Raw genomic sequence first — 576,716 nt, 5'->3', positions numbered from 1 at the left:
TCAAGAAGAATATTGGAGAATATATACCCATATCGATTCATTAAAATCCTCAAAATGAATATCGAAAATATGAAAAACAGAATGACTTCACGTCATTTTTTTAATTTTATCTAATTATATTTGGAGAGGACAAAAACGATCATAAAATCAATTGAACAATTCAGTGATATAATATTTAATCATAACTCATATTGTTAAGCAGTAATTGAATCAGAATAGAAAAGTTGATGCAGTTACAAAAAAATTTATCTCGTTAACAACCCCATATATTCAACAGTGAAAATGACAAATGTTGAAACTCTAGTGCACGTATATATTACCTGCAGTTAGTGCTACAGGGGTGTATATTTATATTATTGCCTCGTTGTTCATCAGTCATTCCCTAGGGAACACCAAGCTGAGTCATAAGAGCACAGGCAGATAGTTTGAATGGCTGTTACATTCATTACCTAAATGCACCTTCCAGGTTAAACTCGACGGTCTGTGCATGATTCTCCATCTTCTGTTGATTCATCTGGGGAGGTATTGCGGGTGGAATTTGATGCCGAAAATTCAGAACATTGAATATTATAGTTAGTTCATACTTTTCATGATTATAGTCTTATGTTATTTGAATAAATTTCAAAAGTTTTGGTCATATTGGTCAATTTCTATTAGCGAACCAGAGCTTTTTCAATGAACTGTTTTAGAAAAAAAAATCATCTTATATGGTTTCATTCTGGACTTCTTCTTCGGTGCGCTCCTGCCGCCGGGCTGTTTTGTCTAATTTGTATTGACTATTTCACTTCCAAGGAAGAATATAACACAAATGCATTAGTTTTGTATATCAACTGGAAAACTAGGATAACCAAGTGGATATACAAAAATCCTTAAAGTGACGTTGGTCGAGATAGCAGACATTGTGAAGATATCATCTTAACGTGTACATCATATCGTTCAAGAATATTTGTACATGAGAAGGCTGTGTGCAAAATGGGTGCCGCACAAGCTCACAATCGATCAAGAGCAACAACGTGTTAATGGTTCTGAGCAGTGCTTGAAGCGGTTAAAGTGCAATAAACTTGAATTTTTGCGTCGATATGTGACAATAGATGGAACATGGCTCCATCATTTCACTCCGAAGTCCAATCGACGCTGAGTGGACTGCACACAATGGTTATAGAATCAGTATTCTGGGATGCGCAAGGTATAATATTCATTGATTTCCTCCAACAGGGCCAGACCATCAACAGCAATTATTATATAGCGTTATTGGATCGTTTAAAGGATGAAATCGTTAAAAAACGGCCCCATTCGAAGAATAAAAAGGTGCTGTTTCATCAAGACAATGCGCTGTGTCACAAATCAATGAAAACAATGGCAAAATTGTTGAATTGGGGTTCGAATTGCTTCTGCATCCACCGTATCCGCCAGATCTGGCCCCCAGCGACTTTTTCCTGTTCTCAGAACTCAAAAGAATGCTCGCTGGAAAGAAATTCAGCGCCAATGAAAAAGTAATCGCCGAAACTGAGGTCTATTTTGAAGCGAAATACAATTGTACTACAAAAATGGTATCGAAAAGTTGAAAGATCGCTATAATCGCTGTATCGCCCTAGAAGGCAACTATGTTTAATCGAATTTTGCCAAAAAAAAATGTGTTTTACTACAGTTGACCAGCGACTTTTTAATTGGCCTGTTAGATGTATGTCATAATCATTAAACTCTAACCTCTTTATGTAGGTCCAATTTCATGATACCGACCCAATCATGATTCGAATAATCTGGCCCATTCACAAACAGAAATCAGCACATGTATAAACATGGACACTCCCTGTGAGAAACCCAATCGTTCCGTACGGGCAAATTTTCCAGCTTCCCTCTGGAGCAGAGAGTGTTCCAGCCACTCCATTTCCTCGATTTCGTCGATTGTTGTTAAAACTGCGTCCGGACGAAACGGAAAAAACTGCAATTTTCAGTCACTCCAATCCCAATCTGCTCTCCAGCATCCTCTGCAATTTCTACAGGCTCGTTTCATCCGAACCGATCGTCCAATCTCTCCGATTTTCCATTCTTCTCGAAATGAAAGGGGTAGGGTTCAACGAGGCTCTTCACAAAGGCGATGGTCCACTTGGGGATTGGTTGCAGGACACGAGGCGATATTTTGGGATTTTTGCAAATTTAGTCCTTGGCGATTGCGTTGGGTTCGAGGGAAATTTATTTTCGACAGATCTCATCAGAATTTCAAGTTTAAGGAGATAATTGTTTCAGCATCATTGCCAGACTGTGCATTTTCACCATAAACTCAATATCAACTTTGGCGAGTTGTTCTAGAGCCAAATTTCATAGGTGCTCTCTGAGAATTAAGGTGTTTCCGCCAGAGATAACTGGTGGTATATTCAGTTAGGCAACCCACATGTGATCTCTGTCTGATACATTTTTCCTCTCCGTCGTGGAGGGGTAGCTCTGCCTTAGTGCGGTGAGTCTTATGAACCCACAGGTGTCACATTTAGTGTGACGCGAAGCCAGAAACGTCATCTCTCGGGCATGCAGAGTCACTACGCAACAATTAGTTTCACTAGTCACTAGGTGTGATTAATACAAGTATGATATTAATCCACTCCAAGGAGTGGATAGCCTGTTTAGAGTTAGCTTGAATCTCAAAGTGATAAACATAGATAGAGGGAGCATATATTATGTCATTTGCAGTAAGCAAATTTTGTCCCCAACATGAACTATCATATTAGACATGAAGCGCGCGGAAATGAAAACATATCAGTGATACGATATTTCTCTCAATTCACGAATTTCTCCTCAAAGAACATACTTTTTATGTCCCATGGTGAATCAACGTTTCATATTAATTCAAAATATATTTAAATAAATGTAGGCTTGGTTAATCGATCGTCTAGAGACTCTTTTCAATTATTCACATCTATTTACAAAGCCACACTTATACAGTACAAACTCAGTATTGAGAAGATCCTAATTATGTCTTAATTACAAGTTTCTCACTACGGTACTGAATTTCGTCTTTAACTCGTTTGTTGATTACTCGAAACTTCTTCGTTTATCACGTCTTCGTCGTACTTCAAGTTTTTGGTCGTCTCGTCTTTAACTTGTTCGCGACTCGTGTTAATCTAGTCCGCGAACCGTCTTTACGTCGTACGTCTTAAGTTGACCGACCGAACTTACTCTTACTTCGACTTAGACCGAACTCCAACTTTACCCGTCTTCGGCTTGATTTGAACTGTCTCTCTGCCGATTGGAACTTACCCTGCCTCGAATATCGACCTCCCTTCTTTCGGCATGACCACACCATTAGGGAAAGCACCACCCCCTAGTCCAATAAGAATTTTTCCGTACCGCCCACAAAGATCTTCGCGGATTCCTGGAAATCGAATATTCTCGAGGGACTAGAACCTGATACACAGATGTGAGACATCTGTTACGACCGTGTTGTCTTCGAACTTTCTCAACCTCCCAATAAATCTCTTCAACATTCACCACTCCATGACATATCTTCTACACCTCGAAGAATTACACATCCTTTTTACATTTTATGTACAATAACAATTCGTTCCCTGTAAATCAATTGAAACTGTCATGCCCTCGACACCAGAAGAAACTAATAGGTCTCCAAGCATCCGGTTGACCATCGCAATTATTTACAGGGAACAATAACTGGATCCTACATAAATACCCAAATATATCTGATATTCAGAAAACAAACTTCAAGCGCTCCAAACGACGTAAAACACTCTCTCTATCTATGCTCATTACTATATGGCTTCAGCCATAGTTTCTTCCCATTGCATAAAACACTCTCTTCAATTACAATTTTTTCAGGTAAAATGTTAAAATTTAAAAAAATAGTTTTCACATAATCATTTTCATATTTACGCTTCTCAGTTCGTAACTATTCATCAGGAACAACATCTATGATTATTACCTCGTCTTATAATATTATATTAAATTGTAGAATGGGCCTACAGAATCAAACTCAGGTATACTGAAAACGAACTCATAAAAAGGTCATTTTACGAAAAATGGAAGCAATTCACGTTTCCGAAGGACCTACCCAGAAGTTTTCATCAGAATCAGCGGAATAATGTGTCATCCATATTAAATTGGGCAGAAGGGTCCTGAAGGTCGAGTGGGATGCCAATTCCGTTTCCTAGAGTCTTATCTTCTTCGGCAGTTCATTGAATTTCTGCACTGAAATCGAAATATAAACGTATTACTCGTTTATATGGTCAGTTAGGAAACTTCAAACTCGACTCTTAAACTGATTTATACCGAAGGAAGCTATATGATATAGATGGAATTTCTTCTATTTCTATTTCGATGGCGAAAAATATATTAGAGGAATTCGATTTTACAAGCAATATTTCCCATTTTGTTGGAGAATTCTTTAGGATGAATGTTCTTTCAGAAAATGGTTTACGCAGATTTTTTTTTTCATTCGGAAACTTCTTGGAAGGCTGCCACTGTTCTCAATGAAAATTGTATTCACATAGTAAAGGTCTCAAACCATAAGGTTACGCATTGATGCCAAATCCATTCTCAAATTTGATTCTGTCCATCTATTCATATAATTTCGAACGAAAGGATGTAGAAACAAAAAATATTCGTGTAAAAATCAAATAACATCTTCGTGACCACAAAATCTATGTAGTTTACATTCAGAAATTTCAAGTTGATCTCATCTTCAGAACCACAAGAAATCCAAGAAGAATATTGTGAAGGAAATTCCCAATATTCCCGTGATCACAGATCCTATCGGGTTGAGAACTCAAAAACAAAGAATTTTCAAAGATTTTAGAAACAGACAACGAATTTTCGAGTTAAAATTTTTTGAATCGGTTCCACAACTGAACCAAATTCAACATCTCCACCGTATTAAAAAAATGTTGGGGTTGTTGCCACCCACAGTTGGTTTTTTCGAAACACGCCGTCATAGGAATTCTTTCTCCCTAATACAGAACTTGAAAATTATTTGTGGATTCTTCATAACTCTTAGTTCTTCAGTTTGTGCGCTTCAACTGTCGTTCAACATCACCTTTTGACATACATACAACAACTTTGCTTCCGCCATTCTTCCGAAAATGGAGGCTTTATTGTAAAAAACTGGTTATACATTCATGATTGAAGTTTTGTCCATCGCTGGCCACTACTTTCTCACGATCCAAGTTTTTAGTTCTTCATAAGAGCTGGACAGCCAGGCCGTGTGCAATTTATCAAAACAAGTGTCCGAAGTCCGAAGGAGTAAAGTCTGGAGAATACGGTAGGTGGGCTAGAACTTCCAATGTCAACGTTTCCAAGTATATCTTGATCACTTTCATAACATGGGGTCTAGCATTGTTGTTTTTCGATCGTTAGTCTTTTAATGTTCGGCTCAAACGCATCAATTCCTTTCGATAACGATCGCCTGTGATTGTTTCAGTCGCTTTTAACAACTCATAATACACTACGCCGAGCTGGTACCACCAAATACTGAGCATGACCTTGGAACCGTGAATATTCAGTTTAGCCGTCGACGTAGAAGCATGGCCGGGATATCCCTATGATTTTCTGCATTTTTCTTTATAGTAATTAACCCATTTTTCGTGTCCATTCACAATCCGATCAGAAATCCCTTTCGTCCTTGCCTTGCAAGCAGCTGGTCACAAGCAAACAAATGTTGTGGGTTGATGCCACCTTCATGGGAATAGTATTTCGGAACAAACTCCTGATTAAAATCGTACCACTCAAAACAAAAGTGGACCTGTTTTTTTTAATCTTCGAAAATTATTCGTTTCTGAGTACTGAGGGGTGGCAAATTTACCTCGTATGAAGATAAACTATATATATTCTATGAGTCTCTATGGTTCTGACACTACTATTAAAACGAAATTTCACACTAAGCTTGAAATTTCTATTTCAACTTGAAAGCACTGGCTCCAAATATGGAGCTATCGAGTGATTGTCATTCATGTCATTCAATCTACGTTTTCTTCATTTTTCCTCCTCTAGAAATTCAATTTTCCTTCTAATACCCATCGCATTTCTCACAATCCAGAATAAAATACCAAAAATCATAAAAGTAGAAGAATCTTGTAAAAGCATTAAATCAAAATCCGGAAGTTTCCTAAACCTATCCTCCTTCACATCCGTAGCAAGGTTATGAACGATCTCTTCCACCCGAAATATCAAAGGAAACAGCCTCCCGGCAACTTCGGGACTTTTTATCTCTTTCGACCTTGTAACTTTTCGCGGCAGCATAATAAAATAAAAATTACATTTCTGGACATAAATCGATTCTTATCAAGAGAGAGAGGGCCAGCCAAGGAGATAAACTAAATGACAAAGAAACTGCAACACCAAGAAGGAGCTGTGTTTAAATTTGGAATATTTTTTTTTGTAAAACATAAATAGCATAGCAAGGAGTAAATGATTGAAATTTGGAGAAAAATTGAAGGGTTCCTAATTTTTTTTTAATGAATTTGTTAATAATGTGTTTGTCCACCGCGATTATCTAAAGACGTCTTACAACACGTCTCGGCATTGATGCAATAAGATGGTCTATTTCTTCTTGAGGAATACTATCCCATACCTACCACCAGTAGTTCATGTCTCAAAACCGCCAAAATCCGAGGATGCTAGCGTAAATCTCCACGATTTGTACCCATGATGTCCCAAACATGATCTATGGGCGAAAGATCGAGGGATCTGGGCAGCCAGAAAGATTCACATGGGTAGCTTCGAAAAAGTTCAAACTAACTTTGGCAACATGAGGTCGGGCATTATCTTGCTGAGATATTGAATTCTCGAGCCGGTTTAGGTAAGGGCTCCACTATCACCTCGAATGAAGACTAAAGGTGACCTACTTGCATGTGCAATAGCACCTCATGCCATAACGCCTACTGTCCGGTATACATGATGCTCAACATAGAACTGAGGTTCATGTATTTCTCCCTGACGTTGTCTACTCTTTATTCGGCCATCATGTGCACCCAAGGAGAATCGAGATTCATCAAAAAAGACGACCTGATGCCATTCCACATTCCAATGTTGACGTTCTCTGCACCAGTGTAATCGTTGCCGGCGATGCTCAACCGTCAGAGGTAACACATAATGGGGTCGATAATGCTGCAGTCCAAAAGACCTTATCCGGTGGTAAATAACCTTACAGGATAGCCTTGTTCGAGGCCTTGTTCCCCTAACCAGTGTTCAGCCAAAGATTAGGTGGTCGCAAATCGGTCTCTAAGTCTTAGACGTCCATCTTGAACTTTATTTGTGCCCCTTCGTTGTCCGGTGCCTACTCTTGTTCGATTTTGGGCATTATCAAACCACGCTTGACAACATCTCATAACAGTAGTTGGATATCTGTTCCTACAGTTAGCGTTTTCCTCGAAATGACAACCCCGCCTCCCGTAGACCAATAATTCGAACTCTTTCAAATTCACTTAGCTGCAGGTGATAAATTCCGCGTAGACGTGCTTTAGGCATTTTATCAACAACTGAACATCGACTTTGGATCTCGTAGAACAGCTGGTTCAATGTAAAATTTAAAAACTTGCAAAAAACAATATTTAGGTAACAAAAATTGTTCACATGAAAAAAACCTTCACGATTTTTTTCTCCAAATTCAATCATCTACTCCTTGCTATACTATTTATGTTTTACCAAAAAAAATCAAAAAATCAGAATTTAAACAGCTCCTTCTGGGTGTTGCAGTTTCTGTGTCAGTTAGTATATCCGAAGGCTCTCGAATTCGATAGATTGGAAAATGCTTGCGATAATTTCATTTTCTCTAATCGGTTCAGCAAGCACCGGAGCGGCAAATACGTGCGCCCTTGTCTCTAATGTCGATTTGAAGAGAACACAGCCCTCTCATCCTGTTCATGAAGGACGAAGGCGCGTCTTCCTTATCCACGGACATTTGTTTCCGGAACAAATGGGGATTAGTATTTTTGATGGTGGAATTGGATTCGACTGAATCCTGTTAATTTTGAGGGTGGAATGAGGTTTTTTGATCTATTATTTCATCACAATGTGTGTAATTTGAAAGTTTTTAGCTGGATATGACATCATTGTGCCAAAACCTCCATCTCATATATTTTTTCGATATACTTTTCTCCAACTGATGAAGAATTAAATATAGATAGAAAGTCGTTTCGGAATTTTTGTATTTTGCAATACAATTTTTTTCACATCAGTGTCTTATAGTTTTACTGAATATACAAACTCACAACTTGTATATTCATTTCACTAACTAGCATGTGAAAATACCATAATATATGCTTACTGAAAGGGAAGTGTCTCTGGTAATATTTACAGAAATAGCAATATCAATAAGTAGTCATAGATCTTTTCTCTTACTCTTCTGTGACTGGATATGCAAATCAACATTTACGATCAAAATAATGATTTTAAAGAATTCACATCAATTTTTTGGTTGATTATGATTTTAATCAAAATATGATTGCTTCATAAGAGAAAAAATGGATATTTTTAGGGCAAATATTTAAAAAATTATCTCAACAGGGAAAGAAATATAAGGTTAGCGGGTAAACGTAAGTTTAGAATTAATGCACATGAAGTATTATGAGAGATATAAAAAACGGGGTCGTCTATTTTGCAAATGGCGACAACAGAAAAGAGTTATAACTCAAGGCATTCATTTTTCTATGATAAAAAGTTGACTGTCAGAAAAAAAAATGTTCATGTTAATAATTCACCTAAAACTAATGCGTTTTTCGAACGAAAAAGTGTTACACATCAACCAAGTCCAAACTTTTAACTAATGACTTATTTCACTGATCCATGTATTTTTATAGTACATATGGTAGTCTAACATCTTTGTCTGAATCATTATCGAAAATGAAGAGGCTGCTTAAGGAATTAAACACAAATTGTACAATTAATACTAAAATAGATGTTCGTTAATCTTCAAAAATGAATGCTCTTTTCATAATTCAATGACTTCCCGTGGGATCCGCAGCCAAACTTGCACGCACGGAAAAAGCGTATTTTCTGGACTTATAAAACATACTATTCAAGCATCGTACAAAATCTCTTGTAGATCGCAAAACCAGAACCTTTGAAAATTCAAACAGAATATTGGAAAATAAATGACCACGTATCACGTTTTCGTGGGGATTATTGAAACACTGATGGACGACAGACGAGAACTTTATTGAGCTATTATTTACAGCTCTTGGAAACATCCTTGAACACTCAATACTAACTCAATTGGTCATAACCTGTAACACACTCTCTGAACTCTCCTCTTCCGAGTTTTATACCTGGCTCACAAACACAAAATCATATTGTACACCGTGAATTTCCTCTTCCTTTTCTTATTCTCTAAGTTGTATGCCTGCGCTATGGTATCCTGGTGCCTGCACACTAAATAGGGTAGGGGAAAGATATTCTCTGTTGTATCTTTCTGAGAACCCTATGAATGAGAAAGTTGTATGCACAAGTACAACGAAAGACCATTGTTACAATAATGCAGGTACATTTAAATTAAGTATTGTGGCGAAAATTTCGGCTAAAAATAGACATAATGTCGAATGGCTTCTTGTCGCCACACAATATTTTATAACGATTCCGATCAGATTGTTATTTCTTCAGAACCAAAGAAAACACAAGCAGATTATCGAAAAAAAATTGAAGGATGCACCGACGTAAAGTCAGGAGCTTTTGAACGCTTGTTCATTAATGAACCAATTGCAACCTTGCAGCCCACCTTCGAATTTATATACAGTTCTAGGGTCTTCAAGAGTGCAATTGGCGAATGAAAAAACGAGAGCTCATAAAGTTGTTTCTATTCATTTCGATACTTTTCCCACATAATCACAAAAGAAATAAAACATTAATCTCCAATTCACTGTTCACAATCGTGATGAGTTCGCCGGCAAGTTGAACTATAAATTCTGGATGAGAAACGTACACCGTTCTCCCGCACAATAAATCTTTCCGACCTCAAGAATACGTATCCATGAAGAACGAGAATCCACAATATGAAAAAAGTGATGAAACATCGAAAACTCCAACAGAAACAAACGGAAAACGTACTCCATCATCCTGGCAATGACGGGGCAACTCAAGTCTTAAATAATTGATAACACAGTTACATTTATTCCAGGATGGTGGATCTAGAACTAGATTTTTCGTGTTCTCTTTCAGGATTCATGAAGGTATTTTTATTTTTTTTTTGTTTTTTCATCGAAATGGGAGATTGTGATGGGACTGCTTTCAGAGCTGAACAAGTCTGTTCCCCAAACATCAACAAATTCAGTTGATAATGTTGAAGTTTGATCATGGATGTCACTTTTTCTTCCAGTCGTCAACATACAAAAAAAGATTTTTAAATAAAAGTGAAGTGATAGAAATGCAAGTGAATTAAATACTAATTAAACTATACTACGTGTTAGCTGTGTTCAACTTCTAATATGAAATGCATAGTACAGGTAGGACGTTCATTCAAAAAAAGATTTCACGATTCTACCAAAAAAAGCGATGATTTCTGCAACACATTGCATAGATAACGATCACCCTTTCCACACAATTGACAACATGAATAATAAGGAGGAGAAGTGTCACTTTTCAGGGTGAGCCCGTATTTAGCCGCCGAAAGTAGTAAGACGAGTAATTGAAGAGAATTCGATGCGAAAACAGTCATCCACACTTTGCTCAAGCATCCATTCTGCATTTTTTCTAGAGATGCCATTGTCAGCTGGCTTTAATTCTTGTGTCAACTGGATCTATGAGCAAGGAGATGCAAATCCATATTTAAAATACGTCATAGAGTACCGTAAGAGAGGCCCAAATGTTGTGCGCGCCGAGGAATGGATAACTTTGGATCTTCTTCAACACTTTCACTTACAGCAGCAATATTTTAGGACTAGCGTTCATTTTGAACGTTTGTGCCTCAAAACATCAATAACAGATCCATTATTCTCGAATTTTTTCACTTTTTTTAATCAATTGCATGTTCAGACTTTCCATTATGTCGATCATAATCTGCCGATATAGCACAAAACGTTCTTTCTAGAGAATTATTATTTCTGTAGTACGTTTTCATAATTCTGTTTGACATATGTCATTGAAACAGGGCTGCGAAATCCGTATTTATAGTATATTGTCCAACAAGTGGGGAAAGTCAAACTTTTTTCGCGAGTGTGGAAGTTTGTGGCACGAACCTGAAAGGCGAGTGCCGCAAACACACGAGCGAGAAGAGGACTTTCTCCGCATGTTGACACTATACTTCTGCTACAACTGCACAAATTCAAATCATAATGGCCTTCGTTGACAGTATGTGCAAATTTATTGCGTTTCCATAGAAACGACTCAAAATCCCAATTTCATTGGTCTACCAAGCGAGGTGTGGGCAAAGTGCCGTGGGGAATAATATTTCCCACAGTTTGAGCAAAACATAGTTTTGAAATTGAGTAAGCTGTGAAGAATACGCTACTTTCTATAGAAGTTGTAGGAAAAAGTATTTTGAATAGTCCTTTCCTCAAGGTATTTAACATAGATAGAGGGAGCTTACCTATGTCATTTTCAGTGAGCAAATTTTGTCCCCATTGTCAATTTTGACATAATGGCTCGTTGACACGGTGCGAGCTCGAACGCGTGAAACCACGTGCGTGAAGAGCATTCGTGACTCGCATCTCGAAAGAACATTCGTGAAATTGGTTGACACGATTCGAGCTTTCAGTTGCAAGAATGAATTCGGTACTACAAGGTGTGTGTGTTGTTAGTGAAATTTTGGCTGTAATAATAGCCAATAATGTGAACGTATATTTTTTATTTTATTTTTACAATCGTTCACTGTAAAATTCGGGATTTTCATCTCTTCCACGATATTCTCTAAAGCCTGCTGACGTTTGTCGCGATTTTTGTACTCCGGAGAGTTTGTTTGCCACAAACAAGAATGAGTTTCATATAAATGAATAAAGTTTGACATTTGTTCTTCACTCCACTTTGCCATAATTTAAAAAAAACACTGTTTAATTTAGCAATCAACAACGTTCTACCACGAATCTCGAACGCCAACTAATAAACCTGCATAATACCCGTTCGAGCACGCACGTGGTCACACTGACCACGCGCGTGGTTGGTATACACGGTTCGAGCTCGAATGCGAATCCGATTCGAGGCCTTCACGCACGTGGTTTCTCGCACCGTGTCAACGAGCCATAAAGCGCGCGGAAATGAAAACATATCATTGATACGATATTTCACTCAATTCGCCAGTTTCTCCACAAAGAACGCACTTCTTATGTCCCATAGTGAATCAACGTTTCATATTAATTCAAAATATACCTAAATATATCAGAAATTCAGAAAACAAACTTGAAGCGCGCCAAACGACGTGAAATAACCGATGACAATAGAAGAGCAAAAGTTGCCAAACCTTGGATTCAGCAGGTAGATACAGAAAATAATAAATATTCTGCTTATTATCAATTCGACACTCAGGAAAAATATCGGATTCCAAATATTCAAATTTGTTTATTTAATCGGGAATCACTCGAAGAAATATATTTCATTCAATATAATATACATGCATAATGTTAAATTGTGGATTTGAAAATATATCGCAATCCGATATAATCTAACCATGTTGGGGAAATGTAAAAATTGCGTATACTCCCTCTATCTATCTTTATTACTCTATGGACCTTTCATTTTGGAAATTTGGACAATATTGTTAATTAATCATATGAAGTAATCATTCGAACATAACTGAAATAGTTTAATTCCACGAAAAAAAAAATATGGAATGACGTCCTAAGATGTCTCTTTATTTCTTAATGTAGGTAATGAAATGAGTAACTCAAATATGGTCTAACAGACACAAAATCAATACATTTAGAATTTCTCAACTCCTAACTACAAGAACATAAAGATAATTAATTCTCCCTTGTAAAATGGAAACTTAAACATTACCTAGTACCTATCTACATGTAACATGTAACCAACAACATGAACAGGTTAGTTTCGGAAACTACAATCGATACTGCAGCGAAGTTACGAAAATGAACACTTCCTGAATTTAAACATAAATTGTTTATGGTGTAATCGAGCTTGCTGTTTCACAATGAAAATCGTGTAGTCCTCTAATTAAGGAAATTTCAAATTTAATCTCAGCCTAAAATCTCCAATTTCTCGCCTTTGACAAGTTTCCAAGCGACAAGTTCTCTTCGGTTGGCACGACAGTTAATTGAAATTATCTTGTCGCGCTATATTCGGCTTAGATAAACAGGAAAATTTCGTGCAAATTTGCCCAACAATTTGCTACTTCGGTTCACGAGATCTTAACGGATGGTTCCTTCATCAAGATTCATCATCAAGATTCTCTCTCTGATTTTGAGAAAACTCAAAACCACTTTCAACGTGAAGCATATCAGAAATTTTTCTGTTAATTACAAAAGCCTATTGTGATAAAAAGGCAGATGCGCCAGTTTTTAAATTTACCCGAGGTATTTTCAGAATGTTTCTATTTCGACCTTGTAATATGCCAAAAACCTTTGAGGATGTGTTTACAAAGCCTCACCAAATTTTTATGATGCTAGGATGAATGATGGAGTAATGCATAAGGGACAAACATATACTCACTGCAACACTGAAACTGCAACACCCAGAAGGAGCTGTTTAAACTTTACATTTTTTTTGGTGAAACATAGATAGTAAGGCAAGTAGTAAATGATTGAAATTTGGAAAAACAACGAGGCCTTCTTGCATGTGCAATAGCACCCCATACCATAACGCCTACTGTCAGGTGTACATGACACACAACATCAAACTGAGGCTCACGTCTTTCTCCCCAACATCGTCTAACCCTTCTTCGGCCATCATGTGCACTCAAAGAGAATCAAGATTCATCAGAAAAGACAACCTGATGACATTCCACATTCCAATCTTGACGTTCTCTGCACCACTGTAATCGTTGCTGGCGATGCTCAACCGTCAGGAGTAACACAAAATAAGGACGATTATGCTGCATTCCAAAAGACCTTATATGGCGGTAAACATCTCATTCTGGGTGTTGCAGCTTTTTATCAGTTAGTATAATTTATTGAATTTTCAGAATGTTTCTATTTTGATCTTGTGATTTGCCTAAAACCTTCGAGGGTATGTATACAACAACTGACAAATTCTTTATGATGGTAGGATAAAAAATGTAGGAATGCATAAAGGACAAACATACATACATACATTCGTTTTTATGATGTATATAATGAAATTCAATCAAATAACAATTCTCTTTTAATATCAATGATTTAGATAATGGTAATGATAATTTTTCCAATCGGAAATATAAAATATATTAATAAATCGAATAAAGCACAAAATATGCCATACATGCAAGATTTCACATTGGGCAAACACCTATTGTCGGCTATACTGGTTTATCATTACGATCTCACTGATGTAAAAAATTTGAATGAATTTGCAGTTTGTATGCCAACCCACTGTAAGGATATTCACGCTCCACAAGACTTTACGATTATAAATTCTCGATAAGAGTATTGTTATGGCGCTTCAGAGCCATTTCGTTATATAGGTGTACCGATAATCCTTTCAGAATTGAAATGGTATGAAAATTTGTTTTAAAAAATCATTTATTTCACAGGAGCAAAATAAGCGATGTTAGTAAGATGTGAAATTTCACTAATGGAATCGAGTAACTGAAACTCTCATCAATTTTTAAGAAAATGTACCCACTTTCACCGAATTTCGTAGAATTAAAACAGTCTTTTTTTTTCGTGGTCACGGCTGCAACATAAATTGTCATCTGATGCAAATGAAAGGAAAGTTCTGATATCGGGAAAATAAGAATTATCTACGTGCAAGGAGAACGTGCTAAGTTTTCGAATGAATTGAATTTCAAATTTGATAGCGGAAAGTTTCTGGGAAAACTCACAAAAGAGTTGATTCGGATTTTAAAGTTTTGATGAATGTCTTATGAGGTTCTTTTCGGGACCAAAATTGATGCGTTCCAAGGAATATGCTGAGTTTAAATGGAGAATGCCTCAGGAATAATGGACTCCAGTCCTATATTTAGTGCCAGCATGCTTTTTTGTGGAAGTCTGGCACTTAAGGAGGACCTAGAGCAAAATATTGAATCTATGTATTAGTGAAATTGAGTAGTTATTTGTGAAATACTGCAGGGCGATTTCAACATTTAATTCTTAGGATCCTATCAGGTACTAGGTGCATAACTTCTCAAAAATTCAATAAAAATATTCATTATTTCAATAATTGAAATAATGAACTGTTCATTATTTTACTTATTAGTTTATTCTCCTTATTGAATATGTAATGATTCGTCTTTATTTCACCTGATCAAATAATGAATTATTCATTATTTCACTCATCAAAATAATGAATTGCTCGTTATTATCTTGATTAAAATAATGAACTGTAACTCTATAAGTTCCAATTTGAATTGTACAAATTCTCATGAAGGGTGACTGAGGAAATTGCGTGTTCGATTCATGAACTATCTAACCCTGTTGTTGGCTTGAATCGACAGTGAGTTTCATGTTGCTAAGTGTTCTGAAAATAGATTAACAACCGATTGTTACGGTTTTGACTGAATGCTCATAAATTTTGCCGATACTGACAAGAATTGATGATCTGCATGTTCTTTATTGGCCGAAGACAGTTGTTCATTCGGCAGTAAATAGGTTAACCTGCTCAATATTCAGGATGGAGTTTTTCGTATATAATATCATAAGAGAGGAAATTTTTTCGGAGATATTTGCTGTTGATATGGAAGTTTGTTGGTTCAGCAATTTCTTGAATAATATTTGTTTTCAAAACGCAAACTTGAATAAAACCACTTTTATGATATCAAATAACTTCACCTGAAAAGTAACTTAATTTGTGAGAACTGAATATCATTTAATGTTTCCGCTGACCAGTTATAGCTGATATAAGAAAGTAGTGAGAAGATTGCCAATAAAAAAAACGAGTCATAGATATGGCTTCCTCACTAGGGATTCATCAAGCCGAGTAGCTTGACATTTCAACCAACTACTTGACTTGAAAATCAAGCTCGTCAAATATTACATACTTGAGCGACTTGACTTGATTTTAAATATTTATTGCATGACTTGATATCAAGCTACTTGATATTACTTGAGCTTGATATGCACGCCTCGCACGGCATATATTTCTGTAATCTAGTGCGCGCTTACTAAATAAGGGGATTCCTTGAGCGCCGAGAGACTGAAACATTTGCCAGTGTAACTTCATTAGTAGTTCTCACATTTCTATGAAATTTATTGCTAGATTTTGGTAGTTTCAGAAATATCTTTCCAAACCTGTCCAAAATAGCCAAGGATTTTTTTCAACGCCAGCATATTCAGTTCCTATTGAAAGACATTTTTCCAGAGCTGCTCTTACAGTTACAAAAACCCGCAATAGGTTAGGCGACAAATCTGTGAGATGCGTCATGTGTCTTAGATCCTGAATGGAAAATTATGAAATCAAACAAAGCCTGAAAATTTCTCAATATTAAGAAAGTTCATTTTGTTATCATTTTTTCATTTTGTTATGATTTGTAGTGATTTAATTTATGTTTCTATTTCAAAAAAGTTGATATCTTCGGTTCGTTTATACAATAATTTCAATAAATTGAAGTGTTTTTCGCAAGGTTCTTTCTCGTTTCATCATTTTTTTTATTGGCATGACACTACACAATAAAACTGCTGAAAATCAAGTAGCTTCTTATGATTCGAGTACTTGATAAATAAATACTTGACTTGACTTGAGATTGAAAATCTACTACTTGACTTGAGCTTGACTTGAAATCGAATCAAGCTGAAACCAAGTAGCTTGAAAATCAAGCCAAGCCGTGAATTCCTATTTTTTACCAGTAGGCATCTATTGGAAATGAATTATATTCTGTCAATTCACAATGCCTGATAATTCTCATAGAAATGTTAAGCTCTGCATCAATTTTATGAACATGAGCACTAATGATCCAAACAGAACAACAGTATTCAGCAGCAGAAAAACCTAAGCCACAGTACTAAGGGAGCTGGCATCAGCACCTCATGAAGAACCAGCAAATTTCTGAAGAAATAATTGCCCGAATTCAATTTCATACGTGAATTCTCCAAGTGGACCTTGAAATTCAAAGCAAATTCAAGTCAAACTCGAAAATATTATGATTCAAGACGAAATTATTGAAAGTTACTTTCAATTACTATTTCTCTACTAACTATCAATATATTTACCTTTTATACATGTTGTATTGGATTGATGCAATAAAATGTGTTTTTTTTTTCAAGTTAGATCTTTATTTTCGTCACGAGTCCACAGATCATCGTATACTGCAAACTCCAAGTTATCCGTATATTGAATATACGGATCCCATCATATACGATTCCTCCGATACAATTTCTCATCCATATCTCCGACCAAACAGAGTGAAAATGGCCTCCAGATCCGCTCAGCCTCCTTATAAAGTAAGACCATCCACATGGCGGAATTTAAACCGATTACCGAAGCTGGGCATGTAGCAGATAAATGTCGAATTTATTCGAGCGTTGTATTTTCCGCGTCCGTATATGAGCTCGTATATCTTCCGGCCGAATACACCGGCTATCGGGGATTTGAATGATTGGGGTAGCCCACATATCTCCTTCGATAATGACCGCGCTGAACGGTCCCAATAGAAAATAAAAAATTATATTGGAATTCCTGCGGCGTTTTTCGACCCTCGATGCTCGGAGGTTTTAGGGAATTTTTTGCCGTCTGGCGATGTTCTATGGCGTGAGCAGTTTTTTTTTTCATTTCGCACAAAGTCTGGGTTTTGTATTGTGGTTCAGGGCACTGATGAGAGTGAGGAACTTTTTTTCAAGGTATAAGAGGAGATTGAAGGTATTTTAACGGTTTGTTTTTAACAACTAAGTATTTAGAGCCCCAAGCAAAGGGAAATTCCCACTTTCAAGAGGGTTACTTCTCAGATGAGATGAACTTGGCAACAGTTATACCAGTTTATAAAAAAGGGGACCAAGAACCGTATCACAATTATTAGGCCAATTGAAAAGTCCCCGGTCTGATTCACAGATGGCGGTACTAGTATTAAATCCATAGGATTTTCAGTTAGAACCAGAGACACCAATGAACGCACAATTCACCGCTAAATGAAGAAGTAATGGCCGAAACTGAGGTCTATTCAATGTCTAATCGTATCGAAAAGTTGGAAGATCGCTATAATCGCTGTTTCCCCTCGAAGGCAACTATATTGAATAATAAAATCAAATTTTGTCAAAAAAAAATATCTTTCACCATCGTAGATCAATTGGACTGTTATAAAACAATATCAGTACTTCCCTGCAATGTCAAAGCTTTTTGAATCCCTTATTGAATCGAGTTTGGTCCCATTCGTGGAGAATCATTCGCTGCTGAGTAATCATCAGCATCAATTCAGGGGGAATAGGTCTACTACTTCTGTCCGGATGCAGATAATTGAATTTATCTTGCAATCATTTGATGATCCTAAGGAGGCAATACACTGAGATTGTATGGACTTGAGCTTTCGATTGCGTCAACCAGGAGAAGCTTCAATCCAAGGTCCTGTTTTGGACCTGACATTGTTTTTAATTTATATAGACGTTGTCGTGGATGAGAGTCACAACAGATCTGATCGAGTTGAAATTATACTTCTTAATAATTTAGAAAAATAATTTCAAGATTCGTGCAAAATTTCATTTTAATACCGTACTATAGAAAATTCTAGGAGGAAATCGAAAAATAAATTGAAATGAATTAGTTAAGCACTAGCGTGAAAGTCAGGGGATTTGCTCATTTTTGTAGGGTTCCGAGTGTTACTGAACAGATCTAATTGAAGTTTCTTATACGATGGCACACACAATTTCTTTCTAATTATGAGATATGGAGTATTTTTTTCAGATATTGATAATTCACTGTTGTTTTTGTACTTGTAAAAACTGAAAATTAATTTTCACCCCATAATGGCAGACTTTAACTTTGAGAGAACTTTGCTAACTTTGTTATTCCTATTGTATGATTGATCATAATTTTATATTCATTGTTTTCTTCGAAGAAATTGCTTCAATATAACATTTTAATCAATAAATCTCGGGCTTCGCCAGTAAAAACACAATATTTTTTAAAAATTCGACATTACTAGTCAATAGAGTCAACTTCAAGAAGGATTTATGTATAAAACCCTCCTCTTAATTTTCAATATCTTTTCTGTAGAAAAATTCGTCTTTGCTTTTGAAGTGGACTTCAACCTTGGCAATCATTAATTCACTAGAGCCAAATTAGAAGTAGGCTTTCAACCGTTTTTGTCGATGATACAGTCGAATTACACTCATCAAGCCAATGATTAGCTCAAACAGTATTTTTTTCCAACAACTAACAGTGTTTTATAAATACGTGATACTCGTTTTTATCCACTTTTCAAACAACAAGTGCATCCTCACTTCTCTCAGTTGATAATATGCTTTTGTAAAATAGGGATCAGTAATAGTCCTCTATAATTTTCTTGATATTGTTTAGAGGTCGATATCAGTTTGGAATTATCAGAGCCAATAAAATCCTATGCGGACCAACATAATCTTTAAAAATTTCCTATATCATTTTTGGTGTTTCTCCTTTCAGAGGACATTCTTCTGAATCCTAAATCCTACCCTGTTTCCACCGTGAATGTCACTAGTCGCAGTTATTATTGAAACTCACTTTAATTATTTCCGTGAAAAGACAGTTCTTGTTCTGGCGGTACTTATGCTTACATCTGAATGGAATATGCGCGGTTTTAATTGCATTAATGAAACATCCTATTCTAGGGTGAGCTCCCAGTGACCAGGATATTACCAAGAATGTTTTATTCATAGGGATTATTGCTGCCTCACTTTTAAAAGGGGGACTATTTAGGCTTCTAGACATAAATTTGAACCAGAGATTTATTATTATCAAGATTATCAATTTTTTTTATGAATCTCCGTATTCATTGATTATTTGACCTTTCAAATTCATAAGGTTATTAAAAATGATTTAAATAGAAATTACAAAGTTTGATCTTTTGTCTGCTTGAATGTTGGAGTAATCTTCGATATTGAAAGTTGGTGGATTCCATTACACTAATTGCCTTTTTTTATATCTCTCCCTTCATATTTCATTCAGAGACGTATTTTACATTGAAGACGGAAATGTCGAATCAGGGTATTTTTTGTGTGGGGATTCATAACAAGAGCTCATGGCAAAAAGAAAAGACGTAGCAATAATATTCTGGAATTTTTGTGGTAGTTCAGAAAAATGTAGAAATAAATTTTGGTCAAGTACTATACTTTTTGATTTCTTGTTTTTTTGTCGTATCTACTACGGATATTAAGAAAAAGTTTACGATCTGTAGTAATGAAAATAGTGAGAATACATAAGCTTAATTTGATTTGTATAAACCAATAATGGTTCACCATAGTTCACTTAAGACATTTTTATGATTATTCGAATTTTCCTGAGAATTTTGAAAGATTTGTTTGAAAATATTCCTCGAAATCGATTGCAGATACGACAAAACTACAAGAAACCATAAAGATCTGAATTGAATGAGAGCTTCTCTCTATTTTCTCTTGCCAAAAAAGGAGGAAAGCAGGGGCCACTTTTCCAGGAAGAATATCACCTGTAGATTCAAAATGAATTGTGTACATCACGTGACGCATACTCTTAGTCGAAATATCTATGCCCAATTTCTGTTGAATATCTTCTCCAATTTCTATGAAAAAAACTTCAAAATTCACACTCTGTATTAGGGATTCACGGCTTGACTTGATATTCAAGCTAGTTGACTTGAGATTGACTTAAAATCAACTCAAGTATAGTGTTTCCATGTCAAGTCCTTTTCTTGATGAATGAGTACTTGACTTGACATTGAAAAACTACTTCTTGACTTGAACTTGAGTTCATTTTATGTCAAATACAAGTCAAAAAGCTTGAATATCAAGTCAAGCCGTGAATCTCTACTTTGTATTCCAAAAACACAACGTTTTCAAGCTCATGTTTCTCTTCTTCTTCTAGTGGTAAGTTTTCGAATGAACGACTGTTGAAATGAGTCTCCTGTATGAGTATTATCCGTTATTGGTTGATTGGCAGAACTGTGTTTTGTATCATAAATTTAACAAATTACAGATAAAAAATATATTAATATATAACTATGAAATCTGTACGCAACTGAGATATTCCCGCACAATTTTGTTCTACATGACAGTATTAACGGGTTTGTCACAGAATTAGAGAAATTTCATCATTCCAATATCACTTAAATTATAAAAACGATCAAAGATAAACCTACTGCGTGGAGATGAAATATTAGTGCGAATGTTCATGCTAAAATACTTGAAATAATTATATGAGATCGAATTTGAATAAACGCCATGAAGCTGCCTACTTTACTTCAGTTTTTTCTTCATTTTCCCTTTTGAAACTAAGCCATTGTTCGAAAGCAATAAAAATAGGCGTTACAATATGGTGAATGCGCCAGTCTCAGATTTCCACTCGGATGTTCTCAAACTAATTTTAAGAGCTTTCATTTAATCGTACATCATATTATTCCAAAAACCTTCACAGAAGTGTACTCAATAGCCTCAGGAATTTTCATGATAATCTAAAGAAAGGTGTTCGGATGAATTGAGGACAAACAAACATGTTTTATTATTCTTACGCGAAACATTCCATTCTGATCAGCTTTTTAAACCTTTATCCAGCAAACAGTTAACGTACGGTTGTCTGCTATTACACAAACCATCTTCAAGCACACCCAACAAAGCTCGACATGAGCACCGTTCAACCTCACCGTCTCCAGGAAAGTGTTAAGTCGAAATAATAAATAAGGATCAGAATCTCCCACTTGACGTCACGTTCACAGCCACCCCTGACTTCTTGACCCTTTCACAGTCCGAGGCGCGCCTCGTGACATTATTCTGATGTATGGCACTCGGGGATTTGCATGGCTACGCTCTGGCGGCCATCACCCTTCTGCTGTTTTTGTTTTACTCTTCTGTCTCGCCGTTCATGTATGATTGAAAGGGATTCGTTGAATGAGTCAACGAAAGGTTTTCCCCAGTAGGGGGTTCTTCGGAGAGTAAGTGAAATTTTAAGTGAATTTGCAACGGTCTAGACCCGAAACTGGAAAGATTCGTTCGATAACTTTTACGAACATACATACATGGTGTTCCTAAATTGAACGTACAAACGAAAAGGGAAGATTCCTTAAGTGAGTTTAAGAAAAAAAAGTCCCATAAACATGGGGTCGCAAACGTTTCGTTTTCGAGATACAGAGTGTTGAAGTTTGAATTTTTTTCAAGTTTTTTTTCTCATAGTATCTACACTTCACAAGATATTCAACTGAAATTTGGCATAGATATTACATTTGAGAGTTCTCACCACGTGACATGGCAATTTCGATAGAAGATCTACAGGGTGATATTTTTTCTGGAACACTGCCACCTGTTCTTCTGCAGAACATTTTTTTGGTGAGCAACTGTTTATTTTGAAAAAATGTAAAAAGAAACTTTGTTCTTATACTAAACTTTTCGGTCTCTTGTAGTTTTGTCGTATCTACCAACGATTTCGAGGAAAAAAATTTTGAACGATTCTCTCGAAATCCTCGTGAAAATCCAAATTATGATGGGAAGGCAGGTGGCAGTGTTCCAGAAAAAATATCACCCTGTAGATCTTATATCGATTTGCCATGTCACGTGTTGAGAACTCTCAAATGTAATATCTATGCCAAATTTCAGTTGAATACCTTGTGAAGTGTAGATACTATGAGAAAAAAACTTGAAAAAAATTCAAACTTCAACACTCTGTATCTCGAAAACGAAACGTTTGCGACCCCATGTTTATGGGACATTTTTTTCTTAAACTCACTTAAGGAATCTCCCCTTTTCGTTTGTACGTTCAATGTAAGAACACCCTGTATGGGTCTACTATTTCGTTAAGATATCTGTAATTTTCGAATGTTGAGCCAGGATTGGTCTAAAATTTGATTCAGTTCGACCATAAACAGGTAACTTTCGAAAGTAAGTACTAGAAAATTGGAAAATGCAGGAGAGATTCAGATTTTGAATACAGCGGTTCAGTAAATGGACAAAATTCGAATAGGATTCTGTGAATATGGCCGTTCGGCATTCAAAACAATTCAGGATAGTCGTGAAGCACCTTTTCAGCCGTTAAAAGTAAAAATTTTGGAAATTTTCATCTATTGGGACAAGTCAGTGATGCGAAGAATCGAAATCTTGTGCGTCGCTGAACAACAACTAATAATACTGCTGCTGTAACACGTAGCGTTGAAAAAAATCAGGTTGGTAGATTCCTCGTCCATTTTGGGAAATAGTCATTCCAAAAAAGGCCTTACACCATATTCTACATAAAGACTTAGGTCTGAAGGCTTTTTAAGTTCAGTTAAAACAAGAATTCAGACCAATCGATTATCAGCAACGTCGTATCTTCTCTGATTGAAATGAATCAAAATGATCCGTATTTTCATGGAAAAATCATCTCTGTGATGAGGCCCGTTTTCATCACTGAAGCTACGTCAATAACTAGAATTGTCCCATTTGGAGTTGCGAAAATACAAGAAAGATTGTTAAAAAGCCTCTCCATCCTCACCGTGTCACTGCTTGGTGCGGTTTCTGGGCTGGTGGTGTGACTGGACCTTACTAATTTCAAAATCTGGCTGATGCAATAATAAAAGTTCTGGATCACGATAAATCCGATAAATGATTTTTTTTATTACCGGAAGTGGAAGATATTGATGTGAACGGCGTTTATTTTCAACAAGACGGCGATATATGCCAGTAAAGTAACGAAACAATCGTAATTTTACAAGAAAAGCATCCTGGCCGTGTTATTTCTCGAAAGAGTTATCACAATTGGTCACCGAGATCTTGTGATTCAATACCTTTAAACATTTTTTGGGTCTACGTGAAATATAAGGTCTGTTCCAATGCTCCATAATCTATTCAAGCCGAAAATTTGCGAATTGGTTATGGAAAATTTCATGAAAAAGATATGGTACCGTAAACGTAGCCGCGATGGCTATTTGGCTGATATTGTTTTCATCGTTAACCTACATCTTCACAATGAAATGAACATCCATTGATTTCTCTTGAAATATACTCGTTATTTTCAATATGAAAATGAAACATCTTATCAGAAGCCCTTTAGAACATCTCGTATTTGAAATCAATTGATAAAATCGACATTTTTTGACGTTTACATTGAATAGTTATTTATTGTCCAAGACGATGAATTTGTACTTAAGGTATCTTTGGGAGTGTCTTATCAGACGAGAAGATAATGCGATTTTATCGTCTTGTGCAAAACAACATTGTTTTTCATAGTGAGAGATTCAAGTGAGCAATAAAAATTCAAGAATTTTGTAATTTTTGACAAAAAAAACTGTGTTGCTCCGTTACTATGGAATATGGGTGGGGGTTTATGAAGTACTCTGTCAACAAACGTCAAACAAATTCTTAATTCTGGTTTTTGCGTGTTTGAGTGTTCAGTATTTTTGCGTCTTTTGTATGAAATGAATACGAAATGCACGCAGAAACATCAACACAAAAAGAAAAAACTTGTCATCAGCTGTGAAAGATGCAGCGTTGGAAGCAGAATGTTCATTTTTGTCCGAAAAATTCAGAATGATGTCTGAAAAGGAATAAAAAAATTAAAACATTTTATCCACCTTTGCTGTAAAAGTGTAACTTTATCTACTCTTGCGGATAAAGTAAACAACGTTTTAACATTAGCTATAGAAAAAAATAATTTATTGTCGACACATAACCAACTATCAAACCTCAACAACCCTACCAAAAAAAATTGTATGCCACCGTTCGCGCTTTATCGTAACGATTATGAATTATTCAAAAATATTTGTGTATACAAAATCTAGATTCAACTCCATTTCATCCACACGGCACTACGTGATCCGCTTGCCAACCTGGGCGCCGTGCTCGAAGAGTTTCGCCCCGGGTAAGAAAACTCCGGGAAAACTTTTTAATATCGAAATCCGGCATTCCTGAAACCGCAGCATGTCTCGATTCAGTCGCCGGTTCAGCCCAAAAGTTCCTGCTTGTTTTGTAACCGAAAATTTCGGTCGTTTTTCCTGCTGATTCAGTCTGAGCTCGGACTTTCCTGTCTTTTGAACTATGTGTATGAAATTATGACGTGGCAATCATTTATGTTTCATTATGGGAAGTTGTATAGAATCGATTGCTGAGAAATTGAGAAAAAACAGAGCAATGAAGAAGATTCTGCTAGATGTTCTTACGTGAAATTGTATAATTCTGTTGAATTTCGCAGATATCCCTCAAGTTATCATATTTTAGGATACTCTTACTTTGTATTTTCAATAAGAGACGTTCGGAATGTGTAGAATTCAATAATCAAATAAAAAAATCCATCTGTTTGCAGTCCAGAGTTTTTCGGAAACTTTTAGAGCTATTCGCATGAAATTTCATACATCAATGAGTTCTGATATGGCATTTTTCATGGCCAATTCGAAAATTTGGATGTTTTAGTTTTCGATAACTTCAGGAAATCCGTCTTTTAGGTCTTGAATCCATTGTATAGCATTAGCATATACTATATCTTTCACGTGGCTCCAAAGAAATAAATCTGAAGGTGTTAAATCCTCAGATCTCTGTGGCCAAATGTTATTAGTGAAAACGGGCATCATCACTGAATATGACTTCCGGATCATTTTGATGCAATTAAAGGAGCAATCATGTAACAATAGATTCTCATTTTTTTTGGATTGATTGTAAAATTGATGCATTTAGTTTTTGTAGAGTTAATTTTATTTCTCTAATTCTGTGGTTATTCCGTTCATTCTTCCACATCTTGTAGAACAAAATCGTGCGAGAATATATCAGAAACGCACAGTTTTCATGGTTATATTTTATTATTCTATGTTGGTACTCCGAACTTTCCGCCACGGCTTTATCTGTCAATTCATAAATTTGCCTTAAAGAAATCAGTTCTGCCAACCAACATTTTTCAATGCAAAAATCACTAAATTATATTTATGGAAATATTTCATTAATTTCAATGAAAATGCAATGAATTAGAGAAAATAATGTATAATAATCACTAAATTATATTTATGGAAATATTTCATTAATTTCAATGAAAATGCAATGAATTAGAGAAAATAATGTATAATACTCGTACAGAAGGCTCATTCTACCACTCGTTCATTCCAAAACTCGCCACTTCGTGGCTCGTTTTTGAATTTTGAACTCGTGGAAGAATATCAATGCCTTCTGCACTTGTATTATAAATAACTATTTTAGTCGCGTACAGGAAATTATTGTATGTGATGGTCTCTGTGGCTTGTTTATGTTTATTTGAACCTAAATAAACATGCCTCCAATTCTGCATCTTCGAAAAGCTTCTTTCTTTCATCGTCATGCTGGTCTTCGACGTCAAAATCGCCGTTCTTGAAGTGTTGGAACCACTGTCGATGCGTTCTTTTACTTATAGCGGCCTCGCCATAGGTATTTGAGAGCATTCAATGAGCCTCAGCCGCAAACTTCATATTAAAGCAGAAAAATAAAATCTCCCGAAAACGACGAGGATTTGGCTCGTAAGCCTACATGTTTAATCGAGAAAAACTTTATGACAGACAAAAATCGACTAATATTTCGATGGCGTTATGTTTACAAATACCTTAGCCCATGTATGACATCTACGATCTATTTATTTCGAATACCACTCACAGCTGGAGCCATCTATTGCAAGACGGCGAAAGTAACGTTGTACATCTAATATTGATAGAATTCTCTAGAGGTTAAGTTAGGCCCTATTTGTTGTTGTTTGGTAAATTGATAGAAACATGTGTCATGTTTTAATGAAACACTGTTTTTTTCATGGAAAAATACTTTACAAGCAATGCAAAGGCTTGGTAACTGTTATTCAGACACTGACCCATCGACAACAACAATTGAAAAGTGTTCTATGAAGGAAAGAAATTCTACTCTAATGAAAAAGTGGTCGCCGAAGCTGAAGCCTATGTCAAAAGCAGAGCGAATCTCAGAAAAATAATTTGAAAGTTAGAAGAGTGTTGGAGTATCTGGTGCCCCAAATTCGTTATCTAATGAGGTAAGATACATGTATCACTCTTGAAGGTAACTATGTTATCTTATATAGAATTATTGAAAAAAAATTGTTTTTACTAGTTCACTAGTTACTGTTGTTTCACAATATTGAGAACTTTTACTGTTTTTCTTATTCTCGGAATGGATACAGCAGCTCTGGTGTTTTCAAGTATATATTTAGGTACAAATAGATACTACGAATCTAAGACATCCCTTTGAAGGGTTTGTTTCCAAAGAATCATTCAAAAGACGTTGAAATGAAACTGATTATTTCTTGAGAAAAATTTAATTCAACAATTTTACGATCGACGCCATAAAAAATGAGGAAATAAGCCTGCATTCCGATAATGAAGATGTTGCCTCTCATAAATTTAGCTAAAGATCAACTAAACGAGAGTGGTATTATATCAGCAACGAAGGAGGAACCATAACCGTAAAAAGTATATTCCCCGAATTAATCGAAAATCTCAGAGACGTGTCATAATTCCATCTTCACCTGAAATAATTATGAGTGAATATTCAAGATCATATATATCTGCATCCGAGATGGCTGACACCGAAGACGACATTATTTTGTCTTTTACGTAGCCTCATAAAAATTTTACTGCGACAAACTTACCCTCGCTGTGAAGATTTCTGCGATGAATTCTTAAGGAGATGCACCAGATTACCTGTAATAAAATTCAATTTTACTATCTTCTTCAAGACGCATACCTATTAGTTCATACACATAAATGGGTGGAGAGATGCTGTGATGGAGACAATAAATATCTTCATCTTCTAACTTGAGTATAATGCAATGTCAAGAAGTTGTCATTTTTACTTTGTATTTTTATAATGGAATACAATAAAAATATAAATCTATGGGAGATGATTCCCAATAAAATGGGCCTGTAGCGATCCTGTTACACCTGAGGATTCGAAAAATCATCTCAAGAATCAGTTCTGGTTGAAGAAACCCTCCCGATTTCGGTGCAGATTTGGTATTATTTAATTGAATATTGAAGGGATTTCTAAAGACAGGAGTATTTTTGTTGACATTGGCCATAGGTAATCTCGCGGTGGGGATCCTTCTCCAAGAAACCCAGATGGAAACTCAATAACAACTCCGTGAAAGAGAATTTTTCGAAGGTTATGTATTGATAGATTGCCTATTGAGTTCTGTTTATGATCTGGCTTATGTGGAAAAATCATGTAAGTCATGTTGAATTGTTCCCGAATGGTGGATTCGAAGGAGTATTTTCATTGCTTTCTATTTTCGTCATTGATATGTAGAAATCCCCAAATAATCTTTGGCTTAGAAATATCATATGACTATTTCTTATCCTTTCAATTTATTGTGGTGGTTTCAATTTCATGTGGTATATAATGAAAACTATAACATTTCCTACTCCCTTATGAATTCATAATATACTAACTGACAAAGTAACGGCAACACCCAGAAGAAGCTGTTTGAATTTTAATTTTTTTTGGTGAAACATATAGTATAGCAAGGAGTTAATTATTGAATTTGGAGAAAAAAATCGTGAAGGTTTTCTTCATGTTAACAATTTTTGTTACTTGAATATTGTAGTCGTTTTTTGCAAGTTTTTTAAATTTTACAACAAACCAGCTGTTCAACGGGTTCCAAAGTCGATGTTAAGTTGTTCTTAAAATGCTTAAAGCACGTGTCAGCGGAATTTATCGCCAGCTAAGAGAATTTGAAAGAGGTCGAATTATTGGTCTATGGAAGGCGACAACTCGATCTCTGGATGATGAGTGGTTACGAGAACAAGGCCATCATGTAACTGTCCGAACGGTTAACCTCCGGATAAGGTCTTTTGGACTGAAGAATTATTGACTTCTTCTTGTGTTCTTGGCGGTTGAGCCGGAAATGATTACAGTGGAGCAGAAAACGTCAACATTGGAATGCGCAATGGCATCAGGTCGTCTTTTCGGATGAATCTCGATTCTCCTTGGGTGCACATGATGGCCGAAGATGGGTCAGATGACGTTAGAGAGAAAGACGTAAACCTCAGTTTGATGTTGAGCATCATGTTCACCGGACAGTAGGCGTTATGTTATGGGGTGCATTTGCACATGCAAGTAGGTCACCTCTAGTCTTTATTCGAATTAACATAACAGCGCTGCGTTACCTTCAATAAATAGTGGAGCCATATGTTCTACCTTACCTTAACTGGCTCGAGAATCCAATATTTCAGCAAGATAATGCCCGACATCATATTGCCGGAGTTAGTTTAAACTTTTTCCAAGCGACCCATGTAAATGTTTTGTCATGGCCGCCTAGATTCCCCGATCTTTCGCCCATAAAGCATGCTTGGGATATCATGGGTAGAAATCTTGGAAATTTATCCCAGCCCCCACGGACTTTGACGGCTCTGAGACGTAAAGATCAAATAGCTTGGGATAGTATCCCTCAAGAAGAAATAGACGTGTTGGGGAGTGTATAAATTATCGCGGTAGACAAACACATTATTAACAAATTTATCAAAATGAATTGTAAACCCTTCGTTTTTCTTTCCAAATTTCAATCATTCACTCCTTGCTATACTATCTTTGTTTTACCAAAAAAAAATTGCAATTCAAAACGCTCCTTCTGGGTGTTGCAGTTTCTTTGTCAGTTGGTATATATTAACCACTCTGAATAATTAACACCAAGATAAGCTAGTACCTAAAATCAGATATGCTAACAGAACTAATAGTTCAACATAAAATTCCAGATATATAGAGAATATATAACATGAAATTACAGATTTCTGGATGTAATTTATTCCCTATCACCATCCAATTTTCCAGCATCCTCCGATGCCAAGATCATGTTGGAGTCTGAGAGATAAAGACGTCGGAAATCACAGGCGACCCTGGAGTTTCCGTAGGATTAGTAAGTCGGCGCCATAGATTCCTGGATTAGAAAGTTGGTTTTCCCAACTCGCTGAAGCTACTCACCGGAATTTACATAAGGAATATTCCTGAGATTGGAGCTATAAGGGAAATAAATATCTGTTATAATTGAGGAAAATTCTCTTGGGATAGCCTCTCCTTGGAAGATCTGTTTGCCAATTCTCCTAGTTTGATAGTTATCAATATTGGAAGATTGAGTTGGAATGGAACTCTCTTATAAGGTGTAGTCGAAGGAAATCCATTAGTTTTCCAATAGATGGTTTAGTTATACGTATTTCGCGTTTTATAAGTCTGATCGGGTTCCACTAGATGGAGTTAGAAAGATGAGATTTCGTACTACAAAATCTTTAGTGAGAGTTTTGTAATCAGTTGATTCAGTTTAGTTTGAGTGTGCATCAAAGATGGACACTAGCAAATTCGTTTGGAACTATTTGCATGAGGCTGGTCTCAAGAAGAAGCTGGATGTATGGGTACCACACGAGCTAAAGCAAAAACCTCATGGACCGAATTACCATCTGCGACTCGCTGCTGAATCGCAACAAAATGAACCCATTTTTGAGGCGGTTTGAGACTATTGATGAAAAGTGGATCACTTACGACAACGTCAAGCGAAAACGGTCATAGTTGAAATGCGGAGAGCCGGCGAAATCGCAGATTAACTGCTAAGACTGAGCTGTTAACTAGGAACGGTACTGTCAACGGCTACCGTCTGGAGGAAGCAATCGCCCAGAAGCGGCAGCTTTGGCCAGTTTATAAATAAGAGAATATTTTTCAACAGAAATCAAGATATAGCGAAATATTTGAAACAATAATTTTTTAGAAACGCCCTGTAACTCAAGAATAGATCATGATATACATGATGTGCTATGTGATATTTTTTTCGAAAAAAGAGATCAGGGGTCCTTGAAGATTTTTCTCTGAGTCTTATAACGGGTGTTTCAGGATAATTTTGGAGTAATCCTTATATGGTGTTTTAAAACGGGTTTTTTTTTCGAGGTATATAACTTTAAGTTGGCATTACTGTTCAAGATGGTGACCGTTTTAACAGCTGTCAAGTGATTTATTCTCAGTTTAGTTTGGTAATTCATCATGAATAGACTCACGCCTGAAAAACGCTTGCAAATAGTGCAATTTTATTTCGAAAATAATGGTTCTGTGTGGAATACGTATCGCGCACTACGTCCATTTTATTTTGTTTAGCGATGAAGCGCATCTCTGGTTGAATGGCTACGTCAACAAACAAAACTGCCGCATTTGGAGTGAAGCTAAGTATGTCGAAACACCGTTACATCCAGAACAACTGACTGTTTGGTGCGCTTTATGGGCTGGTGGAATCATTGGTCCGTACTTCTTCAAAAACAATGATGGCCAGAACGTTACAGTCAATGGTGATCGGTATAGAGTCATGATTACTAACTTTTTCATTCCTGAATTGAACAACCATGATACCCAGGAGCTGTGGTTCGAACAAGACGGCGCAACATGTCACACAGCTCGTGCCACAATCGATTTATTGAAAGACATGTTTGGTGACCGCCTAATTTCACGTTTTGGACCTGTGAATTGGCATCCAAGATCTTGTGATTTAACACCGCTAGACCACTTTCTGTGGGGCTATGTAAAGTCATTGGTCTATGCGAATAAGCCACAAACCCTTGACCATTTGGAAGACGACATTCGCCGTGTTATTGCCTATATACAGCCACAAATGTTGGAAAATGTCATTGAAAATTGGACGTCCAGATTGGACTACATCCGAGCCAGCCGTGGCGGTCATATGCCAGAAATTATATTTAAAATGTAAATTGTCCACAAGATTATCTTGCGGATAAATAAAATTCATGTCAATCGAATAGTCCATCGTTATTTAATTGCAATTTAAAGTTCTATAGCTCTAAAAAAAAAACCTTTAGTTCTGGAGATGCTTTCAGTGAGCATCGAATTCAGGGAATCCTGTACTGAAAGTAATATTTTTCATCGTCCTAGATTTAATACTTTCGAAGTTATGAATTCTTCAATTGTCCTCTCTTATCATTAATTTACTAGTTTGAAGAAAATAATGAATCTTTGTATTTTATTAACGGATGAAATGTCAAGCGAAGAATCTTTCTTTTAAAAATGAACCAGTCAAAATTTCCGCAATAAAAATTTTCAATTGAACTGAAGTCAATATTATATCAAAATTAAAAAAATGACAGAGATGCTTTTGTCACAACGAATTATTGGCAAAACTAAGAAATTTGATGTTCAAACCTCATATCGACTATATCAAATCTTTATATCTTCTCTAATGCTGCGAACCAACATTCGAGTGAATGATATTTCGAATGAATAACTGAAATTGTAATAAAAACTATGATTTCTTCAGTCTTAAAGTAAAAGGTCAATAGCCACTTCTCCATGTTTATAGTCCCTATACTTGTAAATTTCCATAAAATCACATATTCAGCTCCGGCATAAAGGGTTTCCAACTACAAAAATATGCTAAACACTTGCTTATACGGAGCCAGTACACCACTTGAAAACTCTTGGGTTCTTTATATTTTCTATTTTCTATGGAAACACCCTTTCACTGTGAGAAATATGAAAATCCAGTTTTCTTTCACTCGGGTATTTCCCTAACTAGGTTTGTCTATATGACGATTTCATAGAATATAAATATGAGAATGAGTGTTAACACTGAAACAATCAACGGTTGATGTCAAGGACTTCAAAGTTCCAGCACTTCGTGTAAAAAGGTCAAGATCTGTCCCTGATCCCCTGGTTGTTTTTGTCAGAAAATTTTCGTTGATATTTATAATATTCAATATCTGGTCATTTAAATATCGACTAATGAATAGAAACATTTATTATTTGATCACATAAAAGAACCTTTTTAAAACCAAAATAGGATCGCGATTGAGCAGGTTTTACCAGAATTCATTCGAAAAATGTTTACTCCTGATTCGTCTCTTACACTATAAAAAAATATAAAATCAACTTATCAGAAACCAAGCGCCTTCACCATTTTGTACCACATTCATGAGATTTTCAAGGTACTCCATAGGAAGTGTTGAAATCTTATAATAAATAAAGTATTTGATGTCACCATTTCACAATTCATATTGTTGTATGATCAGTCCAAGCTGTGTTACTGTTTACAGATGTTAATGTCTCCTAGTTTCAATGAATTTTCTAGTCACCAATATCCTTAATTGCAAAGAGACATAGACAACAAATTTTGAATTGACAAAATCCAGAATCCTTACTCGTTTCCTAAAATTACATTGTTTGTTATTATAATCCCGTAGATGAATTGCATCCTAAAGGGTCACAGCCCCTCACCAGAATTCATTTGAAAAATGTTTGCCTCTGATTCGTCTCTTACAGTGTGAAGAAAAAATGAAATAAATCTGTCAGAAACCAAGCGCATTCACCATTTAGTATCACATTCATGAGATTTTCAAGGTACCCCATAGGAAGTGTAGAAATCTTATGATAAACAAAGTATTTAATGGCACCATTTCACAATTCATATTGTTGTATCATTAGTCCAAGCTGTGTTAATGTTTCCAGATATTAATATCTTCCGGTTTCAATGAATTTTCTACCAACATCCTTAGTCAAGAGTTTGAGAGTAGCTAATTTTCGCCTTTTCAAGGCAAACGAATGTACATTCGTTGAATAAAGTCGATTTATTATTCTTAATTGCAAAGATACATGGACAACAAATTTTGAATTGACAAAATCCACAATCCTTACTCGTTTCCCAAAATGACATTGTCCGTTATTATAATCCCGTAGATTAATCTCATCCGAAAGGGTCACAGCCCCTCAATCATCCCAGCTCTTCTCAGCATAACAACTAAGATGAAGTTTAGAAACTTGCGATGAGCGCGTAATTCACCAGACCCATTGTTCCTTTAAACATCAACTTACAAATGAAGCTTGATTTCCCTTAAACAAATAACACGTGAAACTGGTGTCTCCAAAGCCCTCTAATCAGGACCAATTGTAATTCCGAAATAATGACAGAGGAGAATGGATCCAGGTCGTGGATTGACATTCTGCGCCCATTCTTAATTGAATACTGTCAACCGCCAAGTCAACTTCCAATTACAGTTCTTGGGGAGGAGGATACTGATTTGAGGTTAAAGCTATCGCTCTTCTAATGGGAATCGTTCGATTCATTGTTATTGGGAGGATCAGTGAACCGAATGATCAGAAATATATTTCTTGGAGATCTTTCGAAATTCGATTGGTTCCTTTCTACAGTTATCTTTTCGGTTATGGATGCACAAGTGCGTAAAAATTACGGATAATTTTTCAAGAAATCGTGTTATCTAAAAATTGCTTCAGTTTTCGCTCTGCAGTGAGTTCACCGATATAATTTTCGATAATTACGTTCCTGTCATGGAAAACCCTATGTTTGGAAGAAATATTAGCATATATTCGAATTTATATACATGAAGGAAAAATATGAAATATTTCAAGTTTACTTTATAAGTCCAGTTTGTGTGGAAGATATTTCTAGCTAGCAGATTTAACTAGTTCACAGATGCACCTAGCCCACACTCTCTCTCTCAATCTAACCCTCGTAAGGGTGTAGTGACATCATGTCGCGACTCTTTGAACGAGCTGCTTCCAGGACTCCCCATCTTGGGCATGATGAACGGCTTCGTGCATATTCTCCCCAGTTAGAGTTTTAAGTTGGTCTATCCATCGTGATGGTGAGCGTCCCCTAGGTCTTCTTCCCTTGATTTTTCCTTCGATGATTAATTTTTCCATTCCATCCGATCTCCTGGCAATGTGTCCGAAATATCTAAGGTACTGTTGACTAACCATGGTCGACAATCTTGTTTGTATGCCCAGTTGTCTCAGAATCGACTCATTGGTGCGACGAGCAGTTCATGGTATTCTAAGGAGGCGTCTATAACACCACATTTCCAATGCATTGATTCTTCGTCGATCTGCTATTTTTAATGTCCAAGTCTCTGCTGCATATGTTGCGATAGGAAAAATGAGCGATTTGACTAGCCTAATCTTGGTTCTTGCGGTTATTGCGGTATCCCTCCAGATACAGGCCAATTTCGCTGTAGAGTTTCTCGCCATCGCTATGCGCTTTCGAATTTCGTGCTCACATTCACCGGTGTTCGTCACAATAGATCTCAGATACTCGAAGCGGTTGCCAACTTCGAGGTCAGCAATCCTTGTGATGTCTGGACTATTATTGTTGAGGCGATCTACTACCTAGCCCACAGATCTACCTAAATAGCGGATGGATCCATCTAGTCTGTAGAACTACATAGCACGCAGATACACCAAGTTTGTAGATCTACCTAGTCTACAGATTGACAATGCGTATAGATCCACCTGGTCTATAAATCTAACCTCCGTGTGTCCACAAATATATCTCTGTTGGATGGCAAAAAAATGGGTCCACCTGCGATAATTTCAGGCGACAGAGATCGTAGTCGAAAGCCAACGAAACTGCTCACACCGTGAACAAGACAGAATTCACGGCCAGAGTGGTGTTACTATGAGTTTGATGGGATTAGCAGGAAAAACTCTAATATGAACTGCTTCCCTATGGTCAAACACTCTCTTCTTTGGATAGCTTTACCGTTTAAAGGAAAAAGAAGTGACCAGAAAGAGAGCAGGAATAAGAGAAGAATCTGGTCATATCAGAAGCACATATTCATACACCTTATGGTCCAGAGCTAGCACCACTATTTCCTGTCTCTGGACAACATGCTTGGAGTACAAATTCATCCTGAATAGAGACCTGTAAAAATTGGTTTCCGAGATTTTTGCCAATAGGTAGAAGGGCTTCTACGAGAGGGACATTATGAAGATGGAGTCCACAACCCCAGTTCTCAAAAAGAATACCATAAAATGGAACACGGATCGCTCCAAAACTACGACGGCAACTGGCGCTGGAGTATTCGGGACTGGTACCAAATGGTCAATATCATTAGACCACTGTCTGAGTGTTTTTCAGGCAGAGATACTTGCTATACGCAGATTTTTAGAAATAAACATAGCAAGAAATCATCAGAAATGTGATTTAGCGATACATTCTTTCTTACACACAAGCAGACGTGCTCTGCTTCGTAAGTATGCTCATTTATTCACCATTCCAAGAATGATTAGATTAGATTAGATTAATTCTAGATGTATACTTCAATTGAATAAATGATATTATTATTATTCTGGTAGTCAGGCTGCAATCAAGGCACTGAGCTCACATATAATCGATTTCAAGATTGGATTGCCGAAGAAAACTCAATGAAATAAGCAGGAATAACAAGGTATTTTCAGTGTGGGTTGCTGGCCATTCGGGAATTAGAGGAAGTGAAGAGGCCAACAAACTAGCCAGAAAAGAAGCACAAACTCCTCCCATCTGCCCGGAACCTTTCTGTGGTAAAGGCGAATGTACCAACAAGAAATACTTCAATCGAAAGAAAAACACTCTGGCGAAATCTTCCTGGTTTGGAACATTCCAAAAAGTTTCTTCGAAACTTTGACACTGCAGCATCCAAGAAGTGTCTAGATCTGAGCAAAAATCTACTACTTCTTCTCACTGGATTCCTAACAGGGCACTGTCACCTTAGAAAACACCTCATGATAATGGGTCTAGCAGAAAATGAAGAGTGCAGATTCTGTGGAGAGAAGGAAGAAGCTCCGGACCACCGGGTGACGGAATGCCTCGCCATCACTAGCCAACGCAAAATCTGGTTTGGACAAGAAACTTGTAAAAGTGAGGAATTAGCCTCTTTGAAGGCATCCCTGGAGTTCATCAGAACTCTGAAACTCTCTGGAACTGGAAGGTGAGCTGTAGATCACATTATGGAGAAAATAGCTCTGATGGAACCTCCCTAATCAAATCTTAATCTTGAAGGCTTCTACGAAAGAGTTAATATGAAGATGGTTTCTAGTTGTCAACAAGTTAATGAACAGCACGGCGCATATTTGACTTAAATTGAATGGTTTTAAAACATTTATAAAGCATTGAAACGAGGCAAAAAATACGAAATTACTTCTTCTACAACCTTATATTTGTTTGCAACTCCAGTTTCAGAGCAGTCTTTTACATCACAAGTATAATAACAAAATGTAGGAACTCCCCCATATTTTTGCACATGACGCGACGGTGAAATTTGGATATCGCAACTTGCAATAAAATTAAAACACTCGCTTCACACCCAAATTTCAAACAACGAATCGAATTACCAAATTAAAAAAATCACCTCGTCCGAACCAACCTACCCAATTTAAACTCGAATCACGATTCTGCCCAATCTAGTTTTCAGAATAACCACCGACCTCCAACGTCCACAGATTCAACCGCTCTATTAGCGAATTGAATTCTCAATTTCTGTCACCGACTCTGTGTTCCAAGCGAGGCCGGGTAAATTGAAGTCACGGTGGAATTGCGAAAATAGCCACGCTATTATGTCGCGAATAATGCAATACCATAGAGGATGGAATGAACCAGGTCGAGACCCGATGTTTGGGACGCATCGAAAGAGATAAAAACTACATATACTAACTGACAAAGATACTGCAACACCCAGAAGGAGCTGTTCAAATTTGAATTTTTTTTGGTGAAACGTAGATAATACATCAAAAGGAGTAAATGATTGGATTTTGAGAAAAAAAACATGAAGGTTTTTTCATGCGAACAATTTTTGTTATTGAAATATTGTAGTTGTTTTTTACAGGTTTTTTAAATTTTACAACAAACCAGCTGTTCGAGGAGATCCAAAGTCGATGTTTAGTTGTTTTTAAAATGCCTGGAGCACGTATACGCGGAATTTATCGCCATCTCAGTGAATTTGAAAGAGGTCGAATTATTGGTCTACGGGAGGCGGGGTTGTCATTTCGAGAAATCGCTAACCTTACGAACAGATATCTAACTACTGTTATGAGATGTTGTCAAGCGTGGTTTTATAATGCCCAAAATCGAAGAAGAGTAGGCAGTGGACGTCGAAGGGGCACAAATGAAGTTTAAGATCGACGTCTAAGACTTATGGCCATTAGAGACCGATATGCGACAACTGGATCTTTGGCTGATGAGTGGTTAGGAGAACAAGGCCATCCTGTATCTGTCCGAAGGGTTAACTGCCGGATAAGGTCTTCGACTGCAGCATCTTGTGTTACCTCTGACGGTTGAGTATCGCCGGCAACGATTACAGTGGTGCAGAGAACGTCAACATTGGATTGTGGAATCGCATCAGGTCGTCTTTTCTAATGAATCTCGATTTTACTTGGATGCACATGATGGCCGAAGAAGGGTTAGACGACGTCGGGGAGAAAGACGTGAACCTCAGTTTGATGTTGAGCGTAATGTCACCAGACAGTAGGCGTCCTGTATGGGGTGCTATTGCACATGTATGTAGGTCGCCTTTAGTCTTTAGTCGAGATAACATGACAGCGCGGTGTTACCTACAAGAAATAGTGGAGCCATATGTTCTCCCTTACCTAAAACGGCTCGAGAATGCAATTTATCAGCATGATAATGCCCGAACTCATTTTGCCAGAGTTAGTTTAATTTTTTTCGAAGCAAACCATGTGAATCTTTTGCCATGACCGCCGAGATCCCCCAATCTTTAGCCCATAGAGCATGTTTGGGACATAAAGGGTAGAATGCTTGGAGGACAGGTAGCTTGGGATAGTATCTCTCAAGAAGAAATAGAACATTTTATTGAATCAATGCAGGGACGTGCTAAGGAGTGTATAGATAATCGCGGTGGACAAACACATTATTCACAATTTTTTTGAAAAAAATTGTGAACCCTTTGTTTTTTTCTCCAAATTTCAATCATTTACTCCTTGCTGTGATACCTACAAATATGAAATTTCGCAAAATTCTCTGTCGGAGTAATGGAATTATACTCGTAAGTGCAAAGTTTCATCACAATCGAATGACTACTTGCTGGTTTTCTGGCAATTATGTTTCAAAATCTAGTAACTTTTTCTATGGTGGTGATGCACCTACGAATATGAAATTACGAAAATTATAGAAGTGAGGAATTAACCTACTTGAAGCCATACCAGATATTGGAGTTCATCAGAACTCTGGAACTGGAAGGCGAGGTGTAGATCACGTTATGGAGAGAATAGCTTTGATGGGGGGCACAATAGACCATTAGGTCGCAATGAAACGAAACCTCCTTAATTATATATTAAATCTTAATCTTATGCTATCTATGTTTTACAAAAAAAAAATTCAAAATTTAAACAGCTCCTTCTAGGTGTTGCAGTTTCTTTGTCAGTTAGTATATTCAACGTGAAATGTTGACGAATTTTCGGGAACGATAGAGGCCGGTGTGAAACTGACGTGATTAATTGGGCGTGTTCTATCACGAACGAGTAATCCTTTTTCGAAACGTATGACGTTTCGGCTCGTGTCATCGGAAAGATATATGTTCAGCGCCCGGAAAGCTGATGTTGTTCGGGATGTGACATGTTGCGGTCGAATTTTACGTGCGTGTGAGCATTTGATATGAATAGTGATTGGTGAACGACAGTGTTGACAAATTTTTTTGTGGCTGGATGTTTTCAGCCAATTTTTCCGATGCTTTACTTATATACAGGGTGTCTCATTATGAACTGGACAAACATATATAGAACAAAGGGAGAATCATTTTTCCCTTATGAATAATACCTTGTTTTGGAAGCATAAGCGAGATACAGGGTGTTCAACTTCATTCTTGAGCTATATTCTATTGATTGTGGTCTGTTATGTTTGACCTTTAAAGTTAAGATTTCTAGTCACATCAGAGAATATTTTCATGTTCAATTCAGAAAAGGTGAAGAACAATGAAAAAAATTCAAAATTGCGGAAAACCTACAATATTCATGATTTTTTTTTTATTTTCAAATTGAAAAGTTTATGTGAAGTATTTTTTCTTTTTCGATTCACAGCAAATATTGATTTTCCTGAATTGGTCGACAACTTTGCTTCCGTCGTTTTTTCCGAAGTTCGAGGCTTTATTGTCAAGAACTGGTTATACATTTATGATTCAAAATATTGTCCATCGCTGGCCACTACTTTCTCCCATCTTTCTGGCAGCGTACGAATCCCACTTTGAAAAAACTGGGCATTTTTTGAAGCAATCCACGAATCGATCCAATTTTTTACTTCTTCATAAAATCGGAAGTTCTGGTCAGCCAGGCCATATGCCGTTGATCCAAACAAGTGATAATAAGAGGGTGCAACGATTGCCTGTGATTGTTTCAGTCGGTTTAAACAACTCATAATACATTACGCCGAGCTGGTTACACCAAATACTGAGCATGACTTTTGAACCGTGAATATCCGGTTTGGCCGTATACGTGGAAGAGTGGCCGGAATATCCCCATTTCTGCGCTTGGGATTATCTTAATGCCCCCATTTTTCGTCTCCAGTCACAATGCGATGCAGAAATCCCTTCCGTCTTTGCCTTGCAAGCAGCTGTTCACAAGCAAACAAACGCCGTTCAACATCTCTTGGCTTCAACTCGTACGGCACCCAATTTCCTTGTTTCTCAATCTTTCCCATGACTTTCAGGCGTTTTGAAATTGCTCGTTGCATCACTTCCAATGATCCTGCCAATTCCTGTTACGTTTGACTCTAGTCTTGATCAAGTAATGCCCCCAATTCTGCATCTTCGAAAATCTTCTCTCTTTCACTTTGAAGTCTTTAAACAGATTATCCCACTCAGTTAGAAATTGCGGTTTTTTGTTAGTTCATGCTTTTCCCCGAAAACTCTTAAAGTTTTCATTTCAGGTATAAGGTTTGCTCAACCTCTCTGTTTTCATATGTAGAATTCACTGAAACAGTAAAAAATATAGATTCTAATTCGAAAATCTTGAGTTTCAATGAATTTGAGTTGTTAATAATCTTCTTATAAACGACCTCTACATTTTTGTTCCAAACCATGGCAGTCATATAATACTACATATTGGCAGAATTGAAAATGAAAAAGGTTTTTTCGAAAAAACCTTTTCTGCAGAAATATTCAAAACAATTTCCTCGTCGCAACCAATTTTGTCAAGAGAATCGCATTAACTCATGAACCGTTCAATTTATAACCAAGTTATGAAATATCGAGTGGTATATTACTGAAACTGTCATCAAATAAGCTATCTAATGAGGCAATAATCTACTGGTTTGCCATTTGAAATAATAAAATTGTAGTCTGTTTCCGGTATAACCGAAAATTGTAGAGATTGAAAATATTTGAGGGAGAAAGATCATTGTCTCAAACCCTAATATACAAATTTTCAGCATGAAATTTCAATTACTTTTTCATAAACGGTTAATAGACCATCGCGGTGAATCACCCTGTATCTGCATCTTGCAAAAACAAATTATTTCGTCCCGAAAAAATCAAAAGCTAAATCCCACACTAACTAACCATAAAACAGTTGTTCAACGTTGGAACCTCGCCGAATATTCTTCGAAAATTCTTTAATCCAATAATTCCCAGTCTGAAAACTTCCATTTTCCCTATTTGTTAAACACCACGAAGCATACTAAATGAACTTTTCTCATTACACCGATACATCCCTTACCCTGTTTTCTTACAAAACGACGAATTTTTCATGCGCCTTATGAGAAAATTCTGATACGGAAAATATAATGTTTGCATAACAAAATTGAAAGTTCCTGCTGAGAAAGCTCCTATAGTGGAAGTGGTTAGAGCGAAACTCTCGCCGCCCGTCTGACAAAAAACTTAATAAGTATTGTCTGGATGCGGGTTTTGTTTTGTTAAGACGGAGTCATCTGAGGTATAGTCAGACGTAAGTTTCAAATTCAATAAGGACGTCCTTTCGGAAGAAGTTTCCATCATCATGAAGGGGTCTTGTTTTCTGCTTTCATATTTAAATTTACGGATGGGGTTCAACATTTCCCCTGGTTTGTTTTCGAATCGTATGATAATTTGCCGCCGAAGCAGACATCGTTTTCGATTTAGCAATTTAAAACGCTTGTAGCGAGTGGAATTTTAAAAACCCCTCGATTTTTTTTTCGATTAATTATTTTTTGAGGGAATTGTTTGAGGTCATATAACATCTGCTTGTTATATTTCGAATTTTAATATTACATTAGATTTGAGGAGAAGTTATTTCGTAATTTGCGCGCTTTTTTTCCAATAAGTACATTTCGTTCGTTATTGGTCACATCACTCACATCAGATCATACAGTATTGCGCTTGATCGTTCTCAAAAGAAGAAATTCAACATATTTATTAAGTGTAGAACTTTGCTTCCGCTGTTCCAAAATAAAGGGCTGTAGTGGAAAGTGGTAGTCGAAATAAATAGATCGGAGATGCCATATAACAAGGTTAGGTATTTGTAAACATAACGCTATCGAAATATTAGTCGATTTCTGTCTGCATCATGAAGTTATTCGATTACACATGTCAGCTTACGAGCCAAATTATCGTTATTTGCGGGAGGTTTCAATTTTCTGTTTTAATATGAAGAGATCTGCGGCTGAGGCTCATCGAATGCTCTCAAATACCTATGGTGATGCCGCTATTAGTGGAAGAACGTGCTGAGAGTGGTTTCAACGCTTCAAGAACGGTGATTTTTACGTCGAAGACCAGCATGACGGTGGAAGAGGAAAGGTTTTCGAAGATGTAGAATTGGAGGCATTACTTGACCAAGACTCGTGTCAAACGCAACAAGAACATTATGAGTGACGCAAAAAGCCATTTCAAAACGCCTGAAAGCCATAGAAATCATTCAGAAACCAGGGAAATGGGTGCCGTACGAGTTGAAGCCGAGAGATATAGTTTGTTCGCATTGTGACTGGAGACGAAAAATTGATCCTTTGCGATAAACCCAAGCGCAGAAAATCATTGGGATAACCCAGCCATGCTACCACGTCGACGGCGAAACCTAATATTCAAGGTTCCAAGATCATGCTCAGTAATTGGTGGGACCAGCTCGGTAAAGTATATTATGAGTTGCTAAAACCGACTGAAACAATCACAGGCAATCGTTATCGAACGCAAATAATGGGTTTAAGCCAAGCTTTGAGAGACAAATGGCGGCAATATAAGGAGAGACATAATAAAGTGATTTTACAGCATGACAATGCCCTACTTACCCCATGTTGCGAAAGTGGTGAAGACATACTTGGAAACGTTGAAATGGGAAGTCCTACCCTAATCTCCGTAATTCTCCTGGCGTTGTTCCCTCGGAATATTACTTGTTTCGATCAATGACACACGGCCTAGCTGACAGGCACTTCCGGTCTTTTAATGAAGTAAAAAATTGGATCGATTCGTGGATCGCTTCAAAAGATGACCAGTTGTCTAACGCGGGATTCGTACGCTGCCCGAAAGATGGAAGAAAGTTGTGACCAGCGATGGACAACATATAACATTTTCACTACCAGAGAAGGAAAACGCTTTTTCGGCTTAACTCAGTATCTTCTATCTCTATATGCGTGTTCTTATTAGTTGAGACAGAGTTTTTCGGACTTAAGTTAGACGTAGCTTCAAACGCAATAATGTCTTCTCCAATGCAGATTCCTACATGAAAAGTCTTTCTTCTGGATTTAATATCTATTCAAATTTAAGAATGAGTTTCAACATTTCCCCTAGTTGGTTTTCGAATTAGCAATTTAAAATGTATTTTCTTGTTGCAAGTGAAATTTTTGTGGTCAATTATTTCGTAGAATATTGCGTTAGTCCAGGTAGTTGGTAGGTGGCAGTTGTTTTTTCAATTATATTGAGGAATGTGCTTTTGTCTGATCCAAAAATAACTATCTATTCTTTTGAAGAATTCAAATACATATCAGAATAAGGCTATTAGAATACTTCGTCTTCAATAAAACAACCCCTCTATACAAATTCAAATAGAACAATTTTATATTATTTTAAATACTAAATATAAATGTTAAACATAGGTATAGACTTGCACAAAATGTTTTTGGCAAAATTGAACACAAACTTGTATACTTATAGCCAAATAAAATTTCATATAGTAAAAAACTTGTAAACCTTCCTCATATCATCAAAGTACTTTGTCCTCTCTGAAACAGGTTTTGGGAACCTCTTAACTTCCTTCCAAGAAGTTTCTAATTTAGTGTCCTCGTTCCACCAACCTACCTCCATGGATATGGCTCCAGCATACCTGTACATATTCCTAGGTCCAACCATTTTTGTTGCGCCTTTGTCCCTCAGTCTTTTCATCCTCCTATTTGAATTGTAAGAAAAACCATCAGCATATAGTTCCTCGTGATCAATCTCGGCCATACTCTCAATAAATGACTTTCCGAAACTCTTCATTTTGGCGATTTCTCTGAGATCTACCCTTTTTTGAGGTTCTTTGTAGTCCTCCCTCATCATTGCTTTTATGGGTTTATTGACCCCTAATCTGTTTAAGCTGAAGAAGGGAACACCATCGAGGGAGTATTCAGGGTCTTTTTCCATTAGATGATTCACCAGATAAATGTGGAAAAATAAATATGATATATAGGAAAACTTTGACACAATGAATTAAAATGTCAGTTTAGTTTTTATTTGGCATTTTGACGGCTGTCATATCAAGTGAGAAAGTTCCCTTAGCGACGCATGTTTCACAGCGATGAAACATGAAATACAGAAAAACCAACTATAGATACAATTACGGTCAAAAAACAAATGGATCATTTGTTGTTGCTTAGTGTGAAATCGACTTTTTGCCGCCATTATGCTATATGATTTCTCTTTTATCTACATAGGCGTAGAACTTTGCTTCCACCGTTTTTTTCGAAATTCGAGGCTTTATTGTGAAAATACATTTATGATTTGAAGTATTGTCCATCACTAGCCTCTACGTTCTTGCATCTTTCGGGCAGCGTAAGAATCTCACGTTGAAAAAACTGGTCATCTTTTGAAGCGATCTACGAATCCATCCAATTTTTATTTCTTCACAAGACCGGTAGTGCTGGTCAGCCAGGTCGTCTGCCAATGATTGAAAGAAGTGATAATCCGAGGGAGCAACGACTGGAGATTATGGCGGATGGGGTAGGACTTCCATTTCAATGTTTCCAAGTATCTCTTAATCACTTTCGCAACATGGGGCGAGCATTATCATGCTTTAAAATCACTTTATTATGTCTCTCGTTTTTTGCGGACATTTGTTTTGCAATGTTCAGCTCAGACGTATTTATTGCGTTCATAACGATCTCCTGTGATTGTTTTAGTCGGCTTAAACAACTCATAATACACTACGCCGAGCTGGTTCCACCAAATGCTGAGCATGACCTTGGAACCGTGAATATTCAGTGTGGCTGTCGACATTTTTGGGATATCCTCATGATTTTTTGCGCTTGGGATTATCGTAATGAACCCATTTTCCGTCTTCAGTCACAATGCGGTGCAAAAATCTCTTCCGTCTTTGCCATGCAAGCAGCTGTTCACAAGCAAAAAAAACGCCGTTCAGAATATCTCGGCTTCAACTCGTACGGCACCCAATTTCCTTGTTTCTGAAGAATTCCCATAACTTTCAGGCGTTTTGCAATGGTTTGTTACGTCACTCCCAATGACTCTGCTTCTCCTTGTTGCGTTTGACATGAGTCTTGATTAAGTAATACCCCTAATTCTGCATCTTCGAGAACCTTCTTTCTTCCTCCGCCATGCTGGTCTTCGACGTCAAAATTACCGTTCTTGAAGCGTTGAAAGTCTTTCACCAATAGCTGCCTCACCATAGGTCTTTGAGACCATTCGATTAGCCTCAGCCGCAGATTTCCTTATATTAAAGCAGAAAATTAAAACATCTCGCCAATGGCGAGAATTTGGCTTGAAGCTGACATGTTTAACCGAGAATAACTTCATGATGCAGATACAAATCGATTATTATTTCGATTGCGTTATGTTTACAAATACCTAAGCTCATTGTATGACATCTACGATCTATTTATTTTGACTACCACTTTCCGCTACAGCTATCTATTGCAAACGGAAGCGAAGTTGTATACCTAATATTTTTGTGTATCTCAGGATATTTTTTTTTCCTCTTTTACTTTAAACTTCTCTCCTTTTTTTTTTCTTTTTTGATTGATCTACTCGTATTTTTTTTATATCCTTTAAAAATATGATGACAGATGAAAACTCCTACTATTCATCCTCTTAAAAATATTCGTGCAGCCAAGTTTCAAAATGAAAGATAGGAAAGGCCATGTTTTCCTCAAGATTAAGAATCCGAATAGGGCACAACTTCGAGAAGAGGTTGACTTGTGGTTGTGGAATATTTATATCGTAGCAAGCGTACATAAAATTCCTCTTTGGCTGGTTTCCAAAAAGAAGAGTTTGCATCGATCGCTTCGAAGAGGCAGTGGCCAATTTGTAATAAATTTTCAGTTGGCGCCCGCTTGCTATTCATAAAATCTATTTATTGTGTCATTTCCCCATTCCGCTTGCCCCTCGGTGATCTGTCAAGTGAACAGATGAGATGGCACTAGGAGGGATAATCTGATTTCTTTCTTCGCCTTCCCACGCAATACTTGTTTCTTCAACTTGCGTAGAGACATTGACAGCCTTGTCTACGCTAAGTGAATATTGTGAAGAGATTTTTTTTTCAGTTCATATTGGAGGGAGTCGTGCGATTTTTTTGAGAGATACTATACGCTAATTACGTATTTTATTTTGAATTTGTCACGGTTCTTTTGTTTTCATTATTGCGTTATTCAAGTACGAAAGCTTATAAGAAATTGGTAAGTGGTCTACTAATAAAGTGAATACAAAATGGTGAATGCGCTGGTTTCGAAATTTTCGGGCCTTGCCATTAAATGAATTCAAGAAGTACATCGAAGGAAAAAGTTCCAATATTATTGATATTATGATTTTATGTGGAATAACAACACATCAGACTCATATATAATTCAAGAAGAATAAAAAAGAAATGGCAAATAGTTCCGTGAATACCATTCTGATCGGGTTGAGATTTTGCATGTTTGTCAAACAACAACAACAAGTTCTTTATTGATAAGAATCAATAGGCCATCAACCGAGGTCCTTCAGCCATGTGTCAAACATTTTATGAAATTTCGTGTTCATTCTATCTTCAGAACCATTGAAAACTCAAGCTTAATATCGGAAGAAAAACCCTTATTATAAAGTGTCACAAAAAAAGTTATTTGTTTAGCTTACTGGATCAATCGGTAGCTTGGCTATTGAAAAGTTAATCGCCATAGACCGTTTTTTGAGAGTGCTCGTTCGCAAATTTCACAAGAATGACAATTCTATGACTAGAGCACAAAAAAATTATTTTCCATTATTTGGGATTTTTGTCATTTGAATCATGCATTCCTCTCAATTGGAAATGGATAAAAAAGTTTGAGGAGACCACTTCAATATCACATAAACTAAAACCAGGACAATAATTACTTTGCTGCCTAGGCAGGAAGAGTAATACTTAGCCGATTGATATGTGCATGCATAATCAATTTTTAGCACATTCCCTTCACAAGATATTTAATTTGAATTCGGCAAAAATATTCCAATTTCAAGTATTCATTATGCTAGTTTTGAATGCAAATCTTTAAAGGGTGATAATTTTTCTGGAGCAATGCCCGTATTTTTCTCGAGAACTTTTTTTGAGGTGGATCACTCGAAGTTTAAAATAATGTCAAAATAAAATTTGGTCCAGTACTACACATTTTGTTTTTTTGTAGTTTTGTCGTATCTGCTACCGATTCCGAGAAAAAAAATTCAAACTATTCTCTAGTAGGAAAACCCAAATTATTATAAAGATCTAATTAGTCAGCTGTCATGAATAAATTATTTAAAAGTTTTGATACTCATTTACTCATTCTATAGCGAAAATTAATAAGGATTAAATAAGGTGGTATAATCATCACGAAAAAAATGACTACGACTACAAGAAACACTCTGCATCTTGAAAACAAGGCATTTGCGGGCTCATGTTAATAGGAGTTTTTCCCTGAAATTTTCTGAAGAATCTCTCATTTTCCTTTGTACCGCCAATTTGAAAACACCCTATTAACCTATATACAAATCTGATATCACAATGTTTTTTGAGATTTTGTTGTTTTCAAATACCTAAATAATAATAATTGATAAATAATCCAGTTGAAGGACATTGAAGGTCAAATTTCCTTCCAATATCGCAACCAATCCCAACCTACCATTCGGAAATTTTCGACCTGACTTTTCACGCGAAAAATTCAGCAACAGCTTATCGCGCCTTCTATACTACCTAATCTCCAAGGAATCAAAAACTAAGACCTCATTTGTCAAATTTGAGAACGGCCGAAGAAAACGCAATCCCCACCACACGACATGAAAATATCGTTAAGGTTTTTTCAATTATATTTAAAGCCTCTCTTGCGAAGTATGATTAATTCGAATTTTTCGGCCAACCTTTGCAACCACTTATGTAAAAACATTCCGCCTTTCTATCGCGGCTCGGTGTAGATGGCAGCATTATTAATCATTGCTCGCGTTCGCGATAATAGTCAGGCTGCGAGGTTGCCAGATTAGGACATTTTTCTGAGGAAGGGAGTTTGTGTTTCGTTTTTGATCATATTGAACTATGTTTGTGAATATTCTCTAATAGCTACATATTGAAGAAGTCATTGAAATATACTTTCTCTAATTCTGTGGTTATTCCGTTCATTCTTCCACATCTTATAGAACAAAATCGTACGAGAATATCTCAGAAACGCACAGTTTTCATGGTTATATTTTATTATTCTATGTTGGTACTCCGAACTTTCCGCCACGGCTTTATCTGTCAATTCATCAATTTGCCTTGAAGAAATCAGTTCTGCCAACCAACATTTTTCAATGCAAAAATCACTAAATTATATTTATGGAAATATTTCATTAATTTCAACGGAAATGCAATGAATTAGAGAAAATAATGTATAATACTCGTACAGAAGGCCCATTCTACCACTCGTTCATTCCAAAACTCGCCACTTCGTGGCTAGTTTTTGAATTTTGAACTCGTGGAAGAATATCGATGCCTTCTGCACTTGTATTATAAATAACTATTATATTTATGTATATGAAATACATTCAATGCATAAAATTCTAGATTTCTAGCTAACCCGAGTGCTAACCCAAACACTGACACATTCATTACCTAGGAGAATGAACTGTTCAGGAGTCTCTGGATCAAACAGATAACATTAATGTAATGTCATAAGGAACAACGAAATTATACCTAATCTCAATCAATACACTGATCATAAAAAGTTCTAACATCTTCTATATTTCAAAGAGAAGATCCTGCAAATCATTACTTTTTCGATTTGCCGTAGCCTTTTGATTATTTATGTATTGACTTCAAAGTTCTCTATCTCTAGCAGTTTTCGAGTAATTGGCTTCTTCTGTTTTTGAAAAACATAGCTTCAATTAAACATTCATCTAAAAAATGTATCTAAAATTTCCATTGCGATGGAAATTTGCTTTAATTAGAAAACCTTACAATTTAGGTATGGGAACATGTTATACCTTCTGAAAATTTCATAATCTTTCAATACATCTTATGATTCTTATGATATGCAGATCATTTCATTTGAAGAAAACCTCATTTTAGTAATCAAATTTTGTCCCTAACATGAACTATCAAATTTGACATGACGCGCGCGGAAATGAAAACATCAGTGATACGATATTTCACTCAATTCGCGAGTTTCTTCACAAAGAACGCACTTCTTAGGTCCCATAGTGAATCAACGTTTCAATTGACTCAAAATATATTGAAATGAATATCTAAATATATCAGAAATTCAGAATAGTTATTTATAATACACGTGCAGAAGGCATTGATATTCTTCCACGAGTTCAAAATTCAAAAACGAGCCACGAAGTGGCGAGTTTTGGAATGAACGAGTGGTAGAATGAGCCTTCTGTACGAGTATTATACATTATTTTCTCTAATTCATTGCATTTTCTTTGAAATTAATGAAATATTTCCATAGATATATTTTAGTGATTTTTGCATTGAAAAATGTTGGTTGGAAGAACTGATTTCTTTAAGGCAAATTGATGAATTGATAGATAAAGCCGTGGCGGAAAGTTCGGAGTACCAACATAGAATAATAAAATATAACCATGAAAACTGTGCGTTTCTGATATATTCTCGAACGATTTTGTCCTACAAGATGTGGAAGAATGAACGGAATAACCACAGAATTAGAGAAAACAAACTTTAAGCACGCCAAACGACGTGAAACAACCGATGACACTAGAAGAGCAAAAGTTGCCAAACCTTGGATTTCGGCAGGTAGATACAGAAAATAATAAATATTCTACTCATTATAAATTCGTCAATTAGGAAAAATATCGAATTCCAAATATTCAAATTTGCATATTTAATCGTGAATCACTCAAATTAATATATTTTATTCAATATACATTCATAACGATATAGTAACATTGTGGATTTGAAAATATATCACAATCTGACAACGTAATCTAACCATGTTGGGGACATGTAAAAATTGCGTATACTCCCTTTATGTTTATTACTCTATGGAAAAAATGCACTTTTATTCATTTTAGTATTTCTCGTTCAATCCTATGATTTCGAACAACCCTGTATGATTAAAGACGTATTTTATCACGGGATATTGGCAATCCATACACGAAATTTCAGCTTTCTAGGATTTTAACTACCGAAGTGATGAATGTTTAATTGAGGCTATGTTTTGCACAAAAAGAAGAAGTAAATTAATTAATCACTCGAAACCCGATAGAGTTAGAGAATTTGATACATAAATAACCAAGAGACTAAGGCAAACCGAAAAAGTAAGTAAAAGTAAGTAAGGTTTTTATTGACAAAAACTGTCTTCATTTCTTAGAAAGGCGATTCAACATAATGAAACTATTTTGTAAATTTATTATAACCATAAAAAACCCTCATGCTGAAAGTAGATCATAAAATGTTCTTCGACGTCCAAACTCCTCTTGCATTCATAAAAACGTATCGACCATACAGAGAATAGTTATTTATAATACAAGTACAGAAGGCATTGATATTCTTCCACGAGTTCAAAATTCAAAAACGAGCCACGAAGTGGCGAGTTTTGGAATGAACGAGTGGTAGAATGAGCCTTCTGTACGAGTATTATACATTATTTTCTCTAATTCATTGCATTTTCATTGAAATTAATGAAATATTTCCATGAATATAATTTAGTGATTTTTGCATTGAAAAATGTTGGTTGGCAGAACTGATTTCTTTAAGGCAATTTGATGAATTGACAGATAAAGCCGTGGCGGAAAGTTCGGAGTACCAACATAGAATAATAAAATATAACCATGAAAACTGTGCGTTTCTGATATATTCTCGCACGATTTTGTTCTACAAGATGTGGAAGAATGAACGGTATAACCACAGAATTAGAGAAACTAAATTTCCGCAACATATATCTTGGAGCAAATTCACATTCATTCATAAATTTTTATGAGGTTTATATCACCAGATGATCCGGCAACAGTGTCCGCGTCAAAAACAGAGCTAACGCATGAGCGAATAATGAGAACGAAGACGAAATTTGAAAAGTTCGGCAGTTGATCTGTGATGAGAAATTAACTTCTTGACGGTTATGGCTGATAATTAATTTGGAGATATTCTTCCGTCTGCTGCTACTCCAGAATTCTCAGAATTCATGGGTCGTTCGCTATCTCATTGTTATCGAATTTCGTTGATTCTCATTGATGCAATACCCTGACAGTCCAAGGGGAAAATTAGTATTTTATCTCGAAAAGTTTTGACTGAATTTTAATTTCGATAATTGTAGTATCTGAAGAATTTTATTCCTTTGTAAGGAGAACCTTTGAAACAAAATTATCTTTCAGGCTTATTGTAAGAGAGGAAGGCTAATTAATAGCGAGAAAAGAAAAATAGGGTCTTCCTTTATAGACAAAATTAAAATATAGTACAAGATTGGTTTCTCTTATTGTTTCAAGAATAATTTTTTATTAAAATTCAGAAACAATCTATTTCGATTCTAAGATTCCAGTGTTGTTAAGGATATGAACGATTCAAACACTCTTGACCATTTGTACTACGAGGAACGTTGGTTTAAAAATTCTTTTTAAAAAATTATACTTTGAACATTATATAAGTCTTGAGACTTGTTAAGATGCTTCTACTTTTCTGGATGATATAACATTATTTCAAAAGAAGATGGCAGATTGATAAAGGTATATCACATAGGTTCTAACTATTCACACTTTTGGTAGACTTATAAAAGTTTAATTGTTATTTCAATTGTAAATGTCGATTTGTATATGTAGTTCATGAGAATAAGAAGAAAGAAATCTATGACTACCTGAAGTAATTGCTTTCTATGTGAATCCTTACTAGAGAAACAGTTACATTTAGTTAGTTTGAAGTTCCTCAATTACAATTTTTGTGAAGTAGATATCCAAGTGGTGAGTTGGTAAATTCAGTAATTTCTTTGAACTATATGGCAGTGATTTGGAAAAATTGAATTAATAAATACAAACATTCCGAAACGTACGTTTGTCTCTGCGATAATTTATATATTCAATTTAGTTAACCGTTTATTCGATTTGTATACTTTTAATTATTTTTAATTTTCTCTTGGTTGGTTATTAATTTTGTCATTTTCAGAATTAGAAATAGACACAAAGTTGTCAATTTTTTATATTTATTTTGATAGACTTGTTTATATTGGGTAATTTTTTATGTTGAATTAGTCAAAAATTTAGAAGAGGAAACATCTTACGGAAAAATGTTTCGACTGATAGGTTGATGGTTTTGAGAAGAATGTCCACTTATGCCAGAACTCGAATACCATCTATGCCTAGGTATTCGTGAAAATTTGTTCGAAATTGTTTTGCTTTTGAATACGAATATGCAATAAAAAATCAGGGGCTCCCATTTGATATCCAAGAACTGATCTTTGTAAACTTTACCATAGGAGAATATTAGAGGAACCATCACTTGAAAAACTAAATACGCTGTGGTCAAAAAAATTTTGTGTTTGGTGTCACAAATAAAGGTTAACAATTTCAACACAAATTCTTGAACAATTTGCAGAAATTTTACAGCTGGTAAAATTATGAATTATAGACTGTGACATACACATGTGAATACATATTGTAGAAATGTAGATTTACTTTAGTTTTCTAAATGTTATATTTTATCAAGGAATTCTCAGCCAATCTATGTCTACAGCGGTGCTGCTTTTCCGAGAATTGCGCAGCACAGGAGATCATATCTCGGGCTACCAGAGTCACTGCAATATCGTAATACCCATTCTTCGATACCTTCTATCCATAACCATACTTAATCTACATTCGAAATGAAATCATACCTATGAGTATTAAATTTTGTGGTATGATCCTACATGCTATCCCTGTTTTGTTCCCCGCAAACGTGTGAAAACCATATATCATTCATCCCAGCTTGTACGCCCCTGGAACAAAGTCATAATACAGCATAAACCCCATTCTATAAAATAGCGGAGAGCGTTTAAGGAAATTACCACGTTGTGATCCTTCAGCCTAGGATTAGCGTTCATCCCCAACAAAGCATAATTCTTGCCACATTTGGGCCAAATGTGGACGTGGCTTCCGAAAATTCAGCGTTGTTGGCACAAAAGAAGGATTAGTTCCGCAGGGAGATCCTGGGATTACCATAAATGATAGAGGTGAGAATTATCGTCATTCGGAAAATTGAAATAGTTGGGCTATAATTAAAATCGATCTGTTGTGAATCTGCAAGAAGATAAATGGTGGAAAGGGGGCTTAATCTCTATTGAATCGCTTGTTGAGTATTGCAGTTCATGATTATGATGGCAACACTTTGTGGTATTTTTTGACTTTTATTATGTGATTTGTATTCAGTAGGCTGACGAAGAAGAAGAGAAGAAGATTCAGTAGGTTATGTCATCATGGAAAGAAACATGCATCAACTATCTCTTTATGAATTGTTGAATAATTTAATCGAAATCAGAGCTCATTTGTGAATAATGAGAGATTTTCAAGAAGGAGTAATATTATTCAATTAATGGACTCAATGTACGTGTTTTATAGATACTTTCGGAAGAGCTGTATGAAGCTGGCACTTCTAAATGTTGATGTTTGGATCAAAATTTTAAGATCGTTTGTCCATTGTAGGTCAACCTTTATCCACACTTTTTTTCATTTGTTCAGGCACCATTCGAGAGATATGAGAAAATATATATTTTCCGTTCATTTTCTGAGTAGCACCCCCAAATTGCAAAAAAGTGTATGAAATGCCATAGATAGTTCTTTCAACGTTAATACACTTTGAAGCGTGTACCTTGACACTATCAAATAGCATAACTTACTAAACAAAAATCATATAAGAAATGTTATAAAAAAGACAGTGTCGCCACTGAACTAATTTCAAGTTGTATCAGTCCTATTGAAAAACCCTATATATTTTTTGAGGAATATATCGGAAACCACTCATAAAAAGCCTTCATGGCCATTATAGAGACAATTGATCCTTTCAAATTATTCAATGATGTTTGTGGATCACATAGAGAGTATAGATAATTTCAATTTGTATGAATATTCCTAGAAGAAATAGCAATCAAAGAAGCAAATTCAAATAGACCGCCACATACAATAAAGTATAAAGAATTATGCCATATACAAAATCGATTGTGTTCATTATTGATTCAACCGTTTTCGCTTCAGAATATGGTTTTGATGTAGGTAATGAACATTTTCTAATTCTGTGTCGAATCCGTTTATTCTGACATACCTTGTAGAACAAAATCGTACGGCTTTATCTCAATTTCACACAGATTTCATGATTTTATTCCATTATCAGAACTCTTCTGGTACGGATTTATCTATTATCAATTTTTGATACAGAACAGTTCTGCCAACCAACATTTTTCAATGCAAACATCACTAAACGATATTCATGGAAATATTCCATTTATTCAAATAAATATTTAGTGGATTAGAGAAAATAATTTATAATACTTGTTAAGAAGTTCATTCTAAAACTCGATACTTCAAGAATATTAAGGCCTTCTGCACTGTATCTAATAACTTAAGTAGCATTACTCATAAGTACTTCACTATGATTTCATTTTTACCATAGCAATCTCTTTGAGGTGACAATTCGATGTTGTTATAAATGCCCTAAGTTTTCAATATCCTTTCTATGAGATTCTCAAAACCACTAGAAAAAAACTAGAAAATGTCTAAATTCCCAGAAAAACTTAAACGCAAAGGGACAAAAATGCAAATGACCCATGTGTTTACTTTAGTTTGACGACATCGTAAGTTCGCCGGATATAGTTCGTTTCTCATCATATAATATGTATGAATCATTAAGTTTTAAGAACGCTTTTTGCATTTTCTATAACACCTTTTTCATCACTCTTAATTATTTAATTTGTTGAAACGTAAATGAATAAGACTATAAGTTTCAAACTGTCAAAATGCCTTGCGTATCTAATTGGGTTCTCTAGTTAGTATTTGAACTATATTATTAGACAGACTTGGATAATTCTAGACATAACTACTACCTGAACTGAAATTCATAATGAATTTTCAACAAAATTTATGTTGTAGAAGTAAAAGATTATAGATGAACCACTGTGATGAAATAGCAACTACGAAATAAGGGGTAGTTAATCCATTCTTTTCCCCTATTAAATCTCTTCCATGAAATGCACCCCAATTTGTAGGAACATAAATTATGAGTTATGAAAAAATGAGCTGAATGTGCTCTAATCACGCAAATGCGTTGCGTCCCTTAAATTCCCCCAATTTTTTTATCTACAAGCTTATTTTCGAGAGTTCGTTTATATAAAACTCTGCACTGTGTAAAAGTCTCTGAAGATAGCATTTTTTTCAGCATAATAATCTCCAACAATTATGTTCTCTATTTTTTCATGATAAGGACGAAATTCGCGATTCGCGAGATTTCAGGACAAAAATAACATCTTATATTCTCTAACTTGAGTATTCAACTTGCAGTTTTCAGTCATATTGGAAAACAATATATTATTATCAAATCCTGATGATTCCCCTCAGCAAAAACCAAATTATAATAAAATAGAATAGCTAAGATAGGAAGAAGAATTTTATCAGTAAAATAGATTCTCCGATCCCGAATCTGCTACCTTTTTTCTTGAGAATGCGGAAATCGTTGGCAGCCTACGTATCATGAATTGAAATTGTTCCTCATATTGCTGAGATGTCTCAGATTCATATATTCCTTAGAATTCTCTTACGCAGCGTTTGCGAAATAGCTTAGGATACAGTTGATAGGGGAACTCGGGAACTACGACAAAGAGTTTTGTTTGTCGTGCAGAAAAAACAATCGATATGCGTCTCACGTGAGTGTTTACCGAAAGTCAACTGCTGTACATACATTTATATTGCCATAATATTGGAGAAGTGAATAGATTCCTAAGAAGGAATGAATGGATAAATCTTATTTTTTCGTTTCTTTGTCGAATTTTTCGCTAGGTATTGTTAATATTTATGATTAGTGGGTTAGTTTGTCAATTGTCTTTTGAAATATCAATGGGCCAATGTTAATAAAGAAAGGTTATAGATCTCAACTTAGAGCTTCCGTTCTTAATAACTTTTTCAAGAAATAACACTTCACTCAATAAGAACGGACCTAACCAGTAAAAATTCGTCTTTATTCGTCAACGTGATCACCTTCAAAGTTTCTATAACTCTTCATTACTTTTATAGTAGAAAGATTCGGCCTTACTTTCGAAATAGGCTTCAACCTCGGGAATCACTTCTTCATTTGAGCCAAATTGCTTTTCCTGGAATATTTTTTTGAGGTCTGCAAAAAGCCAGTGACCACTGAGAGCAAGATCTAGAGGAATAGCTGAGTGGTCGAGCTGTTGAAAACGCAATTTGACTAAGGTTTTAATCGATTTGTGCCAAGGAGCAATGTCTTGGTGAAAAAGTGTTTTTCTCTTGAGAAAGTTTTTTTCTTAATTTCTGCTACCAAACAACCCAATAACGTTATGTAACATTCACTGCTGATGGTTCTACCTTTGTCAGTATAGTCAATACACCTTTCACAATACAAAACCCATAACCTTACCAGCTGTTGTTTCAGATCTTGGTCATTTTGAACGGCTTTACACTCAGCTGACGCCATCTTGAAGTCAAGGGTCAAGAGATGAATCCGTGTTTATCCACTGTCACATATCGACGTAAAAAATCCTGTGTTCCAGATTAAACAGCTCCAAACAGCGTTTGGAATCGTCGATGCGTTGTTGCTTTCGTTCACTTCCTGCATAACCTACTCATGGACAAATGTTCAAGCAAAATAGTGAAAACACCGCCTTCTGTTCTCCAGCTCCACCATTATCCCGCGCAATTTAAAACATTTTTTATGTTATCTGAAACAACTTCCGAATTTGGGCATAGTCGGTGGTTTTTCAACCACGTTTGAAGTCAACCTTCCATCTTTTAACCATTGTTGTCAATAAATAAAAGTTTGAATAACCCTTATCAAGCCATCACTTTGCTTGCCAGTAGCATAGGCATAGGCAATTGTACCTACAAGAAAGACATTCAGGAGAAGGAAAAAACCGAAAGAGAAACACTTCCTGGATTGGCTCATTTCAAAAAGTTTCTTCGAAACTTTGACTTTGCGAGATCCAAGAAGTATCTGGTTCTTAGCAAGAATATACTACACCTCCACACTGGATTCCTCACAGGGTCTTATCGCCTTAGGAAACACCTCATAAGAATGAGTCTAGCAGAAAATGACGAGTGCAGATTCTGTGGGCAGGAGGAAGAAACTGCGGATCACCTGGTGATGGAATGCCTCGCCATCACTAGCCAACGCAAAATCTGCTTTGGACAAAAAACTTGTAGAAATGAGGAATTAGCCTCCTTGAAGCCATCCCAGATACTGGAGGTTATTAGAACTCTGAAACTGGAAGGCGAACTGTAGATCACGTTGTGGAGAGAATAGCTCTGATGGGAGGCACAACAGACCATTAGATCTTAGTGAAATGGAAGCTCCTCACTTTAATCTATCTCTATACATGAAACACGTTCCTATCCATTTCTCAAATAGATAAATTGAATTATTATGTTCCTTTCGAGAAATCTATCATGAAAAACCCCACAACATTTCTTCACGAGTATGTCCCCACTTCTTATAAGCTCCACAATAAAGCTTCCACACACTCTCATCCCACATCGATAACTTCTTCCCAAAGTGGAATGCCCCCTTTAATTCTTACTCCCCATTGTGGCAGAATTCCCAATAACAGCCGACTTGTAACTTACGTGTTTCGTTTAATCCAATCTCCCACATTAATTTTGTGGAAAAGCGAAAGGATGCGGAAGGAAATTCTCAATGGAAAAGTGTTGGGATCCATAAGTCCTCATTCATTTAGGGCTGTATTTACGATTCGAGATATAGCACCCAACTGAATTATAGGTAGACAGCCTTCTTTCGCTGTTCGATACACATCTTTAGGTTTTTGTGTTCAGTTCGTTGGGTATTTTATGTGAACAGAGCGTGAAACAAGTGTACTAGGGTTGCCTGGAGGCAGGACAGGCCTCGCCAGGAATTCTGTTCCTGAAATTTGGAACGATGCCTGCTCGAGATGAATTGTTGATTGTGGAGTTCGGTGGAATTCTAACTGCATGTTAAAAATATGCTTCCGCCGTTTTGCTATAGGTAGCTGTAGGGGTAAGTGTTAGTCGAAATAAATAGATCGTAGATGTCATACAATAAATATAACGCCATCGAAATATTAGTAAATTTGTGATTGGATCATACTGTTTTTTTCGATTAAAACATGTCAGCTTACGAGCCAAATTGTCGTCATTTGCGGAAGGTTTTAATTTGCAGTTTTAATATAAAAGAATCTGCGGCTGAGGCTCATCGAATGCTCTCAAATACCTATGGTGGGGCCGCTATTAGTGAAAAAACGTGCTAGAAGTAGTTTCAACGCTTCAAGTACGGTGATTTTGACGTCGAAGACCAGAATGGCCGAGGAAAAGAGAAGGTTTTCGAAGATGCAGAATTGAAAGCATTACTTGATCAAGACTCGTGTCAAATGCAACAAAACTGGCAGGATCATTGGGAGTGACGCAATAAGCCATTTCAAAATGCCTGAAAGTCATAGGAATGATTCAGAAACAAGGAAATTGGGTGGCGTACGAGTTGAAGCCGAGAGATGTTGAACGGCGTTTGTTTGCTTGTGAACAGCTGCTTGCAAGACAAAGATGGAAGGGGTTTCTGCATCGAATTGTGACTGGAGACGTAAAATGGGTTCACTACGATGATCCCAAGCCCAGAAAATCATGGGGATATCCAGGCAATGCTTCCACGTCGACATCCAAACCGAATATACACGGTTCCAAGGTTATACCCAATATTTGGTGGGACCAGCTCGGCGTAGTGTATTATGAGTTGTTTGAACTGATCGTTATCGAAAGTATTTTATGCGTGTAAGCAGTGCATTGAAAGGAAAACGGTCGCAATACAACGAGAGCATTACAATGCTCGACCCCATGTTGCGAAAGTGGCCAAGACATACTTGGAAACGTTGAAATGGAAAGTTCTACCTCACCCGTCGTATTCTCCAGACGTTGCTCCCTCGGACTATCACTTGTTTCGATCAATGGCATTCGGCCTGGCTGACCAGCACTTCTGGTCTTATGAAGAACTAAAAAATTGGATCGATTCGTCGATCGTTTCAAAAGATGATCAGTTTTTTTAACGCGGGATTCGTACGCTGCCCGAAAGATGGGAGAAAGTAGTGGCCAGCGATGGGCAATACTTTGAACCATAAATGTTTAACCAGTTTTTTATAAAGCCTTGACTTCGGGATAAAACCGGCGAAAGCAAAGTTGTGCGCATAACATAACAATTTCAGGCGAAATTTCAGGTTGAAAGCTTCTTCAGAATAATAAAAATTCATGCAAAAATGAGAAAAGCACTGACGTAATCTGGGAAGCTATTGAACGTCAATGCGCCAATTGCACCTTGAGGACCACATCTACTTATTCAAAGCTTTGAAGTCTCCAATTGATGCATTAATGATCTTACTTCATGTTTAATACTTGAAACTGAAAATCTCATTTCACCCAAATTCATAATATTCGAAACACCAAAAAATTCAAACAAACCCCTCTCCGAAAGTCCATAACTCTAAGGTAGACTTAATGCCCGACGAGGTGATCAGAGGTTGGCTTACAGCCTTGAATTTATAGGCCCTCGTTCCGTTCATTAAGAATGACTCACCGGAATATAGAATAAAACTGCCATCTTATTTCATCAAGGTTCAATATCTTCGTGTTCCATTATACGAAAGGCCAGAAACTTCCTCGCTTCCACCCTTCGATATAATCGTCCCCCTCGTGTTCGTCGTGAGGGTGCATTTAAAACAGACAAGAAGAGATGGATGAAGGATTTCGCTGCAGGCAGGACTGAAACTATTTTCGTCTATGTAGTTGGTAGGGGTGGGAGAAAGGCGTGAAATGGACGTAGCAGTTGCTGGTGCCTGAATCCTTTCGGGTGTTTTGCTGGGGTTGAGATTTGGGGACAAAATCGTAGAGTTGTTGTATTTTATTATTTGGTTGCAGGAATGGAGCTGGATTCATTTTTTTAAGGATAAAGCTATCTAGGCGAAATTCCTAAATTGAAAGTATAGAGGAAAATGAGAGATTCCTTGCATTATTCCAGGAAATAAAAGTCTTACAACGGGTGTTTTTTTAGAGCTATAGAACTTTAAATTGCAATAAAACAACGATGGATTATTCGATCGACATGAATTTCATTTATCCGTAAGATAATCTTGTGGCATTACATTTTAAATATGATTTCTGGCATATGACCGCCACGGCTGGCTGGGATGTAGTCCCATCTGGACGTCCAATTTTCGATGACTTTTTCCAACATTTGTGGCCGTATATCGGCAATAACACGGCGAATGTTGTCTCCCAAATGGTCAAGGGTTTGTGGCTTATCCGCATAGACCAATAATTTTACATAGCCCCACAGAAAGTAGTCTAGCGGTGTTCTATCACAAGATTTTGGAGGCCAATTCACAGGTCCAAAACGTGAAATTAAGCGGTCACCAAACGTGTCAATAAATCGATTGTGGTACGAGCTGTGTGACATGTTGCGCCGTCTTGTTGGAACCACAGCTCCTGGACATCATGGTTGTTTAATTCAGGAATGAAAAAGTTAGTAATCATAGCTCTATACCGATCACCATTGACTGTAACGTTCTGGCCATCATCGTTTTTGAAGAAGTACGGACCAATGATTCCACCAGCCCATAAAGCGCACCAAACAGTCAGTTTTTCTGGATGTAACGGTGTTTCGACATACACTTGAGGATTATCTTCACTCCAAATGTGACAGTTTTTTTTGTTGACGTAGCCATTCAACCAGAAGTGCGCTTCATCGCTAAACAAAATGAAATGGACGTAGTGCGCGATACGTATTCCGCACAGAATCATTATTTTCGAAATAAAATTGCACTTTTTCCAAGCGTTGTTCAGGCGTGAGTCTATTCATGACGAATTTCCAAACCAAACTGAGAATAAATCACTTGACAGCTGTTAAATCGGTCACCATCTCGAACAGTAATGCCAACTTAAGTTATATACCTCGAAAAAAAACACCCGTTATTAGGGGTGTTGCGATAACTAATTTTGAAGATCGTATTGAACACTATCTGCCCCTGAAATTTTGCTCCAAAATATCCATCGATAATGAAACAAAAGCGAAAATAGAGAAAGAGGCATTGTGGAATATATCTCGAGAATATTATTCATATACGACACATTTTAAGGTATTTAGTAGTAAGAATTCTTTCACTATTTTACCTGTCATTTCATTTTCCATGGAAATTTTGTAGCGAAATTTCAGAATCAAATAGTATGTACTCTATAAGATCTTCAATGAGTTCTTGCAGCACCCCTCATCCCTATTTAAAGTCAAGGGGTGGTAATCACCCCAGTTAGGGTGTTGCAGTTACGTGGATGCGGAGATCGGAAAAGTTGTTCACCCTCGAATCAGAAATTGACGGTCCGAGCGATTTTCCACATTGTCATTTTGAAGCTTGACAACCGAGATGTCAAGTTTTCGTTGGAACACACTATAAAAAATATCAATATTTTAGCTTAACCACCAGTGAACCACACCTACCATCTTGGAAACAGACAGTTGGTGATCCCAAGCCTCTGGATGAATTAGACTCATCAACGAAAATAACCAGCGCATTTAGATTATAAATGTGCCCTGAAAATTTCAAGTCTGAACGTATTTTACATCAGGAGAATTTTATACCAACAATTGGAAATAGTTGATAATAACAACGCTTCTATGAACACATTGCTAATAAAACGTGTTTTTTTTCGAGGTATATAACTTTGAGTTGGCATTACTGTTCAAGATGACGACCGATTTAACAGCTGTCAAGTGATTTATTCTCAGTTTGGTTTGGCAATTCGTCATGAATAGACTCACGCCTGAAAAACGCTTGCAAATAGTGCAATTTTATTTCGAAAATAATGGTTCTGTGCGGAATGCGTATCGCGCACTACGTCCATTTTATTTTGTTTAGCGATGAAGCGCACTTCTGGTTGAATGGCTACGTCAACAAACAAAACTGCCGCATTTGGAGTGAAGCTAATCCTCTAGTGTATGTCGAAACACCGTTACATCCAGAAAAACTGACTGTTTGGTGCGCTTTATGGGCTGGTGGAATCATTGGTCCGTACTTCTTCAACGATGATGGCCAGAACGTTACAGTCAATGGTGATAGGTATAGAGTCATGATTACTAACTTTTTCATTCCTGAATTGAACAACCATGATGTCTAGGAGCTGTTGTTTCAACAAGACGGCGCAACATGTCACACAGCTCGTGCCACAATCGATTCATTGAAAGACACGTTTGGTGACCGCCTAATTTCACATTTTGGACCTGTGAATTGGCCTCCAAGATCTTGTGATTTAACACCGCTAGATTACTTTCTGTGGGGCCATGTAAAGTCATTGGTCTATGCGGATAAGCCACAAACCCTTGACCATTTGGAAGACAACATTCGTAGTGTTATTGCCAATATACGCCACAAATGTTGGAAAAAGTCATCGAAAATTGGACGTCCAGATTGGACTACATCCGAGCCAGCCCGTAGCGGTCATATGCCAGAAATCATATTTAAAATGTAATGCCACAAGATTATCTTGCGGATAAATAAAATTCATATCAATCGAATAATCCATCGTTGTTTTATTGCATTTTAAAGTTCTATAGCTCTAAAAAAAACACCCTTTAGTAACCACAACCTAACTGATGAAATTTTCCACGATGTATTTTCCCAAATGCTGTAAAGATTAGCCAACAATTTTTCCAAGAAATTCACATTTTACAATCTTTCAAACTCACCATACCCTGCAAATGTTCGTTTAATAGTGGGTGATAAAAGTATGAAAGTTCTGACCCAATAAAAATTGCTATAACCACTCAGCAATAGGTCGACTCGAATTCATCCACCCCAAAAGTGACAACCATCATAATATGTCAATGACATATCAAAATGGTGGTTTCCCACCTAGCACTCTTAGCTACGAGTCACCAAAGACCAGAAGGCACTTCCACGTCCAGCCTTTGAAAAAACCGCAATCTATAACTCTCCCTCCAAATTAAAAGAAACAAAAAAAAATTCGGCCTCCCTTCCATGGAGTCAAATGGTCGAACGACCTGTCAAGTGTAAGGACCAACCATTTCTCACGTCATTCTCATGGCCGATCAGACTCGGTCTCTCGAGGCGTCAGGAAGGAAACCAATAAGTGCAGGATGGGATTTCCTGTGAATTTCCGAGACTGGAGGATGGACGGCTTAGACGAGGGGAGAGAGAAAGAAGGGTTCCCATTAATATGGAATTCCTTCGCAGGAATCTAGATGAGGAGCAACCATGCAAGCAGAGGTCATACACATTGCCAAATAGGAAAAGTCGTTTAGTCGTTTAGATTCAAAGAGAGTTGTTGAATGAAGTGAAAATTTACTGCTATAGCACAAGCTTAACTGAATTCAGTCTCAGAGTAATAAACATAGATAGAGGTAGTATACGCAATTTTTACATGTCCCCAACATGATTAGGTTACGTTGTCGAATTGTGATATATTTTCAAATCCACAATTTTACTATATCGTTATGACTGCATATTACATTGAATGAAATATATTTATTTGAGTAATTCCCGATTGAATATGCAAATTTGAATATTTGGAATCCGATGTTTTTCCTAATTGTCGAATTCATAATAAGCAGAATATTTATTATTTTCTGTATTTTCCTGCTGAAATCCAAGGTTTGACAATTTTTGCTCTCCTAGTGTCATCGGTTGTTTCACATCGTTTGGCGCACTTGAAGTTTGTTTTCTGAATTTCATTCAAATATATTTTGAATAAATATGAAACGTTGTTTCACTTTGGGTCATAAGAAGTGCGTTCCTTGTGAAGAAACTCGCGAATTGAGTGAAATATCGTATCACTGATATGTTTTCATTTCCGCGTGCTTCATGTCAAATTTGATAGTTCATGTTGGGGACAAAATTTGCTTACTGAAAATGACAGATGCTCCCTCTCTCTATGTTCATTACTCTGAGGGTCATACACATTGCCAAATAGGAAAAATCGTTTAATCGTCAGTTTAGATTCAAAGAGTGTTGTTGATTGGAGTGAAAATTTAGGGTTGAAGCACAAGCTTAACTGAATTCAGTCAAATGAGAAATCAGAGTAACCCATTCCAAGTACGATGAACTGACCTGATGCAGAATATTTACTTCATATATGAAATTTCTCGTGACATGAATGTGATTATCGTGAAATTGCAGCAGTAATTGCACTGCAGAGTGAAAATTGCATCGCTAAAACATCCTATTGCTAATTAACCCACAAATATCACTGAAAAATGCTGAATAAACCTCAAAATTGCAAAACATTTCGCGTTTTGGTGAATGCACAATACAGTTGATTGAGGAAAATATAGTTAAAATTGAACCAAAAAATACCAGAGAGTCCAGAGACAACAGACAGTAGGTATATATCTACATATGGCGATAGGTGATTTTTTTCGAAAAAACCTTCATCATTTTCGTTACTGCAAAAAAGTAGTATTATAAGATTGTTTGCAGCATGAATAAAAAATGTACAAGGTGTTTATAAGAAGATCATGAATTCGGACAACTCAAATTCATCAAAACTCAAGAATTTCAAATTAGAACCTATATTTTTTATTATATCAGCGTATAAAAAGAGTGGGGGTAACTTAAGCAAACACTTCACGAAAATACTACTATTTACTATACTATAATACTGCGTATTTGCAGAATCGGAAATAATTAAGGTTTTTTCGAAAAAAACTTTTTCTGCAGAAATATTTAAAAAAAATGTTAGTCCTCATCGCCACCATTTTTTTTATAAGAAACCCATCAATTCATGAACCATTGAATTTTTACCCAAGGTATGCCATATAAATTTTCATTAAAAAAGCTATCTAATGATGCAGTAATACAGTGGGTATGCCATTTGAAATTAGGAAGTAGTAGTCTTTTTCCGGTATATCCGGAAGTTGTAGACATCTGAAAATATTTTAGGGAGAAAGATCATTGTCTCAAACCTCAACAAGCAAATTTTCAGCACAAAATTATGATTAGTTTTCCATAAACGTCTAATAGGCGATCGCGATGAATCACCCTGTATAAGGACCTCACAGTTGGTATATTGAGCTAGACTTGATAGATTAATTCAAGCATGGAGACAAGAAAGATGTAATAAGAATAGGCTAATCTACCTAACTGGCAAATCTACCTAGTCGCAGAGTGAAAGAATTTTCTGTTAGATAACTATCAAGCAGTTGTCAAGTGTAATTATTTAATGTAAGTAGATCATCCTGATTTTATAATAGTATTCCATAAGTTATGTATCTGATCACGCTACAAAATAGTATCCATCGAAAAATAAGAGTAATTAACTCAACTGGCGTATTCGCCATTTTGCAACAATACAGGGTGTTAGTGAATACGTGCAACAAACTTTTAGGTTTGATTCTGCATGAGAAAAAATTACAGTTTACTATATGTAAAACTTTTGTACGCAAATGTTCCTCATTTCGGGATGAAGATTGGTGAAATAAAATAAATAAATTTTTCATGCTAGCTCATTTTTAGATAATGTATTGAAGAAATTAAAAATACGCGTTATGATATTTTATTTTTTTAAATGAAAATGACGCTAAATATGAAAAAATGGCGATCAACAAAAACAATATTTTACTTCTGCTATTTTATTCCCACGATAATTTTTTTCGATATACCATAGCTTGCTCAGGTGAGTATTACTGGATACTAATTTTACAAATGTTGGGTATGTCTATAAATGTGAAATTAGTATCAGTAATACTCACCTGATGAAATCATGTTATGAAGAAACAAATATCGTGGAAATAAAAATAGTGGAAGTAAGATATTGTTTTTTTACTGATGATTTCAAAATGAACTTTCGTTAAGTAAAGACAGAAACAATCAAAACTAAACTGAATCATTATTCTATCTGCACATGTACGAAAATCCAAGACAAACTTCAATCAGAAAATCTCATTTCATCCCTTATTTATCCACATATCTATACGCTAAGTAAACAGCAATCCCATCTCCGAAACACAGAAAATTGCTTCCATCACAGACGGAAACTCCCAATTGAAGAAAACTGTACAAATTATCAACGAACCGCTTCATGAGGATTCCCCCCACGTAATTAAAGTATCGATCAATTGGAATTCGACGAAATGAAATTCATTAGTTCGCCAGAGTATCACATAGTAGTTCGGAAAATCCGTATTACCTTACCTTCTAGGGGCAGTGAACGGACGCAAAAAATTTTCATTAAAATAGCTAAAAAGATGTCTGTGTGCGTAGTAGGGGGGGAATTAATTGGATTTAGATTAGTTGGGTCACGAATGAAGCAAGGAATTTAATGAAAAATGCCATCTAAGAAAGGTGAGGACAGAGATGGGATAACTTTCAACTTAGGATTCGAAAATATTCTTATCATTAGCGATTTCTGTATATTAGAATCGAAGTGCATAGAAAAGTGAACTTTTTTGTTCAATGAATTTGTTTATACCATATAGTAATAAAAATAGATAGAGGGAGTATACAAATTTTTACATGTCCCCAACATGGCTAGATTACGTTGTCGGATTGTGATATATTTTCAAATCCACAATTTTAATATGTATACATGAATGTATGTTATATTGAATGAAATATATTTATTTGAGTAATTCCCGATTGAATATGCAAATTTGAATATTAGGAATACAATATTTTTTCTAATTGTCGAGTTTATAATAAGCAGAATATTTATCATTTTCTGTATCTACCTGCTGAAATCCAAGGTTTGGCAACTTTTGCTCTCCTAGTGTCATCGGTTGTCATCGTTTGGCGCGCTTCAAGTTTGTTTTCTGAATTTCTGATATATTTAGGTATTTTTTTCAATATATTTTGAGTGAATATGAAACGTTGATTCACTATGGGACATAAGAAGTGCGTTCTTTGTAGAGAAACTCGCGAATTGAGTGAAATATCGTATCACTGTTATGTTTTCATTTCCGCGCGATTCATATCAAATTTGATAGTTCATGTTGGGGACAAAATTTGCAAACTGAAAATATCATACGCTCCCTCTATCTATGTTCATTACTCGGAGGTTTATACTTAATTCTACGGTGCAATCAGGGATATATAAATATGAATAAATAGATAAAAAGTTCTTTTTAAATTTTTCAAATAACGTATTATGCCCTTATGTTTATTGAAACGCTGTCAATGTTGTTCAAAGGGAATATTATTTAAGAAAGGATACATGAACTCCAAATCGGTTATAATTCTGATAGTGTACTTTCAAAACATGCAATTTTTTTGAAATAATGATTATCATAATAATTTCGATAATCTCCGTAAAGAAAATAAAAGTAAAAAATTGACACTTCCAGGATATTTCGCAATAAATGGGTATAATAAATTGTTGAAACATTCTTTTGGAGAAAAAACGAACAGAAGTAGCTCAACTTACAGCCAGTGCTCAATATCTTCCAATAGTTTGGGAATCCCAGATAATTAACCTGTAATTTTTTTTCATAAATTTTCTGTCAAATGTCTATAAGCTTTGATTTTTATCTATCGAAACAGTTTTGGCGGTACAATTATTGTGAATATTAGGTTGGTGAAAAAGCAATTTCGTATTTCGTGATTTTTTCCTAAACTGAGTATATCTCATTTGTTATTCATCACATCGGATCATACGATACACTTTGTAAAGATGCGAGTGTATACCTACTTCAAGTGCTTCTTTGTCAGCGTTGCAATTGATCGCTTCAGTCGTAGACTATCGTGCCTCGAGTTTGGAAGAAATTCTCCATACAAAACATTTACTACCTGAAAGGAACAAACAGGTCTGAAGTGAAGCGACCAGAAAGATTTGCGATAAATTCAAAGATGAGGATGATACTAGTTCGGTCGCTCAATTGATAGAGCACTGGACTAGTAATTCGTAGGTTGTGGGTTCGAGTCCCGCTCGAGGAGGTAATTTTTTCGGAATTAAAAATTGTCTGCTATGTTGTGATGTATCAATAATATTTAATTATTACAGACGTTAACAACCATTATTTCCTAATACGCAGTTACTTTTTTTTCAGCCTAATATCAAAATTTGAGGAAATTAATTTTGCTTCATTTCAATTTAACTATGAGGGGAGCGAAGACTTATCTTATAATTTCCCAATCACACATTCATAATTGAGTTAATAGGTAGTGAAAATCAAGTATTCACCTCCTCCTTTCGAAATCCTGAGTGGAATCCCCTTGACGCAGCTTCCATTTCGCATAAGCAGTTAGACGTAAGTGCGAGACATTTCGACAGGGAGTCTTCAAGTCGAATTGAAGGGTTTCTGAATGTAGCGTTGGGGACCGAAGAAATTGAGTTGAGAACGGTTCGAACGCGTACTTCAATCAGGACCAGATAAAGGCGCAATCTAAATGAGAGAATAAGGGGGGAAATAAACGAAAAAAATTGATTTTCCAGAGGACGAGAACCCCTTACAGCTTAAGCTTATGAACCAAAAGTCGGAACTCTAAATTGGAAGTATTTATGAGCTTTTTATTCCGGCTATTATTCGTATTTATACAGTCCTGTTTTTCTTTATGGTGATTCAGAGATTGCGGAAGTGGTTGTATTAATTTTTTGTCCTGAAAATATGATGGGATAAAAATGATTTCTCCGAGTCTATGAAGTAAGAAAATTTTCGAGTTCACAGTGGAATAAATTATTAGAGTTGAAGAACTATACTCTAAGTCAGTCAAAGCCACATAATACAGGGTGTCTGTAAATAAATGCGAAGGACTTCACAACATTATTCCTCGATGAAAATTAACATTGGTAGTTCATACAATTTTTTTTCGAAATCGACCCCCCTTTCAAGATACAGCCTAACAAAGTAGTTGACGAAATGAAAGTTTTTTATTTTTCCTACCGAGTCATAAAACTCTACATAATATGAAGGCCAAAGTTAATATTGGTCACACAATTTTTTTCGATCTCATAACTTTATTATTTGGTGTTGAAAATAGCGAGCCCTTATGATTTTCCTGCAATAATTAGATTCGTGGAAAAGATTTTAAAAAAATAAAATTCCTTTACGAAGATCGAAATGGGAGACGTTTCGAGTGGAAGTGGCAGCTTGAAAGTATTGGGTTCTGAATCAAATTAGAACCAATAGAACAAAAAGATTCCTGGCAGTGAATAACAAAGACATCACCTTCAACTCTTGAAATTGTGGAAATATATTGAAATTTATGCTTTCAATCAAAAATAATTCTCATTAATACTTATAGGTAACTATGGTTTTATGAATTGTAACTATTGTATTATTGAGAACTAAAGAATTTTTCCACTTTTCTTAATATTAGGTTCTCCATGATTATGAATGAAGTTACAAACAATAAAGGGTCATATTGATGTAGGTATGAGTATGATTTAGGATAAATACATCAATAGTCGATATTATTTCAGGGATTATATTAATATGAAATTAAGATTTATCGTTGATTGCTAAATAAATTATCTGATACAACTGAAATTCAGAAATCAGTATCTTAATAGTGGAGCGAATGTTCAAACAAAATTTTCGGATATTTGCAGCTATGGTTAAAGAAATGCCAAGATGCGAGGAGTAACTATACAAATGAGGGAGTGTAGAGATATATACAAAAAATTCAATACAGGTACAATGATAACGCAGCATTCAATTTCAAAACATTTGTACCTCTATTTCAAATTTGATTGACTGGCATATAAAAAAACGATTTCTATGTTGACCTGGTACAACACATGAAAGCTGAAGCAACCACATTCTTGTCCCCAAAATGTTTTCGAATAACGTTTGACGCAGGTTTCGACAAGGAAATTGTCATGGAATTAACTGAATTAAACCAGTTCAAATACGGGCCTATTTCACACTGGATCCTATGTTTACCTAGCTACGCCACTGCAACGTGGCTATCACCTTGTACAAATCAAAAATGGATTTACCGAATTAAAATTCTCAATTTTGTTTTTCATTTCGTAAAACGCTGCAAAAAAATTTTGTATGAGTTCCCTTTTATTTTCTAGTTAAGTCTTTTGTTAATTCAACATAAAGTTATTTTATTACTCAAGGATCTTTCTTCTAAATATTTTTATGTATTCAGTACTTACTTGATGGAAATTCAATACTTCAGGTTGATTCTATACATCTGTCTAAATTTAAAATCAACCTAAAGAAATTGGGAAAACAATTGTTGATAATATTGAAATATTTCATTGTTAATTATTTTGTTTAATTTTATTTGACCTTTAATCTTTATGACAGAAAAACTCTTCAAATGGTCACATCAGCTGGAAAATTCATTTCCCCTCAAAGTCATTACTAACACCCCATTTACCCCATTATATTTCCTACCCTGATTGAAATTCCCAAAACATTCCTGTATACCCAAACTATACTTTCAGAAGAATGCCTTTCACAAGTACTACAAACAAAAGATCACAAATTCGAAATGCAACATACTTTGAAACTTCCTGCGGGCTTCGTGAGAGCGCGTGCACGTCGTATTCCACCCTCTGAAACTCGGGAAAACTGCTGGGAAAGCGTCACTCGGTCGAAAACGCGCGCGTCAAACTGGCTTTGTTGCGGAAAAGCGACTGCTTATATAGACGTAATGCGCCCTTATCCTATTGCGCGCGCTAGGTTGGTGCTATTGTCCTGGCACAATGAGGCTGGGGATAGTTTGAAAAGAGTCCGTTCCAATCACTACGAAAGAAGTCCAGATGAGAAGTGAAGAAAGGTCCAACTTACCCACGAGGAATACGTGGAGTTTTCCGGGGATATCAATTTCGAGGGAAATGTCTGGAAATGGAGAGATGATAATAATGGAGCTGTTCTGGATAGCGTATAAGCAATACTGGAGTTGAAAAATACACTTAGTCGGAATGATTCAAGTTATTCCACTTCCTTTGTTATACTAACAATTGTTTCGCTATACACAGTAGCTTCTTCAGATTTTTTGAATTTTGAATAACTAAACTTAGTGATGGGCATATTTCGTATAAACATATAGGGATAGGAATATACATGTTAACAACAAAGAGGACTGAGCGAATTACAGCAATAAATAATTTTTAGAAAATTTTCAGCAGAGGAGAGTTTCGATAAGAAAATTGTCATGGAATATTCTGAATTAAACCAGTTTCACTGCATCCCATTTTGACCTTGCTACGCCACTGCACTACGTGGCTACCATAGACCTAATATCAAATTATATTAGGTCTATGGTGGCTACCACCTTGTACAAATCAAAAATGGATCTTCCGAATTAAAATTCTCAATTTTGTTTTTCATTTCGGGAGACGCTTCATAAATATTTTGTATTAGTTCCCTCTTATTTCCCAGTTAAGTCTCATGCTAATTTAACATAAAATAATTTTATCACTCAAGGATCTTTCTTCTAAATATTTTTATGTATTCAGTACTTACTTGATGGAAATTCAATACTTCAGGTTGATTCTACATCTGTCTAAATTTAAAATCAACCTGAAGAAGTTGGTAAAACAATTAAAGCAATAAATAATTTTTAGAAAATTTTCAGCAGAGGAGAGTTTCGATAAGAAAATTGTCATGGAATATTCTGAATTAAACCAGTTTCACTGCATCCCATTTTGACCTTGCTACGCCACTGCACTACGTGGCTACCACCTTGTACAAATCAAAAATGGATCTTCCGAATTAAAATTCTCAATTTTGTTTTTCATTTCGGGAGACGCTTCATAAATATTTTGTATTAGTTCCCTCTTATTTCCCAGTTAAGTCTCATGCTAATTTGAGTAATTTTATTACTCAAGGATCTTTCTTCTAAATATTTTTATGTATTCAGTACTTACTTGATGGAAATTCAATACTTCAGGTTGATTCTACATCTGTCTAAATTTAAAATCAACCTGAAGAACTGGTAAAACAATTACAGCAATAAATAATTTTTAGAAAATTTTCAACAGAGGTGATTTGTTTACATATCACTTGAAAAGATCTCACTGTTTGTCCTACACAGGTATGTATACCTTTTGGAAATCACTTTATGACAACTGATACTGATTTATAGACAACTGATTCATCCTCCTTTCCACCAAATAACGACCAATTCAATGAAATACCGACAAAACAAAATATGACTGAATAGAATTTAAGCACCTAGCGTAAATCTTTGATTTGTTATTTTATATAGACGAACAATGTGCCCTTATACTATTGCGCGCGCTAGGTTGATGCTATTGTCCTGGCACAATGAGGCTGTGGATAGTTTGAAAAGAGTCCGTTCCAATCACTACGAAAGAAGTCCAGATGAGAATTGAAGAAAGGTCCAACTTACCTCGAGAAAAATGAGTACGTGCATGGAGTTTTCCGAGGATATAATAATAATAATAATAATATATGTAATATAATGCAAAAAGCTGTTCTTTTAGGTACTGCAAGGACGGTGAGAAAATTCCTAGGAAGCGAAGGACAGGTCCAAGGATCACGTGTAAGAGGACCAGAAGTTCGACGAGAACCAGGGGGACCACAAGGACCGGACACGACCGAGCTTTACCCTTCTGATATTTTGAATATCTGGGATTGAGTGAATGTTCTTCTTAGCGAGGAGTGAGAAGCCGACAGCGAGGAGAAATCCTACGCGTATAGGCAAAAGTCGGGGATAATAATAAATTGCCTTTATTGAAGAAAAGAAAAATACATATCAAGAGGCGAAATTTAGCAGTTTAGTCTGGAAACGGAAACATGATGGAGCTGTTCTGGATAGCGTATACTGTTGTTGAAAAAGTACACTTGGTTTGAATTATAATTAACTGAATAAAATTTAAAAACTTAGGTGAAATCTTTGATTTTTTTATAAAAAAAAATAGGTTACTATAGCACAGTAACCTATAGTTTCACTGATCAATAGATCCTGTAGTGTAGACAATCACTTTCATTTGATTGAAGGAAGGTATTAATCCATAAAGGTTTGCGGGACTTTAATCTAGCAGTTCTAGATTCTGGGAGGTAAGATACAATTGGAAATAAGTTCGGGTAGAAATGAAATATATCCCAAGTTTTCTTGACTGCAACCTGTCTATGAATATGAGGCGGAACTATATGTGATAGCACCGGTAACCAATGTAAAGGTTAATAAAGGCTAATAGTTCCACTAATAATTCTCATAGAAACGTTAAGCTGTGCATCAATTTGATGAACATGAGCACTATTGAACCAAACAGAACAACAGTATTCAGCAGCAGAAAAAACCAAGGCTGCCGTACGAAGAGTGCTGGCATCAGCACCTCATGAAGATCCTGCTAATTTTTGGAGGATATTATTCCTCGACTTCCATTTCAAACGTAAGTTTTCCAAGTGAACCTTGAAATTCAAAGAAGAATCAAGTTTAACTCCAAGATATTTGGGAGCATAATTATGGTTCAAGACGGAATTCTTGAAAGTTACTTTCAATTTTATATACTTTTGTTGATTATTTAAATGAAAACAGGATACTTCCGTTTAATTTGGATTAGGGCATAAGCGCCACTCAAGAAAATACTATATCCGAAGAAGCTGCAATTCGTATGGAACTATCTATAGGTCAGCAAGGATTTCATTAAAATTGGATAATTATAGAAATAAGGGCTGTTAGAACTACTTGCAGCAACAAACAAGAATAAAAAATTCAGAGCAGTTCAAGATAACACTCGCTACAATTATATTGCAGAGGACACCAAAGGCAACTCAGTATAGGGCACCTATCATAATATCTTCTAACAAAAATCTAGGATAATATCTTTCACCATGTCGTCTCCTTACATTTATTTCATTCAAATCCATTCAAGATGTGAATTAACCAATAAAGACAGATTTAATTTCTGATCCTATTGCAATCAATTTGCACCATGTATCGTACACCACTAATTGAGATCGCTACATGAACAAATAAAGAATTCATTAAGTGGTAGTTATGATTACAAAGTAAATCAAAGATTTTTACTGTTCTCATTTTATTGTACTCAATTTTTGTTACATCTCACCTCTGAAAATTGAAACAACCATCGAAATAACAGTTGAAACTGAATTATGACTAGGTAAGGGCGACGAAAATAATTACAACAAAAATTATTCGGATAAACTGTCAATAACTTTTCTCTACTCTATTATGAAAATAATTACATGATTTTATTCAAATTATAAGAATAATCCATCATTGAAGCAATCAACAAACAAGTCTATAAGAGATATATCGACCAGCAGTGGCTGAGGACCTAATAATTTTCACAACCTGTCCTCTTTTCAATCCAAAGTATCTAGCAACAGGATCACCTGCCTGAATTCTCATCAGCATGTTTTCTTTCAGTTTATACCTGGCCAATAGTTCTTGTTTTTCTTCAGGTGTCATCACTACATGTTCTGGAACCAACTCATGCTCAGTGATATTAATCAATAACTCGGATTCTAAAAATTGCTCTAATATATACTTTGGCGCCATATCTACCAATGACTGCTTAGCTGAAGGGGTCATTCCTTGTTGAACAACAATGATGGCTCTATGTATATTTTCATCTTGCATACGTTGACAATAAGTTTTGATAGTTTTGATACCAATTTTTGGTTCATCAGGAAAAAAAACAAACATTTGATCGGTTGGATCATCATTATGGGCTACCAAGACAATAAGATCTCCTCTTGATGGTCTCTTCTCACTTGGTTTATCTCCGAATTGTTCTTTAAACTGTTCAAGTGTCTGGTCCAATTCATCTTGAGTAACAAGATATCCTCTGTCATGACATAGCTGCATTACTGTTTTACGAATTCTCCACAATTTGTAAGTTTCCGATTCATCATCCATTTTTTCAAATCGTTTTGTAAAAGCCAAGCACGTTAATAGAAGGTAATTGTTTTTTCTAAAATAATACTGATACACAGCGGTTATTAAGAAAAAATGGCCAATAAAATCAATGTATCGTTGTAGCTACTTCAATTTCCAGATATTTCACTTCTCGATCACCATATATCTTATATTATTTAAACAGCCCGATTTTTGATTGTGTACTAAACTAACCAACAACAACAAACCAACCAACTAACCTGTAACTGTAACTCATAGAGAAATGAAGGATCCTTATTTGTCTATGCTGTAACCACAGATTACGGATGTTATCCGTAATCTGTGGCTGTAACTCTTCTGTTATAAATGTTCTAAGCTCTGAGCATAATTCAAATATTAGATCTCTGTGGTGGAATTTACCAATCTGTGCGCATCAGCTGTGAACTTTCGGTTGTCTTATCGATATGTCAAAGTAGTTGTCAAATTTGAGATATTGTCAATTTACGTCGTGTCAATTCTTGAAAAGAATACATAGTACGTACATCTAAACATTGGAAAATTGAAGTATGGTTAAATTTAGACGAAAGTATCCCCTTTCCATTTTTTGAATACTACTGTATTCAATGATCTACAGATATCCTTATTGATCCCGAAATGTTTGGCTTTAGTCGCGAAGCAATCAGAGTTAAAGTTAAAGTGAGAGTTTTCATTTGTTTTCCTTAGAAGTTTCCGAACATTTTGATTTTTTTACAGAAATGCGAGGGTTCCCTTCCAGCAGAATTCAGAAAATTCAGTGTGGACCCCCAAATTACATCATTCGAAGTTCTTCAGAGTATTCTTGCTAAAGCTTTTGATTTAAAGGGAGATTTTGCAATATGTTGCCGCATAGATGACGGATTTGATAATGGAATTTATCTTCCATTAGTGTCAGATTGGGACTTAGATGCGGCATTCTTGAAGTGAGTGTATTTTAAAGTTAAATTATTGATTTTAAGTAAAGCAATGAATAAATGATACAAAACATAACCTAACTTTTTCATTCCATAGGGCTCAAAACATATCCTTAGTGACTAAAAATGAACCTTGTTTATGTCTTCGAGTTGATTTGAAGCCCTTTGAGGAATGTTCTGATGATTTCGAGATCAGACAGCCAATTATAGCTCAAAATCGAATAAAACCCTTGGTACCCCTGCAAGAAACCAAGCAGCAACCTAGGCTTCATGGAATTTTCAACCAGGTTTGAATTGATAAGTTTTTTTGAATAATCCATTAATTGAACAACTTCAATTCAAGGTTGGGAAAACCATTAATATGATGCAACGTGCTTTCAATTTTGGGGAAGATGTTGGCAATAACACTACTCTACAGTATGTACCAAAAGCACCATTGTCTGATGCAGAATTTCGTAGGTTTCTCGATCCAGTTGGACAAATAATAAATGCCAAGGAGTTAAGATCTTGCATTTATTTTGGGGGCATTGAACCTAGTCTAAGGTAGGTTTGGAAAATTTGATGATGATGCCTATTCTATAATTGAATATTGCAATACCAATACTGCTTCTATTTCCATAGTTTTGGCTATTGCCATAATTATTCAAAAAAGTATTCTTTCTATAAATTTTAGTGGATGATAACAACTTTCTGGTATGATTTTCTTTATTTCATAGGTCTTTCCAAATATTTTGTGAATGTATTTCAGGATAAGTAATGGTTTTGCACTCTATTTGTAGAAAAGTCGTTTGGAAGCACCTTTTGAACGTTTATCCAAAAGGAATGACTGGCAAAGAAAGAATGGATTATATAAAGAAAAAAGCTTTAGAGTATTATTCTTTGAGGGAACTCTGGAAAACTGCAATAGCTCAAGGATCAGTAGATGGTGAACTAGCTTATACTACAGGGATGGTGAAAAAAGATGTGCTAAGAACTGATAGGCATCATGAATTTTATGCTGGAAATGATGACAATCAGAATATTGCATCACTCTTTAATATCCTCACTACGTAAGGCTTATCAATTGTTGACTGAATTTTTTTTTTGCAATAGAAACTTGAGATCTTTCATTATTGGATTGACTTTCAGATATGCTCTGAATCATCCAAAAGTAAGCTATTGTCAGGGTATGAGCGATCTTGCATCACCTCTATTAGTGACAATGAACGATGAAGCTCATGCCTATATTTGTTTCTGTGCTCTTATGGAAAGACTTTCTACAAATTTCATGATAGATGGTATAGCAATGACTCAAAAATTCACACATCTATCTGAAGCTATCATGTATTATGATTCAGAATTTTATAACTACCTCAAAATGCATCAGGTAAGTAATTGTACATCCTTCTTCATGAAGAACTAGATGAAATTCATATATTCATATTTTATTAAAGAAAACTCGCTCTTACTTTTTCATTATGAGTCAATAATAATAATTCAATAAATTTCCATGATGCTGCATAGAACATTATAGCTAAATGAGCTAGAATACTGTATGAATCAAGACTTCTGTGAATATTTAAATTCAAAACACAAATATTTTTGAGTTGTAGCACAAAGAATCCCAAATTATTTTTTAATACACAAGAAACTAGAACTGTTTCTTGAAAGTGACCAATCAGTATTCAAACAAAGACCTAGAGTATTGGATATTATTCAGCAATTGGAATATTCCCACTCGGTTTTTCACCTTACTATAGAGATCTAAATGTTAATTGTGTCCAGATGCCTAAACTTTCTCCACTTGAGTGGGAGGGGATGAAAGACTGATCAGACTAATGCTACAAAGGCTGAAATTTTCCAGTTCTATTGAACAATCTGGTTGTGGAAGTCTTCAACATTGAGTTAGGTGTTATTTTTTAATATGTTGATAAAATGACCCTCAAAGAAGCTCCTTTGATACAGTGTGCGTGCCAATTTTCAAATTTGTTGATAGCACTTTTGGGTCTTTTTAAGGAGAAGGTTGTGGCTTTTCTTATAAATACAGTAGGTCTGGAATAAATGAAATATCAATTGAATTTGCAGGCTGATGATTTATTGTTCTGTTACCGATGGCTTCTATTGGAAATGAAGAGAGAGTTTGCCTTCGAGGATTCATTGCGTATGCTGGAAGTATTATGGAGTTCTCTTCCAGCCGATCCTCCTGCCGTTGAATTGAAATTGTTTGACGTTAAGTTTCAACTGACGCCTTTGAGTACACCTCCTATGAGTCCTTTGGTGAAAACGCCGCGTGAAAATGCTTATTCCAAAGTTTGTGCTATAAGACGACGCAGTTCTTCTATGTCGTTGAACAGTTTCAAAAACAAACGGAAACTGGACAAAGTGAAACGATTGAATCAAAGCTTAGATGAGATGTTAACGAAATCTAGGAATCTCAGCGAAATTAAACCAAAGCAACAAAGTTTAGATGATGCTGCTTTATACATTAAAAATAAGGAAAATTCCCCAAAGAGATCACGAGCAGTGAAATCACCAAAAACTCCTAATCCTAGCGAAACCTCCCCAGTATTAGAAGGCTCAAATGAAATAGGTTGCGAACAACCTAAACACCTATCCAAACCTGAACCTAGGGCTAGATCTGTGTCACCCTTGGAACAGAAATCTGATTCGGCTGTAATATTGAATAACCATATAAACACCTGTAAAACTAAGACACGCAGTTCCAGTTTGTCTTCCAGTATGACTAACCTCAATAAAAATAAAAAGAAAGGAGGTAATCATTTCAAAGAACTCAAGGCTAAAATTGCTTCATCCAAACTATTCTCTTCTTTAGATCAATTAGAATCGACCGATATAAAGGAAGAAACGGAAAATAAACCTCCTAAATTAATAAAAAATTTCAATGAATTTTTGCATTTAGCATCTGTTAATAAGAATAAAATATCAGATAAAATTTTAAAATTCAGTACTGAAACCTGTGTTGATAACCCGAAAATTACTCTCACCAAGTCCAGTCTTGATGATTCAGATACATCACAAAACTCATCGAATTTTTCAAAATCAAGATGTATGTCGACTACATCTTGCAGTGGAGATGATACTTTCGAAGATTATAGTCCTGACGAATATTTTCCACTCACTACATCTGTTACTAGGGAATTGAGGTTAGAGATGGATAACTTGGATCGGAGAGTTTTCGGAGAACATTTTAATGATCGTTTGATAGATTCTTCGCCTAGTGAGTGCACCAACGATTGTCAAACTGAAAGAGAAAACGATGAAATTAATCATATCACGAATGCCGTTAAAGATATTGAATTAGAAAAAGCAGAAGAAATTCTTGAAAATAAAAGGTGTGATGACGTCTTCATTTGGGAGAACCCTTTGCATCAATCTAGTCCCAGCTCGCATAAACTGCTCCCCTGTGAAAACCTCCAATCATCATTAGATTTAAATTCAGAATTACCGACTATAGTCAATGAAGTATCGGCTTCAAAAACAGTGACCCCTATCAGAATCATAAACTATACTCAAACGTCTAACAATTTTGCCGAAATACAATCTGTACCAATTGAACCTAGCATAGAAGCTTCTCCCGAAGAACCCTTGCAGAATATGAGCATTGACAATACAATAAAAATGAACGGTGTAGATATGACCAATTCCTGCGAGGAAGTTACAGAAAATGTGAGAAGTGCATTTCTTCCACCTCCCGATGAGTTTGGAGGTGGAAATCCATTTTTGATGTTTTTATGTACTACTGTTTTGTTGCAACATAGGGATCACATTATAGAGAAAGGTATGGATTACAACGAAATGGCTATGCATTTTGATAAGATGATTAGGCGACACAATGTTATTTCAGTCCTTAATCAAGCTCGGCAAATGTATGGGAGTTATATGAAAAAGCAGAGTTTGATGTTGGGATATAAAAAGACTTAATTTTCAGTCTCGTACTTATTGTTTGAAATTTTATTCGTGTAACTGTGATATTTTAATTTATTCCCCAAAGTTCCAAATACCATTAGGGTAATGAGGTTGATTCATTAGTCATTGAATAAAAATAGTCTATTATTTTCCAAAAATTGGTCCCCACTCTAATACACTATTAATTTGTTTTATACTGCTAGGTAAGCAATTTGTTCAATTTGAATGCAAGATAATTTAAATATCTATCTTCAGATGCTCAGTTTATTTCATAATCTGCTGTTTAAAAATATATTTTACTACTTGAAATCATTTCTTTTTTTATATAATGAAAAGTTTTTCACCTAAACCCTGTCAATATTTTGCTGATTTTGTCAATTGTAATTGTTAGATTTGTGATGTTCAACATCCGAATGACTTAAGCACTTAAAGGTAGGACTATTTAAAAAGTACTGAGAATATTCCATGTAAAGACTCATGAAATAAAATTTTCAACACCAATATACACAATATTTTTTCGTAAATATTATTTTTCAAGAAGTTGAGAGCATTGTAAATAAGGATATAAGTATTAGCAATGGTGTTATTTTTAAATTTGCATAATTATTTATATCTATTTAATTTGGTGCAGATGCTTTGTCATCTGATGAAATAGAATCACCTAAAGCACTCATTTATTTTAAGTAAATGGCACAAATATTCCACTAGCAATATTATATTATTTGTTTTAGGTAATCTTGATCTTATTCTTAAGTTTATTAGAGGTAATAGATCATTTTTGTTGACTTAAATAAAGCCTCATTTTTACTGCATTACAGCCTATCATTTCACACATTCTTTTTCTACAAAATAAAGGTTTGATTTATAATTTCCAACAATAAACCTTTGATGAAGAAAATTTTGATTCAGTTAATGAGCGGAGTATTAAGTTAGGTACAAAAATTAATTTTAAAGCCAACATATAGAGGACCTGATTCAAAAAAATTGCGTAATATTTGCAGTGAAACTTGTCTGGTTTTTGGAGAAATAAAACATCAAATAGGATAAAAAAATATATATTATTATTCATACTGATAATTAATTCTCATTTATTCTTACATCTATTCATTACTTTGAGTCAATTGTACCTAATTCGCAGTCTTTGGTATTAGGATGGAGAAAATTCTTCACAACTGTTTGAAGATTGCATCTTGCACTTCGTTCGTCTTGTAATTGCAGTGATAAAGTCGCTACATTGCATTCTAGGATATTCACTTTGCTTTGAAGCTGTTGAATGGACTCTATCAGAGTCCTGTTTGGATCCAATTTTGTTCCATTCAGGAGATTTACTGCAAATGTTGAATTAGATATGTTAGTATAAAAACAAAAAAGTTAAAGCACAACAAAAATAGCAAGGGAAGGTACAATCAGGCTAAAAGGAATAAAACAGCCTGTGCATCAAAAATGATAATAATTATATATTTATATACATAAAAACTTTTACATACTTCAGAAATAGTTATATAAAAATAGATAAATTACAAACATCTAACTAGGTAAGGCACAAATCAAGCACACCATGGTAAGTAAAACAACTATGAATATTGGATATCATCTTTGACCATTCAAAACAATTGACACAGATAATTCTCGTCAAATATTTGTTCTCGTGTAAAAGAAAAAGATAGATCATAAAAATAATTTCGATATGAGAAAACGACTGCAGAGAAAAGTCTTCAACCAAAACTAGCTGCGAAAATCTGAAAACTTCTAATTCTTAGCTGCCTAATTGGAAATTTTGGGGTGACAACTCCAAATCAAAACTGTAGATTTATCAACCCAAATGATAAAGATAATCCATTGAAAACAAAATAAATTTGAAAATGAAACTAGTGGACCCACAAGAGAACAAATATTACTGAGTGGCTCATTCCAAATGTTGGGTTTTTCGCAACTGCCTAACTACAAAAGAGCCGCAGCACCAAGTGGTGGCCCTAGGGGCGTGGGGCCTGTAGTTACGCGGCTGCAAAGGCTGGTGAGTTATTTGCGTCGAAGACGAGGATCGGCCTAGGTTTAGGCTGGTCCTGTTTGCGCGTGCAAGTTTATCATGCATTTGTACGTTACCACCAGTCAAAAGGTCCACTGCAAATCGAGGATCACGACACAAACATGATGAAACAGAAGATAGTTTAGGAATATTGACAGTTTACATGAAAAGGATAGAAGTCAACTGCTGAAGCTTTAAAAATTAATACAAATATACTAAGTGAGATAGAAAAAAGAAAACCCAGTAATAAGGAATATATAACACAAATATTTGTTTACAGGTCTCTTAGGGTTAGGTTAATACAGGGCATACATTGGGTATGGTCCGAATATCACCTTGGTTACTATGGTTAGTAAGTTGGTGGTCCGTATATGTCAAATTCATCAAAAACCAGTGACTATTTCCTCAAACTTCGGTGCGTTATCTGTCACCAGAGCAACTTTTATTCTGGTTAGGTTCGGTAACCACGCCCACTCCGGTTGGCAGTTGTCATTTTAATTTTCAGATTATTGTTTATAAACATTTTCCATGACATCTAACACTGAAAAACTTTATAATTTTAATTATGAAACAAATACTTTTCAGAGCCATTAATAACTCTTAGTTATTTAGAAATTAAAAGAGATCAACCATTTATAACCTCCAAAATTCTGTCAATGAAAAATTTAATTGACAAGTGTCAAGTGTCCGCAAATACGAAGCAGGATACCTCAAATATTGAAAACCACTAGTAACCGCTCTGAAATTCTCGGCGATATACGGACCATATCCATTAGGTGTATGCCCAGGAGTATACAATGTTGTGGAGGCCTAACATATTGTCAACCCTATATTTTTGCCAACGGTCGTGTTATTCTCTTATTTTGATCAATTACTAACCTAAGACATATACAAAAAATTGCTATAATGAATTCATTATTACTGGGTTTTCATTTTTCATGCCGAAATCTTCGAACCAAAAGTTCAACAATCTCTCAAAGATCCATCCTTTTCCAGAGAGACAAGAAAATATGAAATCAAGTGTTTCAAACTTACCCGAATTAACAGTGTTTCTGGGTTTCACCATACAATATGCATTTATCACGTCCAGTATAAGACTGTCTTCGTTGAAAGAGAAATGTTTATTGTGCGATCTATTATAGAGTCCGTTCACTGTGCTTCCCCTTGTTAAACAGAGACGTAAAGGTGGAGAAGGTCTTAGACAACAGGCTGACCAACATCGATTACTGCTTACATTACCATGGGGAGGAGGTGTTGGTGTGTGTCTATTGTTTGTTTTTCCTGTTTGGCGAGTTGAGATGCTTGATGCTGCTACTAGTGGAGACATCTATAACAATAACAATTTGGTTGTTTCACTTGAAATTATTTCAAAACATGTATAGTACGGTATTTTCAACAGTAACCTGAAGTTTATGGAAAGGATAGTACAGGCAGAGTAGTCAACAAATGGAAGAAAAGGCAGAATCCTTTCCTTTGGTATGCCATTTCAGTAACAATAGAACAGTGGACGATATAGAGTGTGTAAGACACTTAAAATTCAGCATGTATTCTCACAGGTTTAAAACTTGTGTTTGAATGAATGGCCTTCACCTATCTGATATTATTTTTCATACTTATCACGGGTGGCATGTAAGACCTTCATTGCAATGCAAATAAATTCATTTTTGAAAAAAAATAGCAGGGTAACATAAATTTAAAAAACTCCAGGTTCCTGTGGGTCACCTTGTACAACATGTGTCCGATACATGTAACTAAACTCAAAAATTGTTTTGTAAACACTTATTTAAATTGGAATATTATCTTTTTGACTATATATAGCTCTCAAAAATTCGGCTTTACTTACTGTATAGAAAAAAAGGTGCAAATTGAGAGTGATTTATACTCTAAAAATACTTGATAAACATTTGACGATGACATCAGTCATAAACTGAAGTGTCGTAAAAAAAGAATAAATATCTCGAATGCAAGGATTGAAGTTACAACTTTATGATTCCTAAATGAGTGCCTTCTCAGTTAACATTACGTCATACTAAACCAATAAATTTTATAGCTACAGCGAAGTTGAAGTTTTTGAAGCACAGGAAATGGTTCCATGTAAACATATACATTCAAACAGATCTTATGTTTTCTAAAATAGCCCAGAACAACAGATGACGGATTTTTTCAATTTTTCATCAAAAAACAAATCGTGAACATTCAAAACTCCAGTTCCGTTTGTTTAATATGAAAAATTGAAGCAATATAATTCTGAATGGTAAACCTAAAAGGTAACTAGGAGAATGCAAGTCTTTGACGTAATAAATGCTGAGAATATTAGTATCATATTGTTTTAGTTATTTTATTAAGTCCCAATCACTGCTTCAACTATAATCACAATTTCAAGGTTAAACAGGCAAGGGCCACAAAGCATCTTATTAAGATCTGTTAGCACTTCTCAAATTAAACGAAAAAGCATAGCACACAACAAACGCCCTTGCCTGTAGTTGGCGATCTAGTGTCCATATAAATGCCCTTAACAACTTCAGCAGGTATCTTTGCCTTTAACCACCAATGAGCATAAAGACCAGAGGAGTACAGCATCGGAGTACCATCCTCACTCAACTCCACATTCGCCAACTCAGCTTCCGGGTCCAGAAGATTACCAGTAGATCTAGATTTGACACTCATCGAATCGCGTTTCGAAGAACAACTTTCCCGATTACTACCGGGATAAACTTGAACACTATTGGAATGAATTCTAGACGGAGATCCATCTGTACATAAATTGATACTAGTTGTAACGGATTTCCTCAGGCTATCATGCGATCCAGTAGCTATATTTTCTGAGATAGAAGTCTGGCAAGAAGTTCTAGGCGTAGAACCAAACGGTGACATACAAGGACATTGCAGTTCAAAATCTGAAGCATCAAACTCGGTAGGAGACATCGCATTCCTTGAATCAGAATTCAACATAGAGAAATCGCTGTACTTCTGGAACAGGTTATGCATTTCAGAACTGCAAAGTCCATCCTTTGAGCAAGTTGGCAAATCGTTTGATAGATCAGGCGATAACATCGTAAAACTTCTAGCCATTCCAGAATCTGAAGATCGTGGACTATGAAGATTGTCTATGCAAAATTCACACAGGGATCCCGGTCCTGTTGAACTTGTCTTGGAAGTTCTAAACTTGTTCGACATTTGAAGGAATTGGGTGCTTATACATCTCCTCACTTTTTCCTTGGACTCATAATTGCTTGAAGTTGGATTTATCTGAACGCTAGATCTTCGTTTAGGTTTATCAGAATTAATACTATGCGTTTTGAAACCTATGTTTTTCATTGGGAGACTTAGGGATGTTGCCGTTTCCCTTGGTTCCAATTCCATCTCATTTTGAAACATTGAAGGTGGTGCTACTAATGTTTTTGTGACGCTTATATTGTGATTACTTTGACTTCTTCGTAAACTATTTCTTTTCTCTACCGGGATATCATCTGGGTCAAAATTATATAAAAGTTCTGCTACCATTGGATCTGGTAAAGGTATAGTATTCACAGGGAGCTCCAAACTTGAGGAATGTGTGGTTGTGCTAGAAGCTTCTGATATTCTTTCATCATTATTGTTATTTCCAGGATAAGTTAGATTGTTGTCACTATTGCTGTATGAAGGAATTGGAAGATAAGTCAGACTGCACTGATTGAACTTATTCCCCACCATTTTTGTAGGACAACTCTGCCTAGTTGAAGGAAAATACACAGGTGGCGCTTTGAAATCATTAGCAATCTCTAAGCTGGCTTTTAAATTTGTGAGATCATGGAAAGCTGTCCCTTTGGAAGTATACATGGAGCTCGCATCAGAATTCTCAGAATCTTGTTTATTCAATCGGATTTTAGCTACTGAAGTCAGAACAATACTTTGTTTTTTATCTGTTTCTTCAACCATTTTAGGTTCTGTGGCAGGTTCCCCATAATCCACAAAACTCTCATATCGAGTTTCAGAGTTGGCTGTAGAACCTGTTTGTGGATTATAATAACGGATATAGCCAAAAGGGTTACTGGAACTACCGTCTGAACTGTCATCTTCTGATGATGATTTTGTAAGGGACTTCTTAACTCTTCTATTTCTTTTACTTCTAATATTATCACTTTCACTACTGGAGTTATTGTCACTATCACAATTTATAATACTGTCTCTAAAGTGGACATCTTTGGTAAATATAACACATTCTGTACGGTGGTGTCGAATTTTCACTAAGTTCAAATTGAATTTGTTCAGGTATTCAGGATACAACAGTTTTTTCAAAAGATTTCTGTTTATCAGTTTTTCTTTCACCAGTTTTCGAAAATAACGAGTCAAAGAGGCGAAGGGAGCTGCTGAGGGGTACTCTTCAGGAGGTAGTATAAGTTGGTAGTCTATTTTGGGTCTAAAATTCACAACAGACGAACGGTTGCAATACCCACGTAGATTCAGCTATTTGAACAAAAGTTGCCGTTAAAATAGGAATTTGAATAAATGAAAACAAATTTCAACAAATTAATATATATGAATATTTAAGACAAGGCGAGGTTACGAGAAAAGTTTTTTGCCCCTATTTTTTCAAATGAGATAATACTTACATGAGGTGGAGGTTGTGGAACAAAATGAGCCTGAGAAGGTGATGCTTTTTGGTTGAGGTCACTAGTAGCAGAATTTTTTGGCAGTTGTTTCTTGAGTAGGTCCACCCAATAGTTTGCTTCGTCCTTACTTTGACAAACAGCAATCTTTTTTTCAGTCATACTGGTACTTATTTCGAAAGCATTCTTGTACTGATCACTATCTGGCAGTCTCGTCACAGATAGACCAGATAGAGGCAGTTTTCCCTGAAAAATTAATAGTTATACTAAATTATAATTGAAGCTATATCAGAGAGTAGAATTCACAAGCTCTCTGATTTTAGTTTTGATTCTATGGTTGTCCTGAAAACTTGCCGAAATTGAGCACAGAAATCATTGATTATGACAATTAAAACATCAAAATGTTTTGTGATACTTGCAATTGAAAATTAATTCGATATTTCACAAATTATTACTCACCTCATAGATGAAAGCGCTCAACCTGTGACTGACAGAAAGTATCAAGAGGCAGGAAGGAAACAGAACAAAATACTTATCGTTGTGTTGGGGTCCTACAGCAACAGACCCCATATAAATGATTTCACCAAAAGATAATAAACTCGGACCCTCCCAATTCCGAATGGGTCCTGTTAATACTTGTAATTCCAGTTCTTTTTGTCTTCGAGTGGCAGCACATGTAGACTGGAAGTTTCAAGAATTCATTAATAGTACTAGAGAATGTTGATTGAAGGATCACCTACCGCAATATCTTTGAAGATTGCAACTGATCTTTGGGTATCTCCTCTGTCAGAATGAAATTCTTCAATATGTCTCTCCAGTTCTTGCAACATTCCAGCATACTTTTCCAATCGTCTGAATGGTTTACTCAACATCGTTGTTAGAACAAGAACGCCTGGGCTTGTGGCTCCCTTAGATTCCATATACTTTGTCAGCTCTTCTCTAAAAATAAATCTTATCAATTGATAAAACAGAATAGAAATGTATTAAAGAGAAAAAAAACATTCTGAGAAGATACAATATACTAATAATTTTACATGGTTATCTATTAATTCCCCGAATATTTTATATATTGACTATTGTTTGCAAATTTCAATACAAATTGAAAATATTGAAGCTTGTTATTGAAAATAAATATGTATAAAATTGTATCAAAATTACACTCACTTATACTTATCAAGTATACAAACAGCTCTTGGATGTAAAGAGCAATAAGTCTGATGAACATTTTTAATTTTTGGTGCGAAATTGAGAAAGAGTTTCCCAACTTTTTGATCATTCCCAGGTTTTGATTCTTCCTTTTCCAATAAATTCAAGAGCATCTGATGAGTTTCTAATACCTCATTGATGTTACTAGTTAACTGCTTATACTCATCTCCCGATAATCTATTAAAATAAACAATTATTTATATGGTATTAATTTTATTATGGAGGATACTTACAATGAACTTTTCTCAAGTGGTTGTAAAAAATTTGTTACAAGTCCTTCCAATTCTGTTACATGAGCCTTTTCTGAATCTATTAAATCCCTCAAGACAACACTTTTATACTGATTATTGTGTGGTTTAGGTTTGGGAGCATCTGTTGAATTCAAAGGATAATAAATTGGGGATCCCAATCATTTTTAGAAATACTAGATTTTTTGGAAACTTACCGGTACATTCAACATAATTACTAGGGAACCAACCAGTTTGACCATTTAATGTCCCTTCCCACCATCCTTCGTCTTTTTGAGTAACTGTAATAATATCTCCCTTCTTGAAGCAAAGCTAAAAAGGAAGATTGAATGTGAACTACTTTGATGGATCCCATCACAACTTTTTTTGCGATTTACATATTTTCACATCTACTCACTTCATCATTGTTGGTTCCTTTGAATGAGAAAATAGCTTGAACAACTATAGGTTCAGAAGCCATATTTTTCCCATCAACCCAGTGTTTCTATTTATGCTTAAACTACATTAATTTTTATAGGGAATATAGATAATTTTTATATCACAGTTTTGAAACCTAAAAAGGAGAACGCATTAAGGATACATTTCATTAGACTAGAAATGATTTGAAGGAAAATACTTTTCAAATGCTGTCACATTCTTGGCACATAGCTCATTTTAAGGATATTTTTGGCATTCGTCCAAATTCACATAGACACTTTATTATTACTGGAACTGATCGTATTGCATGTACGATAAATGCAATCAGATATAAAGAGATAGTTAAATTTCCTAAGATTTCCACATTGACTCCTATTTCTCAAATAAAATGAATCATCAATCAAAACATTTATACCTGATAAGAATTCCTCAATTTTTGTTATGGAATTATTATTAAAACTACATTATAACATAAATGTCCTGAATTGGAAAAATTATCCACTTTTCTATTTATACTTATAATCCTTATAATTAGAAATAGACAAAACAATTAAAAAATGAGTTGTCAGTGTCAGATTTGACAATTAAACTAGTAGGTGCTTTGAATCAAATCCGAATTGAAGTTTGGAAGATAATTATCAACATTCAAAAGTAGTGAAAAAATGTACCTGATAAGAGTTGTATAGGAAATTTCGGAAAAACAATTTCAAAAAAACGTATAATCTTCAAAAGAAAAAGATAACTGTCACACCATACCAAAGACTTATGTTTGTGACTAACCTGAAACACCAGTTTTGCGATTTGTAAATGAAAATTTAAGACATACAGGTGTAAATTAGGTGTCTGGAATTGTGTTTTAAAATATTTTGATGACAAAATGACTGCTCCAATGGAAAGAATACAAGTCTTAGATTCTATAGAGAAGGATATAATAACATGTCTTCATAGTGCAGGTATATTTTCAATAATTTTTGCAGCTGATTTTTACTTATATCACCTTAAATTCTTATAGGTCAGGTATTTGTTGAACTGAGCAAGGAAAAGTCTAGTCTTAAGCAGGCAGAAAACCATACTCAGACGTTTTTGAAGACTCTCAGTACAGTAGAGAATAAATTAACTGATCAGATTAACTACTTAACACAAGTTTCAACTGGCCAACCTCATGAGGGTTCAGGATATGCATCGCAGAAAGTATTGCAAATGGCTTGGCATAGATTAGAACATGCTAGATCTAGAGTTAATGAATTAGATAGGCTAAGAATTAAGCACATGCAAACTCGACCTGGAGTTAGGAATATGCCAGGAAATGGAGCTATGATGCCTCAGCAACCTCAACAGCAACAAATGCCTATCCAACCTCAAGGAAATATGCAACAATGATTATGTTTAGAAACCATCTACTGTATTGCTTGTATCTTAGTGAGTTCGTTTTCTGTATATGTTAGTCAATTCTAGGTTGTTTTTGCAGTATAATCAAAATTTTTACCTATTTGTGTTTTACTCATATTGAACTAATTGTATTTTTGTTTTTATTATATTTACTTTCGATCACTAAATGGTCTGTCAATAGAACAAATTAAATTGAATTGATTATCAATTTATTCTTGAACGGACTCACAAAAAATATATTTATATTGTTTGTTAGGGTTGAATACTAATAAATTAAATATAATGATTGAAACGACTGATATATTTAACAAAATATTTATACAATTAGAAATACATTTGTTTGATATTCCATTCTGTGGTAAGACTAGCTTCTTTTTGTTTCACTTTCAAAGTTAGGAAGAAGGATTTGTACTTTTTATTGTATAATTTGGGGTATTAGTTTTTGTGCTACTGTGAGGAAGAACAATTTAATTCACTTTGTTTACACTTCCACTTCTGAACTTCATTATGAATTCTAGTAACATCCACAGCATAGGTTCTACAACAACCTCCAACCCAAGTAACACCTAAGTCTAACCATTTTGGAACATAAACCTCCACTGGTTCACACTTGTCTCTATCGATCCATCTGAAAAAAATATTTGATTAAATTAGATTTAAAAAATAAATGAGCTTAAGTTGAACCTCAACATCAAATATAAAACATTCCACAATAAAAGGAATACAAGAAGAGAATATTTTATTGCATATTAGGAAAAATTGCCTTTATTTTTGTATTTTGTATAGTTGAAACCATTGTTCACTAGTGAAAGCTGATATTTTATGATAATTATTATAAAATATACACCTTTATTGAATTTTTTGTGTAACTTGAATTCTTTTGAATACAAATAGATGAATATTGGTCTGCTCTTCATTTAAAAAATAAAATACAGAACCTCACTGAAATTTTGAATTAATCTTTTTCAAAAAATTACTTTTTTTACATAATTTTATATGGTACAGAGTAATAGATCTCTAAAACATTCTACAGGATCTCAGATTGCAATTTCAGGGTTTATTATTCAGGTTCAACACTAATTTCCTCATATTTGCTCAAAGGGATAGCAAACCAATTATAGAGCTAATAGGCAGCAAGGTAATTGAATTTTTCCTCACCCCAAATCAACTTTATAGCTTTCTCCGCTGTTGGGATATACAATGAGCGGCACTGGGTCACTTTCCCTACCCTTGTTGATGCCGGAAATGAACTTCTCCACCAATCTGGGAGCCACACAATTCAAACCCACGGCAACCAATTGATTTCTGTTGAGATCATAACAACTTCTAACAGTTTGTTGGAAATTGTCACCATAAGCTATCGATTTTCCATCTGGCTGAAAAAAAAACGTTAAAATTAAAAGAGGATAATTTCGCGTCATTCAGTCGGTCTATGTGTAGGCATTTCAACAGCCTGTTTTGGAGAATATATGGTCGCATAAGAAATTCATTTTGGCGTTCTGAGCCAATTTTGAAGCTGCGCCCTTTCTCAGAAGATTTAGGTTTTTTTTCTGGGATCACTGATGGAATTAATTATCGATAAGCACTCAGTGATCCCTGCCATATGCACCCTCAATTTCGATGTAGAACAATTGGGTTTATGTCGTAAGCGGTGCCGTCTTTCGAGAGACGCGTAGCCTATGACGCCATCTCGGGCTAGTACAGACTCACTACATCGCTTTTTCAGATTGCCTTAATGTTTTTTCAGCTGAATCAACCTGTGAATGCGGCAATTGAATAAGGTTCAGTAATTGTGAAGATAAACGTGTAAATAACGGATGTTTAGCTGCATGCATAATAAATGTCGATGGTTGTCGTTTTTGGTTTGGACAGTTGAGAATTTAAAACTATGTTGACATTTCTGTTCAGTAAGGATTGTGGATTAATCATCATGAATCGTTTAAAGTCAGAACAACGTTTTCAAATTGGGGAGATTTACTGTGAAAAACTAAATATGTACGTGAAGTTCATAGAGCACTTCATCCATTTTACTCTCAACATAAATCGGCCTATTCAGAAAGTAATTTTTTCAGTTATTCATCGTTTTCGCCCTTATTTTACTCTTCTCGATTCAAATCAACAAGACAATGAAATGTGCGTAGCGAAGAGAATATTGCTGAAGTAGCAGGAAATGTTGAAGAAGACGCCGAAATGTCGATACGTCGACGTTCTCAACTTGTTGGCCTTGGTACTTCCACTACGTGGAAAATTTTACATGAGGCTCTTGGCTTACGTGCCTATAAATTACAGCTTATGTAAGAATTGAAGCCAAAAAGGAGAATTTTTGCTGATGGGGTAATTTGAAACTGATAACCGAAGATGATCTTTTTACCGAAGAATTGTGTTAAGTGATGAAGCTCATTTCTGGTTAAATGGCTTCGTCAATAAGCGAAATTGCCGTAGGTATCGAATAAAGAACAATTCTCTAGCCATCAAAGGATCACCATATTATTAGATCCATCAAAATTAACTAGTGCACCCCCTTAAGACCGAGTTAATAATATTCAATCATAAAATTACGAGTTATTGCCAAGCATCACAATCTTCCAGCACAACATACAGCCTAAAGCTAACCTAAAATATCTAGGATTTCAATTGGATCAAAAGCTGAATTTCAAATACCACAGTAATTCAGTTAAAAAAAGGGTAATTTCCAGAGCTGAAATATTCCGCAGTCTTACCTACAAGGATAAGGGCATTAACAGACAGACTGCTGCCACTATCTACAAAAGTATATGCAGACCTCTTATGGATTATGGGCACAACCTTTACTTGACCTGTAGGAGACCAACCATTAGACCACTTGAAACGGCAGAAACAACAGCAATGAGAAAAATAACCAAAATTCGCCATCCGAATAATCCGTTACACAATCCTCCAAACCCATTGCTGTATAAGTTGCTTAAGGTTGAGCCTATAGCAGACAGAATCAGGAAGCTGTCCATGAAATTTGCCCAAAGGCCGAACAACTGGGAAATCCTGGAACCACACTTAATCCAACGTAACCAGCATTCCAAGCCCAGAGCAAAACATCCTCTAAAGACCATCAGAGAACATCTTGAGGAGTTCAGAGACAGTCCTGCCCACTGAAGATGCCAATCAATGATTACCACTTCAAAATCTAGTTGATTCACCACTATAATATAATGTTTTTTTTTTGCTTTCCGTCCAAATGTTAATGTTAATCTCCAAACTGTTTATCTACAAACATTGTTTAATCTTATATTTCAGTTATTGTAAATTTACCTGGCTGTAGGACTAATACTGTCGATGGCCATTTGGCCCTTGGGTCAATAAATTGCGTTTATTATTATTATTTATTAACTAGTGCAGTTTACAGGGTGGCAGCATCATCGGCTCTTAGGAGCTGCGGTTACGGTGAATGGCGAGCGCTATGTTGCCACGCTGACGGATTTTTCGTTTCCAAGAATTAATCAGCTCAACATCGACGAGCTGTGGTTCCAACAAGACGGCGCAACTTGCCATATACAGCTCGCTTATAACCACCAATTTATCGCAAAATCAATTTGGTGATTGGTGACAACTTCATTTCCAGAAGTGGTCCTGGTTAACTGCACTCCTCGTTTGTGCGTCTTAACGCCTCTCTGTTACTTTTTATGGGGCTATGTTGGTTTCTGCCGACAAGCCAGCAACTCTTGAAGGATTGGACGCCACTATTCAAACCACCATTGACGTCATATGGCAAAATTAATTGGAAAAGTTAGTGAAAAACTGGACTGGTCGCAGGGCCGCTGCCAGGACCGGCATAGCGGAAATTTTGCCGGGGCGCCAAAATGTTGGGCCCAAAGTCAGTTAGTAAAACAAGACTTTTTTTTGACACAACAATATATTTTTCTAGTGAAAATTCCACTCTTCGTAGTGAATTGAAAATTGCCAAGCACCAATTTCAATGAAAACGAATAGGCGGCAGAGGAGCTCCCAACTATAGTTTTAGTTTTAGCTGTAGCCTGCGTCGTCTCTTCACTATAGAGCTTGATACTTTTAAATAATTCAAGACGATTTTTTATAAAATCGACTAAAGGTCCCATGATAAATTGAACAAGGTGATTTTAAGTTGAAAAAATATGATTTCATATAAAATTGAATGCCTGAGAACAATAACGGAGGCTCGATTCTTTAAAGAAAATTCAAGAACCCGCAGTTTGAAAGCGAATAATGGGGCTCAAATATTATAAAATCGAAAACTGAGAAATAGGTAGTGATAATGGTTTTTCTACAGGGCCCTCTCAGCTGTCAACACTAATTTTTTCAATTTAATACTCCAACATAATTCGATGAATAGCTAGGCACTATTGCCTATAATGAATCATCAGAAAAAATAGTGAAGGAAAAAAGTGTTTCTTTTGACCTCAGGAATCTTCGGTTGAAATACAGGGTCAATCAAAAATGTGTACCGAGCTCTCTGGAGGTGATAGTACATTGAAAAATAAGTATAGTTTATGAATAAACATATGGCCCAAAATGCATATTGAGGGAGATATATCCTTTCAAAGTTGATAAAGTAAAAAAAATTCTCCGCATAACGCATAACTTCTAAACGGAGAATGCGACCAGATTGAAATTTCGTGCATAAATGTATGTTGTAAAAATACATTTTTTTATTATACTTCTACATTTCTGATATTGTTATAGGGGAAGTTTCGAGAGGGTGAATCATGACTTTTTTGACACCGTTTAGAAGGGGAAAATGTTTTAATTTGATCAACTTTGCAAGAATATATCTTCTTAAGATGTATTTTGGGCCATAAGTTCATTCAACAAACTATACCTATTTTTCAATTTACTATCACCCCAGAATGTTCGGTACACATTTTTGACTCACCCTGTGTACATATATGCCCATCGCTAATTTTTGTTATATTTATCCAATATAGGTATCTACAGATTCGCGGTTTTAACTGCTTTCGTATAGGCCTGTAGGAAGCTCTATAGATTGCCTTAGAAATCAATTTCACATGACTAATCGTACCGAACTCAACACTTAAAGATTTATCGCATCAAAATGTATACTCAGGATACCACGATAAAAACGTCATTCGTAAAACGGTTTCCAGAAGTATCGAAATGACTTAGACGTTCAGAAAAGGTATTAAACCGGACTTTTTATCACCCTATAAAAACGCGTTTATTTCTGTAATTGTGAGTACTACGCTTCCCTTATACTTAATTCGCTCTAAAATTAGGGGCAGAAAACAATACTGAAGAAGCGAAACTGCGGAGAAGAGATATTTATGAATCGTAAATTCCAAAAAACAGCGAAACAATTTTTTTTTATTTCTGTCTCGAATGATTAACCGTAGGAAAACAATTTGATGTCTCATCATTCCGGAGCAGAACTACAAGATGAGTCAATTATCCAGAAACATCCCGCAGGATCTTTTTAGAGGTATACAGGGTGTTCCTAAATTGGAGGTAGGTACAAACGAAAATGAGAGATTCCTCGAATAATTTTGAGAAAAAGAAATATTGGTCCACAAATGGTTTGTTTTCGAGATACAGGGTGTTAAATTTCAATTTAATTTTTTTTCTCATACCATCTGCACTTCACAAGATGTTTAATTCGAATTTTATATTGAACATCACTTGATATGCCAATTGAGATTGACAATCTACAGGGACGTGATTTCTTTCTGTTTTTTTTTTTGGTTTTTTGTAGTTTTATCGTATTTGCTATTGTTATCGAGTAAACATTTTCAAACGATTCTCTAGAAATCCGCAGGAAAATTCGAATTCATAAAAATCCAATTTAGAAGACGAATAAATTAGTTTTGGTGCTTATTTTCTCGATCTCCAACAATGTTTCATAAAGATTCGATAAACTATTTTAATTATCACAAAAATAGTAGAAATACACATATTTATGGGACTATTTTTTGCTTTAATTCACTCAAGGAATCTCTCAATTTCATTATTTGTATTTCCAATGTAAGAACATCCTGTGTGTGGTCATTCTTTTCTCTTTGGGTTAATGGTAGAATGAAGTAGTTTTATTAGTCTAAGCTGCCTGCATTCAAGTTTGAATAATTTATTATACCTATATGATTTTTGTGAACTACACACTGATGATCATAAAATTAAGTACAGGCTTACTAATTTGATACTTTCACTAAGAAAAAAAATTTCTTTTGAAATTTACGCCTGCCAAAACCATTCTGAACAAGCTTTTTCAGATAATTTTTTTTTTCTTGATAAACTCAGATAGCAAACAATTGATGTGTCAAACTGGATTCCTATTTCATCGCTTGAAAAAATAGTCAGCACGTCTGATGTACAGAAATTCCGTTAATTTCAGATCTGCACATGCGTAACGCGCAACGCATATACAAAAACTGAACAAATCTCATTTCTTTTGATTCGATTTTAAATAAATTTCAATAAAAAATAATAATATGTTTTGTCTTTTATAATATACCAGTCTCCCGCTATACTTTTTAACAAAGGTCTATCACTAACTTTACTGTTCTCCATTAATTTAATACTCACTCGTACACTAAATGTGAGCCAAGCCTTCGTTTGTGGGAAATCAGTCTTCAAAAGTTTCACCAACATTTCTGCTTCTAACTTACAAGGAATAGTTTCCATGCCTAATAAATCTACGCCACCTTCAAGTAGTGCCTTTATTCTTGGCAGGTGCCACTTCTTCATTGTTTCTACTGGAGTTGTTGCTGCGTAAGAACCAGAGTATTCAGATCCATCATGCAACGAGGCTCCGTAAGGACCAACAGAACCCACAATCAATGGCTTTTCTAAAAAAAAATCGCAATTACCACAAAGTACCAACATTTATTGCAAGCATTTTGTCTTTACTCAAAAAGTGTTAATTTGACTTCGTTAAGGACTACGTACTTACTGTCTGAGTTGAATTCTTGTTGAAATCTTTCCACGGCAATCTTGGCTAAACGAACAGATTCAACTATTAAGTCGTAGCTTTCTTCTTCTGATAATTTTAGATGCTCTACGAATCCTCCTATGCTAGCTTGATATGTGTTGGTCATTATAACATCAGCACCAGCTGAAAAAAAGTTGAGTTACATTTAATTAGGGGAAAGTGTAAAATTCAGTTAAATTCGAAGTTGAGGTGCCAAAGATCGTAGAATTCAATAAATTCCAATTTTTCCATTGCGATACACACATGGCATTTATTTTCAGAGTGCTGTAAATGAATTGAGATGTTTTCTGAAGACATCATAAATATAGGTAGAGGAAGTATAAGCAGTAAATAGGAAACGTTGATTCACTATGGGACTTAAGAAGTGCGTTCTTTGTGAAGAAACTCGCGAATTGAGTGAAATATCGTATCACTGATATGTTTTCATTTACGCACGCTTCATGTCAAATTTGTTCATGTTGGGAACAAAATTTGCTTACTGAAAATGACATATGCTCCCTCTTTCTAAGTTTGTCACTCTGAGGAAGACAAAAATGATGAATCATTGTTAGAAAAATATCTTCATTTGTAGATAAAGCATGAAAAACGACAAAGCTTACTATAATCCAAATTTTTGAGACGAAACTTTTCTTTAGAAACATACCTCTGAGAAAATCAAGATGAGCATTTATCACAGCTTCCTTATCAGTTGACAAAAACCTAGCACTCCAAAGAACATCACCATCTATAGGTTTACTCGTGTGACAGCTCAATTGGGTTGCAAATCCACCATCTAAAATTTTGATATCCATATTTTTCTTTTCGCAGTTTCTTGTATACCCATTTTCAGGTCGATTCTGCGAATTGGAAGAGCTAGCTATACCCGGTGGGGCCATATCTGTGAATCAAACGTTAGATTTGAAAATTCCAGAATCTGAACACTAATTCAATAATCACTGTAGGTACTATTCGTTCTCACTTTCATCAGATAATTAATTCATTTCCAGAAACTATCTCAATTATTAACAATAATAGAATAAATCTTGTCTACCTAAGATAAATGATGTTCTGCACTGCTGACTGTTGTCTTGAAATGATCAGTAATTCAGTCCAGTATTCCACTATTCAGTACAATTGAGTTCAAGTTTCAAATGTTATCGTGAAGAGATAAGATTAATTTACTCATGCGTTATTATTGTCTTCCGAGCGTTGAAAAGATGTTAATTACATATTATAGATTTTTCATACATGCTTTGTTGCCATGAACACATGCGAGAATCGCACCTTTACTCTATCGGATAGGTCGTAATCTACAGGACGTTTCACCGATAAATTCAGCAATCACGAAAACCAATAATTGAACATTTCTGAAATTTTGTAGGCACAGGTACAGTCCTCTGAAATATTTAAAGCAAAATAGCACTCAACATACTTCCATACTCTTTTATTATTTTCATTATTATATGTAAAACATCTTCAAGTTGTGAATGCTTGTCTTACAAAATTTCAATTTCAATTTCTCTCTATATTTCAATATAGAGAGAGTGATTGAATCATTTAGGTATATCTACTGAAGGATTTGGAATCGATTGACTTTTTCATTTGGACTTAATTCACGAAATTTTGAAGGCTGAAGGATTTGAAATTGTCATAAAAGTGCAAGTACAGGGGTGTTCATAATCACGTTGAATATCGACTGTTAAAAGTATACTAGAAAGACGAAATTTTTAATGAAAAAAAAACAATGTTATCAACTACAAAAGAAAGGAGTGACTTATTTTAGGAGTCTTTTCATTTTGCAATTATTTTCATCATGAAATTCTTTGAAATATACAGATGACGAACGCCATAGAAAAATACTTCATTCATAATTAAGTTCATTGATATCAATCCTTTTTTAACGATATTGAAAATTGCCATTTTGGTAATAATGGAAAAATAGATAGATATTGGATGTTATTGTATAGGTACTGTAATAACTATATAATAATATAGGTACATAAGTCGATTTTTAATCAACCTGCACCTATATGTACCTAATACAATTTGAAAATTGTTTTGGCTACTTTGATGTTTTATCAATTAAGCTAAAAGAATCGAATGAATAGGCAATTTAAAACTAATTTGAAAACTGATATCTATTTATTTGTATTTCTCAATCCGTCAGGATAAATCATAATAACTTAAGAACAGCCGAATAATATACTTTTATAGCATGATGTGATATTCGATACAGAACTACCATTCAAAAAAGAAAAATATAAACTGAATTTTCCGTTTGAAATAAGATAATAGATATGTGTTAAAGCAAAACTGTAAAAAAATACTATTTGCTTCTGATAAACTTTTCTTCATTATTTTTTTTTTTATTTTTAATGTTATCAAGGTTAAACGCAGGATCCAAAATTTCAATACCTACACCAGTGAATGGTAATATTTATCCTCATTCCTTTGTTTTGACGTCCATATCGAAATATCACAGAGGTCATCGTCATTTGTAGATATTCAATGTCGTAGGTCAAACAGTTTATTTCGGTATTTTTGTATATCCTTTTATGATTGATGAAATAAAAATTTGCCAAGAATGAAAACGAAATCAATATAACTTCAGTATTTGAAATTTCACGAATTTCTTTGGCCATAAGATGAAGAAATTGTTACTGGATAGTATATTTGATGTACCCAATCGAATTATTTGTATCTAATTTATTTCTGATCGCTCGTTCCCTGAACAAACGACTTCGTCGCAAAATATGTATGCGTAATTATCGAATTTTGAACCAGGATTGGTCTCATACGATAAGGTGCAACTCATTGATGACAAATTCGTTGTCAAAATAAGGAATGTTCTTCCAGTTGGCCGTAAACAAGACAACTCCAAAACGAAAAGACATAGAAATTGAAAAATTTTCAGGGTTCGGATTTATAATGCCGGAGTTAATTTTGAAATGAAAATTCACATTTGAAAGTAAAAAAACGATTTTAGGATTAATACCAAATTCCATGGTGATGGTGTAACCAGTACTATAGGAAAATCAAGAAGAAGAATATCGAAAAACATAATGATATATGATCATTACATTACTTAATATTTATTTCGAAATATTTGGAGTTAATATGAAATGTTGATTCACTATGGGACATAAGAAGTTGTGGAGAAACTTGCGAATTGAGAGAAAAATCGTATCACTGCTATGTTCTCATTTCCTCGCTTCAAGTCAAATTTGATTCTTCATGTTGGGGACAAAATTTGCTTACTGAAAACGACGTATGCTCCCTCAATTTATTTTTATTACCTACTCTGAGATTAGAACCATGGCGTCTCAAGAAGAATATTAGAGAATAATGATATTTTTGTTATGCAAAAATTCCATTGGTTTTGGATTTTGCATGTACTTAATATAGGCAGAATCATGTTGAGATTCGAACAAAATTATTTTTTGATAACGTCAACAAATTTCTAAACTCTTGAAAAATTTTGTGCTGAAAGTATAATCAAAATCATGAACCATTCAAGAAGAATATTGAAAAAAAGAGCTTTTTTCTCACCGAATACAAACAAGTTTTCAGTTGACATTGAAAATTCATCATTTTCGACCGTATTTCATTGAATCTCATAAAAAAACTGTTATACCATTATTATTATTTTCTAGAATAAACTCCAAACAAAATACCCACTTCATTGATACAAATCGATGAACCTCACTCATGCCAAAGATAATCCCTTCACAGGGAACACATCAAGAGGATATAAACATGTCTGATCGCTTCAAGTGGCGTTATAAATAAATTCTTGTTTGCCAATCTATTTGAGAGGCACCGATCGTTTTGTTTTCACGATTTTTCACAGCATTTGCCTCCGACGGACGGTTTTCCATTGATTATTACGTATATAAGTGACAAATATTTGTTTATCGGTTTTATGTCAATCGCTTTTCGGCGCTGGGTGCTTCACTATTGTATATTTTACAGTCTGACTTCGTTGTTGTGTTCGGATCTCGATTTTATTTGATTTGAACATACAATTAACAATTGTCTGATCGAGTTATGAATCAGAACAATGTAATTTATTTTATTGTTTTATTGCTTTGTCCATTGGCGCAACTAGAGTTGACTTACTTTGAAAGAGCAACATTTTTCAATTTTTGTAATTTTTTTTTTAATCAATGGGGTCATGTCCCCAATAACTCCTCCTTCGTTACGCCTATAGTTTTGTCAGATGATGAAGATTGTTGGAATGACTTCAAAGCTGGACCTTCGCCTAATAAATATGTTCAAGAATAAAGCCAGAAATTTTCAAATAATTATTCCTGACACTTTTTTAAGAGAAAAGTTTTCATGTAGGTCCACTTATATTTTCTTAGCAAAATATAGAGTGTTCAAGTTAAAAGAAAAATCGTCTCAAATTTATTTTTATATTATTCTTATTGACAATAAGTGACCACAATCACAACATTGAAAGGGCTTAAAAACATACCGATTTTGACTTTAACTAAATAAAACATTGCGAAAAAAGAAGACAGCCTTAGTCTGAAAACTTTCAAAGGGGTTATGTATCAAAAATATTAGGTTTTTATTTTGAAGATGCTTTAGGCTATCAAATTGAAGTAATTAAGAGACAGAATATACTAAAAAGACTTCTAACTCATATTTAATTCTTTTTTATCTACCAATCATATTCTTCTTTAAAAATATGGATGAATAAATCCCACTCTATCTCTGTAGTCTCCACCCCTGACCATTTAAAAGGAAATAAATACTTGTTTACAGAGTTTGAGAAATTATAAAAATGCTCTAAATAATTTTGATACCTCTCAAGGTTTCCGAAGGATTAATTAAGGAACAACTTGGGCTTCAACTTTTAGTAAAAAGAAATTGAGCATTTGTATTCTTGTCAACGTTCGAAGTTAGTGTTTCCTTGCCTAATTTTAATAGTTTTACTTAGAAAATCCAGGTATAACTAGGTTATATATATTATATTCACATAATCCTGAATTGTAAACACTTTATACGATTTTTGTCTGAATCTCAGAGTAATAAAAATAGATAGAGGGAGCATATGACATTTTCACTAAGCAAATTTTGTCCCCAATATGAACTATCAAATTTGACATGAAGCGCGCGGAAATGAACGTATCAGTGATGTGATATTTCACTCAATTCGCGATTTTCTCCACAAAGAACGCACTTCTTATGTCCCATTGTGATTCAAAGTTTCATATTAACACAAAATATCTTGAAATAAATACTTAAATATATCAGAAATTCAGAAAACAAACTTCAAGCGCGCCAAACGACGTGAAACAACCGATGACAGTAGGCGCGCAATGGTTGCCAAACCTTGGATTTCAGCAGGTATAGATAGAGAAAATATTAAATATTCTGGTCACTAAAAATTTAATAATTAGAAAACATATCGGATTCCAAATATTCAAATTTGCATATTCAATCGGGAATCTCTCAAATTAATATACAGGGTGTTTCCTAAACATGCGGCAAATTCAGGGGGTTGTTCCTTGGACTATTCTAAGAATATTTTGTCCTTTGATGATTTTTGAAAAACCTATTTGTTTCGAAGATATAGGGGAAACAAAATTTCAGATAATAACATTTTATTATGAAAAATTACATGAAAATTCAACTCAACCTACAAAAACTGTTGAAAATGACCACCTCTAGCCAGCATACAAGCATCCAATCTTCTCCTCATTGACTGCCGAACCCTTTCAAAAACACCAGGATCATTTCTTATTAAGTTACACCCAGCAATGATCCGATTTCGCAAGTCTTCCACATTTTCTACTGGAGTGGTATAAACTAATGATTTTAGATGGCCCCATAGGAAATAATCTAAGGGGTTTAAGTCCGGGGAACGAGCAGTACCTACTTAGTAAACACAGTGCGGTACGCATTTTTATTTTTTTTTTTTTATTTATTATTAATTTTGAAAATATGAAAAATGTTGTTCGCCCTGTATCTTCGAAACAAAGAGGTTTTTCAAAAATCATCCAAGGACAAAACATGCTTAAAATAGTCCAAGGAACAACCCCCTGAATTTTTGCCGCATGTTTAGGAAACACCCTGTATTTCATTCAATATATAATACACTTTCATAACGATATAGTAAAATTGTGGATTTGAAAATATATCCCAATCCGACAATGTAGTCTTACCATGTTGGGGACATGTAAAAATTGCGTATACTCCCTCTAGTTATGGTCTGAATAAACATTGACAATTTTCGACATTTTTCGTCTTGGAGGAAAATACCTATCGGGTATTTCAAACTTTATGGATTTCTCCCTGATGAGTGGGTGAAAACGTAAAGTTTATGTGGCGGATTAATTTCCGTATATGTATATAACAGCCTGTACCAACCTCATACCAAAATCCCCTGATTATACAACGACCCCTACAGTCCTGACCGTCTTTTACAAGGGCGTTACCCGTAGATATTCAACTGCTAGGACGTTGCAGTGGCAATGATTAAGTTTGGAGCCTGATTACACATCTAGCTGTAATTTCGTACGAGTTGCCCTAGGCTGAATCCATCACGATCCAAGTCAGGGAGCCCTGTTGTAAGCGTCGATGAATTCAAGGCGTCAATGTTCTCAAATCCGATGCATAAGTCAGACACTCAAACCTGGAATTTGCGAAAGGTAACAGGCTTATAGAAAAGTCCCCGGTCTACCATAATAGAACACATTTTTTGGCAAAATTCGATTTTATTATTCAACAAAGTTGCCTTCGAGGGCGATACAGCGATTATAGCGATCTTCCAACTTTTCGATACCATTTTTGTAGTACGATTTGTCTTTCGCTTCAAAATAGGCCTCAGTTTCGGCGATTACTTCTTCATTGGCGCTAAATTTCTTTCCAGCGAGAATTCTTTTGTGGTCTGAGAACAGGAAAAAAGTGGTTGGGGGCCAGATCTGGCGAATACGGTGGATGCAGAAGCAATTCGAAGCCCAATTCATGCATTTTTTCCATTGTTTTCATTGATTTGTATTGTCTTGATGAAACAGCCCCTTTTTTCATCAAATGGGGCAGTTTTTTCAACGATTTCATCCTTTAAACGATCCAGTTACGCTATAATGATCGCTGTTGATGGTCTGGCCCATTTGGAGGTAATCAATGAATATTATACCTTGCGCATCCCAGAATACTGTTGCTATAACCTTGCCAGTCGACTGTTTTAATTGTTTTTGAGCATTGGATTCGATTCATCGTGTGTAGTCCACTTAGCTGACTGTCGATTGGACTCCGGAGTGGAATGATGGAGCAATGTTTCATACATTGTCACATATCGACGCAAAAATTCAGGTTTATTGCACTTAAACAGCTTCAAACTCTGCTCAGAATCATTACACTTTGTTGCTTTTGATCGATTGTGAGCTCGCGCGGCACCCATTTAGCACACAGCTTTCTCATGAACCAATATTCGTGAATGATATGATGTACACTTTCAGATGATATCGTCACAATGTCTGCTATCTCACCAACTTCACTTTACGCTCATTTAAAATTATTTTTTGAATTTTTTCGTCGGAGACAGTCTCTTTTGGGCGTCCATTGCGTCTTCAGTGCTCATTTCACCATGTTTCAACTCAGCATACCAATTACTGATGGTTGAGTTTCCTGGTGCAGACCTCGGAAACTCTCCATCAAGCCAAGATTTTGCTTCAACTGTATTTTTCCCTTCAAAAAGCAATATTTTATCCGCACACGAAATTCTTTTTTTCCATCTTTTTTCGAATAACAAAAGTAACTACAATGCAATATTTAACAAACTAATGGTCGGACTGCTGTCATATTTTGACACGTAGATATCGTTTGACGGTTGGTACTAACTAAAAACCATATGGATTTAATACTATCACCGCCATCTGTGCATCAAACGGGAGAATTTCCAATTGGCCGAATATAAATGGAATATTTCAGAATAATACTCATCGGTTTTTACCATCATTCGTTCGATGAACTTTTGCAATACATTGGGGGGTCATTACGATAAAAAAGAGGTTAATTAAAGTCAAATGAATTTTTTCCGTTCGGCAGATAAAAAAGCGTTTTGATAAACATTTTTGAGCGCTTGTTTCACCGAACAAATCACTCTATCATTTAGTGTCGAATCTCGATGTCTGTAATTTTCTAGCAGGGAATGGTCTCAAAGGATAAAGTTCGACTCACTCATGAGAGATTCGTTTACAAATTCGAATATATCGGTTCGTCTGCTTGTTAACACGATAACTCTTGAAAGGAAACACCTATAGATACTTTAAACTTTCAGGTTAGGTTCGGATCTCGAATGCCGCGATTGAATTCGTTTATCCGAATAGGGGTTCCGTGAATATGGTTCTGTGATTTTTTTTTCTTGATGTATTCATGCTATCTACAGTTTCGATCGAAATACATAGGCTGACAACTTTGCTTCCGCCGTTTTTTCTTAAATTCAAGGTTCAATTGTAAAAAACTGATTATATTTTCAAGATTCTAGTGCTGACCACTATTTTATCCCGTCTTTCGGGCAGCGCACGAATCCCGCGTTGAAGAAAGTGGTCATTTTTTGAAGTGATCCACTAATCAATCAAATTTTTTACTTCTTCACAAGACTGGAAGTACTGGTCAACCAGGCCGTGTGCCATTGTTCGAAACAAGTGATAGTCCGAGGGAGAAACGTCTGGAGAATATGGCGGGTGTGGTAGAACTTCCCATTTCCCACTTTCGCAACATGGGGTCGAGCATTGTCTGCTGTAAAATCACTCATCATATCTCTCGTTATTCGCAGTTCAGCATCTCTCGGCTTCAACTCGTACGGCACCCAATTCCCTTGTTTCTGAATCATTCCCATGACTTTCAGGCGTTTTTAAATGGCTTGTTGCGTCACTCCTAATGATGCTGCCAATTCTTATTGCGCTTGGCACGAGTCTTGATCAAATAAATCTTCTCTCTTCTACCGCCATGCTGTTCTCGACGTCAAATTTCCGTTCTTGAAGCGTTGAAACCAGTCTCGGCACGTTCTTTTACTAGGAGCAGCCTCACCATAGGTATTTGTGAGCATTAGATGAGCCTCAGTCGCAGATTCCATTCCAGATGGTTATTCAAAATGAAAGCTCTTATTGGAAAACTCTTAGTAAAATAATAATATGAAGCTTCATGCAAAATTACGTGTTGATCAAAATCATAGACAATTCAAGCAGAAAATCGAAAAAAACTTTAATATCTCAGTGTCGATAGATTTATTTTAGTTGGGATTCTGAATTCAGAAAAAAGTGAAAATTAGCATTTTGAAATGAAATTTTGGAAATTTAAAATTCAAAAGTGGCATTTGTCAAAATTCAATATGGGTTTGAAATTTCAACAAAAAATAAATGTAGCTGTGTGAAGTACATAAATGCACATGTAGTTCAGGAGTCCATCAAAATTAAATTCGTTAAGATGAACATGCTCTTGGTCGTCAGCTGAGTCCATTTGTGTGTAATAAATTAACTTCAATATTTAGTGTTCTAGTCAATTTTTAGCGCAATGAACCTCCAAATAATAATTCCAAAGTAACTCACTCAAAAAGAAAAATAATCATGGAACTTAACCGTTTCAAAGTTTCAAATAACCCCTCATAAAAACAGACAATAAAGTGAAGCATCATCTTAACTTTCTATGCTTACTCTTACCGGAAGAGAAAAAGAACTCCAGCACATTTTATCCAAAGAAATGAATCCTGCTGGAAGGTAAAAAGGATATCTGACATTCCAATGAAAATGAGGCACTAAACCTTGTCGAGTAATTAGTCAAAGAATAAAATCGAATGAGGTGCTTCCTCGCCAAGGTCCCAGTGTGCACTTTTGCATCTCTGGATGACATAAAACAAGGCATTTACCCGGAAAACTGCTTCAAGCGTCTTGACGGTCATTTAACTGCTGTTCGCCGTTGCAGAAATTTCATTAAACATCCACCGTGCGTCCCTGAGTTATGATGACCTTTGTTCTTGTTATTATTCAAAGGAATAGACGAGATATTTCAATGCCCAGGTTCTGTGGGGGAATTTTCCTGTTATTATTTCGGCTTGGATGACTTCTATCCATATTTTGCCAGGGATGTACGCGGAAATTTTTCGATTAATGATTCTCAACCACCAAATTTTCATTCATAACTCAAGAATTTATATTCTTAACTATTTTTAATAACCATCAGAAGTTATTCTAGTTCAATTCTCAAAAATGGTTTTATCGTTTCGTAACAGCTGCACAATGGTGATCTCCGTCCGGTATATTGAATTGGACACTTGAAGGTATTGAATCAATTAGACTCAAAACTCCTGGCAAAACCCTCCAATGTCATGGCAACTTTCTTTGATTTCGAAGCACCCTTTGAAACAGTTATTGACGACCGCCTCAGTGCAATGAATTCCGTAAATCGTTTGAACAAAAAGCCCTCCATATGATATACCGATGGATCAAAACCAGAAAAAGGCACAAATATTGGGGTATATGGGCCTAAATGAGGATCTCTAGATTCCTTGGAAATGAGCCTCCTATCCTGAAAACCGAGAAACTAGCTGTCTACACTTGCGCCCAAGAGTGTATCAAAAAAAACCTCAAAAGGGCGCGTATTTAAATCACTACGGACATACAGGCCACGCTGAGGTCCTTGAAATCATACAGCCAGGGGTCTGTACTGACATGGAAGGGCAGTAATAACCTAAAGCAACTGGCCAGAGGCAATAAAGTAACTCCGCTATGGTTACCGGGGCACTGCGGTGTTGAAAGAAATGAAAAAGCCGCTGAACTTGCAAAAAGGCATCAAGCTTGACAACTGTTGGTCCTGAGTCCTTCTGTAGGCTTGGAAAATACCAATTCAAGGCAGTGGACCAACTATGGGAGAGAGACAATAGGAAAAGTCTCTGTAGAAATACTCCGGGCCCTGCTAAGGCAAAGAAATTTGTGGAGCTTTCACCGACCTATACCAGAAAGCTCCTGAAGCTACCACAAGCTGTGCTTCGTGTAATGGTGGGACTGTTGACAGGAAACTGCCGGCACAAAAGGTATTCGTACAAATACTTTTTGTACCCTAAAGGTAAGCAAGCAGATGAGATCTGCTCACTCTGTGGAAAGGAGGTAGAAACAGCTGAACACATAGTGTGCAAATGCCCAGAGCCAACTGTCCTAAGAAGCACTCACATGAAAAGTCAGTTCTTGATACTCACGGAGTAATAGTCAAGCTCCGACGGCCACCTTGGGTTTGTATGAATAGGTAGGGTTAAGAACAAGAGATTAATTTGGTCGCAGTTCCCGGTAGGCTAACAAAGCCGTAACTACCCCGATTCAGTGAAATAATAATAAAAATACGGCTGCACCAAGTGGCTCCAGCGCAGAGTGGGATAGCTTGTAAAACCAGTGAAAAATATGTGGAGGCTACAGTAGTACAAAAGTAAGAACAAATATTGGTGAATTGCTTTTTGAGAAAGGAGCACCAAAGTAACTAGAAAACTGCTTTTAGTGATTGTCGAAATTATTTTTGTTACCTACTCACAAATGTGTTCTACACATAGGCAGACTTTCAAGGTTATCTATAATTCAGTTTGTTTAGAGTGATTTATTTGTCAGTTCATATCAAATGTGTTTTGCGTTTTCTACCACATGAAATGAAATAAAATTCTTTGGACATATTAATAGGTAATAGGTTTTCACCTTGTCAGTTGTCGACACAAATATTGTATATTTTGCTTGAATTTTCTAGTGTTTTGGTGACGCGATCAACAAAGACACTTGCATTAAGCTGAAAATTGTTTATACCCGAATTTAAAATTGGTCAGATCAGTTGTCAAGGAAATATCAGTTTTTTTCCTCAATATTCTGCTTGAATCATTTTTGATTTTGATAACGTGATTCTTATAAAATTTTGCGAGGAGATTAAAATTGTTATTTAAAATTTAAATGCAATATTTGATCGCGATTGAAACCGTAGTTTGGAAAGAATGCTCTTTACGAAAAGTGAGATTTTGCTCATCATCTATCCGAACCAAATTATGGCATTCGAAATTCAAACCTCAATTGAGACTTTGAGGTTGATATAGCTCTCGTAGCACAAGTAGCATTCAAAAATATTCCAAATTCATTGTTGCAAATTTAATCTCAAAGTATATAGAAATAACCAAAGAAAATCTACCAAAACAAAACTCCTGTGATACACATCTTCAAGATACGGCAAAACCTAATTTCTAGACAAATATTTTTCTGACGATGAGGTAAATGTTGTGTTCAGCCCTGAATATGAAAAGATATTTTGGTATTCATCACCCTTATTTTCCATAATCGATAGAGAAACGGATCAAACTCCATGAAGAGGAGAATATGTTTTTGAATTCATTTCGATGAATATTCGAAGGGGTATTTTTTATCATTTATTTGAAATGAGTTCACTTCTGGGATTGATTTTTCAAAAACATGTAGACTTGAAAATGCATAACACACATAAGGCGTAAGTTATCTGTGTACCCATGCTTTTTTCTAAGAAAAATTGAATTGTCCTATTCGCCATAGCGGACCCAAGAGGAAAAAACAATTATATGCTATTAATTCCTCCTATCTCATCAAATATTCCTACTTGATAATCAAAACACTTCAAATTTTACACAATGGTTTATATTTGTTCCTATCTCAGACAATTGTCAGCTCGTGAAAAAATCTCATGATAAACATTAAACTACGGGATTTGTACCTGTGATTGTTTATTCCGACTATATTATTTTGAAATTGTTGAAAATCAAAGAATGAAATATATACGCTGTTCCTAAATTGAAGGTGGAAACGAAAACGAGAGATAAAGGAAAAATTCCAATAAACATTGGGCCCTCAAAAGCTTTGTTTTCGAGATACAGAGTGATTCGTAAAGTCGTGCATTTTTGTGATAATTACACGATTTTACCGAATCAGGAATCATTAATGCAGATTGGGAAAATAAGCACCAAAACTAATGATTAATTTATTCATATTAACTTACTAATTGCACTTTATGATAATTTAGATTTTCCAGAGGATTTCGAGGGAATTGTTTGAAATTTTTATCGAGATTGGCCGCAGATACGACTGAACTATAGGAGATCAAAAAGTTTAGTGTTCGATCTAAGTTTCTTTTCAAATGTTTTCGAATCACTAGTGGATCACCAAAAACAATGCTCTGGGAGAAAAAAAAAGGGTACTATTCCAGAGAAAATATTACCACATGGATTTGCCATCGAAATTGAAATATCTGAAGTTCAGTAAAATAGTGAAGATGTTATGAGAAAAACTTGAAAAAAAATTAAACTTGAATCAAGGTGTTAAAACTTGTATCTCGAAAATGAAGCGTTTGCAGGCCCACGTTTGTAAAACTCCTTTTTCTTGAAATTACCAGGGGAATATGTCATTTCCGTTTTATTCCCAATTCATAAAGATATAAAAAAAAATTCACATCATTAATAATACTCAATTAATACTCAATAAAAAGTTTTTCAATACGAATTTCTACCTTTGGTATCCTTGAAGATATAAATTTCTGAAAATTTCATTCGGACTTTGATTCTTAAATCCATGTAGTCAAATCTCGTAGCGTGATTTTTATTGAACGTATGCTTTTATTTTCACACGAATTAATAAATTCTATGATATATGAGGAAATGGCAAATGAAAGAGAAAGGGGATTTGTAATGTTTCGGTAATAAAATAACAAACGATCACTTCCACAAACTTTACCTCGTTTTTGTTTAATTTATCCATATCCCGAAATATATCGACTTGTCAACTAATTTTAGACTGGCTTTTTTGTTTGTATATTGAATTTTTGTTCCAAATCAATTTAGTTTTTCGGCATCTTTCTATTGTAAGACGTTGATTTTTGGATTTGTGTTTTTACATCGATGAATTCGAATTTCAATGTCAACTGTAGATAAAAATAGTTCATTACTTAATTATGGAACTTTTCAAGGTATAATTCCTTCAACTCATAATGCCATAATTTCATGAGCAAATAAGCAATTCCAAATCATTCAGAAGTCTGCAATTTGAACTCTGGATGAGAGCATTATCTGATTCACATTTATATATCTTATATGCCATCTCGAATAGTACGATAACATCTTGCAGCACTTGAAGTGAATAGGATGGAATCGAGTTTTTCCATATCTGGATCATTGAACTCTATTTTAAACTTCAGATGCAGTAAACAAGATGCGACCATATGTGAATTGTTTCACTATGTGAATAATTTGATACAATGTATGAAATGTCATACGATTTTGAACACTCGTTATAAGTAAACATTTGGTTTGACTCATTGATGAAAAATACATAATAGTATTCCATAACTATACCTAAATCCGCTCAACAGTTCATTGATCTCAAAATTTTTCTCAATACGTGATTCTGTAGAAAAAATTGTTTCGAAAAATTCTAAATTTTTGCAATTATTCGTCATAATTTTATTATTAAGATTGTGTGTTAAATTATTCAAGGAACACTTAAAGAGTATATAAAAACTGATGTACATAACTTTCAAATGTTAAAATGCATTTGAGATTATTTGATTAAGAATTCTAGCAGCTCTGGAAAGGGTTGATGTTTGAATGGATGACCAATCGAAGAAACCCTATGTAACAATAGGCAATATGGAAAAGAACGATCCTGACTTTCGTCAGTTTTTTCTCAAATTCTTGTAATAAAGACTGCTGATAGAATAAAAACAAAAATGATCTCTTCCCATGACAAAAAATAATTGTACAGAACAATTGACGCACACACTTTGGATAGCGAGAATTATTCATGTAAATTTTATTTTTAATAAATGTCAATTTAAATTTTTATACGAATATACGTGATTATAGAAATTATCATTCAAAACAATAACAATTCTATTCAGTTGTAGATAACTGCTATTACTCTATTTACTACTATTATTCCAGCATAATTTGAACTGTTGTTTTTGAAAAATTGAAACTATTAGGTACAAATATAGTAAAATATTTCGGGATATTGTATCAATAAACATTTCCGAAGAGAAATTCGATATACGGAGATAAATCTCTATTATCGAGACGTTAAATATTGTCAACAGTGTTGCCTGTCAATAAGCAGCTATCAAAATACTCACTATTGTCCGACCAGCTCTCTGATACGCACTGCTAAAGCCACCAATATACTGTTATCAGGAAACCGTTTGTTCAGGCAGCAGCTAATACTTTTTATCACTATATTATATCGACTCCGAACAAAATCTATCGAACTATCTCTCTAAGCTTCCAGATACACCACTTGCAAACACTTTCAACACACTGTTTACTTTATCAATACGCAAGCCTAATCGAGATCACGTGATGTTATTTTGAATATTACATATTCAAATGGTGTACCCACACCTTACCTTATAAAATTCGTTGGGATCTGTGAAATGGCTGTTTTATTAATTATATATGTATATGAGGCCACGTGTTTGTTCAGTGGTTGGATAGTATATTAGACATAAATAATGTGCCTTTATAAATAGGTGCGATTGTTTTTGGGTCTACGCCAGGTTTTGTCAGATATCTAAGATTACAGGTCAATGATTCCGTTATATTGAATATATTTATTTGGTAATAAGGCACAACCTACTAATCGAAATGTGAATATTGTTCTGTTGATGTGTTAAACAATTTTATACCGTGTAAGAAAATAATTTAGGTCAGTTCTATGATCGAAACTAATGTGATAACTAGGTTAGATATCTTGTCTATGATTTTCAATACTGTATTCTGATTTTTGGGATTGCCGGAGAAAGTTGTGAAGCTCTACTTATTTTCCATAAAAATCTCTGTGATCCTGATCTTTTTTGTGAAATTGAGAAATACCTACCATTGATCCACTCTGATTATATATATCAAAGTATATTTATTATGTTTCGATATACGGTACAAAAATCATATCAATTTTCAATAATTCCGCCCAAATGTCTATAATTTTTTGATTTCGAGAGAAACGATGAAATATTGATGGTTTTAGAACTCGTCATTCCGTAAGTCTCGAGTCTGGCGCAGAGATGGCACTGCCAGTGCCAAACCACGTTATTTTTTTGTTAGTACCTCAGAGTAATGAACATAGATAGAGCATATGTCATTTTCAGTTAGCAAATTTTGTCCCAAACATGAACTATCAAACTTGACATGAAGGGCGCGAAAATAAAACATATCAGTGATACGATATTTCACTCAATTCGTGAGTTTCTCCATAAAGAACGCACTTCTTATGTCCCATCAACGTTTCATATTTACTCAAAATATATTGAAATAAATACCTAAATATATCAAAAATACAACTTCAACCGCGACAAACAACGTGAAACAACCGATGACACTAGGAGAGCAAAAGCTCCCTAACCTTGGATTTCAGCAGGTAGATACAGAAAATTATAAATATTCTACTTATTACAAATTCGACAATAAGGAAAAATATCGGATTCAAATTTGCATTTTTATCGGTAATAATTCAAATAAATATATTTCATTCAATATAATATTCATTGATAACGATGCCTATACAAAATTGTGGATTTGAAAATATACCACAATCCAACAACGTAGGTAATCTAACCATGTTGGGGACATGAAAAATTTCGTGTACTTCCTCTATCTATATTTATAACTCTATGGTTTGGTCCTTCAAAAAATATGTGTCAAAATTTTGGAGCATATAATGTCCAATTTATTGATCGAAACTCTGATTTTTAGTTTCTTTCTGTGGTTATAGGGTTTGCTTAAGTTATCCCCTCTCTTTGTATACGTAGAATTCACTGGTATAATAAAAAAATTTGGGTTTTAATTCGAAAATCTTGAGTTTTGATGAAGTTCATAATCTTCCCTTAAGCACACTTTTTGTCCAAACTGAAAACAGTATTTGTAGAATCGAAAATTAAAATGAACTTTTACTGCAGAAATATTTGAAAAAATGAAAGTCCTCGTCCCACCATTCTTTCCATAAGAATCACATTAAATAATGAACTGTTTAGTTTTTGACCCATTTATGGCATATTGCTGAAATTGTTATCAAATAAGCTATCGAATGATGCAATAATATACTGGGTATGCCATTTGGAATAACAAAGAAGTAGTCTGTTTCCGGTATAACTGCAAATTGTAGAAATCTGAATATATTTAAGGGAGAGATATCATTGTTTCAAACCTCAACATGCGAATATTCAGCACAAAATTATGATTAATTTTCCATAAACGTCTAATAGACCAAAGCAGTGAATCACCGTGTAAAGCCTGATGACAAATTTTCACCCACAAATAAGAATATCATTAACAAAATAAAAAACATTTATTTAACAGCAAATAAAAACCATACATTGAATAAAACCCAACCCGTCCAGTTCAGTATATCAATTTTTTCCCCGATCCATCTCAATCTTCTACTTTCTTTCTCCACGGCATGGACAGAGTTACCTTGCTCTCCGATGAAAAAAACGCCCTTGCAATGCGTGCCTTTTCATTGCCAGGTCCCCAACTTTCCAACGACCTCCAACAATCCTTCAGCTTCCCATTAATAGCAGACCGTAAGACCCAATATAAAAAGCCGATTGGTTTCCAGATCAGTATCAGATAGAGAAGGAACTTGAAGAGAGAAAAATCGCCGTCAGAAAAGGGATAAAACAACTTCCAGTTATTTCCAAGATACAGCCCCAACATCAGGAAGGGAGCCACGTAAAATAACAACCTCATTACGAATGAGGGATAATAATCAATTAAAAAATGTAGATCCTCGCAGTACTTATTGACTCCGTAGATGAGAACGATAACTGCAACCGTTAAAGATGCGATCGGTGTTCTGGATACTAAGTCTGGGATTTCGTAGAACGACTGAAGCAACACCCAGCTGTTTTTTGTACACATCAGAATGCCAAAACAGGCAAAAAGCATGCATAGAGCGAGGTTGATGAGACTTCGCACTTCAACCAATTGTGGACACTGGTCGTATATACTACAAACCACAGTTTGAATCAAGGCTATTTGAGAATTCATGCAAGAAATAAATATCAGCACGTACAGAATAATACACCAAATTCTAGCTCCACTCAACCTTCCTAAAACTTCAGACAATATCACGAACACAAAACTGAAATCTCCCAACTCATATGGATGATTGGGCGGTGAATTTCTTTCAGAAACTAGAGAGCCAAGGAAAAGCCAAACGATAAAGGAAGTTCCTAACGAAATTGCATAGTTTGTACATATAATACTTTTAGAATCATTTTGCGTCTTATTCCTGTGATAAGCATAGGAGCCATACATGATTAAAGTGCCTTGTGCTATTCCTAATTGCATCAAAACTATTTCTGCAGCAGTGGACCAGGTGGAGATACTTCTCAATTTGAGAAAATTAGTAGGGGAGAAAAAAGGAATTAAACCACGGAAAGCTCCGCGTAACTGAACTCCTATTGACAAAAATACAAGGAGACCAAATAACGGAATACCAACACAAAGAGGAAGTACTCTCTCTAAACTCTTGATATTCTGGAAAACGCCTAAATAAACCACAAACCAAGAGTAAATAAAAGCAACACCTTGCTGCCAAATGAAACCTCCAAAGTGGTAATGTCCAACGTGTTCTGTGAGATCCAACTGCAAGATATGGTCGTAGAAGTAATGCTGGGATGGTGTCATCTGTCCTGTATCCAAGACAGCCATTCTAGGCACACAGCTCTTGTTGTTGTATGAAACATAGTCACAGTCTGACCAAGGTAGGGTTTTATCGAAACATCTGGAGAAGTACATGACGGCATAGATGGCGTAGACGTTGTTGTAGAAGGCTACGATGAGACAGAGGAAGATACTGGCTAGACCAATTCCTCTTGCGAGAGGTACACAGTTCCATACTTTCACTGGTCCAAGTTGGGAGTATTGCCCCAATGAACACTCCATGAAGTGTATTGGATATCCGAATAGGATGGTGAATAGGGTGTAGGGTATGAAGAAAGTTATTCCACCATGGCTGAAAATTCAAATTTATATGTATTGGGTTTGCAGATGGAATTCAGTGGATGAAAAAGTGTCTGTGTATTATTTTAACATTTATTTATTGTCAAAAGATTGTCAAGCTCATAATTCTATGATCTGTTATGAGTAGGTATCATATAAACTGTAAAAACCACTGAGAAAAACGTTTTAGAATTTACCTCTAAAAGAAACCAAGATATTAGGCTAATTGAAGTCCCCGTTCTAATGCACAGATGGCGGTGCTAGTTTTGAATCCTTATGATTTTTTGTTAGTACCAACCTTCGAACGATATGTGTCAAAATTTTACAGCAGTCCTACCCTTAGTTTGTGATATATTGCATTGTGAATGTTGCAACTTTTGTTATTTGAAAAAAGACAAGCAAAAAAGAATTTCGTGCGCTGATAAAAGATTACTTTTTCAAGGGAAAAAATACAGTTGAAGCAAAATCTTGGCTGGATGAAGAGTTTCCGGGGTCTGCACTAGGAAAATCAACCATCATTGATTGGTATGCTAGGTTTAAACGTGGTGAAATGAGCACCGAAGACGGCGAACGCATTGGACGCCCAAAAGAGGCTGTCAACGAAGAAAAAATCATAAAAGTTCACAAAATAATTTTGAATGACCGTAAAGTGAAGTTAATCGAGATAGCAGACATTCTGAAGATATCATCTGACGTGTACATCATATCCTTCACGAATATTTGTACATGAGAAAGTTGTGTGCAAAATGGGTGCCGCGCGAGCTCACAATTTATTAAAAGGAACAACGTGTTAATGATTCTGAGCAGTGTTTGTAGGTATTTAAGAGCAATAAACTTGAAGTTTTGCGTCATATGGGGCAATGGATGAAACATGGCTGCATCCAATCGACAGTCAGCTGAGTGGACTGCACACGATGAACCGAATCCAAAGCAAGGAAAAACACTACAGTCAGCTGGCAAGGTTATGGCATCAGTATTCTGGGATGCGCAAGGTATAATATTCATTGATTACCTCCAAAAGGGCCAGACCATCAACAGCAATTATTATATAGCATTATTGGATCGATTAAAAGATGAAAACGTTAAAAAACAGCCTCATTTGAGGAAAAAAAATGTGCTGTTTCATCAAGATAATGCACCATGTCACAAATCAATGAAACAATGGCACAATTGCATGAATTGGGCTTCGAATTGCTTATACATTCACCGTATTCGCCAGATCTGGCCCCCAGCGGCTTTTTCCTGTTCTCAGACCTCAAAAGAATGCTCGCTGGAAAGAAATTTAGCGTCAATGAAGAAGTAATCGCCGAAACTGTGACCTATTTCGAAGCGAAAGACAAATCGTACCACAAAAATGATATCGAAAAGTTGGGAGATCGCTATATAATCGCTGTATCGTCCTCGAAGGCAACTATGTTGAATAATAAAATCGACATTTGCCAAAAAAAATGAGTTTTATTATTGTAGACCGGGGACTTTTCAATTGGCCTGATATACCGAAATTTTTCAGAAACGTCCTGTAACTCGAGAATGAATCGAGATATCTATGATCTGCTTTTTGATTCTTTCAAATTAAAAAAGGTCAGCTTACATATATGTTTTTTATTTTTGAATTTTATTATCGCTATTGTAACTATCATTATGTTGAGGTATATGATTTTTCCTTTCCCGAAAAAATTATAAATGAAATTGTGTTGAAGGTATCCCGTAATTCTTTGATTGTTGACTTCAGAGCATTTGCCCCAGAATTAGAGAAAAAATTTTTTCTGTTTATTTCATGTCCAAGGGTTATGAGTATTTAAATTAGGCCCATAGGTATGATGTATTCAGTAATGACATTGATAACTGAGCAATAAATACAAAATAACGAACTAGTTTGACTAAAAACAATTTTTTTTGTAGTTTAGATACAAGATGATACACAAAATTTATTAATCACATTTCAATAGTCAAACATACTACTCTCCTAGTCATTTCTCCATTCAATAATCACATTCTGAATTATTCTTAAGTATCCATAATTCGAATCATTAAATCCAATGAAATCCCCATTATCATAAAAATCACGTTATTCACGTCTATGGTTCCAACCTACCGTTACAGAAGTTCCTCTAATTGCGAAAATAACGACTCACTAAATCGAATATCAGGAATGGATATCACCAGATGATTGGGATTTCAATTTTCAAACAAAACTCCTCAAAACACATTACCCGCCCTAACGACCTTTTCAATAAAGCAATTTAATGAATATTCGAGAATAATTAGCTCTTCTCGGAACGGTTATCATCAAATTATGAGGCTTGAAGATAACCTCCATTTCCGCTATGGAAACCGTTATTGCGTTAAAGTAGCACGACAGAAATTATTGCGAAAATAGACACTGCTCGTAAAATCTCGAAATCCTGGGCTTACGGTGGAGCAAGCTTCCTCTTATCCTGATTCTTTTCTGAACTTCGGCAATAATAAGAGTGTTGTACTTATCAGCTTGAATGTTCTACTGAACTTTGGGAGAATGTCCTACTCCGAAGGAGTAGATGGAGTGGTTAGAGCTAGGTTTCTTTCATAGAATATTTCACTGTCTTTTCTTTTCTTATATCAGACGTTTAATAGGGTGAAAGATGAGCTTTACTCTGTGGTTTATGAGGTGTAGGGAGTAATATACCGCATCATTTGTATGGGTATTATTCTATTTAATAGAAACTACAGGTTTTTACGAGGGTTCACTACACTCTGTGACATTAAAATTACAACAGCATGAAGACTTTGAAGTTCTTAGACTAAATTTGGCAGAAATGTTTAACTAGTAGTTTTGTGATCACTGAAATCTTGGGCGATTGTTTTTCGATATTTTTGCAAATTTGATCGAACCTGCACTATTGAAATAAACAAAGAATGAACATGTGGAAAGTCCATATTCACTAAACACTAAGTCGGATTCTACCCATTGATTAACATAACCTTGGAGTTGAAGATCAAAATCATTGTCATCATTGCCCGCTCAAAATTATTACTGAACTTATGAACTAATGATGGAGCGATTTTTTGGAGAACGAGCGCTCAAAAAGGGATAAATGACAGTGTGTTGAGAGAATCACATAATTATATAAATTCAAGGCATGCTACTTTGCAGGTTAATTAAGTAAGTATTTTCTTAGCAGGCCAATTGAAAAGTTTCCCGTCTACCATAGTGAAACACATTTTTTTGGCAAAATTCGATTTTATTATTCAACATAGCTTCGAGAGCGATACAGCAATTATAGCGATCTTCCAACTTTTCCATACCATTTTTGTAGTCTTTCGCTTCAAAATAGACCTCAGTTTCGGCGATTAATTCTTCATTGGCTCTAAATTTCTTTCCAGCGACCATTCTTTTGAGGTCTGAGAACAGGAAAAAGTTGCTGGGGTCAGATCTGGCGAATACGATGGATGCAGAAGCAATTCGAAGCCGAATTATGGAATTTTGCCATTGTTTCCATTGATTTTTGACACGGCGCATTGTCCCGATGGAACAGCACCTTTTTTTTTCAAATGGGGCCGTTTTTTAACGATTTCATCCTTTAAACGATCCAATAACTCTATATAATAATCGCTTTTGATGGTCTGGCCCTTTTGGAGGTAATAAATGAATATTATACTTTGCGCATCCCAGAATACTGATGCCATAACCTTGCCAGCTGACTGTTGTGTTTTTCCTCGCTTTGGATTCGGTTCATCGTGTGCAGTCCACTCAGCTGACTGTCGATTGGACTCCGGGGTGAAATTATGGAGCCATGTTTCATCCATTGTCACATATCGACGCAAAAGTTCAGGTTTATTGCACTTAAACAGCTTCAAACACTGTTCAGAATCATTAACACGTTGTTGCTTTTGATCGATTGTGAGCTTGCGCGGCACCCACTTTGCAGACAGCTTTCTCATATACAAATATTTGTGAATGATATGATGTACACGTTCAGATGATATCTTCAGAATGTCTGCTATTTCACTTTACGGTCATTCAAAATTATTTAGTGAACTTTTTTTATTTTTTCTCCGTTGACAACCTAATTTCGGCGTCCCTACGTCTTCGGTGCTCATTTCACCACGTTTAAACTTAGCAAAACCAATCAATGATGGTTGATTTTTCTGGTGCCGACCCCGAAAACTCTTTATAAAGCCAAGTATTTGCTCCAACTAAATTTTTTCCTTTCAAAAGCAACATTTTATCACCACACGAAATTTTTTTTTCCATCTTTTTTCAAAAAACAAAAGTAACTACACACACAACGCAATATTTCACAAACTGATGGTCGGACTGCTGTAAAATTTTGACACGTATCGTTTGAAGGTTGGTACTAACTAATAATCATATGGATTTAATACTAGCACCGCCACCTGTGCATCAGACCTAATATTACGATAAGACTTTTGCAAATTTCTTGAATAAAATTACATTAAGGAGCGCACATAATATCAGTGCTTTTATAGTTCTTCGAATGACACTATTGAGAAAAACACACGCGCCTTCTAAGTTTCTATGAGAAAAATTGCTGGATTTCATTTCCAATCGGCTGAATATTCAATAAGGCTAATTCCATATGGGACGGAAAGTTACAAGATTGCAAACAGAAAAGTCTTTTTCAACTCCACCGAATATCTAAGGCCGTCCTAGTACGTCTGCTTCGTTGAAATCGTAACTGAATGCGTCTGCTACCTAGATTAGGGGAGATAAGGTTCAACCCTGTTTGCCTATCGTCTGGTTCGCTTTTAAAACCCACGCAGTTCATTGGAAATCGCTCCTAGATCTCTCAGAAAATTCCGAAGGATTGAAACGATGAAATCTGGAAGCGCTTTTCTGCTCTTACTTCCTCATATAATACGTGAGATTAGCGATAGCTAGAAAATGGTTATCAAGATTCTTATCTCGATACAACGACTAAACTAATAATTTAGTCATGATTTTATATCAAGGAAATGGACAGAATAATTGAAGAATCAATGACGTGAAGTAAAGAGTGCGCGTTTATTATGCCAAACCTTATAGAACAAAATCTTGCGGTAATATCAAAGTTTCACACAGATTTCATGGTTATATTTCATTATGACACGTTTGTACTCGGAACACAAACTTCTGAAAAAAAAAACTAAGAAGATATGCCTGCAATAAACATTCTTGAAACTTCAGTTTTTGAAGATATACCTAGTATCCTCTATATATCTTTCAGCAACATACGTACTTTTTCCATAGACATGACGTTTCAGCTTATTCAAACTGGCTCAAGTTTTTGTCCGAAGCCCGAATTTGAAATGCAACTTTTCCTACAACTATCATGAAAAGTAGCGTATTCTTCATAGCTTACTGAATTCCTTCCGAAATTCGAGGCTTTATCATCAAAAACTGGTTATTTATTTATGATTCTGAGTATTGTTCAACGCTGGCCACTACTTTTTTCCATCTTTCCACAGCGTTGAAAAAACTGGCCATTTTTTACTTCTTCATAAGACTGAATGTGCTGGTCAGCCAGGCCGTGTGCCATTGATCGAAACAAGTGATAGGGAGCAACGTCTGGAGAATACGGCGGCTGAGATGAGACTTCCCATTTCAACGTTTCCAAGTAGGTCTTGACAACTTTCGCACCATGGGGTCGAGCATTGTAATACTCTCGTTGTATTGCAGCCGTTTGCCTCTCAATACTCGGCCCAAACGCATTAATTGCGTTCGATAATGATCGACTGCGATCGTTTCGGTCGATTTTAACAACTCACAATACACTACGCCGAGCTGGTCCCACGAAATACTAAGTTAGACCTTGTAACCATGAATATTCGGTTGGCCGCCGACGTGGAAGGATGGCCGGGATGTCCCCATGATTTTCTGCGCTTAGGCTTATCTTAATGAACCCTTTTTTCGTCTATAGTCACAATGCGATGCAGAAATCCCTTCCGTCTTTGCCTTGCCAGCAGCTGTTTCTAAAACAATATATGCGTTTCAACATCTCTCGGTTTCAACTCGTACGGCACCCAATTTCCTTGTTTCTGAATCATTCCCATGACTTTCAGGCGTTTTGAAATGGCTTCTTGTGTCACTCCCAATGATCCTGCAAATTTTTGTTGGGTTTGACACGAGTCTTGATCAAGTTATGCCTCCAATTCTGCATTTCTGAAAATCTTCTCTCTTCAACTGTCATGATGGTCTTCTACGTCAAAATCACCATTCTTGAAGCGTTGAAACCACTCTCTGCACTTTCTTTCATTGAAGGCGGCCTCACCATAGGTATTAGAGAGCATTCGATGAGACTCAGCCGCAGATTTTTTATATTGAAGCAGAAAATTGAAACCTCCCGCAAATGACGAGAATTTGGCTCTTAATCTGACGAGAATAACTTTATGATGCAGACACAAATCAACTAATATATCGATGGCGTTATATTAACAAATACCTAAGCTGATTGTATGACATCTACGATCTATTTATTTCGACTTCCACTTACCGCTACAGCCATCTATTGCAGAACGGCGGAAGCAAAGTTGTACACCTAATAATATGCAAAACGTGATCTACTGAAAATTGAACCTCAATACTCCTAGACCTGGCAACGTTCATCTGAATAAATAATGTTATTCATGGAAATCTCTGCTCACAACGTTTGAGTTTTGTGTTATGTATCTCGGTGGTATAAGTATCGAAAGGACAGGAGTGCATTAGCCCATTGTGACACCATTGAATGGTTATAACTTTTCACCTCAACTGAATCTGGAAAAATGGTTAATAAAAAAAGTGTTTTATTCAAAAGGAGGAATCTATAGTTGACCATTTTTTCCAATTTACTCAATTCACATTCACACAGCTCGTTGAACTATTCCATTGAACGAGAACCGTTTTACTAAGTGGCTTATTTGCTTCTTCAGAATCTATATTCAATTCGAAAACTGCTCATGAACGAAATTCGTCAATAATATCAACACAAACAGCATAAGGGGCTGATACTTCTTCCTCCCCATTTGGCTAGAAGAGATAAGCGGCACAGAATCGGCTATCCGATAGAAGTCTGTTAAAAAGTGGCGTATTCAATCGTATGTGACAACGGAGATACAAGGCACACAATACAGGCGCAAGTTCGTGTTTATAGAACTTCCGAATCGAACGGAAAAGTTGGATTTTCGACACACACACACATCGAATATGGATATTCACACCGATTTGAACGCCCTTACCGACAAGAAGTATTCGTAAAGCCTACAACACGTTGTTGGATTCTTCTACTTCATTAGGTCAGGATCTAGGGGTAGATAGAGCTTTCTGGGTATTTTTAGTGACAGTTGGAAACCGGAATTGGGTGTAGAGTGATCGAAGAGAAAGAAAATTGTTCACAGATTACAGAGTCAGTTCTGCTACAGGGTGTTTCCAAAGGAGCAGGTACATATTTTAATGTATGAAAAAGTGGTTACAGGTTGGCGTTCGGAATGGATTTCTCGTAGGTAATGTCTTCAACCAATAACAAGTCATTGATCCTTCATAGTAAGTTGCAGGATTCACTGTTCCTAGGAGAATTTGTTGTATTTTAAATCGACTTAGAACTGGTCATAATCGTTGCAATAGTATGCTCTACCAATGGAATTCTATTGAAAGCCCACTATGTTATTGTGGTGTAGAAGAAACCATTGACCACTTGGTGAATACTTGTTCAATTCATAAATTTCATGGTGGTTTCCAAGATATCCATTTAATTTCAGATTCTTTTTCAAAATGGGTCGCGAATCTTAAATCAATATAATGAAAACCATAACATTTATTACTCCTTTCCAGTTATTTTCTTCATTGATTTCAGATTTAATTATATTATATATGTATGTAACTATATCGTCAACTTTTGATGAAGAGGAAGGATGGAAAAGTTTTTGTTTGGATGAGGAGGAAACCCTTCAATATAAATATGTCAGCTTATTTTGTAAACAAATACACAAACCAATATCTACACCTATACTGGAAGCCCTTCACTATAAATATGTCATTTTATTCTCTAAACAAAAACATTAATTAATCACTACACCTATAAGGAGGGACAGAGTTTTTGCTGAGGTTTTTATCTGTACTCTTGTATCATATACGTTGAAATGTATGCTGCCCCATTTACATTTCCCCTGCTGAAAATGAGATTTTATTTACACATGATTTGTTGTTTGAAGTTCATAATTTTTTGTATTGTTTCATCTCAAAAGAATATAATGTGAAATTTCACAATTTTGGTTTTCATTGAAACAGTCAGCTAACTCTGATCAAATGAAACTTCGTTGAAGTTTTCCGAATTCCATCATGAAGGGCTAAAATAATCTACTCCTACAATATTCTGCCTTAGAAATTGTTGATGCCTCAACATTTTCTGAATTTAAAAGTTCATTCAAAAGGACCAATTCAATTTAAAACCTTTTCAAATGTTGACTTATCTTCTAAAATTGTTAATACGATCACAAAGAAGTAAAATATCGTTCAAAATATTAAAAGTAATCATTTTTGCAAAAATCTCACCACGTGAGATATAGCTAGTTTGTTTCAAAAATTTCACAGAAGAAAGTAGAAGCGAAAGAAAGATTTTTTTTAATTTCAGTTAGTATTACTGGAATGGGTGTAGTTGAGCTTCTCTTGCATGTTATTTTGTGTATATTGGGACATGTCTTATGATTAAAATACAGAAACATTGATTCTTACTTCAGAGTGGCCAACGGACATGCAAATAATCCATTGAAAGACAAACATATTTGCATCAAAGCAAGAATGTAATACATTCTTGAAGAAAAATGTTCTCTCTCATCCTAAAAATTGAAAAACCCATTAGATTCACATGATGAGGTGAGTTTTTCACTCACTTCCCAGTCCAATACTTGAATTTCCTTCACAATTTCTTCCTTAGATTTACTAGAAAAAATTTTTTCAGCGGAAATATCCAATCATCAAAAAAGTACTCACGATATCTTTGTTGATTCTTTTTGATGTTTTCCATACTCTCCTTCACCCATTTTTCTCAGAAGTGAGTATAGAAAATTCAATTTTGACAAAATCAATTGTCATCAACAATCATAGATTTATGTTCTCGAAACATTTTCTTCTAATTTTTCTATGAGAAAAACATTACTGACCTCAACGGCAACATTTCAGTTGAATATAGGTAGTAATAAATTTCCTTTTCGACTCAATGAAATCAAAGTTTTTGTATTCAAACCCCTTCTGAATTGTAAAGAATTAATTTAGATATCTTCACAATCTTTCGATATAAAAACTTAATTAAAATAAAAAATGACGAGTATCATTAGAAAGGTAAAGAAAAATTCTTTCATTTGTAAGTTGAAATGAAACTGAAAATTGACAGCAAGTTGCTTCGCTTGATTTCATAATTTCATATTATAATTGGAAAACTTCTTGTCTGCTTCCAACCATTCAAAAATCAACGTGCAAAATACAGAATCATAATTAAATTCTCCCTTTTGTTAGTTCATCAAGGCTCTGACTTCTAAACGGGAACTAAATCTCAAAAATAAATACAGGCCAGTTAATGGTAGGCGTTCTTTTGGATAAATTAATCTATTTTTTGCCAGGCTTGGTTTTTCATTGAAAATCCTACTGAATTTTTCCAGGTCGCAAGTTTTATATTCACTGTTTATTCGCAGCAGAAAATCTTCATCACAGTAAATTGAGACTTAATTCGTATTAGGCTGAATTGCCTATTGAGATGAACTTTAAAACAATAACATTTGAGATTAGTTCAATATTAATTGAATTCGTGTCATAGAAAAAAAAATTCTTCATGACCACTATCGAATACATATCTTTTTATTTCAAATTTGATTACAATATGTTAGTGAAATGTAAGTAATAATTTTATTGCAACATCTGGTATCGCAAGCATTTTGACTGAATTTCATTCCATCACTTGTTATGGAAAGAAATTTGGCTCTAATGAAGAAGATGTTTCAAAAGTAGCGATGAACCTTTCTCCAGAGAAGGTATTGAAAAGCTAGAGGAGCATTGTACTCTATCACTTTCAAAGGTTGTGACGAATAAAGTGGAAAAGGTTGAATACAGGAGGTCATTGGCCACTGTCCCTTATAAATTTCAGTATCCTATGAAGGAAAATATTTTTATCTAAAAAAACTATTGATATTCATTTCCTGGGGGACGAAGATTGCTTCGAGCCCGCAATCATACTGATATTTTGGATATTTTACGACAAAACTCATAACATCTTATATCCACTAAAAGGGGAAATGACCCAATATTACGATTCAATATCAAGCTGTACGGTATTCTAATGATAAATATGAATATGAAATGTTATTAACCTATAAAAACGTTTGATAACCGTCCATTAACTTAAATCCTCATAAGTGTAATAAATTAAACTTTCCTAGGTTGCAATGAGAATAGAATTCTCCATTATCCCTGAATATATCCTCACAGGAGCGGTACTCAAGAAATTAAGCGCTCTCATAAATGCTTATCCGAAACAATCTCTTACTTATTCCAAGTTGTCCAATTTATGAGAGTTAATTCTCAGTTCTCCTATTCATTCTGCTATAAGAGTAGTTTTCTCCCGAACATTAAATTCCAATAAACACAAGATAACGGCAACATGGAAAATGCAGTGTGAAAATATAAAATTTCCAGGACTGGGGGTGTTCGTTCAGAAATAGTTCACCCATTGAGTTGAAGAATATACCCTTTTGGATTATGAAGCTTCCAGAATATGTGAGAACTCGAATGTTTTGATTTCAATTTAATTAGATTAAATTTATTGAGTCATCATTAATTATTATCTATTTATGTTTCTACTTCATCAATAATAATGGGGAACATACTATTGAAGGAAATGGAATAACCCTTCAGATTCTAATAGTGCATTAGTTATCAATTTATCTTCTCGTTCAATGGATAGTGTACAAGCTGAGATTTTTGAAATTGAATCATCTAGCAATTTGTTCAAATTTTTTAAAAAGGAAATAAATACTCGTAAGTTGGACTGCGCATTCAACTTTTCTCTAAGATATAAAGACTTCTTCTGTATTTTGTGTGTAATATGAGAATGGTCGAAAGGATGAATATTTTTTGAATAATGTTATAGGGCCAATCTCACTATTAGATGCAACTGCAAAATATTTGTTTCTATAAGTTATTGTACCTTGAATAATCACAATTATCTTGCTTCTCATAATCTCGATCTTCTCTGTAAATATTTCGACTAGAACTAATCCCTATTATGAGCTTCACCAAGTCAAATCAATGAAGCAATTTTCATCATTAAAAATTCCTCGTCTGGGGCTTTAAAAATAGTAATCATGTTTATTTGTCCCGAAAGAACATTACCGCATAATGTTTGAAACAATTAGTATACTAACTGACAAAGAAACTGCAACACCCAGAAGGAACTGTTTAAATTAAATTTTTTTTTATGTGAAACATATATAGTATAAGAGTAAATGATTGATATTTGGAGAAAAAATGAAGGGTCTACAATTTTTATTGATGAATTTGTTAATAATGTGTTTGTCCACCGCGATTATTTATACACTCCCCCAACAAGTATCGGATTTTAGCAATAAGATGGTCTATTTCTTCTTGAGGGATACTATCTCAAGCTACCTGTACTTCGTACTGTCACAGAGCCGCCAAAGTCCTTGGGGGCTGGGATAAATTTCCAAACCTTCTACACATGATGTCCCAAACTTGCTCTATGAGCGAATCGGGGAATCTGGGCGGTCATGGCAACATATTCACATGGGTCGCTTCGAAAAAGTTTTAACTAACTCTGGCAACATGAGGTCGGGCATTATCTTGCTGACATATTGGATTCTCGAGCCGGTTAAGGTAAGGGGGAACAAATGGCTCCACTATTTCTTGAACGTAACGCAGCGCTGTCATGTTACCACGAATGAAGATTAAAAGTGACCTACTTGCATGTGCAATAGCACCCCATACCATAAGACCTACTGTCCGGTGTACATAACGCTCAACATTGAACTGAGGTTCACGTCTTTCTCCCCAACGTCGTCTTACTCTTCTTCGGCCTTCATGTGCACCCAAGGAGAATCGAGCTTCATCAGAAAAAAAGACCTGATGTCATTTCACATTCCAATGTTGACGATCTCTGCACCACTGTAATTCGATAATGCTGTAGTCCAAAAGACCTTATTCGGCGGTAAACCGTTCGGACATTTACAGGATGGCCTTGTTCTCCTAACTACCCATCAGCCAAAGATTGAATTTTTGTAAATCGTTCTCTAATGGTCATAAGTTTTAGACGTCGATCTTGAACTTCATTTCTACCCCTTCGACGTCCGGTGCCTAATCTTCTTCGATTTTGGGCATTATCAAACCACGCTTGACAACATTTCATAACAGTAATTGGATTTCTGTTCGTACGGTTAGCGATTTCTCGAAATGACAACCCTGCCTCCCTTAGACCAATAATTCGACCTCTTTCAATTTCACTCAGCTGGCGATAAATTCCTCATACACGTGCTCTAGGCATTTCAACAACAACTAATCATCGACTTTGGATCTCCTCAAACAGCTGGTTCGTTGTAAAATTCAAAAACTTGCATCAAACGACTACAATATTTAGGTAACAAAAATTACATGAAAAAACCTTCACAATTGTTTTCTCGAAATTCAATCATTTACTCCTTGCTATTCGATCTATGTTCTACAAAAAAAAAAAAAATAAATAAATAAAATTAAAACAGCTCCTTCTGGGTGTTCTAGTGGAAATTTTGGAATTTTCAGCTCTGCATCCACCATTATTTTTTTCTCTAATCGCAAAACTGGGTATGAAATCTTGGGCTTGTCAGGATGCAAATTTAACAACGAATTTGGAACACCTAACACCTTTGCTTCATTAAATATTGAAGGGAATACTAAAATATATCTAGACAACTGAGAATTATTGATTGGTCTAACCATCGACATGTTTAATGACAGAGCTAAAATAAAACTGGAACAAGATACGATTCAACCTGACAAAATTTTGGAACTCTACCAATTACTTCAACTCATTCCATTTGTAATTAGACAATTCATGTTTATTCACCAATTGAAATGATTAAATAAACTCTTCAAAAAAACGAATAGAAAACGATTCGTTCGATGCCCCTGAAATAATTTGGATATTGTTTTTCCACTTGTAACCCTGCAACCTATCACCATAAAATTCTATCATCGTTCGATCTCAATTCTTTGGAACAATATATACCCGCATCAAAATTGAATTCGATGCGCTCTTACTCGACGAAAATGCACACCAAAATATAATGCCAATATCGATGGGCTGAATAGCGGAAAAACCTGCACATTTCTGGTATGAAATATAGCCCATTTCAATAACGGGGGGACTTTTAATATCAATTTCTCGAATAAAGGATCCGGTGTGGAACATTTGGAAGATAGTGGTGGAGCACAAGGATGTATTCAAGTAAGAAATTTCCTCTTTTGAGACAGCAGACGTGCTCAAAGTTTATTCGGTTCATATGCGAATTCCAAATTTTTTTCAGATCCGTATTATATATGGCTTCTTGGATACCCACTCAAATTTTACATTGTGTGTAATAAATGGTGGAGAGAGACTTCTCGAAGTTCACAGTCTCCGTTGCATCTAAAGTGTTGCCTTGATCTGATATAAATTCAGCAAATTTGCCGTTGAAGTCAAATCGATATTTTCATTTTGGTGGAGTGTTCTCATGAAGTTGAATTATGTTTATACAGGGCTTTGGGGATAGTTTGCTTTATTGATGAGACATTCAAGTAATAATATAAGTAAAAGACTTATAAGGATAAGAGATTTTGGACTGCGCTTCAAAATAAATTATTAGATACTCAATTAACCTGTAGAGTGGCATGGAACAAGAATATATTTTCTTGATATTGTAGATGAACAATGCAAGGAAGAGATAAAATCCTAATAGTTGGATAAAGGTAGTAGATGTGTTGTTTTGAATAGTTCCCTTTCTATAGGTTGTTTTTTTTAGAGCTATAGAACTTTAAATTGCAATAAAACAACGATGGACTATTCGATTGACATAAATTGTATTTATCCGCAAGATAATCTTGTGGCATTACATTTTAAATATGATTTCTGGCATATGACCGCCACGGCTCGCTCGGATGTAGACCAATCTGGACGTCCAATTTTCGATGACTTTTTCCAAAATTTGCGACCTTATATCGGCAATAACACGGCGAATGTTGTCTTCCAAATGGTCAAGGGTTTGGGGTTTATCCGCATAGATCAGTGACTTTACATAGCCCCACAGAAAGTAATCTAGAAGTGTTAAATCACAAGATCTTGGAGGCCAATTCACAGGTCCAAAACGTGGAATTAGGCGGTCACCAAACGTGTCTTTCAATAAATCGATTGTGGCACGAGCTGTGTGACATGTTGCGCCGTTTTGTTGGAACCACAGCTCCTGGACATCATGGTTATTCAATTCAGGGATGAAAAAGTTAGTAATCATGCCTCTATAACGATCACCATTGACTGTAACGTTCTGGCCATCATCGTTTTTGAAGAAGTACCGACTAATGATTCCACCATCCCATAAAGCGCACCAAACAGTCAGTTTTTCTGGATGTAACGGTGTTTCGACATACACTTGAGGATTAGCTCCACTCCAAATGTGGCAGTTTTGTTTGTTGACGTAGCAATTCAACCAGAAGTACGCTTCATCGCTAAACAAAATTCGCGAGATAAGTATTCCGCACAGAACCATTATTTTCGAAATGAAAATGCACTATTTGCAAGCATTGTTCAAGCGTGAGTCTATTCATGATGAATTGCCAAACCAAACTGAGAATAAATCACTTGACAGCTGTTGAATCGGTTGCCATCTTGAACAGTAATGCCAACTTAAAGTTATATACCTCGAAAAAAACACCCGTTAGCATCGCATTGAGGAAAGGGTGTACAAGTAGGCATGAACAAAATGATTCGGTCTATGTAGTTCAGCTGAATTTTGATTTAGAGATAGATATACTCCCTCATTCGTTTTACTATCGGGATTCCTCATGCATTTATTTCTAGCGCACAAATATTACATTCCAAGAAATTCACTCGCCAGAACCTACCGTATATATTAACGTGATACTAAAAGCACAAATCCAATTATTTTATGTTTTGGAATAATTCGAAAATACTTTAGTCTCTTATCTAGAACTCGTCAAAAAAATAATTTCATCTTTCCAAGGTCAAGATCCGCAACAAGCTTACTGGAAAAAATATAAGAATTCGTTACGAGTGCATTGGATCACTCAGGAGAGGCAGTTACAATATGTATAGTATGAGTAAATCCCCCAACTGTGTCAATCACAAAAAGCTTATATAAAAACCACATCAGATTTGAATTAGAAGCAATGTTTTAAAACTGGTTTCATCTTATCTTCATGAACAGAAGCAAATAGTGGATTAGGATGGCAATCATTCTTTAAGACATAAAATCATCTCGAGGGTTCCGCAGGGATCTATTCTTGGACCAGTTCTATTTTCAATATATATATGGACGATATGGTTTTCGATATTGCTGCAGATGAAGAATTTTTATTCGCTTATAATACTATTAAATAAGGCAAACATAGATCAACTTCTTGAAGAAAAGTTTACTTTTGAAATTTGATACAATTCGATAAACAGCGAGTCTATTAACTGAATAATTTCGCCCATGAATTACGAATGAGAGTATTCGTAAATGATCACCAATTTCGATAGAAAAATCTAACAATTTCTGAATGCTGTTGAGAAGTGTATCGCCCTATTATTAAACTGCATAATCTACTGAACACAAATGACATAAGAAATGCCAAAAAATAATACATAACCGTTATAAATTTCCATTAAATTCCAATCCTATTGATAAACCTTTCACAGATAACTCTCATAATGTTCTCATCACTTTTTACTGAAATATTCACATGTCAGATTTAGATTTCCACCTAATTATCAAGTGTACTTAAGTATAGTTATAACATAAATTGATGGTATCAATGCTATGATTATTTCTAAAAGAGTCACTAAAAGTTACTACTATTTTTATGAGCAGTCTCACAATGTATTCCGTTCTATCGATCTCATTCACATTCCTTGTGTAATGAAGTTTCGACTGAATCAAGCCTGTCTATCAGAAATAAAAAGTTTTATGTGAAATCTCGTATACTCTTCAGCGTGGAAACGCTACCAGCACTCTGCTCCGGATTAACCTACATTATAATGTTATCAAAAAAAGGATAAAAGTCTTTCGCGTCCAAGAGAGTGCAAAGGATAATGTGGACTTTACAGATTTTGAGATTATATCCATTGAACTTTTAACAGAAGAGAGGCAAATTTTCATTCACAAGTGTGTTATTTTGTTCTGTCAATTTTTCAGAGAGAGCATTCTTGATAACTCCTGAAAATGGGACTACTCAGGTTGAGTAATGCGATAATTGAAATATCAATGATAATAGTGAAGTCATCAAAATCCACTGATATAGGGAGTAGTTTTCAATAAGAATTTTGACCACTAATTTGTCATTATCAGAAAATACAGGTGATGGGTACTTGAAGATAGTGATCCTCTACTGAAAAAAATCTTCAGTCCTTGGGGATATTAGTGTCTTCTGGAAAGATCTACAAAATTGATCTATACATTAGGATGAATTATGAGAGGAGTTTCAGTTTGTCAAACGATACAGAGATTATCTTTTGAATTCAATTCGTCTACTTTTTGATTAGAAATCTCACAGTATTTGATGCACGTTCCAATAATTTTTCAAATAGGCCCCAAAGGACCCCGCACGTTTAGTATGGGAAATGGCTTTCCGTGAATTTGGCTGAATTTTTGATATGTTGTAGTTCTTGATGAACTGATCAGGAAAGTCCTTAGTCACAAAGCTCAAAAATGGACAGTTTTCGAGATATGGAGCTTTGAAAATGGATTTTTTGCAATTTTCGGGGTTTTTGCTCATCAATCGGGGAGCTCTTATTTCTGGTTTTGATTGAATTTGGATGTTTGGCGGCCAGAACCCGACTGAGAAATGATCTTCCTTGGTTATATTAGGCACCGCCATCGATAATTTTTTATACACTGCTCCACATTGGCTATAAAAAGAAATACAAAATCCAAGATCTTCCATACATCTTTTCATGCCACAAGATGACGGCAGAATAATTCACATGACCGAGAAACGACATATTGTGAGATTTTTTTAAGAGAGACCATAATAACTGAATCCTCATATATCTGATGTCCAATAATATCAAATATGTTAGCCGAAATGTTCATAACCAGGCATCGCGAGCTGTAATGGGGGAAAATGGGAAAATCATAATCATATATCCTCAGGGATAACAATTGTGATCACTATTGATCACAATTGATTGATTGATTGATATTTATCAAAAATTTACTTCTCAGTACATCTCTTATGTGGAGAGTTTATTAACTTAGAGCTCTTTTTCGAAAAAGAATCGGATGCATTAGAATCCCATAGGAAATTGAAAACACCGAAGTGAAATGAGCAGAGAATTCCTATACACTAGAATGGAGTCAGATTTCTACTGGTTTTAACACCGCAAAAAACATAGAGGCAGGAATGAAACCATTCCGGTGTTCTTGCATGTAGACCAATTTGCCAGATAGCGATAAAAACGACCATCCGGCAATGTAAACTGCGTGTTCTAAACACGATTATCTACCTCAACGAAAAACAACAAACGCAAAGCAGGATAGAATACAAAGTAGTCGACCCAAATCAAATTTAGTCTCCACTTATTAGGGATTCCTCTTTTTAGGGGAGGCAGAAAACAGAAGGCGATGGTCCATTTCGTTTCTTTCGAATTCACAGTGAGATTATCTCTTGGAATACAGATGGAAATCCTTATCGAATTGGTATCGGAATTTATTCACTTTTCTTGGAGTTGTTTTACTTCGAAAGTGACGAACGAATTGATGGATCTTTTGATCGGTGAATAAACTTGGAGAGTTGTGACAGTGGCGTACCTAAAGACTAAGAAGGTTTCATTTTGAATAGCCCGCCATCTGGGCAGATGTCTCTATTGAAACCATCATCTCTTGACATTTGACAGGTCAAAACAACGTCACTTCAACGTCAATGTTGATACATTTTTAGGTCAAAACAACGCCACTTCTAAAAATGTTGATACATTTGTAGAAGTGACGTTGTTTTGACCTGTCACGCTCTGAAATCGTTAGAATTCATTTTAAAAAATTGATGAAAATTTTGCAGTCTCAGTTTGCAAAACTAAAGTATATACTTTTGGGTTCTCATAAAGTATTTTTTCGGCCGGCAGAAGTGAAACTGGTGAAAAAGTTTGAGCTGTTGGAACAAGTTAGAGATGTGCAGAATCGAAACCTTGTGCGTCGGTCAAGACCAACTAAAAATTTTGCTGCTATAGCCCTTAGTGTAAAGTTCATTCAACACAAGAACTCAAGCCAGTCGTATCTTGGCTGATTATGTACTTCAAATTGATAAAATGAACCGGATTTTCATCGAAAAATCATCTTCAGTGATGAGGCCCACCTCGGAGACTGCGTTTAGCGAAATTGTCGCATTTGGTGCTCGGAATATTCGAGAATAATTGTGGAATACTTGTCAAATGTAACAATTTGGTACGGTTCCCAGGCTGGTGTTGTAATTGCACCTTACTCATTCGAAAATGAAGCTGATCCAAGATATTGATGTGGACGATGTTTATTTTCAACAAGAGGGTGTCGCACAAGCAACGAAACAATCACAATTCTGCCAAAAAAGTGTCCTGGACGTTTTATTTCCAGAAGAGGTGATAACAAGTGGCCACCGACATCTTGTAATTTAATATGTTTAGATTTTTTTCTCCGATATCACCTAAAATATTAGGTCTAATCCAATGTTCCACAATGGAATTCGTGAAGTTATTGAGGACATACAGCCGCAAATGTTCGAATTGGTCATAGGAAATTTCATGATATGGATATGGTGCTGTAACCGTAGCAGTGGTGGACTTTTGGCTAATATCGTTTCCATCGTTAATGGCGTACCTTAATCTTCACATTGAATTAAATATCAATTGATTTCTCTTGATATATATTCGTTTTTTTTTATACCAAATGAAACCTCTTATTGCAGAACCCTTTATGAATGTCAAGTTGTAAGAAGAATATCCAGTTATTTTACTTAATTCTTGTTCATTGGTTCCTGCTTTGGCTGAAGTTTACTCGGCGCTTCAGCGATGACAATGATTAGAAATTTTTTTATTCTTTGTGTCCAGCCCAATTATTTTAGCCGAAATTGTAAATTACTTAAGAACTCCCTGGAACATTTTTGCACCAACCTTTTTATGAATTATTTCTTCCAAACGGAATGAAAGTTATGAATAATCTATTAGTTGTAATATGGATCGGTTAATGTCATAACATTTGCAACGATTTTGCACGCTTCAATTCATGTTACACTACTGGAATTATCAAAGACGCGGTGGTTTGTCGATTCGTCGTGTGTGGTTGGTCACCGATGAAGCACCAACATATGCGCATATCTAGCGAAAGAAACCGAGAGAATTTTCTGAAAGATTTTAAATCATTATCAAGACTTCAGGAAAGATACGTACCTTGTTTCAGATTTCAGCCATTATTAGTTAAATTTGTGATTTAGAATTCAATTTATCGGCGAGAATTGTGTCGGGCTTCACGTATTCTTTAGAGTCATCCATCTTGTGGAAACGTATTTCATCACCTCCCGTGGGATTGGAACAACAGAAACCTCTCTTGGGATTGAAAAATATCACGAAGTACAACCTCACTTGGGATTGAACAGTAGAAATCTTCATTCATTGATTGAAATATCGTAAAGAAAAACCTCCTTGACATATACAAGTTGGGATAGAACGTACGTTCAACCACTTTAGTTCCTGAAACTGAGAGAATATCTGGAATTATCACATACTCTTCGCTGAATGGGAATTGGAGTACTATAGCTTCCTGCTAGGATCTAGTGCTTAGAAGCCTGAAAATAATCTACCGGAGAGGTTCCATCCTAATAGCACTGTAATTCATTAAAAACTAATTTCAGTTAAGTTTTTATTTCAATATCAATTTGCTTAGACTGAAAAAGATTGATCCTTGTGTAATTGAATTTTGGGTTGCAGTTTTGTTGCCAAATAAGCCAAACCCCCCCTAAATATCACTCTTAGAGTCTCATGGCAATCATAACGTTACATATTTAATAAAACCAGAATTGTTGATTCAGAAAAATGAACCACGTGAAAATGAATCTCAGTATTACTAGAAAAAATGTGAACGGGATTTAAACATTTTAACGTAAGGTACAAGAGCACAGATAAAAACCACAGCTAAAGTTCTGTCTCCCCGTATAAAAGTAGTGATTAATTTATGTATTTGTTTAGATAATAAGCTGACATATTCATAGTGAAGGGCTTCTTCATCTAAATAAACTTTCCATTCTTTTTACCAAAAATTGACGAAGCATATATTTTAATTGAATCTGATAACAAAAAAGAGAAGTAATAAATGCCGAAGTTTCTATGTTTTGTGGAAAGAGCTGTTTTATATTCAATGCCACCACTTAAATCACCATTACCTGAATTACTGAACTATTAAACTATTATTGAACTATTAAAATAGTGTACGGGATTCCTACAAGTTAAAAAATTACTTCGGAGTCAAGTGTAGCAGCACATAAATTTTCCAACCCACGATATTTTTCCAATGACCCATTTCAAATTTCACCTAAATTCTTGCGAAATAACTTTTCTTGTCCGGACAAATTCAATCAGCCCCGAGTACAAAGTGAGCATCGGCAAAATCGAGAGCATCTCTGATCTTTACGGTCTCATCTCGGCGAATTAGAGAGCCATAAAAAACACATAAAAAATCTAGAGAACCGTAAAGCAAACTGGTATATGATCTTGTTGCAAATGCAGTGATTTATATCACGTGGGACGCAACGCTGAATCTCTGTGGGGCTCATCTACTCCTTTCAAGCATTGGTTTATTTATGGAATCTTGCATTATTTATCAACCGCCATGTGGCTGAGGCCCGACTACTATGCTTTATCTATGAGAATGCGTTCTTTGCTGTTTTATTCGGATTTGGCAATTATGGAACCAGAAGAGGCGATAGGAAAATATTGAAAGTTTTATAGAATGGTTTATTATTTCTTCTGAGCTCATAAAAATTCTCGTTTTGTTGAAGTATTTATATATCTACGGAAATATTAGAAATAGATCTTTGCGGTAAGAGTTTCAGTGTTTGCTAGATATTTGAGCACCCGTTTTTGAGAAGATTGCTTTTAGCCCTAGAGCTCACAACAGCCAGCCCTTCGTCATTTTATAGAAGCTGAAAATTTTTCTGTGCATGTCCCCTACACAGGTGGAGAAGACCAGAAGGTTCATTCTTCCTTTTTGGTGATAGGTTCGTACAAGTTCTAGGTGATGTCAACGCAATAAATCTAAACTGAATCTCACAGAAGATTTTTCTTCTCAAAATATACTAACTGACAAAGAAAAGGCAACACTCAGAAGGAGCTGATTAAATTAATTTTTTTTTGCTATCATATAATATAGATAGTATAGCAAGAAGTAAATGATTGAATTTGGAGAAAAAAATCGTGGGTGTTTTCATGTAAACAATTTTTCTTACCTAAATATTGTAGTTGTTATTTGCAAATTTTCAAATTTTACAACAAAGCAGCTTTTCGAAGAGATCCAAAGTCGATTTTCAGTTGTTGTTAAAATGCCTAGGCACGTGTACGTGGAATTTATCGCCAGCTAAGTGAATTTGAAAGAGGTCAAATTATTGGTCTACGAGCGGTTGGGTTGTCATTTCGAGAAATCGCTAATCGTAGGAACAGAAAACCAACTACACTGTTATGAGATGTTGTCAAGCGCGTTTTGATAATGCCCAAAATCGAAAAGGGCACCGGGCGTCGAAGGGGTAAAATGAAGTTCAAGATTGACGTCTAAGACTTATAGCCATTAGAGACCGATTTGCGACAACTTGACCTTTGGCTGATGAGTGGTTAGGAGAACAAGGCCATCCTGTAACTGTCCGAACGGTTTACCGCCGAATTAGGTCTTTTGAACTGCAGCATTATCGACCCCATCTTGTGTCACCTCTGACGGTAGAGCATTGCCGGCAACGATTACAGTGGTGCAGAGAACGTCAACATTGAAATGTGGAATGGCATCAGATCTTCTTTTCTGATGATTCTCGATTCTCCTTGGGTGCACATGATGGCCGAAGAAGGATTGGACGACGTCGGGGAGAAAGACGTAAACCTTATTTTGATGTTGAGCGTTACTGTCCGATGGACAGTAGGCGTTATGTTATGGGGTGCTATTACACATGCAAGTATGTCACCTTTAGTCTTTATTCGAGATAACATGACAACACGCCTTTAAGAAATAGGGGTCTTATGTTCTCCCTTACCTTAACCGGCTCGAGAATCCAATATTTCAGTAAGATAATGCCCGACCGCATGTTGCCAGAGATAGTTTAAACTTTTTCGAACGACCCATGTGAATCTTGCCATGGCCGCCCAGATTCCCCGATCCTTCGTCCATAAAGCATGTTTGGGACATCATGAGTAGAAGGCTTGGATATTTACCCAGCCCCTACGGACTTTGGCGGCTCTGAGACATGAAGTACAGGAAGCTTGGGATAGTATCCCTCTAGAAGAAATAGACCATCTTATTGCATCAATGCCGAGACTTGTTGGGGAGTGTACAGATAATCGCGGTGGACAAACACATTATTAACAAATTTATTGAAAAAAATTGTGAACTCTTCGTTTTTTTCTCCAAATTTCAATCATTTACTCCTTGCTACTATCTATGTTTTACCAAACAAAAAAATAAAATTTGAATAGCTCCTTGTGGGTGTTACACTTTCTTTGTCAATTTGTAAATTACTGACCCAAACTGACCAATCGAATAATGGGATTGATTGGGGTAAAATATCAAGAAGAATTGCAACGAACGTCATGTGATTGGGGAAATCCATGGAGGTGGTGCTTTAAAGGTGAACTGAGGTAATAAATTTCGGATTTTATTCGGACAGTCGTTTTCAAACTCAGGTTTACGAAAAATCTGTCGTTATGTTCTTCCACTAGAATGGATGTTATCACGGCTCTCTGCCAAGTCGCTCAACCGAGGGAAATCGATATGAAAAAGGTCCCGAATATAATGGATAACTAGAAGAGCTTTCGAGAATGATTATTTTGTGGTCACACTTTGAACTGGGGGAACGATTGAACGAAGAGGAAAGAACTATGTGAAAAGATTAGTATTGCTTTTCAACTGAGATATACTTAGATTAGATTTTGTGGAAAATAAAATAATTCAATAAAATGTGATATTCTTGCAGTGGTTTCACGTGTTGCAAAATGGCGAAGGATCCAGTTATTTATATGGCGTTTTGAAAACTTGTATTTTGAGAGATCTCTGTTTCTATTGATCTTGTTGGGGAGTTTGAAATATTTATTATAACCGAGGGAAATTGATACGAAAAAGGTCCCGAATTAAATGGATCACCAGAACAGGTTTCGAGAATGATTATTTTGTGGTAACACTGGGGGAACGATTGAACGAAAGAACTATGTGAAAAAATTAGTATTTGTTGGAGAAACTCTGTATCTAAGATATCTAAGAAACATAATTTTTTGACGTTGTCAATATTTCGAAGAAATTACATTTTGATGTTGTCAGTTTTTATGAATATATTTTACGAGACAATAGTTATTTGAAGCCTCCTTTGGAATCATATTTGTTTACCATTCTCCATATTAGACGTCTTTGTTCACCGGGTAGGTGTTCTTTGGAGACGAAACAGTATTGTTTTTTCACTAATATATACTTAGATCAGATTCTATGATACTATTCTGTGGAAAATAAAATAATGCAATAAAATATGATATTCGTAAAGCAGTTGTTTCCCGTGTTGCAAAATGGTGGATGAGCTAGTTATTTAGATAACGTTTGAAAAACTTTTATTTTGAGAGACCTTTGTTTCTATTAATCTTATCAGGGAGTTTAAAATGTTGATTTTTTCGAATCGTGTTATGTTTGAACCGTTCTCATGTAGAGTTGACTGAATTGATTATGTGACGCTTTCAAGGCTTGTTTTATCTTTATTCACTTTATATTTCTCATTTGCAGAATTGAATGAACTCTTACCTACTTTCAAATTTCTCGGTGTTAAAATCAGTTTTTTGCCGAACGTCTAAAGTTCTATAATGCCAGAAAAAAAAGTAAAGAAATGTATGGGCAGCTAGGGTTGGAAGTTTGACGGTTAACTGCAAATTAAGTTTGGCAATGTAATCTAAACTGATAATAAATTATATATACAGAGGGATGCGATGCGATCAACTTAACATATACCTTGATATCGACATTCATTTCGATCTGAAAGAATGTTGATAAGTATCAAGAAATATGTTGAGTTGATTGTTCTGCTCAATTGATTGAAATATAATAATTATTAATAATATTGCCTCGGTGGTTATATTGAGATTTCTTTTACTGCACCATTTTCCAATCAAATATACTTTGGCGAAACGTTCTCGAGCAAAATTTACGTAGGAGCGTCCTCTCCCCAAGGATTATGTATTTTTCGTCGCCAGATCGCTGATGGACTCTCCAGTTAGGGAATCCAGCAATCTCTGCCGAAGAGACCCTCTCACACCATCGTGGAGAGGTGACTCTACTGCAACGCTGTGACCCCGATAAACCCATATAAATTATAATGAGACCTCTCGTTGTAGATAAATTTTGTACGTAACACGTAGGATACTATATTATTAAGGCACACATGTCATTAAACTTTCAGATTCGTGCATTAATGATTTCTATATCCTACTTTCCTACTTGTAACGTAAATAACTACCTATAATCGATACCAAAACAATCCCTTCCAAATCCCATTTTCGGGTCTATTCTCCTATTTCGCAGCATAAGGGTTAATATCGTACATTATTGCCGAAAATAAAAAAAAAACGCCCGCACTTTATATTGATAGATGACGATAGTATTTCCTTTGTCGTTCTGAACAATGAAACAATTATTTTTGGGAGCGTGGGGGCTCTTGTGTATGGCGGCTCAGGAAATGGCACGTCATAAATTAAAAACGCGGATTTATAGGGTTATTTTGAAGGTTTTCATTACCTTTATTATCGTTCCGGAAGGAAACGTTTTAATTCGAGAGTTCGGCCATATTATTTACGATTCGTTCTGTGCTCAGGTGAGATTTGGCTTCTGTGAAGATTCAAGGTCGGGGATTTGACAATGGGAATATTAAGTGCTGAAGGCCATAATTTTAATATGGAATAGGAACGAGTCATGCTTTTCAACAGTTATTAAAAAAGTGAATATGCATCTTTTGTATCCAACACATTTTTTTTCAGCTAATTTTTTTTAAGGAGTTATTGTGATTATTATACAGGTTGGTGAAGATTTTAGTTCAATAACATGGGCATCGGATGGAACAACTCCTTTCATAAAATAAGTTCATACAAACATATATCCAAACAATCTTCGTTTTCTAGAAACATTGAAGTTTGAAAAATAATCAGTTTTAACTTATGACTCATGTGATGTTCAGAATTATGTAAGTGACTCCTGCCAAAATTATCCAGTGGCGTAGATAAAGGGCTGCGATGTTCCTTTTCCCAATGAAAATCTACAGCACTGTATTTTTTTCGAAAAAATATTTCATTTCTGAAATCAACAGACTAAAGAAAAAGGTATTTTCTATAGAATGTATCATTTCGAACTTATCGAGCACAAAGCAAACACTGTCCACGAAAATCTACGAAAATTATATTGGCATACGAATCCCGCGTTGAATTAACTAGTCATCTTTTGAAGCGATTCATGAATCGATCCTGGAATCGATCCAATTTTTTACTTCTTCATAAGACTGAAAGTGCTGGTCATCCAGGCCGTGTGCCATTGATCGAAAGTGATAGTCCGAGGAAGCAACGTCTGGAGAATGCGGCGGGTGAGGTAGAACTTTTCCATTTCAATGTATCCAAGTATGTATCAAGCATTGTGATGCTGTAAGATCACTTTATGATGTCTCTCGTTGTATTGCGGCCGTTCGTCTTTGAATGCTCGCCTCAAACGCATTAATTGCGTTCGATTAGGATCCTCTGTGATCTGTGATGAAATCTGGACCAAGATGTATACAGAGAGTACAAGAGTGATTCGCCATAGACTGATGGTGAATGCCGGACATCCAGGGCTTTCAGAGAAGAAGCTTGTTCTATTTCCTCAGACTGTTAGTTTCGGAAATACAGGGTGATTCATTAAAATTGGCATTAATTTCTGATATCTATAACTTGTAAATCAGCACTCCGATTTCTTTTGAATTTTGTTGGTTTGTTTACTTCACTCTACCTTGAAAACGTTCAATGTAATTTTGATATTTCCAGGTTATGGATATCCAAAAAAAGGCTAATTTTCATTATTCACTCCGAAACTAATAGTCTTAGGATACACAACAAGCTACTTTTCTGAGAGGCCTGGACGACCTGCATTCACCACTAGGCTATGGCCTAATACCTGTAATTCTTTCATTCGGTAGCTCAGTTGGTGGAGCACTGGACTAGTGATTCGAAGGATACGGGTTCAAATCCCGCTCAAAGAGGTACTTTTTTCAGTATTGAAAAATTGTCTCCATGCCGATTTATAATTTTTTTTATAATTAAATCACAGACGCTAAAACCATTACTTCGAACAAATGTAAAGTTATGTTATTTCCATCGCTTCTACTTCCACGATAGCCCCTTAAAGTCTAAATGGTATTCTATCTGCAACTCCATTAAACCTGCACTGACAAAGAAAAAACATCCCGGTCTAACAAAGAAGTGAGACCTAGTTCGATCTATCCTAAAGCCACGTCTGCCGGTGACGATTAGCATGCCGATCACACACTCGCAGCACGGAATTATGAATGATTTGGCCTGTTCGACAATTCAATAGAATAGCCGAAGAATCTTTCGCCCCTCGGTGCCGTTTTAGGCGCAATATTTCAGGAGGAACTGCTCACGTCTCGACCCTAAACTTTTAGAGGAGGCGACTGAAGGCGTAAGAACTTGCGAAATCACGCAGAAAGGGCTTCGGCCGGGATGTTTCGAATTTTTGCCGAGCAGTGAAGTCGTCTAGATGGCGAAGTATTGGATGATGGGCCTTCCGAGTATTATCGGGAAGTTCATGCTGAGATTCCCTGGGAATTTTCGGGGATCGATTTCGAAGGTTGGGGATTTATTATATTTCCGGTTTTAGGTCTTCGATTCGGTGAATGTCTTTGTTGAGCACATGGGGTTTTGTGAATCTGCCAGCTAGTTTTAAAACTTACCTTGTCCAACGCTTCTTTCAATAATATACCCGGCTATAAGTTGTGGGATCTATTAGGAGTATAACTTTGCTTCCGCCTTTTGCAATAGATGGCTATAGCGGTGAGTGGTAGTCGAAGTTGAAAGATCTTAGATGTCATATAGTGAGCTTAGGTATTTGTAAATATAACGCCATCGAATTATATGTCGATTTGTGTCTGTAACTGTAAAGTTATTCTCGATTAAACATGTCAGCTTACGAGCCAAATTCTCGTCATTTGCGGGAGGTTTCAATTTTCTGCTTCAATTTGAAGAAATCTGCAGCTGAAGCTCATAGAATGCTCTCAAAAACTAAGGCGAGGCTCCTTTTAGTGAAAGAACGCGCCGAGAGTGGTTCCAACGCTTCAAGATCAACATGGCGGTGAAAGAGAGGAGGTTTTCGAAGATGCAGAATTGGAGGCATTACTTGATCAAGACTCGTGTCGAACGCAACAGGAATTGACAGGATCTAATGAGTGACGCTACAAGCCATCTAAAAAGGCCTGAAAGTCATGGGAATGATTCAGAAGCAAGAAAATTAGGTGCCGTACGGGTTGAAGCCGAAAGATGTTGAACGGCGTTTGTTAGCTGGTGAAAAGCTGCTTTCAATGTGAAGACGGAAGAGATTTTCGCGTCGCGTAATGAATAATGGGTTCATAACGGTAATTCTAAGCCCAGAAAATCATGAAGATATCCCGGACATGCTTCCACGTTGACGGTCAAATGGAATATCCATGGTTCCAAGGTCATGCTCAGTATTTGGTGAGACCAGCTCGGCGTACTGTATTATGAGTTGTTAAAACCGACTGAAACAATTAGAAGTTATCGTTATCGAATGCAATTAATGCGTTTGAGCTGATCATCGTGAAACAATCGGCTGCAATACAACGAATGACGTGATAAAGTTATTTTAAAGCATGACAATGTTCGAATGGAATGGGAAGTCCTACCCCACCCGTCGTATTCTCCAGACGTTGCTCCCTCCTTGTTTCGATCAATGGCACACGGCCTGGCTGACCAGCACTTCCGGTCTTATGAAGAAGTAAAAAATTGGATCGATTCATGGATCGCTTCAACTCGGCATTCGTACGCTGCCCGGAAGATGGAACAAAGTAGTGGCCAGCGATGGTCAATACTTTGAATCATAAATGTATAACCAGTTTTTCACAATAAAGCCTCGAATCTCGGAAATAACGGCGGAAGCAAAGTTGTACGTCTATTTACTTCAGCTAATTTCAAACAATCAAAACACGTGAGTAACTGCAATCTACATAAGATAACAGCAAGGTGTGCTTTAGTAGAAATTCTATTGAGTAATAATAAAAATGAGTTATCAATCAAAAATAAAAATGTCTAAAAGGTACTATTTCAATTCTATTCCTTCGAGTACATTGTGGAAAAGCCAAATAAAATAAATTCATATTCTTTGTAACTGATCATATTCATCAAAAATACCGAAACATGGCAGATTTTAATTTTGAATTGTCATTCTTCACAAAATTGTGAATCCTACCTTCAATCTCCTCAAAATTTGAATCTGACGTGTTTTGGAATTTTCCATAAATATGAACAGTTACCAAGTGTAATGAGTTTTTTCCACACAGTATAGATTACATAGTGGGTAACGTCGTTTGAAGCTGATTTGACATTAATCTACTCCTTAAAAATGTGCTACTATAGGAGAAAAACCAGCATAAACTGACTGTTTTCATTCCATTTGGTGAACGAAGTTATGACTATAGAATAAACTTCGTTGGCAATAGATATTAAATATTCTCTTCTCGACTCCTATTTCATTTTCGATAATTATATCGAATTCAGCTTGCAATCACCCCTATTAGCTCTGAAATTCATCTCCAATTATTCATTATCGTTGTTTATTTCATTTCGTACACAGAAGGATTACGTGGGAAGCGAATGGAATTTGGCGAATTTGGCTATGGCAGCTGAAAATAAACACGAAGTTTGCAATCCCAAATTTACCTAATTTCTTTGACCAACACCACTTTCAGACTTATACTATAATACAATAGAAAATGAAGATCTAAGATTTTTTTGAAGTTTGAAAATTGTTCTTATTTTTCCAGAACCATCAAAAATTATTCCAAATCTGATTTTAGACGCAACAGTAGCATTCCTTTGTTGAGGTATTTCGCCAATACTGTCAGTGCATAAATGGAGGATCCAAGTTTTCCACTGAGAGCCTCTATATGTGGTGCCCAGCTTAGTCTACGATCTACAATGAGTCCCAGAAATTTGGCTTCTTCATATATTTCAAATTGTCTTCCATTCAACTCTATTTCTTTGGGGTAATTTTGTCTTGAACTGTTGAGATTCAATACAACCATATTAGTTTTAGTGCTGTTTATCAATAAGTTGTTCTCTGTAAACCATTCTTGTGAATATTGCATTATGCTTGATGCTAGGATTCTGGCCATGCTTTCTTCACCGCTAGATCTCATCCCAATCAACCTCAGTATCATAATCATAGATGTATATGAATATGATCAACAGAAGTGGTCCTAAAATGCTTCCCTGAACTATCTCCAAGATGAGTTCCGCCAAATCTGATTTTATTTCTATTTCATCCTTGATATTATTTTCTAGTTGGATCTGATGCTGTAAATAAGATCTAATCCATTGCAATGCTGTTCCCCTTATTCCATAGTGATAGAGATATGAAGAATCTCAGGATCTAAGCAGTCATAACTCTCGCAGCTCACTCTCGCATAACCACCTCAGCCAATGTTCTAGTTAACATGGGATCCATGTCTACCAACCAAAAATAAAAATATCCCCCTCAAGTTGGCCAGTGGGCCAGTCTACAGATACATAAGCTCGGATTATTCGCAACAGTAGGGAACGGGACAAGAAAAAGGGATGAAGGAAAAGCCACAGTGTATAAAGGGAGGATCCAAGTTTTTCACTGAGAGCCTCTATATGTGTTGCCCAGCTTAGTCTACATTTTACAATGAGTCCCAGAAATTTGGCTTCTTCAGATATTTCAAATTGCCTTCCATTTGACTGTATTTCCTGGAGTAATTTTTTCTTGAGCTGTTGAGATTAAATAGAACCCTATTAGTTTTAATGCTGTTTATCAATAAGATGTTGTCTGTAAACCATTCTTGTGAATATTCCATTATGCTAGGATTTTGAGTTCTGTCCATGCTCTCTTTACCGCTAGAAGGTTAGTAACATCTGCATAATGCACACTCATGATCTCATCCCAATCAACCTCATAATCATTGATGTAGATATGATGAACAGAAGTGGTCCTAATATGCTTCCCTGAACTATATCCAAGATGAGTTCCGCCAAATCTGATTTTATTTCTTTTTCGTTCATGATAATCTTTACTAGTTGGGTCTGATGCTGTAAATAAGATAAAGTCCATCACAATGCTGTTCCCCTTATTCCATACTGATAGATCTTCCTAAGAAGTATCACAGGATCTAAGCAGTCATAAACCTTGGAGAGATCTAAAAATCTACCAAGTGCCAAATCTCCATCTTCAAATGCCTTAGTTACTCTATTTATTAACTGATAAATCGCAGTGTAGATAGACCTGCCTTTTATGTAGCCATGTTGGTTCTTTTTGAAGAAAGAAGACTGCAGAAGAAAATCCATCAACTGATTGCTGAATGCCAGTTCAAATACGAGGCGTGTATTTAAAGTAAGGTCTCCATTTATTTTTTTCACATTAAATAACATTTATTTACTAAGTTTTGTACATTGCTGTGAAGCTTGAAATCTAGCTATTTTTCTACGTAATCGCCATTCACTTCGATGAGCTTCCTCATTCTTTTGTATCCCCTCCTCGAACCAAGACCCTCCGCCTCGCGCAAGAACGATATGACCGCTTCATGAACTTCTTCATCGTTCGCAAATTTGAATGAATAGAGTCTCTACTGCACACATCTTGGAGTTTTTCGGCCAACTCATTGAGAGTCAACCTGCGATCTTTCAGCACAAGCGCCTCAACTTTCCGCAATGTTTCATCCGAGTGTGACAGCCTGCCGCTGCGCTCCTCGTCGTGAACGTTAGTCGGCCAGCAGAAAATTCTCTACACCATTTTCGAACGTTTTTCACGTCCATACATTTCTCACCATACACTTCTTCCAATTGACGATGAATTTCTATAGGTGGAGTTTTTTTTGATTGCAAAAACTTAATGACTGAACGTAACTCGCACCTGGCGAGAGCGATAACCGGCACTTCCATTGCAAATGGATGCTACGTCAAGACTGAGCTCCACCAGGTGTCGATTGGTGGAGGGGGGGCCTAACGTATACAACAGTCTTGCCGGATTTCATTTAGCGCTACTTGCGGCGATACAATGGCCTTGGAGACCTTACTTTAAATACACCGGTCTATAGTTTTCAAAAGATTTCTCATCTCCTCCTTTGTAAACTGGAATGAAAACAGCTGTTTTCAAGCTATCTGGAAAAGTTCCAGCTCTGCTAGAATTATTGATAATGAATTTAAATGGCTCCACGATTACTGACTCGCTCAATTATGTTATTTGAAATACTGTCAACAAACTCCGCTGTCGATACCTTGAATCGAGTAAAATGCAAATTTTGAAGACACAATAAAATAGACTGAAGTGAGAATCGGTTCCCATATACATCTCTATCAAGTTCAACCTACTGGAACACATTATTATTGATCAGAAAGTCTCTGTTGCTCTCCGGACTCAACCCAAAATGCTCACTCTCGCATAACCACCTCGAGAATAGCCAATGTTCTAGTTAACATGGGATCCATGTCTACCAACCAGAAATAAAAATATCCCCCTCAAGTTGGCCAGTGGGCCAGTCTGCAGATACATAAGCTCGGATTGTTCGCAACAGGATCGAATAATGCATTGGTATGTAAAATAATAGGGAACGGGACAAGAAAAAGGGATGAAGGGAAAGCCACAGCTTTATGGATAACCACCAGTTGCGTTCGGAGTGGTTCGAATTGATCTGAACTGACTGATTCCTAGGGGGGTTCATTAGATTTTCATGGATATTGTGCTTTTGAATTTTATTCCGTTCATCTTTTAGGTGTCGTTCAGACCTTGTAGGACCCTCTTTTCTTTTTGATGGAGTGACATTTCTTGAAGAGGGTGAATTGTTCTTGAGTCGCCCTTCGCCTAAATGGTTCTCTCGTCAAATGACGAGATGAGTTTTTTTAGGGCGAGATCGCTATGTTTTCATCATCGAGATTTTTTTTTTTTTGGATAAAGTTTATTTATTACCTTTGACCATATTCTTTTTCTAAAAAATGAATGATAGAAAGATCTTTCAACTCTTATATGTGGTTAAATTATACTGATAACTATTCAGAGATGAAATGAATACGTATACTTGCATATTAACATGAAGGGTGTTCCAAAACTGGGGGTACAAAGGAAACTGAGAAATGTCTTGGCCAATATAAAGCCAAAAAATCCTCCAAACATGAGCCAACCAATAGTTTGTTTTCGAGATACAGATGCTTCTTGTAGGCCTACTTTTTGTGATCATTATACGAGTTTATCGAATTTTTATAAATCTTCGCTAGAGATTGGGTGAATAAATATCAAAATTTATAATTAATTTATTCTTCACAGCTTAATACATAGATGTACAAAATTGATTCCGCAGTGTTTTTACGAAATTTGAGGCTTTATTGTAAAAAAATGGTTATACGTTTATATTTAAAGTATTGTCCATCGCAGGCCACTACTTTCTCCCATCTTTTTTGAAGCGATCCACGAATCGATCCACTTTTTTACTTCTTTATAAGACCGAAAGTGCTGGTCAGCCAGTCCGTGTACCATTGATCGAAACAAGTGATATTCCGATTGCGCGAATACGGTGGTTGGGGTAGGACATTCCCTTTCAACGTTTCCAAGTATGTCTTCACCACTTTCTTAACATGGGGTTGAACATTTTCATGCTGTAAAATCACTTCATCAGGTCTCACGTTATATTGCGGCCGTTTGTGTTTCAATGCTCGGCTCAAACGTATTAATTGCGTTCGATAACGATCGCCTGTGATTGTTTCAGTCGGTTTTAACAACTCATTACACACTACGCCGAGCTAGTTCCACCAAATATTGAGTATAACCTTGGATCCGTGAATTTTCGGACGTGAAAGCCTGACTGGATGATCCCCAAGATTTTCTGCGCTTAGGATTATCGTAATGAACCCATTTTTCGTATCCAGTCACAATGCGATGCAGAAATTAATTCTGAACAAAACGTTCACTGTCCCATGTTTATAGGACTCCTTTTTTCAAAATGATGCGAGGAATCTGTCAGTTAGTTTTTACCTATAAATTAGAATAAACCTTTATATAAACTCGTATTTACTGTTTCCGAGTGACCCTAATATGAAGTAACCGGAAAATAATGAGTTTTACAATAACATGCTTCATTTTGATATGAAAAGGAGTATATTTTAAGAGAAATCAATGGATGTTTGAATCATCGTAATGAGAAAGATATTCAATAAATGATAGAAAACGATATCAGCCAAATGGCCGCCATGGCTACGTTTACAGCACCATATATTACTTATAACATTTTCCATAACCAATTCACACATTTGCTGTTTAATGTCTCGATAAAATCTTGAATTTTATCTTTAAGGTCTTAAATCGATTGTAGAGCATTGGCAAAGACATATCAAATCAATTTCACGGCATTCAGACAAATTTTCAATTCTGGAAGAAGTACCTCCCCGAGCAAGGCTCGAACCCGCAACCGAATTTTCCAGAATTGAAAAATTGTCTGAATGCCCTGAAATTAATTTGATTATGTTATTAATATACAGACGTGAAACCATCATTTATCTATTGGCAAATACCTTATTATCTTTCACGTGGTTACATAGTAAAAAGTATAAAGGTGCTCAATTATTCTGATCCCCATTTCGAGAATTGAATAACACTGCAGGAATTTTTTCTTGCAAAATTTTTATTTTTTTCGTTCCTTGGTGTCATACGTAACACCGTCTCGTTGAAAAAAAACGCCGTCCACATCGATATCTTCCAATTCCGACAATAAAAATCATCAATCAAAGCTCTGTACCGCAATTCATTCACCGTATTATTTGCACCTGGGTTTTCGTTTAAAACACTATAGGTTACAGCAGCAATATTCTCAGTTGTGTTTGAGGGACGCAAACACTTTAGATACAAAACTCAAAAGCTCAAATTTTTCCACCAGTTCCACTATTGCCGGCGGAGAAGGTGCTTCACTACGACCCAAGATGCTTTAGTTTTGCGAACTGTGGCTTCAAAATTTTCACCATTTTTTGTAGATAATTTCAACAATTTCAATGCGTTGTTCAAGCGAGTATCGTTCCATTTTAAATGATGACGTAGGTACTTGTGACGACAAAAAGCAATTAGAAATAATGTCTGTGTCTAGCCGAATTTATCGTCACAATACTTAATATAAATGTAACTGCATTAGTGTAACAATGGTCTTTCGTGGTACTTCTGCATACAACTTTCTCATTCATAAGGTTTTCAGTAAGATACAATAGAGGATATCTTTCCCCTACCCTAATTAGTGTGAAGGTACCATGATACCATTCGGCCAACATACAACTTAGAGAATAAGAAAACGAAGAAGAAATTCACGGTGTACAATATGATTTTATGTTTGTAACCCAAGTAAAAAACTGAAGAAAGGAGAGTTGAGTGAAGTAAGTTACGACCAATTGAGTTCACTTTTCACAAAGCCTCCGAGTCTTTTCTTTTGAAAGCTATCGTATATACGACGACTCGCTCAACAGAATACCAACTGTTTGGAAATGATATGGCGCATATGACGGACGCACAAGACTAAATTCATTACGTTGCGAGGGAAGCCTACTAAGAATTGATTGCAAACTTTATTACGTATACGAAAACGATCCTAATTGGCCGTCTGGATTACGCGTTTCCCAAAAATAGAATTGTCTAATTATGAAAAGCGTGTCCGACGGACAGACATATTGCTAATTCGGCATAATCTACGCATCCCTTTGTTTGGCAGCGCAAACTTGGATACACAATTAACACATTGTCAATTAATTTGAAGGTAGAATACGGCCGGTACTCACACGTACGTGTAAACATAGAACTCGAAACTTGTAGGCCTGCAAACGTGCCCTGAATGGGTAACTGTGTTACAGAATGGTGTCACTGACAAATTCCTATGATATCGGACTACGATTACTCGGATCTGGTCTCGATTGTCGAACTTCATTGGAACTGAAGAGTTTTCACCTTATGATTCTTGAACTGCTTCTACCAACACACATCGTCAAAAGTCTGGGACCCCCTATCAACTCTCAATTTGTTGAATTTAAGATAACAATTTTTTGTGTGTCGAATTTTCATTATCTTAAATGAAAACAATAAACCAACAAAAAATTTTAAGTGTTCTGGAGAATACAGATGTATTCGAAGTTGATTCAGTTTCCGCCGTTTTACATTAGATGGCTGTAGCGGTAAGTGGTAGTCTAAATAAATAGGTCGTAGATATCATACAATGAGCTTGAATATTTGTAAACATAACGCCATCGATATAATAGTCGATTTGTGTCTGCATCATAAAGTTATGCTCGATTTAACATGTCAGCTTGAGAGCCAAATTCTCGTCATTTGTAGGAAGATTCAATTTAATATGAAGAAATCTGAGGCTGAGGCTAATCGAATGCTCTCAAATATCTATAGTGCGGCCGCTATTAGTGAAAGAACGCGCCAAGAGTGGTTTCAACGCTCCAAGAATGGTGATTTTGACGTTGAAGTCCAGCATGGCGGTGGAAGATAGAAGTTTTTCGATTATGCAGAATTGGAGGCATTACTTGATTAAGACTCGTGTCAAACGCAACAAGAATTAGCAGGATCATTGGGAGTGACGCAACAAGTCATTTCAAACGTCTGAGAGTCATGGGAATGATTCAGAAACAAGGAAATGGGCTGCCATACGAGTTGAAGCCGCGAGATGTTGAACGGCATTTGTTTGCTTGTGAACAGCTGCTTGCAAGCCAGAGACGCAAAGTATTTCTGCATCGCATTGTGACTGAAGATGAAAAATGGATTTACGACTGAATATTCACGGTTCCGAAGTCATGTTCAGTATTTGGTGGAACCAGCTCGGCGTAGTGTATTATGAGTTGTTAAAACCGACTGAAACAATCATAGGCGATTATTATCGAAAGCAATTAATGCGTTTGCGCCAAGCATTAAGGGACAAATGGCCGCAATACAACGAGAGACATAATAATAGTATATTAGTCAATCACATAATAATAGTATATCAGTCAACGAGCGGTAATGTAGGTCATAAATGAGTTATGACCATTGCCGCAAGTTGAATACTATACTTTATCTACGACTATAACAATAAATACTAAAATACAAGAATATAGTAAGAACTTTATTGACAAACCCCAAAAGTTACTCATAAACGTCAAAATTATCGACGTGACATTCCTCTTCTCAATAACAATAACGGAATGTTCCCTTTCGGCCAACCGAATAGAAGCATAGAAGCACAGATCCATCTTTTCCGTTTTATTATAGTGAGTTTTTATAACTCGCGTTGTTTGTTAGTAGATACTATTAATTGGTCGAAAGCAGTTGAATACTGAATATATAATTCAATAGGAATAGATGAAGTGATTTCACAGCATGACAATGCTCGACCCCATATGGCGAAAGTGGTCAAGACATACTTGGAAACGTTTAAATGGGAAGTCTTACCCCACCCGCTGTATTCTCCAGACGTTGCTCGCTCTCTCTCGGACTATCACTTGCTTCGATCAATGGCACACAGCCTGGCTGACCAGCACTTCCGGTCTTATGAAGAAGTAAAATAATAGATCGATTCGAAAATCGCTTCAGAAGATGACCAGTTTTTTCAACGCGGGATTCGTACGGTGCCTTAAAAATGGGAGAAAGTAGAGGCCAGCGACGGATAAAACTTTCAATCATAAATTATTAACCAGTTTTTCACAATAAAGCTTCGAATTTCAGAGAAAAAACTGCAGAAGCAAAGTTGTACGCCTATGTACAAAAATTTAAGTATGAATTCATATATAGAAAAAATACCATCCAACCCTCAACCCTCAAATTCATAACTGCCCATTTTTCCGACAAACAAGCAGCATCAACGGATCACAAAAGTGAAATACACTTACGTACAACGACCGAGAATAATCTTTTAAAACGGACGAGTGGTTGACATGCGAAATAAAGGAGAGTCCACATCCAACGAGGCCGCAGATAAGGATTTCCAGGTCAACATTTTCTCCCGACTTGACGCTGAAGCAGCGGCAGAGCGGGGCTCAGCCTCGGGGTGTCTATCACTCAGCCCCATGTTAAGTCGGACGTATGACCCGTCGGAGCCTCCATGCCCTTGAGCGCTTCAGCGCTTTCTCTCCTTTTTGCATTCTGCCCAATGAGCACGAACATGTTCCCAGCAAAAACAACACCCTTCAATGAACAATTTCACAGGAAAATACGTTAACGAGAAAAGTGGGGGGTTGTTTAATGATCAATCATTTTTTTTTTCGACGGCTGCTGCGTCGGGGGTGTAGCGGCTCTATTAGCTCGCAGGGTTTTTGTACACGTGGAGTTTGGGTATGTGGGAGAACGCTCGCGGTGAAGGTAAAAGTCGGGTTGTTAAATCCTGTTTTAATTCGAATTATTTGAACACTTTTTTTTCAGTTTGGAGCGGTCAAACTCTGAGCAGAATATACTCTGAGAGAAATCCATATTTTTTTATTAATAAAGCACTTATTTGGAAGTTATTTATTCACAACTATTACAGCAGATTTATATTTAATATATTCATTAATAGTTGAATTAATAGAGAATAAAATATTTGTTCACAAGGTATTTGTTAATATTTAATATATTTCGGTGATAAATAATTTATATGAACTCACGTTATCTCCAAAAATAACATAAATTCATTGTCAACAAATTTTCAACTGGTAGTTAACGAACATTTGCTATTTATGAAGAAACTCTTACGAGAATTCAATAATTTATTCACTCAGAATATAGGATTTTTTAATAATTAACAAACTAACATAATTCAAGCGATCCAATCTGTGGAAAAGTTTAAGGACACATCCCTCAAAGAGAAGCGCATCTCTTTGAAGAATCTGTCCTTGAACTTGTCCTTTGATTTGAATTTCCTTATTAAACATAAAATCTGTGTTGCTATGGGCTTATTGAACGCCGCTTAGCACATCTGTACTGAATTTTTGGTTTAGATCGTTTGTACCTACTTAGTTATTAGTGATGTTGGCAGAGCAGTGGTAAGAGTGAACAGATGCAATCGTTCAAACCCGGATACCCTCAATATGAACTCTAAAAAATTACCTAGTTTGGCAAACGGTTCTTCTCAGACCCTGACCATCGTATAATAGAAACAACCAAAATAATTATTTAAGAAATACGTTAACCATTAGTGAATTGAAATATTATTTTTATTCAGCATGGATACATATTACATTATTATAAATAAGGTTTATTATTTATTACTCAATGATATACTAACCTCAACTATTATTTCCTTCAAATGGATATTTCTTCAGCATAATTAATAAAAGTTATGCCTAAACAAATGAAGTGTATAATAATAAATGATGATTATTGGTGGGATCTCAAATAAACGATTTATTTCCATGAAACTAATATTTGTTTGTCCATATATCCAATAAATGATTTATTAACTATAATGCATTTTCGATAATATTAAATAAACACTTCTCTCAGTGTAGGAACATCTGAGATAGAATAGTAGTTACCATTTCGTAAATTGAAACTTAATGCAGAGAAAAACAGCCTAATGTGCTTCAGAACCCTTCATTCAAGGCGGAGTATATCAGAGGAACAACTAAATTTTCAGGAATAACACTTGATGAACAACTAACGTGGAAAGAACATATAGAAACACTAAATAACAATCTTCATTCAGTATGCTATTCCATCAGGGTATTCTCCAAATACCTAAGCAAGACGTCATCGATAACAGTATATTTTGCTAACTTCGAGTTGAGAATGAGATATAGAATTATTTTTATGGATCTAATAGGAACGTCAACATCTTCACAACTCAGAAGAATGTCCTGACGATTATATTCGGTCTCAAATATAGAGAATCTTGTAGAGGTTTATTCAGAAACAATAAAATCCTCAGAATATATGCAGTGTGCATCCAGGAATGCTTGAAATCAACAGCTGTCATTCGAGCCATATTAAGTGATAACCAAAAATCAATAGTTTACGAGATATTTGAGTTCTTGTGATTTTTAAAAGATTTCTCACCTTGCTTCTTTTTTCGTAAAATTTTTCTATAATGACCAAATTTGATTAAAATTTTTGATTATTTTCGTAGTCAGCAAGAAGTCTGGATCTAACACCGTTAGCACCGAAGCAGGAGAAGATTGAGAGTAAATTTCAGGCGGAAAGTAACAACTGAAGAAATAAGAAAAAGGGCCAGTTCAAACATAATTTATGAATACATTTTCTACTGAAATTTTGAGTTTAATGTCAATGAAAATATATTTAATTCATTACTTTCCTTGCTTTGTTTATTTCCCTTTTCGAATCAAAATCTGCTGAAACAGAACAAGTGCCTGCATTCTAGCGAAAGCTTTTCTATAAAATAAGGAACTTGGCAAGTTTTTGAAATAACTTTGTCATACATAAATTGTGCAATTCGAAAGTTGCAGGCTAATTTATATTAGATTTTTACTATTATTTTCTTTATATAGGTACAAATTTTCAAATCATACTAATTCTTATTCAACATCTAATACAGCATACATAGTTTTGCTTGTTTCATACATAACATGTCCTTTTATGATGAAAATAATCCAAAATTCTAATCAAGCTTGATCAACGTCGAAAAACTTGACGAAAAATGAAGTAAGGTGCCTGATGAGAATTTTTTTTTAAACATAAAAACTCTTTTATCTCGCAGAAACTGTTGATTTTCAGTTAACAATGGATATGGTTCAATAGACAGCAAATTAGTGATATTAAAACCTCCTTTGAGGAGTTGGAAATACCCTGTATACAATTCGCCAATAAATTAACGCACCAATAAAAATTAGGCTGAAGTTTAATATACATTTTCGTGATGTGTGAGCTGTATCCGCATAAAAATCTGTATTTTACAAATAGCGGGTGTCGCAATTATAGCCTGTTTTTGTAACAGTTATATTATCAAATTGGAATTGAACTTACATTGTAGTCTTTTCTTTTTTCGAAATTTTCATCAAAAAACAGGATATAATTGCGACACCCGGTATTTTTTAAATAGAGGTTTTTATACGCATACGATTTACAAGGCCATGATAGGCGCAATCATCCCATGGACTGATAGAGTTACAAATGCCGAAGTCCTAAACCGGATGCAGAAGGACTGCGAAATAGTTAACACCATTAAAAAGCGAAAACTTCTGTACCTGGGCCATATAATGAGAGGCAGAAAGTACACACTTCTCCAACTGATAGTCCAGGGAAAAATCAGTGGACGAAGGAACATTGGTAGACCCCGTATGTCCTGGCTTAAGAACCTGAGGGACTGGTTTAACTGTAGTAGTGTTCAATTGTTCAGGGCTGCAGTCAACAGGGTCCGGATTGCTGTGATGATAGCTAATCTCCGATAGGAGATGCACTGCAAGAAGAAGAAGATAGGCGCAATAGGCATGAATGAACTGAGGCCTAAAAATCAAGAAATTTTCTAAAGGTGAAAAAAATATGTCAATGCATCAAAAACAAACGGAAACAGTCCTACACTATCCTATCGGGATTTCCTGAATTTTTTAGGTTTATGACGACCCATATCACTATAATGGAATATTTCTCCAACATCCACGAAAAATACGAGAAAGCCAACATATCCCTTTTTTCTGGCTTTCCGTTCGACGCACTCCGAAATTGACATATTATTAGGTTGGAAGTGGCATTCTAACAAAATATGGGCCCATCATTTCAGCCATTAGTTGAGCACACCCCTGTTGACGTGAAAAATGTAATGGATACTTGTCAACTCTTTCTACTTTTCGCATGTCCACTTATAAATCACTGTTTCGTTCACATCGTCGAAAGAAATTCATGAAAATAATCCAACGCTCCTAGGAAAAATACGTTGAAGTTGAATTCTATGAATTTTGAAAAAGTTACAACAATGTTTTCAGCTTTGACAAGTCACTTTTATTGTTCATATTATTTACTTTCAATTTTTTCTTTACATAATAAAAGTGTACCATTATCATTATCAAGTAGATACTGAGCCGTGCTTGATACCACTTTCGAATTTGTCGACAATATTACGAACAGTGAGTTTGTCATCTGAATAATATCGTCTCAAATTCCTATATAAATTTTTCTTAGTAATCACCAATGAGCACTGATTTTGATAAAACTATATCTCAACGTTGTTGAAGCGTGTATCTTTCCTGAATCAGATGGCATAACCTACTGACTACAAATGGCATAACATAAAAATAAACATCAACTTATCTACCAATGTTGGTTTCATTCAGTATATTCATTTATGAGAGTTCTAAAATTGTTATATATACATATTCATTAATTCAGTAAATTCCAGGTAAATCTATAAATAGTGGAACCATTTCCTATCAGGTACCTGAACTGATCCTTTTAATCCCCTGACTGGGTTTAAATAAGAGAAAAAATCATACTTCCTCCGTTACATATAAAGTTGGGCTTAATGAAGCAATTTGTAATAATGATAATAAAGGCTACTAATAAGAATGGGCCATGTTTTGCACATATAGGGGTAAAAATGCATCAGTTGAGCACAGAAAAACTCAAAGCATGGATATTTGACGGCCCACAAATAAGACAATTAATTTAAGATCCTGCCTTCATAAATTCAATGAATCAAGTTGAACGAGAAGATTAGACATCATTTGTTGCAGTTGTAGAAAGTTTTCTGGCAAACATAAAGCTCAAAACCATGTTGAAATGGTTAACAAGATGCTTAAAAGTTTCAAATTCTTACAGTGCAATATGAGTATTAAATAACCTATTTATATAGCCACTTAGACCGTTTTTCAGAAAAATTAGGATACATGAGTGAGGAACAAGGTAAAGATTCCACCAAGATAATTAAGTTATGGAAGACCGCTACCAAGGAAGATAGGACATGCACATGATGGCAGATTACTGCTGGAGTTTAAAAAAAACTGTATGAAAAACATTCAAGAATGTCGCGGAAAAGGAGCTTTCGAAGTGTTGATTGACTATTTGATTTCTTCAATGCTTTGTTTTTTTTTGTTACTACGATATAATATTGTATTTTGCATAACTTAAATAGAAATTTTGTATCTACTTTTGTTTCCTAGGTACACTTACGAATTTGAGTTGAAATAATGTAACTTATATTTCTCCAAAATTGTATATCTTGAAAATTTGAGCTTCTAGGTGAAAATGAATACATTATTTTAAATCAGGACATCAAATTGATGAAGAATCAGCTCAAAAAACCCCAACACCAAAACAGCTGTTCCCCTGTGATTATCGATTTCACTGATTTTCCTCAGAAAAGGGAGAGTAGTAATAACTGTAGTTTCTACCTGAAAAAACACCTCGTTTTTTTTAGATAAACGGAAATCGCTTCCAACGAAAAAAACTCCTTACAATTGCGTACCACAAATAATTCACTCATTCAATGAAGTTACATTTTATCGATGTATCAAGTCTGAATTGAGGAAGCTGCATTCTCGGATTTACTCTATAAATTTTATGCATAACGAAGCACAGGATTCTGAATAAACACCAAGAAAAATGCCTTCTGCGGAAGCCTGCTTTGCAACCTACACCCAAGTGATTATTTCCACGGAAACCCATTGAGCACTTCCGGAGAATACGACACTTGTAAATCCTGGCAAAGTAGGAAAGATTACCAAAGTTCGGAAAGTTCACCTTCAAGAGAAAGCAAGAGGGTTTTTGATGTATTATATCTTGGAAATAGGGTAAATGGGCTTTAAGATAGAGTTCGCTGAAAAGGATCGAAATGTTTCAAGCAGGACATCGGACTGATCTCCCCTTGTAATCAATTTACATGAGAGTCGGCCAAAATACCCGAAGTAAAGAATATAGATACGAACTTCTTTGGAGAGTCTTGATGAAGATTTATGTGTTTTCCGGAAAACCATAGATTAGATTTAAAGTTCTTCGTTACCCCAACGTTGTGGATTCGGTTTGGAAGAAGTTGGAGATTTATAACTATGGCTTATTATTTTCGATAATGAAAAATTTTGGAGATGATTAGGGTTATTTCTAGTTCGTCCTATTGCAGTGAGAAGAATGAATTAAATTCGAGGATTTGGCGTTAGAGGCTTTTGTTCTTTGACGATATGATTTTCCTGAAATTCAGCATGAATATTCTGGTGATAATATAACTCATGTTCTGATGAACCAATAAAATCCGTAAATTTCCCATTGTTAAATCGTATTGATAAGTGGTTATCCCCTTGACGATGTGGTATAATCGTTTTGGTGTTTCGCCTCCTGCCATATGGGGATTAATTCCAAAGTAACATTCTTGGACGTTCGCCAAAAAAATAAAAGTCAAGCTCAAATGTCATTGAAATATCAAAATGAAGTGCTTTGGTTGAAGTTATTGAAATTATTCATTATATAATCGTAACGAATACCAACTCGAGCACAGGCAAAATATTTCAATTATATGTTTCGGAAACGAGGACTCAACAACCTAATTAGCCTCTTTAGAATAATCTATAGTAACTGCATTTTTCGTCATTGAATCTTTCATATTCGAATTCCAAAAGAATCTCGTAATAAAATCGTCAATATTGTAAAATTTAATGATGTTCAAAAGAGGCAACGAATTTTCTGTTCAAGATCCCTTCAAGAAAACTCTGCCAATGTGGAGAGTGGGCCAAAATACCCAGGGTGAAGAAAATACATGATTGAATACAAAGTAGGGAATGAAAAATTCAAAGCAGCTTATACAGTCCAAAATAAAATCCCCTCGTAGAAAGTTCAAGCCGATCATTACACTGTCACATTTTTAGTTTCCGTGCATATTCATGTTCCCTGGAATTCTTTATCGATTTCAATATAAACTCAGTTATTTCTCTGAATTGAAACTGTTATTTTACGTATAAATGCAAATTAAAATTAATAGTAAAACAAACATTCGAATGGTCTAACTCACGGATTTCGTTCAATAAAGAAATTATTCTAGGTATTCAAGATCTTAACATATTCCGAAAATTTCAACTTTTTTAATTCCTTCTTTCGAGAGTTTTCGTGCAAAAAATATCGAAACAAATGATATAACGCTCTGGTTCGGAAACGAGTACTTAGAAAACCTGTGATTAGCCTTTTTATAATGATCTAGTAATTGAATTTTTCGTCATTGAATCTTTCTTATAAGAATTCCAAAAGAATTTCGTGATGAAATCGTGAATATTTTAGAATTTAATGATGCTCAGAAAAAGGAAGGAATTCTCTGTTTAAGATGCCGTCAAGAAAACTCTGCCAATGAGGAGAGTGGGCCAAAATGCCCAGAGTGGAGAAAATACATGATTGAATACAAAGTAGGGAGAGAAAAATCTAAAGCAGCTTATACACTCCAAAATAAAATCCCCTCGTAAAAAGTTCAAGCCGATCATTACACTGTCACATTTTTAGTTTCCGTGCATATTCATGTTCCCTGGAATTCTTTATCGATCCCAACATAAACTCAGTTAGTACTTTCGAAATGGCGGGATTATTAGATTCAGCCTAAGTGGGGTGGATGAGAGTAAAAAAAATATTGTGAAGTTTTCTTCCTGCCGAATTTAATGGCAGCTCGTTAAAACAAACAATGGCCCAATGGCTGTTCAGCTCTCTTTCTCCATTATGAATAATATTGGTTGTGTCGGCTAGAATGAATAATGCAGCCTACAATAATGAACGTGAGTGGTGCCTATGAAATATTTCAGGATTATGGGTCGCACCCACTGAATATGAGGTTGAAAATTTCAAGAGGAAGTGTTAATTAATTTAAGTTTATGTCGAGCACCACCTATTTGATGACTAGGGACTGGAAGAGGGTTGGGAACTATATCCAAGAGGTAAACTTAACTTTGATAAGAGCTCTTTTTGATTATCAATTCACTTTATGTGATAAAATCATTTCTTCATTTCAGTATCGTAATGAAATTATGCTAGTCAAATCCAATACGTCAAATTATCTTAAAAGTAAACAAAAAAAATTATTGAACTTGAAGATGACTATGTGAATGGTCGAAAGCTTGGCTAAATTTAATAAAGAATCTAAATAAGATCTTGAAGCAAATTTCTACCAGATATATTATTCCCTTTCTTTTCGAATTACTCCAAAAAGAAAATAAGAGTATAACATGAACGTTCTTAGAATCCCTCGAAATAAACAGAAATAATTCACAAAAGATTCTGCTGAACAATCGATGAGATGTAAACTCATCCCCATTATTGAATTCTCTCTTGTCTATTTTATTAACAGCAGTTTTTGATAAATTGCATTCACTACAGATCCGATCGACCCAAAGAAATTTGGATAAGGGTCAAAATCACCTGAAAATCGACTTTGAATGACATTGTATGATATATCGTTGAATTAAGCGTTAAAAGTTATTTCGAAAAGTGTCATAAAAAATACAGGTCCGTATTGAAAAAAATGAGGTTGAGGGTGGCCCAGAGAGCACGAAACGTTGGATACGAAATCTGATTACGTCAAATTGAGAACAATATAATGTCGAATAAAAAATTCCTGTGACATTTTTTGATGATATTCGAAATAAAGTGGGAAAAAAAGAAAAATCAAAATGACAGAATTTACTTTTCTTATGATATCTCAATAACCGGCCCTGATAATCTCGATTTGTTTGAACTGCTTGATAATGCTTCTATGCATGCAACTTTTTCTCCATTTGACGGACCTTCTAACTCTTATGGTTTAAAAGTTACCAATACAATCCCATTGAAAAAGTGGCCACCCTGTATAAGTTTCCTAGAAGCCCTGTATTCTTAAAAGGCCAATTTTTTTGAAACAGTGTGGCGAAAAAATTGTCGCAGACAATAATTTATTGGTAATTACTTTGTTTTCATTCTATTTTTTATTTAATAACATCAGATTGATCATAACCAAATCTTAATCCACAACACGCTGCTAATTTGATTGTTGATTATTAATGTTGTTTTGTGGTAATCTAGCTAACAAAACCGTGAAATATTTCAATTGTCACATGTAACAGTGTTGCCTATATTTCATTTTGTAGACCTAACGCACTAATTGGACCATCCTACATACATTTGAAGCCTGAACATGTCAGCATTCCACTGTAAATTACTCAGAAATAGCCAAGTTCTAAATATTTCGCCTTACGTGAAATTGAGTCAGTATTATTTTTCATGAGAATTAGCAACCTTTCGTTAAATATCATATCAAGAAGATTGGAAGAGTCAAAAAGGAATTTCAGGAAGTCATCTTCTCAGATGTTTTACTCCCAAGAGATTCATTACATCTTTGTAACGATTTTTTTTTCGATGAAAAAAAATATTTTGAATATTCTGACACTGAATATTGAAAAAACGAGATGAATTTCCAATACTTTCAATCAACAATTTTTTGAGTTCACTCCTCAAGCTCAACTCAAAGTGCATCCCTTTGTTACGCCATATCGAATCTTCAATATCCAATTCTGCACTGATGTTATCAGCCTAGAACAGGCTTTGGAACAAACGTAATCGATTCATACTGATTGCAGGATTCCGATGGAGTTGTTGACACGAAATGGTAGAACAATGCTACAACAGTGACGATGTAATACATTGTGTGGCATTTGGCGTTTGCATTTAAACCATCGAGCCAGATAGTCATGTTGATGTTGTCGAACTACGGAGATGAAAATACTATGTACTATCTCGACGCGAATGTGGTTATCAGAAACTGATCTCTTATTCAGATCATCGCACTCAGGGAACGATCACTATACAGGTTGATTGTTTGGTAACTGAACTATTTCATTGATGTTGTACAGACTGTATGTTTTTTTCGTCTACAGTCTGGGTACTTTTGGATAACCTAGTACTTGCCCTTACTCCTTCTTCCATTGATACCATCCTGGTCAATTACCATGTCACTCAATAAGTCCAAGGACTGTCACACAGATGCCACTGCTAGTTCTATAATACTTTTTTTCTCGTTAGTATCAAGCTTTTCTAGAAGCGTGTCAAAATTTTGTAAAATAGAGTCAGGCATGGATCGATATATTGTAGCTCAAGTAATGCTTTATTTGCTGTTGGTTGAAAGATTGTCCTGTATTGACAAAACACTGTCTCTTTTTCAAATAAATAGAATGCAAGCAAAGCAATGGTTTGAAAAGTCTTATTCAGAATGTTCCTTCATAGACGACAACGGTTGAAAGGTGATAAGCTGATTTAAACGTAAGCTGACTATGCTAGAAGCTCTGGACGTCTGAATTTGACAAATATTTTAGAGAATATCAAAAGCATCCTCGAGTTTGGTCGGTCGAGTTTAATATATCAGAAAACATTGTATTCACTATTTTGCTTAAATATTTGTCCATAAAAAGGATTTATTTGAAATGCGTGCTTTGTTTACTCACCGCTGATCAAAAACTATAATGCATCGTCAATTTCGAACGTTGTTTGGAGCTGTTTGAGTGAAACAAACAGGATTTAAGCATTGATGTGTGTGACAGTGGATGCAGTTTGGATTCATCTTCACCCTCCTAGTCAAAGAGATCGTCAGATAAATGGAAAGCAGTTGGTAAAAGTTGCCCAAAGCGACTAAAATTTTAAACATCAGCTGGCAAGGTTACGGCATCCGTATTTTGAGACGTGCATCGTATACTGTTCATTGACTATCTTGACAAAGGTAGCATCATCAACAGTGAATGTTACATAACGCTATATAATTGTAGATCGATTAGTTGCAGAAATTCAGAAAAAACGTACCCTAAATGCAAAAAACAAATTCTTGTTCACCAAGATATAAATTAATGAGGTCAATATGACTTTAGGTGAGATTGAAAGCTTCTCCATAATTATCAAGTGAAGTTGAATCGACTGGTTTCAGAGATGTAGGTATTCTTTTTCGAGATGATGAATTCGACATTCAGAATTCTTGAAATATTTCACAAATGCTGAATGTCTTTTGTAAAACAGTACCATTTTATGATGAAATTTCATTCATAACAGAATAATACCTTATGGGAATCTTCATTGTTGTCAAGTTAGTAATGAATTCAAGCTTATGAAACATCATGTCATGTATATTGCCATGACGTAGCTTCGGTATTACTATTTTTCAGATATTATGTATTACTGGACACTGAGTACTATTATTCTGAACAATTGGCTGAAGTAGATCACCTACCACTTGTAGCACGAAAAAATGTGTATCGAAACGAAAGAAGAAGTATATTTGGATTGATCGATTTTTGATAACTTCACTTGATAACAATTCGTCATACTGATTTTCCCATGAAAAATCCAGAAATTCAATGAAATATTGTTTCATTCGATATTTTTCTGCAATCCCCAGCAATTTACGTTTTTTTTTATATAGTTTTGTATATAATTTTTTTGTTTCTTATTTTCTCAAAAAGTTCACAAAATACAGTTATGGATGATTATCAGAAGAATATAGTTTAATAGCATCATCTAGTTTTCCAGGTGTAAATAGTTCAGCAATATCAATCATGAATAATATTTTTTTTAGAAATAATTTTAACTTTTTCAATCCAAACGAATATTTCCCCAAGACATCTACGAAAAGAACATCCCAAATTTTCCTCCAAATCTCGATTACCACTCCGCCTCTCCTCGTGCTCTCTCAAAATCACGAACACACTGGATATAATTAACGCCGCCAGAGAACGAAGCCACGAAAACACGCAATAAAACTAAATATAACAAAGGCGAATTCAAATTCGGGCTTGATGTTGCAGCGTCTGCGGACGACATATAAGTTTTTTTCCCGTGGAATTGTGCCCTGAAAATAAATAACAGCTCTCGAGTTTCTCCCTTATTCCGGGAACAAAAGGAGAGACTTAGGTGTTTCCAAATTAGTCGAGAGGAATGAAAGAAAACTTTTGAGAGGGTTGTTGTCGACGAAGTCTAGCGACACTTCTTCGACGAAATGAGATTGACGGTGTGTACGAATGTGTTTGGGGTAAATTAGGGGTATAATCTAAGGAGATTGAGTGGATATCTTCAAGATAGACTGATGAATAAGTCAGTGTATGAAATAATGTCTATTAAAGAGGGTGATTCACCGGGATGACCTATTAGACGTTTATTGGGGTTTGAGACAATTATCTTTCTGCCTTAAATATTTTCAGATCTCTACATCTACAACTTCCGGTTATACCCAGAACAGACTTCTACTTCCCTATTTCAAATGGCACACCCAGTATATTATTGCATCATTAGATATATTGCTTTTTTTTTAATTTCGGCAATATCCCATACCTTGGGTAAAAAACTCAAGGATTCATGAATTAATGGGATTCTAATAAAACAAAATGATGGCGATGAGGACTCACATTCTTTTCAATATTTCAGCAGAAAAATAATTTTTCGAACAAATTTTCTTCTTTTTCGATTCATAGGGTGATCATAAGGAGATCATAAACTTGGACAACTCAAATTTCAGTCAATTTTACGTACAAAAATAGTGGGGGGTTATTTGAGCAAACCCTAAACCTGAAATGAATACTTTAAGAGTTATCGAGGAAGAATCTTAAATGAGGGAATAACGCAATTTCTCACTGTGTGGAGTAGTCTGTGAATAAAATTCTATGTTTGGATCACCAAATTTTACATTTCATGAATTTCAATTAATTTTTCGTTGGGATTGTTGAGAAATCCCTAAACGAAGAGAATTTTCAATTACGAATGATTCATTACAATTCTTGAAATGTCAAATTGAGTTATGGAAACTTCGAATTTTAGTTTCTTTCTGTGTTTTCCGGAAGTCACAGACTACTTCACACATTGAGGAATTGTTTTTTTTCTCATTCAAGGTTCTTCCTCGATAACTCTTAAAGTATTCATTTTAGGTATATGGTTTGTTCAAGTAATCCCCACTATTATTGTACGTAAAATCAACTGCCGGAATTGTCATCAAAGAAGCTATATAATGATGCAATAATATACTAGGTGTGCGATTTGAAATGAGGAAGGGGAAGTCTGTTTTCGGTATGACCGGAAGTTGTAGAAATCTGAAAATATTTCAAGGAAAAAGATCATTGCCTCAAACCCAAACATGCAAATGTTGAGCTCAAAATTATGATTAGTTTTCCATAAACGTCTAATAGGCCATCCCAGCAAATCACCCTGTATAACTCATGTTTTAATGAACCAATAAAATCCGTGAGTTTTTCTTGATTACGACATATTGATAAGTGAGTATACCCTTGACGACGTGGTTTAATCGTTTTGATGTTTTGCCTCCTGGCATATTGTGATGATTTAGGTAGTACCGTTCTCAAGCGGTCGCCAAAAAAAATTGTGAAGCCCTAGTATTATATCTCTATAGTAGTGATACCAGGAAAGTGAAACTAGTAGATATACTGAAAGGGCAATTGTATTAGATTTTTCAATATCGAAAATAGCTTTTTTTATACAATAACGATACCCAACTAAGGTATATACAGGTTTTTATCTTGAACTGAATCCTCTCTTTCAACATTGTCATTATAAAGTAAAATACATTATCAATTATGAAGGGTTCTACAAGAAGAAGTATCATTTCGATGAGAAAAACGCGTATATTTTAAAAGAAATCGAAGGATGTATGTTTATTTTTTTGCCGAATGGCTACGACTTCTGCTCTATAGCCTTTTCATGAAAATTTCCATGACCAATTCGCAAATTTGAGGCTGTATGTCCTCGATAAGTTCTCGAATTCCATGTTTAAGGTCTTGAATCGGTTGAGGATCATTGGCATCGACCTAATCTTTCACTAAGTCTGAGAGTGATAAATCACAAGATCTCGGTGGCCACTTTTCAAGAAATTGCAGGAAATTGTTTTGTTAATTGTGTGGCACGTAGCGCCGTCTTGTTGAAAATGAATGTCTATCAGATCCATATCTTCTTATTCTGCCCATGAAAAATTAATAATCAAAGCTAGTATCTTTTCGAATAAGAAAGGCTTTCAAATGAGATAGAAAGCAAACAAAATGAGTTGTTAAAAATGAATATAGGACGTAACTGTTCCAGTTCCAATTTAGGAAATGAAACTGTACGAAAAACGTCACTATGTTCTACTTAAATTCTGAGCGTCAACCTATTTCATTCCAAACTTTCCCATATTACAAAACTGAACATTATCCACTGTACAGTCTACGGCTACGCTATTTTCAGCCACTAAATTGAAACGACAAAATTTTCATGATGTAATCGGTTTCCTATCAAACTTACGAGTTGGAACACATATCAGTTTATTCTGTCAATACTCTTCCAATGGGGTCTGGAAAATAGCTGCACACTTGAAGGTTTTGAATGTTCCATTTTATGTGTTCCTTGCTTTGAGAAGAATCGAGTTTGGTGAATGAGAATACTTATACTGAATAGAATTCTTCAGTTGAGGATCGCAGTATTATCTGAAAGAAATACATAATGCAAAAAGTTTGTTTTTTTTTAGGAAAAAAAAATCCAAGGAAACGTAAATATTGCTTTTTTTGCCAGTAATATTTCAGGATGAGTTCAAATTCGATGCTTGAATATTCACAGGATGCGACGATTGATTTAAATATAATAAAACCATCACATATTTCAATATAACTTATAATATCAATTTGTTAGAGTCGAAGAAAAATTGCATTGAATTAATTTCATTCGACAGATAAAAAAAAATCTATTATTTCTCTCAAAATAATGACAAGTAGGACATTTCTCCACAAAATCATATAGTATTTCAAGTATTTATATGTTTGAAAATCAACTTGAAATATATTGTAAGTAAATACCTAAAAATATCAGAAAATTTTCAAACTACGTTGGTAGAAGGATCAGAATGATAACGATAAGGTATATTATATCCAAAGTTACTTGAACTAGTCCATAAAAACGCTTGGCCATAGATGTCCCTTTGAAGTAGATACCGCGATCTGCTAAGTACCGGGATTTCTTTGAAATTATTGTTAGGCAATGAATTCACTGGCCCCAAAGGAATTTCTAGAAATTTGGACAACCCTTGTATAATCGAAATATTTAGCTTCCTCCAAGTACCTTTGGATATACCATACTAAAGTTGGATTTAACCAGGTAGATACACTCATTAATGTAAAGTCGACAATCAGAGGAAATATCGGATTCCTAAAATTTAAATTCTCATATTTAATTGAATATATAGTGAAATTGTGAATTTAAAAATATATCACAATCCAAAAACGTTGTCTAACCATTAGGGACTCTCAAAACTTGCGTATACTCCCCCTATCTACAAAATGTTAATACTCCATGAGTACCACCATAAAGTTCTCTTCAGCATTGCTAAGTTGATCACAGCTTTTATTTCATTCACGATCTGGTAATAAAATAGTACCATATGTGATTATTCAGCACTGTCAAGTAAAAATTGAGATGAAGAATAATATGTAGAGTAATAGTCCAATGCCTGCTCGTCAGTCTCATAAAAATATTGGGATATTCGATATTTCAAATGGATACCAATGTGAAAATTCAGACATTCAAGAATGCATATTTTGTTGTGTTCGAGTGCTACCGCGCTATTCAAACTTCCAACGGGTTTCAATTAAATTAATCATTCTAAGGCTCACGATTGAATTATGTTCATTCAAGACATGTTGTCATCCCGAATTTTATGCTCCCAGGATTTCAACACATCAGCTTTCATCTTCGAAGTCATATAAAAAGAAAATTCAATCAGTACATGGCTTTGCCGTCGACAATGGAACATATGTTTCTGTTGGAATAGAATAATCAAATCATTTCCGGCTCCCTTCTCTTCATGAACAGACAATAAAAGTCTATCTGCGTGTTCGCTTCGTCGTACCAGGAGGATATGAGAGATTTGAGGAAATAAGGGGGTGTATTTTCACAGCCAAGGTGTCGAGAAATATCCAGCTGATATATGTAGCAGTAGGAACATTATTTCAGGGTATGTCTTCACGCTGTTTGCCTATACTGAATCATCAAGTAGCGGATTTCAAGGGGTTTGTAGCGAGAAAATGGAACAGAGGATTGTGGACAGTTTTATGGTGGGATTCAAGTTCTGAATGTACGTAGGGATTTTGAAAATATTTGTTGCTTTATTCAGTCTTTCCACTAAGCATATTTCAACAATCTGAATTTTCGTAATAGGAATATTAGGCAAGGAAATAATGGTTGTCACATGATTAACTATATGTTTTCCTTTTGATGTATTATATTCAGTTGAATTCGTGCATTCAATTTGAAGGTAATCCATTTTGTGGTTCTGAAATTAAACGTGAATTAAACAAACTTTCCTTTAGGATATAGATCAAATTATCAATATAATGCTTGGATTTTGCCATTATGGAATATATCATCATTCAAATGTCTTTCGCGGGATCTCTCACATACATCGATTCTTCTGAGCTAATATCTGATGACACCCTGGCATATTTTGGGCAATATCTTACCAATAACTTGAGATGTTGGCTTTCAGAACGTCAAAATAGTCTGAGGGTCATCGGTATGAACACGATCCTTCGCAAAACTCCACCAAAAAAACCAAAAAGCGATAAATCGCATGATCTTGTTGGCCAATTCATACTGCCGAAAGAGAAATTACTCGTCCTGGGAATAAAGCCAACAAAACGATTCGTGTAGTGTGGCTTGTTTCACCATTTTGCTGTAACCACATTTCTTTCATTTCATCATTAAATTCAGGTATAAAGAAATCGGTAATCATTTGAATTTAGCTATGAAAATTGACCACTTGAGTGATAACTTTTTCATTTTCGAAAGAATACGGCCAATCACTTCACCAGACCAAATTGCACACCATACAGAGACTTTTGGTGGATGTGATGATCTTAGTTACATGAGGATTTTCACTGGTCCAAATGAGTGAAAAATGTTTTACGTCGCTGGAAAAGATTCGATATGAAAGATTCATTGTTCAAGCACCCAATAGGCATATCTTCTACGCATTCTATGGTCAGCTGGCGTAAGTTCTTGTGTCAATTGAACCTTTTGAGGATGGAGCTGCAAATCCAGATGCAAAATACCCCATAGGGAACCGTGAGGAAGTTCCAAATATTGTGAGCACCAAGGAATGGTTAAATTTGGATCTTCTTTGACACTTTCACTTACTACAGCAATATTTTATGTCATTTTGATGACTTATGGGTCTAAGTAGATTCAGTTCCGTCGAGTTCTTCTCTGTCTTACTTATTGTGCGCTCAGATGGACGATCATGTCGACCATAATCTGCTTTCAATGCACAAAACGTACCTATTTTGCTACAAAATCATTATTCTTGTAGTAAGACTTCACAATTTATTTTTACACGATCAGCAGTAGATAGACAATCCATTGTTGAATGGCTTAACTTCAACCAAACATAATATGACTCTTAGGATGACAGTTCTGTTTGACATATGTCATCGTAACATGGCAGTGAAATCCGGACCACGACACTTACATCGTTTCAATTGGGTGAGTTGCTCAATGCATATAATTATAAAACATATCAAAAATTTTGTAAAAGCCATTTCACATTGAAAAAGAAATCCCTCAGAAACCATGGAGGGATAAAGCTCTTTTGATCTGAATGAAATGAGCAGGTATTTCCATGAAACTCGAAGTAAATAATTCCTACATCTATAATTTATTGTATCCTCATAACGTGCAAATTTGTGTATCCGCCCTTGAAACTTGAAGTCGAAAGTTTATGGTAAATCTAACTTAATCTTGTGTTAAATGATGAAATCGTTCCTTATTAAACGTGATATGTGGTCTGGGAATGGAATGCATCATTTTCCAAGCAACAAGTTGCAAGTTCAGAAATAACAACCTGACTTGTCTTCAGAGTTAATGGAACGACCCCTTAATGGATTGAGCGTTAGAAATGTATAGAAGCCTGAAGCCGCAGGAATCTATGAACATTATCCCCTGTTCTTGCTCTTGTTAATGAGAGCTTTCCACATCAGTAGTATCGCGTCTACTCTCCCTGAACTTGCCTACTTCTGCTGCTGGCTATTTTATTCGAACGATAGGAGATTAAGGTTAACGGAAGCCACGTGTGTATGGAATACATTGTGTGAATACAAAATTGCTCTCACGCAATTCTATTGATGAGAACCTATTGTCTAGGATTTTCAATATCAGAATTGATACAAAGGGAATAAATTACCGAATTAATTAATATCTTTTGTTATGGCATCCACCAAATGTTACATGAATCTTTAAATTATAAAAGTTTATTGATTCTCCTCGATGAAGGTTCAATATAAACATAAATAATTGACAACTTTGTTTCTACTCCCTTCACAATAATATATCTTATGATATATTTGGTTTCTTTTTGTCTTGGAATTCACTTCCAATTTTAAAAATGACAAAATTTATGACCAACCAAAAAAAATTTCAAAATAACTAAAACTGTACAAATGGAGTAAACGAGTAACAAATTGAATAACTAAATCAACATGAAGAAAGACGTACGCTTCGGAATTTTTGTATTAATGATACAATTTTTCTTCATCAGTGTCTTATAGTACAAAAAGTTACTGAATTTACCAACTCACCACTTGTATACCTACTTCACAAAAATTGCAAGTGAGGAACTTCAAACGAACTAAACATAACTGCTTCTCTAGTAAGGATTCACAGAGAAAACAAATCAATCAGGTAGTCATAGATTCCTTCTTTGTTATTCTCGTGAACCGAATATACAAATCGACATTTACAATTGAAAAAACAAACATGGAAATTCAATGAATGGTTAAATGTGGAAAACTAAACAACAAATGTTCAAATTAATCAACAGAAATAATGTTGAATGATCTTAGATGTGTACCTTTTGAATATCTAATTGGCAATTGGAATCATCAGAAAAAATATATTATTTTTTGTTATATATTAATGTACGTAGTTTGTTAGAAAGGTTAACAGTTCAAGGATGTCTCTTAGATTTTAGGAGAAATAAGTGGGAGTTTAAAGTTTAGAATATTAGTTGTGTAGGAAATATCGCAACGGGTATTAAAATGTTTGGATGAATATGCACTGAATTTAAAGTACATATATTGAAGATGCAGAATCTATGGAAAAAACTGCGTAAAAGTATCAGATTATGTTTGAATTTTTTTTTGATAATTTTTCAAGGTAACAATACAAAGTTCTTAACATTACATTATCATCAGAAGAAGGAGAGGCATTCGTATGGAAATTAAATGAATAAAGTTCATCAAAAAAAAAAACCCTCGACCAAGCACTTTCCTCCAATTTATTTTTCCAGTACAACCACCCCCAGAGAATTCCCGAAATATCTGCCTCATCTCAAGTGCCTGATCAAGCCACTCGAGATGTCAACGCCTTCAAGAATCCCAGCCGACAGGACCTCGGGAATTAGAGAAATGCTGCATTTCCCGACAGAAATATAATTAAAGTAAGCAAGTTCGAGATATACTAACTGACAAAAATCTGCAACACCCAGAAGGAGCTTTTTAAATTTCGATTTTTTTTTTGGTGATACATAGATAGTATAGCAAGGAGTAAATGATCGTGAAGGTTTTTTCATGTGAACAATTTTTGTTATTTAAATATTGTAGTCGTTTTTTGCAAGTTTGTTCGAGGAGATCCAAAGTCGATGTTCAGTTGTTATTAAAATACCTAGACCACGTGTACGCGGAATTTATCGCCAGCTAAGTGAATTTGAAAGAGGACGAATTATCGGTCTACGGTAGGCGGGGTTGTCATTTCGAAAAATCGCTAACCGTACGAACAGAAATCCAACTACTGTTATCAGATGTTGTCAAGCCAGGTTTGATAATGCCCAAAATCGAAGAAGAAAGGCACATGATGTCGAAAGGGCACAAATGAAGTTCAAGATCGACGTCTGAGACTTATGGCCATTAGACATCGATTTGCGACAACTGTAACTGTCTAAACTGTTTACCGCCAGTCTTCTTGACTGCAGTATTATCGACCCAATCTTATGTTTTCTCTGACGATTGAGCAACGATTACAGTGGTGCAGAGAACGTCGAAAGGCACAAATGAAGTTCAAGATCGACGTCTAAGACTTATGACCATTAGAGACCGATTTGCGACAACTCGATCTTTGGCTGATGACTGGTTAGGAGAACAAGGCCATTCTGTAACTGTCGGAACGGTTTACCGTCGGATAAGGTCTTTTGGACTGCAGCATTATCGACCCCATCTTGTGTTACCTCTGAGGGTTGAGCAACGGCAACGATTACAGTGGTGCAGAGAACGTCAACATTGGAATGTGGAATAGCATCAGGTCGTATTTTCTGATGAATCTCGATTCTCCTTGCGTGCACATGATGGCCGAAGAAGGTTAAGACGACGTCGGGGAGAAAGACGTGAATTTCAGTTTGATGTTGACCGTCATGTACACCGAATAGTAGGCGTTATGGTATGGAGTGCTATTGCACATGTAGGTAGGTTACATTTAGTTTTATTCGAGGTAACATGACAGTGGTGCGTTACCTTCAAGAAATAGTGGAGTCATATGTTCTCCCTTACCTTAACCGACTCGAATCCAATATTTCAGTAAGATATTGCCTGACTTCATGTTGCCAGAGTTAGTTTAAACTTTTTCGAAGCGACCCATGTGAATCTTTTGCCGTGGCCGCCCAGATCCCTCGATATTTCGCCCATAGAGCGTTTAGGGCATCATGGGTAAAAGGCTTGGAAATTTACCCCAGCCCTCACGGTCCTTGGCGGCTTTGAGACATTAAGTATAGGAAGCTTGAGATAGTACTGTTAGAGTATTACTTCATCTGAACAAATTACGAGAGAGGCAACCAACATAACTCACTACCTATTCTTGTTACTTCATCTCACGACCGTAGCGCTGCTAGCGCTTAAGCGAGTTACGAGGCCATCGAGAGAAAGAACAAGAAAGACCTTCAATGATCGAGAGCAAACGTCAGGGACACAACCTGAGATAGCAAGTCCTTCTGAACTTCCCTTCTGTACTGAGCTTGCTTAGAGACTAGCTAGAGTGTTCAATAATAAACGATCAAAATCATCATCTGTGTATTAGTGAATACTCTGTATTTTATAACCCAGTTATTCCAATAAGTACCCTCAAGAAGAAATAGACCATCGTATTGTATCAATGCCAAGACGTGTTGAGTAGTGTATAGATAATCGCGGTGGACATAAACATCATTAATAAATTTATTGAAAAAAATTGTAAACAATTCGTTTTCTTTCTCCAAATTTAAATCATTCACTCCTAGCTATACCATCTATGTTCTACCAAAAAAAAACTTTAAATTTAAACAGTTCCTTCAGGGTGTTGCAGTTTCTTTGTCAGTCAGTATAAAAACCGACTCCTGGCGCAATTTAATAGGACCAGTCGCACGTGCGCGCATTCGGGGGTCCGCGTAGACGACTCGCATGGGGGGGATTCGAGGTGTCGTCTATTCCGGGATGTGTTTACAGGCCGTACTAATCACGCAGGCCGACGCGACGTTGACGGCGGCGACGCAACGGGATCCTGATTATCCTTACAGTACGGTATCCCGTGTCGTAATACGTTGATTTCGGTTTTGTATATTTCACGAGCGCGGATTGATCTGACATGGATAGGTAACGGAGGTTCGTGCCAGCTTGGGGGACGTCGGGATCAAATCGGATTTGATGTTCGGGGATTCAACGTTCAGGTACATCCTACGGTAGCCCTCGGGTAGCAAGGGAGAATTTGGGTTACGTGGAATTTACGTGATTTTGAAATGAATTAACGCTTCAGTCAATAATTTACGGGCCCAACCACTCAACACATATTTTTAGACATTATTGGTCAACATTGTCACCTTGAATGAAGTCACATATACTCCAACGCTTTTTTCAGTATCTCTTTGGTAGAAATAGGATTCAACCAAGGCAATCACTTCTTCCTTGAAGTCAAATTTCTTTTCCTGGGGCATTATTTTGAGGTCTGCAAAACTTCATTAATCTGGAGAATAAGCTGGGTTGTTTTTGATATTCATTGTTGATATTTTGCCTTCGTCAAGCCAGTGAAGGAATAAAACACCATACGAATATCATAAACTTACCTTATGGCTGATGTTTGAGATCAAGACGTTTCAGACGGCTTCCACCGACTTATTTCTTCTCAGCTGACGCTATCTTAGTCTCAGAAGTATGGTTTTGAAGTGCAGAAAAATCCTGTTTATTATAGAGTTTATTGAAATAAACACAGTTGAACTAACCCACTATACAGCATCTAAGTCGAACTGATACCAGTGAAGGCCGGATCGAAAGTGCCCTAGTTAGAGTGACAGTACCTTGGTACCTGCTCTGTAGATTGGGTTCGATCATAGGAACTCATGCGCGTGATTGATTTTGACAATTATGGCCTCAGAATGATGTTCTTAGGATTCTATGGTCTCAGTATTAGATGAGCAAAGTGTGGAATTATGAATTGCTTACATATATTATTAAACAGCTATGATCGCTCAAAACTATAACTTCGACTTTTCTGATGTTTTCAGAAAAAACTGCCAAATTCGGGTAACCAGAGCGATCAACATGAATTTTTTCCAGAAACAGATGTAAAATGGTACTATTCAATACTTCATCACACAAGCCTATTGAAAATACTGCCACATAGGTACCGTATTCTCATTTTATAAAGCACTAAATATCGACTATTCTTCAAGCGCTGTAAACGAAGAGCTGTTTTTTTGAATAATGGTTTGATCCATTTCGCACAACAATTGATTGATTGAATCCCACACTAACAAGTCTTGAAGATGAAAACAAGCAAACTTCGACACTGAGATTGTTTCCTCTAGTGAATATGATTTTTTCAGCTGAATTGTAACCAATAAATTTTATTCAAATACTCATCATGTCAGATAAGAACTATGAATAGAGACCTTTGGCCAGCTAATACTGAATAAGACTATCCAAATGTTTCTGCATAACTATAATCCTAATAAATACAAGCCTGTATAATCCATCCTAAATATACAAACGATGTAAGTATTGATTTCCAATAATTCTTCTTCGTTCAACGACGAAGTTCAAGAGGACGCTACAAACTTTGTAGGAATGGGAACAACGAACATGTGACAAATAACTCCATTACTGAATAACGTAACCAGGTCTACAAGCTTTTTTTTTTAGAAAGTGAATGGAATGATCGAAATGTATACAACGTCAGATGGTGAACTTTCTTTATTCTAAATTTGTGATTCTAGTCAACTTCAACTACGGTGAAACTGTAACCGTGAGTAATTTTACCCCAATAAATTTATTTTGAGATGCTGGGAAGTTCACACTACGGAGTTTAATCCGAACAGCAAGGATCACAGTTGATCAGAAAATAGAAATTCAAGACAATAGCAGCCCAATATTGCGAGTGGAGTTGGTAATTTGAATTTATCGGTCGTTTGGTTTTTACGACTACCAGGGTGTTTTTCTGTTTCTGCGCCATACGATGGGAGGTTTTTCACAATGAAATTGTCGATAAGTCTGAATTACGGCCCAAGGATTAGAACAAATGAAACCGGACCAGAGGGTAATCTGTGAAAGTAACAAAACAGGGAATATTTCATCCGAATATTAGAGGGGGGAGTGTTTAATACTTTATCTGACCAATGAACAATGTAGGAACCGAGAGATTTTGCACAATATTTACCAACGTGGATTTCCTATAGCTTGGAGTAAACCTTATTATTGAAAACGTATAAAAAAAATGATGACAGACTGTTTATGGGCTGTATGACAAGTGGTGATGTCTTGCTGTGATCACTAGGCATTGGGAATGATATTTTCAAAATAGACAGAGAACACTAATTCTCTTCTTCTCTTCCTGATATTTTTTTTGGTATACAGGGTTAGAACTATTTAGAGGGGCTATCAAAAACCGTTAGAGATACAGGGTGGCTTGAATTACAAAAAAGTTGCGTTATTTAGGGATTAGTGTGTTGGTGTTAACATATCCAAAATATCTCCAATGGTTCCCGAGATATCTCGAAAAAACTGAAAATCGAGATTTTTTTTTTCTGTATAACTCATTTGTTTCTGGAGATAACTTCACGAAATTTGGTTTGAAGTCATTTTCCAATATAGAGATTCTGATGGTGTCATCAGATTTTTTCTGTTTTTTATTGTTTCAGAGACGCGATAGTCAATTTTTTTTATGGACGCCATATTGTTTTTCCTTATGAGGTGAAAGAAAAAATTACAAATTCAACAATGTATCACACTCTACAAAAATATCGAGTCTAGGTACGCAAATTTGAAGAGTTGTTAATCATCACTGGACTATCGCGTCTCTGAAGCAATGGAAAACAAAAAAATCTGGACACACCATCTCTATATTGGATAATGGCTATAAACTAAATTTCATGAAGTAATCTCTAAAAACGAATGAGTTATACAGAAAAAAAAAGAAAATGTCGATTTTCAGTTTTTTCGAGATATCTCGAGAAACAATGGAGATATTTCGGATCTGTTTACTCCAACACACTCATCCCTAAATAATGCATTTTTTGTAATTTGAACCACCCTTTCTTTCTTACGGTTTCGTTATCCCTGTAGTGGCCCTGTAAATAGTTCTAACCCTGTAGACTTGTTTTTTCAATTGTAAATGTTGATTTGCATATCCATTTCACAGAAGAGTAAGAGAGACGATCTATGACTACCTTTTGGGGTTGTTATCTCTGTGAATCTTATCAGAGATAAACTCACTTTTCACTTAGCCTACTGTGTTCTCAAACGCAAGTTAGTGAAATGAATATACAAGTAAGTTTGTAGATGTAGTTAGGTTTTAAGACACTGATGAGTAGAAATTGTATTAAAAACACAAAAATTCCAAAACGTCCCTATGTTAAATAAGCTATCCAATTTATCAGCCTTTTACACAATTAGTTCGGTTTTGGATGATTCATTTATCATTTAGTTGGTTTCAATTTTACTGAAATTGTATTTCTAGACAGTATGTAATATAAAAAAGATTTGTGTGATAATGGAGGAATGGTCATAATTTTGATGTTTATATTGGATTCCCTTCATCAAGTAGACCCATTTGTCCTCAATATCTAATTTATAGTGTTTGACGTATCTCCGAAGAAATATAACCAAATGATACTGTGAGCTGCCAATGAGAGATTCCTGACCCATTTCTGAAGCTAAGGAAAAAATTCTGAAGAAAAGGTATTGAAAAGTTAGAGGTGCGTTGGAAGTATATGTATGAATCTTGGAAGTGACTCGTTGACGAATAAAGCCAAATTTTAAAAAAATGTGTTTTCACTGTCTTGGCCCGGAACTTATTGATCAAAGTGTTACGTTAATGAGGACAAATTCCTTCGCAATGAACCATTTCAAGTCATACAATTGCCCGGTATGATGCTTCGATAATAAAAATTTACGATGAACATGTTGAAAGAACCAGGCGATTGGCCTGGATTCTCATTTTCTCGTGCTCGGATGGATCGACCAAGTTCCCTGGTTCGTATTGAAAGCTCATATATAATCGAAAAATTCCTCCGAAATCCGCAGATTTTCCCCGGCGATATCGGAAAAGGAAATCATCGTGGGGCAATTTTTTCGTAATTTATTATTCCTCGTCGTATGAGGTACGAGATGTGGGAGAGATTTCGTATTCTGAGAATTTCAGGAATAAGTTCCTGCTGGAGTGGATTGCCTTCGTTTGTTATGAATCTAGGAAAGAAAACATTGAAGATAAGTTGAAATCGATGATTGGATTTGGATTATTTACATTTGTTTTGTTAACAAACAATCTACCGAATGGAATATCCACTATTGTTTTTTGGAAGGCTATGCATCTTAATGATGTCACTGCTGATGATTGTTAGATCCGGAATGAAAGTAAACAAAGTAAATGGTGCATGAAAAGAAAATACTAAATGAGTATTTAAAAAGATACTTGAATCATAAAGTACAATGACACTCCACTGAATGAGTCTCTGGCTGGACTAGTAAAAACATTTCGTTTTAAAAATTCAACTCTCTTCATCAACAAGGCTCCTGTAAATATTCAGTACATTTGTAGAAAGATTCATATTTACTTCCAAAATTGGCTTCAACCAAGGCACTAATTTCTTCGTAGTGCCACATTTCTTTTCCTGGAAGCATTCTTTCGAAGTCTGCAAAAAAACCAGTAAGCAATGGAGGCCAAATCTGGAGAGACAGCTGAGTAACCAAGTAGTTGAAAGTGTAAATTGTACAATTTGATCATCGATTTTTGACATGGAGCATTGCCTTGGTGATTTTTTTTTTGCATATGAGGACGTTTTTTCGCTGCTCTAAATTGATCCTATAGCGTTTCGTTATATTAAGTGTTCATGGTGTCACCTTTGTCAAGATAGTCAGAGAACAATAAGCCCTGCAAGTCAAAAAATAAAAATGCCTAGCCAGGCGATGTTTGGGTTTAGGCCACTTTCACAATTGATTCGGGGTCTTCCTCTTCTTTCTAATGGTCTGTTCGAATTTTGTTCTTCTGGGAGGTAGACTGTCAACTGCCTCTTCATCGTTTTGGTGGTGTTCCTAATAGTACGTCCTCCTGGTGGTTCACCATGCTTCACTACATATGATATTCTGTTCGCCTCCATACTGTCTTCATGTTGGTTCCAAAATCTTCTTCTATTTATTTCCCATATGACTATATCCCCAAACCTACATGTTCTTCTGATATCCTTCCTTCTTTTGTCTGTAAGTTTCTTTTCCTCTATTTTTTGTAGTGTTCTCATCTCGACAGTTCTCAGCATCCTTTGCATCTTGTGTCAGCTCTCGTTTCAATGCTATAGGTGAGTATTGGCCTCGCGCAGGTTTTTCATCTGCAATTTTACTTTTAGGACTCAGGAGTCTGTGATGAATCCATGTTTGTTTCATTCTCACATATTGAGGCAAAAAATCCTATACATTTCCCATAAGCAGCTACCAATAGCGTTTGGCATCGAAGATGAGTTTTTGATTTTGAGCAAGTGCGGCACCTACTTCTTCCTCATTGAAAAATGTTCACGCAGAATAGTGAATATACTGCCATAAGATTTTTTCAACTCCACTACTATCTCACGTGATTTCAATTTACGACCGCTCAAAACCATTACGTGGACAGTTCTTGGTGTTTTTCGAATATAAGCGACCAGAGTGAGTTGTAAGTGTTGTCAAAACACGAAAATCTGCACCAAGTATGGAAGTTTCATGCTATATTATGAATTACAAATTCACAATTACAAAATTTTCAATATGAGACTCGCACCTCAAAATCCAAGATTTTTTTTTTCACTCAAAGGCATCGACTGCTATGGTCATTAGCCTTGAGGAGATCATTTCTCCCATTGTCAGAATTTCATATGTGGACCTGTAGCAGAGGCTATATGCAAAACAAAGAGTGTATAGGATAACTAGACTGAACAATGTATAATAAATATGACTGGAGTAAAATATGACTAGAGTGAAATATGACTAGAGTAAAATATGACTAGAGTAAAATATGACAAGAAGAAAATATGACTAGAATAAAATATGATAAGAATGAAGGTGCATGAATATGACTAGGATAATTAAAACTCATACTTTTCCCATCAAATGTGTCCTCTGTGAGAATTTAATAACTTTTTCTTCATGCTCAGGCTTCTCCATTTAAACAGTTTCAATAATGTCGCTCATGTTCAGTTCATTTCGTGAAGCTCGGTATTTTTCACATTCTAACAATAAGTGATGAACTGTGAGTAGGAACCTGGTTACACTCCTGGCATCTAGGATGATGAAGTCCTCGCAGCATGTAGAGTGATGTGAGATTTGTATGTCCTATCCTCAGTCTGGTCGAAGAAACAGCTTTCGTACGACTGAGCAGATGTTTTCGTCTTCTCTTTTCCACCGTTTTTTTAATAGCCCTTAGCTTGGCATTGCTTTTGTCCCAGTCGGTTTGCCATTCAATCATAAATTCTTCTTTGTAATAAATCTTGAGGTCAGTTTGATTGACTCCACCTGAACAATTGTCTACGTAGTTCATGGTTACTGCTGCTCTTGTAGCTCGGTCGGCCATTTCATTACCTACATAAATACAAGAATTATAAACATTGTGATGAACCATAGAGTCATCGTTTTGGAGAACAATCGCTCAAAAAGCACAGAATTCAAACCTTATAAATATATTGAAACTCCACTAAAATAAAATCATCTCTAGACTTCCAATATCTTCCTTCATCTATTCTCCTATTTTCATGCGAGACAACCGACTCCATTCTCCTTTTTCCATACGAAAACTATCAATAACTATCTCCAACCCCAGAATAATTTTCCGAGATCCAATCCAATTCACTCATATTTATTTTTCTTCCAGTTTCCTTATTTATCGAAGGGTCCACCTATATCTATCGAAACGTGAAGGCCACCGAACCGATTCGAAAAATTTTTCCATATTTTCTATTATTGGGAACTCGCTCAGATTTCTCCCACCCTTGCGCTATTGATATAGGCCCCTCAGGTAACCGTATTTTCCGGCGATTGCACCCCCGTATTTATTCAAGTAAACGGTAGCGAGAAAAAAAAAGTTCGCCAAGGTACATAAAGATGAAGCTACGGCGATGTCACATTGAACAGGTCAGAGAGCCACGTTATGGGGGCGCAAGCGCTTCTTTGGGGGTGCATGTGTGTTCAACCGGGCTTTCACTTGGTCCCGCCAGTAGGCAGCATCTTGCGGATGCTGCGAAAAGGTTTCCACGAGCGGGGTTTTCCGGAGCGCGTCGATTTTCCTGAGCGCGTGGTTTTTCCGGTGTTCCGTGGTGACTTTCGGGTTTTTGGGACTTTTTATTATGGATGTTGTTGGTCAATTGACTGTGCTTGTATTATGTAGTTTGATGTTATGTTGGTAGTTTGTAAACTTGGTTAGTTTGGTGGTGATTTTGAACTATGATGAGATTTTTGGGATAATTGGTGAAGAAAAATTTCGGTGAGTGATTTCGATTTCTTTGTTATATTCAAATTAGAAATGGAACATTTTAAGAATATCATACGCTATATTAGTGATATCCACAAGCATTCACCACTACCTTAACATTAGGTTCTTCAGTGCAGATTCATTTTGATTCTGTGCGAAAATCGCTTGATCGATTCTTTTAATTTTTGGGAGAAACCTTCGTATGACAGTTTAGAATAAACTCACTAATTTTTTTCCCAGAGAAATTCATAGTTTTTGCTTTATCACTTGGAAAATCAAAAGGATTTTTAATCGTTTCTCAATTATTCCAATGATGAATTTCAAAATGTTGGAGGTTTTATATTCTGATGGAAAAATAGCATATTCTAAAACAAGATGCAGAATGGGCTCCTATTCCAACACGAATGCAAAATTATAAAACAAGCGACGAAGGAGCGAGTTTTCTAACGCATGAGTGTTGGAATTGCCTTCTGCAACGAGTATTAGACCATATTTTCTCAAGTTTTGTGAAATATTGTTGGAATTCAATGAAAAATTCAGATTATACATCCTAGAGTTTTTTGTATTGTATTTTGGCAGTTGGTGTGTCTGTTACCAAAATTAACAGATTACGGAATTTGAATTTGATTCGTAATTTTCGAATTTTGAAATAATGTATGATCAGGTACGCATTAAATTCGTTAATTATTTATGATGAAATCGATTCAACACCACCAGAATTATTTGAAATAAATTGCGATTAATGGTACCAATCAATTCACTTCATTCAAATTTAATTATTTTTACAATTGAGTTTTGAAATTTGATAATCAGTGTAGACAACCACAAAACGAAAAATATAACTGAGAACAATGGTGTGATGAGTTCATACAGCACTGTTTATGATACTCATACTATGATAGAGAAAAAAAACTATACCTAATGGATGATTTATTAACTCACCAACAAACTTTGCCAAATGAAAGGTCATGTATTTTCAGCAAAAAATCATTATGGGGATATATTATGTCCGATTTCGATTATTTAAGTAACTGAATGGTTTCAAAAGTTTCATTCATATCTATTGATATGATTTATCGTTAACAGAAAAGTATATTCAGGAAACAAGGGTGAATACACTTATAACTTTTTTGTCGCAGAAAGTTAAGAATTGGTACCAAGTTCATATGTTATACTTTAAAATGTGCTCTTACATCAAGGAAAAGTATGCCGATATCATATTCATTTATGGTTATTTCAATGGGAACGCATGCACGTCCATAAGAATATGTTGCTACTGAAAATGAACTGCCGAGTGTATTTACGCTTGTTTCTAAGCATAGTTTTTTGTTAATGAGAAATCATATTGCCTCAAATAGTTGAAATCAGAGATATGTTCTCATGCAGTTTGTTGTTGAAATCACCTGACCTTTTATAAGGCAAAGTTTATCAGCGAGTTGATAAATCACCCTGTATAGAATTTTTCAAGAAAAAATTATCTCGTATATTTCAATTTGAAAATGCAGAATATTAGTATTGAAAAATATTATCAAATAAAAGGCGAAAAATGACAATTAAAGTTATGATATTCATCGTTGAAATAATTGAGATACGATTGAAGACGCTCTCAATTTCCAAAGTGATATAAAACAACAAGAAATAATAAATTCTCACGAATAAAGTCGAGTATTCTACTCGAATATCAAAACCATTATTCATTCAAGTGAATTAAGAAACTCGCCTTTGATATATCTTCTGACCTTTACTTATAAAAAAATAAACTGAAATTTAAATTTTTCAGGAGCAAACTTAATATAATTAAAACCTTACTGATTTCTCAGTGATATTAAAAACTTAATATAAGAAAGGAAATTGTGCTTCAGTGATGATACGTGCAAAATATTTCATTGCTATCTTCTTATCTAATCGTCTATGCTGAATCTTCAAATGTTTTCTATTATGGAATAGAATACTTGTAGCCAATCGATTCCAACATCATAAGTCCTGAAAAGGCAAAGTGTACATAATGGACAAATGAAAGTGAAGAGAATTCAGGAAATTTTGCAAGAAGTAATACGAGCCAATGCCAGAAACACATCTCATTTCTGAAAATCATTCTCTTGTGATCGTCCCAAACGCTTTTGGGAATTAGAATTGCTGACGTAGTAGGATTATGCGAAAGCTTATCAGGATTTTTTTTATTCTTCAGTTCATAGACACCAGACGTTACTGATATGATATTGAGTTCCTGATGAATTGTTTTGAAGTTCATATGCATTTATTGGTCATTGTTATTCTTCGATCCAAACTACTGATAGTCAGGCTGCAATCAAAGTATTGAGCTCACATATCATCGATTCTAAGATGGATTTAGAGTGTCTAAGATAACTCCTCGTTATAGGAATGAATAACAAGGTTTGTTAAGTCTTAAAAGACCAACATACTTTCCAGAAAAGGAGCACAAATTCCTTTGGTCCAGAACCTTTCTGTGGTATGTACCTACAAGAAATAGTTTCAGGCGAAGAAGTATCTGAATGCAAGAATATGCTACACCTCCTCACTGGATTCCTCAAGATTAAGATTTGATTAAAAGGGCACCTGAAGAAGAAAGTTCCTTCGCACTTTGACCTAATGGACTATTGTGCTCACCGTTAGAGTAATTCTCGCCATTCCATGATATACAGCTCGCCTTTCAGTTCCAGAGTTCTAATGAACTCCAGTATGTGTGATGATTTCAAGAAGTCTACTTCTTTATTTCTACAAGTTTCCTGTCCAAAGCAGATTCTGCGTTGGCTAGTGATGGCGAGGAATTCCGTCACCAGGTATTCCGGAGTTTGTCCCTTCTCCCTACAGAATCTGCACTCGTCATTTTATGTTAGACCCATTCCTAAGGCGACAATGCTCTGTAAGGAATCCAGTGAGGAGGTGTAGCATGTTTTTACTGAGATCCAGGTACTTCTTAGATCTCGCAGAATCAAAGTTTTTGGAGTGATCCAAAACAGGAAGATTCCAGAGTATTTCTCTGTCTCCCATTGTCATGAGGTGTTTTTTAAGGCGACAATGCTCTCTGTGGGGAATCCAGTGAGGAGGTTTAGTATACACTGGATTCCTTACAGGACATTGTCGCCTCAGTAAGCAACTAATAAGATTGAGGATTGAGTCTAGCAGAAAACGATGACTGCAGATTCTGTGAAGAGCATGACGAACTTCGGATCAACTGCTGACAGAATGCCTCGGCATCGCTAGCCAATGAAAAAATGTTTTGAACGAGTACTCGTAGAATCCAGGAAGAATCCTCCTTGAAATTATCCACTGTCGATACCCCTTCAAACTACTAAAAACTCTTCGACTTCATTAAAACCTCCCCTATCAGCCCCTCCAACAAATTATTTTGTCGACAGCACAATGACTCCATTGTCCCAACTTTCAGAGAATTTCTTTGGTTTGTTAATTGCGAATTCACGAGTTTGTTGAATTAACGAGCGAAATCGCGACATGAATTCAGAGCCCTATGAATAATTGCTCACGCTACGAAATCAACACAACTTTCGCAGAGACCATCCCGAATTTGGGTGAGGGAGCCCAAGGTTGCTTGCACCGCAGAAACGAGGGATTTATGAATGTAGGGAAAACATGCGGAGCGCGACCTCTGCCGAGAAGGAGTGAAAGGCTTGAAAATTGAGTGTGAAACAAGGGATTTCAAAATGAAATGACGGAATTCAATTTTCAATGAGCAAGTTTGGCGAACTGCTGTTTATGATTTCGGGCTTGTTTCTGTCGCAATTAAGAACCGTATAACGTATTTAGTTTTGTGAAATATATCGAAGTTTCGGAGTGGAACGTAGACGTAGAGCAGTCATAAATTTGAATGGAAATAATGTTAATGGTTCTGTTTTTTTTTTACTTATCGCAGTATACTGGCTTTATCAGGTGAATATTTCAACTACATGTAAAAGTATTGAAATTATAGAAAACTATTGAAATATTCATTTGAAAAGGTTGCTCTTATAACATATAATTTAACCCTAACCTTATTCTACCACGTCATACAATAAACGGCGGTTGGCACACAGATGCTACTGCCAGTGCTTTACTACCTACTTTTTTCTTCTACCATGAACAGTGAATATTACATAACGTTATTGGATTAATGAAGTCTAAAAGCTGAAAAAAAAACATTCTGAAATATGAAAGAAAAAATTAATTTCATCAAGACAATGCTTCTTGCCATCCTTGTAAGAAATGCGTTTTCTACAGCTTGGACAGAATCTTCTCCAGAACTCTACCCCAATAATTACTGGCTTTTACAGACCTCAATAGAATGCTCCAGGCAAAATTGGTCTAATGAAGAAGTCATTATGGAGGGGGCTGGGATATTTGAGAAACAATGAGGAATCTCTCTACTGAAAAGGTATTGAAGAGTTTGAGGAGCGTTGGAGTACATGTCTCGAATCGAAGGTGACTGTGTTTAGGAACAAGTCGAATTTAGATTAAAAAAACTTGTTTTTACTGATTATGCCCGGCACTTATTCAGTGGAGGTCAAAATAAAAGCTTACCAGGTTTCTTGATTAAAATGTTAGATATTTTCTGTTTGGCAAATAAAAACCCCAGTTTCTTTACTATAGCTGTGTGTGCTTAACAGTATTTTAAATAGAACCTTAAAGGGACAAATACATTAAAACACAGTCAGATCCTCCCATGAAAAATTCAAGAAAGCACATATTTGGACTCAAGTGCTTTTGAGCATTCGTTCATTCATGGGCCATATATTCGTAAACAGGGTGTTTTTGAATTGGAGATACAAACGAAAATGATTGATTACTCGTATAATTTTGAGAAAAAAAGTCCTATAACTGTGGGAACGCGAACGCTTTGTTTTCGAGATGAAGATTTTTAATGTTGGTTTTTTTTATAATATATTTTTCGTATCACATATTCACAAGATATTCAAACTTAAATTTGGTATAGATATTCCAATTTTGAGATTTCTTCATGTGATGTGCTAATTCTGAATGCAAATCTACAGGATGATATTTTTATGGAACAGTGCCCGTTTCTTTCCTCCAGATCTTCTTTGAAGGACCACTGGTAGTTCAGAAAAATATGAGAAGAAACTACCAATTTTGAAAAAAAATTCAAACAAGAAATTTAGCAGCAAGTACTCTTCCACTATTTTACCTGGAATTTTGTTATCGATAGAAATTTTGAAGCGAAATTTCAGGATAAGATAGTACTCGATACGATCTTCAAAATGAGATATCGCGATCTGTTATGGGGTTGCAGTTACGGGGATGTGAAGAGCGAAAAAGTTATTCCCCCTCGAAACAGAAATTGACGAGTTTTTCCACATTCTCATTTTAAAGCCGGAAAATTAAGGTGTTAAGTTTTCGTTGAACCACACTGTATGGAAAAATGGGTTGTAATTTATTACGATGTCATTATTGTCGAGTATTTCATATATTTGAGGGGTTCTGATAACATCTCTTTAATATTCGGCCTAAACGTTCGGAGCAATTATTTTGAAGATACGAACTGATTTTCAATCCAATTTGTTATTACTTCATATACTGGAAACGTTAAAAAATTAGAGGTAATATAATTATCATACATAATAAAGAAGAATCATGAAAAACAAAACTTTGAGATTGTTAAGATGATAAACTAATCGAAATCTGTGTTGAGAACAGGAAACGTGCTGTAATTGGAGTGAGTAGCAATAGACCGGTTCGCAACATCGATGAAAATGATGAAAATAGATATTTGTTCTACAATATATGATATACAGGGTGTCCCGTAAAGACCACGTCAAACCGAGGGAGAATGTAGATCAAAGGATAACCCACCTGCTATGACAAAATTCCCATTATAAAAGTCTTACCGTTTTCGAGATATTTTTTTTTGTTGAAAATAATGAATTTTTGCCACTTTCAATAGTTTTGCCCTTATGGTTGGTACAATCTTACATCTTTCTGGTTAATTTTTTCAGTAAAATATTGCTGAAGAATGTTTTAAACGTTAACATTAAAAACATCCTCCGAAAATTTTAAAGGAGGGCTATGATAAATATTTTTTCGGCAACCGTCCGGGAAGTGCTCACTTCCCGGACGCTTTTTCTCTGAGAAAGTAGCATTTCCCGGCCTAGTCCAGAAAGTATGTACTTCCCGGACTAGGCCGGAAAAGAATCATAGAATCCATAGCAACCGAGATAACGGCTGACAGTTCATATGAAATTAGTTGTCAAAAATTTGCATGTTTTTTGATCGCAATCGCAATGAAATATGGAAAGCAGCAGCGATAGTGCTATTTTACATGGTTGCCGAAAAAATATTGTACGCAACACGCCCGAAAATGGTTTTTTTGGACTCACAGACTTCCAGGACTCGCTTACGCTCGTCCTGGAATTTTGTCTATTCGTCCAAAAAAAACCTATTTTCCGGACTTGTTACGTAAATTACTATTGTTGGAAATTTTGGTAGTGGATTATTTTGTTCTTGAGGTTTAGCCCATCGTAGTGGAAAAAAAAATGTACCGAGCTACTGCTGCACATTACACCAATAAATTGTCTATTTTATAGTGATTTCAATGAGGTCTCACACAGGACTTTTAATATTGGAGCTGCCAAAATGACAAAGTACGCAACACCTATACGTGATGAAGCCGAATTGCGGATGCGTCCTCTCAATTCGGCTTCATCACGTATGAGTGTTGCGTATACTTTGTCTTTTAGGCAGCCCCAATAATAAAAGTCCATAGTATTTAGGTCAGGTGAACGAGGAGGCTACAAAATTTCACCTTCTCTTCCAATCCACCGGTGGGGATAAGTTCTATTCAAATGTGCGGTAACTTCGAGTCCGTAATGTGCTGGGCATCCATCATGTTGAAACCACATACTACGTCGCAGCTCTAGTAGCACATCTTCCGATAAAGTGGGCAGCTGGTGGGTTAAAAATTCCAAATGATTGTTTGCGTTCAGTGATGGCGGCAGTTCGATCGAGCCCAAAATTGCACCATTAAATATTCCAGTCCATAAATTGATCTTGAATCGATATTGTGATCTATCTTCTCTCACCTCGTGTGGATTTATGATATTCCAGCTATGCAAATTTTGGAGATTCATGTAACCATCCTTGGTACAGGAAGACTCGTCGCTCCAAATGATCTTATTAAAAAAATCTGGATCTGCATGGTGTTTTCCAAAATTTGCCGGCAAAATTAAATTTCGTTGAGGTGAATAATTATGCGAGTAATATTTTCGCACGTAAACAATTGTATGCAAAATCGAAGATTTCTTAACAGAATTGACAAACTTGATTTTGTCAGAAACGTACCCATTTGGATAAAAACTGCCATATCTTTTTTCTTTGAATAACGAATGACTTGTGTGATACCTTTTTGAAATCATTATAAAATAGATAATTTATTGGTGTAATGTGTAGCAGTAGCTCGGTACATTTTTTTTCACTACGATGGGCTGAACTTCATGAACAAAATAATCCACTACCAAAATTTCCAATAAAAATATTTCTCATAGCCCCCGCTTTGAAATTTTCGGAGGATGTTTTTAATGTAAACGTTGAAATCATTCTTCAGCAATATTTTACTGAAAAAATTAACCAGAAAGATGTAAAATTGTACCAATCGTAAGGGTAAAACTATTGAAAGTGGTAAAAATCCATTATTTTCAAAAAAAAAAAATATCTCGAAAACGGTAAGACTTATATAATGGGAATTTGGTCATAGCAGGTGGGTTATCCTTTGATCTACATTCTACCTCGGTTTGACGTGGTCTTTACGGGACACCCTGTATAAAAACGAAGAAATCATTTCCTCAGAACGTAACATGTTGAATACCATTGTGTGTATTCAAAATTATGAACCATAATTGATTGTAATCCTACAAGCGACGAAACAGATACTAGTGTTTTTCCATTTTTTGTGGATTTATAATTTCCAATTCTCTAATTCACACAAAACCTTCCTACTTGGGTACATTAAAAACGCACGTAAAAACTGAATTCATCCTCCGTTGCCTAACTGAATCCACAAACGAAATTGAAGCCCCGATCTCTTCATGTGCTAGGTTTCTGTGCGGTGCGATTAACCCCCTCCAAATTCGGTTAATTCGGATGTCAATAGGGAGGTAAAACAGCGAAATATTCATGCGATGCAGGAGACGAAATTTGAATTCAACTCGTGTGAACGGCCCCGACAACACACTGCAAATCAGCAGAAAATCTAATTTTCATCGTTCAATTTTCATTATAGATGTGGGACTCGGTGGATTTAGGGGGGTAACGGACTGAATAAATAAATGTTCTTGGGATGGCAGACACGTCGAGGGTGGCAGGCTATGTCGAGGAATCTCAATGACCGAATTGTGAAAAATATACTTTGATTGGAATGGATTTTGATCGTTTACTTATTGGTTGGTTGAATTTACACTGTAAGCTAGGTGTGTAAGAGGGCATACTACCACGTGACTTTTTAAAACCACTGATTTGTATGGGGTTTTCACATAATTTCTTCAAACAATAATCTACATTGTAGAATGACAATATTTTCAATTCGCTCATGAAAATAAATGTTGGTAATTTTTTCGCATAATAAATGATGATATGTTTAATGTACAAAGCACTGATATATTTTTGAAATATTTGTGGAAACTACGAAAAATTATAACAGTAGAGGTAAAACTAGAATTTTTTGCAAATAATAATCGAACGTCGTACAGTGCTGCCCTCTTCTCATATGCTCCGTAAAGTGAAAGAAGATGAAGTGAATGTAAAACTAACAAAGTAGCAGCATCCAAAACTATCTGTGAAATGTGCTCAATAAACGACAGCTCCGTATCAAACAAAGCGCCCAAATTCTTCAGAACAATATGCCTTTCAAGTCATTTATTATTACATTCATAATCGTAGGAATATATTTCAATTCTTCTGGAGAAAGTCATGATTTTGCATTTGTCGACGTTGAAAATAACTTCCTGGACAAAAAACTAATCTCAACACAACCTGATATTTGAATCTTACACTCACTGACATAGTAAACATTATATTTGAAGTACTTTGGTCAGAAAATTGAGGAAATACAAAACAATACTAAGACACAAATTCCAGTTTCCACATCTCTACCCAAAGTAATTGGCTACTCGAAATGATACATTAATTGAAAACGAAAAGTTTACAATTCAATTAAATATTATTGCTGAATTGAAAAGGTCCAGAATTCTATTTCTCAGTGTCTTCAAACACAAAAGAAACATGCTGACAACAAGATGACAACGGAATAATGTTTTCTGAAAATAATTAATTTATTGGTTCCACACTGTACAAGTCCAGAAGTCGGGTAAGAGCTTAATTGTCTTGACGGTCGGGTATCGTTTTTAAGATTAATTTCGAAGAGGGTGAAGGCTTAAATTGATGATGGAAGCTGAAGGTTTGTGGACTATGCGCAATTAGAATTATGTAGAAGGCTTCGATTTCTAAGAATACTTCAATCCGAGATATGTTTGAATGGAAATTTATGGTGATAAGAAGTTTATTCGCTTGTAAAAATTGATAGATATAAGTATATATTTTATTATGGCAACTATTAGTAATGTATTGTTGTGTTGTTCTATTTTGGTGTTGGGTTTTGTACAGTGCATCCCATTTTGGGTGAGACAGCCAGGTTTCTCACTTGTTATTTAAGATAGAGCCTTGCGGTTTTCACGTTCCTGTCCTACTTTTTCGTGAAACTCAAGTTGGTCTAATCAGATTTTGCATAACTGTTTCCGTTCAAGAGATACAGAGTGATTTTGGAAATTGATACTTTTCGGACCCCTCCTTTATCTCCGAAATTATTAGAAATAATGCTGATGTAAAAACTACGTCTGAATCAGAATTCTGCGTAGAATCCAGTGGCGTACTCAATATTTTTTTTCGGGGTATGGTTTTGAATATTCAACACAAACCTATATTTCTTTTTAATGGAACACCATGTATATCATTACTTCGTTGAATTCGTTATTTTTTTCCCTTCAAAATGATATATAATACTATGTAGGTAGGATGTTCAGAAATGTTGAAAAAACACTAAAACATCAAACAATGATGATTTTTTGTAAATGGGCCATGAATTTTCTGTTTCGATAAGAGGATTATTACTTTCGATTTTTGAAAGTAGTAGGTCATTGATGATACAAACATCCTTGTTGTTATTATGGCTACATATTATTGTGGGGTAATTCGGTGAGTGTACTCAGAATTTTAATTGCCCAAAAGCGGGTACTCAGAGCGATATTTCGGGTGAATTATGAAATTATGACAGTTCCTTGCATCTACATATATAAATGTCTTCTTTATGTAAAGGAAAACTTCAGCAACTTCACGAAGTTATCTGATGGTACAAAATATAACACCAGGAAACAATGTATTCTCTCTATTCCTCGGCATAGAACTTCTAAATATGAGAGTTCCCCATATTATCAGGGGATTAAACTTTATAATCATCTACCAATAGAGATTCGAATGCTTGAGTATTCTGCCTTTGAAAAGCACATAAAAAAGCTATTATATACCAAAGCTTATTATAGTATTAAAGAATATATTGATGATAATTTGTAAAACTGATAGCTAAGATAATATTTTTTTATTTTTTATTTTAGTAGAATGTATTTCTCTGTTTACTGTATTTTGACTTGTCCCATACATACTTGTTATATGTCTGAAGGGAATGAATAAAGATTATTATTATTATTATTATTATTATGCATTTGGGAGCATTGTTTTATCAAGTAGGCATTGGAAGGAAAAAAACCAATCTGATCTAGCTGTCATCGCTATGAATTATTCTTATTATTATTGATTCTTCTTTTATATGGGAAATCCATTGTCCATTAACAAAATATCATCATTATTTGATGTTTTAGTGTTTTTTTAACTTTTCTGAACATCCTACCTACATCGTATTATACATCATTTTGAAGGGAAAAAAATAACGAATTCAACGAAGTAATGATATACATGGTGTTCCATTAAAAAAAATATAGGTTTGTGTTGAATCTTCAAAACCATACCCCGAAAAAAAATATTGAGTACGCCAGGAGGATGTAACAGAAGAAGGGGGAGGCTCAAATAAAAGTTTATATGAGAGACCCACCCTATTTTTTGACAAGGCATCGCCTCCTAAATTTCTTCACATTTATTCATATACACCCTGTATACTATTTATATGAACTAATTGTTCAGAAATAGATTTTTCTACTGACAATCAAGATATATCTTAAGGTTCAGAACTATTTTGGAGCAGAATTTGCCATCAAAATAGAATTTCAATACCCACATTCGTTGAGAAAAAGTCTGCTTACGAACCAATTTGTGGAGTGTTATCATATAATTTGGAAAGAAGCACTCTTTTGCATACGACCAAATTATTTAATGTGTCTCTCTATCCTGAACTGGATAAGTATGTCGAGCTTTACATCCCCTCTCACAATTCTTTCCATAGTCTTCTTTCCGTATCGTTTTTGTTGAAATATCTTATTTTGTTGGGAGTTTATTTTTGCCCCCACAGAATTCACATTCTTCATCGTCTGCAACCTCGTTTCTCACATTCCTATTATGCTTCTATTCGATGCGACATTATTAGGCCAACTGAAAATTCCCCGGTCTATTGCATAGATGGCGGTGCTAGTATTAAACCAATATGATTTTTAGTTAGTCAAAATTTGACAGCAGTCCGATCATTAGTTTGTGAGATATTGCGTTGAGAGTGTAGCTACTTTTGTTATTTGGAAAAAAAAAGAATTTCGTGTGCTGATGAAGTATTGCTTTTTGAAGGGAAAAATACAGTTGAAGCAATATCTTGGTTTGATGAAGAGTTTTCGAGGTCTGTACTAAGAAAAACATTAATCATTGATTGGTATGCTAAGTTTGAACATGATGAATGAGCACCAAAGACGGCGAACGCAGTGGACGCACAAAAAAGTCTGTCACCGATAAAAAATCAAAAAAGTAAACAAAATAATTTTTAATGACTGTCAAGTGAGGTTAATCGAGATAGCAGACACTGTGAAGATATCATCTGAACGTGTATATCATATCATTCACGAATATTTGTACATGAAAAAGCTGTGTGCAAAATGGGTGCCGCGCGAGCTCACAATCGATCAAAAGCAACAACGTGTTAATTATTCTGAGCAGTATTTGAAACTATTTAAGTGCACTCAACCTGAATTTTTGCGTCGATATGTGACTATGGATGAAACAGGGCTTCATTATTTCACTCCGGAGTCCAATCAACAGTCAGCTGAGTGGACTGCACACGATGAGCCGAATCCAAAGCAAGGAAAAACACAACAGTCAGCTGGCAAGGTTATGCCATCAGTATTCTGGGACGCGCAAGGTATAGGTAACATTCATTGATTACCTCCAAAAGGGCCAGACCATCAACAGCGATTATTATACATATAGCGTTATTGGATCGCTTGAAGGATGAAATCGTTAAAAAACGGCCCCATTTGAAGAAAAAAAAGGTGCTGTTTCATCAAGACAATGCGCCGAGTCATAAATCAATGAAAACAATGGCAAAATTGCATTCACCGTATTCACCAGATCTGGCCCCCAGCGACTTTTTCCTGTTCTCAGACCTCAAAAGAATGCCAATTGAAAAGAAATTTAGCGCCAATGAAGAAGTAATAGCCGAAACTGAGACTTATTTTGAAATAAAAATCAAATCGTACTGAAAAAATGGTATGGAAAAATTGGAAGATAGCTATAATCGCTGTATCGCCCTCGAAGGCAACTATATTGAATAATAAAATCGAATTTTTCCCAAAAAAAAATGTGTTTTACTATTGTAGACCGAGGACTTTTCAATCGGCTGTTACTTCATGAGGAAACCCATGAGGGGTAGTTGTTCTAACTCAAAATGTAGATACGGTTTCGATGCTGTGAGTTTCGAAGAAGCTATCTAAGTTCAGGGATCCCATTGTCTCCTTCTTGCCGAAATTTCCTGCTCGTATACTTCGGAACTTTGGTTTGAAGGGTAAGCCTCATGGATTTAACATGAGTAATTTAATTTTGTTTAACTGACAATTAATTAGCAAGGAATCTGATGAGTAGGTGTTGTTTCCTTAGCTGAGATTGAGACTCTGTAAGCTTGAAACGGTTTCGCAATCGTCTTAAATACTCATGTCCTTTGGATGTTTACAAAACTCAATCATTGCGAATATAAAAGTTTTATAAATTATATTATTTATCGTATCATCATGGTTACCTTAGTAATTATGCCAGTTATTCTCGACATGGATTCAAATCTTTTGACAATTTCCAAAATTTACCAATTCTTTGTCATTCATTGTCAGGTATTCTTTTACTTCATTGTTACCGATTTCGGATGATTCAGCACCCATGACTTTCAAACTGCCATTGGTGCTCTCCATGTGATTATGCTTATTATGTGATGACTGAAACTGATATTAGCAACACACTATTATTTGGCAAATTCCTCATTGGAACGTTTCTCATTATCTTCTCATGGATCTCATGGATCTTCTGTGCAATTGCAATTTTTTTCGTCATATTTCCTTCTAAATATCATCTAGCATCTTTATTCGACTTTCATCCACCCAGTTCTTCAATATCTAAGATGACCAGATGGAAAGATCAACAAGAAATGTTGCTGACGATCTTCTCTTACAAGCTCGGATTTCTGAGATTGAAATATCTAGTGATTTTCTCAGGTATTTTAGAAAGTGAGTGAAAAAACTGTGAATCTACCTTTTCTGAAGGATGAGTCTTTTGTGTGTAATAGGATGCAAAGTTTAATCTCTATAAGATTATGTTCTGGGTTGATGTCTCTATTAGGTACAACTGCAGAATATCTTTTGCTATGAGTTTTCACTTCTTGAATGGTCATAATTATCTTGTTTTCTATAATCTCTACATTTAGATCAACTCATTTGTTCTGCAAGCTCCGCCTAGTACGATTAATATAATAAACTCCTCGTATGTGGCTGTACAAATGAAATGGTTGACTTAACTTTTTTGGCATTGTATCGAATGTTTTCATTCTAGATGAACATGATTAACTTTTAATATTCACTCTTTCTTTCAATTTTGAAGAAGAAAATTTTGGCCATAAAGATGGTACTCTTTTGCGAGTTTAGCAGAGTACTCTACAGAAATAACTTCTGCAGCATGCTTCTGTTTTCTCCAATCTCAAAACAATGAATATTATTTTCGTATAAAACCTTAGACTTTCCAGGAAGCAAATCTAAACGTATATTATGTGCAGCCTTCAGAATATTAACGTGAATACTAAACTCTACCATGATGTTATTCAATAACTTGCCCACAACGTTCAGGTTGTATATTTTTCTGATAATTGAGAATTGTTGATTTGTTTCACCATCGATACCCTTGATGGTACGATGAAGTTGAGAATACAACTCGAACAATATGCGATTAAAATCCTAGGACCTTGCCAGGTGTCTCTAACTATGGCTAAGTCACCTGGGAACGTCCTCGTATATTATTAATCCCAGAAGATTCTAGTTATATTAATAGCTATTATTATGTACGTTGCCAGATCCACGACTAATGAGGTTGACATTGCAGTAAATCACATTTTCCATATTAAATCCATTAATTCTGGTTTAATCAAAAAGTAGCTCGAAAACTAAAGCCGAAAAACCTGTAGATTACAATAAACAGCCGAGCTTGTTCATTTACTAGTCGAAGATTGATGCATTTATTAAATCAGAAAATGCCAATGAAGGATAATAAACTGCTTTAAAGAGTGCAATGAAACACCGATCTCGTCAACGAATCGAACTTATTTGTCAACTTCGTTAGGCAAATAACTAGAGGCGTTTCCCTTTCTTTGTTTATAAAACGAACTCTTGGGCAAATATATTTCTCTATCCTCGATTCGGGTTAGAATAAACTTGAACTTCTATAAGCAGGTAGAAGGCGGCCGTGGAAGTTCCCAAGAACAACAAGGAGCTTTATTCCATCTCGTCATGTATCTTAGCGAAGGAAGTTCGTATTATTACTACAAGAACGTATTACTCTGAAGGAGTTATGCTAGTTCTGGAAGCTGTTTCATTGATCTATGAGGGTGGGTGAGAACAAAAATGAGTTATGTTATCCCAGTACTAGAGGCACATTAGGAAATATTCGCATTCAGAAGTGGATGGGGCTCATAAAAGTTATAACGTACCCTAACGATTTAACAGCGAGCTTCATGGACCATTTCTGATGACAAATAGAGATTCCATCTTTTATGGTAAAAATTTGATATAAAAGATAGGGAATTGGTTTGAATGCAAGATGAACAATGGTTTTATTAGTTATTAATGTACCAAAAGGCATTGAGGTGATGTAATTGCATAGAGATCTATTAGTGCTCATGGTGGATACAAACTTTCATGTCATACCAGTTAATAACTACATTCACAGATTTGAAAATTTACTTTGATTCAATTTATCATGGTGTATTTATATATTTAATTTCTATGAGACGCACTACAGTTCTATGAAAAAATTGAATAATTTCGAATGTGAACATTGAAAAACTGAAAGAAAATAGTAAAATTCCCCAAAAATTTTCCAAAGGGGTATTGAAAACTTATGGCCAAAACGCTAAGGAGACTTCTATGACAAAAAGTAACAGCATTTTGTACAGTAGATGGCAGACAACTGTGTGAAATATATACTAACTGACAAAGAAACTGCCACCCAGAAGGAGCTGTTTAAATTAATTTTTTTTTGGTAAGGCGAATATATACTATCTTTGCCTTACCAAAAAAAGAGCAAGAATCAAGAAGTAAGTTATTGAAATTAAGAGAAAAAAACGAAGGGTTAACAATTATTTTCAATAAATTTGTTAATATGTAATGTGTTTGTCAGACAGCGATTATCTGTACACCCCAACACGTCTCGGCATTGACGGAATAAGTCTATTTCTTCTTGAGAAATACTATCCCAAGCTATCTGTACTTCATGTCTTAGAGCCGCCAGAGCCCATGGGGGCTGGGGTAAATTTCCAAAACTACTACCCATGATGTCTCAAACATGCTCTGTGGGCGAAAGATCGGGGGATCTGGGCGGCCATGGCAAAAGATTCACATGGTCGCTTCGAAAAAGTTAAAACTAACTCTGGCAATATGAGGTCGGGCATTATCTTGCTGAAATATTGCATTCTCGAGCCGGTTGAGGTTAGTGAGAACATATGGCTTCACTATTTCTTGAAGGTAACGCAGCGCTACTGTCCGGTTGACGCTCAACATCAAACTGAAGTTCACGTTTTTCTCCCCGACGTCGTCTTATCCCTCTTAGGCCATCATGTGCACCCAAGGAAAATCGGGATTCTTCAGAAAAGACGACCTGATGCCATTCAACATTCCAATGTTGACGTTCTCTCCACCGTAATTGTTGCCGGCGATGCTCAACCGTCAGAGGTAACACTAGATGGGGACGATAATGCTGCTGTCCAAAAGACCTTATCCGGCGGTAAATCATTCGGACAGTTACAGAATGGCCTTGTTCTCCAAATCACTCATCAGCCAAAGATCGAGTTGTCGCAAATCGGTCTCTAACAGCCATAAGTCTTAGACGTCGATTTTGAACTTCATTTGTGCCCCTTCGAAGTCAGGTGCCTACTCTTCTTCGATTTTGGTAAAAATTAAACCACTCTTGACAACATCTCATAACAATAGTTGGTTTATGTTCGTACAGTTAGCGCTTTCTCGAAATGACAACCCCGCCTCCCGTAGACCAATAATTCGACCTCTTTCAAATTCACTCAGCTGGCGATAAATTCCGCATACACGTGCTCTAGGCATTTTAACAACAACTGAACATCGACTTTGGATCTCTTCGAACAGCTGGTTTGTTGTAAAATTTGAAAAACTTGCAAGAAACGACTACAATATTTAAGTAACAAAAATTGGTTACCTTAATTTTTTTCTCCAAATTCAATAATTTACTCCTTCCTATACTATCTACGTTTGACCAAAAAAAATTGAAATTTAAACAGCTACTTCCGGGTGTTGAAGTTTCTTGGTCAGTCAGTATATTTAGTTCCAACTAGAAAAGATGCTCTGGTATTTATTCATGAGGCATCGATTCGTTTTGATGTACATCGTCCATGTTTACTGAAGGTAATCTAAGATTCTAGACATCCTTCTTTCAGAATTTCCAATTTCATGATAATTCAAACATAAAATTCAGAGTGTTCATAATTTGTTAGAACCCAAATGATTTAGACTATTCTTGTCTCAAAATTGAAAATTACTGCAAAATAAGAAGAGGCAAAAAACCAATATTTGTATTCGTTTGTAACCTGCCTCATCTTCAAAATTGATTGGTTCCAATGAAAACAAGAGAAATTTAAATGCTAATGCTAATAATTCAAATTACTATTGAATAGTTGAAGATGCCCTATTTGCTTCTGGGCAGAGAGTTCTTTAATTTTGTCTTGTAAGAAATGTTTTTATCAAATTTTTTATTTCGTTTTCATTTTTTATACCAGCTTTTATCTATGGATTTTCAGGAAATCCGTCACCATAACAACCTGCTTTCTCTCAAACCAAACTCAAAACTCCTCGCCTGAACAACCAAATCCCTATAAATCCAACATTCAATTACAAATTCGATTTCTTCATGGTGTTGAACAAATCTCATCAATAAAAGTTCGACAAGGGGATCGTCTGAATATCAATCGACGTCAGAATGAAAACCAACGGATTTCAATTTACAAACCAAGATTGAGTGTCCCGATTCGGTCAAAAACAGAAAACTGTACGTTGCCCAGGGATTGGAAATTGGGAAAAAGGGCCGACGTGAAAATATTGCACGGCCTTCGACAAAGGTCCTATTGTTTCTTGGCATGATGAACGGTGTCAACGGCTATGTGAACGTTTATGTCCAGGGATGTACTTTGGGTAAATCAACATCGATTTCAAGTCAGGTTGATTCGTAAAGAGCCCATTCCTATTTTCAATGAAAAATATTTGTTTATTTTTATTGAGCTCTCGTGCTCTGAACAGAAAATTAACTTATGTCTCCACTTTATTTGTTTCTCAGAATTTTGGTGAACACACAGATATTTGAAATCAGAGAGTATCTAAGTACCTATTCCATCCAATGATCTAATGATATACATAGGCGTACAACTTTGTTGTAAAATACTGGTTATACATTTATGATTCAAAGTATTGTCCATCGCTGGCTACTACTTTCTCCCATCTTTCGAGCAGCGTACGATTTCCACGTGGAAATAACTGGTAATCTTTTGAAACGATCCACGAATCGACCCAGATTTTCACTTCTTCATAAGAATGGAAGTGCTGGTCAGCTAGGCCATGTGCCATTGATCGAATCAAGTAATAGTCCGAAACAGTAACGGAGGAGAATACGGAGGGTGAGGTCTTCCCATTTCAACGTTTCCAAGTATGTCTTGACCACTTCCGCAACATTGTCATTCAACACTCACCTGGAAAGCATTAATTGCGTTCGATAACGATCGCCTGTGATTGTTTCAGTCCGTTTTAAGAACTCATAATACAATACGCCGAGCTGGTCTCACCAAATACTGAGTATAAACTTGGAATCGAGAAAATTTGGTTTAGCCGTCGATGTGGAAGCATGGCCGGAATATCCCTATGAATTTCTGCGCTTGGGATTATCGTAATAAACCTATCCAGCCATAATGTGATGAAGAAATCCCTTATTAGTTGTTCACAAGCAAACAAACGCCGCTCAACATCTCTCGGCTTCAACTTGTAAGGCACCCAATTTCCTTGTTTCTGAATCATTCCCATGACTTTCAGACATTTTGAAATGGCCTGTCGCTCACTTCCAATGATCCTGCCAATTCTTGTTGCGTTTGACACCAGCCTTGATCAAGTAATGCTTCCAATTCTGCATATTCGAAAACCTTCTCTCTTCCACCGCCATGCTGCTCTGCAAAGTCAAAATCACGGTTCTTGAAGCGTTGAAACCACTCTCGGCAATTTTTTTCACTAACAGCAGCCTCACCATAGGTATTCGAGAGCATTCGCTGAGTCTCAGGTGCAGATTTCTTTATATTAAAGCAGGAAATTGAAACCTTCCGCAAATGGCTAGAATTTGGCTCGTGAGATATCATGTTCAATCGAGAATAACTTTATGATGCAGACACAAATCGACTAATAGTTCGATGGCGTTATGTTTACAAATACCTAAGCTTATTGTATGACATCTACGATCTATTTATTTGGACTACCACTCACCGCTACAAACATTCATCTCTTGCAATTCAGCTCTTGTTCTCTGAACAGGGAATTATATAATTTGTTCACGATGACGGTAGCATTGACTCCAACATTGTAAAGAGAAAGATTGAGTGAGGATAAAGGTGTTTTGATTTCAACCAGTGACAAGGGAAACCAATCCACGTGATCTAAAAAAAGCATCGGTTGATTGGTTTGGCCTCTGGTCAAAAAGTGTAAATACTGAACATAAATGACATAAGAAATGTGAAAAAATAATGAAAAGTGTTGCAATTATGTTATTAGCGAAAACTAAAACATACCTCTATTTTGACAGCTGCCGGCATATATTTTCGACAAAAATGTGCCGTCGAGTGTCCTCACCATAAAATTATTGGAAATAAGTACTATTGAAACATTAAGTGAGCACGTTTTTTGACAACTTTATATCCTAATAATTAGCAAAATTCACTCAGAAACTTCTCTCTATTTTCTTTCGAGTAATATTTCTCTATGCGTTGATATATTCCACAACTATTTGAGTATTGAAAACAAAGAAGTCGATCTAGAATCCCTGACTGAAACCTAGATCATTATATCTGTAACGGAAAAAAATCAACGTCATAAATCGAATTTTTTTTCTCGCTCGATTTAATTCTCTTATGTCCCCCCTCGGCCGGTCCTGGCAGTTCGGAAAGTGATCTATAATGGAAGTTCTGAAGGGGTGCGAGCGTTAATGAACATTTTTCGACCCGTCGTTCGGTCACACCAGTGCCTGTCAGATTTGAATCGGCAACATTCTTCATCTAATAAAATGAATTGTATCAACTTTTTCTTTTTTCCCGGTTCCAGAAATGGAAACGTAGCCGGAGATGGATCGATGCGAAGAATGATTTCCACCTGATTGAAAACAGAAAGTTTTCAATTTCCATTCTCGTTATCATTCTATCCGTTTTTCTCCATTTTTCCCCATATCCACGCTTCGTTTTTCAAACTCCGAAGAATAGATCATCACGATGTTCCATCTAGGAACAGGAAAACTTTCGAACCGCATTCAATTATCGGTGAAATGACTTTCAAGGAGTCGGGTATATCGGTGATTGATTTTCTGCTGAATTGAAAATTCAAACTATGGAATTAATTTTGGAATATACCCACCCTAAAATCGAAATTTATCTCGAAGAGGACAAATGAAATTTTTCAAATGGAATATATGTAGGATCCAGTTATTGTTCCCTGTGAATAATTGAGATGGTCAACCGGATGCTTGGAGACCTATTATTTTCTTCTAGTGTCGAAGGCATGACAGTTTCAATGAATTTACAGGGAACAAATTGTTATTGTACATATAATGTAAAAAGGATGTGTTATTCTTCGAGGTGTCGAAGATATGTCATGGAGTGGTAAATCTTGAAGAGATTTATTGGGGGGTTGAGAAAGTTCGAAGACAATACGGTCCTACCAGATGTGTTACATCTGTGTATCAGGTTCTAGTCCTTCGGGAATATTCGATTTCCAGGAATCCGCGAAGATCTTTGTGGGCGGTACGGCAAAGCTCTTATTGGACTAGGGGATGGTACTTTCCCCTAAGGGTGTGGTCAAGCCGAAGGAAGGGACATCGATATTCGTGACAGGGTAGTTCCAATCGGCAGAGAGCACAGAAAATTATGCCGAAGACGGGTACAGTTCAACTTAAGCTGAAGACGAGTCAAGTTCGGTCGGTCAACTTAAGACGTAAGACGAAAAGACGGTTCGCGGACTAAATTAAGACGAGTTAGAAACGAAACTACCGAAAACTTGAAGTACGACGAAGACGTGATAAACGAAGACGTTTCGAGTAATTAAACTAGAGTTGAAGACGAAATTCAGTACCGTAGTGAGAAACTTGTAATTAAGACGTAATTAGGATCTTCTCGATACTGAGTTTGTACTGTATAAGTGTGGCTTTGTAAATGGATGTAAATAATTGAAAAGACTTTAATTATTACAAATTCAACAAAGTCGCGGAGGAAAAGACGAAAGGCCAGGTAATCGAATCATACCTCTAGACGATCGATTAACCAAGCCTACATATATTCACTATATTTCTTGACATTATCACTGAAAAATAATCATGAAGGGTGTTTAGGAGTCAGGCTTCATGAAAAACATCGATAGATGCTAGTTGCACTCACTCCGAACACTTTCGTTTCTATGAACTTAGCTTCGATTCGTTTTCGATAACATTTTTGAAAAAAAATTATTTTCGTGTAGTCAGAAATATTCTTAAACTTGAATTAATATGAACTATTTTCCTCTCGTGAGCTTCTGTGAGAACCCTAGAAGAATATTAGGAGCCTAGGAAAGTTATACTGCAGCTCCTCTGGTAACCTCGCCAACATCGGTACATATCAAGATTAACCTCAACCCCTTTGCGAATGTTCTACAACTAATAGTATCATCAGAAACTGAATTGAGAAACAAGTTCGAACAGTTTTCGACATATAAACCCTCTCAATTAACATAGAACATATCCATAAAGAAAACTTGGAATGACCTACCTCAAAGACATATCCTAATCAAGGGCAGCTGATATCAAGCAGCCACAGAATTCATATCTGGAGAGCTATCAAGGTGGGGATTACAAATTCCGATGTAGAAACTTTATGCTTGAGGCAGCAGAAATCGCATATCACGAGTTGAAACCCTGATCGTTCCCCTTGGGCATTCAGATTTGCCGCATAGATTTCGATCCAGTCGTTCGTTACTTCGGGCTGATATTATTGATAGCATCAAAATCGAAATTCAGCCGAGTCACAAATAACAACAATATTCTCGTCAATTTACGGCCAGACTGTATCTTTTTGTATAAGCAAGTTGAGTTTTACATTCCGGAAATGTATACATATATAAGTATGATTTCTTTTGTGAAGAAGATATATTCCAATATGACTGAATATTTTGGTGGTATATCATATCTGTTGCTACTTACTTTCTTCATATTTCTTTTTATATCAATATCTAACAGAGTATTCATTCATTATACACACGAATATTGATAGATGAATAAATGAGGAGCATGAAAGTGTGAAAAAACCCTGAAAGCTTCCTAATATACGTTAGAACTTTTTTTGAACTTTCAATTTTTTGTTTCATCTTGAGGCACTGAAGGAACAATGTATAAGTTGAATCTCAAAACATTAATAATCCTCTCATATTCCAATCAAGTAGAATGCAGGCTGTCTATATAAGAACCTTGTTACTCATATGTCTTACAAAGAATACAGAAGCTAATACTTGACAGTGCTGATGAGAACCTTATGGTATCACTTTTCTAGTGAGGTATCAGCAATAAGATGTTAGTTTTTGATTCGACCAATTATATCGGTTATTTCAATTATACTTTTGGTGAAATTGTCGAAAGTGATAGTTCCTGAATTAAAGTCGGGTCAATGAGATATCAGAAACAATGAGCTCTGGATAGTTTGAAGTTTTCCCTCTGAAGGATCAATAAAGAGATACTGTTGAATAGAAGACTCGGGAAATTCTTGGATGTCTTTCATTAATAATCTGAGTCTGCATAGTATTCAGATGAAAGATTTCAATAATGAATTTTATGCGTTCTCGTGAATTTATTATTCACGTCAATATCTAGATGAGTCACCTATGTTATACATTATATGGAACTTCTTCAAGAATTTCCATTTTAAAAAGAGTGAAATTTCATTGTGGAAAAGCTTCGGAATTTTTTTCCAACTTTCAATTTTCTGATTTATCTTGAGGTCCTGAAGGAAATATAAATGAATTGAATCTCTTAGCATTAATAATCCTCTCCTATTCCAATCAAGTAGAATGTAGGCTGTCGATCTGAAAACCATATGTGTCATATATATTTCAAAGAATACAGAAGCTAATACCTGCTGAAGAAGACCAAAGTGATACCATTATCACTTTCTTAGTGAGGTATCAAAAATAAGATGACAGTTCCTGGTTCTACCAATTATATCGGTTAGTGCAATCATACTCTTGATGAAATTGTTGAAAGTGAAATATCCTGAATTAAAGAGGGGTCAGTAAGAAATCAGAAACAATAAGCACTGTACGGTTTGAAGTTTACACTCTGAAGGATAAATGATAATAATAATATATAGTTTATTCTGTAAACTACAGGTATAAACATTAATCACGCAGGAGTGAGCCTGTAAGTGATCTGTAATCATGCATAGTACAGAATAACGATAGCCAATATTCAAACTTATTATAGAATTTCAATATGACAAAAATGAAGTTATTATACATTTGAGGTCTTACATGAATAAAGTGACGTATTACATCGAAATAACAGATATTCATTAAGGTAGCAGTGGAGGTTTAAAGAGATACTTTTGAATAGAAGACTCGGGAAAGTCTTGGATGTCTTCCATCAATAATCTATGTCCTTACAGTATTTAAATGAAACATTTCAGTAAAGAATTTTTTGCGTTTTCTTAGATTTATTATTTATGTCAATATCTAGATGAGCCACCTAAGTTATACACAATATAGAACTTCGTCAAAGATTCATATATTTTTCAAAGAAACAGAAGTTTATACTTGGCAGTACTGAAGAGAACCATATGGTAATAGCTTTCTTAGTGAGGTATCAAAAATAAGATGCCAGTTATATCGATTATTTCAATTATAATTCAGGTGAAATTGCAGAAAGTGAAAGTGGATGAATAAAGAGATACTTTTAAAAAGAAGACTCGGGAAATACTTGGATGTCTTTCATTATTATTAATAATGTCCCTTCAGTATTTTTTCGTTTTCGTGAATTCATTATTCACGCCAATATCTAGATGAGTCACCTATGTTATACACAATATGGAACTTCTTCGAGAATTCCCCTTCTAAAAAGAGTGAATTTTTATTGTGGAAATGCTTCTAAACTCTTTTTCAACTTCCAATTTTCTGATTTAACTTGAGGTCTTGAAGGAAATTTGTATGAATTAAACATTAATAATACTCTCTTATTCCAATTAAATAGAATGAAGGCTGCCTATCTAAGAAGCTTATGACTTATATATACAGAATACAGAAGCTAATACTTGACAGTGCTGAAGAGAACCTTATGGTATCACTTGAGGTATCATTACATTATTTCAATCATACTTTTGGTGGAATTGTTGGAAGTGAATGTTTCTGAATTAAAGACGGGTCAGTAAGATATCAGAAACAATGAGCACTGGACAGTTTGAAGTTCACACTTTCAAGGATAAATAAAGAGATACTTTTCAATCGAAGACTCGGGAAATTCTTGGATGTCTTTCATTTATAATCTATGTATCTACAGTATTTAGACTAGACATTTCAATCATGAATATAATGCGCTTTCTTGGTTTTTATTATCCATGTCATATATTATTATTATACACAATATGGAACTACTGTTTTGGAAAGAGCAAAATTTTATTGTGAAAATGCTTCGAAAATTACCGAGTTCTGTATCTTATTTCCAACCAAATTCTTCATTTATTCGATTCAGAGATAATAATGAACGAATCACATCTCAAAGCAATTAATATCCACTCAAATTCCAGCTAAATTCCAATTTAGCAAAATGCAGGTCTCCTATCGAAGAACACTGCGCTTCATATCAGCGTTTTATTGGATGTTTGAGCTAGCTGAGCCGAGAATGCAATCAAATGCCTCTACAACCAATTAAATGGAATAACCAGATAGGTGCTCACCGGTGCAGTGTAGTGATGGGCTTCGTATTTGTTTCGCTTTCGTTAAGAACCTATTCGTTTTTAATCATTCCACTAGACACGAGTTGGTGATGTTTTCCAATCGACGCCGACGGTGCCTGTTTTTTGTGGTGGGATTGCGAGTTATTGGAACATGTTACGTGCTCAAATTTGTTTTGAAATTTTCCATCATTTGAGGTTAATGTTTTTGTTTAGATTTCGAACTGTGTGCATCAGCGCTACCGGTGTCAACTGTCGGTCATAGATATTCGAGTGAGAAAAATTGATGGGCTAGGGACTCTGTGATTATGTAAAATTTTGATTAGGAGCTGATGGTGATCATTTGCGATTTCTCGAATTTTTGACTCAAAGTCATCCATTGTGGGATTTATTTCGTTGATCGTATTTTGTACATTATTGACAATCCAAGCCCTTCATCGTTTTGGAGAAACTGGTATTTTCCGTATTTTTCTCGAAGGAAACTTATTTGAATATTCTACTGCTCTAATTGCATGTGTTGATCTTTAAAATTTCCGTCAATCAGGTATGTTTCGTAGTGTACACTTCCTGTAATGCTTCTCAACATCTGATATTTCCTCTTTGATAGTTATTGCCGTATACTGAAATTTGGTTGGAATTCATTGAAAACTTCCATTCAGTGGAAAAGAAGTCTCATTGAATGCACCCGAACAACTGGGTATGTATTGAAAAGTTCCTCGTTCTTTCTTGTGTTTAATATTGATCAATTTCTCTTCTACGTGATAAGGATTGAATTTAACTCAACTGTCGAAACCTCATTTGCACTCCTTATCTACAGGGTGTTAGTAGAACGTCATTGTGTCAACGTCTTGGTGGAGCACGACGTTTTCTACGTAGAACTGTGAGATTATTGCTGAGTTATCGAAAATTCTGGAGATGGATTCAAGGAAGAGCCAACTTGGAATCGAGGAGATTGGGGAAGTGTAGAAGGAGTAGTTCCTGAGAGGGGAACCATCAAGTTGAGGACCATTGAGGATTTTAACTCAAGTTTTGGATTGTTGAAATATCTGTATTCGTGAAAGTTGCCTATTCCTAATTATTTTCTATTGACATACTATTTGTGAAGAACTTCATTACCACGCAGGTTCAAACTGCGCAGACTTTCAGTCTCATAAAGATAACATTATTACATTACAAGTAAGGTTATTCTCATGCAAGTATTCTAAAGATAGTTATCATTATTATATCATTAGGAGGATTAGAATCCTCAATGTCTGACGACATATCGCCTATATATATCGACGATTATCACATTTGTTAGGTACTGATTGAACGTATTAATTTTGTTTTAAATAATTCCGCATAAAATGTTACCATACTACGCGCATGCACCTGAGCTCAAGCGACGCGACGCGGTTGATATTTGATTTCCTCAATTTCATTTCTTCTTTCTCACTGTTTTGTATTAGTGACCCCCTCCTTATCGTTCAGTTGCGACCAATTTGCTCTCACTTCTTGTGCTACCTATATAAACCTTTTTATCATTACACTCTTTTGGTGAATTTAAGAGTTGTTTGTTCTTACTAGAGGGTATTTCCGGGAAGAAATTCACCTGGCGCCCATTTTATTAACTATTATATCTTACCATCTTGAAGAATCCCTCCGTCTTCACTGAGGCAAGCCGCCCAAATGGGTAGTTCGGGTAAAAACCTTATATTTGAGGTTACAAAATTTTGAAATTACAAACAGATCAAACATGGATCGATCTTTTGTTATCGTTGAAAAACCGATGATAAGAGAGTATTTTATACGATTATGAACGAGGAATTTTTAAATCCTTATCTCGTTGAATGCTCCGATTGATTTCTGAATGATTGCGATTGTGTTTTTAATTCTGAGGTTCTCAGAATGGAGGAAAATGAATTTCAATTGAACCTAAGCAGAGTTGGAATTATAGAAGAAAAATTCATGTTCTGGAGTTCGAAAATTATAAATATTTCTTTAATCTAATTGATCTAATCGATCAATCTTGTCTCCTGAACACAGTTATTTGATTCTTGAAACGAAGATTAGGAATCGATAAATTGAGATTGAAAATTATGGTATAAACACTCGAAAAAATGAGAGTGAAGGCTCAGAGTAATGAACATAGATGGAGGAAGCATATGTCATTTTCATTAAGCAAATTTTGTCCCCAACATAAACTATCAAATTCGACATAAAGCGCGCGGATTTGAGAACATATCAGTTATACGATATTTAATTCAATTCGCTAGTTTCACTACAAAGAACGCTTTTTTTATGTCCCATAGTGAATCAACGTTTCATATTAACTCGAAATATATTGAAATAAATACCTAAATATATCAGAAATTCAGAAAACAAACTTCAAGCGCGCCAGACGTGAAACAACCGATGACAATAGGAGAGTAAAAGTTGCTTAACCTTGGATTCTAACAGGTAGATACAGAAAATAATGAATTTTCTGCTTATTATAAATTCGACAATTAGAAAAAATATCGGATTCCAAATGTTTCATCGGGAATCACTCAAATAAATATATTTCATTAAATATAACATACATTCAGGACGATATAGTAACACTGTGGTTTTGAAAATATATCACAATTCGAAAACGTAATCTAACCATGTCGGGTACATGTAAAAATTTCATATACTCCCTCTATCTAGGTTTATTACTCTGTCCACAAATTAAACCGAGAAGTTTCCTCAATTATGAGCCAGATCCGAGATTCCACAGAACCAATATATTTGTAACGAACAACTCTACTTTTGTCATAGTCAATAATATGATGGTGGATTATAATATCTGCAATCACGAGTCAGTAAATGTAAAGTACCATCTGTATATCATTTAGCTCTCTCAATTCTTCTTTCCACTATTTTTTTTTTTCTATTTCTATTATTCTATCGAATATCCCATGTTGGACAGCTAATTACAGCAAAATTGAAAATTCAATTGGAAATCAAAAGCTCTCGAATTTTTGCCATCAATCATAATTTGAGTATCATCTCTTTCATTATACCCTTTGATATATTGAGGGTATCTTTTCGAAATATGTATTTCTTTTTGTGTAATATTTATCTGATGTCGACGAAAAACTCCTCGATAAAAATATTAAAAATGCGACATTTCTAAATGTAAACCATACCTGTTTTCTGCATTTCTTCCATCGCTGAATTTCTTGCATAATGCAGAAATTATACAAAATATATAGTTATGCAAAATTCGTTGACTGGTAAAAGTATTGCACAGAACACTGATTCTGTTGTTTGATATATTCGAACCGAAAAATTTATGATATCAGACATCGGTCTCACCGTTGCTCTAAACAATAAAAAAAAAACTTGAATAAATAACTGATGCCTATCCTTCAGCAGCATCCCGATCCACAAAAAATCTCCATAAATCGGTGATGGTATTGAATTTCACAGCAGTTTCTTCGAGACAACCCTGGCGGAGATGGATTCATATAAAATATTACATGTACATGGCAAGCGGAAGCTCCGGATGTCTTGAATAAATTCTTGTATAAATAAATACATTCGCATAATATCCGCATGAGGAGGCGCATAAAGCGTATGGTTTTTGGTTTGGAAGTAATAGAAAAATAGCCTGGGCAAATACGAAATACATCCAGATAAATATGAATAGCAATAGTAGAAAATGTTGAATTCTTGAAATTTTCGTTGGAAAATAGACCAGCACCTATGTGGAGGAAACATTTAACAGAAATAATGTAGATAACTTCTGTTTTTGAATGCTTTTTATCCTGACTGTCCTATGAAAACTTATCAAAATTATGGGTACTTCAGCTAATTTCAAACAATCGAAACACGTAAGTAACTACAATCTACATAAGATAAAATCAAAATGAGCTTGAGTAGAAATTTGATTGACAAATAATAAAAATGAGTAATCAATCAGAAAATAACAATCAATTTGTCATATCAAATCGTATAACAGATTAACGTTATCATATGGTCGAGATGATAATAGCAGCAATGTAAAGGAGTGCAAAAACGTTACACTGAATAACGTATATTCGAGTGGCTGCATTTGGTGGAGAAACAAACAACTGATCAGTTTTTTTAAGTGTAAATTTTTCAAATATGAATAAAAATATCAATGATATCAGATTTATCTCTGAAATAAAAAAGCGGCCCGCATTGTGGAATCAATCCAAGAAAGGATATAGTGATAGACTTAAAAAGAATAAAAACTGGGAAAAGTTAACGAAAATATTTTTTGGTGGAAATAGAACAGCTGATGAACAGAAAAAACTCCGTAAGTATTTTATTTATATTCTACAGTTAATAACTACATTTCATACACATTACATTCATTTAATATTTATTTGTCGCGAAATAGCGGCAGTTGAATTTGGGGGAATTCCTAAAGAGTTTTCACATAATTTTTGTGGAATGTTTGAATACTACTGAATACTTCTGAATCGCTAGCTTTTTTTAGGTAAATTAAGCAAATTGTGCAACAAGTGGGGAAAGTCCAACTTTTTTCGCGAGTGTGGAAGGCGAGTGCCGCAAACACACGAGCGAGAAAAGGACTTTCTCCACATGTTGCACACTATACTTTTCCTACAACTCCACAAATTTCAATAATTGAATTAATGGACTTGAATCAAATCAAAATGACCTTCGTTGACAGTATGTGCTAATTTATTGCGTTTTTATAGAAACGACTCAAAAGCCCAATTTCATTGGTCTACCAAGCGAGGTGTGGGAAAAGTGCCGTGAGAAATAATATTTCACATAGTATGAGCAATACATAGTTTTGAAATTGAGTATGCTATGTGGAATACGCTACTTTTCATAGCAGTGTAGGAAAATCATTTTTACAGTTTTCATACATGGAACCACTGTTTGATGGTTGTTCAAGCCTTATGTGCCTTCCACGAATGGCACCGTTGGGGAATTTCGTATTTCTTTCAAATCTTTCTAAAATTTATTACCACTTCTCAGCACATATTTTTGGTATTGTTCTTTCAACTAAACATAGCTACATAGCTTCATAGACATCTCTAATAATAGTGCTGGCAGTTGATGTTTCCACTCTTAAATTTTACTGTTACTTGTTTCAGGAACATCCATTTGCAAACACAAATAAAAAAGTTTTACATCCAAAATGAGATAAATTCACAATTAGTCCTTATTTATTTACAGAGAAGTCGCTGCAACAAAAATGGACGAATATGAGATGCCAATACCGCAGATATATTTTGAATCAACGAGGGCAGTCTGGAGATGACGGGAAGAAGAACACATTTTATAGGTATGCCGACCAATTAAGGTTTCTAAAAAATACAGTTATACAAAAAGAAACCACTGATAACTCAAAAGAAGTGAACATTATATCAAGCGACAGTGTAGTAGGCGAAGAGTCTACTACTTCGTTAACTGTTACACCCAGAGCTAAGAATGCATTGAAAAAGAAAACAAGATCAGAATGTTCGTCGAAAACCATTGAAAAAATAAAGAATAGAGATAATCATGATGAAATTGAAGACAACAGACAATTTTTGCTCTCTTTGTTACCTCCTCTTGCACATATTCCAAAAAGATGGAACACTAAATGCAGAGCAGAAATAATGCAAGTTGTGAGTAAATATGAATTGGATTCACATCGAACTGAGCCTGAGCCAGGCGATTCCATGCCACAACATAGTCAGCCATGTGACGTTCCACAAGCCCAGCCACACTATGGGTTCAATACACAATAATTTCAATAGCAAGGGTTGACTACATCTGCGTAATACCAAGTGAAAAATTGGAATCAACAACCTGCAACCTATTCTTTCGATCTACAGCAAACCACCCTTGAGCGATATCTGGCAGAACATCAACTAGAACAAAACAGGAATCCTGAAGTATCTCCTGCAAACCTTTCGATAAAATGATTTGTTTACGCATATCACCTTGTTTTTCTGTTGTTCTTGATTAAAATAAATATTTATATACCAAAACCTCAGAGTAATGAACTTAGATAGAGGAAGCATATATTTAGTCATTTTCAGTAAGCAAATTTTGTCTCTAACATGAACTATCAAATTTGGCATGAAGCGCGCGGAAATGAAAACATATCTGTGATACGATATTCCACTCAATTCTTCACAAAAAACGCACTTCTTATGTCCGATAGTGAATCAACGTTTCATATTAACTCAATATACAGGGTGTCCCGTAAAGACCACGTCAAACCGAGGAAGAATATAGATCAATGGATAACCCACCTGCTATGACAAAATTCCCATTATGAACGTCTTACCGTTTCCGATATATTTTTTTTTTGAAAATAATGATTTTTTGCCACTTTCAATAGTTTTGCCCTTGGTTGGTACAATTTTACATCTTTCTGGTTAATTTTTTCGGTAAAATATTGCTGAAGAATGATTTTAACGTTTACATTAAAAATATCCTCCGAAAATTTCAAAGGGGGGCTATGAGAAATATTTTTATTAGAAATTTTGGTAGTGGATTATTTTGTTCATGAAGTTTAGCCCATCGTAGTGAAAGAAAAATGTACCGAGCTACTGCTGCACATTACACCAATAAATTGTAATTGTAAATTCAACCATGGAATGCTAAGTTTGAACGTGGTGAAATGAGCACCGAAGCCGGCGAACGCAGTGGAAGCTCAAAAGAGGCTGTTACCGATGAAACAATCGAAAAAGTTCACAAAATAATTTTGAATGACCGTAAAGTGAAGTTAATCGAGATAGCAGACATTGTTAAGATATCATCTGAACGTGTAGATCATATCATTTACTAATATTTGTACATGAGAAAGCTTTGTGCAAAATGGGTTGCGGCGCGAGCTCACAATCGGTCAAAAGCAATAACGTGTTTATGATTCTGAGCAGTGTTTGAAGCTGTTTAAGTGCAATAAACCTGAATTTTTGGGTCGATATGGATGAAACATGGCTCCATCATTTCACTCCAGAGTCCAACAGATAGTCAGCTGAGAGGACTGCACACGATGAACCGAATCCAAAGCGAGGAAAAACACAACAGTCAGCTGGCAAGGTTATGGTATCAGTATTCTGGGATGCGCAAGGTATAATATTCAATTATTACCTCCGAAAGGAGATCATCAACAGCGATTATTATTATATAATGTTATTGGATCGTTTAAAGGATGAAATCGTTAAAAATCGGCCCCATTTGAAGAAAAAAATGAAACAATGGCAAAATGCATGAATTGCTTCTGCATCTACCGTATTCGCCAGATTTGGCCCCCAGCGACATTTTCCTTTTCTCAGACCTCAGAAGAATGCTCGCTAGAAAGAAATTTAGCACCAATGAAGAAGTAATCGCCGAAACTGAGGTCTATTTTGAAGCGACAGACAAATCTTACAACAAAAATTGTATCAAAAAGTTGGAAGATCGCTATAATCTCTGTATCGAATTTTGCCAAAAAACTGTGTTTTAATATGGTAGACCGGGGAATTTTCAATTGGCCTGTTCAATAGGTTTATTATATTTTTATTTATATCGAAGTAATCATAATTTTGGGTCTGTTTTACTTCATTTTTTCCTTGCATGGTAATGTATACTTGAACTTTTGATTTCAGTCAATGGTTACTAAAAAAACCTAAAATAAAAAAAAATCGAATGATCGAAACAAACCTTTTCTTTGATATTCAGGCAATAAATAGCGGATCACAAATTACAAAGGGTTCTCAGTTGAATCCCAGATGACCACGAAAGACAAACCCTCGAATTACACCTCTCAATTACAGCGGCAAGGCAACCACACATTCAGCAACACACAAAGCAAAAAACCAGTCTCTTCCCTTTGAGAACCTTCCCTTTCACCCCCAAGGTAAGAAATTCCCTCCTCGTTACCGCCATCACGAAGCAATGCTGCGAATCCTTTATCCACAAGGACCACTCTGCGCCACGATTGAGGACCAGGTCCTGGAACTTCGACGGGAGAGCTTTAATTCCCCGATTTCATGCCAAAGGGCACTTCGGATCGGTCGTTAGGCTTCCAGTCGAACGACGAGCAAACTATTACCGGTTACAATTTCATTGCGCCCACCTTCGCGCCCTCGGGAAAGGGATGTCCGCCCATTGTAGGTGGTGAGCGTTGGTTATTTCGCAGACGGAGCGGGCGTTCACGAATTGGGGTTTGTGTTTCTTTCTGATCGAGTACAGTGCATCCCATTTTGGGCGAGACAGCCAGGTTTCTCGCTTGTTATTTGAGATAGAGCCTTGCGGTTTTCACGTTCCTGTCCTACTTTTTCGTGAAACTCAAGTTGGTCTAATCAGATTTTGCATAACTGTTTCCGTTCAAGAGATACAGGGCGATTTTGGAAATTGATACTTTTCGGACCTCTCCTTTTTCTCCGAAGTTATTAGAAATAATGCTGAGCTGAAAACTACGTCTGAATCAGAATTCTGCGTAGAATCCAGTGGCGTACTCAATATTTTTTTTCGGGGTATGGTTTTGAAGATTCAACACAAACCTATATTTTTTTCAATGGAACACCATGTATATCATTACTTCGTTGAATTCGTTATTTTTTTCCCTTCAAAATGATGTATGATACCATGTAGGTAGGATGTTCAGAAATGTTAAAAAAAACACTAAAACATCAAATAATGATGATTTTTTGTAAATATGCCATGAATTTTCTATGTTTCGATAAGAGAATTATTACTTTCGATTTTTAAAAGTAGTAGGTCATTGATGATACAAACATCCTTGTTGTTATTATGGCTACTATGCATGTGGGAGCATTGTTTTATCAAGTAGGCATTGGAGGGAAAAAAAACAATCTGATCTAGCTGTCATCGCTATAAATTATTGTTATTAGTATTGATTCTTTTTTTTATGGGAAATCCATTGTCCATTAACAAAAAATCATCATTATTTGATGTTTTAGTGTTTTTTTAACATTTTTGAACATTCTTACATAGTATCATACATCATTTTGAAGGGAAAAAAATAACGAATTCAATGAAGTAATGATATACATGGTGTTCCATTAAAAAAAATATAAGTTTGTGTTGAATCTTCAAAACCATACCCCGAAAAAAAAAATTGAGTACGCCACTGGATTCTACGCAGAATTCTGATTCAGACGTAGTTTTTACCTCAGCATTATTTCTAATAACTTCGGAGATAAAGGAGGGGTCCGAAAAGTATCAATTTCCAAAATCACCCTGTATCTCTTGAACGGAAACAGTTGTGCAAAATCTGATTAGACCAACTTGAGTTTCACGAAAAAGTAGGACAGGAACGTGAAAACCGCAAGGCTCTATCTCAAATAACAAGCGAGAAACCTGGCTGTCTCACCCAAAATGGGATGCACTGTACAGTGGGGTTGATTGAGTTTGTATGAATGGTGTACCACAGGGCACGGTTCTAGGAACTTCAATTATCTTGAAGATATAAACGATATTGTGAATCGAATCTCAATATGACGTTTTCTTGAGATTCAAAGATTTCAGGAAGAATTGCGACCTGAATTTACTAATCGAGACATGGAATAACGGAGATTACGATCATTTTTCAAATAAAAATGAGGAAGTCAGAAGCTTTTAACTGATTATTAATACATGCAGCTTTGGAGACCACATATTAGGCCAATTGAAAAGTCCCCGGTCTGATGCACAGATGCCGGTGCTAGTATTGAATCCATATGATTTTTAGTTACTACCAACCTTCAAACGATACGTGTCAAAATTTGACAGCAGTCCGATCATTAGGTTTTGCGATATTGCACTGTGGATGTAGCCACTTTTGTTATTCGAAAAAAGATGGAAAAAAAATCGTGTGCAGATGAAATATTGCTTTTTGAAGGGAATAAATAGTGTTGAAGCAAAATCTTAGCTCAGTGAGAGTTGCCGGGGTCTGCACCATGAAAATCAACCATCATTGATTTGTATGCTAAGTTTGAACGTGGTGAAATGAGCACCAAAGACGGCGAACGCTGTAGACGCCCAAAAGAGGCTGTCACCGACGAAAAAATCAAAAAAGTTCACAAAATAATTTTGAATGACCGTAAAGTGAAATTAATCGAGATATCAGACACTGTGAAGATATCATCTGAACGTGTACATCATCCAAAAGAGGCTGTCACCGACGAAAAAATCAAAAAAGTTCACAAAAAAATTTTGAATGACCGTGAAGTGAAGTAGATTGAGATAACACATATTGTGAAGATATCATCTCAACGTATACATCATATCATTGACGAATATTCATACATAAGCAAGCTGTGTGGAAAATGGGTGCCGCGCGAGCTCACAATCGATCAAAAGGAATCTTCAGAACATTGTTGATACAGCTGCTAGATCAATGAACCTTTGGTGTGAGTCACACAATTTGAATTGAATTGAAAACTAAGGTACCTGAGGGGTTACAATTTTTGGAGGAAGAGATACAACTAAAATATTGTACCAAATTTTTGGGAGTTACTGTGGACCAACACCTTGACTAGTTGGAACATATTCAACAACTTTGCAAATCGCTAAATAATGTTTTATATACCTTGCGTGTCCTCAAATCTGAATTGGAAGTAGATATTTTGAAAACGTTTTATTATTCAAACTTTCAGGCTCTCATGAGTTCATTAAAGCTATAACGTTATTGGATCGTTTAAAGGACGAAATCTCAAAAAAAATGGCCCCATTTGAAGAAAAAAAGGTGCTGTTTCATCAAGACAATGCGCTGTGTCCCAAATCAATGGAAACAATGACAAAATTGCATGAATTGGGCTTCGAATTGCTTCTGCATCCATCGTATTCGCCAGATCTGGCCTCCAAGTGACTTTTTCTGTTATCAGACCTCAGAAGAATGCTCGCTGGAAAGAAATTTAGCGCCAATGAAGAAGTAATCGCCGAAACTGTTGCCTATTTTGAAATGAAAGACATATCGTACTACAAAAATTGTATCGAAAAGTTGTAAGATCGCTATAATCGCTGTATCACCCTGTTTTTCGTAAAAATTACATTATCTTTCATATGCCGAAGTTTTTCGGTGAGCTAATAAATCACCCTGTATAGTTCGAATGATTCATTAAAACCCCCTACATAAATTATTGGTATTCAATATGTCATGATGTCGACTCAGAAGCGAGAAGGTCTATGTCATATTGGAAACCGTATTGATGCAGGGCATCCAACAATAAATGGATATTGGAATTGAAATATTCAATATCGTTGTGTTCGTAATCTGGATTAATGCAAGTCAATCCGGCATTTCGGAACAGGAGTTTATGATCCCCCCAGGAAACAATGGGACTATGAATAACGTGGAATATTCATTTGATTTTTAATGGGGGGAGAGATCAGAATTATTGCTGTTAATTGGAATATTCTTCTTATCGTATCGCTCAGGTCTTCATTCTGAAAATTGTGAATATGATTTCTGGAATCTTCAACAAATATAATTTTTTCGATTCGGAAATACTTCTCCAAGACATATGATTGATCTTACGAAAATTTAAAAGCGATCAAAAAATAATCTCATAATTTTTTCTGGAAGTTTCAATGTTTTGGAGATATTTATCGCCTTTATTCACATTACTATCTACCAAGCTGTTTTGTACCCACAATTTATGAATTTTATTATTCGTTTATTTTTTCGCTGGTTTCATTGAAATACTTTGAAAGCAAAAGAATATAATAACAGTATTATTAAATAGCACAATTTCCAGTCTGAAGCGGTGTTCAGCCAGCATCGTCGGTTGAAAAGTCGATATAATTAACTTCGCTCCTTTCTAATCATTTATTGAATTTCATTTCCTTTCAATACATCTCATGATATGCAGGTCATTGCATTTGAAAAACACACAACTCACATAAAAATTTCTAATTTTAAATGGAAGCAAACAAAACAAAAGAAAGAAAACAACATATATAAAACGCTTAATTCACAAGGACTTCAAGAGTTTATCAAACTCTTAAACAACGGAGTGAAATTATTGTTCAAATTTAAGTTCAATTGAGTGTTCACACAATTCATGTTTGAGTTCAATTCACGTACTATTTCAATTTCTTCTAGTAGATTGTTTTTCATTTAGAACTCCTGAAGGAACTGAAGGACTCGTCATTCATTTATTAATCAGATTATATCCTATCGTGAATCTGTAATGCTACATTGGTCTTCTCAAAACAAACACTCCATAGAGTACGGTACTTGACAGTGTTGAAGATTACCATATGGTGTTACTTTATTAGAAGTTCTTAGTATTTTTGAAATATCGACTAAAAATATCAATATAATCCTCTTTATGGAGATGTATGACAAAAACTGTGGTTTGATATTGATTGAAGTGTAATGCTGAATGTAATTGCATTGTATGAGAATTCAACCTTTCAATTCTGTATAACTATATTTTCTTCAGACTACTCACAGTATTTAGCATTATTGACGTCCGGTAATATCCTATCAAAAACTTCATTCTTTCGTTCTGTTGAATACAAATGAAGATGAAAATAGAACCCGTCTCTTAAGCTTCGATCAACACAGGGCCGTCGCTAGGGGTAGGCAGGGTAAGCGGTTGCCTAGGGCGGCAAAATTCAAGGGTGGCATTTCAAGCTTGATCAAAAATTACATGTGTAGAAATTCAAAGTACCAAATAAGATTTGATTAAGTCATCAACAACAGGAAGGAAAACCGACAAATCTAATTGACATCAAAGAACGCATTATACATTATACATACTCATAAATATCCAGATGTGGCGTGATCCTCTTATAGTGCTGTTAACAAGTTATTGACGCTAGAAAAAACACATGAGCTCTTCAGGATTGTCGGCGGTCGCTTTACATTGCCGAATTCTATTGCCATTTGGGGTTCTGGATTATTTTCTTTTGAATTCTCTAATCATAATGTTGATTCCTCAGAATGGAATGCAAATATAGGAAAACAATTCTATTTCATCCTTCTTAAGAAATACAAATAAGACGCTTTATTATTTCATAGCACATTCCATTTTGTAATGTAATGCTGAATTCAACGATATATCATACAATGTCATTCAAAGTTGATTTTCATATGATTTTGACCCTTATCCAAATTTCTTTGGGTCGGATCTGTATTACATTTAGGTACCTTTAGTTTAATTAACAACATGCAATACATTTCGATGAAAAAATCATCTTACTCATCTTGAACTTAATGGAACAAATCAGAATCGAATCAAGAAACAAGTAATAATTATTTATTTCAATTCATAATAATTAAACGAATTATCATTCAATGAAAAAAAATCGAATGATTATTCGAAAGTAAATGAATATGAATGAAGTAAGTGTTCGAAATGTCCACCATTCTGTAAAATGCACTTAACAATTCTGGAACCCATACTTATTATACATTTGCTTATTTCGCCTTTTTGAATACCATCCAATACATTCTCAATCTCGCGAGAAATCACTATTGTTGGATTTGTCATTTGTTCCGTTGAAACAAATTACAGAATCGAACTTTATTTTGATATCATTACGATATAAGTTTTGCAAGGCTTGGTATTCAAATTTAAAATCATTGTATTCGCGTCTCTTGACTATTTCATTAACAGCAGTTTTTGATAAATTGCATTCACTACAGATCCGACCCAAAGAAAATTGGATAAGGGTCAAAATCACCTGAAAATCAACTTTGAATGACATTATATGATATATCGTTGAATTCAGCGTTAAAAGTTATTTCGAAAAGTGTCATAAAATATACAGGTCCGTATTGAAAAAAATGAGGTTGAGGGTGGCCCAGGGAGCACGAAACGTTGGATACGAAATCTGATTACGTGAAATTGAGAACAATTTACTGTCGAATAAAAAATTTTCTGTAACATTTTTTGATAATATTTGAAATAAAGTGGGAAAAAAAGAAAAATCAAAATGACAGAATTTACTTTTTTTATTATATCTCAATAACTGGCCCTGATAATCTCGATTTGTTTGAACTGCTCGATAATGCTTCTATGCATGCAACTTTTTCTCCATTAGACCGACCTTCTAACTCTTATAGTTTAAAAGATACCAATACAATCCCATTGAAAAAGTGGCCACCCTGTATATGGGATACGGAAAGAAATGAATGATTCCAAATTGACAGAATTCATTGAAGTTATTAGTGAATCACTATTCCAACCTGCATCAGCGGCGTAATAACGTTTCTACTTTCAGAATCAGCCAAAAAACTTCTAAAAAAACCAGACTATTCGTCGCTCATACAATCGATTCCACAATCAGAACAGGGGACAATAAACAGTCCCCAAAAGTGAGTCGGGAGTCCTCCTCACGCAAACCCGAATTCCTATAAAATTCCGACGCCTTGCGCCAAACTTCATTTATCAAACTCAACGAGGGTAATTTCCTGCTCCTTGGATGATATTGCGGATTTACAGCCCGCTCTCAAAACTTCAAGAATCGATATTATCAGAAGTAGAGCCTGTGAAATTTCATTGGAATGGAGAGAAAGAGTGAGAGAGATCTCGGCCCCCGCTGCAACTTGCCGAAATAATAAGTTTTGTGTAATCTGAATTAGTCGTTTTTTCGTTGGCAACGCGGACACGAAATTGCGGAAGTTTTTAATTGCGTATGATTACGGATTGGAGGGGGGGGGGCATATGAGGTATTATTAAAGTTTTACGACCAAGTTATTCTACGACATTCAGTATGGAAAATATGAATCTCATGGACTTTGAATGTTGGAATATAACACCCTGATATGCAGAGAGAGGAACTATACAGGGTGTTTCCTAAACATGCGGCAAAAATTCAGGGAGTTGTTCCTTGGACTATTTTAAGCATGTTTTGTCCTTGGATGATTTTTGAAAAACCTCTTTGTTTCGAAGATACAGGGCGAACAACATTTTTCATATTTTTAAAATTAATAATAGTTTAAATAAAAATGCGTACCGCACTGTGTTTACTAAGTAGGTACAATTTATTTTTAAATTTGTTTAACAACATTCAAATTACTAAAAACGGCCAGTTTTTTGACTAAAATCATTAGTTTATACCACTCCAGTAGAAAATGTGGAAGACTTGCGAAAACGGATCATTGCTGGGTGTAACTTAATGAGAAATGATCCTGGTGTTTTTGAAAGGGTTCGGCAGTCAATGAGGAGAAGATTGGATGCTTGTATGCTGGCTAGAGGTGGTCATTTTCAACAGTTTTTGTAGGTTGAGTTGAATTTTCATGTAATTTTTCATAATAAAATGTTATTATCTGAAATTTTGTTTCCCCTATATCTTCGAAACAAATAGGTTTTTCAAAAATCATCAAAGGACAAAATATTCTTAGAATAGTCCAAGGAACAACCCCCTGAATTTTTGCCGCATGTTTAGGAAACACCCTGTATATTTTTCGAATTTTAATTTTGTTAAGTTTCATAGTGATTTAATTTTTGTTTTTTCTCAAAATTGTTGATATTTTTGGATTTTTATATATCAAATTTTATGAATAAAAATATTTTTTGGCAAGGTTCCTTCTCATTTCATTATTTTTTCATTGATGTGCACACTACACATTGAATATGCTAAGAATCAAGTAGCTTAAGAAAATGTACTTGATTTTTCAAGTACTTCATGAATGAATACATGAATTGACATTGAAAAACTACTACTTGACTTGATGTTGAGTCAAGTCAAGTCAAATAACTTGAATATCAAATAATTTCGTGAATCTCTACGGGTCACCTTCAATGTTCATTAGAGGCAACATCACTGTCGTTAATTACACTCAGGAGGTGGTGGAACAACTTGGTCTGCCTTTTATGCAGAGGCTCACCAACTCCATTTTCCAAAAACTCTAGCAGTATTTCGGCACGAGATCCAAATAGCCTGGAAAGATATACTTCAATGAGAACTCGGTCATCTCATCAAAGCTATGCTTAGACTGTTTCTGAATCTATAAATTATGGTGATATTTGAAATTTCTCCAATTGTTTGATCACTGAAATTTTCTTTACAAAATTTTCTTCATCCTCTCTTTTCGGTTGACGACTCTATAATTTGCAATTGGATCCTAAAACAAAAAAAAAGAAGCAGAAAGGAGTACTAAATATTAGTTTTCATTATATCGATTTGAAGTAAACTACCCATTTTAAAAAATAATCTGAAACTGAATGGATAGCTTGGATATGTGAATATTAATGACGAAAATATTACCCAAAAATCCCACCTGTCCCTTGGAGAATCATCTCCCATATATTTACACTGATAGTATTTCATACGTTGAAATGTATGATGCCCCGTTACATTTCCTCTGCTAATACTGAGATTCATCGACACATATGCTTGATTTTTTGAAATTAATATTTTGAATTGCTCTTTCTCAAAAGAATATATATATATATATATATATATATATATATATATATATATATATATATATATATTTTTTTTTTTTTTTTTTTTTTTTTTTCAATCACCATATAGGGCAGGTAACTCCTAGTGCCGGGCATTTTTTTTTGCCAAAGCGCTTCAGAGGGACGTTAAGAACTTCCTCATATATATATATATATATATATATATATATATAAAATAAATATGACAAATGAACTGATTGCTTTTAACAAAATCCTCACTGAAGCCTTATACTAATGTCAGTAACTGATTGAAGTATTGCTCCAAATGTATAGGGAGGTTGAACAACCTGGCAATGAATTATCATACCTAACTAGGACACCTTGAACAAATACAATCGTCACGCTCAGCATCCTTCGATCTGAGAGAGTTTGCCCTGACGTTTTATCTGGAATCTCTTTCGAATACACCACCGAGTTGTTTACCTGAAAACAAAGATCAGCCATGCTGAATAGGCTGGTGTATGTGGCGGCACGTATTAGTCCTATGTTCTCTCTTCAGTGACGTGAGTTTTCTATACCAACGTCGACAACTTTTTACAGAATTCACTGGTTCCATAGGGATGCTTACATTTCAGATATGATTTTACGGAATACATCGCGGAAGGAAAGTATATGTTGGGATCCTGAAGCAATGTTCACATAATTAATTTCATAATTATAATTATTTACGTGCCTAATACTTTTTTTGAGATCTTTATAATATCATTAATTAATTGCTGACGAGTTGCTAACCAATACTTTTATAGAATTTCATCAAGAATGAAGTCTTTTTAGTATTTCACATTCACCAGAGTGGAAGTGTCAAGAATTTGCTCAGATAAAATGTTTCTACAGAGGTATCGAGATTTGGCGCTGTACTCATATCTTATCAACAAATTCTTGAGCAAAGTCCATTAATTGGCACTTCTTGTATGATTCTTTCAAAATTCAATGCCTTTGGCTGTGTACTGATTTTTGTGAAAACTCTGCAGATGGCGATTTTGAAGATCAAGCTCGAATTAGGCGCAAATTTGTCAGTTCAAGCTTTTCGAAATTAGCCAAGTTGTTGATAAACTGCTGAGGAAGTCAATATTCACGGATAGACAAATAAAGTAAATGAAGATTAAATTTTTCAATTCAAAGATGCACACCAAATGAAATAAATAGTACATTGCACCTAATGAAATGTTCAAATGTGTTTGGCAGCAAAGTTCTAACCTCTGGTCGATGCATCAGGCGGTTGGTTAAATCATCAGTTAACGATGAAAATAATAGAGAGAAATAACCTATAATACCAATAGAAATTGTCTGAAATTACACAATCAAAAATGTACCTATTTATATGGACCTGTTTGCAGTGGTAACAATTTCAAAATTTGGCATGCGGTGAGATTTTATAAGCTCATTGTCAACTCTTGTATGCGGTTGGAAAAAAATTAAGGAGACAAACTGGTTTTTATTATTGAATATATTCATTCGGAATATAAAAACAAAATAACTTCGAAGTACTCTATCATGGCATTTTGAACATGAAACACTGTACATCTCCAGAGATTTTCATTTTTTCGAAAATTTATATTTCCTATTCATATAATTTACTTGACCTTGAAATGAAATTAAACAAACTTCTAGGTCATATTGGATGTCTGCATATCCCTTGAGAACTAAGAATCTTTCATTTGAATTATTTTTCGGAACAGGCTCTTTCCAAGGAGTTATTTCATTGAATATTTCACAATGGGACACCCTATATAATTGATTTGTATTTATCGTCATTATATTCGAGAACTGATATGACGGATATTCTTCTTAAGCTGCTGGCACTGGGATATATCCAGGATAAGCATTTTAGGTACTGACACTACGTTCATTGCCAGTTGCTGAATAAAATAATATGCAGGGTGATTTACCGCAATGGCCTTTTAGACGTTTATGGAGAACCAAACCAATCATAATTGTGATGAAAATACCTAAGTTATGGCATATTGCTGAAAATGGCATATTGCTGAAATTTTCATCAAATAAGCTATCTAATTATGGAACAATATACTGCATGTGCTATTTAAAATAAGAAAGTAGTACTTAGTGTGTTTCCGGTACAAGTTGTGGAGGTTTAAAAAAAAAAAATAATGAGCATTTCACAATTGAAAAAAGATGGAATCATCTAGAACTTTTCTTCCTCCAATCCATGTTTGAATGCCATTAAAACTGGGACAGAATCTCCATCAATATCACGATATTCCAACATAGCCACCATGCCTTCAATTTCCATCGATTCTCCAGTGAAGAATTGGAGTACCTTGAATCTGTAATTCAGAGTCGCTGTCAGAGCTGTCATTGAAAATAAACTTTTTTTTTTATGTTTGAGGCACCAGCTGACGTATAATCCACCATGCTATAGACAGCTGATTGTATTTTTCCGTCTAGATATTGGGTTAGCTATAATTTGACGAATTTTCAGTTGGGAGGAAATGACTGAATGTATTTTTTTTCTTCGTGTTTGGGGGGCTGCCGCCGCTCTCCCCCCCCAACCGAGTCGTAGCTGACGTTCACGAGGCTTTTTATTATTATTATCTGATGCATCTCACCAAGTATCTCTCGAGAGGAAATAATCAACCAAATTTGCACCTGGCTCCCGCACTAATAGAGAAAAACGGATTGCATGTACAGATTCAGCTCTAAAATCCGAGGCACCAAAAAAATTTTTTTTTTGGCCTGTGAATCGTCCAATAGGCTATCGCGGTTATTCACTCTATATTTTAAGACTCGTATAACATACTTCACTCTAACCTGTATATTTCCTTTTCAGACGATGAAAGCCTCAAAATACACCCAGGCCAACAGCCCCATAGACAACGAATACCGCGACTACCAGAACATAGAAGTAACACGCACCTCTAACGAAGAACGCAATAAAAACATCGTCGACTACCCCAGAGACGAAATCATTGTAGAGGGCACCACTCACTGCATCAACGCGAATGCCAGCTCGGAATTCCTGCTGAAGAGCAGTTATGACCCCTTCAAGACTCCCGAAAACGACCGTTCCCGTTTCGAGGGAAACGCCAACCCTCGTCCCGTCGAAGACCTGGAGATGGTGTGCAACTGTGCCATAAAAGACGTCGTGTATCCTCTGAAAAACAGGTTTAGGGACTCTAACAGCGAGCAGAACTTGGTGTTGAATAGGTCGTTCACCTCCATACCGAAACTGGAGGGCGCGAATCTGAGCCAGTACAGCCTGGATCGAAGGTCGGGTAAGGTACACGGCAGCAGGAAGCATCTGTATGGTAATGAGCGTGAGTATGCTCAGAAGTTTCCGCAGAGATTCCACGACGGCAGGAATGTGATGACGATGAAGAGGATACAGTCGCCGGAGATTATAAACATTCATAGAGGACCGAACAGTTCTATGGTCTACGACGGGTATGATAGTGAACAATGCTCTATAAAATCGTGTAGTCGGGATAAGAATGGGTGTGATGATTATGGGTTCCAGAGGCAGAGGAGTTTCCGGGCACCTTCGAGGTAAATATTTTCCTTAACTTTTTTGAAAATTTACTACACTACTACAAAACGTTCTCCAAGCTCTATGACAAACTTTGACATATGACAGGATGTGGTCATAGAGTAATAAGCATAGATAGAGGGAGTATACGCAATTTTCACATGTCCCCAACATGGTTAGGTTACGTTGTCGGATTGTGATATATTTTCAAATCCACAATTTTACTATATCGTTTTGAGTGTAGGTATATTATATTGAATGAATATATTTATTTGAGTGATTCCCGATTAAATATGCAAATTCAAATATTTGGAATCCGATATTTATCCTCATTGTCGAATTGATAATGAGCAAAATATTTATTATTTTCTCTATCTACCTGCTGAAATGCAAGGTTTGGCAACTTTTGCTCTCCTAATGTCATCTGTTGTTTCACGTCGTTTTGCGCGCTTGAAGTTTGTTTTCTGAATTTCTGATATATTTAGGTATTTATTTCAATATTTTTTGAGTTATAATGCAACGTTGATCCACTATGGGACATAAGAAGTGCGTTCTTTGTGGAGAAACTCGCGAATTGAGTGAAAAACCGTATCACTGATATGTTATCATTTCCTCGTGCTTAATGCCAATTTTGATAGTTTATGTTGGGGACAAAATTTGCTTACTGAAAATGACATATCGTCGGCTAAGAGTGTAAATCTGCCAAGTCCATTTTGAACAATTTCACAGGAGACCAAAAAAACCGTACAGTACAGTGTTATAATAATAATAATAAGAGAATTAATTCATGAAAATACATTCAATAAACTCTATTGAATGTATTTTCATGAATAAACTCTCTTATTATTATTATTATAACACTGTACTGTACGGTTTTTTTGGTCTCCTGTGAAATTGTTAAAATGGACTTAACAGATTTACACTCTTAGCCGACGATATGCTCTCTCTATCTCTGAGGTTGTGCTCATTCGGAACATTTTTTTCCTATAAGGATAGATCCGATTCATTCAGAAGTTAAAAGAATTCAATTTAAGTAGGCTTATTAAAGAAAATACCAGATGATACGACAGCTAGAATTTTGTCGATGATAATTCAAATAACAAATTTAACTACTTCACGTGAAATCTGACGAGGCTTGTTTCACTAATATTGGTATCGATAAAAATCATAATGAACCTGCATACGCAATGCAAATTTATAGGCAATTAGACTAAGATGATTTCAGCAACGATTTGCAACAATGATTTGTGATGTCATCAATGATCGTTCAAAAAAACTACGAAAAATTTAAATTTCCTACATAGGAAGTTTATACAATTCTTCCGATTGATACGATGACGTAGATTGCGAAAAAGGCTGTAGTTAACCGATTTGTCCATTATTTTCGGATTTATAGGCTGTAAACTGAAATTTTCAGAGAAAATTTTAATGATATTCAATTCTCCTTGGAGACAGATACGGACTTGAAACTTCAATATATTTTAGATTACAGCTCGATCCATAAAAAACGTTTGTGCTCGAGGGGGCTATGACCAATATACCAGGAAATATTACCTTTTTTGTGTTGAAATCCAATTTTTACGTTTTTTTCCAAATTTCGAGTTAAAAATTCTCATGAACTGTGGGTAAGAATAAACCATCTCCAATAAGCCGAATTTCGCACTCATCCGAAAATTTTTCGTTGGAATACCAAACCCTTAAATGGATATTTATATGCCTTTTTGTCGTCATTGATGATCTAGAGCTCAAAATTGTCAGTAATATGTGGTAACGGCACCATAATACACCACCAAATTCAGGGAGACAACTAGCTAGTTATAATAAATGGATAAGCGATGGGCGACAAATGCCATGGTCACCTCGTTCACCGCATATCAATCTGTTCGATTTCTATTCACGGAGACATTAAGAAGCTTCTCTTGCTATCATGTTGAAATCTGGAATCATATCAACAATTACTTGAGTAAATTCATCAAACCAAATAAGAAACAGCCCAATTCTGATCCATCGAGTAATGGAGTCTTTAGCAAGGTTTAACAGTTCCAACATATTTCTGAATACTGAAAAAAAAAATTGTCTCCTTAAAAAAATGATTAAATCTATGTCCATAGAAACAAAAATGTTCAGAATGAGTGCAGCTTTCAAGTGGCGAAGTATGTCATAAAGCTTTTAGAACACCCTGTAATCCTAGTTGCTATATAAGTTCCTGATTGAAGTCTATGATGCCAGAACGTATACATATTATATCCCAATGTTAAAGAGCAACTCCCGATAAATCTTATATTGTAAGTATTTTTACAAGAAAACGGATTCTATCTTCTGATCATCAAACTTTTTTGTGCAAGAAAAATTGTATCTGATGAGAAACGGCCTCCATTGTCAATGAACCAATCAAGAAATGTTCTAAAATTCCTCTGATGGCTTGACGTGTGTTGAGGTAAAGGAATTGACAGGTGATCGAGTAAGCCAAAGATTGTAACACCCTTCTTGAACAGCAATATCATCGAGTTGAGAATGTTTTAGCACTATAGCCAACTTGAAGAATGAAACTGAGAGATGGTAAAGGAGCGGTGGTTCGTAAAAAAACGCTTCAAAGGTAAACGGGCGTTGCTAATCGGCCCACTGCATCAAGAGTACTGATGTGGTACCAAACTAAACTGAAGAAATTCCTTTTTTGAATTATATTAACCCCTCACCTATTTACGATTCCTTCTCTATCCTTAACACAAAAAGAAAACATCAGAAATTATGCGTCGCGTTCTATTGAAAATTGGTTAATTTTTTAGGTATGATAAAATCAGTTATACAGGGTTAGAACTATTTAGAGGGGTAGTTCAGGGATATCGAAAACCTTTAGAGATACAGGGTGACTTGAATTACAAAAAAGTTGTGTTATTTAGGGATTAGTTTGCTTGTGTGAACAGATCCAAAATATTTCCAATGATTCCCGAGATAACTCGAAAAAACTGAAAATCGAGATTTTCTTTTTTCTGTATAACTCATTTGTTTTTTTATATGGACGCCATATTGGTTTTCCCTATGAGAAAGAAAAAAATTACGAATTCAACAATGTACCACACTCTACCGAAATATCTAGTCTAGTCTAGGTACGCAAATTTGAAGAATTGTTATGTGAAATCATCACTTGACTATCGCGTCTCTGAAACAATGGAAAACAGAAAAAAATCTGACACCATTAGTATCTCTATATTGGATAATGGCTATAATAATGTCGTGAAGTTATCTAAAACAAAGTAGTTATACAGAAAAAAATCTCGATTGTCAGTTTTTTCGAGATATCTCGGGAACCAATGGAGATATTTCGGATCTGTTCACACCAACACACTCATCCCTAAATAACGCAACTTTTTTGTTATTCAAGCCACTCTGTCTTTCTAACGGTTTTCGATATTCCTTGCTCTCTAGATCTAACCCTGTATAATTATGTACAACCATAGATTTTTTCTAAAGAAGGAAAATGTGATTAAATTTGATTTTTGACTTCTTTTATGAATGAGTAAGACATATACAATAAGAAAAGAATATATTGTGGCTATTCATAGAAGCACATTTTTTGAAAATATTATAATTAAGGAAATAATTGTAATCTTTGACACTGAATATGTGACAGGCTACTAACTAGGCGTCGACGCTCATATATCCAACTCATTATCATATTTTGGATCAAATTTTCAAGCTAGACGTATCGAATGCAAATACCAATTTCAAACAGGCAAGTTGAATGAAGCCAAATATAAAATTCAACCTCTTTTAAACGACTTACTGAACCACGTGAATTTTTCATCATCGATATCCAAATGTGTTACAGCCCAGCATTGTCCGCAAAACTTTCATTATATAGACCCATTAAAGCGTAATTGGAAAATCTCGAATTCCATCATAGGTTTATTTATTATAAACGTCATTTCTGTATCCTCCAAAAAAGAAACTCATCGCGTTGGCTCGCTTGCCTTTATTGTTGTTTTTCATTATTATAGTTAAGAAAATAAGTGTAATTTATGATACCGAATTTTTTTTGAATTTTTCTTAAATATGTGACAGGCTTCTAACTAGGCGTCGATGCATATATTTCCAACTCATTATCATATTTTGGATCAAATTTTGAAGCCAGACGTATCGACATCAGATACAAATTTCAAACAGGCAAGTTCAGTAAAGCCAAATATGAAATTCAACCTTTTTTAAACGGCTTACTGAACCACGTGAATTTTTCATCATCGATATCCAAATGTGTTACAGCCCAGCATTGTCCGCAGAACTTTCATTATATAGACCCATTGAAGCGTAATTGGAAAATCTCGAATTCCATCATAGGTTTATTTATTATAAACGTCATTTCTGAATCCTCCAAAAAAGAAACTCATCGCGTTGGTTCGCTTGCCTATATTGTTGTTTTTCATTATTATATTTAAGAAAATAAGTGTAATCTTTGATACTGAATTCTTTTCAATTTTCCTCAAATATGAGACAGGCTTCTAACTAGGCGTCGATGCATATATTTCCAACTCATTATTATATTTTGGATCGAATTTTGAAGCTAGACGTATCGACATCAACTAGAAATTTCTAACAGGCAAGTTCTGTAAAGCCAAATATGAAATTCAACCTTTTCTAAAAGAATTACTGAACCACGTGAATTTTTCATCATCGATATCCAAATGTGTTACAGCCAAGCATTGTCCACAAAACTTTCATTATATAGACCCATTGAAGCGTAATTGGAAAATCTCGAATTCCATCATAGGTTTATTTATTATAAACGTAATTTCTGTATCCTCCAAAAAAAGAACTCATCAGCGTTGGCTCGTTTGCCTTTGATGTTGTTTCCTCCTTTCACATTACAATAAGAAAAGAATATATTGTGGATATTCATAGAAACACATTTAAACAAGATATAACACCTTTGGTAACCACGTTTCCTGAAAATATCATAATTAAGAAAATAATTGTAATCTTTGACAATGAATTTTTTTCAACTCTTCTCAAATATGTGATAGGCTACCAACTAGGCGTCGATGCTTATATTTCCAGCTCATTACCTTATTTTGAAACAAATTCTGAAGCTTGACGTATCGACATCAAAAACGAATTTCAAACAGCGAGTTCAGTAAAGCCAAATATGAAATTCAACCTTTTTTAAACGGCTTACTGAACCACGTGAATTTTTCATCATCGATATCCAAATGTGTTACAGCCCAGCATTGTCCGCAAAACTTTCATTATATAGACCCATTGAAGCGTAATTGGGAAATCTCTAATTCCATCATAGGTTTATTTATTATAAACGTCATTTCTGTATCCTCCAAAAAAGGAACTCATCGCGTTGGCTCGCTTGCCTTTATTGTTGTTTTTCATTATTATAGTTAAGAAAATAAGTGAAATCTTTGATACTGAATTTTTTTCAATTTTTCTTAAATATGTGACAGGCTTCTAACTAGGCGTCGATGCATATATTTCCAACTCATTCATTATCATATTTTGGATAAAAATTTTGAAGCTAGACGTATCGACATCAAATACAAATTTTAAACAGGCAAGTTCAATGAAGCCAAATATGAAATTCAACCTTTTTTAAACGGCTTACTGAACCACGTGAATTTTTCATCATCGATATCCAAATGTGTTACAGCCCAGCATTGTCCGCAAAACTTTCATTATATGGACCCATTGAAGCGTAATTGGAAAATCTCGAATTCCATCATAGGTTTATTTATTATAAACGTCATTTCTGTATCCTCCAAAAAAGGAACTCATCAGCGTTGGCTCGTTTGCCTTTGTTGTTGTTTCCTCCTTTCGCCTGGAACCAAACAGCGGGATAGGAGAGGTCGACCTGATTTATTATCCTGGTTTTCGTGTCCGTATTTTTTTTTACCAACGCCACAATGCGGACCCAGAGACCGCTGATTCGGCTGCACCATGTTTAATAAAACAATTTATAATGATTCGTAACAGCTTTCGGTAATTATAAAAAAAAAGGTCGTAGATGGAGTCACAGCCAGAGATGGCTTACTTTTGCGCGCATATTTCATCTTTCCGTCTTTGAATGGGGGTATTTTTCGGCGCCCTGCTGCCAGTGGAATTGCATTATGCGAGCTGGCAATTCGACGGAGTAAATCGGGGAATATTCCTTATTTCCAGACTGGATGAAGCTGGCTTCAATGGGAGGAAAGCCGGGAAAATGGGAAAGGTTGGAGGTGACGGCTTTTCTTGTTGCTTGTGATGAGGAATATCTTGCCAAATGAGAATTATGATGGCTCGTCAGGAGGAGTATTCGTTTCATCAATTTTATATCGCAGGATTTCTGTTCAGGAATTCATAGAGGGTTGGATGGAGTGAGAAATCTTTGATTGTTCTTGTTTTGTGCAATTTTCAACACTGTTTGCTTTCCCATAACTGTCAGATGTTATTTTGTGTTGGAAAATAAGAAGTAATGAGGTGAAAACAGGAAGAAGCTTTTGAGAATTTGATCAAATTATTCTACTCAATACGTGAATAAGGGTTTCAACGTATGTGTGTGTTAATATATGAAATTAATTTCACGGCATTCGGAGAATCTTCAGCTTCCTCGGTGGCTTAGTGGTTAGAGCATCGGACTAGATATTTGGAGGTTGCGGGTTCGAGTCCCTCTCGAGGAGGTACTTTTTCCAGAAGTGAAAAATTTTCTGAATGCAGTGAAATTAATTTCATATATTCTACTTAATGTTTTCACGGAATCTAGCACACATACTCAAACCGTTCAGATTATGTATATTCAAGGAGGTTTTATTGCACCGGGACCTATTGGTTTACTGTGCCCCCATCAGAGCTATTATCACCAGTACAAAACTTCATCTCGCCCTCCAAGAGTTCTGATGAACTCCAGTCTCTGATATGGCTTCTTGGAGGCTACTTCTTCACATTTACAAGTTTCTTGTTCGAAGCAGATTTTGCGTTGACTAGTGATGGCGAGGCATTTCATCACCAAGTGATCTGGAGTTTCTTCCTTTTTCCCAAAGAATCATAACTCGTCATTTTCTGCTAGACTCAACCTCATGAGGTGCTTCCTGAGGTGACAATGCCCTGCGATGAAACCAGTGTAGAGGCATAGCATATTCTTTCTAAGATCAAAATTCTTCGTAGATCTTGCAGTGTCAAAATTTGAAGAAATTTTTGGGTGTGATCCAACCCAGGAAGATTTGAAGCTTCAAAAAGCAATTCGACGGATTAAATCGGGGAATGTTCCTTATTTCCAGACTGGATGAAGCTGGCTTCAATGGGAGGAAAGCCGGGAAAATGGGAAAGGTTGGAGGTGACGGCTTTTCTTGTTGCTTGTGATGAGGAATATCTTGCCGGATGAGAATTATGATGGCTCGTCAGGAGGAGTATTCGTTTCATCAATTTTATATCGCAGGATTTCTGTTCAGGAATTCATAGAGGGTTGGACGAAGTGAGAAATCTTTGATTGTTCTTGTTTTGTGCAATTTTCAACACTTTTTACTTCCTCGTCAGATGTTAATTGTTGTTGAAAAAGCAGAAGCAATGACGAGAAACAAACTTGATCAAATTAATCTGCTCAATGTTTTCACGAAATTTTGTATTCAAACTCAAACCGTTTCGATCAGATTTGAGGGGGTTTCATTGCATTGGTCTATTGTGTCCCCATCAGAGCTATTCTCGCCGAGCAGATTTTGCGTTGGCTAGTGATGGCGAGGCATACCATCAGCAAGTGATCTGGAGTTTCTTCCTCTTTCCCAAAGAATCATCACTCGTCATTTTCTGCTAGACCCAAGCTCATGAGGTGCTTCCTGAGGCGATAATGCCCTGAGAGGAATCCACTGAGGAGGTGTAGCAGTGTTTAAATTTCGATTAAACTTTGTAAAACCACCACAGGAAGATTCCACCAGAGTGTTTCTCTTCCCATTCAAACCATTATTTCACAATTGAGTAGTAGTTTTCCGATGTTTCGTAATATGTCACTCAATGACTCCCAGGACTGATGGCACAGCTAGTGCCAACCACATTTCCCCCTGAGTGGCAAGCTTTAAAAGATCCGTGTCAAAATTTCAGAACATAGAATTATGTCTGGATGGAAATATTGAGGGCTAATTCGTTTTTGTTTGAGAAAAGGGTGAAAACGAGTTCCGTGTATTGATGAAAAACTGTTTTCAGATAGCAAAAATTACTGTTCAAGCAGAGCAAAGGCTTCATTTGGTCATTGAAAAAACGAGTATGTTCTGAGATATATCAATGTATGCTTATTTCACTGTGAAGAGTAAGGTACGCCATTAGCGATGGAAGACAATAACAGCCAAATGGTTGCTACGGGTTCGATTGCAGTACCATATGCATATCAATTCGTACATTTGTGGCTTTATGTTCTCGATAACTTCACGAATTCCATCTTTGAGGTATTGAATCGATTGTGTAGCATTGGATAGATCTCATCTTTCACGTGGCCCCGAAAAAAGTCTAGAGGTGTTAAATCGCAAGATCTTGGTGAGTTGTTGAACTGTTCTGTGATGATGTAGCGCAGCCATACTCAACGTGCGGGCCGCGGGCCGCATGCGGCCCTTGCCCCTTTTTATGCGGCCCGAGCAAAGGCCTAGTCCAGTAATTTTCAATTACAATAGTTTCACAAATAAAGTTTTGAAATTACGCAAAAATAACGGTATCAATATTTACTCATTTACTTTGTTTTCTCCCTTATCGCGTACACACAGAACACTATATCCATAATATAAACAATGGATTCTTTATGTACATACTATACCTAATCTTCTTAGCGAGATTGCCTTATCTCACGTTTTTTGCTCTTATACTTTTCGTTTCTATGGATTCTTGGGTGCGTTTTTTCATCTGAGTATACAGTTAAATTGTCATATTATTGTGTAATTTTTTTTCTGGTCAGTACCCTGATCTTTAAAACCTCTTATTAGCATTATTGCGTGAATTATGCTAATAAAAGAGTTTAGAAATCATGCTACCTACCGAAATAAAAAATTGTGATAACAAAAATTATTCCAATTTTCTTAAAATCGTCAATAGTATCCCCTGTTTTCGTTGTTGGGAGCGTTTCCCTAACACCCTGTATATTTTTATTTTCGCACTTCCCTACTAATATTACAAATGCGAAAAACGTGATCTGCCTGTCTGTTACGCTTTGACGCATAAACCACTGAATCGATTTTGATCAAATTTGGTTCAGACAGGAACTAGTAGAGCTTAGGAAAGGACTAAGGCTACTTTGTAACCGATTAAAAAAAAAGTTTTGATTATGCGCGATAAACGAAAACCGCGCGGGCTAAAGCTAGTTTTACAACTAGGTAAATTACTGCGGCCCTCAAGAATGAACAGTAGCAATTATGCGGCCCGAGGTGAAAAAAAGTTGAGTATGGCTGATGTAGCGCATGTGCGATAGGATTATTACTTTGATTTGCCTTCAAATGGTCCGCATATCTACTTTGTTACTTTGGTTAAGAAGTAAGTGGTCCGTATATGTAGATCGAATTCCTGAAGAAGCAGTGACTATTTCTTGAAACTTCGATAAATTATCTGTCACCAAAGCAACCGCACTTTCATTCTGGTTCGGAGTTCGGTAACCCTTCTACTCGTCTTGTCATTTCGATATTCAAATTATTGTTTATGAACATTTTCCATGACATCCCACACTAAGAACTTGATTATTTAATTCATGAAACGAATACCCTCCAGAGCTATTGAGAACTTTTAGTTGTTTACAAATTTCAAGTGAATAAACATCAATAGCCTCCAACTTTCTACCAAGGCTAATTTTTGTTGACCAATGGCAAGTGGCAAGCAGTCCTCAGGTATGTCTGAGGCAGGTTACCTGAAAAATTGGGAACCGCTAGTAACCTCTCTGAAATTCTCGGAGATATTCGGAGCATAATCTAAGTCCATACTCCATAGATCCATAGTGAGTAGCAATTTCAAACCCTTCAATCATCACATTTACTAGAGCATATCTCTCATAAGATTCCACCTTTACGAAAATAAAATCGTCTATAAAAGTTACCATTTAAGTAATAACAACACGAAAGAACACAATTTTCAACTGAAGATACCACACCTTCACATCGGAATTGAAGTTTTACGTCCAAATACCAATAAATCAAACCTGGGAAAATATCAAAGATTTAATGCTGAGCCTTCCAACTCCACATTCATTGAAGTGCATGCAAAGACCAACAAACAACACATGTCTGAAACAGCCTCACTCCAACTGCACGCTATGTCAACGTTAGAATAATAAATAGTGACACGATTGTTCTCCATCGAATCATGAATATTTAATTCGAAATTTCACTGAGGTTCCATAAATTCCATCTATGGTCGGTGGATGCAAAATCGTGTGGGTTTACCGTAAATCAATCTAGAAAATTAGCACGATTCAGTGGTTTCCGATATTTTCCGTGCTCGAAACCATGCTCGACCCACCACGATCTCGCATTATTCATGTTCTAGTGGGAAAAATCTCTTGCATGCAAGATGCATAGAATACATGGTGTCGACACTGCATCAATGATACTCATTGAAATTAGTGCCTAGAACTGTCATCTAGATGATTATTTCACTCCGTAAATGGTAGTATTCATAGAATATTTTTCAGTGAACGATTATATCAGAAAAAACATAAACAAATTTGAGATTGAAATGTAAAGTTTCGGAATAACAAACATTGAGATCTTGATATTGAGCAGTCAGTAATTAGATAAGTAGGTACTGTTAGGGTTCGTCTATATTATTTAATAATCCGATCCAAAAACAAATATATTCTTTGTAAAATTTGTCTCCTGTCTTCAATATTCTTTATATTTCCTTTACAAATCTTCATCCCCCAATTTTTCCTTCGTTTCATCAATATTTTCATACTCTTCTTGTGTTTGTTCAGTTTTCAGTTTAGTATTATTTCTTCTTTCTATCATCTTCCTATCTTCTTTCTTGTTTCGCAAATCTCGAAACTTTCACATATTTCACCTTTTTCTTCAACTTTTATTGGAAATTCTTCTTGTACTTTCATTGAATTCCATCAATCTATCCTCAAGTTTCTCATTCATTTTGGTATAAATATTTTTCACTTCTACCTTAACTTCCATCAAATTTTCTTCCATATTTTTTACATTATTTTTCATATCTTCCTTGAAATCTTCCATTATATTCATTGAATTCTAAAGATTCAGTTCATTTATATTTCTTACAAAAATTTCCAAATTTCCTTTTGTATTTTCTTCATCCCCTTTCTCTTCAACTTTCGTTTTACTTCTTGTTTCCATTTTTTTGATAGATTAATGATATGATAAATTGATAATTAACCCCACGTTGGGCGCCAATTTTAATGGTTCGTCTATATTATTTAATAATCCGATCCAAAAACAAATTTATAAATTTTTTACTTTTCATTATTCTTATAGAAATTATGCGAAACTCATTCTCAGTTGGGTTCACAACTTCTCCATTTTTATTTGATTATTCTTCTTGACGTATTGTTCTCATGTTTTTATCGCTATGGATTTTAAATCTATCTTTTTTAATTCGATGCTTCAATTTTCGTCTGTGGAATGTCACTGTCACTCAAATTTGAAATTTCGATCTATCAAATCTTCTTCTTTTCAATACTATCTTTTGAATAAAAAAAAATACATAACATTACCTACCTAATGTTAGATACATTTAAAAGCTGCATTCAGTTCAACTGAAATTTTTGGTGTATTATGACCATTAATTCCCCTCACCTTTCATTTCGATTCGAACAATGAAAAGGCAGTTGTTGAAAACTAAGATCCATGTTCGAATAAATTACAAAGCTTAGCTTATTATCAATTATTATAATTAATATTGCAAGTTATACCTTTCATATGAAATTTTTGTCAATGAATTAAGTTAAATAAATCAACGAATTATTTTTATTAAAGACGAAACAAATGATATAGAATCATACCGGTGTTCCTAAATTAAAGGAACAGACAAAATGAGATTTCTTGGATAATCTTCAGAAAATACATTCAATTCTTTTTCTCTTACAATTTGAATTATTATGATAATTAAAATTTGAAAATATGAACTGTTTATGAATTGACGTCCGACATCCGAGAAGCCACGAAAATTCGAAGTATTTTTTGGAAGAAAATGTTCAAGGTTTTATTGATAAAGGTAAAAAATCATTTTTGAAATTTAAATTCCAACTCAAAAATCAACATTTTCGTTGAAATAAACCTTAATGAACAATATAATTCTGTGCTCCAAAAAGGTGTCGATCATCGAATTCTGTTATTCAATTGATGAATACATATGTAACGGTTTCGTTACATCACAACCCGTAGAAATTTCCTGATACCTACTTACCCTGTGATGTACAGAATTCTAACACAATATTCAGCTGAAATTCACGGTACGAATTCCCAGTGGATATTCACAAGTGTCATGTATGTGAAATACACTCATTATATGCGTTGATGAACTAGAGAGTTTTCAATGGTCTGCGGTGTTGTAACGGTGTTTCGGTTGAAGGGACATCCAATGTATCGAATATTTCAGTAGAATTTTCAGTACATGATGAATGAATTGATGAGTGCGGTCCATGGGAGTCAAAGAATTCGAATAGCGATGTTACATGGTTACATTGGACGAACACAGATTCGAATGAACTTTCACCAGCAGGTTTTGACTGAAATTATACCTGTCCAAAACAAATGCTTACCTTATAATAATAATAATAAATGAGTTCATTCAAATACAATAACTACATTCAAATTAAACTCAGAAAAATAAACTGTGAGTTATCTCCAGAATAACTGTTTACAGGTATAAAATAAAAATATGATTTTAACGACAGCAAAAAAATAAAATACAGTTCTTTCCAGCATTATTCACAATCAAATTTGTCTAATTGGTCTCATTTGGGAAATTTTTTTTCATAATCAGGATTTTTTTTTCATAATCGGGAATTTGACTCATCTTGTGAATTTTATTTCATCATCTCATTTCTTTTGAAAATACCACCAACTCAATTCATAAAGAGTTTATTAGATTGTGAATAAATGTTTTATCTTCCTTAAATTAACCAGTTTTTCATTTCTTTCTTGAACTTTTTCAAATTTCTTATTTCTCTTATATTTTTTAGTATTTTTGTGTACAGTCTTGAGGCTATGTATGTACAGCATCTTTGTCCGATTCTGTTTTCCGATTTTGGTCTGTCTCACATCTTATGATAAGATATCTGTCCAATTTTTTGTTCTGATAGGAAATGCCAGTGGTGGTAATAATTATTTCAATTTACATAAAAAATATTTTCCAAGAAACAAAAATGAAAGGAAATAGCCAATGAATAGGCCGCTATCTGGGTAGCTATCACTTTTGACAAGTTAAACTTAAGTCATTACTAAAAATGGAACGAAACACGCTTCAACAACGCATTGAAATTGTTAAAACTCACTACAACAATGATGCAAAAATTGCAGTCATAGTTCACGAAATTAAAGCAATGGTGGAAATAAAGGATATGAAGAATCTAAAACTTGTACGTTGCTCAAAAACAACTAAGAATATTGCTGCTGTGTTTACGAAAACCCATGAATGAATGTGCTACCGAGCTATAATTATTGATTTTTATGGCCGGAGATGGAAGATATTAATGTGGACTTTTCAACAAGATGGTACTACGTGCCATACAAGCAACTAAACAATCGCAATTTGGCAAGAAACATTTCCTGGTTGTGTTATTTCTCGAAGAGGCCTCCGAAACCTCTAGATTTACCACCTTTAGACTTTTTTCTGAGCCACGTGAAAGATAAGGTCGTTGTCAGTACTCCAAAATCGATTCAAGACCTCAAACATGGAATTCGTGGAGTTCTCGAGTACATACACTTCTCTCTTTTCAGTAAGAATTGGAAAATTTTATGAAAAGAATATGGTGGACCATTTGGCTGATATCGTTAGAGGAATACCTTGCTCTTCACAATGAAATATACTTCCCATTGATTTCTATCATAATACTCTTATACTGGTTTTTCAATATCAAAATGAATTGACAAATACAGCAAAATAGAAAATCAATTAAGAAATCTTTAATTCCTTTTTCGAAAAGTGGGTAGAAAACGAAAGTACTCGCGAAAGTGCCTTCAAATACTCTTTCAAAAAGTAATAATATACCTTTGTGAAAGATAATGAGGGGATTATTCATAATACAAAGAAAATGATAACGGACATCTCTCGAGGAAAAGTGCTAACCTAGGTAGCTGTAGCTGTCTACGTGTTGTATCAAGATACCTATTTTTGATAGCTGTGATGTCACTGACTAACAATTTGGATGCAAAAGCTGAATCTTCCAGAAAATTGCGAATTACAATACGAATTCCAACTACGGTTTTATACCTACCAAAACTTCATCCCAATAAAAAGAGTTGCCAGAGAAATTATTGGTGTAACTTTCATTAATTCATTCTACCGAGAAGCAACAGCTGTTAACACCGAAAGAACATAGTTATTCAGCAGGAGTTCCGAACTTAGAATCGAGTCGAAGTTTTTGCCAAGAATTCGATAGCAATCTCCGAGTCAAATTTTTTTCCTCTTATCCGAGATCTTCAGAGCAAAAATTCAATTATGAAGAATGATGATATTCGGAATAATTAATTTGAAACTAAATCAATTAAAGCCGAGCTTACACAAGAATTCGGGTTTCAAGATTGCTCTCATCGTGTCTAGGAATAATCCTCTCGAGTACTACCCTTTAATTAATTGCCATTTTTCAGCTGAAAAGACCGAAAGTAAGATGTTGTACCTCATTATTCTTTTTATATTTCCTCTACCGATGGAAGATCGGCCAGTTTTTTCAATGAACAGGAAACACGACAAGAATTATTAGGCCAATTGAAAAGTCCCCGGTCTGATGCACAGATGGCGGTGCTAGTATTAAATCCATTTAATTTTCAGGTAGTACAAACCTTCAAACGATACGTGTCAAAATTTGACAGCAGTCCGACCATTAGTTTGTGAGATATTGCGTGTGCTGATAAAATATTGCTTTTTGAGGGGAAAAAATACAGTTAAAGCAAAATCTTGACTTGATTGAGAGTTTCCGGAGTCTTCACCAAGAAAATAAACCATCATTGATTGGTATGCTAAGTTTACGCGTGGTTAAATGAACACCGAAGACGGCGAACGCAGTGGACGCCCAAAAGAAGCTGTCACCGACGAAAAAATCGAAAAATTTCACAAAATGATTTTGATAATAAAGTGAAGTTGATCGAGATAGCAGACATTGTGAAGATATCATCTGAACGTGTACATCATATCATTCACGAATACTCGTACATGAGAAAGCTGTGTGCAAAATGTATGCCGCCCGACCTCACAATCGATCAAAAGCAACAAAATGTTAATGATTCTGAGCCGTGTTTGAAGCTAATTGAGTGCAATGAACCTGAGTTTTTGCGTCGATAAGTGACAATGAAGGGAACATGACTCCATCATTTCACTCCGGAGTCGAATAGACAGTCAGCTGAGTGGACTGCACATCGATGAACCGAATCCAAAGCGAGGAAAAAGACAACAGTCAGCTGGCAAGGTTAGGGCATCAGTATTCTGGGATGCGCAAGGTATTATATTCATTTATTACCTCCAAAAGTACCAGACCATCAACAGCAATTATTATATAGTGTCAATGGATAGTTTAAAGGATGAAATCATTAAAAAACGTCCTCATTCGAAGAGAAAAAAGGTGGTTTTTCATCAAGACAATGCACCGTGTCACAAATCAATGAAAACAATGGCAAAATTGCATGAATTAGGCTTCGAATTGCTTCTGCATCCACCGTTTTCGCCAGATCTGGCCCCCAGCGACTTTTTCCTGTTCTCAGACCTCAAAAGAATAATCGCTGAAAAGAAATTTAGCGCCAATGAAGAAGTAATCGCCGAAACTGAGGCCTATTTTGAAGTGAAAGACAAATCGTACTACAAAAATGGTATCGAAAAGTTGAAAGATCGCTAAAATCGCTGTATCGCCCTCGAAGGCAACTATGTTGAATAGAAAAATGTGTTTTTCTATGGTAGACCGGGGACTTTTCGATTGGCCAAATATCAATTCGAGGAATAGACCTCTGTAAACTTGAATTGAGATTCGGAATCGGTTTGTTGGAAATTAGTTTCAATGCAGGGGTCATTAAATTGTCATCAGGCATCTCACAAACCGACCTGACATTTCAGTTGATGTAATAAAGCCTAATGGGGAATCAATTAATCTGACTGAATTTGCTTGCAATAACTGAAAGCTGATGAGACGTTAGAAGATGGATGGTTCGAAGATAACGATGAAAAACATAAATTTCAACTGTTGGAAATCGATATGAATTGTGCCTGAGTGTGATTTTTGTGTTTACCTTGTATACGGGGTTTTCTAATGATATTATGGCAAACTTTGACAGATTATAAGAGCACTTATTTTGTTTTCATTAAGAAGTTACAAGAATTTGAAAACAATAATTTTTTTGTTAGATAGTTTATTGAGCTATTTCCATCATCAATATCTAGACAATAATTAGAAATTCGGTATGGACTCAAATAATATCAAGAGGTCAGGAAATATGAGAAAACCTTAATTAAACTTGCCAAAGAAACTAACCACCTAACGTTTCTACACCTTGTCAGAGATAGTAACCTTGTTCCTAAGGGTCTCAGAGTAAAACTCCCAATAAGGGGCAGTAGGGCAGACCAATAGAGCAAGCCAAGCAATTATAGATTATAGAAATAACCCAATAAACTCTCTAAAATATAGTCTATCGTCAATATCTAGACAACAATTTTTTGTTGAAGCTAGAAAAACGTTCAACGTTAATAGATAAGGTTTAGATCGTTTCATATTTGGTTTGGTATATCTTGAATTCTATGGAATAATGAGTCATGAGATGTGATTTAAACATAGATGCTCAAATATCCTCATACATAAAAATCTAACCGATTGATATCAGGTGAACGAAGTGGCCGAGAGATAGATATTCTTCTGAAGACTACAGAAATCACAGAAAAACTCTCATTAGATCGATCCAAACCATTTGCATATAAAGGTAACAGACTATTCACATTGGAAGAAAATATTAATAAATTAGTGCACTTCCAAAAAATAAAAGGTGGAGAATTGAATCGAGAACTTAATACAGTTAAATCATATGGAAATTTACCCATTCCAAAACAAAAACTCTCACAGTTCAGGACGATTTGTTTTGTTTTCCACCAAAATTCGTTATGGTGTTACATAATCCAGGCTCAATTTGAACTGTCGAAATGAGTTATTGTAATCAAACCAAATGGTAGATGAATGTAAAACTGCTCGTGAATATAGACGATACCTACCTTTGTGAATAAAAATTATTCGCATATTCTTCGGAGCATTTTTATTGAATGATCTGTTCAGGGATCGAAGGATTCGTTTTATTTCAATACAGAACATTTTTCTTAAATGTGCGATTTGGTAGAATGGAAAAAACTTATATTTTCTACAGCATTAAAAGGGCTATCTTACTGATTACCTTAAACTCGACTATCCAATATGAATTTAATTGGCCTGAAATCTGAATTACGGTATCGATATGATTTTATTCAATCGAAAAAACTTGCCTCGAAAGCTTTTCTCCTAATTGGTCGAACTTTCGATAACAGGTTGAAATTAACAAGCACCATGGATTGCTTGATATTGAACAGACTTTTGTGCGTGGAGATACTTGATGTATAGGCGTATTTAGCTTCGATAGCCTCAGGGTGGTTTGAATTTTGCTTTATTTATTTCTGCTAGTTGATTAATTTTTTGAGCGGATTTCTTTGGGCCTAGACGTGTATAATTCTCTGTTCGATAAATGAATATGACATATTTTGAATTGACAGTAGCCATATTATGTTTGTTATAATTGTCACTCTTGAACTCGAAATTTTTCAATATGTTCTGAAGCTGTTATACGATTCAGTATAATATGGCCTCTGTGAACTAGAAAAACTTCATAATATTAGTTGTATTGAACGTCATTCGAAAATAATGTTCGAAAAACTTTTCGTGGTAGTGTGAGTAGGCCTTAAGGAGATATATCTCTTCTTCAAATTCTAGAGAGTATGATCATCATTATCTACCACAGTGAATATCCTGTTTAAGAATATTTTGGACTGGCACCAAAAATTTCGGTGCAATAATTTCTTTGCAACGTATACAATTCATCTTCACTCAAAAAAATCAATGGGAGCTACAAATCGAATAATGATAGTTGATTATATTCAGTAGTTATATGCAGAGTGCTCGAATATTTCCTGAAAATATTCGATAATTTGGCAAGCACGAGGGGTATATGAAAGACTATTTCCCGAAAAAAATTCCAATCAATTTCAATTGCAGGGCAGAAATAGTACAGAACGAAAAATAATTAATTTTGGATGAATAGGTCTGACATCCCAATGTTTTCGATGGTTAAAAATAAAAACGTTACTAAAATATTCACCTAAAGCACACGTTCAAATACCGAGTTATTTTCATGCTGCGTTGATATTCAAAAATATTGGTTCGTTGCTAAGTGATTTGTTTCATATGCGTTTATATAATTGGTTGAATTTTTTTGAGGGGATAGATATTTCATGTTATGTGGTAATGAGAATTGGTTAAACGATTCCGTGAACGATTAGCCGTAATTGCTCAAATCAGAATCTAATTGAAAGCACATACATAAATAAATATGGTGCCTGGATTCGAATTATGAATGCATTGACCTATGAAAAGTGAAGTATTGAGAGAACACAAACCTTAAATTGAAAAATGGAAGACATTTAAGTGAATTTCTGAAATCATTCAGATTGCAGGTTAATAATTCTATGTTCGGTTGACCATGAAAATCATGCCTTAATAAGAAATCATGCAATTTAAGAGGGAGCATTATAACTGAAAAAAGGTAATTATTTTCCATTAGGTACCTATTTCTTCTATTGTTACTTTTTATTATTATGCATGAATGCTTGTTATTAATAATGTTAACACCTAAGCCATTCAAAGGACTCAAATCCTATAAAACTTGAAAGTTTATGCAAGATTAAATTGTCCAGATTTTTTGATTGAGTTTTGATGAATTTGAGTTGTCCAACTTCATGATCTTCTGATAAACACCCTGTTCATTTTTGGTCCAAACCGCAAACAGTTTCATAATAGAAAGTATCTGCACAATCGAAAATGAAACGGGTATTTTTCGAAGAAATCTTTTACTACAGAAATGTTAAAAAGAAGTGTCCTCCTTGCCACAATTTTTTTCATAAAAATCCCATTAACTAATGAATCGTTGAGTTTATACCCTAAGTATGGGCTATTACTGAAATTGTCATCAAAAAAGCTATCTAATGATGCAATGATATACTGGGCATGCCGTTTGAAATGAAGAAGTAGTAGTCTGTTTCTGGTGATCATTGCCTTAAACCCCAACATGCATATTTTCAGCACAAAATTATGATTGGTTTTCCATAAACGTCTAATAGACCATCGCGTTGACGAAAGGAGGAATAATCTAAAAAGTAGACGATAATAAAATAAGTAGAAGAATATTGTGGAGAAATAAGAGTTAATGTTCTGTGGTTGCAAGTTAGTAGCTCTAAGCTTGTACCATATTACTAACATTTGTCACTAAAGGGTGTTTTTTCAGAACTATAAAACAACGATGGATTATTCGATTGACATGAATTTTATTTATCCGCAAGATAATCTTGTGGCATTACCTTTTAAATATGATTTCTGGCATATGACCGCCACAGCTGGCTCGGATGTAGTCCAATCTGGACGTCCAATTTTCGATGACTTTTTCCAACATTTGTGGCCGTTTATCGGCAATAACACGGCGATTGTTGTCTTCCAAATGGTCAAGGGTTTGTGGCTTATCCGCATAGATCAATGACTTTACATAGCTCCACAGAAGTTAGTCTAGGGGTGTTAAATCACAAGATCTTGGAGGCCCATTCACAGGTGCAAAACCTGAAATTAGGCGGTCACCAAACGTGTCTTTCAATAAATCGATTGTGGTACGAGCTGTGTGACATGTTGCGCCGTCTTGTTGGAACCACAGCTCCTGGACATCATGGTTGATCAATTCAGGAATGAAAAAGTTAGTAATCATGGCTCTATACCGGTCACCATTGACTGTAACGTTCTGGTCATCATCGTTTTTGAAGAAGTACGGACCAATGATTCCACCAGCCCATAAAGCGCACCAAACAGTCAGTTTTTCTGGATGTAACGGTGTTTCGACATACACTTGAGGATTAGCTTCACTCCAAATGCGGCAGTTTTGTTTGTTGACGTAGCCATTCAACCAGAAGTGCGCTTCATCGCTAAACAAAATTCGCTTATGGAAATCGGGAACAACGGCAATCTCATTTTGGACCCATTCGACGAATCTACGCCATACTTGATGATCGTTTGGCTTCAATTCTCGCACGAGTTGAATTTTGTAAGCACGCAAACCAAGATCCTTCCGCAAAATCTTCCATAAAGTGGATGGACACAGATCCAATTCCTGTGCTCGATGGCGGATACTTCACGCTCTACAGGAGCAATAGCTTTTTCTGTACGCACCGTACGGCGTCTCTGGTGATGCGAGTTATCAATAAGAGTAAACGTGGTGCGAAAACGTTCCATGGTCAATCGAATTAACTGCTCTGATGGACGATTTTGTCGACGATAAAATGGACGTAGTGCGCGATACGTATTCCGCACAGAACCATTATTTTCGAAATGAAATTGCACTATTTGCAAGCGTTGTTCAGGCGCGAGTCTATTCATGATAAATTGCCAAACTAAACTGAGAATAAATCATTTGACAGCTGTTAAATCGGTCGCCATCTTGAATAGAAATGCCAACTTGAAGTTATATACCTGGAAAAAAACACCCGTTACATACTTCGAATTTGGGAACTATATGGTACAAGCTAAGCGCTACTTCCAATCACAGAAAATCAACTCTTATTTCTCCACAGCACTCTTGAACATGAATTTAAATGAACGCACGATAGGTCAATGACCAGAAGATTGAGAGAAATCATACAGCATAGTGGCGGGAAAAAGTCAATGTCACACTAGGCAACAACAACAATAACTGCCCCATTTTTTTATCTCAACTATACATTCAACTTTGTTTATGCAAACACAAACCATCAACGATTAAATGACAACAATTCTAATATCAATAACGACAACCCTTCATTTTTTGCCGGCTCCGGGGATGAACAACCATTTATCCCGTTGCTCAGGCCCTGTCACATCCACGTACACAATAATTACGGCTGGCATCATCACTCTTCCGAACATCCCAAATTTCTTACGCCATAAATCCCGCTCGTTGCCCCTCTGCCTCCACCCCTCAACACCTAGAGCGGTTCAGAAACGTGACACTCAGCTAATTCTGCAGGTCCGATGTCAATCACACCGGCACCGTGGGCCACCCCAGGCGACCCCCAGGGGACGGCATGGTCCAAGAAATGGACGATCCAGAGCACCTGTTCGGACTCACGGAGCAGCTATCGGAGTGTCACTGTCCGTACGAAAGGATGCTGTACACCCCTGGATTCACTACGTGCTTGCAGGTGAGGTTTTAACAATAATCTGTGATTATGTCGTATAGAATTATCTCTGGGTTTTGCTAAATATCAAATCTTTTTACATAATAGTTATTTATGCAACAAGTGCAATAAACAATTTTTGCACGAGTTGCATACAACATTTTTTCTACGATCATGCAAAAAGCAAAAAATGATTTATTGGGGTGCGGCACTAGGTGTAGGAAAATGTAAAGAGCAACTTGATCACTTTATTATTAATATCGATTTGCATTGAAAAAGGAACAAATACGTTTAACAATTTAACTCAAACTTCATTTTTACCCTCAATGTTGAAAGTGAATGAACAATTGGTGCAATTTTCAATATGAATATTTCGTAGTGAAGTACTTTTTAAATCCTTTTCTTGATTTGTTACTGCTGTAAACGTACTAGTACTTGGTAACTGTACATCGTTATTTCCTTCAGGCTGAAATATTTGTTTGTCATGATGAAAGCACGTTGAAGTAGAATGACAGATGAGTGCATTAAAAACTTCTTTTTCCACTAAATATAGTTCAATAAAGTTTTGCTTTTTGCATGAATGTAGAAAAAAAAATTAGGAAAGCTCTGACGTGAGTTTTTCAGCATTCGTTCTTTTATGCGTCACTCGCGTGGTCTTTGAAGACCACAGAAAAATGTATAGGTTTACGCGGTCCCCCAGGGCGTAAATGATGCGTAAATGCAACAGCGCTCAGAAACTTCTAGATCTCCTAATGTTTTCCTGCTTAGTATTTTCATTTTTGTTGTAGAATATGGTGTTGCATATGAAAAAAAAACTTGTAGTCCAATATAACAACGCATATACGCTGGTTCGAATTCGTATTGATATCAGTCTTCCAGAAATTACTTATGAATGCTCAATATAAATATTATTGTTTCAATATAGTAGGTTGGGAAATAGTTATTTGTTTTACTAGGCAGCAAAGTTGTAGATTGACTGCCGTGGCTGATACTTCATAGCTGAGCGTAGCGAGGCTAGGAATTCAGCCAAGTAAACCAGTAATTTTTCTCGTTGAATCGATTGAGTCCCTCAGATTCTGGGTACAAAAGGGCCTCATTCAAGATAAGAGGCCCAACTTTGAAATTTCAAATGCAAATACATGTTTTCTATAGCATATTCTGGGTTTCTTATCTCGTATAAGGCCCTTTTGCACCCGAAGTCTGCTAGGCTCAATCGATTCAACGAGAAATAATACTAAGGACCTAAGTATCAGAAAATGAATTTCTGCATCTTGATCTGAATGGACGCCTCTGGATTTTTGAAGAAAAAAAGCTGCCAAAACGGGCCCAAAAAAGACGAAAAAAGAAAAAGATTGTAATTACTCGGTGCCAGCTCCGGACTTTAGGGTGGATGCATAAGAACTTCCCATCTGAGCTCCAAGAGCTTCTGGATTTAATCAAGATTTGAGAGGCCTGGCGTTGTTCTGATGAAACACTTGTCTTCTCCTATTCACCATTCCTGTCCATTTTTAATGGATCGCTTCAAACGTTCTAGTTCTTCTTTCGCAGAATTAAGAGGAGCAATAAATAGTAGAGTAGACCTTGTTAATCCCACCAAACTCACAGCAGAAACATCAATCCTGGCTTGGTGACAATCTGGGCTGCTTCGTTAGATTTCGACCACGAGATCTGTCTCTTGACATCGTAAGTGACACATTCTTCATCTTCAGTCACCATCTGCATCAGAAGTGGGTCGAATATGTTGTTGCGATTCAACAGCAATTCACAGATGGAAATTCGGTCAATATTTTTCTTGCGTCAGTATGTGTGGATCCCAAACTTTCTACGAATAGTTCAAAAAGGTTTTATGATCTATGCTCCTGGATAATGTTACCATTACTAACATGCCGGTATATCTCAATATTTTCCAGGATTTCAACGACATTTTCAACGACAGGTCTCTTGAAGTGTGGTGCATCATCATTCAGCATATCTCTTTACAATCATATTGCGCCTCTCAAAAATAAAAAACGAATACATTTGTGTTTTTCCCTGATGTATGCCTGAATTCTTCTACTGAACGCCATGAAACTTCTGGAAATTGTTTCATAAATTGCCAGTAACGTTTTCCATTACAGTGAACGAGTTCAATATACAGGGTGTTTCCTAAACATGCGGCAAAAATTCAGGGGGTTGTTCCTTGGACTATTTTAAGCATGTTTTGTCCTTGGATGATTTTTGAAAAACCTCTTTGTTTCGAAGATACAGGGCGAACAACATTTTTCATATTTAGTGTGTTTACTAAGTAGGTACAATTTATTTTTAAATTTGTTTAACAACATTCCAATTAATAAAAACGGCCAGTTTTTTGACTAAAAATTGATAAGTGCGGATGGTAAAGGAATACAGATTAAACACGGTTTTCATTTGCTGGGTGTAACTTAATAAGAAATGATCCTGGTGTTTTTGAAAGGGTTCGGCAGTCAATGAGGAGAAGATTGGATGCTTGTATGCTGGCTAGAGGTGGTCATTTTCAACAGTTTTTGTAGGTTGAGTTGAATTTTCATGTAATTTTTCATAATAAAATGTTATTATCTGAAATTTTGTTTCCCCTATATCTTCGAAACAACTAGGTTTTTCAAAAATCATCACAGGACAAAATATTCTTAGAATAGTCCAAGGAACAACCCCCTGAATTTTTGCCGCATGTTTAGGAAACACCCTGTATATGTCAAGTCATCAATTAGTTATTTGATTATTTGTTCAATTCCACCTTGCTGAATACTGCTCTGCTTTGATTACATGAAGTTTTAATTATGTGATATCACAAAATTTTCTAACAGATATCGGAAATGATCCTGAAAATATGGAGTTTTATAGATGTGAAGACTAAACATCCCCTTTTAGTTTAAACCCATCAGTACGCTTATGATCTCCAAGAAAGATATGACAGTACACTATAACAAAAACACTACTCTGGTCTGTGTTGTTTTGGATTTGTTCTATCTAATCGTAAGAAGGAGATGATGTATGCCATCCATCCATCTTTTTACATCATGTGGAACTCGAGGCTCTCTCTGGAATTGAAATCCTGTAAAAAGTGTCTATTCAAGTTTTTACTTTACCTCTGAAATGCAGTTTGTGGTCCGTATAAGATGGTTGCTCGGAGAAAGAAAGAAAAAAAGACCAACAGAAGAGTCGGATGGAAACTTCAGATGGCTTTAGATAACTATTCATATGAATTGAATTGAATTGACGGAAGAAAGCGAGAATCGAATGATATAGAGCTGAGAATGTGAATTATGTATCAAAATAGAATAAATCAATAATGAAGGGTATTTCAATGAAAGGTTTCATTTTGAATAGACCGCTATCTGGACAGTTGTCACTTTTGCAGCTGTTAGCTTTTGACATTTGACAAGCAGAAACTGTTATCGGCCGAGAAGGTGCTTCACGCCGACAGAAAAGTGCTTCAGTTTCATGAACCATGAGTGATTCTGTAGTGATTTTTAACCATTTCAATGAGTTGTTGAAGTGGGTAATTATCGGTTCATGTTTAGTAACGGCGTAGTTTTTAGTTGTCATATAACAAAAGATGACAGCTACAAAAGTGACAGCTGTCCAGTGAGCGGGCTATCCAAAATGAAACCTCCCATTGATGAAAAACCAGAACTAGAAATTGTTAGTTCATATGATTTCCCGAAAACTCAACTTCTGTGGTCACGGAAATATTGGGTAATTTTTTTTCGATATCTTTGAATTTTCTATGACTCTGGTCACGTGAAAAACATGAAATTTTGCGGGAGACTTGAAATTACTACAACATCAAAATGAAAATGTTTATCTCTATCGAATTTCTGGTATTGAAAGCAAGAGTAACACAAAATTTCAAATATTTTCGGAATCCCACTTTGACTATGTCTATCAATGAATTCAACTGTGGTATTTCAGATCCAAATCTTTCATGGAAATTTCTAGTTTCTAGTCCGGCTAGAAGACCATATTCTGGGGACAAATTTGTTATCTGTGAGTTGAGCTCTTCATTGGAAATAATACCGGCTCAAATGTGACACTGACAGTTGACATATATTGTGATGAAATAAAATTGTAGTATTCTTGCAAATGTTTGAGGAACATTTGGACAAGGATGGATGTTTTCATCTTCAGAAACTATAAGTTACTGTCTAATAATGAAATATAGGAGGAGGAGGGTAAGAATTAATATATAGTCCGTACAGGAATTATTGGAATCCTGGTCGGCAGTAGAAAATCTAAATTTAATAGAAATGTCATTGACAACAGATCCTGAAACATAAAGGGTGTTTTTTTTTGAGCTATAGAACTTTGAATTGCAATAAAACAACGATAAATTATTCGATTGACATAAATATTATTTATCCGCAAGATAATCTTGTGGCATTACATTTTAAATATGATTTCTGGCATATGACCGCCACGGCTGGCTCGAATGTAGTCCAATCTGGACGTCCAATTTTCGATGACTTTTTCCAACATTTGTGGCCGTATATCGGCAATAACAAGGAGAATATTGTCTTCCAAATGATCAAGGGTTTGTGGCTTATCCGCATAGACCAATGACTTTACATAGCCCCACAGAAAGTAGTCTAGCGGTGTTGAATCACAAGATCTTGGAGGCCAATTCACAGGTCCAAAACGTGAAATTAGGCGGTCACCAAACGTGTCTTTCAATTAATCGATTGTGGCACGAGCTGTGTGACATGTTGCGCCGTCTTGTTGGAACCACAGCTACTGGACATCATGGTTTTTCAATTCAGAAATGAAAAAGTTAGTAATCATGGCTCGATACCGATCATCATTGACTGTAATGTTCTGGCCATCATCGTTTTTGAAGAAGTACGGACCAATGATTCCACCAGCCCATAAAGTGCACCAAACAGACAGTTTTTCTGGATGAGGATTAGCTTCACTCCAAATGCGGCTGTTTTGTTTGTTGACGTAGCCATTCAACCAAAAGTGCGCTTCATCGCTAAACAAAATAAAATGGACGTAGTGCGCGATTCGTATTCCGCACAGAACCATTATTTTCGAAATAAAATTGCACTATTTGCAAGCGTTGTTCAGGCGTGAGTCTATTCATGATGAATTGCCAAACCAAACTGAGAATAAATCACTTGACAGCTGTTAAATCGGTCGCCATCTTGAACAGTAATGCCAACTTAAAGTTATATACCTTGAAAAAAAAACGCCCTATAGACTAAGATACATATTTCGAAAAATCATCAAATTCATTTAATATCTATGAAACAATAGGCAATTATAAATGATATTTTTTAACCAGAAATAAAGCCGCGTCAGGACTTTCAAAGCCTACTCGGATGTCAATAATTTCTAAATGGACTATAATATCATGTGAACACCACAGATTCTGATGTATATTATATCATCTGAACATAGACGTAAATACAAACGGAATACAAAGCGAGTCACGAATCATCCGGAAAGATTCCAGAAATAATATTCAGGCCTCAAATGTCGTTTTCCTCCCATAGGCCTTTGTCGTGGCCTCCTCTGATGAATTGGAATTGTTTACAGGCAATTTTCTCGCCATGACGAATCAATTCTAACCGGGACGTTCTGCTGTGGACCGGCATTTCGTTGGGCGCATCCACGTCATTGAATTCGGGATTGTCGTAAATTTCATAAAATCCAGCCTGTAACGGGCAGGACGCCACCGTCCTTTGTCCTGGCCCGCCGATGTGATAGTATATGTAATTGTCCATTATTTTGCAGAAGCTTTTGTTGTTTATTTGCGTTTTCGTGGCGCCGGTGTCGGCCTCCGTGCCTGAAAATGGAATAAATGGAGTCGGTGAACGAAATGGACAAATTATTTTATTGCATCGTTGCCGTAGTTTCCAGAAATTCGAAGCATTTCAAGGATTTATCTGTAAGTGAATTGAAACGTCTTCGGATCCTTATATTATGATCAGAGAGATACGAAAACGGCACTTACTTGCCAGCCAGTTCTGAACTGGTATGAAAAAGAGTCGAATATAGCGTATGATTAAGTAACTGATCGAGTCTCTACCAATTTGATCGATACAGTTAACTCGCTACTCATCTAAAACACTACGATAATCTATTGAAAATGAATTTCTATTAGTATTGTATGTAAACAGTTCTAATTTTTGGTTGTGTCAGATAATATAAGAAAAGGTACGTAACATTTAACTGAATGAGTTTCGGGCCTTATCAGTAAAACCATATATTTTTTTCTAAATTCGACTTCATTTGTCAACATATTAGGCCAATTGAAAAGTCCCCGGTCTGATGCACAGATGGTGGTGCTAGTATTAAATCCATATAATTTTAAGTTATAACCAACCTTCAAACGATACGCATCAAAATTTGACAGCAGTCCGACCATTAGTTTGTTAGATATTGCGTTGTGAGTGTAGCTACTTTTGTTATTTGAAAAAAGATCGAGATAGCAGACATTGTGAAGATTCTACTTGAACGTGTACATCATATCATTCACGAATATTTGTAGATGAGAAAACTGTGTGCAAAATGGGTGCCATGCGAGCTCACAATCGATCAAAAGTCACAACGTGTTAATGTTTCTGAGCAATGTTTGAAGCTGTTTAAGTGCAATTTTTGCATCGATATGTGACAATGGATGAAACATGGCTCCATCATTTCACTCCAGAGTCCAATAGACAGTCAGCTGATTGGACTGCACACGATGAACCGAATCCAAAGCGAAGGAAAACACAACAGTCAGCTAGCAAGATTATGGCTTCAGTATTCTGGGATGGGCAAGGTACTTTATTCATTGATAACCTCCAAATAGCGATTATTATATAGCATTGTTGGATCGTTTGAAGGATGAAATCGTTAAAAAATTGCCCTATATAAAGAAAAAAGGTGCTGTTTCTTCAAGACAATGTGCCGTGTCACAAATCAATGAAAACAATGGCAAAATTGCATGATTTAGGCTGCGAATTGCTTTTGCATTCACCGTATTCGCCAGATCTGGCCTCCAGCGACTCTTTCCTGTTCTCAGACCTCAAAAGAATGCTCGCTGAAAAGAAATTTAGCGCCAATGAAGAAGTAATCGCCGAAACTGAGGCCTATATCGAGGTGAAAGACAAATCGTACTACAAAAATGGTATCGTAAAGTTGGAAGATCGCTATAATCGCTGTATTGCCCTCGAAGGCAACTATGTTCAATAATAAAAACGAATTTCGCAAAAAAAAATGTGTTTTACTATGGTAGACCGGGGAATTTTCAATTGTCCTGTTAGTTTCAGTTTTTGGAAAAGGTTGAAGTTGTCGTTCACAAAAATAATTGGATACCTACCTTCCAATAATATTCGGTTTTCTTCGTGGAAATCCAAATCAAATGAGAAATTATTTATTGTTTCTGTATGCAATCCATCGTCCTTTCTATTTTCCAATATCAAATTGATATTATCGATGTTAAATATATCAGCATAATTTAGTTGATCTTTATTGAAGTGGATAGAATTTTCGAGCTGAAAAACCAAGAACACTGTCAATTTCACACTATGGTTCATTATTCTCTGAAAAATCACATGAAAGTGGTTATAAAAGAATCTTATTTGGTAATTTCCACTTTTTCTTTATAAAGAAATTCGGAACATGGAATGCGCATAAAATCCACTTTTCTACAAATACCGGTTGTCGCCATTATATCTTGTTTTTTTCATCAAACTGGTAACACTTTACTGAGTGTCAGTGTATAAATTCTTTTATGAACGAATATGCAATGGAAAATACTAAATCTAACACGCAAAGAATGTGCTCGAACAGCAGAATGGTTTAAGGAAGGTTGAAAAATTGGTGAAATATTCCATGTTAATCCCACAACCGTTCAATTTCTTTGATAGTTGGCACGAAACTTGTGATCATAAATGGAAAACTTACAACTGAAAGGTACATATTAGAGATTTAAAAACTACATTTGCGCCATATATGGGAAAAGGATTTATGCTGATGCAAGATGATGCCAAGCCTCACGCCTCTGAAGTTGTAAAGAAATTATCTAGAGGAAGTCGGTATCGTTCCCAGGGTATGGCCAGCTCGGAGCCCGGATTTGAGTCCCTTATAAAATCTCTGGGATATTCTTGGGAAAAGATAACAAGAGGAACGTAACTTGGATACTTTGGAAAACGTACGCAGATACTGATTGCAATTTGGGAAAATCTGGACTCAACTGTTGCACTCTACAGAGTGTTACAAATTTTATCAAAAACACAGGCTATAATTGCGACACCCGGTATTTGTGAAAGGTAGGTTTTATTGCGAGTACGTTTTATACACTAACGTTCAGAAGAAAATGACCTTTCATTAAAAAAAAAGGTCCAAATGTATCTTTAACCTGTGCCTTACTTTTAGTGGTACGTTAATTTATTGGTGGAGTGTATTTCACCCCGATATGCAACCAACCATAGAATCACCTCCGTTCGCAATAATCCAAGCCGTAAACCATCGACTTTTGCACAATACAAGAAATACTGTAATCGTGATCCTCTATCCTATGCCCACTATATTCAAGTTGCGACCGCATTGAAGGACATAAATTGCTATTAATCGCCTATCATGTTGTTGATCACATCATACCGCAGAGAGGTTTAATGCAATATCAATTCGTTACTCACGTGAATCGATTTGGCATGCTGGAAATAGAACGCCACAACAACGGTCAGCAAAATATAAATATAGGAGAGTAGGCCCACGAGCGGCGGACACCTGCAGCACATCTTTCGGGGTCCACACTAATGGTGCTCTATGGTCGGCGGTGTTGTGTGTGGATGCGACGGTAATGGCGCTGATGCTGCATACCTAATTGCTATGGGTTATTAGGCATAGGCGGACGCAGTGATATTCGATATCGATAGGGATTTTTCCGGTTATTAAAGGATTGATGCTAATTAGAGACCTTTCGGTGTTTTAATACAGGCAATGTAGTAGTAATGGATGTGGATTTAATATTGAATTTGTTCGTAGAGTAGTGGAATAGAAGTTATTGGTTCGTTAGGTAGTAACAGTGTGACTGTTTGTGGTAAATGTTCAGCGATTTTAGCAATATTCGAATGAGGTACTTTCCGCCGAATAAAACTTAATTCTTTTTTAGGAACAGCATTCAACCGATAGGATGGAGAGGGGGTTAGAACAAATCAGTGTAGGTGATACTTCAAGAAGAATGCAAAATTTACAAATCTGTTTCAACTAGTTTAATGGTTGTTAAGATCATGCTTAAGCATTTTTAATAGTAACCCACGTATTACCCTTTCACTGTATTTTTTGTTTTTTGCTAACTACTTCCGAATTTTGTCATTGCAAGTCAGTAAAGCTGGTTCAGTTCCATAGTTCTTGTTACAGCTTTATTCTTTGAAGAACTGTACTGATAATGTGTCATAAGAAATATTCTGCACAAAAGAAGAGTAGTACAAAATAAATACTGCTTTATCAGTATTCCACAATTGCAGTACTAAATGAATTTCAGAAAGAATAGGTAATACCGAAAAATGTTATATAAACTTCGAAAAGTCAAAAACTGTCGCATTTTAGTGAGTGCTCAATACTTACTACTAATCGAGGGAAAGGTGGTTCAAAATGAACCAAAGCTTACCAAATCTAATACACAGGATATACGATGGTAGTTCATTTGTGAGGCCCAAGAATATTTCCTGGACAAAAAGATCTCCAAAACGCAAGCAGAATGGTAAGGAATAAAAGAACTTCACACTTTAGTTCACTTACGATTGCACAAATTTAAATTTAAGGAGAAGCAGGAGAGAATTGAGCCAAATTGACTCTTCATAACTATAAACCCCTTTCGGAAGTAATGCAGAGAATGTTATAAGAATACAATAATCTTGTGGCCAATCCAACAAGCAGTAAAAACCGACCTAACTGCAGAAAACTAGATATGAATAAATCACTCAAATACCTAGATTTTAATTGTCTGCTTTGATATGAAGAAATCTGCGACTAAGGCTCATTGAATGCTTTCAAATCCCTATGGTGAGACCGCTATCAGTGAAAGAACGTGCCGAGACTGGTTTCAACGCTTCTAGAACGGTGATTTTGACGTCGAAGACTAGCATGGCGGTGGAAGAAAGAAGATTTTCGAAGATGCAAAATTGGAGGCATTACTTGATCAACACTCGTGTCAAACGCAACAAGAATTGTCAAGATCATTTGAAGTGACGCAACAAAAGTCATTTCAAAACGCCTGAAAGTCAAGGAAATGATTCAGAACCAAGGAATTAGGGTGCCGTACGAGTTGAAGCCGAGTAATGTTGACCGGCTTTTGTTTGCTTGTGAACAGCTGCTTGCAAGGCAGAGACGGAAGGGACAAACTGCCGCAATAGAACGAGAGACATGATGAAGTGATTTAACAGCATGACAATTCTCGTCCCCATGATGCGAAAGTGGTGAAGACATACTTGGAAACGTTGAAATGGGAAATGCTACCCCACCCGCCGTATTCTCCAGACGTTGCTCCCTCAGACTATCACTTGTTTCGATCAATGTAACACGGCCTGGCTGACCAGCACTTCCGTTCTTATGGAAAAGTAAAGAATGGGATCGATTCGCTTCGAAAGATGACCAGTTTTTTCAACGAGGAATTCATACGCTGCCCGAAATATGTGGGAAAGTAGTGGCTAGCGATGGACAAACTTTGAATCTTAAATGTATTACCAGTTTTTACAATAAAGCCTCGAATTTAGGGAAAAACGGCGGAAGCAAAATTGTACGCCTATGTAATTTTATCCATCGTCTTTTTAAGTTCTATAATAATCATCACAAAAACTAGCCCACATTTCCATAGCACAAACACCAGAAAAAGGTAGGTATCATCTCAGTCAATCTGGAGCCAACACAAAAGCTTTCACTGTCCTATTCATCATGACACTACGGCATGCGCTACATCCCTTTGAAACACCGAATTAATCAATTTGATTGCCATTAAAACCAGGATAACTGATCGAACGTCAATCAATTATGTGTAGCGACTCTTTTCATGTTTCCATCGAAAAATTACCAGTGGTTTATTGAAGAGCTTATCAGGCATCACATGTACATTTGATGCATACTAACGCTCTGAAACCAAACACTATCCGTACAATTCGTTATCTGAAATGAATTAAACAATGACCAACGTTTAATAGCTTCGATATTATCTGCTTGCATTCAAATTCACCAAACCGAATGTTAACAATGGCCGGACCTGTACATAATGGAAATGCATTCTGCGTTCGGCCCAGCATCGAATGTCTGATTAATATTTTGATTTTACTACTCATTACAATGATTACGACTTGTTTTATTAAAATAAATTTCAATGGGGTTGCTGTTATTGTTACAGTTTCATTGTTATTGGAAAAGTCGTCGGAACCGTTGGTATTGGCAAAGTTGATAGGATACAAAAATGAATCAGGTAGTTTTGGTTTTTGGAATGAATTGATTTGTTTGCGATCCATTTCACAATTTTGCTGAATATGTTCGCGAATAGAAATCTATCCGAGGTTATTTTAATTCTCATTGTTGTGTTGTTTTTGATGTGGTGTTTGTATCTTTCGGTGTTGGTTGTTTATTTTTGGTTCAAATCGGTTTCAGTTGTTTTCGGTTTTAGCTGAATTTAGGTAAGTGCCATAAAATTAATTTGCAGGGATTTGCTTCATCAAAAGGAGACTTCACTGAACCCTTTCCTATATTCAATTCAATCTTTCGTATAGCATACATCAACTGAATAAACACAATGAAACAAGATCTCAGTGATAGATATTTTGTAATTTTCGATGAAAAAAATAGAAATCTTTTATAATTCGTCTCTAGAAGAAAGGAGTGTTATTAAATCGCTTTCAAAAAAACCCTCATTTGACACCTCAAAACTTTTTTGTGGGGCCCATAAAAAGTCTTATATTTGAAAGGGTACCTACTTCTCTAGATGATTCATAAGCATCATTTTATGCACAAAAACGTATTGCCAAAAACTCCCTTCCAAGTAGGATATTTTGAAGCAAGATTACTCTACTGCTTCAGAAACTTTTCCAAGTAGCATAATTCCATATTTTATATGATCCCAGCATCCGTCGGCAACTTCGTCAGCTTTAGGAAGTATTTTGTATGTCGTGTTCAACCATGATACTAGATACGAAGTAATAGTATATTGTGCAACAAGTGGGGAAAGTCCAACTTTTCTCGTGTCACAAATACACGAGCGAGAAAAGGACTTTCTCCACATGTTGCACACTATACTTTTCCTACATCTGCACAAATTTCAATAATTCAAGTTATGAACTTGATTCAAATCGAAATGGCCTTCGTTGACCGTATGTGCTAATTTATTGTGTTTCCGCATAGAAACGACTTCTCAAAAGCCCAATTTCATTGGTCTATCAAGCGAGGTGTGGACAGAGTGCCGTGAGAAATAATATTTCTCACAGTATGAGCAATACTTAGTTTTTAAATTGAGTAAGCTATGAAGAATACGCTACTTTTCATAGCAGTTGTAGGAAAAAATATTTTCCTACAACTGCTATGGAAAGTAGCTCATTCTGCAAAGATTACTCAAAACTATGTATTGCTCATACCGTGAGAAATATTATTCTACGAGGCACTTTTCCCACTTCTTGCTTGGTATGAAATTGTGCCTTTGAGAAGTCCTCTCTATGGAAACGCAATAAATAATAAACAGACAATATCAACGAAGGCCATTTTGAATTGAACTAGGTGTAATACTTGAATTATTTAAATTTGTGCGGTTGTAGTACCCATAGTATAGTGTGCAACATGTGGAGAAAGTCCTTCTTTCACTCGTGTGTTTGCGGCACTCGCTTTTCAGGCTCATACCACAATCTTCTACATCCGCGAAAAAAGTTGGATTTACCCCACTTGTTTCATAATATTTTTTTATATTGAAATGGCCGACCAAAGCAATAAATAATACTGGATTATGGATAATAAACGACATTAGAAACATAATGGTCTTTCCATTGACAAGTTTCTCTGTTAGTATTACCCATCTCAAAGATGAATCAATATAATATATAATAATCAAGTTACAAGCATGAACTTGTGAAGTCAGTAATCGATATTTGTATAAGGGGGAGATTCTGAGTGAATATGACTAGTAAATGTGTATTAATTGGGATTGAGTTTGTTTAACACCGAACAAATGAGTTATCCGTTATTATTTAGGTACTTCAACTGTTAAATTCAATCTTCGATGTACGACAAGAAAATTTTCATTCTTCTCGTTTTTCAAAAAAACTCATATGGCACAGCCTGTATAAATAAAAATAAAGTATTACCCGTTGGCGACGTCAGTAGTGAAATTATCATCTTTATTCACAGGATTCACAAGTTAGGTACAGTCAATTATAATGATAATAAGATAATATATTAGAGTTCATTCTCTATATCTCCATTCTGTATTCCTCCTTTTAGACTCCATAATGAGTTTTCAATATCCAAAACACGAATTAATAGACATATACGTGAGTTCGAATTTTAATATGAGCTCGAGGATAATCCTTGTTTATTTTCCTTCACTATACTTAAATGTTGATTCTAGATTGAAATCTATCCTCCTATAAAGGACTCCTCCCCTTCGAAACAAAACATCAACATCAAGTTTGAATGAAATTATTCTGGATAACTTTTTCATTTGTATCAGCAGGCTTTTCCACCAATCATATTGTATTTAGGACATAATGCTTTTATTTGATTATATAAATAGATTGTATCAACAAGGATATCATTATCTTCACGAGAATACTAGTCAGCTTATTGTATATGCTCGGCTACATATATTATTCAAATGTCAAATGTCAAAATTTATTTATTTGGTTGGTTATGCATTTATCAATGTATTCATTCAGTTTCTTATTCTTCAAATCATTCATTTTATTTTTTCATTCATTTATTTATTCACTAATTTTTTCATACATTCATTTATATTCTCAATAATGTTTTATTCATCAATTTGTTCATTGTTTTAATTATTCGAACCAGTTTATAACCTTTAATCTCACTAAGACTATTGAATGCTTGATTGCAGGTTTGATATCACATAATGAACATCTCACATATTTTCAATTATATTAAATGATGCATCTTGATTTTTTCGATTCAATGCTTGATTGCAGGTCTGATATCACATAAAGAACATCTCACATATTTTCAATTATATTAAATGATGCATCTTGATGTTTTCCTATTGTGAAACATTGTTTCTCCTCGAATTATGTTTGATGATCCTTTTCCAAATTAATTAGAATCATATTGTTCAAACTGTTTTAAGATTAAATTCAATATTTTTGTGCAAAAACACGCTAATAAAAATCTTTGACTAATCGGTTTTAATTCAAAATATTCTCATATCTATAATATATGTGATTCAAATTTGATGCTTGAATAGTAAATAGGTACATACTAAGGTTAATAGAATCAAAGATAGTGAATCTAATTCAACTTCGCAGAATATTCTTGGCTAGAAATAGATACAACTCAAACTCTCTCACTGAGCATAATCTATATACTATATTAAAGGGACTCTCTCATGATCCTCATCCAAGAACTATGTGTAACATGACTTCGTGAAAATACTGAAGTAGAAAGTTTGAAAGCCCCTTGATTCTAAGTAATAACGTACAGAACTAATCCTAACTTTTCTGTGAAATGTAGGAACTCTGATATTTATTCATGAACTCACAAGGAAAGAAGAAATATCAATTCTAGGTTCATCATTTCTCTTAGGTCAATGGAGAAAATTCCAGGAAATATTTCAATTACTTTCAACTATGAACTAGTAATCTTTTGAGATTTTTTATTTTGGGATTCATAGAACCTTATTGTGGTGGCTGTCATAATCATATTACCTAATTGTAACAAGACTCTTATACAAGCGATATCGATTTAAGTTCAAGGCCGTTCGTCAACGATGATGTCATTAAAATGAATATAAAAGAACCCACACTGTTCAAAAAGCTCTTTTGGTCGTTGTCGACTGAACTAAAAATATAGAATAAACGAAACTAAGCTGAATTGAGATTTAATTTAAGTGTAGCTTAATTTGTGTAAGTTCGATATAGTATAGTGTGGTTCAATTCCAAGCCCAATTTCAGTTAAATTAAGATCATAAAAGAAATTGAAAGTTTGAAGATTACTGAGTATCCCCTCATTTATGGTAATGACACCATGATTGACGTAAAACGCCTTTGAACGTAGGTAAATAAAACTTGAATTTGATTAGACTCACCTATACTTAATGAAAACAACATTCGTCAGTATTATTGGAAATAGATTTTGACGGAATCATCAAGACTGAAAAAATGGATGGAATGGAAATTAATTATTTTTTATGCTCAAACTTATATAAGGTGTAGGAAATATCGAATTTCCATCTGCGAATCGCTACTGAATCGCAACAAAATCGACCCATTTTGGATGCGGTGGACTGGTGATGAAAAGTGGATAACTTACGACAACGTCAAGCGAAAACGGTCGTGGTCGAAACAAGGTGAATCGGCGTCAATGGTGACCCAGCTAGGGTTTACGGCCAGGAAGGTTTTGCTGTGTGTTTGGTGGGATTAGCAGGGAATAATCTACTCTAGCTTTAGCTTTAGCGAATAGGAGAGGAAGAAGAATTGTGTTCCATCAAGACAACGCCAGGCCACACACATCGATAGTGACTATCCACAAGCCCCAAGAGCTTGGTTGGGGTGTTTATGCATCAACCTTATAGTCTGCCATCTGTTCCTGTCCATGACGAACAATTTTTCTTGTGAAAAATTCGCTTCAACAGTGGCCTATATTCTATCTAAATCGAATCATTCTAACTATAGTAATCAATGCCTTAGTTTTCATGCAAAATAATAGATTTCTTTTTACTTCACCTTATGTAATAATGGAAAGACATTGGTATTCAGGAGAGCGAACACATTGAGAGAATAAGCATCCTTGACCTCGCCAAAACGATCATTTTTAGTCTTTATCCCGCGTCGAGGAAAAGCCATCAAGGCGTCGTCCAAAATCTACGGAGGATTTCCTCCTTGTCAGATCCCTCACGTGTGGTAATTTCCTTCTAGAGCACAAAGCGAAGTCGGCGAATGGATAACATAAAGCTAGGCGTTGACAGACTAAATTCTCACATTTTCTCCTAATAATTCATTTCGTATTCTCCCCCTTACAACGCAGAGGAAATGTCTAATTTAGACGTAACAGATTCTGCTGGCTTTAAAGGTGACGAAACGTTCATAATACAAATGAAAATTTTAATTATTCACCGATCCAAAAGACCCGATTAGAAAATCTTTTCGGATGGATGTGGACGAGTACGAGATATCGGTGGGACGAGAGGACGTTATCAAAGATTCAAGCGTCGCGTTTCAGAGCAGCAAAATGCCTTTTGTCGAACCCTTCGCAGTTTCAAACTGCATCCCTTTGAACTTCTTCGGCGCTCTTTCTCTAGTGGCGTATAAATTATAGATGAAGCATCGTTTCTGGCAGGCTGATGGCGTGTGACGTAGAATTATGGCACCAGTTGAATGATCGGATGCTTGATGAAGCAATGCAGTCGTGCGAAAAGGATATTTGATTCGATTTTGTGTGGAACAAATGTTTTAGTCCCTTTTACTGAAAGGTTGTTGATTCGCTTGTGAAAGTTTTCTGTTCGATCTAGAACTCGATTCAGGTTTTAGTTGACAAGCTTAAACAATGAATACTTTATGATATTGTGAAGAAAATAATGTGATTTCATTAATCTAATACTTCTTTCATAAGTTTATACTCCAAGAAAGATTTGAAGTTTTTTGACCAAACATGGCATAAATGGTCGAGTAGTGTTAAAGATGAAGGTCTTTTTCACGTATAATTTGTTACATCACAATCATTAGTTTGACGTATCCAATCCTTTCTTGGCATTGATTCCACCATGTTATCAATTTGTTTTATAAAGTATTGCCTCCCTGACAATCTAAAATTCATGCCAGAGAACTTCGAGTGTTTGGCTTGGATTGGCTAATGGTATCAATCCTCTACACATTACGTCCAAACCCATGTTTCATGTCCCATATTCGATGAGCGAAAAATTTGAAGATCTGGGTGGCCATGGCAAAATATTAACGTTAGCTTTTTAGAACAGCTTCACAGTGTACCTCAAAATCTGGGGAAGGGCATTTTCTTGTTGAAAAATCAAAAACTTCAGCTCCTGAAGGAATGGAAGGATATGGGGTTCTACCTCTGCATTGACATAACGGTGGGTGTTCCAACATTCCATATTTCAATCCACTCGCAAGGTTCTTCAGTCCTAATGTTGCTGTCAAAAGATTATATGAAATTCCCAAAACTACAAAAAGTCAAAAAATAAATCGTATATGTGAATTTACATAAATTCATAAAGACATGCAAAATATTGATAATAACTACAAAACGTATCGGATATCAGACTCGAAGTTTTCAAGTCCAAATATCTAGAAAATTGTTGCTTCGTGACAAGGGAAGCTTTTTCACGTAGATATGATAGAATAATCGATTATTCCACTGGAAAATGTGCTAGAAGTACACTCAAAAAAGTTATAAACCTCCATAAAAGAGAAATGGGTGTAGGGGTGCCCCCTAAGAATAATAACAACAGGTTCGAATTCAACACCTCAAAAAACCTCCCCATACCAATTTTCGTTCAATTAAGGTCAGCATTGTGAGTTATTTAAAAAACGAAAATTCCACCTTGTGTAAAAGATATTGAAAAAATTCCGCAGTTTCTCTTGATTTGAATAGAAAATAGCCTGAAAAAACGTTCATTTCAAACCTGAAGTAAATACCCCATACCTTCCAAAATGGAAAAATTCAGATCCATAACAACACGAAAATAAAATCAAAGTTACTTCATTACAAAGATGATTATCTCTAATCCAAAAACACGATAAAGGAAATGGATAGATATGAATGATTAAAAGTTGTTTTCAAAGATCTGTGAAATCCACTTATGAAAGATACCCCTCGCACATTCTCACCATTCCATCGCAATTTTCCATCCTTCTAGATGGTAACGAACCGCGTTGAACAAGTTAAACGGATTTTCTCTTCGGAACTCGAAGCAATTCCATTAAAAAGTCAGCTGGAAAATTATCGGACCGGCAGTGAAATTTTTTCGTGCACCATCAGGCACTAACGAAGGCGAAAGTTTTATAATTAATTATCACATCCCTTTCGGATTAACAGACTAATTTATGGAATACCGTCAGAACTCATCGTTGGTCTGGAGTGTTTTTCATCCTAACAGGGGGCTGGGGTCGAAATTGCTTGCGAAATATTCAAAATGGACAGCTTAATCAGGGGATATGATATGAATTTCTCATGGAAATATGAGCTCACATCAGATAATATCAGGTTGGAAAAAAAAATAAGTAGATGTAATTTTTTTTTTGTATTACAAGTAGACCAAGCGTACGTTGTCTTCTCCTGAAATTGGAATTGTTTTGGTAGCTCATTTGATTTCGGATATATGAGAAGGATCATGACAAGTTTGATAATATTTTCAAACGATGAGATTCGACTCACTGATAACGCATCAACCCTCAAATTTGATCTAGATATTTGAAAATTACAGAATAGTTTTTGAAGTTCAAAGCCGATGTTGAGTTCGTTAATGGCTATAACACAACTAGGGATTCCGTAAATATGAACATACGAAATTATGTTTCCAAATTAATTTCAAAACTGCAAATTCGTTGGAAAGTAACATTTGCATTTGGATGTAGAATGACAATTTGGGGTGCTCATATGAATTTATCATTTCACATGATATGTGATGGCTACGAATGAATTGGGTGATATTCTGCTTCCGCAATATTTTCGTGACCATGGATTTTGGGTGCTCATATGAAATGTTAGTTTCAAGCTGCGTGCAGAATTATCAATATGATGATGATATCTGACTTAAATTCAAGCAGAATATCTAAAAAAAAAAAGAGAAGTACACTGAATTTAGGAGTGGTCTTCGAAGGTCCAATAGGGAATGAAAGAACGAGCAACTAGTAGTAGGATTTTGGGGTACCAAGAGATACACACACAAATTTTTGTGGAATCACAATCAGCATTATTATGAATTAAGTATTGTTTTGAATGAATAACAATTCTTGATGGCCTATGCAATCATTTTCTTGATAATCAATTCATCGTTGTGAAAAAATTCAGATAATCATTACTTATTTCGGTTTAATATCTAGTCATCTTCCTAAAATATTGGGAATGAACAGTAATGAAATTTGCAGGAAACAACCAGAATGTGTGAATGCTGCTGAAAATTTAATCTCGCAATTCTTGCCGAATAAATACGAAGAAAATATAAATAGGTACGTTCACAAATTTTTGATGAATTATTGCCAAGAAAAAAATACTGAAAATGAAGGCATACTTCCTACATCTGTGAACAATGTTGAAAGCATCTTCATTATGGTTTTGTTGCATTTCGACAAATCAGCCCAATGGGAACAAGTACGTTTATACAACGTTGAGCAATGGTTGGGTAACCAATCAACAGTAAAAGTGTCGTGGCGTTGCTTAGCTTCAGTATTCTAATGTGAACTGACAATTTCAGCGTGTTATGGGTGACTTTGCTGAACTAGCAAAGAATTACTTGAAGTGTTTATTTAATAAAGTAAACAACCGCTTGAGTAAATGGCAGATAAATATAACGAAATATCATTCTTGTACTTCCAGGTAACTCAAAATTCCTGGAATAAAGTAACATTCATCCAATTGAATCAATAATACAAAACCTTCAAACAAACCTGAACAGAGGAAAATACATTCAATGATATCAATGTTCATTTCCAAATTTTGACAAATATGTATTGAACTTCTGATTCGCCGAAGACTTTGCATTTTATCGGTCAGCATTTATTTGAATTTTATATAATAATTTTGAAAACTGCTAACTTTCACAAGTATATCGAAATGGAATATTTATTTTTATATTATAACATGACACTGCCAAGAAAAAATACCGAAAATGATTGCAAACTTCTTACATTTTTCAACAATGTTGAAAGCATCTCCATTATGGTTTTGTTGAATTCGACAGATCAGCCCAATGGGCACAAGTACGTTTATATAATGTCGGGCAATGGTTCGATAACCAATCAACAGTAAAAGTGTTGCGACGCTGCTCAGCTTCAGTATTCTAACGTGAACTGACAATTTCTGCGTGTTATGGGCAACTTTGCTGAACTAGCAAAAATTACTTGAAGTGTTTATTTAATATAGTAAACAACTGCTTGAGTAAATGGCAGATAAATATAACGAAATATCATTCTTGTACTTCCAGGTAACTCAAAATAGCCCTCTGTATCATTACAGAAATTCAACTGTACTTCGGTGACAAATTCTATCGTGATAAAATTATTTAATATTCTTCCTGATTTCTTAATCCTTATTGGGCTTCTCTTTTCAAGATTCAATAGACTCCCAAAGGTTAAGGAACAGATTCCGCACATCCCATAACGTACAAACTCAATTCTTAACTTCCATATAAAATCATAAAGACAGAAACACATTCGACCCCAATATTTTCGTTGTTTATGGTCCATTAGTCCCCGAACTGCAATCGTGTAAGAAAACAACGGTTTCCATTACATTACACTAACACAATGCCCGATTCAACGTTCAATGCAACTATCAGAAAACTGAAAATAGGGGGGTAAAAAAGCGAGCCTGCTATCGACGTATAATCCGGGTTCAATTAGGAAAGACATTGCAATCGGCGATATAAAAAGTTCTGCTATTTTTCACGTTAAGTATTTGAGGTTTCATTTAACGGGATTGGCCATCGGTTCCGGGCCGCATTCATCTTGTTTTCAAACGGGCAATAAAGTTAAAGAAGCGGAGATTCATCCCGATCCCATCCGTGTACTTTCTGTCGGTACGTATAGACCGATATACATTCGCAGTTTTTGCCGGAATTGTTGGAGGATTGCCATTCACGAATTTTAATCTCTTTCGGGATTGGGGATTGCACTCAAAAGGGATTATCTCTCGTCTTTTTCGACGAATCGATGTTGCCCCACTAGCTTGAGAAAATTACTTTGCCGGAGTTACAAGAGTTAGTGCGTTTTTGGATGATGAAAGACGGGGAAAGAATGGTGATTCGAGTAACTTTATACAGGGTGATTCCTTACCACGGTAAGAAACTTCAGACGGTGATTCGTTAGGTTGTTTTGGGAGGAAAAGGTCCTACGAACATAGTATGTCTTTAGTTGCTCCGTTTTCGAAATACAAGGCGTTGAAGTTTCAAAAAAAACGGTAAGTGTTTATAAATCATCATAAATATTCTCGATTCAAATTTGATGGAGTTATTTGAAGTAATGAGGAGCTCATTTAGCCCTAACTAGATTGATTTTATTAGGTCCAGTGGCGTATTGGTGGGCACAACAGCCAACAATATTGGAGAAAAAAGTACGCCACTGATTGTTTCAAGGTTTTTTAATTTTTTAGGATTGAGCATCCCAAAAATGGAATTTTTTGATTTTCTGTGTTTTCCTTATATTTAGCTTCGTTTTCGAGGAAAAAATTGCAGCCACTCTTTTGCATAACACAAGTTATAATATGGATAGATTTTAAAATGAGTTGAGGTGATTTTTCTTCTTCGAAAACGAAGCTTGATTAAAAAAAAAACACGATTGACCGAAAAGTTGTAATTTTAGTTGTTCTATCTTGAAAAAATTGAAAAACTACAAAAAAGTCAGTGGCGTACTATTTTATTCCATATGGTTTCCATTCATGAATTTTAATCTCTTTGGGGATTGGGGATTGAACTCAAAAGGGATTATCTCTCGTCTTTTTCAACGATCGATGTTGCCCCACTAGCTGGAGAAAATTACTTTGCCGGAGTTACAAGAGTTAGTGCGTTTTGGGATGATGAAAGACGGGGAAAGAATGGTGGTTCGAGTAACTTTATACAGGGTGATTCCTTACCACGGTACGTTGTAAGTTTTAAGAAGAAAAGGTCCTACGAACATATTATGTTCTTAGTTGCTTCGTTTCCGAAAAACAGGGCGATAAAAAAACTATAGGTATTTATGTATTATTTGAAGAAATAAGGAGCTCATTCCTCCTAATTAGATTGATTTTATTGGTGCCTTAGAAGGCACAGCAGCCAACGATATTGGAGAAAAAAGTACGCCACAGATTCTTTTGAATATTTTTTAAATTTTTTAGGATTGAGTAACCAAAAGTAAAATTTTTTGATATCTTGTATTTTCCTCATAATTGGCTTCGTTTACGAGAAAATAAATTGAAGCTACTCTATTGCATATCATTTTGTCCATTGATTGTTTTCAAAATGAGTTGAAGTGATTTTTTTTTTCTGGAAAACGGAGCTTGATATGAAAAAAAAACAGGAGACCGAAAGTTGTATTTTCAGTTGTTTCATTTTGAAAAATAGAAAAAATACAAAAAAGTCAGTGGCGTACTTTTCTCCTCAATATTGTTTCCATAAAGAATTTGAATATCTTTCAGAATTAGGAGTTGCACTTAAGGGATTATGTCTCATTTTTTTTTTTTTTGAAGAGTTAATCTTGCCCCACCAGCTGGGGAAATTACTTAATCACTTCGCCTGGAGTTAGTGCTTTTTGGGGAAGAGGGGAGACTAGGAAAGAATGATGATCCGATCGCGTTGAAGTTCAAAAAAAAGGTTGATATTTATGAATTATCGTGAATATTCTTGTACCAATTTGGTTGAAACTTGGTGAAATTAAAAGGAGCTCATTTAGCCCTAAGTAAATGGATTTTATTAGGTCCAGTGGCGTTTCAGTGGGTACAACAGCCAGTAATATTGGGGAAAAAATACGCCACTGACATTTTGGTCGTTTATTAAGGATTGAGCAACAAAAACACAATTTTTTGATCTTTCGTGTATCTAAGTTCGTTTTCGTTAGGGTAAATTGAAGACACACTTTTGCCTATCATTTTGTCACTGAATAGTGTTTAGAGTTAAGGTGATTTTTTTTCTCGAAAACGATGCTTGATATGAAGAAAACACAGGAGACCGGAAAGTTGTAGGTATGTTTAGTTGTTCAATCTCAAGGAAATTTAAAAACTACAAAAAAGTCAGTGGCGTACTGTTTTCCTCGACATTGTTGTCATTCACGAATTTCAATCTCTTAAGAGATTGGGGAATGCACTCAAAAAGGATTAACTCCCGTATTTTTTGATCAGTCGATGTTAAACCACGAGCTGTGGAAAATTACTTTGGAGGCAATTGGAAGAGTAAGTGCATTTTGGAATGAAAGAAGACGAGAAAAAAAATTGGATTCGCTTGGACCTTACCTTTCAGGTGATACCAATGGAAAAACTCTAATGGTTTTAAACTCCAAGATCTCGGTGGCCAATTGTGAGCACCTCTTCGAGAAATGACACGACCAGGAAACATAAATTGCAAAATTCTGATTATTTCGTTTTTTTTGTTGCACTTAGTATCGTCTTGTTAAAAATAAATCTCGTCTACATCAATATCTTTCAAATCCTGCAATAAAAATATCATCAATCATAGCATTATAAACAATATCGACGAGGATTAACAAAATGGGCTATAACAGCAATATTATCAGATTTTAGTGAACGACACTCACGGTTTCGAATTCTCACATCACTAACTTATCGCAATAGCTCAAATTTTTCCACCAGTTTCAATATTGCACGTCAGAAAAGTGCTTCACGACGATTCGAAAGGTCTTTTTTGTGAAATATTCTTATAATGAATTTTAATATTTTGAATGAGATGTTTAACAAATATCATTTCATTTTTAGTAATGGCGTAGTTTTTACTTGTCAAATGTCTAAAATTGACAGCTTCAAATACGACAGCCTTCCATAAAGCAGGCTATTCAAAGTGAAACCTCTTATTGGAAAACCTTTCACTAATATTTATGTTTCCCCCCATCAAAATCCAATAACCAATAACCTCACGTCGTGTAAAGTTCCGACAGATGTCATCGAACTCTCCAACAAACTCACGAACATGAATAAGCCATAATATACTCGCTTCCTCCAAAAGAAAAACGGAGTAAACGGAATTCCAATGTATCCCAACACGAGGAGTCTCTAGTAGAAACTGTTATTCTATAGGGGTGACAGACTCGCTCTGATCCTTCCTATATGAGATCTTGGACCGTAAGTCGTCCGCCTGGTGGGGAATGACGGCATGGAAAAACGAATAGGAAATGACGAGAGAAGGTGACGGACCGTGGTCTTTTCCTTTTCGAACCCTCAATACCGTATTTAAAGGAAGGCACCCAAGGCGAGACTACGGATAATCCGAATACTTGACTTGATCCGAGTTGCTAGATATTCCATCTATTCGTGAAGTAGTGAAATGAAATTCAAATTTCGAATGAATTTATTTCAAGGGACAGAAATGCATTTCAAGTGGGTACATTCATATATTGGATGGAATTCGAAGAGATATTCACTTACGACTCCTTCAGTAAGAGGGTTGCTCAACAGATATACAGTGCAGGTAAGAAAGAATCTTTGAATACCGAACTATTTTTTTTTTTTTAAATTCATAAATAACAAATGGAGAGCGACAAATGTTTTCCATCTCCTTTCAAAAAACAGTGATTCCAATGAAAAAGAAGTCATCCGATACCTCTGCAAGTATGATATTATTCAGCTTCCTTTCAAAGTGTCTGCTCTTACGTCTAACTCGGAGAACAAAAAGTAATAGATGCAAAAAAAATAAAAGAATAAACAGAAGAAACGTTGAACGAAATGAAGTTATGTGTGAATTTGTAAAAATTAAATCATGAAAAAAACAAGAAAAATCTTGCATTTCTACTTAGCGATTCTCTTTTGTTATTTGGAAGTTGACAGCGTGTACTAAATGTTTGAGCGATTTATATTAGTCAACAAGTTCTGTCTGTTGGGACAGTTTTGAATAATTTTCGTAGTTTTGAAAAATTTGGTTCAGTAACGTACCATTTGACTGAATAAGTTCCGGGCATCACAGGAAAAACAAATTTATTATTTCAAATTTCGACTTTATTAGTCAACGTAGTCACCCTCAAGAGCGATACATCTACTCCAACGTTCCTCTAACTTTTCAATAAGTTTTCTGTTAAAAAATTCACCCTCGCTTTCGCAATAGACTTCAACCTTGTCAATAACTTCTTCGTTAGAGACAAATTTCTTTGCGTGGAGCATTCTTTCGAGGTCTGCAAAAGGCCAATCAATACTGGAGCCAGATCTGGAGATCAACTTGATGGTCAAGCAGTTGGAAGCGTTTTTATCGATTCATGACAAAGACTCTTGTCTTGGTGAATTTTGTTTTTTGCATTTAAGGAAGCTTTTTCTTGATTTTTGCACCCAATCAATCCAATGTTATTTACTGCAAAACGCTGTTTCATCTTCGTTTTTAAAATAGGCTTCAACATCGATAATCTCTTCTTCATTAGAGCCAAATTTCTTTTTCTGTAGGACTTCTTTTAGGTCTGCAGAAAGCTAGTTCTCACTAGAGACCAAATCAGAAGGATAAGTTGGGTGGTCACGCATTTGGAAGAGCAATTCGTTCGATTTGGACATGGTTTCCATCGAGTTGAAAGATGAATCTTTTTTTTTAATATTCCCTTTTGATGGTTTCACCCTTGTCAAGATAGTCAATGAACCATACACGTCCCAAAATACAGACGACATTATTCTGACAGCGAATGTTTGAGATTTTGCTAACTTTATACGGCTTTCACCAACTGCTTTCCACTCAACTGACTCTCTCTTTGACTCAACAGAGTAGTGATGGATCCATGTTTCATCCAGTGTCACAAATCGACTCGAAAAACTCTGTTTATTCCTCTTAAACGGTAATCAACGGTGAACAAGCGCTCCACCCATTTTGAGCAGAGCTTTCACATGATCAACTGTTCAAGCAATATTGCGTATGCCTTCTGATATCTTCTACTTTACCACTATCTCATGCAACTTCAATTTACCATCACCCAAAACTATTTCGTGGACTTTTCTCATGTTTGCTCAAGATACTACCCAATTCAGTCGACCAAGACTATTCACTATCGTCGGTGGTTCTTCGGCTACGTTTGAATTGTTTATCATAAATTTATAATTCCGAGTTTTTTTTTGTAAGCTTGATTTTTCAGAATAACAGGTACTTTCGTTTTCAGGCTGATTAATATTCAAAATTTTTATATGGTAGTTGACGAATTACGATCACGACGTCACCGTGAAAACCATATAAATGAAAGTTTACTTTCCTACAAAATACCAATTTAAAATTTTAATAATCTAGATCCAAAATAATAAACCTAAATTCTCGATCTGATGTCAGTAACTTGAGATACCCACTAGACAATTGATACCCCGAAGGTTAAATATCCAGTCTCTCCTACAAGTGATCCCATCAAGATACATCAAAGCGACGCCCTCCAAAGATCATTTGACTACACAAGCCTATTACGACTTCATAAGACCTACTGTAACACAACCCCCAATCCACCCTACGCGGAAACCCTATAGTGGGGCCCTACCTTAACTCAACCCGCTCTCCATCCCAAGTACTGCGGCATCTGGCCCTGCCTTCTTATTTCGACGCTCAGATACCGGTAAATATCCCCAGCGTGGCGTGCAATTCACAGCTCAACTTTACTGCAAGGCTGTAAGGTGGCGGAATAATAAACTTTGGGTGAAATTATTTCTCCGACATTTTGTATTTGTTTTACCGGGACGTGACGTTCGACGGACCCACCGAACAGCCCATTCATCACTGTTGGAATTACGGCTCACACTTCGAGACCTGGCGCAAGAAGCGGGCGCTCGAGAGAAAAAAATTCACGTGCAGACGGTTCCAAGGGTTGTTTTACGAGGCTGTGTAGGTGTTGAAGGAGCCGGCTGAGAATCTGGATCGGACTGGAGACGGTTTTTCCGCCAGCTTGGCTGTCGTGTTATTCGCCAGTGAGTTATGGTGGACGTCAGGTGTTGGAGGCTTTTGTCGAGAGAGGGCGCTGCTTGCTATAGTATGACTTCTAGTTCGTTTCCGAAGAATATGATGTCGATTAATCTTCAAATCAATCTCTCGAACATTACTTTCTTAAATAATGGGCAAAGGGTTCCAGAAATATATTATTTTCTGAAGTAATAATGTCATTATGCGTGGAATATGACATAATTTAAAAGTCATCCTCGTGATATCTCACAATACTCAATAGTTAAGAGGCAATTTTCTATGTCTCGCCTTCACATTTCGGGTAATATCTCACCAATAACTTGTCGGATGTTGGTTTTCAGATCGTCAATGTTCTGAGAATTATTGGCATAAACACATAACCCCCACATTTCCTAGGAAATTTTCTTGCAATGAAGCCAAAACTGGCGTGTTGTGTAGCTTGTTGCTCCATCTCTGCCAATTCCATATCATTAATTCGGCAGTAGCGATGAGATGAGAATTGAAGATTTGAGTGGCTTCTTCTTCATTCACAGAGAAGTACGGGCTGATCACTGCACCAGACCAAATTGCACACCATACAATACAGTGCTTGTGGATGTTATGGTCTCTTAGCAGTTATATGAGGATTGTACTTCGTTGTTGAAGAAAATTCAATGCGAAAAATCTCCATCTGAACGTTGTTGTTCAAGCTCCCAATCGGTATATGTTCTACCCTTTCCATGGTCAGAAAACTTTAATGTTTGTGTCAAATGAACCTGTTGAGAATGGAAATACAATTCCAGATGCGAAATACGCCATAGCGAGTCGTAAGAGAGTCCAAATATTATGCGCGCCGAGGAATAAATGAATTTCGATCTTTTTCAACACTTTCACTGACAGTGGCTGTATTTTCTGTCGAGCACTCGGGCGTGGACATTAAGACCAGTATATAGAGTTTGCTAAGAATAGCTTTTACATTTAAAAAACAAACATTTTCATAGGATTTGGATTCATTTCATTCCGAGGAGTGAACAGTGTAATTTCCAGTCCTCATTAAACTGTGATCGAGAGAGCACCAAAGTGTCGAAAATTTTATTGAAAAAGGTGGTTTTCTAACTGCCACACAGATGGCCTTCTGCACTCGGTATGCTACTGGGAACCCTCGCAAGCTTAATTAAAGACTTTCCATGCCGAAGAACATGATTCAGAGAATTTATGGTTTCAGCAAGATGGAGCTACAGCAGATACAGACCGGCCAGTAGTTGAAGCACTTTATTTAGATTTGAGTCACTATAATGTTCATCTTGAGGGTTACCTCAATTTCAGAAGTTTGAAACAGCGTCTGGACTACCATCATAATGGAGAGTGTAATTGAGTAATAAATTGCCCGAATAACCACCGTCTAGCGAGTTTGAAGTTGAAGGAAAAGTCTATAAAACCCGCTGTTGTTCTATAGACTTTTCCTTCAACTTTATACTCAACAATTCAAAATGGGATTTTATGAGATTAGAGAGTTTGATGCCAAACTCCTACTATATGTTGAATTGTTTAGGTATTGCGATCATTATTGAGATGTTATACCAAAACATGAAGAGACTAAATTGTAAACGTAATTATACTTGAAACTTGTAAAGAACATTTCTCTAAAATTATAGTAGTATCAAATGAAGAACACATGAATTTAGTTTCTCTCCCTCTCTGTATTATAATAATATTCACATAGATGAGACGACAAATCTTTAATTGAAATTTATTCACAATCCAATAAGACATCAATCAAGTATGAAACGACATTAATTAAAAACTGGAATATAGTTGATAGATGAGAAATTTCGTAACACCCAAAATGATCAAAAGGAATAAGGATTATCCTCGGAATTATCAAGATATTTAATTTGCTTATTAAATAGTCCCACGAACAAATAGCGAGATCAAAATGTGGTCAACATACTGATATTAACCACATACTAGAATCAACTGTGATTCTCAACGATAAAAAAACTGAATTCTACTAGCATCGAATTATGCTATACTTGCTAAAAGTTACCTGAATAAATGAGGCTTCCACAAAATTTGTTTTACTTTGATTTGGACCCCCCTGCTCTTCCCATAACTTGACTTGAAGACTGAACGAATCAAAACTCATAGTTGATACTTAAATATCAATATTTATTCATACAGGAAAAATCCTCACAAATAACAAATTTTGCAAACATCGGACAGAATATTGACGTCAAGTGAAACTAAAAGCATTACTGTTCTTGTGAATTTTCAGTTTCTGTTGAAAGTGTTGTCTTTGATCTCTCGATTTTCGAACAAATCGTTCTGTAAGGATGTGTTCGAAATAACAGTTTTATCGTTTTTGAATCAATTACAAGGTGAATACTATATTATCATGCAAACAATTTTTAATACTAGGAAAAGTACTTCCCTGAGCGGGACTCGAACCTGCAACTCCCGAATTACTAGTCCAGTGCTCCAACACTAAACCACCGAGGAAGTTGAAAGTTTCAACCCGATCGAGTTGAGATTTTGCAAGAATATCATTTTGAGCTTCGTATTGAATCTTACTTCGATATCTTCATCAGAACTATAGAAAACTCAAACAGAAAATAACCAACTGAAAAATTTGTTTTTTGAGTTATCTAATTTTCTCAACGTTTTGTTCCGAACCAACTGGAACAATTCCTCACGTTATTAGTTATAACCGGCAGTTCAAACAGAGGTCCCGAAGACCATCTCAAATAGTAAACCGACGAACCGCACCTGTACCAAATAACCCTCTCGGCCGATAACTCAATAGACCGTGTACGGAACACGATCATCTCAAATTCAATTTCTGTTCCTACGTCAAATTGTATTGTATTGAATCGAAAGGAACTCGTACCCAGAAACGGTAAAACCTCCCTACGTAGGGCTTTTAATTCCGTGAATTGCCCTCCTTCTCAGTGGTCGGAGCATAAAGCGGGAGAATATGCGTTTTCAGCGACTCGTCCTCAGCCATTTCACTCTCTAGATGTTTCGTCCCTGCCTCGAGGTTTACGACCACGCAGATGCATGCCAATTACTGTTCCTAATCTGGAAATTTCCAGGGGGATTTCTCGGAAAATTTCGCCGGGCCCATATACACTGCTCAACAATAAGAATGGCTGTATTTGTTTCACTGAAATGCTCATTGTGGACTGTCTTGAACTTTGCGTGTTTTAGAGCGCTCGTGCACTCTATTATTATTATTATTATCTTTATTTCTCGGAGTATGAGATGGTAATGATCTGAAATTATGAAGATCGACGAATCAGGGGCAAAATACGAATGGGAGTTCCGTAACTATGACACTTCATAATTCCGTTTTTCTGTTTATTTCAAAAATGCGAGGGAGATCAAAACGCTTTCTAAAAGGCGTTTTTCACTACTTTATACAGAGCGTTTCAAGTTTGACTGCCTATTAGACGTTTCTGGAGAACGGGGCCTATGAACAATGTCATATTCCGAATTTTCAGATTTCAAATAGGCCCCGTTCTCCAGAAACGTCTAATAGGCAGTCGAGTTTGTAACAGTCTCTATATTCTTTTGAGATATATTAATACAAAAAATTTATCAACTCCAAACAACAAAGCATGTGTAACTAGTTGTAATTTGAGTATTAGAATGTAAACTGGGCATCATATATTTTAACGTATAATGAAAGAGCATAGATGAAAACTTCAGCAAAAACTTTGTCTCCTCTTATGGGTGCAATGAGTGGTTTGTGTATTTGTTCACAGCAAAAGCTGGCATATTTATATTGAAGGGCTTTCTCTTCATTCCAACAAAATCTTCTCCTCTTTTTCTCTTCATCAATGGTTGACGACTTTATAATCGAATCTGACAACAAAAAGAAAAGAACCAGAAAGAAATAATGAATGTTAGTTTCAATTATATTGATTTGAAGTTAGCTCCTTTTTCTAAAAAAGAATCTGAAACTGAAGAATTAGCTTGAAAACTCCAAGAAATTTATAAATTGGACAAGTATTCATCAAGTGGTCAATGGTTTCTTCTACACAACACTCACATAGTGGGCTTTCAATGGAATGCAATTTGAAGAACATACTATTGCAGCGACCATGAGTCTATTCAAAATACAAACTAAGCACTGTAACAATGTAGGCAAAAACGATTAAATTAACATTTATTCCCTCAAATATTTATTCTGAAGATTGATCAGGTGATTCCTAGAAGGCAGATGTTTCATTGACTGCAATGGTATACAATAAACTCCAATGAATGCATATACATAAGTAACTATAGTCCATTCAGGAATTATTGACATCGAAGTAGGCCTTGAACGTCTAGTCGCGGCTTTATTTCTGGTTACATAAATATCACTGAGAATTCCTGTTATTTCATCATAGAAATTATAACTATTTTATATTAGTATTATTATATTGTCATCATTTTTTATCCGAAAGATACAAATCTCATTCATAAAGCTTAATATTAGTTTTGTTGGTTATTTGCCAATATTGTTTGTCTCTATTCCTGAAAAATTCTAGCTTCTGTCATTCTCCGAAGATTTTTTGAAATTCATCATCTGAGCTGTGAACTAACACACATTTTACCAATTATATGCAGAGAAGTTGTTAATTGTTTCTTGTTTCTTGTATCAAATTCAATAACATTAACAAACTGAACTAATTTCAATATTCTGTCAATGGAATTTTCAATACCAATCCGAATTCTGCAAATCAAAATACTACTGAATGAGCTATTGCCAACTCAATTTCAATTCTCCACAGCCTCTCTGGATATGTCAATAATTCCTGAAAGGACTAAAATCGTATCAACAATAAAATAAAGTTCAGAAAATCAATAGTGTATATCAATTACAATGCTTCAGTTGTCGAGCAGTATATTCAAGGCAGGAATTCCGGATAATATCTAGGATTTATCCGCAGAAAGAAGTTTTCATATACGAATAAGGGTCGAGAAATGTTTCAAGGCTTTTGGAAGGGACTAATATCCCCATTCATAATTCCTGAGATCTCCTTCTAATGACCTCACCGCTCTCTCAGACTTTTGGTTCAGTTCGGAATTATTTGGAGAGGACAGAGAATAGATGATAATGAAGAGTATAAGAGAGAGAATAATTTCGGTTCAAGTAAAAATGATGCACTAGATAACTCTGAAATTGCTGTTTCCATGAATATTTTATATTAAGGGGAAGATCAATATTCCAATTTTATTATCGAATCGACAGTTCTGCTCTTCAATTCAATTTTGTCTGTTTATTTGGCATGTCAAGAATATGACAACATTCGCAATTGAAAACCAAGAGACTTCAGGTTTCAGAGAAAAGTTCAACTTTTCGCAATATCTAGAAAAATCTAAATTTATTTTGATTGAAAGTAAGTGATGAATTGAAGAATAAACGATAAGAAAGCTCAGGCAAACATTCGTAAGCTTTATGTGACTTTTTTGTTCAGACTGCATAATTTTGATAAATGAATTGGGTATTATACAAGTTTTTCGAAATGAAATTTAGTTGAGAGGAAGAATTTTACAGGAACAAAATCGAACAACCTCGATTTCAAATAAATGATTTTTATACATCAGAAAAATGACAATAGACTAGTTTAGTGATGTTGATAATACTATAGTTGACACGATAGAATTAAAATATAGAGCAAAACTAATAAATCAGTAAAAAAATTTTGAAAATCCATCAATAAATGACTGAGAAATAGATTATTTAAATTTACGTATTTTAGCGCGGAACGTCTTTGGTCTGTGACGTAACGGCTCTTGCCTGTGATCGCTACACCATAAATTACGTTTAAATACTTAGCCGCGCCAAGGCTCTCGCGCCGTTTGTAGTTGTACAGTGTAGTTTTAACTGGATTTTTGTTTTCATGTCACCATAATGAAAGAAGGCTTCGTGAAACGACAAAGTGACAATTTGCCTAAAATAGGTACCATATTTGCAGTGATGGAGTTTTTTTCTTCAAATCCATCTTATGTCAATGCAGAAATAAAAGGAGTTAAACTTTTCAAGTAAGTATCTACTTTTGAGTTTGATACATCATGGTTCAACTTATAACGATGATTTATTTAAAAAACGTTTCATAAACAGTTTGTAGTTGGATACTGGTTGTTGAAGTCTATCAATGGCAAAACATATTTATGTGAGGAGTAAAAATTAAAAAGAGAAAAAAGTAATCTGTATGTATATAGTAAGTTATTTCAGCCATCGTGTAACGAACAAAACACGACACGAACGGCACAAGTGATTGTACACCAACGAATTCGCTTTCTGCGAATACCAGTCGTCTAGTGTGTGACGTCACGACACTTACACGTACTATGAAATTATTCTTCCAAGTGCAACTTCAAAATCCCATAACTTTTTCATTTCTAGAGATATTTCAATGATTCTTCCACATTTTTGTTTCATTTTACTGAAATTTTTAGAATTGATTCTTAACAAAAAAATGAAAACTGGTCCATTCCTGAGGTCAGGTTGGTTTAGGTTAGGGTAGGTCTTTTCATCGAAAAAAATTAATTTTCAAACTTTGATACCTAAGAATTCATATTCATATTTCGGTGATGAATCGTCAATAGGATACTTCCCAATTGACAAAAATAGAATCATCTAAATTTCAAGTAATTACTTTTCATACATGAAAACACCAAAAACTAGTAAAGTAACAAATCACCTCACAAAACCCCGCAGCCTTAGCTAAAATCTTTTCCGCCCAGGAACCCAGGAGGTCATCGAAGTTGGGATTATCAAGTTACACTCAGTATACCAACTGGCAGGATACCACACGATGCAACTTGTTATTAACGAGATCGAATTAGTTCTACAGAGATTAACAAAACGGATAGTTCGAGAGAGTATCTCTTGATCCTGCACTATCTTTCACCCACGAAGCGCTGAGCGATATGCAGAAGCGACGTGGAACGCATTAGATATAACTTATACGTGAAACTTCCCCCAGGATACGATAGTGAATCCTTATCCGGATCCATATGCGAGTAGCAAGAACGGACTCGAGTCCATATATCAATGGACTGACTGATTATACGTATGTGACGAGGGTTATCCTGTCTCGTATAAACGCGTCTGGCCGAATTGGAATTCAGATCAGGCCAATTTTCAGTGCGCGTAGAATCGTACAGGGCTCTGTGGTCCGGAATTCTGACGGGGAGCAGATTGAAATTTCGCATTGGCGGAATGGAAGAAGTAGGTTTTGATGCTGGGTTGATGGTGATTAGATGAGGATGAGCGTGCATCTTCAGGGATTCTGTTTTACTTTTCATGATTTCATCATGGAATCTGGGTAGAAATTCTTTGGCGATAGAGCAATACAGAAAATTATCAACTCCCAACAACAAAGCTTGTGTAGATGTGAAGCTTGGTTAATCGATCGTCTAGAGGTATGATTCGATTACCTGGCCTTTCGTCTTTTTCTCCGTGACTTTGTTGGATTTGTAATAATTAAACTCTTTTGAATTATTTACATCTATTTACAAAGCCACAATTATACAGTACAAACTCAGTATTGAGAAGATCTTAATTACGTCTTAATTACAAGTTTCTCACTACGGTACTGAATTTCGTCTTCAACTCGTTTGTTGATCACTCGAAACGTCTTGGATTATCTTCGTCGTACTTCAAGTTTTCGGTCGTCTCGTCTTTAATTTTTTCGCGACTCGTCTTAATCTAGTCCGCGAAACGTAATTTCGTCTTACGTCTTAAGTTGACCGCCCGAACTTGACTCGTCTTCGACTTAAGTTAAACTGTCCCGTCTGTACACGTCTTCGTTTTGATTTGAACTGTGCTCTCTGTCGATTGGAACTACCCTCTCTCGAATATAGACCTCCCTTCTCTCGGTTTGACCACACCCCTAGTGAAAGGTACCATCCCCTAGTCCAATAATAGCTTTTGCCGTACCGCCCCCAAAGATCTTCGCGGATTCCTGGAAATCGAATATTCTAGAAGGACTAGAACCTGATAAACAGATGTAACACATCTGGTACAACCGTCTTGTTCTCGAACTTTCCCAACCCCCGTAAATCTCTTAAGTTTTACAACCGATATGTCACATTCTTCGACACCCCGAAGAATTACACATCCTTTTTACATTATATGTACAATAAAAATTCGTTCCCTGTAAATCAATTGAAACTGTCATGCCCTCGACACTAAAAGAAACTAATAGGTCTCCAAGCATCCGGTTGACCATCGCAATTATTTAGAGGGAACAATAATGGGATCCTACAGATGTAATCTCAGTATCAGCAGAGGAAATATAAATGTAAATGGGGCATCACACATTCCAACGTTTGATTCAAGAGCACAGATAAAAACCTCAGCAAAAACTCTGTCTCCCCGTATAAGTGTACTGAGTTGTTTGTGTATTTGTTTCCAGAATAAGCTGACATTTATATTGGAGAGCTTCCTCTTTTCTCGAACAAAATCTTCTTCATCTTTTTTTTTCACCAACGGTTGTCGACATTATGATTAAATCCTGAAACAAAAAATAAAAGAACCATAAAAGAGTACTAAATGTTAGTTTTCATTATATTCATCAGAAGTTAGCGACCCATTCTGGAAAAGGATATGAAACTGAATGGATAGCTTGAAAACCATTATGCAATTTATAAATTCGACGAGTATTCACCAATTAATCAATGGTTTCTTCTACACCACAACACATAGTGGGCTTTCAATAGAATGCCATTTGAAGAGCATACTATTACCTAAATGCAAGTTGAAAGGATTGAATATTAATATACCAAATTTTATAATCTTCAATAGAGTTGGCTATGTTTTATTACTTGAGGGAGTTGAAGCTTCACTTTACCCTGCTTTCGAAGGAAATACAATAGCTTATTTGGTATATATAGGTCACGTGCAAAAACATTTCCTCTTCTCAAGTATCTTGTGGGATAGTTTATAGAAGTTGAGGAAACTGTATTCGGAACATGAATCGATCCACTCATCTCTTCTAAGTGAAACTAGAATTGGTTGCTGAATATTGCCAACTATGGAGTTCTGTTGACAATATATATATATATAATCATATAACATTCAGGAATGATAGATTCGGAATGCATTGAAAAACTTATCTAAATGTGAAGAGAACCCTTAGTCAGATAGAAGGAATTGTATCTTCGACAGGGCGTTCTAGATCGAACTTCTGAGAAATGAACAGATGGATGATAATCTCTGTTCTTCTTTTGTGGCATTCAAAGTTTACTTTTAAAATTGTTTACAATACGACGAATAGTGGAGTCGATTGACTGAATGATGTCTTTCATGAATTATTCTTAAAATTTTTAGATTAGGCACTCGCAAATTATCACTGATTTTCATTAGATAATTGATAATGTTGAAAAGTTTTTGAATCGTGCATCTTTCCAGACTTGAATGGCATAAGATACTCTGATAACAAATGATATAAGAAAAATAAAAAGGAATTGAAATTTTAAATGGCTTCATTTCTTTCGAAAAACTCCTCAGAATGGAATGAGAGGATTTTTTACTTTGGTTTTTATCATTTTTATCAATAGACTTAAGAGGATTACACCAAAACAAAAACCATCAACCCTCCCTCAAACAGAATGTGTATTCAATGCAAACAACAATTCGAAAATTGTTCTTCATGTTTTCTATCCCATTCTCACATCTGAACTGAATTGAAAAAATCTTCTTTCTCTATCATTATTCACCAATTCCTAACCATGGCGACGAAACGAATCGGTCCCAGAAGAAATTACATTTGTACAAAACCAGCACCTACAAAGCATTTGTTAGGAGATATTTCAAATCTCCCCGTTCGCAGAATAATACGCCACACTCATGAAAGTATATATCAAACGAATTTACATACCGACGCCATTTTTAATCCGATTACCCGATTCGGGCCTTGAATTATCTTCGTATCATGAATAGTTATGAATGGATTTTCGCATCCAGGGTCCAGCTTGAATGAAAGGCTAATTAGAGGACAACGTCCGTCAAAAATCCGTTGGATTATCTCCAACTCCAATCTTGAATCTGGTGATGGTAAACATTTCAACCTGTTAAACAATTCTGATTTGTTTGCAAAATTCTAATATTTTAATTGGACTACAGAATATTTTCAAAACAATCGAAATGAAATTGACTTGGAAAACCCAATTAGGAAACACATTCACAGAAATTTCATTCAATGCAGAATGTAATAAATTTCGAATAATACATGTAACATGTTACTGCCGGTTGGTCCCCAGGAGGGAGAACCACGAAGAGCGAGAGTGTGAGCATCGGGCTGGAATAGAATTTTTTTTGGTTGTTGGTAAGCTTCCAATCTTTCGTTTTTGGGTAAATATTAAAAGTGCTGTGTCTGAAGTGACTATGGAACACAATAACAAAGATTACATAGAACACTAGAAGCTCTAAGCTTCTGAAAAGTCTCACAGAGGCTAGGATAGTAAACAAAAAAAAAACTTAAATTTCTCTTTATGAGTCTAAAAGGAGTATATGGATCATAAAATGAATAATAATGAGACAAAAATCATTTACCTATGATTAACAAATTACTTTATTTGTCTATTTCTTCAAAACTTTTGAAATTTGAAAAAAATGAATTAAATAGGAGCTATTGAAATTTATAAACAGAATTGAGAAAAAAATTATCTTATAATTCTATGAAAACATATCTGTCCTAATTGAAATCTGACCAGTAGATATGAAATAACAATTTTAATATATATATTCTTTTGAGAAAGAGCAATACAAAATATTAATTTCAAACAATCAAGCATATGTGTCGATGAATCTCAGTATTAGCAGAGGAAATGTAGCGGGGAATCATACATTTCAACGTATGATACAAGAGAACAGATAAAAACCTCAGCAAAAACTCTGTCTCCCCGTATCGGTGTAGTGACTGGTTTGTGTAAACGTTTACAGACTAAGCTGACATAATTTATATTGAAGGACTTCCTCTTCAACCAAAACAAAATTTTCTTTATCCTCTCTTTGCGGTTGACGACTCTATAATTTCCAATTGGATACTTAAACAAAAAAAAAAAGAAATCAATAAATTTTAATGAATAATATTTCGAAAATAATGAAAATAGAGAATGTGAGAGCATAATGGACAAAAATTAAGAGAAAAGCACTAAGAAGTCAGGAGCTTCCGAGCACATAAGTGTATACAGATTATATGTGGTATCCATTGGTGCATGAAGCATCTAAAGGTTCTGACTTTAAGTAGGTGCTTCTCTCCAAATTTTTTCTGAAGTATTTACTCGAAACCAAGTGTTTGTGAAAATAAATCAGGAAAGGTTTCTAGTCAAGTAGCTATATATCTTGGACTGTCAGAAATAGTGACTCGAATAGTGCACTGCTTTCTACGCTCTTCCGTAACTATTTTCGTAGACGTGGGTGCTGATTTATTGGATTTAAAAAGACAGGGTGGATGAAGGTCACCTGCTGTAGCTTAGGGGTTCTCTAAGTAATCAGAATAACGATAAATTCTTGGAAGATCTTCCACACGTAAAATTACTAATGAAAGTTTTATTGATGCAACTTAGTGATAAGACATCAAGTAATGTGGCTAATATTTTTCCAGTAACTACAAATTACTTTGTTCTGGATTATTGATGCCGGAATTTTTAATAATAACTGCTCATGACTGGATAGCAAAAATTGGAATAATGTTAAAGATCATTTCTAAATTTTTTACTCTTATCTAATTTCATCCTCTAATCTTCTTGCATACATGTTTATATTCCCCTTTTTTTGATATAGTGTGGCGTGCCTTTTCTTTTATTCTAGGGAGTATTTATGACCATATTGTTCAATGAATATATAGTAATTGTATCAACAAGAAGATGATAAAATTAATTAACATAATGAAGCATACTTTCATAAGAGAAATATAGAAGAAATTTCACCGGAGAAACACCAAACAACAATTTTGATACATTTGATGCAATTTGAAAACTACCGTAAACTATTGAAAAATTTAATTCTATGATTCTTAATGTGCAATCCTGAAGGAATTTCATATGGTTCTGATTATGTGATCTGGATAAAATTAAATACGACATTGGCCATCTGAGTCTTAAATCTAACTCTTAATTGCACTTGTAATCTCGAAAGTAACATTTCAAATGTCTTCAAGAGGATTCATAATCATTTTTGATTGAAGATCGCTAAGAAGATTTGTAATACTTTTCGAATAATTGAACATATTCTGAAAATTGTAAATATCTAGAACACACTGTATGGATTACCAACTATAACAAAACCAAAACAATGCTTTCAATAGAAATTCATATCAATGAATTTTCACACTTCATACCTTGATTATTCAGAATAGTGATAATTATCCAGTATAACGTTTTATATTGTTTAACAATAGAGAACAAATGAAAGTTTTCAAGGGGCCTCTAGCGTCAAAACCAGCCTATAGAAAAACTTGTGCCTAATGACTTCTTGCTTGGAATGATTTGCACAATAACATGAAAAATTCATCCAATTTGAGGCCACTTTTTCTAATGAAGTGTGCAGTATACTTTTCGAAATTATAATTTTCGAACGAATATCTAACCCAAAGGTTTAAATGCTGCAACATCCTCTTAATAATAACTCACAATATAAAATTTACATAGTTTTCCGAATCATGTTTTGTATAGTTTAACAATAGAGAACAAATGAAAGTTTTCAAGGGGCCTCTAGCGTCAAAACTAGCCTATAGAAAAACTTGTGCCTAATGACTTCTTGCTTGGAATGATTTGGACAATAACATGAAAAATTCATCCAATTTGAGGGCCACTTTTTCTAATGAAGTGTGCAGTATACTTTTCGAAATTATTATTTTCGAACGAATATCTAACCCAAAGGTTCAAATTCTGCAACATCCTCTTAATAATAACTTACAATGTAAAATTTACATAGTTTTCCGAATCATGTTGTTGCTATAACAAAATCTCCCTACCTCATTTTCCATTCGCAATTCCGGGTTATATAAAAAAAAAATGGACACGGCTCCACGGTTTGTACGTGACTACCTGAATGACTAATCTGCATTTATCCTTTACTCCAGCACTAGATCTGTTTACAGAACGCTAATTTCTATTCGAATTCATTGCTCTATCTAAATGCAAAACTGGAATCACAACCAGTGTATAGAGAGGTAGTCCATTAGTTACAAAGTGGCATCTGAACTATGCATAGTAATCCACAAAAAGCTGATATTGAGTTGGAGAACAGCACGAACTGTTGGGCTTAGTGCCCATTGTTTTTTCCTAAAAGCTCATTCGATAGCTTTAATGGACATGATATAGATTCAGGTTCATTTTTCTGAACTCAGGTTTTTACGACTACTACTATACTACCTTTTCCAGCTGATAATATCGCTCCATTAATATTCAAGAGAGGGCAATTTGGTTGAGAAAATTAAGCTTAAATGGGTCTAATTCAGAATTACTACGGTTTCAATATACAGCAATATATAGGAAAGGATGGTCCATATGGTCCAATATGGAAAAATAATGCTTCTTTTTTTAGTGCGCTAGATCATTCATCCCACTGTCTTATATTGTTCATCCAAGAAGTGTTGTCTTTTTCCTCGTACTCGGTTTTACTCTTTTTCGTCCTTTAGGATTAACTGCAGCAATTGATATTGATCACCCTTCGACAGGTGTTCGAAGTAGAACATTTTCGGCCTTCTGATAAATGTTAATAGCTTTCTGCATTAACTCTTTCTAACACTCTCCCATTCAACACTCCATTTGTCGAAAAATTCTTAACATTCTGCGAAATACTAACATTTCAAATGCTTCCATTCTCCCCAAAGCTATCAATTTGATTATCTAGTCTTTCATCTCATTCAAAAGAACATCGTTTATATAGCATTTAACCATTCGACAACGTAGTTTCATGTAGATACTAAGATGCGTTACTTAAAAGCTTTTTCATTCGCTTAAATGCTGATATAGCTATTCTTGAACTCATTTAGATAACTGGGTCTGGATTATCAGTTATCCAGCATTATTATTATTTGAACTGGGGTCGTTTCGGTTCGGTAAGCCTTCCGGGAACTGCGACCATGTAGATCTTTTGTTCTCTAACCTACTTATTCATAAAAACCCAAGGAGGTCGTCAATGACGTTAATAAAACTGACAACCTCCTTAGGGGTCTTGGCCGTTACCTTTCTGGTATCCAGGACTGGCTTACCCATCGTTCTTAAACCAGCTAGCTTCGGACACTTGCATACAATGTGTTTCTGCTTCTGATCCACAGAGCCTGCAAATCTCGTCTGCTGACTTTCCCATACGGTACAAATGATGTTTGTACCGACAGTGCCCCGTCAGCAGTCCCACCATCACCCGAAGCTCGGCTCGTGACAGCTTCAAGAGCTTTTTGGTGTAGGTAGGTGAAATCGTCACGAATTTCTTTGCCTGAACAAGTCAAGGAATGTTGGTCTAGTGGATTATCGTGTTGTTCAACTCCCATAGCTGGACTAGCAGCTTTATATTGGTCTTTTCCTAGCCGACAGAAAGGCTCAGGTCCAGCAGGTGTTTACTTTCATGCACTTTCTGCAAGTTCATCAGCTTTTTCATTTCCTTCAACCCCACAGTCACCTTATTGCCTCTGGCCAGTTGCTTTATGGTGTTAAGGCACTCCCAAGTCAGCAGAGACCCCTGGCAACACGATTCCAGGGATCTCAGCGTGGTTTGGCTGTCCGTGGTGATGTAGATATGCGCCCCCTTGAGGTTCATTTTGAGACACTCCTAAGCTCATACATAAACAGCCATTATCTCGGTCTGTAGAATCGAGGACTCACTTCCCAAGGCTTTAGAGATCCTCAGTTTAGGTCCATATATCCCAATGCCAGTGCTCTTCTCTGATTTTGATCCATCAGTGAACCATATGGATGACTTTTCTTCTAAACGATTTACGAGACTTATTGCACAAGGACGGTCATTTATAATCGTTTCAAAATCGTAGGTGGTTGGCATACAATCCGATGGTTTTGCTAGGAGGTTTGTATCCTCATATGTCCAACACAGTTTCCAGGAAGGAGCTTTCCATTAAGGAAAATTCTTATTGCTTCCAGCAGGCTACATTTCCTCACATGTAGATGTAAGGGAGGAAAGTCCAGTATGACCTCCAGCGCTGCTGTGGGAGCTGTGCGCATAGCTCCTGTGACACGTGACACCCCAATGCAAGACAGCCTTTGCAGTTTCTGCAACCGGCTGCTTATGGTATTCAGCATACCAAGTATTAGATTTTGCATATAGGCAGCATATATTACTTTTTGTAGGATTTCCTCACTGCCTGTAAATAGGAACGTGCTGTCAACAATATACAAACGGTAGGTTTGATCTTAAAAAAATTATAGGTGAAGAAATTCAATAGAGAGTCCTTCAATAAAAAATTCCAGCTGAACAGACGCAGATTTCCGAAGTATAACGGTTATTTTATTCATCATCTCAAGCTTCATTCACCTTCAAAGAAATCCGCAATATTCCGCTACTATAAAAAATGATGAATGCAACCTAAGTACAGACGAAATATTCCAGAATACGAATCCAACTTTGATGCGGAGTTCAAATAAAAGACTCCTCATTCATAAAATATTCATTAGGTAGAAAAATTCCCGAATCACTTTTTGCCAACAGAATTTCAAATAACCTTCTAGTGGAGTTTCACGAGTGGTTCTAAGATTCGTTTCTCTGTTTTCCCTCCTACCCTTCCTCTGTCTCCGTTGATAACAATCGGAATTACACAGAATCCCTTCTGAAAGAAATTGGTTTTATATTTGACATGCAGGACCCGAGTGTTATTTCACTGTTTGTCTACGGTGAAATTGCAGGAAAGTCCAATTTGGACGCAACTGATCGTTATTTACTTATTTGTGGATTGTTCTTTATACGACAGAAAAGGAAGCGTTTCAACTACTTCCGATTTCATTAAATTCGAAGGGATTTAATTTTTCGAGGATAGGTTTAGAAACAGGATTCAACCCGGCGGCAAATTCAAACTTGATAAACAAAAATTACATGTATATAAATTCAAAGTAACAAATGAGATTTAAATTAGTCAGCAACAACAGGAAGGAATACCGACAAATTTAATCAATATCAAAAACCATCAAAAGTGCCGCATTATACATTATACTCATAAATATCCAGATGTGGCGTGATCCCCTCATAGTGCTGTTGACGAGTATTTGACGCTTAAAAAACACATGCACTTATTTGGCTTGCCGGCATTCGCTTAACGTTGCCGAAATTTATTGCCACTTGGGGTTCTGGATTATTTTCTTTTCAATTCTCTAATCAGAATGTTAATTCCTGAGAATGGAATGCAAAACATAAGAAAACAATTCCATTTCATCACTTCCAACTGATCCTCCTCAAGAAATATAAGAAGTCTTATAATTTCATATCACATATCATGATTTTATAATATTCTTAACCTTTTATATCAAATTTCCAATTTTCGATTTGTATTTTTGCCTGGGCGATAGAAACGCTGAAGCTGGTGCTGGACCCTGATTATCCAATATTAATTTTTAGCATTCTGCAGAGCAAGCTTCCGTTAGGGAGGCAAAATGGGTTCAACAAATATTAATTCGAAAAAGTTTACTCCGAAATATTTTTCTTCACAGTTAAAAAATATGTTTCATCAAAAAACAATGAAAGGCATCAAGCACACAAGATAATAAAAATAATAAAATAAAGAAAATAAAAAAATAAAGATAATAAAAAAGAGATCTCCCAAAACTAATCGTTGTACGCCTCCTTTATTGTTTTTTGATGAAACATATTTTTAGCTGTGAATATACCTATACAGATGAAACATCGATTAACTAAGAAGCTGTTTTTGACGGCTGTCCTGTTCCCATTATCCTTCACCGTTTTTGAAGCTGATAGGATGTGAATATTATTTCATTTTTTATCTGCATGATTGCAGAGACCTTGCATGATAGATTTTTTACTAGTTTGTCAATATGAGGTTTCCAATTTTATCTCGAATCAATAGTTGAGCCAAGACATTCCACATCATCTTGGGGATTATGAGACAACGAGAACAAAACTGTTTGGGTCTTGCTTTTATTCACACACAGGCCATTCGCATTGAAACGGTCCGTAGCTTCCCGAATAATCCGATATTCTAATTCTGCTGAATCTTCATTCGTGTTTGTCCGAATGGCGAAGGAAGTGTCATCGGCGAATAGCATTGTGAACGTTGTCATTGAATTTGGCAAGTCATTGGTATAATTCAAGAAGAATAGTGGCCCAAGGACACTGCCTTGTGGAACACCATTCAAGATTGTTTGTAAGCTACTGACTCCTTCATTATATAATACACATTGCTTTCTCTCATTTAGATATGATATGAATAGAATGTGCGCTATGCCTTCAAAGCCATAGTAATGTAAATAAGATAAGTAGCATTTATTTCAACATTGGATATAAATTTCTTGAGAGTGAATGATCTTCCTAGTCGATCAAACTCAGCTCATAATGAAATCCATTTATATGTATACAAGGTTGCCTTTCACACTATGAAGTTATAAGCTTAACTTCCAGTCCGATAAGTTCACAAGCGAAATAAAACAACCCAACCAATTTCTCGAAACGACCGCATCATAAACATCCTCCAACAATGGAGCAGCATCGAGAAGACTGTTCACAATCCCTCCAAACATCACAAACTGTTTATGCAGCCAGAAAGTTCATAATGCGAGGCACTTGTCGTTCGGTTCTTCGTCTGTCCCTTATCTGTTTTATTGCCGTTCCTATTGAATCGTAAACTCAATAAACATTAAGCTTTGACGGTGATGAAGATCAATAATTCCACAGGGAGCTTGATTCCACTGTGGAAACGGAGGCAAATAGGGTCTCGACGGATTTCTGAAAGCGTTTCCGCAAACATCCAATTTTGAACGCGTACAAATCTATACACGTTGTCCCTGATAGTTTGTATCAATACTTGATGCTTTTGGCGATATTCGATCAGATCTATTCTCCCATTTTGTGATGATGCGGATGAGGAAAGTGAACAGTTCATGCTCTTGAATCAGATGATAGAAATTGTTATTCTGTAGTGAGGAAATGAATAATTTCTTTGAATATAAACCTGAAGATGAGAATATAACAAGAAAGATTTCCTTACCGAAATGATGAAAAGGTTTTCATGCAGGTAACAAATTGAAAAAAAAATTATTCGAAAAGAAGTTCGATTGAATATTATATTCCGTAACATTTCAAAAAAGAATCAGTTTTATGCAATGGAAGGACTATATTCGAACCATACTGATGTAACTAAGATCAGGTATATGAAAGTGAACTGAAGGATTCTCTAAAGAGGTTTCATTTTGACTTGAAAGAAAACGAGTATATTTTAAGAGAAATCAATGGAGGTTTATTTAATTGTGAAGAAGAAGGTATGCTATTAACAATAGAAAACGAAATCATGCACTTCGATAACCTCAGTAATCTTTGAGGTTCTGATTGTGGAGCATTGGTTTAGACCTCATCTCTCATATGACTCTAAAGAGTAAAGTTTGAAAGTGTGATCATCTCTTCGTGAAGTAACATGGCTTAACAACTCTTTTGTAAAATTACAATTGTTTCGCTGCTTGTTGGAAATAAACTTCGGCCACATCTATATTTGTCAATGCTCCATTGTCATCGAGTTATTATCTGGTATAGCTTATGTGAAGAGAGATGTTAGCTTACGTCCGATTTAATCAACTATCTTCATTGGGAAATAACCCTATACTTCATTGATATCATCACTTAATTTCAGCTTGATTAATCATTAGCGGATAATAAACTACGAAATAGTTGATTCAACTACAGTTGAGAATATTTCAGTTGACAAAAATCTAATATTAGGCCAACTGAAAAGTCCTCGTTCTGATGCACAGATGGCGGTACTAGTATTAAATCCATATGATTTTCATTTACTACCAACCTTCAAACAATACGTGTCAAAATTTGACAGCAGTCCGACCATTAATTTGTGAGATAATGCGGTGGGTGTAGCTACTTTTATTATTTGAAATGAGATGGAAAAAGAATTCGTGTGCTCATAAAATATTGCTTTTTGAAGGAAAAAATACAGTTGGAGCAAAGTCTTTGCCAGATGAAAAGTTTCCGGGGTCTGCACCAGAAAAATCAACCATAATCGATTGGTATGCTAAGTTTAAACGTGGTGAAATGAACACCGAAGACCGATGCTGTCAGCGACGAAAAAATCAAAGAAGTTCACAAAATAAATAATTTTGAATGACCGTAAAGTGAAGTTGATCGAGATAGCAGACATTGTGAAGATATCATCTAAAACGTGAACATCAAATCATTCACAAATATTTGTACATGATAAAGCTGTGTGCAAAATGGGTGCCGCGCGAGCTCACAATCGATCAAAAGCAACAACATGTCAATGATTCTGAGCAGTGTTTGAAGCTGTTTAAGTGCAATAAATCTGAATGTTTGCGTCGATATATGACAATGGATGGAACCTGGCTCCATCATTTCACTCCGGAGTCCAATCGACAGTCAGCTGAGTAGACTGCACACGATGAACCTAATCGAAAGCGAGGATACACACAACAGTCAGCTAGCAAGGTTATGGCATTAGTGCCAGACCATCAACAGCGATTAATATACAGCGTTATTGGATCGTTTGAAGGATGAAATCGTTAAAAAACGGCCCCATTTGAAGAAGAAATAGGTGCTGCTTCATCAAAACAATGCGCCGTGTCACAAATCAATGAAAACAATGAAAAAATTGCATGAATTGGGCTTCGAATTGCTTCTTCGTCCACCGTATTCGCCAGATTTGGCCCCAGCGACTTTTCCTGTTTGCAGACCTCAAAAAACTGAACGCTGAAAAGAAATTTTGCGCCAATAAAGAAGCAATCGCCGAAACTGAGGCCTATTTTGAAGCGAGAGACAAATCTTACAACAAAAATGGTATCTAAAAGTTGGAAGATCGCTATAATCGCTGTCGAAGGCAACTATGTTGAATTATAAAATCGAATTTTGCAAAAAAAATTGATGTACTATGATAGACCAGGGACTTTTCAATTGGCCTGTTATATACCTTGTAACCATCATTCAGATCGGATCAATACGAGATTTATGGTAATGTTATGCCTGCTAATAATGGAACATAATCACTGTATCGGTTACTTGCTCTCCTCGAGAATGCAAATAACTGATCCGAATGATTTATGTGTTGTTCGTCGAACTCTAATGCGATTATATCGGTATAAGGTATAGGGAACCTTGTTTGGGTGGTTTGAGTTATAATCTGATACGATGTGGATACCGAAACTCTATTTATTTACATAGCTGGATATTTATCATCCGTTGTCGGAGGGAAAATAAAACTAAAATTTCGCTCTAAGCTGAAAACACATTCCTAGGTGGGTAGTTTCCGACTGGAGAAAGAGGTCAAACCAAATCTGCAAGTGAGTCTTGGTATTCCCCATGGCCCCTCTCTGGAGCCTCTTCTTTACCTATCCTTATAATGTTTTCATTATATAAGAGGGATAATAGAATGATATTAAAAAATCTCTACTGAGTAGTTCAAGATGACAGTCTATTTAATTTGTCAATATAGTATCACTGTGTGCGAACCTCAATTTACTTTCTTCTTGTAACGGGTGTTTTTTTTCGAGGTATATAACTTTAAGTTGGCATTGCTGTTCAAGATGGCGACCGATTCAACAGCTGTCAAGTGATTTGTTCTCAGTTTGGTTTGGCAATTCATCATAAATAGACTCACGCCTGAACAACGCTTGCAAATAGTGCAATTTTATTTCGAAAATAATGGTTATGTGCGGAATACGTATCGCGCTCTACGTCCATTTTATTTTGTTTAGCGATGAAGCGCACTTTAGGTTGAATGGCTACGTCAACAAACAAAACTGCCGCATTTGGAGTGAAGCTAATCCTCAGGTGCATGTCGAAACACCGTTACATCCAGAAAAACTGTCTGTTTGGTGCGCTTTATGGGCTGGTGGAATCAATGGTCCGTACTTCTTCAAAAACGATGATGGCCAAAACGTTACAGTCAATGGTGATGTCCAGGAGCTGTGATGCCAACAAGACGGCGCAACATATCACACAGCTAGTGCCACAATCGATTTATTGAAAGACACGTTTGGTGACCGCCTAATTTCACGTTTTGGACCTGTGAATTGGCCTCCAAGATCTCGTGATTTAACACCGCTAGACTACTTTCTGTGGGGCTATGTGAAGTCATTGGTCTATGCGGATAAGCCACAAACCCTTGACCATTTGGAAGACAACATTCGCCGTGTTATTGCCGATATACGGCCAAAAATGTTGGAAAAAGTCATCGAAAGTTGGACGTCCAGATTTGACTACATCCGAGCCAGCGGTCATATGCCAGAAATCATATTCAAAATGTAATGCCACAAGATTATCTTGCGGATAAATGAAATTAATGTCAATCGAATAATCTATCGTTGTTTTATTGCAATTTAAAGTTCTATAGCTCTAAGAAAAAAACACCCTTTATAACGTAATTATATAAAACACTATATTATAGGGATTAATCCAAAATTATCCTGAAACATTTCTCGTTTTATCGCCGAATCAACCTAATAACTGAAATTTCTTGTGAATTTTTCAGTCCGTGTCCCATATTTACCTTTCCGAGCGGCAGTGACCATAACCTCACCTCTCCACCCTTGAACAACACATATTTTACCACGGCATCTCCCCATCACTTAATGAGGGTGAACTCACAACACTCTACACAAGTATGCAAATTCTGCAATTTGTTAATGGAACGTTTGCGCTCCAAATTTGAAATTCCAAGTGGTTGTTTTTCGTTACGATGGTTAAGATTCATCCCATGTAAATAGATACAGGCAATTAGATGTGAATGGGGACAGCGGCATGGAATGACTAGCTTGTTGGCATTTTGTACATCATTAGACTTATTTCAGGGTGAAGGAGGAATAGTCGAGGTCTTCATTCGAATATAAATGGCTCAATCAGTCGAGTTGTCGTCACATAGATCTAGGAGTTTAGGAAATTAATTTTTTTGTTATCATGGAATGAGCATCAAGCATAGGGAATATTCAGAATCTCCTGGAGGAGTATATCAATATTTAGTTCTCAAATAGTTTGTTTCGAAAGATAACAGGCTTATCCTGATGCTCTTGTTACCTAATGACGTTTGGATTAATGAAAAACTTTTTGTATTCATAGATTTAGTCTAGAAAACTCCACACTTTTTTCATGAAAAGTATTGTAATAAAGAAAGAAATGTACTTTTGCAGTGTTATTATTTTTTATGGATTCAAATTCAAATCAAAATATCTCATAAAATCCCATTTTGTAGTGTTGAGTATAAAATTTAAGGAAAAGTCTATAAAACACTTCTGTTGGTGAAACCTTGTATATTAAATCATCTGGTTACATGTTTCGGCGTTTTGGCCATTATCAAACCAAAGATTCTGAAAAAGTTCATACTCTTGAGCACAACATATCAATTTGAGCGATAAACTCAAAGAAAAGGTGAAAAAAGGTAGTAAACAACTTTAAATCGGATAGATGATTATGGAAACGTGGAATGTAATAAACAATAAACGTGCTCAACTTAATTCTTATGAATAAATTATGAAATATATGAATTGAATTCAGGTTTCAGATTCTTCTGCTGAGTTTTGACTCTATAAAACGGTCGAAAATTTCGTTTTTCTTCTTCTTCGATATGATCACATGAAACAACGGATGAAGCGGATGAACCATTATTTAATTCGAATAGATTTTGCAGACATTCTTGATGCAAAGATGTTTAAGATTAGTGAATTCGATGGAAAAATAATTTGTGAAATTCGTTGAAATTAAAAATCAATTATCTAATTCATACTTCCAGAAAACCAGAATTCTCGGAAAAAAGGGATAATACCGGCCTCCATTATTATAAAAAGCTTGAATTTTTTTTTCCTTGGGATAATCGAGTAGAACAATCGGATTATGCGAATGAACTATTATTTTAATTTCGAATGCGCTAACACCCATTTGAGATGAAAAATCAAACATATTATGAAATGGATAATAATAAAACTTCTCATATGTCTTAATAACAATGAATTGTAAATGGTGAAATGGAATCGTTTCTCGTATATTTTGCATTCTATTCTGAGAAATCAATATTCTGATTGGAGAATTGAAAAGTGAAATAATCTATAAGCCGCCCCAAGTGGCAATAAAATTTGGCAACGTTCAGCTAAGCAAATGCTGACCAGCCTAATGAGTGCATGTGTTTTTTTAGCGTCAATAACTTGTAAACAACACTATGAGGGGATAACGCGACATCAGGTTATTCATGAGTATAATGCATAATGCGGCACCTTTGATGGTATATGATGTTAATGAAATTTGTCGGTATTCCTTCCTGTTGTTGCTAAACGAATTTAATCTCATTCCATAGTTTATCTACTCCTATTGAATTATATATTCATTATTCAACTGTTTTTGAGCAATTAATAGTATCTATTAACAAACAGCGTGAGTTATAATAACTCACTACTATAACTTACTATGATAAATCGGAAAATATGGATCTGTGCTTCTATACTTATCTGCTTCTATTCGATTGGTCGAAAGGGAACATTCCATTATTGTTATTGAGGGGAGGAATGTCCGAGAGAATGTCACTTCAATAATCTTGACGTTTTCAAATTAAGTTGATATCTAATTATTGTGAATGTTTTGCTGAAAACGATTGATTCAGATATTGAAAATGAAATATTATAGAGTTATTTATTTCCAAAAGACAAACAGCTTATGTTACCATACAGAATTATTTGCCCGAAAAAAATATAAAGGAGTTTGAAAAAATTTTCAAGATTTGTGTAGCAGTAAGATCATCAAGTCATCGTTTACAGGGAATGTTTTTTGCTATATTTTAATGCATTTTTATAGGCAACTATTAAGGTTTTTCAATATAGTTCCATGGCTGTACTCTGTACTGGATTCGAGTTAGCCGAATCTAGTTCGATTGTGATTGGTGACACTAAGTTTCCATCTCTCTTGTACTCGGGATCGAGCAAATATGTTTATTTCCCGTTCCTTCTGTCTATATTCTAAGTCTGTATTTTTCTTATTATTTATTGATATAGTCATAGATAAAGTATAGTATTCAACTTGCGGTAATGGTCATAACTCACTTGATGAATTACAGCACTCGCCTGCGGCTCGTGCTGCAAACTTCATCTGCGTGAGTTATGACCTACATCAGTGCTCGTTGAATAATATACTATTAAATTCTTACACATGTGATTCTTGTTGATCAAGCTTAAAATGCCGCCCTTGAATTTTGCCGCCCTAGGTGAGTGCCTACACTGCCGTCGTGGGCTCTTGGGCTTTGATATTTAAAGTATTAACTAGCAGCAAAATACCAAGAAGTCGCCCCATCTCACTAAAAATAGAACAACATCCTCAACATGACATCTGAACTTTCTACCCAAAAACAGCATCCTCAAGTGGCCAGATTTCCTATTCTTATCGCCTTTCCCCTCTTCCTAAACTTGCCCCTGAACTCGCGAACTCTGTCCCCACACGATTTCGTTCGTATTTCCGCAGAGAAGTGGCAACCCATGCGTGCAAGATAATCAAACATCCTCGGAGGTACAGCAGCTATTTGCAGAGTCTTTAGGAAGGTATTTCGCGGCATGAGAATGGTCTCAGGGTGCCGGGGGCGCAGATAGAATTAACTGGGTAGAAAGTGGAAAGCCGTATTTTACCGGGGCACGGAGTTAACTGCTCCAGAAGTCTAGATTATTGCATTTCAGAGCAGACGTTCAACAATGAAGTTAGAGGGGCTAGGCTGGTACTGGTGATAAATCAGCAGAGTTTGGCATAAGTGAGGGGCATAATGACCATTTCGTTTTGGTAAGTGAAATCGAATTTCGTCTAGGCTGCAGGTGCCTGATGACTTCGTCCATGGGGAGTTTTGGGAACTTTGAACTTAGATTTATTTCGGCTGTGTAGTTGCGCAGTTGACGAAGCTGAACTGTAAACGTCTGAATTTAACCTATTACCGGGCCATGTTGTGTATTAAGTAGGTATATATCCTTATATACTCTCAAGTGCAAAAAAAAACGCAAGAAGTTGATATTAATTGAAATTTGAAGTCTCATAGTTTCTTATTTTCAGCTCAATTTTCAAAATTTTGTCAGTGAACTGTTAGAAGATAAAATTATTAATTTGAACTTGCTGAATATGTTTACGAATAGGTTGAAATTGAATAATATTACAACCACTAACATGATCACAATTAGTATGCTGGGAAGCCACATCCAAATCACTCATATCAAACGAATAAAGAAGGTGTTCAGGAGATATAACGATTTTTGGAGGAAAATTCAATTTTTTCCCAAATTTCGAGTTCAAATTCCCTCAAAACCGATAGTTCTACGGAGAATCGGTGAGCGATGCCGAAATTAACTATCTCTGATTAGCCAAATTTCGATCCCACCTGAAAAATTTTTTGTCCAAAATTTTTCGTGAAATTTTCCATACCTTAGAAAATTGGAAAAAAATAAAAGTTCCTTCATGGGACTATTGTATCATTTAATCGATTGATTCAACTACGTTGATCACGAAAATGCTTGCAGTTGGCGATCAGTACATTATTTCAGAATTTTTAAGTAAAAATCTGAAATTTTCGAGAAAACAATTGATGATATTCCCTAAGCTACAACGTGAGCTGCGCCCTTGAAACGCCAGTATGTTTTAGATCGGAACTTGATATTTGAAAAACGTTTTTATTTGAGGGGTCTATGACGAATAATCCAGGAGATATAACGATTTTTGTAGGGAAATTCAATTTTTCCCAAATTTCGAGTTCAAATTTCCTCAGAACCGGGAGTTCTACGGAGAATCGGTGAGCGATGCTGAAATTGAAGATCTCTTTTCGATCGCACCTGAAAAATTTTTTGTCGAAAAATTTTCCATACCCATCCTTAGAAAATTGAAAAGAAATAAAAGTTCCTTCATAGGACTATTGTATCCTTTTATTGATTGATTCGACTACGTAGGTCACCTATGCTGTCACCAGCATGAGCCTGTGCAGTACAAAACCTAAAACCATCCAGCAAATGAGCAGTGCAAATCGAAGAAATAAGTGGCCCAAAAATTGACCCTTGTGGAACTCCAAAAGTACCGACCCACACACATAACCATCAACTTCAACCACCTGACTCCTCAGAGACAAATAAGATTCAATTTGCGCAACATCATTCGGAGTAAAACTGTAAAATTTAACCTTTATACACAACAAACTATGATTAATTATGTCAAAGGCCTCTTGAAAATTTGATGAAATAAAATCCGAGAGTTTTTCATCCAAATTATGAAACATGAAATCAGTTACAATAGCCAGAGCAATTGAAGCACTGGAGGTCTTATTGACAAAAAATCAAATACTTAGTATGACTTAACCTAGAATAATTCGAATGTTCATCATGAAAAGACCGCAGTAAAATAAACAGCAGCAATATGCAGCTGGGGTATTCGCGCTGGGATATTCCAATGCAAACTTCAGCTCAGCATTCAATTTAGTGCCCAAAGAACAACAACATTATTATTCAAAACTCTACTACTCCTGCTGTGAAGTGTTAAACAATGACAGGCAAAAACTCCATCCAAGTTTGACATGAAGTACGTGGAGACTGTAATGAGAGAATAAATTATTTAATTATTATCCAACACAGTCAAGTACAATACTGGTGCTCTGAAGGGAGTTTTATGAAGGAATGCAAGGCTGTAATTGTATGTAAACATTCAAGTCAAATATTTGAGATGAAAGGAATTAATTAATGGGAAGATCAGATGTGAATAAGCGTCGTTGTTGATCGAAATTTTGTCCTTGGTGGGAATTTTTTATACAGAGTGAGTCAGAAATGTGTACCGAGCTTTCTGGGGTGGGCAAATAAGCGGGGTAAGCGGCTATATCTCAGGATCCACTCATCGTAGAGACTTGCGGTAAAAATTTTCACCACTAAAAAGCACCAGAAAACACACTGGAAATTATTTTGAAGTTCTACCTCTACCGCTAGAGGGCGTAATAGCTATCGTCGAGTAGAAAAATGAATTTTACTCGAAAATGTTTCACTGTCATCACTGTAATCCTTGTGAAATTCTCTATCTTTTTGAATTGGGAGAATTCTGACTGATTGAAATACTTGTAACTTCTGTTGGTCTCAACATTTTTGAGCAAATTAGATCTCGTCTAAGAGATAATATCTTGTTGATTGAGGACAATGATAAATTTGTTTTTGCTGCTTTCGATAGGGGCGCTAAGTCATAAGTTCATTGTTTTGTTCATTTTACTTCGAAATTTTAAAAATAATGATAGGATTTTCTTAACAGAAATAGAACTTCAACTGATGCACGGCGAAAAACTAAATTGTGTCTTCTTTCGGCCATAACTCCAGAAAGCCTGAAGCTATCGCTTTGCGTTCTTCTGGTTTTTTCATACAAATTTGATAAGATTTCTGTTTTTGTTAGAACCTAAAGCCACAATTTGGTTTTTCGCAGTGCATCAGTTGAAGAATATCTTCTTTCGAACATAACTCCAGAACGCCTGAAACTATCGCTTTGCGACCTGTAGGTTTTTTCATGCAAATTTGATGGAGCTTCTGTTCCTGTTAAGAAAATATTATCATTATATTTGAAATTCCGAAGTAAATGAACAAAACAATGAACTTCTGACTTAGCGCCCCCTATCGAAAGCAGCAAAAACAAATTCATCATTGTCCTCAATCGACAAGATATTATCTCTTAGACGAGATCTAATTTGCTCAAAAATGTTGAGCCAAACTGAAGTTACAGGCATTTCAATCAGTCAGATTTCTCCCTTTCACCTAACCTTATTTGATGTCGTAAAATCGAAAGTGACAATTCAAAAAATGATTTTTTTCCTCAACATTATATGAAACATTTTCGAGTGAAATTCATTTTTCTACTCGACGATAGCTATTATGCCACCTAGCGGTAGAGGTTTGAACTTTAAAACAATTTTCAGTGTGTTTTCTTCTACACTTTAGTGGTAAAATTTTTTACCATAGTCTCTACGATTAGTGGATCGTGAGATATAGCCGCTTACCTCGCTTATTTTCCCACACTGTACATTAAAAAATAAGTAGAGTTTGATGAATGAACTGATGGCCCGAAATGCATATTAAAGGAGATATACTATTCAAGTTGATAAAATTAAAGAAATTCCTCCACATAAGTTAAGAGATTCAAATATCAATTCATGACTCTCATCTATTTATAGATTTTGTTGAAATATTAGTGCAGAAAAATGCTTGCCACTTTTTCATGAAATTCATGAAGTTGTTAATTCATTAATATTATTCGTGACAACGATGTTCATGACTCATGTCAAACATCCAGTGTCGTATGAAGATTGCAAGATGATACTCCACGAATTTCGTTTTTCTACTTTCTGCATCATAAACCAACTGACTGAATTAGTGCTCACTCAAGTTAATGGACGGCAAGTGATGAATTTAATTGCATCTGGCGGAGATCGCAGTGTAGAAAACGACGAAAGTTTTATTAATTCTTTCAATTTATATTAATGTTCGTAGTTTCGAAACTCCAATAACTCCTGCTTGGTGCCATAAATATCTGAGGGACCATAAGAGTAGTGAATATTGTTAATTGCCCAGGGAAGTAAAACACTCAAGATGGCTGTAGTTTCGATGGAATTTCATGAAATTCACGATTTGTGCAGCGTATGTTGCTTCAATTAACATTTGGGATGGTTGAGTTGCTTTTCATGCAATGCAAATCAAGCGATATACAGTTTTGATCGTTACATTCTCGAAATTGCCTTTGTATTTGATGACACTGAAGCTCTGGTGAATTAAATAGCTTGCTTTCAAACGATTGTTTGGCAATCATACAATTATGTCGTCTTTCTCGGAGCAAATGCAGACGACATAATACGCTAGTCCAGTATCTGTCGCTATGCAACGAAGTTTCCTGGATTGCTTTCGATCTGGAAAATATCCCAAGTGGTTTTTTATACATATTATGCCAATTGAAAGTCCCCGGTCTGTTGCACAGATGGCGGTGCTAGTATTGAATTCATATGATTTTTAGTTAGTACCAACCTTCAAACGATACGTGTCAAAATTTGACAGCAGTCCGACCATTAGTTTGTGAGATATTGCGTTGAGAGTGTAGCTACTTTTGTTGTATGAAAAAAGATGGAAAAAGAAGACTTTCGTGTTCTGATAAAATATTGCTTTTTGAAGGGAAAGAACATATCATTGATGAGTATGCTAAGTTTGAACGTGGTGAAATGAGCACCGAAGACGGTGAAGAGAGTGGACGCCCAAAAGAGGCTGTCACCGACGAAAAAATCAAAAAAGTTCACAACATATGACCGTAAAGTGAAGTTGATCGAGATAGCAGCATTGTGATGATATTATCTAAACGTGTACATCATATCATCCAAGAATATTTGCACATGAGAAAGCTGTGTCAAAAATCAATGAGAACAATGGCAAAATTGCATGAATTAGGCTTCGAATTGCTTCTGCATCCACCAAGATTCACCAGATCTGGCCCCCAGCGGCTTTTTCCTGTTCTCAGACTTCAAAATAATGCTCGCTGGAAAGGAATTTACCGCCAATGAAATAGTAATCGCCGACACTGAGGCTTATTTTGAAGCGAAAGTCAAATCGTACTACAAAAATGGTATCGAAAAATGGTAAGATCGCTATAATCGCTGTATAGCCCTCGAAAGCAACCATGTTGAAAAATAAAATCGAATTTTGCCAAAACAATGTGTTTTACTATGATAAACTGGGGACTTTTCAATTGGCCTGTTATATGTAGCGAGTTATGTCACAATTTGTACAATTATTGAAAATAGGTTGTACTCCTGTAACGAATCAAAAGATCTATGATCTGTCTCCTGGGGTCCTTGGAAGACTTTTTCGTTAAGTCTTATAGTTCTCGAAATGCTTTCAGTGAGCATCAAATTTGGGACACCCTGTACATCTTTTAGAACCACCTTGACATGTTTTATTGAACAACGGATCGTATTCAATGAAAATTGTCTAAGAGTCATTATTTTTTTTACGTATTTTTGGGAATTTTGAAAATAGAAATCCTAATTTCAATCTTCATAAGTGAATAAAATTTTGATAATATGAATTACAACTGGGCTATTGTAACAAAAACTCCACAAGTCATTTCAATTAAAAGATAGTTTGAAAAGTTTATATATTCAATCAAACAATCACAAGTAATTTCGATCCTTGCATTCTCCATCATCATTAATTCGGATTTGCATGAATAGCCTCATCCTCTCTCAACATCAAAATTTCATAAACGACTCAACTACTAACGACATCAAGCTGTAACAGTTCTAAAATTTTACGAACACCAAATGAGAATCACTCCATTGTTCCACGTTTCATATCAGTAATCCAGAATACTTGCATCCTAAACGATTACTTCCATACATCAAATTTTTTACCCTTTCCTCTTGGAGAAGTTAATTTCATTCCATCTCCGGCAATTTTTTCACCATCAGTCCCGTTTTTTTGAGTTCGCAGACTAACCGATATCAAACTCATCAACGTGGTGATTGATCACCCTCAGAACAACCGCTTGTTCAAGGGAAATCGGGGAGAAAGTGAGCGCACCTCCCAGTTAAAGCCCCCGAGGGATGTGTACGAAGCTATTTTTAAATTGTGATTAAGTGCTGCATTCTACGCCCTGTGATCCGAGGGCTCTTGAATTATTTATAAATTCGCGGAAAGAGCGTGTGGAGAAATGTTTTCTGGTCGGACGTCCATCGATTCTGCTTACACCGGTTTATGTCATGTTTCGAGGTTTATTGACAGTGACGAGAATGGGATTTTGACGGAGTGGAGTATTTGGAGCAGCTTATGATGCGATGGGAATGGTTTAAGATCGTCGGGTCGTTAGATGTTGGATTTTCCCAGATCATAGGAAGGAAGAGGCACCAGAATGTATAAAAAATGATTCAGGTTAATTTTAAAGGTTAGTAACCTATCCTAACCTAATCTTCTTTTTTAATGGAAATCCACCTTATGGACACCCAACAAAATTTGACATGTATGTGGGGTAGTGTGAGGCTCACCTTTAGGGCATACTCAATACAAACCTCCATTACACCTTCGCCGTATAAAATGGTTTCCAGGACGCAGACTGCTCACCAAAGTACTCTACAGCGGAATGTCCTTCTTGTTTCACCTGTCCTGCCTAGTGGAGTATGAGATAGAGCAGGAACAATTTGTTGAAGGTTTTGGAGCCATCCAGTTGGTAGCCAAAAAACGTGAGGCATCAATAATCTCGGCAACTTGTGTCTCGTTCTTCTAGAACTGTTAATAGTTTCCACCTACTTTCTCTGTCTGGTCGATTCTGCGCTCTATCTTCCCCCTGTTGGAGGCAGCCAGTCGGCTGGCTTGCTACTATGCTTCTCTCCTCATGTTGTTCATTCTGCTAGAAAATGTCACTTGGAGAGGTAGAGATTTGAGGATGTTTTAAAGGGTTGGGTGGACATTCACAAGAATGTGGTGTTTGGAGGAACATGGAATTGTTGAGGTATGGAGAATAATGCATGATGAGATTAGCCACGCCACATTTTCTAGTCAGTCTTTGTTTCACTATTTACTCCTCAGCAGGCAGTGCCATTTGAATCCAGTTTTCAGCTGCTATTTTCATATCGTCTGTCCATCGACGATACCGTCTGTTTGCCTCATGTCTAGGTCTTCACTTCACAAGTCTCTTCGTCCACCTTCCATCACTCATTCTCGCCACATGTCCAGCCCAGCTCCAAGTGGGCTGTAAAATAAACTTGATCTTACAGCTCACGTGGAGCTGAGAGAGGCGGCTGATTGCGTCTCTTACTCCATTTCGGTTCCTTATGGTTTGGTTAGGTATCCTATCTCTGAGGGTAACTCCCAGCATTGACCTTTTCATTCTCCGTTGCAACACTTGTATTCTGCAGATGTTCCTTTTTGTAAATGTAAGTGTCTTACCTCCATACGTGAGAACAGGCAAAATACACTGATTGAAGACTCTCCTCTTTAAGCACATTAGGACATTAGCTGTTTTCAGTACATTTCGAAGTTTACCGAACGCCGCCCAAGTAGCACATATAATGTTCATTGGAATATTCAAAGCAAAAGAATATAATGTCAGCATTCTTGAAGGGCATACTAGCCAGCAAATCATGACATCGATAAGAATGAAATCGAAGATCCAGTCAAAGGTTTTTACATGTGAAACAGGAGCCAGGACGTTGAGAATCTGCGCTTATATCCCAAAGAAGAATTTTTTAGAAAATATTCAAGATGCCGCCTCGCGAAACACATTGTGAGACATTTAAGTTGATGACTCTAATAAATTATCAAGAAGGAACAAAGTAACTCATCTTAGCTTTGTTACCGACGATACTGGTCCCGCTTTGGAACAGAGACTTTCTAGATATTAGTAAGCCATTAAGGAATGCTGTAGAGCCTTTGATATTCCAATGAAGATAGAAAAATATTGAATTGTATCTAAAAAACAGCTGAACATATACGTTTTCCGGCTAGTCATGTACCTTATTTTAGTACAGACATTGAATAATTCTTAAAAAATTAAAAAACCTTAACTGTCAATGAAGAACAGGACTTCAAACTAGCTGAAAAACTAGTCGAACATATTCTCTAAGGGCATAAGAGTCTACGAAAAATATTACTCACATTTTGAATTAACTGGAAACCATTTTTCATACATTGATATGTCTATATTGAACACGACTTGGAAACCAACGGTCACAAGAATCTTCTGATCAGCTTTTCTTAATAAGGGCATAAGAGTCTACGAAAAATAGTACTCACATTTTAAATCAACTGGAAACCATTTTTCATACATTCTCTTCAACAACAGTGTTAGACTTAATTCTGGATCAAGATATTGAAGGTTGAGTATAATCATCTTTACCAAATTGAAATGAAGGACTGCATCTGAATTTACTTTTTGATGTTGGAGCCATCAATCTGTTCTTATTAATGAGATCGAAGTTTCATATCTTCTAATATCTGATTTATGGGAAATATTAAATAATCATTTAATATTGGGACCTATATGCTGAGCTTTTTATTGTTAGGTAAGTAGCCAATTCACAAAATTTAGCTGAAAGCGTATTGGGAGAAAAGCACAAAACCTAACTCAACCAAGTCTTCATATTCTTATTGTGCGAATGTAACTATTATAATTCAACACTTTTATGTACTCGTAAAATATCCCCTTGAACAAATTTTGATGTTGGTCAGCTGCAAGCATTCGAATTCAAACTCATCTCAACACAGCCTAGTTCAAATTCCAGTAATAGGCTGTAATATAATTTCATCAAATTCCTTCAACGAATAGAGTATTTACAAACTGTTAATAATGTTGATTTACCGAGTTTGCAGTTTACCTCAACATTCACACGGTCGGTATCCACATGCACAGATAGATTCACCAACATAGTATCCAAAACTCCGCATCAAACGAAATGAAACTTACGTTTAGCGAAATTCCAATCGCATAGTTCTGAAAACGAGTAGGCAAAGAATATTTGCGGTAATTTAATTAATCTGTGCGGGTAGGTTATCTAGATAGATATGGAGTCCATAGCCTGCTTTCATGGTGATTTCAATGGAAACTATCCGTCAGAATCGACCTATTGCATCGGCTTGAATGTCATTTACATGGCAATAATGAATGTTCGATTGTGTCGGGTTTCTATTATCGGATGGTAGGATGTCATTCCAAACCGAGCTAGATCCTTTCATCTCCATGCGAGGATTGAAACCTGCCCCAAGGTGTATGAAATGAGAACCATTGATGGAATTTCTCTTTTTTCGCCAATGTGCTGCTATAATGAGTTTGTCCAATCAATAATGATTTTTCTCAGTGATATATAGGAGCGAATGAGTCTTTTTGGTGAAGGCAATCGAATATGAATAACAAATTTATGAAATGATTGTGATAAAACCTTCATTATCTGATAAATTTTTTCTAGAAATAAAATCTAAGTAACAAAATATTCAAATTGAATCCTCTAAAATTAATATTTCCATTATGAATGTTGATTTGCATATCTATTTCACAGAAGAGTAAGAGAAACGATATTATTTTTTATTCCAATTAGACTATGGTGTTCTCAAATAGTAGGTGGTAAAATAAATATACGAGTTGTTAGTTAGTATATTCAGTAGGTTTTTCAATATAAGACGGATTCTACTCATGATGTCCCAAGCATGCTCTAAGGATGATAGATCGGGTAACTTGGGAGACCATGGCAAAAGGTTCACTTGAGTCGCTTCGAAAAGTTTTTGAATAACTCTGGCAACATGATGTCAGGCATTATTTCGCTTAAATATTGGATTCTCGAGCCGGTTAAGGTAGGGGGGAACATATGGCTCCATTATTACTTGAAGTTAAGGCAGCGCTGTCATGTTACCTCGATGAAGACTCAAGGTGACCTACTTGCATGTTCAGTAGCACCCTATACCATAACGCCTACTGTTCGGTGTACATGACGCTCAACATCAAACTGAGGTTCACGTCTTTCTCCTCGACGTCGTCTAACCCTTCTTCGACCATCATGTACACCCAAGGAGAATGGAGAATCATCAGAAAAGACGACTTGATGATATTCCACATTCAAATGTTGACGTTCTTTGCACCACTGTAATCGTTGCTGGCGATGCTCAACCGTCAGAGGTAACACAAGATGGGGTCGATAATACTGCTGTCCAAAAGACCTAATCCGGCGGTAAACCGTTCGGACAGTTACAGGATGGTCTTGTTCTCCTAACCTCTCTCATCAGCCAGGGATCGAGTAGTCGCAAATCGGTCTGTAATGACCATAAGTCTTAGGCGTCTATCTTGAACTTCATTTGTTTCCCTTCGACGTCCGGTGCATTCTCTTCTTCGATTTTAGGCATTATCAAACCACGCTTGATAACATCTCATAACAGTAATTGGATTTGTGATTAGCGATTTCTCGAAATTTCAACCTCGCCCCCAATTGACCAATAATTCGACCTCTTCCAAATTAACTGGCGATAAATTCCGCGTACACGTGTTCTAGTCATTTTGACAACAACTAAACATCGACTTTGGATCTCCTCAACCAGCTGGTTTGTTTTAAAATTGAAAAAACTTTACGAAAACGATTTTTTTCTCCAAATTCAATCATTTACTCCTTGGTATACTGTATAATGTAATAATAATAATAATAATAATATATTGTATCGGGAGTTATTTCTTTTATTCCCTCATATAAGAATAAATTCCACTAAGATTACAAGTAAAATGTGTGAACTAAAGACTTCTTCGAATAAATTGAAATTAGCCCAACAATTCATAACACACAACATCCTTGTACCCGAACCAGAAGACATAAAATATAAATGTTAATTTCTTCGCATACGTTCCACAGAGAGGTCGAAATTTATGACCCGAATCCATTACCAGGATTTTATACTTACGTATATTTCAAGAGAGGAATGAGAAAGTTGTCAACTTGCCTTATAAATTATCATGCAACGTTTTATTTTTCTATCCTTCATCGATTTTCAATTAGCTTTCAGGGGATTTTTTCGAGCGCTTGTTGGCGACATTGAAAATTTATTGTTGGAGCAATTCTGGATTCGGTTTTTGAATGAATGTAGGGATGATACGCGGTAAAAAATGAGCTGATATTTTATGCGTGATGAGTAATAGGTTCTTCTCAATCATATGTAAATGAAGAACGATTAAAATCGGTTTGTGAATTAATTTTATAATCGGACGATTTCCACCAATTATATTTTGATGATGATTGATATTTGGCACTCAATAATTTCGATTATGCTTTTGGTTTATTATTCTCAATGAAAAACCTTCAGAGTTGAAAAAAAAAATGTTACCTCCTGAAACTCTCACATTTTGGAATGTGTAGACCCCAAAAATTAAATTGAAAAAATCTCTCCACCCAACATCCAAAGCTTCATCAGAACTATAAGTGATATCTGCATGAAATTTGATTTTTAAAATTGCTTGCTTACCGCATTAATCGAAAACATGATTCATCAATCCCGAAGAAAAAATCGAGGAAACAGAATTTAAAATTTCAAAAACGGAAACTCACAGTAACATGCTCATGAAATGTTGCGTATGAATTATTAGTTCCAATTGCAAGTCCTAGAATTTATAGGTTTGTCCAGAGTGAATTTTCGAAATATTCAGAACGGTTAACCTTATTTTCATTCACATCACATACAAAAGTATTTTGTATTCGCCCTTTTTGATCAATTATATTTGTTTAAGATACATCGATAAGTAACTATAAAAAAAAGAATCATATCCAAACAGAAGATGAAATCTAACAATAGGATATATCATTATAAATTTTTCTATATCATTATGAATGTGTTGAATGAAATAAACTGCTCTCCTAAAGTTAGGGAAAGACAATATTGATCTATTTTCACTATACTTTTGAAACCATTGTTTCAAGTAGCATAGTGAAGCAAAAAAAAACACAAAAATTGTGCTTTGATCTACTCAGTTATATACACTTATTTCAGAACATTATATACGTGTGTTGTTCGAAAATTCATTGTTCCCTAGCTTTTGAAGAGCTGTTTATAGTTATTCGATTGGTCTCAGATTGAACATTTAAATTTGAATATTTGGTATTCGATATTTTCCCAAATTCTCGAATGATCTAAGTAAGAACAAGTCTCTATCTACCTGCTGAATTCCAAGCTTTTGTACATAAGAGTTATTATTCCGATCCTTCTGGCATAGGTTGTTTCACGTGGTTTGGAAATGTCCTGCTATTTTTAGGTATTTACTTCAATATATTTTGCGTTAATATGAAACTTTCAACCCTATTCCCTAAGTTTGTTCTCTGTGAAGATCCCGCAAAATGAGTGGAATATCGTATGACTGATATGTGTTTCCATTTCCCTCCTCATGTAAAATTTGATAGTTCATATTGGGGCCAAAATTCACTCACTCAAAATGACGTATGCTCCTTCCTTTTATGATTATCACTATACTGTCCTGATACCCTAACACCATTCTTTGTGTTCGAAGCTCTGAAATGAACCCGAAAAATGCCCTGGAAACGTTCTATTTCAGCGATCATATCCTTTGAAATTCGCTGAATGCAGGGGAAAATCTCAATTCCCAGGACACCCTCAATGCGACACAATAGAGATCAGAAAATTGAACACTACTGAAACTGAATTGCGATCGAACATCGACTCCACTATCATCTGCAGAACGCCAAACACAATAGCGCCGTCAATAATACCAATGCACAGTATGATCACAAATTTTATGCCACGTAGTTTTCAATCAACGTCTCCGACGGTCTATCACTTCGGCCTCGGAACGCGTTTTCATATCGGAAAATCCAGATTGTCGAAGGCGAATATGAGCGAAAAATGAATCAACCCAATCGAGTTAATACTAATTGAAGTGCATTCGTCTTTCAGCATCAGCAATCAACGATTCGCTAAACTCAGCTCGATTCTCTAGATAATTTCTAGTGCAATTCTCTGAATAGATGCGAGTGATTGCTATGAATCCACATTGTTCGACGTGATATATCTCTTTTTTTTTGTTAGAACACAAAGAGAAGACTAGTAATGATAAGATCCTGATATAACGGAACACTTGTTATTCATTTATTGATTATTCATTGTTCATCTCAAGCAGAACAATTGTTATTTATAAAATTTCAACAGCAGGCCAAGCTGAGGTCCCTGAAATCATATAGGCAAGGGATCTCTGTTGACGTGAGAGTGTCGTAATACCATAACACAACTTGTCAGAGGCACTAAAGTGACTATGCTTTCGGTATCGAAGGAAATGTTATACCCGATGAACTTGCGAAAAGATCATCGAGGGTAACTCCTGTTGGCCTTGAGATTTTTTCGTAGGCTTGCAAAATGCCAATATAAGGCAGCGGTCTGACAATAGTAGTTGAACGATAGAATAACACTCTGCAGGAACACTAGCTGCTTAGGTTCAGGCAAAGAAATTTGTGGTGCTTTCACCGACCTATACCAGAAAGCTTCTGAAGCTACCACGAGCTGAGCTTTGGGGTAATACTGACAGGACACTGTCAGTGCACATATCTTTTGTACTGAATGATTAAGTCAGCAGATAAGATTTGCAGGCCCTGAGGTATGTAGGTGGAAACAACTGAACACGTTGTGTGCAAATATTGACTAGGTAAGAACTACTTATATGGGAAGGTTAGTCCATGATACTCACGAAGTAACAGTAAACTCTCTGAAGGATGTTGTCGGTTTCGTTAACAGTATCGAAGGCCTCCTTGGATTTGTATGAATAAGTATTGTCATGAACCAAAGATCCATGTAGTCGAAAAGCTAGCCGAGCCCCAATAACCCCGATTAGACACATTTTAATGACAATGTATGAAGACTATATAAACTATATTATTTTGATGCTTCTCTTTGAAAATTCTGCTTTTTCTATTCTGTAGCTTCCTACTGAAAGACGTGCAAAATTTGATGTTTGCAATATCAAAGCATATAGTCTCAGTTCAATTCAACTTACTTATGGAAACAATTTCTACAATGTGAGTTTGGTGCTTACAATACTTCGACAAAAAAGTTTTGCTTCGCACTTTATTGAGCCCAAAACAGTGCAAATTTCAAACTGATGCTCAAGCATCAAATTTTTTTTTGTAGGGAGAGGAATATCGAGCTTCTCAATTATCTTGAGATCCAAAAACAACGTTTTTCACAAAAATAGTAATTTACGTAACAAGTCCGGAAAATAGGGTTTTTTTGGACGAATAGACAAAATTCCAGGACGAGCGTAAGTGAGTCCTGGAAGTCTGTGAGTCCAAAAAAACCATTTTCGGGCGTGTTGGGTACAATATTTTTTCGGCAACCTGCATGTAAAATAACACTATCGCTGCTGCTTTCCATATTTTTTTGCGAGTGCGATCAAAAAACATGCAAATTTTTGACAACTAATTTCATATGAACTGTCAGCCGTTACCTCGGTTGCTATGGATTCTATGATTCTTTTCCGGCCTAGTCCGAGAAGTACGTACTTTCCGGACTAGGCCGGGAAAAAGAAGAAAAAGAAAAAAAAAAGAAAAAGAAAAAGTGTCCGGGAAGTGAGCACTTCCCGGACGGTTGCCGAAAAACAATATTTCAATAATTGCTTGATAGCGCTGAAGAAACACATGTATCATATATCTGAAGGGTTCCCTAATAACAGGTTTCATTTTAATGTTGAAGAGCAATGTATTGAGAGAAATCAGTGGATATTCATTTCATTGTGAAGGTGAACGTATGTAATTAATGATGAAAAACGATATCAACCTAATAGCCGCCACGGCTAAGGTTGCAGCGCTATATCTTTTCCATGAAAATTTCCATAACCAATTTGCACATTTGCAGCGTTATTTTCTCACTTCTTCACGAATTCTATCTTTAAGATTTTGAAACAATTGTGGAGCACTTGCATAGACCTTATCTTTCACGTTGCCACAAACAAAAGTGTCTTAATGTGTTAAGTCATACGAAGTCGTAGAAGATAAACAACTCCTATCAATTAAGCATTGAATTAATTTAAATGAGATAAGGGATACGTTGAACAAATAAACAAGATCTCGGTGGCCAATTGTAATCACTTCTTTGAGAAATAATTAGGATTCAGTCTCATCACCAGACCAAGAACTGCACCAAACAGTGGCACGTTGAGGATGGAGATGTTTTTCAACAATTCTTAGATTTTCCGAGTGCCAAATGATGACATACTGCTTATCAATGAGGCGAAAAGCGGCCTCATCATTGAAGAAGGTTTTTTGATGAAAATTTATTTTTAGACCTTTCAAGGGCCCAATCAGAGAAGATAAGACGTTGTTGATGATCGATCAGCTTGAGTTCTTTTGTTAACTGAACATTAAGCCTTTCTTGCTTCTTTGCTGATTGAGCCCATGAAATGCATCAGTTATATGGAAATGCAATAAATTAGCACATAATGTCAACGAGGGCCATTTCGATTTGAATCAAGTCCACTACTTGAATTATTGAAATTTGTGTAGTTGTAGGAAAAGTTTAGTGTGCAACATGTGCAGAAAGTCCTTTTCTCGCTCGTGTCCACATTCGCGAGAAAAGTTGGACTTTTCCAACGTGTTGCACAATATACTTCACAATGAAATCAAGATCCATTGATCTCTCTCTCAAAATATTCTTTTTTCCAATATATAAAAGAAAGCTTCTATTGGCGAATACCTTTTAAAAACTTCGTTTCAATTTTCCTTTCTAGAAAAAAAAAGATCTTCAGTCATGAGTCGATCAGTTATTTATAATTCCCACAACTCTATTTATTCATATAGAATCCATGATAAGTAATCAGAGCAGAGCACTCATTCTGCACACAATTGCAGGATCACGACCCCAAACCAACATGCAATAATGGTGTAGGTAGATACCCAAATCGAGACCTGTTGACCTGGTTACAGGCATCAACTCCGATACCTCAAATATATTTCACCGTATTGGATAATGTCTATATTTCACGGAACGAGATGAGGAATACAATCTCGTAATCATAGCTCAGCCAGAGTTCAGCTTTAATCAGGCCTATTCTCTCCCAGCTTCACATCACTGGAGGAGATAAGCTGATAAGCGATATGGACTAAAGGTCGTTCGTGGGTTAACTTCGGAGTTATCTCACGTATGAATTAGCAGTTCTCACACCCACTCACCCAACAATCATTGCGTCATTATTTACCCCACAAATATAATCCACGTCTGTGGTGGATGGAAGCTTTTGGTATGTCGACGTTCGGGTATTATCGAGTATGAAGAGATATTTTGAGGTTTTGATGACGGGTAATCGGATATCGCTTGTTTCTGTTGGTGAACACTCGATTTTGTGAAGAGCGCATCAATTGTAGTGTAAATTTGAATGAGCGCTCTTGTGGATCTTATCATGACTTACTCACGCTTTTACGATAGATGGCATGTGGGAGTCATTGTTCTAGAAAGGAACTACGCCTACACTAGGATATTTGAATTAACAGGTCAAGGGTACAACTTTGCTTCCGCCGTTTTGCAAAAGCTGGCTGTAGCGGTAAGTGGTAGTCACAATAAATAGATCGTAGATATCATACAATAAGCTTAGGTATTTGTAAACATAACGCCATCGAAATATTAGTCGATTTGTGTCTGCATTACTAGCCAAATTCTCATAATTTGAGGGAAGTTTTTCTCCTTTGATATGAATAAATCTACGGCTGAGGCTTAACGAATTCTCTGAAATATCTTTTCAAGGCCGCTATTGGAAAAACGGTTATTTTGAAGTCGAAGACCAGCATGGCGGCGAAAGAAAAAAGGTTTTCGAAGATGCAGAATTGGAGGCATCACTTGATCAAGACTCGTTTCAAACGCAACGAGAATAGTTAGGATTATTGGGAATGATGCAACTAGCCACTCAAAAACGCCTGGAAGTTATGGGAATGATTCAGAAACAAGAAAATTGAGTGCCTTACGAGTTGAAGCCGAGAGATGTGGAACGGCGTTTGTTTGCTTGTGAACAGCTGCTTGCAAGACAAAGACGTAAGCAACTTCTGCATCGAATGGTGACTGAAGACGAAATATGGGTTCAATATGATAATCCCAAGCGCAAAAAATCACGGGGATATCCCAGCCATGCTTCCACGTCGACGGTCAAACCGAATATACATGGTTCCAAGTTCATTCTCAGTATTTGGTGGGAATAGCTCAGCGTAGCGTATTATGAGTTGTTAAAAGCACCTGAAGCTAATACAGGCAATCGTTATTGATTGCAATTAATGCGTTTGGGCCAAGCATTGAAGGAAAAACGGCCGCAATACAACGAGGCATATATTAGAGTGATTTTACAGTATGATAATGTTCGATTCCTTAGGATATAGATAGAAAGAATGGAAAGTAAACATTTGTGCTCGATCTCAAATGAAAAAGAGATGGAAGTTTGGTGCACCAGTCACAAGGTGTTCCTCTTATTAATATTTTAAGGCTCGATTCCATGTTGCAAACGTGTTCAAGGCATACTTGGAAACGTTGAAATGGGAAGTACTACCCCATCCCTCGTATTCTCCAGACGTTGCTTCCCCGAACTATCACTTGTTTTGATCATTGGTACACTTCCGGTCTTATGAAAAAGTAAAAAATGGGATCGATTCGTGGATTTTCAACATCTTGAAATCACATTCAAAGGTTATTTTGTTGGCTGTTTCGAAATCCATCTCATATGATTTTGAGAAGCCACCCCCAAGAAATTCTTCCTATATTGAACTTATCGACCGAAGAAATAAGTGATACTAGATCAAAAATAATAAACGAAAATCCATTAGAGACGTAAGGTCTTTCCATTGACAAACTTCCTCTGAATTGTTTATATCTTTGGGGTAGGGGGAGGTTTCTGCAGCCCAAAAGCCCTCCTCTCCCAGCTGCGCTAGTGATGCTATCAACATGAAATCCAAGTCGGATTTAACCCATTAGCAAACTTAACCGCAGATCCGAACCTACCCTGAAAATTTCTAGTTTCTAGTTACTTTCGTCAGAAAGTTATCATGGCCAATGTGATGAAATCTTTGAGAAACGAGCATTAAAATAACGTTATCAGATAAAACCATCCTCATTGATCTTGATATATTTTTTTTCAATTTCTTCAATTCACTTCATTTTGTCCGCTCTATATACAGGATGTTCCTAAATGGAAGGTAAAGATGAAAATTACAGATTCATTGGATGATTTGGAGTCCTTTAAACATAAATGCTTTGTTTTCAGGATAAAGGGTATTAAAGTTTGGTTTTTCAAGTGTTTAGCAACTTATTTTCACAAGATATTCAACTTGAATCTGGTATAGATATTACAGTTTACATATTTCATCTGTTTATTTTGAATGAAAATCGACAAGATGATATATTTTCTGGAACAGTACCTGCGTCTTTCCTCCTGATTTTTTTTTTTGGTGGACCACTAGTAGTAGATTGTGGAAAGAAACTTTGCTTCATTACTACACTTTTTGGTTTGTTGTGGTTTTGTTATATCTGCTACCGATTCAAAGAGAAAAATTTCAAACAATTCTCTAATAATCTTCAGGAAAATCCAAATTATTATAAAGATCCGGTTAGTACGATGTGATGAATAAATTAATAATTAAATTTTGCTACTCATTTACCCGATCTGTAGCGAGGATTAATAAATATTCGATAAACTGGTATAATCGAAGAGGAGGACTACAAGAAACGATCTGTATCTTGAAAATAAAGTGTTCGTGGGATTATGTTTGAAGGACTTTCTTCTTAAAATTCAAGGAATCTCTCATTCTCTTTTTTACCTTCAATTCGGCAACACCCTGTATACAGAAGAGATTTCGGTGTAATGTTATCACAATTTAATTAACTGTAAATGATTTCAACCTCAGAGTAATGAACATAGATGGAGGGAACATATGTCATTTTCAGTAAGCCAGTTTTGTCCCCAACATGAACTATCAAATCTGATATAAGCGCGCGGAAATTAAAACATATCAGTGATACGATATTTCACTCAATTTGCGAGTTTCTCCACAAAAACGCACTTCTTATATCCCATAGTGAATCGACTCTTCATATCAACTCAAAATATATTGAAATGAATACCTAAATATATCAGAAATTCAGAAAACAAACTCCAAGCGCATCAAACGACGTGAAACAACCGATGCCACTGGGAGAGCAAAAATTGCCAAATTTTGGATTTCAGCACTTAGATACAGAAAATAATGAATATCGTGCTCATTATAAATTCGACAATTAGGAAAAATATCGGATTCCAAATATTCAAATTTGCATCTTTAATCGGGAATCACTGAAATAAATAATATTCATTCAATATAAACACATTCATAATGATATAGTAAAATTGTGGATTTGGAATATATCACAATCCAACAACGTAATCTTACTATGTTGGAGACATACGTAAAAATTACGTATACTCCCTATATCTATGTTTATTACTCTCTGATTCTAACTAGGATGAAATGTAATCATGGAACAAATATTTCCATTTACATCGAAAATGAACATGTGATTCGAGTGAAAATATTTGACATTCTAACTATTGCATACCTTGCAGGTAATGAAAATTCCACAACGTGATCGATAATTCAATTTCATTCAAGAGAGACACGGAATAGGCGAATAAAATTCTGATATATGATTCAATATGAAAATTCCGTAACATTCTTCACATGGATGCACCGGGATCAGAACGAGAGAACGTAACTTACTCAGGAACTCAATATGTTGGTGATGCATATTCCTGATTCCAACGGAAAACCGGGGACTTGCTAGCGAGCCTTCGAGATGTTCTAGTCGACAGAAATGTGCTTCCAGATATAATTCGGGAAGATGAAGGGGGTGTGATTACGGATTTCGAGACACTGCATTGCACTGCCTGCCCTCATCTGCTCGCTCATGTATTCATGCAAGATATCAGCTTTGTGACTCCGTTTCTGCTGGAGCTATTCGCGAGAATTAAGCTATTATCTCAGAAGTTGCAAAATGGCGGATGCGTTTATAAAAATCAGCTGATTCACAGGAGAACAGCTGTTTTGGTGTTGAAATTTTTCAAAGGGATTCAATATCAATTTGATGTCCTGAATTCAAATAATGTATACATTTTAACCTAGGAACTCAAATTTTCATGATATACAATTTGGAAAAAATATAAGTTACATTATTTCAACTCAAATCCGTAGTAAGTGTAGTGAACAAAAGTAGATACGAAATTTTAATTTTAATTATACAAAATACAATATTATGTCGTACTTAAAAACAAAAAAACAGAAATCAAGTAGTCCCATTTTCCTTGGTAGTGGTCCTGCATAACCTCAATATCTTAGTGAAATCTTTCCTCTTGTTTTTCACTCATGTCTCCTAAATTTTCTGGAAAATAGTCTGAGTGGCTGGGTAAATAGTGTATTTCAATACTCATATTGCACCCTAAGGATTTGAAACTATTAAGCATCTTGTTAATTATTTCAACATAGTTTCGAGCTTCATGTTTGCCTTGAAAATATTCAACAACTGCAACAAATGATGTTCAAGCTTCTCGTTCAACTTGATTCATTGAATTTATGAAGACAGTATCCAAAATTAGATGTCTTATTTATGGGCCGACAAATATCCCTGCTTTGAATTTTTCTGTGCTCAACTGATGCATTTTCACCCCTATATATCCAAAACATAACCCATTCTCATCAAGAACCTTTACAAATTGCTTCATCATACTTTATATGTAACGGAGGAAGTATGATTTTTTTCTCTTACTTACCTGAGTTAGGACATTAAAAGGGTAAGTTCAGGTACCTGATAGGCAATGGTTCCACTATTTATAGATTTACGTCGAATTTATTCAAAACAGACCGACAAAAAAACCATTGTTCATCAATGAATAAATATTAATTTCAGAACTCTCAAAAATGAATATACTCAATGAAACCCACAATGGTAGATAAGTTGATGTATCTACAAAAGTAGAGCTGATAGAGAAAAACGGATTGCATGTACAGATCAAGCGTTCCAACAATATAGTTCAAATTAGCTCTTAAATCAGAGAAACCAATAACAATTTTTGTTGTTGTCCTGTGTTATCTAATTGGTTGCAAAATGGCGAAAGCACTCATAAAAATCAGCTAATTATAAAATCGGTTCTATAAATTTGAGAGGCTGATGACATACCGATAACTGGAACAAGTTTGAATATAAAACAGTGTGATTCACTGCGATATAAAACCTTTATGGAAAAGTTATAATAATTTTGATCTGAAATGCTGCATATTGGGGAAGGACTCACATTTTTCTGTAGAAAAACTTATTTTTGAAAAAAACCTATGTAATAATCGATCGCATATTGAATACGTAGTTTTATAAGATTATTAGTGGTTTGAATCAAAAATGTACAGGGTATTCATGAGAAGACAACAACTCAAATTCATCGACATGGAAGATTTTCAAATTTACTATGTTTAAATTTCTTCAGTAAACGCTTCATACGAAAATAAGGGTGTCACTCAACCAAACCCTATACCTTAAATGAAGACTATAAGTGTTATCGAGAAAGAACTTGAAATGAGGAAAAATAGTTATTTCCGAGTGGACTTTCGGAAAATATAGAAGGAAACTGAAATTCAGTGTTTCGATAACTAAATTTGACATTTCATGAATTGTTATCAATTTCCACAAACGTCTAATAGGTATTCGTGGTGAGAAACTCTGTATACTATGACATATATTCGATATTTCAATAAGTATTCCACAACCACCAAAGAAAGTAATATGAGTATAATATGGCACTCTTCAGCATTGTTAAGTGAATCGGAAAGTATTTGTCAATAATCCAATATTGCTCTCAAACGATGCACAGATTCATTGCAGCTTTCACTAAGAGCTCCAATTTTTCCACCAGTTTCAGTATTGCCGGCTGACAAGGTATTTCGAAACCTCTCAAAAGGCTATAGCTTTTCGAACTTTGACTACAAATTCTCACCATTTTTGAAATGAGTTTTAACAATATCATCATGTTGTTGAAACGGGTATCGTTCCATTTTTAGTTATGGCGTAGTTTTCACCTGTCGAATGTCAAAATAGAAAGCTTCAACACTAACTTGACTTCGTCAATAGATTTGTATATGATAAAAAGTATTTAATTCGTGAGAACTCAAACAAAATCAACCAGAAGAGGAAGTTCGACTAATTTATCGAATCAAACCACTAGGCAATGGATGAACCAGCACTACGTCATAATACCCAAGTATTCAATTGAATGAAATATTGAAAACTAATTTTCCTGGCTTCCCAACAAATACCATCAATTACCATATTGAATGCATATCAAGTTAAATGAATTTTATATTTGAACATGGAATCAATTCATTAAATAGAGATGGTAATTCCGTTCGAATATAATCCCGAAATCATTAGTTATTCAATAGCACGATAATTGATTCATTTACGGAGTACCAACCCTACATGTCAATCGATAATCAACAGTGCAGAAACTCCTTATTATGCGATGATATAACTGATCATTGAGGGAAGAATAGTTTTGAAATATCACGCTCAAGTTCAATAGATTAATGTTACGTCATTAATCAGAACACAAAAAATATTTTTGAAGAACATAAGAACATTAATTGTTGCGTCGAGTGAATTTCACACAAACTTTACGGACAGTTGAATATTCAGAAAGACGCATTTAAGTCGAAAAAGCAACCCCTGCAGGTACAGCGAGGGTTAAAAATAGAACTGAAACATCCTCGGCGTCACGTCGGCGCTACATATGGTCATCGTGAAGTCACATCTTAGGGCAAGAAACAAAGGAACAAAGACGTGGACCAATCAGGGACCTGGATGGCGCTTTGGTATGCAGAATCCAAGGCGACGATTAACATCCCCAGGAAATTGGGGTATCATACCCCAGTACGCTCGTAGCTGTTACCTTGTAAACATATAACTTGTACAGCCAAATTCAATATATTAGTTAAGAAATCCGGTGTTTCATTATCCCAATTTAAAAGAATTACAGTTGATCGATTCAACCAATAAACATTAATCATCAACTTTAACTCAAAATAATCCACCTCTTTCTTTATGAGATTACTCAGATTCAGACCACACAATAAATTATATCAATCAACATTTTCTAACATTTTGAGTTTAATTCTTTTGATACTTTGTTTGGCAGTGATGAAGAGATGAGAATATTTCATGATCTCTAATCAACTTAATAACGCTGAAGAGAACCAAATGGTATTACAATCTTTGTTGATCCAATATAAGTCCTCATTATTCATTGAAAATTGGTCAAAAATATGGAAGACAAATCAATTAATCCATAATTGGATTCGACTGCGATCTTCAGAATGCATGAAACATTCTAATTTTCTATTATCTTGTCCAGTCTATTGGTTCCCCTTATCAAACAAAACAGGCACACAAAAAATTATGGTAGCAACAAGGGAGAGAATCAATTCTGAATGTCTAACTGCCCCATAAAATAATTTCCCTCTTGTTTTATGGGATCACTAAGAGTAAGACCTCACATAACTCTCTATTGAATGGAAAATGCTGTTTATCTCTGTATGATCACCCTGTGGTAAAAACTGGGTCTCATGCATAATGTATGAACGGTCGTTGTCCCTCTTGAACCCTAGGCTGCCTGATAATGCATATAATTTTCCCAAGAGTGTAATGAAATTCACCAGGCGATGCCTATTGTGGGTAAAATTTCATGTATATTTTTTCCACGTCTTGAGCTCCTGAATACTTCATAAATAGCCACTCCCTGCTTTGTATCTTTCTTTTACCCTCGAGTAAGAATCGACCTCGTTTAGGACAGTGACATGAGATCGCTCTTATGCATATTCATGGGGAATTCTACCACATACATTTCAGAGATCTGGCTGAAAATAGTGCAGAGATTGGACAATAGCCCACAGAACTAGTCTGGCTAGGAATATTACTCATTTAACTGCTATCCATATTCACTAAGCGGCTTCAGAATGAGGGCATCAAGTATTGAACAGAATATTCATTATTTTTATGAGAGTCTGGGAACATTGAAGTATCAAACACTAGGAATTGAGATTGCGAATAAATTATGTTTTCTGTCTTCAATCCGTCCATACATCTTTTGTATCTACCAAAACTTGGGTTGCGACAAAAAGTTTGAACGATTTTCAGATTGCTGGTTCTTCTTTCCTTTCAAGGCAGCTGTGTTACAGTTATAGTATATTTAATCAGTTGAAAGAAGCTAGAATATTTCGATTATTCGAGGGTTGGTAAGTGAATTTATTCCCTAACAGTATACTCTGGTATTTAGAGGATCGTCTTTGAAATCATAATGCGTCGATTTGGTTGTTTCTATTGGCTGAAATAGTTCAAGTTCCGTTGAGTGACGATTTGGTTACTTTCATTGACTGCACATCTATAACTTCTCAATAATCTTTTTTATGATTCGTGATAGATCAATGCGGTCCTTAAGGGATTAATGAAATGAGTATTTCTATTCGGTTTCAGTTCGTTGTGTGACTGAAGTAGGCCAGAATTTTTCTAATATACGAGGGTTTTTAAAATTCCCAGAAATGAATTAGGGAGGAGGGAATTCATTGTATCAACAGTCCTTCTGAATAATTCCCAGTATGCTAGTTGATCGTCTATCGAAGTAGTATGTGTCGATTTGGTGACTTTCATTGCTCGAAATGGTACACGTGCTGCCACGTGGCATTTTAGTCGTTTTCATTGTTGGGGGATTTGCTCATCTTCAAGTTCTAATCAATAAAACTGGTTTAAAGAGTTAATGAGGGTCTTTTAAGAAAATTTAATCAAACACAGAGAGAAGATTGTATATCGAGGAAATGAGACAAGCGTTTTAATGGAGTAGTTGAAGTTAACAATCGCATATATACCTTCATACTCTTAGTTATATGAGGTCTCCAAGAATGCAATTGGCGCATGAACTAATGAGCGCTGACCCCACGTCATTGCCTCATTTTTATTCGAATAAATTCCTTCATGAAACTTCGAAAACAAACTTCAAAAATAGAAACAAAAACATTACGAGAACAATGAAAATGGACTTGTGTTCCTCTGGGGGTTGAATTGAATTATTTTCTCGATAGTTATCGATCTGCAATTCCTTCCACCATTTTACTATAGAAGTTCTTCCTATTATACATTCTGGTCGCCCCATTGTTTTCGTCAGTGAATTGGTGAACTGTCAAAGGCTGTTTTATTCAGCTGATGCCTCTGCTATTCGTTAATGAGAGGCTTTCGACTCCTACAATACTTTTAATTTCAGCATAGGCTTTATGACTACAGTCACTGGGATAATTGCCTGCACTTCAATGGTCCAATTTGGTTGATTTCAGTTAATTAATTCTTCCGACTGAACTTCATTGTATACCCTTTTTTCCTTCGTGCGTTAATTGACGACGAAATTGTGGAAATTGGTGACTGAAATTTTCGAATATAGGAATTTTCGTTTTTTTCTGGGTGTTATCGTACTTTTTTTTCATCTAACTTTTTTCTTTATATTTAAAACTTCGTCGATGAAGCTTTCAAATAAATGAATAATTACATTAACCTTTCTAATAATAACCTAGGCCAAGTAGGAACACTATTCTCGAATAAACGATGGGATCTGAAGCAATCCAATCACAGCATATCTCACCATGGGGATATTTATTTCCCTCATTTTTCTTCTAAATCTTCTTTGTTTTTCGGAGATTAGATAAGTAGTGATTGATCTATTTACCTGAACTAGTTTCAGGGATGAGCTGATAGTTCAGAGTGTGTATTTGTCTGTATAATATATAAGAAGCACAATTCTTGAAAACTTTCCTAGACAAATATAGACTATTATCTTTCTTGATCAATTGGATCAATATTTATAAGGATCAAGTTAGACCGATTGATATTCGTCAATATTTCACAGGATAACATCTCTCAGATTGAGCTTTCAACTGATAGGTATGAGGTGTTATCGAAGAAAGTTTTGAATTGCTCTTTTTTTTTTTTCACCATGAATTATGTAACGTGAAGGATGTTTCAAATGAGGTTATAAGATTCACAACTTTCCTTCAAAAGTGAACTTTCATTTCAGTGAAGTATTTCGATATTCATTACATCAACAAAACGTTGGCTTAGTCCAAATTTGTCGCCCAATAGCAATGGTCCTAACGCTAGGAATTTAACTTCAACACTGTTTATTTCATAATATGATTTCGAAGAATGCAGAACGAACAGTTATTCGCCGAGTCGACGCCACTCTGAGTTCTTCTTACCACCAGAACCACTCTGCTGCAAACACACTTTGGTAAACTTCATCAGCGTCTCCCATCTTAACATCGAACTTTCTGTCCGAACGCCACAAAAGAAAATCGCAGGTTTTTATCATCAGAAAATGAAGCCGAGTCCCAAAAACATTCGACGAAAGTCCCTGTGTAACTTTCGACTCAGAAAACTTCTCGGTTCACAACAATGACGGAATGAATACTCTCTCAGCTACGCCATAAAGATTTGCCGTGTTGTCGTACTGAATTACGTTTGCAGCGATAAGCGAATAAAGTTTTCATGTGCGATTTCTGGTGGCTCGGATGAAACTCTTTACGGCGCTTTCTCAATCTAGAGAACGGAGTATCGACGTGTAGCCATTTGCCGGTTTATATTATTCATTTCTGCTGGGAATACCGAGTTTATTGTCGGTTTGCGTTTCTGAGGATTGCTCTGTTTTACAAATGAGAAGTGGACCGGAAATTCTGGAGGATGAATGGGAGTTTTGAATTCCGAACGTAGCTCTAGAAATTTCTGGCTATGGTGGGGCTATTTTCATATTATCACTTCATTGTGAATTAGGTTTGTTTGCAGTGGATTATGTACGAATGCATTGATTTGAAAGTAGTAAACTTGAAGATCTACTTTTAGGGTAGATCTTTACAGACAGCAGATTCACATGGTCTATTGATAAAAATTGTCGAAAGATTTACCTAGCTATTTGAACTACCTAGTTGGTAGATTCACATTGTTGGTAGGTCTTTATAGTTGACAGATCTACATCGTCTATAAATAGATCTACATTGTCGAATAGACTATTTCCATATTATCACTTCATTCTAAATCAGTATTGTGTGCAATTGATTATCTACGAATACATTGATTTTTAAGTACTAAGCTAGATCTACTTTCTTGGTAGATCTACATAGCTAGCAGGTCCTCATAGTTAGTAGATCTTTATAGACAGCAGATTCACATGGTCTATTGATCGACATTGTCAAAATATTTACATTGTTGGTAGGTTTTTATAATTGACAGTTCTACATGGTCCATAAATCTACATTGTCGGAAAGACTATTTCCATATTATCGCTTCATTGTGAATTAGGTTTGTGTGTAATTGACTATCTACGAATGCATTGATTTATAAGTAGTAAGCTAGAAGATCTACCTTTTGGTAGATCTACATAGCTAGCAGATTTACATGGTCTTCTGATCGATATTGTCGAAAGATTTACCTAGCTAGTTGAACTACCTCGTTGGTAGATTCACATTGTTGACAGATTTACATGGTCTATAATTACATCTATCTATCTATCTATCTATCTATCTATCTATCTATCTATCTATCTGCATTGTCGAAAAGACTATTTCCATATTATCACTTCATTGTGAATCAGTTTTGTGTGCATTTGATTATCTACGAATACATTGATTTATAAGTAGTCAGCTAAAAGATCTACTTTCTTGATATATCTACATAGTTGGTATTTTCTCATAGTTGGTAGATCTTTATAGGCAGCAGATCTACATGGTCTATAAATAGATCTACATTGTCAAAAGATTTACCTCTCTAGTAGACCACCTCATCGGTAAATTAACATAGTTGGTTGATTGACACGATCAATCTATATTGTCTATAGTTCTACTGTGCTTGTAGATTCACCTAATCGATTATCCAGCAGATCTACCTCGTTGGTAGATTAACATTATTGGTAGATTTACATTGTCGATAGACTCCTAGCTAGTAGATACACCTAATCAATATATCTACCTAGTTGATTGATCTACCAACTACATAGAACTACAGATGAATCTTCTTGAATATCTTCCTTCGCTTGATGACTTCTTCCTGGGTTATCCATGTCGTGGTCTGGATTTCACATCCCTGTTCAATGATATATGTTAATCATAACTGTCATCTGAAGCGACATATGTTTTGTTGATGGTTAGATATTTAACATTATATGGATCGTTTATTTACAGTTGAATGTATAAAAATTGTGAAAACTTACTATAAAAATAAATATTCTGCAGTAAGTACGTTAACTACATTGTGGTCAGATTATGGTGGACATAATCGTCCATCTGAGCGTACAATTGGTGATACAGTGGAATAATTCGAGGAAACTGGATCTGTTACTAATGTTCTGAAGTCCATAGATCATCGAAATCCCCCCTTGACCAAAAATGTTCCTGCTGTAAGTGGAAGGATCGATGAAGATCCAAAGTTATCCAAACCATCAATTCCCATCAACATACTCAAATGATTACAAATTTTGTTGACCTGCAATCGAGAACATAGAGTTGAAAGAGATGTGGTTTCAGCAACAAACCACATGAAACAACCTGTTTTGGGTTTATTGTGGGAAAAATTCCCATGTCGTGTATTTTCTCTTTTCGGCGATGTGAATAGGTCACCATGATTTTGTGATTTATCGTCTCTGGATTTTTTGAGGAGTTATGCGAAGAATACAAATGATCTATTATCTATTTACGATCTGAAAACGAACATCCGTCAGGTTATTAGTGATATAATGTTCGAAATATGGAGGCGAGTCATCAAAAATTACCTCACAAGGATTGATTCTCGGATTGATTTCTGTAAGAGAATACGAGAAGAACATTTAAATAATGTTGTGTACCACACCTAATGCTGAGGTCCAAGCATTATATTGAAATAAAGTTTGATCGATATTTTAAATTAAAATGTTTTTTATGTACGTTCACTTCTAAAACTCTGAAAATCACAAACATTTGCGCATAATGAGGAGCAGCTGTTTTCCAGGAACTATCCCGCAAAAAGAAAGCTACGAAAGCCTTCACTGCACCAAACAACTCGAAATGCTTCAGTATTGATCAGATTAGACCCCTTTATTCTACCTCCATCTCCTGCATTTTGAATCATTATCTCTCAGGTTGAATTGTGCCACTCATTTCATCTTGTTCGAATCTGGAATTAACCAAACAACGATGATGGATCCAAGCATTCCACGAATCTGGGTAATTTCTGCCTTCTGATAACTTCCGAATCAAGTTGCCGTTGTTGCTATTAACGGAAATTCCGAATTCAGATTTATAGATCATTCCGAAATGTTATTAGAGCTTAACTGTGTTGAACTTTGCCAAAGCTGCAAGCGACGTTGGTCTCAGGTGCTGGTAGGTTTGATGACCGCAATATAACTTCTCTCATAAGTCTGATAATTTCAATACTGATCTCATTGATTAATAGTTCTAAGTATAAAGGACTATGGAACTTGAGAATTCCTCAGAGTTTCTGATGGGAAACTATTTGATTTCACAGGGTGATTTGATTCAAATGATAATCTCCATCAAGGTTTTTAAGGATTGATTTCGATTGTGAAGCTGAGACATGGACCTCATTTTTTATGTGGCCCTATAGAGTTATGAACATAGATAGAGGGAGAATTTTCACATGTTCCCAACATGGTTAGATTACGTTGTCGGATTATGATGTATTTTCAAATCCACAATTTTACTATATCGTTATGAATGTGTATTATATTGAATGAAATACAGGGTGGCCATTTGAAAACGAAACAGACGAGATTACAGATGAAATAAAGTTTTTCGATAGAAATGCTCGGACAGGTCGATTTCTGTTTCGAGGGGGACAACTTAAGATGTAGGTTACGGACGCATAGCGCTTCAACCCTTGCTGCTACAACCCCCACCCCCAATTTTTGAATAGAGAAGATGAGGTGAGTGATACCTCAATTTAAAGGGATTTTTATACTGATTTCAGCACAGTAATTGTTTTTTCATTTTATGCATTAGTTCTCGAAATATTCATGTGTTAGTTAGTTAGGAAGGAAGTCACAGTCATGGTTGTTTTGAAGCTCAAAATGTCGATTTTTCACAAAACACTACAAGTGCCATGAAAACACCACTTCATTTTCAAATACTTAGTTAAAAATATTTCGAGAACTACTGCATAAAATGAAAAAACAATTACTGTGCTGAAATCAGTATAAAAATACCTTTCAAATGAGGTATCACTCACCCCATCTTCCTTATTCAAAATTTGGGGGTGAGGGTTGTAGTAGCAAGGGTTGAAGCGCTATGCGTCCGTAACCTACATCTTAAGTTGTCCCCCTCGAAACAGAAATCGACCTGTCCGAGCATTTCTATTGAAAAACTTTATTTCGTCTGTAATCTCGTCTGTTTCGTTTTCAAATGGCCACCCTGTATATTCATTTGAGTGATTCCCGAATAAATGTGCAAATTTGAATATTTGGAATCCGATATTTTTCCTAATTGTCGAATTTATAATAAGCAGAATATTTTCTGTATCTATCTGCTGAAATCCAAGGTTTGGCAACTTTTGCTCTCCTAGTATCATTGGTTCTTTCACGTCGTCTGGCGCGCTTGCAGTTTGTTTTCCGGATTTCTGATATACACTGCTCAACAATTGATAGGGATCTTACTTACTCTTACTTGTTCTAAATTTATTTCTGAAATATTCGCTCCAAGATTATAAATTAAGTCAGATATCAGAGGATTTTCAGTTGATAATATGGTTCACTTGAGAAAAGAATGAAAAAATGGAAAGTTGGAGAGAAAAAAAGACTTTATTAGGAACACTCAAAATTCTGTGTTTGAATAACATAAAAATTTTATGATGAAACCACAAGAAGGCTGAAGTTTCGGTTAAGCTAGTACCTAGTTGGTCCCCCACGAGCTCGTCTCAAGCATTCTACCCTACGAGGCATACTTTCGATCAAACGATTTATAAAATTTTGGGGCAAATTCGTCCAAATATCCCGTAAAGCGTTAGAAAGGTCCTCCAGGTTATTGATCGGTTGTTCTTAGGTTGACAATTGTCTAGAGATCTCAGACCAGACATGTTCGATGCAATTCATGTCTGGAGAGCGAGCTGGCCAGTCCATCCTATCAATAGCATGAGTTTCTAGCGCTTCATTAACCCGACGACTACGGTGTGGACGGGCATTATCGTCAATCAAAATGAAATTCTTGCCCACGGCAGCCGCAAACGGAACAATTATGGGTTCAATAATCATATCGTGATATCTCTGGCTGGTCATGGTGGTGTTCTGCAGAACAACCAACTCTGTGCGTTGGTTCAAACAAATGACTCACAACACTTTGCGAAACATTCAACCGCCGGGACACTTCTCGCTGGGACAAACCTTCCTGTATCCACCGTATGATTTGGTCCAGTTGCACAGGAGCCAAACGTCTTCTCGGCATGACTGATAAGCTGATATTGTTCTCATTTCTTCAATTATTGTCACCTTATGTGTTTGAACGAGAGAAAAAAACAGATTTAATAACAAATACCACATTGATTTTCACTCCACCTGTAACAGCCTACAGATAATAATCGATTTTGTGAACAAGAGCCGATGAAGTGAGGAAGACTTGGATATAATCAACTCAAAACATCTTACTTTTTCCTTAGGGAACATATAATGTACAGATATTCACGAGATAACTTGAAAAAAATACAAATGAAGAGAAGTTCATAAGTGATCCCTAGCAATTGTTGATCAGTGTATTTAGATATTTATTTCAATATATTTTCAGTTAATATGAAACGTTGATTCCCTATGGGACATAAGAAGTGCGTCCTTCGTGGAGAAACAAGCGAATTGAGTGAAAAATCGTATCACTGATATGTTTTCATTTTCGCGCGCTTCATATCAAATTTGATAGTTCATGTTGGGGACAAAATTTGTTTCCTGAATCCTCTATCTATGTTTATTACTCTGAGTGTGGCCCCAAAGAAAGAAGTCTGAAGGTGTTAAATCACAGGATCTCGGTAGACAATTAGGTAGGAAATTTTTCCTGCAAAATTTCGTTCCTTTGCGTTGTTCTGTTGCTTGTGTGGCACGTAGTGCCGTCTTGTTGAGAATAAACATCGTTCATATCAATATCTAACAATTCCAGACAGAAAATCATCAATCATAACTGAGTAACGCAATCCATTCACCGTAACAGTTCCAGTCGAATAAGTAAGGTTCAATCATACCACCAGCTCAAAAACAGTGACACTTTGAGGTGAAGAGGCTTTTCAACGATCATTTTTCGATTCTCCGTGCCCCAAATGCAACAATTCTGCTTATTAACGTAGCCTACGAGATGAAAATGGGCCTTATCACTAAAGATAATTTTTCGATGAAAATATGATCTTTTTGATGCATTCCAAGGATTCCCAACGTGAAGATACAAAGTTCTCATTTCAACGAATTCTGGAAGACTAAAGAATTGAGTCTTCCAACGAAATACGATGTAATGTCGTTTGTAGAATGCCAAATTCCCAAGATCGACAAGAAATCGACAAACCTGAGTTTTCGTCAAATATTACGGGCTACAGCAGCCAATATTCTCAGTTGTTCTTGAGCGATGTACAAGGTATCGATTCAGCTCATCACTAACTGTTCCCAACAGCTCAAGTTTTTCACCAGTTTCACTGTTGCTATAGGAACCTCTATTTTTTGGTGCTCATCAGTAGTTGAAACTATAGAAATATTGAGACTCTTAGATTTTCAACCATTTTCTATTATTCACATTGTTACAAATCATGAAATGTTGTATGTTTTTGAGATCAGTAAAAATTAAGTTTTCAAAAAAATGGCACAAAAATTTAATGTTCCCATTTGAAGAAACATAGCTTCGTAATTGAAATCCTGCTAAAAGAAAAGAACCCGCCACTGGATTCTACGTGAGAGAGTGTCTATATAATGTTTTAATTTCAGAGCTCTATCATCAATATTAGCGAAGATATAAATTTTTCTCGATATCGCCATTTTTCCAATTTTTGCTTGTAACTCGAAAACAAAAGGAGGTAGCCAAAATTGAATACAACTCTTCTTTATTCATGGGAAAAAACGAGAATGGGGTATCTGATACTGTCTATCTCCTGTCGTTTGGAATGGGTAGTGCTAAAACATCGAAATTTGCCCACCCTGGATCAACCTCCTTATACTTCACTGATGATTGATATTGGATATAATGTCTATTTCATTGGCGTTCAAATTACTGATTTCAACTGTTTGTGTGTACGTACGAGTGCCATCTGATCCGTAAAGTCGGTTAAAGCCTACAAATCCCAGTTAACTAAATTCCGAATTGAATCATTACGTATGGATATTATGTTGACACGCGCTTGGGTCATTACCTCCTACCAATACTCCATGTTTGCCAATTGGAATCAACACTCAGATCACAAATTGCGAGTAATATTGAATCCATCACAATCGATATGAATTTCATGTTATTCGTTGTATTTGTATCGATGTTGTCCGTGTAAAAGAAAGATATGGTCAAAAATTTTATTATTATAATTTCATTATAAAGGGGGATTCCAATAGGAGCTTTCATATTGAATATCCCGCTTTCTTCGAAGCAGTCAATTTTGAAGATGTCATCTTTTGACATTTTACAAGTTATAACTACGTCATGATTGGAAATGGGGGAATAAACAACCCGACAACGATCAAACGATCAAAATTGTTGAAAGTCACTACAAAATTGGTGAAAATTTTGCAGTCACAGTTCGCAAAAATAAAGCATTTTGGATTGTCGTGAAGCACCTTCTAGACCAGCGATAGTGAAACTGTTGGAAAAATTTGAGCTGTTGGGATCAGTGAGTGATGTGATGAATCGAAACCGTGTGCGTCGCTCAAGAACAACTGAGACTATTGCCACCTAGCCCTTAGTGTTGACGAAAATCCAGGTTTGTCGATTCTTTGTCGATCTTGCGAATAAGATATTCCACGAACGACGTTACATAAAAACTAAGGTTTGATATGATTCAAGTACTTGAAAATCAAGCCAAGCCGTAAATCCCTACTCTTACTGGCCCAAAAGTGCTTCAATTTTGATAACAGTGATTTTGTTTGATAGCATATTCGACTGGCTGCACCAGTGCGAATTAATTCGAGTTTTTGTTGACCTAAATTACATAATTAGCTCGAATTAATTCGAACTGGTACAGCCAGTCGAATACGCTATTAGTATTAATGTAGACCTACATGTCAAATGTCAAGATATTACATTTTAAAGGTGAAATCTGCTTAGATAATGGGCTTTTCAAAATGAAACATCTTATTGGAAAACCTTGCATATAAGAAGATATATCATATAATATCTACTAGCACTTAGTAACACTCGAATTATTAATTAAGTTCGATGGTGTTGTATATTAAAAAATTTGTAGAATCTTGTTATTAGACTCTCACAAGTGAAGAAGCTGCGGAAAATATTAATTGGTTTGTCTGTTTTTTTTCCATTTTTGTACGTTAGAATGAAAACATTTATGCAGGCCGGGATACTGGCGTTAAAATATCGAACAATATTGAAAAGTTTTCTATGAGGTTGGAATTCGAAAATTGTCAAGGCGTTTGCAGTATAAGGGTCATTGAACTTTATAATCGAAGGCTTTTCTGTTCCATTCACAGGAAGTTCCCAGTTCAGCTCCAAGCGAGCAAGTCGAAGTCGATGTTCGAAAGCCCCTAAAGATCACTTTGTAACTTCTCCACACTATTCCATAGCTCCTCATTGATCCCACGTGATCCGCATAACAATAGGGTCAACTCGGTTGCATAATCGAATACGGAAAAGTTTCATTTTTGCACCCACCATCATAAGAATGGGGAATTTGGCGGACTAAACTCGAAAACAGTCTTTAAAATTGAGATCGATCGAAATTATTGCACTTGTGAGAAACTTCGACTGGATAATATTCGGAGGAAAGGGTATTTTCCCGAAGTTCCGAGTCGTTCAAGGACAGTTTCGGGGAAATTGGTGCATTAAGTGAATGGAAGCAGCCATCAATTTTTCCGTATTCGTTAAAGCCTCGATTCAACCACTGAAGTTATGTGGTCGATAACTCACAGACTCGAGTTCGAAGTTTTGGACGTTCGAATGGAAGAATATGAATAGAGCGATTTCCTGACAAAAATTGCCCCTGTTCAGGCCGGAGCTTCCATAGCATCAACCGAAAATAATCCCATTATCGCAAACAACTGCCGTTGAAGTTATTCTACTGAAAACGATTTAGAAATGGGGAAGCCTTTGAAAATACAGGGTAATTCAACTGTCGATAGATGGATACCTCTAATGTAGTTATTGTAAAAATTTACTAGGAAACTTCAAAAAAATATTTTCTCACAACTGCTATGAAAAGTAGCGTATTCTTCATAGCTTACTCAATTTCAAAACTATGTATTGCTCATACTGTGGGAAATATTATTTCTCACGGCACTTTGCCCACACCTTGCTTGGTAGACCAATGAAATTGGGCTTTTGAGTCGTTTCTATGGAAACGCAATAAATTAGCACATACTGCCAACGAAGTCCATTTTGATTTGAATCAAGTCCATTACTTGAATTATTGAAATTTGTGTAGTTGTAGGAAAAGTATAGTGTGCAACATGTGGAGAAAGTCCTTTTCTCGCTCGTGTGTTTGCGGCACTCGCCTTTCAGGTTCGTGCCACAAACTTCTACACTCGCGAGAAAAGTTGGACTTTACCCACTTGCTGCACAATATACTATTATTGCATTCATGTATTAACAAATGGTTTTTTGATAGGAAGGATACCATTCAAAATGATCAAAATGAGAACACTTGGTATTACCTCTTACATTTGTTTTCACTAGGTTATGCGTTATGCCATATAATCAGGGAAACAACGTTCAGCAATTGTTGAAAATCAGTATTCATTTGTGCCTTTACTGAGAGAAATAACAGACCAATTGAAAAGTCCCAGGTCTACCAAAGTAAAATTAATTTTTTTGGCAAAATTCGATTTCATTATTCAACATGGTTGCCTTCCAGGGCGATACAGCGATTAAAGCGATCTTCCAACTTCTAGATACCATTTTTGTAGTACGATTTGTCTTTCGCTTCAAAATAGGCCTCAGTTTTGGCGTTTACTTCTAAATTTCTTTCCAGAGAACATTTTTTGAGGTCTTAGAAAAGAAAAAAGTCGCTAGGGCTCAGATCTGGCGAATACGATGAATGCAAAAGCAATTCGAAGCCCAATTCATGCAATTTTGCCATTGTTTTCATTTATTTGTTTATTTGTCTTGATGGAACAGCATCATTTTTTTCTTCAAATGGGGCCGCTTTTTAACGATTTCATTCTTTGGACGATCCAATAACGCTATATAATAATCGCTGTTGATCGTTTGGTCTTTTTGGAGGTAATCAATGAATATTATACCTTGCGTATCCCAGAATACTGATGCCATAACCTTACCAGCTGACTGTTGTGTTTTTCCTCGCTTTGGATTTGGTTCATCGTATGCAGTCCACTCAGCTGACTGTCGATTGTACTCCGAAGTGAAATGATGGAGCCATGTTTCATCAATTGTCACATATCAAAAAAATGTGAGACCTCATCTCCACCATTTTTTTTATAAGAATCCCATCAACTCGTGAACCGTTGAGGTTTTACCCAAGGTATGGCATATAGCTTAAATTCTCATGAAAAAAGCTATAAAATGATGCAAGAATACACTGTATCTACCATTTGAAATAAGGAAGTAGTTGTCTGTTTCCGGTATAACCGGAAGTTGTAGAGATCTGAAAATAATCATAATATCATTGTCTCAAACTCAAACATGCAAATTATTCAGCACGAAATTATGATTTGATATCCATAAACGTCTAATAGTCCATCGCGGTGAATCACCCTGTATATCAGATAGTGAGGGTTTTAGCACAAGGTCGTTATTTCGATATTTACTATACATTAGAATATTCCGAATGAAATTTGTCGAGAATTGAATTCACCATCATCCTACATCCTCTCTCAAAACCACAGGAAATTTTCATCTGATATTAATGAAAACGCTGAATATCCGAAAAGATCAAGGAGCAAGAAGAATCTCTTACATCCTCTGGATTCTCGTTGCTAATCTGATGAAAACAAAATTAAACGTTCTATTCGTTCCTTGGCAGGACCAGACAGTTGTATGATTTATCTGTTTAATTTCGCGAGATCAAATGAAATTAACTCGGAAACGGTTTTTGGGACTTGTTAGCTCCTAGATGGATTGCTTGCCTTCTGGTTTTGCGAGAGACGCTGGAGATGAGAAGAACAGCGATTATGGTATTGGTACGAGATCAAATTGAATTTTAAAAGGATGAGAATGAGATGAAATCGCGTCGGGTTTTTTTATTTTCGTTGGAAATTGAAATATCAGTTTTGATGTCTGGGGAATAGTTTTAGGATCTCGTAACTACCAATTCTATGATACTACGTACAGCGAACAGTTTCAAAACAAGTCACAAATATTACCTATCGACCGAATATTCCGTAAATGAGGTATTTTTTGATAATGTGTTCGATTTTTCAGAATATCAATTATCATGTCGTTTTTAGGTTTAAGGCATAATAATACTCAAAATTTTCAAATCCCTGTTGAATCGATGCCTCAAATGCAACAGAATGCAAATGAAAAATATCAGAATACTTTATCTTGCAACTGGCCTTCCATTTCAGTCTCCTTGATTTTATCTACTTCACAATATCTCTGCCTTTGTATAATTCCGATTATTTCTATTTGATTCTTATTTTATATGACTGTGTTACTGAGCAGTCCTGGTTTTACTAGCAGAGTTGATCGTTTAAGTAGATAACGGTTTCATAAATTACCAACTTAGGTTGCAAATAATCTAGGCCTTATTACTTCAAACATTCTTACTCGTATTTCCCTTTCCTTATAGCGATGTTGGAAAGAGGAGTTCTCGAATGACCGCATTATACTGAGTCTTTATTCAACGAATTTGATTTTTTCTCTTCATCGCATCAGATATCTACATTTTGAACAAGTATTTTACGATCTATGTTTGAGAAAGAAAAGCATAAAGAAAGATCACAGTTAACGGAGAGCGACAACGTTTTTTTTTCCCCCTTCCACAAACAGTGAAAGTCCAATTAGAAATAAGGGGAGAGACATCTCTTCCTCTGCAAATCTTCGTCTCTGGTGTCAGCATTATTCTCGTGTCTTGAAGTTTCATTTCCACTTAGCTTTTCGTGAGAGCGTTATGTAGAGTTAAAATTGGCATTCTGAAGAAAAAATTTATTCACGTGAAGGAAAAATTTATTTTATTAAATAAATCGTATTTGCAAGCTGATAGGTTGGATGATTTATTTTTGCTTATTGTGGTCAACAAGTCTTGAATATTTTTCATTGTTTCGAAAAATCAGTTTGTAGTAAATGGTATCGTGACGATGAAGAGACCCTTCTATCACCTGAAAAAAAAATTATATTGTCATTTCTGAACTCACAGTCATATCTATTTTGGAAAAAATTAAAATAGCTTGAATGGAAAGCTACTGGAGAAATTTTCCCAGAATAATTTGTATCAGGTGAATGGAAATTTAAAGATTATCAGAAAAAATCTAGAAGATGAATGGAATTATATGAGGTCATGAGATAATCCTAAAAATAACGTATATCAAAAGATTTGTACGTACAGCTACAAATGTGCGAATTGGTCATGAAAAATTCCATGAAAATTATATGATGCTGCATCGTGGCGTTCTTTCATTCCTTACTCTTCACAATTAAATGAACATTCATTGATTTATCCTGAAATATACTCATTTTTTTCCTTTTCGAAATGAAACCTCCCATTGAAAAACCCTTAACAAATGTAAAATTCAGACAATCTAGACCAATTCATTTCGAACACGTCTACATATACTTTCCTTTTCTCAAAACGATTTTGAAAAAGGAATTGTTCAAATGACCTTACCTACTATCCTTATTCAACTAATGGAATTTTATATAGATTTCCCGCTCTGTATATCTTAATCTCTATAATATCAAGAAGCATCGTTGCCAGTACTGTATATGAGCCACATTAAGAGGAGTCTAAACCGCTTCAACGATTAATTCAAAAATTAGTACGTTTTATTTTCGTTAGAGACCATAAATTTGAATGAGGTTTTCTCTATTATTCATTTTGAAGATTTCGTCATTGCGGAAAATCCTTGTTTATTAATTTTTCTGGATGGATAGAAAAATTATATGAATTTTTAGTGAAGGAAAAATACATATGCCTAATATAACTTTCCTAGCAAACATTTATCATTTATGAATTTTCACATGAAAATATTTATACAAAAGTCCGATGGTGAGGAATATCAGTCACAAGGAACAGTTGTATACAATTTATTCAATGGCAACATTTCTGAGCATTTAGCTCCTTCATCAGGCTAAAAACCAAACCAATTTATAAACAACGGCATGGATCATACAATTGGTGTAGCAATAAAGATAAAAAATACATAGAATGACGTCGCTATACAATGATAAATATGAAATATAAACTAGATGACAAAATAACAATGAATATATATATAAAGCAAAACAACATAAAACAATTCACGCCAGGTCGGCCAAGGAAACAATAAGATTACAAGAAAAAGCGATCTCACCCTATGAATAACGGTTATAAATCATTCGAATACATCGAAATCATGAAATAAATGTTCATACAATAAAATGGCATTCTCAGGATAGCATCAAAAACCACATCAAATAAGACGTATCAGTATAAACAAAAGTATCAGGCAAGAGACACTGCATTAAAATGTGTGAGACATACTAAACACCCGATTCAAAACGAAACACGAACTACCGCGCAATAAAACTATCTACATTAACCTTATTAATTAAGTTAAAATACAAATATTCACAGAATCTTTTATTCTCTTGATAAAAACCATTTCTTTAAATGTTTAGTATGTCTCACACATTTTAATGCAGTCTGTCTTGCCTGATACTTTTGTTTATACTGATACGTCTTATTTGATGTGGTTTTTGATGCTATCCTGAGAATGCCATTTTATTGTATGAACATTTATTTGATGATTTCGATGTATTCGAATGATTTATAACCGTTATTCATAGGGTGATATCGTTTTTTCTTGTAATCTTATTGTTTCCTTGGCCGACCTGGAGTGAATTGTTTTATGTTGTTTTGCTTTATATTTATATTCATTGTTATTTTGTCATCTAGTTTATATTTCATATTTATCATTGTATAGCGACGTCATTTTATGTATTTTTTATCTTTATTGCTACACCAATTGTATGATCCATGCCGTTGTTTATAAATTGGTTTGGTTTTTAGCCTGATGAAGGAGCTAAATGCTCAGAAACGTTTCCATTGAATAAATTGTATACAAATGTTCCTTGTGACTGATATTCCTCACCATCGAATTAAATCTTCGGAACGATAATTTTATCTGAAATATACAAAAGTCTTTTTGAAGGACGAAAAAAAGGTTCCTTGAACTTACAAATTCACTTACAAAGATGTAAAAACATATTTTGAATTCTTACATGTGGTAGACAAGGACGGTGAATCAGAGGAATGACTCCTTCTGAAATGAAGTGTGATTTCAAAAACTCTGAGGAGAGAAGAGTAGTTAAACTTTGGCAGTTCACGAGAATGCCACGTGGTATAAACCCCTCTTGAAACAATAAAATTTTATTTTTTTTTTTGTGAACATCTCAAAATTAGTCATCTGCTCTCCCTCCACGAACGATTACTCAATGTGGCCCAATTGCCACCGATTGAAACGAAATAAGTTATTAACACGATTTATGCCCAACCTTTCCATTCTTCCACGAAACCCAAAATGAATGCGCTTTGTCGCGTTTTGAGTAATGACTCCGCCATGTTCCGACAATCCAAAACATTCTGCCGCTTTTATCTCCTCTTCCGGAGAAATACAGCCAAACGAAAATATAGAAATAGTGATAGATGGACGGACAGCGGTTGGCGTTTGAACACCTGTTCGAAATTCCGAGCGTTGCGACGCTCTCCGCCGACGCCATTTTGCTCCCGTTGTAGTATGATGTTGAATAATTGAATAGGAAAGTTTCCTGTGCGGAAACCGAGATAGGTTTTGTAATTCCTGGGTTTTTGTTGGGGATGTTGCTTGAATTACAATATCTCCTAATGAGACGGAATGAGAGAGTAGAGGAAGAGGGATATTTATCGCGTTGAAAGTTTGGTGAGGACTATCGTCTGCCCTTGCTTTCTTATGGTTTGTTTTTATGGAAAACTCACCATTAATAACAATGTTAGTTCGAGTTTTATTGACCACTTGGTGAATAGTTGTCCGATTTATGAATTTCATGGTGGTTTGCAAGCTATCCATTCAGTTTCAGAGCCACCGCCAGGACCGGCATATCGGACATCTTGCCAGGGCGCCAAATTATAGGGGTGCAGTGTCAGTTAATGAAACAAGACATACTTTTTGACACAAAAATGTTTTCTTAGTGAAAATAATATTACTTTTTTCAGTAGAATTTAAAGGAATTGTTAAGTACCTATTTTATTGGAATCAAATAGACGCTCTTAACTAGTTATGAAGTACTTAAATGCCCTCTAAAAATTATATCCTTTTTTCACTATAGAGCATCATACTTTCAAACAATGCAAGAAGTTTTTTTTATAAAATCAATTTCACTTCCTTCGATAAATTTCACAAAGTGATTTGAAGTTGGAAAAGGATTTCATATGAAATTGAAAGATGTCTGAGAGGAAAAGCAGAGGCTCCTTCAAAGAAAATTCAGATAAACTAGGCAAAGCAGGACAGCGAAATTTTATTTTGCCGGGGCGCCAAAATGTCTGGCGGCGGTCCTGTTTTTTAAAATGGGTCGCTTACTTTTAATCAATGTAATGGAAACTATAATATTTAATACTCCTTTTTGATTCTTCTTTTTTTGTTCTCAGATTTAATTAAAATATATGCGTCGTCAACTTTTGTTGAAAATTAAGGATGGACAAGGAAGCCCTGCAAGCAAAATTCCGAAAAAAATAAAATATCTCTGATGGAACTGAAAACGTACACTCATACCACACAAGGCGATTAACCGCGATGACATATTAGACGTTTATGTAAAACTAATCATAATTTTGTGCTGAAAATTTGCATGTTGGTGTTTGAGACAATGAACTTCCTCCCTAAAATATTTTCAGATCTCTAAAACTTCCGTTTATATCGGAAACAGACTACTTCTTCCTTATTGCAAATGGCACACCCAGTATATCATTGCATCATCATATCATTAATTTCTCGATGACAATTTGAGTGATATGCCATAACTTGATATAAACTCCACGGCTCATGAGTTAATGGAATTCTTTTGAAAAAAGGGTGGTGACTCACATTTTATTGAATATTTCTGCAGAAAAGGGTTTTTCCGGAAAAACCTCTATTATTTCCGAATCTGCAAATACGTAGTATTATAAACCTGTTTGGACGAATAATGTACAGGGTGCTCATAAGAAGACCATAAACTTGGACAATTCAAATTCATTAATACTCAAGATTTTCAAATTGACACCAATATTTAAAATAGTAAGGGTTACTCAAGCACTTCAGAAATATTTAAAAAAATGTGTTTCCTAATCGACAACATTTTTTCATAAGAATCCCATCAACTCATGAACCGTTTTATCCAAGGTATGGCATATAACTGAAATTGTCATGAAAGAAGCTATTTAATTATGCAATAATATACTGGGTGTGCCATTTGAAATAAGCAAGTAGTAGTATTTTTCCGGTATAACCGGAAGTTGTAGAGATATGAAAATATTTCAGGGAGGAAGATCATTGTCTCAAACCCCAACATGCAAATTTTCAGCACAAAGTTGTGATCAGTTTTCCTTAAACTCCTAATAGGCCATCGCGTCGAATCACCATGAATATGTAAAATAACCCCTCACTAGTTTATTTTGAATTTCACTGAGCGTTCGGAAGTTGTTAAACGTCGATTCATAATTGAAACTAATTTTTTTCGAGGAATAAAATTCATGAATACCCATTTTGCAATCAACTCAATCTCCTCTACTCTCAGTTTTTCATTTGTCCGTGTAATCGTGAATCACTCTGTATTCCAACACATTTTACGAAATCGATTTCAGTGTTCGCCGCAATTCTATCAACAGAGAACGAGTGATAAATATATTTACACCGAAATGGTATTTTTTCCGAATTGCAGAAATCCCTTTTTCCATTTTTAATTTTCGTGCTCTCGGTGTTTTTCAAACCATAAAATAACATTTGAATTGGAATGGAATTCCTTGATGTATTTTAGAGAATTATATTCTATTCGCAAGCCAGGGGCATTAAAAGATAGTGAAAATATATTCCCTTTACTAAATTCACCTCACATTCCAGAGATAAAATATTACTGACAAGATTGTAGTTAACATATACCCTCAAAAAAAAAAAGAAAATTAAATAATAAAACTTTGTTCATCTGCTCAACCAGCCGACATTGCAACGAATGTAGTATTCAAATTGGGGCTGCAGTTTCTCCACTTCCGTTTCCGCTATTTCATTTGTTTTTGGTCGGTGTAATGTTCATACTGGTGACTGAAATGTGTTATTTTTTTTGTTTTCAATCGTGCATACGTACTAGATGGAAGAACCTTGTGTTACTCTAATTCAACTCGCATAATATGCAATTTCAGTTTCTCTGTCACTATTGCAGTCACCAGAGGAGAAAATTCATACATATTTCATTGGGTGGTTTCAGTTGAATAATATGCGCTGCTGTAGGAAGAATTTGCATGCGTTGAACATTCATTCTCTGATCCTGGGCTATTAGCACCTATCTGGTTTTATATGTATTTCAAATATAGTATGTGTCGAAATTCGATGAAATTTTGGGATCAAACTTGGCAAAAATTCTTACCTATATTTAAAATTTAAAATTGATTGAAACTTCTACGTTAAATTCGTTTTGATTCAGGTGTTTCTTTTGTTTCAATTGATGAGTTTTATTTAATTTATATTATAATTAATTTTATGTAATTAATTGTTCCATTTTTGAGGCTGAGATTATGCCTGGGAGAACGTTAAAATTGTCGACATCTGAGCGAATATTGAATAACTTCAAGCTGGTTTTCATTCAGAAAAATTGCTAATCGTCTTAAACATAACTAATCCTCTGTAGTCCGGTGTTATCAAGCATGGTCTTATTGGTGGGCCGTCAAATATCCTCGCTTTAAGTTTTTCTGTGCTCAACTGATGCATTTTCATGCCTATATATGCAAAATATGACCCATTCTTATCAAGAGCCTTCACAAATTGCTTCATTAAGCCCAACTTCATATCTAACGGAGGAAGTATGCTTTTTTCTCTTATTCACCCGAGTTAGGGTATTGAAAGGGTCAGTTCAGGTACCTTATAGGCAATGGTTCCACTATTTATAAATTTACCCGGAATTCACTAAATTACAGACAGACAATAAAACCATTGTACCTACATTAATGAATATACCTATAATAATTTTAGAACTCTCATAAATGAATATACTGAATGAAACTTACATTAGTTAATGAGTTGATGTACCAGAAAAAGTAGAGCTGATAGAGAAAAACGGATTGCATGTAAAGATTGAGCGTCCCAAGTACAGTTGAAATCAATCGGCTCTAAGATCCCAGGCACCAGAAAAAAATTTCTTGTTGCTCTGTGATTATCGACGTCTAATCCTATATTAATCCTGATCCAAATCATTCCAACCGATAAACCTCACAAGTACCAGGGTAACTTCTCTCACAATCCCCGGAAAAGCTCAGATCTTTCAATCGAACCCACCGATAACAACTCCTTCCATTCAGCCACTCCTGTTGAACCACCGAAGATCACAGACCCATATCGAACTTTTCCTACTTGCCAACAATTCCCCGAATGTCGAATTCATTAGGACCGATCCGGAGCACTTTGTAGGGAGTTGAACCGAAATAGAGAGGGGGGACACTTTCGAGAGTGCGATTCAGCATGAATTCACAGAACGCTGAAGTTGTCGGAACCACAAACGTAATGTTGCAGATGAACTGCTGATTGCGACGGATTGGAAAGATAACCAATTTATTGAGAATGTTAATTAATTGATGCCTCGAGTGGATCAGGAGTTTGGGGTTTATTGGTTTGTTTCCAGGGTATAATTCAAGGATGAGTGGTTTCCACAATTGATGGTATCTCTGTACAGGCTGGTTCTTTTGTGATAATGTCCTGGGACCTCTTTTGATTTGATCAACTGAAAGCAGATTATATTACTCTGTTTGCTGACGATACATCTATAATAACTACAGTAGTAAGTCAAGATGAGCTCATTTGTTCTTGTAAAATTTTAGTAGAACATTTCATATCATGGTGCCACAATAACACAATGATAGTAAATACAAAAAACACAGTTTATACATTTACTCTTAAAAAACAACACTACAAGTAGCACAACAGTTGATTATTGTGATGAAGAAGTCAAGTCTGAGTCAGGTATCAGATTTTTTGGCATCCACATTGGCAACACCTTAAAATGGTTTCATGATATTGATTATATTTGTGGTAAAATAAGCAAATTGTATTATGCTATCAGTCGCGAGAGAAGCATCTATGTAGGCTTGTATACAGCTACCCATACACACATCGTAAAAAGTCTTGCCACTCCTAGGTTTTTCGGAAATTAAACAAACTATGTTCTGGGAATGAGATGAATATTTTCCTCTTTTTCAACTGCAATATATTTGATAGAAAATCTTTGTTCCTTATTCTTTGCTTCATGCAGGATGAGACTAAATAGGAAAAAATGAGAAAAAATCTAAATATATCGATTATTTATTTTTGATTAACAACTGAATCCAAATTCAATAGTGCGTATTACCACTTCTTCTTTCAATCAACTGCCCAATACGTCTAGGCATCCTACGAATCAAGTCAATGAAATTTTCAGGCATATCGTTCCATTCTTCCTGAAGGGTCAAACTCAATTCTTGAGAAGTTGAAGGTGGGTTTTGGCGATTGGATATTGCTCTCCCTAAGTAATCCCATACATGCTCAATTGGATTCATCTCTTTTGAGTTGGCCGGCCAGTTCATTCTCTGGATATTATTCTATTGAAGAATGTTCTGAACCCTTCGTTTGAGGTGTGGGGAGCGTTATCATCCTGATAAATGATATTATCCCCAAATTCGTTGCACATTATACCTCTCCAGCAAATTGTTGATCCACCTTGAAAGGGCACAACTTTCCGGGTGAAATTGAGTAGATTTAGCCTGCCTGGTCATCTTCAAACCCTTTCTCTTCTCGTCTACTATCACTTTCAAACCAAATCGTAACTCGTTCGAAAAAAGTACGTTGCGCCATTGTGCTAAAAGCTAGTCTTGATGGTGTTCTGCCCATTGGCGACGGGTAGCTCTATATCCAAGTGATAGCCAATGTACTCTTAAAGGTCTCCTTAAATTTGAGGAATGCAACTGTCCCCTTATGGTACTGGATGAGACTACCCGTCTATAGGTCCTCAAAAAATGATTTCGAAGAACTCTTACAAATAGCTTTCGATTCCTTGGAGTAAAATTTGCGATATAATTGTTTTCCCTTGCAGATGTTATTCTGGGTGGACCAGGCACCGGTTTCCGAGCAACACTGCCGGTTTGCAGGTAAAGGGCCACTATGCGCCTTGATGAAGTTCATGGAATATTCAAACATAGGGTAATCTCGTGGTTCGACAAAGCTTCTTGATGTAGGGCTACTATTCTTGCCCGATCAAACTGAGAAATTGGATTTCCCGCCATTTTCCACAGAATATTCTCAATATTACAACTCTTGTTATTCGGTGAAAACTGATTTTGTAAACCGAATCGCGATTCGTCCGAAAAAAGTACGTTGCGTCATTGTGGTAATAGCCAAACTTGGTGGTGTTCTGCTCTATGTCCAGGAGAAAGCCTAGATAGTTTGAAAGGTCTTCTTGCCTTTAAATTCAAAGAATGTAACCGTCTTCTTATGATACTTGTTGAGACAACCCGTCTATGGGTCCTCAAAAAATGACTTCAAAGGGCTGCTACAGATACCATTTGATTCCTTCAGTATTACTTTGAGTCTACCAGGCACCGGTTTCCGTCCTACACTGCTGGTTTCCAGGAAAAGGACTATACTATGCGCCTTACTGAATTCCGTGGAATATTCAAACGTTGCTCAACCTGGTGGTTTGACAAAGCTTTTTGATTCGGAGCTACTATTCTTGCCCGGCCAAACTGAGAAATTGGATGTCCCGAAATTTTCCACGGTATATTCTCAATATTACAACTCTCGTTATTAGCTGAAAACTGGCTAACTTCTAGTACACCTGTATTCTCTCGATCAAGAAACATTTTTTGCTGGTTCATTGTTTTCATTCATGTGATAAGACAGTGGATATTCCACATACAATAAATTGCCATGTTACAATCAACGATTTGATTGTTGATAAGAAACGCCAAGACTTTTGACAATATGTGTATATTCTCGTACTGATATTGCACTCTCGATAGACCGTTGAACCAAACCACCCTTTATATAAACCCAATAAATTTCCTAACGGAGTACAAACGCGTATATTTTTCTCTCCTAATCGGCGCACGGCCTGTTCTGGCCTGTTTCTTGCCACGAACATTAGTAATCCGACAAAGCGGAGCAGGTTGTTAACTCCAGCGCTTAGCTAGAGGAAGTCAGGCGCTTGTCGAAATATGCCATTACTCATCCTTTATTGCTCCCGCTGATAGTTATGTGTAGCAATGCTTTACCTCCGACCGTACTACTTGACTCATTCTTTTTTCCGTGCCTCGATATCTCCTAACAGTTCAATAAAGTGAACTGCCGCCATCCCAGAAGAATGGCAGGCAGGTTGAATGGAAGCGCTCGTAGCAGCGGCGGTGCTGAAAAGGCGGGTTTGAAAGACGCTAAAGAAGGAAGCGGGGGTTGCAGTCAATATCTTGGCGAAACGATAGGATCCTTTCAAACTTTGACCTGCTTTGCATTTGGGACGCATTAATTTCACGGTGGGTTTGGATCCTGACCTAGTGGTCTTACATACTTGGTGTTCCTGAGGGGGAAATGTGTTTGTTTACAGTATGGTTATAGTTTGGTTTCTGGTAACATTAATTTTTTTTGCAAGAATGTATTGTGTTGAGTAGAAACTTATGTTTAAGTTGATTTTACAGATTCATCAAGTCAAGTAGCTGTATATTTTAAGCGAATACTTGACTTGAAAATCAAACTCCTGAAGAAGCACATAGTTGAATTTGACTTGACTTGATTTGAGATATTTATTGCTTGACTTGTTATTACTCGATCTTGATACGCACTGCATATATTTCTGCAAACTCGTGCGCACTTAGACAAAGAATAAATAAGTTAGTTCGATAGCTATCTATTAAATTTTACTGGACATTGATATCGACTACGCCGGGAAATTGATAATTCGAGGATATCGGGTGTGGTAGTCAAGCTCTATAAGATCTATCTCATTTATTGTATCATCCTAGCTTTCGGTCAACATTGTGACCATCTTCAGGGAGCTGAAATATTATACATTTAGTAAGACTAAGTTCTGCTAAGTTTATTCGAGAAATCTCATATAAAATGAAATGGCTTGGCGTTATGAAATAGACAAATTCCTGAGTGAACCACGTGCTGACACTTTTGAATATATTTTAGAATGGTGGAAGAAGCACGAAAACGTTTTTCCAAACGTAGCCATGATGGTTGAAGAGTTTTTAACAGCGCTTACATCTTGAGCTCCCGATGAAAGACAATTTTCCAGAGTTGCTCTGACTTTTACAAAAGCCCGCAATAGATTAGACAAAAATCCTCAAGATGCCTCAGATGTCTAGATCCTGGATGGAATATTATGTAATAAAATAGTGCTTGGAAGTTTCGAAGTATAAATAAACTATATTTTTTATATTTCAGATTATGTTATGTTTTATAATGATTTTATTTTTGTTTCCATTTCAAAATAGTTCATATTTTTGGTTTTAATTTGCAATAAGTTTGATAGATTAAAGTGATTTTGGCAAGGTTCCTCCTCATTTCATCATTTTTTTATTGATGTTGACACTACACAATAAAACTACTAATAATCAAGTAAATCGATAGAATGTACTTTATTATCAAGTACTTGATAAATAAATATGTACTCGACTTAACTTGATATTGAAAAACTACTACTTGACTTGATTTTAAGTCAGGCCAGATCAAGTAGCTTGAATATCAAGTCAAGCCGTGAATCTCCAGTTGATTTATCTATAACTTTCACATAATGATTATGATTTGACAATAATCTTAATGTCATAATAACCTTCATTAGTACCCTAGTGCTTTTTTCGATTGACACTAATGCGGCTACAGGGTGAACACGAAATTCAAAATTAACAAAAAATAAAACAATATTAACTTTTCAAGTTAATATTTATTCAACTAACGTCATATAGTTTTGGGTATATGCCATTTACTTCATGAAAAAAAAATGATGTCAGAAGGGTGACGTCGTTCTACCTTCAGGCAATTTTCTATTCTGTTCAAGAAACTCCTCAATATTCGTTTTAGTGTCTTCTTAGTGACCATCGTAACCTCTGTACGTATGTTGCTTCGTATGTTGCCCGAAAATTAGATTCATAATGAAAGGTCGATAACAGACTGCTCCATGCTGGCCTAAATTAAAACGCTTGTTGAGCTGCTATCACTAAGTCACCGTTTCTAACATAAATATCTTATGAAAACATGCGTTGATCTACCGACCACTGCTCCATTGTGACTGAAAACCAAAATGGCCGTTTTATGGGAATGAACACCCCCCTCACTCGCCTATTCTAAGTATCATCCAAAATGTAAATGTTTCTCGTGGTCGCCTTGTATAAAGTCGAACTCATATTAGATATACTTGACGTCTATAAAGTTGGTTTGTGAAAAAAGTCTTTTAAGGAAAATTTTCTGGTGGTGTTTGATGTGTTTGGTCTATGTGTGTGATTCAAAAAGGCTCTCATTTTATATAGAAGTAGTGCTGGTTATTGGTAAAGTATAAGTTCTTTTAGTGTCTGCATTGTTAACGAATAAATGCAAAGAAAATTGAGTTGTTCAATGAGTTTTATAACGAAACGCAAATGGACCTGATTCAGTAGTCAAATAGCTTCAAAACGTAACAGTCGTAGATGAATAACTATTATATCTTTCGACAAGAAGTTAAGAAATGATAAAATTGAATAAAAGACACAACATTCTACCACAATCTTCAATGTCAACTTCATATATTTCATTCATAATATTGAACTTTGATTTCAAGAGCATCTATGCGGGTTCGGAATTCGTGAAAGAAGGAAGCAGGGTAGGAGTCAATATCTTGAGGGGACGTAGGATCCTTTCAAACTTTGACCTGCTTTGTATTTGGGAGGCATTCATTCCTCTGTGGGTTTGGATCCTGACCTAGTGGACTTACACAGGTCGGTATTCCTAGGGGAAAAATGTGTTTGTTTGCAGTACGGATACTGTCATATGTCAATATTAGCTTTACATAAATTTATTCACACAAGTTGGTTTTCGTTTATTTGAATTAGAGTTGCTCCGTCTGCTTGAGTTCATTCAAATCATTTTAGAATTTTTTTTCCTCTCTTTCACAGTTTTCTTTTTGATCCCCCATGAATAAGAGACATCATTTCAGAATTTTTTTGCCACTCTTTTACAGCTTTCTTTTTGAGTTCAATCAGTTTTCATTGTGCAGAAAAGAACTCTTAGAACAATATGTGAAATGAAATTTAAAGAATCATGCAGAGGCAAATTTAAGACTTTGTCTATCATGACTGTATATGGTCTCTATATTTATGAATGTTTGTTGTTCACTTTCAAAAATAATAATAATAATAATAATAATAATAATAATAATAATAATAGGTATTTATTTCCAGAATTGTATGTATACATTACAAAATGAAAACAAGTCACAAATTCTTTACAAAAAAATAAATCAATGAACTAATATATCTATGATATTTGTATTGTCCGTTACTTCACGATGGCATCTGAGATCGGATCCTTCCGAAAAAAATTCCTGAAGTTGAATTCTCTCAAAACTACTCCACTCGGCCATAATGCCGGCTTTGACAATTCCAAATATAGGGCGTCCGAGGGTACGCCTACACTAAAGGCAGAATTATTGCCTCTTGTGGGAAGTTTCCTTACTTCAAAATTATTTTGATTTGTAGAATCCCTCAGAAAGTCTTTCACGTCATCCTCTGTCACATGGGGTCCATATATTTTCCCAACGTATAACCATTTTCTTCTTTGTGCACCTTTGATTTTGGATTCAGGATTTACCTGTCTCGATCCAGTACATAACAGGCTGGATTTTGGTTTTTGTTTTACAGGTTTTTTCTTTACTACCTGAGTCCATGATAATTTTTCTGGTTCTTTAATTTGTTCAATTGGTTTTTCAATATGAGAATTCACAGTCTGATCCAATTGCATACCATGATCATTTTTATATGATAATGCTTGGTTTGATAAATTGGATATTTTCCTTTTACTACTTTTGCTTGGAGGATTTCCTGTTGCGGAACTGGCTGAAGGAATATTCTCCGTCAGCATCATATTTCTGGGATCATTAGTTACAGCTGCCGGTGAACAATCTGTCAAATTGTCGATTTTGATAACTGGTATAGCAACCTTATGATGGAAATTGTTATCAACAGGTTCATGATAATTATTCGCGTTTTTCTGCGGTACATTTGTTTTCAGTTCGATATCCTGTATTCTTTGAAGGAGTAAGGCGTTATTCAATTTAAGAATTTCATTTTTTTCATTCGCTGATTCTAATAGTTGAACGAGAAATTGATTTTTAGTCTCTAGTAATTTTCTTTCGAGGAAACCCAAACTACTCACTGTCTCTTCCTCTGATTTTCGAAGCGATATCTCGATAGTTTCTTCGGAGTTACAACAGTTCATATGAAACCCATCAATAAATTTTATGTGTTCCATCTTTTTAGCACAAGATTTATGCATAATTTTTTCACAGAATGCACAAATGACTATACCGCACTTTCTTGAGCAGCATGAAAAGCCTTTTTCAGTTTTATTCGCGATATTAACATCGATATAACTTTGTTTTTGAGAGCTCGTCTCAGATACGTCGTCACTTTCGTCGCCCATGTTGACTATAAAAATCAATATGATACAGGTCACAGTCATGATTATGCTACCAGAACACATGATTTAATTTATCCACAGCACAGGTTGACCTTATTAGAAAAAGGTCCTTTTTATATGTGCATAAAAATTTTTAACAAGTTGCCTAACAATATAAAATGTTGTAATAGTTTTAATAAATTCGAGAAAGATGTTAAAAATTTGTTAATTAATCTTGAACCATATAATATGAACGATTACTGCAATTCTGAGAATTTAGTTTAATTTTCTTTGTATGTTTTTTTTGACACTATTTCTTTTTATGTATAAGTTTTTTGTATATAATCTGGAAATAAACTATCTATCTATCTATCTATCCCTCATGGAAAAGAGACATTTTATCAAGATTCCATTCTTTTTTGAATTTTTAAACATTGAAATAGTCGACTTCGATTTTTCGAGTTATTCAGAGAAAAACATTTGTTTTCATAGCGAAATAAATTTGGAATTATATTCAAAAAGATTTCAGGAAGTATTAAACGATGATCACACTATAAATGATAGTTTCCACAGTAAATCCAATGTATGATCGAATCCATCCCAACACATGACAACGAATGTAAAGTCAGAATTATTACATGAATTCAACCTGTCCCAGTAGCATGTAGAAACATGTTACAGCGATATAACGTACACGTTACAATATTATATTCCGCTTGTAAATGTCAGAATATCTGGGGTCTGATTAGCTCACCGACATTATTTGAGCCTTATTAGTTCTATTCACGTACATGGCTCTCTTGGTGTGCATTATTAGTCAATGTTATTTCATGTCAATTTAGACAAATGCTGTCATGTGTAATTGAAGGAACGAAAATCCCGGAGCTGATTATATTTGCGCATTGCTATTGGATGGTGACGTTTAAATGCTGAGGGAAGTGAATATTACATTTCTCGTTTCACCTTTTGAAACTTAGTTAATCAAAATTAGGAAAAGCACTTTGGTGCAGGAGTGAGGAGATTATGCGCGTTTGGTCAGATTCGAATTCATGTGATTTTTACAAAGCGTTACTTTACAAACGATATTTTCCAAGATATTGCGAAGAAGGTGCACTAGAATGAAATAACTGAATTAATAAACAGAGTGATTTGTCATAATAAAAAAGGTAATAATTTTAGACTGGTTTTTAAATGAAATAATTTCTAGATACGGAGTGAGTCAAACATTATTGAAAATGAAATTCGTTTAGTACCTAAGTCACCCTGTAATTCAAGAAGTCCTCAATGGAGTTTTACAATTTTACGTCAATACTCATAGTTTGAGTACACTATTATAATATAAAACAGTTTTGGCTTTGCTATGAACAGTTTTTGAGATACGCTGGGTAATACATAGGCGTATAACTTTGCTTCCGCCGTTTTTTCCGAAATTCGAAGCTTTATTGTAAAAAGCTGGTTATATGTTTAAGGTTCAAATTATTGTCCATCGCTGGCCACTACTTTCTTCCATCTTTCAGGCTGCGTACGAATCCCGCGTTACAAAACTGGTCATCTTTTGAAGAGATCCACGAATCGATCCAATTTTTCATTTCTTCATAAGACCGGGAGTGATGGTCAGCCAGGCCGTATGCCATTGATCGAAACAAGTGTTAGTCTGAGGAAGTAACGGCTGTAAAATACGGCGGGTGGGATAGGACTTCCCATTTCAACTTTTCCAAGTATCTCTTGACCACTTTCGCAACATAGGGTCAAGCATTATCAGATTGTGAAATCACATTATCATCTCTCGTCGTATTTTGGTCGATTGTTTCTTAATGCTCGGCTTGAACGCATTAATTGCATTCGATTATGATTGCCTATGTTTGTTTCAGTCGGTTTTAACAACTCATGATACACAACTCTGAGGTGGTCCCACCAAATACAGAGTATGACTTTGGAGCCGTGAATATTCGGTTTGGCCATCGGCGTGGAAGCATGGGCAGGAATCCCCATTATTTTCTGCGCTCTGGATTATCGTAATCAACCCTTTTTCATCTTCATCATAATGCGATGCAGAAATCACTTCCGTCTTTGTCTTGCAAGCAGCTTTTCACAATCAGACAAACGCCGTTCAACATCTCTCGGCTTCAACTCGTACGGCACCCAATTTTCTTGTTTCTGAATCATTCCCATGACTTTCAGGCGTTTTGAAATGGCTTGTTGCGTCACTTCCAATGATCCTGCCAATTCTTATTGCATTTGACACGAGTCTTGATCAAATAACGCCTCTAATTCTGCATCTTCAAAAACCTTCTTTCTTTCACCGTCATGCTGGTCTTCGACGTCAAAATCACCGTTCTTGAAGCGTTGAAACCACTCTCGGCACGTTCTTCCACTTATAGCGGCCTCAACATTGGTGTTTGAGAGCATTCGATGAGCATAAACCGAAGATTTATTCATAAAAAAGCAGAAAATTAAAACCTCCCGCAAATGACGAGAATTTGGCTCGTAAGCTGACATGTTTAATCGAGAATATGTTATGTTGACTAATACCTAAGCTTATTGTATGGCATATACGATCTATTTATTTCGACTCCCACTCACCGCCACAGCCATCTATTGCAAAACTGCGGAAGCAAAGTTGTACACCTAGAATTCATCACATTCTGAGTGAACGTGTGAAAGCTACAGTAGAAAAACCATTTCATTCTTGAAATTTCAACAAACTGCGTCTTTTCAACTGACCCGAATCTGTAAAATTGTTAATAAAAGAGTAGAACATTCGGTAAATTAAAACAACCAAAGAAACAATAAGGAAATCAAGATAAAACTGAACATCCCCAAATACTCATTATGTGAATCAAATCATTTCAACTCAAATCAACTAAACCTAATAAAAGCAAAAATCCGAAGAAAAATACAAACTCCTCAAACAGTATTTCTTCAACATACCCCAGAGATCCGTTACAAACGGAAAAATTTCCAGTTCCGAATTACGTATAAAGCGCACGTCCAAAAACGAGACAGAGTTGAGTGGTCACGCAACATCTCAAACAGCCCTCCGTTATCTACAAGAACCAAAACCAGCAAGCTCCAAACCTCCGTTCCAGATGCTCAGTTTTCGATAGATGACGTCTTCTCGCGGTTTAGCACATTCAAATACGAAACACAATTATATTATTCAAATTTCGAATCTGGAGATGGCGTTCCTGCATGACATTAAGGTTATGTATGCGGGATTTGGAATTGAAGACGGTTGTCTGTCTGTTGACTGTAATGAACCGTGAGGGTTGCAGCTTCCGGAATATGGGCTTGGAAGAATCACCTGAATTCTTAGATATGTTCAGTGATATAATTTTCTTCTATGATTTTCCCTCTCTTAGATGAAATAGCAGAATTCAGGATGTAAGTTAAACTTAGGAAAATCGTGATTTTTTTGGAGCTCATCTGTATCGCAGAAGCCAGCATTGATAAGACACCTAGCTTCCAAATACCTTCATAGTGACAACTATGTCTATGTCTTCTCATTCCTACATGTCCTAAAATAGTAAGTTTTTGGAATTCTGAAATGTGCTTTAACTAACCAGGAGGTGCACATATTATTTTATTTTCCGAAATATCAATCAACATTATCATAGATTAAAAGATTTTAGAAATGAAGAAAGATTTTCAGTTATAACTTCACAAGAGCATAGACAATATTCGATTATACACAGATTCACGAGACGTAGTTCGCTAAATATCAGGAGATCACAGCTCGAGTGGTGTTTCGCGAACTACGTCGAGTGAAGAGGTTCGTATAATTGAGATATATTGTCTATGCTTGAGTAGGTATATGATTAAAAAAGTGTTATGTATGGCACTTTTGGTGCTATTCGTGCGCCAGGTCTGGAACTTATTGAATTTTTCTATTTAGCTCTCGCACTGCTAAAATTAATAGAATTGTTATGATGTGATAACCTCCAGATCTACAAAAGACGTTTTAATTAATATATAATCAATTGACTACCTATCTCAATTGCTCATAATGAAAGTTTATCAAAAAACTGTTATCAGGAATCGCATCATCCAAACCCACGTACTGCAGTGAAGCTCTGAAGAACTGGAATTCCCCTTCTTTCTCTTCTGGACAAGAATATTATCAGCCGCTACTCAGATTGATGAATTAAAGCTGTGACAAGTTAATTACCAGTTCCCTACAGAAAAAAGCTTTTAAAACGATCAATCTTTCCTGTATCTACAATACCAAACATGGGAAGGCTGAAGGGTTTTTATTCCCTCCAGAGTTTTTCAGCATTTTGTACTGGTTGGGGAAACGATCTGATAATTTTTAGTTCTCAAGATATTCTAGGACATTCAAATAGTATGTCAAGATAATACTTCATTCAATTTCGAGCTGTCGTTCTCCCAACTGATTATTTCATCACAATGTCCATGATGGTGAACATTTTCAGGCTGATAACATCATCAGAATCTTAATAAATTCAAGAGGAATATTATGAAAAAATACTGAATAATTAATGCTGAATTTTTCCGTGTATTCAAATCCGATGGAGTGTAAATTCTGACTGTATACATAAAATTATAATTTTGTGTTGATAGTAGGGATTCACAACTTGGCTTAAGCTCGAGCTACTTGGCTCAAGCTCAAATAACTTGAGCTTGACTTGAAATCAACTCTAGTTCAAGTCAAGTAGTGGTCTTTCAATGTTAAGTCAAGTATTTATTCATTAGGTACTGGATTTAACTTCGAAAAACTACTACTTGACTTGAACTTGGGTTGATTTCAAGTCAAGCTCAAGCTGCTTGAGCTTGAGCCGAATTTGAAAGATATTTCAGAAAACATCAAAAAAGTCACGAAATGTTTACGAGCGATAATAAACTGAAGTTGTGTGAGATAGAGGTCGAGTTGAAGAAATCAGAACGCAGTGTATTCACTATTTGCTGATTGCGGAATATACAGGATTGTTTGCGAGTATAAAACATTAATTCATCACTATACTCCTGAGTCAAAGGGAGCATCAGGAAATCAAAGCCATCAAAATCTCATGAGTCATCTGACAAGGTTATGAAGATCTGTATTTTGTAAAGTGCTCATCGACTCATCTTGACGAAGCTAGAACCATCAACAATGAATATTACTAAAATATTATTGAATCTATTGTGTGCAGAAATTGAGAAAACAGGTCCTCAAATTCAAAAGAAAAAATTATTTTGCACCAAGACAACGCTCCTCGTCGTAAACCGGTTAAATTGAACTGATTAAATTGAATTGATTTCTTTTTCAACTCCGAGATTATAAAGCTTATTTTTCAGATGAGTCCCTCAGTGATCAGTGGTTTTTCACAGACCTCAAAAGAATGGTACAGGAAAAAAGTGTCTCTAAGTAATTTCGGAAGCAAAGATGAATCTTTCTACAAAAAAGGTGGAGCACTTTATTACTTTTGAATCTGACTATGTTGACGAGTTTTTGAGCGGCATTCATTCAAACGCCAATTTGTGACGAACTTACGATAGAAAATGCCAAACAATAGATCAATTTGTGCACCTGAATCTTCAACCCTTTGTGGTCAAAGGCTACCTCTTCAAGATTTCTCAATGGTATGGAGAATCCATTGACACCATTTGAGAGGCCTCTTGTCCCTCTCTTCATATTTTCTGTCATTTTTTATTAAAATGGTTCATTCGTTATCCAGAAATTCGATGTTGAATATTTTATTCAAAAAAATTTAAGATGTTGTCGAAATTTGTTCCAATTGATATGTTTTTGTTGAATTTCTTTATAAAACACCGACAGCGAATTTCTCGAAGACGATTGGAAATTTTCGAAAAAAGAAACAGAAGTATCTGAAGGAAAATCACCTCTTAAAGTACCCTCCATGCCATTGAAAGTGTAGCTGCTGGTCACAAAAGTTTTGGGTGTAAATTTTACATCATTTTAATCCTCCAGGAAAATATTAGATCAGACCTCCGTTTCTGACATACAGAAGTTCAAGTTGGCTCATCCTGCATAATATACACACATATATATACAACTACAAGCCATCCAGACAATCATCCACGGCTGCAGCAATCCGTATTCCCGGACCGGATGGAAACTTTCTGCGAAAATTAGTCGAATACTCGTCGAGTCGATTGTTAATACTGCAGAAAAGCTGCTAACTACGTAACCGCTCCAACGATTCCCTGAAAATTAGGGGTGCCGTTTAATTGCGAGCAATTGAAGCAGAACTCTGTCCGTTCCAACATGTGAACAAATGAGGTGATTATCTACTTTGCATTTAATTCTACTCGGTCTCTGGCGAATTTCCTGCACGATCTGCTCTCTCGCAAAACCGACTATGGCAGCGGCATGCTGCACTTGCGGTCAAAGACGTTAAAAATTGAGGATTCCGATATTTCTGCGTCCGTATACTAATATTGATGCTGATCTGTATGCGGAATGTATCGATAGAAGGACAGGATTCAATTTGAACGCTATTTTGGCTGAAAAAATATAACTTTGATGCTATCATGATAGAAGATTGCGGTCAAAGACGTTAAAAATTGAGGATTCCGATATTTCTGCGTCCGTATACTAATATTGATGCTGATCTGTATGCGGAATGTATCGATAGAAGGACAGGATTCAATTTGAACGCTATTTTGGCTGAAAAAATATAACTTTGATGCTATCATGATAGAAGATTGCGGTCAAAGACGTTAAAAATTGAGGATTCCGATATTTCTGCGTCCGTATACTAATATTGATGCTGATCTGTATGCGGAATGTATCGATAGAAGGACAGGATTCAATTTGAACGCTATTTTGGCTGAAAAAATATAACTTTGATGCTATCATGATAGATGATTGCGATCAAAGACGTTAAGAATTGAGGATTCCGATATTTCAGCGTCCGTTTACTAATTTTGATGCTGATCTGTATGCGGAATGTATTATGGGAAGGACAGCATTCAAAATTAACTCTATTTTGACTGGAATTATATAACTTCGACGCTATCATGATAGAGGAAAGCGGTCAGAGACGTTAAAAATTGAAGATTTCAGTATTTCAGAGTCCGTATAATGACTCTGATGCTAATCTGTATGCGTAATATATTATTGATTGATATTGATCCATTGGATATTTTTTGGCGATACGAAATGACGAAGGCGCTGTGTTGTAAATTCTTGGGCATTCTCCATTTCGTATCGCCAAAAAATATCCAATGAAGAACGATGATTGTCATGAAGGGTCATTCACGAAAAATATAAGCTTAAAACTATCCAGCCATGTACCTGAGCAGCATTCTGATAAAAACACAAAAATCAAATGACGCCTTGCATCTCCCACAAGTTTTCCACCACACGTCATCACTCCATCTACGTATACACCTTCATCCAACCATCCTCTCCCTAAACTCGTCTTCGCCTGAACACCGTAAATCCCCAAGGTCTTGTGCATTATTTTCATCACGTCGATCGTGGGAGCCTGCTATCCGTAGACCCAGAAACGACATAGAAACCGAAATTGGAATACGTACATGACTTGTGGTAGGATCATTGTTTGTTTCATAACTTTAGTAATAAATGCTGAGATGCTCTGAAATGGCGTATACTATGGTTCAGAATACCCAGATTACAATTTTATTAACAAATGGAATCAAAAATAAAAATAAATGTAACTATCTAAAATAAATGAACTAGTTGAACATAAAGTGAAGTAATCAATTAGATAAATAATATCTAATATTATTATGAAATCTCACTATCGCTGGCAAATCAAAGCTATTGATTCAGAATATAAAATACACTTTCAAAATTCCGTACTCATAAGTTCGAAGAAGATACTAAATGGCGAATGCCCAAGAATTCACAACCCAGCGCCTTCGCCATTTCGCATCGCCAAAAAATATCCAATGGAGAACTATGATTGTCATGAGGGGTTATTCACGAAAAATATAAGCTAAAAACTTTCCATTCATCTACCTGAGCACCATTCAGATAAAAACACCAAAATCAAATGACGCCTTGCATCTCCCACAAGTTTCCCACCACACGTCATCCTTCCATCTACATTTACACCTCCATCCAACCATCCTCTCCCAAAAAACTCGTCTTCGCCCCAACACCGTAAATCCCCAAGGTCTTGTGCATTATTTTCATCACGTCGATCGTGGGAGGCTGCTATCCGCAGATCCAGAAACGACAAAGAAACCGAAATTGGATTCCTTCTTCGAGACATTTCCCGGTGAGCAATTCACGAGGCAATCCGCGCAGGAAATAAAACCATCAGGTTCTGCGATATGTTGCGCACACATTTGCCGCTCGCCGATATATTTCTTTTCGGGGGACGTACTTGATACTTGGCCGACGATAAATATTGCCTTTTCCGCTCGAAAGTTCGCGTAGGCTTTGAGGTGCAATCAGAGCTTGCGTGTATCAAAGGCAGCCTTGAGTTTCGATAGGGAATATATTCTAGATGGGAATTTTCGAGGGCCTCATTAGGAGAGAGGGAATGTCCGCGAAACTTCTGGGGTATATATATATGGCTTTATGTCGGCGGTTCTCGTTTGTGAATGTGAAGGATTTTGCTTTGGTTGGTTGGGATTGGAGGAAGTTAATGCGATGAAAGTTTGTGTTTTATCACAATGTCTGAGGTTTTTCGAATTTTGGTCCAGATATGGTTTTTAACGATAATCTTTCGATTGATGACTTGTTGGAATTCTATTCAATTCATTTTGAATGAAAGTTATTCTTATAACCACTAGTTTATTACGTGAATAACAATTGTTTCGCTATATAGTAACTTCTTCAGGTTCCTTATATTTTCAATAACTATTATTAGATAATAACTGTTATCCAATTTTAAAGTTACCTAGATATTTGTGTAGGGTTTACTATTGGAGTGGGCTTAATGGATTATGCTGCAATGATGATTTATATGAAGTGATTTTGAATGATATGTTTGCAGATAGCTGAGTAGATCATATGACCGATAAATATTGATGAAACTTATTCAGCTGAAAATATGAAGTCATTTCAAACTCTTTGAGATAAGTCAGAAAAGTGTATGTTTTTTCAAGTGGTCTCCATTTCATTCTGTATGTTTCCAAATATTTTGATGATTCCTTTTATTTGGTAACAATAATCTTGAAACGGTTAATTTTTCCGGATTCAAACAAGTATACATTTTTTACAAAAACTTGAATGGGCAATGTGATATAGAAATAATTCTTCTAATTTTACCAGTTGCGTAAAAAATGGGGGAGAAAAAGGACCATTATTCCATTGAACGCAAACATTCTTTCGAATTGTTTTGAACCAAATAGCGACCAAAATAGCGTTCAATTCAAATCCTGTACTTCCATTGACATATTCCGCGTACAGAATATCATCAACCTTTGTATACGGGCGCTGAAATATTTTTTACGTCTTTGACTGCAATAATCTATCATGATATCCTCAAAAATAAATGATTTCAGCCAAAACAGCATTCAATTCAATTTCTGTCTTTTCAACGATACATTCCGCGTATAGAATAGCATCAATGTATACGGACGCTGAAATATCGGAATCCTCAATTTTTAACGTCTTTGACCACAATCATCTATCATGATAGCCCCAAAGTTATATTAATTCAGCCAAGATAGCATTAAATTCGAATGTTGTCCATCTAACAATACATTCCATTAGATTTCATAATAATATTAGATATTATTTATCTATTTGATTACTTCACTTTATGTTCAACTAATTCATTTATTTCAGATTGTTACATCTGTTTATATTCTTAATTCCATTTGTGAATAACATTGTGATCTGGATATTGTGAACCATTGTCTACGCCATTTCGAAGCATCGTAGCATTTCTAACAGGCCAGCCAATTGTACCCTGTTTTTTTGGCAAAATTCGATTATTCAACATAGTTGCCTTCGAGGGCGATACAGCGATTGAAGCGATCTTCCATTTTTTGATACCATTTTTGTAGTACGATTTGTCTCTTGCTTCAAAATAGGCCTCAGTTTCGGCGATTACTTCTTCATTGGCGCTCAATTTCTTTCCAGCGATCATTCTTTTGAGGTCTGAGAACAGGAAAAAGTCGCGGGGTGCCAGATCTGATGAATACGGTGGATGCAGAAGCAATTTGAAGCCCAATTCATGCAATTTTGCCATTGTGTTCATTGATATCTTACACGGCGCATTGTCTTGATGAAGCAGCACCTTTTTTTTCTTCAAATGGGGCTGTTTTTCAACGATTTCATCTTTTGAACGATCCAATAACGCTATACAATAATCGTTATTTATGGTCTGACCCTTTTGGAGCAGATCAATGAATATTATACCTTGCGCATTCCATAATACTGATGCCATAACCTTGCCAGCTTATTGTTGTGTTTTTCCTAGCTTTGGATTCGGTTCATCGATTGCAGCTGACTCAGCTGACTGTCGATTGGACTCCGGAGGGAAATGATGAAGCCACGTTTCATCCATTGTCACATATCAAAGCAAAAATTCAAGTTTATTGCACTCAAACAGCTTCAAACACTGATCAGAATCATAAACACGTTGTTGCTTTTGATTGATTGTGAGCTCGCGCAGCACCCATTTCACACACAGCTTTCTCGTGTACACATATTCGTAAATGATATGATGTACACCTTCAGATGGTATCTTCACAATATCTGCTATCCCAATCAACTTCACTTTACGGTCATTCAAAACCATTTTGTGTTTTTTTTAATTTTGACATCGTTGACAGCCTCTTTTGGGCGTCCAATGCGTCTGCCGTTTTCGGTGCTCATTTCACCACGTTTAAACTTAGCATACCAATCAATGATGATTGATTTTTCTGGTGCAGACCCCGAAAACTCTTCATCAAGCCAGGATTTTTTTCCTTCAAAAACCAATATTTTATCAGCACATTTTTTTCCACTTTTTTTCATATAACAAAAGTAGCTTTACTCACAACGCAATATCTCATGAACTAATGGTCGGACTGCCGTCAAATTTTTACACTTATCGTTTGAAGGTTTGTACTAACTGAAAATCATATATTTATTACTAGCACTGCCATCTGTGCATCAGACCGGGGACTTTTCAATTTTCCTAATATCACGATTTTCCATGATAAATACTTAATTGAAGTTGAGGAAAAATCACCATCAATAGAGTGGCACGAATCAATTAATAGAATGTGCAAAAAGAACTTCATTTTCTTGTCAATATTTTGCAATTGAATCAAAGAATACGCGTATATTATGATTGAAATAAGGATGTGCCCCCAAAATATCATACAATACTAGTATTCAACGCTTCTGCTATTTTTTACATGATTCCTTATCAAGATTAAGAAAAGTGTTTAAAAGAAATAGTACATTATGTATCTTCTAGTGGAAGCTTTTTTAACCTTGAATAAATCTACTATCCAAAGTGTACCTATATCAAGAAATAGAAGGTACTTATTTTGACGGTCTAAGCCTTAAGAAAGACTTCAGTTAAATTAATTAAAACGACCTTTTTAATTCCTTGAAAGTTTTGGAAAGTTTGTTGTGTAGCGACTCGAAAGAATACTGGATTTTTGAATGAGAATGTACTCTGAGAAAGAAAGCATTTTTGAACGATTTTCAGAAATATAATATTTGTCATTCATTCATGCTGTGAAAGTGGAATATTTTCATCAAACCCAACAAGATGAAGAGCTATCATGAAGTATGTTCCCAAAGGGAATTATATTAGGTATGTATACATCCTCTAGAAAAATAGAGAACTCATCCCTCACTTTGAAATATCAAATGGAGATCTACTCTGAACTGTTGAAACGCATTCGGTATAAAAGGCCACTTGTACTCTACAGACATTAAACACGTTCTCATGGAAACATATATACATACTAGAGTGTCTAGAGGGTTATTCTGCACGAGAAGCCGGTTCTTATGTAAACTATACCTTAGTGCCAGCATATGTGTTACAAACACACTTTCAGTTTTCTGTTTCAATGTAGAATAGGTTTCCACAACTTTATTGTATATTCAATGTACCTACTAACTTTAGGTTCCATGATATACAGAATATCCTCAAAATTTCTCTAAGCAAATCCTATGATTCGTCAGATAATGGTGGAGTTATATCAAATATTATGAATAAAATAGATGAATTGTCATTGAAAAAAATCAATCAATTAAATTGAAATTGATTTCCACAAATATTGCAATATTAACAAAAATTATTTCGTGATCTGTGGCTTCTCCATGTTACATTCAGACTGATATAGAAATGTATGGGAATAATAACTAAGGAAGAACTATAAAAATAATAACTGAATAATTAATAGAAGGCGATGAGTTATAAATGATATTTTATCATGCAAATTATTCAAATTCAATAAGAGTTCATAAATTTACTTTTGATCATTAACACGAAAAAGATGTTTTCTATATTATGTCCAGTAAATTATTTCATTCCAATTATTATTGCATTTTTGTGAATATTTCTCTTTTATGAACAGCTGCATTATCATCTGATGGCATATTTCTGCATTTTTCACCTAATTTCATAGGTTTCCCAGCGTGATAACCTCATAAATGAAAACGTTCCTCGCTGCAAATCACTATCACATTGTTATTTTACCTAATCTCAATGTGCACTTTACCATATCGCAGCAATAAAATGAGGAATGGCTGAAAATTGTCCCTTTTATTACTACCCATAAAAGAACAGAATAGCCAAATCCCAATGAGTATGAGCTTTCCAAGTGTTCACAAAGAAGCTGTATTCAAATTTCAATATATATGCAAGCATAAACCATCCCAATGGCTCTTTCAGAGTTTTGTTTAATGACCACATATGTCTATCTAGCAAGCGAATGTTAAGCAGGAAATGTAGGCTTTTGATATGCACTGAAAAATTATACAAAGGATCGTCAAATATACTGTCGTGTTTATGACTTATGTATAGCTCATCGTGAAGTTGAGGTATGGAAATATAATCCCTAATTAAAATCTTCCTTCTTCTTTGCGTTCATTCATGTTGCTGAGTGAAGTAAGCTATTGCAATATTGTTGATAGCTGTTAATAATTTTCTTCACCTACGTATTTAGGTTTTTCAAATTTTTTGTTATGTCTTTTGAGATATTTTTCAATTTTTGTATACTGATATACTGTCACTGATGTTCTTAAAGACAAGTATGCTTGCTGTCTTGTTGGAAATTATTTTTGGAGTCCTGTTCTCCTGTCGTTACCTCAATGCTGGATCAATTTTGTTTCGAGGTATAAAACCATTCGATAACGAGGCTTGTCTCAATTGAAGCAATTCCTTCTGCAAGTATTTTGACTCACGTATACGTTGGGATCTCTCTACAATTTTCTTAATCTCTCGTCGTTTTTGTTGTGAATGTTGCTAAAAATCTTGAGCAGATATATATCTGTAAGAGCTCATTTTCTGTAGACCTTGTGTCTGGGTTTGCCTTCTCAGTTTCTTGTTATTAAGACGTCTAGGAATTGAATTGGATGTGTTTTTTATTCAAATGGTTCAAAAAAGCATCACAATATTCTTCACCGTGATACCAGATCACAAAGATATTATTAACATATCGCAGCCAATTTAAAGGCTTGTTTTGACCAGTTTGTATAGTATCTGTTTCGAATTTTTCTACGAAAAATTTTGCGATGTCTTCACCTAAGAGATTACACTTGAATACTCCATTCAGTGTCTTATATTCAAATGGTTCGAAAAGGCATCACAATATTCTTCACCGTGAGACCAGATGACAAAATTGGTACCCACATACACATATCGCAGCCAAGTTGAAGGCTTGTTTTGAGCAGTGTGTTTGGTATCTGTTTCGAGTTTTTCCATGAAGAAATTAGCGATGTCCATACCTAAGAGATTACTTTTAAATATTCTATCTAGTTAGTGGTAAAAATCACCCTTCCATTGAAAATAGCTGAATGTGAGGAAAATGTAAATAACTATAACCCACGAATGAATTTGGAAACAATTCAAATATAAAAAAAATTCTATAGAATTCTATAGAAAGGAGAAAACACCATTAGTTCATGGCTCAGGGTCATCAGTAATAGATAGTTCAAATATCAAACTTGTCAGAAGTGGAAAGAGGGGATGAATCACTAAGCCTTGACCAACTCCAGTGGAGAAAGACCGTATCCAGTGTATCCAGACATATTCTATATTCAGATCGGAGAAATCCCACTTCGAATTACTATCTACGATCTGAAACATCTGAAGATGCTTACTGCAGTAGTAAGAGAAACGTTAGGTGAAAACCGACTCGACTTCCGCTACAAAGCCCGAAATTTTACAATTCTGATGAGCAATTCCTTATTTATAATGTGGTGTTGGATATCGTTTTCTTCCAAAGGATTTCTGAAGTCTGTTTCTTAGATTTAAAGAAGATAATCGTTGAAAATAGTCACTCAAATAAATATTTCACGAAGCCGTCTATTTTTCAGGAAGGAGTACAATTATCCAGGTAAAATTTGGAATTGCCATAGAGTTATAAACATATATAGAGGAAATACACGCAATTTGTACATGTCCTCCAACATGATCAGATTACGATGTCGGATTGTGATATATTTCCAAATCCACAATTTTACCATATCATAATGAATGTATATTAATATTGAATGAAATATATTTATTTGAGTGATTCCCGATTGAATACGATAATTTGAATATTTGGAATCTGATATTTTTCCTATTTGTCGAATTTATAGTATGCAGAATATTTATTATTTTCTGTATCTACCTGCTGAAATCCAATGTTTGGCAAGTTTTGCTCTCCTAGTGTCGTCGGTTTTTCACATCGTTTGGCGCGCTTGAAGTTCGTTTTCTGAACTTCTTATATATTAAGGTATTTATTTCAATATATTTTGAGTTGATATGAAACATTGAATCACTATGGAACATAAGAAGTGCGTCCTTTGTGGAGAAACTCGCGAATTGAGTGAAATATCGTATCACTGATATGTTTGCATTTCTGCGCGTTTCATGTCAAAGGACCCCGCACGTTTATTATGGGAAATGGCTTTCCGTGAATTTGGCTGTATTTTTGATATATTGCAGTTCTTGAGGAACTGATCAGAAAAGTCCTTAGCCACAAAGCTCAAAAATGGACAGTTTTCGAGATATGGAACTTTGAAAATGGGTTTTTTGCAATTTTCGGGGTTTTTGCTCATCAATCGGGGAGCTCTCATTTCTGGTTTTGATGGAATTTGGATGTTCGGCGGCCAGAACCCGACTGAGAAATGATCTTCCTTGGTTATATTAGGCACCGCCATCGATAATTTTTTATACACTGCTCCACGTTGGCTATGAAATGAGATATAATATCCAAGATCTTCCATACATCTTTTCATGCCACAAGATGACGCCAGAATAATTCACATGACTGAGAAACGACATATTGTGAGATTTTTTTAAGAGAGACCATAATAACTGAATCCTCATATATCTGATGTCCAATAATATCAAATATGTTAGCCGAAATGTTCATAACCAGGTATCGCGAGCTGCAATGGGGGAAAATGGGAAAATCATAATCATGTATCCTCAGGGATAACAATTGTGATCACTATTGATGTCATTTACATATGATATGTGATTTGTTTCTCACAAATCTCGATAATCTGACAATGGGGTGCCAAGACATTTTCCTCAGAATGTCTCGAAATTGATGATAGCATCTCACAGACAAACGAATCCGTGAAAATGTCTGCAGTTTTTATGCAATATAGTACTATACGGGTAGAATATAGAAGTCCAAGTGTTGGAAGCTAACTATGAATGGAACTTCCGATATTAACCCACGAATTCTTGAAAATAATTTTTTTTTCTATGAACTTTTTGAACTTCACACATACGAATGAATACTATATAATAATATGATCGTTGGCAAAATGAATGAGTAGATTAATCAAAAACAATATAATAATGAGAGTAACATTCTCAATTATAATAACAATAATGATAATAAACAAAAAAAGTTCATAGAAAAAAAAAATTATTTTCAAGAATTCGTGGGTTAATATCGAAAGTTCCGTTCATAGTCATGTTGGCGACAAAATTTGCTTACTGAAAATGTCATAAAATATGCTCCCTCTTTCCATGTTTATTACTGAGGGAATTGCAATTATATATAATCGAAATTGCGAAGGAAAAAGTCATCATTTTCTTCTCTGCTATCGATCCCTTCGCAGTTCATCCTCCCATTACGTTCATCCAAACTGACGAGCCGGCCGCAACGACCCAGCAGCTTAAGCTGACACCAAATCGGTTCGTCATTAAGAGTTTTTCCCGAAATCTAATTCCGATATCTAATTCCGGATCGTACAACGACGGATGCTGCAGATATTTCATCCAGCCTAACGTCGTTAATTACATCGGACGTTTACAGTATCATTGGTCCGGACCGACTTGACTGTACATAACTATATATATAGATATAGGGGTGCGAAACGACTGGATATAAATTCGCATCCCATAGGCCATAACCTCAAATAGACCATTGGAATGCTACGACTGACACGTCGCGGCACCACACACGACCAGGATTGGTTTATTTGCAGTTTCATTGCCGAAATAATCTAAACAAGAGGGGGGTGCGTCTGATAGAATGAGCATTCGAGGCGCAATTCGAGCTTTTGTAGCCGGGAATGAAACTCTTGTGGCACACAATGGGTAACGTATGCCGGGAATAGGAATATTGTTCAGAGGAAAATTGGGATCGAAGTAACCGATTCGCAATTCACTTGTTATAATATGCTACAATCGCTCAACGCTCAGTGGTAGGTACACGTGAAGATCTTTTTTGCAATGGACTAGTTTTCATTTTTTTTGTTAAGGATTAATTCTAAAAATTTAAGTAAAATGAAACAAAAATGTGAAAGAATCATTGAAATATCTCTAGAAATGAAAAAGTTATGGGACTTTGAAGTTTCCCTTGGAAGAATAATTTCATAGTACGTGTAAGTGGCGTGACGTCACACACTAGACGACTGGTATTCTCAGAGTGCTTACGAATTCATTGGTGTACAATCACTTGTGCCGTTCGTGTCGTGTTTTCTTCGTTACACGATGGCTGAAATAACTTACTATATACATACATATAAATTACCTTTTACTCCTCACATAAATATGTTTTGCCATTGATAGACTCCAACAACCAGTACTCAACTACTAACTGTTTATGAAACGTTTTTTAAAATAAATCATCGTTATAAGTTGAACCATGATGAAGCAAACTCAAAAGTAGATACTTACTTGAAAAGTTTAACTCCTTTTATTTCAGCACTGACATAAGATGGATTTGAAGAAAAAAACTCCATCACTGCGAATATATCTATTTTAGGCAAATTGTCACTTTGTCCTTTCACGAAGCCTTCTACCATTATGGTGACATAAAAACAAAACTCGAGTTAAAACTACACTGTACAACTACAAACGGCGCGAGAGCCTTGGCGCGGCTAAGTATTTAAACGTAATTTATGGTGTAGCGATCACAGGCAAGTGCCGTGACGTCACAGACCAAAGACGTTCCACGTTAAAATACGTAAATTTAAATAATCTATTTCTCAGTCATTTATTGATGGATTTTCAAAAATTTTTCACTGATTTATCAGTTTAGCTCTATATTTTAATTCTATCGTGTCAAAAATAGTATTATCAACATCACTAAACTAGTCCATTGTAAATATCATATTCAACAGAATAATTAGGCTGACAATAATCTAGATCAGGTAAGGTAACTAGGTTGAGAGAAAGTGAATAACGTTTCCTATCATTTGAAAGCTCATATAACTCGCATTACTCAAACCTGTATATTGAATATTAAATACACTGTACGAGTGAACACCATGGAACAAAGCTTGGGTCGTTGAACGCTAGAAGGCGCATCAATGTACTCTGTACCCGATGCGTTCGCTGGATTCTAATTAAATTCAGAAATAATAAAGGCTATCACTATTCATATTCCATGACAACACGTTTATTGCATTTAATCTAAATGACTGCAGATGCAAAAACTATATTCATGAACGATCGTTATTACTTACAACTTCATCACTTTTAATTGTCATATTAAAGAATATATATAACATTTTATTACATTATTGTATTCGCCTTGTCCATTGAAAGTTAACCTTTGTAGTACGTCGCTCTTGTCTCATTTTTATTATTACTCGCAGGATATTACGATATCTATATTTCAAATGGAACAGAACTATTGTCTAAATATGTTTTCGAAATGAGAAAATTAGATCTTATCTCTCATAGGCTGAATTCTTTCAATTAGTTGAATATGACTATTAGACTCAGATTGGCAGCGAAAGTTTCATATATAAAATAATTTTCACGAAAAGATGAGAATATTTGTATAGAAAAGTTCGGTTTAGAGACAACATCCATGATATAAATGAAGGTTTTTTCAATAAAAGATTTCATTTTGCATAGCCCGCTATATAAACGGGTAACACTTTCGAAGCTGCAATACTAATATGATACACAATGCAACAACGCATTGAAATTGTTAAAATCCACTAATTGGTGAAAATTTTGCATTCACAGTTCGCAAAACTAAAGCATTCTTGAGACAAGTTAATGATATGCAAAATCGAAATCATCTACTTGTTTCAAGAACAACTGGAAATATTGCTGATATACCCCTTGTAACTAACGAAAACCTAGGTTTGTCGATTTCTTGGAAAATAATGATTTTTTTATGGCCGGAACTGAGGATGTCAATGTGAACGACATTTCTTTGCAATAAAACGGCACTATGTGCCACACAAGCAACGAAACAATTGTTTTTTTTATCAAAGAAATGATAAATATAAATAGCACCATGAAAATCGAAATCATTTATAAAATATCACTGTTTAAGAAAATTAACATGAATATTAACCTATATTTTAGTTGCCGACTCCCTTGTAAATCCCTAAAAAAAATTCCCCCTCAATCTCAAAAATACCACACTCCACAACAATACCCACCTCTCATTTCCCTAAAGCCAAGTCCCCACACGCAACATCAATAAAAATCCACATCAATCCAACCCGGCGGCAAACTTCAAAGCGCGGCGGCATCCCTCTCAAGTCATGCCGCCCCGTTGAGTTCGCGGTTCTCAGATCGCCCAATTATCTCGTCATAATACAGGAACAGTCCCGATGTCCGTCCACGTTAACAAGATCTTGAGATCGTTGTTTGTTTCAGGACGAACATACATTCATTATAGCACCAATGGATATTGCCTCTAGGATGTCTTTGTTTCATGTTGATAGCACCAATAATAAAGACGTTATGAAAACTTTTCATTTCACGCCATTATCCAATTTTCTCTTATAACTTGAAAACAGTTGAATTTATGAGGTTGCATTTTAAACCAAATTGATTCTCTCAAAAATATAGCCATTCATTTTTTGTCTAGCTCGAAGGGATTCTGAGATTTCCTCACTAGACAACAATACATTATTCCTACCAGTAAAAATGTGAGAACAGCTAGTCTTCAAAGTTTATTACAAAGTTGACTAACCTAAATAACACCATGAAATAATCTAGTTGAATTTATTTATCTGACACCATGAACTTAGCTGCTTAGCACATTTTCTTAGATATTAATAATGCCTGGTTGAATGGATTAGCTCGAAAGGGTTCTGAGATTTCCTCACTAGACAACGATACATTATTTCTACCAGAAAAAATGTGAGAACCGCTGGTCTTCAAAGTATATCACAAAATTGACTAACCTAAATAACACCATGAAATACCAAATAGTTCATAAGTTATTACTGTTTAAGTATCTTAACATGAATCTTCACCCATATTTGAGTAGCTGCCCCCCTAAATCTTTAAAAAAAAATGCCCCTACCCTATCAAAAACCAACACACTACACCAATACCCACCCTTCATTTCCCTAAAGCCAAGTCTCCACACGCAACATCAATAAAAATCCACATCAATCCAACCCGGCGGCAAACTTCAAAGCGCGGCGGCATCCCTTTCAAGTCATGCCGCCCCGTTGAGTTCGCGGTTGCCAGATCGCCCAATTATCCGGTCATAAAACAGGGACAGTTCCCGATGTCCGTCCACGTTAACAAGACCTTGAGATCGTTGTTTGTTTCAGGATGAACATGCATTTCCCCCTGCCCCGGACGTGACGAGGCGGATGGCGACACCCACATCGTTCGGGAAGCTGGAACCGGGGGCCTCGCCGCCCTACTACAGGGCCGCTTCCGCCACCAGCTCGACCTCCAATTCCGCAAGTGAGTAGACGACGACTTGTTTTCGACGTGCTGGGGTTGTTAGTTCGGCAGACCTGTTTGTTCGATCGGAATCGGGTTCTGGCCGTTCGCTATGTTGTTTATTCGGGGGTTTTACCGGACTGATTAGATCGACGATGTCATCTATCTGTCAGGGGGGATTTGCGTGGGGTGTTAAAGAGTTGGGGGGTTTGGAATTGTTTTTAGTTGACAGACAGGTTTCGTTAATAGTGTCAGTTATGACTTCATGAATATTACTCTCACGTTTCATGGAACATTCTGGAAATTTACTTACCACTATCTGGTAGTTTCACCTCTAGTTAAATTTATTTATCTGACACTATGAACTTAGATGGTTAATACATATTGTTTCAGATACAGTAATGCCTGGCTGAATATATTACAGAATTTCGCAATTTTCGAAAATTCATCCAATTTACATTCATCTAACAATAAATATACAAGAACTGTCGTTTTTCTGATGAATATCATTTTTAAGATCCATGTTAAAAGTTTTTTTAACTGCAATAAAAAATCACGAACAAAGAATCAGGTCTCATAAGGTCAACAGTATTATAAGAGTCGAAAAACAGATTTTGTTACACATATGTGATACTCTGCAACCTTTGTAACTTACTATGATTAGCCTAGATCAGCGTGGAAAAAAAAATCTCTTCGCAGTCCGCTTTTCCCAATCCCTGCTTGAGAACAATCACTCAATCTCAGTATTTGAAATAGCAGAAGATAAGAGCTTGTTAGTATCCGGTTCTTGTGGTCCCCCTGGTCTTCGTACTCGCGATTCTACTTGGACATTCAGTCTTTGGGACTGTCTGTCACCTCCTATGAATTCTGTCAATGATTTTGCTGTACCTGAAAAAACAGCTTTTTCTATTATATTACATAATATATACTCAATAAGTCCTAGTTACTTGATATTTCTCTGAGATCTTTGGGTACTATTTCAATTGTTGAGATGATAATTGGAATAGTTCTTGTTGAAATCATTCTTCACTGGTGCTTCATCTGAAACTCAAAATCCTATATTTCTAGTTTTTTTCTACCTCTTTTTGGTGCATGTTGACATTCTACAAAGTTTTCCAAATGCAATGCTGGCTGATAGTATCTCAAGAACTATAGGACCTAGAGAATACATTTTCAAGGACCGCTGAACTTTTTCCTGAATAAAAAGATATCAGAAAACAGAACAAAGATATCTTGCTCGTTCTAGAGTGATAGGGCGTTTCTGAAAAATGAATTATAGTTCTTGAGATGATCTTAATAAGCATCGAAATTCGGACACCCTGTACAATGTATCTCTTTGTATAATGATAAAATTACAAAAACTAAACGCCAACGTGTCTCTAACCGTTACTCTGTATAAAATTTTCATTGTAAACAACTCTTTGATAACTTTTGTAATAACAGTCGCCTTTTTTCAGTATATTTTAGGGTATTTGTTGTTAAGTCAAATCTACCTGGCGCCCATTGAAAATCTCTTTCTAGCTAATAGGGTTCCACTCCCATCTCCACTGTTTAGCTTCGCTGGCAACTACCCACCTGGCTTGATAGGTGAACTTGTGACCTTGGTATAATTAGAGAGAGGTCGCATTTTGGCGCCCAACGTGGGGCGTTCGGATCCAGAACCTACTCAACTACTCAACCGCTATCTACCAAACGAATTATCAGCTGAAGGGTTTTTCTGACAGTTCATAAACCTCCAAAAAAAAAAAAAAATTACGATTCCAATTTCCAAATTGACGTATTTTGAAAAATGCCGTTCATCAATTCTCAATTTTTTTGAGTATTCGCAAATTTTTACTGGTCTCAATAAAACAATTTCTAAAGGTTGTTGAAACGTGTATCTTTCCATTATCAAACGGCATAACTTACTGAACACAAATGATATAATAAAGGTTGAAATATAGAACACCTTGTTACCACTGTAACTATTTCAAATTGTATCATTCTTATTGGAAAACTATACTATAATAATAACAGACTTTTGCACAATTTCAAAAATTCAATGTTTCAAAGAACGCATTAGATCAATGATATTTGAATTAATGTTTGTTTCAATAAACACATATTCTATTTATTACTCGTCTAATACTGTTAACATTATGAGACCTGATTCTTAGTTCGTAATTTTTTAATGATCTATTGAAAAAAAAACACGGAATAAGAAACTCCTAATTTCAATCTTCAAAATCGAGTAAAATTTGGATAATTTCAATTACATCTGAGCTATCCTAACAAAAACTTCAGAAGTCATCCCAACTAAAACGTCCTAGATCTGTTTCGCGAAGGTAAATAGACCTGACAAGACCGAAAGACCCACCGAATCAATAATTAAGTACCTAAAACTAAAGTTCCCTTACTCCCTGAACCTTGTTCGTATAGATTATTTATCCGAATTCCCACATCATCAACGTCCAAGTAACCCTTCATCACCAGCACTGATCTTTTGTCCGAAGCAACAGATCCCCATAATTCAGATCATTCTCCCTTTATTCTTCGTCACGTGATGGATGTCAGGTCTGGGAATCGATAGCCATCAATCTGTACGAGCCGGATACCAGCTCCACGATCCGTTCATCGCAATAAAGTAGCATAAATTCGTATCCGGGTACATGGACGAGAAGTGAATAATTACTGAGGCTACATCACCGTGGCCATAAAACAGGAATCCATTGATTTGTTCCTACAACTGGCAGCGTAATAAGGGTGGTTGGGAATAATAAATCAATCGAGATTTTCAGGGTAAGAGGAAGGACCCGCCGATTCCGGATACTGGGGATCGTACCGAGAATTGGATCCGGATACCCTGGAGGGTGAGTTTCATTAATTCCGGGCTATGGAACGGACGTTTTTCGTCATATGCAGGAGGAAATCATTATAAAGGTTCTCTTCCTGGGTTTGGGAAATCGTTTGTGAACAGGTTTCACTTTCTGCCCGGATTCCTGGAGTTCTTTTTGAGCAACAATATTTTTTCCAGCCTTTGGTTTGTTATTTTCGATAATAAACTTCAGAGAGCTTGTTCGAGGATATAATTTGCTAACTCCCCTCCAGACATTCCCATTTTACGTTTTGGAATATACAATCCTAAGATGGAATAAAGAAAACACTCCAAATTTTACGTTTATTTATTATTTCATTTCATACCACAGAAGATCTTAATTCCTTTATTTGAAAACCCGAATGAAACATTCGAATATTCAAAAGAAGGATTCTATTCATTTTATTCGGAATGGTTGCAGAAATATATATTTTCAGTTCAATGATTGTATGTTTTTTCATCCTTGGACTTAATTCGTCAATAAAATGTACTCTTCACGACAAAAATCCAATTCAGCTTTATATTTAGTAAAACAGCGAACTTCTTCCAAGAAACCGCCAGCACGTTCACCGGATTCGAATTCCATTGAACATGCGGAAATTGACCATCTCATTTTTCATATATTTGAACATAAATGTACAGGATCTATTCAATTGATGTTCCTAATAATTTGCAAACGCTATATTATATCAATTTTGACAAAACACCATATTAACAAAGAAAGAAGTTGAACGGAGAGTAACTGTAATTTCACCTCAAGTAAATTTATCTGACAGTGTGAACTTAGTTGCATGATGCTGAAACAACTCAAGCGTGTTTGAGCGTATGTATAATTTTGACACTGCGACAGGAATTTATTATTGAAATGCCAAGATTATTATGATTAAGAAAGACGTTGTGTTGACTTGGAAGATGCAATAAATATATTTTCATACTGCTTTCAATTCCTAAAATAAGCCAAATCAAATATATCTATAAAACAGCAGGCGTTTGGACCAACTTCCATAATAGAAAAAACTTTTTGGAGCGTTTTCTAACAGAATTAATGCATTTTAAAATAGTACCAAGCACGGTGCAGTACCCACTTAGTACTGGTATATCGTGTTAAGGAAATATACTTTCAAATTTGTCTAGAGTATGACGATTAGTGAGTCGATTGACTGAATAATGTCGTCCATGAATTGTTTGTTCTCAAAGTTCTCTCAATATTCACAAATGAGCACTCATTTTGATAAAACGATTTCTAAACGTTGTTAAAGAATAAAAAATTACATCAGAAAAATATACAGTGTTTGCATAATAACTGTTTCAAATTATTTCACTTCTCTTGGAAAACTAAGCATATTTTCAAAAAATCAGAATATCTACAATTCCTGAAATCAGAAAAATAAATTTGAAATTTCAGTAGAAAATGAACAACGTGTATAATTGTTCTAAACAATTGTGTTTCTGATGCAAACAACATAAATATTTCTTGTTTTTGTCCGTAAGGGAAATAATCACTTACGTTGAACGCCTCATCATTCGGAACTATGTAAGAACTTAATTGGGAAGAAAGTTTATTGAATTCCTTGCAGTTCATTCCTCTGTACAAGTAGTTCTCCAGACGATAGAGCAACATACTTCCATTCAGGAGCGAGAAGCTAAATTGTAAACTTAAGTAAGCATGAACGTTATCGCATAATATCTTGTACCGTTTTCTGAATGAAAATGGAAGAAAAGAAGCGAGCGCATTCCTATTATTGCAATTCTAGGCGAAACGAATTAACATAACCTTTATATTCACACGACTCAATTAACTTTTCAGTTCCTTTACAGAGTTAAAGTGTGTATAAATTTCCTAGGTTATTTAAAAGTTGGAAGGTTAGTATTGGCACATAATGGGATGAGAATAAGCGTTTTTGGCCATTCGAAATCCAGTATGATCATCTTTGAACTCTCAATACAGGGTTTCTCAATAAGAGGTTTCATTTGTAATAACCCTTTATTTCGTCAGCTGTCACTTCAACAACGCATTGAAATTGTTATAATTCACTACAGAAATAATAAACTAATAACTTCCAAGTATGTATTGACCACAATTTCGCAACATGGGGTCTAGCATTGTCATGCTGTAAAACCACTTTATCATGTTTCTCGTTGTATTGCTCGGCTCAAACGCATTAATTGCGTTCGATAACGATCGCCTGTGATTGTTTCAATAGGTTTCAACAACTCATAATACACTACGCTGAGCTGGTCCCACCAAATACTGAGTTTGACATTGGAACCGTGAATATTCAGTTTGGCCGTCCCCATGATTTTTACCGAGGCTGCAACTTCTCCTGGACGTGAGCTACGCCCTTGAAACCTTAGTATGTTTCAGATCGAAACTTGATGTCTGAAAAAAGTTTGTATTTGAGGGGTCGGTGACGAAAAAATTCAGGAGATATAACGATTTTTGGAGGGAAGTTCAATTTTTTCCTAAATTTTGAGTTCAAATTTCCTCAAAACCGTGAGCTCTACGAAGAATCGGTGAGCTGTATCAGAATTGACGATCTCTGATTAGCCGAGTTTCGATCACACCTGAAAAATTTTCGTAAAATTTTCCATACCTCACCCTTAGAAAATCGAAAAAAAATAAAAGTTTCTTCATGGAAATATTGTATCCTTTTATTGATTGGTTTGACTATGTAGATCATGAAAATACTCGCAGTTGGGCGATCAGTACATTATTTCAGAAATTATAGGCAAAAATCTGAAATTTTCGAGAAAAAAATTGATAATATTCCCGAGGCTGCCAGTTAGTTTTTATTCATTTAATCTGACTTTTTTCAAGTTATTTATTAAACTAAAACAGCCAAAATCAACTGTAGTCTAAATAAGAAATTTTTATGGAAAAGAACGGATCAAAATGAGATTTTAAATTTTTCAATATAATTTCAGTAGGTAGAGTATAACAATTAGGATTGTTATTCTCGAAAATTAGATATTGAAATAACTTTGCGCAGCTACCTTGTTTAGTATAAATGCCAGCTTTCATTTACATTTATACCTACAGTTGAAATCAAATGTTAATGAAGTTAACGTGCAATCCCAATATTGAATACTATTTATTTATTGTGCATAAACTATTCATGGAAGAATAAAAAATTAAATTGTGTTGCCAATGTAATGAGAAATCTGAATTGAGGAATTAAATGAAACCCAACTTAAATATGCCTGATCGAAGAAAAAAAATTTAATTTTAAACATAAATATAACAATATAGGTGTATATGCACAATTTTTGCATGTGCGCAGAAAGCATGGTTAGTAAATGTGCGAGTTGCGCTAGCCACATAAGAAACGAAAAAATGCTACCGGCATATCCTGTATGTAGGAATACAAAATATCAATGGTCTTCAAGGCAATCAAAAATTTGAACTCACCCAATATATCTCCACCTCTTCGAATCGCAGAGCAAAGGACATACTTCCCTTCATAACTGGCATCAATAAATAAAAGTTTCAGGATAGCTACCTTCCTAATTCTTCCTTTTTATCGCTACCGAAATACGTCCGATAAATTCATCCGATTACAGAAACAAACAAAGCCATTCTTCAGCCCTCCCGCATCTCCCTGTCATTCTCAATATTCAATCTTCTAAGAGACGTCGGATAGCCTTCGACAGAGGTCTGTAATTTCGCCATTCCACGGGCGGACCGTGTAAAGCTTCACAATCACTTTTTGAAGAACGAAAACATGACAGCATGCCGGAATGCTGATTAGCCTCGACTCTAATACGATTCCTTCGAAGTTAAACAAACAGGAATAAAAGAGAAGGCATCGTTTACCGACTCCCCAAGGGATATATCCGCCGGATTTGTATTCAAGAAATCAAACATCGTTACCATGAAGGTTATGCAGCCGGGTTTCTTAACGATCTTCCGGAACTGATAAGGCTCCAAGACACGTACCATATCGATACAATTCCGTTATTGCCAGGTATGGATTTCTCGATGCTTTTTACTGTTTGCTATTTCAATTCGGGGGAGAAGTGATGAAGAAGTTTACAGTCTTGTTTTGGTGGACTATCCTTTATGTTTTTTTATGTTGTTGATGAATTCCAGATGTTGTAAAATATTGTCAGTTTCTCTTTCTTACCCATTGGATTCATTATTATTCTTCAAAAGATCTATGTTAAATAACCTGCTATTCAATTTACCTCATATTATCTTTCGAAAGCAAAAATTAACAGTATTTTCACCTCTAGTTAATTTATCTGACAGTGTGAACTTAGTTGCGTGTTGCTGAAACAAGCTCAGTGGCGTTTATGGTTTAGAAGCAGCTACTGGCATTTATGATTTATTTATATTTATTACATGTACAAATTTCTTTCCGCAGTTTTGCAATAGATGGCTGTAGCGGTAAGTGGTAGTCGAAATAAATAGATCGTAGTTATCATACAATAATTTTATGTATTTGTAAACATAACGCCATCGAAATATTAGTCGATTATTATCTGAATCATTAAGGTGATCTCAATTAATCATATCAGCTAACAAGCCAAATTCTCGTCATTTGTGAGAGGTTTTAATTTTCTGCTTCTCATCGAATGCTCTCAAATACTTATGGTGATTCCACTATTAATGAAAAAAACGTACCGAGAGTGGTTTCAACGATTCATGAACGGTGACTTCGACGTCGAAAACCAGCATGATGGTGGAAGAGAGAAGTTCTTCGAAGATGTAGAATTGGAGGCAATTGATCAACACGCGAGTTATTTGCAACAAGAATTTGCAGGATCATTGAGAGTGATACAAAAAGTCATTTCAAAACGCCAAAAGGTCATAGCTAGTAATGATTCAGAAACAAGAAAATTAGGAGGCGTACGAGTTGAAACCAAAAGATGTTGAATGGCGTATGTTTGCTTGTGAACAGCTGCTTGCAAGGCAAAGACGAAAGGGGTTTCTGCATTGTATTGTAACTGGAGACAAAAAATGGATTCATTGCGATAATCCCAAGCGCAGAAAATGATGGAGATATCCCGGCCATGCCTCCACGTCGACGGCCAAACTGAATATTCACGGTTCCAAGGTCATGCTCAGTATTTGGTGGAATATTACCGTCCTTTTTACAATGAAATGAACAACATTAATTGATTCATCTTGAATTATATTAGCTTCTTTTTTCAATAAAAATGGGACGCTGTTCACTATACGATCTTAGAAAACATAAAATGCTGACAATCATCGAACAATATGCAGATCAAGCTCTCGATCCTATCAGCCTCACAGACCAATTCCGCCAACAAATTTGAGCAACTAGAGAACAGAATTCCAATAATGTCGCCTTGGCAAGATTCGGCTGGAATATTATGAAAGAAATTTTCAACAAAGTTAGTCCCAACTTATAATGGAAGAAAGTCGATTTTTCTGCCAAGTCTCCGTCTCACGTCTGTACGGAGCCGCGCTTGAAAAGTACTTTTTGCGTTTCATTAGACCGGAATTCTCGCTGATTGAAAAAAGTGACTTTTTGGGGGTGGCAGTCGAATTGGAAATCAACCCGTAATCGATTTCCGTGTTGGGGGAGTGGTTGCTCTCTTTGAACGCAATTGATATTGGTTCGATGCCGAAAGCGAACACGGTTTGCAGGATGAGATTCCTGCATCCACGCATTCGGGGAATTTTTATGAGTTTTTATTTTATAACTTTTTGCAGGGATCTACTTATGACGGAATTTATTGGCTTTTCGGATATTTCAGAATACGGGGTATTACGGATGTTGGATTTTGCGAATTTATAAACGTTGATATTGACAGGTTGATTGGTGTTAAATGAAATGAGGAAAATGTCGATGTGTATTTAGGAGCTTTTGCAGGTTTTATCCAATTCGTATTCATGACGTTTTTTTTCATGGAAATTTGCATGAACCTTTGAACTGTTATTCAAAATCTAGGGAATTGTATGACATTTCAAATAGAATATTATTTATAATTTTTTTTTTCGAGGAAATGAGATGAAAATAAGTAATAAAGGCTCAGAAACTTCGATTTTTCTACTTTCGATAGAATGCAGCTATTATTATTATTAAAGATAATGAAAGCAGAATATACTGATATCAAGGAATCCAACCGTAATATCCTCGGCTCCAAAGGATCGAAGCAAGACATCACATTGGATATCAAGGTGAACTCTGAAACAGCATGCTGTAAAAATCATGTGTTTAACAACAAATTCATAGGGGTACAACTTTGCTTCCACCTTTTTTTTTCCGAAATTCGAGGCTTTATTGTGAAAAACTGGATATACATTTATGATTCAAAGTATTGAGCACAGCTGGCCGCTACTTTCTACCATCTTTTGGGCAGCGTACGAATCCAGCGTTGAAAAAACTGGTCATTTTTGAAGCGATCCACGAATCGATCCAATTTATTCTTCTTCATAAGACCGGAAGTGTTGGTCAGCTAGGCCGTGTGCCATTGATCTTAACAAGTGATAGTCCGAGGGAGCAACGTCTGGAGCATGCGGCAGAAGGGGTTTCCAAGAATACGTTTCCAAGTATGTTTAGACCACTTTCGCAACATGGGGCCGAGCATTATCATGCTGTAAAATCACTTCATCATGCCTTTCGTTATATTGCGGTCGTTTGTCTTTCAATGCACGGCTCAATCGCATTAATTGCATTGGATAACAATAGCCTATGATTGTTTCAGTCGGTTTTAACAACTCATAATATACTAAGCTGAGCTGGTACAATGAATTTCTTTTAATCTCAATCAACATCTTTCGAAGAATCAATTTCAATGTTAGGTAGGCTTATGTACCAACATAAAAACATATCGATTATACAGTAATTTTGAGCATTTGAAGGTAATGATAATCAACTAAAAATTAGTTTGCCAAGGGGACACTGCATTTGTCATTTAGTTTTGACTATTGGAAGCAATGATATAATATTATAAAGAGTTCTTTATACTTGAAAGTTGTGCATTTCCTTTGTAATTCTGTCTACTTCTGTCAACTTCGCAAAGTCTTATTTCACATTCAAAATATCAATTTTATCATATATTTTCATGACATCTCATATCGTAAAACAGGAATGTTCTGAAAATATAAGGTTTCTCAAGGGTATGCCCTTCAAAATCGCCCACTCAAAACGAGGAAAAGGTTCAATCAGCTTATACATAAAAACTTTATGGTTCAGAGCCTGAAAACATCCAAAAAAATGCGTTTATGCCGCAGCGAATTGAGTTACTTTCACATTCAAGTTTAAAAAACCGCCTGAGCGACATACATTTCTCAGCGAATCCTTAGAAGCTTTGTGGGCCTACTGGGAGCGATTCCTGATTTATGTTCTTGAGATTTTCCATCTTAACAGTTGTTGGAGTTGTTGCGGAGGTATGTGTAGCATGCCGAAGGGAATGCGGAATTTTTGATGGATGCTGTGAATTCTCTGTGAAGTGCAATAAATTATAAACGGTATAAAATGAAATTGATTAATGTTTATACCAGCAAAGTATGTTGAATATACATACATCGTCAAAAGTCTTGGTCCCCCCTATCAACTTTCAACTTGTTGAATGTAACATGACCATTTTTGTGTGAGGAATCTTCACTATCTTATCACTTAAATGAAAACAATAAACTAACAAAATTTCTTGTTTGGGAGAATACAGGTGTTTTCAAAGTTGATCAGCGAATAACGAGTGTTCTAATATTGAGAATATTCCATGGAAAATGCCAGGACATCCAATTCCTCAGTTTGACTGGGCTTCAAGAAGACCTACATCAAGCTTTGTCAAACCACCAGATTGCGCAACATTTGGATATTCTAGGGACTTCAGTAAGGCGCATATTGGTCTTTTTCCTGGAAAACGGCAGCGTTTCCTGGAGACCGGTGCCTGGTCAGCCCAAAGTAACATCTGCAAGGGAAGGTCATTATATCGCAAATTTTTTCGAAGGAATTGAAAGGTATCTGTAACTGCTCTTCGAAGTCTTTTTTGAGGACCTATATACGGGTAGTCTCAACCAGTACCATAAGGAGGCGGTTGCATTCCTCAAATTTAAGGGCAAGAAGATTTTTTAGAGTAGCTTGTATATAAAATTAACATAGAGCTAGCCATCAGCAATGGGCAGGACACCACCAAGACTGGCTTTTACCACAATGACGCAACGTACTTTTTTCGGATAAATCACGATTCGGTCTACAAAGTCATAGTAGACGATAAAATTTTTGGAGAGGTCCAGGCAAACTAGAGCGATTGAAATTCGCCCGGGAAGTTGTGCCATTTCAAGGCAGATCCAGAATGTGCTAGGTGGTATCATGTTCGGTAGCCGTACACCTTTTATTATCGTTGAACGAACAATGACTGGGTGCCATCTACGTAGAAAATATCGTTGTTCCTCTGCGAAACGAATTTGTTGATAATTTCATTTATCAGGATGATAACGTCCCTACACACCGAACACAAAAATTTTCAAACATTCAAGAGAACAATATCCAGAGAATTAACTGGCCAGCAAAGTCAACAGACATGAATCCAATTGAGCACGTATAGAATTACTAAGGGGGAACAATATCCAATCGTCAAAACCCAGCTTCAACTTTTCAGGAATTGAGTTTAGTCCTTCAGGAAAAATTGAACGATATGCCTAAAAATGTCATTAATGACTTGATTCGTTGGATGCCTAGGCATATTGGACAGTTGATCCAAAGAAGAGGTGGTAATACGGACTATTGAATTTGGATTCAGTTGTGGAATAACTATAATCAAAAATAAATAATCATTAAATTGGATTTTTTCTCTCTTGTATCATCTTGCATGAAGCAAAGAGTAACAATCAAAGATTTTCTATCGAATATATTGCAGTTGAAATGATAGTATATTATTCAACGAGCGGTAATGTAGGTCATAACTCACGCAGATGAAGTTTTTAATTCATCAAGTGAGTTATGACCATTACCGCAAGTTGAATACTATACTTGATCTATGACTATATCAATAAATACTAAGGAAAAAATACAGACTTATTATCTCATTAAAAGACAGATGGAACGGGAAATAAACATATGTGCTCGATTCCGAGTACAAGAGAGATGGAAACTTTGTGTCACCAATCACAAGTTTCGGCTAGCTCGAATCCAGTACAGAGTACAGACATAGAACTTTATTGAAAAACCTTAATAGTTGCCTATAAAAATGCATTAAAATATACCAAAAAACATTCCCTGTAAACGATGACTTAATGATCTTACTGTTACACCAATCTTGAAAATTTTTTCAAACTCCTTTTTAATATTTTTCGGGAAAGCAATTCTGTATGGTAACATTAGCTTTTTGTCTTTTGGAAATGTATACCTATATGATATTTCATCTTCACTATCTGAATTAATTGTTATCAGCAAAACATTGACAATAATTAGATATCAACTCAATTTGAAAACGTCAAAATTATTAAAGTGACATTCCCTCGGACATTCCTCTCCTCAATAACAATAATGGAACGTTCCCTTTCGGCCAATCGAATAGAAGCAGAGAAGTATAGAAGCACAGATTCATCTTTTCCGATTTATTATAGTGAGTTATAGTAGTGAGTTATTACAACTCACGCTGTTTGTTGATGGATACTATTAATTGCTCAAAAGCAGTTGAATAATGAATATATAATTCAATAGGAGTAGATAATAGAATTTAATTTCTTAAACATCATGTGAAAATGTGAAATTAGCCTTGATGAGCAGTCAATTCACAAGGTGCTGAAAGAACAAAATATTATACTACCTTGAATACTCAAACCAATTTCAAACTATAATTCCTATATTTCTAAAAACTTGACTGCTAGAACTTCTGCAACACGTAAACAAGAATATTCCCACGATTCGTGAAACTGAGATTTTCTCTTAGAAAATTCCACAGCTCCGAGAGTAATAGCCTTAAGTGATGTAAAATGTGGCCCAACGTTTTATCGCACGGAGTGATATAAATCTGAGGAATCTTATCTTATTATACAGAATACGATACACTGTTTCTCCCAAAAATGTCCATAAATCTTTATAATGTGGACTCGCTCTACTGGAAAATTGGAAAAAGGAATGATTCCTGTTTTCGTATTCATCCTAATAGTTCGGAAAATGTTATGAACAGTTATTTATTGCCAGGATGGAACGGACAGCTGGGGACAGGGAGATATTTCGGACCGTGAAGGGTTATCTCATGGTTTGGATGGATGAGCAACAATGGACTCACAAACTGAAACGAAAATTAGGACATTTGTTCATCTTTGTCTACATTTTTTGTTATAACTTGTTTTGTATCATGTGTATTATGATACCTCAAAGTAACGAACATAGATAGAGGGAGCGTATGTCATTTTCAGTGGGAAAATTTTGTTCCCAACATGAACTATCAAATTAGACATGAAGCGCGCGGAAATGAAAACGATATTCCACTCAATTCGTGAGTATGTCCATTGTGAATCAACGTTTCGTATTAACTCAAAATATATTGAAGTAAATACCTAAATATATAAGAAATTCAGAAAACAAACTTCAAATGCGTCAAACAACGTGAAACAAGAGATGACAGTAAGAGAGCAAAAGTTGCCAAACCTTAGATTTCAGCAGTAAGATACAGAAAATAATACTTATTCTGCTCATTATAAATTCGACACAAATAAATATATTTCATTCAATATAATATACATTTGTAACAACATAGTAAAATTGTGGATTTTAAAATATATTACAATCCAACAACGTAATCTGATATTGTTGGGGGCATTTGAAAATTGCGAATATTTCATCTATCTATGTTTATTACTCTATGTATAGAGATACACTTTGAATGAATCAATACTCATGTCTGAATAGTATTCTTAGTATCTTAGTATTCTAATTACAAACAAAAACTAGTGAACACATAAGATAAAAGCAAAGTATGCTTGGGTTGTAATTTGATTAGTAGAAATGCCACTATACAGGTTGTTTCTGAAATGGTGGTAAAACAAAGATGACACATTCTACAGATCATATAAACCGGAAAAAGTCCTATAAACATGTTTGAAGTATATATCTAATTTAAATTAATTTGAAGATTAATTGATAAGAGTAGTTTTTCCTCCACGATTTCGTGCCAAAGACATTCCAATTTGAAGTTTTCATCATGTGACATGCTTATTTTTAATGCATATCTACAGGGGGATATATATTTTTATGAACAGTTCCTGCTTCCTTGCTCAAGAAAATTTTTTTTTGGTGAACCACTGGTAGTTTAGAGAATTGTAAAAAAAAAGTTTGGTCCATTACTACAGTTTTTGGTTTCTTGTAGTTTTGTCGTATCTGCTACCAAGTTATAATATGAAGTATTTGCAAGCTAAATTTATATGGCAACATGTAATTATTTTTCTCTAGTTCAGTATCGTAATGAGTTCATTACAGTCCTAAAAACAGTGGTGTAATGAACTCGTTACAGCATTGTTTTCAGTTATATTTTTCGTTTTGCGGTTGTTTACCCAGACTTCCAATCCTATCAAAATTCAACACACGTCAATTGTCAATGTAATATAATTTGGATTTAGTGAAATGATTCTCGAAATTATTCGCAATTTCTCTTAATTCAGTTGATGTTGAATAGATTTCGTTAGACATAATTCACGAATTTAATTATAATTATTTGAAAATTCGAAACATAGGTACGATTCAAATTCAAATTCCGTAATCTGTCAATTTTCGTAACAGTCACACCTACTGCCAAGATACAATACAAATATCACTAGGATGTATGATGTGAATTTTTCATTGAATTTTTCATTATATTTCATAAAACTTGTCTAAAGAGAAAATATTGTCTAGTACTCGTTGCAGAAGGCAATTCCAACACCCATGCATTCGAAAACTTGCTCCTTCGTCGCTCGTGATGGAATAGGAGCCTATTCTGCAACTTGTTTTAGAATATCGCCCCCTGAAGTTTGTCGCACATATTCACTAACACCCTGTATATTTCTAGAAAAATAGAAAAATTTCATTAAAAATTAAAACGGTTCAATGAATCTAGTTATCAATTATAGACTTCCACTGAAATTTTCAGTTTACCTACAATTAGTTCATCAGGAAACTAAATAAATTAAAGTACACCCTGAACTGTAACGTTCCATAATTCCAATTTCATCTGGAAAAATCTGCACGTATAACTGAAACATTATTCCCAGCGACATTTCCTCGCTTTCTCAACGGTGTACGTTTCATTACCGCAGCATCTGCAGTGGGAGTTATCTTCTCCCGGAATCATGTCGTTCCAGTTCATAATCTTCGGAAAAAATACTTTTTTTTCTGCAGCTTAATTAAAACCGTTACAGACCGTAGAATTTCAACGGCCGCGTGGCGGTGGGAATTTAATTTGGGAATGAATTATTGTTTCTAGTAAACATGTTTCGGAAAAATGAACGGCTCGGTGCGAGTTTCAATTATCGGGTCTTAATAACGAGGAGTGGTTCAAGGGCGGATTTGTAGAGGGGCTTAATCAGCGTTTCATTCTTTGTGGGCGCTGTGGAAATAGAGCCGAGTTTTGATAATTTGCGAGAGAGACGTCGAAACGTGTTTGAGAAGATATTTGCCATTTCCATGTCGTTTTAAAGCCGCTAAATGAAGTTGGGGTTTACCTGTTTTGTCTGGTGTCCCACAAGGTTCAGTGCTGGGACCTATATTTTTTTATTTATGGGGCGGATTAGTTATAAAATTCATTTCAGTTTCCTCTATCAGAATTGGCAAACAGTTATCAAAGCCAATTAATATGTCAAAGGGGCTGAGGCAGGGATGTAGTTTGTCGCCTCTGTTGTTTAACCTTTATGTCGAGGTGGTGTTGGCTAGGTGGAGAAGGAGCTGCGGAGAGATGGGCATACCTGTGGGGGACCACAAGTTATTCTCGTTGAACTTTGCAGACGATCAGGTCATCTTGGCACACGATTCTTTTGATATTGAATATATGATCAGAAAATTATACACGGAATATGAACAATGGGGCCTGAGCGTGAATCTGAAAAAGGCCGAATATCTGGTTGTAAACAGTGAAGCAAGTTTTGAGGTGCTCATCGACGAAGACACGAAAATTAAACAAGTAGATCAGTTCAAATACTTAGGTGTGGTCGTTGACAGAAATGGCATTGGTGGAGTCGAGATAAAGCAGAGAATTCAGAGGGCAAGAAAGATTATTGGTTGCCTAAACTCTTTGTGGTGGGATAGAGGAATCTCCAATCGTACGAAGATACGGGTAGGAAGAGCGATGGTAGAATCAACTATGTGTTATGGCAGTGAAATATGGACCATTAACGCTGACCTAAAACGCAGACTGAACGCAGTTGAGATGGATTAACTGAGACGGAGTGCAAGAACATCAAGGCTACAACATGTCACCAATGATAGCATAAGAGATCGGTTACAGGCCAGAGAAACAGTAATAGACCGAATCGAAACCAAAAGTCTAAGATGGTTTGGACACTTAATGAGAATGCCCGAATATCGATGGCCTAGGTGGTTATTTGAATGAGTCCCGCCAGGACGAAGGAAAAGAGGTAGACCGAGACGCTCTTGGAGTGAGGGAGTGCACCAATCTATGGAACAGAGACAGTTGAACGTGGAACTGACACAGGATTGCGAGGCTTGGAGAAGGGGACTGGGTATACGGCACTAGGCTGTATCTTACTAATATGTGATATACCATATTCTGATGGATTGGTAAAAGCCGCCAACGTTATCAGTGATGAATGATATACCATATTGTTAAGCCCAGAATATATATATTAGTTATAAAATATTTTTATGCAAATGATTCTCAAATACGCCTTTCTTTCCAGTCATCTATCATTCATGATTTCGTAAAACAACTGAAAATATTAAAAATATAAACAAAAAAACTGAAAGCAGGGATATTTGACGGCCCACAAATAAAACAATCAATTAAGGATACTGCCTTCATAGATTCAATGGATCAAATTGAACGAGAAGCTTGGACATTATTTGTTGTAGTTGTATAGAATTTTCTAAGCAAACATAAAGCTCCAAACTATGTTTAAATGGTTAACAAAATGCTTAATAGTTTCAAATCCTTAGGGTTCAATATGAGTATTGAAATAGTCTACCTTCGGTAGCACAGTGGTTTAGAAGACAGCTGTGATTCTGAAGGTACCGGGTTCGAATCCCGGCTAGGTCATGGATGTTATGGTATGATGAGGTTACATGTAAAAGTAGCTTCAAGCTAAATGTCGCCTTGTTGTATCTAATTGAAGAATAAAGTCGTTAAAAAAAAAAAACACTATTATTTACACAGCCGCTCAGACCGTTTTCCAGAAAATTTAGAAGACATGAATGAGAAATAAAGTGAAAGATTTCACCAAGATATTAAAGTTTTAGGGGACTGCTACCAAAGAAGATGGGACATGCACATGATGGCAGATTAATGCTGGGACTGTTTAAAAAAACATTCAAGAATGTAGCGGAAAAGAAGCGTTCGAAGTGTTGAATGACATCAAATTTATCAGAATCAGAATCAGCTCAAAAAACTTCGACACCAAAACAGCTGTTCCACTGTGTTATAATTGAAGTTGAAGGTGTGGTCATTCCGTCTTCCATTTGCTCTGAAAATCTCGGTAAAATTTTAGCTTGAAGATTATAATTATTTTTTTCAATGAGATGTGAAACGTTGTAAGTTTTAAGTTTTTCAAAATGTAAGTGATGATAGCTGAATATTTTTCACTTGATATAAAAAGAAAATATACTTTGAATTTATTTCAATCGCCATAAGAACGAAAAGACATAGGGCCCTGAGGTATAGCAAGACTGACACGAATGAACCAAAATTTAAATATCGGAAAAGCAAGGGTCGACTCACAATCCAGGCGTTTTGGGCATTATTTTACACATAATCGTAAATCGAAGGGGTGTGAGCAGCTTTTTTTTTTAGAGGGAAAAGATGATCGCCGGGGTAGATAAAGGGTGGCAATGTTTACGCTTCTTTCTTAAGGCCTTTGTATCACTGAGTAAGTTTATGCCGGTTGCCCCAATATGGGTATAAAGGGAAGAAAATCCACTTCAGGGATGAAAATAAGTAGTCAATATGGATAGGGAAGCCTCCCTGAAAATTGGATTAGGGAGACGCTTGTGATGACTTAGGGTATCAAAGAGATTGTAAATAAAAAAATAGACGGCTGAAGTATAAAATATAGTCTTATCCGAAGCAATCAATTTCTGAATATAAAAAAAATGAAAATAATTTTACTGCAAAAAAAGAGAAGAGCGTATATGTGGTCTCTAAGGGTGAAATTGGCGCTTAAATTAGCGAGCACTCAAAATCTCATGACTTCATTATTTCTATTCATATTCTACATAAACTTTCTATTCTGATGAGACTGTGAAGTTCACATGATGCTCAAAATTGTAATTTTATTACGGAATCTCCAATTTATATTGATTATAATGGCTACACTGTGCATTATTTTTCGACAATTCTTATATTATTTTTGTTCGGTATGTCATATCATTTAATTATAGAAGAATAAACTATTGGACAACTTTAGAAATTGTTACATCAAAATCAGTGCTCATTTGTGAATAATGACAGAAATTCAAAAATAATTCAAGGACGATATTTTTCAGTTAGTAGACTCACTCTTTGTGTAGAACCTTCTGGACACGAACGTAATAAAAAATATTAAAAAAATGATATACAGTGTTGCCATTATAATCAATTGAAATTGTGTCATTTCTATTTGAAACCCCTTGTAATCATGAAATCATTTTCATGAAGCGAAAACAGGTTCAACATTTCTCAAAATGCATTGACAATAAGTTTCTAACTATTGTGTGTTAATGAAAATGTTCAATTTCAACATGAAAAAAATACGTTACTACACGTTTCAGGTGTCTAAATTATTAACGATATCTGTTGCCAAGACGTGTAGGTCTTTTTTATTGGTTTCTTAACATTAGTTTATCACAAATTTATAGGAACATTGTAACATTCTAGTCCAAAAGCATGGGTAAAACATTTTATTAAATTATTTACCGATTCTTATATAACTTAACGACGTTTTCAAAATCTACAATCACTTTCAATACAAATTCCGAGACAAATTCATACCTAAGATTAGAAAATGTCGATGAAAAGGGGTTTTCAATGAGATTTTCCATTGAAATATTAAAACAACGAGTTCATTTCGAGATGAATCGATGTATATTCATTGCATTGTGAAGAGTAAGTTATACCATTAATGATGCAAGTATATCAGCCAAATGCCGTCACTGCTACGGTTGCAGCATTATATCCTTTTCATGAAATTTTCCATAACCAATTCGCACATGAATGTCCTCAAGAATTTCACGATTTCCATCTTCAAGCTCTTGAATCTATGTTGAAACAAAACCTCGAAAGTGGAAAAGAGCAAAAGTGCTCTAGTTCTGCGAACTATGACCACAAAATTCAAACTAATTTACATATATGTTAATTTCAACGATTCAATGAGTTGTTGAATTGTATATCTCTCCATTTTAAGTAATACCGTAGTGTTCACTTGTCAAATAGATAACAGCTTCAAATTTGCCCAGATACAGGCTATTCAAAATGAAACCTGTAATTGAAACACCCTCTAGTTATTGACAAAATTTTTAAATACCAACATATAGAAAATTCTCATGTATTACTTTTCCTGAAACTGATGAAGTAGAATATCATCTTCATAAAACCGTCCCTTTTTAGTTATCAGGAAAAAATCAATCTCTTCAAATCAAAGTAAAGCACATCACGAACGATAAGACTTACCAATATCAGACAATAATTGGAGGCGACGCTACTCTCCTTTTTCAAACAATTTTTGTCTGCGATAGGTAAATATGCTTACGGTTCCTAATACTCAATACAACGGGTGTTTTTTTTTTCGAGGTATATAATTTTAAGTTGGCATTACTGTTCAAGATAGCGACCGATGTAACAGATGTCAGGTGATTTATTCTTAGTTTGGTTTGGCAATTTATCATGAATAGACTCACGCCTGAACAATGCTTGCAAATAGTGCAATTTCATTTCGAAAATAATGGTTCTGTGCGGAATACGTATCGTCCACTACGTCCATTTTATTTTGTTTAGCGATGAACTGCCACATTTGTGAAGCTAATCCTCAAATGTATGTCGAAACACCGTTACATCCAGAAAAACTGACTGTTTGGTGCGCTTTATGGGCTGGTGGAATCACTGGTCCATACTTCTTCAAAAACGATGATGGCCAGAACGTTACAGTCAATGGTAATCGGTATAGAGCCATGATTACTAACTTTTTCATTCCTGAATTGAACAACCATGATGTCCAGGAGCTGTGGTTCCAACAAAACGGCGCAACATGTCACACAGCTCGTGCCACAATCGATTTATTGAAAGACACGTTTGGTGACCGCCTAATTTCACGTTTTGGACCTGTGAATTGGCCTCCAAGATCTTGTGATTTAACACCGCTAGACTACTTTCTGTGGGGCTATGTACAGTCATTGTTCTATGCGGATAAGCCACAAACCCTTGACTATTTGGAAGACAACATTCGCCGTGTTATTGCCGACATACGGCCACAAATGTTGGAAAAAGTCATCGAAAATTGGACGTCCAGATTGGAGTACATCCAAGCCAGCCATGGCGGACATATGCCAGAAATCATATTTAAAATGTAATGCCACAAGATAATCTTGTGGATAAATAAAATTCATGTCAATCGAATAATCCATCGTTGTTTTATTGCAATTTAAAGTTCTATAGCTCTAAAAAAAACACCCTTTACTATCATGTAATTCCTATAAAACCAAAGAATTCTCGTATTTCCGAGTGCGATATCTATAAACCAATAAGATAAGATTAAAAGAGATAAAACTTTCAGGTTATGATCCCACAGTGCGATTAAAAATACAGTGGAACACTAAAAACTTCGGACTCGAATCGCTTACTCGTGAGGAATATTATCATTCCTGCGTCAACATTTTTCACAATCTCTGTTTTCCGACCACTTTGGCCAGGGAATAACGGAAGAATTTCTCGACGATCATAATGGATTGTTTTGCTAAACTTTTTCAAATTTGATCAAGAGAAGTGCTTTCATTCCAGCCCCAAATATTCTTGGCGTTCAGCACTAACGACGACGAACGATGCAACTTTCGTGAGTTTCGAGATCGTCGAGGAATATTTATTTCGTTTGTTGTGCGCGGTCTGCCTAATGTTCACATTTTAAATCAACACGGGGGACATTTCTCTGGGTTCAATTCCATCTCGGCAAATAAAAGAATGCGCCGCAAAAGGACAATTCAATTGGTTTCAAACTACTAGGTTTCTTCATAAAGTTTGATAGGAAGTATGAGTTGCTTTAGGTATATACACTGCTCAACAATTGATAGGGATCACTTACTTGTTCTAAATTCATTTCTGAAATATTCGCTCCAAGATTATAAATTTAGTCAGATATCAGAGTATTTTCAGTTGATAATATGGTTCACTTGAGAAAATAATCAAAAAATGGAAAGTTGGAAAGAAAAAAAGACTTTATTAGGAACACTCAAAATTCTGTGTTTGAATAACATAAAAATTTTATGATGAAACATTTCCTCCCCCATGAACATAAGCTACTGAGTCGTTTTGGATGAATCTATTCCAAGCCCGACTCACGACACTTTGCGAAACATTCAACCGCCGGGACACTTCTCGCTGGGACAAACCTTCCTGTATCCACCGTATGATTTGGTCCAGTTGCACAGGAGCCAAACGTCTTCTCGGCATGACTGATAAGCTGATATTGTTCTCATTTCTTCAATTATTGTCACCTTATGTGTTCGAACGAGAGAAAAAAACAGATTTAATAACAAATACCACATTGCTTTTCACTCCACCTGTAACAGCCTACAGATAATAATCGATTTTGTGAACAAGAGCCGATGAAGTGAGGAAGACTTTGATATAATCAACTCGAAACATCTTACTTTTTCCTTAGAGAACATATAATGTACAGATATTCACGAGATAACTTGAAAAAAATACAAATGAAGAGAAGTTCATAAGTGATCCCTAGCAATTGTTGATCAGTGTATTATTAATGTACTGGATTTTTGATAGATCCGCCCTATCATTTCGTTATAAAGTATGTGATTTTCAAATTTTAAGTCGGGACTGGACTCAAACGATGAGGATCGACTTGCTGATGATGAGTCCGCCCTCAAAATCTGAAAAAGTGATAAAAATCAAGGAGGGTCGAATCTGGGTAGCACGGAGGCCACCGAAGCTACTCCTGCATAAAGACCATTTAGCCAAGAAACATCTTGTGGAGAATAACGTCTGAACGACAGGTTTTGTGAGCTGTAGCATCATGAACCTATTACTTTTGGCTGTGGTGAAGCTCTCGAGAGTAGGTCGCCAAGTAAGAGTATAATTTTACTTACCCATAAAGATGCTCGTCCAATTGCAGTTGAAGGAGTCTGATGAATATGCCACCCCTAGTCTCTTGGGAACAATTCCTGAACAATCATGATCTTTTATGGGTGGATCTTGAGGTTCATGTGCAGAATCTGCCTCACTTTTTTGCCTAAACCTTGAAGTACAGAAGGTAATTTTCGTCAAGGTCTCGATGGAAAACCTCTCTCTAGTGCTGTTTTCGGGAGTCCTTTCAGTGAAAGTTGATCTTTGCTCTTCCTACTCGTTGACTGTAGCTCCGAGCTCATGTATCCCATCCAATTGTTTTCTGTAACACATCGTACGATGTTTAGAACGCTCTTTGTGTGGCAGATACAGAACGGGCATTTTCTCTTTTTTTACTATTTTGTCTCATTCTGCATGAAGCAAAGAGTAACACGTGAGAGAAGACAAAATAGGAAAAAAAGAGAGAAAATTCAATCAAATATATTGCAGTTAAAATAGAAGAGAATATGCATCTCATTTCCAGAACATAGATTGTTCATCTTTTGAGAAACCTAGGGGAGCCAAGACTTTTGACGATGTGTGTATTTCCTAGCTCTCAACAAAAGGTTGTTTATTATTCTACTTATTATATCGAGATTGTCTCGTACATCTTCCCAAACTTCTTTTATCCTGTGACGCAATTCTCCCATGAAGTATTTTCAATGAAATATATCTTATCTTTCAAATAACACCACAGAAAATAATCGGTCCTACTTAAATTCGGTGACCTTGGTAGAGAATTCTTTCGTGTGCTACCCTTCGGAAAGAAGTAAGCCATAATAAAATCGAATTCATTAGATTGAATTATGACTTCAACAACATTCTTCTAAAAATGTAAAAATTATAGATTTCGAAGTCTAAAAGAAAAAAATCAATAATTTGATGAGAGAAATATTGACTTTTTCAAGCAGAACTAAAGGAATTATGAATCATCAGATATTCGAGAAGATAGTCACTTTGGGATCTCAGTTAAGTTTTTTGTTAAATGTTGCCAAGTATTCGACCATTCACATGGCCATATTCAGGGAAAAACATTCTAAACCTAACAGTATAAAGTCAGGCAAAAACATAATCAAGAGAATCACATTTATACATAATATGTGATAACGTTTTCAAGGGTTGTATGAAGTGAATAAACTCACAAAATTAAAAAAAAATCAGACTGCATAATACCAAGTTATGGGTATTACAAATTTAGGCCACCTTTCATGAATCACCATGTATATATCTACGAAAATAACAGTCTGAGGATACACGATAAGCTCAAAAAATCATCTAAATGAATCTTGAATGTTGAGGACAAGTATACAAGCGCTCAAAACCTCCTGACTTCAAGATATATTCCACGCGGCCATTCTCCCCTTCAAGCAGTGTATATATGCACTTCCATATCTGCGTTAAACGACCGTTTAATTCAAAAAATATCGGAAATGATGCGACATGAAACGCGAAGAATTGTATCTTTATGGAGACTTCGTTCCCCGCACAATTCGAAGAGGCTGCCAAGAAACAGTCATAAATTTCCCCTCTGTCATATTTCATTGGTGGAAAAAACAGTTATCGCATCGCTTTCAAGAAGATTCCAACCAGCTTGGGCTCTATTTGAACATTTAATTCTTTTGGCTTCTTCAGTCACCCCCATATATCAGGAGGAGTAAAGATTCATTGTTAACCCTCACCTTCCCTGAAGACAGAATGAATAGGGTTGGTAGTTAACAATGGAGGAATATTAGCAGTTTATATTATTATTGGTAGATGAATTTCTGAATATGTTGAAAATGAATTGTTCCAATCGGAAAATTTTAAAATTCTTCAATGTTTTCAAGGAAAAAAGTATATTCCATAGTCAAGTGATATTGAAAGCAATTATGTGCGCATGTCACACTTTGTCATCTCACCTACGTCATTTTACTTACAGTGTAGCTCATCGTGGAATTGTGTAATTTATAAGTTTGTCTTAAATCATCCTGTTATTTGAAAACTCAAAAATAAAGTTTCAAGGTTGGTTTGTTTGTTGAAAAAAAAAGCACACTTATACTCATCCAATATATCATTTGACATGTCATCACCAAAAAACAATTGAAGAGTTAATATCCATTTATCTTTAAATAACCGCACATAACGATATTTCCAAGGAACGATGGTTACAAACTTTCTAACTGATATCAATAATGATGAAAATGAAGCTTTTTTTATTTCTATCAAGTAGTTCTCAATACTAGTGTCACTTGAATATACCTATTTATTTCGAGTTAACATCTGTATCTGAACTCGACCCTATTGATCTTCTTTTTTTTTGGAATTTCATTCAGCAAATATCAAATTTACCCATGAATTTTTTTTTGTGGGCTTTTCAGTTTTCATGAATTTTTCAGTTAACTCTCAATTCTTAGGTATATAGGATTCATTACAAGCTCTAATGTGTATCAGATCATGTATCTATGTATTAAATGGATACATAGAACGTGTGAAATAATTATTCCAAACTGTTTTCTAAATAATAAAAAACGTAAAATATGATAATATGAATAACATAACAAAGCAATTAAATCCCAATCCTCTATCATCTAGAAACACGAATGACAACGCCAGCCATCTGAATTTATAAACGATTACTTTTGAAAATGTGAGTATCATTTTATCGTGAGAAATTATCTCTGAAAAAATAACTTTGATATTGCATAAACAAGTTCTTCTTTTGACTCGAATGAACGTACTATACAATGTGCAAAGTCAAAGGACGAAAGGTGATGTTGATGTTTCATCCACTAAGCAAACACGCAAAGAGCAGATAAAATGCATTAACAATTGTTTTCAATCTATGTAGGTCAACGTTCTGTGTTTTCATTTCAATGGGAGTGGAATTGGTCAATAGAAATTAACAAGTTAAAGTTCACCTCTCAAATACCGAATGTACTTTATATTTATTCATTGATATTGATCATTTCAGACAAATTCCATTTAATTTTCGATGCAACTTAAGTTTTCAATAAAATCCTTTTATTCCAACTACAAAATGTATCTTATTCTCACTGCTAACCTGGTTTTCATGGCAGATGAACTTGCTCTTATCATTTGATTATTATAAGACACGCAAAAAGCTCATTTATGTGAGGAATAAATGGTTAGATTTGAACTTCTGAAGAAAGGTGGCATGCAACAAGTAGATTTCTAATGGAAACAATTCTGAGTGTTATTCTAAGCTCTCAACATGCCACCATCAATGAGAAAAATAGATGAGTTACGGGCCAAATTCAGATGGAATCATTCTTCAGATTGTGAATAGAGGATCATCAAGTACAGCAATTTTGATACCATGGTCATGTTTCGGTGAATGCACCTTGATATTATCTGAAGTTAATGAAATGTTTTTCAGCAGGTAAAACTATGTATTATTGCTTCAATCATTACCTAAAATATCAAATCAATGATTTTTCTCTCGTATTTCTTGAAAACTTGGCATCGTTCGGAAGAGATATTCATTGGTGAACTGGAGAACAAGCTTCAGCAAACACAGTCCGTGATTCACGATTTAATTTGCAGAAGGTTTTCTTCAAACATGTCATTCAGATTTGAGACCCTGTGATTTTATCAGTGAGGGTACCTCAACTCATCGAAGGACCTTCAAAAATTAGAATTGAGGATGAAATAGAGCACTGTCACTGACCACTGTCGGGAAAGTCTTGCTGAACTTCTACAAGAGACTCAAAATGTATATTGTCCTCCGACGTCATCACTTAGACAAGATAAAAGCCATAATTGTCCATAAATTCAATTGGAATAATGAGTTTGTGGCTTGAGAACAAGGCAAATCAAACAAATCTCATTTTCAAGACTTTTCAATTCGAGGTTGTTCACTGTGGATATGAAAAAAAAATCAGATTTTCAAGAGTAATGATTTTTTTTGAGTTTATATGACAGTGATTGACTTTATGAGAAATGACCTTTGGGTTTCATATCCACAATAGACTTCTTCAGAGATTGATTTGGAAAGTCTTGAAAAAGATCAAAACCTGGGATCGAAACGTCCACAATTCAATAAGGATTTTTTCGATTTGCCTTTCATCAAACCACAAACCCATTGTTCCAATTACAATAAATAGCTTTGAAAAAAATTGTTTTAAATGTTTTACCGTTCTGAAGCATTTTTATTCGTTCACCGAACAAATCTCTTCAGTATTTCATCACAAAATATCTTTAATTTTGAACCAAAAGAGTCTCAATCAACACACTGATGGGTTCAGTTCGATTTTGTCCTGATGGTCACCCAAAAATGATATTTTGGCGAATTGTTCTCGAACCAAGTTACAAGTTTCGTCCACTCCCAGGGGTTTCGTCCCGAATTCTCTTCAGTTATGCATTCCAGCGATCTCTGCCTAAGATACACCCTATCCCACCATCGTGGAGAGGTGAACCCATTGCATTGCAACGATCCTTTAAATTCACCGGGGCTGAAGTAGTGTGACGCGAAAACCCATAGCGCTATCTGTGAGCAGACAGATTCACTACAAGATAAAGCTCGAACAAAAATAGGTAAACCTAAAATTTCCAGTTATTATCTCGAAAGACGTTGCTGTTGGAATGGCGTCATATCCATAGAAAATTCAATAAGATTATTGAAAAAATATTCTTCATTTAAAAGCACTTAGAAATGTGGAAAATAGATGCGGCACACCTTGATATTCGTAAAATGAGTCTAGAATGTTTGAATCGAAGTAAAATTGAAAGAGTTTTTGGAAGGAATATCATACTTTTGATATGGGAAAACAAAAATTAATTCACATCTTAATATTCGCTACAATAGAAGCCTTATGATTTCCACCACCATAAATCTATTTATATCTCAGACCTGTGAACCTCTCTTGTTTTATTCACGCCCTCTTGATATTCATGATATTCCTCCCATTCCTTTAAGAGATTTTGCATCCATTAGAAGCTGTCAGCAATCGGACATAATTCGTCCCATATTAAGGCTTATGTAGACGTCGTCCATTAACGACTTAAGTTCAAGACATTTAAGTATTACGTCTGTAGTATTTGGAGGAAGTGGTGCTTCTCTCCCTAAACTTTATGCGGTTGGTGAGTTCTACATAAGATTGCCGGGTCTGTATATTCCAGCTCAATAATCTTTATTGAAGATTTCATCGAATGATTGAATGTCCTACTGTAATGATATTCACGTTTTCAATGTAACAGAATTATGATTGGACCAAAACTGCTTATCGTTTTCAGACTTTTCAATAATAAATTGTATGAAAAATTGAACCGACTTGACGTCAGGAGCTTTTGAGCGTTCGTTCGTTCGAAACTTTGTGGGACTCATATATAGAATATATAGTCCGATTTTGTCTAAAAATGAATTTAACCTAACCAGCGAATTTCAAGATTCTGTCATCGTTTCTGACCACTCAAAATACAGATATCGTGACGAAATAATATAACTTTCAAATAATTATGTGTTTTGCTCTTGAGATTTGAGTTGCCTCTTATTTCATAGAATGAGGGTTAAGTGTGAATAAAATGAAAAATATTGAAATTTTCAGTTGACTTTGAGATCTTGATGCACCAACTAACTTTAGTAATGGACCAAATTTGCCCAATTATAGAACGAATGCTCAGATGCTTTCAACCCGTCCTTATCAAAGAGCAGCTTGTTCATTTCGCAATTTCTAAAGAACAAAAATTCAAACAGAAATTCCACATAATTAGAAATGTCTCTACTAGTATAAAACAGATGTTGGTTAATTAAATTGAAGCTCATCATTTCTGATCAATTTCCACAACCTGTTAACGAAAATTTAATAGCGCATTCGCCATTTTGTAACACTGAAATTATTAATATTGTTCTCGTCCTGCAAGTGGAAATTCATTCAAGTTGCCTTCACTTGTGATTCTTACTTTAAAGTGATATTCATTTCAATATCACAGGTCGTACTTGCAAAAGCTTTCAAACTGAGCTTCTATGAAACTTTTTATCAGCAATTTGATCATTTTGCAATTTCGGAAGAATGAAAATTCATATAGAAATAACACTTAGTCAAAATTGATATTAATAACAAGGAATGTTTTGTAACTTCAAGTATTCAACTTGTAATTTTAATTATTCGGAATAACGTTTTTGGCTTCATCTTTCTTTCTCTTATTATCATCACATACCCAAGTACACAGCCGAAACATCCAAAAAAAAAATTTGAAATTGTCACGACTAGTGTGAAACAGACGTAAATAAATAAATTGAACTGAAATATTAAACATTGAAATATCTAATTAATTTCCGCAACCAGCGAACCAAAATTTTATTGTGCCTTCGCCATTTTGCAACTCTGAAATTATAAATCTTGAAATCATCCTGCACGTGGGAATTCTTATAAGTTTCCTTCACTTGTAATTCATATTTTAAAGTGATAATTATTTACATATCTTCACATAACATAACGAACGCGCAAAAGTTTTCAACATGAGCTTCTACAAAACTTTTTATCAGCAGTTTATTCATTTTGCAATTTCTAAAATACAAAATTCCACTTAATCTCCATATGATGAAAACGCCTTTGTTAGAATGAAATAGATTTAACTAAATCGAAATGGATATTTCAAGATTCATCATAAGTAATCAATTTTTACACCTCATTAACGAAAAATTCGACCGCGCATTCGCCATTTTGCAACTACTAAATTATTCACCAACTGACAAATAAACTGCAACCCCAGAAGGTGCTGTTTCAATTATATATTTTTTTTGATAACATAAATAGTATAGCAAGGAGTAAATGATTGAATTCGGAGACAAAAATCGTGAAGATTTTTTCATGTAAACAATTTTTGTTACTTGAATATTGTTGTCGTTTATAGCAAGCTTTTTAAATTTTACAACAAACCATCTGTTCGAAGAGATCCAAAATCGGTGTATAGTTGTTTTTGGAATGCCTAGAACATGTGTATGCGGAATTCATAGCTAGCTAATCTACGGGAGGTGGGGTTGTCATTTCGAGAAATCGCTAACCGTACGAACAGAAATGAGTTATGAGATGTTGTCAAGCGTGGTTTGATTATGCCCAGAATCGAAGAAGAGTAGACACCGGACGTCGAAGGAACACAAATGAAGTTTAAGATCGACGTCTAAGACTTATGGCTCGAGAATCCAATATTTCATAATAATAATGCAGAGTTAGTTTAAACTTTCTTCAATGCGACCCATGTGAATCTTTTGCCATGGCCGCCCATATCCCCAGATCATTCGCCCCTAGAGAATGTTTTGGACATCGTGGGTAGAAGGCTTGGAAATTTACTCCAGTCCTCACGGAGTTTGGTGGCTCTGGGACATGAAGTATTGTTAGCTTGATATAGTATCCCTCAAGTAGAAATAGACCATCTTATTACATCAATGCCGAGACGTTTAGGGGAGTGTATAGATAATCGCGATGGACAAACAGATTATTAACAAATGTATTACAGAAAATTGTAAACCCTCCGTTTTTTTCTCCAAATTTCAATCACTTCTTGCTTTACTATCTATGTTTTACCAACAAAATTTAGAATGCAAACAGTTCCTTCTAAGTGTTGCAGTTCCGTTGTCTGTTAGTATAATTTCTGTAATCATCCTGCAAGTGGAGAGTTGTTGAAAATTTCCGTGAAAAAATTAGGACACGCCAAATTCTCCGACTGACCAACTGGCCAACCAACCTCATCACCATTCACAATGGCGTAGCAAGAGGGGAAAAAAAGCTGCGTCTATATTTCCATTCCTCCCTCATGCAGAAAAAAACCCAATACCGACATCATATATCCGCATTTGTCGCGTACAAGCTCCGAACGAATATTAATAGGTATAACTTCCTTCAATTCCGTCCAGCCCATCAAACTTTTCGCATATTTCACGTGGATGTGGATTTACGGACACGCATGAGATAAATCATATTCACCTTTTACACGTGAAAAGTTCGGATGCTGGGGAAATACACGGTGAGGCTCGTTGAACGTTCAGATTGATGAATGTCTTCGGCCGACCTTTCTCGAAGAGAGAAAAGTTTTGCGGTTCGCGTATCGCGAATGCTGGGATATGTCATTCGTTTCACGTGGATGAAAGGTGGATGAGTTCGGGGAGAGAGCGTGGCTTCTGATTTTGGTTAGGAAGGGAGGATATGTAGCATTAAATGTTCTTAGTAGGCTGGTTTTCATATCGGATATCGAATTACTGCGCAAAATTTGGTGGTTGGTTATTTCATTTTGTATCACGTATTGAGGAGTTTTTCATTTGAAGCTTTATGATTTTTGATGAAGATAATAATCTTTCCATGTGTTGCCACAATACTCGCTCATTTTCATTTACTCATACCCAATATAAAATTCCATCAAAGTTGAACGTTATATTTAGGTCCCTGAAATTTTGATGAAAATCCTGATCATTTTAATACAAAAACGACGTTGCTGGGGGTCCACTGCCTTGAGTTCTTGTGTTAACTGACTTTAAAAGTCTTAAGACCTAAGTCTTCAATCAAAATAGGTTGGAATGTCGTTTGTAGAATATCTAATTTCCAAGTTCCCTATATTCTGAGTCCCTGAAATTTTGATGAAAAATCATTTTGATGCAAGTACAACGTTGCTGGGCATTCACTGCCTTGAGTTCTTGTGTTAACTGACTTTAAAAGTCTTAAGATCTAAGTCTTTATGAAAAATACGGTGAAATGTAGTTTGTAAAATACCTAATTTCCTAGATCGAATAGATTCGAAGATTCGACAAACCTGGGTTTTCGTCAACACTAAGGGTAGTAGCAGTAATATTTTCAGTTGTACATAAGGGATTCCATTCAGCACATCACTAAATGTCCCAACATCTCAAATTTTACTACCACTTAAAGTTCAAGATAGTGGATGGCACATTTTTGAGCTTTATTTTTGAGGAACGAAAAAAACTGAAGATAGAATGTATCGATATTTCCTTATATTTCCATGATTTAAATGAATTCTGAAATTTTTAGTTTTCATCAAACCATATTATTTCGAATCTGTATCAAAACTCATTGAATTGTGAGAAATTAATTTTTTGAATGTTAGTGTCAGATTCTCTGGAAAATTTTTCATCGATAAGTTTGTTGTTTCACAGTGATAGCAGCAATAATTTGAAAGATATGATGGTTTGATGAAAATAGAAAAACTCCATCTCCATCCAAAATCAAAGGAAATAACTCTTGCTCTTGACTATCAAAGAAAGAGCTCAAAAATGTGTCATTTCATTTTCTGCAATTTCGAAAATTCAATCATTCGACATGGTATTCATGTACATTTATAAAATACTCACTTTGCCTCTGGAATATCTGTTATTCTTATGAAATCACTCATTCCGAATAGGTACCCAAAGTGAATTTCATCAAAATCAAATTTGTTGATCCTCATATTCAGGTCCCTGAAATTCCATTAAAATTAATAGCACAAATAGTTCATGAAATAGCTTATAACACATAGTGAATAGGATTCATATCAAATTTCATCAAAATCAGACTAGATGAACCTTATATTTAGGTCCCTGAAATCTAACTTTTTCATGGACATAGGTATTTTGATTTTTGATATTTTAAACTTGTGATCACTAGTTTTGTATTCCAAGCAAATCATATAAAAATACTCAAATCCCAAACTATTAAAATGAACACTTCGTAAAGATAGAAATTATTCAATCATTTCATACTCTCATTTCCTTTTTTGATTTAGTGGTGAGATTTTTTGCGTTTGATGCGGCCTAACAACCGATTCATATGCAGATTCATAACAGGTTCGAATTTTGCATTCTGAATATTTCAATACGCAAATTGTGAAAAATTCAGGGACTGATTGAAATTTTCTATTAAAGCACAATCATAGAGTTCAATTACTGTAAATTATAAACCTAAAAGCATTAATCGATTTTGTGTTCATGCGATAAATTGTCAAACGCATAATGTGTTAGTGTAATTGAGATATATTTAATAACACTCGGGGGAGACGAACAAGAGTGTAGTCATTATGTGTGCTGTACGTTGTTAATATAATTTTGATATTATATTTATTATATTAATTGAACATATATAGGGTCTTTTCAATTGATATAAAATATTCAAAATAGAAAAATTTCGACAAAAATCGAGTAATTTCACCACCGAAGGTAGAAGAAATTTTCTGATGACTGAAAAAAATTCCAATTCCGAAATTTTCGTTTTCAAAATATATTTCGAACAATTCTAAATAAGTTTGGTTTCTACAATGCCTATAAGATTTCAGAGGAGTTCGGTATGGGTTTCCCAGTAGATCCGTTGAAAGTCTCATACGATATTGAACTTCTTCAGAAATAACCTGGATCTCCATATCTTGTATTGAGATGATTGGATGTTGATGAAATTTGGTTTGGATATTCAAATCATTAGTGATGACGTAGTAATTTCAGCTCCTTGGGTTACGCAATACGTCTTGCTCATATGCAAATGTGAAATTTCAGGGACAACAATATATCTGTTTGATCAATGTTGATGAAATTCTGTATTCAGGACGGATCTGAAGTGATTTCAATTAAATGTGTAACGTTACAAAAAAACTCCTACCCAGGTTTTTACAAATTTAATAAAATTAAAATATACAAAGATCGATCATTTTCAATAATATTGAAATAAAAACTCAACTTTAATCGGTTTTCAATGAATCACTGTGCTATTAGGATGGAACCTCTTCTGTAAATTATTTTCAGCCTTCTGAACACCAGAACTTATCAGGAAGCTATAGTACCCCAATTCCTATTCAGCGAAGTTGATGTAATAACGCCAGGTATTACGCAGGTATTCTCTCAGTTTCAGGAACTAAAAAGGTTTAACGTACGTACTATTCAAAATTCTGTATCTCAGGGAAGTACTTCTTTATATTTTTCAATCCCAAGAGAGGTTTCTGTTGTTCCAATCCCACGGGAGGTGCGAGAATCCCGAAACAATTCTCGTCGATAAATCAAATTTTGAAACTCAAATTGAACTAGTAACAAACAAGGTACGTATATTTCCTGAAGTCTCAATCATTATTAAAATCTTTCAGAAAATTCTCTCTGTTTCTTTATCTAGATACGCGCATCTGTTGGCGCTTCACCGACAATCAATAGCATACGATTAATTGACAAATTACCGCGTCTTCGAAAATTCTAGTAGAGCAACATAAATTGAAGCGTGCCAAATCGTTGCAAATGTCAGCACTTCAAAATATGGCGTAGGCATTGATCACACGTAAATTAAGAGTTCACTGTTGAGATTAAATTTTCTAGTGACGTATACTACACCTTTCATAAGAGTTTTATCAATTCATCATTAAGGGAATTGAGGAAATCGAAATTTCAGCAGACAACCAATGCTAATCAAATAAATTTCATGATATTCCACTTCTGAACTATCCAATACGTGTGGGATCCAAATTCTTAACACCCGACTGAATGATACGCTATTGACTTTACGAAACGAGAACTACACGATCGACCCTAAAAGGTTGGACCATGCAGATTTATCGATATAGGGAGACGTAAGGGGGAAAGGTACTTGAGACTTAAGGACTGAGGTACGATACATACGAACGAGGGTGGATTTCGACGTTAGAGATTAGACGGAAAAGGTTGAAGAATTCGACGTGATAGACGCATATGATTCGACGTGAAATATAGTAGACGCAGCGAGTTAGATAATTCGATAATTAGACTATTAACAATTAGACGGAATAAAATAGCTTCGATAGTTCGATAGACGAAAGTTCAGTGGCTGTACATTCAATTGACGTTGAATTGTACATAATGTAAAAAAACAATAGTTAAGTACCGGCGGTCTTTTTATATAAACCCCTAGACAACGATATAAAAATCCTACATACGTCTCCTCCGAATTATTGTGGAAACAGTTCCATTCTGCAAAGTCGTTAGTGTCCCAATAGATTGAATAGATATTGTCCATCCAATTGAATCCATCCAGACATCTCTAAACTGCAAATTAGGATCTCCACCTAGAATAATTTCGTAACGTTATTCGTAGATCCAGCTAGGCGGAAGTGGGAGGTCACATTTTCGCTTAGTGCGCTAACACCGAAATCACGAGTTCCATATTCATAAGTCAGAGGGCGCTGGTAATTAATTTAGTGCAGCAACTTCTTACGCTTTATAGTCACAATCGACTTTAATATTAGCCACTCGGAGTGGAGAAACTACAGCCTTCGAAATGCCCGCGAGTGTAATAAAGGCATTTGTGTATTTTATGGGATCTAACTTCTTTCGCAGTAACCTTCGTCAGGCCATTTCACAGACTTAAAACATAAAATATTTCATTAGGAGTGCAGGTTGAGAAATATGACCCTGCCGATTTTTATGTCCCTATATAAAGGGGAAGGGCCTATTTATATGGGAGTTTTTGGAGTGTAAAATGTCTCAGGTGGTCGGATAACGGTGCAGTTGGATGCCAAATAGTTCGCAAATTTTCTTGCCAGCTTCTTTCTTTGTAGTGGGAGTTACAAATTAGGCATTTTCTAGGAAGAAGAACTATAAAAGATTTCTTGTTCCTTATCCTGCTTCTGTGTCTTTTCAGGAGCTATGGACTTGTCAGGATTGAGGGAGCTGATTGTGTTCTGTGTTGACTTTGTTGCCCTATGGCTAGTTCGAGCAGAACACTGTAATTTTTTTACTAAAGAGCGAATAATTTAAGAGTTCACCAAAATACCTAGGAAATATGCAAAACCGAAAAGTCAATGTAGTTTTCCTATAAAAGTGGGAGTTCATTGAGTTTTTTTTGCAATGTTATCTATAATCGTATGCAATAGTGCAGTAGGATGCCAAATAGTTCGCAAATTTTCCTGCCAGCTTCTTTCTTTGTAGTGGGAGTTACAAATTAGGCATTTTCGAGGAAGAAGAGCTATAAAAGACTTCTTGTTCTTTATCCTGCTTCTGTGTCTTTTCAGGAGCTATGGACTTGTCAGGATTGAGGGAGCTGATTGTGTTCTGTGTTGACTGTGTTGCCCTATGGCTAGTTCGAGCAGGACACTGTAATTTTTTTTACTAAAGAGTGAATAATTTAAGAGTTCACCAAGATATCTTCATGTTCCTTGTCCTGCTTCTATGTGTCTTTTTGGGAGCTATTAACTTGTTTGAATTGAGAGAGCTGATTGCGGTCTGTGTTGACTTTGTTGCCCTATGGCTAGTTCAAGCAGAACACTGTTATTGTTTCACTGAAAAGTGAATAATTGATAACGAGTAATCGACAAATCAGGGTTTTCGTCAATACAAAGGGTTACAGCAGCAATATTCTACGTTGTTTGAGCAATGATTCTTTTTTTTTTAGTAACGGCGTAGTTTTTACTTGCCAAATGTCAAGGTTAACAGCTTCAGATAGTGAACTATTCAAAATGTATCCTCTTATTGAAGAATTATAAGGAAAATAAAAATGATTACGGAGCTATTAGTTTGTTGAGTATATCATTGAAGGTTTATGAGGCATTTCTGGAAATAATTCAAGACACATAGGATGAAGCTCGGGGTGGATTTATGGAAGAGGAAAATGTTAAAGATCTTTTTTCAATTCGAAGCAAATTATTCGAATCAAGAAAAGTGGAAGAAAAGCATATTTTGTGTTCACAGATCAGGGAAAAGCGTTTGATAGAGTGAAAAGTGGGAGAATATGGGAAATCTTGAAGAAAAGAGGTGTTAAAACTAATTTAGTGGAAGTAAGTAAGAGGGAAGTTGGAAGAAAAAAAATAACATGGTTTTGGAATCTGAAAACCTGATTTTGTAAAAGCTCAACAGAACTGTTTCGAGCTGCTTTTAACAAATTTATGATTGCCAACATTCGAATCGGATAGGTACTTGAAGAGGAAGAAGTATGTAAATAAAATGAATTTTCTCGTTTTCATGAATATGGGATCAGCATTGTTCGAGATGAGGAAGTATTAAGACAGAGAAGAGTGCTGATTTCTACACTATTTCTGATGTTTTTTTTTGTAAGATAGTCGAGGAATCACATGAAATGGCAGAGAAACTAACAGTTGACTACAGATATATGTGGATGGTTGAAATATCACTGTGTATCTTCGTGGATGATATGATATTGTGTAAAAGACAGGAACAGAGAATAAAACTTATTCATTGTTCCTCATACGTCACCGTCATGTCAAAAAACTTTCCACTCGCACATAGAATTAATTTACATGACTGAATCATAATAAATTATAACGACACGTCAATAACTTTGTCAAAAATGTCATCTGTGCAATATGAATCGGCAGTGAAATTCGATAGCAACTTCTTGTGTCGGTTTCTACTTCTAAGTTCCCTTATTCTCATGCCTACAGTCAATTCATTAACCTGCTTCAAAAACGAAAATTTCAATCACACCTTTCCTGGCGAAGAAATAGAAGAATGCGAGGAAACAAAGCTTTGTGTAAGATACGTTGAAGTCAAGGAAAAAGTAAACACGAAAGATAGCATCAAATGTGACACAATGGAGAAATGCAATAAAACTGGAGAAGTGAGAAAAGCAGAGGATACAACAATAGAGTATACATGTTATAAATGCGATACCGATAAATGTATACCTAAAGCAACCACTGATGTTGAAGTTACTGAATCAACTTATGGGGAATCCAGCACTGTGGACAATGACCTTGAATCTACAAGCATTAACGAAACAACCACAACAGGGTCCACAACTCCTTTTGACGATGAAGATGACCAAGATGATCCTGATGAAATATTGTACTCAACGGAGCGATTAAGAAGAAACCCTGATATATCTGGCAGTACTATTCCTCACAACTATATTAAGCTCGTTCTTTTTCTGTCATTTATTGCAATATTTTCTTTCATTCCGTTTTGATTCAAGCAATAATTTGTTCGCATTGTTTGTTTTCTGTAGCATTGCCTCCTTAAAAATTCATTATCAATCAAGTACTCACTTTTGACAGTTGCATGTTGACAACTTAATGAAAAATATTTTTATGTGAATTTATATTAATGAAATAAGCTTGAAAAATCCTATGAAGACCTTTTTTTTACCAGTATTTATTTTATTCTTTTACGTACTTGGGGTGAAGTCTCTGAGTTGCTACAAAAATAGTAGCTTCAACTATAAAACTCCAGGAGAAACCGTTGAAGAATGCACTGATCCTCAGGTTTGCGTGAGATTCGTAGTAATTAAAGACGGACAATCACGAAAAGACACAATTGGTTGTGGTCTAACAGAAACATGCACCAAAGCAGGTGAAGCAGCAAAAACAGCAGATGCTGATGTGGTATTTCATTGCATAGAATGTAAGGAAGATAAGTGTATCCCAAAGTCGCCATCCGATGGTGTCAAAGAAGAGTTTCGAAGCAGTGCCAGCCCTGAAGTGGTCAAAACTAGTGCAGCTGCTGCGGTCAAAACTACAGGTCTGAGGTCTGATTCAACCAATGGCAATGGAATAAAAACTAGTTATGATCGTGATGCTTATCCTTGGTCTCCTCCTCCTTCAACTACTATTAATTACTTAAGAACAACGCATGAGGATAAGGAGGATAAGGATAAGAAACATATTTGGGATGATGTACCAGAGGTTGCTACAGTTCCAACTGCCTTGAAATCTATCATTTTTTTGTGTGTAGTTATTACTTTTAAAATGAAGTAAAAACTCATATACAATGAATATTTTTATTGTATTGCACTTAATAACAAATATTAAAAACGATGATCGAATTGACTATTAACTGTTTTAATTATGGAACAAATATTGAATATAACAAGGGAAAATCATTCGACAGTAGTATCCTCTAGTTTCAAAATATTATTCACAAAGCTACCATTGTCACCCTATACAGTGCTGACAAGACGGTATCTCAGGTTCAATATATGCGTTAGAAAGAAATGTATACCAAAAGTCAACCGGAGAGCGAAAACAATTGAAAATATGAGGAGAATACTTCTCCTACCGCTGTAAGTCTTCATCTCTTATATCATCAAATACTGAGTGATCTTTGGTATCATTTTTTTAGCATAGTTCAATTTCCACTTAGTCTTTCGTGAAAGGCCATTGCCAAGTAAGAATTTCCATTCTGAAATTAATTTATTCGAGACAAAAATTAAAATTATCAGCCAAGTAGCTTGAGCTTGACTTGAAATCAACTCAAGTTCAAGTCGAGTAGTAGTTTTTCAATGTTAAGTAATGTTAATAAATAAATACTTGACTCAATATTGAAAAACTTCTAATTGAGTTGATTTCCAGTCAAGTTCAAGGTACTTGGCTTGAGATTGAGTCAAGAAGCTTGAAGTTCAAGCCAAGACGTGAATCCCTAGTCCAGGAAAATTAATATTTGATCATGAAGGACGCAATATCCAAAATATTGAAGGTATGGACTGTTTCTTTGGGATGTGATGTTGTGGAATTTTTTATAATTGATGGCAACTTCGATAGGGAAAAAATATTTGCAAATGCTCCAAGTTGTCAAGCTGTACAGAACTTTAATAACGGAAGAAATTTGGTTTCAGCAGGATGGATTCTCTATTGAGAAATTTACACTAGAGGTAAAACACCCTGACCGGCAAGGCCACCGGATTTGAATCCACTCAACTTTTTTTGTTGGAGCGGAAAAGATGGCTCTCTGCTTCTATACTTCTGGTTTTTGTTTGGTTGGCCGAAAGGGAACATTCTATTATAGTTATTGAGGGGGGGAATGTCATATAAACGTCAATTTTAACGTTTATAGGTAACTTTTGGGGGTTGTCAATAAAGTTCTTTCTCTTTTCTTGTATTTTAGTATTTAATGTTTTAATGGTCATAACTCACTCGATGAAATACAGTACTCGCCTGCAGCTCGTTCTGCAAACTTCCCTGCGTGAGATATGACCTACATTTCGCTCAGTTAAATAATATACTATCATATTATAAGGATAAGAACACTGTAATAAGAATATTTTCACAGTCTTTGGTCTATATTTGTTCGAATATTTGTTGTTTCTGCACAAAAATAGGCACGATTTTACAGAAGAGAATTAAAATATATATAAGACAAGATCTTTAGACATAAACTTTCCTGCACATAGGTTAACATTAACAGAGAAATGTCCATCTTACATGAGTATAGGAGCTTTCACTAAGTTGCCTAATCAAATTAAATGTATATCAGATTACAAACTATTCAGGAATAGAATAAAGAATTCATTAGTAATGTTAGAGCCATATAGTCTGGCAGAATATTTCGAAGGGGCGGTATAAGGGCCTGTAAATGTATGACGTCATTTCACTTGAATTTTTTCTTTGTATAACATTGTATTTGAAATAAAGAAGCATTATCTATCTATTATTCAAGTAATAGCATTCTATATCTTATGTCGCATAAGATATTTACTATATCGAAACGTTTCTTTGCCAATTCTCTATAATCTACTTCTACACGAAGTGATTATACACATGGAATTCCTTGAAGGAAATATTTATCAACCTCAAGTCACAAATAAAACTCTCAAGTATTGAATAGCATATGAATAAACCCGTGAAACCTGACTTATAGTTAGTGAATTGTTTTTCTGTTATGTTCTAGGCAATCTCCTGAAAATTTCAGCTATCCTACTTCTTCGACGCTCGGGTTTTAAGGGACCACTATTTTTTTTATTTTCCAAGCGATCTGTTCCGGTTCTGACGGTTATTATTCCTCTCCTGAACATTCGGCCGGTTTATATATGAAAGGAAATAACAGTTTAATCCCCCATAAATTGAGATGCCTCGCCTGTAAATTCTTCTCTGCAACAATAAGTTCCCCAGATTATGAAAGAAAAGGCTGGATAATGTTGCCTGGCTGGAGAATCAGCGGCCAATGATTCTTCGGGTTAATTTATTGATCGGAAGGGTGAAATTCAACAACTTCTTCTAAAAAACAGATACAGGGTGATTCACGAGAAAAGGGACAAATAATAACTGTGAGTAGAGGAGATTGAGCTGATTTGGAAATTCCTCATATGGGTAGTCTAAGTCTCGTAGTTTCCGATATACAGGGTGTTTTCTGGAAGTCTGGATAAAATAAAGTTATTTTGACGTTCAATCTCGATACTATTCCTCATTATAATTGTAATTTTTTTAGATATACACACATTTTCAACTAAAAATTATCAATTCGTTATCATGCTCCACCTCTATCTTATTTTCAATATTCAATCAATTCAAATTTGGAATGTTCGATTCCCATTGTTATCTTCATCAACTGTAGCCTACCAAAGAATCCTTAGACCATATATCAGAATTATTTCCGGCAGACATAACATATTTCTGCAAACTTTGCCTAGCATCCAGCTATTTTCAGTGAAATGGTGAAATGGTGAATTTTTCGAACAACTGGTTGTGGTTAATACCAGCCATCGCAAACTTCTTGATGGAAAAATTCGAAAATGCTAACATAATAATAAAGCCTTCAACTGGGCTGAGATATGTGGATGACGCCTTCGTCATCAGGCTTATGGTGAAAATCATTTAAACGGCTCTTTTAGCCATCTCAAAACCATATATCCCAACAGCTAGTTCACCATAGAAGTTGAAAAAAGACCAATCTTTCTAGACGCCTCAGTAACAAGATGCTCAAATGGTGAACTTGAACCAGGTATTACAGAAACCAACTCGCATAGTTTGATATCTACACAAGGATTCTTACCATCATCCACAACAAAAACAAGAAGTTATCAAGACAATTGTAGACAGAGTCGGGCAATTGTGAACCAAAATACGTTCAGGAGGAATTGAGTCACTTGAGACCAACCTTGTCATCTAATCTAGTCTAAATCGATCGAGAAATATGACCACGATGTCAACCACAAGACAGCAGAGCTACAGAAATAATTTCAGACAAATTAGGAAAACTTAAGACATAAAATCCATTTTCAAACCCACACAAGTCCTAGGATAATACTTAAAAGTGCTAAATTGAAATGGATTCGCTTTCTTGAGCTGGTGTATACAGAATACCTTGTGGTTGTGGAAAAGTTTACATTGGTATTACAAGAAGGAGCATTAGAACCCAAGTCCAGGAGCATTATTGTCGGTTAAACTAAACCATAAGATAAGATAAGACCACACTTGCTGAACATACTCTCAGCGATGGACATCTTCTCGAGAACATATATTAAAAGCTTGTATTCTCGAATGAATATGGGAGCCATCGAAATATACAAACATTCAAATAACATCAATGAAAAAGAAGAAACACCCATTAATAGTGCACACCATCTGGTTCAAGCAATAGATCTTACAAAAATGAGATACTCACAAGGGTAAGGGTTGAATCCAGTAGCTCCGCCACCTCCGGCGAGAGAGTATAATTACTGCATCAGAGAAACCCATCATTCTTATCGGAGAAATCAAATCACTGTTGGATCTTGGTCAAATACATCATTCTCGTTTCCTATAAAATACTCCCTTAGAATTCATATAATCTATGCATAATCATCTGCAACACGCTTACTTGTACCCCACTTCCCTCAAATCGATGTTGGAATGGGAATGGACTAGTTTCATGATGTTGATAATACTATATTTAACACGATAGAATTAAAATATAGAGCAAAACTGATAAATCAGTGAAAAATTTTTGAAAATCAATCAATAAATGACTGAGAAATAGATTATTTAAATTCACGTATTTTAGCGCGGAATGTCTTTGGTCTCCAACTCGTCTGTGACGTCACGCCACTTGCCTATGATCGCTACACCATAAACTACGTTTAAATACTTAGCCGCGCCAAGGCTCTCACGCCGTTTGTAGTTGTACAGTGTAGTTTTAACTCGAGTTAATATAATGGAAGAAGGCTTCGTGAAAGGACAAAGTTATTTTTACTCAATAACTTATTTCAAACCAACTTACACCTTAGTATTTTTATTATCAAAAATAGACAGCTAGTACTGATAGGTACTTACATCAAAATGATCTTCACACTCATATGAAGTAGTTTTAGGTCCAATTAAGTCACGCCTCATTAATTTGCAACATTTCTTCCTTTGATTCATGTCATTTGGTGCATGAAAAAAACAATTTATTGGGGTTTTTAATTGTTGTGCTTGCACACATAGGCACAATACAATATTTGTAGGATTTTTTTTCATATTTCAGCCATCGAGTAACGAACAAAACACGACACGAACGGCACAAGTGATTGTACACCAATGAATTCGTAAGCACTCTGCGAATACCAGTCGCCTCGTGTAAGTGGCGTGACGTCACACACTAGACTATGAAATTATTCTTCCAAGCGCAACTTCAAAGTCCTATAAATTTTTCATTTCTAGAGATATTTCAATGATTCTTCCACATTTTTGTTTCATTTTACTTAAATTTTTAGAATTAATCCTTAGCAAAAAAATGAAAACTAGTCCATTGTTCAAAAGATTTTATCTCTGTTTTTCGCCTCAAATATAATAATAATAATAATTCTTCATTGCCATAAAAAAGTGTTACACACATTTACAAATATCTGCTCTATTGAAAATTATCCTTGCACTGATGCTAGAGCATTGTAACAAGCTCTAGTTGTTGCTGGAAGGTAACTCCACGTTAGTGGCGTACTTATCTAACAATTATTTATGAGTCAATTCCAAAATTTCATTTTGTTTCAGAAATTGAGATGTCGACCCGCCATTGGTACATAATAATCATAGTGCTACTGTTCGCTGCCGCTGCGGGCGTGGGTGTGCCCATAGCCTTAAAAATAAGCTCAAGTGCCTCGTACGATGAGCGACTGGAGTTCGCTACCAGACTACTACAGGAAGTGCCTCTGATAGACGGTCATAATGACCTACCATGGAACATTCGTAAGTTCTTGCATAACAAACTGAAAAATTTCAAGTTCAATGAGGATCTTCGTCACGTGTCTCCGTGGTCAACGAGTGCTTGGAGCCACACGGATCTGCTGAGGTTGGAGCAGGGCAGAGTTGCAGCTCAGGTTGGTGTATTATCTCTTTCTCTTATTTGTAATGTTTCAATAATTGTAGAATTGTCATTTTCAGTAAGAAAATTTTGTCTCCCACATGAACTATCAAATTTGACATGAGGCGCGCGAAAATGAAAACATATCAGTGATACGATATTTCACTCAATTCGCGAGTTTCTCCACGAAGAACGCACTTCTTATGTCTCATAGTGGATCAACGTTTCATATAAACTCAAAATATGTATATTGAAATAAATACCAAAATATATCAGAAATTCAGAAAACAAACTTCAAGCGTGCCAAATGACGTGAAACAACCGATGACACTAGGAGAGCAAAAGTGGCCCAACCTTGGATTTCAATAGGTAGATACAAAAAATAATAAATATTCTGCTTATTATGAATTCGACAATTAGGAAATATAGCGGATTCCAAATATTCAAACTTGAATATTTAATCGGGAATCACTAAAATGAATCTATTTCATTCAATATCATATACATGTAGGATCCAGTTTTTTGTTCCCTGTAAATAATTGAGATGGTCAACCGGATGCTTGGAGACCTATTAGTCTCTTCAAGTGCCAAGGGCATGACAAATTCAATGAATTTACAGGGAACGAATTGTTATTGTACATAATGTAAAAAGGATGTGTTATTCTTCGGGGTGCGAAGAATGTGTCATGTCGGTTGTAAAACTTAAGAGATTTATGGGGTTGGGAAAGTTCTAGAACGAGATGGTTGTACCAGATGTGTTACATCTTTTTCTCAAGTTCTAGTCCTTCTAGAATATTCGATTTCCATGAATCCGCGAAGATCTTTGGGGCGGTACGGCAAAAGCTCTTATTGGACTAGGGGGATGGTACCTTCCCCTAAGGGTGTGGTCAAACCGAGAGAGGGTAGTTCGAATCGACAGAGAGCACAGCTCAGATTAAACCGAAGACAGGTACAGACGGTACAGTTTAACTTAAGTCGACGACGAGTAAAGATCAAGTTCGGTCGGTCAACTTAAGACGTACGACGTAAAGACGGTTCGCGGACTAGATTAAGACGAGTCGCGGACTTGATAAAGACGAGTCGCGAACAAATCAAAGACGAGACGACCGAAAACTTGAAGTACGACGAAGACGTGATAATCGAAGACGTTTCGAGTATTAAAACTAGAGTTGAAGACGAAATTCAGTACCGTAGTGAGAAACTTGTTATTAGGACGTTATTAGGATCTTCTCAATACTGAGTTTGTACTGTATAAATGTGGCTTTGTAAATAGATGTAAATAATTGAAAAGAGTTTAATTATTACAAATCCAACAAAGTCACGGAGAAAAAGACGAAAGGCCAGGTAATCGAATCATACCTCTAGACGATCGATTAACCAAGCCTACATACATTCATAACAATATAGTAAAATTGTGGATTGGAAAATATATCACAATCCGACTGTAGTATGTATCAGTATGAAGAACCTGTATATTTTCATACTTGAGTTGAGATGACAAGGTCCGTATAACCAAACATAATCTTGAAATATAAATATATTTACTATGTTTACCCTTGTCGATCGTGTTGTATTTATCAACTCGCAAGGTTGTTGTGAATATACAATATAAATACTAAATATATATCATGTCGCTAGATACATGAAGTAGTAATAATAATCTTATTCAGTAGTATTCTGTAATTCATTCATTCGATGCTCACATTCTTGAATTACACATGTGAGATATCATCTGTGATCAGTTCAGTGTGGCGTAAGAAATAAATACCCTTTGATGAGTCTGCAGAGTATTAATTGACCATTCCTTCTACTGTATAACGATTGACCGAACCTATCCTAGCTGGGTACATCACACGACAACGTAATCTAACCATGTTGGGGACATGTAAAAATTGCGTTCACTCCCTCTATCTACGTATATCTATTAGTCTATGTTCCAATCTAATCTAACCAATGGAACTGAAAAAAATCACACGAGTTCCAACCACGTCAAAAAGACAAGGGACACAAAACACAATCCTATCGTTTCCGCTGGCCAACTGAGAAATATCCGGATTTGACGTTTCGTCCGTGATAATGTCATAATGCTGCGGTCTGTTATTGTTACGGACCGTTCGCAGAGACTTCTTGGAGACGGAGGCCCCGTGATGAGTGAAATCGGAAATGAAAACCGAATCTTGCAGCGTCAGCGCTTGTTAGTGCGAGGAAATAGATATGATGCTCGCTGATGTGTGCGACAGTTCGTTTCACGCTGGAGTTGAGAGTTTTTCTCTCCGAAGTTTGTTGTCGGTATCACGATGTTTTTCGGGAATCTCAGTTGGTAGGGAGAGGAGTCGGATCGGTTCTGTTTGAGGAATTGGGTGTTTCCAGGCGATTTTTTTTCTGTTACTTCAATCCGAGATTCATAAACACTAAGGCCCAGTTTCACCAAACAGCACTTGATCCCAGATTGATTAAACTCCGCTTGTTACTAAAGCAGGCTTAACAGTGTTTTCTGTTTCACCATGCATCAACCCGTCCGAAGATGATCGTGATTAACCAAATCGCGATTAAATAGTCAAACCATTTGGCAACGTTGTGAACAAAGAGTTATAATAGTGTTCTGTATCGTATTAGCAGTGATGACCACCATTGGCGCTAGGTGTCAGGTGTCATTCATTCATAACTCATAACATTTCAAAACATTTGTCATCTTGTAAACAAAAAACAAAGTTAATTTTTGCCGAAAATGTCGAGTGATGTGCTTCGAAATATCGGAAACTTGCAGAAGTTAAAAAGAAATTATCCCATTTCACAAAACCACACATTCTGGAAAAAAACTATATAAGTAATTTTATTAACTTATTTATTTTTATTAACAAGTTTAACTGCTTCTTAAATAATATTTCAATCAAACATATCAATAAATTATTCTTTGCAATAAATTTCATAAAACACAAAAACAAAGTTTACGTGTATTTTAAATGGGAAATATTGAGCCTATACATATAGTCATATTTTGAAATTGACCCAAAAATTAGAAATTTCCGGAAAAATAATTACATAGACAAGAGTTCCATACTGATAAATAATTATTAATCTCAACTTGAAAGGTTATAATCCTCCAAAAATGGCCGATTAGTGCTAAATCGCGATTGGTCGATTAAATGGCGCTTTGGAGTGTGGTGAAACGCTACATTACATTAATCGTGATCTAAGGCCTCACTTAAGAGCTAAGTCAAGATTAAAGCATTTGGTGAAACTGGGCCTAAGATGTATAGCTATCCATTTTCAGAACGTCAATAGTCAGAAGATTGTCAGCATAAATGTAGGCTTGGTTGATCGATCGTCTAGAGGTATGATTCGATTACCTGGCCTTTCGTCTTTTTCTCCGTGACTTTGTTGGATTTGTAATAATTAAACTCTTTTCAATTATTTACATCTATTTACAAAGCCACACTTATACAGTACAAACTCAGTATTGAAAAGATCCTAATTACGTCTTAATTACAAGTTTCTCACTACGGTACTGAATTTCGTCTTTAACTCGTTTGTTGATTACTCGAAACGTCTTCGTTTATCACGTCTTCGTCGTACTTCAAGTTTTCGGTCGTCTCGTCTCTAACTCGTTCGCGACTCGTCTTAATCTAGTCCGCGAACCGTCTTTTCGTCTTACGTCTTAAGTTGACCGACCGAACTTGACTCATCTCAGACTTGCCTTGAAATTTACCCGTCTTCGACTTAACTTAAACTGACTCTCGACTCGAACTTACTTCGTCCTCTGACCGCAACTCACCCCGTCCACTCTGAATATCCTTCCCTCCTTCCGGCTTGACCACACACTTAGGGAAAGTACTATCCCCTAGTCCAATAAGAGCTTTGCCGTACCACCCACAAAGATCTTCACGGATTCCTGGAAATCGAATATTCTCGAAGGACTAGAACCTGATACCCAGATGTGACACATCTGGTACAACCGTGTTTGTCTTCGAACTTTCCCAACCACCAGTAAATCTCTTCAAGATTTACAACTCCATGACATATCTTCGACACCTCGAAGAATAACACATCCTTTTTACATTATATGTACAATAACAATTCGTTCCCTGTAAATCATTGAAACTGTCATGCCTTCGACACTTGAAAAAACTAATAGGTCTCCAAGCATCCTGTTGACCATCTCAATTATTTACAGGGAACAATAACTGGATCCTACATAAATACGATCATTCGCATAACCCAACAAAAAAAATCCAAAGACGATATATCACAAAATCTTGGTGGCCTGTTCACATTGCCAAAACGAGGAATTGAACGTCCTGGGAATTTTTCTTGCAATGAATCCAAAACAGGTGATGTTTTGTGGCTATCTGCGTCATTTTGCTGGAACCACATCTCTTCCAATTACATATAATTGATTTCAGGAGGAAAAAATCGGTAATCATTTGACTATAGCGATGAAAATTTACGATTTGAGAGAAACCTTCATTTTCAAAAACCTACTGGCCGAATATTCTAGCAGACCAAATTTCACACCATACAGTGACTTTTGTCGATGGTCAATGAGCTGGGGCTTTTCACTGCTTCGTCGCTGAATAATTTTGGATGCGAAAAATCGGCATATGTTCTGAGCATTCCAACTAATATGGATGAACATGCAAATCCAGGTGCAAAATACGCCACAGCGTGTATTGAGAGAGGCCAAAATTTCATCAGGTTGTGAAGTTATTCAAGATTCCAATATTTTGTAACGTTTCACAAAATTTTGTCACTAAAGACATAGATGAAAAGTATCATATTAATCAAAATTCGTTGTACACCACTGAAAAAAGCGTAAAACTCTCCTCAGATAAAGGTGATTTCATGATTATTTTTAGGGAATACTCATTATGTATAAGGTGGTTAAGGAAATAATAAAAATAAAATTTTCTTCAGCCTTAATCTTTGATCAGAGTTTAATCTAAATAGGCAAGGACAAGGTATGTTAAGTGTAGGTACCAGATCACCCGGAAATTAAAGGGAATGAAAAGTTTAACACTCTTGCCAGAAAAGAAGCACAAACTCATTTCATTGGCCTAGAACTGTGTTCTGTGATATAGGTAAATGTAACTACAACAAAGAGTTTCAGGAGATGGACAAGACCTCAAGAGAAACACTCTAGTGAAATGTTCCTATGTTGAGCACCTCATGAGAATGAGTCTAGCAGAAAACGACGAGTGCAGCTTCTGTGGGGAGGAGGAAGAAACTGCAGATCACCTTGCCATCGACAGCCAACGCAAAAGTTGACTAGTAGAAGTCAAGACAAGAAGAAAGTAACCTTCTTGAAGCCATACCAGATACTGGAGTTCATTAGAACACTAGAGCAGTAGACTAATTGGAAAAAATAGCTCTGATAGGGTACACTCCTCTCAAATCTGCAATCTACGTATAGCAACTTCATCTGAAAATTAATCGACAGCAAAATCATTTCTCTATCCTAAAATGAAAGCTAGACACTTCATTCACTATAAATCAGTCCTTCTTCTAGGGAGTGTATTCTGTTATCTACATTATAGATGAATTGTTTATTAGTGTAATATCCCTGACATTCCAGGCGAACAAGAGCTGATCTACAACCGTCATTTTTCAACTCTAGATCCGACGGCGTTCACCAATGAACGAAATGAATTTTCCGGGATTCCTACCACTCGACGACAGCAAGCAGTAGGGATGATGCTCCCTTTACAGTGGCGGCTCGATGAAAGGGCTACAAGAGAAAGAATTCTAAAATTCCAATTCTAATTGTTCGAGATCATTCTGATACTGAAAGACTTGAATAATATTTGAAAAAAGTACTGACAGGAGCTTTTGAGAGCTCATTAATTCATGCGCCAATTGCACCTATACAGAACTCACAACTGTAAAGGTATATTTTTGGTTTCCAAAAGAGCAATTCTTGCATTATTGAACGAGCGCTCAAAAATGTGTTTACGTCGAATTTTTGAGCGTTTGTTCATTCATGAGCCTATTACTAACAGAAGTGTATATTACACTTCATTCTATATGTTACTACATAGTAAAAATGCAGTTTTTCTTGAACATTCGGTTCTATTCATCAGCCTACTCACCTTCAAAAATTATTCCTCTAACTTTCAAATCCATTTTCTGTAGAAATATTCATCTTTATTTTTTTGCCCTGCAGCATTTTTTTGAGGTATACAAAAGGCCAGGTGATTTAGTTTGCATTGGTAAATGTTGACAGTGTCAATAAGATCATCCAGAGTCTAAAAAGTGGCACCTCTGGCACAGACCGTATATCATTCTCAATGCTGAAATATTGTCTGCCGCTATTGACCACATACGTTGTTCGCTTAATTAACTTTTGTATTGAAAAATCGAAATTTCCTTGTGTTCCTCCCTTTTCATAGCTCCTAAATTGAAGTTACCCCGCATTATTGTTTTTTTTTGTTTTATTGTTTTTTTCTTCTTGCACAACTTGTGAATATTTGTAATTAAAATCAGATCATCGGTGGGATTGTGTTGAACAGCTCTGCTGGACTTCGCCTTATTATTAATAGACTTATCTAATGAAAACTGCATAACAAAGACCAAATTATTATTATATCCAACAGTTACAATGAAACAACGAACCGCCACTGCTTTTTTCGCCTGCCATCCCATTTCTTTCCGTGAGCGTGGGTCTGAAATATTCCCGAGAAGTGCGAATCTTGTCCTACGTGCTGATATACTTCAAAAGCGGAATATTGTTTTGCGAAATGCACAAGTCATATTTCATACCTTTATCGGGTTAATTCCTGGTTCTCCTCGGTCTCGTGAAAGAAACGTCCCTGCGATAAATCTGTCTGCCTGCGCTGGAAGAATTGTGATGGAGCAAGATGAGAAAATGTTCTTCGCCATTCATGGCAAAGTTGAGAAGCGTGTTGTGTTTCAGGTCAAACTGATATTCGTAATATTCCAGAGAAAGCTTTCGCGTTTATGATTTGTCATTTCAGTTGAAGGAGGTACTGAGTGATGCTGTGTTGTTTCTAGAAGAAACAATTTAGCTTTTCTTTTTTCGCATTTGAACACAATGTTAGTATTCCCTCACTTGACATGTAATAATAATTCTGTCATACCGATTTTGTATGCATTTGGACTAAAGGCTCATTTTCACGATGATAGTACTATGGTTATAGTTACTATCACCGTGAAAATGAGCATTGAATCTCATTCCATCACTGGTTATGGTTACCGACCTTATTTCGGTAATATAGAGAAAAAAACTATCTGTGATCTGAATTGATTGTCAGTTATTATATCCCGACTGCTTGCCACTGAGTGCTTGCCACCGAGTGCTTGCCACCGAGTGCTTGCCACCGAGTGCTTGCCACCGAGTGCTTGCCACCGAGTGCTTGCCACCGAGTGCTTTCCATCGAGTGCTTTCCACCTAGTGCTTACCAAAGAGTGCTTGTCTCCTGAAGTCGGGAGAATATTCGAAAATTTGGCAAGCACAAGGGGTAAATACCCGAGTATTTTCATGCTGCATTGATATTCAAAATTATTGTATTGTTACTAAGTGATTTGTATTATATGCGTTAATATGATTCGTTGAAATTTTTTGAGGGGAATAGTCATATTCATTCATTTATTTCAAAACGTCATATTCATTTCGAATTGAAGTATTGAACTATTTAGCAATGAGAAAAAAAATGGATGCATCAAGCGAATCAGATCTAGAATTTCAAAAAAAACCCATCTGAAATTATTGGATTTGCTTATTCAATAACCAAAAGTTTACCACCTTCAGAAATCAGGTGCTGGAAAGAAACACGAAAATTTTTTTTTCCGATATATTCCGAATTATTTCTGATGTATTTTCATAATTTATCAACGAAATGGAAATAATTCACTGTGTGGAGAATATATTAATTTAATACTTAAACTGTACTCAAAATGTGAAGCAAGACATTGACATATTCAAATAAGTATGATAAAGTTAATATTTCTCTACTGAAAATATAAAACAGTTTTCCGAAGAAGTCCCGAGGCACATCTATTCAGCAATCTCATATTACAATCACAAAACTTCCTCTGAAGAATTTTCCAGTAAGTGGTTTCATTTAGATATAAAACCAGAGTATATTTTGGGAGAAATCAATGTACCACTGTAAAGGGGAAGATATGCCATCAATAATACTCGAATTTCATATTTCAAGGATTTTGGAGTATGGAAAATGAAGAGGCTTTTAACAAATCATTTTTGAATTTTCCAAACAACAATTCTTCATATTCATGAGTTGCTTCGAGGAGACCCAGAAGTGCTTCAGTTTTGGAATCGCAAAATGTTTACAATATTATGAATTTCAGTGCGTTGTTAAAGCATGTATCGTTCCATCTTCAGTAATGACGTAATTTTCACTTGTCAAATCTCAAAAGATGACAAATTTATAAGTGACAGCTGCCCATATAGCCATCTATTCAAAATGAAACATCATATTGGAAAACTCTACACCCTTCAGTAAATTTGAAAGCAAACCTAAGTAATCATTTTGTTGAAAGTTGAAACTTTCAAGCTCTGGTCAATTATACGAAACGAAATAACCCCTCCTGCAGAATAATTACACCTACGCTTTTTTTCATCAAATCGAAATTATTCCTATTAAACGGTCCAGTCCGGTAGGCTGATAGTAAGTCAACTGTATGGAAAAAATGTTGCCGTTTCGAAATTGAAGCAGAATTAATTGGGCTGGAATGAATTATTGCAGCAGCAGTTGTTTCGTGAAACATATGGAATATGCCTTTTTGTTGGATGCCCTAATTTATTTCATGCATGAATAATTCGTTACGGTTTTTTTTTTGCTGTACATTTAAAATCATATCGTTATAGATGTTGATGAAAAAAGGGTTCGGAAAAAGTAAAAGACCATTTAATTATTCATGTCATTAGATATATTATAAATTAACAGGCCTATTGAAAAGTCTCCGGTCTACCTTAGTAAAACACATTTTTTTGACAAAATTCGATTTTATTATTCAACATAGTTGCCTTCGAGGGCGATACAGCAATTATAGCGATCCTCGATGTTCGATACCATTTTTGTAGTACGATTTGTCTTTCGCTTCAAAATAGGCCTCAGTTTCGGCGATTACTTCTCCATTAGCGCTAAATTTCTTTCCAGCGAGCATTCTTTTGAGGTCTTAAAACAGGAAAAAGTCACTGGGTCCAGATCTGGCGAATACGGTGGATGCAGAAGCAATTCGAAGCCCAATTCATGCAATTTTGCCTTTGTTTTCATTTATTTGTGTCACAGAGCATTGTCTTGGTGAAACAGCACCTTTTTTTTCTTCTTCGTTTTTCAACGATTTCATCCTTTAAACAGTTTCATTACGCTATATAATAATCGCTGCTTATGGTATGACCCTTTTGGAGGTAACACATGAATATTATACCTTGCGCATCCCAGAATACTGATGCCATAACCTTACCAGCTGACTCGGACTCCGGGGTGAAATGATGGAGACATGTTTCATCCATTGTCACATATCGAGGCAAAAATTCAGGTTTATTACACTTGAACAGCTTCAAGCACTGCTCAGAATCATTAACGCGTTGTAGCTTTTGATCGATTGTGAGCTGGCGCGGCACCCATTTTGCACACAGCTTTCCCATTCATGAATATTCGTGAATGATATAATGTACACGTTCAGATGATATCTTCACAATATCTGCTATCTCGATGAACTTCACTATTTTTAATTCGCAGGCTATGTTCAAAAGCAGAAGTGTCGTATTTGATGATAAAGAAAATGCAAGAATGATTGTTGACAAGATGAATTGATTTATTTCTTTTGTATTTTGGTTTTTCTTTTGACGTTTCCCAATTTTATTGTATTGAAATGTAATAATTTTTGGTGAATAAAATGTTTATTATTATTATTATTCTTAAGCCTCGCCACTGTGTCCCTGTTTAGTCCGTTATTTGAGCTGGTGGTATGATTGGATCTTATTTTTTTCAAAAATGTGGCTGGTTATGGCGAACGAATTGCGCTACCGAGCTATGAATGATGATTTTTTTATGGCCAAAATTGGAAGATTGATGTGGGCTTGCACAAGCAATGAAACAAAGGCAATTTTGTAAGAAAAGTTTCCTGGCCGTGTAATTTTCGAAGTGGTGATCACAATTGGCCACTGAGATTTTGTGATTCAACACCTTCAGATTTTTTCTTTGGGGCTACGTGAAAAATAAGGTCTATGCCAATGCTTCATAACCGATCCAAGAACTCAAAATGGAATTCGTGGAGTTATCGAGGATATACAGCCCCAAATTGGCAAATTGGTCATGGAAATTTTCATGAAAAGGATATGGTGCTACAATTGTGATGACGGCCATCTGGCTTATATCGTTTTCCATCGTTTAAAACCTTTCCCTTTACAATAAGATAAGCATCCATTGATTTCTCTTGAAATATACTCGTTTTTTTCAATATCGAAATTGAAGCTAACATTGGAAATACCTATAGAGAAATGATTTCTCTATTCTTTTTCAAAAGAATCATCTTTAATGTTAACTAGATATCATGTATAAAAGATAGTAGGTTTTCAATTACATTATTTTCTAAAATTCTTCCCAGGAAGTTAAATTTCTGTGAAGAATACTCTATAGCCATTCTCTTCTAAACTCTATTCTAAATTCCTGAAAAAACATTATCATCCAATTGATCAAATTCTACTAAGCAAAGCTATCACACTGCTTCTATACTAAACATGTAATGGTAGTAAAGGTAGTAGTGTAGTGTACTGAAAATGATTCGTATTGAAATATTTCGGATCAAATGAAGAACTCCACACCAGACAAAGGTGTGAAAATACCGTTAAACATACACCATTATATAATATACCGCATATTCCTGAAATTTCCACGCCTGAATCTAAAGCATTATTAAATTTGCTGGATTTCTGCTCCAACTCCGAATATCCAATTGGAAATTTAATAAAGCCCCTAAAACTGTTGAATGAGCTAGTGGGAATAATTCAGTGTTCAACAGAAAGGTACTCGCATTACATTCCTTTCTGAATATCGGCGCTCAGATGAGAATATAACGAGAATTGTTCCTCTGTTTCTGAAGTAACGATTACTAGGCTTTTCAATTTCAGACCGAGAATGCGAGTAGAAGTTGCTATAATAACCATTAAATTTAATTCTCGAGGTGAAATTGATATATAATTTCGTGGAATATTGTTTGAGAAGTACTTCTCAAATTATATCATATCAGATACGTGATTTTCATTATAAACAAATCACTTGCATATTCAACAAGAGATGAGGAATATAAGGAGAAATGATTCAATGAAATATTCAATTCTTCTCGCAGTAAATCAGGGAAAAGCTCGATAAATATATATACTTACCTGAAGCTGCACAATGTCATTTCATTACATGGTTCGTTTTTTTTTTGTAATAACAAACTGAAACCTCTTATTAAAAAACACTATATCACAGTCGCAGATAGGTTATTTGGCAAACTCTACATTCCTTTTCAGATGTGTGGAGGTGTATAAGTCAGGTATCAGATTCTAGATTATTCGATACCATAGACCATTCTATGCTCTCGACTATTTTGACTCATATTGGTCTCTCTGACTATGCTAACACACTTATTGAGGCTTACCTTTAGAATAGATTCCAAGCTACATATTACAAATTCTTTAATTCATCGTTTTTGGGCTTTGTAGGGGCGTACCACAGGGCTCTGTATTGGGCCAATACTTTTTATCATTTACATATCCCAGATTATGAAGTAGATAATTTCATGATTGGTCCTCTATTAGGCCTATACCAAACTTATACCCTAACATCACCTATATTTAGAACTGAGCTATACCGAAGATCATTTTCATATGTATAACATTGCCCCAAAATGAACAGTCTACCAACAAGCATCAGAGGTATTAGTGGTTTGAGTGGCTTCAAATGTAATGATTTGAATATCTTATGAGTCAGCAGAATAGAATTATCGTTCTTAGTGTATAGTTCAGTTTTTGTTTGTTTTTTGTTAATCTCATTTATAGTTAAATAAATTCATGATTCGACATGATCCTGGTTCACCTCGTTGAAATGTCTTCCGTACTTCCCTCTCCATCTTTCCAGTTTTTCTTGCTTTGTCTGGTGGTTGTATGAAAATTTCTCCTTGTGAAGTTGTAAAGGTGTTGATTTGTCTGCTTCACATGGTATTTTTTAGACCTCTGATTTACTTGCTTGATCTTCTATCTGCCAACTAGCAAGATCCATGATGTCCGTATACCCCTGCCTTCTTCATTTCTCGGCAGCGTAATCCTCTCAATGCTGCTTTTCGGATGGTGCTTGTTTCTTTTTGTCATCAGCGTTCTCATTTCGCATTGCAAGTTTTCGATGTCTGTTTTGCTCCATGGAACTATACCGAATGAGTATATTAGAATTGAACATGCATATGTGTTGATGGCTCTAGTTATGTTCTTGCTGTTGAGGTTTGTTCTTAAAATTGTTTCAGTTCTCCTAACGAACTCAGTAGTTGAGTTTTGCTTCATTCTTTGGTGGTTGACTCGTCGGTTCTGTTTTATTCCAAGGTATTCGTTAAGATCATCTGACTTCATTGTTTCTAAAACCCGTTCATTTGAAGGAGTAATCAGTTCATCTTAAATTCTTCCTCGCACTACGCTGAGAGTACGACACTTGTCCAATCCGAAGTCGATACCTACATCTTAGGAAAATCTTTCCATTAGTTTGACCATAATTTCTAGGTAGTTCTTATCGCCTGTTATCAGTTTAAAATCATCAATGTACAGCAAATGATTGAGGGTCGTAGTATTATTATTGCCTCTAATGTTAAAACCCTTTTCAGTAGCGTTCAGCTGTTTAGAGAGTGGGTTCAGCGCCAAGCAGAACGATAAAGATCTCAAGGTGTCTCCTTCGAAAATTCACCTGTTAATTGAGATTTGCCTGGTTGTTATGTTTGCCGTGGAAAGCTCGGAGCTCGTTTTCCTATTGCCCATTGCAAGCTTCAGAAAATTTGTCATAATTGCATCGATCTTGTATATTTTCAAAATTTTAGTCAGCCAGCTATGTGGAAGTGAGTCGAAAGCGTTCTTTCAATCGAGATATGAAGACTTTCATTATTATTATACCCCGACTTTAGCCTATATGTTGTGGTTTGACTTGTATAATACAATAAGATGAAAATTGATGAAGCGCCAATAAATAACCCATACAACTCTTCGAATTTCGATTTAATTCCGAAGGAAATGGAAACCTTATTGTTGTACATGCTTCCACCGTTTCCTTTGATCTGTTGAACCCTTCCCTAATTCGATTTTCCTCACCGTCCATTTTCCATTCCGAACAATTGCACTCGAGCATCTGCCATTCGGAATCCTTGCTCCGCAGCTATCCTTGATGGATGCCTCATGGTTTCATCTATTACAGTAATTGTAGTTCCTCCACCAGCGACAAGCCTCTTCGCCCTCAACAGCTGGCACGTCTTCCTTGATAAATGGTCCCGTTGGCGGATGCAGCTCAAACGTTCGCGGATACAACATGCATTATCTTGTATCTTGTTTGCTATTTGAAATGATGGCAATCTGCGTAAATTCATTGTGCTACAGTGAAATATGGTGTTGTTCACTTCTTGGCGTGTTCTCATGGCCTGTTGTTTGACGATTTATGCGATAGGGGGATGGGATTTATGAAACGCTCCGTAGGATCTGCGGCATCTTTTATTCTATCTGTTGATTCTGCTTTTCGATTGGCTTCCAAGCTGGGAATTAATATTGTCGTGAATATTCTCATACTGGCTGAATCAACAGAGATTGTTAAAGGTTTTCCAATAAGAGGTTTAATTTTGAATAGCCAACTATCTGGGCATCTGTCACCTTTGATGCTGTCATCTTTTGACATTTGACAAGTGAAAACTTTGCCATTAATACAAATGAAACGATATATGCTAAAACAACGTACTCAAATCTTTAAAATTTACTACAAAAAAGGAGACAATTTCGCAAAACTCAAGCACTTCGGGGGTGTCGAAAAGCACCTTCTCGGCCAGCAATAGTAAAACTGTTGGAAAAGTTCGAGCTATTGGGGCAAGTGAGTGATGTGAAAACTGAAAAATGCTCAAGAACAACTGAGAATATTGCTGCTGTCGCTCGTAGTATTGACGAAAACCCAAGTGAAATATTTCGCAAACTGTTAATGAATATTGTATTTCGAGATTAATTGCGAAAAATACAGAATGATTGTGAGACTCAACTAAAGAGTGTTCTAATAAAAGGTTTCATTTTTAAAAGCCCGCTTTTGGGCAACTGAAGACAAGTAAAATATATACCATTACTGGAAAATTTTAAAATGCACTAGAAAAATGGTGAAAGTTTGGCAGTCACGGTTCGCAAAAATAAAGTACTTTTGGGTAGTCGTGAAGCACCTTCTCGGGCGGCAATAGTGAAACTGGTGAAAAAATATGAGCTGTTCGGACAAGTTAGTGATGTGAAGAATCGAAATTGCGTGCATCACTCAAGAACAACTAGAAATATTGTTGTTGTAGCCTATAGTGTTGACGAAAACCCAGGTTTAACGGTTCCTAGTCGATCTTGGAAATTAATTATTCAACCAAAGATATTACACCGTATTTTGCATAAAGAATGAGATCTCAAAGTTTTCTTTAATGTTCAGAAGTTTAAGTTAACACAAGAACTCAAATCTCCAGCAACGTGGTATCTTCGCTGATTGGATCCTTGAAATGCATCAAAATGATCCGGATTATCCTGGGTTGAGCCAAGCATACGGTTTCGATTCTTCACATTACTAACTTTTCTCAACCACTCGAATTTCTACACTAGTTTCACTATTGTCGGTTGAAAAGATGCTTCACGACAACTCAAAAGCGCTTTAGTTTTGAGAACTGTGACTGCAGAATTGCCACCATATTTGAACAATTTCAATGCATTGTTGAAGCATATACCTAAGATGTCTCAAACGCTTGGTGTGCTCACTTACTTATAAAAAACCTTAAGATCAAAGGGATTGAAGGGACCAGCCTTCTTGTATTCTGATGATATTGGTGCCTTTATACTTGATTTTCGCACCTCCTTTCTGTCAATGTCGTTTTGAGGTTAAATCAACAATAAACTACTTTTTACAGAACCTCAGAGTAATGAACATGTTTATTACTCTGAGGTTTTGTAAAATGAAGTTTATTGTTGATTTAACCTCAAAACGACATTGACAATAAAGCAGTATAGCAGTATGTGACAATATAGCAGTATAGCAGCACCTTGAGTAAGAAAAGAGAAATGGAACCCATGCCTAGCGAATCACCAGAATTATCTTAAACCGCTCCATTTGTAGTAATGGAGCGGAGATAGTTTTTACTTATCAAATGTCAAAAGATGTCAGAATCTGAAGTGGCAGCTGCCCAGATATTGAGCTACTCAAAATAAAACCACTTATTGGAGAAACCTATATATTCCTAGCGGTGTCGTCGTTCTTAGTATTAAGCAGAGCGTAACGCCATCCCACGGGTATACAAACTCACTTCCATGCTTTTTCTCCCCGTCCTCGGAAATTTCACAGTACAAGAAAAGAGTTCAAAGTTCATTATCGAAAATAATGAACCAGAATAGTCAGACATCATCAACAACAAACAATCGATTGGACCGGAAGAAGCGCACCCTCATTTCGGGCTGAAATTGTATCCCTCCGACCGGAAATGGGAATATTTAGTTAATTATTCATCAAACACTAACTCATTTTAACGTGCCTATATTCGATCCACGACCTCGTTATAGCAACGGCTGCGTTTTGTATTCTAATCGTTTCGGGTCCCATAGCCGTTTCAATTATGTCGAAATATTCTTTGAATGTGTTTTTATAGCGCCCGAATCCTCTTCCAGCTTTATCATCCGGAAATGGATGACGGCGTTGCTATGGCATCCCCGCAGGAGTTTTTAATTTACCTGTTTTTTGACGGGTTGTTCTTCATTGACGAGAGCTTGTTATGTCATTGGGTTGTGATTGGATTATTTTTGGATGATAGATGGGTGTAATCAACTTCAGGTATTCTCCACGAATTTTTCACTTGTCGCCTTTTGGTTTATTATTTTCGGTAATGAACTTTGCGGATCTTTCAAAGAAGAAGTCGTTAATTTTATTGAGACATTTTTTGAAATTTCAATTTTTTTTTTAATATTCATCGTAGAATGCTAGAAGCGTCTGTGGTGTATCTGTTAGATTGCCAAGTGTGATTCGTTTTTAGTCTACCTTTTTTATGAGTGTGCCAAATTCTAAGTTAATACAAAGTCGAGTTGAAAATATTCTCATTCACTTGAATGTCTAAATCTCTTCATTTATTTGGAATATTTGTGGTGTAGTGCAGTTTCAAAAAGTTTCCATAAAGGTCTCCTTAAAATAATATAACATATCCACGAGAATCACAGCCATAGTTATAACTGATGATGTTAAACTGTTCCAAACCTTTCAACTTATATAGAGAATTTATTAAATCAACAGTTATAGAGAATTTATTAAATCAGAAAATATCACAAATAGCTTACCTTTATCCAAAGAAAACCGATAAATTGAATTAGAAACTATAAAAGCAATAGCTTCAAATTATGGGTACAATCATACAATTATAGAGAATTTATTAAATCAGAAAATATCACAAATAGCCATGAATTGAATTGAATACGTATAGCCCACCATAAAAAGTATCTAAAATTCTTCACAAGTTGTAGGTAGCCCTCTCTCTAAAGATTGCGATGTTTCGTCCCGAGAGACTCATCAGTTGGGCTTTCCAGCGATCTCTGTCCAAGACGTGGAGAGGTGACTCTGCACAAATTCAGGGGTTCTTAATGAATCTACCGATGCTTCACTAGAGAGTGACGCGAAGCCAGCAACGCCACCTCTCGGGTATGGAGATTAACTTCACCTGAATACTGCCTTTAATAATAGTTATTCATAATACAAGTGCAGAAGGTATTGATCTTCTTCAAAATCAAAAAACGAGCCAAAGAGTGATATGTTTTAACTTAAATTTGTAGCCTTTTTTTGTTTTTTTTTATCCTGTTTTTGTACTTGAATTCTCTTTATCATTTGAAGAACCTTCAGTACCTGAAGATGAACTCCTGAAATAAGTTTTGAATTGCGCGGTTACACAATGAAATTTTCAAGTTGTTAATATTCAATTTTATTGGAACTAAAAACATAGAAAGTATAAAACTTGTTTTAAATTAGTTTAAGCGGCTGAGATATTTGAATAGTTATATTAATAAAGTAGAATAATGGGAAATGATCAACTTTTCGAAACTCTAAGTTGATCAACGAGCTAAAAAACTTTTTATGGCGTCATAGGTATCTTACTTTAGGTATGAATAGCCTGTCATGCTAATTTTCTGACAACTTCCTAACCATTATCGAATCAATTACTAACACCTCCCAGACTATCTATCATGTCTTACCCATGTATATGTTCTACTTTTAGTGGATGAGGGTCGGTTGCCAAATTATATTGGGTTGTAGAATGAGTTAATTCCATCGCACGTCAGACCTAACATAATGAGAAAGGGAACGAAGAGCCAAACCTTGCTTGGAGAAGGGATCAACACTAATTCACCAACACTGAGATGCCTTCGAGCAAGAATTCGATTTCACCAGGGGATATAGGAATAATTTATGGAAAGAAAATATCAAATCTAGCACACGTTTGAAGCTGTTCAAGCAAAATGAACTGAATTTTTTGCATCGATATGTGACTGTAAATAAAACATAGAATTTCAAGAGTTGGTTTTAATACCAAAGAATTCATTTCCAATTTGGCTCAAAAATAACTGAAATCGATGAAAAATCACGAAAGTTCTTAGTCAACGAACTTCAGCAAAATTTTAGGTGGCCGAATTTTTTTCCGGTGAGTGTATTTTATTGAGTGTACAACTTTGCTTCCGCCGTTTTGCAATAGTTGGCTGTAGCGGTAAGTAGTAGTAGAAACAGATATATCGTAGATGTCATACAATACACTTAGGTATTTGTAAACATAACATGATTTGTGTCTGCACCATAAAGTTATTCTCGATTAAACATGTCACCTAACGAGCCAAATTCTCGTCATTTGCGGGAGTTTTTAATTTTCTGCTTCAATATTAAGAAATCTACGGCTGAGGCTCATCGAATGCTCTCAAATACCTATGTTGAGGTCGCTATTAGTGAACGAGTGCCGAGAGTGGTTTCAACGCCTCAAGAACGGTGATTTTGACGTCAAAGACCAGCATGGCGGTGGAAGAGAGAAGGTTTTCGGAGATGCAGAATTGGAGACATTACTTGGTCAAGACTCGTGTCAAACGCAACAAGAATTGGCAGGATCATTGGAAGTGACGCAACAAGCCATTTCAAAACTCCTGAAAGCCATGAAAATGATTCAGAAACAAGGAAATTCGGTGCCGTACGAGTTGAAGCCGATAAATTTTGAACGGCGTTTGTTTGCTTGTGAACAGCTGCTTGCAAGATAGATATGGAAGGGATTTTTGCATCCCATTGTCACTGAAGACGAAAAATGGGTTCATCACGCTAATCCCATGCACAGAAAACATGGGGATATCCCGGCCAAACTTCCACGTAGACGGCCAAGCCGAATATTCACGATTCAAAGGTCATGCTCAGTATTTTGTGGGACCAACTCGTACAAGTGTATTATGAGTTGTTAAAACCGACTGAAACAATCACAAGCGATCGTTATCGAACGCAATTAATCCCATGTTGTGGAAGTGGTCAACACATACTTGGAAACGTTGAAATTGGAAGTCCTACCCCACCCGCCGTATTCTCCAGGTGTTGCTCCCTCGGACTATTAATGTTTCGGTCAATGGCACACGGCCTGGCTGACCAGCAATTCCGGTCTTATGAAGAAGTAGAAAATTGGATCGATTCAAAAGATGACCAGTTTTTTCAACGCTGGATTCGTATGCTGCCCGAAAGATGGGAGAAAGTAGTGGCCAGCGTTGGATAATACTTGGAATCATAAATGTCGAACCAGTTTTTCACGATAAAGCCTAGACTTTCGAAAAAAACGGCAACGTTTTCACGATAAATTTACAAAGTATGTCAGCTATGAACAACACAATAAAATCAAAAAAGCATTAATATAATAATTATTTGTAAACGCACAGATGATACCTATTAAATTAAATAGTTATGAGACAATTTTACTGCTTGTTAACCTTTTTTTCAATGATAGGTGATACATATTTTAATAAGGAATAATAAACCCATTATGTAAATTTCATATAGTTCTTCTGTTCAATATTAGTAATCCAACGTTTTTCTGCCCCTGTAAGATGTCGAAATTTCAGAACTTGAGTGAGTTGAAAGAATCGGTTGAGTTCTGTGTAGGCTTTGTTACTGTGTCCCAGCCCCACTTTCGGCGCAGCACTTTTGATTCTTTACCCTACAGCGAATCGTTGAACGAATTCCCTGAACCAAAAATAAATTTCCAACAAAAACTTGTCACAATTACATTTAAAATAAAAACGATACATGTCACGCCCTCTACCGTATCGAATGGAGATGCCACGAGGCACCATATCCAATAAACCGCTTTGAAACTTCCATTCCGCGGTTCAGAAACGCAATATCAGTCCAATAATTGAACAGTCAATTTCAGTTCGTTCAGTCCTCAAAAATCCGTTTTCGAACATCAATCTGCAATAAAACGCCGATAAAAAAATCAATTTCAACCCCACATCAGCGACTATTATTTAGAAATGGTCAACAGTGAATGTTCTTGATGAAAAATCCTGGTTTGTTGAGGTCGATGGGGGCTTGTGGAGCTTACAGCTCCTTTGTAATGGTTTTTTTACTAAACCCATTATACGCCCACGTTTTCCATTTGTTTTATTTATTCGGTAGCCACATGAGGTAATTATAATTTCATTTGGCTGGCTCCCCTATGTTGTTTTCGTACTTTTCATTACTCGGGGATGTTGCAACCGAAATTGCCAATTTTTTTTCGGCGAATAATAATATGATATATTGTTTTGTGCGGGAAAGAAACTGGATGGAATTTATAATCAGAAAATAAACGAGTCGATCTTGAAGATGGGGATGGTGAGTTTATTTTCCGTTTGAATATTGCATGAGATGTAAATTGTAATTATTTTTCAATTACGAATCTGTCGCTTATTGAAGATGCTTAGCATAAAACATGAAAACATATAAAGCTTCATTAAATAAGTCCAGGGCCTAACCAGTAAAAACATATTTTTTTCTTGAAAATTAGACTGAACATAGACATTTTCAAGAATAATACATATACTTCAACGCTTCTCTAATTTTCAATACCTTTTCTGTGAAAAAAATTGTCTTCACTTTCAAAATAGGCTCCAACATTGGCAATCACTTCTTCATTAAAACCAGGTTTCCCTGAGGAGCATTTTTCAAACTGTGGGGTAAACATAAGTTTATTTCTACAGTGCAGAAACTCCAATTTCACTTAGATAAGACGTTGGAAAAGGCTAGAAAATCCTAAGCACTTCGACTTTTATAACAGAGTTGTCGTTCGAAAGCTCAGTGCAGAAGCTTGTTAAAGATTTTTTAGCACTTTTGTTCGATTTTGGTAAGGTATTTGATGAAACATCAATCAGTTGTTCTCCTTCTTGTAGTGATAGTCCATCAGGTCTGTTTTTGAATGGAGTGTAATTGTGTAATTTCAATTCCTACGCCTACTGTTGATGATTTCACCTTTGTCAAGATTGTCAATGAACAAAATACCATGCAGGTCTCAAAATACGAATGTCAGACGATGGTGTTGCCGTAGCAGAAAATGAAGATGACTCACAACATCTACTATACGAGATGAAAACTTCTGCAGAAAAATTCAATAAGAGCATCTCAATCAACAAGACTCAATCAATGGTCTTCTCTGAAAACCCTATAGGATGCAAATTGGCAGTCGATAAATACAGCAGGTATCAAGATTCAATTACCTGGGAGAAAATATATCGAGTGAAAGAAACCTGGCAGAATAGGCACGAACCCAAGCGATGAAAGCATCCAGAGTCAGCGTTTGTCTGAGAGATATAGTAAGGAGGAACAGAGCAATGAGTTCACAGAGCAAGACCAGAATCTACAAAACGTGTGTGAGACCTATTCTCACATATGCATCAGAAACCATAGCCGAGACATCAACAACAACAAAAATAATGAGAACAACAGAGATGAAAATATTGCGAACCATCAAGGGAGTCACACTCAGGGACCGAATAAGAATATATGATAGAATAGAATAGAATAGAGTTTATTCAAATATTACATTGATTGTTTAAACTCTAGGAAAAACTGTGAGTTATTTATAATAGCTGTTTACAGTTGTATAGCTGTTTACAGTTGTATAGCTGTTTACAGTAATAACATAAGGAATTGGGCGTACTGGATGTAGTAAGATGGGTCAGGACAAAAAAAAGATTCTGGAGGGATTACGTAGAAAGGATGCCAGAAGACAGATAGGCAAACTGGGCTGAAACTCAGGGACCGAACACACGCAGACCGGTAGGCAGACCACCAAAAAGGTGGTACGAGAGCTGCAGTTCAGTATCTCAGGAAGATCCCAGACGGAGGCCAAATATAAAGGATTGAACAGGACCTGGTCCTATTGAAAGAGGAAGAAGAAGAAGCTACGAATTAGGTTATTTCCGCGATTCTAAACGTAAAGAAGAACGTCTATGAATGACACTGGAAGCCAGGTTCTACTCGAAGTTTCATAAGCTTAATCTAATAAAGGTAGTATGTAGTAGAATAATGAAATAAGAATACGTTCATTAGCGCCATCTGAGAAAAATCCAGATTGTCGTCCAAAAATCCAACATTACTGAAAAAACCAAAGCAGATCAGTAATTATGGAACAAAATTCACCTCACTGGACGTATTATATCATGGTATGCCATTATAATTTCATAATAATTGTCCCGATACTGTCTTCGTATTACTATGTAACCCTTAAATTTAATTTATAATAGCAGAACATAATGGTGTCAGGTAGAGAAAACTTCACCAAATATAAACCCCTAAGCTACAACCTAATCCTTTCCGCTTCTCTTTCAAACCACCTGCCATCATTGAATAATGTCCGTTCGAACTCAGCTGGACCACGCTCCCGTCGAATCTGAAAACAAATATTATTTCCCTTCATTTCAACGAAATGAATCAAACATCACGAGCAACGCTGGCCTTGCATAGGAGCAGCTAATGACACAACTCAAACTTCTGTTTGTTTTCGTGACATCTGTACGTAAGGATTGTTTTCATTGCTATGGCAACGAATCACGAGCAGCGGGCACATATAATGGGTCATTTGAGCTCTAGAGTCCACTGAATGGATTTGAATGCCTCTCCACGCTGGCCAGTCGATTGGAAAGGAAGGACTATTCAGGATCGGTCGTCCGGCCAAGATCATTATCCTCAATACTTTATACGTGGAAGATAAAGGGCTACATTAGTTCGCCATCACCAAGGGGAATTCTCAGTTGCCTCCCCGGAGTTATTTGGGGGTTGAAAGAGGCAGGGAAAAGAATCAATTTCTGATTCATGTGAGCTGACTGAGTGGGCAGGAGGGAGAGTGAAATATGAGTGTAATTTGAAGAGGAAATTATTTTGTGTTATTGTTTTGGTTCCGATCTGAGCTTTTGGATGAAGAGGCAAGGTACTTATGTATCATTAGGCTGGATTAACGAAGGATTATGCCGTTTCACTTGAAAACTTCTCGGTTTTTTACTTATTAAGCGCTCTTTTACCGAACATGATGAGATTCTGCACAGGGTGGGCAAATTTCGATGTTTCGGCACTACAACTTTTAAACCAGAGGAGAGACAAAATCTGATACCCTATTCTCGGTCTCTTTTTCTGAGAAACTTACAAGAGTAGTATTCATTTTTGACCACCTTCTTTTGTTTTCGAGTTATAAGCGAGAATTGGAAAAATTGCGATATCGAAAAACATTTATATCTCCGCTAATACTGATGATAGAGCTCTGAAATTAAAACATTATACAGGCACTTTTTTACGTAGAATCCAGTGGCGTACTTGTCTTTTCAAAGGGTTTTTAATTACGAAGCTATGACCCCAAAGGTATGTTTTTTCAAATAGGAACACTAGATTTCTGTGCCATTTTTTGAAAGCTTAATTTTTCCTGATTTCAAAAATATATAACATCGTATGGTTTGTATTGATATAAATAATAGAAAATTTGATCTAAGTCCCAATATTTCTATGGTTTCAACTGTTAAGAGCATAGAAAAATTTAGCTTTCTATAACAAGAGCAGTGTCCTTCCGTCAATCTGATAATTTCTATGCTTTTCACTAATTTCTACAGAATTCGAATCGAGATATGTTTTATATTATATTTATAAATTTTTTATTTGAAAATTGATTTGAAAATAACGAAAAGATCCACAAGATCGAATATTTCAATCGAAAGAGTTGTAATGAGATGGATGTATCGGAAGATGTTTTTCATAGGTCTCCAGAATGAATACGCACCATTTTAAATAGAATATGAAAGACCGCATATATGATTGAACCCAACAATATAATTACAAAGGGAACAAACAAGAAATAATATTTAACCTAATAATGACAACAATGCGCAGTCGACACATCTTTTCGATATTTCGCACCGAATTCAATAGATGTATATTTGAAACTGTGTTCAAGCAACCTAGGAAATTCTCTCCGAGTTCATTTATATTTTCGAAACTATTTTTATAAAATATGTATATCTAGATTCGAATTTTGTAGAAATTAGTAAAAAGCATAGAAATAATCAGATTGGAGGAAGCACACTGCTCTTGTTATAGAAAGCTCAATTTTTATGTGCTCATCAATAGTTGAAACCATAGAAATATTGAGACTCTCGGGTAAAAAAAAGTTTTTGACCATTTTCTGTTATTTATTTCAATACAAACCATACGATGTTATATATTTTTGAAATCAGGAAAAATTAAGCTTTCAAAAAATGGCACAGAAATTTAGTGTTCCCATTTGAAAAACATAACTTTGGGTCATAACTTCGTAATTGAAAACCCTTTCGAAAATACAAGCACGCCACTGGATTCTACTTAAAAAACTGCCTGTAATTTGTAATGCTAAAACATCGAAATTTGCCCACCCTGTACAGCATAAGGTTTCCACTGTGTTTTTTTTATGAAAATGCAACTTTATTGTGAAAAAATGGTTAGGAATGAATCATTCAAAATTATCATTAAGATACTGGAAGTAAATTTGAACAATTCCGTCTTGAATCATAATTATACTACCAAATATCTTGTAGTTAATCCTGATTTTTCCTTGAATTTAAAGGTCCACTTAAGAAAGCTACATTTGAAATTGAAGTCTAGGGATAATATTCTTCAAAAATTAGCTAGTTCTTCATGGGGTACTGATGGCAGTACTCTTCGTACGGCAGCTTTGGCCTTGGTTTTTTCTGCTACTGAATTCTATTGTTCTGTTTGGTTCAAAAGTGCTCATGTTCTCAAAATTGGTGCACAGCTTAACGTTTCTATGAGAATTAGCAGTGGAAATATTAGATCTTTACCTTTACATTGCTTACCAGTGCTATCACATATACTTATTTCTCATATTTGTAAACAGGTTGCAGTCAAGAAGTTTTGGGAAAAATTTCATTTCTACCCGAACTTATTTCCAATTATATCTCACCTCTCAGATACCAGATTTAAGTCACGCAACCCTTTATGGATCAATATTTTCCTTCAATCTAATGAAAGTGACAAGGAAGTTTGGCGTTCGGAATGGAGTTCTTGTAATGTCTTCAACAAAAGTTTAATCGTTGATCCTTCAGAGAAAGTTCCATGTTTCAATCTTTCTAGGAAAATTTGGTGTATTTTAAATCGACTTAGGACTTGTCATGGTCGTTGCAATAGTATGCTCTTCAAATGTCATTCTATTGAAAGCCCACTATGTGAGTGTGGTGCAGTGTTTTTGTAATTTTTTCTATAGACAATCTATAATGTGAAAACTTTCTAGATCCATTCAACATTGATTCGATCTTGTATTATTTTGTTCAAGGTGATTTACCACAGGGTATGTATATGTACAGAAATGGGCAAAAATAGGGCAGGCTTATGTCCAGCAGTGGACGCAGAGAGCTGAGCGATGATGATTATGATGATGGTGTATATATAAATGTTGATGTGCGAGTATTCTTGACCACTCAGGAAACTACTTCTCACTTATTATATGGGATATGCATTCAACTTTTTCCCTATTGGTGCATTTTTGCTGTAACGTCTTGACTACCATTCAATCAAGTGAGAAATTCATTGGGTTGCTGATTTCCTAATATGAAAATCAAAAAAATTACAGTCACCTGACATTGGCATCAACTCTTATTGATACCGCCTTCATTGAATTCAAACCTGGCTGAATTTCAGTTTTTTTTCCAAAATTCATCTGATTACGCTAACAATTCATTAAATCAGAAAGGAATAGGATGAATTAATTATATATTTTGTATGCATATCAGAACAACGTATTCTGTTGTGCAAATTTAAAAATCATACGAAAAAAATACAATTCATGTCAAAACACTGTCCATCCAATTAGCACAATGATTAACTTCGAGGGTAAAAAAACATAACGAAGGGTTGAATCGTGAAAGAGTTGTTCCATTTCTTTGTCTCTCCCCTGTAAAGGACGCAACGGTGAACAATTGGATTCATTGAAATTCTCGCCAATTTGCAAGTTGATTATTTAGGGTTTTTATTCGTGAAGAATGTTTAATGTTTAATAATGAACAAACTCCAAATGGCGGGATATCTTCTTTTCTCTCTGCCATAAAGTGATCATCGAACTAGAATAATTGTTCCAAAAATTCAGATTGAGTAATTTAATTATTGTTGATTTGATTTATTATACACCGTAAAGTATTACATGGGTTACAGATTAATATTAAAAGTGACTGAGTATATTCACTTTTTGATCTTTTTCGTCCCATTTTCCTAACACCTTTCCATCTTGTTCTTGTTTAATCATGTTGAAATTTTTTACTAAAAACTAAAATTCAGAGGGTGTATTCGTCGAACTGTTGTGTTTCGTAAATTTTCCATATCATTCGAATTTGAATTTTCCACATTTTCAAGGTACAATTATAACAATCCATGTATCTATTGGTATGAAATGGGAAGAATGAAACGAATTTTTAAATTCCATAAAAATGCAATGCATTTCTATTCGTCTACACAATGAATTCATTCGTTTGCATTTAATCCTGAATTCACTCATAGTTGCTGATACATCTGCACTATTAAACTGTTTGTTATTTTTCACATGGTCAGATATTTTGAAGGTCTCTAAAATGAAATAAACCTCATTCAGTTTAATTTCCTAAGTGTTATCATCAATAGAATGCAATTACAAAAAACTTGATGGAGCCAAAAAAATTGATTAGGTCAGTTCAATTTAATCCATCACTGGATAGGGTCTGATTTATCCCAGATAAATTCCTAGTCGTTAAATTGGATGATCCTAGTCATTTCATCTACAGGATTAGTAATTGCGTTGATCCCGACTATACATTGCATGCAGAAGTTTGCTGAATAAAGGTCAGTGATTATTTCAATTATTTTCCTTCAATTTTCAAGAGACGCCACAATTCAAGTAGAGTGATTTTTGCTTCGGATAACTGGATAATTGAAATGACCGAGTTTCCTTGAGTTTCCAATTTATCGTTTTCTGATTTTGTAGGTGGATTTAAATTAACAATACCCTCCTTGAATGGCTCAATGATTAGCGCTCAATAACAAATCAAGATAATGGCATGAATTCCAATTCTCAGTTGCATTCATTGACTATACAGGGTGGCCATTTTAAAACGAAACAGACGAGATTACAGACGGAATAAAGTTTTTCGATAGAAATGCTCGGACAGGTCCATTTCTGTTTCGAGGGGGACAACTTAAGATGTAGGTTACGGACGCATAGCGCTTCAACCCTTGCTGCTACAACCCCCACCCCCAATTTTTGAATAGGGAAGATGGGGTGAGTGATACCTCAATTGAAAGGTATTTTTATACTGATTTCAGCACAGTAATTGTTTTTTCATTTTATGCATTAGTTCTCGAAATATTCATGCGTTAGTTAGTTAGGAAGGAAGCCACAGGTTGTTTTGAAGCTCAAAATGTCGATTTTTCACAAAACACTACAAGTGCCATGAAAACACCACTTCATTTTCAAATACTTAGTTAAGAATATTTCGAGAACTAATGCATAAAATGAAAAAACAATTACTGTGCTGAAATCAGTATAAAAATACCTTTCAAATGAGGTATCACTCACCCCATCTTCCCTATTCAAAATTTGGGGGTGAGGGTTGTAGTAGCAAGGGTTGAAGCGCTATGCGTCCGTAACCTACATCTTAAGTTGTCCCCCTCGAAACAGAAATCGACCTGTCCGAGCATTTCTATCGAAAAACTTTATTTCGTCTGTAATCTCGTCTGTTTCGTTTTCAAATGGCCACCCTGTATATCCAACTCGATAATGAATAACAGCTAATTGTTCAAATGTAACGTGCTCATAGAATATCGAACCAATCAAAGTGCAGACTATGATTTCGAACTTATTGGTTTATCTTCAGTATACCGCAGAGCGAATAATTATTCTGACAAGGAAGTAATCTTCTGATGAAGCGAACAGACTTGGAGGAATAATCCTCAACAAGAACTTTTTTGCTTCGAGTAGAAACTATTACGCTTTCCTGCGAATTCGCAAACGACGTTATTATTTAATAAGATTATTGTCTTATAAGATTAAATCCATAATCGAGGTGTCCCATAGTAATATTACTCTAGGTACTTGGAAAAAAAGAAGAAATCAGGAAAGCATTGAGTCAGAAGCTTTCGAACGCTTTTTTGATTATGTGTCAATTAAACAGGGTGTCCCAAATTCGACGGTCGCCAAAAGCATCTGGAGAACTAGATTTAGATAAAAATCTCCAAGGACACCCATTTTTTTTTCGAAATAATGAGATATCAGAAAGTAAATCATAGATATCTTGATTCTTTCTCGAGTTACTGTGCATTTCTGAGGAATAACTTCAAAATATTTCGATATCTCTTAGGTTCTGTTCGACATATTCGAAAAATTTTAAAACGATTATTTCAGTAATTTTTATGGTTTATATGATACTCATAACAAATCATATAAATAAATTATCGTTTTGTAAATCTAGAGGAGAGTTGGTGTTTTTTGAATGGAACACCCTTTATATGACATGAGAAAAATTATAAAATATACAAAATATGAATTAAATCGCGAAATAAATGAAAAATATTCACATATAAAGTACCTCTTTTCAATGATGAAGACGAAAGCTTAATGTTTTTGAAACGGATTGTCGAAAAGCCAGGATACTTTTCGACAAATCTGAGGCTGAAAAACTGCCTTGAAAAATATAGGGGTCCCATTCAAAAGGCACCATTCTGTGTTATGTTATGAGTATTACATAAACGATAAAAACTACCAAAAAAAGATTTTTAGAATTTTCTGAAGTCCCGAACCAAAACCAAAATATAGCGAAAGATTTTGAACATTTTTCCAAAACACCCTGTAACTGGAGAACGAAGCAAAATAGTTACTATATCATTGCTGATATTTCATTATTTCGAAAAAAAGAGATATATGGGGTCCTTGAAGATTTCTTCTCTGAATCTTTTGTTGTCGAGATGTTTTCAGTGAGCATCGAATCTGGATCACATTGTATCTTCGGAGAGCATCGAATAATAAAGAAAATTTCTTCGAACGATTCCTAAGGTTTATTCGAAAATAGTGAAGCAAAACTTATCTTATAATGTTTTTATTCTGGTTTCCAAATTTCCGATATCACAGAGTAAACAGGATATTCTACAAACTACGGGAAAGGTGCCCAAGCAAGAATAGACGTAATTCTTTAGTTTCTCCGAGTAGCGCAAAACTAAAAACGTAGACCCATTTTAGAAGTATCCATCTTTCCATTGCCCTACTCAAAATATTCAGTCACAAAAGATTTTTTGACGATTTCAGCAACGTTTTAGTCTCAACGTTTGGGGTGTAATTTTCAACAATGATTTGGCTCAAGTAGATGTTACGCATGATTCATTGAAGATCTAGAACTCAACTTTGTTGATGTACCAGCATGATGATCCACCACCCCACATGGGGAGACTAATAGCTACTTGGTGCAATGTAAATTTACGGAATAAATAGACAGCTCAAGGTGGATTAAACCATGGCGGCCTCGTTCACCAGATCAACATTCGTTGGATTTTTATTAATGGGGGCATGATAAGCAGCTTGTCAATCATGTTGAAATCACATTACATCAACAATTACTTGATAGAAGTCGAGATGCAGTAAACCAAATAAGAAACCACCCAAATATGATCCTCCGAGTTACTGAATCTCGATTTGAGGCTTGCGTTCAAGCCGAAGGTGAACATTTCGAATAATTTCTGTTGTTCATTTTTGTAGTTAATACAAACTCTGATGTTCAAACATATTTCTGACTTTAACAAGATAATCATGTTTGTCACCCGTAACTTGTAACAAATGTTAAGAATGAACAGCTATTCGAGTCAAAGTTTGTCATATATCTTGTAAAAAACCCTGTATAGACGCAAGCTGAAAATAATGAGACGAGGTCGAGCAGGCGTCAAATTCGAAACCTCATTTTACAGCTCCTCACATGGTAGAACGCCCAACATCTCCAAAGACCTTTGGAGCCTACGCATCCTAATCAAGTACTTTCCGTTTGTACGCAACAAGAATTAATTGAGCTATCAAAACGTATATTGTTGATTTATTCGCATCAAAAGCTTCTTGCAATGTTTGAGGCCATGGGTATTCTCGCTTACAGCCGTTAGAAGGCACTTTCCCTCCTTTGAGTCCAAAACACACTTTGAAGTCATAGTCAAAGTCATTACGTTCCTCCACGCATATTGCTCCGTTTTGGAAAATATTTTCTGCCTCGGCTTGTTTGACGGCGAATATTACACATAATTATTTTTCCTACACGCAAAGACTTGTGTAAAACAGATATTCGTTTTGCAATCATGTTTTCCATTAAGGAGGGGCGCCTTCTGAAAACATCTAGGAGCGTATAATATCGCAGCATCCCTTCTTGGGGTTTATCGAATTCGCCCTTTTGATTTGGTAGCATAGAAGAGGATAATTGAAGAGGCTGGATCGAATAATATGCGGAATTTGAGGGGGTCTTCATCGATAAATTGGCTTCATTGAATGTGGATCTGTTCGAGAAAATTAATTTTTCCTGTGATGTCGGAATTTAAGTCAGTGTCTTTTACAAGTGTTCCAAACTGATTCTTGATGGGGTGTCAAGTCGTAAATAGGCAACGTGTTGAATATTATTCTAATATAAAAGTGCCGTGGATAAAATATCGCTTATCCTCTCTAACCGCTCGTCTCTAAACTCTATTATTTATTCATAATGTATTTGATATTGGAGGTCGTATTACTGGTTTAGGAGAGGCTAAAGAAAAAACAACCAAAATATGAGGTTGAAGTAACAAATGTGTATCGATTTTTTCAATTGAAATCATTGGTATAGTTCTTCCAATTTGATTTGAACTACTCGATAAAATCGCTTATCCAGATGTATCGTAATCGTCATAATCATAGAGTGATCAAATTACCACAATTAGCACGTGTACTATTTCGAGCAATAAAAGTGACCAAATCGATACATACTATCTCTATAGGCGATCGACTAGCATACTGGGATTCATTCAAAAAGATAATAAATTCCCTGCTCCCGACTAAATGTCTGGGAACTTGAAAAACCCTTGTATATATCAGAAATATTCTGGTCTAGGTACTTTACGTGCCTTCATATATTCTTTATCCAAATAAAGAAAAGAAATCAATCACACAACGAACCGAAACCAAGTAGAAGACCTCATTTTATTAATTCGCAGTGGTTTATGCGAATCATAAGAAAAATAATTTAGAAGTGATAGATGTCGTAGCTACAGCCAATGAAAGTTACCAAATCAGCATCTGGTCAGAACATTGACTTTTTTAGCCAATAGAAACAACAAAATCAACACATTCTGATTCCAGGAGTGATCTGCTAAATACCAGGGTTCATTTGAAAGCACTGTTAGGCAATAAATTCCTTAACCCCCAATGAATTGCTGGAAACTTGGACAATTCTTGTATGATTGAGATATTCAGGCTTTTGCCAAGTGAGTTTTTATATACCAGACGTACACAGTTGGGTCGTGCAAAAAGTAGTATGTACATCTCATGCTTTTTAGAGCCCTCGATATAGTAATTCATAATTCAGGAAACGAATTGTTATTGTACATATAATGTAAAAAAGATGTGTTATTCTTCGGGGTGTCGAATAATGTGTCATGTCGGTTGTAAAACTCAAGAGATTTACGGGGGTTGGGAAAGTTCGAGAACAAGACGGTTGTACCAGATATGTTACATCTGTTTATCAGGTTCTAGTCCTTCTAGAATATTCGATTCCCAGGAATCCGCAAAGATCTTTGGGGGCGGTACGGCAAAAGCTCTTATTGGACTAGGGGATGGTACCTTCCCCTAAGGGTGTGGTCAAACCGAGAGAAGGGAGGTCTATATTCGAGAGAGGGTAGTTCCAATCGACAGAGAGCACAGTTAAAATTAAACCGAAGACGGGTACAGACGGTACTGTTTAACTTAAGTCGAAGACGAGTCAAGTTCGGGCGGTCAACTCAAGACGTAAGACGAAAAGACGTTTCGCGGACTAAATTAAGACGAGTTGCGAACAAGTTAAAGACGAGACGACCGAAAACTTGAAGTACGACGAAGACGTGATAATCCAAGACGTTTCGAGTAATCAACAAACGAGTTAAAGACGAAATTCAGTACCGTAGTGAGAAACTTGTAATTAAGACGCAATTAAGATCTTCTCAATACTGAGTTTGTAGTGTTTAATTGTGGCTTTATAAATAGATGTAAATAATTCAAAAGAGTTTAATTATTACAAATCCAACAAAGTCACGGAGAAAAAGACGAAAGGCCAGGTAATCGAATCATACCTCTAGACGATCGATTATTCAAGCCCACATTAATATTTCCATTAATATCTTCTCGTATGAGTTTGTTCTACAGGCTTTGACAGAATGAACAAAATTGTCACAAAATCAGAGACAAATTCATACATTTCATTCCCTTAGTGAATACTGTACTATTACGGTATGGTGTATATAAATTTAACTTCAGTTCCAACGAACGACTTGAACGTAACAACACTTATCTGAGAAGTTCACCACTCTATTCCAACGAATGTACAAAAGGTGTGAAACCGAATTCGATATGGAGCTCTCCATTGTTTCCGAGGCTTCTGGAAAGATGTAAATTCTCTACAGGGAAAAGATAGATCGTACGAAAGCGAGATAATAATTTATATGGGGGATATGGCATAGGAATTGTAAAGTTTATTGCGTTACATCCATTTTCCTCATGGAGGCTGGTAAATTGTGCTTATTTTAGCTACTTAGTGGAGAGAGGAGCTATGGGGGATGGAAGAAAGAGTTTCATTAGCAATTATGTTACTGAGGATTATTTTGTCGCTTTTTTCGATTCATTATTATCGACTGCCGATCAATAGCCTAAGAGAGAAGAGTGTTCTTCATTTTTTTTTTTTTGGTTTGGGATTTCTGAGAAAAATCAGAAAGATTTTTCTGGCCCAAGTTCGGTTCTCGTCCCTTTCTTTTCCTTAGAACTACACGATTTTATAGACGAAAGATTATTTTTGCAGGTAATCTTATCTTGTTCATTATTTCTCACTGGTTTTCTAGGTTCTGTATTTTTCCGTTTAGAAATCTATTGTTTTCAATCAGGATACGAATTTGGGGTATCACGTTTTCGTGGCGGTTATTAAAACACTGATGGACGAAAGACGAGAACTTCTTTATGATACAACACTTGGAAACATCCTTGAACACTCTACTAACTCAACTGGTCATCATCTCGTAACTTACTCCCTTGAAATATCCTTTTCCCAGTTTTATATCTGGTTTACAAACAAAATCATATTGTTCACCTTGTATTTCTTCTTCCTTCTCTTATTCTCTGAGTTGTATTCCTGCGCAATGGTATCATGGTACCTGCACACTAATTAGGGTAGGGGAAATATATTCTCTAATGCATCTTTCTGAGAACCCTATGAATGAGAAAGTTGTATGCACAAGTACCACGAAAGACCATTGTTACACTTATGCTGGTACATTTATATTCAGTATTGTGACGACAATTTCGGCTCAACACAGACATTATGTCTAATTGCTTTTTGTCGCCACAAGATTCTTGCTCTTAGATTCTCCAAATATTCATTAAAAATAATAAATCTTCATTTTCTATTCACATGTCGTGATATTTCAAACTGGAAGTTGAATAACTTCAAGGGCCAAACGCCCAGCATCCAAATAACTTGTTCATCAGAAACTTCAAGCAAATTCCGTGACGATTGTCATAATGTCGACTAGATTACAAACCTCATTTGTCTCAGCCAACATGCTAGCGCTTTTTTGGCTCGTTGCGGAGGCCGACAAAAAGCAACCAAACCCCATTTTGATTCAACCGACTTGTTTTGGATTTTTCCGTTTAGAAATCTATTGTTTTCAATCAGGATGACATTTTGGGGTATCACATTTTCGTGGCAATTATTAAAACACTGATGGACGACAGACGAGAACTTCATTATGATACAGCACTTGAAAACATTCTTGAACGCTCTACTAACTCAACTGGTCATCCCCTCGTAACTTACTCCACTGAACTCTCCTTTTCCCAGTTTTACACCTGGGTTACAAACATACAATCATATTGTACACCGTGAATTTCTTCCTCCTTTTCTTATTCTCTAAGTTGTACGCCTGCGCAATGGCATCATGGTGCCTGCACAATAATTAGGGTAGGGGAAAGATATTCTCTATTGTATCTTTCTGAGAACCCTATGAATGAGAAAGTTGTATGCACAAATACCAAGAAAGACCATTGTTAGACTAATACAGGTACCTTTATATTCAGTATTGTGACGACAATTTCAGCTAGACACAGACATTATGTCTAATTGCTTTTTGGCCCACAAGATTCTTGCTCTTAGATTCTCCAAATATTCATTAAAAATAATAAATCTTCATTTTCTATTCACACGTCGTGATATTTCAAACTGGAAGTTGAATAACTTCAAGGGCCAAACGCCCAGCATCCAAATAACTTGTTCATCAGAAACTTCAAGCAAATTCCGTGACGATTGTCATAATGTCGACTAGATTACAAACCTCATTTGTCTCAGCCAACATCCTAGCGCTTTTTTGGCTCGTTGCGGAGGCCGACAAAAAGCAACCAAACCCCATTTTGATTTAACCGACTGGAGTGATTTGTCGGTGAAGGGTTTGTACGTAAGGATGGCTTAATTCTGTGGGGGTCTATCCCACTAGATTGTTGATTTTAGATAATGAGTCTAGGAGTTGTGCCATTTCGAAATGACTAGGAGACTCCAATATTTACTTTACATAAATTGTTACCAGACCGCAAATTGGTATTTGTCGTCGCGACAGGGTTGGTTGTTAAGCTGAGCGGAAAATGGATTTATGCGGGGGTACCTATTTCGTTTCGATTATTATTGATTAGGATTATAATTTTGGGTATCAACCTATTTATAGATCATAGCGGTGATTCTATGATCAATTTAAATTTTTTTTGCCTACTAAATTTAAATTAAAAGTTAGACTTAGTGGCGACACAAGATTTCAAGAATGAAGGGATCAAGGAGGAGCCACGATTTTTTGGAAGGGGGCAAGATTCTTGAGAGAAAATCGAAAAATATAAGAATAAAGGGACAATAGGAAATATTAAATGTACTTATAATTGTATCATAAAAAAGTTAGTGTTGATCACGAAAAAAATTATTGAACTTATAAGGTGTAATAAGAAGAAATCCATTATTTTTACATGAAAAAAGGCTAAAATCAACATAGTTGGAAGGTTCTGATTTAGGTCAAATAGGCGCGGTTTGGTTAGATAACTTGTTGCCATTTGGAGGTTATATCATCATGACTCTCTCATAGAAGTCCTCCTTCTAATAGGCAAAAAATTGAGACAGTCGATTTTCACAAGCAAAATTGTTCGCCATGGTAGGGTACAACTGGTAATCACTTGGTGCCAAGTCCGGACTATGTGCTGGATGCATAAAAACCTCCCAACTAAGCTCCCGGAGCTTCTAACAATTCACTATCGATGTGTGTGGCCGGGGACCCTATTCTTGAAAACTAGGGAGTAGAATAATGGAGAGAACGGTGACGTGGTTCTACTGACAATCGATAAGTGGTATTCTTGAATGTCTTTCTATCGGACGGTAATAGAAGGATGGCTCCCTGATCCTTCTACTGGGGAATTTCAGGGGATCAGCCGGGGAAGACCAATAATGTGGCATTTAAGGATACATAACCTTACTTCTTTCTTTGTTTTGTGCTTTTCATTATATCTTGTGTTATAAGATATCTACATAGCTCGGATTAAATTGAATTAGATCGCTGGTTATATCAGCTAGCTACTACAATAATAATGAATAACAATCTTCAAAGATTCGTTTTGTGGGAAGAAATTATAGAGGATGTTTAAGATGCTGAAGAATTATGAAAGTATTAGGTGTATCTAAAAAAATTAAATTCAATTCTTTCACAATAAATATCAATCTCAAACATCAAGGTATAGAACAAATAGAATGTAGTTCGAGCACGTGCGCATTCCTAAACTAAAAACTAAGAAGAGAGTGCATAAACGCCACTGAATTCTTAGCTTTAGTTCTTAGTCCTTAGTTCTTAGGAATGGTGCATAAACCCACCATAAAAACGGGATGACAATTATGCCATTGTCTGTCAAAACATTCGTATTTATTATTGGTCAAGAAATTCGGCAACGCTGCGGATTGGTTCCCCTATTTCATGCTCCTTCCTTTAGGATCGAGAATATGAAATTACGATTGTAGGGAGCAGCAATAAAGTAGAATCGAGGAACGATCCCCGGTGAACGTTCTATTCTATTGCCGTCAAGAATTGACACCCAGGCGTTGTTCTGATGGAACACAATTCCTCTTCTTTTGGCCAAATCTGACCGCTTCTGGCCGATTGCTGCCTTCAGACTGTCCAATAGAGGAGCAGCTCATAGTAAACAATTACACACAGCAAAATCTTGCTAGCCGTCAATTCTAGCTTTGTCATATTTTCCACTGGCTCACCGCATTTCAACTAAGACCGTTTTCGATTGACGTTGTCGTAAGTGTTCCAGTTCTTACCTCCAGTCGCCAACTGCTTCAAAAATGGGTCGATTTCGTGCCATTTAAGCAGCGATTCACAGATGGAAATTCGATCCATGAGATTTTTTTGCTTTAACTCGTGTGGTACCCATACATCGAGGTTCTTCTTGAGACCATCCTCAACCAAATGATTTCAAACGGTTCATTGCTCAATTTTTAGCTCTTGGACAATCGAAACAAGGCTCACATGACAGTCGAACTCGACAATGTCCATGATTTAATCGACATTTTCGACAATTGGCCTTCCAGTACATGGTGCATCGTTAACATCGAAATTACTGGAACGGAATCGACGAAATCAGAATTGCGCGTGATTGATTATTACAGTATCGAGACCATAAACACTATTTACATTTTCAGCAGCCTGAAAAACTGTAAAATATAGTGTATATTTTATTTGCTAGTATCTATCTTTGACACGCGTTCAAATTAAACTGAATCAACTAATCATAAAACTGATAGAAAAATTTCTGCATTACGAAATCTCATCTTTCTAACTCCATCTAGTGGAACCCGATCGGACTTATTAAACGCGAAATACAGATAACTTAAACCATCTATTAGAAAAATAATGGATATCTTTGTACCATTTCTAATATGTGCGTCAAGCCTTATTTTGTGAAGTATAGCCCTGAGAGAGTATTTTTGTCATTCAAGTGCAGAAACAACAAGAATAATAATAACGTAATGTATCAATCGTTGATAGAGATACTCAATCTTCAATAAATACACAGGAAATACCAGTAGCTGATAATTCTCCAACACTGAGGTAATTTTAAAAAATCACGCCCTCAGCCACAGACAACCAACTCCTATTTATAGGAAGACAAATTAACCCTTTCACGACATTTCGCCCTCATTAACGATACCCTCCTTAGCCCCGTCCACCCGGCAGCAAACAACAGAACGCAGGGAATAATAAATAAACTCATCCTAGAAGCTATAACTTCGACTATATAAGTCTTACTTAATTAGTCGTATTTCCAAAACAAGGGATATCCTAATGAAAAAGGGACGACCATCTAGTGCAGCTCTGCCACTATCCCGCTCTATTCAATTTAATTTTAAAGTTTTCGCAGACGGTGTAAATCAAGTTTATGTGTTTAATTAATTCAGATGTTAAGTTGAGGTTGTGAGGAAAATTCGGAACAACTGTTGAATTTATGCGTCGCTCGCGGACGCGGACGTTCGATACGTCCGCGGTTATGATTTTCGCGTTATGCAATTATTTGAGGTTTGTTCTGCGGCTTTTGGACGCAAGCTGCTTCACTAGTTTGACGTATGTTGTTCATTCCGGGATGCAAATGATGATCTTCGCGGTTTTGGGGCACCGAAAGCTGGACGGTAATGGTCATGTGTAGCTACAAATGGGAACGAAACAAGCGCTTTGTTATTTCCGACCGTTGGTCGTAGCGAAAAACAGGGCGAATGGTTTATGATTTCCTCTTTGATCGCTGAATAACTGCGCTAGGATGTAAAAATGAGGAGCTTTTGAACGCTCGTTATTTATGCGTCAATTTAATTTTAAATTTAGTTTTCATTTTTTTTGTTAAGGATTAATTCTAAAAATTTAAGTAAAATGAAACAGAAATGTGGAAGAATCATTGAAATATCTCTAGACATGAAAAAGTTATGGGACTCTGAAGTTGCGCTTGGAAGAATAATTTCATAGTCTTGTGTGTGACATCACGCCACTTACACGAGGCGACTGGAATTCGCAGAGTGCTTACGAATTCATTGGTGTACAATCACTTGTGCCGTTCGTGTCGTGTTTTGTTCGTTACACGATGGCTGAAATAAAAAAAAATCCTACAAATATTGTATTGTGCCTATGTGTGCAAGCACGACAATTAAAACCCCCAATAAATTGTTTTTTCATGTACCAAATGACATGAATCAAAGGAAGAAGTGGTGCAAATTAATGAGGCGTGACTTAATTGGACCTAAAACTACTTCATATGTGTGTGAAGATCATTTTGATGTAAGTACCTATCAGTACTAGCTGTCTATTTCTGATAATAAAAATACTAAGGTGTAAGTTGGTTTGAAATAAGTTATTGAGTAAAAATAACTTTGTCCTTTCACGAAGCCTTCTTCCATTATGGTGACATAAAAACAAAACTCGAGTTAAAACTACACTGTACAACTACAAACGGCGCGAGAGCCTTGGCGCGGCTAAGTATTTGAACTTAATTTATGGTGTAGCGATCACAGGCAAGTGGCGTGACGTCACAGACGAGTCGGGGACCAAAGACGTTCCGCGCTAAATACGTAAATTTAAATAATCTATTTCTCAGTCATTTATTGATGGATTTTCAAAATTTTTTCACTGATTTATCAGTTTTGGTCTATATTTTAATTCTATCGTGTCAAACATAGTATTATCAACATCACTAAACTAGTCCATTGGTGACCACTTATATACCTTTATATAGTTATGTGGGACCCAAGGATGCAATTGGTGTATGAATAAACGTATGCTCGTTTATCCATATACCAATTGCATTCTTGAAACTCCCCTTTTTGTTTTTGATCAATAAAAATACGACCAAAAATGATATTGGTGTACAACTTTCATATAATAAGCTTAAGTATTAGGTATTTGTAAACATAACTCTATTGAAATATTAGCCGATTTATGTCTGCTTCATGAAGTTATTCTCGATGTCAGCTTACGAGTCAAATTCTCGTCATTTGCGGGAGTTTTTAATTATCTGCTTCAATATGAAGAAATATACGGCTAAGGCTCTCAAATACCAATGGTGAGGCCGCTATTAGTGAAAGAACGTGCCGAGGGTGGGTTCAACGCTTCAAGAACGTTGATTTTGACGTCAAAGACCAGCATGGCGGTGGAAGAGTAAAGGTTTTCGAAGATGCAGAATTGGAGGCATTACTTGATCAAGACTCGTGTCAAACGCAACAAGAATTGGCAGGATCATTGGGAGAGACGCAACAAGCCATTTCAATACTCCTGAAAGGCATGGTAATGATTCAGAAACAAGGAAATTGGGTGCCGTGTGAGTCGAAGCCGAGAAATGTTGAACAGCGCCAGCGTTTGTTTGCTTGTGAACAGCAGCTTGCAAGGCAAAGACGGAAGGGATGTCTTCATAGCATTGTGACTGGAAACGAAAAATTCATCACGTTAATCCCAAGCGCAGAAAATCATGGGAGTAATCCGGCCAAACCGAATATTCACGGTTCCAAGGTTATGCTCAGTATTTTATGGAACCACTTCGGCGTACTGTATTATGAGTTATTAAAACCGAATGGATAAACCACAGGCGATAGTTATCGAACGCAATTTATGCGTTCGAGCCGAGCATTGAAAGACAGACGGCGAAATACAACAAGAGACATATTGAAATGATTTTACACTTCCTACCCTACCTGCCGTATTCTCCAGACGTTGCTCCCTCGGGCTATCACTTGTTTCGATTAATGACACACGGCCTGGCTGACCAGCATTTCCGGCTTTATGGAGAAGTAACAAATTGGATTGATTCGTGGATTGCTTCAAAAAATGACTAGTTTCAATGCGGGATTCGTACGCTGCCCGAAAGATGGGAGAAAGTAATGGCCAGCGATGGACAATACTTTGAATCATAAATGTATAACCAGTCTTCTACAACAAAGCTTCTCTCTATAATGAAATGAACATTCAGATTCCTCTTAAAATGTTCTTTTTTCAGTATTAATAACTCTTATTGGATATACATTTATATACACCTCGCTGATATTTTTCCCCAGTGCTTTATGGAACCTTTGAGCTTTGCTCTCGAGCAACAAACACAACACACAAAAAAATAATGAATTTTATATATATGTTGGAGTATAATCTACGATTTTACATTATATACCAGCGCATTCGCCATTTTGCTAGCATAAATTTTGAATCAATAGAAATAATATAAGGCAATGCTCAACCAAAACTACAAAAAATTTGTTGGTTAAAGATTTAAGATTACTTGAATAGATTTCTTAGTTCAGTTCAGTAGTTCCTGAATTCGAGGTACAAATAATTTTAAGAAAACAAGTTCTATAAACAAGGGTTCTTAAAGGCTTTGTCTTCCAGAAACAGGGTATTAACAATAATGTAAAGGATAATAGAGCCAAGGAGTATTTAGGGGTTCATACATATAAAAAAAAAACCTTCGCAAATCCTTCTTCACGGAGTTGTTTATTCAGTTGTCGTGCTGTTCCTTGGACAAAGATCACCACATCGTCATTATCTATGGTCAATATCGACAAAAAATCACTCTTGTCCTTAGAAATCACTTCCATATTCAAGTAAATAATACTAAATCTGCTCCGAAATCGGGAGAGGTGTCTTCAACCAGGATCGAATCTCCAAGCGAAGATTTTTCGAAACCTTCAATAACAAAAATACAAAGTAAATATGACAACTCATTGACATTTTACATTAACATAGTACATCACCGTAGACTTAAATACCCAACCACTTTTGCAGTATTCGAGTATTTCCTGCATAAGCCCCAAGATCCTCACATCTCCCCTTGAAGATCTATTCCATACGCTTCAATACGTCCACACGCCACATAGATTATACTAAACACATTAAGTTACCCCTTTTCCCAGTTTTTATACCTGGGTTACAACATGAAATCATATTGTACAGTGCATCACATTTTGGGTGAGATAGCCAAGGTTTCTCGCTTGTTATTTAATATAGAGCCTTGCGGTTTTCACGTTCCTGTCCTACTTCAATACGTCCATACGCCACATAGATTATACTAAACACATTAAGTTACCAACAACAAACACTACCGCGACCACGTTATTATCGTCACATATTAATATGTTATATAGTTACCACTCCCAACGTTTCTCATAGATGTGGGGGGGAGGCCAAACTTCGAGGCCCAAAGTTGCAAACTTAGTTTATCGAAAGTGAACAAACGTCCGGAATGAAAGTTCACGCGCCTCGACCAAAGGGGTAACTTAATGGACTGTCGAATCTGGCAAAGTTCTGTTCCCGGACCGTAGGGATAGAGGCATCCGACATTAATTTCTCGAGGGCATTCATAGCAGAAAATCGGCGCGTAAGTTTTCACCAGCGAAATTATTAACCCGTGGTTGAACACGTGGGCCGGGTGATTTTGTCCAGTTCCTGCGACTTATGCGGCGTTTAAACTCACAGGGAATAACAATTTTATTGATTTTAGACAAATTAGAAAACTTAACCTAACCTAACCTAACTCCAAAACAATTTCGTTCAGAAATTTCACAATTTCACACCATTGATATCAGAGTAGATCATAAACTGAATTTCAAAACCCACATAATAACACAAAAGGAACAGCTATTACCGGAGCGGGACATTTCAGATCGCTCACATATAAAAATCTAGGAATCATACCAAAACTCAAAACGGCGAGCAAAATATACAGGATGATATGCAGACTCTTTCTGGAGTATGGACTTATAGCATTCTTGAATACCCCAAATACAACAATGAAAAAAATAGAAGTTGCCGAAAGAACTTGCCTTAGAAAAAATTACAAAACTGGGACACCCAAACAATCCACTCCAAAACACTTCTAACCGAGGACCGTATTCTCGACAAGTGATCTTTCAAAACGTATACGTTCATTCAGTGTAATTAGCACTGAAAGAACGTATACGTTTTGAAAGATCACTTGTCGAGAATACGGTCCCAACTGCTATATGAAACTACAGAAGTAGAACCAATACTGAGAAGACTTGAAAAACTTGTCAAAAAGTTCATCATTAACCAGAATAACGTTAATATTATTAATCTACTGATTCACAGCTACCAAAGAAAGCGAAACTACAGGCACTCCCAATCTTCGAATACTTGAAATCTCTTTGAATATCAACAATAAAGCAGCTGCACCAAAGGCAAAGTTACCACTTTTTAAACACAAATCAATGGACTAATAGTTATTTTTTATGTTTTCTGATGATTTATGATTGAATGTAATATAAAACTGTGAATAACTTGCTGGAAGACTGCGGTCGATGTCTCTAGTCAAATTAGAAAAGTTATTGATCGTTTGAAAGTTTGTTGTAGAATTTTTCGTTAATGAGGAAAAACTGTCGAGAAAGAGTAAAAGACAAGGTAAGATTAATGGTTACAAGTTAATTTCAGATGTAAGCATTGTTTGTAGTAGTCCTTTAGGATATAACGTTTTCGTGGGAATTATTGAAACACTGATGGACGACAGGCGAGAACTCTATTGTGGTACAGCACATCCTTGGACACTCTACTAACTCAACTGGTCATCACCTCGTAACTTACTCCTCTGATCTCCCCTTTTCCCAGTTTTTATACCTGGGTTACAACATGAAATCATATTGTACAGTGCATCACATTTTGGGTGAGACAGCCAAGGTTTCTCGCTTGTTATTTAATATAGAGCCTTGCGGTTTTCACGTTCCTGTCCTACTTTTTCGTGAAACTCAAGTTGGTCTTATCAGATTTTGCATAACTGTTTCCGTTCAAGAGATACAGGGTAATTTTGGAAATTGATAATTTTCGGACCCCTTCTTTATCTCCGAAGTTATTTGAAATAATGCTGAGGTAAAAACTCATGGCCCATTTACAAAAAATCATCATTATTTGATGTTTTACTGTTTTTTCAACATTTCTGAACATCCTACCTAGATACATAGTATCATACATCATTTTGAAAGGAAAAAAATAACGAATTCAACGAAGTAATGATGTACATGGTGTTCCATTAAAAAAAATATAGGTTTGTGTTGAATCTTCAAAACCATACCCGAAAAAAAATATTGAGTACGCCACTGGATTTTACGCAGAATTCTGATTCAGACGTAGTTTTCAACTCAGCATTATTTCTAATAACTTCGGAGAGGTCCGAAAATTATCAATTTCCAAAATCACCCTGTATCTCTTGAACGGAAACAGTTATGCAAAATCTGACCAACTTGAGTTTCACGATAAAGTAGGACAGGAACGTGAAAACCGCAAGGCTCTATCTTAAATAACAAGCAAGAAACCTGGCTGTCTCACCCAAAATGGGATGCACTGTACACCGTGAATTTCTTCTTCCTTTTCTTATTCTCTAAGTTGTATGCCTTGGCAATGGTATCATGGTACATTCACACTAATAAGGGTAGGGGAAAGATATTCTCTATTGTATCTTTCTGAGAACCTTATCAATGAGAAAGTTGTATACACAAGTGCCACGACTATTGTTACACTAATGCAGGTACATTTATATTAAGTATTTGGCGACAATTTCGGCTAGACACAGACATTATGTCTAATTGCTTTTTGTCGCCACAGACCTTTTCAAATAGTCAGTTTTCATTTAGATATTCAGAAGTTATATCCCGAGTGCCTTCCGAATACTCGAATATTTCTGCAATTTGGAAAGCACAAAGGGTTTACGACTCATTCTCCAAAAAAAAATTACTTATTCAATAATAAGTATTATTGTTCGAATAATCACTAATACTGTAATCTAAATAAATAAAATCTTTTTGACATTCATCCTGAATATTTTCGGTGGTTCAAAACTCCACAAAAATATTCACAAGCGTTCAAAAACCCGGATATTTTCAGACTGCTTCATTATTCAATAGATATATCCCGAGTGCTTGCCAAATACTAGAGTATTTGTCAGACTGCACGAAGTGAAATTCATCATCAGTGTTTCCGACAATATCGTTCAAAACCATTTCCGGTTCAAAATTTGAAAAATTGCAGTCATGTGACAAAATGATAGAGCGATCTATTCAGTAAGATGAAGTAAAGTATAATTCTCGCCATAATGACTAATATTACATCGTAATGGTTCAATTGCCATTATTTCATTTACTTTTTACTTATCGTTACTACGTTACAATTGAAATGAAACAGTTTTTATGAAAACTTTATGATTTAACTGAACATGTGAGTGATATTCTATACGCTTTCTTCACTCATATTGTTTTCCAATCATTACATTAGTTTCAGTTCAAACTAGAATATATATGTATGTAGGCTTGGTTAATCTTTTTCTCCGTGACTTTGTTGGATTTGTAATAATGAAACTCTTTTGAATTATTTACATCTATTTACAAAGCCACAATTATACAGTGAAAACTCAGTATTGAGAAGATCCCAATAACGTCCTAATAACCAGTTTCCCACTACTATACTGTATACGGTACTGAATTTCGTCTTTAACTCTCGTTTAATTGATTACTCGAAACGTCTTCGTCGTACTTCAAGTTTTCGGTAGTCTCGTCTTTAACTTGTTCGCGACTCGTCTTAATCTAGTCCGCGAACCGTCTTTTCGTTTACGTCTTAAGTTGACCGACCGAACTTGTCTCGTCTTTGATTTGAGTTGAACTGTACCGTCTGTACCTGTCTTTTGTTTAATCTTAACTGTGCTCTCTGCCGATTGGAACTACCCTGTCTCGGTTTGACCACACCCTTAGGGGAAGGTACCATCCATCTCCTAGTCCAATGAAATCTTTTGCCGTACCGCTCCCAAAGATCTTCGCGGATTCCAGGAAACCGAATGTTCTAGAAGGACTAGGGCCTGAGAAAACATATGGCACGACCGTATTGTCTTCGAACCTTATCAACCCCCCAATAAATCTCTGACACATTCTTCGACACCCCGAAGAATAGCACATCCTTTGTGCATTATGTACAATAACCATTCGTTCCCTGTAAATTCATTGAATTTGTCATGCCCTTGGCACTTGAAGAGACTAATAGGGCTCCACGCATCCAGTTGACCATCTCAATTATTTACAGGGAACAATAAACCGGATCCTACATGTATATGAGATATACAGGATGTAACTGAATTGAAGGTACAAACGAAAATGATAGATATAAGATATTTAATTTAAATTCGGTATAGTTTTTTTTCCAATTTCAAGTTTTTATGATGTGATAAGCTAATCTACAGGTTGATATTTTTCTGGTTCTTTCCTCCAGAACTATGTTTTGGTGGAGCACTTGTACTTTAGAATAATGTGAAAAAGAATGTTTTGTCCAGTATTACATTACATATTGTCTTGTAGTTTTGTCGTATCTGCTACCGATTTCGAGAAAAAAAAATTATCTAGTAATCCTCAGGGAAATCTATCAAAAAAAATCCATTATAAAGATTCAGTTAGTAATGTGTTAGTGATGGTTAAATTAATGATAAATTTTGTTACTTACTTAGTCATTTTAAAGCGAAGACTAATCAAGATTTGATGAACTGGTATAATCATTAAAAACGTAGATACAAGAAAAACCTTGTATCTCAAAAACAAAGCGTTTGCGGGCTCATGATTATAGGACTTCTTTCTTAAAATCATGGAAGGAATCTCTCATTTTCCTTTGTGTCTCCAATTCAGAAACACCTTTTATATGATATATATAATTTCTCACACTTTAAAGTAGATTGATTTCATATTTGCCTTTGAAAATCCATGGCCAATAGATTATTGAATGAGCCATTCATGGTATTTGCTATTGAATTCATTAAATTATGGAAATAGCAATTCCTCTTTCGGTTTGATGAAAACATTGAATAACGAAAAATACTGATTAATATGTTGTTTGTTTTTCATAATTTAAATTTCCCAGTTCAGTGAATCACTCCATATAATTGATAACCAGACAAGGCGCCAACAACTAATAATCGATTTGATCAATTACTATTTGTCTATTCATTTTATATCGGTATTTAATTTCATCCCGATATTTCCAACCGATGAAAAACTTTCCCAAACAAAGCTTCCCCTATGGAATGCAATTTAAATTGTATATTATTTGACAAGGCCTACTAAGCCTCCTTGTATTACTTTCCTTCCAGCTATACCTCTTCGTCTGAGTATGTGACGAAAATTTATTAACTAACGGGTGTTTTTTTTTTCGAGGTATATAATTTTAAGTTGGCATTACTGTTCAAGATGGAGACCGATTTAACAGCTGTCAAGTGATTTATTCTCATTTTGGTTTGGCAATTCATCATGAATAGACTCACGCCTAAACAACGCTTGCAAATAGTGCAATTTCATTTCGAAAATAATGGGTCTGTGCAGAATACGTATCGCGCACTACGTCCATTTTATCGTCGACAAAATAGTCCATCAGAGCAGTTAATTCGATTAACCATGGAACGTTTTCGCACCACGTTTACTCTTATTGATAACTCGCATCCCCAGAGACGCCGTACAGTGCGTACAGAAGAAGCTATTGCTGCTGTAGAGCGTAGCATTGAGGAAGACCCGAATGAGTCTATCCGCCATCCAGCACAGGAATTGGATCTGTGTCCATCCACTTTATGGAAGATTTTGCGGAAGGATCTTGGTTTGCGTGCATCCAACTCGTGCAATAATTGAAGCCAAACGATCATCAAGTAAGGCGTAGATTCGTCGAATGGGCCAAAAATGAGATTGCCGTTGTTCCCGATTTTCATAAGCGAATTTTGTTTAGCGATGAAGCGCACTTCTGGTTGAATGGATACGTCAACAAACAAAACTGCCGCATTTGGAGTGAAGCTAATCCGCAAGTTCATGTCGAAACACCGTTACATCCAGAAAAACTGACTGTTTGGTGCGCTTTATGGGCTGGTGGAATCATTGGTCCGTACTTCTTCGAAAACGATGATGGCCAGAACGTTACAGTCAGAATTGAACAACCATAATGTCCAGGAGCTGTGGTTCCAACAAGACGGCGCAACACAGCTCGTGCCACAATCGATTTATTGAAAGACACGTTTGGTGACCGCCTAATTTCACGTTTTGGACCTGTGAATTGTCCACCGCTAGACTACTTTCTGTGGGGCTATGTAAAGCCATTGGTCTATGCGGATGAGCCACAAACCCTTGACCATTTGGAAGACAACATTCGCCGTGTTATTGCCGATATACGGCCACAAATGTTGGAAAAAGTCATCGAAAATTGGACGTCCAGATTGGAATACATCCGAGCCAGCCGTGGCAGTCATATGCCAGAAATCATATTTAAAATATAATGCCACAAGATTATTTTGCGGGTAAATGAAATTCATGTCAATCGAATAATCCATCGTTGTTTTATTGCAATTTGAAGTTCTATAGCTCTAAAAAAACACCATTATATAGAACATTTCCTTCAGCAACAACTAACAATTTGTATCTCGAAAACAAAACGTTTGCGGGCCCATGATTATTGGTATTTTTCTTGAAATCGTCTAAGGAATATATCTTTTTTTTGTGTCTCCAATTTAGAAACACCCTGTATATGATATATATTTTCTTCTTATTTGAAATAAATTGATTTCATATTTGCTTAATTGCCTTTGAAATTCCATGGCCAATAGATTGGTGAATAAGCCATTCAAGGTATTTGCTATTGAATTCATTATAATTAGGGAAATAGCAATTCCTCTTTCGTTTCAATGAAAACATTTAATAACAAAAAATACTGATGAATGTGGGATCCGAATTCTTAACCAACCCAAACGAATGATACGCTACTGACTTGACTATACGAAAACTACGCTTGGACCATGCAGTTGTTATCGATATAGGGAGACGTAAGGGGAAGAGGTACTTGAGACTTGAGACTGGAGTACGATACAATATAGGAACGAGGGTGGGATTCGACGTTACAGATTAGACGGGAAAAGGTTGAAGAATTCGACGTGAGAGACGCATAGAGTTCGACGTAAAATAGTAGACGCAGCGAGTTAGATAATTCGACGTTAGATATAGACGGATCTACTCGAATAATCAGACAATTAGACGATTAAGAATTAGACGGAATAAAATAACTTCGATAGACGAAAGTTCAGTGGCTGTACATTCATTTGAAGTTGAATTGTACATAGTGTAAATAAACAATATTTAAGTACCGGCGGCCTTTTTATATAAACCCCTAGACAACGATATAAAAACCCTACATGAATATGTTGTTTGTTTTTCATAATTTAAATTACAAAGTTGAGTGAATCACTGCATGTGATTGAAAACCATACAAGGTGTCAACAACTAATAATATATTCGATGAATTACAATTTGTCTATTCATTTTATATCGGTATTTAATTTCATCCCGATGTTTCCACCAGATGAAAAACTTTCCCAAACAAAGCCCCCCCTATGGGAATTCAATTTAAATTGTAAATTATTCGACAAGGCCTACTAAGCCTCCGTGTATTACGTTCCTTTCAGTTATACCTCTTTGTCTGAGTATGTGATGAAAATTTATTAACTATAGGGAACATTTCCTTGAGCGTTGAAGGCTCTCGGCATAAATTCATTTTAATCTCTCTACGGAATTAAACTGGTCATTTGTAAATAGAAACTTTCAAGCACCCCCTTAAGCGTCCCGGGGGCCTCACCGGAGTCAGGGCCCGGAAAAGCATTATGGATGTCGTAGACTCATTTCAGTTAATAAGCCGGAGTTTATTAAGCCTAACGAAATGGAGTTTGAGTTACAAGTTTAAGACTTCTCTTCGATTCCGAGACAAGATTATGCCTCGGGACCGAGTTTCGTCAACGTTTTGAATGCTTCTTAGAAATTGCGAAATAAAAGTTTCGGTGACAGTGCAGATTTCCTTTTAATTTCATTCATCGTCGTCAAGGCGAACTTGAAGGCGTTGGGACTTCAGAAGTGGATTTGTTGGGTTTTCTTGGGTGAATAATTTCGATGGGGATGCACTCGGTTCAGTCAGAAGAGGGGTATTTTAGAGCGAAATTGGCTGGGTTCAGATATGCCTTCTGAAAAGTTCTATGGATGGTGGATGGTTTTCTAGATGAATCACCTTTTGATTCTGAGGTTGGTTAACTTTTGATTCGGATGAAGGTTTCTTTTCATACATTTAGTGAGATGTGCATCGTCAAAAGTCTTAGCTTCCTAGGTTTCTCAAGAAATAATCAATCTATGTTCTAGAAATGAGATGAATATTTTCCTCTATTTCAAGTGCAAAGTATTTGATAGGAAATCTTTGTTTGATACTCCTTGCTTCACCCTGTGGAATAACTATAATTATAGTTATTCCACAACTGAATCCAAATTCAATAGTCTGTATTACTGTAGGCTTGGTTAATCGATCGTCTAGAGGTATGATTCGATTACCTGGCCTTTCGTCTTTTTCTCCGCGACTTTGTTGGATTTGTAATAATTAAACTCTTTTGAATTATTTACATCTATTTACAAAGCCACAATTATACAGTACAAACTCAGTATTGAGAAGATCCTAATAACGTCCTAATAACAAGTTTCTCACTACAGTACTGAATTTCGTCTTTAACTCTAGTGTTAATTACTCGAAACGTCTTCGTCGTACTTCAAGTTTTCGGTCGTCTCGTCTTTAACTTGTTCGCGACTCGTCTTAATCTAGTCCGCGAACCTTCTTTACGTCGTACGTCTTAAGTTGACCGACCGAACTTGACTCGTCTTCATCTTAACTTGAACTGTCTCTCCGCCGATTGGAACTACCCTGTCTCGAATATCGACCTCCCTTCTTTCGGCTTGACCACACCCTTAGGGAAAGTACCATCCCCTAGTCCAATAAGAATTTTGCCGTACCGCCCACAAAGATCTTCGCGGATTCCTGGAAATATTCTCGAAGGACTAGAACCTGATACACAGATGTGATACATCTGGTACGACCGTTTTGTCTTCGAACTTTCTGAACCCCCCAGTAAATCTCTTCAAGATTTACAACTCCATGACATATCTTCGACACCTCGAAGAATAACACATCCTTTTTACATTATATGTACAACAACAATTCGTTCCCTGTAAATTCATTGAAATTGTCATGCCCTCGAAACTAATAGGTCTCCAAGCATCCGGTTGACCATCTCAATTATTTACAGGGAACAATAACTGGATCCTACATTACCACCTCTTCTTTCTATCAACTGCCCAATACGCCTAGGCATCCCACGAATCAAGTCTCAATGAAATTTTCAGGCATATGGTGCCATTCTTCCTGAATGATCAAACTCAATTCCTGAAAAGTTGAAGCTGGGTTTTGACAATTGGATATTGCTCTCCCTAAGTAATTTCATACGAGCTCAATTGGATTTCTGTCTGGTGAGTTTGCTGGCCAGTTCATTATCTGGATATTATTCTCTTGAAGAATGTTTAGAACCCTTCGAGTGCCGTGTTGTGGGGCGTTATCATCCTGATAAATGAATGGCATGATCCCCAAATTCGTTTCGCAGAAAAACAATGATTGGTTCAATGGTGTTTTCTATCGTAGATGACACCAGTCGCTGTTCGTTCAACGATAATAAGAGGAGCACGGCGACCGAACATTATACCCCGCAACACATTATTGATTCGCCTTGAAAGGGCACAACTTCCTGGGCGAAATTGAGTCGCTCTAGTCTACCTGATCCTCTCCAAACCCTTTCTCGTCCACTATCACTTTGTAAACCCAATCGTGACTCGTCTGAAGAAAATACGTTGCGCCATTGTAGTAAAAGCCAGTCGTGGTAGTGTTCTGCCCATTACCGATGGATAGCTCTATGACTAGGTAATAGCCGAGGTACTCTCAAAGGTCTTCTTGCCTTAAATTTGAGGAATGTCTCCTTATGGTACTGGTTGAGACTACCCGTCTATAGGTCCTCAAATAATGACTTCGAAGGGCTCTTACAGATACCGTTCGATTCCTTCGAGTAAAATTTGCGATATAATGATCTTCCCTTGAAGGTGCTACTCTGGGTCGACAAGGTACCGGTCTCTGGGCAACACTGCCGGTTTCCAGGGAAAGGGCTACTATTCGCCTCACTGAAGTCCATGGAATATTTAAAAGTTGCGCAATCTGGTGGTTCGACAAAGCTTTTTGATGTGGGGTTACTATTAATTCTAGCTCGGTCAAACTGAGAAATTGGATGTCCCGGCATTTTCCACGGAATATTTCCAATATTACAACTCTCGTTTCTAGCTGAAAACTGATTAATTTCGAATACTCTGTATTCTCTCGTACAAGAAACATTTTTTGCTGTTTTATTGTTTTCATTTATGTGATAGGATAGTAAAGATTCCACATATGACAAAATTGTCATGTTACATTCAACAAGTTGAGAGTTGAAAGGGGGGCCAAGACTTTTGACGATGTGTGTATAATTCACTATGTGTTACAATATAGCAGATAAAGAATATTCATTTGTTTAATAACATAAATTCAAGTAAATAAAAATGTTTGCTACATCACGTCTTTTGAAATTTGGAAGACTATTTTGGAGATTCCTTTTAATTTATCCTATATCAGATGTATGTCATATGTAGTTTGTAAGATTATGATTATTGAGGTCGTTGTGGCTCGGCCAATGGTTTAACGTCTGCAAATTAATATAAGAAAATAAGATCACGGCCTGCAGACAATTTTTCAATTCTGGAAAAAGTACCACCTAGAGCGGGAATCCAACCCGCACCTCTCCGACGCTTTCACCAATCGAGCCACCAAGGAAGCTGCAAGTTACCCCTTCTCCCAGAATAGAATGTTAGTAGTATGTAATACCTTACGTACTATACATATAGTTACCAAGGGTTTTCGAAAAGTTAATGTTAGAAATACACCTTTTCACTGTTAGTAATCATCACGACCCTATTAACGTTTCCTCTAGCGTCGTCGACATATAGCGACTTCAGCATGACTCAGGTCTCTATATGTCGACGAAGCTGGTGGCTCGATTGAAGAGAGCGTAGGACTAGTGATTTGTAGGTTGCGGTTCGAGTCCCACTCCAGGAGGTACTTTTTTCTTAATTGGAAAATTGTTTGTGAGCCGTGATGTTATTTTCTTATTATTTATTTTATTATAAATACTCCACCAGGATCATCCCATCGAATACCACTCATTCATTAGCTTTCCTTCTCGCTCTCCGCCCTCTTGGATATGAAATTTTCGATCGTTGTCCGGAATCGGCTTTGTCCGTAATGAACCTAGACATATAACATATTCCGGATAAAATCGAACGCACGACATACCGCTGTTTTTCCCTCCTCATCCGGCAGATGAGATTCTTGGAATGGGGCTGGAACGAAGTTCCAGACATTCCTATTTTCCAAGAGAGGTATATATTGAAAATTTATTGCGCCGTGTTCGGGAGATATGAACGAAACTGATGTCTCTATAAATTTCTCGTCTCGTGTGAATATTCCTATCAGCCAAAAATTTGTCTGAACGAATGGGGCGATCGGAGAGGGAACCGCGGGTTGGATAAGGGGTGAGGAGGACTCACCCCCACCCCTTATCCCTATTTTCACTGAAAATGGGGCTAGAAAGAGTTTGAATGGGAGTGAGGGCTGTGGAAGTTCGTGTGATCTTTCGGGCGACAGACTCTGATGTGGTGGTGGAGCTGGTCTATAAAGAATGCTTATTTGCAAGTGTCGAACTTGTTAGGTGTCACGGGGTTGGAATAAATTTGAGACACATGTTGGCTTCTTTGTTTACGGGTGCATCGGAGAGAGCACTGTCAGGGTTTTACGGTTTTTCTAGAAGAATAGGAATAGGGACATGTAAACCTTATGAAATAATCCTGAAATAAAAACATCTTCGACTAGGTTCTACTGTGTGTTTCGATATCTCCACTGTACAGAAACTTGAGAACAATATATTATTATTATAAGATAATTTTATTGAATTGGGATTTTGCTTGAAATTTTCGACGAAACCACTGTTGACACTAATTCATATATCTCGTATTTTTTTAAGTTACCGTTAAATTAAATTAAATTATTATTTATTTCAAGTATTGATCTGATTCTTCAAGAATAAATTTCAGGAAATTGCTAGTGTCTGTGAATATATTTTGCATAATGATGAACAATTTTCCATAAATTACATGCCCTTTGCTGGGAAAAATTCTCTCCTGCCTTCTCTTGATTCAATGAATAAATCTTACAAGTATGAGCAATATTTTCGTTGAGATGAAATTTTTGTACAGATTTTCAACTACGACTAAAATATAAGTTCCTGTTATACTTGTAGCTTCTGCACCTCAATGCCATACTCCCTATATTGGTTACTATTTGGGGTATCGCGTTTCCGTGGAGATTATTAAAACACATGACAGACGAGAATTTTATTGTGGTACATCACTTGGAAACATCCTTGAACACTCTACTAACTCAACTGGTCATCACCTCGTAACTTACTCCACTGAACTCCCCTTTTACCAGTTTTATACCTGGATTACAAACATAAAATCATATTGTGAATTTCTTCTTCCTTTTCTTATTCTCTAAGTTTTATACCTGCGCAATGGTGTCATGATACCTGCACACTAATTAGGGTAGGGGAAAGGTATTCTCTATTGTATCTTTCTGAGAACCCTATGAATCAAAAAGTTGTATGCACAAGTACCACGAAAGACCATTGTTACACTAATGCAGGTATATTTATATTAAGTATTGTGACGACAAATTCGGCTAGACACACATATTTTGCTTCTTGTCGCCACAACTATTTTTAAACATACACAGGAATATAACAAATTGCAGCAATGGCATCTAGCCTCCCGCCAAAATCTTGAAATACAGACTTTTCAAACATTTTTAAGAGGTTTCATTTCAAATAGCCCGATATCTGGGCAGAATTTCTTGACATTCCACAAGTAAAAACTACGCCATAACTGAAAATGAAACGATATCATCTTCAACAACGTATTGAAATTGTTGAAAATTATTTAAAATCACAGTTCGCATTACTAGAGCACTGTTGCGTCGTCGTGAAGCATCTGCTCGGCCGGTAATAATGAAACTGATAGAATATTCGAGCTGTTCAGGCAAATAAGTGATTTGAAAAATCGAAACTGTGTGCTTCGTTCAAGAACAACTAAGACTATTAACAAGGTTTATCAATTCCTCGTGGATTTCTGGTTTTTATGGCAGGAATTGTCAGATATTGATGTGGACGATGTTTATTTTTGAACAAGGTGTACGATCCACGCAATCAATGGAACAATCCCAATTTTGCAAGAGAAGTTTCCTGGGTGTGTTATTTTTCGAAAAGATTATCACAATTGGCCACCGAAATCATGTGATTTAACACGTTTAGACTTTTTTTTGGGACCACGTGGAAGATACGGTCCACAATCAATTCAAGACTTTAAAAATGGAGTTCCTGAAGTTATCGAGGACATATAAATCCAAGTGTGCAAATTGGTCATGGAAATTTTTATGAAAAGGATATGGTGCTGCAACCGTAGCTATGGCAGCCATTTGACTAATCATGTTCTATCGTTAATGGCTCCTTAAAATCAAATAAACATCTGTAGATTTCTCTTAAAATATACTCGTTTTTTTATATCAAAGCACTGATTGGAAACCTCCTTCACATTTTCAGTGTTAAGATTCGGATTTTGTTGGAAAATCGTGTCTGTTTATCTAAGTGATTATGCCAACGCTAAGGCGTTTGGTAAGCGCCTATTTTTGCGCATTAATTCTCCCAGTTTATCTCGCTTAGAACGTCAACTGCGTAAGGTTCATTAATGGAAATGATATTAACTGCTGTGACACAGCTAAACGTTGCCTTATGAAATTGCTCCTGGGGTTCTCCAGCTCCTAATACACGAGGGAGTTCGGATCCCTATTAACCCTAGACTTGAAGCATATTTACTCAGTATTCGGTAGATATGGTCAAGGCATAACTCAAACTTATCCTGGTTTATAGGCGTACAATCATAATGTCTGAATCAACAGATGTTAGTTTTGTGGAAGATCGAATTTCATCAATAAGGTTAGGTTGATTGAAGTATTACAAATGCAAGAAAACAGAAAAATTGAATAGTTTATTTTTGAACGCTCATTTCGAGAACCGAGTATTTGGCAATTTAGAGGCGTCGGTACTTCAGAAGTGGCCGGATACAAAACAGCCGTTTGAAGTTCTATAGATGGATGATTTTCTAGATGATCCATCTTTGTATTCAGAGGTTGGTAAGTCTTTGATTAGACTTCATAAAATATATATTGAGTGAGATATATATTTTATATAAGGTGTAGTGAAAAAAATCCATCATTATTGCATGAAAAAAAACGGCTTTAATTAACATAGAATGATCCGATTCAGGTAGAATATGCTCTTTTTTGTTCAAAAAGGGTGTTTTTTTAGAGCTATAGAACTATAAATTGCAATAAAACAACGATGGATTATTCGATTGACATGAATATTATTCATCCTCAAGATAGTCTTGTGGCATTACATTTTAAATATGATTTCTGGCATATGTCCGCCACGGCTGGCTCGGATGTAGTCCAATCTGGACGTCCAATTTTCTATGACTTTTTCCAACATTTGTGGCCGTATATCGGCAATAACACGGCGAATGTTGTCTTCCAAATGGTCAAGGGTTTGTTGCTTATCCGCATAGACGAATGACTTTACCTAGCCCCACAGAAAGTAGTCTAGCGGTGTTAAATCACAAGATCTTGGAGGCCAATTCACAGATCCAAAACGTGAAATTAGGTTGTCACCAATATATGTCTTTCAATAAATCGATTGTGGTACGAGCTGTGTGACATGTTGCGCCGTCTTGTTGGAACCACAGCTCCTGGACATCATGGTTGTTCAATTCAGGAATGAAAAGTTAGTTATCGTGGCTCTATACCGATCACCATTGACTATAACGTTCTGGCCATCATCGTTTTTGAAGAAGTACGGACCAATGATTCCACCAGCCCATAAAGCGCACCAAACAGTCAGTTTTTCTGGATGTAACGGTGTTTCGACATACACTTGAGGATTAGCTTCACTCCAAATGAGGCAGTTTTGTTTGTTGACGTAGCCATTCAACCGGAAGTGCGCTTCATCGCTAAACAAAATAAAATGAACGTAGTGCGCGATACCTATTCCGCACAGAACCATTATTTTCGAAATAAAATTGCACTATTTGCAAGCGTTGTTCAGACGTGAGTCTATTCATGATGAATTGCCAAACCAAACTGAGAATAAATCACTTGACAGCTGTTAAATCGGTCGCCATCTTGAACAGTAATGCCAACTTAAAGTTATAATATACCTCGAAATAAAACACCCGTTAGAAGCTCTCGTCTCTATTGGCAAAAAATTGAGACAGTCGATTTTCACAAGCCGCTGTTGAAGTAAGTTCTTCACCAGCAAAATTGTTCGCCATGGACAGAAACAGATAGTTATCACTTGGTGCCAGGTCCAGACTATAAAAATGATGTATAAGAACCTCCCGACCAATCTCCAGGAGCTTCTGGCGACTCACTTTCGATGTGTGTGGCCTTGCGTTGTTCCGATGGAACACAATTCTTCTCCTATTGGTCAAATCTGACCGCTTCAGGACGATTGCTTCCTTCAGACGGTCTTATTGTTGACAGTTCAGATCCGAGTTAACAGTTATACCGTAGGAGAGCAGCTCATGGTAGATAATTCCCAAAAACCTTCTTGGACGTCAATCCTAGCTTGGCCATGATTTCTGCCGGCTCACCGCGTTTCGACCACGACCGTTTTCGCTGGACGTTGTCGTAAGTGACTTTTGACTACCATTCACCAACCGCTTCAAAAATGGGTTGATTTTGCTACGATTCAGCAGCAATTCGCAGATGGAAATTTGGTCCATGAGGTTTTTTCGTGTGGTACCCATACATCGAGCTTTTTCTTGATACCAACCTCATGCAAATGGTTTCAAACGGTTTTTTGTGCAATCTTTACTTTTTTGGCAATCGAAACAGTGCTTACATGACGGTCGGACTCGACAAGGTCCATGATTTCATCGACAATTGGCCTTCCAGTGCGTGGTGCATCAAATTTATCGGAACGGAATCGACAAAACCAAAATTGCGCGTGATTGGCTGTTACAATATCAGAACCATAAATACTATTTACATTTACCGCCGCCTGGCTTGAATTTTCGCCTTTATCGACGAAAATCTATTAAATATAGCTGATTTTCTATTTGCTAGTGACGCGCGCTCAAACTAAACTCTGTCAACTAATAACAAAACTGACAGAAGAGTTTTTATAGTTCGAAATATTATCTTTCTAGATACATTACTTACCAGTTTATACCAAGTACTTGTCCGTACTTGGTACCACTTTCAAATTTGTTTATAATACGACGAATAGTCAGTCTATTTACTAAATAATCCTGAATAATTATAAATTCTTCCCAAATTTCTCTCAGTCTTCACAAATGAGCACTGGCTTTGAAAAAACAATTTAATAAACCATTTTCTAAAAATTATTGAAGCGTATATCTTTCCATGATTAATGCCTTAACCTACTGAACACAAATGACATAAGAAATGTCAGAAATTAAAACACAGTGTTGCCATTTAAATTGGAAAGCCCGTTATTAAAAATTGAGTAGATTAGTTATAAGACAAACTGAGCCCCAATCGTATTGGAGGATCCAGATCCGAAAGTTTCAATAAGGAATGAACCGAACAGATGGCCATTTAAATTTCTGATTTCCCTTTTGATTCAAAAGCCATCAAGCGATAAAATATTCAAGTAATTCTGATTCCCCTCTCCATCCACTTAATCGAATTGTGAAGCTGCTCTTTCAATCAAGTTCCCTAAGAATTCAGAATGATGTTGAAGTATATCTTCAATGATAAATTTTTCAATTTTTCGTAGCTATACGAATTTCCTTTCGAAAACGTTATTCGATTTTGATCCTCGAGTCCAATGTTTACAAACATTACATAATTGTCAATAAATTACTAATACATCTTGATTTCTATACAGCGAAATAAATTAGGCAGTAGAATTCAGTATACCAGTGGCGTAGTGCGAATCTTGTGGCAGAAATATTGTCGCTCCTATGAATTTCTAATTGTTGATTTTAACACTACATTGATCTATATCTAACAAATAGAGAAACTTTTTTCTTCAATGGAACAGGGTTGTCGTTATGAGGTAGGCAAGGTTAACCATCACCTTTGACTCAGGGGCGGCATTTCAAGCAACAAAAATCTCATATGTGAAAATTCAAACTACCGAATGAGAATTAATTCAATTAAATTCAACATCAAAGGGTTTTACTCATCATTATCTCAGATGACGCGTATCCTTCTCATACTACTTTTTTACTTATTATTAGTTATTTACGCTAATAGTTGAAGCTAAAACTCATGCACTCATCAGGCTTGTCAGCGTTCTCTTTGATAAACTTTCATTCCATTTCTGGGGAGGCTCCTTGATGTTACACGAATAATTTATATAATATGTTAGAATTAAAAATCGTCTCTGATGCAAAGTTTATTTTAACTTTAACATATTTGAACTATAATTATCCAACAGTATACTGATTATAACAGAGGAGAGCTCTCAATATACCGGGTGTTCTGAACACAGATCCTCTTGCGTATAGAAAGTACTGTGCGTGATTGGTTCTGACAACCATGGTCTCAGTATTGGATACTGAAGATTTACTGAAATAAGACTATTATGAATTGCTGAAATATATATATACAATTCTCCTTCTCCTATAAGAATGTTGATTCCTCAGAAGAATGTAAAAAATATTGGAGAAACGATTCCATTTCTATCTTATCATTCTGAAGAAATATAAGTAAGTATTTTCAGTTCATACCACAATCAATTATTATATTAGGCCAATTGAAAAGTCCCCGATCTGATGCACAGATGGTGGTGCTAGTATTAAATCCATATGATTTTTAGTTAGTACCAATCTTCAAACGATACGTGTCAAAATTTGATAGCATTGATAGCAGTCCGACCATTAGTTTGTGAGATATTGCATTGTGAGTGTAGCTACTTTTGTTATTTGAAAAAAGATGCAAAAATAATAATTTCGTGTGCTGATAAAATATTGCTTTTTGAAGGAAAAAAATACAGTTGAAGCAAATTCTTGGCTTGATGAAGGGTTTCCAGGGTCTGCACCAGGAAAATCAACCATCATTGATTGGTAAGCTAAGTGAACGTGGTGAAATGAGCACCGAGACGCCGAACGCAGTGGACACCCAAAAGAGGATGTCACCGACGAAAAAATTTAAAAAGTTCCCGAAATACTTTTGAATGACCGTAAAGTGGAGTTGATTGAGATAGCAGACATTGTGAAGATATCATCTGAACGTGTACATCATATCATTCAGGAATATTTGTACATGAGAAAGCTGTATGCAAAATGGGGGCCTCGCGAGCTCACAATCAATCAAAAGCAACAACGTGTTAATGATTCTGAGCAGTGTTTGAAGCTGTTTAAGTGCAATAAACCTGAATTTTTGCGTCGATATGTGACAATGGATGAAACATGGCTCCATCATTTCACTCCGGAGCCCAATCGACAGTCAGCTGAGTGGACTGCACACGATGAACCTAATCCAAAGCGAAGAAAAACACAACAGAGAACTGGCAAGGTTATGGAATCAGTATTCTGGGTTGCGCAAGGTATAATATTCATTTATTACCTCCAAAAGAGACAGACTATCAACAGCGATTTTTTTATAGCGTTATTGGATCGTTTAAAGGATTAAATCGTTAAAAAACGGCCTCATTTTAAGAAAAAAAAAGGTGCTGTTTGATCAAGACAATGCGCCGTGTCACAAATCAATGTGAACAATTGCGAAATTGCATGAATTGTGCTTCGAATTGCTTTTGCATCCACCGTCTTCGACAGATCTGGTCCCCAGAGACTTTTTCCTGTTCTCAGAACTCAAAAGAATAGAACTGGATAGAAATTTAGCGCCAATGAAGAAGTAATCACCGAAACTGAGGCTTATTTTGAAGCGAAAGACAAATCGTACTTCAAAAATGGTATCGAAAAGTTGGAAGATCACTATAATCGCTGTATCGCCCTCGAAGACAACTATATGTTGAATAATAAAATCGAATTTTGCCAAAAAAAATGTGTTTTATACTATGGTAGACCGGGTACTTTTCAATTGGCCTGTTAGATATTGCCTATACGAAAACTTGGGACACCCGGTATTTTCTGTCTAATATCGAAGTTTTATCGCAAGTTTTCCCTGTCACAACGGCCCTGCAACATACCCAAAACCCACCCCTTTCGCTAATCACAAAAATTTCCATTTCATTCTGCTTCTTCCATCTTCTCAAAAAACCCACGGCATTCATGCAATCCCAAATTGCCTCTGCGTCGATGAAAGCCAGCTGAAATTCATAAATAACCATGGGGAATAAAACAGCCTCCGAGGAAAAATCTTTCCAAAGGCCGATGCATGCAGCTCCGGGGGTCTGTTCAAGTTTATCTTGTCAAGTGTCCCCAGTAATTATGACCGCAGTTTCATTGTTTTGTGCGCAAAAGACAGCCAAGAGGCAGGTTCACACCACTTGAGCAAATGGCATATGAATATTAAAGCGCTGAACTTTTGTTTGCGTCGCCAGGGGGCGGAGGAGTTCAGTCCACGGTGCACTTTATGTTGCCTGAAAACTTTTGTGGTTTCGTGAAGGTGCCCCGCTCGCAGGACAGAGTATGTCGTATACAGACACCGCAAAATGGAAAAATGGACCTGATAAATTTATGAAGCGGAGCTTTCGAGTCGTATATACCCCTCTTTACGTTTGGGGTGAAGGAGGAGGAATGATGGGGATGCTTCTTTTCATGGAAGCCAGTGAATATTTGTCAAGGTGATGTGGAATGATTTTGTAGGGAAGTGCCTCAATGACCATATCACAAAGGCGGTACACCTTTACTTCCGCCGTTTTTTCCCGAAATTTGAGGCTTTATTGTAAAAAACTGGTTAAACATTTATGATTATTATTAGTATTATCCATCGCTGGCCACTTCTATCTCCCATCTTTCGGGCAGCGAACGAATCCCGCGTTGAAAAAACTGGTCATTTTTTGGAGCGATTCATGAATCGATCCAATTTTTCACTTCTTCATAAGACCGAAAGAGCCATTTATCGAAACAAGTGTTAGTCCGAGAGGAAAACGTCTGGAGAATACAGCCAGAGTAGGACTTCCTATTTCAAAGTTTCCAAGTGTGTCTTGACCACTTTCGCAACATGCGGTCGAGCATTGTCATGCTATAAAATCACTTTATCGTGTCTCTCGTTGTATTGCGGCAGTTTGTCTTTTAATGCTCGGCTCAAACACATTAATTGCGTTCGATAACGTTCGCCTATGATTGCCGAGCTGGTTCCACCAAATACTGAGCATGACCTTGGAACCGTGAATATTCGATTTGGCTGTCAACGTGGAAGTATGGCCGGGATAGCACCATGATTTTCTGCGCTTGGGATTATCGTAATGAACTCATTTTTCGTCTCCAGTCACAATGAGATGCAGAAAGCACTTCCGTCTTTTCCTTGCAAGCATTTGTTCACAAACAAATAAACGCCGTTCAACATATCTCCTCTCCAACTCATACGGCACCCAATTTCCTTGTTTCTGAATCATTTCCATGACTTTCAGGTGTTTTGAAATGGCTTGTTGCGTCACTTCCAATGATCTTGCCAATTCTTATTGCGTTTGACACGAGTCTTGATCAAATAATAATAATAATAATAATAAACTTTATTTGCAGATAATATACAACAGAAATAACCAATCAATCAAAAAACATACTTCTATATATCCTATAATTTTATCTGCAAAAAGGAGACTTACGACAGTAAGACTGTTTATATGTAAGCTCCCAAAAGTTCACCAAGAACAAAAAAAAAGATTCCAGCACTGAGCATATAGTTGGATACATTGAGAAAAAAAAAATTTTCTTTCGTACATTTAGTGAACTTAAATAGAAAACTTGAAGAGAAAAAAAAAAAAAAAAAACCATCGGAGATCAAGCCTGCGTCCACATAGCTTAGGACCTAAGCCTAAAGTGAACTTGTCAACAAAAATTGTGTGTATGACTTTTTGAATTTATATAAACTAAGGGATTTCAGAGGAAGAGGCAAACCATTATAGAGAGAAACAATATTGAACGTGAACGACCTAGTAAAAGTGGTTGTAGAATGGGTGGGCGCGGAGAGGAGACCACGGTGTCTGAGATTCAAAGTATGAACATCCGAGCGCAATTTAATTTTATTGAAAAGATATGGTGGAGTTTTATAAAGAATGATCGAGTGAAAAAGAATCATCGAGTGGAGCCTCCTACGCCTTTCCATATCTATCCAGTTACAGTCCTTGAGTTTGTGAATGACTGGTTCGAACTTCCGGATCCCATATATAAACCTCAGGCATGATCTCTGTACCTTCTGTATCTTCTTACTGTACTCTCTGGTTAAACAAGGACCATAAACTGCGTCGCAAAAGTTGAAATGACTAAGAACCAGAGACTCCGTCAGCAAAATTTTTAATTTTGTTGTCAGATAATGCCTGTGAGGGTATAATCTTTTTAGGTTTGCATAAGCCCTTTGAATGCACATTATTACATGTTCCTTAAATCTCAATTCTGAGTCCATCAAAAGTCCTAAGTTCCTCGCAGAGCTGACGCAAGTCAGCTTAACATCATCCAATACAATACTCAGTCGCGATTGAACCTGTTCCTTATGTCTGCCAAATACAATCATCTTGGTTTTAGACGAGTTCAAATTCAAGTGATGCCGACGAGAAAAGCAAGCGAGAGCTCTCAGATCATCATTCACTTTCTCACATGCGCTTTCCACCTCTGATGACAAAAAAGTATGGAGTATCTGGGTGTCATCTGCATAACGGAAATCGATACAGTATTTCAAGCCGTTCGTGAGGAAGAATGTATAAATGCAAAAGAGCAGGGGACCAAGCACGGACCCCTGCGGTACACCGCAATGAACTGGTTCCGGCGTCGAAGAACCCTTATCTGTTTCGACGTATTGAGTACGACCAATCAAATAGCTGCGAATGAGCTCAACCGCCGAAGGTGCAAACCCAATATGCCCAAGAATTGCCAATAAGAGAACGTGATCAATTTGATCGAACGCCTTCGAATAATCCAACAGAACAAGAATGCACGTTTTACCTGAATCAATTGCGCGTAAGATCTCATCAACCACATCCAGGAGTGTAGTACCACAGCTATAACCCTTGCGAAATCCCGACTGCCGCTGAGGTAGAATGTTGTATTTCTCCAAATGTGCCCTTATTTGAGAAGCAATTATTTTTTCGAAAATCTTAGAGCAAGTGGGCAAAATAGCTACAGGGCGGAGATCATTCAGATTGTGTATTTCAGTTTTCTTAGGCAAAGGCATCACTCGGGCTATTTTCCAAGAGTCAGGAAACACTGATTTCAGTAAACACGAATTAAAAATATTGAGTAGGAACGGCACAACTCGAGGACAGCACAATTTTATCATTTCCATACTCACTCGATCTGATCCAACAGCATTTGATTTCATTGATGAAATTATAGAGATTACCTCCTCCTCACCAACAAGGGTGAAAGTAAGTTCCTCCTCAACAAGTCTCAAGGGCATGGTAGAATAAAAGTTCAACAAATCTCGATCAGGAGTCCCCAGTCTCTGAAATTGTAGGAAAAAGTTGTTGATAGAGGTAGGGTCATTCAAAGCTTCGGGCAAGGCTGCTGAACTCGTCTTTTTGCTATATACTCCCACCTCGTTCAATTGCCTCCAAACATGTTTCATACCGGATTTCATTGTGGAGCAGCTGAGGTACGATCTTTTTTCTGCATTTATTGCATTGGTAGTAGCATTTCTCATCTGCTTGTAGAACTGCCAGTCCTGAGGGGAACTAGTCCTCCTGAATTTTTTATAAGCTTTGTCCTTCTGCCTTTTCATCAGTCTGATAGCCTCAGTGAACCATGGCTTACATTTATTGTTTATGGTTATCAACTTCTCTGGTGCGATGTGATCGTAAAGATCACATAGAAGTTTGGTGAATGTTGCTTCCTTCAGATTGACATCCTCAACATAAAGTAAACTGTCAAACGGAGTGACCGAAAATAATTGGTCAAGAACATCACGATCCACTCTACGTAATGATCTGGATTTCAAAGTACGGTTCTCTAGTACTTTCCGATCGAAGTTCAACCTAACATAAACCAAAGAATGGTCGGACAACTGTCCCACAGTATCCACTCCATGGATGAGATCCTCACTCTCAGATGAAGTCAAAATGATATCAATCAGCGTAGCAGACCTGTTCGTAATTCTTGTGGCAGAATCAATAATTTGTGCCAAATTAAACTGAACGAACAGTTCAGACAATCTCCGGACCCTAAAGTCATCAACTCTTAAAAAGTCCACATTTACATCACCACCGATAACGATATCACTACTCGAAGGATGATATCTTAAAACAAGGTCCTCTAAAGAACTAAAAAATTCTGAAAAACTACCGGATGGAGGTCGATACATAACGCAGATAATTACCGACCTACCATTAATCCCAACCTTTATCCACATTTGTTCGAGACAACTAGTAATTCCCCCATGCAAAATCTCATAACCTAAACTATCGCGTATAAAAAAACCAATGCCTCCCCCTCTGGATCCTCTGTCTTTTCTTATAAAATTATAACCAGGTATGTTAACCAGGCGCGCAGGCACACCATCGGCCAGCCAAGTCTCGCATAACCCGACTATATCAAAATCATTATTATGGAGAAAACTCCGAAAATCATCAAAACGTGCGAGTAAAGATTGTACATTGTAAAACGCTATGCTCAAACTCCTCATAATCTATGAACTTATTAAATTAGAATTTAAAATAAATGTATCCAACCAATTAACATTTCAATAAATAAAGCAATACAAAAATTGGAATAAAGGCAAAAAAAAAAATTTAAACAAAAAAATAAATTTCTATAATCCCTTTATACAGCAAGGGTTGTTGAGTTACTCCACTCACAATACTCAACTTTTTATAATACCTTCCATTTCTTCAGTGGATCCGACGATGTGTTTTTTACCCTTCCATTTAATGAAGATTCTGCCATCAAGAGACCAAACTTCCCTTCTTCCTACTCTTTCTTTAGCACTTTTGAGTAATTCGTAGTTTAGTTTACTGAGTTCTTCGACTAATAATAGTTGGGAATTCTTTAAATTTCTTTTATTACGGAAAACTTCATTCTTAGATGATACCGATGTAAACTCTATAACAACAGGTCTAGGGCGATCTTGACTGATATTCTTCTGTCCAATTCTATGGCAATTCGAAATTACTGACTTTTCCATCTTAAATTTTGAAACCAAGATTTCCTGCACCGAATCTTCCAAGCTCTCTTCAGTTGTCTCCTTCAACCCCAACAGTCTCAATTGTTTACGTTTACCATTTTGTTCCATCTTATTCAGTCTTAAATTTAATTCGCTTATCTTTACTTCATTATCTATGGATTTCCCTTCGAGTTCACGAACACGTTCTTCAAGGCGGTCCAGATGTTGTTGGACAGTGGATGTTACCTTATCGGCTACTTTTATCGCCAGGTTTGATAAGAATTCCTTATCTGACAGGCATTCGAGAATGCATTGTTTTATATTTTCTTGTTGTTGTTTTGAAATTGGCATTTTCTTTATTAATTTGATGAACGAAATATTACAGAGTAGGTAGAAGAAATAAAAGTTCTATGAATTACCCTAATAGGCAGATATGTACTTCCAAACTTATTTTCACCACTGAATTTAACTATAAAACTCGGGAGCTCAACAAAATGTGTCTACTCAGTGCGGAGCATCACACAAATAATGTCTTCAATTCTGCATCTTCGAAAACCTTCTCTCTTCCACCGCCATGCTGATCTTCGACGTCAAAATTACCGTTCTTGAAGCGTTGAAACCACTGACATCCATTGCAAAACGACGGAAGCAAAGTTGTACACCCAGAAGTAAAACCGTATACTTGCGTAAAATTCAAATCCTTCTGTAAGAATAAAAAATAAGCAACAACGGTGACGAATACCTTACATACACCGGAAAAACAAGCCTACATTTAAGCGTCCAAGCGCCATGTAACATTAAAGAAATAGCTGATGCTAGTTGGCCTGGATTCTTGCACGAATTTGGAAAATACTCAAGTTAGAGAAGTTATGCATACAAATCCAATGCACTACTAATAGGTGATGATGAATATGGTTTGAAGCCATGTTTTATGACACGTTTTTCAGATTCAGGTGAAGAAACAGAGAGGAAATTTAATAAAATGCATTTAAATTAAAGAGTTCCAATTTTGCAGTCTGGCCCACTGGAAAAAAAACTCTCCTTTCGTATTCAATTTAACTTGAACTCATTTTCAACTTATCCGCACACAGACAGATTACAACTTCAGTATTTTATTATGTCCACTGTGATCTCGAACAAATCCATATTCTTCACGGGGTTATTCGATTTAGAAAGACCTAGGTACCTAATATATGACTGATTTAAATATGTCTTCCAACCATTTCAATTCATAATATTTCTGCATCCCAACAACAGCACCAATACCTTCGCTTGCACATCTGGCATAGTGCCAAAATGTGCATATAGCATCATTGACTTTGATGGATTCAACTTCAGTTGATTCTCCGAATAGTCTAAAACTTTACCAAGAGTTTCCTTTTGATATGCAAGGAACCACCCTGTTTATTGCTCGAAGAAAATGATGTATGGACCTGTGTCTAGTTGGCAAACTGTAGCACAAAAAACCCTGTTCCACATACCATCGTATCCATAGTTACGGAAGAATTCACATCAAAGTCTATCCTTCAAACTTTCGATCGCTTTCGAATGATAATTCAATCCTATTATCACGTGGTGAGAACGAATAGGTTGAAATCATAGAGTAATAAACATAGATAGAGGTAGTATACGCAACTTTTACATGTCCCCAACATGGTTAGATTACGTTGTCGGATTGTGATATACATATTTTCAAATCCACAATTTTATATTGTTATGAATGTATATTATATTGAATGAAATATATTTATTTGAGTGATTCTCTATTGAATATGCAAATTTGAATATTTGCAATCTGATATTTTTCCTCATTGTCGAATTTTTAATAAGCAGTATATTTATTATTTTCTGAATCTACCTACTGAAATCCAAGGTTTGGCAACTTTTGCCCTCCTAGTGTCATCGATTGTTTCACGTCTTTCGGCGCGCTTGTTTGTTTGTTTTCTGAATTTCTTATATACATATATATAGGTATTGATTTCAATATATTTCGAGTTAATATGAAACGTTGATTCACTATGGGACACAAGAAGTGCGTTTTTTGTGGAGTAACTCACGAATTGAGTGAAATATCGTATCACTGATATGTTCTCATTTGCTCGCGCGTCATGTCAAATTTGATAGTTCATGTTGGGGACAAAATGTGGTTACTGAAATTGACATATGCTCTCTCTATCTATGTTTATTACTCTGAGAGAGAGATACCTTTCAACCATGTTGAATCTCAGTATTAGCATAGTATAAGGAAAGGATAGTAAGCCAACCGCCGTTTGAAGGCAAGGAAATAGTCACCAGGGGTCGCTACTGTAGTTGGATTTCGTGACTACCCAAAGTGGAGAAGTAACTCGATAATAGATGGCGCTGAATCATGAGCTATAAATGGCGCAGAAATAATACGATAATTCATTCATTGGCGTGGTTGAAAAGGGGTCGCATGACATTGCCAACAATTTTTATGTTATTATTAAGTTACCACTACATTTGAATATTCGAATATTCATTGAATATTTATTCAAAATATAGAAATCTTCTGACCACTCTATTTCAAATATTTTAGTTCTTCAAAATAACACCGATTTTTTCAGAGGGCTCCACTTTACGGACCAATTTTTGACAGTAAAATTCGAGTTAAACGTGAGTACAACTAGATGGCGCTCAACATCAACAAAATCGAAAAAAGCACTACACTGGCTTACTATCCTTTCCTTATACTATGGTATTAGTTTCCGAACGTCATAGAATTGACAAGAAAACTATTATAGCGAAGTTACTGAATAGGTTCACAAGCTGGTTTTACTGCTCTGAAAGTAGCAACAAAACCGACATTGAATCAAAAAGCCTCATTCACACTGTCGGACTTACGACTATCTGCCTTCCTCTGTCAATGTGATTTTCATGTTTCTCTAGTTAATTGAACATAGCCGCACCTCGGAGCCATATTGTTCTAGGTCGGTCCAAATTGAACATCAATTAGCAGGTAACACAAGATGAAGGAAACTCATCGTATCTCTATGGTCACCATTAAATTCAACCCGGGATGGTAGTTGCCAGTTTTGGCAAATTTACCTAAAAGGCGGGACAATTACAAGTCTCTCACCACATCCATTAATAACATCATGCTGAGGTACCTGCATTTGGTAACCCTGTATTTGAAGTTGAAGTTCTTGTGAAAAATATCGATTCGAAGAAAAATGGTACATTGAATCTTCATACAAAAAATCTACGCCAAATTTTGACACTTTTTGAATTGAATCGAAGCTCGAATGCTCGTTATTAAATATTCTTGAAAAAATGCCGCCAATGTTTCATTTTACTACAAAGGGTTTTCCAATAAGAGATTTTATTTGATATTTCAAGAGAAATCAATGAATGTTTATTTCATTGTAAAAAGGAAGGTATGCCATTAACGATAGAAGACGATATCAGCCAAATGGCTGCCAAGGCTACGGTTGCAGTACCATTATATTTTTCCTGAAAAGTCTCGAATCGATTGAGAAGCATTGGCATACACCTTATCTTTCAAGTAGCCCCAAAGCAAAAAGTCTAAGGATGTTGAATTACAAAATCTGAATGGCCAATTGTAATAATCTCCTTGGTAAATAAAAGGACATGGAAACTTTTTTGCAAAATTGCGATTGTTTCGTTGCTTTTTTATCAAATTTATTTCATTTATTTATTTGAGAATGTTTTTCCTCCGATGGAGGAAAATTAGAACTATACCATGATCTTATTAGTCAAAATATTACGTCTGAAAATAGTATATTGTGCAACAAGTGGGGAAAGTCCAACTTTTCTCGCGAGTGTGGTCGCAAACACACGAGCGAGAAAAGGACTCTCTCCACATGTTGCACACTATACTTTTCTTACAACTTCACAAATTTCAATAATTCAAGTACTTGACTTGATTCAAATCAAAATGGCCTTCGTTGACAGTATGTGCTAATTTATTGCGTTTCTATAGAAACGACTCAAAAGCCCAATTTCGTTGGTCTACCAAGCGAGGTGTGGGCAAAGTGCCGTGAGAAATAATATTTCCCACAGTATGAGCAATACATAGTTTTGAAATTGAGAAAGCTATGAAGAATATGCTACTTTTCATAGCAGTTGTAGGAAAAAAATATTTTAGTATTGTGTGTTTGGAAGTATTGTATGTTGGAAGTTTTTTTCTCTGTACGACCAATCACTCAAATTTCTGTGTTCCACTATTAATTGCGATGTTCTAAAACAATCAAACGAGCTATTCGAAATAAAAACACAATTCAACTCATATTAGAAAATTTCTTTCCTGTGTAAACCAAATTCCATAAATTTTTTATGCCCTGCCGACTATGTTTCAAATTGAAAGTCTTCGAATGCTTTGTTAATGATATACGAAATATTCGATAGCAGAGAGCTATGCAGCACATTCACTGAATTCCAATTAATAGTAGAATCCCAAAAATATATGTCTGTCATAAATTCCATGCGTTTATTTTCAATCATTCCATAAAAATCAAACTCACTGATAAAAATATATTGGGGGAGATGTATCGGACTGAAACAATCGATTGGATGCAATGAATCTAATAGAGCAACATTTCAGTGTCATAATAACATACTTTTTCATTGAATGGTAAAAGGATTTATGCATATCACGTTTGAAGCTACAATTCAATAGTTTGCCATTGGAATTCAAAGTTTGGAGAAAACAATGCATTGAATAATTCGAATTATATACATATATTAACATTTCGATTCAATTCAATGAAATATTATTGTATGTATATTCACGACATCGGGTTGCTTGGAATTACAGCAAAATTGAAATAAACTCGGTTACTTGGCATCGAGACTACTATTGCATCCTTGGAGGCCACATAACTCCCTATAGGATTATATGGGAATGGGATATCATTTTTCATTATGCCATTGTTGTCGGTTATTTTATCTAGATAGAAGGAGTTCTGATGATAAGATCCTCTTGAATTTGGCATTTTAAGGTTGTTTTTTTACATACAACCTAAATTTCAACCTAGACAGATCCATTTTTACGGAAATAAGTATAGGTTTTTTTTCGATATTCGTACTGGCTAACAGATGGCACCAACAAGGCCATAACACTTTTATTTTCTCGTTAATATCAAGTCTCAACAAAAATACGTGTCAAAATTTCAAAAAATTAAGTTAAGTCAGAGATATTGAAGATAAAGTGACGCTGCATTTGTAAATAAAAACGAGTTTCATGTTTTAATAAAATACAGCTTTCTGATGAGAAATATACTAGGCAAGCCAAGCCATGGATTGATCAGTGTTATTCAGGCCCTGCTCCATCGACAACAACGGTTAAAAGATGCTTCGGGATCAATCTTTAAGGTGACTATGAATAAAGTAGAATTTTCAAGAATAATTATATCGATCCAACACAAAATTCATAGCACAGAATACTTGAATTAATTAGTATTTTGTGATTCATATATCACAGTCACAGACAATATATTTCTATGTAGCAGTACTGTCTATGTTCGGCAGCCATTGTGAACTAACCTATATTTTGCCACATGACATTCATTGTCAAACTCCATAACCTTCCAAAAATCGCTCTTCTGTCATGTTGTTAAATGAGGAATTATTCTCAGATTTCTGAATTTATCAGAAAATCCGTATCCCATCTTTTTCAATTCCATTCAATTTTTGGTTTCTTCTGATGTTTTGATCATTATTCTGCTATTCCAACCAACAAATCAATGATCATTTTGAGTTGAATAATCTAATATTTGTAATGTTAGTTACACCATAACTAACACGGCATTACAAATAAAGATTATTTAGAATTTACATAAAACAACAACAACAAAATTCACTTATGGTTCAGAAAACATAATTTATTTTCTGACAGTGATGAAAATTAACACAGAAAAACTTCACAGTGAATTCTGGCGTGTAGAACAAATCTCAGTTTCGATGACATTTGGAAATGAGCCAACCTTGATTCATCTGTTCCCATTCAAAAACGCCAAACCTTGGGAACAGAATAAATGACGTAAAAAGCCAGTAGGAGACCATATGTGGTTACAGTGATTCAGAAGTATTCCATAAACGAAAGCCCGAAGAACTTGGAACAATCACCATGTAACAAATTGCCGTATCTCCTGTCCCAAACAGAGAACTGTTTAAGATTCAATATTCCTAAAATAATGTTATGGTATCAGGAAACTTCCAGAGGTTTTTACATTTTTCCACAATAGACGCTGATAGTCGTTGGTTTTTGTTGGATGTGGTCGAAAATATGGAGCGTCTGGGGAGTTTTTAGACTTATGCAAATTAAATAATATCAGTTTCGGGGGATTTGGGCAAAGCGCAGAATTATGCAAATTGATGGGATTTTTTTCGCCTCTCGCTAGACATCAAGTGCGAATTCTGTTTTGCTTTTACACTGTCTGAATGCCGAGAATGGTTGAGGAACATTATAATTTTTTTGTGTCGATTCAATGTTGCTCATGAAGTTCTATAGTTCAAATCAATTCTTTTTATATTTCCTCTGGAACGAATTTCGAGGATTTTTTTATATCAGGTTTGCTGCAATAATTTTCAATGCTTGAAGCGACCAAGAAATGAATGAGGCGAAACTCTCGAGGAAGAAATTTTTTATATTTTAACTGTAGATATAGCTACTAGGGTTATGTCAAAAATGTGTCAAGCTCATTCCTACTATAGCAAAATGCTATATTGTATATTGTTTTAAGTGTCCTAAGTTTTAGGTAAATTGCATTGCTAAGGAACTGAATGAGTACCTATGTTCGAAATAATTAGCATATTTCATTTTAGAAAATGTCGAAATTGGCAATAAAACACCAAAAAAATGCAAATTAAAGTCTTAGTGAGTTCGCCCAATACAATTACGTTCTCATTACTTGATAGTAGGTTATAATTATTCGAATTCCTAGAACTTTTTCTGCTCAAATGCCACGTGTTAATAAATTGAGCAATATTTCTTAAACTGTCAAATTCAAGATTGCCTCTTCATATAGTGGTTATCGAAAATTATTTGAATGTCGAATTTCGTTAAAATAAATCAAAAGACATCACTTGAGTATCTGAATCAAGTAATATTTTCGCCTGAAAAATTTGGAATAAAATAAAGACATAACCTCAACAATAACTTGACATATAAATCAATTTTCTGAAGGTGTGGAGTTAGTGTAAGCCATAGGAAAATTTATCAGAAAAATGGCTAAGAAAATATAAGTCCAAATAGCATTTGAAATAAACAATCTCCAAGTCAAACAATGAAACGAAAATAATCTCGTGCCATTGTTGTACAAAGTTCAGTTTTGCCTTCATTGTCTCTAGATTCTAGAAAGTCAACCTTATCATTATTTTTGAAAAGCTTGCAAAATGCTACGTAAGTGCTGCAACGTTTCGATATGAACAAATCGTTGATAGTAACGACAATTTTGCAATGGTTGACATTCCAAATAAACAAGGCAAAATTGAATTTTTCTCATTCGGACTTGCTGGTTATCAATTTATAAATTCTAGTTGTTGATAATAATAGCTACTTGTTGTAGGACGTAAAATAATTTTCAAAATTTATGGTTTTCCAACAATTCACCAATAAAAAAAATATTTTCTTTAAATCTGAGTAGGTAGGCTTTGAATTCATACCTTCCAAATTTTTTATTTCTTACTATTACATGGTTTAATTTTGTAGAATTTGCCAAAAATTATTTTCTTTTAATCCCAGGAGGACTGCTAACCTTCAAAATTCATATTGAATAGAATCTATCCCTTGGATGGCAATTACCTAATAAATGTACGAATTTACGCAACCAAATGTCAGAAATGAAATGCCAACATATTCAGCAGACACTGTGTCACTAAACTGTGACTATTGGCATCCATACACTGAAAATTTTATAAATAGACGATACGTGGAGCGCTATAATTAAAAAAGTTTATAATTTTTCATGTAAATTTATAGATATTTGAATCTTGAATGAAGAAATAAATAAAATTTTCAGCGTTTCGTTAATTTTTCATTTGCAAACTCCGCATGAGTATGGTTGACATTTGCGTCAATTCAATCTACAGAAGAATTTCGAGAATCCCTTCAAACGCCCTTTTTAAATAATGAATTTCTAGTACCTGCTTCCTTGATAGAATGGAAACCCCAACATGATTGAAAAAAAGTTCTTTGTAAGACTTATTAAAACCTTAGCTTTTAAATGTTACAAAAATTATTGAGGATACCAAATCCTGTCTTGATCAAACAAGTAAAACATAATATCAATGAATATATTGTTGCAATACAAAATATTTCAGAGTAGGTTCGAATAATATTCCTGTTGGTATCAATATTTTATTCAGTTATATATTCTTTTTGCATTCTCAGTTTTATACAAAGTCAGAGTTCTCTTGCTTGCTGTATTATTCTACATATTAACTAATATATCACAAAAATTACGAAGGTACATGTGTCTGAATAAATATAAAAAAAATATATATGAAACAATTCAGTATTAACAAGTGAAAATCACAGTAATCTATAGTAATGGAGGATAATGTTGTCTTTTCAAATATTTTAGCAATTCCAGTAACAATAAGGAATATTTCAAGTTTCTGAAATTTTCTTGTTAATAGCTACTACAACTTATTATTTACCAAAAAAATTTGTGAATCAACTTAGGTAGTCATAACATATTTAATGATTTGAAAACATTTTTAAAAGCATTAGACATTTTAAAAGGTCTTAGTAACAATCAATGGAGAACAGATAAAAGTTATTTAGAAATAATTAACAATTTGAACCAAATATTGTGAATTAACTTTGGTAGTTGCATGAATTTAAAACATTCATATAAAATTGTTACCTATTTCTGTAACAATTACTCAATAGAAAACAAATTAATTTTTTTGTCAATATCTATCAAACTTTTCATAAAAATGTTGAAAATTAACTTTGGTAATAACAATTTGCTGTCTGAATTGAAAAACTAAACATAAATTATAAACAAACATTTGTTATTTCATTAAATATTTCTCTAAATGTAAATGTCAAAAATATAGTTTGAACTTAACTACTCCTTTAACTAGGATACAATAATAAAAAAATTGGTATATTCCATTAAATCCATTATATGTACAGTCCAATAACAAAATAAGAAATCATTGAAAATAATTAAGTAAATTCCTAATATTTTTTTTCCATAAAATTTTTCCTGAATAATACTTTGAATTGATAGTCAATTCTTGAAAAATTATTTTCTTTTTCTGGTTTTAATAATTTTTTCAATATTTGTCTTATCACTTGTTCTCAACAAAACTCTCAAATATTTACATTTTTTTCTTAATCTATATAAACGATCTCGTTTCCTCTTTTTCATTCTTTGTCGAAATTTTTTCTGCAATTCTATAAGATTCTCATTTTCTATCAGAACCGAGAGTTGTTTACATGGAAAATTTGTTCGCATTGAACATTCTTTTTCTAAATTTCTAAGATCCTTATTAACATTGTTGATAGGATTTTTTTTAGAATTATTAACATGATTTCTCTCAACATAAGTTATTGGATAAATAATATTTTCATTCTTCTCAATATATGGCCTATTAATGTATCTCTCTAATCTCTCAATTTTACGCAACTTAAAGTCATCGGTCACATTATGATTCACTCTTCCAGCTAATAAACGCCCTAATTCTGAAGAGAAAGGCACATTTGCTGAATATTTGAACATCGACATAGTAAAATTAGGAGTACCGTCCAATTTATTCGGACAAGATTCAATGCTATTATCTCTAAGATTAAAGTATTCGAAGAATGTAGATTTTGTAGTTTTTTCTTGAGTTGTTGGAGTATCACTTAGATATGTTGTAGGCACTGAGATTGGTACACAAGGGTTTGCAACATTTGTTGATGAACTCTTAATAATTTCAAATCTTGATTTTGTTTCTTCAAGGATGGGAACTGAAAGGCTGGTGGTGGTCGATTGACGGGAAGATCTGAGGCGATATGTATACTCGAACTTTTTCTCGATTTTAACAGCAGAAGTTGGCTTTATTACGTTTTGATGCACATTACCCTGATTTGCTTCATCATATATCTCACGTAAGGGTTGAAAGTCATTCCTAGGTTTCTTAAAATTTTTCAGGTATCTATAAACCTCTTCCAATGAAGAATAGGGAATCTTATTTCTACGAAATTTATCAGCCAGAACAGATTTGATCTGGATGATAGTTCTTTTATCCTTAAATCCCAATCTTGACAATACAGCACAAAATTCGTTCAGAGTTTCACATTTGATTTTTTCTATTTTAATGGTTGAAATATATTGCTGAACCAATTTATGCAACTCAGCAGTACTTTCAGTACACATCGTAGATAAAAACGGAAAACTACATTCGTTTACGAAACTATAATTTGACAATATCACCTACTTCAAATTTCCTTCAGCTGCGAGGTTGACGCACCTATACCAAAAATCAGGTCTAGCGGAATTAATCCAAAACAGTTTGTCGATGCTAACACCACCAATTGATATCGATGACCTCAAACTTTGAGTACTGTAAAACACTATCAAACAGATGGCGAGTTTTGTTCCGCCATAACGGTTTATGTGACTGACAATACAAGAATGGAGAAATCGATATTACCCACCAGCGAAGAGCCATCTAGCGGCCAATAGTTAGGAAGGGCACGCGCACAGTGTTGAAACAGAACTCTATAATTCTTTAAATTACAAGATTTTAGATAAGTGACATTCAGATTTACTGGAATGAGTACGTAAAAATAATGCGCTTACTTACTTATCAGAACTTTTAATGAAAAAAATTCAATTAAACTAGGTAAGACTCTCTTGAAAAATTTTGTTCGTCCATCATGTATACCTTTTACGTTCAAACTGAAGGTGGACTTTCCGAACAATTTTTTAATTGTTTATTGTTGAGGAAGGTTGATACCTACAATGTGTAAAGTTCAAACATATTTATGACTTCAACAAGCACATATTTTTTTTCAAACTTTCATAAATTCTCAAAGAAAACGAATTGGATCTATATTCATTGGAAAAATACCAGAACAGTGGCGGCGCTAGAGAGGGGCCAGGGGGCCCCGGGTTTTTGTTGAGGATTTCAGATACATCTATGAATATTTCGTATCTACTTCATAAAAAGCTTTATTTCTGTTTTTATATATTCTATGAATTTTCATTCGTTACCAGCCCTATATTTTTTAATGAAATAGTTAAGTTTGGTTAGGTTTTTTATTGATATTATTTGATTATTGATTATTCTTCATTTAACGGCTGTGCATTGAATAATATTGAATTGTGGTGAAAGCTTCTTTACTCGAATTATAGAAGTAATAGATGTAAGAAATGATTCAATGAACAGAATTAATTAATCATTAATAATTAATATACGTTTTGAGTTGCGCAGATCCCTGTTTAAAACTACTCGGGAAGATAAACGCCCAAATACGCTCTATTAGTGTGACGTCACACACCGCCATTTTTGGTTCTCTTGTCACTGTTCGGAATCCAAACAAATAAATTGTCATTCAAATTAGTTCGGTGTCGTTGAAGGAATTGGCTTTTTTCATAAATAAGAGTATTTGAGGAATGATTTCAGTATTAATTGATAGACAGAAGGAACGAGGTTAATACCAGTAAGTTTGAATGTGTCATTCCCCAGATTTTGTATAAAGCCGTGTTTATTAGTTGAACTTCAAGTTCGAACTTACTGGCATTAATCTCGTTCCTTCTGTCTATCAATTAATAGTAAAATCGTTCCTTAAATAATCTTATTTATCAAAATAAGCCAATTTCTTTAACGACAACGTACTAATTTGAATGACAATTTGTTTGTTTGGATTCCGAACACTGACAGGAGAACTAAAATGGCGGTGTGTGACGTCATCACTAATGGTGGATTTAAGAGTCCGTTCACGCGACGCAAATTCAGGCGTTTTCTTAACTAATTCGGTCTTGATATTCTCAGGAACGGTAAACGCTATCGAGATGATTCAAAACAATATTGGAAGGTCTTAATCCCTTGTATGTTCGTTAGGTAATGATTTCACTTTAAGTTGCAAATTAACTGTTTTATTGAAGTAGAAAGTACGATTTTCAATACCAATTTTGAATAATTTATTGTCGCTTCAGTTGACCTAAATTCGAAAATCTAATACAAATTGGTCATAGCCTATTTCTTCTTCTTTCCGCTATTGAAAGGAAACAAATCACATATTTGGAAAAAATGATGATCAGGAATATCGATTGAAACAAAGTCAGAATTATTATTTTCAAGTTCAGGGACAATTAAATACAGCTGAAAGAGAAAAATGCTTTTGTCGTGTGAACTTTGAAGGACACTTTATTCATCGAAGTCAACATCGATGAAGAGTTTTTCGAAGGAAAATTTCATTAGAACTGTGTTTTACCTGTAATAATTGACCTAAGACATAGAGGCTTAAAAATAAGGATCCTCAATACAAACTAGATCTTCAGGATAAGAAAAATTGAAGAAAACAGAAGGCGATTTGTATTATATCATTATGAACCAAGCTGTTTTTTTTTAATTATAACAAAGTACTATTCCTTTAAACTGTAGATATTTATGAAATGAGTTCATCAAAATTCTGAATGAAACTTTTTTATTTCGGATTAGATATTTCAAAATTCATTCCATTTAATTCATAAGGGTTTTTAACAATTCGAAAAATGAGGATAATGGTATATCATAGCGTATTTGGATTCTCAATTCGATATCAAGTAATTATGGAAAGTAGAGTCTTTTTCAAGACCGAAAAAACAGTTCGTGTTTCACAACTCTGTTCTTATTATAAAGAAACCGTCTTTACAATCACAACCATAATCATAGGTGACCATTTGACAATCATTTCTTTTCATCAAAATGTTGAAAATGCGGCTGCATATTCCGACACGCACTAGTAGAACTCGAGAAAGAAACGAGATCATCCCAATGCGTTACAAATTCATTCTATCTGGGCTGAGGGCCTAATACGGTCTCGATATTTTTACTACGATAGTCGACGCCCACCCGCTCTTGCCCCTTCACGTTGCGACCCCTCTGCTTCCCAAGCAGTGTGGTGTAAACAGACTCTTAAGCACCGTACCTAAGAACTAAGGACTAAGAACTAAACCTAAGAATTCAGTGGCGTTTATGCACTATCTTGTTAGTTCTTAGTTAAGGCATGCGCACGTGCTCGAACTCCTTTCTATTTGTCCTATACTTTTATGTTTGACATTGATATTTATAGTGAAAAAATTAAATTTAATTTTTTCGAATACACCTAATACTTTTCATCGATAAACACGAATAAAGAACATAAAATGATAGAAACTGGTACTCGTTAATATTGAAATTCTATGCGGCGCACGCGCACTTCTATATTTTACCTGAGCCCTTAGTCAACAGTTGGCCTGCTAGTGTTAGTTCGTAGTTCTTAGGAAACGTGCATAAACGCCCTCATTGATTTTTTAGCGTTCAATTCTTAGTTCTAAGTTCTAAGACTGGTGCATAAATCTACCATAATAGAGCGTATACATGTAATTCAATCAGGTTATCTCCATAGAGAAAAATGTCCAAGGTTATGTCTGTCATATACGTTTTGAGTTGCGCAGATCCCTGTTTAAAACTACTCGGGAAGTCCAAATTTGCCTGTTTAGTGAAAACTAAGATGTCTAAAATTCAGGTGTATGAACTGATTAGCTTTTGTTTTGCCAATTTTGAGAATATTAGATAAGCTTCGTTATGTCAACTGTAGGTAGCGCTATCAACAAATTAAGATTCTTGTTATTTATTATTTACGAGGTTTGTGCCATTATGTACTTATATGTATATCTTTCATTATAGTTATGATATATAAAAGCAATTCTTGTAATTGAAATACCAATAAACTCTCTCTATTACAAATATTTGAATTCATTCCAGTAAACGTTTCGTGTTTTGTTTCACTACTTTGCACGATCATACTCGATTACACATCGCTTTTGATTGGTCAGTATCGGGTTTTAATTAATGTATCCAATCAAAATCAACGGAAATGACAAGTATGACATTGCGGCGCCGCCACGAACTAAAACTAATATTTTCAATTTGGTCGAATGTCATTGCATTCAAATTTTGACGAGTGCATTCACCATGTTTTTAGACATCTTATTCAAAACAGTGAATATGCCACATAAAACGTCATTTGAAAGATGGTGCAAGAGAAATCAAAAAGTAGTCAACGTTGCAACTGGCCATTAGATTTGTATAATTTGTATGTTTCGTCGAGATGAAATTACCGCCCAGCGAATAAATCCTCCGTAGCCGAAACCTTCGCTAATTGAATCCCTTTATCTTGCAGTTTTGGGCGGCATACGTTCCGTGCGACGCCCAGTACAAAGACGCCGTACAGCTGACTCTCGAACAAATCGACGTCATCAGACGATTCACGGAGCTCTACCATCCCAGATTGGCCCTTTGTACTTCGTCAGAAGGTGAGTAGGATCACTCCTGCGAGATAAGTGGGTATTAATTTAATTTGAGGGGGTTTGATGGTGAAATGGCTTTGAATGCGATTATATCCGGCTAGAGGGGTGTTCTATCAGTGTGTATCCCCCACGGTTTGCGCTGGATAATAATTTAATCGCTCTGTAAATGAACAGATAAGTGTTGGACGTGTTGAACTTCTATGTTATATAAATATTGGTTGTTCAATCATTTGTGCTCTATTGACTCTTTCGACTCTTAGAGTGTTTTCAACTCTATGGTTGGTTTGACGTTTGTAGACAGATAATTCATGTTAAATAACCCAACCTTATCCTTTATTCTCTCTGGGTTTTTGAGGGTGGGAAAGTCAGAGAAAATAAGAAATCAATCAAACACAGAGTAAGCTACCAATCTGGGTACATGCTAAATGCGAACCCATTAAATCACCAATAAGTGATTTGAGAAGAAGAAGAAGTTAAATCCTGGCTCTTCCCAACTTAGAACATAGAAATAAGTAATAATAATAAAATACATAAAGATGAGTTCCCCATCTGAAAATCTTGAGCTTATTTTCATTCAAAGTCTTCAGTTATTTATTCACTCAATGGTTTAGTTGCTAAAGTAAGCTGATTTTTAATTGCATTCAGAGTTAACTGTTCAACGTTTCTTTATTAGTACAATAGCCACATGTTCGGTAACTGCGAAGAAACAGGCTACCATTTGCTTCGAGGTGCTTCGAATACGAACAAGTTTTGTTGGATTTGGTCCAACTTGGAAGACCCATACGGTCGACTGATGTTTAGTTTCGTGTTCATATGCATATATCCAAGATTAGTCAGTCACAAAACTAGACCCAAAAACTTTTGTATTCTAGGTGTTGAGACAAATCTACAAAAATATTGCTAAACTACAGGCAACATACACACATCGTCAAAAGTCTCCCCCTATAAACTCACAACTTGTTGAATGTAACATGATAATTTTTGGGTGTGCATTTTGCACTTTTTCATCACTTAAATGAGAAGAATAAACCAGCAGAAAATGTTTCTTGTTGGAGAATACAGGTGTATTCGACGTGTTTTCGAATAACGAGAGTTCTAATATTGAGAATATTCAGTGGAAAATGCCGGGACATCCAATTTCTCAGTTTGACCGGGCAAGATAAGTAGCCCTACATCAAGAAGATTTCTCGAATCACCAGATTGCGCAACGTTTGAATATTCCACGGACTTCAGTAAGGCGCATAGTGGTCTTTTTCTTCGAAACCAGCAGCGTTGCCTGGAGACCGGTGCCTGGTCGACCCAGAGTAACATCTTCAAGGGAAGACCATTATATCGGAAATTTTACTCGAAGGAATCGAAGTCATTTTTTGAGAACCAGGTAGTCTCAACCAGTACCTTAAGGAAACGGTTGCATTCCTCAAATTAAAGGCAAGAAAACCTTTAAGAGTACCTCGGCTATCACCTGGACATAGAGCTACCCGTCGGCAATGCGCAGAATACCTTCAAGACTGGCTATTAACACAATGGCGCAACGTACTTTTAACGATGTGTGTACAGTAATGTATGGATAATCTGAACAGAAAGTTAGCAAGACCAGTTCGGTTTATCGAATCATTCGGATTATAGAAATCATATTTAATGAAATCTACAATCCGAACGTTGTTCGGATTATAGAAACATTTATAGAGCGTGCAAACTCATTTTCATAAAAAAAATTTTGTCCTATATATAAAAATATGTATTTCTGCCCCCCATCAAAGACATGAATAGAATTATATGATCTCCTCTTTAGTAGACATTTCCTGAACAGGTTCATCTTCGTGGTCAGAGCTTTCATTTTCCGCAATGATATCAGCAACTATCTCATCTTCTTTCTAAAACTCTGTGTCTCAATTTTCTTCGTCATCACCTCATGTCCATTTTTGATTTCCTCTTTCATCTATTAGATCATAGAACGATTTACTTTGTTCACCAATTCCACTGAATCAAAACCTTGATCTAGTTATTCTCCTGATACTCTCAAAGAAATCAAATCTTCTGCATTATATTCTTCTGTTAGGATTGCAGAGTTCAGGCTGTTCGGATTATACATATCATTTTACCAATTGGTCCGTTCGGATTATAGGGTACTTCGGATTATCCGGGGTTCGGATTATCCATACATTACTGTATACATATAGTTTTTCAATACGCACGTCTTGTTACTAGTAACAAAGATTGCTCTACACGGGCTATAAATGATATCATGTTGTGGTGGTGTACGAGTTGCTGCCTTAAGCGGCCCACAGACGAGCAACTTAGTTGGAAACTTGGAATACCAACCACCAACTAGCCCACAGACGAGCCAACTTGAAAAGTTGGCAACTTGGTTGGCTACTAAGTTGCTCGTCTGTGGGTCCCATTACAAATGAATGTGAATTACATACTGTCAATAATATTGCTTATTGCTGTTGCGTATTGTTCCGGTGTGCAAGGCGCCTTAAATACAACCTTCGTATTATTGACAAGGCATCTCTATGCTCTATTCCTTTATCAGCTCAACTCGAACGAAAGTCAGCTCCTTCGCCAGCTGCTCCAAATTTCTCCGAAGATTCCCCACACACTAACGAAGATCATAATTCAATTTTTCATTTAGAATTTTAGTTATTTATGAGATCTCGTTAATTGTGAGGACTTCCCGAATTGTAAATTCTTCTCGGACTGACTCGTTTACGAAAAATTTCACTTCTAAATGGGCTATGCAAATCAGGACATCCGTTTTCAGATTTTTAATTCGGCCAGCTTTGTTTCATAGCGTGACCCCCCAGAACTTAATCGGGACTGAGCCCTCTGTGCTGTCGCAAATGATAAATTCCTAGAGCGCGGGTTAAAATTTGCATTTCATTCGTTCTTCGCAAGAGGGATGAGAAAACCCTTTGGATTGTGTCTGCGCCGGATGATACGAACCTGGTAGGGAAAAAGTTGTCATGGTGAGTTCATTTGGAAGCATTTGGAAGGTGGCAGCAAGCCCCGAATAAGACGTTTCGCACAAAGGTTTTGTTATTTCTTTTATCTCGGAGAATATCTGTGGTCTTATAAGAAAAAAATTAATTGAATGTAATCCTTTACGGATCAGCAGAACCTATTTGAAGACAATTACATTATAGAAATTGTTGCTCGACTTTCACGTAATATACAGGTGTTGTTAGATATTTCAAAGTTTCCAATTTTCATCTTTTGGACTAATACCTTCCTTGAATCCAATGAAAGCGACAAGGTAATTTGGCGTTCGGGATGGACTTCTTCTAACGTCTTCAACAAAAGTCTTATCGTTGATCCCTCAGAAAAAGTTCTAGGTTTCAATCTTCCTAGGAAAATTTGGTGTATTTTAAATCGACTTAGAACTGGTCATGGTCGTTGTAATAGTACCCTCTTCAAATGGCATTCTATTGATAGCCCACTATGTGAGTGTGGTGTAGAAGAGACCATTGACCACTTGGTGAATGATTGTCCGATTTATAAATTTCAGGATGGTTTCCAAGCTATCCATTCAGTTTCAGATTCTTTTTTAGAATGGGCAGTTAACTTCAAATCGATATAATGAAAAATAATATTTAGTACTCCTTTCTGCTTTTTTTTTTGTTTAAGGATCCAATTGGAAATTATAGAGTCGTCAACCGAAAAGAGAGGATAAAGAAAATTTTGTTCTGGTTGAAGAGGAAGTCCTTCAATATAAATTATGTCAGCTTATTCTGTAAACGTTTACACAAACCAGTCACTACACCGATACGGGGAGACAGAGTTTTTGCTGAGGTTTTTATCTGTTCTCTTGTATCATACGTTGAAATGTATGATGCCCCGTTACATTTCCTCTGCTAATACTGAGATTCATCGACACATATGCTTGATTGTTTGAAATTAATATTTTGTATTGCTCTTTCTCAAAAGAATATTGTGATATGTATATATGTTTTGGTCTATTCAAAATTATCCGAATTGTTCGAATTTTATTTTTGTTTTCAACTAAGTATATATCGTTCATAATCAATCACACTGGCAGGCTGGTCGAAAATGTTGCTGAAATCATGGTAAATATCGTGTTAGCAGTTGTAGCATCGTCCATGTTCTAGATTCGACATAAGCGTACAACTCTGCTTCCGCCATTTTTTCCGAAATTCGAGGCTTTATTGTGAAAAACTGGTTATACATTTATTATTCGAAGTATTGTCCATCGCTAACCACTACTTTCTGCCATCTTTCGGACAGCGTACGAATCCCGCGTTGAAAAAACTAGTCATCTTTTCTTTTGAAGCGATCCACGAAGCGATACAATTTTTTTACTTCTCAAGACTGGAAATGCTGGTTGATCGAAACAATAGTGATAACTCATTGAGGAAGCAACGTCTGGAGAATAGGGCGGGAGGGTAGGACTTCACAATTCAACAATTCCAAGTATGTCTTGACCACTTTCGCAACATGTGATCGAGCATCGTCATACTGTGAAATCACTTTATCATATCTCTCGTTCTATTGCGGCCGTTTGTCTTTCAATGCTCCGCTCATACGCATTGATCGCATTCAATAATGATTGCCTGTAATTGTTTCAGTCGGTTTTAACAACTCATAATACACTACGCCGAGCTGGTCGTACCAAATACTGAGCATGACCTTGGAACCGTGAATTTTCGGTTTGGCCGTCGATGTGGTAGCATGGCCGAGATATCCCCATGATTTTCTGAGTTTGGGATTATCGTCATGGACTCAGTCACAATTGCATGCAGAAATCCCTTCCGTGTTTACCTTGCAGGCAGCTGTTCGCAAGCACAAAAACCTTCTCTTTTCTACCCCCATGCTGGTCTTCGACGTCGAAATCACCGTTCTTAAAGCATCGACACCACTCTCGGCAAGTTCTTTCAGTTATAGAGGCCTCACCATAGGTTTATGGGAGCATTTGATGAGCCTCAGCCGCAGATTTATTCATATTAAAGCAGAAAATTGAAACATTAAGTTCAAAGCTATCATGAAATTAATAACATTCTCTTATCATTCCAGAGATTCTGAAGGCGCATAAGGATCAAAAGCTCTGCTCTTTGATAGGCGTCGAAGGAGGGCACTCTCTAGCAGGAAGCTTAGGTGTCCTGAGATCTTTGTACCACATAGGAGTCAGATATTTGACACTTACCTCGACGTGTAATACCCCATGGTAAGTAGCCTTCAAGCAATCCAGATTTAACCCTTATAGAGTTTTTCGTCAGGTATCCAAACTTTAGGTTAATGAACCCTAAAACAAGGATCTGAAACTCAATCTTCATTTTTTAATGATCTCCCTTGCAAGCGTTATCATTTCCAAAATTCGAATTCCTTTCAACGAAACCAAAGAAGGAGAAATTTGAAATTTCTATTCAGAGAATCATAAGGCCGAACTTATTTCCTGTCTTGTGAATTTAGTTTTTGTTATTTTAAGAATAAGTTTCAGTTTTATAGTTTCGAACATGAACATTGTATTGTAGTTCTGGTTTTTGCATTTTTGAGCCCTGATGAAGACTTCACAGTTGGCCTGTTTTCGAAGAAGTTGGTTTTGTAAAAAAAACTTGAAAGAGGCCAAGACACTCGTCAGAAAAGGAGCCCAGGTTTATTGTCCCAGAACCTTTCTGGAGAAGGTAAACAGAAAGAGAAACACAGGCGGAATCTTCCTTGGTTGGAAACTTTGATACTGCAAGATATAAGAATTATCTGGATCTTAGCAAGACTACGCTACACCTCTTCACTGGATTCCTTACAGGACATTGTCGCCTCAGGAAGCACCTCATGAGAATGAGTTTAGCTGAAAACGACGAGTGCATGCAGATTCTGAGGAAAGTAGAATGAAACTCCGGATCACCTGGTGACAAAATGCCTCGCCATCGCTAGCCTATGCAACAAACGTTTTGGACAAGAAACTTGTAAATTTGAGGAAGTAACCTCTTCGAAGCCATCCTAAAATGTACTAGAGTTGGTTAGAACTCTGAAACCAAAGGGTGAGCTGTAGACTGTGACGACCAATGGCTAGAACAGCTCTGATGAAGCGCACAATAAGCCATAAGTTGCGCCTTTGAATCTACAATCTACAAAGGAAAACCTGACACAGAAACCTGTGAAACGTTCCTACATAACTTATCGTTTCTATCCCTTGCTCAAAATCCCAAAAATTACAGATATTGGGAGTAAATTATTTGTTTGGACAGCAAATTCACAGTTATTCATCACATAAACTTTCCACATACTCTAGACACTATCGAATTCAAAACTACTGGCAGAAAACGTATACACAACTTCCAATCCGCTTTGCGCTCGAAGGAAACCCCTTCAACAAAGGACCCAAACCGAAACTCCATCTTAGATCTCAAAGTAGGACCGAACTACTTCCCATACAGACGGCGGCAAAAACCCATATCGACCCAAGCCCGAATCTGAGCGGGGAAAAACACGTCCCGGAAACTTATTATTCATTACGCAAGGATAATTTCATTTAGTGCCACCTCAGACTGATTAGAACGGTCGTCTAATTTGAATATTCAGGGTTTCTTCGAGGGTGAAAATAGTTTCGGGACTAATCCCGATTTACAGTTCTCTACCGCGGCCGTCCTGTCTCAACGGGTTGCCGCAAGTTCTGGCATGCACCGGTGAACGCAACGTTTGACGCGAGGAGGGGGGAATAAGACATTGGGTTCATCATTTATTCCCGAGGACGAGGAGTGTACTCCGAGTAAGATATCTGCTATCTGCATGAAGTGTCTTTAGTGATTTATAAATGCGCGAAGATCTAGTTTGGGAGCTCGGGTGATTGTTCAACTGGGTGATCGCGCGTGATGTTTCTGAATATTGTGAGAGGTGAGGAAATGGTGAGCGTATAACGAGGATTTTTTGTTGAGTTTTGGTATGATGGAGGTCTTCACGTATAAATAATGGTTTGATGAGGAGTTCTCTTCCAATTTTTATGGTACACCTCTGTTGGAGATTGCGGTGTTTCATCCTGGAACCAACAATGGAAACGTCAGTATGGCAACTCAGTGGTCCCTGCCATATACACCTCTCAACTCCATAACGTTGAACCGTAAACGATTCTAAACGTATTAGTCCAATTGAAAAGTCCCCGCTCTGATGCACAGATGGCTGTGCTAGTATTAAATCCATATGATTTTTAGTTATTATCAATCTTCAAACGATGCTTGACAAAATTCGACAGCAGTCCGACCATTAGTTTGTAAGATATTGCGTTGTGAGTGTAGCTACTTTTGTCATTTGAAAAAAAGTGGAACAAAAGAATTTCGTACGCTGATAAAATATTGCTTTTGAAAGGGAAAAAATATAGTTGAAACAAAATCTTGGCTTGATGAAGAGTTTCCGGGGTCTGCACCAGGAAAATCAACCATCATTGATTGGTTTGCTAAGTTCAAACGTGGTGAAATGAGCACCGAAGATGGCGAACGCAGTGGACGCCCAAAAGAGGTTGTCACCGACGAAAAAAAAAAGTTCACAAAATAATTTTGAATGACCGTAAAGTGAAGTTGATCGAGATATCAGACATTGTGAAGATATCATCTAAACGTGTACATCATATCATCCACGAATATTTGTACATGAGAAAGCTGTGTCCAAAATGGGTGCCGCGCGAGCTCACAATCGATCAAAAGCAACAACGTGTTAATGATTCTGAGAAGTGTTTGAAGCTGTTTAAGTGCAATAAACCTGAATTTTTGCGTCGATATGTGACAATGGATGAAACATGGTTCCATCATTTCACTCCGGAGTCCAATCAACAGTCAGCTGAGTGGACTGCACACGATGAACCGAATCCAAAGCAAGGAAAAACACAACAGTCAGGTGGCAAGGTTATGGCATCAGTATTCTGGGATGGGCAAGGTATAATATTCATTGATTATCTCCCAAAAGGCCAGAACGTCAACAGCGATTATTATTATATAGCGTTATTGGATCGTTTAAAGGATGACTTTTTCCTGTTCTCAGACCTCAAAAGAATGCTCGCTGGAAAGAAATTTAACGCCAATGAGGAAGTTATCGCCGAAACTGAGGCCTATTATGAAGCGAAAAACAAATCGTACTACAAAAATGGAATTAACTGTGGTAATTGAAATCTGTTTTTCATGCGAAAATAATGGATATCTACACCTTACATAAAGGTTCAAATTTCTAAGGCTTCATGAAGAAACCTTAGTTCCAGCAAACAGAACAATGAATTAAGAATATTGTTACTCAAAGCAGGTATGATAAAAAACTTCTTTTGCTGACTGAATATCCTGCACTAATCTACAGCTTTAGAATTTAATTGGTCGATTTTTTCAAGAGATCATTTAATTCCTATTTTCCCCGATTACGTTGTTTTCTTTTTCAGATGTCCAACCATCATTTACCGATTAAACACCGCAACCTCACCTTCCCAAAACCGAATTATCCTCCCTAATTTTTTATCCCTACCTGTCCATGTCCAAAAATGGCAAAACGAAATTTAAAATATCCTTTTAATTTTCAGGGCCGACTGTTCCCTCGTCGACATGCCGGGAAGGAAGCCGGAACACGGAGGCTTAACGGCCTTCGGCAAGGTAAGGAGGTTAATTGCGGCGCGGATTTCGGCCGAGTTTGCCGCTCCGCAATAATGAATTTATGAGCGCGGTTATATTAAAGCTTCGCGCGAGCTGGTTTTTTCGTTTGAAATTATTGCGTCCGAGGGGGGCTAATTCCGAAGTTCATAATTCTCGCCCCCTGCCCCCCCGTGGGGTACTAATTTATCGGACGCGCCGCGGTTTTTCGGCCGTTTCGGCCGAGCCAGGGAAAAACGCGTGCGGTCTGTTTATTTCGTTGATTGTGGTGATCCGGAGGAATCGATTCCTGGTATTTATTTGTATAGCTAGGATTTGGGTGGTGACGTAGATGAAAACAGGGTGGAACTAGAACAGGACCAAAAAAATTACGGAATGGGGAAACCTGGAAAATTGGGAGCCAATTAGATGTCAGGAGTATAAAAGATGAAAATAGTGTGCCACTGAAACGAATTTCGAGTATCTCACAATAAAAAGTGCTGGGAACGCTGGTTTTCATCGATGAATTTTTTTTCCCAAAAAACTATTCAGACTGGAATTTGTTACAAAAATGAGCCACTATACCGAATATATCCTTGTAGCTGTTTAATTAATTCAAAAGTCTTGAAATCTAAAAGTGAAATTTAAGCCTCTTTTTATGCTGATTGGAAATACATAGGCGTACTTCTTTGCCTCCGCCGTTTTTTTCGAAAATTATACATTTATGATTCAAAGTATTGTCCATCGCTGGCCCCTATTTTCTCCCATCTTTTGGACAGCGTATGAATCCCGCGTTGAAAAAACTGATCATCTTTTTAAGCGATCCACGAATCGATACAATTTTTTACTTCTTCCTAGACCCGAAGTGCTGGTCAGCCAGGCCATGTGTCATTGATCGAAACAAGTGATAGTCCGAGGGGGCAACGTCTGGAGAATACGGCAAGTGGGGTAGGACTTCCCATTTCAACATTTCCAAGTATGTCTTGACCACTATCGCAACATGAGGTCGAGCATTGTCATGCTGTAAAATGACTTTATCATGTATGTCGTTGTATTATGGCCGTTTGTCCTTCAATGCTCCGCTCAAATGCATAAATTACTTTCGATAACGATCTCCTGTGATTATTTCAGGCGGTTTTTACAACTCATAATACACCAAATACTGAGCATGACCTTGCAACAGTGAATATTCGGTTTAGCCATCGACGTGGAAGCATGGCCGGAATATCCTCATGATTTTCTGTGCTTGGGATTATCTCAATTATCCCCTTTTTCTTTTTCAGTCATAATGCGATACAGAAATCCTTTCCGTCTTTGTCTTGCAGGCAGCTGTTCACAAGCAAACAAACGCCGTTCAACATCTCTCGGCTTTAACTCCGTACGGCACCAAATTTCCTTGTTTCTGAATCTTTCCCATGACTTTCAGGCGTTCGAAATGTCTTGTTGCGTCACTACCAATGTTCCTGCCAATTCTTGTTGTGTTTGACACGAGTCTTGATCAAGTATCATCTCCAATTCTGCATCTTCGAAAACCTTCTCTCTTCCACCGCCATGCTGGTCTTCGATGTCAAAATCATCGTTCTTTAAGCGTTGAAATCACCCTCGGCGCGTTCTTTCACTAATAAGCCTTGCCATGGTTATTTGAGAGCATTTGATGAGCCTCAGCCGCAGATATTAAAGCAGAAAATTTAAACCTCCCGCAAATGACGAGAATTTGGCTGTCAAGCTGACATGTTTTATCGAAAATAACTTTATGATGCAGATACTAATCGACTAATATTTCGATGGCGTTATGTTTACAAATACCTAATGCTGTAATGAGTTCATTACAGCACTGTTTTTGGTACTGTAATGAACTTATTACGATACTGAAATAGAGAAACATTTTTTTTTCACCAAGACATGCTCCTTGTCATAAATCGATGAAAGCTTTAGTCGAATTGAACGAACTGCGCTTCCAACTGCTTGGCCACCCACACATTATCCTCCAGACCTAGCCCCCGATAGTTTCTGGCTTTTTGCCGACCTCAAAAAAATGCTTCAGGGAAAGAAATTTGGCTCTAATGAAGAGATTATTGCCGAAGTTGAAGCCTACTTCGAAAACAATGACGAATCTTCATATATGAAGATTCGTCATTCGTCTTTTCTGTAGAAAAGAATTAGAATTACAGAAAAATTTAGAGGAGCGTTGGAGTCCATGTGTCACTCTTGAAGATGCGTTGTCTGATTAGGCCGTGGGCATATTGAGTGAAGTGTTATGCAGGTTGCCTTTACTATTTTATCTTACATTTTTGACACTTATTATCTTTTTTTTAATCACTTTCAACTGTACTCTTGTCTGAATCTGATCCAGACAATTTGAAAGCTTTTTGCGAAGAATTTTCTGTCATTTCATCAACTATTAATCTCACAATGCAGCTGAAGGGTAAACTTCATCAACCAAAAACACTGAATAGGTATATCCAAAATGACTGGAATGAAGATCAAATCATCGAAGCTTTCGAGTCCGGAACTCCCAGAATATTTGGAACGTGACAAATTATTCATGCTGCCACTATAGCCAAAGCCAATTCATCGGGATATCCATATTTGAGCTGAATATTGAGTAATTCGAAATCATTCATTACGGTACATTCTCCAACTGCTAAATGAATTCAAGCAAAAACTACGCTACAATTCCATAATTATATGATACATCTCTCATCGCCCCACCTCACCAAACAAAAGATGTCATCCGCGAATTCCCGCGCGAGATCAAAGCGGCCAGGATAAACCGAATCTCGGATTAACCAATGAAAACGCTCAGGGAACGCTCCTTGGCCCTCCATAATTCATAATTCCGATGCTTTAACGGCGCAATTCGCAAATACCGCGGATACTTAATGGAGGATGAGTTTTCTAATATAAATTTTATGGAAGCGTTAAATCGCGGAACTACGCAACGCCTCGGGGCCAAGACAAGCGCGGCCTGATTCTAATCTAGGCCACTTTATTTGATTAAAAAATCTTCCTGCTGTTTTAATTCGATGCCTGCTGGTCTGGGCGCTATCCGTACTTTACGCCGTGTTTTCTTCATAACGCCCGGATAGGGTCCGGACCTGTTTAATAACGCTGGGTTCAGTTTTTGAATTGGGGGCGGCGAGTTTATGTTCGCCTTAAAAAATAAAAAAAAATTTCTTGGGATGGTCAATTTGGTAAGTTAGGTCAGTCCTGCTGGAGTTGTAATAACGACAGATCTGCTTGCGGTCTTGTTAACAGTGTATTAGGCCAATTGAAAAGTCCCCGGTCTGATGCACACATGGCGGTGCTAATATTAAATCCATATGATTTTTAGTTAGTACCTACCTTCAAACAATACGTGTCAAAATTTGACAGCAGTCCGACCATAAGTTTGGGAGAATATTGCTTTTCGAAGGGAAAAAATACAGTTGAAGCAAAATCTTGGCTTGATGAAGAGTTTCCGGGGTCTGAACCAGGAAAATTAACCATTATTGATTGGTATGCCAAGTTCAAATGTGGTGAAATGAGCACCGAAGACAGCGAACGCTGTGGACACCCAAATGAGGCTGTCACCGACGAAAAACTCAAAAAAGTGCACAAAATAATATTGAATGACCGTAAAGTGAAGTTGTTCGAGATAGCGGACATTGTGAAGATATTATCTGAACGTGTACGTCATATCATTCACGAATATTTGTACATGAGAAAGCTGTGTGCAAAATGGGTGCCGTGCGAGCTCACAATCGATCAAAAGCAACAACGTGTTAATGATTCTGAGCAGTGTTTGAAGCTGTTTAAGTCCAATAAACCTGAATGTTTGCGTCGATATATGACAATGGATGAAACATGGATTCATCATTTCACTCCGGAGTCCAATCAACAGTCAGCTGAGTTGACTGCACACGTTGAACCGAATCCAAAGCGAGGAAAAACACAACAGTCAGATGGCAAGGTTATGGCATCAGTATTCTGGGATGCGAAAGGTATAATATTCATTGATAACCTCCAAAAGGGCCAGACCATCAACAGCGATTATTATATAGCGTTATTGGATCGTTTGAAGAACGAAATCGTTAAAAAACGGCCCCATTTAAAAAAAAAGTGCTGTTTCATCAAGACAATGCGCCGTGTCACAAATCAATGAAAACAATGCAAATTGCATGAATTGGGCTTCGAATTGCTTCTGCATCCACCGTATTCGCCAGATCTGGCCCCCAACGACTTTTTCCTGTTCTCAGACCTTAAAAGAATGCTCGCTGGAAAGAAATTTAGCGTCAATAAAAAAGTAATCGCCGAAACTGAGGCCTATTTTAAAGCGAAAGACAAATCGTACTACAAATATGGTATCGAAAAGTTGGAAGATCGCTGGAATCGCTGAATTGCTGAATTGCTCTTGAAGGACTCTATGTTGAATAATAAAATCGAATTTTGCAATTTTAAAACAGAAATTTCAAAAGTGGCCAATCTTTTTTATCCCAAATTAAGAAAGCTTTCTGTACCTTCGATATACTCGCAAGCATAAAATTGTTCGGCATTGCAAGCCTTCTCTGGAAAATTTTGAAGTAAAATTTGAATTAGAGTCGTTTGCAATCTAACACTTACTTCATTTTGCATTTCCTCGACTCCCATTGGATCTTGAATTATCGGATTTTGATGATTCAGTTGATGTAAAAGTAACGAACCCTCGATTCAGATGTCCAGGTGTTCAGTTTGCATTGAATTCTTCCTATTCAGAGGAGACTTGCTCTGGAGCTTTTGTCCCCTTGCAATATTGATGAGAACTTAATGCCTAATACGAACTCGATGCATTTCTTCCAGCCTTTTTTGCCATACTTTGCATTCAGACTGAATGCCTACCGCTTATTTGTGAATATTCCATCAGTCTCCAGTCGCACCCTCAGCAACTTCTTCTCGTCATTTATTATTCATCCCCTGGTTCCGATTATGTTCAATATTTCAACAATAAGGGGGTGAAAAAATTGCCTCACTTTCGGGATGAGCCCAGAGGATTGGGGACCATGACTGGATTCTCTCAGTAAAACACCCTTTGAGGTTATGGAATTTTTTTCGATGAGGCTTGTTGGGAACTCTCCCTTTCACGCAGATGTGGGATTGATGTTCTTGAATATTTATTCCTATTTCATTTTGTTTGCGGATGCATTCAGAATAACTGTGACATTGGGTGTGGCACTAAATTTGCTGATCTTTCGTTTCTAAAAATCAGTCTCAAACTATTTAGAAGAGCTGACATTGCATTGAAAACACTTATGGCCTGATCCAAATACCCAAACAAAATTTCACCTACATTGGAGATCATGAGAATTTCACGTTCACACAAACTCGTTATGCACCCTATATTCATAAAAGCTTAAATTCATTTGGGCCATCTATCACACGAAAAGACTTCCCATGCCAAATTTCATTAAAATCAGATAAAAATTATACGGCAATTACAAATTTTTCCAAACATTCATACCCACAACACTAAACGAAACCAAACTTGTTCTAAATAGTTTCAAATCAAGAACCATTGCTCACAAAATTTTCTCTACCATCAGAAGTCTCCGAAGGATTCTATTTTTTCGCCCTTTGATGAAAATTTGTGAAGCTTTTCATTAGCTTAATAGCTTTTTGGATGGAAACATCAGAGAGATAATGTGAAAAGGGCAGACTTATCAGATTTAAGATCCATATGATAAGTCTTCTATCCGCTCAATTAACTGCACTTTCGCATCTGTCAAAGCTCCAGTCTAAATTCGATGCACAGATCTATAGTAGGTATATTTATTTTACCAATGGCATTACGTCACTGATGACGATTCAAAGGGGCCAACTGTATCCAACTGTATTTGTGGAAACTGAGCAATTTCTAAATTTTGTGTTATTAACTCTTTGCTACGTTACATATGTACTTATTGTGATTGTGCGTATTTATTTCATTTTTAATAAAAATTTGTTTTGATTATTTTCGATTTAATTTTCATCTGCTATAGTTATGTTCACCTTTTAGCATTTATATAAAATATTGATTCCATGAGAATGTGAATGAATCATAAAATGAATCATTTGAAATAGAATTTGTTTTGTAAGCAGTAAAATAATTATTTTTACAGTCTGGCTTCGAACGCTGACGTTTTGCCATTGCTAAAATAATTCAATAATATTGATGGCTTTTTTATTTGGTGTGATATTTGCAAATTAACTCTACACTTCACACGTTTGCTGAAATAATGAATCAACTGCGGAAAATTTATGAGAAAGCTTAGTAGAAATGAACTCTCAAATTGAAGGGAATTGGACGGTCCTTCAAGGGGCAATAACCTAAAGTATCACAAGTTCCGAAAAACATCAAGGATGCCATCCTGAAAAACTAGTCTATTGGTTCCTCTCCTAGAAAACGTTATTCATCAAAAATAAGGGATTGAACTTACCGCCCCAATGATGAATATTTTCGTTCACAGCCATTAAATCGGACAGTTCTGGTGCCCATAACATCATTCAACTTTTTTGTCGAGCCGTTTCGAATTACATTTTGGTCCTTCAGACAGGACAAACTTGCCTTGCCGACGTACATTGACAAAAAGCGCTATAACTCAAGAACGATCTAGGATATCGTTGCGAATAAATAAGAATTGAAGGTTGGGGAAATTTGTTTTTGAATTTTCACGGCTTATCCATAAATTCATGCGAAGTCGGAAAACGCGATTTCTTTGTCCGATGAAAAAATTTATATTCTTTTTGGTTTATTGTTTTCAATCATGAGCCTTCGCAATGTATAGAATCCAAAATTCAAATCAAAGAAATAGTGAACATTTGTCCATGGGAAAGCTTTTCTCGAAATGTGAACCGCGCCCTCTATCTTGAAGGCAGAAACCTAGCTGTCTGGATATGTCCTCAAGAGTGTTTTTAAAAGAAACCTCAAGCACATACAGGTTACCATGAATGGGAATTTGGAATCACATAGTCAAAACTTGATGACCTGGGAATACGATAATACCAAAAAATACTACTTAGAAGTAACGAAGTTACTTTGCTATGGTTCACAAGGCATAGTGGTATTTGAGGCAAAGAAAAAGCCAAAGGCTAAGTCTGAACCCTTCTGTAGCCTTGGAAAGAACATTTCAAGCCAACAGTTCAGCAAACGATACTTTGAGTTGCATAAGCAAAATTATTCTTGGAAATTTCTCCATTCCACACAAAATAGCTCATGCAGTTGCCACAAGCTGATCTTTTTATTAATGTGGCACGGCTGATCTGCCACTTTTGGTATAAATACCGTCTGCACCGTATAGACATGTCGGTAGATAGATGAAATTTACAGGCTCTGCAAAGCGGATTTGGCTGTACCTATACCTTCCTTGCAAATATACAGAATACGCTCTATTAGTGTGACATCACACACCGCCATTTTTGGTTATCCTGTCAGTATTCGGAATCCAAACAAATACATTGTCACTGAAATTAGTACGGTGTCGTTGAAGGAATTGGCTTATTTTCATAAATAAGAGTATTTGAGGAACGATTTCAGTATTAATTCATATACAGAAGGAACGAGGTTAATACCAGTAAGTTTGAATCCTGTGTCATTCCCCAGATTCTGTAAGAAGCCGTGTTTATTAGTTGAACTTCAAGTTCGAACTTACTGGCATTAATCTCGTGCCTTCTGTCTATCAATTAATAGTAAAATCGTTCCTTAAATAATCTTATTTATCAAAATAAACCAATTTCTTCAACGGTACTAATTTGAATGACAATTTGTTTGTTTGGATTCCGAACACAGACAGGAGAACTAAAATGGCGGTGTGTGACTTCAACACTCATAGAGCGTATGCCATCATCATTATATGCTAGACTAGGTTTCCATTGACATATCAGATTTAGCATCATGATGGATGATCTTCTTAGCAATTGTTGGCCAGGGTATAAAACAAAAGATCCAAATACAGCATCTTATCCAATCGGATACACTTAATCTTTTTTATCTCTAAGCTACCTAGAAACATTTTGTAGATTTCATTTCCGAATATTTGGCAACTCTAGAGCTTGATCAAGGTGTTCTTTCCTTTCATATGTGTCACAATATACAACATTTCAGGAAAATTTTATGTGAAATTTGCCAATTTCAATCAAATCAGGTTAAATACAGGGATTTACTCAATTTCTATGAATTTTCTATCGAAAATATAGTTTTCATCGATAAAGTGAATACCATGACATCTAAATGATCAACAAATCAATTATGACAAAAACTGAGAATGAGTGATAAAATACAAAATAAAAACTGATATAGAATACGAAAATTTAATGACATCTTTGCGTATTTTAGTGTCGCCCTCTATATTAAGTAGAGTCGTACATGAAAACAATTTTATTGATTTCTCTTCAAGTATTCTACCAAGTCATATACTTGCAAGTATCGTTTCATCAATCGAACACAGCTTCCTAAAAATTTTAATTCCAAAAGTGTAAGGTATTATCTAGCTCGAGGATCTCACAAACGTCATTTATTCCTCGAGGGCTATAAAAGACACACCACACTAACGAGCGGTTGATTGTGAATTTCCAATCTCCAGGGTTTCCTTCCATCTAAACGAGGACTGAGATGAATTCCGAAAAAGTAATGTAGGATTCATTCGATCCCGCCATCTTCAATGCGGAACGTGGGTACTTCAGTGTCATCTTTTGAAGATGCCGACGTTCACTTCAAATGCTGTAATACCGATCTTGAGGGGTTTTTTTACCCCGTGGACTGGTAAGTACCCCTTTGCCACAAGAATCGAAAAGATGAATCGGGCAGAGCGGTTTTATTAAACGGTGTATGGGGACCCTTAGGGGAAATGGAACTATTTTTTCCGGATTGGAATTCTGTGGACTTTATGCGGATACTTCTGGGGATGAAAGAAAACTGGAAGGGGATAAGTCGCTGATATATTTGTGGAAGGGTAAGCGGAAGTCAGCGGATTTTCACTATATGAACTTTGGGATAACCTGTTACGAGTTGTTAAAATCCAACACATTACTCTAAAGCTGAGCAATGAATTTGATTTTAAAAAATCCACTATACCCGATTTCGATTCAGCTTTAGGAAGTTTACTTGCGCTTTAATTCAACCGGTAGCTCAATTGCTGGTAGATCCAGAGTTGGTAGATCAAAAGCTGGTTAATCCACAGAGTTGGTAGTTCAAATTAACTGGCTAATTCAGAGAACTTACTAATCAGCGAAGCTTATAGATCTACAGAATGGGATATCTTAGGCTCTATGTTTCTGAATCAAAACTCCTCGAAAATATTATTTGAGTTTCAGAACGAATTATCTCAGGTTCGAATCTTGCGCTTGGTATTCATTATGAATCATTATTATTATGCATATTATATATTATTTTTTCTCTTCTCAGACCATCATCAAAGAGATGAACAGACTGGGGATGATAGTGGACCTCTCGCACGTCTCAGTGGGCACAATGCGAGACGCTCTCGACGTTTCGAAAGCTCCGGTCATCTTCAGTCATTCGTCAGCGTATTCCCTCTGCAACGCGTCGAGGAATGTGAACGACGAAACCCTGAAGAAGATAGCGTTGAATAGGGGAATTGTGATGGTTAATTTTTACTCTCACTTCTTGACGTGTAGCGATACGTCGACTGTAGCTGATGCTGTAGGTAGGTAGCAGTTTGATTAGAATGGAACTATGTTGTTTTTGAAATTTTAATTCAGAAATTGTTTGATTTTCGATCAATTTATAATTTGAGGAGAACTGAGGAAACAATCCTTTTGAAATATACTAACTGACAAAGAATCTGCAACACCCAGAAGGAGCTGTTTAAATTTAAATTTTTTTTGGTAAATTATAAATAGCATATCAAGGAGTAAATTATTGAAATTTGGAGAAAAAAACGAAGGATTTACAATTTTTTTCAATAAATTTGTTAAAAATCCACCGCGATTATCTATACACTGCCCAACACGCCTCGGTATTGATGCAATAAGAAGGTCTATTTCTTCTTGAGGAATACTATCCCAAGCTACCTGTACTTCATGTCTCAGAGCCGCAAAAGCCTGTTGGGGCTGGGGTAAATCTCCAAACCTTCTACCCATGTCCCAAACATGCTCTATGGGCGAAAGATCGGCAGATCTGGGCGGTCATGGCAAAAGATTCACATAGGTCGTTTCGAAACTAACTCTGGCAACATGAGGTCGGGCATTATCTTGCTGAAATATTGGATTCTCGAACCGGTTGAAGGTAATGCAGCGCTGTTAGGTTACCTAGAATAAAGACTGAAGGTGACCTACTTGCATGTCCAATAGCACCCCATAACAGGATGGCCATGTTCTCCTAATCACTCATCAGCCATAGATCGAGTTGTCGCAAATCGGTGTTTTTTTAACAATAACTAAACATCGACTTTGGATCTCCTCGAAGAGCTGGATTGTTGTAAAATTTTAAAAACTTGCAAAAAAGACTACAACTGCAACTGAATTTGTTTACATGAAAAAGCCTTCACAATTTTTTCTCTAAATTCAATCATTCAGTCCTTGCTATACTATCTATGTTTCACCAAAAAAAAAAAGGTAGATCACTTGCATCATGGCAATCATCAGAGTAGGTATACTTATTTGAACACAAAAATTTCAATTCTATATATTCAATTATTTCTGAAAAAGTTCATTGAAAGAATCTTTTAGAACCCTCATAATCTAGAGATCATCATCCAAAAAAAAAAAATCAAATAAGCAAAAGTAATAATAAATATAAGTAGCCTAATAGTTCACATAAGTCTAAACAGAAGATTGTGCAAGAAAACAACACACGAACATCAAAGGAATTCTCAGACCCATTGTTTTCACCTACACTTTACTTGCAATCTGAACGCAGCTGCCAGAGCACTCAATATCTAGGCTAATTCTAGCATAGGTCAGCTAGAAGCTATATTCACGGTGTCAGTCAAATCTATGAAACTGGAGGTGAAAATAATGGTCCTTAGAATCTTATCGAATAAACACATACAATTTGAAGAAAATTTCTTCAGATGTTTTGCAGGTAGTTTTCAAAACTCGAATATCTTGTTACATATGTTTCTATTTCTCCATGTTTTACAATACTTATTCAAGACAGATGTATCTATATGTATATACAATCATGTATCAGTTAAAATGTAGTTTAATGAGTTGAAGCCACATTTTGGCGAGAGAACAGTTGTTGAATAATTGCTTCAATTCTTGCAAAATCATATTTTAAACTATACACTGAAATCTAATGAATCCTAATCTAAATAGTGGCTCATTTGAAACATTTTGCAATTAATTATAATTTCCTTTCTAAATTCATTGACGTAGTTGTTGAATTACCATGCAAAAATTGTAGCGAAAAAATTCTGTCATGGAGAAAGTGCCACTTTTTTCTGATAAATCAACAGTCCCTACTACCTTTCTCAATCTGAATGTATTTTCAGCTCACATAAATCATATAAGAGAGGTCGCAGGGGTGGACAATGTAGGATTGGGGGCAGGCTACGACGGTATTAACTAGTAAGTATAGTCATTTATTATCCTGACCTGCCCGTGTTTTCTGCCTGAAGTATGTAATTGCTAACAGGACACGTCCATTTTTCTTCCTGCGAGTTTTTGTTAATAACAGTGCCGAGATCCCCGCTGCTGTAGTACTCAGATAAAGGAAAAAGAATAAGTATATCGCGAGGCTGGATGGTTAGGTTATTTTCGGGATCGTTTGGAGTATTGCATGATCATCAATCCTGAAAGTAGGCTACTTTATCTAATTATGCAGTAGCAGAGCTGAAAAGTCGGAGGTTTTAATGGACGAACTCCGCCAATTATTCTAAAAATATTTTTCTTGGTGTAACTGATTTTTACGAGAGTAGAATTACATAGCGAAATTATTTTACCTTCTATAAAGGAAAATGACTTTTTTTTGTTCAGCGCACTCTACTATATCTACGCCACTGATTAACATTTAGGTTAGGAAATGATTCAAATAAGTGACAAGCAAATTTTCAGAAAGGTTCCCAAAACGGCTGAACTATTGTTTATAATCTTCGATGTGTCATCAACTTCCTATGATTCAGATTCAGAAGGTTTGCCTGTAATGTAACCTCATTTTTTGAATATTAATCCTCATTTTCTTGGCGGGATATTGCATTTATGGGAAAATAAACACGTCAACTAGAACCGTTTCTCCAATATGCGTTTTTCCTTCAGTAATACAAGCTGGCTAGTTACCACATTTCAAAAAAATCTTTGTGGGTGGGCGGGCTGTTAAAATACTAAAATTATGATGTCTTATATTAGGCCAATTTAAAAGTCCCCGGTCTGATGCACAGATGACGGTGCTAGTATTAAATCCATATGATTTTTAGTTAGTACCAACCTTCAAACGATACTTCTCACAATTTGACAGCAGTACGACCATTAGTTCGTGAGATATTGCGTTGTGAGTGTAGCTACTTTTGTTATTTGAAAAAATATGGAGAAAAAATTTTTGGTGTGCTGATAAAATATTGCTTTTTGAAGGGAAAAAATACAGTTGCCGCAAAATCTTAGCTTGATGAAGAGTTTCCGGGGTCTGCGCCAGGAAAATGAACCATCAGTGATTGGTATGCTAAGTTTAAACAAGGTGAAATGAGCACCGAAGACGGCGAATGCCATGGACGCGTTAAAGACGCAGCCACCGAAAAAATCAAAAAACTTCACAAAATAATGTTGAATGACCGTAAAGTGGAGTTGATCGAGATAGCAGACATTGTGAAGATATCATCTGAACGTGTACATCATATCATTCACGAATATTTGTACATGAGAAAGCTGTGTGCAAAATGTATGCCGCGCGAGCTCACAATCGATCAAAAGCAACAATTTGTTTATGATTCTGAAGAGTGTTTGAAGCTGTTTAAGTCCAATAAACCTGAATTTTTGAGTCGATATGTGACAATGGATGAAACATGGCTCCATCATTTCACTCAGAAGTCCAATCGACACTCAGCTGAGTGGACTGCACACGATGAACCGAATCCAAAGAGACGAAAAACACAACAGTCAGTTGACAAGGTTATGGCATCAGTATTCTGGGATGCGCAAGGTATAATATTCATCGATTACCTCCAAAAGGGCCAAACCATTAACAGCGATTGTTTTATAGCCTTATTGGATCGTTTAAAGGATGAAATCGTTAAAAAAAGTGGCCCCATTTAAAGATAAAAAAGGTGCTGTTTCATCAAGACAATGTGCCGTGTCACAAATCAATGAAAACAATGGCAAAATTGCATGAATTCGGATTGCTCCTGCATCCAACGTATTCGCCAGATCTGGCCCCCAGCGACTTTTTCCTGTTCTCAGACCTCGAAAGAACTCTCGCTGGAAAGATATTTAGCGCCAATGAAAAAGTAATCGCCGAAACTGAGGCCTATTTCGAAGCGAAAGACAAATCTTACTACGAAAAAGGTATCGAAAAGTTGGAAGATTGCTATAATCGCTGTATCGCCCTCGAAGGCAACTATATTGAATAATGAAATCAAATTTTGCCAAAACAATGTGTGTTACTATGGTAGAACAGGGACTTCTCAATTGTCCCGAAATTTTGACACGCATCTTTTAATTTGTGAAGTTTGAAACTAACAAGAAAAACATAGTGGTATGGCTCTTGTAGTTCAATATGTGCGCCAGGTGACGTGATATTCTAATAAAAATAAAAAGTTTTCAATAATTATAATTTTCCAATTTTGAATTGTTGGAATACACTGAAACCAGATTATCCTAAAATATAGTCATGGGTCTTAAAGTCTTAATATTTCCATATTCTTCGTGCAAAAACCTCAACAAATCCCTATATTTATACGAGCTTGCGTTTATTTTCGATTAGGAACGTGGTTCGACTTCCCATATCATATATTCCCGCAATATTTGAATTCAGGAGAGCGTAAAGGAAACACAATAGAATAAAGCAGTCACTTTCGCTTGGTTTATTTAAGAATACGGGTAGATCTCCGCCAAAATCGTACAGAGAATACGATAAGGATCCTTCAGAAACAAGAGCATCCTGCAAACCCTGTAACGTACCTTTGTACGATTAAAAGTGACAGAATTGTTTGTGGGATAGGAGAAACAGCGAGTGGTTGACAAAAACAGTGTGTAGTTGGTATAACTTTGCGGCAGAGAAGTAATTATAAACGAATGTCAACGAACAACTGGCCTCTAATTGTGAATTTCGTATTTAAAACTTTACTTGAACTGCAATTCATCTAGAAAAAACCTGTTAAATCTCTCTTTCGGTGTGTTGTTCGTACAGCGTTCATTTTTATGTTTTAGCTTCCGAAAAATTCCTGAAATACATATGGAGGTGAAAAGCTTTAGACGCCTAATAAATATTTTCCAAACCGATAAATTTAAACGATTCTCAAAAAAGACTGAGGTGAATTGTTGATACATTGATTAAAAGCTTCTGATTTCACGACAGTGCTTCTCTCATTTTTAGGTAGGTTTTCTTCTTGAATTTTTTATGGTACTGACGACGCTATTATCAGGTATACAACTTTGTTCTCGCCGTTTTACAGTAAATGGCTGTAACGATAAGTGGTAGTCGAAATGAATAGATCGTAGATGTCATACAATAAGCTTAGGTATTTGTAAATATAACGCCATCGAAATATTAGTCGATTTGTGTCTGCATCATAAAGTTATTCTCGATTGAACATGTCAGCATACGAGCCAAATTCTTGTCATTTGCGGGAGGTTTTAATTTTCTGCTTCAATATAAAGATATCTGCGGCTGAGGCTCATCGAATGCTCTCAAATACCTTTGGTGAGGCCGCTATTATTAGTTAAGGAACGTGGCGAGAGTGGTTTCAACGTTTCAAGAATGGTGATTTTGACTTCGAAGACCAGCATGGCGGTGGAAGAGAGTCGAAGATGCAGAATTGAAGGCATCACCGAATATTCACGGTTCCAAGGTCATGCTCAGTATTTGGTGGGACCAGCTCGGCGTAGTGCATTATTATTCGTTAAAACCGACTGAAACAATCATAAGCGATCGTTATCGAACGCAATTAATGCGTTTGAGCCGAGCATTGAAGGACAAACGGCCGCAATACAACGAGAGGAATGATAAATTGATTTTACAGCATGACAATGCTCGAACCCATTTTGCGAAAGTCGTCAAGACATACTTGGAAACGTTGAAATGGGAAGTCCTTAAAAATTGGGTCGATTCGAGGATCGCTTCAAAAGATGACCAGTTCTTTCAACGCGGGATTCGTACGCTGCCCGAAAGATGGGGGAAAGTAGTGCCATCGATAGACAATACTTTGAATCATGAATGTATAATCAGTTTTTTACATTAAAGCCTCGAATTTCGGAAAAAGACGGCGCAAGCAAAGTTGTACGCCTATGTAACACAAAATTTTGCACGGAGCTTGTAATTAGTATTCTTTAAATGCACTCAAAATTTCAACTAATACAACATTCAACTTAACTGCGATTTCAAATCCATTTGGGTTTCTAAAATGTTGTACAGTGTAAAATTAATCTATGTTATCTGGAGCTCTTAACTTGAAGAGAAAAATTAAAATGCGTTTCAGAAACCCAAAATGACGCTTGACGTAGGTACAATTTACGTGTAATATTTGACCACTGTGTTAACTGGCAGGATGTTCAAATAAAAGGAGTTAATCTTACTTTGAGCAACCCAAATGACGCTTGACCATAGAATTGACAGCTGTTAAGTTGAATTTTACGTTGATTGGCCTTTCAGAAACCGGCCGTGAGCGTCTGACCAAAAGTTGTAGAGCCAAATATCAAATCTGACAAACCTACACCTACAAATTACCGATCACCTGCAGCATATCAACTTTTACACCAACACCCCCCCCCCTCAGCGTATTCACAAATCGTGCCGATTGGTCCAATTACTCAAGCTTATCATATCCGCCATGAATTACTCAAGCAGTAGCTATATCACAGGGGAGTTAGAGTTAATTATCTGCCATTTATCACAGTCCAGATTGTTCTGAGAGGACGATGTCGGCAGATAGCGAACTAAGCCTTTGTGCAAAGGAACCTCGAGGATTGTTATTGATAGAGAAGGGAGGGAGGAAATTAGGGGATGGGGTTGTATGGCGGTCAGCTACGGGGATGAACGCCACCTGCGATCTAGACCGCGGTTATGAACCCCTAGGATATGCCACCTAAGCTCTCTGTCCGGCAGTAATGAATGGATGCTTGGGGTAACTTTGATGAAGAAACGGTGTTCGCCACGAATCTGACGAGTCGTTTTGGGCGCTTTGCGTTCGTTTCGTGGCGTTACGTTACATATAGGGAATCCAATCGAGCACCGCAATCAGGAGATCAACATGGCCTGAAGATAAATACATCAAAAACAAAGGTGATAGTAGTCAGTAAAAATCAAAACTTAACAGCCAATCTACGAGTATATACAACATTCCAATTCGAGAGGTGAGGAAGTTCAAAAACCTCGGGTCCTGGAATCCTGGATAACCCAAAACCTGGATCCAAGAGTCGAAATTCGAGCAAGAATTGAAAATGCGAGAACTACCTTCCTAAAAACTGAAAAATTACTTACAAACACCACCTTGTCACTTGATACCTGATATTGCTATGTGAGAACATACATACACTGTGTCCGTAAAGTATGGAACAAATTCATTTTTAGCCAAACAGACCATTTTAAGAATAATCCTGAAACACATCGGTTTTCGATTTTAATTTACCGTATTTTAAAATAATAATCTGATATACAGGGTGAATTACTTTCGAGTAATGACGTAACCGTCTTTTTTTTCATAGAACACCCCCATTTTGTCTCAATTTTCCGATTACTCTAGCTGAGCTGATTCCAAAAATGTATCACATGTTGATTCCAATTGGTACAGGGTGGACAAAAATACAATAGTTATGTGTGTGCTCATAAAGTAACGCGTAACATTCTTTATTAGTTAAATTAACAATATTATCAATATTACTTATTGTCAAGCGGCAATTGGTTTGAATGTAACACCCTGTAGTTTGTTACATTTTTAGATTAATAAAAATGAGCTGTTTCCAAACATGTTTGGTACTTGTGGTCTAGCAGACAGAATATGAAAGAAATTATTTCTTATCAATTAAAAAAAAACATAGTCGTCTAGTTTTTTGTGAAATGTCATTATTTGTTTATTGCCGCTAGACAATAAGTATTTTTGATAATATTGTTAATTTAACTAATAAAGAATGTTACGTGTTACTTTATGAGCACACACAAAACTATTGTATTTTTGTCCACCTTGTACCAATTGGAATCAACATGTGATACATTTTTGGAATCAGCTCAGCTAGAGTAATCGAAAAATTGAGACAAAATGGGGGTGTTCCATTTAAAAAAAATGACGGTGACGTCATTACTCGAAAATAATTCACCCTGTATATTAAATTATTATTTCAAAATACGGTAAATTAAAATCAATAATAGAAGTGTTTCAGGATTATTTCTTAAAATGGTCTATTCAGGAGATTCCTCGAGCGCTGAAAGACTGAAGCATTCGCCAGTGAGACTGTATCAGTAGTTTTCTCACATTTCTATGAAATCTATTGGTAGGTTTTGGTAGTTTCAGAAATATCTTTCCAAACTTGGCCAAAATGGCCACGGATTTTTTATCAACGCCAGCATCTTCAGCTCCTATTGAAAGACAATTTTCCAGAGCTGCTCTCACAATTACAAAAACCCGCAATAGGTTAGGCGATAAGTCTATATGATGCCTCATGTGTCTTAAATCCTGGATAGCAAATTATGAAATCAAACAAAGCCTGGATGAGGTTTCTCAATATCAAGAAATTTTATTTTTTTCATAATTTTTTTTTCTTATGATTTATATTGATTTAATTTATGTTTCTATTTCAAAAAAGATATATTCGGTTCTTTTATACAATAAGTTTAATAAATAAAAGTGTTTCTTCTCGAATTTTCTCTGGTTCTGATGATGCGATCAACAAGAATTTTCACTTGCAAGAAAAGAATTATCGACTTTGTAACAATATCAAATGAATAATGTATTGGGTATAAAGTCACTTAAGGATCTTATTAAGTTCTTTATTAAACTTGGCCTAGCTTTCGGTCATTTACATGGCCATCTTCAGGGCAAATTAATCTGAACCTAACAATGCAAAATTAGGCAGAACCATAAAAATGAGAGTCACCTCATAACAAAACTTCCTAGTCATATCAGTGACTTTATACCCAATACATTATTCATTTGATAAGAATTTTCGCATAAATGTTGAAATTGTTATTTCACAACTAAATGCGACATTTAATTTAAATTCAATAGGTAATTATGAACTGATTTACCTCTTCGTTTTGCAGTGTTCCACAGGGACTGGAAGATGTCTCCAGTTATCCCAATCTGTTCGCTGAACTCATTGCAACAGGGAAGTGGAATGTGGAGGACTTGAAAAAATTAGCCGGATTGAATTTTCTCCGCGTATTTAAAGAAGTGGAAAAGGTTAGAGACGAATTCAAAAAAGCTAACGTTCCACCTTACGAAGAAGTAATGTTACCAAGACCTAAAGACAACAATTGCACCTCACAAGAACACTTTTGATTTATATCCTTTCTAATAGTGATGTTCGTGTATTTATACCATGTATAAGGTGTTTAAATGATAATGATTGTTTGGTGGTTTTTATATATGACAGTAACTGCAGAATTTGATGAATAAAATATGATTTCAATTATGATAATAAAAATAAAGGTTTTCTAAGGAAATAATATAAAATGTCTTTGCATGAAGATGCAAAGACATTCCAAGCCACAAAAAAGAAATTGCCTTCAATAACTTGAAACGAAAGCAATAAAATTAATATTGTAAATGAAAAACTGAAAAAAAAATGCACTTGTATTTTATTCATCACATATGCGTTTAAAATTGATTGGACATTCCCTAGTCCATTGTCATAATGTATAATATGATCAAAGTGAATCTCCACTATTCTTATATAATATTCAACCATCACACTCAAAGTTAGAATTATTTATGCTTATCATATATACTTCTAAATATTTCATTAAAATCAACAATAAATTATAAATTAAGTTAGAATTATTTATGCTTATCATATATACTTCTAAATATTTCATTAAAATCAACAATAAATTATAAATTTTCTGAAGGATTCATGTTATCACCACTCAAAGATATTGAAGTATAACACAAAAAAACCGAATTTCACTGTAGTTTGGATAAATCACAAAAAATTAAAGCGATAAAAATCAAATTTGGTGGAGTATCACTTAGTATCAGCATATATATAAAAAAAAATATGTACTTTTCATATTTGGAACATAAAAGTGATAATTTATATATATACCTAGTTGTTAAAATTTAAATAATAAATATAGGATTTATTGAACATCGGAATGTATATTTGAGGGTTATTAATTTAGATGGACTGAAATAAATTCTATCGCAGCAAAATTACTTCGGCAAATGTTGGTTAATGAACAGTAATGGTGTTTATATAAAGTTAATAATTTTGAATGTTAATATATTAGTGTTGGATAAATTGTAGGAAATTTTATGTTTCATTTCAATGAAAAACAAATTTATGAATTGATTTAGTTGTATCAAAATTTAGAATAACTATGTAACTTCTAGCCCATCAGAATTGTATGTGATTCACCAATTTGTATGATATTTTCTTTCAATCATTGTACAGTGGAAAACAATTCGCTTCAAAATAACTTAGAGTATGTGTAGATATTTGTAAGATTGTTGATGTTGAAAGTTTTAATCAGCTTAGGTTGGAGGATAGGTCTATGACATGGTTATTTTGATTGACTCATTTAAAACAAATTTTCAATCAAAACACTTATATCTTCAATATCGCACAAAGTAATCAATTCAACGCTAATAGGAAATTTAAGAATAAGTACCAAAATACAAAAGCTGCTAATTCTTACTGAGCCAGAATCACCATATCAAATTTCATTAAAATCAAATTTTTACCACCCAAAAGTGATCACAAAAACTCAGAAATAAAATATTCACCATTTTATTTTGAAACTATATCCTTACCTATCGTCCTATCTCAAAATTTAGTGTTTTTCCTTGTAAATTAACTTCATCACAACCAACTCACTGTGTCATAGATTTGTCGAAAAGAGTTAGCAACTTTATTTGATTAAATTCTAAGATACTTTCTAAATATTTGGTGCTTTCATAATTTATAACAACCTTTCAAGCATCAACCCATATTAGTTTTGGTTAAATGGATAAGAATTTGTTTAAAATTGTGTAAAACCATTGCAAAATGTTTACTATGAGCTCTATTTAAGATTTCTTTTCATGTGTTCACTGTGACTGATGAATGTGAAATAGAAATTTAAATATAAAGAAACTGCTATGCATAACAAGGCGGAATTTGAAAAATATGACTGATAATCTAATATTCTAGCATATACAAACAAATTGAAACCATTAAATTTAATTTCACACCGTTGAAGACTCCATGAAAATTGTGAGAATATTCAGTTTTGAAAAATGTTTTAATCTCAATAACTAGTCATTTTAGTTATAAATGATCACATGTTTTAGTTTTCATAGGATATTGTGAATTGAATTGGACCAATTTATATTTTTAGGTAATTTTTGAATGATGTAAATAAATGAGAACCATAGTGTAAATAAAACAAATAATGTTATACTGTTCCATAACATATCATAGCATTAGGTTCAAAATGAATAGTAAACATGTAAGTTTAAATGTATTTGGTTTCTATTTTCATTGTGACTTTATTAAATTTTATATTTCATTTGAAATTGTGTATTTCTTCTCCACTAATAATCTTTTTTCATTATTTTAATAAAGCTTCTTACATGGATTTGTGCTTTCTAATCATCAAAATATAACAAAGATAAATAAAACAGTAAGTAACATTTATTGATTGGCTTTATTATGGATTGACTACCATTACAATTAAACAAAATAAGTTGAATATAAGCTTTTGTTTTGATTCATACAGTATGCTTCATAGAGTTAAACCAGCTACATCTTTCTTCCAGTTATCCTTATGACCAGGTTTAATGAATCGTTTGATTTTAGCTCTCTTCGCTTGAACTGTTACCGATGGGGCAACCAAATTCCTCTTTTGTAAGTTGATAAACCTATCTACTAATAAATTGGATTGTTTTCTAACACTCCTCAAGTTTCCTGTTATTTCAGATGGCATATTGAACTCCAAATCATTTTCTTCAAACTTATGAAAACCTAACCGTTTAGGCAACTTTTCTTTCAATTTGGAATATTCTTCTCTTTTCACCTTACTTTCTGAAATCTCTTTCTCCCTTTTTTTTACATATTTTTCCAAAGCTTTGAGACTGTTCAATTCCACTATTTTTTTTTTCTCTAATTTAGCCAATTTTCTTAGCCGTTCTTCTATAAGAAGCCTTTTTTGAGTATTTCTTTGTTTTCTAGTTTTTTTCTTATTCTTCACTGCAGGATTAATAGCTCTATACTCACTGTCACTTACTGGATCATCTTCTTCCTCTATTTTCTGGTTGTTGGCAATAGGTAAACCTTGAGACATTTCATCAAACCAAGATTTATTATTAACAGCTGAAGGAACTTTCTTCAATATACTTTTTGTAACACGATTCAAATGTTTATCCCGTTTTATCAATTCGCCCTCTTTTTCTCCTATTTCTCGCAATAGATCTTGATGATCTTCAAATGAAGGATTATAAGACGTGCCAGGATGAGGTGGTTCAATTGTAGGTAAAACACTAGTTTTCTTCTGAACGGTTGGTGTTACCTTAAAAAGATATGCTCCAGTTTGACGTAAATTATGCACTGTAGCATCATCTCTAATCCAATCACCTAATGATTTTACTTCGGACACTTCCCAAACATCTTTACTGAATTCTCCTCTCTTGGGACGTTCAAGTTTACATTTTTCGTACAGTTGTTTACCTCTGATTGAATCTATTTCTTTTGCTTTGAGTATACCTTTAGCTTTTCGTTGCTCTTCCTTTAATTTCAATAACTTATTTGTTCTTTCCTCCTTAGTTCGGACTCTGTTCCTCTTCACCAATGGATCAGGAACATTAGTGTGTGGTTTAAGTATGCGAAAACATCTAGGATTTGCCAATTTCAACTTTATTCTTTCCTTTTTAGACAAAAAATCGGTCGTGTCGCCAGTATCTTTCGTGAAAGATTCATCATTCAAAACTTGCAGTCCAAATTTTTCTTCGAACCTTTGGTTTTCTAAGAATTCTTCTACATCTTCTATATTAACATGCTTACGCCAGGCAATTTTATTTCTTTTAGAAACACGTTTTTTCTTCATTTTGAAATTTAATTAGAAACACTTAAAAAAAACCACCAACACAATGTCTCGAAGAGGTTAGAATACTGAGTTGTCAAAGTCTAGTCATAGAATCACATTATGTTTCTATGAGTTTTGTAGGCCTTATCAACCTGGCGTTTCTTCAGCTATGAATCAATTGGGACAAATATAAGCCAAAACTTATGAATATAAAAAAAAAAATTTTCTGACTCAACTATTGTCAATTATGCCAATAATTTAGAAAAAATTCACCCTGAATAAATATTGATATTCAACAATGCGTATGCGATGTGATCTACAAATTCGAATTTAAAATTCAGTGCGAAAAACAGAAATTGTTTTTCAGTGTTTTTGATTATTTGAACAAAACAAATTACAAGTCAATTAGTTGAATGTTCATATAAAGAGGACAAGGACAAGTAAATGAGAAGTTGTAAAGTTTATCTGTCCAAACAAGGTGTGAACTGTTATATTTAACATCTACTTAATTAAAGTCAGTATTTCAATTTTATTCTTCACAAAACTGAAGGATTATAATTGAAAAATAGTTCCATAAGAATAAAACATAGATAAAATAATATTTTCAATAAATTTGTGCACAACAATTTAGTAGTACCCCTATTTCTATACACTTTCAGATTTTATTCAATGAAACATTCATAATTTGATAGAAGCTATGGATTTATAAAATCCATCTTCCCCTTGAGTAGTCATCAATGATAGGTGTATAGTATCAAATACAGCATCTCCAAAATGATAATCTTTGTATTGTTTCATTATTTCTGTAGCGTCAAATGGCTCTCTCTTAACCCATCTTTTTGGCGTTCCTCCTTTCTTCTTCCTGTATTTAGTATTCATCAGGGTCATATGAAGTTTGACATTTTCTGAGTATTCTTTACAAAGGCCTGTAAAGTTTCCAAACTCTTTATAATACAAAAATATTAAATTTAAATAGAGTTTTCCTGAATTACTCATGAATTTGTACCTACCCCTTTCATAAAATGAAGATGATATCAAATTAGCTATATTTTGCAAACTTTCATCAGAATTTGAATCCTCTGTGAAGGAAGCTCCTGCATATAAAACATCCACTTTAGAATAATTGTTATTCATGCAATTCAGACCTTTAACATTTATTATCAAAGGGGTTTTTATCCTGCAAAAATTTTATTTCATAACGTTTTTATATCCTCAAAAATGCCTTTAATACTTGTGAAACATATTCTTAAGCTCTTCAAGCACCTCAACTGCCTGTTGTTTCTCTTGGTCATTGAGTAAGGTGAAAACAGCTAATGTCAAATGTAACTTTAATGGATTCTGAAAAATCGATTCTTCGACACCTTTATGATGCTCATCCAATATATTTTTCTAAAATAAAACTTACACTGTTTCATATTGAAGGATCAAAGAAGAATATACTCACTTTGAATTTCTCGAAGCTCAGCTTTATTTCATCACTTAAAAGAGGAATAGAAATGAATTGTAAAGGAGGAGTTTGATTTCTAATATCTGCCAAAAAAGAAAATATTTGTTCTTTTGCTTCTTCTATTGATTCTTCAGAATCACCGAATATTTCTAGAAAACCATCATTTCCACTTGAAGGATATTGTATTGCTGTATTTGTTTCATTTTGCACTGAATTCACTTGTGGATTTCTATATCTTGCTAATTTTGAATAATACATTCTGTGAAGTTAACAAATTTACAGATGATCGAATGTTCTTCCCAAATGAAAAATACTCACGGAGGAAGCTGTATTTTTGTAGAGAATTGTTTATCTTTTTCATCCCCCGTTTTATTGATAACCTGGTTCATGCAATCGTATTTTTTCTTATCATATTTTCGAATTGTGTAACTTTTGCCATCAATCCACATTCGAAGTGGTTTCAAACAATTCCTGAAGCAATATTTTTTATTAATATTGGGACCAATTAAAACATTTTTGAATACTTTTTATTCATACTGGGTTCATGAGTTGTAATATTTGAACATATACTCATGAAATAATTAAGAATTAAAGGTCTTTTCAAACAACATTTAAACTGAATTAGACAAAAATTATACTGCGTAGTTGATAAACATGAACCATAAAAATTATGAAAAGATATTTTCTTCTGATCACTTAGGTCTCAAGAAAGATATTAGTCAGACAGTCAACAAATAGAGCTAGAAGAAATTATTTAACAGTCAAAATACAAATTTATTACAATTTTATTGTTAGATCGAATTCCAAAGAACTAGAATCATAGACGCATCAAAAAAAATGATAAGTCTATGAATTGAACATAGAGAACATTTATTCTGACATTTCTTATCATCCATCAACTGTGATTTACTGGTTGCATATTTCTTCTATTTTATGTATTGTCCAAAAATTTTGAGACAACATTCACAATCATAACATTCAAAAACTCCTCAACATAAATTATAAAAATGGCTATGGTGAAAGTACCAGAACAAAAGGTTATTTTATGTGGTGAATATGGAGTTGGGAAAAGCTCAATATTCAGAAGATTCACCAATAATACATTTGTTACAGCAACAGATAGAAAAAGTACACTTGGTTTAGACAATTTTGATAAAATATACCATATTGGTGATAAAGATATCAAGGTGGATACTGACATAATTTGAAAGAAATCAATTATTGTTTTCCTAATTGTAGCTCCAACTTTGGGATACTGGAGGTATGGAAAGAGTAGCTTCAATAACTTCCAGTTATTATAAATTCTCAGAGGCAGCTATTTTAGTCTTTTCACTTGATAACCCTTCATCATTTCACTCTCTTTCACAGCATTTATTAGATATAGTCACATATGCAGAGACAGCTAAAATTTTTCTATGTGGAAATAAGACAGATTTAGTCAAAGAACCACCTCAAATAAGTGAAGCTGAAATAGAGTCATTTTGGTAAGATTTCAAAATGATGATGAGTAAGTAATTTCATTTCAATATTTATTTCAGTGAACAATGTCAGAGTTTGATAACAAACTCGTATCAAATATCTTGTAAAACCAATGAAGGAGTAGAAGAGATGTTTACTGACATTGCCTATCAACTCGTAAACAGTAATAGAGCTCGTTTAGAATTACAGTCCATGGAGAAACATGGCTTCAAAATAACTCAGTCAACAGAAGAACTTTCAGATGAGAGCTGTTTATGTTGAAAGAAAAATTTGTACTCATTTTCTAGTAGACTAGTCATGAAAATATGTTATAAGACTAAAAAATATCAAAAAATACTTGAAACTTTTTATGTTTCAATATGAAAATGTGTTCGATTAAAATATATTATAAAGCTTTCGATGATATTAACTATTTTAATAAGTTTTCATTCTATTGAAAAAACTTTTGTTGAAAAATATTTTTGTTGTACCTACTTATTGCACTGATATATGACATTAAAGCTTTACTATAACATTATATATTTTCATTTCAAAATTATTTCAAGCTCTAACCATACACTACTACATACATAAATCCTTATTTTTTAACAAATTCAAATGAGCTTCACTTTATTGAAACGAAAAAAATTTATTCATTTCAATGGTAGAAATATGAATTTTTCCCCCTATTAGATTATTCATAATAATAATTTTGGGTCTTTAGCAATTTATTGAATAAAAGGAATTGAAATGTGTGATCACCTTTAATCCATTCAAATCAGAAAGCGTTAAAAACCCTGATCAACTTGTGAGGTTATGAGTTCGCCAACATTACTGTGATAAGTGTGATATTGTGTTAACGAAAAAAGGAATAATAAACCGTAATCAAAATGCTTAGGCCACTCAAAATAATATCTTCATTAAATTTTAAGAAAAGCAATGTCATTTGTTCTTTTATGAGTAAATTCTCTACAGGTATATTCGATGGTAGTCAATTATCATTTTCTGATTTAATGATGAAAAATTTTAGAAAATAAATTTGACTCTGGGGAAAAATCATTTGAAGGAAGACCCCTTTATCTTGATGCTCAGGCTACTACGCCTTTGGTAGTGAAAGAATTTTTCAGAACATTTAGAACCAGTTTATAACTATCAATTTTATAGGATCCCAGAGTATTAGACGCAATGTTACCATATATGACCGCCTATTATGGTAATCCTCACTCTAGGACTCATTCATATGGTTGGGAAACCGAAAAAGCAGTTGAGATTGCAAGAGAACAGGTTGCCAAAATAATTGGAGCTGACCCTAAAGAAATAATATTTACTTCGGGAGCCACTGAAAGTAACAATATTGCAGTCAAAGGTGTAGCAAGATTTTACAGTTCGAAAAAAAAACATATAATTACAACACAAACGGTAAGATTTTTGTCCAACTTTTTTTATCAGGAAAAGTAATCTATATTCTCTAATAATCCCCAATTTTTAGGAACACAAATGTGTATTAGATTCTTGTAGGGCACTTGAGGCAGAAGGATTTAGAATTACATATTTGCAAGTAGATAAAAATGGATTAATTTCATTAGATGAATTGAATGAAACAATTACACCTGAAACATCCTTAGTTTCGGTAATGTCAATCAATAATGAAATAGGTGTTAAGCAACCAATTGCAGAGATTGGAAAAATGTGCCGGGAGAAAAAAGTATTTTTCCATACAGATGCTGCTCAAGCTGTCGGCAAGATTCATCTGGATGTTAATGAAATGAATATTGATTTGATGTCAATAAGTGGGCACAAACTTTATGGACCAAAAGGTAAATGAAATATTCACAATTTTTTTTTTTTTAAATTCATGAATTGAGCTCCCAAACTAGGATAACAAATTATATGTTTGCTTTTAGGTATCGGTGCTCTCTATGTGAGAAGGCGTCCTAGGGTACGTGTAGAACCCATTCAAAGTGGAGGTGGACAAGAAAGAGGCTTGAGAAGTGGAACTCTACCTGCTCCTTTGGTTGTTGGTTTAGGAGAAGCTTGTTCCATTGCACAGAAAGAGATGGTTTATGACCATGTATGGATGGAAAGATTGAGTAATCGATTACTTGCCCAAATAAACTCATCTTTATCTCATGTTGTGAGAAATGGTGATCCACAACATACTTATCCTGGATGCATCAATTTATCATTTGCGTTTGTGGAAGGTAATATCGATATTCAAAAATTTTAGGAAGAAAGACGAATTCTATGTGTATTTCAGGAGAATCTTTATTAATGGCTTTGAAAGATGTTGCTCTCTCTAGTGGATCTGCTTGTACTTCAGCATCTTTAGAGCCTTCTTATGTCCTTAGAGCTATTGGAGCTGATGAAGATTTAGCACACAGTTCTATAAGGTAATGAATTCTGACCAATTTGTTGATAAGTTTATCAACTATCAGAATACATCTTGTCCTATAAACTAATTTAAATTTGTACTTCTTACATACCTTTTCCAGAGGAACAGAAGGCTATCCTTTGGTTCATATATCTAATTTTCAAATTTTAATCCAAAAGGTCTTGAATGATTCGGTTCAAATCACTGATGAATAATTCGAGGTCAAAATCAATCATATCCGTTATGAGTACACGATAACTCTTGAATGAAATGTACTAAATTTAAAATTTTCGGGGAAGATCTCAGAATTAATTTCTTATTTTAATTTTGTGCTTTAATGAAGTGAAAGATAATGCTACTATCATTTTTTGTATCTCTCTTTTCTATAAAATTTTGAATTAAATTAGGGGTATTTAATCTTGATGCCCCCATTTCAGGTTCGGTTTTGGTCGTTTTACCACTGAGGAGGAAGTGGACTACACAGCACAAAGATGTATTCAGCATGTGAAGAGATTGAGAGATATGAGTCCCTTATGGGAAATGGTTCAAGAAGGAATAGATCTCAAGACCATACAGTGGTCACAACACTAATTCTCTAATATAATAATACTATTCATATAATTGAACAATAAATAACTTTTAGTTCAACTGTGAAGAGGAAAGCTTTAAAAGAAAAAAAAATAATATTTTAGAAAATATATTTATGATGATCCTTCAAAAGGTACCGATACTTCATATTTATAATAACCATTTTTTCCAGTTGTAAATCTCACTGATAAATCGACAGATTTCAAAATTGCAGTTCCAAAATCAAACTTTCTGTATTTCTCTAAAATAAATGATGCATCAAAAGTGGTCCTTTTTTCCTTTTCATCTTGTCTAAACAAGGAGTTCATTAAAGTAACATGTAGTTTAATATCGTAGTGTTTTCGTACATAACCTAAAAATGAGATGTTATGAAAACAACAATACAGAAAAGCACTATATTGGATGTGCTAGCAAAATATAAATTATTTTTAAGAAGAAAAAATAGGTCTGCAATAAGGACTTCAATTTCACAGAACTGTATATCAGAAGACCTCTAAGATATAAGTTTTTCATAAGGGCACTGCTGCAGATTAATGTTATGATGAGTAGATAAGCAATAATTGAGGTTGTGGTAGAAAGTACTTATGAACTTATTATGGAAAGGCTATTCCACACTATAAAAAATATTGACCCATTTATTGACACCCTCATATATTGGAAATTATGAAAAATTAACAATAAAAAGATACCAAAGTTGTACAGGATGGTTTGAAATGCATTTTTTTTTTTTAGTAATAATGGAATTTATTTTCATAATTAATTATACAAGGTACAACAAAAAAGAAAACAAGTCTAAAATATTAACTTCCCATGAAAAAGAGCACACTAAGATCAATTCAAAGTTCGTGAATGAGCCAAGTAGTTTTGCTAATTGAAATATTAAAATCGGAGTCCAAAATTTTTTTCATTCCAAAAGTGATAACAAGCTACCAAAGGTACACTACCTTTGGTAGAATCAGAAGCAATATCCGCTTCTAATATGCAAAATAAAAATCATTAATTGCTTTGAGAGATTTGAAAAAAGTGTCAAATAGTTTATTAAAACTGATGCGGAAAACACTTATTATGGAATTCTGAAAAGTACCAGTGATTTAAAGAAATAGTGAATGAAAATTAAGGCGCACTACTAAATTTATGAACAAAATTCTCATTTACAACTTCTTCAAGTATACTTGAACTCACCATAAACATGATACATATTTGATATTTTATCAATAGCTCTTTGAAAGTTATCATTATCATCTTGATTGTCCATTCCAACCTTTCCATACAAAACATCTACCTCGCTAGGATCATCATTCATAATTTCAATGCCTTGCAATCTGATTTTATATTGTTTTTCTTTCAAATAACAACTGTAAATGATATAAATTCTAGTTAAAAGATTGTTCAAATATTTCATAGTTCTACATATATCATTATCTAAAACCTCTAATGTTTATCACCATAATATCTAAATCAGCCAATACTAATTCTAATCCTATTTACTTTTTGAGCCAATGGTGCCTCATGAAAGAGTTAGTAAGCTTTACCTTATTAAACCCTGAACATTATATAAAAACATATCCTTAGCACGTTTAATTTCAGATTCATCAAGTAAAGTTAATACTTCTATAGTTATATGAAGCTTGTTTGGATTCTGAAAAATGCTTTCATCCACACCCCTAGTAGCCTTATCTTTCAGTACTATTTTCTATAAATTATCAAATTATTAAAGAATCGACAGAATGTTTATAACTTTTTACCTTGAATAAAGCAAAATTATTCCTTATTTCATCTGAATCTACTGGGATTGATATAAAATGTGTACTAGGTATCTTTTCTCTCTTTTTTAAAACAAGTATAGAAATTTGGTTACGAGCTGATGCTACAGCTCTTTCACTTTGTCCAGTTATTTTAACAGGAGCTCCTACTTCATGAGCTCTAGGCACTTTAATTAAGGTTTGGGTCATTTCCTGTAACTCCCTTAATTTTCTTCCTTTAGGGCCTACTATAACAGGTAACAAAGCTCTAAAAAAATGTTGCATTTTCTTATGAAATCATCTTATTAATTAACTCACGATGGAACATCAAATATTGTTATGAATTTTCCTGAGGCTGTAGGGGAAATTTCATAACATTCTTCCATATCCATACAATCTAACAAATCCTCTGAAAATATCTTGTATAAGGAAAAATAAAATATATACAGCATTGATTTGTACCATCATTATCATAATAAGGAGCAACAACATTTTTATTTTCTGAAACACTGTTTTTTTCTTCGAAGTCAACAACATAAGTACTCCATTTCATTCTAGGTGTTTTCGATTTAGGATCTTGTTCTGTTTTAATCAGATTTGTGTTAGTGGGAAGAGGTTCCTTTGAGTAAAATAAAGCAGGGAAACCTGGTACACTCATTTTTGATTAATAATATTCGAATATACAAATGATTCAAGTTGTTATTATTTATCAAGGAGCATAGACCTAATATCAAATCATAGACCTAATATCCATATATATATATATAAATATGGATATTAGGTCTATGTATCAAATTTAATTTAGGTCTATGGCGAGACCACAGATTAGATAAATAAGGACTAACCACAATTTATAGTAGTGTTCTATGGTATTCAGTCTTTAGCCCATAGAATATGAAATATTATAATTCAGATCTGTGTCCATGAGGTTTGATCACAGAATTGTGCATTGAACCACAGATTATTGTCTGTGATTGAACACAGAATACTTCTTCTTCTTCAAGTTCTTTCTCCTCGTCGAAGGTTAGCAATCATCATGGTTATTTTAAGTTCGGAAATGGATGCTCTGAAAAATTCATGCCACTCCATTCTCTCAGATAAGGTTGGAAATCACTGAAGAAATTGATATCTTTGGACACACCCTGTATATCTTCTGTGCCTGCAGGAATCATTTTTCTCTATAGTGACCTTTAGTCAGCTGTATGAACAATCGGATGCATACTTCGATTTATTTTATATATTCGAAAAAGTTTCTTGACAATGGCCATTTGAAATTTCAGAAAAGTTATTTTTGGCACCCTATATGATCTGAAAGGGTGAATTTAGAGCAGTGATGCAATGAAGACATTTGATCAGCTTCACGAGTTCTACAACATAAAAAATTGAGCAAATTGCCGAAAGCCAATTTTCCTTTTAAGCCGTGCGTGATCTTTTACAGTTTCCCATTACATAAAAATTCATCTACCTTCTATTTGATAACAATTCTTGACATAGGAATTATGTATATTTTAATTGATTTCAACTTAAAAGATTATACCTTAATAAGTGCTCACTTCATTGTTTTGATTCACAGATAAATCAAATCTGCAGCAAATTATCTCCCAACGCCAACCTGATAAGTATATCGGAATTTTGGAAAAAACACTGTTAGGAAACAGCTGACAGATATTACAGAAATTATCAATTCATGTATCTTATGTATACCTTTCGAATATAGAGATAATGATTTACCACTCTCCAAACATATTTCGCTTTGAATTCATTTACCAGAGTTATCATGATGATAACACTGTTCATCTCGGAGCACTTGTATATTTATCTAGTTACAAACATATTGTTTTTCAAATGTAAGAGTAGTTAAAGGTGAAACTATCCATTAATGGAAGAATAAATTATATGTGTTTTGTATTCCGAATTTGCTTCCTCTAAGGAAGTTTTGGAAATTGAACAGGAAGTCAGGAAATATGGTGTTCCAAAAGGAAGATCTCAAAAAAAATACCACAAATGATAAATACATTGGAACCTCTTACACAGCTCTTGACAGTAAGTATATTATCATTACAAGATAAACCAGATTAATTGCTCTAATTGAAATACCTACGATCCGCATCATGCCGGTTAAATTTGGTAAATGTTATATCTGATTTCCAACAACATCATTTAAAAATTACACCTACCTCACTTCAATCATAATAATACCCCGATCGTTATAATTGAATTTAGATTTATTATTATAGTTTTTTGTTTTCATATTCTGTCATATAATCGATTTGAATACGTTTTGGAATACATGCAATTGAAAAATTGTATTATTTTGATCAATTATAAAAATCTATTCAATTTCCATAGACTTCGATAAAAAATGTTTTATTGATTTTTTGAAATCGTATTCTCCTTGAATAAAAAATTTTGTGTACGTCCAAAATTTATATCATTTTTTATTCTATGATACATCATAGAGTATTCAGTTGTTTCTGTGGAGTAATGTAAATAATAACATCAATAAACAAAGAAAATAAATATAATAATTCGGTAATATGGAATACAATTAATCGGATGTAACATTATTAAAGATAATTCGGTAATTATGTTTACCTTCCATTATAATTACTTAATAAAAGAAATTTGCAGGTTTAATGTGCTCTAATTATGACCTCATAAACATATACTCGAGTACAATATTTCGTACAACAAATCTAATGGCTATACTCAAATCAGTCCTACATTTCGAACAAATCAAATATTCTAAAGGGTACATTGAAATCTATTTTTTTATAGAAAACTAACCTAATACTTAATTTTTACAGAAATTGGAAAGATGCATGGGGCCAAACGAGTCATAGTTTTTTGCTGTCTAACAGCATTATTACCAGCAATATTTATCATCGCACCTTTATATCTAAGACATAGCACTTTTGCTGATGTTATTTATGCTGTTGCGGAATCCGATATTGTGGAAGTGGTAGAAGGAATATCTTCCGTTTTCTGTCAAGCACATTATCTTCAGATGAACAGTTCTTTTAATGCTTTTCAGCTTAGGGGTACCCCGCAAATAAGTGATAAAATGAAACATATTCAATTGAAAAAATCTATGTCTTTACCTGATGATACCTTTGAATATTGGGGTTTTTTTCTGCTTCGCGGTGCTGTAGTTAAATTGAAAGTTTGTTCGAAATATGATGGCTCAAGGATTTTGGTTGTGAAGGGAGAAAAGCACTTGAAAACTTGTGGAACACTTGATGAAAGAAAAGCTGTAGATGCTAAAATGAATGATGAACATTTTAAAGTAAGAATAATATTTTCTTTCTTTGATATTCATTACCCATATCCATTAAAGTGTTTACTTTCTCCGTTTTATCCTAATATTTTTAATGGTTCTATAACAATTTTATAGAATTCATTCCTAAGTCATTTGTTTGTTTTTGACTTCAATTATTCTTTAAATATATTAATTAATCTAATTATCATTTTAGTTCTTTACCAAAGATATTTTAATTAGATATAAAAAATTGGCTCAGATTTTCCTCAAATATTTACTTCATGTCCATGTTCTACATCATGATTTTGAAGTATTTTATTTGTGTTTCAATAGGTGAAGGTCACTATTGAGAAACCCGCCGTGGAAATTGGGGTAATTGATGAAGAAGCATTAAAGAAAAATACAGCAATGGAGGAAATGGATGAAGATAATGTTGATGATTATATCCAAGATAGGTTGAACAGAGGGAGAATGAGGTTGAATAATAAATTAAATTTCACAGAAATCAATAGAAATGAAACATCAGACTCAAAACAAACTATAACTAAAAATATTAATCACATTGAAGAACCGGATAAGCCAAAATTGAACCGTACTAGAAGGGAGAAAAATTTTGATGCACACATTGCTCATGGTGGCAATGCTCCAAACAAAACATCGGAAGAAAGTAGTGTTTCTAGCTTTGAAACTGAACTCTTAACATGTTATAATGGAGAAATTTTGGTCGCACAAGAATTTCCTCATTCTCATTTATGCAAAGATGTAAATTACTTGGAGAATAGCAGCAGTCATATGCAAACGTTCCACGAGGTTGGAAGTGATGGTTATTATTACTATATATTTTATTCAGACTACGAGGAGCATAGTAATGATGTTCATGCGATTTTTGATATTTTCAAACCAACATATCGATTCAGTAATTCCTCTTCAAAGCACTCTTGCATTAATGTTACGGAATGTACTTTTCCGTTGAGCTTTTGGTCTGATGAAACTGTTATCGTTGAAGTACCCACAAGAGATGGAATTGAACATGAAGCTGATGATATAACGTACTTATTAAGCCGGTGCCAACCTAGAATGGCTGTCTATATGATCTTCCCTATTTTAGTGTTGTTTTTGATTTTAGGTTGTGCATTTATATGAATTTTTATTTTAAACAAAGTTAATTCATATATGAAATTTTTCATTCAGCATTTTGATGAATCGGATTTTCATTTTATCATTATTCATGCAGAATACTCTATTTCTTCTTTTATTTTGTTGATTTTACAACAATCATCAATTGAATTATGGATGTCTAACATATATAATTATGTATTTCACATATCATTAACTTATCTCGAACCCTGAGCAAAAATCAAGAGCTCGACAATACCACATACCTGAATATTATTATTTGGGATATTGTGACGTTTGATACTCTTTCATTTTTCTTTGCTTCTAAATTGGCATGGAAGTTCAAGGTATTATCATAGTTGTTCAAAAATGCTTGATGATTCAGTCATAATTGATGGAGTTATTGCCAAAGTGTACAATCAAGAGATTGTATGTTTATTGAAAATTGATCCAATTGCTATGAAATTAAGGTATATTAGAACTTAGCTCTGAAAAACTAAACTGTTGCTAAGTCTAATATAGTTTCTGTTTGAAATTGTACACTTTGGAACTAGCCCCCTCAATTGTAGGATGATATTTTTTCATATAAAACATCCAAATTGTTCTGGTTGCATTTTATCCTGCTCAGTATTGAATTTAAGAATATTTTATTCTTTGTTGCATTTTTAAAATTTGTGCGTGTTTCATTATAAATTTAATTTATATATGTATATTTAAAAGAAATCAACAGTTTTTGTTAGGTTGTGGTTAAAATTGTCATGAATTTTCTATGAAATATTAAATGGATTGGCCCAAAACACTAGATGACAGTGTGGTCTGAAAATATAATGATTTTGTTTTCAAGCCACTTATTCAGGAATACTTTTTTGAAATATTGAGCAAATCTTATGTTTGCTAACAATCCAAGAAAAAAAGCTATTTAATAGTAAGAAAATGTGATATATGTATATATATTTTTAATGATAGGTATATAAATCATTGTTAAATTTTTATATATTTAATTCATCGTATTTTGAATAAAAGGTTATGGATTGTTCAAGAATTATTGTTTTGCAAACCATTGATTACATCGTATTTTGTCAAAAAATATTCAATAAATGTATTTAGTTTATGAATGATATAGTATATTTTAATGAAATATTAGAGATAAAATGAAATATAGTCATTTATCAGAAATTCTTTAACATTGAACCTTTAATTACCATAGTTGAAATGATCCGATTTAGGTCAAATATGCATCCCCTAAACCCCCCTGGCTACGCTCATGTCCCATCGGACTTACAACGCGAGATAATATATTATTTATCTATGGATAATACAGTAAGAATAAGTCACTGTAGGAGGTACATATGACTAAAGCCATATATTGTAAAAATAATATATTTTCTTTTATTTTACCTAAAACAAATGGCAAAAATATGCCAGTAAACTATTTATCAAAATTTGAATTAATTTTGATTTGGCGCCATATCAAAGTCATAGATTCAAATAATATATCTAACCATAGATATATAAAATTTTTAGATCTATGGATTTGACATATACGTAAGCACAGAATAGAATAATTGTTTTCCACGGTCTAATCTTTGATAGATATGATATAAATTAGCAACACATAATGATAATATATCAATAAAAAACATATTCAATATTTATTCTCATTTATTATATTATTTATCATACACTATTACCGTTTCAAAAAAAAAATATATATAATAAATACATTATTATTTCTATGATATCTAAAATAATATAGGTTATGAGAGATTGAAAGTTTCGCTAACCTAAGAAATATGTGATAGTGAGAAATACACGTTCTTCAGATTTGCGTTCAAATATTGTTATTATTTGCTATTTTTTTATAGAATTGTTCGATAAATAATAAACTGAATCATGGAGGGACATAGTCATAGGCCTGGGGCCTTAAAACAAATTAATAAGTCACATAAGTTAGAGAAAGGAAAGACAACTAGTAAAAAACGTAAATCGTTTAAAGTATCTGGAGTAAAGGGAGGAGGACCAAAAGTGAAAAGAGAAATGGGAAGAATACAAAGGCGTAATCATGCTTCCCAAGTGAGGAAAAACAAGAGGGAAGAAGTTTTAGATAAGAAACGAAAGATTGGAGGCTTGCAATCTAATCCTTTTTTAGGTAATTATCTACAATCCACTGGTTATTACTTTATCTAGAATAATATATTTTTTTGCAGTTTGTGTCCTACCATTACATCAACAATATGATCCTGAAACAATTATGAATTTGTTGATGCAATGCGATCCTCAGTATCCTCATATCAAAAAAAGTTCTCAAGGAGTTACACATATTACGTAAGTTATCAATATTTGATATGTAAAATATATATTTATCATCTTTATATTTTTCAGCATACCTAAACTCAAACAAAGATTTTCTTTTATTGTGCCATCTGTGAAAGATGATTGGGGAGTATTAGATACCCTTAAAGTTTGTGATACTGTTCTGTTCCTGGCATCAGCAATTACAGACGAAGCGATGGACGACTGGGGTAGAAATATACTGACAGCTGCTTTCGCTCAGGTACGGACTTAATCGCTAATCTGACTAATATTTTTCTATCATATAGTAATTTTTTTAGGGTTTACCTTCTCCAATCTTAGCTTTGACAGATATGGAAAGTATACCTCTTAAGAGAAGACATGAATGTAAGAAAATTATTGAAAAAGGCCTTTCCAAATGGTTTTCCGATGAAAAGTTATACAATCTTGAAAAAGAATTTGAAGCTATGAATATACTCAGAAAAATTGGTGACCAAAAAATGAAGCCTATACATTATAGAGATAGAAGGCCATACATGTTTGCTGAAGATGTAGAATTCGTTCCAAATCAGGAAGGTGCATTAGGAACATTGAAAGTGACCGGTTTTTTGAGAGGAACTCCTTTATCTGTGAACAGTCTTGTACATTTACCAGGTCTAGGTGATTTTCAAATGCTAGAAATTGACGGACTACCTGATCCATATAAGGATCCCAATTGGTAAGTTAATAATAATAACAGTACACTAAGTTTATTATTTTCAATTATAAACTTTGAAACCATTCAAGGAAAAAATGTCAACCCCTCTGAAATTTATGTATGTGTAGAATACTAACATTGAATCAAAAGAAATCCATTTCCTTTCCTGAAAACTATGTAAGCTCTTGCTATAACCCATTGATCTTCCTAGCTTGTGAACACATTCTATGAATTTTGATAGAAAAAATTAAGGAAACATAATTATAAGGAATTATTTCTCGAAAACTCAACACCTAATCATGAAATTGAAAACAAAAATTTCCATGATTACACAGAATACAATGATTTTTACTGCAGAGCCTTATCACGTGTAGTTTCAGAATTATGAATTTTTGAAATTTCATTTGGATTTTGAAACAAATGATCCTAGGTTTGAATTTTGTTGCTGGTTATTTAACAAATTTTTACATTGATATTTTATTCTTTTTTATAATGAGTTGAGATAGTTTGGGAAATAATAACCAGTGTTGTAGAATTTGCATTGTTTTCTGACAAAAGATATGAATGAATTTTCTTGAGTCTATAGATTTCTATAATTAAAAGAATTTGAGTCTTGAGTAACTTAAAGTTAAGATAATCATTCCATGAAATATTGATTCCAAATCAAATTTCTTTTTAGTGAAGAACAAGTTCTCAGAGTTTTGCAAAGATGCGATCCTTCAAAACAAGAATCTCTGGAGTCTGAGAATATACCTGCACCCATGGATGAAGAACAAACATGGCCTACGGAAGAAGAAATATTGATGGCCAAAGAAGAACAGAAGGTAATTTTATCAACACTGTTTATTGTAAAAATATTTGATTAACATGTGAACTACATCTAGTTTAGCGATTAGTTTCAGTTTGTTATACTGCTTGGTGTTTTCCATTATGTGCAGCTAATAATTTTATACTGTAAAACATTCTCAATTAAACTTTTTGTTCATTTGACTGTCTTCAGTCAAATTAAAAGAAAAAAAGAATAATTATCAAGGATATCAAAAATTATTTACAGATGAAAAAAACAATTAAGACTCCTGAAGGTTGGTCAGATTATCAGGCAGCTTGGCAGAATGGTGAAGATGGCTCGGATTCTGCTTCTTCTGATTCAGAAGATGAAGATGATGCGATGGATATTCCTTATGAAGAAGCAGAAGAATCTGAAAATGAAGAGGAAGATGAAATTATGACACAGTCTGAAGTACCTGCTAATACTGAAAGATATGATCAGGATATGGATATGGAAGCCGAGAAGAAGGCTTTGGCAATGTTGAAGCAAGCTAAGACCGATGCAATGTTTCCAGATGAAGTAGATACGCCTATGGATCAGTTAGCTAGGGATCGGTTCCAGAAATATAGGGGTTTAAAGAGTTTCAGGTATGATTGTATTTTTAGGACTTATAGACAGATAATAACAAGTAACTTCTTGTTTCAGAACTTCTCCTTGGGATCCATATGAAAATTTACCAAGTGATTATCATAAAGTTTTATCTGTCCCAAATATGAAAAGATTCAAACAGTATATTATGAAAAAAGTTGAAGAAGAAGACGAAGGAGTCTTGGTGAGTTTTCTTTGAATATTTGATGAAAATGTTAATGAGGTTTTTTTGGTAGTTAATTGTTTTGTTTTTTTCAATAAGTATAAGTTGAAACTCTTTTCAGCTCCATTTTTTTAAATTTTCTACAAATGAAGTGACTTGAAAATTTAATTTTTTTTTTTTCTAATCTAATTTTTCTTATCTTTTAGCCTGGATGGTACATTACTGTTCACATCAAAGATGTATCTGAATTGGCATGGAATACTTTCAAAGAGAAAGAATTACCATTGACATTTGTTGGTATGTTCCCGTATGAACATAAAATGACTGTTGTCCACACAGTTCTGAGACGGACAAATGAATATGCATTACCAATAAAATCTAAGTCAAGATTGATTTTCCAATGTGGTTACAGGAGGTTTGCAGTATGTCCTATCTTCAATGAACATGTACAACAAGCAAATCACAAGGTTAGTACAACTGTCTCTGATTGTTCCTAAAATAATGCTTTTGCACATTGATTTTTACTTCAGTATACTTATTTCATCTTATGAACACAAATCTGAAGTTAGAACTTTCTGGTCTGCGACATGCCATGAAAAAAAGATGTGATACTTTCAATTCAATAACATTATTATATCATTTAACGCAATTCTCTAGCTCATTACCTTCGAGTTGAAGTGGAATCTTTAAAAAAATTTTTTTTTTTCAGTTCAATAGATTCTTCCAGCCTAATTCAATAGCTGTAGCGACATTTTATGCACCCCTCCAGTTCACTCCAGCTCCTGTTCTTTGCTATAAAGAAATGAATATGGGACAGAAGGTTCTTGTGGCCACAGGAAGTTTATTATCATGTGATACCGATAGAATCATATTGAAAAGAGTAGCACTAGCAGGTGAGCAATTTTTTTTTAAACAATTTACGTAGAAATAAAATTTCAAATCAAATAAATGAATTGACTTGAAGACTGATGTATGTTTCTTAATTAATGAATTTTTTCGAGGCATAATAGTATCTTTCCAGGACTTCCGGCAAGATATCTTTGTTTTTAACGTATGTAATGATTGACTAATTCGAATTTGTCGAGTTTTGGTTTGAAGATATCTTGGATTTGTCAGGTTTTGATGAAATCATATTTTGAAGGCGATTTTCTGAGGGATTTACGGGATTTTGGATTATAATATAGTAGTGGGTTGTGCAAGATAAGAAAACGAATCCAGTTCCATATCTAACTCATTTTTCACACCAAAAATGGAGTTGTTGGGTTTTGAAACCAGGGGATTCAATTATGGAGTTTTGTATTCTCTCGGTGGTTTAAGCTTCAAAAGAAAAGAATGCATTAGCACATTGTGAAACCATTAAATGCTTATAACTTTTCACTTGCATCAAATCAAGAAAAATAGGAAATGAATAAAGTATTTGATTTGATGAGAGGAATCTATTTTAAATTTAATATACAACTTTAAGACTCATCCTTTATATTTGATTTGGTTGTATCTATTTTTCTCAATCCACTTCTTTATAAATATTTATTTTTCTTTCAATTTCAGGTCATCCTTTGAAAATACACAAAAGATCAGCTGTCGTTAGATTTATGTTCTTCAATAGGGAAGACATTTTATATTTCAAACCAGTTCAGCTAAAGACAAGAAGGGGAAAAGTTGGTGACATTAAGGAACCATTAGGTAATTTTTTGATGTCTTTAATTTTTTGCAACGTTAATTTATTAATAATTTTTAGGTACACACGGTCATATGAAATGTATATTCAAAGGACAGATCAACTCTCAGGATGTAGTTTTTATGTATTTATATAAGAGGGTATTTCCAAAATGGAACTATGAAGAACATTTTGATAGATGTTTAGAAGACAAAGGCGAGGCTGATAGGGATTCCTCCAGTATGGATATTGAAGAAATATAGACATTTTTTATTTATTGAAAATGTATACTGTTGAAAAGATCAGGGACCGTATTCTCGACAAGTGATCTTTCAAAACGTATACGTTCATTCAGTGTTCAGAGCACTGTAAGTACGTATACGTTTTGAAAGATCACTTGTCGAGAATATGGTCCCAGATGTGGAATTTATGTAATTATATGTACATAGAATATATTATATCACGACTAATTCATTTCAAATCATACTCCATTCCTAAATGTAATAAAACAAAATAAAATTAATAAGTTCATAGAAGACAAAAATGAAATTTCACATATAATAACAGGAATATGATAAAATGTTGATATTTATTTTGAATTTTCTTGATATTTATTTAAGAGTAGCTATAATCTGAATATGTATTCATTATCATAGAAAATTATTCATTTAATTAGTAATCATAAAATAAATTTGTTTGAGCAGTATAGTCAAATTGATATAATAAAACTGAGGACTTCTAAAAAAAAATACCTCTTAAAACTTAACGGAAATCCCTTAAACAGTTGAGCATGTACAAGCAGAAAATTGAAAAAAAATTCGTATTGTGTTACTCTTTTTTTTATCGCCTACATGGTTTTTAATATATCATAAATCAACTATTTATTTATGGTATTTTTTATGCCTACATTGATTATTGAATAATTCCTGGACTCTATATGATACTTAAATCACCCCCTCTCTTCCTCACTAGATTTTCTAATCATCATTTGATACACGTTTTGACAACGAAGTTGTCATCAGAATCTTCAGGCAATTATCAATATTTCTGACATTAAGTTTATTATAGTGCGTCAAACGCTAATTTAAAAATAATCTACCAAGTATTCCATTATAACAAGGAATTATTTAATTAGAGAAATAGTTTTCATCTTGTAAGCTTTCTAAAAGTTTAGTTTTAAAATAAAAAGTTTACTTTTTTTAATGAAAAGTAATTTTCATAACGCTGAGAGAAATACTCCAAATATTTGATGAAACCAAAAACGAGACATTTAATTTCCTTCTTTTATATTTTCATGAGAAAAAACCCCGTCTATATTTTGACATTCTGTTAATAGACGCTCATCGATTAAATTTTGATTATTTCTTGTGTAAAATTTTAGTTTCGACTTAACATCAAAACTTCGATACAAATAGAACGAAACAAGTCCTCATGAGACAATTTCAAAACTCGAAAATATGTAACATTCAAAAGCATGATGATTCTCTACACATATCCAATATATTTTCTTCCTAGAATCTAGTAAGGTCAGAAAACCATTAAAATTATTTTTTTGGAACTGTCAGTTAAATTTTCTGTGTCAGAACATCCAAGAAGTGTTTTCTTTTGAAATTTTGGCGGCAAGAAGTGACAGAAGACACCACTTCCGGAAGGATCTATTTGCCCTCTTTAATACGCAAAGAAAAGTAACTCTTTGATAAGATAAAATTTTAAAATTTGTCTATTAAATAATTATTATTTTAGTTCTCTATTGCATTCTAATTGAGAAGAATTTAGTTTAAACTAAGAGTGAAAATTCTCAACAGTTTCATAATACACCGTGGTACGTCGGCGTAGTAAGACGGTCCATACTTCAGAAAGATTTGCCATCCGACAGTCTTTCCGTTTTAGCAAAACGAATAGTGAATCATGTCTGTACACGATAGAAGGTAAGTTTTACATTTTTTTCTTTTCAAAGTATGCTTTAGTGACAATTCATCGATATAATTGCTTGGGAAAATGTATGTTTTAATATTCAATGGTTAAAGTTCTTGTGGCTTTTGTACTTTATTCAATATTTTCCATGATCGGCATGCAACCTTCCCTTCAGTCATATCGTGCCAACATGGCGTTCGAAATATATAGCAGTAAGTTGATATTTTTTACTGCATGGTTCTTATTATTCAGTTTATCTATAATTTCAATAGTTGCAATTATATGCTTACTTTTGTTTGATCTTTTACAAATTCTGTATTATTTTTGTTGACTACATTTTAGATTCAATCCACGTGAAAAAAAACCATGCTTCATTATATAATTCTTATATTTATGTATTTCTTGTTTTTTGTGCTTGGGAATATTTGTTTGCAATGGTTTATTTTAATTATTGGTTTCAATACACCCATATGTCATATTTATATTGCAACTTATTTTGAAGGTTACAAACCAATCATTTAAGGCATCATACTAAAATAAATTCACTTGTATTATCTAAAATATTTTTCACTCTAAACTGAATAGTATTTTGTTTACTTCTCAATAATTGATCTTGGCAAATATTTAAAACTTATTTATATTAGATGATTAATCAATTACCTGATATGAATGATATGTTCTAATCATTTAAGATAGTCCAGTAATAACTATTCAAATTTAAATTACGTGTATTGTTCGTTCTTCTATGAGAAATGATAATCTCAAATCATATTTCTAAACAATCTCTAATTAACTTTCCTTCTGCAGAAATGATGATTGGGAGAAAAATGGACCTGCTCCTGAGAAGGACCAAGCTTTCAAAGCTGGCACTGGAGGAGGACCCCCTGGCATGGACCCCGAAGGTGATATTGAAACCAACTGGAATGAAGTTGTTGACAATTTTGATGATATGAACCTAAAAGAAGAGCTTCTTAGAGGAATATATGCTTATGGTTTTGAGAAACCCTCAGCTATACAGCAAAGAGCAATTGTACCATGCATCAAAGGATTCGATGTTATTGCACAGGCACAATCTGGTACTGGAAAGACTGCTACCTTCTCCATCTCCATTTTACAGCAAATAGATACAAGCAGTAGAAATTGCCAAGCTTTAATTTTGGCACCAACTCGGGAGCTTGCTCAACAAATCCAAAAAGTTGTTATAGCTTTAGGAGATTTCATGCATGCTGAATGCCATGCTTGCATTGGTGGAACTAATGTCCGCGAAGATATGAAAAAACTTGAGAGCGGATCTCATGTTGTAGTAGGCACTCCTGGTAGAGTGTTTGACATGATTACTCGTAGAGCTTTAATCACAAGCCACATTAAAATGTTTGTCCTAGACGAAGCTGATGAAATGTTGTCCAGAGGATTCAAAGATCAAATTCATGATGTATTTAAAATGATGCCATCGGATGTTCAGGTTATTCTGCTTTCGGCTACTATGCCTAAAGATGTATTGGATGTTACAAAATTATTCATGAGAAATCCAGTCAGTATATTGGTCAAAAAAGAAGAACTCACACTTGAAGGTATTAGACAATTTTTCATCAATGTAGAACGAGAAGACTGGAAACTTGAGACTCTATGTGATTTGTATGACACACTCTCTATCACACAAGCAGTTATTTTCTGTAATACACGTCGTAAGGTAGACTATCTAACAGAAAATATGCACAAGAGAGATTTCACAGTTTCTGCTATGCACGGTGACATGGAACAGAGGGAACGTGATGTCATTATGAGGCAGTTCAGAAGTGGATCTTCTCGAGTCTTGATCACTACCGATCTTTTAGCTCGTGGTATTGACGTACAGCAGGTTTCCCTGGTTATAAATTATGACTTACCTTCAAATAGAGAAAACTACATTCACAGGTAATTATTCTTATTCGATATTGAATACTTGAATTGGTGGTTTCATAGTTTTGGGAAGTTTTAGAGCTTTTACCAATGGTGATGTTTCTCAGTCATTTATTCCTGTTGTAGAGCTAAAAGTAAATTTTCATTTGGTGGTTTTTGGCTTGATGAAAACTGGTTTTAGATAAGTTCTGTTTTCAACAGAGGAAAGTTCTAATTTAAAGTAAACTTTTTATTGGAAAGCTGCTAGGTTCAGTTAAAAACAGCATCTATTAATATTTTAGTTAAATGCTAATTGAACTAATGTATAATCTCATTGTTTTACTAAATAATCAGGTTTTCTATAAAAAAGTAGTTGTAGTATTTTTGGTAGATAATTTAATTTTTTTGAATGGTCAATTGACATATTTGCTTCCCAGAGATATTTAAAAGTAGGTCTTTCTCATAAAATGTGCTGAAAGTTCTACTTACATTGATCATCATTGAACTGGATATATGTTGGTTCCTGTTGAAGTGTTATTGAAAGTAATCTTGTTGAATGAGTACCATAATTTAATCTTTTGATTTTGGCTCTATCGAAGCTGTGTTTGATTGTTCTAATGCACTGACACTGTCAAAAATGAAGCCTACAGCAATCCCTACAATGGTCACTGCTTAGCTCATCTCCGATACTATGACAGTATTACCCAAGTAGGTTACAGAATTTAATAATCTAGATAATTAAAAGTGATGAATAGATACACCAGGAGATAAAGAAATCTATGGATTGATATTGTTGTGGTGATTGACTTTCCCTTGTATTCTTGAGTGCTGCTCGGATAAAAAAAATTGAAACTCGATTTTGGCTCTATCGAAGCTGTGTTTCAATTGCTTTAATGCATCAACACTGTCAATAATGAGGCCTAAAACAATTCCTACAATGGTCACTGGTTAGATTTTTTTATACTATGACAGTATTACCCAAGTAGGATACAGACAAATTCAATATTCTAGTTTACAGAAAGTGATATGAATAAGTACTTCAATAAATTCAAAAATCTATTAATTGATATAGAAGTAGAGGTTTGGTTGGTTTTGTATTATTGAGTATAGCTCATAGATTAAAAAAAAGAAATTTGATTTTGGCTCTATCGAAGCTGTGTTTTAATTGCTCTAATGCATCAACACTGTCAATAATGAGGCCTAAAACAATTCCTACAATGGTCACTGGTTAGCTTTTTTATACTATGACAGTATTACCCAAGTAGGATACAGACAAATTCAATATTCTAGTTAATTGAAAGTGATGAATACACGAATAAGTACTTCAATAAATTTGAAAAAATCTCTTTATTGATATAGAAGTAGAGGTTTAGTTAGTTTTGTGTTCCTGAGTGTTGCTCATAGATTAAATAAAAAAGAAGATTGATATTGGCTCTATCGAAGCTGCATTTTGATTGCTCTAAATGCATCAACGCTGTCGATAATGAGGCCTAAAACAATCCCTACAATGGTCACTAGTTAGATTTTCCATACTTATGTTAATATCACTCAAGAAGGTTACAGAAATGAAAAAAATGTTAGTTCATCTTGTCAGAAAGGACATCGGCTTCATGATAATGGATCTATTTTGATAAGTTAGTGGTTATTCTTGTATGACTCACCTAAGACCTATGAGATTGTAAAATAAGTTTTTATTTTTGAGGATCAATTGATAATTTCAAAATAAATCAAATTATGTTACGCTACTGCTATAGTGTCCCGTTGGACAAGGAGCGAGGAATGTTGGAATCGAAACTAATGCATCAGTTACAAGACTTTCTGTTCCTCTTATTAATGTTCTAAAGTTAGTGCGGCCCTATCGAAGCTGTATTTCATTGCTATATGCAGTAATATGGTCAAAGTGAGGCCTAAAGAATTTTTTTGTAATGGTCACTGGCTTACTATTATTCTCATAGTTTTTCAGTATTACCCAAGCAAAATACAATAACTTAATTGTAACTTCATTGCCATGAGATTTAATACAGTTAAGTTCTGAATTATTAGTTGACATTATTTTGAATAATAGAATGGTTTTTGAGCTACATGTATAGCTAATTTATTTATTTTAAGAACTTCTGATTGTATTTTATAATTACAAATTTGATGTTTTAAAACTTTCCATATTTTCAACAAGACGTTCCACAAGTGGAATGTAACTAGAAAGTGTCCAAAATTGGCCCTATCGAAGCTGTGTTTCTTGCGCCAATGCATAAACATAGTCAAAATGAGGCCTAAATAATAATGTCTGTAATGGTCACTAGTCTGCTCTTTGTATAGCTTTTCTAGTATTACCCAAGCAGAATACAATTGAATATTATTTTTCAAATCGGTAATTTACTTCGATTTATACATATTTATTATCTGTCTACAAATACAATTTCAACAATGTTGAAAATTGATATTGAATATTCTTCACTAAGATATTCCACTGACTTTTTACTGTAGAGTAGAAAGCCGGTTCATAATAAAGTTGAAGCTAATTACTAAGATTGTCAATATTTCATCACAGCTTCATTTCTGTGTAGTTAACAGAACTTCGCTGCTTGAATTTATGTAATGTTTTTGCCCTATGCTAGTCGGAACATGCAGCTATTCTGCAGGTTTTCGTTTTGAGTTGGGCATAAATTAAATATACTGATCTTTTCGCAATATTTTACTCCATGTGGAAAATATTGTAGCCCATATTTCAGTACATTCTACCTGTTAGATAGATCCTTTGGACCTAATATATTTACTGACTAAGTATGAGTGATGAATGCTTACTTTTCTTTTCTAAATATCGATAGCTACAAATTTTATGAATTATTTCATGTTTGACAACCTAGATTCAGGCTGAGTGGACATATTTCACATTGTTTCAATATTTATTATTGTAATTTCAACAAATGAGATTGTGAGGTAGATGTAATTTATCCATAATTTTTTTCTTTACAGAATTGGTCGCGGTGGACGATTTGGTCGTAAAGGTGTGGCTATTAATTTCATAACTGAGGAGGACAAACGTACACTGAACGATATTGAACAACATTATAACACAAAAATCGATGAGATGCCAATGAATGTGGCTGACCTTATTTAATTTGAGACGTGTATTGCTATGTGTCCGACGTTGCCTAGAGTTTCCTATGGTGTGAGTATTAGCTGCCTGATCGTGTCCTGACTGCGACCTTATGCGAATATTGTGCGCCATTCTGTCTCTTTAGGCTAGCGCCGTGTGCTGCGCTACACAGCCATCAAATAAACTTTTCAGTGTCGATATATATTTTATATAACATTTGAGTTAATCTAATCGGTAGATTGTCACTTAGTTTTAGTTTTCATTATTAGTGTATATTTATAATTGAATACTGTCAGTGTATGGGGGCTGAAGAAACGCCAGCAAGTCTGGTCGTTTATTTCAGTCCCCCTTTAGTAATATTTTCCTCGCGACAGAATTGCTGTCTCTGTAGGGTTGTCGTTGGATTCTGGAAAGGTTATTATATTTTCAAACGTTGTAGACGGGCGTTGCATTCTACTTCTAAAAACCGCCTTTTATCATGATGTTTTTGTATTATTATGAAATGGATATTAATAAAACTATGATGATAACCTCAGCTTTTTCTTTGATTTAATACACTGACACCTCTCCAAGAACCAAAACCAACCACCCTTTGTCTGATAAGTTTCAACAGAAACTTTGTGATCAAGATGTATGAATATTACATCTGACAGAAGTTTCTGTTGAATTTTCAGAGTTCGGAGACAGCTTTTCAGAAATTTCTTACACCAATTCATTCTGGTATTTTTTTACAGACAACAAACGTCAGCTGGCAATCAAACAATGTGGAAATAAAGATCTAAGTTCCATTTTAATAAGACAAAGTGGTTTTCCTTTTTTCACCCTGATTTTTCCCCATCCTTTATTTCAGTCTCTTGGAATTTAAATGAGTTTTCATAACTGGTGTCACTTGACTGTTAAGTTAATTATTTCTGTGTTCATTTTTGAACCCACCATAAATTTTTAACTAGTCTGGTAGTTTTGTGCAATCTATCAATAAAAAGAAATTGATGCAGATTTTCCATAGAAATTCTAATTAAGTGGTCCACAGAACTAGTCTACACGATTACCAACCGGTGTTCGTCTTTCGTTTATTGAACAAACATATTTGAAGTTTTTACACTGAGGATCAAGAAAAATGATTGAAATTGAACTAAATTAATTCATGAGTTTTTTGTCGAGGGAGTGATATTCTAATGTTTGCTCGGAGTAAAATGAAAAAAATTTGCACGAGTTTGGAAGAACAAACCATCCGGAATTTATTATACTAAAAATTCAGATGTTTGAATTTTCATTTATAATAAGATTGAGAACGAAATGAGTAAGACATTAATATCATTTGCAAACTAACAAATTGAAAAGTTTTATATCTTTGAATTACATTTTGAGGTTAACTTTTTTTTTGCTCAAAATAAAAACAAGCTACGTTCGTAAACTATCGAACTCTGGTTTTTGATCCGACTTAAATGTCAGGTGATCAATTTGAATCGAGTTGTTAAATCCAGGTAGGTTTCCAAAAACGCCCTTTATATGAATACCAAGCCTAAAAAATTGTCCACTAAAAGAAAATTTCAATAATTTATATGAACTTCAATTTAATTAATGCAGTGTGTCCAACTGTCGAGTTCTGATGAATGTAGTATCAATACGTAAATTTGTTTCTTTTCCATTAAAATTATAATGTGTCCGATAAAAAGTTATCATATTATATAATAATAATACGAGACTGAATTATTATCGTCGAATTTTTCATCTTAATTTAGGGATTTTCATTTCATAGGTTGATAAACTAGGCTCGTGCATTTGCGCAACCGCACTTATCAACATCATTTCCGTTGATTCCTGCTCTGCATGCAAACTTGCTTAGCCTGTCTACTGTTCAACAATCCCGTTTCAGTTCGCTGTGCGGTTACTTGTCATTTTCACTCGATTTTTAGTGGTATTCTCGTGTGTGAGGTGTAAATTAACTGTAAATCAATATGAGCTGGCAGGATTATGTAGACAAACAACTCCTTGCCTCTCGTTGTGTATCAAAAGCTGCTATTGCAGGACACGACGGGAACGTTTGGGCAAGATCCGAAGGATTCGATGTAAGTCATTTTCTTCAAGCCGGTACGAATTGATTTATGCCGTTTAATATATATTTGTCTGCTCGAGAAACCACTGAAATATTTAAATTCAAGGGTTCTGATAGTTTTTAGAACAAAGATCCCCCAGGGCTTGGCCGTAGAAATGATAATTTTCAACGTTTAGAAATTTTTTACCCGCTTGTTTATTGATGAATTTAAAATCTCTTTGGAAAAGTGATAATTTATCGTATTCTTATTGGAAAATTGTTCTTCGGCAAATTGCGGTTTGACATGAAGTTTCTTCAGAACCGGCAAAAACAAAATGGCCGCCTTTGAACTACGACGACGTCGTGTTGGATAAACTTTCAATTCGCCCATTATTTCAACATGTTTTATCACCTTAAGCTCATATTAGTCATCGTTTTTATCAATTTTTGTAATCATTTTTTATTACTTCAATTTTGTGTCACAATTACTGTTCTTGCTGATATTTTTCCAAGAACAAGATTGTCAGGATATTTTGCTATATCTTGGTATAAGTTTTACAGTAGTTTTTTTGACTTTTTACTCTACGAATTCAACTAGTAGAATTTTAATTGGTTTATCTCTGTTATTAATTATATCGAGAATGATCTGACGGATTTTGACATTTTTTGGTTAGAAATGAAATTTTCTATGGGGTGGGTATTAGATATTTTTGGATTCTTCGCCGTCGACGGTGATTCGGCTATTTTCAACTTTTCTGATTGGAATTTTCATTGTTAGAAATGTAATTTCGACATTTGTAACTCGCCTAAAAGGCATAGGAATGAGATATGTCATTCATAAAACCGTAGGGGGTTACATTCACCACCTTATTGATCCGACCCTCCCTATTTTAACTCCCACTTCTCTCACAGTCTGCCTCCTCCTTTGGCGGTCAGTGAGCTTTCCATAGCCTTCACCTTCATTAATACCAAGGTTCCTTACATTTATTACCCATGTCTGGTGTCATCCACACTGAATGATCCAAAAAAAAAACCTGCAGATTGAATTTCATTGAGGAACTCTAATTACCGATAGTTATACCTAATTATTTTATTAATTCATTCTGGCTTGGACGAATTTCCAATCAATCTATTTTTTGCGAATGTATCCACCAGCACCAGTGCTGTAAAAGTTACGTTTCTCTCATTGCAAAAATTACAAATAGAAAAATGACAAAGAAAACTGGAAAATTGATAAATTAGTGATTGATATGAAGTTCAACTGAAATGAAGATTAAAAACTTATAGAAGTATTAATTTGGGAATTGCAGAAGCAATATCAAATTTTGTGTTATTTTTAGTATTAGTTCATGCACCTAGAATATCATGCCTTTTTGAGAAAACTATTTTTTTTGAAATTGTACATAATCTGAACCTGAACATTTTCCAAATCGATAGAGAGCTATCGATTTGGAAAATGTTCAGGTTGAACAAGTAGAGACTTGTTCAACGTTTTCCGATATTGGCAATAACATTGGTATCATATCGAGATGTAATGGCAACGTTAACAATAATTATCATGATACTGAAAGTGAAACCGGCGATTGTTCTTTTATGAATATATGCGTAATATTCTACTTTAGATTATATATCGATCCCTCCAATTGTTACACTGGAATGGACATATTTATTTATATAATTTTTTTGCTTGAGTACGAATTTGGACTATTGCTTTTTACTAGATCTGATCAATCAATTATAAAGAGTGTAACAGTACATTATAAATTTAATTTGGGCAGAATTATCATAAAACAATGATATTCCTTGTTATCAACAACTTGAATATTGTTTCGAAGTACCTATCTCGTCGATTACTGTAAAAAGTTGAGTAGTACGCGTTCTTTATAAAATTTCATGTTTTTCATCATTTTATCTGTTAATGCACCTCTCGAAGTGAGTTTTGATTACTGATTAAAATTGAACATAAGTGAGATCAGGTAATAAATTTGCTGGATTGGCTAATTTCTTCTCTCTTATGCAACATTATTCAACTAGAATGACAAAAATCATAGAGTAAATAAGTATCACTATGCAAGCTTCGAATTTTAGGTTATTCATTTAGAAGCCTAAATTAAATTATTGAAAATGCTCAACCTGAAAATTATTGTTAGAGGTGAAATTATTGTAATTGTTGATCAGCGATATCTAACCTCACCTAAAATATTTTCTCAAATAGGTATTATTTCATTATACACATTTCAAAACGTAATTCCAGAAGCAGTTGAAACTTAAACCAACAGACTAACTGAATGTCATTGAAAATGTAAATATGTACAGAGCGTTCATTTGAATTCGTGGTGAAGAGTGCTCTTTAGAAATTAGAGTGGATTTTATGTGATTACAAGTAGCGCTTAGCTTGCATACTTCGAATCTGGGAACTGCATGGTACAAGCTAAGCGCTACTTGTAATCACAGAAAATCCGCTATAATTTCTCCACAGCACGAATTCAATGAACGCACAAATATGAATCAAATTTTCTTCTTCTTCTAAGAAATGGCCTGGGATCCATTGATATTCTATGAATCGATAGTTAACGAGATGTGCGCTCTAATGATCTTTTTTTCGGGTTCCGTAATTATGTAGGCACGCAACCTACAATCAGGCCAATTGTCGCAATGAAAGTGAGTGGAAACAAATGACCAGATAGCTTGCCTCGACTGCAAGTAAGTTACCGAAAGGTCAATTGAATCACATGACCTCCCGACGCTGCCATTGGCGGCGTCGTTATCCGTTATCTCGACGGTCTAACCTTGCGACGTTGCACATTTACTCCTTCTTTGTGGTGGTAGTGTCTCGGTTGCATTTGATGCAGTTCTCCCAGTTCGAAGGTCTTGCATGTGACAATGTGATTTTTATGGAATTGAGTTGGGTTATTCATACAATCTGCAATTCAAGAAGGACTGATTGATCAGTTGGATTTGTCGGCGTGCCAAATAGCTATAAAAAAAAAACAAAAGAAAAAAAATTGATGAAATAAAGAGATTTTTCCGACAATTCCAGACAAGGGCGTAGATATGGGAGGGTACTGGGGTAATAGCGAAAAACGTAGATTGATTGATGATTTCTAAAATTTTTTTTTTAAGTGACCAGATATTTTTCGTTGAAAGTGGAAACTCCAGGTTTCCCAAAAACCTGCAGTTTTTTCTTCTGGATTTAATTCAGTACTGCCAACGACATGTTATCGTCTTGTGTAATGTGAATTGAATTGACGATGGCAATTTTTTTTTTGCAGGTATCAAAAGAAGAACTGCAGAAAATAGTACAAGGTTTCGATAATCAAGATATCCTCACATCAAATGGCGTCACCTTAGCAGGCAATAGGTACATATACCTCTCCGGTACAGACCGAGTAATTAGGGCTAAATTGGGTAAATTCGGAGTACATTGCATGAAAACAACACAAGGTAGGTCTGGGATTCACCCATTGAAGTTTCCTTTTTTCAAGCCCTTATGGATTTGTAATGATGGGTTTTCCAATACCAGGTTTCATTTTGATATAAAAAAAAACGAGTAACTTTTAAGTTGAATCAATGCATGTTTATTCAATTGTGGAGAGGAATGTATGCCACTAACGATGGAAAACGATATCAGCCAAATGGCCGCCATGGCACCATTTCATTTCCATTAAATTTTCCATCTCTTCGATAACTTTAAGAATTCCATATTTAAGATCTCGCATCAATTGTCGAGCACTGGCATAGACCTCATTTTTCACGTGGTCCCAAAAAAAGTCTAAAAGTGTTAAATCACAAGATCTCGGTGGCCAATTGTAATCACCTCTTTGAGAAATAACAAGCGCAGAATTTATTTTTGTTTCAAAATTGCGATTGTTTCGTTGCTTGTGCGGCAAGTAGCGTCGTCTTGTTGGAAACAAACGTCGTCCACAATAATATCTTCCAATTCCGACCATAAAATCATTCACCGTAACGAATAATTGACAAACTACAGCACCAATATTCTCAGTTGTTCTTTGGCGACGCAAATGGTTTCTATTTTACACATCACTAATTTGTTCCAACAATTCGAATTTTTCCAGTAGAGAAGGTGCTTGACGACGACCCAAAAGTACTTCATTTTTGCGAACCGTGACTGCAAAATTTTCACTATTTTTGTAACTAGCTTTAACAATTCCAATGTGTTGTTGAAGCGTGCATCAATCCATTTTTAGTAGTGACAGCTGACCGGATGTCGGGCAGTTCAAAATGAAACCTTCTATCAGAAAACCCTTTATTTATTATATGTATGTTATTAAATTTGTTTTTGTTCATTCGTATATTTCAGTTTTTCGTATTATTTCAGTTTTTGCTATTAACAGGGAAATAAGAGATATTTTTGCTTACAAATCACTGATTTCCCTAAACAATAAACTACATTGTAGAGAGTAAATATTTTTAATTTGTGAATGAAAACAAATAGTTGGGAACTTTGTTTTTCGTAAAACAATTGATGATATATACAATGTACAAAGCACTGATATAAATATTCTTAAAATATTCTTCTGTAACTTGGTACACTGTACGAAGTTTTTTTTTATCGCAGGAGCACCAGAGGGGAAATGAATGGGTACCAAAATTTGACTGATACGCGGAGAGCCACGTGGTAGTAATCCCTCTAATAAGAAGTGTTTACTCGTTCGATATTCTCCATTTTTATCGCTAATTGATCGATCAATCTCATTCCGTTATTAGTTCAGATAGACTATCATGAAGCGATTAAACCCAAACAAATTTGATTTGAATAGGTGCATGATCACCTTGATCGTTGGTGTGTGTTGATCCATTATTGACATTTTGACCTGGCTGGATATTTGTTTACCAGATTCGAATAATTAAGATTAATGTTTGGACGTTGATTTCGGTGTTTTCGATAATAATAAAGATTTGTCAGTTTATTGGACTATCGAACATTATTGACTAGTTTCTTTGTATTTCGGTCCAAAAAACTGTTGTTAGTGTTCTGTTAGATCTTTAAGTTTAGAGTTCATGTGAGAGATCCGGTTAAGTTTTGTGTAGGCTTTGTTACTGTCCTTGTAACCAGATACTGTTAATTATTTACACGGTAGTGAACGGCATTTCATGAAAAAACTTGCACATATTTGATACGTCTCAATAAGGCTAATTATGTGTCATTTCTGTAAGCGATTGTTTCGGATTTGGTCAAAAGCTGACACTTCCGTAAGTCCAGGGCCTAACCGAAAAAAAACACATTTTTCCTTGAAAAAACGCCTCTAACTTTGCAATATCTTTTCTGTAGAAAGATTTGTCTTTGCTTTCGAAATGGGCTTCAATCTCGTCATTCACCTTTTAACCATTGTTTTCCATGGTGCAGAATTTGAATGACATTTATTATTCGGTATTTTATCCCATAAAAACAGTGTTTTATACAAGAACGCAACTCGTTTTATCCATTTTTCAAACAACAACAAATGTTTCGTCACTTAACTTTCAAGATCTCGATCCAGATTCAACTTTGTTCCGAAATTTTGATAAGCATCCTTTGAAGCTTGGTACTAACGAGACAAAAAAGCGGTTCTGTTGGTGCCATCTGTGTGTCAGGCTTGCAAGATCCTTCCGAAAAATGAAAGAATGTGTTGTATAATGTGTGCAGGAAGTGCCAAAGCACTCCAATTGAAATAGGTAATTGTTCTTACTCAAGTGTGGCAAATAGCTTATGTCCAATAGCGAGACTGTAAAGCCATTGTCCGATTTATTTTTGGATATATGGGTCATACACACCTAGCACATTTAGATAGTGAAAATTCGTTCGTTCTATTCTCTGCCAAATTCTTGCCAAAATACATTTTCATTGGAGATGTTCTTTCAGTAGAGATTCAAAGGATGAATAGTTCTGGTAAAATTATTCGGAAATGCTCTGTCTGTTGAAGTTGGTAATTTTTTGTGCGTCCGCTTTGATCACCTACAAGTTAGTCACAATCTTAGTAGCCCAGCCACAATGATTATTTGAAAATTATTAATTTGGCTACCATAGTAAACCAAATTTTTTTTTTGGCAAAATTCGCTTTTATTATTCAACATAGTTGCCTTCGAGGGCGATACAGCGATTATAGCGATCTTCAAACTTTTCGATACCATTTTTGTAGTACGATTTGTCTCTCGCTTCAAAATATGCCTCAGTTTCGGCGTCTTCATTGGCGCTAAATTTCTTTCCAGCGAGCATTCTTTTGAGGTCTGAGAACAGGAAAAAGTCGCTAGGGTCCAGATCTGGCGAATACGGTGGATGTAGAAGTAATTCGAAGCCCAATTCATGCAATTTTGCCATTGTTTCCATTCATTTGTGACACTGCGCATTGTCTTGAGGAAACAGCACCTTTCTTTTTCTTCAAATGGGGCCGTTTTTCAACGATTTCATCCTTTAAACGATCCAATAACGCTATATAATAATCGCTGTTGCTGGTCTGACCCTTTTGGAGGTAATCAATTAATATTATACCTTGGGCATCCTAGAATACTGATGCCATAACCTTGTCATCTGACTGTTGTGTTTTTGCTCGCTCTCGATTCGGTTCATCGTGTGTAGTCCACTCAGCTGACTGTCGATTGGACTCCGTAGTGAAATGTTGGAGCCACGTTTCATCCATTGTCACATACCGACGCAAAAATTCAGGTTTATTGCATTTAAACAGCTTCAAACACTGCTCAGAATCATTAACACGTTGCTTTTGATCGATTGTGAGCTCGCGAGGCATCCTTTTTGCACACAGCTTTCTCATGTACAAATATTCGTAAATGATATAATGTACACGTTCAGATGATATATTCACAATGTCTGCTATTTCGATCAACTTCACTTTACGGTCATTCAAAATTATTTTGTGTACTTTCTTGATTTTGTCGTCGGTGATAGCCTTTTTTGGGCGTCCACTGCGTTCGTCGTCTTCGGTGCTCATTTCACCACGTTTAAACTTAGCATACCAATCAATGATGGTTGATTTTTATGGTGCATACCCCGGAAACTCTTCATCAAGCCAAGATTTTGCTTCATCTGTATTTTTCCCTTCAAAAAGCAATATTTTATCAGCACACGAAATTCTTTTTATCCATCATTTTTCAAATAAAAGTAGCTTCATTCACAATGCAATATCTTACAAGCTAATGGTCGGACTGCTGTCAAATTTTGACACGCGTCGTTTGAAGGTCGGTACTAACTAAAAATATGGATTTAATACTAGCACCTCCATCTGTGCAGCAGACCGGGGACTTTTTATTTGGCCTAATACAAGACAGTCATAATTTTAGTATTTTAACAGCCCGCCCACCCACAAAGATTTTTTTGAAATGTGGTAACTAATCAACCTGTATTACTAAAGGAAAAACGCGTATTGGAGAAACGGTTCTAGTTGTCGTGTCTATTTTCCCATAAATGCAATATCCCACCAAGAAAATGAGGATAAATATTCTCGGATGATTCAATTAAAATATTTTTTTTTGTTACAGCCGTCGTCGTATCTTTATATGAAGATCCAATCCAACCTCAGCAAGCAGCGTCAGTGGTAGAAAAGCTAGGTGACTATTTAATTACCTGCGGTTACTAGAGGTAAGTAATCTTATTCCATTCACCCAAAGTAAATAACGATAAAACGTTCAAATAATTGCCAAGTGTAAATGTTTGCTAAACCATGGGAAATTGCTGTATGTGTTATCAATACATAATATTGTGCGATTCTACTTTGTTGGAAAATTCAACTTGAAATATTTCAGTCGAGTTTCTTTATATTTTATCGAATTTAATCGATTTCAAGGTTGATTTTTTTTTTGAGGTTTCTATCTAAATCTCCAGTGAAGTTGTAAACTTATTGTACACATTTTTTATTTGATAACGATAAAATTTACACAGACATTAGGTAATTTTTTTTTTGTGGATTGTATAATTATGCAATCTAGAATACATAAATAATATTATTTATCTGCCAAATTTGTGATACAGAAAACAGTTTTGGCGATCAACGTTTATGGAAATTAATTTCAATATTAATTGATCATCAATTTCAATAAAAAATCAGCGAATTAGAGAAAATAATGTGAAATACTCGTAGAGAAGGCTCATTCAAAAACTTGTTTTTGAATTTTGTAGTCTTGGAAGAATATCAATGCCTTCTGCACTTGTAATACGAGGTGTTTCTAAAGTGGACGTACAAACGAAAATGAGCTATTCCTCGTATAATTTAAAAAAAGAAGTCGTATACATTTCGATCTTTGTTTTAGAGATAGTTTTAGAGATTGAAGTATGATTTTTGTTTTTTCTCATAGCATCTGCACTTCACAAGATATTTATTAATATATCAATTTTAAATGCTAATCTACAGGGTGATTTTGTCTGGAACATTTTCCCTTTTTTCCCTTTTTTTTGTGGATCACAGGTAATTTGAGAAAAATGTTAGAATGAACTTTGATTTAGTATCGAACTTTTTGTTTTCTTGTAGTTTTGTCGTATCTTCTATCGATTTCGAGAAAAAAATTGAAACAATTCTTTCGAAATACTCAGGAAAATCCGAATTATCTTGAATATCCACTAAGTAAGTTAATGAGTGAATAATTATAATTTTTTGTACTTATTTTCCCGATCTCTAGCAATGATTCGTTAACTTTCGATATACACTAAAAACTAGAACTACAAGAAACACCCTGTATACTTCTTCTTATAACTTCTTTAACCTAAAATTATTCATGGAATCTCTCATTTTCGTTTGTAGATACAGTTTAGAAACTCTCTGTATAAATAAATATTACTATTATTTTCATTTCTTCGTCATAGGCTTGGCACATAGAGTAATAAACATAGATAGAGGGGAGTATACGCAATTTTTACATGTCCCTAACATGGTTAGATTACGTTGTCGGATTTTTATTTATTTTCAAACCCACAATTTTACTATATCATTATGAATATATATTATATTGAATGAAATATATTTATTTGAGCGATTCTCAATCGAATATGTAAATTTGAATATTTGGAATTCGATATTTTCCCTAATTGTCGAATTTATAGTATGCAGAATATTTATTATTTTCTGTAAATATCTGCTAAAATACGGGGTTTGGCAACTATTGCTCTCCTAGTGTCATTCGTAGTTTCACTTCTTTTGGAGAGCTTGAAGTTTGTTTTCTGAATTTCTGATATATCTATGTATTTATTTCAATATATTTTGAGTTGATATGAAACGTTGATTCACTATGGGACATAATAAGTGCGTTCTTCGTGGAGAAACTCGCGAATTGAGTGAAATATCATATCACTGATATATTTTCATTTCTGCGCGCTTCATGTCAAATTTGATAGTTCATGCTGGGGAAAAAATTTTGCTTACTGAAAATGACATACCTTGCCTATGTTTATTACTCTGAGACTTGACATCAAACTAGAATGGTTTGTCAATTAAATATTTTGAGTAATTCACTACTGATATCTGATATGAGGTATAAAATCAGGACATCTATTTTTTTAAAATTTTTGGAAATGGTTAACCGATGATCTTTCTCAAGATAACGTGAATATTCGGTGTCAACGTAAACGAATATCACAGAAAATACGTTCCAACTCCAAAAATTAACACCATTTTACCCGTCTTCGTTTGAATCGCCGGAGGGAGAAAGAATTTTTTAATTGCGCAAATATTAAACGGGTCCCATCTGAAACCAGACGTTGTCGTCTAGCGACCCATTTGACCTTGCCCGTATTGAAAGCGGACATGCTGAGGAGGCGTCGTTCGCCTCTTGTGTATATACGACCATCGGAAATTAACATCTGTCTGTGGTCACGGGCCTACGCCGTTGCGCTGAAATTCGTTTTATGCTCTTCTGAGATCATTCGAGCGTTCAACGGTGTCGCTTCCATCTGCCGATTTCAGGCGATTGCGATCGCTTTTTCTATCGAAATTTTTGTCCCGAAACAATTTTTTTTGTGATACATAGGTGTACAACTTTGCTTTCACCGTTTTTTTTCCGAAATTCGAGGCTTTTTTGTGAAAAACTGGTTATACTTTTTTACGATTCGAAGTATTGTCCATCGCTGGCCATTACTTTCTCCCATATTTCGGGCAGCGTACGAATTCGGCGGAATATCCCCATGATTTTCAACATATCTCGGCACCCAATTTTCTTGTTTCTGAATCATTCCCATGACTTTCAGCCGTTTTGAAATGGCTTGCTGCGTCAGTCCCAATGATCATGATAATTCTTGCTGCGTTTGACACCAGTTTTGATCAAGTAATGCCTCCAATTCATCATCTTCGGAAACCTTCTCTCTGTCACCGCCATGCTGATCTTTGAGGTCAAAAATCACCGTTCTTGAAGCGTTGAAACCATTCTCGGCACGTTCTTTCACTATTCATCTTTTGCAAAAAGGTAGAAGCAAAGTTGTACACCTAATATGTTCGGGGTCAGTGTGATTCGTATATATATTTCGACAGTAGATTTTCGAGGTTGAAAGGAACAATTTTTCCCTTTATCATTTTTTCTAATTCGACCTAGATGAAAAGATTTACCCATTTTAAATTTACATGATGAGCTCTGCCACCCCTGGAAATCTGCACATTCAAGATTTTTCCAATCAAAAGGTTTTATTTTTACCTTGAAAATGAGCCACTATGTTATGAAGTCCGACTTGAACTCACTTTACATTTCATTTGATGAACGAAGTGGTATTTATAATACCACAATAAATAAGTTACCGCAACTTCGTTGGCGATAAAATAAATATTGAATATTCTCCTCTCGATTTTATTTCGTATTCGATAATAATAACGAATTCAGCTTGCAACTGTCCATATTAGCTGTGATATGAATCGCCAATCATTTTTTATCGTTGTTTATTCCTTTTCGTACAAGAGTTATCCATTTATTAACCCATTTCGATATAAATAACTAAATGATATTCATCTGTGGACCTTCAAACTTCGAACGTTGCCAAGTCAACAAACACAGAACACCACAGCGGAAAATTAACGACAAAACATTTCCTGCAGAATAACAAGCTGAGAACAGATGAGAATTCGAATTGTAGTTGGGAGGAGCTTATAACTTCATTACAACCTAAGTCAGCTAACTACCATCACCTATAATTCCAAATAAGAAATCCTGTTTCAACTCTTAATTTTTAGACGTGACAACGTAGCAGATATTCATTTCTATGGATCTTTTCAACAGAGCTGCATTAAGCCAAAGTACCCAATTTTTTTAATTTCATAGATTTTTTTAAAAACAAATTACTAGAAAACTGCGCATTATAAGAGAAGCATGAAGAATTCTTATATTCTTCTTATATTCAAAAATTAAAGAGAGCTCAATTTTTAATTTCTGGTGTTTTTATATGATGGTAATAATGAAGAAACTGGAAGATGTGGTTACACCACATCAATCAAAAACGTTATTCCTAAAATCATTTTCTTCGATAAACTGTCTTCCATGCACAATTCAACGCAATCATGAAAAGATTAGGTTCCAATTTGAAAATCAAAAGTCATAGTCGAATTGTTTCTACAATTATTGTCGACACAATATTTTTGAAACATCCTGTGATGGTATTCCTCGAATTCAAAAGTTGAATCGCAAGAAATAACATACATTTTTAAAAAGTCTTCGTTATCTATGCGTTTATAGGAAGTAATTCCTTATGCAAGAATGATTCAGACATTTTTCTTTACACGGAATACCTTTTGTTTGTATTGTGAATTGTTTTCAATTATTATTGCTTTTCAACTTCTTGTACATTCTCAACACACAATAGGGTATTATAATAGAAACTTGGCAATTTTGGCAATATGAATAATAAAAATGGTCATTGCTTCCTAACACATCTTTCTTTTGTTTCAGGTGCGCAGCCGCTGAAAGACGATCACGCCAAGCGGTTCCGTAATAATATATATAAAGTTGTATTTTTTTTTTCAAATAATAACAGCGAACAGCAATGTGTATATCGAGTGCATCATCAGTATAAGTTTGAGTCTAGAGAACGTCGGTTTTGTGAAACATCTTGTTTGATTTTACCCATATTTAATGAATACTTTTATTTTCTGGGGGTAGTGGATTATTTTATAAGCATGTTTCAATCTTTTTACCAGCGTCTCTGCTTATAAAATGGTCGACGGCCCACTCGGTGACGTTCTGAAATTTGTTTTTCGGTTTTTGTAGTGAAACAAGTTCTAGAAAAATCATTTATTTAATTTTGAAACTATGGTCTCATTAAATCATTATTTTTTGAGAGAATATAAGGATACATAAAACTGATTGGCGTGTTTTTCAATTAACTAGCATCGCTGTGCCAAGTGTTGAAGGACATTTTTAAATTAATTTTAATTTAAGCATTTCGTGTTAGCTTTCCTCAAAACATTGCTATCTATCTCAGAAAATATTTGATACTGAAAACAAAATAATCGAGTTAGGATTTTTAATAAAAAAAATCTCTAGTCCCGCTGTTATCTTTCATTCAAATCATCCCGAAACACATCTCCCCCCCTCTCAAGTTCATTGTAATGTTATAGTGTGAAAAAATAGATGGATGTGAACAAATGAAAACTTTACCGCGTGGATCTGAACGGGGCACAAAAAAAATGTAGACGTTAAGAGACCATTCGGCTCAGCGGTAAGGATTTCTGTTTCGAGCTACCCGTTGATTTCAGCTTTTTTTATTAACCAGTTCATCTTCGCCGCTTATTCCACTACCTCTTCCCCCCCACCAGTTCCCCCACCACGCGACGGTTGTTATTCGGTAAATTTGTTCGGTTTTCACAACGAAACTTTGTTTTCTATTATCCGCGTTTGAATTGTGATAATTCTTTTAGAATAGGTCGAAATCAGTATTTCTGGCTCCAACGAATCGTCGCAGTTGCACCAATCCAAAAACCCGGTAACACGTTTCGCTGAATAACGCGGACCTCTTCAGGGTGGTCTTGCGGATCTTGCGACACGTGTTACACGCTGCTGTATCATTGTTGTAAAGCGTTTGACGTTTGAATGCTCAGATTGTCCTATATTGTAAGTCATTATAATTTTTTTTTACTTATTGTTTTCATCAATCGAATTGTAGCTTTGTAAAATTTTTCTGACAATTCGCAGAAGGGATATTGTGTAAAACATAATAAATTTGTATTATAAATGTACGGATTTGATTGAATAAACCTGATCACGATCTTTGGAATGGGTAGGAGCGGAAATGGCAAGGGAAGTGACTAATGTCACGTATGTCGTTTCCACGGAGACCTAACTGTCGTGGTTATTACCTTCCTCTGATGCGGGAAACGAGACAGCATTCGTTGTTGACTTCGAATAGATGTTTATGGATCCTGAGCATGGACACAGTGACACAAAAAAATGATTCAAATGAGAATTTCAAGAAATTAAATATAAGGAAATGATAAAAGTTCTAGCGGTGGTTTAGTCGAGACGTTTTGGGAAGGAATAATGCGTAGAATTTATACCTAGAAATTTGCGACAATAATACTCATATTTCATGATGAGCGATGAGCCTACCAGTCGTTGTGCAGATGGAGACCTTTACCAAATGTGGTTCGTAATATAAGTAATGAATTTTTGAAAATCGTTTCCACGAACTAGGAAACACTGATTGTTTATGAACTATTAACGATATCCGTTATTTAAATTAAATGAGAATTTCAAAAATTTAAATGAGTAGTTACGTAATCAAGATTATGGTTTGAACAATTCTTCTTCTTAAGATCAAGGGGAAAAACTGTACTTATTGAAGTACTTGAAATGTGAACTGTTGGTGCGTTTCATTCATATGGACTATTAGTGGTCTTTGATAAATTTTTATATTTCACCATGAAAAAACCTGTTGAATGTTTCAACTAAGTTGAAAATCATGCTAAAATAAACTTCTAGGGTCTGGGATATAGTTCTGAAAGAAAAAATTCTCCACTGCTAAATAGACTGAAATCAATGAGGTAAGTATGAACTTTATATTTTGAAGACTTATTAATATGAAGGCATCAAAGATGTTCGTATCAAATCTCGAGGTTCAAAATTGAAACAAATGGAAAAGTTGAATGCTAATCTCCAAATATAGCTGTTTCATGGTAGTATTTTCCAAGTTTTAGTTTGCATTTACCATTTAGTATAACATAATTTTACCTAAGGAATGTTCCAGATGTTTGGTATCGCATAACAATATGTTAGAGATATGAACGCCTGCGAAAAGAAAATTTTGTGAAAGTGGAGAAAGATTTTGCACGTCTATATTTAAAATCGTTGTTCGTCCATATAAGTGATAGGTAGAATAACCTTGATTTCTATGTGCATAGTGAAATTACCCTTTCTTCGATAAAAATATTTGTTTCGATGAGAAGGTTGTTCAGAAAATGTTTTTATTCATTTTTTCTAATAATGAAAATAGGCTTTTATCAAAAATTAAATAGGCTTATTACGTGATGGAATTTGGTGGAAATATCGATTACTGTATTTGCTTGAGAACTCGATCTATACATTTTAAAAGCTGAAAATCTAAAGAATCAATAAAATCGATATCACAATCAATGAAAGTTAATGTTTTATTTCTGCTTGTTTATTTTTTCAAAGAGTTTCTGTTAATTTTTATTCTATACTTAATAATATTTGTAAAATTACAAGTCCGTTTTTGGTTAAATAAATAAAAGTTCACTGAAAAACTTAACAATAAAGTCTTGATTTTGTTTTTACAAGAATCAATTTCTTGCATAAAACAGTGGGTCTCGTACAAACCCTCTCCAAGGACTAACTAGCCGCCACTGGCGAAGTTGCTTGTATAAAAATGAAAATGATTACACTCAATAAGCCTTGGGACTAACTAGTAAAAACCACCTCCAAGAGTGGTAGGTACATGTATCTCAACGCTCCTCTAACTTTCAATACCTTTTCTCAAAAAATGTTCGTCTTTGTTTTCGAAATAGAGCTAAATTTCTTTCCCTGGAGAAATTTTAACGTTGTCGTCGATGTAGTTTGAAAATCATTTATCAAGTCATTGCTTTGGTTGTATAGTACTGTCTCCCATGGAAAAAGCGTTTTATCAATACGCGAAACTCGTTTTTATTCATTTTTCAAACAACATTTGAGATGTAACAGCACCACGTGACTGCTTCAGTCATAACAAACTATTCGTTTTTCGCGAAGGAATTAATGATTTGAAATCCCTACAAAGCATTGATGTATTTTAAAAATATTCGTTAAAAAACCAATTATCATTGCAAAAGAATTGAAACTAATTTTGTGCAAATGTTTAAAAAGACACATAAATTACAACCTTTCAATGAAAGTTGGAACTATTTCAATATTCCTAACTTCTACTGATCATTCAATCGGTCTGGCAAAATCACACATTATATTAGTCTCTCCTCTCGGCTAATATTGACAGCTCACGAGAATGTCATGTGGTGCTGTTACCTATTAAACTTCAATATCTCGATCCAAACTCAAATATATGTTCCGAAATTTTGACAGGCATCTTTCGAAGCTTGGTACTTGTGAGAAAAAAAGTTGTACGCCACTGTGAGTGACGTGTTACTACATTCATAACTAATTTTCTATACATACACTATCATTTATTCTTAAACATAAAGTTATAGTTGGACACCCTTTAAGTGGAATATTTTTCATTGTTGAAGAAGTGGAGAAGGATAAATGAATCGATAAACGATCAATTGTTGAACTCTATATCAATAACCGAAGAGTTGTTTCCCTTTGTCCAGTATTGAATGAAGTATTCAAAACAAGTTATTCAAATGAAATGCAAATTTATTTATTATAATAATGCTGAACAACCATTATTACTATACGTAGGATACACCTAGAGAAAGAAAGGAATTTGCTTGTACTTCAGAATAGATGTAACAGGAAACGAAAAGATATTCAATACGATTATTCATGCTAGTGCTCACAGCTTTTCATTATTGGGTTATTTGCCGTTGATTTTCATCGAAGGTGAGAATTGGAAGGAGACATCTTGTTATTTTGTATAGAACTCAGTTATACAACTTGAAATGATTATAGTGGCCCCACTGTATTATTTTATGACGTTTCTTGTGTCATTTGTATTCAGTAGGTTATGTCACTTGATCATGGAAAGATACACGCTTCAACAACGTTCAGACTATCGAAAAAAATTACTCAATAATTCCGCAATCTCAGTCACAAAATACCAATTTAGGCTTCATCCAAAATTTCATAATTTAGAAAATTGAAGAAGGATATTGGAAAAAAAAATCCAATATTTTCTTGATTACCTACACATCTGAACAGGTTGAGATATATAGAGCGTTCATATAAATTCGTGGTCAAGGGTGCTGTGGAGAAATTAGAATTGATTTTCCGTGATTACAAGTAGTGCTTAGCTTGTTCCCAGATTTGAAGTATGTAAAGAAATATTCTTCAAATCTGGGAACAAGCTAAGCACTACTTGTAATCACAGAAAATCAACTCTTAATTTCTCCACAGCTTTTTTGACCACGAATTTTAATGAACACTCGTTATAAGGAATCAAAATTTCAAATCTCTTGCAAAATTTCTTGGTGGTAGCATCAACAGTCCTAAAAATCCAATAAGAATACCAACACAAAAATGAGGAAAGCCTTCGAGACTACATATCCAGTAGAGAAACGCAAAATAATGTTTAGTTTCAAGTATTGTAATATGGGGAATCTTTTTTGAATTTTCATCATTTCCCACGGTAAGCTACGTAGTTCAGAAAAAATGAAAGAGAGCTTTTTTCAAGAATTCAAATGGAAAATTCCAAATTTATGTTTATTTTCATGAAAAGCACTGGCTTAGCAAAATTTCTTTGGAAATGTTGTGTCGCGTGCTAGGACGCCAATGTTAAACAAAAAAAAAAGAATAGTTTTCGTAACTGAGGCATAGATAATTTTATTCGAATATATCTAGCCTTTTCGGAAAAATTAATAAATTCGACTTTGCAATCGAAGCATTTCCTGAATATAGCAAATTCATATTATTTTTCTCATTTTCTGTGGCAAATCCATTCATTTTGTCATACCTAATCGAACAAAATCGTGTGGGAATGTTTTAGTTTCACATATGCTTTTTCACTACGTTTGAACTTAGCATACCAATCAATGATGGTTGATTTTCCTGGTGCAGACCCCGGAAACTCTTCGTCAAGCCAAGATTTTCCTTCAACTGCATTTGTCCCTTCAAAAAGCAATATTTTATCAGCACACGAAAATCTCTTTTTCCATCTTTTCTCAAATAACAAAAGTAGCTACACTCATAACGCAATTACTCACAAACTAATGGTAGTATCCAACGGAGGCGATCCATAACTTACAGTGGAGGTGATATTAGGTAGGTGTATTTGGTGGAGTTTGACTGAAAGTTTTTTCACCTAACTAATGGTAGGACTGTTGTCAAATTTTGACACGTATCTTTGAAGGACGGTACTAACTAAAAATCATATAGATTTAATAGAAGCACCGCCATTTATGCATCAGACCGGGGACTTTTCAATTGGCCTAATATCTACCAATCTTCCAAATTTGTGCTACAGAAAACAACCAACACATTTCAATGCAAAAATACTTAACGATATTTATGGAGATATTCCATTATTTGTAATTAAATTGAGTGAACTAGAAAAAATAACGAATAATACTCAAATAGATCTTATAGAAGGCTAAGTCTAACACTCGTTCATTTAAAAACACGCCACAGTTCATTAAAAAAACACGCCACTTCGTGACTAATTTTTGAATTTTAAACTCGTGGAAGAATAAACCTTTCTCTAATTCTGTGGTTATTCTCGTTCATTCTTCCACATCTTGTAGAACAAAATCGTGCGAGAATATATCAGCAACGCACAATTTTCATGGTTATATTTTTTCATTATATGTTGGTACTCCACTCGCCACTTCGTGGCGCGTTTTTGAATTTTGAACTTGTGGAAGAATATCAATGCCTTCTGCACTTGTATTATAAATAACTATTCTAGACTTGTATTATAAATCACAATTCCATTCTCCATCGCCTCGTGAATTTTCCAACTTTCAAACTTGACCACTCTGTATAGAGTATTATAGTCTCAAAGGGCGCAAGAATGTTCAAGCGCTCTAATGCTCGTAATTTTAAATAAGTGCTTTCCTCATACATTTTATACCGACAAATAGCACATTTACTTCTCTCTAGACTTAGACTCATCCTAGCCTGAAAAATGAAGACTATCGGTAGTTTTTTCGTCCGTTCCTTCTAAAGCTGTTTTCGCCCAACATCAACTGCATTGAACCCGTCTGGCCGCAGTCTATGATCGATCCGTCTGTCTGTCCCCCACTGTGCTCTGCAGGAGAGGTGGGTGGTAGGTGTCCCGGGTGTGCCAAATAAGTCGTTTTTTGTATCAACAGACAGTATATTTCTTGAAACTAATCCGAGTCTGAACCAATTCAGTCTCGGTTCATGGGTTTGGAAAGGAAATTGAAAGTTTTTAGGGTTCCTGTTTAGTTGGGGAATGGGTATTTACTGTTTGAGATGTATACTGTTGAGACTTTATTGGGTTTAAGTTTTTGTGTTCGTATATGAAACGGATGGATTATAGATTTTCTGGAGTTTCATCGAGTTGAGTGTTTTCTTTGTTGATTGAGAAGCCTTCAGAGGTTTATTATTGATAGCAGTTTGTTCGGCGTTTGTTGAAATTATTGTAGGTTCACACAATAAGTTACGGGCCCAACCAGCAGAAACTTTTTTTCCTGAAAATTCGAAGTTACTCGTCAAAATAATCAACTTCAAGGGTGAAAATTGTACTCCAACGCATTCCTCCATTTTTTCAATGCCTTTTATGTAGAAAGTATTGTTTTTCCCTTCATTAGTGCCAAATTACTTTCCTAGAAAATTTGTTAAGGTCTGCAAAATCCAATAATCACTGTTGGCTATATCTGGAGAATACAATGGGTGGTCAAGCAGTTGGAAGCGGGATTCATTCAATTTGAGAATGTTTTTCATCGATTTGTGTTTTGGAGAAAGACAATTTTTTGCATTTGATGACTTTTTTATTGATTTCTGAACTCAATCAGATCAATAACAAGTATGTAGAATCCACTGTTGAAGGTTTTACTTTTTTCAAGGTGGTCAATGAACAATTTACCATTCAAGCTATTTATTTGATATTTTGCTGAATCTCTCTTCAACTCAGGAGTGTAGTTGAGTGCTTTCTTTGTTGTTAGAAAAATCTTCAGAAGTTATTAATAACAGTTCGTTCATCGTTTTTTGAAATTATTTTAGATTTTAGCACAACATTCCATAAGTTACGGGCCCAACAAGTAGAAACAATTTCTATTTTAAATTCTACGTTAAACGTCAAAACCTTTAACAACCCTTTAAGAGTGAAACTTGTATTCCTTTTTTGTAAAAAGTTTTGTTTCTGCACTCATCAGTGCAGAATTATTTTCTCCGGAAATTTTTTTAAGGAATGCAACAGCCAGTAATCACTGCGGGGGCCATATCTGGAGAATAAGCTGGGTAGACAAACAGTTTTTGATCGATTTGTGACAAGGAGCATTGTCTTGGAAAACAAGAATTTTATCTTTACTGCAATAAAGCTCCAAAATACGGATGTCATAACCGTGCCAGTAGATATTCAATATTTTGGTGGCTTTAGACTGCTTTTCACTCAGCTGAATCTTTCTTCAACTCAGGAGTGTAGTGATGAATCCATGTTTTTTCCACTGTCCCATATCGACGCAGAAATCTTGAGATGTAAAATAACCCTGAAAAAAAAACTGCGGATTTGAAAGAATGATTTACTCTTTCCGTTAATCATAGTTTATATCTTCGATCACTAAAAAAAAGCGCGTAGGATCAATTTTTTATTCGATTACTCGGTTTTAAACCTTTTAAGCCTATTAAAGAGCTTAAAGGATATATTCGGCATGGTAACCAATTTTGGAAAAAATTCAAGTGGATAGCTCTGTTGGAAAATAGGATTATTAATGAAAACTAGTGGAATCAGCAATCTTCTTCCTGTTTGAAATTCGATATTCGTTTCGGTAGGACATTTATTTGGGTTTCTGAATTAACGACCAGCCAGCAGCCTGATGGAAAATTTTTCACGGGTTAATGTTTCCGAAATTTTTCAATTTTCAGTCATTACACTTTTATAACAGTATTGTCTTTGTTATGATTAATTTTTGAGATAGACAGGGTAATATTTTAAGAGATGCGACCGTTATTACTTAAGTTGTGTACAATGCTCGAAATGCAATACTTTTACTCACGACAATCAGGAAAATGTCTTCACCTAAATACAAGTATTTATAGTTGAAGTCATTATATAAGTAGCAGTAAGCGTATCAACTTCCAGCGTTACTGAAACTTGAAATTGCCAGCTCTCAAGATGATCATAATGCAGAGATAATCTGAATAAACTGCAATTTACATCGTTTGATTCAGTTTTTCATTCGCCTATTAATGTAATGATGCAATTAAGGCTTAATAATCGATGATACGCTAATTGAAGCAGATAAAGTGAATACATCACATACTTTTCGTACAGTGTTAATGAAGTGCATTTTGGTTTTTGTTGTAGTAATGTAGAAAATGAAGACGGTTTTCGAGAATAATGTCGACAAACAATTTTTCGGAATAAACTACGAAATTATATATCAAAATTACTTTTAAGTTTTTCGTTTCTCTTTTGCATAATCAAATAGACATTAAATTGCACGAGAATAAGATAACTTTGATATTAATACAATAAGCTGTAGTCTGATCATTCTTTCAATTGGCACCGAACAGATCCTTCTAGAAATTCGAATTCTTCTGAAATGACCCTATCAAATTCTTTGAATAACATTCTGTGATAATTGTTCATGGCATAAATAGATGTTGACAATCAAGTGGTGAATCATCTTCGCTCTAGTTTTTCTATATTTCTTTGTTTCTTTTAAAAGAATCCACGTGCTTTCGTGTCTATTTTGGGCTAATCGAGAGAGAAGGAGAGAGTGAGCGCAGTGAATCAGAAAATTAGTAATTTTTGAGTTTTCGTTTATCTACATTAGGGATTCACGGGCTTGGTCTTCAATTTACTTGGCTTGAGCTCGATTTGAAATCAATTCAATCAAGTTCAAGTCAAGTAGTAGTTTTTCAATGTTCAGTTAAACACTTAATAAATAAATACCTGACTTGACATTGAAAAACTACTACTTGATATGATTTCAAGTCAAGCTCAAGCCAAGTAGCTTGAATATCAAGTCAAGCCGTGAATCCCTAATATACATTCGAAGGAGGGCTATATCGGTTCTTCAGAATATTTTTATTTTTCGAATTTCGAGACAGAAATGTTCGTTCACGAACGATTAGGTCACCGATGAAGAATCCGTGGTCAAATTCAATTCTGTCCGACCGTCCGTAAACACGATAACTTTTGAAAGGAAAAACGTGGAATTTTCAGAGTAGGTCCAGATCTCGAATTTCGCGGTTGTATTCATTGATGTGCAAATTAGTTTTCCTAAATTTAATTTCCAAAGAATGCACGCTCAAAAGCCAATGACCATGGATTTTTATAATTTTTTTTCGTATGTACCTACAAATTCGAGTATATCATATATCATATTTGCAAAAAAGGGATAGGTATTCCATTGGGTAAAAAATATAATGAAATATAGTCTGTTTCAATGAAATTTTTTCCCTGATTTCTCATATTTGATCCAGAGAAACATCCTTGAATATTCTTGAAGATAACATAAGAGGATCGTTGAAAGGAATTAAGGTCATTGTTACCGTCGTTCTTACAGAAGTTGATTCTGCTGGACCAGGTTGTTAAGTCATCGACCTCAGCGTAAACCTGATTCTTTCAGATTGATCAATTTACTTCGGAACTTCATCTTTATGGGATACAAAATGAAGAGAAATTTGGTTTTGAAAATTTGGTCAGAAATAAAACTGAAGACCTTCCACAAGCCATAACAATGTGTTGAACATTTCGAGGTGAAATAGAAGAAAATACGTGATGAAATACTAAAAATTGAGTTACACATAATGAAGCTGTTACAAAATAGCGTTTCGATATAATTGATGTTATCGACTTGATATTCTCTTGAATTGTCTCCGAGAAAGCATTCTTGAATTTTTTCAGAAGTAAAATTTCATCCTAAAATTGATCACAATGTTTGCTCTAGCTTTAGTAAACTCGGATGTGAGATGTTGAAACCTGAGTTGTAAATCTTTTAAAAATGCATTAAATGTGGTCACATTTTTGATTTTAAATAACAAAGTAACTCGACTTTGCATCAGCGATATTTGTTAAAAAAAATTTCGATTTTTGAAGTTAGAAAAAGTTTCCAAACATACTAAAAATCGAACTAGAAATTTCCATTAACCTTTTATAGATTATTATTACAAAAAAAAATAAACCAAACCTATGAATTGGCAAATAAGCAATAAACCTACCTGAATAAAAATTAGGGTACTTTTCGAATAACCCTTGTATTTGGCTAATTTTTTTTTATTATTTATTTCTGCGAATACGTTTTCCCATTCTTCATATGGTTCCCACCCGAACCCATAATCTATAGAATATCGAAACCTGTTCTCGAAGAAAATAACTCTGGTCTCTATAGAACAGCGATAACATGTCTATCGAAAATATCCTGTATTTTTGTTGGAGAGGCTACTTACTGATGAAAGTCGTGCTTTTTCGATCTTAATACTTTCAAGAGCTCCGTTAGAAGCC

The 576,716-nt window shown here is 35.5% G+C and overlaps 18 protein-coding genes and 3 non-coding genes across 32 annotated transcripts; 13 read left to right on the top strand and 8 right to left on the bottom strand.

Moving 5' to 3' along the window:
• Window positions 1-74,588: 74,588 nt before the first annotated feature.
• Window positions 74,589-75,712, bottom strand: LOC123678293 (DNA-directed RNA polymerases I, II, and III subunit RPABC1). The gene has a single exon (XM_045615270.1). It carries the CDS (start codon window positions 75,448-75,450, stop codon window positions 74,818-74,820), a length of 633 nt encoding a protein of 210 aa, XP_045471226.1. The 5' UTR covers window positions 75,451-75,712; the 3' UTR covers window positions 74,589-74,817.
• Window positions 75,713-75,911: 199 nt separating this feature from the next.
• On the top strand, window positions 75,912-81,097 carry LOC123677913 (TBC1 domain family member 25). Its single transcript, XM_045614652.1, has 7 exons — window positions 75,912-76,125; window positions 76,183-76,388; window positions 76,477-76,666; window positions 76,723-76,922; window positions 77,159-77,428; window positions 77,508-77,745; window positions 78,444-81,097. Exons 1-7 carry the CDS (start codon window positions 76,084-76,086, stop codon window positions 80,298-80,300), a joined length of 3,003 nt encoding a protein of 1,000 aa, XP_045470608.1. The 5' UTR covers window positions 75,912-76,083; the 3' UTR covers window positions 80,301-81,097.
• A 2,249-nt stretch (window positions 81,098-83,346) lies between these two features.
• On the bottom strand, window positions 83,347-89,342 carry LOC123679336. Of its 2 annotated transcripts, none has more exons than XM_045616891.1 (10): window positions 89,187-89,342; window positions 88,752-88,907; window positions 88,552-88,666; window positions 88,340-88,478; window positions 88,065-88,283; window positions 87,641-87,839; window positions 87,360-87,581; window positions 86,904-87,146; window positions 84,789-86,757; window positions 83,347-83,638 (listed from the first exon to the last, which is right to left on the bottom strand). In XM_045616891.1, the coding sequence occupies exons 2-10, from the start codon at window positions 88,812-88,814 to the stop codon at window positions 83,577-83,579; spliced, it is 3,231 nt and encodes a 1,076-aa protein (XP_045472847.1). In that variant the 5' UTR covers window positions 88,815-88,907; window positions 89,187-89,342; the 3' UTR covers window positions 83,347-83,576. The 2 variants fall into 2 exon arrangements, with proteins under 2 accessions (XP_045472847.1, XP_045472848.1); XM_045616892.1 differs by lacking the exon at window positions 89,187-89,342 and adding an exon at window positions 88,971-89,167.
• A 16-nt stretch (window positions 89,343-89,358) lies between these two features.
• Window positions 89,359-90,455, top strand: LOC123679338 (mediator of RNA polymerase II transcription subunit 11). The gene is made up of 2 exons (XM_045616896.1): window positions 89,359-89,724; window positions 89,784-90,455. The coding sequence occupies exons 1-2, from the start codon at window positions 89,649-89,651 to the stop codon at window positions 90,149-90,151; spliced, it is 444 nt and encodes a 147-aa protein (XP_045472852.1). The 5' UTR covers window positions 89,359-89,648; the 3' UTR covers window positions 90,152-90,455.
• LOC123679337 (homocysteine S-methyltransferase 1-like) lies at window positions 90,441-112,500 on the bottom strand. Of its 2 annotated transcripts, none has more exons than XM_045616894.1 (6): window positions 112,212-112,500; window positions 97,753-97,986; window positions 97,071-97,232; window positions 96,704-96,966; window positions 91,319-91,536; window positions 90,441-90,788 (listed from the first exon to the last, which is right to left on the bottom strand). In XM_045616894.1, exons 2-6 carry the CDS (start codon window positions 97,982-97,984, stop codon window positions 90,608-90,610), a joined length of 1,056 nt encoding a protein of 351 aa, XP_045472850.1. In that variant the 5' UTR covers window positions 97,985-97,986; window positions 112,212-112,500; the 3' UTR covers window positions 90,441-90,607. The 2 variants fall into 2 exon arrangements, with proteins under 2 accessions (XP_045472850.1, XP_045472849.1); XM_045616893.1 differs by lacking the exon at window positions 112,212-112,500 and adding an exon at window positions 98,140-98,348.
• A 1,899-nt stretch (window positions 112,501-114,399) lies between these two features.
• LOC123677762 (sodium- and chloride-dependent neutral and basic amino acid transporter B(0+)-like) lies at window positions 114,400-125,114 on the bottom strand. The gene is made up of 4 exons (XM_045614455.1): window positions 125,021-125,114; window positions 124,921-124,969; window positions 124,763-124,866; window positions 114,400-116,086 (listed from the first exon to the last, which is right to left on the bottom strand). Exons 1-4 carry the CDS (start codon window positions 125,068-125,070, stop codon window positions 114,499-114,501), a joined length of 1,791 nt encoding a protein of 596 aa, XP_045470411.1. The 5' UTR covers window positions 125,071-125,114; the 3' UTR covers window positions 114,400-114,498.
• A 57,255-nt stretch (window positions 125,115-182,369) lies between these two features.
• On the top strand, window positions 182,370-523,629 carry LOC123678405 (putative dipeptidase CPSG_01350). Of its 2 annotated transcripts, none has more exons than XM_045615417.1 (11): window positions 182,370-182,616; window positions 226,667-227,382; window positions 248,794-248,968; window positions 372,869-373,007; window positions 415,873-416,198; window positions 495,869-496,001; window positions 501,027-501,177; window positions 504,505-504,574; window positions 513,945-514,206; window positions 515,998-516,073; window positions 522,909-523,629. In XM_045615417.1, exons 2-11 carry the CDS (start codon window positions 226,670-226,672, stop codon window positions 523,144-523,146), a joined length of 2,283 nt encoding a protein of 760 aa, XP_045471373.1. In that variant the 5' UTR covers window positions 182,370-182,616; window positions 226,667-226,669; the 3' UTR covers window positions 523,147-523,629. The 2 variants fall into 2 exon arrangements, with proteins under 2 accessions (XP_045471373.1, XP_045471374.1); XM_045615418.1 differs by lacking the exon at window positions 182,370-182,616 and adding an exon at window positions 224,185-224,337.
• Window positions 211,558-213,298, top strand: LOC123678406. The gene is made up of 2 exons (XM_045615420.1): window positions 211,558-211,817; window positions 212,711-213,298. The coding sequence occupies exons 1-2, from the start codon at window positions 211,643-211,645 to the stop codon at window positions 213,265-213,267; spliced, it is 732 nt and encodes a 243-aa protein (XP_045471376.1). The 5' UTR covers window positions 211,558-211,642; the 3' UTR covers window positions 213,268-213,298.
• Trnas-aga lies at window positions 233,946-234,018 on the top strand. The gene has a single exon. It is a non-coding gene; the product is annotated as a tRNA-Ser (tRNA).
• LOC123678407 lies at window positions 254,316-257,909 on the bottom strand. The gene is made up of 3 exons (XM_045615421.1): window positions 257,587-257,909; window positions 256,266-256,440; window positions 254,316-254,747 (listed from the first exon to the last, which is right to left on the bottom strand). The coding sequence occupies exons 1-3, from the start codon at window positions 257,686-257,688 to the stop codon at window positions 254,431-254,433; spliced, it is 594 nt and encodes a 197-aa protein (XP_045471377.1). The 5' UTR covers window positions 257,689-257,909; the 3' UTR covers window positions 254,316-254,430.
• Window positions 523,630-525,475: 1,846 nt separating the features above from the next.
• On the bottom strand, window positions 525,476-527,104 carry LOC123678400 (ribosome biogenesis protein NOP53). Its single transcript, XM_045615407.1, has one exon. It carries the CDS (start codon window positions 526,887-526,889, stop codon window positions 525,573-525,575), a length of 1,317 nt encoding a protein of 438 aa, XP_045471363.1. The 5' UTR covers window positions 526,890-527,104; the 3' UTR covers window positions 525,476-525,572.
• Window positions 527,105-527,297: 193 nt separating this feature from the next.
• On the top strand, window positions 527,298-530,748 carry LOC123678404 (ras-related protein RabC). 3 transcript variants are annotated; one of them, XM_045615416.1, is made up of 4 exons: window positions 527,298-527,346; window positions 529,429-529,502; window positions 529,555-529,799; window positions 529,854-530,748. In XM_045615416.1, exons 1-4 carry the CDS (start codon window positions 527,313-527,315, stop codon window positions 530,053-530,055), a joined length of 555 nt encoding a protein of 184 aa, XP_045471372.1. In that variant the 5' UTR covers window positions 527,298-527,312; the 3' UTR covers window positions 530,056-530,748. The 3 variants fall into 3 exon arrangements, with proteins under 3 accessions (XP_045471372.1, XP_045471371.1, XP_045471370.1); XM_045615415.1 differs by lacking the exon at window positions 527,298-527,346 and adding an exon at window positions 529,207-529,365; XM_045615414.1 differs by lacking the exon at window positions 527,298-527,346 and having other exon boundaries at window positions 529,207-529,502.
• Window positions 527,310-529,151, bottom strand: LOC123678403 (activating signal cointegrator 1 complex subunit 1-like). 3 transcript variants are annotated; one of them, XM_045615413.1, is made up of 6 exons: window positions 529,097-529,151; window positions 528,634-528,786; window positions 528,313-528,574; window positions 528,100-528,257; window positions 527,879-528,045; window positions 527,310-527,812 (listed from the first exon to the last, which is right to left on the bottom strand). In XM_045615413.1, the coding sequence occupies exons 2-6, from the start codon at window positions 528,762-528,764 to the stop codon at window positions 527,547-527,549; spliced, it is 984 nt and encodes a 327-aa protein (XP_045471369.1). In that variant the 5' UTR covers window positions 528,765-528,786; window positions 529,097-529,151; the 3' UTR covers window positions 527,310-527,546. The 3 variants fall into 3 exon arrangements, with proteins under 3 accessions (XP_045471369.1, XP_045471367.1, XP_045471368.1); XM_045615411.1 differs by having other exon boundaries at window positions 528,840-529,117; XM_045615412.1 differs by having other exon boundaries at window positions 527,310-527,794; window positions 528,840-529,117.
• On the top strand, window positions 530,551-532,999 carry LOC123678401 (cysteine desulfurase, mitochondrial). Its single transcript, XM_045615408.1, has 7 exons — window positions 530,551-530,748; window positions 530,804-530,880; window positions 530,938-531,192; window positions 531,263-531,590; window positions 531,678-531,974; window positions 532,031-532,163; window positions 532,582-532,999. The coding sequence occupies exons 1-7, from the start codon at window positions 530,664-530,666 to the stop codon at window positions 532,733-532,735; spliced, it is 1,329 nt and encodes a 442-aa protein (XP_045471364.1). The 5' UTR covers window positions 530,551-530,663; the 3' UTR covers window positions 532,736-532,999.
• On the bottom strand, window positions 532,826-536,134 carry LOC123678402 (activating signal cointegrator 1 complex subunit 1-like). Its single transcript, XM_045615409.1, has 7 exons — window positions 535,269-536,134; window positions 534,937-535,208; window positions 534,793-534,883; window positions 534,478-534,742; window positions 534,265-534,425; window positions 533,915-534,087; window positions 532,826-533,084 (listed from the first exon to the last, which is right to left on the bottom strand). The coding sequence occupies exons 2-7, from the start codon at window positions 535,130-535,132 to the stop codon at window positions 532,846-532,848; spliced, it is 1,125 nt and encodes a 374-aa protein (XP_045471365.1). The 5' UTR covers window positions 535,133-535,208; window positions 535,269-536,134; the 3' UTR covers window positions 532,826-532,845.
• Window positions 536,135-536,201: 67 nt separating this feature from the next.
• LOC123678399 lies at window positions 536,202-539,891 on the top strand. 3 transcript variants are annotated; one of them, XM_045615404.1, is made up of 4 exons: window positions 536,202-536,321; window positions 536,388-536,517; window positions 537,282-537,760; window positions 538,067-539,891. In XM_045615404.1, exons 2-4 carry the CDS (start codon window positions 536,439-536,441, stop codon window positions 538,874-538,876), a joined length of 1,368 nt encoding a protein of 455 aa, XP_045471360.1. In that variant the 5' UTR covers window positions 536,202-536,321; window positions 536,388-536,438; the 3' UTR covers window positions 538,877-539,891. The 3 variants fall into 3 exon arrangements, with proteins under 3 accessions (XP_045471360.1, XP_045471362.1, XP_045471361.1); XM_045615406.1 differs by adding an exon at window positions 537,106-537,226 and having other exon boundaries at window positions 536,263-536,517; XM_045615405.1 differs by lacking the exons at window positions 536,202-536,321; window positions 536,388-536,517 and adding exons at window positions 536,912-537,055; window positions 537,106-537,226.
• Window positions 539,892-540,616: 725 nt separating this feature from the next.
• LOC123678911 (pre-rRNA-processing protein TSR1 homolog) lies at window positions 540,617-545,530 on the top strand. Of its 2 annotated transcripts, XM_045616179.1 has the most exons (12): window positions 540,617-540,998; window positions 541,057-541,174; window positions 541,232-541,403; window positions 541,462-541,859; window positions 542,518-542,662; window positions 542,893-543,254; window positions 543,313-543,439; window positions 543,625-543,885; window positions 544,128-544,311; window positions 544,967-545,101; window positions 545,157-545,381; window positions 545,494-545,530. In XM_045616179.1, the coding sequence occupies exons 1-11, from the start codon at window positions 540,743-540,745 to the stop codon at window positions 545,336-545,338; spliced, it is 2,340 nt and encodes a 779-aa protein (XP_045472135.1). In that variant the 5' UTR covers window positions 540,617-540,742; the 3' UTR covers window positions 545,339-545,381; window positions 545,494-545,530. The 2 variants fall into 2 exon arrangements, with proteins under 2 accessions (XP_045472135.1, XP_045472134.1); XM_045616178.1 differs by having other exon boundaries at window positions 545,157-545,530.
• Window positions 545,531-546,620: 1,090 nt separating this feature from the next.
• LOC123678912 (eukaryotic initiation factor 4A-I) lies at window positions 546,621-552,763 on the top strand. Of its 2 annotated transcripts, XR_006747312.1 has the most exons (5): window positions 546,621-546,760; window positions 546,819-547,003; window positions 547,797-548,903; window positions 551,841-552,036; window positions 552,699-552,763. XR_006747312.1 is itself a non-coding variant. In XM_045616180.1 (4 exons), the coding sequence occupies exons 2-4, from the start codon at window positions 546,984-546,986 to the stop codon at window positions 551,983-551,985; spliced, it is 1,272 nt and encodes a 423-aa protein (XP_045472136.1). In that variant the 5' UTR covers window positions 546,621-546,760; window positions 546,819-546,983; the 3' UTR covers window positions 551,986-552,763. The 2 variants fall into 2 exon arrangements, 1 of the variants encoding a protein (XP_045472136.1); XM_045616180.1 differs by having other exon boundaries at window positions 551,841-552,763.
• On the top strand, window positions 550,715-550,853 carry LOC123679396. The gene has a single exon (XR_006747406.1). It is a non-coding gene; the product is annotated as a small nucleolar RNA SNORA16B/SNORA16A family (small nucleolar RNA).
• Window positions 551,078-551,215, top strand: LOC123679397. The gene has a single exon (XR_006747407.1). It is a non-coding gene; the product is annotated as a small nucleolar RNA SNORA16B/SNORA16A family (small nucleolar RNA).
• Window positions 552,764-553,773: 1,010 nt separating the features above from the next.
• Window positions 553,774-567,152, top strand: LOC123678913 (profilin). The gene is made up of 4 exons (XM_045616182.1): window positions 553,774-554,033; window positions 557,272-557,443; window positions 561,494-561,593; window positions 565,871-567,152. Exons 1-3 carry the CDS (start codon window positions 553,923-553,925, stop codon window positions 561,589-561,591), a joined length of 381 nt encoding a protein of 126 aa, XP_045472138.1. The 5' UTR covers window positions 553,774-553,922; the 3' UTR covers window positions 561,592-561,593; window positions 565,871-567,152.
• Window positions 567,153-576,716: the final 9,564 nt, after the last annotated feature.

The sequence above is a fragment of the Harmonia axyridis genome, chromosome 4 (assembly GCF_914767665.1).
Source record: "Harmonia axyridis chromosome 4, icHarAxyr1.1, whole genome shotgun sequence".
Taxonomy (NCBI): domain Eukaryota; kingdom Metazoa; phylum Arthropoda; class Insecta; order Coleoptera; family Coccinellidae; genus Harmonia; species Harmonia axyridis.
The sequence above is the reverse complement of the archived record's forward strand: the minus strand, read 5'-3'. Positions and strand labels throughout refer to the sequence as shown.

Excerpts from the sequence above, each read along its gene's own strand:
- LOC123678293 (XM_045615270.1), bottom strand. The coding sequence starts at position 75,450 with ATGGATGATGAATCGGAAACTTACAAATTGTGGAGAATTCGTAAAACA.
- LOC123677913 (XM_045614652.1), top strand. The coding sequence starts at position 76,084 with ATGTTTGGCTTTAGTCGCGAAGCAATCAGAGTTAAAGTTAAA. Across the intron at positions 76,389-76,476 it reads TTAGATGCGGCATTCTTGAA|GGCTCAAAACATATCCTTAG; the intron begins GTGAGTGTATTT and ends TTCATTCCATAG. Across the intron at positions 77,429-77,507 it reads CTCTTTAATATCCTCACTAC|ATATGCTCTGAATCATCCAA; the intron begins GTAAGGCTTATC and ends ATTGACTTTCAG.
- LOC123679336 (XM_045616891.1), bottom strand. The coding sequence starts at position 88,814 with ATGGCTTCTGAACCTATAGTTGTTCAAGCTATTTTCTCATTCAAAGGA. Across the intron at positions 88,667-88,751 it reads AAGGAACCAACAATGATGAA|CTTTGCTTCAAGAAGGGAGA; the intron begins GTGAGTAGATGT and ends CTTCCTTTTTAG. Across the intron at positions 87,840-88,064 it reads TGTATACTTGATAAGTATAA|AGAAGAGCTGACAAAGTATA; the intron begins GTGAGTGTAATT and ends ATTTATTTTTAG.
- LOC123679338 (XM_045616896.1), top strand. The coding sequence starts at position 89,649 with ATGACTGCTCCAATGGAAAGAATACAAGTCTTAGATTCTATAGAGAAG. Across the intron at positions 89,725-89,783 it reads AACATGTCTTCATAGTGCAG|GTCAGGTATTTGTTGAACTG; the intron begins GTATATTTTCAA and ends AAATTCTTATAG.
- LOC123679337 (XM_045616894.1), bottom strand. The coding sequence starts at position 97,984 with ATGGCCCCACCGGGTATAGCTAGCTCTTCCAATTCGCAGAATCGACCT. Across the intron at positions 97,233-97,752 it reads TCATCTTGATTTTCTCAGAG|CTGGTGCTGATGTTATAATG; the intron begins GTATGTTTCTAA and ends ACTTTTTTTCAG. Across the intron at positions 91,537-96,703 it reads GGCTCACATTTAGTGTACGA|CCAGATGGAAAATCGATAGC; the intron begins GTGAGTATTAAA and ends TTTTTTTTTCAG.
- LOC123677762 (XM_045614455.1), bottom strand. The coding sequence starts at position 125,070 with ATGGGTGAAGGAGAGTATGGAAAACATCAAAAAGAATCAACAAAGATA. Across the intron at positions 124,867-124,920 it reads TTCAAGTATTGGACTGGGAA|GATGAGAGAGAACATTTTTC; the intron begins GTGAGTGAAAAA and ends TTCAATTTTTAG. Across the intron at positions 116,087-124,762 it reads TGTCCGTTGGCCACTCTGAA|CCATGGTGGAATAACTTTCT; the intron begins GTAAGAATCAAT and ends TTGAATTTTCAG.
- LOC123678406 (XM_045615420.1), top strand. The coding sequence starts at position 211,643 with ATGAATAAAAATATCAATGATATCAGATTTATCTCTGAAATAAAAAAG. Across the intron at positions 211,818-212,710 it reads TGATGAACAGAAAAAACTCC|AGAAGTCGCTGCAACAAAAA; the intron begins GTAAGTATTTTA and ends ATTTATTTACAG.
- LOC123678405 (XM_045615417.1), top strand. The coding sequence starts at position 226,670 with ATGAAAGCCTCAAAATACACCCAGGCCAACAGCCCCATAGACAACGAA. Across the intron at positions 227,383-248,793 it reads AGTTTCCGGGCACCTTCGAG|GTCCGATGTCAATCACACCG; the intron begins GTAAATATTTTC and ends CTAATTCTGCAG. Across the intron at positions 516,074-522,908 it reads GGCTACGACGGTATTAACTA|TGTTCCACAGGGACTGGAAG; the intron begins GTAAGTATAGTC and ends TTCGTTTTGCAG.
- LOC123678407 (XM_045615421.1), bottom strand. The coding sequence starts at position 257,688 with ATGTGCTGCAGGTGTCCGCCGCTCGTGGGCCTACTCTCCTATATTTAT. Across the intron at positions 256,441-257,586 it reads AGCATGCCAAATCGATTCAC|CTCGAAAATTCTATCCACTT; the intron begins GTGAGTAACGAA and ends TTGGTTTTTCAG. Across the intron at positions 254,748-256,265 it reads AAACCGAATATTATTGGAAG|GCACGGAGGCCGACACCGGC; the intron begins GTAGGTATCCAA and ends TTCCATTTTCAG.
- LOC123678400 (XM_045615407.1), bottom strand. The coding sequence starts at position 526,889 with ATGAAGAAAAAACGTGTTTCTAAAAGAAATAAAATTGCCTGGCGTAAG.
- LOC123678403 (XM_045615411.1), bottom strand. The coding sequence starts at position 528,889 with ATGAGTATATGTTCAAATATTACAACTCATGAACCCAGTATGAATAAA. Across the intron at positions 528,787-528,839 it reads GAACCCAGTATGAATAAAAA|GAATTGTTTGAAACCACTTC; the intron begins GTATTCAAAAAT and ends ATATTGCTTCAG. Across the intron at positions 528,258-528,312 it reads TGAGCTTCGAGAAATTCAAA|AAAAATATATTGGATGAGCA; the intron begins GTGAGTATATTC and ends GTTTTATTTTAG.
- LOC123678404 (XM_045615414.1), top strand. The coding sequence starts at position 529,323 with ATGGCTATGGTGAAAGTACCAGAACAAAAGGTTATTTTATGTGGTGAA. Across the intron at positions 529,503-529,554 it reads TTGGTGATAAAGATATCAAG|CTCCAACTTTGGGATACTGG; the intron begins GTGGATACTGAC and ends TCCTAATTGTAG. Across the intron at positions 529,800-529,853 it reads GCTGAAATAGAGTCATTTTG|TGAACAATGTCAGAGTTTGA; the intron begins GTAAGATTTCAA and ends TATTTATTTCAG.
- LOC123678401 (XM_045615408.1), top strand. The coding sequence starts at position 530,664 with ATGCTTAGGCCACTCAAAATAATATCTTCATTAAATTTTAAGAAAAGC. Across the intron at positions 531,193-531,262 it reads ATATAATTACAACACAAACG|GAACACAAATGTGTATTAGA; the intron begins GTAAGATTTTTG and ends CCCAATTTTTAG. Across the intron at positions 531,975-532,030 it reads ATCATTTGCGTTTGTGGAAG|GAGAATCTTTATTAATGGCT; the intron begins GTAATATCGATA and ends TGTGTATTTCAG.
- LOC123678402 (XM_045615409.1), bottom strand. The coding sequence starts at position 535,132 with ATGAGTGTACCAGGTTTCCCTGCTTTATTTTACTCAAAGGAACCTCTT. Across the intron at positions 534,743-534,792 it reads ACAATATTTGATGTTCCATC|AGCTTTGTTACCTGTTATAG; the intron begins GTGAGTTAATTA and ends ACATTTTTTTAG. Across the intron at positions 533,085-533,914 it reads AAATATGTATCATGTTTATG|GTTATGTACGAAAACACTAC; the intron begins GTGAGTTCAAGT and ends TCTCATTTTTAG.
- LOC123678399 (XM_045615404.1), top strand. The coding sequence starts at position 536,439 with ATGGTGTTCCAAAAGGAAGATCTCAAAAAAAATACCACAAATGATAAA. Across the intron at positions 536,518-537,281 it reads CTCTTACACAGCTCTTGACA|AAATTGGAAAGATGCATGGG; the intron begins GTAAGTATATTA and ends TAATTTTTACAG. Across the intron at positions 537,761-538,066 it reads TGAATGATGAACATTTTAAA|GTGAAGGTCACTATTGAGAA; the intron begins GTAAGAATAATA and ends GTGTTTCAATAG.
- LOC123678911 (XM_045616179.1), top strand. The coding sequence starts at position 540,743 with ATGGAGGGACATAGTCATAGGCCTGGGGCCTTAAAACAAATTAATAAG. Across the intron at positions 542,663-542,892 it reads TGGCCAAAGAAGAACAGAAG|ATGAAAAAAACAATTAAGAC; the intron begins GTAATTTTATCA and ends AATTATTTACAG. Across the intron at positions 543,886-544,127 it reads TACAACAAGCAAATCACAAG|TTCAATAGATTCTTCCAGCC; the intron begins GTTAGTACAACT and ends TTTTTTTTTCAG.
- LOC123678912 (XM_045616180.1), top strand. The coding sequence starts at position 546,984 with ATGTCTGTACACGATAGAAG. Across the intron at positions 547,004-547,796 it reads ATGTCTGTACACGATAGAAG|AAATGATGATTGGGAGAAAA; the intron begins GTAAGTTTTACA and ends TTCCTTCTGCAG. Across the intron at positions 548,904-551,840 it reads AGAGAAAACTACATTCACAG|AATTGGTCGCGGTGGACGAT; the intron begins GTAATTATTCTT and ends TTTTCTTTACAG.
- LOC123678913 (XM_045616182.1), top strand. The coding sequence starts at position 553,923 with ATGAGCTGGCAGGATTATGTAGACAAACAACTCCTTGCCTCTCGTTGT. Across the intron at positions 554,034-557,271 it reads CAAGATCCGAAGGATTCGAT|GTATCAAAAGAAGAACTGCA; the intron begins GTAAGTCATTTT and ends TTTTTTTTGCAG. Across the intron at positions 557,444-561,493 it reads TTGCATGAAAACAACACAAG|CCGTCGTCGTATCTTTATAT; the intron begins GTAGGTCTGGGA and ends TTTTTGTTACAG.